The sequence below is a fragment of the Typha latifolia genome, chromosome 8 (genome assembly GCF_019914945.1).
Source record: "Typha latifolia isolate L0001 chromosome 8, TyphaL0001v2, whole genome shotgun sequence".
Lineage (NCBI taxonomy): Eukaryota > Viridiplantae > Streptophyta > Magnoliopsida > Poales > Typhaceae > Typha > Typha latifolia.
The window spans coordinates 11574667-12114946 of record NC_133093.1 but is presented as its reverse complement, the minus strand read 5'-3'; the positions used below and the strand labels follow the sequence as shown (position 1 = coordinate 12114946).

General features: G+C 38.0%; 102 protein-coding genes and 2 non-coding genes across 146 annotated transcripts; 49 read left to right on the top strand and 55 right to left on the bottom strand.

Moving 5' to 3' along the window:
- Positions 1–4693: 4693 nt before the first annotated feature.
- On the top strand, positions 4694–6232 carry LOC140794146 (GATA transcription factor 4-like). The gene is made up of 2 exons (XM_073146032.1): positions 4694–5378; positions 5470–6232. Exons 1-2 carry the CDS (start codon positions 5058–5060, stop codon positions 6073–6075), a joined length of 927 nt encoding a protein of 308 aa, XP_073002133.1. The 5' UTR covers positions 4694–5057; the 3' UTR covers positions 6076–6232.
- A 2307-nt stretch (positions 6233–8539) lies between these two features.
- LOC140793194 (uncharacterized) lies at positions 8540–30726 on the top strand. 2 transcript variants are annotated; one of them, XM_073144548.1, is made up of 51 exons: positions 8540–8797; positions 10138–10438; positions 10555–10780; positions 10893–11232; positions 11341–11454; positions 11533–11661; positions 11751–11933; positions 12018–12209; positions 13366–13503; positions 13634–13759; positions 13866–14110; positions 14516–14619; positions 15333–15427; positions 15515–15751; positions 16173–16385; positions 16574–16676; positions 16916–17010; positions 17111–17256; positions 17353–17461; positions 17543–17689; positions 18077–18124; positions 18204–18332; positions 18425–18664; positions 18783–18947; positions 19040–19125; positions 19206–19311; positions 19411–19506; positions 19638–19790; positions 20469–20648; positions 20740–20981; positions 21063–21198; positions 21284–21406; positions 22152–22196; positions 22289–22366; positions 22459–22575; positions 23038–23164; positions 23380–23483; positions 23562–23690; positions 23797–23883; positions 25443–25589; positions 25741–25881; positions 25988–26035; positions 26133–26279; positions 26352–26413; positions 27364–27517; positions 27614–27805; positions 27918–28022; positions 28187–28321; positions 28941–29189; positions 29858–29959; positions 30050–30726. In XM_073144548.1, the coding sequence occupies exons 1-51, from the start codon at positions 8699–8701 to the stop codon at positions 30197–30199; spliced, it is 7365 nt and encodes a 2454-aa protein (XP_073000649.1). In that variant the 5' UTR covers positions 8540–8698; the 3' UTR covers positions 30200–30726. The 2 variants fall into 2 exon arrangements, with proteins under 2 accessions (XP_073000649.1, XP_073000648.1); XM_073144547.1 differs by having other exon boundaries at positions 29852–29959.
- A 363-nt stretch (positions 30727–31089) lies between these two features.
- Positions 31090–44408, bottom strand: LOC140793195 (uncharacterized). The gene is made up of 15 exons (XM_073144549.1): positions 44121–44408; positions 43885–43968; positions 43587–43660; positions 42227–42260; positions 41861–41919; positions 39371–39485; positions 39249–39286; positions 38244–38341; positions 38007–38062; positions 37259–37559; positions 36937–37052; positions 34627–34683; positions 33298–33363; positions 32420–32494; positions 31090–31499 (listed from the first exon to the last, which is right to left on the bottom strand). Exons 1-15 carry the CDS (start codon positions 44343–44345, stop codon positions 31437–31439), a joined length of 1461 nt encoding a protein of 486 aa, XP_073000650.1. The 5' UTR covers positions 44346–44408; the 3' UTR covers positions 31090–31436.
- Positions 44409–44727: 319 nt separating this feature from the next.
- LOC140794387 (uncharacterized) lies at positions 44728–48625 on the top strand. Its single transcript, XM_073146398.1, has 5 exons — positions 44728–45676; positions 45764–46217; positions 46744–46809; positions 46912–47902; positions 47960–48625. The coding sequence occupies exons 1-5, from the start codon at positions 44728–44730 to the stop codon at positions 48623–48625; spliced, it is 3126 nt and encodes a 1041-aa protein (XP_073002499.1).
- A 3438-nt stretch (positions 48626–52063) lies between these two features.
- LOC140794461 (expansin-B3-like) lies at positions 52064–53401 on the top strand. The gene is made up of 3 exons (XM_073146497.1): positions 52064–52344; positions 52450–52753; positions 52881–53401. The coding sequence occupies exons 1-3, from the start codon at positions 52155–52157 to the stop codon at positions 53209–53211; spliced, it is 825 nt and encodes a 274-aa protein (XP_073002598.1). The 5' UTR covers positions 52064–52154; the 3' UTR covers positions 53212–53401.
- Positions 53402–56217: 2816 nt separating this feature from the next.
- Positions 56218–57335, top strand: LOC140794386 (expansin-B3-like). The gene is made up of 3 exons (XM_073146397.1): positions 56218–56380; positions 56462–56765; positions 56999–57335. Exons 1-3 carry the CDS (start codon positions 56218–56220, stop codon positions 57333–57335), a joined length of 804 nt encoding a protein of 267 aa, XP_073002498.1.
- A 1449-nt stretch (positions 57336–58784) lies between these two features.
- LOC140793233 (zinc finger protein ZAT1-like) lies at positions 58785–61875 on the top strand. Its single transcript, XM_073144600.1, has 2 exons — positions 58785–60027; positions 61720–61875. The coding sequence occupies exon 1, from the start codon at positions 59124–59126 to the stop codon at positions 60006–60008; it is 885 nt and encodes a 294-aa protein (XP_073000701.1). The 5' UTR covers positions 58785–59123; the 3' UTR covers positions 60009–60027; positions 61720–61875.
- A 1436-nt stretch (positions 61876–63311) lies between these two features.
- LOC140794384 (putative expansin-B2) lies at positions 63312–64811 on the bottom strand. The gene is made up of 4 exons (XM_073146396.1): positions 64649–64811; positions 64448–64560; positions 64179–64366; positions 63312–63627 (listed from the first exon to the last, which is right to left on the bottom strand). The coding sequence occupies exons 1-4, from the start codon at positions 64809–64811 to the stop codon at positions 63312–63314; spliced, it is 780 nt and encodes a 259-aa protein (XP_073002497.1).
- Positions 64812–66005: 1194 nt separating this feature from the next.
- LOC140793813 (acyl-acyl carrier protein thioesterase TE3, chloroplastic-like) lies at positions 66006–68917 on the bottom strand. 2 transcript variants are annotated; one of them, XM_073145525.1, is made up of 5 exons: positions 68496–68917; positions 67486–67586; positions 67093–67202; positions 66425–66520; positions 66006–66336 (listed from the first exon to the last, which is right to left on the bottom strand). In XM_073145525.1, the coding sequence occupies exons 1-5, from the start codon at positions 68717–68719 to the stop codon at positions 66220–66222; spliced, it is 648 nt and encodes a 215-aa protein (XP_073001626.1). In that variant the 5' UTR covers positions 68720–68917; the 3' UTR covers positions 66006–66219. The 2 variants fall into 2 exon arrangements, with proteins under 2 accessions (XP_073001626.1, XP_073001627.1); XM_073145526.1 differs by having other exon boundaries at positions 66425–66474; positions 68496–68842.
- A 59-nt stretch (positions 68918–68976) lies between these two features.
- LOC140793812 (uncharacterized) lies at positions 68977–74656 on the top strand. 2 transcript variants are annotated; one of them, XM_073145523.1, is made up of 2 exons: positions 68977–69678; positions 72767–74656. In XM_073145523.1, exons 1-2 carry the CDS (start codon positions 69100–69102, stop codon positions 74411–74413), a joined length of 2226 nt encoding a protein of 741 aa, XP_073001624.1. In that variant the 5' UTR covers positions 68977–69099; the 3' UTR covers positions 74414–74656. The 2 variants fall into 2 exon arrangements, 1 of the variants encoding a protein (XP_073001624.1); XR_012110016.1 differs by lacking the exon at positions 68977–69678 and adding an exon at positions 70954–71093 and having other exon boundaries at positions 72767–72878.
- A 466-nt stretch (positions 74657–75122) lies between these two features.
- Positions 75123–78307, top strand: LOC140793853 (peroxisome biogenesis protein 19-2-like). Its single transcript, XM_073145600.1, has 5 exons — positions 75123–75454; positions 75537–75582; positions 75651–75951; positions 77382–77698; positions 78117–78307. Exons 1-5 carry the CDS (start codon positions 75412–75414, stop codon positions 78160–78162), a joined length of 753 nt encoding a protein of 250 aa, XP_073001701.1. The 5' UTR covers positions 75123–75411; the 3' UTR covers positions 78163–78307.
- Positions 78308–78455: 148 nt separating this feature from the next.
- On the bottom strand, positions 78456–80099 carry LOC140793852 (probable pectinesterase 68). 2 transcript variants are annotated; one of them, XM_073145599.1, is made up of 4 exons: positions 79809–80099; positions 79521–79710; positions 78868–79313; positions 78456–78765 (listed from the first exon to the last, which is right to left on the bottom strand). In XM_073145599.1, exons 1-4 carry the CDS (start codon positions 80057–80059, stop codon positions 78609–78611), a joined length of 1044 nt encoding a protein of 347 aa, XP_073001700.1. In that variant the 5' UTR covers positions 80060–80099; the 3' UTR covers positions 78456–78608. The 2 variants fall into 2 exon arrangements, with proteins under 2 accessions (XP_073001700.1, XP_073001699.1); XM_073145598.1 differs by having other exon boundaries at positions 78868–79376; positions 79809–80078.
- A 1292-nt stretch (positions 80100–81391) lies between these two features.
- On the top strand, positions 81392–83831 carry LOC140793758 (uncharacterized). Its single transcript, XM_073145442.1, has 6 exons — positions 81392–81734; positions 81816–81875; positions 81965–82077; positions 82649–82717; positions 83442–83493; positions 83571–83831. Exons 1-6 carry the CDS (start codon positions 81417–81419, stop codon positions 83712–83714), a joined length of 756 nt encoding a protein of 251 aa, XP_073001543.1. The 5' UTR covers positions 81392–81416; the 3' UTR covers positions 83715–83831.
- A 429-nt stretch (positions 83832–84260) lies between these two features.
- Positions 84261–89029, bottom strand: LOC140793757 (putative glucuronosyltransferase PGSIP8). The gene is made up of 5 exons (XM_073145441.1): positions 88451–89029; positions 87214–87472; positions 85934–86135; positions 85578–85725; positions 84261–85075 (listed from the first exon to the last, which is right to left on the bottom strand). The coding sequence occupies exons 1-5, from the start codon at positions 88714–88716 to the stop codon at positions 84532–84534; spliced, it is 1419 nt and encodes a 472-aa protein (XP_073001542.1). The 5' UTR covers positions 88717–89029; the 3' UTR covers positions 84261–84531.
- Positions 89030–93826: 4797 nt separating this feature from the next.
- On the top strand, positions 93827–96271 carry LOC140794204 (QWRF motif-containing protein 7-like). Its single transcript, XM_073146122.1, has 5 exons — positions 93827–94333; positions 94759–94995; positions 95498–95587; positions 95699–95806; positions 95892–96271. Exons 1-5 carry the CDS (start codon positions 93839–93841, stop codon positions 95958–95960), a joined length of 999 nt encoding a protein of 332 aa, XP_073002223.1. The 5' UTR covers positions 93827–93838; the 3' UTR covers positions 95961–96271.
- Positions 96249–101539, bottom strand: LOC140794203 (small ribosomal subunit protein mS47). The gene is made up of 14 exons (XM_073146121.1): positions 101132–101539; positions 100971–101051; positions 100807–100875; positions 100654–100717; positions 100405–100484; positions 99367–99450; positions 98653–98737; positions 98238–98323; positions 98034–98155; positions 97743–97803; positions 96982–97080; positions 96813–96914; positions 96696–96737; positions 96249–96619 (listed from the first exon to the last, which is right to left on the bottom strand). Exons 1-14 carry the CDS (start codon positions 101252–101254, stop codon positions 96500–96502), a joined length of 1218 nt encoding a protein of 405 aa, XP_073002222.1. The 5' UTR covers positions 101255–101539; the 3' UTR covers positions 96249–96499.
- A 180-nt stretch (positions 101540–101719) lies between these two features.
- Positions 101720–106418, bottom strand: LOC140793261 (probable trehalose-phosphate phosphatase 2). Its single transcript, XM_073144634.1, has 12 exons — positions 106268–106418; positions 104581–104700; positions 104009–104503; positions 103778–103918; positions 103589–103660; positions 103338–103466; positions 103027–103083; positions 102838–102939; positions 102664–102741; positions 102419–102559; positions 102231–102323; positions 101720–102136 (listed from the first exon to the last, which is right to left on the bottom strand). Exons 3-12 carry the CDS (start codon positions 104312–104314, stop codon positions 102056–102058), a joined length of 1200 nt encoding a protein of 399 aa, XP_073000735.1. The 5' UTR covers positions 104315–104503; positions 104581–104700; positions 106268–106418; the 3' UTR covers positions 101720–102055.
- A 5621-nt stretch (positions 106419–112039) lies between these two features.
- Positions 112040–113186, bottom strand: LOC140794383 (protein INAPERTURATE POLLEN 1 homolog). The gene is made up of 2 exons (XM_073146395.1): positions 113171–113186; positions 112040–113070 (listed from the first exon to the last, which is right to left on the bottom strand). The coding sequence occupies exons 1-2, from the start codon at positions 113184–113186 to the stop codon at positions 112340–112342; spliced, it is 747 nt and encodes a 248-aa protein (XP_073002496.1). The 3' UTR covers positions 112040–112339.
- A 254-nt stretch (positions 113187–113440) lies between these two features.
- On the bottom strand, positions 113441–113511 carry TRNAG-GCC (transfer RNA glycine (anticodon GCC)). The gene has a single exon. It is a non-coding gene; the product is annotated as a tRNA-Gly (tRNA).
- A 52-nt stretch (positions 113512–113563) lies between these two features.
- LOC140793398 (probable xyloglucan galactosyltransferase GT19) lies at positions 113564–115364 on the bottom strand. The gene has a single exon (XM_073144858.1). The coding sequence runs from the start codon at positions 115153–115155 to the stop codon at positions 113785–113787; it is 1371 nt and encodes a 456-aa protein (XP_073000959.1). The 5' UTR covers positions 115156–115364; the 3' UTR covers positions 113564–113784.
- LOC140793399 (flavin-containing monooxygenase FMO GS-OX-like 4) lies at positions 115362–118487 on the bottom strand. The gene is made up of 7 exons (XM_073144859.1): positions 117711–118487; positions 117065–117135; positions 116789–116941; positions 116592–116674; positions 116105–116240; positions 115847–116020; positions 115362–115694 (listed from the first exon to the last, which is right to left on the bottom strand). Exons 1-7 carry the CDS (start codon positions 118273–118275, stop codon positions 115515–115517), a joined length of 1362 nt encoding a protein of 453 aa, XP_073000960.1. The 5' UTR covers positions 118276–118487; the 3' UTR covers positions 115362–115514.
- A 4678-nt stretch (positions 118488–123165) lies between these two features.
- On the top strand, positions 123166–128476 carry LOC140793400 (adenine phosphoribosyltransferase 1-like). Of its 5 annotated transcripts, none has more exons than XM_073144860.1 (7): positions 123166–123617; positions 123973–124279; positions 124640–124750; positions 126527–126619; positions 126757–126906; positions 127277–127335; positions 128239–128476. In XM_073144860.1, exons 1-7 carry the CDS (start codon positions 123405–123407, stop codon positions 128290–128292), a joined length of 987 nt encoding a protein of 328 aa, XP_073000961.1. In that variant the 5' UTR covers positions 123166–123404; the 3' UTR covers positions 128293–128476. The 5 variants fall into 5 exon arrangements, with proteins under 5 accessions (XP_073000961.1, XP_073000963.1, XP_073000962.1 ...); XM_073144862.1 differs by having other exon boundaries at positions 123171–123356; XM_073144861.1 differs by having other exon boundaries at positions 123171–123384.
- A 3541-nt stretch (positions 128477–132017) lies between these two features.
- On the bottom strand, positions 132018–132776 carry LOC140794382 (uncharacterized). Its single transcript, XM_073146394.1, has one exon. The coding sequence runs from the start codon at positions 132774–132776 to the stop codon at positions 132018–132020; it is 759 nt and encodes a 252-aa protein (XP_073002495.1).
- Positions 132777–135224: 2448 nt separating this feature from the next.
- On the top strand, positions 135225–137831 carry LOC140793775 (vesicle-associated protein 1-3-like). Of its 2 annotated transcripts, XM_073145462.1 has the most exons (7): positions 135225–135350; positions 135737–135807; positions 135893–135974; positions 136089–136204; positions 136330–136494; positions 136825–136902; positions 137210–137831. In XM_073145462.1, exons 1-7 carry the CDS (start codon positions 135299–135301, stop codon positions 137318–137320), a joined length of 675 nt encoding a protein of 224 aa, XP_073001563.1. In that variant the 5' UTR covers positions 135225–135298; the 3' UTR covers positions 137321–137831. The 2 variants fall into 2 exon arrangements, with proteins under 2 accessions (XP_073001563.1, XP_073001564.1); XM_073145463.1 differs by lacking the exon at positions 136330–136494.
- A 25-nt stretch (positions 137832–137856) lies between these two features.
- On the bottom strand, positions 137857–141250 carry LOC140793774 (protein NRT1/ PTR FAMILY 6.3-like). The gene is made up of 4 exons (XM_073145461.1): positions 141038–141250; positions 140723–140940; positions 140065–140642; positions 137857–138855 (listed from the first exon to the last, which is right to left on the bottom strand). Exons 1-4 carry the CDS (start codon positions 141156–141158, stop codon positions 138012–138014), a joined length of 1761 nt encoding a protein of 586 aa, XP_073001562.1. The 5' UTR covers positions 141159–141250; the 3' UTR covers positions 137857–138011.
- A 6060-nt stretch (positions 141251–147310) lies between these two features.
- On the top strand, positions 147311–148014 carry LOC140794010 (14 kDa proline-rich protein DC2.15-like). The gene has a single exon (XM_073145817.1). The coding sequence runs from the start codon at positions 147369–147371 to the stop codon at positions 147789–147791; it is 423 nt and encodes a 140-aa protein (XP_073001918.1). The 5' UTR covers positions 147311–147368; the 3' UTR covers positions 147792–148014.
- A 1864-nt stretch (positions 148015–149878) lies between these two features.
- Positions 149879–150609, top strand: LOC140793225 (14 kDa proline-rich protein DC2.15-like). The gene has a single exon (XM_073144592.1). The coding sequence runs from the start codon at positions 150026–150028 to the stop codon at positions 150431–150433; it is 408 nt and encodes a 135-aa protein (XP_073000693.1). The 5' UTR covers positions 149879–150025; the 3' UTR covers positions 150434–150609.
- A 472-nt stretch (positions 150610–151081) lies between these two features.
- LOC140793437 (14 kDa proline-rich protein DC2.15-like) lies at positions 151082–151910 on the top strand. Its single transcript, XM_073144912.1, has one exon. It carries the CDS (start codon positions 151271–151273, stop codon positions 151685–151687), a length of 417 nt encoding a protein of 138 aa, XP_073001013.1. The 5' UTR covers positions 151082–151270; the 3' UTR covers positions 151688–151910.
- Positions 151911–153052: 1142 nt separating this feature from the next.
- On the top strand, positions 153053–153743 carry LOC140794456 (14 kDa proline-rich protein DC2.15-like). Its single transcript, XM_073146490.1, has one exon. It carries the CDS (start codon positions 153127–153129, stop codon positions 153535–153537), a length of 411 nt encoding a protein of 136 aa, XP_073002591.1. The 5' UTR covers positions 153053–153126; the 3' UTR covers positions 153538–153743.
- A 2168-nt stretch (positions 153744–155911) lies between these two features.
- LOC140793434 (14 kDa proline-rich protein DC2.15-like) lies at positions 155912–156618 on the top strand. Its single transcript, XM_073144911.1, has one exon. It carries the CDS (start codon positions 155975–155977, stop codon positions 156416–156418), a length of 444 nt encoding a protein of 147 aa, XP_073001012.1. The 5' UTR covers positions 155912–155974; the 3' UTR covers positions 156419–156618.
- Positions 156619–159085: 2467 nt separating this feature from the next.
- On the top strand, positions 159086–159768 carry LOC140793932 (putative lipid-binding protein AIR1B). The gene has a single exon (XM_073145710.1). It carries the CDS (start codon positions 159143–159145, stop codon positions 159560–159562), a length of 420 nt encoding a protein of 139 aa, XP_073001811.1. The 5' UTR covers positions 159086–159142; the 3' UTR covers positions 159563–159768.
- An 896-nt stretch (positions 159769–160664) lies between these two features.
- Positions 160665–161063, bottom strand: LOC140794381 (36.4 kDa proline-rich protein-like). The gene has a single exon (XM_073146393.1). The coding sequence runs from the start codon at positions 161061–161063 to the stop codon at positions 160665–160667; it is 399 nt and encodes a 132-aa protein (XP_073002494.1).
- Positions 161064–162707: 1644 nt separating this feature from the next.
- LOC140793558 (NADH dehydrogenase [ubiquinone] 1 beta subcomplex subunit 8, mitochondrial) lies at positions 162708–170293 on the bottom strand. 2 transcript variants are annotated; one of them, XM_073145084.1, is made up of 4 exons: positions 170088–170293; positions 169889–169975; positions 169699–169794; positions 162708–163035 (listed from the first exon to the last, which is right to left on the bottom strand). In XM_073145084.1, the coding sequence occupies exons 1-4, from the start codon at positions 170223–170225 to the stop codon at positions 162979–162981; spliced, it is 378 nt and encodes a 125-aa protein (XP_073001185.1). In that variant the 5' UTR covers positions 170226–170293; the 3' UTR covers positions 162708–162978. The 2 variants fall into 2 exon arrangements, with proteins under 2 accessions (XP_073001185.1, XP_073001186.1); XM_073145085.1 differs by having other exon boundaries at positions 162708–163161; positions 170088–170289.
- A 1073-nt stretch (positions 170294–171366) lies between these two features.
- On the top strand, positions 171367–173927 carry LOC140794202 (scarecrow-like protein 6). The gene has a single exon (XM_073146120.1). It carries the CDS (start codon positions 171839–171841, stop codon positions 173615–173617), a length of 1779 nt encoding a protein of 592 aa, XP_073002221.1. The 5' UTR covers positions 171367–171838; the 3' UTR covers positions 173618–173927.
- Positions 173928–177719: 3792 nt separating this feature from the next.
- LOC140793223 (putative glycerol-3-phosphate transporter 1) lies at positions 177720–182024 on the bottom strand. 2 transcript variants are annotated; one of them, XM_073144590.1, is made up of 3 exons: positions 181869–182024; positions 180265–181290; positions 177720–178974 (listed from the first exon to the last, which is right to left on the bottom strand). In XM_073144590.1, exons 2-3 carry the CDS (start codon positions 181217–181219, stop codon positions 178400–178402), a joined length of 1530 nt encoding a protein of 509 aa, XP_073000691.1. In that variant the 5' UTR covers positions 181220–181290; positions 181869–182024; the 3' UTR covers positions 177720–178399. The 2 variants fall into 2 exon arrangements, with proteins under 2 accessions (XP_073000691.1, XP_073000690.1); XM_073144589.1 differs by lacking the exon at positions 181869–182024 and adding an exon at positions 181619–181807.
- Positions 182025–183263: 1239 nt separating this feature from the next.
- Positions 183264–185437, bottom strand: LOC140794117 (receptor-like protein EIX2). Its single transcript, XM_073145983.1, has one exon. It carries the CDS (start codon positions 185408–185410, stop codon positions 183416–183418), a length of 1995 nt encoding a protein of 664 aa, XP_073002084.1. The 5' UTR covers positions 185411–185437; the 3' UTR covers positions 183264–183415.
- Positions 185438–188207: 2770 nt separating this feature from the next.
- On the bottom strand, positions 188208–192576 carry LOC140793948 (uncharacterized). 2 transcript variants are annotated; one of them, XM_073145736.1, is made up of 10 exons: positions 192430–192576; positions 191173–192151; positions 190357–190441; positions 190146–190241; positions 189886–190038; positions 189677–189784; positions 189090–189209; positions 188854–188979; positions 188583–188666; positions 188208–188486 (listed from the first exon to the last, which is right to left on the bottom strand). In XM_073145736.1, the coding sequence occupies exons 2-10, from the start codon at positions 192135–192137 to the stop codon at positions 188361–188363; spliced, it is 1863 nt and encodes a 620-aa protein (XP_073001837.1). In that variant the 5' UTR covers positions 192138–192151; positions 192430–192576; the 3' UTR covers positions 188208–188360. The 2 variants fall into 2 exon arrangements, with proteins under 2 accessions (XP_073001837.1, XP_073001835.1); XM_073145734.1 differs by having other exon boundaries at positions 192426–192544.
- Positions 192577–193187: 611 nt separating this feature from the next.
- On the bottom strand, positions 193188–194584 carry LOC140794045 (actin-depolymerizing factor-like). Its single transcript, XM_073145856.1, has 3 exons — positions 194399–194584; positions 193838–194103; positions 193188–193510 (listed from the first exon to the last, which is right to left on the bottom strand). The coding sequence occupies exons 1-3, from the start codon at positions 194399–194401 to the stop codon at positions 193360–193362; spliced, it is 420 nt and encodes a 139-aa protein (XP_073001957.1). The 5' UTR covers positions 194402–194584; the 3' UTR covers positions 193188–193359.
- Positions 194585–195238: 654 nt separating this feature from the next.
- Positions 195239–197074, top strand: LOC140794043 (tubulin beta-2 chain-like). The gene is made up of 3 exons (XM_073145853.1): positions 195239–195730; positions 195843–196112; positions 196199–197074. The coding sequence occupies exons 1-3, from the start codon at positions 195337–195339 to the stop codon at positions 196876–196878; spliced, it is 1344 nt and encodes a 447-aa protein (XP_073001954.1). The 5' UTR covers positions 195239–195336; the 3' UTR covers positions 196879–197074.
- Positions 197075–198561: 1487 nt separating this feature from the next.
- Positions 198562–203543, top strand: LOC140793279 (copper-transporting ATPase HMA5-like). Its single transcript, XM_073144669.1, has 6 exons — positions 198562–198943; positions 199892–201283; positions 201446–201700; positions 201991–202113; positions 202339–202818; positions 202949–203543. Exons 1-6 carry the CDS (start codon positions 198626–198628, stop codon positions 203363–203365), a joined length of 2985 nt encoding a protein of 994 aa, XP_073000770.1. The 5' UTR covers positions 198562–198625; the 3' UTR covers positions 203366–203543.
- Positions 203544–204167: 624 nt separating this feature from the next.
- On the bottom strand, positions 204168–206977 carry LOC140793876 (proline dehydrogenase 1, mitochondrial-like). The gene is made up of 4 exons (XM_073145641.1): positions 206273–206977; positions 204919–205558; positions 204580–204820; positions 204168–204500 (listed from the first exon to the last, which is right to left on the bottom strand). Exons 1-4 carry the CDS (start codon positions 206792–206794, stop codon positions 204452–204454), a joined length of 1452 nt encoding a protein of 483 aa, XP_073001742.1. The 5' UTR covers positions 206795–206977; the 3' UTR covers positions 204168–204451.
- Positions 206978–208642: 1665 nt separating this feature from the next.
- LOC140793875 (AT-hook motif nuclear-localized protein 5-like) lies at positions 208643–211938 on the bottom strand. 2 transcript variants are annotated; one of them, XM_073145639.1, is made up of 6 exons: positions 211573–211938; positions 211031–211448; positions 210623–210690; positions 210156–210287; positions 209199–209360; positions 208643–209069 (listed from the first exon to the last, which is right to left on the bottom strand). In XM_073145639.1, exons 1-6 carry the CDS (start codon positions 211573–211575, stop codon positions 208842–208844), a joined length of 1011 nt encoding a protein of 336 aa, XP_073001740.1. In that variant the 5' UTR covers positions 211576–211938; the 3' UTR covers positions 208643–208841. The 2 variants fall into 2 exon arrangements, with proteins under 2 accessions (XP_073001740.1, XP_073001739.1); XM_073145638.1 differs by having other exon boundaries at positions 211031–211629.
- Positions 211939–212989: 1051 nt separating this feature from the next.
- On the bottom strand, positions 212990–214369 carry LOC140794380 (putative cis-zeatin O-glucosyltransferase). The gene has a single exon (XM_073146392.1). The coding sequence runs from the start codon at positions 214367–214369 to the stop codon at positions 212990–212992; it is 1380 nt and encodes a 459-aa protein (XP_073002493.1).
- A 942-nt stretch (positions 214370–215311) lies between these two features.
- On the bottom strand, positions 215312–216906 carry LOC140793939 (cis-zeatin O-glucosyltransferase 1-like). The gene has a single exon (XM_073145722.1). It carries the CDS (start codon positions 216874–216876, stop codon positions 215497–215499), a length of 1380 nt encoding a protein of 459 aa, XP_073001823.1. The 5' UTR covers positions 216877–216906; the 3' UTR covers positions 215312–215496.
- Positions 216907–218801: 1895 nt separating this feature from the next.
- Positions 218802–219371, top strand: LOC140794379 (zeatin O-glucosyltransferase-like). The gene has a single exon (XM_073146391.1). The coding sequence runs from the start codon at positions 218802–218804 to the stop codon at positions 219369–219371; it is 570 nt and encodes a 189-aa protein (XP_073002492.1).
- Positions 219372–221452: 2081 nt separating this feature from the next.
- Positions 221453–222950, bottom strand: LOC140793355 (cis-zeatin O-glucosyltransferase 1-like). The gene has a single exon (XM_073144787.1). It carries the CDS (start codon positions 222904–222906, stop codon positions 221527–221529), a length of 1380 nt encoding a protein of 459 aa, XP_073000888.1. The 5' UTR covers positions 222907–222950; the 3' UTR covers positions 221453–221526.
- A 2143-nt stretch (positions 222951–225093) lies between these two features.
- Positions 225094–229961, bottom strand: LOC140793492 (uncharacterized). 2 transcript variants are annotated; one of them, XM_073144993.1, is made up of 3 exons: positions 229874–229961; positions 226216–228191; positions 225094–225844 (listed from the first exon to the last, which is right to left on the bottom strand). In XM_073144993.1, the coding sequence occupies exons 2-3, from the start codon at positions 228178–228180 to the stop codon at positions 225518–225520; spliced, it is 2292 nt and encodes a 763-aa protein (XP_073001094.1). In that variant the 5' UTR covers positions 228181–228191; positions 229874–229961; the 3' UTR covers positions 225094–225517. The 2 variants fall into 2 exon arrangements, with proteins under 2 accessions (XP_073001094.1, XP_073001093.1); XM_073144992.1 differs by lacking the exon at positions 229874–229961 and adding an exon at positions 229598–229757.
- A 2142-nt stretch (positions 229962–232103) lies between these two features.
- Positions 232104–236075, bottom strand: LOC140793494 (voltage-dependent chloride channel 1, chloroplastic-like). The gene is made up of 4 exons (XM_073144997.1): positions 235234–236075; positions 234395–234562; positions 233820–234026; positions 232104–232723 (listed from the first exon to the last, which is right to left on the bottom strand). The coding sequence occupies exons 1-4, from the start codon at positions 235885–235887 to the stop codon at positions 232532–232534; spliced, it is 1221 nt and encodes a 406-aa protein (XP_073001098.1). The 5' UTR covers positions 235888–236075; the 3' UTR covers positions 232104–232531.
- Positions 236076–237530: 1455 nt separating this feature from the next.
- Positions 237531–244482, top strand: LOC140793493 (uncharacterized). 2 transcript variants are annotated; one of them, XM_073144996.1, is made up of 11 exons: positions 237531–237920; positions 238533–238619; positions 238892–239044; positions 239751–239839; positions 241606–241694; positions 242101–242204; positions 242340–242439; positions 242522–242597; positions 242690–242804; positions 242918–243449; positions 243758–244482. In XM_073144996.1, the coding sequence occupies exons 1-11, from the start codon at positions 237653–237655 to the stop codon at positions 244287–244289; spliced, it is 2145 nt and encodes a 714-aa protein (XP_073001097.1). In that variant the 5' UTR covers positions 237531–237652; the 3' UTR covers positions 244290–244482. The 2 variants fall into 2 exon arrangements, with proteins under 2 accessions (XP_073001097.1, XP_073001095.1); XM_073144994.1 differs by having other exon boundaries at positions 237545–237920; positions 238889–239044.
- Positions 244483–244803: 321 nt separating this feature from the next.
- Positions 244804–256182, top strand: LOC140793743 (acyl-CoA hydrolase 2). The gene is made up of 17 exons (XM_073145421.1): positions 244804–245036; positions 245151–245243; positions 245586–245653; positions 247332–247413; positions 248635–248681; positions 248771–248896; positions 249201–249278; positions 250645–250732; positions 251085–251197; positions 251989–252051; positions 252134–252189; positions 253161–253259; positions 253369–253425; positions 254360–254461; positions 255602–255650; positions 255737–255805; positions 255897–256182. Exons 1-17 carry the CDS (start codon positions 245021–245023, stop codon positions 255969–255971), a joined length of 1281 nt encoding a protein of 426 aa, XP_073001522.1. The 5' UTR covers positions 244804–245020; the 3' UTR covers positions 255972–256182.
- Positions 256183–256571: 389 nt separating this feature from the next.
- On the bottom strand, positions 256572–257401 carry LOC140794143 (SKP1-like protein 1A). Its single transcript, XM_073146027.1, has 2 exons — positions 257063–257401; positions 256572–256932 (listed from the first exon to the last, which is right to left on the bottom strand). The coding sequence occupies exons 1-2, from the start codon at positions 257393–257395 to the stop codon at positions 256759–256761; spliced, it is 507 nt and encodes a 168-aa protein (XP_073002128.1). The 5' UTR covers positions 257396–257401; the 3' UTR covers positions 256572–256758.
- A 651-nt stretch (positions 257402–258052) lies between these two features.
- On the bottom strand, positions 258053–260110 carry LOC140794083 (uncharacterized). The gene is made up of 2 exons (XM_073145932.1): positions 259692–260110; positions 258053–258289 (listed from the first exon to the last, which is right to left on the bottom strand). The coding sequence occupies exons 1-2, from the start codon at positions 260008–260010 to the stop codon at positions 258069–258071; spliced, it is 540 nt and encodes a 179-aa protein (XP_073002033.1). The 5' UTR covers positions 260011–260110; the 3' UTR covers positions 258053–258068.
- A 983-nt stretch (positions 260111–261093) lies between these two features.
- On the top strand, positions 261094–263996 carry LOC140793470 (rop guanine nucleotide exchange factor 3). Of its 2 annotated transcripts, XM_073144966.1 has the most exons (8): positions 261094–261321; positions 261456–261786; positions 261860–261976; positions 262088–262242; positions 262356–262430; positions 262574–262864; positions 263180–263515; positions 263643–263996. In XM_073144966.1, the coding sequence occupies exons 2-8, from the start codon at positions 261516–261518 to the stop codon at positions 263757–263759; spliced, it is 1362 nt and encodes a 453-aa protein (XP_073001067.1). In that variant the 5' UTR covers positions 261094–261321; positions 261456–261515; the 3' UTR covers positions 263760–263996. The 2 variants fall into 2 exon arrangements, with proteins under 2 accessions (XP_073001067.1, XP_073001068.1); XM_073144967.1 differs by lacking the exon at positions 261094–261321 and having other exon boundaries at positions 261434–261786.
- A 737-nt stretch (positions 263997–264733) lies between these two features.
- LOC140793469 (mediator of RNA polymerase II transcription subunit 12) lies at positions 264734–280632 on the bottom strand. Of its 6 annotated transcripts, none has more exons than XR_012109971.1 (15): positions 280408–280621; positions 279619–279786; positions 279299–279472; positions 277737–277796; positions 277309–277414; positions 276437–276508; positions 276023–276076; positions 275793–275900; positions 274344–274493; positions 273893–274246; positions 271469–273777; positions 268240–270840; positions 267485–267818; positions 265086–266048; positions 264734–264944 (listed from the first exon to the last, which is right to left on the bottom strand). XR_012109971.1 is itself a non-coding variant. In XM_073144963.1 (15 exons), the coding sequence occupies exons 4-15, from the start codon at positions 279424–279426 to the stop codon at positions 265614–265616; spliced, it is 6711 nt and encodes a 2236-aa protein (XP_073001064.1). In that variant the 5' UTR covers positions 279427–279472; positions 279619–279786; positions 280408–280518; positions 280580–280632; the 3' UTR covers positions 265005–265613. The 6 variants fall into 6 exon arrangements, 4 of the variants coding, with proteins under 4 accessions (XP_073001064.1, XP_073001063.1, XP_073001066.1 ...); XR_012109972.1 differs by having other exon boundaries at positions 265421–266048; XM_073144963.1 differs by lacking the exon at positions 264734–264944 and having other exon boundaries at positions 265005–266048; positions 280408–280518; positions 280580–280632.
- A 2407-nt stretch (positions 280633–283039) lies between these two features.
- LOC140793523 (uncharacterized) lies at positions 283040–288660 on the bottom strand. The gene is made up of 7 exons (XM_073145038.1): positions 287923–288660; positions 287133–287358; positions 286707–286765; positions 284775–286509; positions 284559–284689; positions 284217–284469; positions 283040–284109 (listed from the first exon to the last, which is right to left on the bottom strand). Exons 2-7 carry the CDS (start codon positions 287272–287274, stop codon positions 283544–283546), a joined length of 2886 nt encoding a protein of 961 aa, XP_073001139.1. The 5' UTR covers positions 287275–287358; positions 287923–288660; the 3' UTR covers positions 283040–283543.
- A 4176-nt stretch (positions 288661–292836) lies between these two features.
- On the bottom strand, positions 292837–298694 carry LOC140793524 (protein PAIR1). 2 transcript variants are annotated; one of them, XM_073145040.1, is made up of 12 exons: positions 298650–298694; positions 297631–297791; positions 297387–297543; positions 296111–296258; positions 295758–295892; positions 295490–295542; positions 295201–295395; positions 294557–294619; positions 294410–294468; positions 293821–293965; positions 293369–293450; positions 292837–293122 (listed from the first exon to the last, which is right to left on the bottom strand). In XM_073145040.1, the coding sequence occupies exons 2-12, from the start codon at positions 297687–297689 to the stop codon at positions 293013–293015; spliced, it is 1206 nt and encodes a 401-aa protein (XP_073001141.1). In that variant the 5' UTR covers positions 297690–297791; positions 298650–298694; the 3' UTR covers positions 292837–293012. The 2 variants fall into 2 exon arrangements, with proteins under 2 accessions (XP_073001141.1, XP_073001142.1); XM_073145041.1 differs by lacking the exon at positions 298650–298694 and having other exon boundaries at positions 292837–293119; positions 297631–298588.
- An 87-nt stretch (positions 298695–298781) lies between these two features.
- LOC140794378 (uncharacterized) lies at positions 298782–299474 on the top strand. The gene has a single exon (XM_073146390.1). The coding sequence runs from the start codon at positions 298782–298784 to the stop codon at positions 299472–299474; it is 693 nt and encodes a 230-aa protein (XP_073002491.1).
- A 1520-nt stretch (positions 299475–300994) lies between these two features.
- On the bottom strand, positions 300995–306614 carry LOC140794424 (SKP1-like protein 21). 2 transcript variants are annotated; one of them, XM_073146449.1, is made up of 10 exons: positions 306197–306614; positions 304500–304832; positions 303954–304178; positions 303439–303630; positions 303235–303345; positions 303004–303079; positions 302386–302486; positions 302126–302292; positions 301495–301628; positions 300995–301402 (listed from the first exon to the last, which is right to left on the bottom strand). In XM_073146449.1, the coding sequence occupies exons 2-10, from the start codon at positions 304533–304535 to the stop codon at positions 301386–301388; spliced, it is 1059 nt and encodes a 352-aa protein (XP_073002550.1). In that variant the 5' UTR covers positions 304536–304832; positions 306197–306614; the 3' UTR covers positions 300995–301385. The 2 variants fall into 2 exon arrangements, with proteins under 2 accessions (XP_073002550.1, XP_073002549.1); XM_073146448.1 differs by having other exon boundaries at positions 300995–301350.
- Positions 306615–310049: 3435 nt separating this feature from the next.
- On the top strand, positions 310050–311592 carry LOC140794198 (probable aquaporin PIP1-2). Its single transcript, XM_073146112.1, has 4 exons — positions 310050–310549; positions 310645–310940; positions 311089–311229; positions 311320–311592. The coding sequence occupies exons 1-4, from the start codon at positions 310219–310221 to the stop codon at positions 311413–311415; spliced, it is 864 nt and encodes a 287-aa protein (XP_073002213.1). The 5' UTR covers positions 310050–310218; the 3' UTR covers positions 311416–311592.
- Positions 311593–312509: 917 nt separating this feature from the next.
- Positions 312510–315929, top strand: LOC140794197 (short-chain dehydrogenase TIC 32, chloroplastic-like). Its single transcript, XM_073146111.1, has 8 exons — positions 312510–312840; positions 313144–313375; positions 313490–313569; positions 313864–314017; positions 314184–314262; positions 314692–314776; positions 315196–315242; positions 315617–315929. Exons 1-8 carry the CDS (start codon positions 312735–312737, stop codon positions 315776–315778), a joined length of 945 nt encoding a protein of 314 aa, XP_073002212.1. The 5' UTR covers positions 312510–312734; the 3' UTR covers positions 315779–315929.
- Positions 315930–316579: 650 nt separating this feature from the next.
- LOC140793908 (uncharacterized protein At1g08160-like) lies at positions 316580–317668 on the top strand. The gene is made up of 2 exons (XM_073145679.1): positions 316580–317001; positions 317116–317668. Exons 1-2 carry the CDS (start codon positions 316703–316705, stop codon positions 317432–317434), a joined length of 618 nt encoding a protein of 205 aa, XP_073001780.1. The 5' UTR covers positions 316580–316702; the 3' UTR covers positions 317435–317668.
- Positions 317669–319026: 1358 nt separating this feature from the next.
- On the top strand, positions 319027–327668 carry LOC140793786 (uncharacterized). Its single transcript, XM_073145481.1, has 8 exons — positions 319027–319330; positions 320001–320198; positions 320356–320478; positions 321416–321453; positions 321531–321699; positions 322627–325848; positions 326731–326861; positions 327113–327668. The coding sequence occupies exons 1-8, from the start codon at positions 319250–319252 to the stop codon at positions 327318–327320; spliced, it is 4170 nt and encodes a 1389-aa protein (XP_073001582.1). The 5' UTR covers positions 319027–319249; the 3' UTR covers positions 327321–327668.
- A 5473-nt stretch (positions 327669–333141) lies between these two features.
- On the top strand, positions 333142–337713 carry LOC140794110 (uncharacterized). 3 transcript variants are annotated; one of them, XM_073145975.1, is made up of 7 exons: positions 333142–334218; positions 335204–335322; positions 335671–336300; positions 336380–336689; positions 336885–337050; positions 337158–337269; positions 337355–337713. In XM_073145975.1, the coding sequence occupies exons 1-7, from the start codon at positions 333355–333357 to the stop codon at positions 337470–337472; spliced, it is 2319 nt and encodes a 772-aa protein (XP_073002076.1). In that variant the 5' UTR covers positions 333142–333354; the 3' UTR covers positions 337473–337713. The 3 variants fall into 3 exon arrangements, 2 of the variants coding, with proteins under 2 accessions (XP_073002076.1, XP_073002077.1); XR_012110063.1 differs by having other exon boundaries at positions 333181–334218; positions 336880–337050; positions 337167–337269; XM_073145976.1 differs by having other exon boundaries at positions 333181–334218; positions 337167–337269.
- A 179-nt stretch (positions 337714–337892) lies between these two features.
- On the bottom strand, positions 337893–343513 carry LOC140793797 (carotene epsilon-monooxygenase, chloroplastic). Its single transcript, XM_073145496.1, has 10 exons — positions 342852–343513; positions 341939–342235; positions 341171–341368; positions 340534–340635; positions 339872–340012; positions 339533–339640; positions 339089–339171; positions 338665–338827; positions 338291–338341; positions 337893–338199 (listed from the first exon to the last, which is right to left on the bottom strand). The coding sequence occupies exons 1-10, from the start codon at positions 343374–343376 to the stop codon at positions 338182–338184; spliced, it is 1686 nt and encodes a 561-aa protein (XP_073001597.1). The 5' UTR covers positions 343377–343513; the 3' UTR covers positions 337893–338181.
- Positions 343514–343842: 329 nt separating this feature from the next.
- On the bottom strand, positions 343843–347281 carry LOC140793798 (uncharacterized). Its single transcript, XM_073145497.1, has 5 exons — positions 346935–347281; positions 346134–346327; positions 345610–345694; positions 344282–344347; positions 343843–344197 (listed from the first exon to the last, which is right to left on the bottom strand). The coding sequence occupies exons 1-5, from the start codon at positions 347016–347018 to the stop codon at positions 344105–344107; spliced, it is 522 nt and encodes a 173-aa protein (XP_073001598.1). The 5' UTR covers positions 347019–347281; the 3' UTR covers positions 343843–344104.
- Positions 347282–349061: 1780 nt separating this feature from the next.
- Positions 349062–374075, bottom strand: LOC140793585 (uncharacterized). Of its 5 annotated transcripts, XM_073145142.1 has the most exons (26): positions 373601–374075; positions 372934–373101; positions 372362–372436; positions 372214–372241; positions 368246–368324; positions 366999–367063; positions 366755–366844; positions 366109–366198; positions 365870–365956; positions 365632–365715; positions 364027–364146; positions 363117–363145; positions 360855–360987; positions 358557–359117; positions 357250–357800; positions 357094–357157; positions 356893–356995; positions 356618–356799; positions 355413–355532; positions 355161–355231; positions 353774–353836; positions 351563–351635; positions 351260–351415; positions 350581–350658; positions 349501–349551; positions 349062–349405 (listed from the first exon to the last, which is right to left on the bottom strand). In XM_073145142.1, exons 2-26 carry the CDS (start codon positions 372939–372941, stop codon positions 349295–349297), a joined length of 3072 nt encoding a protein of 1023 aa, XP_073001243.1. In that variant the 5' UTR covers positions 372942–373101; positions 373601–374075; the 3' UTR covers positions 349062–349294. The 5 variants fall into 5 exon arrangements, with proteins under 5 accessions (XP_073001243.1, XP_073001240.1, XP_073001242.1 ...); XM_073145139.1 differs by lacking the exon at positions 372214–372241 and having other exon boundaries at positions 372350–372436; XM_073145141.1 differs by lacking the exon at positions 372214–372241 and having other exon boundaries at positions 351296–351415; positions 372350–372436.
- A 429-nt stretch (positions 374076–374504) lies between these two features.
- On the bottom strand, positions 374505–383689 carry LOC140794247 (uncharacterized). The gene is made up of 14 exons (XM_073146189.1): positions 383128–383689; positions 382157–382243; positions 381579–381682; positions 381389–381439; positions 379136–379307; positions 378721–379035; positions 377919–378122; positions 377330–377830; positions 377014–377223; positions 376452–376640; positions 376051–376223; positions 375549–375701; positions 375388–375469; positions 374505–375303 (listed from the first exon to the last, which is right to left on the bottom strand). The coding sequence occupies exons 1-14, from the start codon at positions 383527–383529 to the stop codon at positions 374905–374907; spliced, it is 3042 nt and encodes a 1013-aa protein (XP_073002290.1). The 5' UTR covers positions 383530–383689; the 3' UTR covers positions 374505–374904.
- A 1099-nt stretch (positions 383690–384788) lies between these two features.
- On the bottom strand, positions 384789–385647 carry LOC140793404 (pistil-specific extensin-like protein). The gene is made up of 2 exons (XM_073144870.1): positions 385419–385647; positions 384789–385288 (listed from the first exon to the last, which is right to left on the bottom strand). Exons 1-2 carry the CDS (start codon positions 385594–385596, stop codon positions 384966–384968), a joined length of 501 nt encoding a protein of 166 aa, XP_073000971.1. The 5' UTR covers positions 385597–385647; the 3' UTR covers positions 384789–384965.
- A 481-nt stretch (positions 385648–386128) lies between these two features.
- On the bottom strand, positions 386129–391748 carry LOC140793403 (phosphoglucan phosphatase DSP4, amyloplastic). 3 transcript variants are annotated; one of them, XR_012109954.1, is made up of 16 exons: positions 391630–391739; positions 391446–391533; positions 391299–391340; positions 390833–390935; positions 390593–390669; positions 390435–390511; positions 390160–390240; positions 389509–389641; positions 388979–389038; positions 388615–388671; positions 388341–388436; positions 387350–387409; positions 387060–387239; positions 386820–386927; positions 386612–386742; positions 386129–386527 (listed from the first exon to the last, which is right to left on the bottom strand). XR_012109954.1 is itself a non-coding variant. In XM_073144868.1 (15 exons), the coding sequence occupies exons 1-14, from the start codon at positions 391653–391655 to the stop codon at positions 386617–386619; spliced, it is 1134 nt and encodes a 377-aa protein (XP_073000969.1). In that variant the 5' UTR covers positions 391656–391748; the 3' UTR covers positions 386129–386527; positions 386612–386616. The 3 variants fall into 3 exon arrangements, 2 of the variants coding, with proteins under 2 accessions (XP_073000969.1, XP_073000970.1); XM_073144868.1 differs by lacking the exon at positions 387060–387239 and having other exon boundaries at positions 391630–391748; XM_073144869.1 differs by lacking the exon at positions 387060–387239 and having other exon boundaries at positions 390833–390958; positions 391630–391701.
- Positions 391749–393287: 1539 nt separating this feature from the next.
- LOC140793433 (probable glucuronosyltransferase Os03g0107900) lies at positions 393288–395592 on the top strand. The gene is made up of 3 exons (XM_073144910.1): positions 393288–394226; positions 394314–394558; positions 394667–395592. Exons 1-3 carry the CDS (start codon positions 393561–393563, stop codon positions 395148–395150), a joined length of 1395 nt encoding a protein of 464 aa, XP_073001011.1. The 5' UTR covers positions 393288–393560; the 3' UTR covers positions 395151–395592.
- Positions 395593–399183: 3591 nt separating this feature from the next.
- LOC140793289 (cytochrome c-type biogenesis protein CcmE homolog, mitochondrial) lies at positions 399184–400448 on the bottom strand. Its single transcript, XM_073144680.1, has one exon. It carries the CDS (start codon positions 400328–400330, stop codon positions 399599–399601), a length of 732 nt encoding a protein of 243 aa, XP_073000781.1. The 5' UTR covers positions 400331–400448; the 3' UTR covers positions 399184–399598.
- A 124-nt stretch (positions 400449–400572) lies between these two features.
- On the top strand, positions 400573–405559 carry LOC140793193 (uncharacterized). Its single transcript, XM_073144546.1, has 14 exons — positions 400573–401018; positions 401468–401546; positions 401651–401740; positions 401811–401855; positions 401928–401963; positions 402316–402351; positions 402442–402541; positions 402638–402702; positions 402953–403063; positions 403164–403297; positions 403401–403440; positions 404094–404156; positions 404235–404416; positions 404799–405559. The coding sequence occupies exons 1-14, from the start codon at positions 400639–400641 to the stop codon at positions 405286–405288; spliced, it is 1851 nt and encodes a 616-aa protein (XP_073000647.1). The 5' UTR covers positions 400573–400638; the 3' UTR covers positions 405289–405559.
- Positions 405560–406526: 967 nt separating this feature from the next.
- On the top strand, positions 406527–411103 carry LOC140794295 (vacuolar protein sorting-associated protein 24 homolog 1-like). 2 transcript variants are annotated; one of them, XM_073146273.1, is made up of 7 exons: positions 406599–406807; positions 406917–406993; positions 408331–408475; positions 408594–408696; positions 409773–409894; positions 410486–410677; positions 410781–411103. In XM_073146273.1, the coding sequence occupies exons 3-7, from the start codon at positions 408371–408373 to the stop codon at positions 410859–410861; spliced, it is 603 nt and encodes a 200-aa protein (XP_073002374.1). In that variant the 5' UTR covers positions 406599–406807; positions 406917–406993; positions 408331–408370; the 3' UTR covers positions 410862–411103. The 2 variants fall into 2 exon arrangements, with proteins under 2 accessions (XP_073002373.1, XP_073002374.1); XM_073146272.1 differs by lacking the exon at positions 408331–408475 and having other exon boundaries at positions 406527–406807.
- Positions 411104–412757: 1654 nt separating this feature from the next.
- LOC140793571 (serine carboxypeptidase-like) lies at positions 412758–417484 on the top strand. 2 transcript variants are annotated; one of them, XM_073145108.1, is made up of 10 exons: positions 412758–413123; positions 413276–413444; positions 414635–414754; positions 415571–415714; positions 415794–415944; positions 416325–416413; positions 416497–416755; positions 416865–416998; positions 417136–417270; positions 417341–417484. In XM_073145108.1, the coding sequence occupies exons 1-9, from the start codon at positions 412813–412815 to the stop codon at positions 417262–417264; spliced, it is 1506 nt and encodes a 501-aa protein (XP_073001209.1). In that variant the 5' UTR covers positions 412758–412812; the 3' UTR covers positions 417265–417270; positions 417341–417484. The 2 variants fall into 2 exon arrangements, with proteins under 2 accessions (XP_073001209.1, XP_073001208.1); XM_073145107.1 differs by having other exon boundaries at positions 417136–417484.
- LOC140793572 (uncharacterized) lies at positions 417473–418409 on the bottom strand. Its single transcript, XM_073145109.1, has 2 exons — positions 418118–418409; positions 417473–418023 (listed from the first exon to the last, which is right to left on the bottom strand). The coding sequence occupies exons 1-2, from the start codon at positions 418310–418312 to the stop codon at positions 417721–417723; spliced, it is 498 nt and encodes a 165-aa protein (XP_073001210.1). The 5' UTR covers positions 418313–418409; the 3' UTR covers positions 417473–417720.
- A 342-nt stretch (positions 418410–418751) lies between these two features.
- On the bottom strand, positions 418752–420781 carry LOC140794377 (very-long-chain aldehyde decarbonylase GL1-10-like). The gene is made up of 5 exons (XM_073146388.1): positions 420452–420781; positions 420017–420339; positions 419058–419205; positions 418923–418955; positions 418752–418829 (listed from the first exon to the last, which is right to left on the bottom strand). Exons 1-5 carry the CDS (start codon positions 420779–420781, stop codon positions 418752–418754), a joined length of 912 nt encoding a protein of 303 aa, XP_073002489.1.
- A 2737-nt stretch (positions 420782–423518) lies between these two features.
- LOC140794376 (very-long-chain aldehyde decarbonylase GL1-10-like) lies at positions 423519–425980 on the bottom strand. The gene is made up of 3 exons (XM_073146387.1): positions 425771–425980; positions 423798–423917; positions 423519–423593 (listed from the first exon to the last, which is right to left on the bottom strand). The coding sequence occupies exons 1-3, from the start codon at positions 425978–425980 to the stop codon at positions 423519–423521; spliced, it is 405 nt and encodes a 134-aa protein (XP_073002488.1).
- Positions 425981–429965: 3985 nt separating this feature from the next.
- Positions 429966–433679, bottom strand: LOC140793275 (uncharacterized). 2 transcript variants are annotated; one of them, XM_073144658.1, is made up of 8 exons: positions 433373–433679; positions 432854–432927; positions 432121–432162; positions 431928–431969; positions 431420–431503; positions 431051–431138; positions 430433–430530; positions 429966–430339 (listed from the first exon to the last, which is right to left on the bottom strand). In XM_073144658.1, the coding sequence occupies exons 1-8, from the start codon at positions 433551–433553 to the stop codon at positions 430319–430321; spliced, it is 630 nt and encodes a 209-aa protein (XP_073000759.1). In that variant the 5' UTR covers positions 433554–433679; the 3' UTR covers positions 429966–430318. The 2 variants fall into 2 exon arrangements, with proteins under 2 accessions (XP_073000759.1, XP_073000758.1); XM_073144657.1 differs by having other exon boundaries at positions 429966–430335; positions 433373–433645.
- A 209-nt stretch (positions 433680–433888) lies between these two features.
- LOC140793622 (putative magnesium transporter MRS2-G) lies at positions 433889–438036 on the top strand. The gene is made up of 5 exons (XM_073145205.1): positions 433889–434408; positions 434993–435432; positions 435533–435814; positions 436849–437167; positions 437731–438036. The coding sequence occupies exons 1-4, from the start codon at positions 434057–434059 to the stop codon at positions 437125–437127; spliced, it is 1353 nt and encodes a 450-aa protein (XP_073001306.1). The 5' UTR covers positions 433889–434056; the 3' UTR covers positions 437128–437167; positions 437731–438036.
- A 346-nt stretch (positions 438037–438382) lies between these two features.
- On the bottom strand, positions 438383–440535 carry LOC140793623 (uncharacterized). The gene is made up of 6 exons (XM_073145206.1): positions 440163–440535; positions 439976–440073; positions 439688–439759; positions 439038–439162; positions 438818–438890; positions 438383–438730 (listed from the first exon to the last, which is right to left on the bottom strand). Exons 1-6 carry the CDS (start codon positions 440422–440424, stop codon positions 438626–438628), a joined length of 735 nt encoding a protein of 244 aa, XP_073001307.1. The 5' UTR covers positions 440425–440535; the 3' UTR covers positions 438383–438625.
- Positions 440536–442377: 1842 nt separating this feature from the next.
- Positions 442378–444436, top strand: LOC140793254 (protein CHAPERONE-LIKE PROTEIN OF POR1, chloroplastic-like). The gene is made up of 3 exons (XM_073144628.1): positions 442378–442809; positions 443650–444010; positions 444189–444436. Exons 1-3 carry the CDS (start codon positions 442477–442479, stop codon positions 444362–444364), a joined length of 870 nt encoding a protein of 289 aa, XP_073000729.1. The 5' UTR covers positions 442378–442476; the 3' UTR covers positions 444365–444436.
- Positions 444437–445422: 986 nt separating this feature from the next.
- LOC140794422 (probable protein phosphatase 2C 28) lies at positions 445423–448906 on the bottom strand. Of its 4 annotated transcripts, XM_073146440.1 has the most exons (6): positions 448569–448755; positions 448317–448470; positions 447651–448033; positions 446768–447135; positions 446166–446402; positions 445423–446035 (listed from the first exon to the last, which is right to left on the bottom strand). In XM_073146440.1, exons 3-6 carry the CDS (start codon positions 447961–447963, stop codon positions 445781–445783), a joined length of 1173 nt encoding a protein of 390 aa, XP_073002541.1. In that variant the 5' UTR covers positions 447964–448033; positions 448317–448470; positions 448569–448755; the 3' UTR covers positions 445423–445780. The 4 variants fall into 4 exon arrangements, with proteins under 4 accessions (XP_073002541.1, XP_073002540.1, XP_073002543.1 ...); XM_073146439.1 differs by lacking the exon at positions 448317–448470 and having other exon boundaries at positions 448569–448906; XM_073146442.1 differs by lacking the exon at positions 448569–448755 and having other exon boundaries at positions 448327–448466.
- Positions 448907–454201: 5295 nt separating this feature from the next.
- Positions 454202–456017, bottom strand: LOC140793167 (NEP1-interacting protein-like 1). Its single transcript, XM_073144504.1, has 5 exons — positions 455619–456017; positions 455091–455281; positions 454834–454917; positions 454593–454757; positions 454202–454510 (listed from the first exon to the last, which is right to left on the bottom strand). Exons 1-5 carry the CDS (start codon positions 455770–455772, stop codon positions 454388–454390), a joined length of 717 nt encoding a protein of 238 aa, XP_073000605.1. The 5' UTR covers positions 455773–456017; the 3' UTR covers positions 454202–454387.
- Positions 456018–460479: 4462 nt separating this feature from the next.
- On the bottom strand, positions 460480–463066 carry LOC140794175 (calcium-dependent protein kinase 29-like). Its single transcript, XM_073146083.1, has 8 exons — positions 462086–463066; positions 461859–462002; positions 461597–461749; positions 461406–461521; positions 461147–461314; positions 460938–461065; positions 460738–460837; positions 460480–460660 (listed from the first exon to the last, which is right to left on the bottom strand). Exons 1-8 carry the CDS (start codon positions 462765–462767, stop codon positions 460601–460603), a joined length of 1551 nt encoding a protein of 516 aa, XP_073002184.1. The 5' UTR covers positions 462768–463066; the 3' UTR covers positions 460480–460600.
- Positions 463067–463676: 610 nt separating this feature from the next.
- Positions 463677–467357, top strand: LOC140794405 (uncharacterized). Its single transcript, XM_073146418.1, has 4 exons — positions 463677–464322; positions 464411–464641; positions 466268–466459; positions 466836–467357. The coding sequence occupies exons 1-4, from the start codon at positions 463819–463821 to the stop codon at positions 466863–466865; spliced, it is 957 nt and encodes a 318-aa protein (XP_073002519.1). The 5' UTR covers positions 463677–463818; the 3' UTR covers positions 466866–467357.
- Positions 467358–467458: 101 nt separating this feature from the next.
- On the top strand, positions 467459–470298 carry LOC140794406 (uncharacterized). 3 transcript variants are annotated; one of them, XM_073146421.1, is made up of 5 exons: positions 467459–467601; positions 468195–468444; positions 468558–468832; positions 469140–469273; positions 469987–470298. In XM_073146421.1, the coding sequence occupies exons 3-5, from the start codon at positions 468596–468598 to the stop codon at positions 470144–470146; spliced, it is 531 nt and encodes a 176-aa protein (XP_073002522.1). In that variant the 5' UTR covers positions 467459–467601; positions 468195–468444; positions 468558–468595; the 3' UTR covers positions 470147–470298. The 3 variants fall into 3 exon arrangements, with proteins under 3 accessions (XP_073002522.1, XP_073002520.1, XP_073002521.1); XM_073146419.1 differs by having other exon boundaries at positions 468542–468832; XM_073146420.1 differs by lacking the exons at positions 467459–467601; positions 468195–468444 and having other exon boundaries at positions 468457–468832.
- A 1617-nt stretch (positions 470299–471915) lies between these two features.
- LOC140794407 (uncharacterized protein At4g08330, chloroplastic) lies at positions 471916–472890 on the bottom strand. Its single transcript, XM_073146422.1, has 2 exons — positions 472733–472890; positions 471916–472651 (listed from the first exon to the last, which is right to left on the bottom strand). The coding sequence occupies exons 1-2, from the start codon at positions 472747–472749 to the stop codon at positions 472291–472293; spliced, it is 378 nt and encodes a 125-aa protein (XP_073002523.1). The 5' UTR covers positions 472750–472890; the 3' UTR covers positions 471916–472290.
- Positions 472891–473700: 810 nt separating this feature from the next.
- Positions 473701–477108, bottom strand: LOC140793210 (uncharacterized). Its single transcript, XM_073144569.1, has 5 exons — positions 476685–477108; positions 475767–476018; positions 475548–475691; positions 474733–475467; positions 473701–474124 (listed from the first exon to the last, which is right to left on the bottom strand). The coding sequence occupies exons 1-5, from the start codon at positions 476802–476804 to the stop codon at positions 473897–473899; spliced, it is 1479 nt and encodes a 492-aa protein (XP_073000670.1). The 5' UTR covers positions 476805–477108; the 3' UTR covers positions 473701–473896.
- Positions 477109–477812: 704 nt separating this feature from the next.
- Positions 477813–480948, top strand: LOC140793863 (uncharacterized RNA-binding protein C25G10.01). The gene is made up of 7 exons (XM_073145610.1): positions 477813–477934; positions 478012–478031; positions 479107–479262; positions 479374–479473; positions 479537–479686; positions 480255–480324; positions 480468–480948. Exons 1-7 carry the CDS (start codon positions 477932–477934, stop codon positions 480635–480637), a joined length of 669 nt encoding a protein of 222 aa, XP_073001711.1. The 5' UTR covers positions 477813–477931; the 3' UTR covers positions 480638–480948.
- Positions 480949–482073: 1125 nt separating this feature from the next.
- Positions 482074–486479, top strand: LOC140794467 (ankyrin repeat domain-containing protein, chloroplastic). Of its 2 annotated transcripts, none has more exons than XM_073146505.1 (8): positions 482074–482906; positions 483920–483996; positions 484409–484507; positions 484676–484774; positions 485216–485314; positions 485401–485499; positions 485921–486092; positions 486183–486479. In XM_073146505.1, exons 1-7 carry the CDS (start codon positions 482120–482122, stop codon positions 486026–486028), a joined length of 1368 nt encoding a protein of 455 aa, XP_073002606.1. In that variant the 5' UTR covers positions 482074–482119; the 3' UTR covers positions 486029–486092; positions 486183–486479. The 2 variants fall into 2 exon arrangements, with proteins under 2 accessions (XP_073002606.1, XP_073002607.1); XM_073146506.1 differs by having other exon boundaries at positions 486168–486479.
- An 8476-nt stretch (positions 486480–494955) lies between these two features.
- Positions 494956–497975, top strand: LOC140793336 (F-box/LRR-repeat protein 10-like). The gene is made up of 4 exons (XM_073144752.1): positions 494956–495217; positions 495310–495515; positions 495614–495707; positions 496375–497975. The coding sequence occupies exons 1-4, from the start codon at positions 494990–494992 to the stop codon at positions 497791–497793; spliced, it is 1947 nt and encodes a 648-aa protein (XP_073000853.1). The 5' UTR covers positions 494956–494989; the 3' UTR covers positions 497794–497975.
- Positions 497976–498956: 981 nt separating this feature from the next.
- Positions 498957–500052, top strand: LOC140793942 (glutathione S-transferase F11-like). The gene is made up of 3 exons (XM_073145724.1): positions 498957–499232; positions 499320–499368; positions 499447–500052. Exons 1-3 carry the CDS (start codon positions 498987–498989, stop codon positions 499914–499916), a joined length of 765 nt encoding a protein of 254 aa, XP_073001825.1. The 5' UTR covers positions 498957–498986; the 3' UTR covers positions 499917–500052.
- A 29-nt stretch (positions 500053–500081) lies between these two features.
- Positions 500082–502203, top strand: LOC140793943 (glutathione S-transferase F11-like). Of its 3 annotated transcripts, none has more exons than XM_073145727.1 (6): positions 500082–500221; positions 500347–500460; positions 500530–500641; positions 501112–501289; positions 501379–501427; positions 501515–502203. In XM_073145727.1, exons 4-6 carry the CDS (start codon positions 501140–501142, stop codon positions 501982–501984), a joined length of 669 nt encoding a protein of 222 aa, XP_073001828.1. In that variant the 5' UTR covers positions 500082–500221; positions 500347–500460; positions 500530–500641; positions 501112–501139; the 3' UTR covers positions 501985–502203. The 3 variants fall into 3 exon arrangements, with proteins under 3 accessions (XP_073001828.1, XP_073001826.1, XP_073001827.1); XM_073145725.1 differs by having other exon boundaries at positions 500530–500646; XM_073145726.1 differs by lacking the exon at positions 500082–500221 and having other exon boundaries at positions 500319–500460; positions 500530–500646.
- A 2245-nt stretch (positions 502204–504448) lies between these two features.
- Positions 504449–506094, top strand: LOC140794030 (glutathione S-transferase F10-like). Its single transcript, XM_073145838.1, has 3 exons — positions 504449–504657; positions 504777–504825; positions 505370–506094. Exons 1-3 carry the CDS (start codon positions 504505–504507, stop codon positions 505834–505836), a joined length of 669 nt encoding a protein of 222 aa, XP_073001939.1. The 5' UTR covers positions 504449–504504; the 3' UTR covers positions 505837–506094.
- Positions 506095–506227: 133 nt separating this feature from the next.
- LOC140794109 (protein IQ-DOMAIN 3-like) lies at positions 506228–507221 on the bottom strand. Its single transcript, XM_073145974.1, has 2 exons — positions 506814–507221; positions 506228–506654 (listed from the first exon to the last, which is right to left on the bottom strand). Exons 1-2 carry the CDS (start codon positions 507075–507077, stop codon positions 506406–506408), a joined length of 513 nt encoding a protein of 170 aa, XP_073002075.1. The 5' UTR covers positions 507078–507221; the 3' UTR covers positions 506228–506405.
- Positions 507222–510244: 3023 nt separating this feature from the next.
- LOC140794186 (cytochrome P450 78A9-like) lies at positions 510245–512090 on the top strand. Its single transcript, XM_073146100.1, has 2 exons — positions 510245–511271; positions 511363–512090. Exons 1-2 carry the CDS (start codon positions 510297–510299, stop codon positions 511987–511989), a joined length of 1602 nt encoding a protein of 533 aa, XP_073002201.1. The 5' UTR covers positions 510245–510296; the 3' UTR covers positions 511990–512090.
- Positions 512091–512195: 105 nt separating this feature from the next.
- Positions 512196–516617, top strand: LOC140794187 (thiol-disulfide oxidoreductase LTO1). Its single transcript, XM_073146101.1, has 7 exons — positions 512196–512354; positions 512438–512681; positions 512990–513246; positions 513330–513442; positions 514042–514189; positions 515544–515681; positions 516233–516617. Exons 1-7 carry the CDS (start codon positions 512283–512285, stop codon positions 516308–516310), a joined length of 1050 nt encoding a protein of 349 aa, XP_073002202.1. The 5' UTR covers positions 512196–512282; the 3' UTR covers positions 516311–516617.
- A 470-nt stretch (positions 516618–517087) lies between these two features.
- On the bottom strand, positions 517088–517243 carry LOC140794546 (U4 spliceosomal RNA). Its single transcript, XR_012110159.1, has one exon. It is a non-coding gene; the product is annotated as a U4 spliceosomal RNA (small nuclear RNA).
- A 957-nt stretch (positions 517244–518200) lies between these two features.
- Positions 518201–521140, bottom strand: LOC140794427 (dolichol-phosphate mannosyltransferase subunit 1). Its single transcript, XM_073146452.1, has 8 exons — positions 520874–521140; positions 520143–520242; positions 519999–520032; positions 519792–519868; positions 519671–519696; positions 519130–519294; positions 518943–519057; positions 518201–518794 (listed from the first exon to the last, which is right to left on the bottom strand). Exons 1-8 carry the CDS (start codon positions 521005–521007, stop codon positions 518690–518692), a joined length of 756 nt encoding a protein of 251 aa, XP_073002553.1. The 5' UTR covers positions 521008–521140; the 3' UTR covers positions 518201–518689.
- A 415-nt stretch (positions 521141–521555) lies between these two features.
- On the bottom strand, positions 521556–523414 carry LOC140794428 (UPF0548 protein At2g17695). The gene is made up of 3 exons (XM_073146453.1): positions 523018–523414; positions 522720–522930; positions 521556–521848 (listed from the first exon to the last, which is right to left on the bottom strand). Exons 1-3 carry the CDS (start codon positions 523269–523271, stop codon positions 521654–521656), a joined length of 660 nt encoding a protein of 219 aa, XP_073002554.1. The 5' UTR covers positions 523272–523414; the 3' UTR covers positions 521556–521653.
- Positions 523415–523922: 508 nt separating this feature from the next.
- LOC140794375 (GDSL esterase/lipase At4g16230-like) lies at positions 523923–525311 on the bottom strand. The gene is made up of 5 exons (XM_073146386.1): positions 525080–525311; positions 524875–524993; positions 524570–524806; positions 524216–524465; positions 523923–524122 (listed from the first exon to the last, which is right to left on the bottom strand). The coding sequence occupies exons 1-5, from the start codon at positions 525309–525311 to the stop codon at positions 523923–523925; spliced, it is 1038 nt and encodes a 345-aa protein (XP_073002487.1).
- Positions 525312–525953: 642 nt separating this feature from the next.
- LOC140794040 (uncharacterized) lies at positions 525954–526957 on the bottom strand. The gene is made up of 2 exons (XM_073145849.1): positions 526713–526957; positions 525954–526573 (listed from the first exon to the last, which is right to left on the bottom strand). Exons 1-2 carry the CDS (start codon positions 526911–526913, stop codon positions 526214–526216), a joined length of 561 nt encoding a protein of 186 aa, XP_073001950.1. The 5' UTR covers positions 526914–526957; the 3' UTR covers positions 525954–526213.
- Positions 526958–527679: 722 nt separating this feature from the next.
- Positions 527680–535066, top strand: LOC140794309 (protein S-acyltransferase 10). The gene is made up of 11 exons (XM_073146294.1): positions 527680–527925; positions 528030–528144; positions 529485–529559; positions 529655–529726; positions 529852–529986; positions 530822–530855; positions 532339–532448; positions 532863–532949; positions 533151–533234; positions 534462–534527; positions 534614–535066. The coding sequence occupies exons 1-11, from the start codon at positions 527844–527846 to the stop codon at positions 534783–534785; spliced, it is 1032 nt and encodes a 343-aa protein (XP_073002395.1). The 5' UTR covers positions 527680–527843; the 3' UTR covers positions 534786–535066.
- A 3528-nt stretch (positions 535067–538594) lies between these two features.
- LOC140793834 (uncharacterized) lies at positions 538595–540071 on the top strand. The gene has a single exon (XM_073145572.1). The coding sequence runs from the start codon at positions 538869–538871 to the stop codon at positions 539880–539882; it is 1014 nt and encodes a 337-aa protein (XP_073001673.1). The 5' UTR covers positions 538595–538868; the 3' UTR covers positions 539883–540071.
- Positions 540072–540280: the final 209 nt, after the last annotated feature.

Sequence of the window (540280 nt, the reverse complement as noted above, 5' to 3'; positions counted from 1 at the left end):
TTATTTTTTATGTGATATAAATTTGAATTAATAATTTGGCAAATGTATAAAATACTTTTTTATAAATAGAATGGTAGAGAGAGGGAAATAATAATTAATTAAAATGATATTTTTTAAGATATAAAAATATTAGATGAACGATTGAAGGAGAGATATGTATGTATTATTATACTAGTATGGATCCGAAGACTTATATTCGAATAATTATATTCTTATTTCACGAACTATGTGTGCCCAATTCTTACCTTAGATGGAAATTCTTGAAGACATTTAGTTTACTACGCATCTATTGCGGAGCTCTCCCACTCGACGCAAGGGAAGTCAACCCTCGCACAGGAGGCATTGGGCGGTAAATTATTCGAAATAAAAAAGGCCAGCCAACCCGGGTCTCCCTTTATTTTCTTTATTAAATTTTCATCCTCGATATAAGCTCTGGTTGGAGTTGACTTTGACATGGGAACCTCTCTTCGTTTGTGGGTTGCCAATGCATGGCTTCGAACGTCGTGAGACGCACGTATTGCAAAGACGAGTAGTTTTGGGAAGACTTTGTTTTGGTTGGTTCATCAGCAAAACCAGTGGAAAAGAGATGCCAAGAAAAGCTTTTGGTTTAAGAAATAATAATAATAAGATACTCTACGAAATATTTTATTTGATTTGGGATGCATGACATCATGCGATGCATGCATGTGCAGCCTCACTCTTTCACGTGCCATCCATGTATAAAATCATTGTTAGCTGGAAAACACGGACACCTTAATTAATTACTTGCATAAGCTGGATTTGTTGTTTTTCCGACCTTTAGGAGAGTGACTTCCGGTCACTTTCGGTCTGCACCTGATTGTTTGTTTAGTTTCTATAAGTGGCTTCTTAAACACGGAATCTTTTGTGTTCTTTTTAATTATGATGACCCTGATACGGGTGACGTGTATATACACCTAATTTTAGGCTTCACCTCTTTAACTAAATACAGTAGAGCCTATCACTATCAACGTTAATCCCACAATATGGTTTGATTCACACTTCACTACTCCCGACCCTTTTATTTTATGGCAATTGCACTGCAAGTTCACGTTAAATGTAAAATATAAATTAATGTTCTTTAAACATTTAAGTTTATAGAGCAATAAGTAAATCAACAGATCTGTGGATAACTTTCAAATACTGATTTAGTGGGTGCCAAACTGCAAAAAGAAAGCACTACTTGTGAAACAAACAGCCCCACTTACTACTGAGCATGTCTATATCATTCCGAAGCAATCACCAGTCATACGTCATATATATATATATAATCACAATAAGGTGCACCAATGGCATACTATATAAGATCATAGGGATTGATGGAGCTAGAGGAGAGCAATTATCTCAAAATAAAGGGATCATATTTATACGGTGTGAAAATACCTATTCTAAAATAAATAATTTCAATGTTATAATACAATACACTAGGATTTGTAACAATACGAATAAAGAGAAGGGCTTCTCGACTAAAATCATTTCATTCGAGAAAAGTGCTAAACTGAAAAAGATATATATATATATATATATACTTTCGAGCTGAATGCATTGATAGCTTAGGATAAGCATATCCTTCAAATGAAGTGCGGTCCAAAGGCACGTCTTTTTTGCGGCAGAGGGAGCTAAGTCGTGCCTCCACCTATGCCTTCGGTCTTTTTAACAAAGGAAGGCAAAAACGAGGACCAGCTCCCAACCCCGCACCTGACACACCTGACTCCACCCACGTGCTTTCTGTTCCGCATAGCTTATTTTCTGCGGGAGGGTGCGGGCCCCGCTCCCGAGGCCTCACGTCGGCAGACCGGGGAATTCGGCGCTCTGCTCACCGACACCTGGCAGTCCTGGGATAGCGGCCTGACAGGAACTTCCACGTGCTTCGCTGTTACGTGTCGGTCTCGAAGGAGCCCACGAAGTTTCCCGACCGACGGCCTCGCCGTTATGGTCACCCGCGGAGGACCGTACTCTCTACTAGCAGCCCATCACCAGAGGAGGGGGACCCACGCGATCAGAATTAAGGTTATCATTAGGGAGACAGCGTAGCCTTTTTGCGGCTTAATAAATTCGTTAGCGTAATAGTATGATAGAGGCCGAATCACGTGCAGGGAAACCGCGAGCACGAGCTCGCATGTGCCGCGGGGATCCCGGCCTCCACGCCTCGGGATCCCCATCGCACTCACGTGATTCGATGCCTTTCGCCACCATCTCCCCTGCCCCTGCAAACCCCTCCTCATCCTGTCCTCTTTCCATACGGCAGCTCCGGACTCCGGTGCTGCTTCCCTTGCGCCTCTTTGCGGGACCCACATCGTCGTATATATATATATATATATATATATTCGTATTCCTGCTCTAAATTGCATTATTTTTCTAATGTAATTATGAAATTAATCAGTAGCTAGTAAAAATTTATTTACTAATTGAACACATGGAAGTTCGACTTCTCGAAATAAACAGTGCTATTTATCCACAGACCGCAGCTGGAGGACACGGAAAGGTGGGTGGTCCAGGACCGTACAGAGGTGTGATGTGGACGGGTACAGCTGGCGACGGATGGACGAAGAGCGGCAAGAACGGCCACGTCGGCCGGTGGAATACACGACCGTACTGTCACGTGAGCACGTGGGAATACTGCTTAGCTAGTGTTCTGTACGATGGGCTCACGTACGAGTGACATGGAGTGGACGTAGTGGGGATTAAGTTTGGTATACAAAAAAGATAAACTATATTTAATTCATTTATTTTTACTCTAAGTTTTGATTAAGATAAAAAGAAGAAGTTATCCATCTCTTTTATCCCAAAAGAAAATCGATCAATTTCCCATCACTACTCTAGTATATTTTAAATATATTAGAATACGTTTATAGTGAAATTGTTTTGATCAAAATATTCATAGTATTTATATTTAAATTATAGTGAATTAAGTTAAATTACTTTTGGTTATAAATTCTAAAAATAATCTCAATATTACAACTTTTTATTCATTTATCTTTATCCTAAGTTTTGATTGGGATAAAAAAAATTATCCGACTCTTTTATCCCAACAAAAATTGATCAATTTGCCATCACTATTTTAAATATATGATAATATAATATTAGCAGTGAAATTATTTTGATAAAAATGTCCATAGTATTTATAATTAAATTATAGTGAATTAAGTTAAATTACTTTTTGGTTAGATATTATTAAAATAATATTATTATTATAAATAATAGTGGTAAAATAAAACTACAAATTCCATTTAAATTGGACCTATTTCTTAGGTATAATGTTTTACTCTCTACTATCGTAGTCAAACAGTAACCGTATTTTTGTTGCTTTTTATATAATTAAACACTTAATACAAAAATCAGAATAAAATTTTATTTACCTCGAGATAATTCCTTATTTTTATCCTAATCCTAGTATTTTATTTTATCTTGCAAGTAAACGCATCCAAGATGGTACCAACAATTTTCACCGTTTTATCTTTTAGTAGAAAAGCTTTATGTACCAGAGACGATGCATATTGATGTGTATTAAGTCTTAACGTGGAACCTTTTCTTCTTTTTACATTTAAATACCTAACCAGAAATTAAAATAACTCCTCATTTTTTGAGAATTTTATTTATTTATTTTATCTGACAACCTAATATTTCATCGTTTTATCTTTTACTATAAATGACAGTACCAACAAATATTATTGACGCGTACTGTCTCAACTCTCAAGTGGCACTAAACAACGGTAAACAAAGCTAATAACGCCACTGGTAACCCTTCCCATGTTATAGTAGAATATAATACATCTAAATAGTGTTTATGGTACATTATAACGTACCCTTAGCATCGCCTCTTCTCTTGTTATTCTTGTAATAAACAGTTAGTTGGGTGTTGAAAGAGAGGCGGGGACACTTTGGGGAAAGGTGAAAGGAAAAGTAAACGCGGAAGGGAGAGAAAGAGAGGGAACGGGGGGTACGGAGGTGGTCCCCACATAGCCGACACTACACGTGTCTTCACCTCGGCATCCTTTACCTGCGGTAACAACCACCACTTGCCTCCGCTGCGGGTTCCACCACACAGCAAGCAGCACAAGTTGGCGCCTTCCAGTCTGAGAAGAGCGGGGCCCAGGACGTCGGTGGGACCATACTCGCTTTATTACGTCAGTGCATGAACTTGTTAGATGTTTCGCAAGAAGCACCTAATCACTGCTTGATCCTTCTGCAGCTATGCCGGCGAAGTAAGCGCAGAAGTACCCCCATTTTTTTCCTTCTTCGTCTTTCTTTCCTTCCTTTTATTTTCTTTTATAAGTAATGGTTGTTGTACAGTAAATAATATAATCTCAAATGATCATGCTCACGACTATGACCTCTCATGCATTATCACGGTGGAAATCCTAGCCCAAAATTGATAAATAATTCACCATGATTGTTTTCGAGAAAATAATCATCATGAAGCTAGAGTCCCTTTGATTACTTTACTGCTCTCCGATGCATTGGCAAAAGTGAACAAACCGAGGTAGAGACGACCACAGTAAGCTATATAAACTTATCTCTCGAAGTTTACTCTGTCAAAGAATCCACCCCGAGGCAAGCAACATTTGTTGAAGCCTTTTTTTTTTCTTTGAAAAAAAAAAAGCGGCGTGTAAGAGTCCAACTCACAGCATCACATGGCAAAAGGGAGAAATTTAAGAGAGGAGAGAGAGAGAGGGGGGGGCGTGAAAATAACACGAATTTAAAGCACTTGGAGCAGTAGGAGGTTGGGGGGTGAGGAATGGAGGACATATGGGTGTTGGTATGGGTGCAGTGCATTGGTCGCGTTAGTGCTGTATTCGTGCTGGGTTAGCGAGCTGCAGCTTCGTTAATTTATCCGCATTCTAATTTATCAGTGTTTATTATTGGAGTCGTAATTAATTGGCCTTGTATTATTTTGTTCCGAGCTAGCTATAACAAAGTGAGCGATTAAAACCCCCCATAGCCCCCACTTGTTTCTCCTCATCCTCTCACTCCCTCCTCCACTCCCACTAGAAAAAGCAAACCAAGTCTAAGGCTTGGAGAAGAGCTAGCTTAGCATCATGGCACGAGAGTGGGAAATGGGAATGGGGTTTGAGTATGGCATGGGAATGGGGATGGGAACATCCTTATCTGATGCTTGTAACCCTACTACTACATCCATGGCTATGACCAGCAACATGTATGGGCAACCATCTACTCATGATGCGTTTCGCATGGACGACCTCCTCGATTTCTCCAACAACGACCTCTTTGTGTCTTCTTCCGCTGCAACTGTAACAGACGATCATCTATTTCCACTGCCCGAGCCGTCTATGGATGCGGTCTCATCCTCTAATCTTCAATCCTTTCACCACTCCTTCGCCGACGACATCTACATTCCAGTAAGTAAATTACTTGCAATTTTTCGTTGTAATGAATATATTTTGAGATCAAGTTTTGGTTTACAAGTAGAACTTAATTTGTACCTTGTAGAGCGAGGAAGCGGCGGAGCTGGAATGGCTATCGAAATTCGTCGACGACTCCTACTCCGACATCCCTGCCACCAACCTCCTCGCTCCCCCGACCGACATCAACCACCTCCACGCCGATAACTCCTCGGTCCCGATCCGGGTTCCGCGAGGCGGTCGGCGTACATCCTTGTCATCATCGCCCTCCTCCACCACCACCTCTTCCACCTCCTCCTCCTCGGATTTCTCCTCGTCAAAGATGACGAAGTCGAACTCCAAAGGGAATAAAGGCAAGCATAGCAATGGTGGGAATAGTAATGGGAGCGAGGAGGGAGGGGTGCGACGGTGCACGCATTGCGCGTCGGAGAAGACGCCACAGTGGAGGACGGGGCCTCTGGGCCCGAAGACGCTTTGCAATGCTTGCGGGGTGCGGTACAAGTCGGGGCGCCTGATGCCGGAGTACAGGCCCGCGTCCAGCCCAACCTTCGTGCTGACTCAGCACTCCAACTCCCACCGCAAGGTTATGGAGCTCCGCCGCCAGAAGGAGGTCCTCCTCCTCCGCCACCAAAACGACACCTCCGCTGCCGGCCCCGCACCGGAGCTGCTCTTCCATGACTACGGCGTCTGCTGATCGAGTGTGATTTCCTCTCCTTTTCTTTCTTTTTCTTTTTAATTTTACTTTTATGTTCTTCTAGATCTCGGAAATTTGTGTTGGTATAAATTTGAGATTCTTGGAGTGGTGTAAGGCAAATGCTGTTTGCAAATTAAACAGCCTTGATTTAGCAAAATGCTTGCTTATTTTGTTTTTTATTTTTTATTTTTGCAATAACCACCTATATTTGATGTTAATTGCATACAAATAACTCTTTTTCTATATTTACGAATTCAATCCTCCTTAATTTCAATTTATTCGCATATATATATATATATATATATATATATATATATAGTTTTCCAACAAATTTCCTACAGAAGTCGATTAAGTGTTTGTATGCGAAAAAAAATAAAGGAAAAAAAAAATAATGAACTTAATTTTTGCCGTGGTGTTTTGGGTTATTACTTTCTTCGGATTCTATGTGGGTTGGTGAATGATAATAAAGTGGAAGGAGATTGGATAGCGCGATGGGTCATGGATGGGTTTGTTGGGGGAGATGATTGGAGTGGGGTGGCACGTGAGTTGCTGCTGTAAGCCTGTAAGGGCCTGCAACTTTTGGCAGAAAAGAGGGAGAAAAATTATTCCCATCACGTGATAGGACGCGGTGGGGATGGTATGCTGAAAATAATGGAATCCAGAAGGTGATTGAAGGAAGGAGTAAATCGTATGTTACTTCGAATGCGGATCGATAATTTTCTTACGACACACTTTAATTGCCTGATAAGGGGTCTTATTCGTGCATAATATGCCTTATTCGATTTAGCTAGAGGATTTCTTGAGATAGGGACTAAACAAACCCCTGTACCTAACTGAAGGTTTCTACATCAGTAGCCTAACAAAAGTGGATATCCTCTTTGGATCATTAATTACTGTGCCTTTGTAAATGGCATCAAAGTGTAGAATATCTTATGCAAATTGAGGCAATCGCCTAGGCTCCACCAAAATAATTGATAATTGCTTTAGTCTTGGTGCCCCAAACAAAATATCCTCATAGGTAAATATTAGGGCCCCAAAACAAATGTTGAAATAGTTTAGTAACTGCTGGCTTACTTTCGAGGTTTTGACCTAAGAAACATAGCATACCTCTAGAAGACTAGCATAAGGATACTATAAATATAAATATTACATTATTGGATTTTTATGCGCATATAACCTTTAAAAATATCTCTTTTATCTCATTTATGTATATCTTCCTACTAAAATTATTTTACATATATAGAGCAGTTAAGAGTATTTTTATTTTTATTAAATTATTAAGACTTAATTTAAAAAGTAACCGAGAGGATATCTTTGTAAATAATATTTGTGAAGCATATGCATACAGATATTAATTTAGAGAAGTATATAAGTAAATAAGAGACTTTCTAAGAGTATAAACATATAAAAAATTATATTATTAGTAAAAATAACATGAGTACACTAATAAGATAGAATTAACGAAAAGTAATATATTCTTTCAAAATTCTAAAAAAAAAACACTAAATATACAAATATATTATATATGATTCATACCATTTATTCAGTAGTTTCTAAATTGTACAAGGGCCCTTTCAACATATTTGCCTAGAGCCTCATATTTTATTGACTATTTATTTTAAATGATAACCATACATTGACAGACACCATCTTTCCATGCAGTGCATTTTTATCCGTATTAATTGCTATCACTTCCTCTGGTATTATATTTCTACTCTATACATTTTACTCGCACATACAAGAACACAGTAAAAGATCCACATCACTCATTAAGCATAAAGGCTCCCATGAAGGAATGTTCCACAAGGAACTTTGATAAAGCCTCCAATCTATTTTACTCAATGTCTTAAACTTTAATCTGGAAAATTATTCGTTTAGCTGGAAATGTAACAAAAGTTGAATGCTAGTGGTATTACATATGCCAGAGGTCAAGTACTTGGTTGTATTTTAGCCCAGAACTCTATTAGGAGGCCGGCCCAAAAGATAGTTCCAAATGAGGCCCATTAAGTAGCCCAAAGCCGTTACGATAGAACTCGGGACTGGGGGCTGGAAAGCTCCTGATAAATAATTGGAAATCCTAAGTGGGGCCGACGTCGTACTACCAATGGATGTTGATTCCATATATTGTTGTCTGGCCTAATCCTTCGAATAATCGAATCGTACCGCTGCCTTTAAATTAGTTATAATATCGTCTAATCTTATTTATTAGAGATTAGTCGCAAAACTATAATGCCACACAGAGAGCAATATTTGATACGACTTTTTTTTTTGAAATGACGATTGTGCACCTAACAGGAGGCGCTCGGCTCGACAGCGGAGGGGAATAATGGTAAGGGTATATACGTCATTTTAAAGCCATTCAGCGTGGTTGCGATTCCCATCAGTTTTTTTCACTAGGTATTTGTAGATATTATATAGCCGTATATATATATATATATATAAGTTCCCACAGCATTAATTAAATAAGAGTCTCATCGAAGTCTTACTGCTCCAAAACAAGGACTCGAAGAAGAACTACCAGGTCTCGTTTCTCAAACCCTAGTCATCCGATTTCCACCTTAATCCCACGGTCATCTCCACTCCTCCATCCAAATTTTCGCAAGAAACCCTAATCTCCGCCCCGATGATTCCGTTCCCATCCATTGTCTCCGCCCAGATTCGCCTCCTGATCCAGAGCTTGGACGATTCCAACTTCGATACGATCTACCGCGAGCTTTGCCAGGTAATGGACTTTCTCCGTCATCTTTTATGATTTCCTTGCTTCTTTCGTTGTTATCTTTGCTGTTTCCGGTTTCTTGCCTTAAAGAACCCTAAAGGTAAATGAGTTCTCTTCTCGATTCCAGTGGGGGTATGTTTGGCATTATTTCTTGAATCTTTAGTTATTTCCATCCGGCTTCCTCCCATTCTCGCGTCCTCTTTTGTCTCCATGATTGCTGAAAATGGGAGACAAGGAATCCTATATGACCTGATTTATGGCCTTTTAGGGCTTCAGTTGGAACTCGTCTTCCGAGGAATATTTTGAGGTTTTGGTGTCAACACACATCTTTCTTTAGAAAAACATTTACCATCTTAGGATTCCCCGTGGAAGTGCCACTTCTGATTGCAGCTGTCAGTGCTTGTTTATTATCTTGTTGATCAGAACCATATGTTATAAGCTTTAATGACCTAAATGTACTTTTTAACATGCATTTGCTTGCCAATGTCAAATTTGGAGAGGGATAAGTGGCTTCAAGATATTGGCTGCACTATTTGAGCTGTTTTTAAAGAAAATTAGCCCTCTCGACACTTAGAGGTTGGTCTCTGGTGGAGCTGCAAGAGTGAGCATCTCAGCTCAGATAGCATTTTTTTAAATATGAAGCACAGAACTTGATTGTAAATCAGTATAAAGTTTCCTATGTTTCTTACTGATTGTTATCATGCTTTTCTCCTTTTATCATTCGCTTTGGCTGGTTTGACCTCTCTAGCATATGACATACTGGTTTCTCCTTTTGGTTGTTATGAGTTCCCTATTAAGTGCTTATTCTGTTATATATGCCTTTCGGATGTTACGAGTTCATTGTTTCTAAGATGTTTTGTTCGAGAATTGAGATGAATAACTAAGAATAGTCTTACACGATGCATTTTTTTCTATCCAATTGATCATGGGTCATTCACTATTTCACTTTTTCTTGTATTTGTGTTTTAATTATTTATTAGTTACATAAATATGTGCAATATGTTTATGTTCTATACAGTATTTTCTTGGTAATGGTTTGCTTTATTTATCATTTAGTCAATTATCACTCTAGAGATCTTGCTATAGATTTATTATTTTCTTCGTCTGCTCTATTTTAAAAAAAAACTTTCGAGTGCTGTTCTGCATGAGGTGCAAATCTGTAGTATCTTCACAAGTTCCTTTCTCCTGATTAAATGCTCATTACATGAAGCCAATGATAATATCGTGAATGCGCCAGACACGTCTGGTTCTCCTTGAATGTACTATACAATGCTGCTTACTAATTTCATTTGGTTTCAGTTGCCTTGAGTGTTTACTGATGCACAGTTTCTTTCTTTTTGTCCTAGTTGGTGGAATATGGAAATGATGGAAGCATCTTATTGCTCCAAACCTGCTTAGATCAACTGAAACTAAATAGTGGGGAGACTCAAAACTTTCCGCTGAAATGTTCTGTCATATCTGATATATTTAGATATTTGCTTGATAGACCAGATTTCAGTACAAGCTTTTGTGAAGCTGTAAGTACAACACGATTAAGTGAAAGATTTCTAGAGGACCTTTCAGGCACACTTAAACTCTCAGTATCAGAGAGAATTGGTCTTGGGCTTGCCTTATCAGATTCTGAGAATCCTGATTTGAAGATGAAAGGTAAGGCGTTCATTATTCACTTTCAGTTTTAAACATGGTACATTATTTCCCTCTTATTTTTCCCGTGATTGCTACATTTGCTTCACATGTTAGATGTCAATACTTTCTTTTTTCAGGGCAAAATTTCTGCATTGTTCAGATTGAGGAACTCTGTGCAAATCCTGCTTCTGTATCTAACGAGAAAATTCAGGAGATTGTTGCATTTCTTTACCGAAACGAGGGCCTTTCTAAGCATATGGATTCTTTTACGAATATTCTATCTCTATTGCAGTTGAAAGGGAGCCCCTTCTTTATTCCTGCTCCAAACCTGAGAAGTGACATTCATGCTGTCAACTCTCCAAGGTAATTCATATTCAGGATGATGCTTCTCATTCTCATGTACTATTGGGTACATGGATATAATTCAATTGGTGGAGTATACATTGGCTTGTATTTTTTTCTCTTATTTTTGTAGGCATTTGGATATATTCTATGAGACTGCATATAGTGATTTTGAGGCCATTTTGGCTGAAATAGAGAAGGAAATGAGCATGGCAGACATCATGACTGAATTGGGTTATGGATGTACAATTAACAGCTCTCGCTGTAAAGAGATGCTCTCTCTTTTTGATCCTCTTAATGATATAACAATTTCCAAGATACTTGGAGCAATTGCTCGCACTCATACTGGTCTTGAAGACGCACAGAATACGTATGCAACATTCTGCTCTGCTGTTGGTAGTAGCCCAGCCAGTGATTTATCTCCATTAAGCACATGGAACATTGATGTTCTTGTTGATTCAATCAACCAACTTGTGAGTTGATTTCCCCTTTTCCTTTGCCTCTTCTGTGTGAGCACTAAATGATTTACTGTACTAAACTGACAATTCTTTAACTTCAAACTGAATAATTTTTCTTTATAGGCTCCAAAAACAAATTGGAAATATGTAATGGAAAATCTAGATCATGAGGGCTTCAATGTTCCGGATGAAGTAGCGTTCTCTATTCTAATGTCCATATATAATCGTGCATGCGGGGTAATTATGAACTAATACTTGCTTCTTTGTAATGCCTAATTTTGACAATGTAATTAATATATGTCGTGACTTCTCTAGGATCCATTTCCGCTTCATGCTGTTTGTGGGTCTGTGTGGAGGAATGCAGAGGGCCAGTTATCTTTTCTGAGATATGCTGTGTCTGCACCACCTGATGTATTTACATTTGCACATTGTTCACGGAAGCTGGTATGTCTTTGTTCTTTTAATTTAGTCAAATTTTTTGGATTAATATTTGGTGTTCTTAAGTTATATATTTGGTGTACTTCTCTGCTTAGGCCTATGTTGATTTGTTGCATCTTACAAATAAGCAAGGCAACCAGGCTTGGTTTTGTCTTGATCTCCTGGAAATATTTTGTCAACTTGCTGAGCGTGGCCATGCCTGTTCAATTCGGACAATACTGCAGTACCCTCTTACTCAGTGTCCTGAGGTTTTACTGCTTGGGCTTGCCAGTATCAATGTATGATTTCCTTAAGTTTTCCTTATTTTTTTATTCATTATGCAGTACAACTAATGAAAATTATTATTTTTTATGTTTTCACAGACTGCATATAACCTCCTCCAATATGAAGTATCCTCTCTGATATTTCCTGCAATGCTAATGGATTCGGCAAAAAACAGCATCATCGGCAATCTATGGCATGTCAAACCCTACCTAGTTCTGCGAGGAATTCTTGATACTTATACTGATCCAAAATGTCTCCTGAGAATTCTTGATATATGTCAAGACCTAAAGGTAATGACTGGGTTTTAGTTTTTACCAGCTTTTTGTTTGTGAAATTCTCGAAGCTATTCATGGGATAACATATTATCATTCTCTTCAATTCTCTTCCTGATGTAATCATCTGTTATTAATCTATATTTGTAGCTAAGTTTTCTTGCAATATGGAAAGTCTGCTATTACTATTTCTCTATAATTTTTTCTTTGCGTTTTTGGTTTATTCTGTATTTTATTGCATTTCCACATTTAGTTACTTTAGTGTTTTCTTTGTGTTGGTTATTTGTCTCACATGTCTAGTTGGAAATTTTCTGCTTCAACAGTTCAACTTAATGAAAGTAAGTGTGGACTGAGGAGTAGTTCTTTGTGATAAGCTATGTCAACAATCCTTGGTGAGCATGTACGGATGGAGTTTGTCTATATTTTTTCTAGCTTATTGTTGGATGTTTGGTAGAGAGTATTACAGCAAGGGTAGATAAGCAACCTATCAATGTGGCATAGGTAGGAGCAGTCCCTTTCTGTTTATGGAATTATGATCCTGAATTCCTAATGTGCAAGTTTCCGCTTATCTGGATTGTGGGAGGGACAGATGTAAACAAATCTTACCCTCTTTCTGGAGATGTTTCCATGACTCAAAACTGCAGCTTGGGGATGCATGTAATGCCTTAGTGCTGTGTTGTGCTGTACCTCAGGCTCAGACTACATCTTGAGGATGATTTTTTGGTTGCCATAAGTATAGGCCTATCTATTATATGCAGAGATGGGTTTTGACGATCCGGCATGTCACTGTGCTGATGAATTTTATCATCAATGTATGTATCTGATTATATGACTCATGCCACGCAGTAGCAATACAATGTCTTATTCCGATTGGAGTAGAGTTCTGTTTGGTTGTGTAATGTATCTTATTCTCTTTATGAGATCATTTTTATTTTCCCTTTTGCTGTGTCCAATATATTGGTAATCTTATCAGAATTTTACTATATTATGTAAGCTTTACTTATAAAAAAAGGGTATTGCAGTTGCTCATATAGTACAGAGATCACTCGCAGAATTAATTGTAGATGTTGCTAAGTCACTTCATATCTGAATAAATCTCTAGTTCTCTACTTATTGGTTTGATATTTTCTGCTATCAAATGCTCCTTTCAACTTGTATCTTTTTTCTGCAATAGATCTTAACGGCCATACTGGATGCAACACCTCTCTCCTTTAGCATTAAATTGGCTGCCGTTGCCTCCCAAAAGGAGCTCATAGATCTTGAGAAGTGGTTGAGCGAAAATCTAGTTACATATAAGGATGTTTTTGTTGAGGTAATATGGATGCTCTTCCCCGCAGTCATGTTCAGAATCTACTATATTCCAACTTTCTCACTTTAGTTTATTTAGCCTTTCTGCATTTAATATGTCTATATCTTACAAATTGATTCATTTTGCCTTTTAGGAGTGCATTAAGTTCTTGAAGGAGGTTCTCATTGATGCAGCAAATGATGTTACAGAAAGCACTCCACAACAATCTCGAGCTGCTGTTATGAATATCTGCCAAGAAACATGTTCTGTATTTTTCAAGGTTTTCTATTGCGACACAATTGTACCAATTTTTTAAACGGCACATCTCAAAATGATATTCTTTTTAACTTATTGATGATATTAAGGTGCAAAAATCTACATTACAGGTTCTTCAGACCCATTCAGGGCAGCTTATCTCCGACCAACTTGTGGAAGAAATAAAGAGGCTGCAGATGGTTTCCAACCCAAAGAGTGAAAGTGCTGTAGTTACAGATATGATAACTCCCGAGGGAAGTTCAGATGACATAGAGGCAGAGGCGAATACTTACTTCCATCAAATGTTCTCTGGACAGTTGAGCATTGACGCCATGGTTCAAATGCTTGCACGCTTCAAAGAATCATCTGACAAGAGGTGGGTTGGTTTGCTTAAGCCCCATGTGTACCATTTGCCCTGGATATTTGTGTTGCCAAATAGAATTTCATGGTCTGAATATAATGCAATCCTTTTTTTTTCTTTGACATTGACTTAGTGTTGTGTGATTCACTATTCGAACTTTGAAGTGTAGCATCTATAATCAAGTCTGAAATTAGTAGGCATGGTGCTCTACTATGCTTGTGGTGAAATATGTACTTCATGACTTCTAGTATCTGACAGTTTTTCTTCGATTCCATTCAAAGAAGCATTAATGACTACTTCAGTATATGATCCTGCAATTTGTTTTGTATCTGATAGAAATCGGACTTGTGACCTGACAGTCACTTGTTTGTTGTGCAATCTACTGACCTATACGCTGTTTTGCATGCAATGGATTTCCAGAGAGCTGTCAATATTTAACTGCATGATTTCCAATCTGTTTGAAGAGTACAAGTTCTTTCCCAAGTATCCAGATAAGCAACTGAAGTTAGCTGCTGTACTCTTTGGTTAGTATCTATCATTTTGTGTTTCTCATATATAGTTCTAACTTCTAAGGGTATCATTTTGTCTAGGTTTTGAAATGTGAATCCTGCTGTTGTGTTTGCCTTTGCCTTTTGCGTTTGCTGATAAGAGATCGAATGCCATTTATAGAACTTTTTCTAATTTCTGAGGTCATGATTGTCTTTCCTGGGTTAATTTGAGTTTCTAATACTAAAATTACTGTATATATCTCGGTTAAGATTTGAGCTTCTGGAGATTGTAATATCAGGACAAGAGTTGTACTATACTTCCATGTCCTCTTCTGATGAGAGTAGCTGATACTGTATGAGCAGTGAAACTATCAATTTTCAATTTGTTCTTTGTCATCTGAGATGTCGACAGACTTGGGATATACTTCCATCTGGGGAGTTCCAGTCTGCATAAGTTCAGAAGTTTTTCATGACTTGCATTCCTATCTAAAAACGTAATTGGAGGAATTAAGTGTCCTCTGAATCTTCTTACATGCTTTTTTTTTTTCTCATCTAATTGGTAAAACATGCTTTGCACATAGCCATTCTTCTTTACATGCTAAGAATTTTTTCCCCTCCACTCAAGAAAGTATATAAAGAAAGTTGATTCACGAACCTTCTTCTGTTATAAGCTTTTCCCTTCAAAATCTGCATTGGTGGTGTTCATGTTTCTTTGATATAACTTTATTTGCGGGTTATAATTGGCGCAGGCTCCCTTATAAAGCACCAGCTTGTCACTCATCTTGCACTTGGTATTGCCTTACGTGGGGTTCTTGATGCCTTGCGTAAATCTGTTGACTCAAAGGTTAGTAAAAATATCTTTAAACAGTGAGTTTTCTCTAAATGTGGTCTGCTTAGCGTGTACCAATTTTATAACCTGGTTTGTGTGCAGATGTTTATGTTTGGTACGAAGGCCCTGGAGCAGTTTATGGACCGTTTAATTGAGTGGCCACAGTACTGCAATCATATATTGCAGATTTCACATCTGCGTGTGTCACACTCTGAGTTGGTTGCTATAATTGAGAGAGCACTTGCAAAGATTTCGTCCAGTCACACTGAGTCAAATGGTGGTGACTCTGTTGCAACTGAACAACAAGCTTCTGGACCAGCATCTGCAGATAGCATTGAGGTGTAGTTCGAACTTGATCTAATTCATATATGCAGGGACATGATGAATTGCTCATTTTATCCTTTTGTCTTCTTCTGAAGATCTTACCATGTATTTTAGAAATGTTGTAATAATTCAACATCCAGAGATTCCCAGACCTCCCTGCACGAACCTCGGTCCTATCAATTTGGTCCTCATGTTACAATTTCAGAGCATTTCTATTAATCATAGTGACATTTCTTTGAGATCTTTGACACTGAAGTTTTCTAACATGAGGACTGGAAGTTGAATTACTTTATTTTTGGTATTATAATGGAAATATATCATGCTAATTTCAATTGATGAGTTTTTTTAACTATTAAAAGTAACAAATTTGATTTTTAAAATTTTTCCTTGTTAATATTTGTTAATTTCATCCAATGTAATGGTCTGTTTTCTACAGGCCTCTGAGGCATCATGGCAGTTGATGGGTTCAACTTCCTCACAATTAGGAAGGCAGCTTTCTTCGTTTCAACTGCAGCAGAGGCATCAAGGGTTTCTTGGCGAGAGGCTTAAAGCATCTACAACATCTGTTAGTTATAGCAAGCCTCCTCTTTCTCAAATTGCGCAAACATCACTTGCCTTGACAACTGTTGATTCTTCTACTACTCAGAAGGTACTAGTAACTGTGTAGATGCTTTGTTGGAGAAGTAAAGATCTAATATGCCAAAACTATGAGTTTGAGAGGCCAGTGATTAGTGTTTACTTTTCAGTTTCTTGTTTTTCTTTTCAACGTCTCCTTTATAAACATCTCAATTAAGTGGCTATCTCTGGCCTTCTCTTTTAATGCTTATGCTTGCGTAGGTAACTCCGTTGCAGTCTTCACAAGCATCATCTCATCATTCTACTAATGTGGCAACTACTGTATCCTCTCCTGGCTTTTTACGTCCTCGAAGTTTAGCTCTAGGTAAAAGAAACTATTGACATGCTAATCTACTGTTATTTTACATAAGTTGTGCTATTTCGTATCTTGTAAATCTCAGAATGTAGTTTAGGGTAGAGCTACATGTAATCTGCAATTAGTCTTTTTGTTTGTTAAATATAGAATGCCAAATTGCCGAGTAACTTTTTTTTATGTCTTACACCTATTCATGCTAGAATTGGTGATGTGCCTAATGGATTGAAGTGTCTAACTTCTTCATTTAGGTATGCTACGGCAACATTCGCCCGCCATTGGTTTTGGGGCTGCATTAAACATTGAAACACTTGTAGCAGCCGCTGAACGAAGAGATACTGTTGAGGTTAATTTTGCGTTTTGCCACGGTTAATTTTTCTTTCTTTGTAACAATTGGACATATCTTAGACATGAGAATCAAAATCGGGTCAACTCTTTTGATCTAGGCCCCCTCATCAGAAGTTCAAGACAAAATTTTATTCATGATCAATAACATTTCAACTTCAAATATGGATGCAAAGGCAAAGGAGTTTGATGAAGTCTTGAAGGAAGATCACTATCCTTGGTTTGCACAATATATGGTCATGAAAAGGTAAGGACAGAAATAATGTTGCCTTCTCATTTAGTCTGTTTACAGTTAAGCGTCGTAACTCATAAGTGATATTTTCTTACTACAATTGTCTGGCAGGGCTAGTATTGAACCAAATTTTCATGACTTGTATCTGAAGTTCTTTGACAAAGTCAATTCAAAAGTGCTGGATAAGGAAATCCTAAAAGCCACTTATGAGAACTGCAAGGTTTGACTGGGACTAATTAATTGATGTTGTCTTTTTCTCTAGAAAGTTCTGTTATCTATTTTGCCACTTTTGGTTGTGTAGGTTTTGTTGGGATCAGAACTTATAAAATCAAGCTCAGAGGAGCGCTCCTTGCTTAAAAATCTTGGCAGCTGGCTTGGAAAGTTGACCATTGGTCGGAACAAATCACTACGAGCAAAAGAAATAGATCCGAAAGTCCTAATAATAGAGGTAGAGTATGCTACTCTTAGGAATTTTTGTTACGCTTTTGGTTTCTGCACTTTGGAGGTACTTAGGTTTATTTTTAATATTTTGATCAAAGAAGGAAAAAATATATAGGTGTTAGATAAAACGATTTGACTTCTTAGACTGTCTTGAAAGCTGAATTCTTGAAAAAATTGTTCAAACAATACACTATAATTTTCTTCTAATGTTAGCATTTCAGAACTCTGAAGTCTGCAGAAAATCTGTACTTCTAATTACTGTCTGCATGGTGATTTTGACAGTGCTCTTCACTTAGTCACAGCAATGTCAAAGATTATAATTGCTCACTGATTCTTGTATACTACTTATTCTTACTATTTGCTGGCTTTGTAACTTCTGAATTGTTGTGGTCAGGCATATGAAAGGGGGTTGATGATTGCAGTAATTCCATTCACTTCAAAGGTGCCACCATTTTGAAAATTTGAGCTTCATTAAATCAAATTTATGCTAGCTGTGATCTAATAACTTGCAAATATTGTAGATTTTGGAACCATGCCAGTCAAGTATAGCATATCAGCCTCCAAATCCCTGGACTATGGGGATCCTTAGTTTACTTGCTGAGATCTATAACCTACCAAACCTCAAAATGAACCTAAAATTTGATATTGAGGTACTTTATCTAGTTTACTGTGTGGAACGACTTTATGCTTAAGTTGTGATGCTGTAAGTTCCTTTAAGTGTTTTTGTTACTGCACTGTGCAGGTGTTATTCAAAAATCTTGGAGTGGACATGAAAGAAGTTAAACCTACTTCACTTCTTAAAGATAAAGTTCGTCAGGTGGAAGGGAATCCAGATTTTTCAAACAAGGATGTCACTTCATCTCAACCACCAGTCATTGCGGAAGTCTCATCGGGGATCATTCCTACAGTGAATCATGTAGAGCTTCAACCTGAGGTCAATAGCACGTCACGCACAATGAATCTTCCGAATATACTTAATCAGGTTTTTGGTCAACTGGCTTTCCTTGATGATGCAAATTAGATATATTTATATATAAGTTGTGAGTGTGTGTGGGTGAGATAATGTCTTTGCTCATTTTTAGTGCATTTGTGTTTTGTAGTATACAGGTCCTCTGCATCTTGCTTCAAATACCATGATGGAGGATGACAAAGTTGGGGCTTTAATAATGCCCGAACATGTTCCGGCTGCACAGGGAATGACTCAAGTTTCACCATCCCCATCCCCTGCCCCATCTCCATCCCCATCTCCGTTTTCTCTTAGTCAGGTTTGCCTCCTCACCATTTTGTCTTATATATTAGTTGTTACACACAAGTCTTTTCATATCTACTTGATTTATTCAATATTTGATACCTGCAGCTTCTGACAATAATTCCAACTGCTGATTCTTACATCAGTATTAATCCAAAGCTTAGTTCTTTGGGCTCACAATTGCAATACCACAGGTTTGATTTTATAACCTCTATTTTGACTTGGCTACCTTGGGTTGGTTTCTTGTTCTCTTCTAAGTGTTTAATCCATGCAGGATCATTCACTTGGCTATGGATAGGGCGGTGAGAGAGATCATATCTGCTGTTATTCAGAGAAGTGTTACTATAGCTAGCCGGACAACAAAGGAACTTATCTTAAAGGTACTTTTTGTCAGTCCTATTTACAATTATCACTTCAACAATGTTTCTATAGGCAAAGTTGTGCCACATTTGTTTTTCTGCTCACACATTTCTGTATAGGACTATGTTATGGAGTCGGACGATAATGTCATATCTCGTTCTGCGCGCTTAATGGTTGGCACTTTAGCTGGAAGTTTGGCCCATGTCACTTGCAAGGTCTTGTGAATTCATCTGCTTGTAGTTTTGATTCGCATGTGTGTGTCAAACTCGGAGCATTATCTCATTTATGCTTGTAGCTTAAATTATAGCTGACCTTGGAGCTCATCTGATAATTTATGGCTCTTCAGGAACCTCTTCGTGTGGCCCTGACGAATCACCTCCGAAGTCTACTTCAGGCCTTAAATAGTAACAATGAAAATAATGAGCAGATAATTCAGATTCTTACCAATGATCATCTTGATCTTGGCTGTGCAGTAATTGAAGATGTGGCATCACAAAAGGTAACTTTGCTTTAACAATTTTCTCTTGAATGTTGTTTTTGTAAAGTTATATGTTTGGAATCAAATTTTGCTTCACTGTGCGATGCATGCTTGTTATTGTCTTATTCTTTTGATTGGTGTGTGAAACCTTAAACACTAAAGCTGAAGAACCACACACTTTTGATTGATATTATATTTTTCTTGGGCATTATGATGCTATGATTAAGGTAGTAACATATATCAACTATCTATGCAACCTTGCTGAGTAATAGGGATTATCTTGCAGAATTTGAGGAAAAGAACCATCTTCTTCTAAGAAAAGATGAATATGGTTGCTTGTTATGAAGCTGATTGTAAAGCTTCACCATTGATTTATTTGGTCGTTCACCATTGATTTGTAAAGCTGATTGTAAAGCTTCACCAGGGATTATCTTCCAGAATTTGAGGAAAAGAACCATCTTCTTCTAAGAAAAGATGAATATGGTTGCTTGTTATGCAACTCTGATTTGAATCCTTTACAATAAACACTTGCAATGAGATGCAAATAGCAAGCTTTACTGTGTTTGTTGTCGCTCTATAACCTGGGTGAACTAGTTGAATTAATATCATAGGACTCGATTTCTAATGTTGCTTACAATTGGCAACTGACACAAGTTGGGAGTGTTAAAATTATGTAATATTATACTGGATTTTCTGCAGGCTGTGGAGATGATTGATGGAGAAATAGGTCCCTCATTTGCTGCCCTAAGGAAGCAAAGGGAAGGGACTGGCTCCTATTATGATGCTTTTACTTATTCTCAAGGTCCATTTTCACGTGTCCCAGAGGCACTTCGTCCTAAGCCCGGTCGCCTGTCCCTCGCCCAACAGCGTGTTTATGATGTAAAGTCACAAAGTGTTTATCCTTCCATTTTGTACTATGAAGCTTCTATGAATGTGACTTTTTCACGTGTTGATTCTTTCTTGTTTCCAGGACTTCATCAAGATTATATGGCACAACCAGTCCAGTCAGAATTCAAGTGCTGGGCCTACTGGACAACCTGGTATGAGTGGGAGTACAGGTAACTCTAGTGTTCCTCGAGCATACAGTTCAAGTTCAGTCCCATTGAACTCCAGTGGCTTCTCAACTTCTCAAGTAGCTCCATTCAGCTCAGTAGCTCAGCCATTGGATCTGATATCTGAAGAGTCAGATCGTGGTTCTTCACAACTTCCTAGGTTCAAATTCTTCTTATCTTTCACTTTGTATAAGCATGGAAATAGAACCCTGGATTCTAAATTTGATTATTTGGTTTGTAGTGGTCATCCCACTCAAGTTGGAACAAGTGACACTGCTATTCAACATGGTGGCGGAATAAATTCTGTTGTTTCCCCATTTCCTGTTAGCGTTACTTCAAGTGATCTCCCAACAGCCGATGCACCAGTCACAACCAAAGTCAGGAAACTTTGCCATTTCCTTCATTATAAGCTGGAAAGATAATATCGATAATCTGCTGACATTTGCATTAACCTGTTATCAGGAATTGGGCGCTATAGTACCTCCTTCACCTACAGCATCAGCTGACCGTTTGGGAACAGTTATACCTGAATCCCTGTTGACTACTGGTGATGCATTAGATAGGTATCAACAAGTTGCACTCAAGGTAACAAAGCCTGGTCCTTTTTCCACCCTGACGGTTCAATGTTACTTTTACACTTATGTGCTTCGCTTACCTCCTCAGTACCTAAAGTTCTTCAGTTGAATGACAAATTAGACTTCAAGGCAATAATATGTGTTTTATGGAAGAGAATATAATCTGAGAGCAAGACTGTAAGAGGAGAGATTTTTCATATTTAGACTGATTTTGCAAAATTACTATCTAGAATCAACTTATTATGATTGTTTTTGGATGTTAGATATGGTTATGGGTGTTGTTTTTTTAAGACCAGGAAGAACTTCAAAGTGCATCGTAAATTCTTTGAACTTTGCGGCATATGATTTGAGAAATGTCTTATGATATCTAGTAATCTTGTAATTTGTAAATGATCTGAATGACTAGACTGGAAGATGTTTATGTTCTTCTGCATCTCGAGCAGAATACACTTTTGGGCTGCTGGTCTGACTGGTGATGCTTAACCACTTTTCCTTTTTAAGTTTATACATGTGCTTTGATGTGGGAAGAGGTGTGGGTTTTGTGGGTGATTAATTCAATTGAAAGTTGTAAAGATGAAAGACCCGTAATCATGCTGAAGACATTTCTTGCCTTGGTCTTTCTTCTAGATTAAAATCTATATTTCTGTCACTTATTGTGTAAACTGCAATATGTTCTTCATCCTTTTTTTTTTCAAAAGTCTTACATGTGTTTGTCCAAAGTTAAGTTTCTAATTGAGCCTAATTATACATTTCAGCTTGAAGCCTTGATAGCTAAAGATGCTAGAGAAACAGAAATTCAGGTCAGATAATTCTTGTTCTCACCTATGGTTGTTCATGCCCATATTTGATTGACCTCATTACTTCATTTACTTACCTACCTCCTCCTTTGCAGGGAGTTGTTTCTGAGGTGCCTGATATCATACTGAGATGCATAAGCCGAGATGAGGCTGCACTAGCTGTGGCACAGAAGGTCAAGTACTTTTTACTATGCTTTTTGACTAGTCTAACTTTCTCTTCTTTTATTCATTTGCATTTTTCGGTGGAACTTTTCTTCTGTTCCAGGTTTTCAAAAGTTTGTATGAGAATTCATCAAATGGTGTCCATGTCACCTCCCATCTGGCAATTTTAGCTGCAATACGTGATGCTAGCAAACTTGTTGTTAAAGAATTAACTAGCTGGGTATGTACTTCAACTTGGCAAAACCATAATTCAAGTACATGCACTTTCTTCTTACATTTGAGAATTAGCTCCATGTCAGTCCTTTCCTTCTCCTTTGCACCACATGGTTTCATATCTGCAGTTACTAGTCTCAAAACTCTCAGTAATATTTTTTATAAGCATGTGAATTAATTGATTGTGAATTGGTTCTTGCTGCAATGTGAGTGCATTCTGTTTGTCATGCAGCCTCCAATATATAAACCCCAATTGCCATTTTGAGCTGATATTTTGCTAGATGCTCAATTGATCCAGCTAGTTTCTGACCATTAACACTAGGAAAGCTTAGTACATCTGATGGTGTCATGTTGGAGCTATCCTATAATTTCATCTTCAGTTTTTCACCTTTCATTTACCCTTCTAATGTTTCCTCTAACTTTGAAGAATAATTGATTGATCTATGAATCCCTACACATGTTTTTGCAGGTAATTTACTCAGATGAAGAGAAGAAGTTTAACAAAGAAATAACAATCGGCTTTATTCGTTCTGAGTTGCTAAACCTTGCAGAGTACAACGTCCATCTGGCAAAACTTATTGACGGGGGAAGGAATAGTATGTTGACCATTTCTTTCAGATTTGGAAAAACAGCTAATTTTGTAGCTAGAGTAATGCTTAGATCTTGAGTTTCCTGAACATCTCTTGCCATGAATCATGATTTTATTTTTCTTCGCTTTTGAGATTGGCCTCTGTGTTGGCGTCTTTGTTTGGTGTCTTTGTTTGGTGTCTGGTGTTGACAAAAGATTCTAACTGCTTGTCTTCTTTAACAGAAGCTGCGACAGAGTTTGCCATATCACTTGTCCAAACATTGATTGCTCAAGATGCTGGCGTAAGCATGTCAGAGCTGTACAATCTTATTGACGCCTTATCAAAGGTATGCATTTTTTTAGTTAAAGATGACAGTATAACTACTTTGTGTATTGTAGAAATTAGATATTTCTTAAACTTGCAGTTAGCAATGAGGCCGGGGTCTCCAGAATCATTGCAGCAGTTGATAGAAGTTGCCAGGAACAATGTTCACAATGCACCTAATCTCACTGCTAACAAGGATGAGAAGGCTAGACAGTTGAGGGATAAAAAGGTCATTACAAATTTTATGCTGTGTGCCATGTAACTCGTTCCAAGCTAAAGAAAGACATTTAGATTCCACTCGTGTGCCAAATAATTGGTTCAACTTATGTCAACAGGTTATATCTGGCCGTAATTTTACCAACAAAGAGGAAATTAGTGCTAATGAAGGTGCAGCTGCAGATCCTCCTGGTTTCCAAGATCAGGTTTACATTTTTAATGTTCATGCTTAATCCAAAAATATTACTTTTTTGAAATTTTTAATTTTTAATAATCATAAAAAAGAATTGCTTTTCATAAGAATTCTCATAATGAAAATTATGGTTGTGCCCCAACAGATAGATAAAAAAATTAGATACTTATTTTACTCCAAATGTCAATATATAGATGCTTATTTTGTATTGCTCTTGCCAGATTGGCCACTAGACATGTTCTGTTACTTTTGCACTTGATGGGACACTTGGTTATTTTGGTTCTAAATTTATACGTTCTTATATGATCGATATACACAAATTTTGTTGTCCTAGATGTGTTAGATGGGATACTATGCATATTAATATTAAAGATATATGTGGTAGGTTTCATATCTTTGGGTAGCCACTTTTTGAGTATTGTGATATGCCAAGGGATGTTAAGCTGGATAAGCAGTACCAAATTTAATTGCTGGACTGAATTGTTGGGAAACCTGCCATCTGGTTGAGGGCATTCAATGCTTGGAGATTATAAACTTGTAATGTAACTGTTGCTGTCTTTATGAAGAGGCTCTCTGAAATCTGAATATCACATGCATGTCGCATAAAGAAGCTGATAGCTGAGTCTGTTTGCATGTGTAAAAGCAGACAGGCTCAAAGATCCTTCAATGACCATGAACTCTCTCCCTCACTGGTTACTTGCCTTTTTGTTTCTCTCTTGCTGAGTTATCGTAAGAAAATTTAAAGGTTGCAATCTTAATAATCTTAAAGGTTCAATGTAAAGGTTCCAATCGTAAGAAAAGCAGACAGGCTCAAAGAACCTTTTAGTTTTTGTTTAGAAGTGAGAACATAATTTCTCATAGTAGAAAAATTACCTCTTAATAATCTTCATAAGGAGATTAAAGGTTGCAATCAGGTAAATGAGAATAAGTATTTTTGGATTCTCTATCAGATAAATCAAACAATAGTTCGCTTAATCAGTTGGTTGGGCATTGATAATAATTGGAGCAATCATGATGCAAGTACTTGTGAAACAATATGGTGTTGGCTAGGGCTCAATTGCAAGGTCTCCTCAAAAGAAGTTAAAGAATATATAGCTGGTTTTCACCTTGAATTCAGGCCTTTATAAATTGGCATGGTTTTCTAAGCCAAAGTAAAACAATGGAACAGTGATATTTTCTACCTTATGGATTAAAATGCCGAATCATGGTCTTATGTAGGCAGGTGCAACTCTCCAAAAGTTCATTTAGCAATGGAAATGTCTAGAAGACGACAGATGTAAAATTGGGGTGTCAATTCATTGCTGTAATTAGTGGAGAGTCAATTAATGATATAATTTCATATATCAAACATTTTCGACCAGATATCTCATAAAATCAATCTCTTTCTATTAAAGATTTCAATTTTTTTCCTTCCAAAAAAAACCTGAAGGTTCTGCCAGTGGTATTGAACTATATATCTCCTTTAAATAACTTTTTGACATCCAGCAGATTATTCTTTATTATGTGGCAGTTTCCATTAGTTTATCCTAATTATATTCTCAAACCTGAGGAAATTTTCAATTGATGTTGTAGGTTTCTGTTCTCTACTCTGAGTGGTGTCAGATTTGTGAGCATCCAGTTACAAATGATGCTGCATATGGTCATTACATATCGCAATTGCAACAGAGTGGTTTGCTTAAGGGTGATGATATCACTGACCGTTTCTTCCGTATTCTAACGGTGAGTAAAAAAAATTTCTTTGTAATTCAAACTTCCATTTTTTGTCATAATATTCTTGATGGTTTGCCAGACCCCATGGGAGGAGCCTCATGCATTTAGATGCCTTTTTATATTCTTGACGGTTCGGATGCTAATGTTTACAACTTTTCAGGAGCTTTCTGTTACACATTCTCTTGTCTCCGAGCAAGTTATGACTCCAAGTGCGATGTCACTTCATTCACCTCAACAAATCCAGCAGCTTTCATATATTCCAATTGATGCATATGCAAAGCTTGTTGTCCTGATTCTAAAGGTATCCTGAGAACATGGACAGTTATCTCAGTTTTCCATTTGTTGATACTACCTGCTTTTCATGTACAATAAATTTGTTCTCTGATCCTTCATCTTTTTATCTCTAGTATTCCTCTGTGGATCAAGGACCAAGTAAATCTGTTTTACTTCCCAAGGTTGGTTTCTCTCACACAAGATGCTGGCAGAATGTCTTTTTTCTTTTCTAAATGGACCTTGCAGGATTCATCTTATTTCCCTGTGTTTCATATCCAGATTTTGTCAGTGACAGTAAGAGCCATTCAAAAAGATGCCGAAGAGAAGAAGCTGTCTTTTAATCCGAGGCCATATTTCCGATTATTTATTAATTGGCTATTGGATCTTGCTTCACCTGACCCTCTCCTGGACGGTGCTAACTTTCATGTATGTGCTATTTTTAGACTGTCATTTTTCCTGTGTATTATTATTAATATTTACATTGATATGTTATTCCAGGTATTGACTTCTTTTGCGAATGCTTTCCATGCGTTACAACCCTTGAAAGTTCCTGCCTGGAGGTCTGATAGTTTCTCCTTTGTTTGTTTTCCTTGATGAGTGTCTGTCTCCAATTTCTTTATGCCTGATACGTCTGCTTGATATTGGTGAAAATTACGCAAATAAGACATGATGATACATGTTATGTAGTTTGAGTTCTAAATTTGATTATTGTTCACAAGGAAATTTTTGGTTATAAGATCCGACATTGTATTTGAATTACTAGCATCTCGGGTCTCATCTTATTTTGCACTTCTTAAGTGCAAAGGTTGTTGATCTTTTATGTATAGAGTTCAATCTCATAACTGATTTCTCGAGTCAATCTGACGTAAATAGTGCATGAGGACAAAAAGTGCTTTTTATCCTTCCCATACAATAGAAGCTTTCCCATCAACAACTGACCTGACTTCTGTTCCTTTGGGCTTTGTTGTGGCTTTTCTCAGAATTCTCTGTTGCTAGATACTGGTTGCCTGTGATCAGGAAAGATGATAGTTTAATATTGAATCCATCTGTCCTAAAACTCTCTGTATCAGTCTTAGTAGTCTTGTGCATGCAAAATGGAAGAATTCTTTTCAACCATAACAAAATTGCATGGTGGAAATATTTACAGTCCTCCAGAGAGCATGTTTCCCTGTTAAACAAGCAGTTTGCCATGATTCATCTTTTCTGTTTTAGGTCCTTTTTTATTTACTATTATGACAAGATTCTGGAGTCAGTATGTTTGAAATTATATATTCCTTTAGATATTCTGCTAATTGCATCTTAATATCTTCTCAGGAGACAAATTAAATAATTTTTAACGTGAGACAATTGAATGACTGTATAGTGTTATTGAGATTACTGAAAATAAAATTAAAATCATAAATTAAACTTTGAGATCTATTTTCCTTTTTACTGGAGCTGAACAACACCATGTTGTTTTTCTCTATTCCATTTCTTGTTCCATGCTTGTTTCTAATTAAAGTTCTTTTAGTTTTGCATGGCTTGAGTTGGTAAGCCATAGAAGCTTCATGCCGAAATTGTTGATGTGCAATTCTCCGAAGGGCTGGCCATTCTTTCAACGTTTACTTGTTGATTTGTTCAAATTCATGGAACCCTATTTGAGAAATGCTGAGCTTGGAGAGCCGGTATATCTTATTCGCTACCTAGAGGTTTAGTCATAATGTGGAGTTTTATCTCGTTTGCTTACATATCTATTTATATGGTTGCTAATTCTTTTTTAGGTACATTTTCTGTACAAAGGCACTTTGAGGGTGCTGCTTGTACTGTTGCATGACTTCCCTGAATTTCTCTGTGACTATCACTTCAGTTTTTGTGATGTGATTCCATCCAGTTGCATCCAAATGCGGAATGTCATTCTTAGTGCATTTCCGCGCAATATGAGACTCCCTGACCCTTCTACTCCCAACTTAAAGGTGGTTGCAACCGTCCATGAGAATTGGATTTCCTATTTACATTCTTTGTGATCCAAGAGGAAATAAGGAATGTCTTTATTTGAAGAATTAACTTCTTTTGCTTTTAAAACAGATTGATCTACTGCCTGAAATCACACAGTCTCCTCGAATTCTATCTGAAGTTGATGCTGCCCTTAAAGCAAAGCAGATCAAGGCTGAGATTGATGAGTATCTCAAGGTGAATAGTTCATTTCATTACCTTCATGCACCGGGATGGAAAATGTTTAATATAATTTTCTGAGAAGGAAAGAGGGCATCATCATCATTCAAAGTTTAGCTAGTCATACATGTGAACTTGTTTTCTGTTATATCTGTTCACTCCTTGTTCATCTGAATCTGCAGACTAGGCCTGAAGGATCTTCTTTTTTAGCTGATCTAAAACAGAGATTGCTGCTGCCACAAAATGAAGCAAACCTAGCTGGAACTCGTTATAATGTACCTCTGATTAATTCACTAGTTCTTTATGTGGGCATGCAGGTACGTTTTATTTTAAGAATCTTCATATTGCTCAGTCGAAAGTACTGAATTCTATTTTCCTTGGCAAAATATTCCTTTCTAGCTAGTTTACAAGCTTTTTGTTGTTCTGTAATATCTAATACTGCTTGTTTATCGCTTAATTGGTAGCGCAGCATACTATGATAGTGTTGGTTGTATTCCTCTCATAAAATATACTCGTGGATACCATCAGATAAAAGCAATTTCATCTTTTTCCTGTCCTAGACTTTTCTGAGGAATGCTCTCTTAACCTCGGGTGTTTACTGTAGCTGTAACCCTTCCCCTTGTGAGTTGCCTTTCTGGATTTTAGTGTAGGCTCCTCGCCTTGTTCTATTCCAAATTGGGTTTTATTTAAATGCCAGTAGTAGAATAAATGGAGAAAGGGTCTTATGATAAGTAAGCAATTGATGTTAATTACTGTTATCTATTAAATTTTAAGAGACGCCATTTAATTAATTGTTTGTTCAGCTTTTGTAATTGAAAACTTGCTCTCATTTTCTTATACTCATGATTTTCTTCGTAGTGACATTCTGTAGCCATTATTCTCTGTATCATGTGTGCCCTAGAAAGCATTTTAAGTTAACAGTAACAAGCATTGCAGGCTATACAACAACTGCAGAGCAAATCTGCTCCTCAACTTGCATCCACTCAACAGATGAGCCATATACCTCCTATGGACATTTTTCTGGTTGGCGCAGCTATGGATATCTTCCAGAGTCTTATCAAAAACTTGGATACCGAAGGACGCTATCTTTTTCTTAATGCAGTTGCTAACCAACTGCGGTATCCAAACAACCATACACATTACTTTTCCTTCGTTCTTCTCTACTTATTTGCAGAGACTAGCCAGGTGAGCTCTTGTATGTCATGATTTGTAGTTTCTCTCATCAACGCTTTGATTTTTGTCCTCTCTGCACTTCTGTTTTTAACATATTTAGTGTTCCTGTATGTTCTTCCTGATATTAGCTTGATATATTTCTTTTCTTATTAGTCTATGGGATTAAGATGCTGCAAATGTAGCTTTAGTTGTTGTCTATCCTGTCTCCTCATAAGGCTGTTATGTCTTATATTAAGTTAGATTTGCATGAATGGATTGCTAGTGGTTTGCCTATGAAGGTAAAGTGATATGTTAAACTGTTCCCATATTTGATAGCATGGTGGACTTTAGGAATGAATATATGCTAGTGGAGGCAATCCCCATTAGTCAGAGATGCTATCCGGTTCTATTTATAGTTTCAAACAGCCTTTTGTTTCTAGTAATTTTTACCTGAAAATGGTTGTGCCTCATGAATTCTAGTTGAGTCTTGTTGATTCTTTTTGTGCATGTGACACTAGAACATCTTCACCAGAAGGAGTAAAGTATGTTTGCACTAGGTCTATAGTATCATGATTCATTTTTTTTTCCTTTGGTAGTCTTTTCCACGAGTAGCCTTTGCTTCACCATTATGCTGTATTACTTGTTTCTTTTATCGTTGCTTGACTATTAGTGAATATTATATGTTATTATATTAGTCGCAGGAAATCATTCAGGAGCAGATAACAAGGGTACTGTTGGAGCGCTTAATAGTTAACCGTCCCCATCCTTGGGGTCTGCTTATTACTTTCATTGAACTGATCAAGGTATTATCTTAAGACATGGTTCTGTAGCAATTGTATATTTGCTGGCATCTCTTTCTTTAAGTTGATCCCAGTACTCTGGTGTCCTTGCAGAATCCACGGTACAACTTTTGGAATCGGCCTTTTACACGATGTGCACCAGAGATTGAGAAGTTATTTGAGTCAGTATCAAGATCCTGTGGTGGTCCTAAAGCAGTCGACGATGGAATTGTCTCGAGTGTTGTTTCTGATGGCAACCACTGATTCATCAGATATTTCTGTTTTTCTTTCTGTTTGATGTATGTAAGAAGCACCATTAGCATACGTAGTGTAGTGAGCATTCATGTTTGAATTGATTTTGTCTAATTTATCATCAATTAGGAGTGCAAGCTGATGCAGCACGCTATTTTTTTGGGTGAGGCGGTTCTTTGATGAACTACCTTAACTACAGCAGACAAGAACCAGAGGACTTGATCCTTACATGTGCTCAGTTGGCAGATCACATTCGTTACAGTGACTTTTTGCAACTTTCCCAAGTTTGAGACTTATCACTTATGCCATGTATAGTGGAGAGCAATTTGAAATTCAGTAGAGATAAAGCAAGGTAGAGGAACATTACAAAAGTGACTGTACAGCGTGATGTTAATCGAGTGGGGGAAGAAACTAGGTAGCTGTACCTTATTCAGGTCTTATTTCTGAAGGGCATTAGGATAACAGTATATGTGATCACGTGGGACATTTGCTTGTATATTACTGTGATAATAGTGAAATTTATGTACATGTTCTATGTAGTAGTTTATGTGATAGCGGAGTACGGAACTTAATCTTGATTTAGGATGTTTTATGATGCCTTGAATATAGCACCTTGACCAATAATCGGTAAACGGACTTATGTGTCATCGGAAATTTATGTACTTTCAGCTCTATGACTTGACAATGGCCTAAAGGCCCTGAACTTTGAACCATGGAAGCAGTCCCACCACGCCACCACAGCACAAATCGACCCCTCTTGGAGGAACCATACTATGTATTATGTCATTATTCTGAGTGCACTGAACCCCGTAACCTCCATGAAGTCCCATGTCAAATGAATATAGTCAGTTTAAGTAACATTCTAGAACCAACGTTAGCCGTCGTGGTGACAACTTAGTGCATTTATACAAAAACGCAGTTTTCAAAATAGGAATTTACATATTTCTTGCATATATTATATATAAGCATTTCATTATAAAAATAAATATACTTAATTTTGTAATTATTAACGTCTACGACCTCTTTCCCCTGGTAACATAGTATGGTTCTTAAATTAAATTAAGATCTGCTATTTGAAAAATATCAACAAAAATATGCCGACATCATCATACATCTAACACCATAACTCAAACCTCGGACGTTTTTCTTGGACGAGGCCACGAGCTGGATACAGGAATGGCCATTGACAAAAGCATGGACAGTATACAGTCGTACCTCCGGCAACTTGAGCAGCTCCTACTGTGTCCATTTAATCCTCTTTTGCTGGTTCGTCCCTTCTGGACGAGGCACCAGAAACACCCCGTTCGATGCACTGGTAGTCATAATGTAACCACCCGAAATTTTAAAATATAAATAGATAAATCTAAATAATGATGAATTTCGTTTTCTCTCATATTTTAGGATTGTGATTAAATTAAATTAATATTTTAAGTATTAGAATTTCTATTCTAATAGAATTATTATTATAATTTTTTTTACTATAAAAAGTGAGGTGAGAGTTAAAAGAAAAAGGTGGGGCAATACTGCAGCAGTGCTAATGATCAATCTTGAGAGAGGTTAGAGAGTGAAAAAAAAATCTCTAGATGATGGTGACTAAGTGCGATGAGGCTACAGATCAGAGTGCCCAATTAAAGGACAATATTATATTTTATTAGTTTTAGCAGATACCCATGTACACTTTTAGCAAAGATTGATTCGATTTATATTAATTTATTCAAATTAAATTAATATAAATAATTTATAAATTCGATTTCATATATATTGAATTTTAAAATTTAATAAAGAGACCAAAAAATTATTTATTTTTCAAAGCGGTTTATATATATTGTTATGACCCTTTTTTTTACTATATATATCATGTTAATATTGGTCATTAGACATTTTTAATAGAGTGGGTTACTTATTAGGCGTCTAGCTCACGAGGCCTTATTATTTTACAGGAATTTAAAAAGCTGCTTAGTGAGAACTCTAAAGGCTGAGTCGATCTGATTATTATTTAAACTTTCGTGTTTCTCCGAATTTATCCTAGAGATTCGAGATCATCATATTCCCAGATTCGAGGAGTGACACATAATATATATATAAGCTATTTAAACTAGCCCGTTCACATTTTATTGGATTGTATTTTTCTTTCTCTGCATAAATTAAGTATCCTTTGGGAATGAAGAAGGAAAATATATATCAACTATCACGATTTAGGAAAATTCAACAAATGTCAAAAGTTACTCATACCTGAAGAAGATACGTATGAAGCCAATCCAATGTCTGAGTGAATGTAGTTGCAGAAATATTAACCACAGTCAATCCCTGATTCAAAGACAAAACTTAAATGAGTAAAAGGAAAACATTTCTAGAGGCCCATGTGTTTCTTACTTTCTTATTCAGAAATGTACACTCATATTCAGTGTAAGCTTAAATGCAACAAGAAGAAGAAAGAAAGCGTCAACTTGTGGACTTTAGTTACTTCAGAATGACTGGCAAAATTAGACGAGTACGATATTTCCAACTTGCATTGCAGAAGATATGAAAGGAGGCCTTTAACTAGTTATGGATTACTCAAGACATAAAATGGGAGTTTATCTGTAATGAATGACAATTAATTGACCAAACAAAATATTTGTTGTGCTGCTTAATTAAAACAAACTTGTCTCAAGTAGGCCTTCAGCAAAATCAAATGGTGCATAAGCGTTATAAGAGGGATGAGTGCACATACAACATAGCAGCAGTGAGGATACAACCTAATTACATAGGCATCATAGAATCCTATGGTTGAACATTCTCAACAAACAATGGCACACGTTAATACGAATTGTTATACTGCATTCACCAGGTTAAAAAAGAAAAATGAACCTGAAGCCTATCAGTCTGTATATATCATAGGCCATTGAATTTGTATTCTATTAAATTGAGTTATATTCTACAAAATTTAGATGCTTAAGACTGATAATAAAAAACTACATCAAATGCTTGGAGAAGTTGAGCAAGATCAAAAGGAAAAATATTTAGGTTAAATATCATAAGACAAATGAAAGAAAATTACCAAGGCAGATAAACTGGAATTTGCTAAAAGTTATGAATATAATTTGATGCTTATCAAGAAAGAACTTTACCTGTGAGTCAAAAGAGCAGAGATAGTCCTGGATAACTTTAAGATTGCTTAAAAGCTTACCGTGATCCTGCAATAAAAAACAAATGAAATTCTCTAATAAATCTTGAACTTTGGATGCATTCAGTAAATTATGCAACCTAATATCAAGTAAAATTAGTTCCTATGGTAGAAGAGTTTAACTTATTAGTGTAGTAAGAGAATTAATTGACACAACAAAAAAGATACATTTTAGATATGATACTTCGGACAAAGCAATACTAGTACAGACTAAATGGCACATCCAAATGCAAATAAGTGGAAATTTGAGATGTAACAACATCATCGATCACTGCATGGCTTCCCGGTGCATGAGGGCGCTGTCTATATGAGGTCCAGAAAAGGAGGGTGTATGCAACCTTACCCTCATTTATGAGGATGTTTCCGGTATGTGAACCCATGACCTCTCAAATGCAAAGGGCAAGCATTTCCATTACCAAGTGATGCCCTTGACCACAAGATCACATAGTACACAAAAAAAAAGAAACAAATGGAATTCTATTATTGGGTCATTACTCTAAAAATAATCTGGTAGCAGGGCAGCAAATGCCAATTTTTCTGAAAAATTAAAGCAGATGTATAAGAGGGTAACAGGGAAATAAGTTAGAACTAATTGCATGCAGTACTATGTCCAGGACAAAAAGAAAAGCATAACTTAAAATACAGGTTGTGAGTTTTCTGGCAACTTCTCATGCATATAACGAGAATGATGAAGCATCATGATCTCATCGCTAATTGGATAAAACTACAAAAGCCTCCTAACTGACTGACATAATGAAATTCTTCCACATAAAAATGAACTTACAGATTCTTAAATCATTCTCCTGTGGAAATGAGATCCTTAGACCAAAAAAAAAAAACAATGAAATTATAGATACCCGGTATCATTCTCCAATAGACACCGTTCTTAAACTTGAGTGTAGAAAAGTTTAAAAGCATTTACTATTTGGCAACAGCGGCAACTGAAAAATGTTTCATAAAGTACCTGCAGTAGAAATTTGTCTCCAGAGGTTCTAGTGGCTATCCATTCCTCTAACAAGGCCTGCTAATAGGATAAAACTACAAAAGCCTCCTAATTGACTGACATAATGAGCTTCTTCCACATAAAAATGAACTTATAGACTCTTAAATCATTCTCCTGTGGAAATGAGATCCTTAGACTAAAAAAATATGAAGTTATAGATTCCCGGTATCATTCTTTAATGGACACTGTTCTTAAATTCGAGTGTAGAAAAGTTTTAAAAGAATTTATTATTTGGCAACAGCAGCAACTGAAAAATGTTTCGTTAAGTACCTGCAGTAGAAACTTGTCTCCAAAGGTTCTAGTGGCTATCCATTCCTCTAACAAGGCCTGCATATCCAAAAACAGGCACATGTAAAAGCTATAATGTAACTATATATAACTGGATAATAATAAGAACTCTATCGAGTATGAGAAGAAAAAAAAAATTGTAATTGAGAATGGAGATGCAATCGAGGAGGAGACTTTAGATTTGAAGGAACTGAGCAAGGATAAAGCTGGGCATGCTACATGTAAGATGGATAAAAGAATGTGTTGCACTATAATGCAGTTGATCTCCATTAGTTGGCAACTGATGGCAACTAGAAACCAGAATCTGAATCGATGAGCATAAAATTACAGAAAAGCAAGCAACAATATCAATTAAAAATTATTTGGCACAATAATGCCAGATGTTGCCTGGAGGAGCAATAACCAATGCATCGAATAACATAAATCCAAACATTTCTACAACATAAGAAACTCAAATATAGCAGAGCTCATATATATATTCTTAATGAGAATGTCGCAGCATCTTCTCATGCTTAATGAGAATGACGATTCAGCTACTATCAAGTCTTTGCAAGAACATTTGTCTCAGCATCTTCAAATTAATAGTTTGGGTCTCTTGTGTTATCCTCTTGGTCTTGAAATTGCTCACAGTGAGAGGAATACTTATCTCAACGAAAGTATGCTTCGAATTTGATTAGCCAAGCAGTTATATTTGATGATAAGATAATCGATACACCTTTTGAGCTTCATGTGAAGCTTCATCATACAGATGGTGTCATTGGCATATCTGACTAGATATATGCAGCTTGTTGGTCAGCTTGTTTATTTATGTATCACCGACCAAATAGTCAGCTTATAGCAGTTCCTCGATCAGTTCATTATGCAGCGCTACTTCGGAGATGTGTGTAGGGGATTATTATTCTCTTTTGATGTTTTCACATTCATCTCCTGTGTTTCATGCTTATTCTAATGCTGATTGGGTTGGTGATCCTATCACTAATCATTATACTACTTATTTGTATGTTTCTTTGACTTATATCTTGGCGGAGCATGAAGATACAAATTAAGATGACACCAACGAACCACTCAGCAGCAAATAAAGCAAACTGAAAAGATCAATTGAGTTTGATTTGCTAAATTTGGCTGGGCACTCATATCAAACCAAGAAGCCAGAACTGAAGAGAGTAGATAATGTTCTATTGGAAGCAAAGTAGAGATTGTACTATTGATTTCCAAGGATATCTGGCAAGCATGAGAAAGGTGATTTGTAGACAATAGAAAGTAGTCAGAGGACACTTGTAATAGAGGTTCTGAAGATGTTCATTGTGATGCAGAAAGACCCACAGATGACGCAATAGTGGTAATAATCAAGGTTTCAAAAATCGGTATCGGAATCGGCCGTCCGAAAAACGATACGTATCGGCCGTATCGGCCGCTTGTATCGGATTGGATTATTTTAATTAAATAAAATTCTAAATATTATTTAAAAATATTGAGAAATTTATAAAACTTTAGAAAAAATTATAAAAAAATAAGAAATAATAATTACTCAAATATAAAGCCTAAAAAGTAAAAATCTCTCTTCCTTCCTCTCTTCTTTCCTATCCCTCTAATTGTTAGTCTCTCTCTCTCTCTCTCTCTCTCTCTCTCTCTCTCTCCTGTGTGCAGCTGCTGACAGCAGCTACAACAGCTGCTGCAGCAGGACCGAAACTGGGAACTATGGCAATAACCCTCCTTGTGTCTCACATTAATTACCGGTTACACTGATTCTGTTTTGAATGCATTCCCTACTCAGTTCTATATTAGCCTTTAAGTAATATCCAAACTCAGCAAAAGGGCCATGATATCATTTTCCTACTCAGTTCTATCTTATGGTCTCTTGATCTCTTCTCTCCTATCTTGAGCTTTCCGTGTAAACTGAATCATTATCTGTTAATGATGTATTACATGGTCACTGTGGAACATACCAAAACCATTTTGAAATATCCATTGGCATCTTGTTTCTCAATTAATGCTACACTTAAGTAGTGAGCATTTATTTTGCTAGGTTTTTCAGTCATTCAAATAAATACAGTGATCATGGTTTCAGTCACTGTTTGTATGTCATACCTGATTATGACCATATAGAATCACAAGATAATGCTAATCTTATAATCATCCTATGAAAGAAGATCAAGGATGAACATGTGCATGTGAAATGGAAGAATTATAGTCCACGATGGTTATTGTTATCCAACAGTCAGAAAGTAGAATGATTGAGCAAATAATACCAGAGCAACATATGATTGATGACAAGTTAAAGACAAAACAAACCTTGTGATCAAACTCAGCCATCCTCAAAACAATAGGTACAATTATTGGTTCAGCAGCAGACCTTTTGTTCTTGACAAGATTAGTATTTTGTGAAACTGGATCTTTACGAATCTCCCCTGAAAACACAATTAAATTTACTTCAGAGAAATTGCAAAGAGAAATGCAGATATAGTGATACCCATTCTCTGAGATCTGCCAAAAAAATACAAAGGCTAGTTTACAAACATATAGTTCACTATACCCTGGACAGATTGATGTTTTAAGATAATAGCTAAAATTGTGGAATTAATATAAAGAAATTTGGAATGCACTTGGGCTCAACCTTTAGGCTCGGAAGAAGTATCTACAGGATGAATGGATTCTGGATAATCCTTGTCCTCAGCATGAGAAGGAGACATCCCTTCCTCGGCTATTTCCAGCTCAGCATAGCATCTCTTATTCTCAGCAAAATCCTCGTATGTGACACATATTTTCTCACTGACAGGATCATTTTCTAAGGGATGTTCTATTTGTTCTGCAACAGTACCAACAGAAGTCCCAGACGCTTCACTTTTTTTAGTTGTCTCAGTTATCTCCCTATTTTCCTCATCCATCAAATAGATACTTGGATCCAAATGTATACCCTGCCACAAGCATATCTTAAGTCTATGCTCAGGTATCAAATTAGAAAACATTAGCAGACAGGTTTAAAAAGAAAATCATCAGTTCTTCTGTAATGTCATGTCCTAATATTGGGACAAATTATCAGTAATATCTCATAAATATTTCAAGAAAAAAAAGGAAAACAAAATAATCTGCTAATGTGGCGGCAACTTTGTTAACTCTATGAAGAGTTGAGAACCAAAAGGGATTCCCAATGGCGAGATCGGCCAAACATCACATACTCCTATTATGTGCTTTTGTAATAATTAGCCCTTTCTAAAAGCCTCTGGATTTATTTCTCACTGAAGAATGAGTTCAGACAAAAATTGGAAGTAAAGGGGTCCACATAAATTGGAAACTAGACTGATTGCAGCAGTAGAATAATGCATAGCTTTAACTCCTGCATCCAGATAAGAAATTCACTATACCTCTATTATAATAGGCTTCCCATCTTTCATTGCCTTCTTTAAATCTCCAGCCAAGCCTACAACATTTACAGTAAGAGATTCAGTCTAGATGGTTACACCATGACTTACAAGAGATCTAGAACTGTCCCATAGGTTCTGCAGCTTATTTAAATCACATAATCAGCCATGTACATATAAGAATTTCAGCCAAGTGTGATAATAACATCAGAAAATAAGAACTACAGAGTACAGAGATACCTTTACGAACAATTCTGCATTCTCTGCAAAATTCTGTAATAAGCTCTTCAGAAGAATTAAAATCTCGAGCCCAAACAGGTGTTGATGTTAGTGGGGCACTGCATACGACATAGAATAGAGAGAAACTTTTAGTTTCTCAGTATATTACTGCAACATTTGTTGCCATAGTTTGTGTGTAGCAACATCCTAAACGAGCATCAGGACAAAACATGTCATGCATGGTGCACATCAAAACTTGATATGGTTGTCATATTCAAACCACCTCTTGCTTTTCAGTACACATGACACATCCGTAGGACGGGTGCCACATGCCCATTGCACTGGCTGACATGGGAATATTCAGTAATAACAAAAGAATAACAAACTCATCAGACAGGATATTGAATGTTGGATCATGGAAAAGGAAAATAAGCACCATCGGAAGTAAGATTCAGCCTTGTGATAACTGTAAGAATAGTCATATGACCAAATTAATAGAGGTGCTGGCATGAAGCCATTCTCTTCAATTCATCTGTACCCAAAGCTGCCTCTAACAACCCAAGTGCGCCGTGTCTTTTCATACTAGTTCTATCTTTAGGACTTTTGCCTTACTTCTACTTGCTGAAACTTTATGTTTGTATTTGATAACTCATAAATCTAACTAGTGCACTATGTGATTCCTTCTGGACATGTCAGAAATGGTGTAAGCAGTCAACACAACTTATACTCTACTTAGTTTCTTATCTCTTTTCTACTTTTTAAATAATTAAATTGCGATTCAGGCTCACATATCTTTAACTGTTTAAAGTAAATCTCCACCAACTAAAGTAAGCCATCATAGACATTAAGACTACAGTCTGATTTGTTCCCCAGTTAGTGTGTTTTCATACTCGATCCACTCATTCAACTTCCTACTGCACAAGTCCTAACTATGATAAGCATGCGCTACAAGAAAAGATAAACAATATGTCATATGTAAATATCATGGAGAAAGAAAGCATAAAATGAAATTATGGCCTCACTCACTCTGTTGATGTGCGAAGTAATTCGTACACCATATCTGTCTAGATGAAAAGAAACAATCTGTTGTCACCTCAATATTGTTATAGTAGTTAGAAACACAAACGCAAAGCAAAAGAAAATAAAACCTGCAAAACATTTGGTAAGTTAAGCCGTTGAGCAAGTTGTGTAGCAATTGTTGATTTTCCTGTGCAAGCAGTTCCACACACGAGAATAACCAATGGTATCCTTTGGTGATGAAATCTAATGATCAAGGACAAAAGAAGAATTCATATAACAAAATTTTTTGTGCAAATCTCACATGCACATATATAAAATTAACCTCAGAATATTTTAGAGAAGAGAAATGAGGCAAAAATAAGAAAAAAAAGAACCCACGGTGGATGAATAGATATTATATTAGCATTTGCACACAAAAAAAAAACAAGAAGTATATGAAACAATCGATGCCACAAAGTGATAAAACAATTATTTGAGGTTGGCTTTTCCATACTACTATACATCATTGAATAAGATCACTGAAGCACTAGTACATACAAATTGTATGTCCTCATGTGAGTAAATAATTCCAATGAACAACACAAATGACCTAATATCTACAAAACTATATATCAAGCCTAAATTATGAACAAATCTAAGAAATAAAAAAAATGAATCATATCCAGATAAAGATATGCATCATTCTATCACAGATGTCTAGTAACTAGTTGAGTGGATCGGGACGATGCCTTATGCAAGATGCATGGATGCAGGGGTGAAAAAGGATCAGATAGTGCTCAACTTGCATCTCGATCCATAATTTTGATCCGGATATAGATTCGAATACGGATATTGGACGGATAGCAAAATTTAAAAACATATTTTAACTAAATGGATACTGATAATTTTTTTTGATAGATGATTGAATCTTAAACGGATGCCTATTGAATTTTAAACGAATTATGATCTTTTACTTAAAGATAATTAACACAAAAATATTAAGAGTTTAAAAATTAAATAAATTGTTTGCGTCAAATACATATAAAATTAGTAAAATTAATCTCTACAAATAATATATAACACATCATAACTAACAATATCAATATTCACTATTTAAATCAGCAAATTAAAAATTATAAATTATTCGAAAAAAATGTGAGTAAATAGATATCCGATATCTATATTCGAATTCGAAAGTTATATTCGACTCGTATCCGAATTTTTTCAAAAATCCTATCTGAATTCACACCCATATTGAATAGAAATTTTTTATCTGAATCGAATCGGATAACAGGTCGGGTCAAAGTTAATCCGACCCGTTTTCACCCCTATATGGGTGACATATAACTCACGTGGACTTGGGCCATCGTGACTAGAAATGTGATTTCACATCGCCCACTAAGAAAACTGTTTAGCTAGAATTTGAAGGGAGGACCGGCATTCTTGTTTGGAACATGCTATTCATTATAAACAATGTTCAAACTTCAAACATCTTAGGCAAATATCTTGCATCAAATTGTCAATGGAAGGTACTACCTTGTCCTACCTTGTCAAGGGACATGTTTCTGTTAGCACCTTCCCAAGCACATCAGAATCAAAGTGAATTTAATAAAATGAAAATCATCATTGTTACTCTGTGTAACATTTTAAAGGTCAAGCTAAGAATCACAAAATGGAATTTTGTTGTCTCATAGTTGTTTTGTATTTATTATATTATAATTATACCAATTTCTATTATACCAACCTATTACTTGAAATGAAAGGATTCGAAACTGGGTATTTACCTTATCAACTATCAAATCAATGATACTGCCTTTATTTTCTTGTTCTAATCTACTGTCTTTTTTACTTGATAAAGCTCTAGTTTAACTTATAGAAGGAAAATAGAACAAAAGGGTATAATAATATTTAGCTCCTGTAGAATTACAATATATAACAAAATTAGTAGAATTTCAAGTAGACTAAAATATGCCATCTAGTGAATATGCCATGTAAGCCTCAGCAAAACTCCAGATATTCACCATATGCCATGTATATTAAACAGAATCAAGATAATCAATGTATCTCACAGATTGTTGTATTCTTAGATGATCCAGATATCCCCCAATACCTTACAAAAGGAAATATAGCTCAGCACCAAATTCCAGCATCCTGTTAGTCGCAATATGTTTTCCTTGTATTCTCTAGTTCCTTTAGTTTTATCTTGTCTCATGTCTTTTGATAGAATGGTGCAAAACCTCCATATCTTCTGCTAATCTTATAGAAAGTCATATAGTTTGAGATTAAAGCAGAAAAAAGATGAATGTTATAAAAGTATATGAATATCTTTGATGAGAATAGTGCAAGACGCTTATATGTTCAGCTAATCTTATGTGCCAGTCATATATTATCAATGCATCTCATATATTATGAGATTATGACAAACTGCAAAAGGCAAGATAGGAGGTTCATAATGGAAACGCTTTTATCCAATAAAACATAACCCATACATGAATGTTATAAAGTTATAAACATCGAGGCCTTCATGAGAAATTTCAAGTTTAAAAGTTCACAACTTCAAGGCTCAAGCAGAACTCAACCAATCCAACATACAGAAAATTGTAATAGGACAGAATTTACTAAACAAAGTATTTACTTACTTTGTCATCATCTTGTACTGATTTATGTACTCCTCGCCATAACCTCTTCGCTCCATCAGCTGCAAAGTCCATACAAAATTAAATATAAACCCAGAACTTGAAAAGTAAGGTTGTGCACGCGTGTGTGTGTGCACGTGTGTGGTGGTGCATAGGTCGGGGGGTGTAGTCTGGTGGAAGAAAAAAGCTGAAAATTCCTGAAAAGGAACAGAGTTAACTGCAGGAGAACAGAAAAATCTCCTAAAATCTGAAAGAGAAGGAGGGAAACTATTGAAAAGTACCTCAAGTGTGCTGGTAAAACTCAAGTTGATTCTTCTGTTAAAAGTTCAAAGCTTAAAAAAAAACACAAAGAAAGGTCGAGGAAAGTACCTTGAATAGATTAGCTTCCAAATCAGACTGTGAACTGTAATATAATCAAGCAACTACTATTATTAGCTTGTATAGAAAAACTACTTATGAATAACACTTGCAAGGAGGATATGCATATTTGCCTTCCAAGTACCACTAAACATTATCAACAATATAAAGTAAAATTGCAAGAACAATTATGGAAAACCTCTGGTATTATATATGTCACTTAGTCTTCCAATTATTTTGAACATATATAATTCAATGCTTAATCAAATCCTTATAAACTACCATACAATAACTAGATGAATAACTCTGCATTCTCTCTCACACATCATCGGTAATATTTTAATACTGATTCTCTTATCCGACACAAAATCACAACAAACAATGATTCAAGTTATGTTCAATAAGCACAGGCTGAATAAGTGCATGTTGTGTACTTTTATATCACCATTAAGAAGAAATCACTATTATGCTCAATTTCAAGTTTAGGCTAAATGATGATTTACATTGTCGGCATAGAATGTTTGTTTGAACTCCCCTCCCTCAAGCAAGAAGAGCCTTCACCATCTTAATTCCTCTTGCATAAAAGACTTGATTGTCTACCTCCTATCAGATGAGATGGTGCTATTGCACCTAGGTACAGCTGTGATCTGTCCCTGTGTAATATATTTCATGGTTTCATCTTTCAAATAGAGAATGGTAGCTCTAGTGTGTGTTCATAAAAGCTATAATTAGATAAACTGTATATGGATTCCTAAAGTACATATGTTATGAACCAATGCTTTGCTGCAGATTGTGTCAATTGAATTCATTCTATGTATGATGCACATCAATAGCACCAAAAGTTCATATTTTATAGACCACGAACACTGGGCTCATTATGTTGAACTACTCTTTTTTTTATACTGGTGTTAAAATAGCATTAAATTATTAGTTCATTTTTGGAGTTTATAAAAACATCCAATGCCACAATTAAAATTTGAAGGTTCATTTACAACTCATAAGAAAAGGTAAACACCTAGAATAGATATCAAAAATTAATCATGAAGAAACGATGATGCAAATATAAGAAAGATACTTATGTGTATGTGTGTATTATATTACAACATGCATGTAGTGTATAACTAGATTTAATCTGTTGCATAAGCATGGTCGAACAAGTCGAGATGGAAACATAAAAGATACACAACTATACCTGTCAGTATATAGCTAAAACAAAGGCGTAAAAAATTAATAACCTTTCCTGTATAAAGATATCATAGCAGCAAGTGAACAATTGTATACCAAAAATGGCTCAGTGGAAAGATCCTAAGAGTACATATTCAATTCAAAGCTCATAACGGTGAGAAGAAAAAGAATGCCAAGGAGAACTTACACATCAAGCAGGCTGTTGTCTATAAGCAGCTTTTTGAGTTCTAGAGCGATCTTGATAGCAACATGATTAGGAATCTGGAAATGGATAATCAAGCATAAATTATCGAGAACTCTGCAGAATTCTAAGCAAACATTTGTTAATCTATTTAGCCTACAATATTTATGTCTAGCAAGGACTATAAGAAATAGAAAAGATAGTATTGTATCATTAATTATGTCCCATATATTCCCGTGAAGAACAGCCATACATCCAACAAAGATGAAAGCGAAAAATTGGCTAGAAAGGATCGATCGACTACCTTCGTTACCGTCAACATCCTACTAAGAAGAAACCTGGACAGGACGTAGTAATGATCCGCATTGTCTCCAAGCCACACTTTCACCTGATCGCCAAAATTTAATAACGCGAAGCAAGAAAAAGAAACAACCAAATTAAACAGCATACCCACGTCAAGAATTCCAGAGAAAAAAGGCACCAGGAACCAGAGAAACCCACATCAAGGAATCAAGAAAGAGCGGGAATCTGGCAACTGACCTTGACGAAATCGTACTTGGAGGAAGCGTTTCGAGAGGAGAACCTCGAAGGGGGCATAGAGGGGGAATGCTCCTCCTTCTTCTTCTCTCCGGAGGAATCCCCCGTGAGAGGAGAAGCAGCGAGGGTTACGGAGATCGCCGCCTTCTCCTTCTCCGCCGCGAATCTACGAGACGCCATGGTGCTGTCCCGAGATCTCCGGACCTCTTCGTCTCCTCGATCCTGCATCGGAGAAGTCTCTCTCTCTCTCTCTCTCTCTCTCTCTCTCTCTCTCTCTCTCTCTCTCTCTCCCCCAATATCGGCGAGGAAGCTTGAGAGGTGTTAGTGTTACGCGTGCAATAGTCCAAAAGGCAATGCCGACTTCATAACTCGGCCAAATAATAAATACGTCGGCGATGCAGGTGCTACTATGAAGTCGGCATCTAGAGCATTCTTGAATGCTTATTATGGGCAATTTGGTTACAGTCGCATATAGTCAAGTTTTGTTGCCGTAATAAAGTTTGTATCTGTTTGCTACTGTTCAGGAAGTTTATAATCCAATACGACAACTCGATACAAATTCAAGCTTTAGTTTAATATAATTAGTTGGGTCACAAAGGTTTACGATCCAATGGGTCCAGCGACGACAGGAGGGGAGGATGTGCACCAGAGAAGGGCATCATCGTCGAAGGTGTCGGAGCCGGAGAGAGCAAAGCAGGCCGGAACGGGTAAAGGGGAACCGGTAGAGCACACCAGATCCTGGGCTTCTGTAGCGGCTGGGAGTAAGAGAGCACCAGTAAAGCCGGGAGCTATACCAGCGGAGATCCTAGTTAAACTTCGCAACCAGCTGAAGGATAGTGTGGTGATTGAACCTGAGGTCTTGGAGAAATGTCGGGAAAGATGGAAGCTATCACTCTTTGGTAGTTTCCTCGGGAAAGGAATACCGCTGGTTCGGATGAAAACACTGCTAGGCAAGCTATGGGTTGCGATAGAGGGCTTCTCAATCTCAGACATGGCGGAGGGGTACTATGTGTTCAGATTCGAGAAGGAAGAAGATTTGAACCATGTGCTGACCAATGGGCCGTGGACAATACAAGGTCAAGTTCTTAACCTAATACCCTGGCGCAACAACTTCCGGCCGTCGCCTGAGGCTTTCACTACAGCGCCGAGTTGGATACAGCTCCACAATTTACCGCAGGAATACTGGGAACTGGAAGCACTTATTCCCGTGGCTGCCTTCTTTGGCAGACCACTACGGGTGGACGAAACAACTTTAGACCACACCAGAAGCAGATTTGCCCGGGTTTGCATAGAGGCGGACCTCAGCAAACCATTAAAAACAGCGGTCTGGCTAGGGCCAAAAGAGGAGAGAGTGGACCATAGAGTTATGTATGAAAGCATCCCAAAATTCTGCTTCAAGTGTGGAACGATAGGGCATAAGGCGGAAGAGTGTGGTTTCAAGTCAAAAGACAGACCGGATGAGCCGCCGGCGACCAAAGATGGTCAAGGAGGTGGCGATCACCAAAGGACAAACCCTAACACGCCAGAGGAGGACAAGGAGGAAGACAACATGTACTATGGTCCATGGTGCACTATCCAAAGGAAGCCTAGGTGGCAGGCTACCTAGAGAGGAAAAGGAATCAGTGACTCCAATCGAAATATTGCAGGGGCGAGGAAAGACCAGGTACCAATAGCACCAAAGAAAGAATGGGCAAAAAATCAGAGAGAAAGGAAACAATATTCGCAGGCCAACACTGCTCAGGGCGAGGAGAAGATCGCAGGCCAATATGGCAAAGATCATCAGCAGGCCAGCACCAGCAGGAGGGCAGATGGCGGAGTTGTCATGGAAACGGATAGCCTACGTCGGTCGCATGCTTCCCATCCAGAACGGGAGCACGTAGGGAAGCTCAAGAAGGCTGTAGAGTTTAACTTAGGGAAGGATGCAGCGAAGTGGGAAACCTCGAACCAAAAGCCAATCAGGCCAGGAGGAGTGATGATTACAGATCGAGCTGAGGGTCCCGCACCCAAGAGGCGATCCAATGGTGAGAAGCAGAAGGAAGTACGGACGAAGGAACGTGATGGCGACACAGAAGGAGATCATTTAATGCTGGACGAGATAGGGTAGGAGGGCGCAAATCACAAATCGACAGATGTCAGAACCGTGCAAGGTAGAACTGTCGTTGTCCAAGGGATAACAGTGCTGCTCGGCTCTGGCGACCAGCGAACTCAACGGTTGGCCTACGTCAAAACAGTTAGAAGCCACGGAGAAGCGCGTCGGAACACTAGCGAATATCCGGCGCACTTTTTACAAGATGGGATAGTCACGGCAGGGTATACACCTGCCTCAATGCAACAGACAAACCCACCGGACAAACACGGGGAAACGGCGGCAAGAGTTAAGCGGTGCTTACTGTTGGCTGAGCAGACAAGGAAGGAGATGAGAGATAGTTACAGTTGGCCCTGGTGGCAGGCCAAGGAACTGATGCTCCTGGTGAGGAGGCCATGGAGTTGGAACATCCAAATGAAGATATCAATGGAGGAAGAAGGGACATACCCACCTCCAAGAGAGGACGGACTCACTGACAGCCCGTCTGCTCGCCATACCATAGGTCTCATTAATGTTAAAAACCTTAGTGTGGAATTGCAGAGGTGCCCGCAAGAAAGAGGCACTAGATCGATGTAGAGTAATGATCCGGGACTTCAAGCTGGACATGTTAGCCTTGCTAGAAACGCATACTAGCTAGCTTGAAGCGGAGCAGGTGTCAAAGAAGCTCGGAATAGGCTGGGAATGGTTTGCCATCCCGGCGCATGGCAGATCTGGAGGCATCATGGTCATCTGGAAGAAGGAGATCGGGTGGGTGGACGTGGCAGTTGTATCAAGATATGCCGTGCATCTCACCATCACCCTCATGTCGGGGAAAACCTGGATCTGGACAATGGTTTATGCAAGTACTCATATAGAATCTCAGCAAGAGCTATGGGAAGAACTGATGCACATGGCCACCATCAACACGCCGTGGGCGATTATAGGGGACTTCAACGCCTTCCTTTCCCCTCAGGAGAAGCGGTGCAGTGGAGAGGTAATTATGGGGCCTAAGTGCAAAGCCTTCGCGAAGTTTGTGGACGACACGGGGCTGTGCGACCTGGGATACGAAGGCATCCCTTACACATGGTGCAACAACCAAAAAGGTGATCGGCGCATGTGGATTCGTCTCGATAGGGCCCTGGGTAACACGGAGTGGGTGAGCGAGCACCCAGCAAGCAAAGTCCAGCATCTGGACCGGGGTGCCTCGAACCATGCGCCGATCCTCCTCAGGGTACCGTTAGCAACGGCAAAGGTGAGGAGACCTTTTCGGTTCGAACTCTACTTGATGAAATATGAGGAATGCCAAAGCATAGTGAAAGACACCTGGGCGCGGCACGCCGATGACAACCCAATGCATGCGCTCACTCACCACGTCAGTGAACTTCGAAGGAGCCTGAACAGATGGAGCCGTGAGGAGGTAGGGTGCGTGGAACGTCGTCTCAAAGACACAAACACCCAACTGGCAGACCTAGAAGAGCTGGATGCAAATGGCCAACTGTCGGAGGAGGGATTGAAGAGGTTGAGAAGCCTTTACAATTGCAAAGCTGCCCTCAACAGACAGCTAAACATCAAGTGGCTGCAAAGGTCCCGCCTCAGGTGGACGGAGGAAGGAGACCGAAACACAAAATTCTTCCACATATCGGCTACCATGAGAAGACAACGGAACATGATATCAGGTATCATGGGTGATGGAGAAAGATGGGTGGAGGAACCCGCCGAAGTGTGCCAAGCTTTCACCTCCTTCTACCAAAGCCTCTGGGGTGACGTGGAAGATTAGGGTGATGGGAGTAACGAGTGGCCCACGCTACTGAATATCTCGGCCGAAGAAGCGATCGCGCTTGAGAGGCCTGTTACGCCGGAGGAGATCAAAGAGGCGGTGTGGAGCCTCCCGCGGGGCAAGGCTCCTGGACTGGATGGGATGCTAGCGGAAGTATATACCAAGTACTGGGATACCATCGGTGGAAGCCTCTGCCAGGCAGTTGGCCACTTCTTCACCTGTGCGGCCATGTCGAGATCATGGGGGGAAACCTTCATAACCCTCATACCCAAGAAAGAGCACCCAACGAGGGTGGCGGACTATAGACCCATTGCGCTGTGCAACGTCATGTATAAGGTCATTGCAAAGGTCATAGTCAGCCGCTTAAAGACGATGCTGCCCAAGCTCATAGGACCGGAGCAGGCGGCCTTCGTGGCCGACAGAAGTATAGGCGACAACACGCTGGCGGCTCAGGAGGTGGCTCACTCCATGGCGGCAGATAAAGGAGAGAAGCCTATCATGATGGTCAAGATGGACATGGAAAAGGCGTATGACCGGGTTAGCTGGCGGGCGGTGATCGGATCGCTACAGCGGATGGGTTTCCCTCCGCAGTGGTGTAACTGGGTGCAGGCGTGCATTGCGTCCCCCCGTTATGCTCTGCTGATCAACGGGAGCCCAACAAACTAGATCACGCCACACAACGGCCTGCAGCAAGGCGATCCACTCTCACCCTATCTCTTCATCATCGTCACACAAGTTCTGACGAGGATCATAAACGAGAAGGTGGACCAAGGGCTGCTGCGAGGGTATAGGGTTGGAGATGTACAGTTGTCTCACCTGTTGTATGCAGATGATCTACTGCCAATGACGGAGGCATCTACTGATAATGCTCAGAGTATTCTAGAATGCCTTAACCGTTATGAGAAAATCACCAATCAGAAAGTAAATTATAGTAAGTCGGAACTGTATCTGCCAACTAGGATCGGGGTGGAAGAGGGTAATCAACTCAGCGTGAAGCTTGGGTTGAAGGTGACAGGCATGCCTTTCAAATATCTTGGGGTGCTTATCATCGGGTGCTGGTGGAACACATCGACAAGAGGCTTGCCGGGTGGAAAAGGAAGCTTCCGTCTCAAGCCGGCAAACTAACACTGATTAACGCAACCCTGCTAGCGATCCCGGCATATTGGCTGGGCAGCACTTGGCTGCCGAACGCGGTGCTGGAGGAGATGACCAAAAAAGCTCGGACATTCCTTTGGAAAAACAGTGAAGGCCATGGGTTACACCTGATGAACTGGGAACAGGTCACCCCCGCCAAGCAGCAGGGTGGCCTCGGAGTCCGACGTCTCAAAGATGCAAGAACAGCTCACCTAGGCAAGCTGGTCTTCAAGATGTTAAACAGGGAGCAGGCCCCATGGATCAGACTAATGTAGGCCAAGTACGGGCGACTGCACCCGTGGGAACCAAAGAAGATCAAAAATGCATCATGGGTGTGGCGTGCTCTAACCCAAACAGCCATGCAACTAAGGATGGGTTGTAGAGTGTTGATTGGGAATGGCAGGAGCACGAGAGCCGCCTACGATCCATGGATGCAGGAGGTCCCATGGAGCAGAAGCCGAGGGAGCTCGCGAGTGCCCTAATGGATGAAAACCTAAGGGTGGCGGACATCACCAACAACCAGCGCTGGACCACCGCAAGGCTGTGCAAGGAGGCGGGCTCGGATATGGCGTATGAGATATCAACCTTCCCCATGGGTACTGCCACCAGTGAGGACAGGTGGATTTGGTGGCCGCACCCAAGGGGAACTCCATCTGTTAAAGCTATCTACCACTCCCTACAACCGCAAAGTGGGCACCAATGGGAAGGGTGGAGGATTCTCTGGAGGCTACCGGTAGCTCCGAGGATCAGAACTTTTTGCTGGAAACTCTTGTGGGGTAGGCTCCTTACGCGAACTTATCTCCAGTATATTCATATTGGATCAGAGGAAGGGTGCGTAATGTGTGGGCAGTTTCGTGAGACGATCGACCACCTCATGTTTACGTGCAGATACGGCGGGAGGTGTGGGAGAATCCTGCGAACCAGAGAAGGGGTGGAGATCGCAAGGATAGATCATGAATGGCTCACGAGAGAGTGGAGTTCAAACAAGGAGGAAGACCGACAGATCAAAGGGATTATAGCCTGCACACTGTGGTCCCTTTGGAAAAGTAGGAATGAAGTTGTTTTGGGTGAGAAGAAGACGCCGGAGACAATAGTGGTGAGAAGAGCTGTAACTTTAGCGGAGGAGCACAGGCATAAGACTAAAGAAAAGAAACGAAAAGAAGTGGGTAGTAGGAAGAGATGGGAACCACCACAGCCGGGGTGGATCAAAGTCAACACCGACGGCGCGCTCAGGGCGGGCGCCTGCCAAGGAGGTGCAGCGGCCGTCTTCCGAGATGCAATCGGGGAGCTTGTCCAGGCGGTTTGGGAGCCTTGTCCGGGGAGCTCGGCCTTACAAACTGAGTTATGGGCCATCAGACTGGGTCTAAAGGTGGCCGGAAGAGAATGCAGGTTGGAGATCGAAACGGACTGCCTGGAGGCCATCAAATGCATGCAGAGGATATAGCACTGCCCCTGGCGCGTTAGGAACCGGTGGCAGGAGTGCGCCGACCTCGCGAATGAATGTAGGGAAGTAAGGATTACTCATGTAGGTAGAGAAGCAAACAAAGTTGCTGACTGGGCAGCTACTAAGGCAAGCGTGGCCTCTGGCTCTAGCGGTTTCGAGCGGCTAAGCCACGCACCCCCAGAATTTTGTAAAATCATCGCTGTCGACGCGGATTACGTGTCGACAGCTAATTAATACATAGCTGGGGACAGCTCCTTGATAGTTAAAAAAAAATTAGTTGGGTCATAAATAAATTGATATATAAATTAATCATATTTAAATTTATTACATTAATTTTATTATTTATAACTTAATAATTTAAATAATTTATTATCCGGATCGTGGTCATGTTAGACTAAAATTAACCCCTTCTTTTTTTATTTTTGGGCAGAATACCTAAATAACAGCTTAGATAAAGTTGTAGATAGACCCATGTGTGGGATGCCATTCAAAATGCAATCTCGGAGAACTATTCGTTTTAGAGTCATCAGATCTTACTAGAAAACGATATATTAATAAACAATCATATAAACAGAACTGCCATAACTGTTTCAAATTAAATTATAACTATATTGTTTTCTTTCTTTATTCCTTTGTAACGATTAACGAATACAATAAATAATGTCATCGTGACCTGGCACCTACCTCGATGATATGCTGCCAAGGCACGTGAATGATCATATCACCAGAATGTGCTTACCTTATCTAGTTAAGCAAGTGGCCTACTTACATCCCCCACATGTAACGTCTCCATGCATGCTACTGTTTTATTTCATCCCTGTCACTGTATCTCATTTGAGAATTGAGGTTAGTATTTCTTAGGAGGATAGAACTTTTATACCTCTTTAATTTTTTTTTACTTTATAATTAGTCTACAAATCCAATGTTTTGCTTCTATTTTCTATGACATATTCCAGGTTATGCTGCAATTTGAGTGGGAAAAGGTTAATAGGTAGGCGTGCATAAATCTTGGCAAGGATTGAGGGCATTAATATGAATGGAGTCTGCCCTAATTTAAGGGGCTTTACGACATCCAGCCACCATCAATGGCCCTATTAACGGGACTGGCCTCTGCCTCAAAAGTCGTGCTCTGGGCCCCGACCTAACTAGAAAAACTGCCAGATTTATTTAAAGATAATAATATAATTCTCATTGAAGATAGGGGATCAGATGGGTGTCCCAGGAGCATGTGATTGGTTCTATTCCGACGTAACCTAACGTGGTGGTTGCTTTACGATGGCAGCCCTTGCATGTGAAATAGTGGCCTCGAGTGGCCCCCACTCCTTGACCATTGGGGCGAGGGGTTCTGTGGGGTCCCACGGGGGGAAATATTTATGTATTGTTTTGGATAGGCGGTGGCTTAAATGCATAGCAGTTGTAGAGTGATGGACAGATAGCCATGTGACACCAAACATGGCATGTTCTTTATATTCTACATCTCTTGCGTTTGCCTCGATCTGGCTATAAATAGCCTCCTTTGGTATGCCAGTGGAAATCCAACAAGCTCGATCTTCTTCTTCTTCTTCTTCTTCTTCTTCTTCTTCTTCTTCTTCACTTAGTAGTGGAAGTGACCAAACAATGGCTATTTCTCTTCGTTTGCCTTCTTCCACTTTTGCCTTAGTTGCATTGCTAGCTTTGGTCTCACTTCTTAGCCCCTGCACTTGTTTCAGTCCTAAGAGCTTCAACTTCTCTGACGCCGCTTCAAACTGGGGGTCTGCAAGTGCTACGTGGTATGGAAGTCCCACTGGTGCAGGGCCAGATGATAATGGTACATATATCTATATTAAGTTATTTACTCTTCTTAATATCTCATATAATGAGTGACTAATTAATTAATTCGCTAATATATATGGCCGGTGTGTATTCTACGTAGGCGGTGGATGTGGGTATAAGAATGTGAACATGCCCCCCTTCTCATCCATGACATCTTGTGGAAACCCGGCTCTCTTCCGGTCCGGCGAGGGATGCGGAGCTTGCTATCAGGTGAAGTGCACGAGCCATCCGGCTTGCTCCGGCAAGCCGTCGACGATCGTCATCACCGACGCCTGCCTCGGCGGAGTCTGCCTCGACAAGACTTTCCACTTCGACATGAGCGGGACGTCGTTCGGGTCGATGGCTTTGCCCGGCAAAGCCGACCAGCTTCGCCACGCCGGAATACTCCCCATACAATTCACCCGGTGAGTGAGTGTTGTGTTAAAAAATATATATATATATTAAAAAGCGAAAAGGTTCCTTTATCATTTTGCGCCCCGCTATTTAGAGATATTAATAATAAATCCTTCCTGCTACTTTTGTCTTTTTCAGGGTGCCATGTAGATACCCGGGGTTGGACGTGGCGTTCCACGTGGAGGAGGGGTCGAACCCCGTGTACTTCGCGGTCCTGATCGAGTACGAAGACGGGGACGGAGACCTCTCAGCCGTTGATCTAATGGAGGCCGGATCAGGGCGGTGGACACCGCTGCGCGAATCTTGGGGCGCGATCTGGAGGTTGGACTCGCACCACGCACTCCGAGGCCCCTTCTCGATCCGCATCACCACCGCCAAGTCCGGCAAAACCCTCGTCGCAAACAACGTGATTCCGGCAAACTGGCGACCCAAAACGGTCTACAGATCCATCGTTAACTACAGCACCTAAGTTGTTGCTATTTCTATAATTATTCCTATTTATGTATGGGTCCTACAACTACTACTACTTGGTGACGACGTGGTGTACGAGTTATTATACGAATTAATATATGGAAAAAAAAGAAGAAGAAGACGAGAGTGGATAGAAGAGGAGGCGTCTATGTATGCCCTCCCCTCCACGTTCGTGGTCTTTATCTATAGATTCTGGACCAGCATATAAGCCTTTCAGTTGTTAGAGTAACTACCTCCATGCTAATGATTGTTGCATGTGCATAAGGTAAGGGGAAACATCAAACATAGCATAGCATGTGATGGTGGACCATGCCATCGTCAATAAAGATTAACACACCGAGACCGACTAAATTTGCCCCGGAACCTGTCGGTGATGCGACCGTAACCTCTTTTCTTTTCTTTTCTAAAAAAGAATCTTGTCTTTAGGACCATGCAAGTTTGTACTAAGTGGAGTTTGCATGCTGTCTAGAGGGAGTGACAAGACTTTTGACTCTTTTTTGTGCATGTGTTTTTATCGTAGCTGGCTCTGTTAGAGATAAGACTGTGGACGATGCTAAGAGTAAACATAGCATCGGGAGCGACTAAATTTGGCTTCGGAACCTAAGTTAGGATTAACTCCAATGATTGGATAATAGATTTGTTTTAACGGTAGAAAGTTGATCATGTCCGGCGTGCCGCATGCGCCGTTGGATCTGACTTCGGTTTTCGTGTGTAATACGCTGCCGACTCTGCCTAGCACGCGCGAAAGACCCGCCCCACGCCGGGATGTTGCTCTTTTGACAAATTGGGGGGTTTTAAAATTCTATGTACTTGCGGCCCAAACTTTTAAAGTATTGTAAACTTTATTAAAAAAAAACATAAATAAATTATTGTTTGTTAACATTAAAAAATTTGTATAGATAACTGAGATACTCTCCTTTCTTAAAGTTTAGAGTATAAATATTTAATAATAACTTTTGTCTTGCTTACTTCTTTAGTGTACTATGATATTGTGTTAATGTTGAATAGCTTTTGAATTATTTTAAACAATTTTTTATAAAGGCAAAATAGTATTTTTTTTTAAATCTAAATTTAGTTTAAATCCTAATTAATTATATTTAGCTATTCGAATGACATTTTAAAAGAGCACTACAATTATAATATTTTACCCTTATAGATTAGACTAATGTAAAACTGTTAATTTTTAGTCCAAACCTAATAAATAATATAAAAATTATCATAATACTCCCATAATATTAATTATCTTATTATTTGAGTAAATATAAACCTTTTACTTATAATTTAAGATGATTAAATATTTATTTTTATTCCATGATCATAGTAATAGAAATGAAAAATTTTAAGAGTAACTTTGACTTTAGGCAAAACTACATAGGAGGTGCATTCCGTAATTTACCCATAAAGATAGCAATTGGGACGGACTAGATTTGTTTCCGGAACCAAAGTTAGGATTAGCACTAATGATTAGATAATAGATTTGTTTTTAAGGGTAGACAGTTGATCATGTCGGGCGTGATCGACGTCTGGCATTCCGCATGCGCCGTTGGATCTGACATCGTTTTTCGTCAGTAATACGATGCCGACTCTACCTCGCACGCGAGACCCCACGCTCACGCTGGGATGTCGTTTTTTGTTTTTTTAAATACAAATTCTGAGGTTCTAAAATATGGAATTTTTACATAATTGTCACTGAAATTTTTTATAATATCATAAACTGATTTGTCTTAGAAATTATTATTATGATTAATCTTTAATAAAAACACTCGATCGAAATACTTTTAACAAATTGTTGTTAAAATTAATAAACATTTATAAGGAACTGAAATACCTTTCTTTGTATATAAAATGTTTATCAATAAAGTTTTTCTTGCATAATTTCTTATTGAGTTACCATTGGGTAACATTTTAACTCTTTTAAATAATTAATGTAAGAACAAAATAGTCTTTTCCTAAATCTATATATAGCTCTAACGGTGATTAATTAGATTTAATTAATAAAAAATTACTTTTGAAAGAGCGCGATGGTTCTGATAACAATTATGGCATTGTGAAGAATGTAATATTTATTATAATATTTTAAAAAGTTTTCAACGTCAATTGTATCAAAATCCCTAAAAATATTGTGCATAAATTCTAAGAACGCTGAAAGTGATTGTCTATTTAGGAAGGTGTAATCTTATATTATCAAGCCAATTAGTCTACGATCCCCAAATCAATCAAAAGAAAAAGGGAAAATAGAAGTCAGCCCTCCAATGGACCCCATCCTTCTATGTTCAGCTTATGGGCTACATTAATATGTCGAGCCTCTGGGCTTCGGCCCATTTAAAGCCCAATTCTTTTAGTGTACTCTAGAAAACAAGAAATGAAGCAGTGAAGCACGAAGGTCTTAGCTATGTTTATTAAATGTGACTATTACTAGTGAAAGAAAAAAAAAATATATATATATATAAGGGTGTGAGGATTTGATATACTAATACCATAATTTAAGTAATTAAATTCATCTTTTGGCATCAATATGGAGCTCACGTTCCTACATATATCCGGAGGATTGACTCCTTGAACAATTATATGAATATCTTATGCGTTCACAAATTATAAGAAGAAAAAGAGAGGCAAAAAATAAATAAAAAAATTTCATATTGACCCATCCAGCAATAAGATTATGTGAACCCAAAAGGATACTGCATACATTAATAAAAGCTTGTGGACATTAATTATCAGCACGTCTTCAATTTTTATTTGGAACAGCAAAAATATACTAATATATCAGCACGCTAAACGTGGAAAGAAGTAATTTTTGGGGAACCAATTCTATCTATATTTGGAGAGAGCCTCAGATGAATGCACGTCGGTTATACGTTACACAACTATAAATATCACTCCCTTCCTGCATCATTTGAAACCCATCAATCTCTCCACCATTCCCTCTCCTCAATCTCTTCTTCTTCTACTTTCTCTACTTCTTCTCTTGATTAGTAGTAGTTAGAGCCTTAGAGGAGAGGAAATGGCTGTTACTCTTAGTTGGTCATCTTCCACCTTTGGCTTTGTTGCTTTGGTAGCTTTGCTCGCTCTTGTGAACCCTTGCAGTTGTTCCAATTCCTCAGCCTGGGGCGCAGCGAGTGCAACTTGGTATGGAAAGCCCAACGGAGCAGGGCCTGCAGATAATGGTAAGTAATTACTCGCCTTAATTACGATTAGTTTTCTTGGGTTATGGAGTTAATCATAGGAGTGGAGATGTATGTATATAGGTGGTGCATGTGGGTTTAAGAATGTGAACATGCCTCCATTCTCATCTATGACATCATGTGGAAACCCGGCTCTCTTCAAGTCCGGCAAGGGGTGCGGTGCTTGCTATCAGGTGAAGTGCACAAACCACCCGGCATGCTCCGGTAGGCCGTCGACGATCGTCATCACCGACGCCTGCCTCGGCGGCGTCTGCCTCAAGTCGCAGTTTCACTTCGACATGAGCGGGACGGCGTTCGGGTCGATGGCGTTGCCCGGCAAAGACGAACAGCTTCGCCGTGCTGGAAAAATCCCAATACAATTCGCCAGGTGAGTTTTTATTTTTTGTGTGTTGGAAATTTATAAAAAGTATCCCATCTTTTTCTCCCGTTATTATTAGCACCTTATTATATGAATATTTATCATTTACGGGTGAAATAGCGAGTAACCCTAAATTCTGTATAAAAAAAAACAAACGTTACGGCATCGATTTTTACGAAGAGGCTTATTTTATCTCAAACTCACTAACTAAGTCTCTCTCTTTTGATTGGGCTATTTGGCAGAGTGCCATGTAGATACCCGGGCTTGGACGTGGGCTTCCACGTGCAGAAGGGCTCGAACCCATTCTACTTCGCCGTCCTGGTCGAGTTCCTGAACGGCGACGGAGACCTCTCATCCGTCGACCTCATGGAGGCCGGATCAGGACGGTGGACCCCATTGCGCCAATCCTGGGGCGCCATCTGGAGATTGGACTCGAAGCGTCCACTCCGAGGCCCCTTCTCCATCCGAGTCACCACGCTGACATCCCGCAAAACCCTCGTCGCGAACAACGTGATTCCGGCGAACTGGCAACCCAACACACTCTATCGATCTAAGGTTAACTTCAACATCTACTCCTAATTAATTGCTAAGTTGGGGTAGGAAAAGGATGTGTACTTGTAATGGTTGGAGTCTGTTGAGGTGAGATGTGAACCAGCTGAGTTTGTATTACTTTGGTGGGTTGAGATGTTTTACAGGTTGATGTTAAAGAATAATTACTAAGAAGTGGAAAGGAAGCATCCGAGTGATCGCCTAAATGTTTTTCCCTTCTTCTTTTTAAACGATCAGACTAGACTGGTTTCATTTAAATTCTGCGGTTAAATACATAAAGTCGTTAACATGTCATTATCATAAATAACAAAATAACTTAAATAATTATGTATGTATTCGAAGAGAACATTTAGAATAATTTTCCGATATAAGCTCGGACATGGACCTGATCGTCTTATCCATAGAGCCAGGATTTCGCAGCTCTATTCGAACTCGGTTCCGTTCGAGATCGATCATCGGCTAGTTTAAACCTCTACTTGCAACCATAACCAGTAGTGTCTTTTATCCTTTCCAACTCACAGAAATTTCAGCAGCAGTTTATCCACTTGACCCCTCCGATAAATTCAAAACACAAGAAAGAGACCACTGATTTTGACGTGGAAAAATTTCTATGTCGCATTAACATTCGTGCAAGGAAGGTGGAGATATGGATGCAAGAGTGCTCATTTACCCCGTCCACGTGCGACGCTGCACGTCGCGCACGTGGCTTCGACTTGGGAGTGCATGGATCGGAGACTAGTATACGTGGTTCATAAATCCAGCGGAAATGGAGCTGCCTCACGTGCCACTCGTGCGCGGTCTCTCTCCTCTAACTGGATAAATTTGACTCGGTCGACGCCTAATCCCAAACAGAACGCCATTTTATCCCACCCATAGATTTTTTTTATTTTATTCCCGCAATTTCACTCAATTTTTTATATCATAATTTGATACATATATATATATATATATATATATATAATAGTGTATAATTTTTTTTTATTAATGAAAAGTTATTGCCAATTCGTATTAATATATAGGAGAGAGTAATGCTAGAATTCTCTGTAACTAAACAAGGGGAAATAGTAATTAATACATGGGAAATATTATGAATATTAGTTAAGTGGACTCCAAGAATTATTCCTAAAGAAAAGGTTAAGAGAGAGCTACATGATGCTGCAGCCAATCACGGGCTGCCAAGTACATTGGTTGCAGGAAACTGCAGTTGCTCAGCTGCCATTGCCACAACAAACTTCCAGCAGTTCAACTTTACTTCCATAATAAAATATTTTCAAAAAAAGAATACTTCCATTATGAAATGGCAGAGAATGTATCGACTTATTAGAATCCCCAAAATGCCCTTTACCATCACCATTATTACCTAATTAACTTTAATATGCATCCTTTTGTCTCTAATCGAGTGTGAATTGGTGTGACAAATTGAGAGCAACACTAGTTGGAGATGAATGGGAAAGAGATGAAATGGGAGCCAATAACTCCATGGCATGTATTGGATGCATGACTTTAGGAATAAGCGTTTCCAAAGTAGAGAATTTAGATTCCACCCCCTTACCTCTTTAACTATAGGGAAAAGAATAACATACTATACCCAAATCCATTCTATTAATATATTTCTTCTTCTTTTCTCTCTCTCTCTATCTCTCTCTCTCTGACCCTGATCCTGACCCTCTCTTCTTCTTGTGGGCTTTGGTGGAACAATGCTTGTGACCTACTCCTTTTCTTCTCTCCCTTCTATTCCTTCCTCCCTTTCTTCAAAGGGTATTATGCAAAATAGCCCCTAAAGAAAAAGGAATTGTTCACGCCCCCATCTCTCTCTCCATGGAGAAGCACACTTGCAAGCTCTGCTTCCGCCGCTTCTCCAATGGCCGCGCCCTCGGCGGTCACATGCGCTCCCACGTGACAGCCCCCAAGCCGCAGCTCTCCCCCGCCTCCTCCGCCTCCACCTCGGCCGCGTTGGAGGAGCACGCTACGGTGGCGGAGGACGGGATCCCCGCTTACGTCCTCCGCGAGAACCCGAAGAAGAGCTTCAAGTTCGCTGATCGGATGGCCCTCCAGGACTGGGAGAGCGACGCCGAGTCGCCACGCGGCCGCCGGTCCGACCGGCGGCGCCGGCGGGGGGACCCATCTCCCGCGAGCTCGGTCTCCGACGCGAATCCCGAGGAGGACGTCGCCATCTCGCTCATGATGCTTTCCCGTGACTCCTGGAAGAGGCGCAACTCGGAAATCGAGCTCTGGAGCAAGCCTAACTCGGAAACAGAGGAAGACGAGGAGGAGGAGGAGGAGGAGGAGGGGAATAGAAAGCAAAGCAAATACCAGTGCGGCGTGTGCAAGAGGGTGTTTCGATCCCACCAAGCTCTCGGTGGGCACAGAGCAAGCCACAAGAAGTCCAAAGGTGGGTGCTTTCCATCCCAAATCCATGGCTCCGAGTTCTCTGAAATCAATGCCGATTTATGTCGTAAAACCCACGAATGCCCCTTTTGCTTCCGACTATTCGGCTCCGCTCAAGCTCTTGGTGGCCACAAGCGATCGCATCTCTCTTCTTCCTCCAATACTATAATAACCACGCCTCCACCTCCCTCCCCCGTTCCGACCAAGTACAGTGGCGACGGCTTCACTTCGATCGATCTCAACCTCCCCGCTCCATTGGAGGAGGAGTTCGAGCTCTCCGCCATCTCCGATGCCGAGTTCGTCGCAAGTCGATGAAGTTAGATGACGATCCAAGGTAAGAGGAGAAGTTTACAAAGAAAAAAAAAAGTCCAAATCTTTTTTCGACATTGGAATTGGTTTGAACTGTGACTTATTGATTCCTTCCGTGTCCATATCAATTCCTAATTTCCATTTGTTTTTCTTCAGTAATTGTGTTCTTGAGTTGCTTAACAGCTGAAAACTCCCAGTTTAATTTAGCTAGATTGTTGCTTTTAATTATAACATTTTCCAGTTTCCAGCTGTTCTTCCAACTGCCAATTCCATCTTATATAATTCCTCAACTATTCCTTTTATACGCACTTTCTTATTTATCAGTACTATATAGTAGTACCCTTTAAAAATAAAATAAAAAAGAAAAAGAAAACTACATAGTGGTATATTATAAATATTTTTATACTCGATCAAATATGTGTATGAAAAAGTTTAGAAAAAATTAGGCTGGGGTAGTTAAATTTAATGGGATTTGCTGCAAGACTCTCCTGTCGCCAGTACTCGTTCTTTTCTTGGCTCCGTTTCCCTTCACCCTTTTGTTTTGTTGTTAGCTTCCACTTCCCCCACTTCCCCCACGACTTCCTCCTTTTGGACCCTAAAGACTCGATTCTTCCAACCCCAGCTTCCACGTTTCGCCAGTGGACCGCTTTCTCTTTGCCATCTGGTGTTATGTCTCTCTGCCAGGCGTTAATGATGGTAATTAACAATTTAACACGGAATTAATGTGAGGTAGTAAGTAGTCTTGGCTGCTGCCTATTGTACGAAAAAAAAATTAATGGTGAGTAATAGACTAATTAGTCCTAATCCTCCTCTCCTAATTGGGCAGTTGTGAAGTGGGCCCAGATGGGATTAAGATTTAGGCCGGGTCAAAACGTAGCATCGAGAGCATCGACGATGTGGGTGGGATGGGTTTCCCGTGGGGCCATCACGTGGTCTTCGGGGTGGTACGTCTGATCTCGGTTGGACTGCTGAGATGGACGCTTGTGAGGTGGTCTCTTTCGGAGCCTTTTGCATGAAAACCCCTCCGAAGTCTCTTAATTTGCGTGCATAGCTTTTGTACGAAATATTATTCTTCAGTAACAATAAACTTCAAGGGGTACTCAGAAAAGAGTCAAATGTTTTAAGTAGTATATATACAAATTGTTAATCTTGTTTCCAAAGTTGCTTCCCGGAAAGATCCATGGAATTTTCGTGGGTTGCGTTTAGAACATGCTACTGTGACAATTGCGCATCCCACGACTCCACGAGAGAGTGAGTAGAAGCTGTTCCAATTTCCGTTTCTACCCTTCTCCCTGCCATGGGGTATACACACTACCCACCGCCCTCACGGGCTACTAATTGTAAGGGTAATTTTGTCACTATGTCAAAATACGCTAACATCGGATTGCCCTCATATCAATTAACACCTGTAAAGTTGTATGAACTCGATGTGATTGGGTCCCGAAGGAGGAAGAAAATGAGAGAAAAGAAGGGCATACACGTTTAGGACTTAAATTGACACTTGTCTTTGGGTTCTCTTTGATGATTATCAAACTGATGGATTTGGATTTCTTTTTTAGCATGTATATCCTTCTAAAATCTCTTATCTACTTATACATCCCTCCAAAGCTAATTTGCTTATATATTTCTCTTAAATCATAACTAATAAAATATTATTGGCTTAACTAAGAGATTAATTAAATTTACTAATGATTTCAAGTGGGCTGCATACTCACAGGTACTCAATTGGTTTTCTTTATCCACCTCCACTGCACGCGTAGTACAAAGTCAATCTCTACTGCTATGAATTGAAAGGCCCCAATCAAAGTTGGCGGTTGAGAAGATTATTGGACCATTTGGTGATCTCAACTTGTAATTTGTTTGAAAGATTTCAAGAGTGATAAGTTGAGCACTACCCTAAAAGGTTTAGTCCATCCTTATAAAAGAATTTATTTTTTTTAAGTATCACACTCTATATTTTATCTATTTTATAATTTATATTTTGTATTTAAAAATTTTATAACTAGGCTCATTTTTTTCTATAATTCTTATTTAACATCTTACATTAACTTAGATGGTACTAAAAAATAAATATTTTATTATAATATATAAAATAATTTATAAATATACAAATTATCTATATCTTTTCTCTTTCCCAAAGAGAAAAAAAAAGAAAAAGAAAAGGAGGGAATGATGAGTAAAGTCCCCGATGAGGTAGGTAGAGAAAATGATAGAGGGAAATAAAAAATGAGAGAAAATAATAAAAGTATTTAAATAATTTGGTTGACACTAGTTAGTTAAAATAATATTATCAGAATGTTAAACGAGGATTCTAGGAAAAAATATTAGGAGTTTATAAAATTCTCAAAGACACCGGGGTGCAAATTATAAAGTAAGTAAAATATAAGGTGTAATTTATAAAAATTCTTAAAAAATAGTTTTTGGAGTAGAAAAACTAACAGCTACATTAAATAACTTTAGGCGTTAGAATTGGTGAGCAACTGTCGGACTAACTGGTGGAAATTAATTACAGGCTTACAGCAAAGGGAGCTCCAGTGTTCAAAATCCTTCCAACAATAAATAGCCAAATGTCGTTCACTGTTACGAGGAGCAGGTTGGTACACGTAACACCTCTACTATATGGGAACGAATGGCCGCTGGAATAAATTTTCAGTGTCCTATTTGCATTACTGCTCACGATGACGATAATACTGTTCATATTTTGAAATAAGTTTTCTTTTTCAAACTTAATTAATTTTTCTCCCTACATAGATTCTCAATTTTAAAAAATTACGTGAATATATATATATATATATATATGTATATATTTTAATTCAGAAGGTTTTATGTGGATATAAAAAAAAATTGAAGATGCATAGATGAAAACGGTGCCCATATATCTTAAAGTTTATAGTTTTGCTATGGATATCTTTTAGATTACTCTTTTGATAACAATAAATAGAATCTTACTAATTTTAATAAATGAACAAAATAGATATCTATGACCGAACAGTTATGCAAATAATAATAAGGATATCCTTTTTTTATAATTTAAATTAATGCTTAAATTTTACCAGTTATCTAAGATTGAAGGTACTAAGAGTACATATGCAAAACCAAGTGATTTGCGGTTTATTCTATTATATATAATATTATTTTTTAATAAATATTTTTAAATTCGACTATGGTTTATGACGAAAAATATAATAATTTTAGTTTGGATATAAAGTAACACAAATAGAATTCTATAAGATTAAAATATAATTTCCCTTTTATTTATTCAAGAATGCAGGAATAATAGAAGGGAATAAGCACAATTATTAATGCGAATTAACTAGACCAATAGGTTTGTCCGGGCTGCCACCCTACTGGAATAACATCATTTGCAAGAAAAGTCCGGTGGGATGTGAGTGACGTTAGCCGTAGAGAGAAGGGTGGTTGCAGCTGCGGTCCGGAATTCAACTTCCAAACTGCACCCCAAGATTGCTGCATGGCGAACCAGGAATTGCTTCCTCCTTGCATGAGCTCCACCGCCGCGCGATCGCCGTCTCCTCCCTCGTACTCGATGAGGACGGCGAAGTAATTAGGGTTCGAGCCGGCGTCGACGCGGAAGGCCACGTCGAATCCTGGGTAGTTGCATGCAACCCTAGAGAAAATGGTTGGGATAAAGTTTAGAGATATATATTCTGACACTGTTAGTTATATATATATATATATATATATATATATATTTTTTTTTTTTTTTTTTCTACTGCAAGTAGAGGTGATGTAGTGTTAGAGGACTTCTTCTTGAGGAAATATTTGAATGACAAGGCTCTATTTGTGATTAGTAGAAACGTATGATGTGTACCTAATATCATCTAGGTTTTTTTTTTTTTTTTTGTTGCATTTATACTCCTCCATTTTTAATACACAGTGTTATTTTTTTTTAATACATATTGACATTTTAAACTATGGAAAGACTCTTAAAAAATGTCAAATAATTATGTTAATTTTACTTTTACTTTTATTTTATTTTTCTCTAATAATTGGGTTAATTTTATTTCGAAAGAGCTTAAAATTGATTCCACGTGTCATTTTTTAAATAGAAAATTTTAGCATTATTTCGGAGGCCAACGTCTCCTGAAAGGGTCTATGCGTCAATTGGGAAATTTCAGAGTTCTAATTGTAATTATCCCTTTTCTTCTACCTCCTTACCGCTTGTGTTGGACTGCGAGGTACCCTACGTTGCGAAGCTCATCAGCTTCGCCGGATTTCGCCATGGCTCCGAACGCCATCCCGCTCATGTCGAAGTGCACATTCTCGGCGACACATCCAGAGCACTCATCAGTGATCACGACGGTCACGGGCTTGCCAGAGCATGCTTCATTTTCCGTGCACTTCACCTGATCACCATGACCATACGTACAATATTATAACTCTTTAACTATTTATACGTGCATGTGATGCCATCATGCATGTACTACCTGATAGCATGCACCACATCCCTTGCCTGAATTGAAGAGAGAAGGACCTCCGGCTGAGACGAAGGAGGAGAAGGGAGGCTTCTCCACTGCATCTCCATACCCACATGCACCGCCTAACAAAGTTAACTAATTAATTTACGTATTAGAATATGTGTACAGTTTCATTTGTTATGTTAATCTGAAGACTAATAGGGATATTACCATCGCTTCCAGCTCCATTAGGGCTTCCATACCACGTGGCACCGGCTGGAAGCCAAGTCGAGGAAGAGGTGGATAGGTTTGAGTGATTGGTGTTTGATGAGGTGCAGAGATTAATGGAGGAGAGGATGGCTAAGAATGCCACTGTGGTTGAGAAGTAGTCCATGGTTTTGATACAGTTTTATTAATTGCAGGGATGAGCCAGGACTATTTAAACTGAAAGTTCTTAATAGTATCTCATTAAAAGTTTCATACTTTGATAAAAGATTGTATTTTAATTCCATGAAGTTTTTTTTTTCTTAAAATAATTTTGGAAAGAGAAATAAGTAATGGACAAATAATTTGCTATCCTATTAGAACACAAGAATGATATAGAAATATCCATTCCTTCTAAGTTTTATTTTTGCCCAAAGATAGTTTTAGCATTAACCTTTGCATAGGATGTGAAGCAATCACAACTCACAAGTTTAGTAGTTATTTAGTACCAACTTTTGTATATAATGTGAGCCCTATGCTGAGGTTTAGTTGCAGTTTTATGTTTATGATCACTTTCTAATGTTATGTGGTGTTACTTTCAAGCCTAGTTGGATATGGCAAGTCAGTTTCAAGTCATATCTTATATACCCAGTTAAAGAAGTATATGTACATAACTTGTGTTAGAGACTTTAGATTACCAAAAATTAATGGAGATATTTCTCTTCATGTGGTTTCTTTGTCACGTAAAAGTGGTAGAAGAGAACAAGAAAGCATCAAAAGGACGTGAGCTAACCACTCAAGTTCCTGTGCCTTTTTTTTGGTATAAATATTCACAAATAAGAGAATTTGGTGTCAGGATTTACTACAAATCTAGTCTGGTACCCACTTACAAATTACAAGGTATGTCTATCTGATCATTTACCCCTCAATTTCTTTTGAGTATTTTTTGTTCATCACAACTGAAAAGAAACCAAATTTTTATTTGCGTATTATATTCTCCTAAAGTATCTTATATATATAGTACTCCTTATGAAGTGCTTGGTAGACTTGAGGGTTATATATGATTCAGCTAGAGAAATATATTTACGATTTCAACTCGATGAAAAGAGAATATCCTTTTCCCTATGACAGTTGATTATTTTAGAGGCGATATACATCCATATATAAATCCTATGTATTTAACTTGAAAAACAGTGAAGACTCAACTCAATTCAATGAGGATTTTATTTGCATTTCTCATGTCTGTCATCCTTATGGTCTTAGATATACCTAGGTAACACCAGAAGATACCGAATAAATTCCTCAATTAGGAAGCAATGTGACGAGCAAAACAGAGGAAGAGGAAAGAGAAACCAACACAGAGCAAAGTGTCCAATTGACATTATTTCCTTTCACAAGCTTCCTTTTTTTTTTTTTTAATAAAAAAGAAGGCAGAACTATGCCTGTTTCATTGAAACAAAACACCCAACCTCTTCCCTAAGAAGGCCAGAGGTAAGCATTCTAAACCAAAATCCGATACAAAGTATACTATGAACAAGTATACCAGCAACAAACACAAAAACTACAAGCTTCCTTAGCAGTCAACATAACAAATAATATCAAGGATCCTCAGACGAGAAATATTGCAATAATTTTGTTGAAAACTCTGAAGGTATGCGAGTAGGCCGGTAACTTTTGTTAAGGCAAACAACAGTGCCTGTTGCCTCCAAAATAAGCTGAAATACCAAGAAGAGGAAGATGTGACGGAGATTGATAAGATGAATTAGCAGAGGAGCAGAAGAGAATAAATAGGTCACCGCACACCTCTTTATCTGGCAGCCTATGGATAAAGTGTTCGATAAATATGCGTGCCCCTGAAATGCGAACGAGCCTCACTTTCACAACAAATTTATCACGACTCTAGCAATGCAAGAGAAATTTATGTAAGAAATTCTATAGTTAGTATGATTACCAAAATAAACCGACTTGGAGGTAGTAATGGTGTGCTCAAAGAATCATGCAAACAAATCTCATCTTACAATAAATAATTGCGCTCATATGCAGTAGAATTGCAAAACCAATTTAACAAGACATCCCATGGGCATGCTAAAATAGGTTATCCTAGGTGCAAGGCTCCTGCCAATGCAGTCTTGGGCACTAAAGTTTTCTGAAACAGTACCCTCAATATAAATGAGAATGTTTTCATGTCTTGAACCTATAACCATTGGAATATATCTCTTCCACCATGACACCATATACAAGGAGGGGAACCCTGCCTCACATACATCACGTCCTTAGGCAACAACAGCCTACTAGTCACTCTCCTTGGTCCCACTAGGGTATAACGATGCACCTCATAATGTTCTTTACCAATATGCTGGAAAACTGTGCTTTTTTGTTCCATGAGTGAGTAGAAAATTAAAGTACTATGAGATTCTTGTTACAAAATTTCCTAATTTGCAACCTCATATACATCTTAAAGTGGAACATACCCTTAAAGGTGCAGAGAATTTCAGGTGTAAGTCTGAAAGAGCTAGAGATTCGCCATTGCGCGCTACTGTGTCTGCGCTAATGCCAATGCTTTCAAGTAACTCGTGACGACCTGGACAGTATAAAAAATATTTAACCTTTCTAGTTGTTTACATATTCATTCTTAATACTAATAAGATCCTCTGTGAGAGCAATATGATGCACACATACAGCAATGTATGAGTGGCAACAAAAATAATCAAAACAGTAAAAAACTTTGCAACTGTTTTTACATCTACAAGTGGTATGCAGATATACGTTTATCAGAACAGACTAACATACTTCAGCCATGAAATGCAACAGGACCCATTCATTAAGTAATTGCATGCAGTAACACTGTTCATGAGAATACTCACCATGCTGGCAATAACTAGCATAAACTGAATTATTAACAACTCCATACTGGTCAAGTTCATAGTCTCGGACTTTAAGCTCCACTTCAAAAAACTTATCTGTTCTGAAAAGTAAAGGAGAAATGATAAGTACCTAACTTAATCCATCCAAGCTTTATACTGGTATTTTAACAAGTAAATGAAAGAAAAATAGAGTATATAACCATGATAGCTAAACTAATCTACCGTTCAACTGAATCATCCACCTAGATGAAGTAGCATAAAGATTAAAATTTCAACGATCTTCATAAGTGAGAGAGGGGCAGAAAGTAGTTGTAGAACTTTTGTAGTGAAAACAAAAAAAATCAAGTAAAATTCTGTGCAAAGGTTCCTCTTGAAAAACCTATGGACTTCTATAAGATAAACAAATTGTTATAGACTAGAAATAGTAAGTAATGACACATTTTTCAGTAGAAGGGAGACAGTGCAAATGGAGAGCAATAATGTGACAGAAGTACCAAACTACCACAAAACCAAGTAATAAATCTCATGATAGATCTTCAATTCTATTTATATATCGTTCTATTCAATCTTCAGGAAGTCATTCAAGTATTCAACCACGGATATGGAGATCAATAACAAAGCAAGAAAAGAGTATTTAGTCTCTATCTTAAAGCATGGGGGAACAATTATCGTAACTACAAGCAACACAACTTTTACTCGGACAGAGCTAATAGTTCCGATAAAAAAAAACGAAAAGTTCGAGATTTTTATAACCTCGACGAGATTCCATCAGATTAGATACTAAAAATCAAACGTTCAATGAATGCAAGATCCGAAAAGCTCACCAAAATAAGAAACTAGATCTACAGCAAGCAAGAGGACCCTCGAGTAACACCCAAAGAAAGAACCCCAAAGAGGATGAGAGAAGCGAGGGAAAGGGCAAAGCAAAGGAAAAGTAAAGGCTTGGCCGAGAACCTTGAGCGATCTAAGAAAGTTTTAAAAAAAAAGTAGGAAAATGCAAAGGAGATAACCTCAAATCCGCATTGGTAGCGGGATCTTGTGTTCTTCCTGCGGCTACGGCCTCAAGACGCCACGGTCGGCGGGGACACGAAAGGATGCCTCCGCCGCAACCTTGAACTACGCGGCGACGTGGGATCTGGAAGGCCGCCGCGGCAAGATGGGAGGTCCTCCCGCTGTCGACGATCAACCGGGAGGAGACGATGGCGGCGTTAGGAACGAGGCAACGGAGTGGCATTGTGGAAATCGTCGGAGAGTAGGAGATTAGCCGCCGATTTCGTCACTGGCGTCCTTCCAGCAAGGAACGGTTCGGATTCTCGCATCAAATGTTTGTATTCACGACAGGCAGGCGAATCACGCACCTGATTGGATGACGTGGCAATAGTTGGATGTGTAATATTATGCTACCAAAGGCCCAATAAAAGCCCAAAAACACGAAATAAGATCAATGAATTTACGAGATGCAAAGTCTGAACTTTTGAAGCCCATATGATTAGGTGTAAAAAATAATAACGTAAAAGAAAGGGTGTACGATATAATTTTCCCGTAGAGAAAACAAAACGTTAACGCGAGGAATCCCAGAGGTGTCTCCTTCGGTCCTTCCTCTCCTCCTCCGCCATGAACTACTCCGCCCTCACCGACCCACAGCAGCAATGCCAACAATACCAACAATACCAACAACAAGAACAGCAACCGCCGGACTTCGAGTCCCAGCCTTACGACACCACCCAACCCCAAACCCAAACGCAAACCCGAGCCTACGAAGCCTACTACTACCACCACTACGACCCTTCCTCCTACCATCCCCAATACTACCCCCAAAGCTACCCCCATGCCTGCCCCTCCTCCTCCTACCAACCTCCTCCTCCAGGCGCCGAACCCACCCCGACCCCCTCCGCCTCAGCCGCCGCCCCACCAGGTTCCGGACAGATCTACGTGGAGGGACACGTGGCATCACAGGATCAGCCCGCGGCTGCGTACGACGTGCCGCTGGGGTTGAACCCGGCAGCAGCGGCGGCGGTGGCGGCGCTGTCGCAGCTGACGCAGTTCGCCGGGACGATGGAAGCGGCGGAGCGCGCAATGGCGGGGATCCCGGAGCGGCAGTGGCACGAGAAGGGTGGGAGGATGACGCCTCCCCCGCCGTACCATCTCTATCATCCACAGCATCATCAGATGCATGCACCGATACGCCCGGGGGTATGTGATGCTTCCTTCTTTCCGATATTTTGCCCTAGTTAGGTCAGTTGGAATTTTAAATGAGCCGGACTTGATTCCTTATTAGGTTAGGGTTTGCTTTTGGCTCTGTTCCTTGTGGAATCTTTACCGCTGCTACGTAGATATATTTTTCTTGCTAAGTTGGTCTTTTGTGCTTTGGATCGTTTTTGACCCTCCTGGCATGATCAAATTCCACGAGAATACTTTTTTTTTACGGCGTATATTTTCTTAAGACTGAGAGATTAATCCATGTTCTAAGTCTGTTCCTGTGAATTTCCATTATTTGGCTATTAATTGCTATATTTAGGTCTACGTCTGTCCGATAATGTGCAATAATCATGAATCGAGAAGTTCTCGGCCTGACATATGGCACGGCAATTGAAGGCATTTTGCTTGATGGATCAGGCATGCTATTTTGAAGATTTTGATACTCACGTCCACTGAGGTGCTACTAGTGCTTGATGCACATTGAGTTCATTTGAAGATTAGCAGATGATTGAATATTTTTTAATCTGGTTTGATGACAATGTCTTCATAGTTAGGCTACTTTTTGCTTAATAATGGATCTATTCTTGCAAAAGGGCCCAATCTCGCAGACATGGTTGTGTCTGTATAAGAAGCATCTATCTACACATGCTTCTACTAGGTAGTGGATTTTTTTATACTAATTGCCATATGACAAATTTTCTTGGCTGTTGTGCTAAGGCCTTTCTGAATTCATCCATCTTCTCCTTGGCCTTGCACAACATGGTAATCTGGAGTATTTGATGCCCTAGAATGCTATGCAAGCTTATCAGATTTATATGGAAATTATTCCTCGTACTCATTGTCAAGTAATAATTTCCGGTATCCATCTTGATCTTTGGCATCATTCTCTCATAGATATTGCAACTGCCTCCAAATGATTTGCAATATCTTGAACTTGCTGGGCTGTACTTTCCCGGTTATGCATTATGCAACTCATCTTGTAATCTGCCAGACAACAATGTGTTAACTTCGCATTGTATAGCAAACTAGGCATCTAAACACCCTAAGCTTCAACATGGGTATAATCTTTTCAGCTGTAAGTCAAATTTCTAATGCCTTTTTCAGAATATGGTATACCTGTGGTTGTTGTTCCTCTTTAGCCATTAAATCAAATGGTAAGTATCATCATGATCTGCTAGCCTGCTACTCCGTTTCAGTTAGTGTGTTCTCTAATTTCCTTTCCCTTCCTTTTCCATTTTCCTTTTAGCTTATCTAACAGCTGATTGTTTTGAGGAAGGTTGCTTCTTATATCCGGAGCTAGGTATGCTGCAGCAAGTGCTCTGAGTCTTGGATATTGTCGAAGAGGATGTTCACCAGTTTATTCAATTATGTGACCAGGAGTACACATAGATGCTTGGTGATGCAAATCGGTTGGTTCTCCTTTTCTTTATTTTAATTCTTGGGTTATATCAAAGACGATGTTCACCAGTTAATTCAACCTAACTGGTAACATTGGTATATCGATGTGCCTGGTGAGGTGAAGCCTGGGTATGTCGCCATGTTCAGGGTTCAAGATTTAACCTCAGGATAGCAAACTTGATTTGGTCAGAAAGGTTGCATCAGTGGAGAGACATGCGGATGATTGTTGTATCTGCAAACTTTTAATAGGATCTCAACTTCATTGATGGAGCCTCATCAAATCTAGTTGAGTCCTTTGGGGAAGTCTGAGCTCTTGGACATTGCTCATGGAAATATTTTAGTGATTCTGACGGAGAACCACATGATCTCTTTTATTCTTATGTACTGACTTTGAATGGTCTGAAGTTTCAACAATCTTTTTCTTGGTTACTTGTATGGGACATCTTTTGTGTATTCTGGATGGAAATCTATTAGTCGTTCATGTAGAAAGTGACATGCACATCTTCTAATTTTTTAAAAGTTTGGTATAGGTAGTTAAATTAGTGGACAATTTTTAAGAGTTAAATGTAAGTGTATACAGTATAGATGAACCATACAAACAAAGACCCACATGAATGACTACATTGAGTATGCTGCAGTTAATTTTGTCCCTGTGCTGTGTTTGAAGCCGATTGTCTCTTACATGTTATGAGTGGTTTCTTTTAGTCTCCTAGTGTGCCCTCTTTTATCTATTTTTAAGACTTAGAATGGCATACCAGAGCATCTTCTTAGAAACTAAGGGTTTTGTGAAGTGTGATACTTGTGTATAAAACTGTACACTTATATGAAATTAAAACTCCAAGTTACATATACCAGTTGAGTTAAGGAATGGACCAAAAATGGCAATCTTTTCATCAGGATCAATTGAGAATATGAAGTTTTACTGCTTGTTGATAGAATGTAAGATTTACACTTTTCTAAGTCTTTGACTAGTCTTTGGCAATGGCTTTTACTTCTGGTAATTTACTTTGGCCCTTTTTCCATCATTTTTAGCATATTTTAGTTGCTAGTCTTTTACCCATGCTTGTTGTTCACTGGAGTTATATTGAATTTGGCGTTTTAGCATTTGAGATGGGAGTTACTGAAGTAGATATCTGGAGATGATGTGCGAAACATTCGCACGTAAGTTAATTTACAAGCTATATATTTGTATGATGTATGGCCATCAAAGCATGGTATGTATGCATATGCACTTGTAAGCCTTGAAATATTAGAAATAGCTGGTATAAAGTATAAACATCATCTAATGGGTTAGAGCCATTTTTTTTTTTCTTTTCTTGGAATTTTATGAAGGGTTTGATTGAAGAATGAGAAATAATAGCACTTCTAGTTGGCAATAATTATTAATAAGTTGGATATTTTGAATTTCTGTAATGCACATAGAATTGATAGGATGGTGGAAATAGAGAAGCTCTTATCTTCTAATTGTTTTTTAATATCTTGCACTTTATCAACGGTATTTCATGTTTTATCTTAAATAACCTCTACGAGTGAAACTTCTCTAATTCAATAGAAAATCTTTCATAAAAAATAGCTCTCTGTTATCTGTTATTAAAAAACAAGTGGAATATGCATTTTTTATTGTTTAATTTGTTGATATGCAATTAGTTCTTTTTCAATTTGAGAAGTGTTAGACTTTCTACAGATTGGTGGTAGAAACATATTCCAGGGTGGCAGCAGAAGGGGTGGTCGGCCTTTTCGAGGGCGTGGGGGTGGTAGGGGAAATTTTGGACATCAACCTCAAAGGCAAAATGTTGGAGGTCCTCCCATAGTTCGTGGTAGAGCGCGAGGACGAGGGAAAAGTGGCAGGGGTGGTGGTAGGCAGTTTCTTCATTCTACCCATGGCAAAGCTGCATCCAATACCACTCCAGCATCAGTTGCAGAGGAATCATTACTGGCAGAGGCTGAGCAGGAACCAGGACAAACATCATCACAAGTGCCGGCAGCAGTTAATGTGTCAGCTCCGGTGCTACGACACTGTCCTCTCCTACCAATTGCATGGTGTGATATTTGTAGGGTTGACTGTAACAGTCTGGAAATTCTGGAACAGCACAAGAATGGAAAGCGACATAAGAGAACTGTGCAGAGAATGCAAGAGATACAAGCTCAGCAGAAACTGGTGGCTGAGTTACAAACTAAGGTTGAAACTGAATTAATCCCTTCAAATACTGGAGGAAACAAGCTTTCTGAATTGGATGAAACCAAAAAGATGTATGCTGCATTAGATGAGATGCCACCTGTTGTTCTGTCTAATCAAGATAGTGAAGAGAACAAATCCTTTGCTTCTTCAGGAAGCATGACACCTGCGATCTTCTCTTTTCAGATTAGTGATACAACCAAAGGATCTGCTGCATTAGAAAGAACGAAAGATCTATCATTTGTGGCAGAGAAGAGCACGAAAAGTGAGATGCAAAACCAGACTGCTGGTGGACAATCTGAACCTGTGGAGTTGGAAGCAGGAACCAAGGCACCAATTTCTCATGCACCAAAAGTGGAGGCAGCTTTGTCAGAGCACCAAGCAATGAGATCAAGGATGGATGTTTGTAGTAGGCATGATATGAGCCATGATCAAAAGCGGAAAATGATGAGGTATGGTCGTGGTGGAAAGAGGATGAGGAGTTTTGAACCTTGCCGAGGCAGACATCCTCTGAGGCCTAGGGAGCAACCAAGGGTGTGCACCCTGTGCAACGTAATGTGTGACACATTAGCTGTATTCGAGTGCCATCTATCTGGTAAAAAGCATATCTCACGGATCAAGCGGTTTCAAAGTCAAGGTAGTATTTATGGGCCAATCACGGTCTACATTCCTCCAAACCAACCCACTGCTTATCCACTGAACGCTCCAGAGCCCTTATTTTATGGCCTGAAAAGTCATGAGATGCTCCAGCGAGAGGCTTATGTGCCTGGTGGTGTACAACTGGAGCATCATGTGCTTCAACAGGGTGATCAAACTGTCAATGCTGAGGAATCTGCAGGTGTAGCTCTTGAGTCTCAGACTGAGCAAGGTCCAGAACATTTGAAAGATCTTCCCACTGCTGGTAGTGAGGAAGTTGTAACCACAGACACCGCAGGACAAGATGATCCAAGACCTGAAGAGGAGCATGTTCAATCAACAAAGGCATCAGCTCCAGAGATTTCTTCAACGGATGGTGATGCTGATTTTACCTCTGCTGAAGATACACTTCCTCCTCCAGAGTATGGAACACTACATAGTGACAATTTTGTTTTGCCAGGTCTTGAGGTCAAAGTAGAGAACACCAGTAATATCGAAGAAGCTAGCAGTGGAGGATAAGACTTTCCTGTGAGACAGGGTTGAGCCAAATTATCCATTTTGGTTTCTTTCTTGCACTTTTTTTAGATATTTATGGAGAATTTTTGGTTTGGATTAGTTAAATGTTATTAAGTTCTAAATGTATGTTTGGTGAAAGAAACTCTTCTTGATGATGTAACTAACCAGCCACCGAATCGGGTATGCAGTGCGTGGCGTTCTTCATTAATCACTTTAATTTCTCATTATCACGAATTACATTATCAATTACTGCTCTCAGTTCTGGAGACTTTTATTCTGAGAGTTGGAAGTGCTGCACGATCTTGAATTATGCTTTCAGATTCTCCCACTCTTGAGGATTAGGGAGCTGGAAACTACAGGCCTTGTTTCTCATATTCGTAACAACTCTATATTGTTTATGTAGAATAGCATTCATATGGTTTGATATACACAAAGATACGATAAAACAACAGGACGGTTGGTATTTTAAATATCTTATGATGCCAATCACTTGCTACCACATCAGTGTAAAAAGAATCCTCCAAGGCACAACTCCATCTGAGAATAATTCTAGAATAAGGCCTCTCCTAAGGCTTAATCGCGAAAGATGAGTATTTTTCTATTGCAAGGCTGTCGTCCGTCGACTTGGGATTCGATAATTAGCTCTTATTCGGATTTCCACAAATATTTATCCGAGCACTACATTTGCCGTAAAGAGACAAAAATCTGATATATTGCCCACCCGCATAAAGTTATCCAACTCCTAACATGTTTATTTATCTCTTGTCAGAGAAAACCCCCACGACCAACTCCACCACTAGAATATCGAAACCCAATCACCACGCGGACCAAACCGCGGCACGAAAGGGCGGTTGAAGCAGGGGAAGACAACTCTCCGCTATCACGGCTAGTCGGTGATACCGATATAATTTCCGATATCTAACGGATAGGCCGTGGAGACGCCCTCCTATTCGTGGTTTATCCGGATAAGTCCTCCTCCTTATTCCGCCCCTGAGAGATCCATGGCCGATCCCTCTTCCCACGATCTCGACCAACTCCTCGACAGTACTCATCTATTTCTTTGTCTCCCTCTTTCGCTCTATCTATTCTCCCTTCTTATGCTTTTCTTTATTACTATTCTCTATAGGCGCTTTGGAGGACTTCACCAAGCTCGATCTCGTTTCGAACCCAAGGTCTTCTTCTGTTTGTTATCCCCAAATATCTTTTGCTTAATTTGATCGATCCCTTATGGATTTGATAGGAGCGGCGATGCGGGAGATCGGAAGGAAGGGAAGGGGATATCGCGGCAGTCTTCGTCGGTGCAGGGATTGGGGATGGGGTTGCCCGACTTGAGGGCGAAGAAGAAGGGGAAGCAGACGGCTCCCCCGAAGGGTAACTACGCCTCTGAGGCCCTGGAAAAGCTCACGCAGCAGACCCATGAGGCGGTGCGAGGGTTGGAGTCGGTGACGGCCACGGTGCCGCCTCGGGGAGAAGGCAGTTTAGATAGCGAAGTCATGGTCGAGGAGTTCGTCAAGCAATTTGAGGAGCTCGCAGGTTCTCAGGTTAATTCTATTCTCGCGTAATCTGGCGTACGCCATTGGATTTAATATGGTTGGCGTTTGGGGCTTCGTTTGAATTAGGAAAGCAAGTAATTTTTGGAGCGCTGTTACGGTATTGAATCGGGTTCTTTCATTTGTGTTTATTTAGGAATCTGTTTGTATCTAGTCAAATTAGATGCATATCTTGATTTAGATGAAACTGAGAACATCAATCTTAGGTTGTTGGATCCTACCATAATAAGGTTTGCAATTTTTAGCTTCACGCACAGAGGTAAATTTCAGAATTTAGCAATGATAATGATTAGAGAAAGACGAGTTATAAAATACAAACGGTTCCCTTCTGATTAATTAGATAATCATTTATAGTCAACGAGTGTGTTTATGCTGTTGTACCTAGGGGATTTATTGGAATTGAGATCGAATTACATGGGGTAGTTTGTTCCAGCAAATTCTTGGCCTCTCAACAGCAATAGGCAGGTCATCCGAGGACATGGAGGATGCCCTTGATTGTGTGACTTACATTTTAGATGTTGATGTGGTTGGGAAAAGTGAAGTATCCAAATTCATATAGAAGAAAGTTATGGGAACTTTGTAGAAGGAAGATAAAGGGGTTAATACAAACATGTATTGCGATATGATATTTACAAACATTATCCTGCTTACTAAGTTATGAAATGGAGTAATATTGTAGAGAATTTCCTGCCTCTTGTCTTCCCTGATATGAGGTTGTGTGACAACAACATTGTAATGTTGATTTTCTGTTAGAACTATAATGAAAAGGCAAGTTTCAATAGTAGCTAAAATCCACAGTACCATTGATCATCACTTACACCTCGCATATTTATGATGGTACGTCGGTTATTTAGAACATCTATATCATATATAAAATGCAGTCAGTTTTTGAGGTTTGGTGGTGCCAGTGCATGATATGGTTCGACGAATGTGAACGACTGTTTACAGTTTAGTGACGCAAGTAGCAATTGGTCTAGCACTTAAGGTCCTACATCTAAACTGATATGCATGATTCGCCTTTGACCAATTTGGAATGATAGAGTAAGAAAAGAAGCTTTCATATGCTTTGTAAAGGCATTTAACTGTTAAAGTTGGCTGTTAATTTGACAAGGCATTTTGTATGACCAGGGTTGTATGTTTTATGATCCATTAGAACAATGTTATGTAACATAAACATATATTACTATATTTGCTAGAATCCTAACCATTTCTACGGTAATGGTCTTCTATTTGGAATGTCTATTGCTCACAAAAAGCACATAAAATTTAAAATTTAAAATTTATACTTGATTTCTGATATTTTTTTTTTTCACAAAGTCAATCCCATATCACATTCTATGATATTGCAGTTTTTTATTTTATTTCTGTTGGTTTGTTTATCCCTTTTACTTACATATCTTTTTCTTTTTCATATTTTGTAGGACATGGAATCTATTGTAGAAACCATGATGCAACAACTTTTATCTAAGGAGATTCTGTATGAACCTATGAAGGAAATTGGGGAAAGATATCCAAAGTGGTTGGAGAAGCACAAAAATGGATTAAGTCAAGAAGAATACGATCGCTACTATCACCAATATCAACTCATACTAAAGCTGAATGAAGTTTATGATAAAGAACCTGATAATTTCCCTAAAGTTGTTGAGCTCATGCAAAAGATGCAGGAATGTGGCCAACCTCCCAATGACATCGTCCAAGAGCTTGCTCCTGACCTTGATCTAAGCAATCTGGGCCAATTGTGAGTACCATGTTCTCTTCTTTGTGATTACAGAAAGTTCTGAGTTATTAAAACTTCTCTATTATTATCTGCTCTTTATGATCTGTGTGAATCTCTGTTTTCTTCTAAACTTGTGATATACATCAAGTTAAGACTCATTCTTCTTCTAAAATTGTGATATCCGTATGAGAACATATGACAACTAACCACTAGAGTCACAGCAGAGTATAGCAAAGTATAATTTGTGACTTACTGTAACTGAAAAAGTGAAAGTTACATTGTTATGGTTTTCAGAGAATCAGCGTCTTTGCTCAGTTACTGTAGTTTGCTCATTTTATTGCAGCAAATATATCTCTAAGAACCTTAGAAGTTACATGATATATCTTTGCTAAATTTTCTACACACACACTGAATCTGCGATCTCTTTTGGTTTCTGCAGATCACCTGAGATGCTCGAGTCTGCACCGAATTGTTGTATTATGTGAGATGGCACATTGATTATTACAACTGGCAAACATGTCTCTCCCTTGACTTTAATAAGTTTTGTACTTTCATGTTCGCTGCGTTCCAATTTTTTGTATGAAAAACAGTGCTTTCTAATTGATTAGCTTAATACTTTGTTGAAGATAATTGCTAGTCTTTATCAAGATTTTTTTTTTCTTTTTTAGCTTAATGCTTTGTTCCTTTCTTCGTTCTGTGGTTTGTAATGGCTCAGTTGAGTCACATTTGCTACTGGTACATATAGGATGGATGAAAGCTCAAGCAGAGAACTCAAAGCTAAAGAAGGAATTGAGGTGGGCTGTTCATTAATAAAAGGAATGCATGCTTAATTATATATTACTGGATGGCTTGAAAAGTACAACTATAAGAATCAAATGAATGTGTATACTATTGTCTAGAAATTTGTTTGGGTTCTTCACAGTAGACGGGGTCAGGCATCTGTGGGATTTAGCCAATGCCTTCCGTTGACAAAGCTCTTGACCAGGAAAGGGCGAGCAGTCTCGAAGTCAAGCTCCCGAGCCCATGAAACGCCATGAACTGCAGCTGCACCAGGGCCTGAGCACTTGTACAATCCAAAGAAGGCAGTCCTGCAAGTATAAACGTATAAGAATTATTCCAAGCTTTCCATTATGGAGTTATGAATCCCTCTCTCTCTGCATCGGAAGAACCCAAATGGGAAGGTGAATTACTTGTCCTTGTTGCTGGTGTGGTCCCAGTCGTCCCACCCTCCGGGAGCGATGACGTCATCGAAGTAAGTATACGCGAAGACGATCCTCGAGTACTGCCCCATTGCTCGGCCGACGTACAGCTTCCCGGTGCCGGTCACCGTGCAGTTTACGAAGGCGAATCCGGTCCTCTCGCAGGGAGAGTTCCTGTTCTGCGCTGCCACGGACCCGAACCGGGTCGCGATCGAATGGAGCTGGCAATTCTTGTACATGGACCTTCCATTTCCGAAGATGAAGTCTATGGATCCCTCAATGTAGCAATCCTTGAAGTAGTGGCGGCCGGCGTCGTCGTAGAGCGTGTCCTGCGCGCCGTAGAACCCGCAGCCGGAGAAGTACGCCTTGTCGCCCGAGATGCGAAGCGCCGCCGCTTGCCATCCTTCCATGCCGGGCAGTGGTGCCGGAGCTGTGTTCTGTTCATCGTTCACACAAAGTGTTTGACAAGTAGTACTCCTATAAGTTATTATTCTCTGCAACTTTAAGCTTATCAAAATTCAAAAAGAGGTCGGATGGATGTAGGGCGACAAAGATTACAATCCTAGCTTAAGCCCATTTGGTCTCTCTGCTGTCTTGCACTTTGAGCACTAGTAGAAGAGCCAGCCAATGAAACTACTACATACCTTGAAGCTAATATTTCTAGCAGTGAAATAATTAGCTAAAACAGTTACAGAGGCCGTGTTGTAAGTCCTCAGCTGCTGTCCATCCGGCCCCCGGTCGCCGGCCCGGTCGTGCCACTCGATCCACGTCACGTCTCGACCTTCGCCTTTGAACATCAAGTACGGCTTCGTCGCCGGCACCACCACCTTCTCTCTATCTCACCACCAAACAGTTAGACAAAAAGTTAATTATTAGATAATAATCGTAGTGCTACATCTAAAATGACATGATCAGCTAAGATATATTATTACATATAAGACCCGGCTTTGATCTTTACGATAATTCTCTGCGTGTTGTTCTCCGGGACGGAGTCGACAGCCTCCTGCACGGACAAGTAATCGCCGGCCCCGCTCGCGTCGACGACAATCGTGCGTTGGCCGATCGGCTTGATCCATCTGTGGTGATGCCATTTGGTGGTTGGGTTCATCTCGCAAGGGCTTGAAGTTGGTGAGAGAAGTAGAAAGACGAAGAGGGAGATCACTATGTTTACAGTACTTCCCATGTCTACTAATCCCTACTGTTTGGCGTTGAAATGAAGAGTTGAAGACTGAGATGTAGGTGAACCAATTATATAGTACAGGAGTTAGTCTTCACGTGCAGGAGGAAACCATACAATCCAATGCCTTTTTGTATTCATTAGGGATGTTGGTCGGGCCAACGGTCACAGTTTTTATTCTTTTCTCCAGCGTGGCAAATCTGAGCTGGCACTGGCAGTTAAGTGATGGGAGAAAGTAGCAGAAAAGCCCTCTGAGCACTGACCAAATGGTCAGAGTTTCTATTTTTTTTTTCCCACGCCAGGAATGGTAACTTCATTTCAGCATTTAACAATTCTATCCTCCTTAGTATAAGTGGATAACCAACTTGGGCATAGAGAGGTTAAAGGTTAGATCCTTTTTATCCAACTTGGGTTTCGTTAAAAAAAAGAAGAAAAGGGTTAAGCTTAACTTTTGTTGCATGTGGGCCTGAGAGGATAGAAAGTAAGAGAACACATCGAAGAAGTATTTACTTGGGAGAAGGGGAGATATGCAACGGTCATATGATGGTCCTTCTTGATAGAGAGATAGATAGATATATAGGATGGATGTGAGTATGGCGTTTAGTGTTTTGTATGGTACTTGGGAGGAGTGTAGCAGAGGTAGTAGTAGGTGTCGTATTTTGGAGGGTAGTTTAAAAGTAAATTTAGAACGTTGGAAGGTGTCGGAAGGGAATGGCAGCAGTGAGGGGGGAGAGAGAGAGAGAGAGAGTGAAATCTTAGTTGGGGCCACGTGATGATGGCACATAGATTGTATGTATGTATGTATGCATGTATGAGGAACATATAGGATTACGAGGTTTGCATTTGGTAACGGTCAACTATAACGAGGGCTTAACCATAGCCTAAGTAGATGAGAACCACTAGATTTTAGCACATATGAAAAGAGGAAGTAGAAAGTAAACATTTTCTTTGCTTATTTTTTTAAAAATAAAAATAAAAATGTGTATCAAAAGAACGGTAAGTTTTACTTTCATTATTACATGTATAGATTCTATTGTTAATGTCTTATAACACATTCTAGCGTTAGTTTTCTTTAAGATTTTAAAGTCAAAGAAGGGATATTTTAGTTTTTTATTTAATTTTAAAAAGTAACGAAAATTCTCTATTCTATTGGTTGATACTTATGAGGAATTAAATGCAAAATATAGGGGGTTAACTAATAAATATCTACATGTTTTGCGGCGCAAAACGTAATAAAGACGTAATGTAGGGTGTGAAATGAAAAATCCTTTAATTCTCTCGGCCCAACATATCTTTGGGCTTGGCCCACTCTGGATATTATTTATCCATCTCCTCGGCTCCCGCGGAGGAGAGGAAGATAGAAATGGAGCAGCTCCTGCGTACCATCTCAACTCCTTCACCTCCTCTCCATCTCCCACTCTTGACCTTATCGCATTCGAGGCCTAATCCTTCTCAATCTGACAAATCTAGGGTTTCTAGGGTAAGGTTTCGTGCACTCTCCTCGTCCCCCTCCTCTCCGAGAATGGCGGCGACGACGGAAACCGACTTCTTCCCAAACGCGCGGCGTCGCAAGATCGACCCGCTCTGGTCCGGCGCCGGATTTAGCCTCGGCGTCGACCTCGGCGCCGCGAGAACCGGCCTCGCCCTCGGCAAGGGTTTCGCTCCTCCTCGCCCCTTCAACGTAACGACTCCACCAGCTCATCTCCATGATTCTCTCTTCCTATTTTTTGTTCCAATCCTCTGAAGTTTTGGGCTGGATTAGGTTTTGGAGCTGCGAGGGCAGAAGCTTGAGTTGCGCCTTCTTGAAATTGCCCAAGAAGAGGTCTTCGCTGGTCAATATTGATTTTGATATCTTCCCTCGCGTTGCGTTTGTCAAAATTTTGATGAATCGATATATTATCTTTCCTTTAGGAAGCTGATGAATTAATTGTTGGCCTTCCTAAATCGCTTGATGGGAAGGAAACACCGCAATCGAACAAGGTTCGTAGCATTGCGGGGAGGCTTGCAGTTCGAGCTGCGGAGAGGTGAATGATCGAATTGCAGATTGTTTAAATACATATTAGGATCTGATGTCCTTTAAAAAACAATTCTAGCTGGGGTCCGGCACATGTTCCTTGGCTAAAATTATGATCCGCCTTTTGATGTTGGTCATAAAAATTGGTGATTTTATTCCTAGAAACTATAGCTGTTTTAATTTCAAGAACTTTTTATACAATGTGTAGGAATGTAGTTATTACTTTTTTATAATTTTTATCAATGTAAGTCCTCAAATAAATGGTGTTCCAGCCCGTTTGTAGTTAGCAATCTGTTAAGTTATCCTTGGATGGATCCTGTTGATTTGCCTTGCCTGAGGATTCAAATCATCTGATGCAAATTATTAGAATTTCCACGAGTGTAGTTTGACATTACAATGCATTAAGTATTAAGTAGATGTGCTAAATTAGTAGTCCATATACAATGCATATTGCCTATTTAGTAATTACTACTTATATTGGATCTTTGTGTATGTTATGTTTTATGCCCACTTGCTTACTGAACTACAGAATTCAGATTATTTATTTATTTAAATTGATTGCGACTGCTTGAACAGTGCAGAGGCTTAAGAGTATATCTTCAGGATGAACATGGAACTTCAATAGATGCCCTTAATTATATGATCGATATGTAAGTTCTTCTTTTAGGCTTCTCAAGTATGTTTGTATTATCTTTTGTTATACCTGTGGATCAGCCCTGTGCTTTATTATAGTTAGGGTTAATATCTCAGACTCTCAGACCTGCTTGAGTTACACCTGTTTAATGTCAGCCTGAGACTGCTGTTGTTGGTATATTACTTATTTGAATTTTTTGACTGATGCAATTAACATAAAAGTACTGAGACATAACAATTGAAATACTCGGCAGCATCAGAAAACAAACTGAATTTATACCTAATATAATTGATAAACAGAAAGAAAAGTAGGAAAGTTAAGTGTCTTGTACAAAAATAATTGTGCAAATTGGGCAAAAAGTTAAGGCTCCACTGTGGCCAACTCAAAGAAGGATCTGGCAAGAACCCTGGCTTAGATCATGCTTTATGAAGATTCTTTTATTTATCCTTTTTTACAATCCCCATTCTCCACCAGACAACAGCTAGCAAGTTTTCCAACAAAAAAAAAAATCCTATTTTATGATTCTATCATCTGTGGGGATTTATAGGTTCACAGTTTTAAAAGATCTATGATACTGGTCTTTTTCCTTCATTGGCTCAAGTGTTGCTACCAGATTATGTTGGAGTACTCTTATGTTCTCTCATTGGGTAACTGTGGGAAACAAATAGTCCTTTGCATTAGAATGAAGTGTTGTTACAAGGTTGGTTCCAAATGGAAATCTAACAATCATGCTCTTCCAGGGGCCTCAAAAGATCTGTCCGCAAAGTGAAATCTGATGCCTATTCTGCTATGGTATGACTTCTGGCAATTTATATGCAGTGCAGCTTTCCTCTCTACAGCTTCAATTTGTTCACTAATGCTGCTTGCAGATAGTATTGGAGAGATACTTCTCAATGTCTGGTCATGGAGCTGAACTTGTTCTTCCGAAGCAGTTGGAATTGCAGGAAAAACTAAGAATGCTCTCACAAGAACATGCTGAATATTTTGAAGATACTTTTCCTGCTGATCCATGACTATTTTTACCTTCATCAATACTTTCGATTATAATAGATGAAAACTTGTGTACATACAGCTGACTTTTTCAACAGTGAAATAATTAGTGATGGGAAATGAATTAAGACTGATCGACATATCATATAATGCCTGCAACTGTACCCTTATAGGATTTTGTAGGCGGAGTTCTAAGTTTTCTTTTTACCCCTTGTTGTTGGTTTAAGAAGCTGCTGTTCTCTTCTTCGGATACTGATTTTATTTGATGTCGTAGTATGCTTGGCATCAGTAATTCGTTAAGCTGGCAACACGATATACTGAACTCTACAAGCAAACAGAGAACGACCTATTTCAAGTAAAAGTAAATACTGCTTGCAAATCAGTGAAATTTATATCCCATATCTCGTGTTCCTGGTTAGGAACATGAAATGACCTATTGTTCCTGAGCTCAAGGGCAAGTCTTGTTCTAGCTGACACTTAACAGATTCAAGGGTTCGCAGCCTTCAGCCTTTGTCTATTATTCTTTGGAGACAGAAATTGAGAAGTACTCACCAGGACGAGCCAATCCAGAGAAAGAAATTAAATGAATTATAATAAACATCAAGTTTTCCTAACCAAACGAAGCCAAACACATACTCCAATTCCACGTTCCCCCTCCCGATAGAGATATCATGACCCCATTCCAGGCCATCATGTCCACCTGTTTTATATCCTATTATGATACAATCATTATAACTCATAATGCTACAGCGGACTGCTACAAGTGAACAGCCAAAATCGTCAAAATGGAATTAGCCAATATAATCACTTCTGCTGGTGATTAGCTTGTGTATCACTGACTCAATACAGCTTGCTGAATTCCGGTGTCTGTGTAGGTTCTCCCAGTCTAGGAAAGAAGACCTCCCTTTCAATCAGGATATGCAAGGAGCCTATTACCTTCATCAAAGATGCCCAAACAAATGGAGCGCAGAACACTGCATAAGCAGACACTGCCAAGGCCCTCACAACACCATTAGAGTACCAAGGAAACGCCATCACAAAGAGTGCACCGAAAATCCCAAGCCAAGGTGTGAGGACTGAAAATGGCGGGAGAAGGAAGACATTGATCACGATCGAAGAAAGAGCTGATGAACCAAGCAAGTAGAGAGACCAGCCTAGAATTGGATGCACTGTGCGGGGAATGAGGAAGAAGGGAACAGTGTAGGCAGCTAGCATGGACCACAAGGCTGCCACCTTGAGCATGGAGTGTACGAAGGCAGTGCTCTTCTCTGGACGCCTGTTATAACACATCTTTGACAAACTTGGTCGTGCTAGCCTGGTGACCGCCATTACTCCGATATAAAGAATTGACTGGATTAGGATCACCGGCAGCTCCGATCCATACCTGTTCACAATACCATTTGTCAGCATGGATTTTAGGGATAAAAAATGAGGCAAAGATCTCAACTTTCAACTTCAAATTATGTGAAACGCCATTCATCTACAGGAATACAATGCTTGTTTCTCAGAAGACTAGAAGCTTATAACTACACTATCACTATTCTAAAGAAACAAGTTCTAATCCAATTTTAACTGTCAAATTGACAGCTTTTACATGTTTAAGGCCCACTAATCTGTTTCCATAATGTCTAGCTTAATTTATGCAACTCTATAAAAATCAAGGACTTGGTCAACTTTCCCTCCTGGATCCAACTTGTCAAATAGAAAAAAGAATAGAAAAATCATCACAAGTTCTTTGGCCCTTAGAAAGGATTTTTTTGCTGAGGTATAATTGAATGCGACCAAATCTGCCAAGTGGTTACCGCCATCTAATTATAGCTATTGCGCAATAAGCTAGGTAGTCAACAATAAATGATATTGGTCTGGTATATCCTTGTTTCACTCACCCAATACTATTCCGGCGCTGCTCATGCCAAGAAACGCCCAATGGTAATACTGGCCAAGACCACCAATACCAGGGTTTGAACCAAGGTGCACTAGGGAATGTGATTACACTGTTTGGTCCACAGGGAATGCTCCAGCGAAGCTTCAGATCTGTGCAGAGTAAAAAACATGCTTATTAAATCAAACCAATAACAGAAGTTATATTTTAGTTTCTAATATGTAATGAACACAACTCAAATAATTGTAGACTTCTACATGTCAACATAAGCATGATTAATCAAAATATCCTATAAAATCAACAAAAGCATAAGGGGAAAACTGTATAAGAGAAAACAATGAACAGGTTTCATGTACTCACAGAAGTAGGAAGCATCCATCTGATATCCAAGTGGAAGGCGATATGTGCCATCAATCTTGGTACCATTGGCAGGTGGATGAAACATTGGTTGATCAAGCAAATCGGGGAAGTAGCTAGTCAAAAAGCCCTGATCTGCACCATCAGGGTTCCGACGCCCAATCTCTAGCTCATGAAGCATGTTCTTGAAAACATCCATTGAAGGCTGTGAATGTAAAGATACACACTCATTAACTCACAGTGGATAATGGATATGAACTAAAGTCATGCTATCTGAATCAAAGAAAGGCACAAGCTTACAGCAAATTTTTTAGCAGGAGGTCATTTTCCTTTCTAGTGTTGTTATTCTTTTATTTTGTCGTAAAGGACTGTGTTTCACATTCAAATCCATTCCATGATATGCAAAATCCTGCCCTAGTCAGGACTATTCGGATTGAGTTGGAACTCCTACTATAGCCAATGGCTAGCAGCTTAATATCTTCAAACGAGAAAATTTATATTAATTAGATTTAGACATGCATGTGTTCGCTCTAAGGAAGACATTAACTAATACCCTGCTCTAGCTTACTTGCATGATAATCTGCAATACAAATCGTAATTTAAAGCGGACTTCAAGACATACTTGTGTAGAACAAATGTCCAACATAAATGACCATATGACTTGAGGAATTTGACCAATCAATAGAAAATTAAAATGCTTAATCCTATAAATACAAAATGTCATTGGAGGTCACCTAAAACCCATGTAATTTAACTTCTATCGCCTCTCCATGTAACAGTCACAGGAGCCTCTAGCGTCCACCGACATCAAAGCTCCTTATTTCTACTTGCTGAAGGTCGAAATGGTGCAATGTACTTTAAACAAAAGGTAATTATCTACATTATTAGGATTATGTTCATCGTCACTCTATTGTCCTCATCGTTCTCTGTTCGGAAATATATATATGGTCTTCCAAGTATGATATTAAAAGCACAGCATGTTAAAACGTTGGAATATATGGTCTTCCGAGTATGACATATAATGGACAGCATGTTTAAAATGAATCTAAACTCTCACTTGCATATGGGAATGGATAATAGTTGGCGTCAGAAACCATCGTAGAAAGGAAAAAATGACAGAAAAAACAAATTGGATACAACAATTATTGGTCTCCAATCACAACTAACAAGGACCAAAATTTTCTTGTACTTGAAAACATTGATGCCTTACTTTCAGCCCCAGAAAACACTAGAAAGGAAAAGGAAATTGTGAATGATATGAAGGCATGAAGGAGATAGTGTACCTGAAGGACAAAGAGGCCAGTGTGGAAGATGCAGGGGTTGATGAAGACGGCACAGAACTGACCACACTGGAAGAGTTCATCAGTCTTTTGAAGGAAAAGGTTGTCGGAGTCGAGCATAATTACACGGTCATATTCCACCAAGCTCCATGCATAGAGCTTGTTCAATGTCAGCTTGAACCTTGTGTTAAAATTATCCTGATTCTCATATGGGTTCTTCAAATTCTCCACTGTAACAACCTTCACGCCATCCTCCTCTTTCCTGTTCGTAGTCATCAACCATAGGCATAAGTTTCAGTATTACACTGATCATGTCAGTTCACAATTACCATCAGCAAATTAAATTAATACGCCGAAGATGATAAACATTTGCGTTCATCTTGTTACTAAGCCGAGCATACTTCATATTAGATTCTACCAAGAGCAACTGACTTGGGCCATAAACTTAAATTTCTGAGGAACCCGATAGAGTTCCAGAATGGGGCCCAACCATTTAAGAAATATTCTCACTAATAAGAACCGATGCCAGTCAACTAAAATGTTTGTTAGAGTGGCCGTGCGGTGCATACGGACATAGAGATTTCAAAAGCCAATTTTGATGGTCAAAGACAGCAATGCTTCCACCAAGAACCACGGTGGTGTTTTGGTTATTTCACAAATAACTGGAGGCGTGGCGAATATAGACCCCACAGCAAGGCTAAGAGCTGTCAAACCGCGTCTTTCTAAATGTCCCAAGACTTGAGAAGTAGTCAAAAGCTTTGTACTTTCGAAGTGGACAACCATCATCATCTATTAGAATTCGCGAGCGATTCCATTACTCATATTAGAAAAATAAATAATTGAATGACTCGATTGCCCTCCTAAGTCTCAACGCACTCCGGCAAAGGACGGTCACACGACGAAGGTTATTTCTGGTACAAAAAACTAAGAAAGAGAAAAATATCCATGGCCAGTATCCGCTGACCTCTGGTTCTCTTCATCTTCCCCAAAAATTGCCTTTCCCAAATATGGAAAAGGAAGCTACTTTCAAATTAAATAAGAATAAAACAACAAATTGATACCGAACAGTAAAGAAGAACGTCAAATTCTCGTAGAAACCCTAATTTCGACATTAAACTTTCACGCTTAACCATTAAGTAAATCACGAAAAATAAAAATAAAAATTCTGAATCAGGAGACGGGGACGTGTGAACGAATATCGAACAAGAAAAAAATGGAGGGCGTGAGAATAGAAGCGTACAGAGTCTGGATCCACCGGATCGGGACGTCGACGGAGGCTATAACGACGCGATCGGCATCAACGCCGAGTTTCCTGAGAGATCGCATCATAACCCTCGTGGCCACGTAAAACTCGTAATCCCTCGGCGTCCCCATGTACATCATCGCCGCGTAGGCGTGCCGATTCCTCGGCAACCCTTCCTCCTCCCCAGTCGCCGTCGCCGCAACCACCACCGCCGCAAGCATCCACAAGAGCCCCAGATGCCATCTTGTCCTCCAAAAACCCATCTTCCGCAAACCTAAAACAATCTAGAAGAGAAGGAAAGGGGGCAAGGGCGAGGGAAACCCTAGCGCGTATCCCGAGGCTATGCGAGATCGGATCTCCAACTCCTGGGCCGGCGATTCACTCCCATTGCCCAAATCCGAGTCGGAGAGAGCCGGAGAAGAGAAGGGGGAAGTGCGCGCGTCGTTGTTGTTCCTTTAACACGAGATGGAGAGGGGGGGGTGGGGTGACAAAGGAAGAAGAGGAGATCGAGGAAGTGGCTAAAGAGTAATGTAATATAAACGAAAAGATAGGGGGGTTTTTATAATTATCAAACTCTGTCGAAACGGGATTATTATGATATCATTTTCACTCCCGGATTTTCTATTTGCGGATAAGCGGGTCTCGGATTTCTTTTTCTTTTCTTTTTTTAATGGGTCGGGTTGGTGATATATGTAGATAAGATCAGTTAAACCTCGCTCGGCTTATTTGTTGGACCGGAAGACGATGGACATGTTTGACTCGTTCCGAGACTCTCCAATCTAAGTTAGTTATTTTGATGGTTTAAAACTTTAAATTAGTTAAGAAAACTTATATTATTATTATTTTCTAATTTTTCTGCTTGACGTCTAATATGAACTACCTTATAAACTTATAATTCATAGTGTAAGACAGTAGAGATTGAACTGTTTGAAATAAAATTAGATCGTACCGAGTCCATCCAAAAAAATTATTACAGATTTTTTTAATAAAATTTAAACTTTTTTTTAAAAAAAAGTCATCCTCTAAGGTTTAGATTTGCCGTACTAATAGTTACTCATCTTTTTAATGTTTGCCGTACTAATTAAAAGACTCATTTAAATCAAGAAACAAATAAGTCTTCGGCCTGCCTCAAATTGTGGATTAAGTCGTTGTTTAGGTGGCTGTTGCCACGTGGCGGGTCAATTATTGAGAGCATATCGCATTTCCTACGACAGCATCTGAGCCGCGCGGGAAGTCCAAGATGCGGTGTTCATCTCTCCTTCCTTCCGAAGATTTTTATTTCAACCCCTTCTCTTTCTATTATTTTTTAATTTAAACCCCGAAGAGAATGGATCAGAGTTCAGAAGAGTATAAAACCAACCTACTCGAAGATTTTAATTTTTTTTAGGGGCTCCTTTTTCTCGTGGACTCTTTATTGCATAGAAGCGTTCAAACTAATATACGATCCAGTCCAAATCTAGTATAAATACTAAATAATGCAGGGTTTAGTTGGATAAAAGGTCACCACCTAATAAGGGTGCAGGGAGTTTTGAATTGGTCGATTAGGGTTGAATTTTGATACTTGATGGAATCCCACTCACTTTGTGAATTTAGTCCAACGCATGATGCCATTCCAGCATTAAAAGCTAATATTTTGTTTAAAGTCTTTCCATTCCTTTGTCTTTAGGTTTTTGTACGCATTGAGGATGTTTAGAAGTTTTTTTCCCCCTTCTATATGCTTGTTGGATTTGAGTGCAATAACTCTTTTTGGCTTGGTGTTGATTGATAACTATTTCTTCCCAACTTGTGATCTTAATTTTAAATCCTATCAATTTTACAGGTGTCCGTTTCACTTGATTGTATACAATATATGATTTAGGACTTTCGGCGAAATGGCTAGAACTTTCGGTGTGGGTTGTTCTTTTTCTTTAAAGTAGTAGGAATTCTAAAAATTCTTATGTTAACTTGCAGAATAAATATAATATAAGCATAACTATTTTAATTTTAAATATTAGAAGAAATTAGCTACTACGAGTAATAGTTATTCTAATAGTTATTCTAATGTTTAGTTCTATAAAAAATAATAATAATGTTTGATGTGATATAAAGTTGATATTAAAGTCGGTAATATTTTAAACTAAATGACAAAAATACCCTTGAGCTGATAGGAAACAATATTTCAAAAAAATTCATATATTATATAAGCATGCATAGTTATAACCTCGCATTGCGCAGGTATGCGAGGTTATAACCCCGCACTATACAGGTATGGGGTATGATTACCTTTGGATATGAGAGAGAGATAACAACTGTAGTTGATATGATTACTAATTATGTGTTGTCATCTCAAAAGGTAAAATAGTAATCTTGAGTTATTAATAAATAATTTTTAGAAAGTTGTATGGAATAAAATGAGAGATAATATTAAATTAGCATACTAAAATAAGATAATATATTATTTAATTACTACACAAGGAGAATAAGAAAATTTATTTTAGAATAAACATATTCTTATTCCATAAGTGAACGGGGGCTTACTAGTGTCTAGCTTCTTATTTCTAATTTTTCTAAACAAAAATACTTTTCACATAACAGCATATTATGTTCTATATAATATTATTATTGCCGTCAAAATCATTAGCTATTTTCAAAATATTATTGCCGTCAAAATCATCGTGGAACTAATTAACTCTAATTAATTATGGTTAAAACTTAAATCTAAAATTATATTATGAAAACATCCTTTTGTCCCTAAATTGATTAAACTGATTCGAAACTATCTAATATTATATGTTATCATGCAACAATAAAATAAAGTCTTAGCTTGTATTAAAAAAAATAAGAAGAAGTGATAGATATTTTATAGGGATAATTACACTGCATTGTTGCTCATTTTCTCACGTACCTAATTTCTTTTTAATTATATAAAACCTTCGTAAATACTTCTTATGTTAGATTTTAAAAATCATTTATGTCCTCTGTGAACTATTTTATAAATAATTATAGTAGAATTAAAAGTAAAATAGTCATTTCTACAGTTTAACAGGTCAATATCTATTAAGAAAAAAGAGTGGATGTGTAAATATATAATAATGTAACAATTCTTATCATACTCATCCATATATATTTTTGTTAACTTTAACAATCATATGATAAATAAAATAAAATAAAAATATATATATATATAGTTCGGCAAAATCTAATAATAGAATATTAGGAATTCCATACAACTTGCTCTATAAATTTAATGTTTAATATAAATATAATAAAGTCTACGGAGGGCCGGAGAAACACATATCGCCTCGGTGACTAGCTATGCCGATGTGGACAATTTAATAAAATATAAAAGGAACTGCCAACCGACCAACGATTTTTCTATCATTAAACAGTATATTAGTTGGGATATTTTGTTTACATAACAACAGCTAATATCAAGATTACTTCATTATGAATTTAATTTTAATCCGAGTCAGCATCCACTCTGGATCTCAGGCGCGTGTCACACACGCTGGAATGCAATCAATCTTGGCCAAGTCAACAAGAAGAAGTCAAAGATTTTGAAAAATTTACCTGACCAATCAACGCTAAGTAGATTGACTCTGATCCTAAGTAATTATTGTGGAGAAAAGTATTTAGTAATTTTACAGTTTGGTTTAAGAGCTTAACTCGATTGATAGCTCAATGGTACAGTTGACTTGGAGGAGCAGCTCGACAGCGAATGACTTAGAGCAGATATTAGCTATGTCGGAGCAATTATTTGACGACGCACATAGTTTAAAATTTAGACTAAGTGACTCCATATCTAAGTAGAGTTTGCACTAATATCTATCCTTTTGGCTATTGAATTAAAAAAAAAAAAATTATTCCAATCTACAAACCCTATTCTCGGAAAAGGATGGGATTGGGGGGGGGGGAGGTATGTGGATGGATGCCAGCCTAAGATTATGATATCGTGACACGGCATTAGGATTATCCCATGTATTGTTTATGGTGGCCATGTCATGGACCATGCCACCACTTGGATTTCCTCACATGATTTCTGAGTATATTTATTTTTAAATAGTAACCATTCAATAATGGTTGGATTTCCTCGTATTACTCCAAAATAGCCCAACTATATAACTATGGGAAGTCTCCACTCATGACCAAGATGACATCAACTAATTAATCACTATCAACCAAGGTGGCAGAGTATTCCAAGTTACAGGAGCTTGGGCTATATTGATCGATTTATAGATTAAGCAACACTATTCTAAATTTACAACTAAATATTAAATTATTTTTATTCTAATTAATAAATAGAGTTTGTACTAGTTTGAATCTTATCCCACGTATAAGCTTAATTACAGAACACTTTATTTTAAATTTATATAAATCAAAAGTAATTCACATTGCTAGGAGTATTTTGAGTCAATTACTATTTTTTATTTGTACTTTACAATTAAACACTCAATTTTTCTAATCTAGATTAAATGTATAATTTTAAGAGTATGAAATAAAAATAGCTACTCTACTCTAGACTATAACACATAATATTTGAAGGTCATGTAGATATAATAGTTATCTTTATTGGGCCTGGGATAGGCCATAGAAAATTGAAGCCGGGCCTCTTGGGCCACTCCTATTGCATTAACTCTTTATTTATTTATTTATTTATTTATATATATATATAGGTTATCTTATACATTGCAAAGTTTTATAAAGATATCTTATAACTTCTGTTCCCAGTATGTTATTTTTTATTGTGATATATAGAGATATCCCTTGGATTAGAAGAAAAAGGTCTGTCTATAAGAAGAGACTACTTTTATTGTAAGGTATTTTGGATGGCAACACTAGGCCTTCCAAGTTCCAAATATCCCACGACTAAACCAGTGGGAATTAAGAGAGGGGCAGAGGAGCTTTCTCAATGTTGACGTCTCTCCTCGTCTAAAGAAACAGTAACGTGCTTCCTGCTAATTGACCCATTTTAAGTTCGTGGATCACAACACTAAATTCTCTCTCTTTCTCTTTTTAATTTTCACTTTCGCTCACCTAACAATAGACGTGCTCCCAAGTTTCAATCTCTACATTCTTAACTCTACTCCATTTCATCCTATTTTGTTCAAAAGAAAAGAAAAGAAAAGAAAAATGATCAGGAATTGAATGTAAGACGATAAAAGAGAGAGTTGTTCTGCTTGAAAATGATCAGGAAATGAGAGTAATATATGTAGTTTTATATATAAATATCATTGCCAGATATAAAGTGATATACAGTAGTAACTTATATCGATTTCGATTGCGACGAAGTTGTAAAAATGAATTGATTTTCCTTTTTTACCCCTTGGCACCAGGGTCAAATCCGTCCTTTTTCTCAATGATAAAAACACCACCTCTTGAGCTCGGAGTATTACTCGGAAACGCAAAATGGAAGCCGGCGGCCCCCGTCCCCGATCCCCGAAGCCCCTCCACCGGACCTACAGCGGCGCCGCTCGCTTCTTCCACGTGCCCTCTTCTCCTCCTCGTCCTCTCTCCTCCAACCTCTCCCGCTCCCTTTCCGTAATCCGATCCAAGCCCAACTCTGCTCTCATCCGTCTCCCGGCCCCGAAGGAGAACCACAACGCCACGTCACCCCGTCTGCTCCCCTTCCCCGGAGAAGGAGAGCCACAACGCCAACGGACGCCTCGGCCCTGTGCCTCCGCGTGGGCGCTCTCCCCCGGGCGAGCGCCGCCGGCGAAGGGGAGGAGAGGAGGCGGAGGAGGAGGAGCGGTCTTGGGGTTGTTCAGTGGTAGGAGGAAGGAGGCGACGGGGAAGGAGGAGGCGGCGCACCGGCTAAGGATGGCGACGGCGAGGTTGATGCAGTGGCGGTTCGTTAACGCGCGTGCTGAGGCGGCGAGGGAGAGGGCGAAGTCGGCGGCGGAGGTGAGAAAACGTCGACGTGCTCTAATTACTGACAATGTTTCACGAAAATGAAATTTTAGCCGAAACGACAGCAGAGCATATGCATTTGCGACGTGGCAACCGTTGAATGGCTGCCGACTGCCGAATAATATGACAAAAAATTGATGTTATTATGATGAGGGGGTTTAGTACAAGTTTTATTATGTCAACGAGAGAGTCAACGTGGCCAAAGAACTCATCTCAGCTTTCCTCTCTTACATCTAACTGTACATGTTGTAATTACGTATACTGTAGCAACTGCCACAACAAAATTTTGCACCTTTTTAAAAATATTTCAAAGTGAGTAATTAATGATCCAAAACTTAAGAGGGTAGTATAGATGTAATCTAATTTCTAGTATAATTATATATATATATATATATATATATATTTTTTTTTTTTTTCAGAAGAAGCTCTTCTATGCATGGCTGAGAGTCTCAGAGCAGAGGAGTATTGTAGCAGCGAAACGGGTCGTGGTCCAAAGAAGGAAGCGGAAGCTAAAGTTGGTGCGGGTTTTAAACCCGCAGATCCGACTCCTAATTAAATGGGAGCCATTAGCTAAACAACACATCGAGGCTGTGTCCTTATTGGGTCGGGTTTTGGGTGCAGCTTCCACCTCCGTTCCGCTAGTCGAGGGCGCCCAGGTAATAATTAAATTCTCTCCTGGAGGCTTTTCGCATGCATACACCCTTTTAAAATCTCTTACATATATATCCTTCAAAACATTTGGGCATTTAAAGGTATCTATATCTTTTTATCTACTAAATTATCAAACCTTTTTTTCTATTAAATGTTCTCGTCCATTTGAATACTTGCTTAGAAGGATGGAAACATGAAAAGTTATTTGACGGCTAGAAAAGGAAACCTTATCGCATGAAGATAATTTCAAAAAGGCAAATATAATACCCACTTCGATCTATAAGATCAGCAAAGGTAAGACGTCCCTTTTTCTATTCCGACTGGCCAACAAATGGATAAAGGTATACTAAAGGAGTCTATGAATATACTTTTAATCGATTTTTGTCTTAGTGGGACTGACAACGAACGATAACTTTGGCATAGAAGAGTTTGCTACTATTGATGAAAAGTATTGATCTCCTAATCGTTTTTTATTGTGTGTTTATTTACTTCGTATTTTTTTTCCAGGCCAACATGGTGTCGTTGTATAGATACACTCGCATATCAATGGAGATTATGAAGAACATTGAAGCTAATGCGAAGATCTTTTATTCAAAGGTTTGTTCTCCTATTTAACTTAATTTGAATTCAGAAGAAAGCTACCAAGGGGCTCGTATTATTATTATTATTATTATTATTATTATTATCTATATTTAACTTTCTACGCAGGCAGGCAATATCAGCGCAGTACTTTGTGAATTAGCCGAGACGATACGATTAGAAATAGAAGGTCTTGAGGAATTAATTAAGCTGTCTAAGATCATCACGTCATTAGAGGTGGGTGTTAGTTTCTTTTTAGATTTAATTAATAAGTTTTCGTTGCTTATCATTTGAGATTAACCTTTTTGTTTTTCTCGTACAGATGCATGAGTTAAGCCTTAGAGCATGCCTAATCCAAGAAGTGAAAGAGAAGGATGATAACATCGATTAATGATATCATTAGTCTGTGATTAGCAGTAATTGTGCCAATAGCAATCAGAACAGAGCATGCAGTTCCTGGGATTAGCTTCTAACCTCTTACTGTAAACAACTATGGTATATACGATGAGAAGAAGTACAAAGAACTCGAAGCCAGGGAATATTTATGATAATTTTACTACCATCTTGTGTGTGTGACAGTTTATACCGTTGTGTTCATAACTTCTGCTTGAGATTTCTTTTCCTGATTATATTATGCCAAAGAGACGTGTAGCATATCTTTAGCATCACAATATACATGGTTCAAGAACTAGTATTCAACAATCTTCTCATTGGCTATGCATTACTTCAATTTGAACAATAAATGTGGACAATGATGTCCCAAGGATAAGAGTGATATGGATATTGGTAACGCGAAAAGCTTTCAAATTTGTCATAAATGTAGCTGTACTTCCCACACTGGTGTAGTGATTTATGGCAAAACAGAGCCTCTTGTACTTGTTCCCATATCTTGCACAGCAAAAAGGAAGAATGAGATGTTATGATCGACAATTAGATAAATGCTTCTCGCATATGTGTGGGCAGCTTTAGTTCAGGCTCGAATTCACCGAGAGGTGAGAAGTAATGATCAACCATGTCTTCTGATACATGACCAAGACTGGGAGGATCCCACTGCATAAAGATCAGATAATGGTTAAGTCTCCCCACAAGTACAAAATGAAGGATCTGACGAATAAATCTAGGTTACCTTTGGAGCCAAGTCTTTGTCAACCAACCGTGCTCGAACACCCTGCAGAACCACGAGAAAAGTTGGGAAATCCTTGTAATCAACTTCACGTGTTTACAAATAAGAGTGCCTTCATACCTCGCAAAAGTCATGAGAAACATTCTTTGAGATACCGTGCAGAGACATTCGATATTCTCGAACAAGACATTCATCCAAAGTCTGGAATCGACCTTCGCGTATCTATGGAACCACCCAGACATATAAGAACACAACTGCAGAAAGCAGTAAGAGGTTTTGCTGAACTTACTGATCTTAGCGACACCTTCAAACTCAATGGAGAGGCTTCCTTAATTTTCTTGAGTGCAGAAGTACACCAATCTTGATTTGTTCTAGCTGCCTCACTTTCCTGATTGTTGAATATAGAAAGTAGACCATAAAGGAGATAGACGTGTTACCCAAAATAGAAAAGCCAACATACACAGGAACTTTCCTGCAGTCCATTGCATCTTAATATACAAGACCCAGAGCTACACGTTCACTTAAGAAGGAATTGTCTAATGATTTACCTGGTTGCCAAGAACTAATAAATTTAGGCAATGGCATCTCAATTTCTTATTTAAGAAAGAATTTCAATAGCTACAAGGAAGAAGTATTTATTATGCTTTCCTTGCATCCTAAATAGAGAGTGGGTCCTTGCAGGTTGAGATAGTCTTTGCAGATGAAGGAAATAAATTAGTTTAGTGAATCTATTGTCTGTCGGAGAATTGCTAAGATTATATTGTCAACTAAGAAGAATAATGTACAGAATGTTTGACAGGAGTCCTGATTCAGATGGTACTAATGTCTCGAGAAGATTAGGAAGAAATAGGAGAGATTGCGTGCCAGTAGCAAATACTAATATACCTTTGAGAAAATGAAAAATACAATAAGATTGATTGTAATTGAAACCATAAAAATTGCCAGGAACAAGTAAAAATTTGTCATATTTCGTTTTTTGCCCAATGTAATAGTCCTTGAACCATAAGCTACAAGCAAAATGTTCTTAACGAATATAAGGACACCACTCACCAGAGCATCCACAATCTCCTCAACTGTTTCGTGGCCAAAACACTTATCAATCACCTCCAACCTGAATGCATTGCACAAACATAAAATAGCACATTCCATAGATTCTGCTCGAGATCAGAAATTAATTTCGATATACCAGATACTCGAAAGATATTCTAATTAGTAAAAGCCATATTCCAAAACACTGGGGAAAAAATTTGATGGAAGAGTCTCGGCATGTTGAACATGATAACAGCTTTAATCAACACATAATTTCCACAAAAAACTGCTAGGGATTAAAAAGAACCTCACCTATTAATGATGCTCTTTTTATCTGGGTAGACAAGATCACCATACTCTGCAAGAGTAGAGTCTATAACTGAAGGATCATCAGTTACCAACTTAGCAAGTCGTTCATCAATCAAACCAAGATGCTGTTGAAAAGTAACTCATTACAGAGGGGTTTTAATGAGAATTCATACAGGAGTGAAATGGAGGGAAGAGAAGAATACTAACAGCAGTCATTGAATAGTGTGTAGCAAGACCAACAGCAAGCATGTCTATGCCATTGAGCCTTTCACCTGTAAGAGCCAAGTATTCCCCTGCAAAAAGAGCATAAATGCTTACCAAAGAAAAAAAGAAAAAGAAACACATCACACAAATCAATGAGAAGCCTATCGTGTGTGGAACTGATAGCCAAGCATAAAAACCAAGCTGGAATATTAAAGCCGCAGTGTAAATTGAAATACCAGAAAGGAAGTTAACTCTTGCATAAGCTATTTAATAAGAATATCAAGTTTTGACAATCTATAGACACCAATAAAATGATTACATTTTACTACATTTCAATGCATTCTTCATGTTAAAGATTGTAAAATTTAAGTAGGAACCACCCAATCATCTGGATGGGCGATCTCACTCTAGACCTTACCTACATGACCTGTTAGATGTGATAGATAGAAGGACGCCCCAGCATCAGGATGGAAGCCAATCTGAACTTCTGGTGTAGCAAAGATCTGAAATTGTTAAAATAAGCAGAAGAGCTTTAGGACAAAAGAAAAACACTGCTCAACAAGTTAGTTTTCTCAAAGAGTGTGTACAGACTGTCACAAGCACACTTCAGCACTATAGCGCCCAGCAAACTAAGAGCAGCATGAAACCAATATAACTAAATCAGATTATTGTACAGGTCTTAAGGACTTGTCTGGTATGAAGATAAGTTCCGAACTTGATTGGTTGGTCTCATTTCGTACTTTTGATTTTTTTAGAGTGAACTCGGTTAGGTATAAAAAAGATACAAATATGTTTGTTTACAGAACCGGATTAAGAGTTTATGAACCAATTTAGGGATTCTTCCTGAACTCAAACTGGGCCCTAAAAGAATAAATCTTTTAAGAGAAAAAAGGATGGACTTTTGTATTCAGTAAAATCAGAGCATAGATAGAAGCAAATACATTGTAGAACAAACCAACTTTTTGAATGTGAGGCACGCAAGACTTAGGCTAAACATGATAGAGAGATGACGTCATTTCTGAATTCAATTTAGGAAGAAAGAAAACATGCTTCAAGGGACTAAAAAATTAGCTGGACTTAGTACAAACAGAAATATTGACAGGATTTTCTATAGCAGGTATCTGAATCATACAGTCTTATCAGTTGCAATACGAAATGTTCCAGGAATTGAAACTCCTCCTCCACCCCCCATTGTTATACCGTCCAAAATAGCCACCTATATCAAACAAAAAAAGGTTTTTATTAGAGGCAAGATTTAACAACAGTAATCATTATTACAATGTCTGACATGTATCTTATGATGATATGTACTTCAGTTCCAATTTGAAATAGGGTGAATCTACATAGACAAGTCTAATGGTTATGGGCAAATAAGTTCCTCGGTGAAAGATATATGATTGTAAGACAATTATGAAAATGTTGATCAAGGAATCTCATCACTCAGATAGAAGCAAAACCACAGGCTGGATTAAGAAGCCTAGCACTAGCTTGAATTCTTTGTATGTACTGGACTATAAAGATACCCCAGGAATGCTAAGGTTCAAAGTAGACAAGATATGATGTGACCAAAATTTGATCCCACAGAAAAACATTTTAAGGTTTATGACCCTTTTTATGATATATTGTGAACTAAGAAAATTGCTATGATGATGCCTGGTGCATTTGACATAACCTTAAACTGAAGCCGAGTGTTCTATGATCTTATGCGGAGTTTATGGCTCCTTCTATAGAATCATTTGACATATAAATTTGGTGTTTCAGGTTTATTGATCTAATACAATGTGTATCAGATCTTAGGTTACCCGGAATTCTATCTTTTAGGTATATATGCAGGTTCATGTTCCTCTTATAATCGGATATTACCCCCAAATTAGTTTCCAGGCTACAATATGGGGTTTATAACCTTTTTAGGAATGGCATGAACCAAGATTTTGTTTACCAGTTGTGTTCGATTTGACAGAATGTACATCAGATTTGACATGGCCTGAAATTTTTTTCCCAGGTTAACCAAAGAATAGACAAACGATAGTGTTCACCAGAAAAGGAAGAGAGTAGAAAAAGATCCAGTGGAAATAATAGAATAGCGCTAGTAACCTAAAAGTTCTCATAAGAATAATGATTTTCAACCTTATAAAATAACTGAAATTCCCAAATATGAAATAAAACTTACATGTGGCTTCAAATATGTGCCTAAAACATAAATAAACATATATAAGTTCTTGAAGAAATCCTTGCACTCTTCCAACTTCCCTGCATGTGACAAGTAACAACTAATGAACTAGTTGAGCAAAGGGACATTTTAAATGGTAAATTTAAGTAACATTAAGTCTTTCATTCACATCCAAAATCCTTTCGTTGCATAGGGAAATTTTAGTAGCTAGGAAATAGATATTTGGACAAACACAGCAGAACATCTTACCATCATTGATAAATTTGTACAGCGAGACAATATCTCCACCAGCACAAAATGCTCTGCCACTGCCCTTCATTTAATCAAAACCGCATTTTTAAGTTTTCTTCTTCCAGCTAAACAAACAAAGAAGACAATCAGCCAATAGAACTAAGATCCTACCTTCATCATAACAAAACCAATATCAGGATTGTCTTCCCACGATTCATACAGCTTCTTCAACCGAACTCCCTACAAAAGGTCGCACAGACATATCATCGAACATCTTCAATGCATTATCCCAGATGTGGATTGAACTGACAACAGATCACAAAACCGGAAAGTACCATGTTGGTAGTGAGAGAATTCAAGAAAGACGGTCGATTCAGGATCGCCGCACGCGCGCTCGCTTTGCCTTCCACGAGCACCTGAGATCGATGATACATAAGAATAACAGGACTGTAAGGATACGAAGGGGATAGGAAAAGGGATGGGTTTGGAGAAGGACTTCGTTTTGGAGTTGGTCATCAATGGCGGAGCCGGGATGAGTCGAGAGCGCCCTGCGATTCGGAAGAAGGCGGAGGGCGGATAAAGACCGCCGGGCTAAAGCTACGGCCTTTGAGCTCCTCATTGTCTCTCCTGTCGACGGGAAAAATAGGCGAATCGGGTGGGCTTAAGGACAGGAAAGAAGACAGCAAGTTATACCGGCTGCTTCTGTATAGGGTTTTAGACGAATAAGCAATCCGAATAAAAGAGTAAAGAGAAGCTCGGAAGCGGATAAAGATGGGTTTATCCTTGCTCAACAAATGAAATATGGACCAGCTAAGCTAGCACAAATTTTGGTATTGAAAATAGAACCTATTAATGGAATTAGGGAAAGAGATAGAGTTTTCTTCTTTCTTCTTGAGAAAGAAGTTATACGAGTGAAAATTTAATAGTATTTCAATTAAGCCAATGCCATAAAAAAGTTCTACTATCTTATTTCGTAGGATAAGAATTAAATTGTTTCAATTGGGCCAAAAGCAAAGTTTGGGCCCCATTGCCCAAGCTTGGTGGAACCTGTGATATAAAACAACTTCTTCTTTTTTCGTACAAATAAGTGAAATAAAACATATTTTTTTTCCTAGAAAGGTGATAGAGAATTAAAGAATAATTACGTGTATCTTTACAATGAACAAATGGATAAAACGAAACATTTTTGCGGCGCCAACAATGAATTGGTAAAGAAGAAAAGCCCGTATATATTAAAGAAGAAGAAAAAAAATTTTAAAGGGCGAATACAAGGGGCTTTTAATGCTAGAACGATTGAATAACAAATTGGAAATATCTTTGCCTCGGTAGTGGTAGCCAGCCATGCTCCTCACACCACAGGATAGGAGGCTTATTTGTTAGCAATTGATCTCCTAATCTACGTTTATAGCCGAAGAACTCTTTATATGGAAGTTAAATTGTTTCTGCCATTATGTGATGTGGTTTCCTTCCATCTCACCAGTGACTTGAGGAATTCCATTACCTGCAGAGGAATGCAAAGCACATCTCTGTCACACCGATAACTAAAAGAAATGCAAAAGCACTCGCAGAAAGATCTAATCTTTCTTTATTTTTACCTCAGTGGGGTCTCTTAAAGAGTAGAAAGCATCAGTTTCTTTTGGCACAGATGATACTAGAATTCCAAAGCCGCGGTTTCCCTCTCTCAGGATCTGATGTCCACCAAAAAACACTCAAATAAGTCACACAAAAGATAAAGTAGTTATCTTGAAGCCTAAATCATTGTGTCCTCGTCACGATCCAGTACCTTAAATGCATCTTCATCGGTTCGGTCATCTCCAACATAAATTGGAAGCACATCATTGCAATCATTTAGCCCAAGAGATTCAAGCAAAAACTCAACAGCTTTCCCCTTGTTCCAGTCTATAACAGGACGGACCTCCAAAACCTATCGCGAGAACTAGCATGATTATTTAGGATGTCACAGGGAAACAAATAATGTGCTATAAATAGATATATAGATATATCAAGGCCAGTGGATTTTGTTCTCACCTTCCGTCCATGAGTTAATCGTAAGCGGGGATAGGCCTTTAATACATCAATAACGCATTGACCAATGTGATCCCAATTCTGATCAAAAGGAAAAAGTTAACACAGGTTAGACACCATTACTTTCTCCTTTAACTAAATGATAAAGAGTCACAGGATTCATGGAGTGGGCTATACCTTCATATCTACATTACGGTAATGTACAGAGACACAGAACTTATTGTTCTCAACAGTAGCACCATCAATACCTTTAGTAATCTCAACGAGGGATCTAAAAACCTGGAATAAAATAATGTATACCGATGAGTTTGATTCGCTTAACTAGGAGGGAGAGAGAGAGAGTAGCAGAAAAATGTGACTACATACCTCGTCAATCATTGGTATAAATTCACTAGCAGGCTGGAAGAGATTCACCTCCTTACCCTATGACAGAGCAATGTAAAGTAAGACGTGGACATAACATCTAACTGATAAGAAATTTATAATACAGTGGCACCCACCATTGTCAACAAATATATTGATGACAATGATAGGGCATCAAAGATATTGAATGTAATAAAACTTCGAAAGTCAACTGTGTCTAAGACCTCATCTCTAACTCTGCAAGCCATGGCACAAAAATTAACTTGCAGACCTTAGTAAAGTGAAGAATGTGAGCAAAGATAGTGCCTCTTTACCTGCTTGTCCATATAGCTAATGCAGTTTGGATGGTGTCCGGCAGGCTCATATTTTCTGACTGGGCTCATTATGTCCATCCCATGACTACCAGCATAATAGAGTTCTGTCAGTTTAACGAAATCAAAAACCTGAAAAGATGAAAATGAGAATAGTGTTAGAAATCATAGAACTTTCAAAAGAGATCAAGTACAAAAACAGCTCACTTAGATAAACAAAAGCAAGTAACACACAGGGAGATTAGGTACAACACCTTATCACGAGATCTTCCACTAATAATAGCAGTAGGAAGGCATCTTGCTACATTTTTAACAGCAGTACGCATCTGGAAAAGAAATTCATAGTAGACCGAATTAAATCCCACAATAATACAGTGCTGATGTCAAAAGTACAAGTACGTGGACTCTATTATTGAATTATCAAGATTACGAAGTTCACTTACCTCATTGGACATGATAGCATTGTCAGGGTTGTCCACAATAGGTGAAAGAGTTCCATCATAATCCAGAAACAGTGCTATCTTCTTGCCTTCAGCATAGGCAGCTATTTGTTCAAATGAATTTAAGGCTGATGGATACTTCATCTGTAAACAGAGGTGCAGACTAATGAACAACTTCTTAAAAATCTACTTAAATTTATAGTTTTAACAGAAAAAATAGAGATGTGATTTTACCAGCCAAGTACGATATGATGCGTCTACTTCATCTGATGCAACGTCAAAGCCAATATCTTTGTATAGCTTTTTACGTGGAGGCGAAGATGCTATCATGGCATCAAGCCAAGAATTAGCACGTACCTCATCAAGCTTACCAGGTATACCTTTTCTTCTGGGAATGTTTAAGTACAGCCCAGAAGAAGGATATCCTGTGACAGGGGTTGTTGAATAAGGCATCACATTAGAAGGCAATCCAAATCTTGACTTGTTTACAGGCACAGGATCAGTGATAACGGGAGAACTATGATTTGCCTTCAAATCCATCAGGGTCTCCAAATTAATGTAGGAGTTCTGGTCGGTGTGGTAACTAACAGCCAGCTCAAAAATAGTTGAATAAAACTCGTGTATCTTCTCTGCTTAACCAACCCTCTTGTCAATGAAAAACCACCTCTTTAATGTATTCTTGTCACTGCAGTTGTGCATGCAGTCCATCAAGCGGATATTTCCTGAAATCTGGTCATAATGTAATTGTTGGATTAAAGGAGGAATACAAGTGCATCACTGAGGAGCTACGGAATAAGTTTACCTACCTTCTCATCTCCAGAAATATAAAGCATCTATATCAGAGATTAGACATTTCAGAGCTGAACAACAGCAGAAATCCACTTCAATGAGGTTGCTCACTGCAGGAAGCAATTTGATCTCTTTGCCTACAAGAATCGATCAAACAATTATATAAAAATGCTATGCGAAATCCCCATGGCACATTAAAACTGAAAAAAAAAAAACCCATAAATTAAAGAAAAGCATGTGCACAGATAACATTACATGTTTTTTGACATTCTAGAGGAATATGTGACTCAATATGCTCTACTAGGAGACCAGGAGTCTAAGAGCATGAACACAAGAAGGGGAAAAAATTAGCAGGGTAATATTCTCATGAATACCCTTTCTTTTATCAACTAGGCAATATTTTTGAAAAAAAAAAAGCAGGCTAATATTGTGGTTTTTAATAGACACAAGATTCGAAACAGAAAGGAAGTTCTGATTTTAAAACATTAAAATGGTCTTCAAGTTAGCAAATATGACCTCCAAACATATCCTAGCCATACATAAAACATCAGATATCCATCCTTAAATATCTAAATCTATATTAAGAGCCAGTAACTAAGGATAAGCACGATTATAGCACGTCCTACGGATTACCTCAAAGGACGTACGCATTGATATATAAAGGTGGCTATAATGTATGACATCTTCCGGAAGAGACAGAAGGCATAATATTATGTCTTTAGGCTGTTCAATTGCTATATAATAAAAATGACACCACTCCAAAATAGCAATTAAACTACAATGCACTGTCATCGAAAAGAAAAATATAAAAGACAGCTCAATCTCGAAATCTGGTGCAAGTAACGTTAAGAACTGGATAGAGAATTAGAGATTGCTATTTAGACATTTAAAAATAAAATAAAATAACACATTTAACGTTAGACGGTCTTCATCAAATGAAAAAATCGACATGAGAGCAAGAAAGAAGAAGAAACAGAGCAAGAACTACCAGGAAATCAATTTCCCGGTACATGCCTAGTATTGGGGAAGTAACCAAAAGATTCAATGGCATTGTTTCAAGATGGGAGATTGACACGAATACGAGGGTACTAGCACTTTAGTCCAATCTCAGCCAAAGAGCAAAAGCAGCATTGCTACCGATAGCATGGCTCAAAATTTGCTTGCTGATGGGGTAAAAATACAACCTTCGCCATTTAGAGGTAAAGAGAAGATATCTAGCACAAGGCCACAAGCACATGCAGTACCACAACTAATTGAGTTAGGTATCACAACAACCAAAACAAATCTTTTTTCATTAAAATCAAGAACACGGTAGGTGCGCTACGAAGAAATCTAAACAGGGCAACGAAAACCACTAATCAATAGAAAGCGATGGGGATCCCCCCGCCAGTACTCTCTAACATGGGGAAGGTTACATTAGCTGTGGGTGTTACATCAGGGAACACAGATTGGTACCAAATTTGGCGTCGGTTGGGTTTCTTTTTTTTTTTATAGTTGAAGCTCTTAAGGTACAAATCTCGGGTACGAGACAAACCGGAAAACAATGGGCACCCACGGACGTCGACTGACAAACGCCGACACATAGCTCGAGGGAAGCAAACCCAAGAAGAGGAAAAAAGAAAGAGGAGATCCCACCCCTCCACTCTCATACAATAAGAAAGTTTTAGATTCGAGCTGAGAATTCGAAGATCCAACACGTCGTACCTGGTAAAATCTTGAAACGAATCCAACCGGATTTCTACAATGCCGAGACGAGGAGAGCTCGGAGAGAAGGACGAGGGAAAGAAAGCGAGCTCGAAAATATCGAAATAAATAAGAGCGCACGAAAGCGAAGCGAAGCGAAGAGAAGAAGGGAAGAGAGGAGAGGAGGTTTGAGGGCGCTATTTAATAGAATAGACTGGTAAGGCCGCAAATAGACGTGCTCCTCACGTAACCAACGATAGAAAAAAGAAAAAATTAAAATAAAAATAAAAAAATACTTTTGGAGGGGTTGTGGTGGGGGTGGGGGGGCACCGAATTTACCATTTTGTCCTCACCTAGAAGCCCCAAAATAAACACCGAATCACTCGTTTCTCGGGCCACCTCCATTTTTCACATAGAAGGGGACCAGAAAATACGACTCACCTACGCGGCGCGATGTGGACCGCATAAAAGGATCCTAAAACGTTGTGTATAACAAGCAATGCGGACGGCCGCGATGGCTCCGGCTCTGACTCCGTGCGTCGCAAGTCGCGAGTCTCAACGATGTTGCTGTCTCATCCCCAATATCAGACGCGTGGCGAAGCGCTGGATCCAGCTACTGCCACGTAAGTCCGAGCTGCCCTTCGTACTGGCTGGCGGTGGAAGGAGACGAGTCCGACTAACTTCTAAGGATGGCTATGTCACCCTATCAATCCACATATATCCACCTTTAAATAAGTAAAAATAAAAATAAAAATAAATTTAGAGCTAGTTTAACTCCAGCAGAGTGCTACATCTTTTTCTCACGTGCGAGAAGAAGAAGGAAAAATAAATAAATAAATAAATAAAAGAATTTGGAAAGATGGTCATAGTCAAAAGGTGGAAAAAGTGGTGTGCTTTGACCAAAAACAGTTGGTTTTGGTTTACTTCCCGTGAGCTGGAGAGGAGGAGAATAAACATAAGTGGAAGTGGAAGTGGAAGTCAAAGTATTATTAATTAAGTAGTTAAGACAATATTGTTGGGTGGAGGAGATTTGTCAAGTTGCATGACATTGGATTTTAAAATTAACTTTAAGAAATTAATTGGGGTTGGAAAGTTGTGGTCAAAGGGACTTTTTATTTTCACACAATCACACGGCAAAGTGAAGAAGACTAGAGAAAGTCACAAACGTGGGGGTTGTATGCTTGCTTGTATTTAATTATAATTAATTAATAGTATTAGAGAAGAGAAAGGAGGAGTTGCTTTAGGGTTGGTGGGTACTCAAATGGAACAATAATATTCTTTTTCTTTTGCATGTATATGTGATGAAACACACTTGACATTTTAGTAAGTTAATTGTAAATATATATATATATATATATTCCTTTAAAAAAATAATATTTATGTTTTTTTGTTATTAAGATAATAATTTAAAAGTATTACAGAATATCCTTGTCAGAACTATGGATTTGAGGGTGTATTGGTAGAAGAAAATATTAGTATTATATGAAGGATCTTATTAAGGAGAGAAGTTAATTTGGAAAGGTAGGTAAGACCTAAAAAGGTTTCTCATGATTAATATGTTCTTATGAGAGGGACCCCAGAAGTAATTTCTTCATCAATGTTGTAAAACTTATATATATATATATATTGAGAGAGAGAGAGAGAGAGAGATTTTAATTGAAAAAGTTTGGATGTTTGCTTTGCTTACCTAAGTTTGAGGGACACCTCTCCTACTCTGACTAAGCCTTAGATCACCAATGACGAGGACAAACAAAATATTTATATTCACAATCTAATTTAGATTTCAAATTCAAAATATGCATAGTTAAACTTAAACAAATTGAATCATAGCACTAAGATCCCATGTACTAAAACTAGCTAATAGCAATGGCTTAATTACTTCTCTTAAAAAGTTTGAAAGGGTCTATTTGAAAGGAAACCTATAAAATGCATATGATTAATAAGTTCCACATGGCAGGGTTCTAATTGCATATATATATATATATATATATATATATATGCATTAAGTTAATATCCACTTTCAAAAAATTAAAAGTATTATTAATGGACTCCATTCTACACTTTATTAAACGCAGTCAGATAAAGATAGTAAAAATCGTATATATATATATATATATATATTTTAATCCTCGCAATTGGCATCGTGAGAGGGAGGAGTTAGGTCTCCACGTCGGATCCACGTGCCGTCGAATAAAGTTTCGCCGCAAGGGTCCCGCGGACTTCGCCGCCAGTTACCTACACGTGTCGTCCGGCTTCAGGCCCGGCGTTTCCGCGCGCCTCCAACTAACTAATAACTAACGACACTCGTGGGCCCCGCCGACGTGGCAGTGACCGGGCCAAACCCACTAGGTTGAGTCGGTGCTGACGTGGTCCAACAGGATCTATTGGAATTTGGAAGTCCAAATCCGCGCCTGAAAAGTCGGCGCTTCGAGAGATGTTTGACTTTTCAACGTATGGAACGGAAGCTTCCTCCCGATGCAAAATTTCTAGTCACATTAATTAATCAAATATACTTGCGGTGAATAATTTAATTACTTCATATTATTTATTATTATTATTATTATTTATCACTTGATCTATGTATTCTATTTTTATATCTTACAAACATTCTGACGTTAATTTTTTTTAAACTAAATTAAATTAATTATATATATGCAATGGCTAAAGTATTATTGTTTTAATTAATCTGTCTCACTCACCGAGTTATTTTAAAGTATTTATTTACGAAAATAATGGTTAATTGCTAGGTTAAATATAAACTTGGGTGTTTTTGAAGCGTTAGTGATAATAAAATTCTCTAGGTTTCATCTTTTTCAACTATAATACCTTTCCACAGTGTTTACCTGGCACAATTAATTACAACCACAAAAATAATCCTAATTAATAACCAATGAAGCAAACAAATAGAAAACTAGTGTTCAATTCATCCAAGAAATTGGGACAAAAATACCACATAGTCAAACTTTATTTTATTATAACGACTCATTGACATTTGACTATAAATAATGTTTTCGTACGTGGTGAGTTCATAATGGAGTGTAATAAATCAAGTTAATATCTAATATAAATGGTAGTTTAATTGCAATATCACATTGATTTGGACAAATTACCTAACTTTGTTAGCATGTAACGTCTATAATTACGTTATTAGCATCTTTGACGTGATTAACAACTCTTCATAGTCATTGCCAACGCATGAAGGATTCAGAGAGCACATGGAATAGTAGGAATTATATTATTAATTTTGAGTTAGGTCATGGATTTTGTCTCCTATATATTTTTTTTATCATTATAAAATAATATATTTATAGATACTATATTTAAAGATTGGAAAAAAAAAATTAACTATTATATTTAGATATGCAACATCGCTGAGTAATAAATATAACATTGTAGACAGATCCTAACACACTGTTTGCATCCATAAATTATGATGGAAATTTTCGTTCAAGTTCAAGAAATAAATTAATTCCTACCTCCTTTCATTCGATGAGATTAGATAAATTTTATTTCCAAAGAAGAACGGAATTCATTTCCAAATGAAATCTTTTTATGATTACATGCATGCAGGTTTTATAGTGGTCTACATTAATTGTCTTAGTTGAAGTATGGAGGGGATTAAGGCTAATTGTTAAATTGAGGGAGATAAGAGCTAAGATTCTTCTTAGCCAGTGAATATTAACAAGCTGCACTTGTTATCACATGAAAATAGTACCCATTGCTTTGTTTTGTTCTCTTAATTAATGAACACACCCCTCATTAGTTAATAAGCTAATCTGAATGTGGATAAGTATCAAGCTTGGTGATATCTTCTCAATGGATATTAAGGTAGTCAGTCATTATTCATACAAGGCAATGGATGAATGAATAATCTTACACATAGTTGGCATAACGTGGCCAGGAGATCTAGAGAACTTATCCACCCAAATGTGGATAAGTACCAAGTTTGGTGGTTTAATTGTTTTTATTAAGGCAGGATTAGAAGAGCTAGCTGGCTTGGTTCTCTTAATTCCTATTAATTAGTTGTCCATCCTACTAAGAGGTAATATAATAGTAAAAAGAAGATGAAAAAAAAAAATGTCAACTATTCAATGCATGTAATGGTCCTTAACTAAGAGGTACATTCCAAAAATGGAAATGAAGTGGAGTGTGTTTTTTAAAATAAAATAAAATAAAATAAAAGATAAAGTAAATTAAAAACTATAGAAATGTGACAGTGGCTTAATAATTGAAGTTAGTGTGACCATGCATGTAGTTTATTATTTTATTTGATGTCATATAATTAATCTAGTTTAGCATCCAACTTGCATAGAAAATTAAATAATGAACACCAGATTGATCCACAATTATAAGATTTTTCTTTGAATGTACTTGATTTAATCCAAAATGATATTAGAAGATCGAACACTATATTCTAATAAAGAAATCTATGATATCTATCATCAAGAATTAAGAAGAAACTTCAAGTGTCATTTTTCTTCTCTAAATTTTATTAGCACACGATGCATACCTATGCATTTATATATTATTAAAGTTGCCATCAGATACTACATCACATTATTGATTGATTCATTCAGGTAGCAGTCTAAATCAAATTACAACTATATACAAGTCATCATGAGATTACTAGGTTGAAATAAGTTTGCTGGCCAATATACAATCCTAAGACCTCGCTCATTTTAGGAGTAATTTTTTTAAAAATAATAATTTAGAATTTTTTTTTATTTTAGGATAATAATTAAATATTACGATTGTTTTTATATTAGAATATAAGCACTATTTATGAAAATTCTACACCAACACAATAATTAATTTACCCTTAATATATATCACAGTAAATAATTTTATATCAAATTAAAAGATATTTATTATAATTTCATAAGAGACAAAATATTTTTCTATCTTTTTATTTATTTTATATTACACCAAAAGTAATTATTATACTTTTATTATAAAATATAAATAAATATAAAAATAATTATTCTTAGAATAAATTAGTATTTCTATTTATTATTCCTAAACCGAGTCTGAAAATAAAAGATTATATGGGCAATATTTCTTCCATTACATCTATTTTGTCTAAATCCTACTTCACTTATTAAATCAAATAACTGATTGCGGAGTTGATCGATCATTCAGACCTTTTAATTCATAGATGTAGATCTTAACATGATCCACTAGAAATAAAGAGAAAGAGTTTTTTTTTTCTCAACCCATATTTTTTATTTTATTGTTTGTCATTTTAAGTATTATTTAAAATATATATATTTTTATAAAAATTCCTTATCTTATTTGTTAATAATAAACAGAAAAAGAAAAATTATTTTTAAAGTGAAAGTGAAAGCAGACAAAGTGAATGAGGCCTTTAAAGCCTTTCTCTCTTCTAATATTAATGGATCCAAGTGGGTTAATTCGGGGCCCTTGTGTTTGGTGATACCAAGACCACCACCTTTGTCCTTGTGATCTTGAGAAAGGACTAATAAATTCAATTAGATTTTGGACACAAATAGATGGGAGAAAGGCTCCCTTAACCAAACCTAATGGGCCCAACCAATTGTTTGAATCTGGAAAGTGGAGGACAAAGTTAAGAGTACTCTCTAATTCCAACACTACATGGGCTATACTCCATAACATATAACATAATAAAGTAATAGTTTGATCATTGATGATAATTAATTACAGTGATTAAAACTGTGAGAACCAAGGTAAAATGTATAGGCCTTTAATAAAAAAAATTTAAAATAGATAAATGAATCTTTATGAAGCTATGAAGAATTGAAAACAAAGGGTCCAATGAAGTAGATTAAAAGTTAAGGTTATGTATTTCCGATAAGATTCAATTGGAGTTGCAAGCAGAGGAGCAGAGGATTTACACTAATTCATTGCACATGAGACTATTATTGTTTCAAATATTATTTGAATCTTTGGTTTTCTAAAGGATGATAACAATTCAAAAGATAATCCCAATAACCTTTGCAAATTCCCTTCCTTTGATGCATAAAAATTGGATCTTTGACCCAAGATGCAAACCTTGATCGGCAGAGAAATAATTAAATCACCGCGATCCAAGAGCCGCAAGAATCAGGATTAGGACTATCGCGGCGGCGTCTGGCAATGCTCGAACTCCATTGCCATGGCCGGATCGCTGATCTTAAGGACGAATTTTGCTAGTTTCTCGAGGTAGAGGGCCGCCTGGTAGACGCCCAACGCCGCAATTATCTCATCCAACACGCTCCGCCGTAGCCGGTTGGCGTCCAAGAAGACGGCGGCGAGAGCCTCCACCCGGGCTCTGATAGCCCCATCGGCGTCCGCCTCCTTCATCTGCTTTCCCCTCGACGATGCCCACTCGACGGCGGCGGCCTCGGCGAATCCGGTCTGCGCGTCGCCGAGGCGGGCGACGAGGGAAGGGACGATGAGGCGGAGGCCGCGCTCGATCTGGTCGAGCTTGGAGAGGAGATCCCGGGATGGTTTGGGGAAGCGGCGGGTTTCTTGGAGGAGCGAGCGGAGGAGGATGGTGAAGAGGGAGGGGTGGAAGTCGCCGAGGAAGAGGAAGGGGAGCTCGAGGGAGGTGCGGAGGTGGGTGGGGGAGAGGAGCTGTGAAGGGTCGTGGGAGGCGGCGAGGTCGAGGGCGGAGAAGTAGGAGGAGAAGTGGGAGTGGAGGGAGGCGACGGAGGAGGAGAGAGAGGTCGAGGTGGAAGAGGAGGAAGCCGGGATGGAGTGGCGGAGATCGGGGAGGTGGGTGGAGCGGAGGGACTCGACCCATGTGGCGTAGAAGTCTTTGAAGGGTCGGGTGGTGGAGGAGTTCTTCTTGCGACCAAGAAGGCCTGAGAGAGAGAGAGAGAGAGAGAGAGAGAGAGAGAGAGAGAGAGAGTTAGCATTTTTACGATGGTGTTCTTGGACTAAAGAAGAGAGAGAGGAGCTTGCCTGTGGATTTCGGCATCTTGAACGGAAGGTGTTCGACTCTGGTTCCCAATGGACTTCGCGGGAAGGGAGACGAATAGGGAAAGATGGAGAGGAGGGACTGTGGGTTTTTGTATAATTTTTCTTGGAGGGAAACGATTCTCGTGGAGTTGGGCCGGACCTGATAGTAACTAAGAGGAGCTATGTGAGCAAAACAATACGGGTACCTAGGTCCAAGCAAGGCCTGACAAACTCCAAAATCTTAACAGTTAAATGATATATAAACAAAATAAATGCACCAGCCGGGAATCGAACCCGGGTCTGTACCGTGGCAGGGTACTATTCTACCACTAGACCACTGGTGCTATGAGTGGTAATCAATATTAAAATTAACCTATTTCAACCAGATAACCAAAACACAAAATACGAAAATGCAATAAATTAAATAAAAACGGACTTCCCTACTTTTCAGTTCACAACTCCAAATTCCAATCCCTCCCCCAATTAAACTTTGGACTTTGGAGAGATCCCATCCAATGTAATTGCTAAGCTAAACAAATTAATACAAACAACAACAATAAATACACAGTATCTTCCTTTCACAATCAACCAATCCGCACCGTCCATTCCCAACCCCGCTACCCCTCATCACCGCCGTCGTCGTCATCATCCTCGTAGTAGATCCGATCCGGACCGCCGTCCTCGATCGCCCTCACCCTCCTCTTGATCCTTCTCAGCACCCCATCAATGGCGAGATCGAACGCGTCCTTCGTCTTCCTCATGTCTTCGGAGCTCCCATGCCTCCGATACATCACCCTCGGCGCCATCTCCAGCACCCTCGCCCGCATACTCCTCACCCTCTTCTCCGGCAAGGCGGCGAGCACGTCGGCGATCTTGACCCCGCCGAACACCACTTCCTCCTTCGGTATCAGCACCGAGAACTCCTCGAACCTCGACTTCGGCAGATGCCACCCGTATTGGGTCTTCGCCGAGACGTCCTCGAAGAAGACGGGGATGCACCCGGCGACTATGGCGTCGAAGGTGGACCGCCGCGTCGGGGTGTCGCCGGGGGGCTGGAGGCAGAACCGCGCGCGGAGCATTGGCCGCATGTAGCGGATCGGGTCGTGGGAACAGGATCCGCCAGAGCAATCGACGAGGGCGCAGAGGTCGGTGCGGTTGGCGCACTCGGCGAGGATGGAGGCGCGGATGTTGGGGCGAGAGGGCGGCGTGATTGCGGCGGCGGCGGTGGCGCCGCCTCCGGCGAAGAGCATTAGGTTCGGGCGAGGGGATTTGGCGGCTCGAGAAAGCCAGGCGGTGAGGCGAGTGAGAGAGGAGGGATGGAAGGAAGTGGGATGGGGCACAGCGTGCTCCTGCCACGGCCAGTGCCGGGATTCGATGGTCAGAATGGTAAAATTGACGAAGTCGGGGAGTCGGAGGAAGGAGGTGCCCCAGGAGACGGGGTCGGCGTTGGGATCTTGAGAGTAGTCCCACGCGACGCCGGCGAGGACGAGGAAGAAGTCGTGGCCGAGGCGGCGAGAGAGGAGACGGGGGAAACGGCTACGGAGGAACTCGGCGAGGGGCTGGCCATGGAGGGCGGAGGAGTTGAAGAGGGGAGCGGAGTAGAGGAATGGGAGGGCGTCGAGGGAGGCGTAGTAAGGGAGAAAGACGGCGTCGGAGAGGTTGGGGTCGGGGGAGAGGCAGGGGTAGTCGAGGAGGAGGCGGCGATGGAAGAAGGGCTCGAAGAGGCGAGGGTCGGTGCGGTACCAGGATTGGGCGCTGGAGTGGGTTCGCGGGCCGAGGCCGTGGTTGGGGAGATAGGAGCAGAAGTCGCTGGTGTCGGAGAGGGGGAAGGCGGCGCAGTGGCGAAGGACGTCGGCGTTGAAGCGGGAGGGAAGGTCGAGGATGTGGATCCGACGGCCAGAACAGTCCTGACCCGGTTCTATAGATTGGTCGGATCGGGTCCGATGGGGATGAAGAAGAAAGAGGAGGAGAAAGATGAGTTTCGCCATGGAGAAAGTGGAGTGGGGGAAAGTAGGATTCGGTGGTTTTTTCAAGAGGTAACGGAGAAAGTGGGAATGTGTCTGGAAGTGGGAAGGGAGCGGGAGTGCGTGGGTTGCGGTGGAATGGGTGGACGAGTAGGAAGTGGAACGAGGCGAGAGAGCGGCGTCACATGAATGAATACATGATACAGAGGCTAAAAATCTCGCATTAGTCGTGGTTTAATTTTTTTTTCTTTTCTTTTTTTGAAAATAGAAAGTCATGGTCTATTGCCACAAGAATAAGAGAATAATAATAATAATCTTCTCAGGCATATCCGCTCAAGATTCCAGCAATCGAATTATTGAAGAGCTAAAAAGAAAAGGATTATTTATAAAAACTTGCGAAAATCTTCCTTTGCTTGGGCAATTAAATGATCGTCGTCCCATTCATCACGATAGTCTTCTGGGTGGGCTCTTCTACGCTTCGATGTAGCTGTATACATCTCCTTTCTCCATTCTTCCACGGGTAGATGCCCGCATTGGTCTGCAATCCAGTTGTTGTACTCAAACTGCAAAATTAAGCAAATATGTTTGAAATTTCTTTTTGAGAGAGAGAGAGAGAATGCTTGAAATGGTTTAATCTCACTATAAGGAAGTCTATTAATTTCTTCCCATCTGCAATGAAACTTTTTAAACTTCAGTTTCAGTATAAGAAAAGCACCTGGAAGATTGACAAGTTGTGAGTGTATCTTTTAGGTTGTCCATCATTTTCCAATTTTGAATAGAAGGCTTCCGCATCTTCCATCATTTCTTCTTTTGTTGGAAGGTCGATTCTCCCTGATAAAACTCCTGCTACCCACTTGCTTTGAAGTTCAAACAAAGGGAAAGGAATCACCTATACCAATGATCATAATGATGTTACAAACTATTGTCCTGAGTAGGTTCAGTAGGAAGGAAAACAAAATGGTCTAGAGATAACCTTCCATGGTAACCCAATGAAGGAGAGACCCGGAGCCAATTCTGGTGGGAAGACGTGCTTATAGAGTGGCCCAACCCGGTTGTCATCTACAGTCACGATGCCGTCAGTCTCAAGGAAAGGGAAGTGATACTTGTAACTGATGGAGAAGAACATGGAAATGAAACGTATTAGAAAAGTTACAAACTATTTTTGTATTCTCAAAGTATGATACTTGATGTCTACTTGGGACAATATAAACTACTGTGTTGATACTTGGCAGCTCCGGTAATTAACAACGGCATTGCAAGCCTGAACAATATTCATGAATCACATGTCTAAGCATCACAAATCAATTGAGATGAAATGCAATCTACCCTTTACATGGAATACTATCCGGTAATTCAATGTAATCTAGCAAAAAGGAGGCGTGGATACCAGCAATTCGATATGCAGGGTTTAACTTTTAAATTTTAGCAATTAGATATGCAAGAACAAGTAATGTGCATACCCTGTACAGTGCATAATTACATTGACATAGACTGAACTGCCATCTTGGAATACGACTCGGCCATCTCGGTGAGTGCTCTCAATCTGTGATGCAAAGTACAGAGTATCAATGTTTCGTAACCTGAGTAAGGATTGAGATTACCCACTCAATGGACCTAATCTATTAGTTTCTCACTCACCAGGAGAAAGGACTTTTACCATGGAATGTAGCCACATATTATCATAGCCAGGCTCCTTAATGGGAGTTCCATGCGGTGGTTCCCTACTTGCAATATGAACTTCTTTTGCAATTGTAGCAATGTCTCTTGAAATGTCAACTGCACTAGCTGAGTTCCCAATTATAACTACAACCTGTCCATGACAAGAATGGTTTTAGACAGCTCTAACACCATTTGTTGACACTTTCTAGGAAATTACTGTAACACAAATAATTCTGCAAGCAACTAATAAGAGGAACAACTACTGAATGCTTACTTGATCAACAAATGGCTCAGGGGAACGGTAATTATGGCTATGCATTTCTTTACCCGGCCATGCATCCATGCCTGAAAAGATCATGTGTTAGAACATGTGTTAGAACCCGTAGCACGGCCAGAGAAAACCAAACTCTCGATGAATACACGCACTTCTTGTTCAAGTTTACCGATACAAGCGACTCCAGAAAATGGTTAAAATGGGAACTTTTCACTGCTTAGATGTAATGAGGAAATAGCTTGTTTTCTTCACCTTGTAACTCCTTATTACGTGAAGCAAATCACGTTTCACAATCAGAAAGTTTGATCATGCAAATAGAAAAGGTCATACTCACGGAACTAGGATTTATGTCAACCGATAAATTAGAAGGGCAAATAAGACCTCCGAATGAAGTTATAAGATCATTTTAGCAATCTAGCTTATTCAAAGGTAGATTTGAAACATCTTATGAATGTTTTATTTATTTGAAAGCAACATAAAAGAATCGTGCTAGGTTTTTCATTCTCCGAAGAATTTACAGCCACATCATAAATTACTTAAAGTTTGATTCATAAATGAGAAGAATTCAAAGAGATCAACAAACAAATATGAGAAATATATAATTCCTACAAGCAAATAAACATGAGGAAATTTCTGAGTAAATTACCGGGAATCGCCGCGAGCCTCGGCTCCGTATAGTGCCCATTGCAAACAAGCACCCCATCGTATACCTCGTTCTCATCACCTCCGCCTCCATTCACCTTCCTCGATCTCACCTTCCATTTCCCCTCCTCCCTCGCCACCGTCACCACCTCCGTCCGAAACCGGACCAGCCGGTCGAGATCAAACTCCCGCGCGAATCCTTCGAGGTACCGGAGAACCTCGGAATGACCCGGAAACCGGCGCGAGTCCCCGCCGCCGCGGCGGGCGTCAAAGGGATAGTCAAGGAAGCCCATAGACTCGCGAGGGAGGTTGGTGCGGAGAGAGGAGTAGAGGCTGGAGTGGATAACGGATCGAGTCGGGTCGAGGCTAAGCGGGTCGGACTCGACGGATGGGGTGTAGATCCAGGTGCCCCCGACGGAGGCGGCGCGCTCGAAGACGACGACGCCGTGGCCCTCGCGGCGGAGCTCGCGCGCAGCGGCGAGTCCCGCGGCGCCGGCCCCGACGACCGCGAGGTGGAGGCGGCGGAGGGGACGAGGTGGAGTGGGAAGTCGAGGGGAGAGAGGAGGCATTTTTGGGAAATTCGCACTCTAGAGAGAGAGAGAGAGAGAGAGAGAGAGAGAGAGAGAGAGAGGCGTCTGAGTCTCTCGTTAACTCTTGCCATAGTAGAACTGATCGCCTGCAGCCACGGACGGAGATACTTACTGCAGATCGTATTACGTGGCTTCCTCTCATCGAGATAAAGTTTTTTTTTTATGGAGATTATAAATTGCAACGTAGCTTCTTTTTATTTTTTTTTAAAACAACGTAGCTTTTATAGAGCCCAAGTGGACAAGGACAATTTCTAAGAAGGATCTTATAATGAGGAAATAGCTTGTTTTCTTCACCTTGTAACTCCTTATTGCGTGAAGCACATCAAGTTTCACAATTATAACGTTTGGTCATGCAAATAGGAAAGGTCATACTCACGGAACTAGGATTTATGTCAACCAATAAATTAAAAGGACAAATAAGACTTCCAAATGAAGTTATAAGATCCTTATTTTTAAACAATCGTAGCTGAAGAGACTCGTAGGGCCGGAGCGGGCAGCTTTAGTGGCCGGGTGTAGCATAAGCGATAACACTATTGTTGCTCAGAAAATAGTGCACTCGATGCTGATTGACAAACAACGACACATTATCATAATGTTGAAGCTCAACATAGAGAAGTCGTATGACCCGTTAGTTGAGAGGCAGAGCTGATGGAGGACAAGCAGTCGCAATTCTCTAGACTGCTCATGGATGGCGATTTTGACCTAGCCTTCAAGGTTGCGTTAATCCCTTTGGGTGTTGTCAAGATTTGGTGACCATACCCAAAGGGTGAACCTCAAGCTAGCTCCATATACAAGTTCATTCAAGTTGAGGGGCTGAAAGTTTGGAATGGATGGAAGGAACTATGGCGTCTATGGGTGGCACCCAAGGTTAAAACATTTTACTGGAAAGTAGCTTGGCAGTGAATTCCACAAGGAACTACCTATGCAAGCTTGGGCTAGGGATGGACCACTTGCTCTTCACCTGTTAGTATAGTGTCAAGGTTTAGGGTCATGTGGAGGAAGCTATGATCGGCCAAAGGATCTACTCGAAATGGTTGTGAATGAAGCAGTCTAGAGAGGGGGAGCTAGGACGCGCACATAAAAACTGTCATCGCATCAACCCAATAGCTCATTTGGAACAATGTAATAAGATGGTTTTGGGGGGGTGACCAAACAGGCCAAGGTGGTGGCTGATCGGGCAATTAGAATGACTAAGGAATATGGTCAATTGGACCACAAGAAGGCTAGGCAGAAAAGTAGAGTCCAGGTCAGTTGGCAGTGCTCGGCGTCTGGACGGTGCAAGTTGAATACGGATGGAGCACTTTCAGTGTCAACAAGCCATGTGCCGGAGACTGAGACCGGTATGCTTTGGCTCGGACTTTGTATAGCCAAGCCTCGTGGGTGTTCAAAACTGGACGTTAATCTTGACTCGTTGGAGTTGGTGCAACTTAGGAGGTGGAGCGGCTGGCCTTGGTGCATCCGGACGGTTATAGTAGACCGTGTAGCTCTGAAGGAGGAGCTTAAAAATATGAATGCTTTCCATATTCACACGAAAGCTAATCAGGTTGCCGATTGGGCGGCACACCAGGGTCTTTGAATTTTAGTGTAGGACCCGCCGAGGAGCTACCCACCAGCTCTCCTCAAACTTTAATATTAAACCACAAATATAAAAATAAAAATAAAATAAAATAACTTAGGTGGCCTTGCTTATGCTAAATAAATATGAATTAAATTTGTACCTCAGCAAGACTCAAAATGCTCTCCTGGGAAGCAATCTTACTCTTGTTCGCTGCCCGGTCTATCTGATTCTCTTTTCTAAATACATAGAAAGAGTCTAACGAGTTTAACCCAACCGAAAGCCCTATGCTTATTTATTTATTTTATGCTCTCTTTTTTTTTTTTCTTTCCAAATTTTCAAACATGAGTTATTACGAGTGCATCAGCAGGTGGGGATACCCTGCAAGAAAGCAAGTAGGAAGATGTTCATAGGATAATAATAGTATGTTGATCATAACATATGAAGTTGAAACATAATCACCCACTGACCCAAGGATAGGATTGTTTTTGCTGCACCAAAGCATCGAGTTAATTAAAATTAATAAAAACTTGATAAGTTTAGTAATTAAATTAGGCTTGTGAATAAATTCTTTTAAGGATAACTTTATAAATACCTCTTAAATATAAATTAAGTATATTTATAATTTTACTTATATTTTATTATTTGGTTGTAAAACGTAATAATTATCTTAAATAAATTTATACAAAAATTTATATTTAAATACTAACTATAAATTAGTATATTAATTATACTAAAAATTTTGTTTATAAAATGCGCATAACTTTTTCACACTCTGTGATAAAATTTTATAGATAAGTGATTTACTTTATATAAAGTTTGACTAAAAAAAAATATATATATATATATTAATATATATAAATGAGTATTTAAGGATGAATCGTATTTAAAGAGAGTCATAATTAATAAACAAGAACTAAACACGTCTGTAAAAATTAATGGCGTTTGATTAGTCAACTGTCAGGTTCTGGTTAAATAGCGGGTCCCATTTCTCGGTTGCTGTCATGTGGTTATTCTCGTATATGGGCCCTTAACCTTTGCAACGTGGTACGGGCCATTTATTGTTAAAAGGCCCACTAAAAGGGCTTTTTCTTTTGCATATATACCCTTTAAAAATTCTTATTTATGCATGCATACATACCCCCTCAAAACTTTTTACTGACTATTAAATTTTTATTATCAAAAGTTAAAAATATCATTTTTTTTCTTATTTGTGTATATTTATCTCAGTCGGTAAATTTTATAAATTACTAAAATTTTAATTTATTGTTGTCAAAAATGTTCCATAAAAATCATAGGTTTTAAAATAAAAAAAAAGAATAATAAAAAGAATGACTTTCTACTCTTTTAGCTATTTTTTTAATTAATCTTGCAGCCCAATGATTATTGAAAGAATATAGTTTTGTATGTCAAAAAATGACTACAAAATATAGAGATAAATTTACAGTGTAGCCAAGGATAGAAACTTAAACTTGGGATATATTTAGATGAATATTTCAAATTTCAGCTTCTAATTCTAAGTTCTAACCCAACATTTTGTAACATATAGATTAATCGATTTTAAATTTTTAACTTAATTTTTCTCTTAAAAAAAATTTCCACAACTTTTCAAACGATTCTTCTTCTGTCCTTTATTTTTAATTCAGAATGCTCTACGTACGACTGGGACATTAATCGTACGTAGTACTTAAGGAAAATAAGTAGCTTAACGAGACAAAACCTGCACATAAAAATCGAAGGGCGTAATGGTCTAATGGAGATGGTCCCTCTCCCAGGTACTACCTCAGCAGTTACCCACTCCTGCTTTAGAAAACTTAAAAGCTATAACATGCACTTGTTTGGTTTGTTGCTAAGCTTCAAACTCTATTAGTAAGTCTTAATTTGTTTTAAGAGTAAATTTAGTTAGATATGTTTATAAACTTAATTAATTATTAATTATTCTACCGCTACTCCTCACTCCTAAAACTCAAATTTAAAAGGATATTTGGTATATATCAAAGTTTTTTTTTTTGCACATATATATAATTCTTTATTTACTTGTATGCCTCTCTCAAATTGGTACTTATGTTTATATTTTATTTTATTATTCTAGTTTTTAAGTATTTCTCTTAGTTATATATATATATATTTATTTTTATTTTAATAAATTATTTATATACTCAATTTGAGAAGTAACGGAAAAAAGCATCTATATAAATCACATATATTTTAAGAGGCGATATACGAAAATATTAACTTTGAGGTACATACAAGTAAATAAGAGATGTTTTAATAGTATACACGTATAAAAAAAGCTCTCTATTAAATATTTAGAATTTTCTTTATATAATTGTCACTGAAATATTATAATTATCATCACATTATTTAAAATATCAGAATTGTCGTAAAAATATCGAGTCTTTAATAATTCTCATTGTAATTAACTTTTAATAAAATATTCATAACAAATTAATATTAAAGTTAATAAACAAGTAGAAATGGCTAAATATTCTTACTTTTTTCAAATTTAGAGTGCAAAGTGTTTATTAATAATTTTTAATAAACACATGATTAGTCTTAATTTTTTAAGACTAATCAAGTGGTGTTATCCAGCTCTGAACCTGATTAGTTGCTTTGATTTCTTAGTCTTAATTTTTTTTAAAAATAAACTTAGTTAGATATAAAAAAATAAAAAAAATATTTAGTTAATGAATCAAGTTAGGGATCTCCTTGTGGCCTATCCTTGTGTTTAGAGCTGACTCCGCCGTTGTCAGAGTGGCTATCATACTGTGCGAGTTAAGATTTGAATCTAAGGAAGAAGTTTCAAAGTTCCTCATAATGCAACTGGGCCACCAAATTGGTGGTGGCATAGATCTTTATCAGTCCTTGTTTGTTCACCGAGGGATAAGATGTCAATTAGGTGACTAGCGAGCTCTCTGATTTGGATCTTTCTGGGATATGATCGAGCATGGGATGTCCAAAATGCCACCAAGTTTAAGGATAACCTCTTCTTGCATGCACTGGTTGTGAGAGAATCTTGCAACGAAGGAGGGATAAGATGTCAATTAGGTGACTAGCGAGCTCTCTGATTTGGATCTTTCTGGGATATGATCGAGCATGGGATGTCCAAAATGCCACCAAGTTGAAGGATAACCTCTTCTTGCATGCACTGGTTGTGAGAGAATCTTGCAACGAAGGAGGAGGAGGAGGAGGAGGAGGAGGAGACATGAACAATATTGCCATTAGAGTTATACTGGTGACTGGGTCCCCTCAAACCTCATCCTAAACAGTCTTAATTACTTTTGTATCTTCTATCCCCTCTCTTGTTCTTTGGCAGCTCGCTGTGAGCTGGATAACACCATATTCTTCTTTGCTCTCTCTCTCCCCCATCTTCCTCTCTACGTATCAGAAGTGGAACATGATCGATGTTTGAGTAGTTGGCACTCATCTGCTGCCATTGCCAAGTGGTGCTCACTGTCGTTTGACCTCCTTGTCTCCGGGCGTCTTTGTCCTCTTTCCATTACAAGTGCGTGATAGATTTGTAAGATAGTGAGGTAAAAGTAAGCATGCATGCATGTTGGCGTTATCCAAACTTCAATTTGCTGCTAAAGTTTGCAGTCTAAGCTCCTCGGTATCAATTCCCCCCCTCTTTTGTGTGTGTGTGTGTGTGTGTGTGTGTGTGTGTGTGTGTGTGTGGACAAAGGGAGGAGGAGGAGGAGGAGGTTTGCAAAGATTGAGGATATCAGAGTCCTCCGTTAATAGCGTAAAGGGCTACTCTGCAACCCCTGTTAGATTCCTTGCTCATGTGCATGTTCTCCAAATATGAATGTTCTTGCTTTAACTTTTCTTTTTGGTCCCTTTTAAAAGGTATCCATTAAGTTGACTTGAGGAGATTTATCGAAAAAATACCTTATATTTTGCTTTATTATTATTATTATTATTCACACCACTACCGCATAAAATATCCTATTTTTATTTAGCAAATAATATGTAAAAATATATTGTTAATATATATATATATATATAGGGTTGGGAGTTGGCAGAGATAAGTCCTCTTAAATTAATGGTGTCGAATCCCTCTCCATGCTCTCGAGGCGATTCTGTTGTCTCGCTTTGTAACTTGTCTTTCTTTTCTCGTGCAGGGAGCCTCGTCGCCTCTCCGCTACTCAAATTTCCCTCCATCCATATTTACATATAACCATCTTCTCTTTTTCACCACCACTCCTCTCTCTCTCTCTCTCTCTCTCTCTCTCTCTCTCTCATACACACACTATTTCTTCTTCCCACCTCGACAGAGAGACAGAGAGAGAGAGAGAGAGAGAGAGAGAGAGAGAGTGTGTGTGTGTGCAATGGAGGCCTGTGAGGAGAAGAGACAGGAGCCGGCGGTGGATCCTCGCATTGAAGGGATAGCTTCTTCTATTCGCGTCGTTCCTGACTTCCCCAAGCCAGGTCTTTCTTTTTTCTTTATTTTTTATTTTTTGTTTTTCGTCGAACACGTCTGTGGTTTTATCTTGTACTCGTTCTTTGCTCGCTTCTTCGTCGTGAAGATTCGTGAAAATATTGGGCTAATGACGGAAACCCATATGGGGAATCTTCTACCTCTCATTCTTCGATCGGTTCTCACTCTTCGAATTAATTCTTGGAGGGACGGTGCTAAAAACGGAAAACCGTGGGTTATTCCTCGCGAAAATTTCACTTTATTGCCGTCTTTTTGCTACATGGAATAATTGCCTCTTGCGCGTGCTATTTTGAGCTTCTTGGTTGCTAAAATTTGACCACCCATTTGGTCCAACTGATTCATGGTTGCAGGGATCATGTTTCAAGACATCACCACCTTGCTTCTCGACCCAAAAGCATTCAAGAACACGGTCGATTTGTTCGTCGAACGGTATAGTGGGAAGGAGATCTCTGTAGTTGCTGGTAAAATTCTTGATTTTTTTTCCTCTTTCTTCTTCTTCTTCTTCTTCTTGCCATTGTTATTCCTCGAACCGTCAATTTATCATGCCATCAATGCTTATTTCCCATCGTTGTCGTTAAATTGTCTTGTGGTGGGTCCTTTTTCCTTTTGCATTATGATTTCTTCTTTCATTCACTGTTGGAGAATAGTTGATAGATCAAGGAAGGTAATTTTTTCCTCATCTCATAATTTCCATCGGAGAACTTTATGTTCCTTTTTTGGATCCTTGACAACCTTTTCGCAGTGGTAGGGGCGGTTGGTTTGACTGTGTTACCTTCTCAGTGACCTTGTTATTTTAGGACCCATTTGTGAGTTGTGATCTACCCGTTTGTATCTTCCATTGTTTCCCTTTTTATTCTATTCATTGTCTGGAGGTGGTGGACTTGATGCTGACATTGCTCCCTGGTCCCCCCGCTGATGTCAATTCATGAGTTTCTCGTTACTATTTGATGGGTCGGGTCCTCTTATTCTATTTTTTTGTTGTTTGAATTTCATTGGTAATTTTTTTTTTCTTTGATCACGAGCCCGTAAGCTATAATCTGGACAAAGGGTTCACCCTTCTTGTCTTCTTGATATATTGGTTAGTTAATTAAGTCAACCATTCCAAAAAATGGGTCACATCAAGCTCATAATATAGCACTCCGATAAAAAATCTATTAAATATCAACTCCATTGAGCTACAACAATAGCTTGGTAGGTAATATTTTGATTCCAGGTTGTATAATATTTATACGGATATTATGGTTATCTGACAAAAGAGTTGATTTAGCCTTTTGGGTAAGAGACAAAGATGTGAACTTCAAAACATTAGCTTATAATATGCAAAGTTAAGAAGATAAGAAAGGAAGATGTAGAATCCAGTCATGACTAAGAAATGGCATCTCATAAAGTCTATAAAGCTAGTTTTACTGGTTTTGGTTTTCCATATCAGCTCAAGCTTCTTCAGACTTTCTAATTTTGACTATGAAAAACAGTTATATTCGATTCCTAAAAAAGACACTAGGGCTTGTATTTGTTAGCTTGTCATTAATCAGAAAAGTAGATCTCACTCACTGATTCTTTCAGTGGGATCCACTCTTTTTGGACTGAGTCGATAGCTTTAGTCTTTGGTGGCTTTTCATGCTAAAATGCTTAATATGTTACCTCAGTGCAGTCATTGCTATTGCTTTTGACACCTTTGTTATTGTTGTGATTTATCACCACTGTCTCTAATGAGTCTTTTATTCTGTTTGTTGATTTATTAAATGTAGGATTGCTTCTGATGCATAAAGACTCTGGCATGGACTTGCCAACTAATTTTCTGTCCATGCATTTCCTTACATCTCACGAGCTCAGTTCCTGAAGGCTCACATATATGTTGTTTACTTTTACAACTCAAGAAAATTTACTATTTTTAACCAAGTTATAAGATATGCAGAAAAAAACTTCTTTGTGTTTCTGTCACCCATCTTTATGCACAAGAAGCTAGCTTCATAATAATTAATGGGACATTGAACTTAAGGATAGGGAAAGAGAGTTACTTAATAAAGAGTTTAAAACTTGCATGTAAGAGTACTTGATATGAATTGTTTGCCTGCATACATTATCTTTTTAATCCTACATTATATGAGTTTTTTTATGAGAATATTCTTCTTTGCTACTTATATGGTTCTCTAGAGCTATTATCTCTTGATTTTTCTTTTCTGTGCACACGTGAAGTTCTTTTAGATAATGTGGCATGGTATCTCTTCATTTAATAGGAATTGAGGCGCGAGGCTTCATTTTTGGTCCTCCCATTGCACTAGCAATTGGTGCGAAGTTTGTTCCATTGAGGAAGCCACGAAAGTTGCCAGGTCTGTGGTGATTTCTTTATCAACCGATTGACATCATAGATTTAGGAAAAAGCTTCTATTTGATTATTCTTTCTTTGTCAAGTTTTTCCCACCATTTTCTAGAAGTTGGGCTGATGCAAATTATGATCGATGTGTAGGTGAAGTTATTTCTGAAGAGTATGTTCTAGAATATGGAACTGATTGTCTCGAAATGCATGTTGGTGCTGTTCAACCTGGTGAACGTTCTCTGGTAGTTGATGATTTAATTGCAACTGGAGGAACTCTTTGTGCTGCCATAAACTTACTTGGTGTGTTCTTTTGGTACATAAAGTTATAGCAGAAAGTTATTGCTTCAATGAATTTTCTATTTGTGTAACACTTGCTGCTACAAGCCAGATGAACTACATATCATGAAGTAGAAAACATATTGAGAATAGAAAGAGATCTAGCTTCCTAAGCAACTGCCTGGTTTAAGAAGTAATAAGATTCATTCTTACTTTGCAACTTGTAGAAACATATACACATTGTATGTATAGGAAGGATCAGATTGTCGTTGGTTCCTTTTGAGGCTCTTCTAGTAGTGGTAATGTATATATATCCTGGTGGTATGGAACATTGGGGTTGCAAATTTTGTTTCTTATTAGACCTTACTAATCTGTATACTTATTCTGGTTGCAGAGCGTGCTGGGGCTGAAGTGGTTGAGTGTGCATGTGTGATTGAACTTCCTGAACTAAAGGTTAATTCCAACATGTTATTTCTAGTTTTGGGCACAACATGAATTTTTCTAAGAATAATTTCATGCTTACTTTCATTTATTCTTTTATGGTACTTATTCCCTTTTGCATATAGTTTATGCTATTTTGGTAATTTAAACAATTTGTTTACTTGGAGCCTCGGTTTTTGTGTTCAATCTTTCTTAGTTCCGAATTCATCATTGATGTAATTATTCTTCTGTGACTGTTTCTTTCCGCATATATGTTTTCCTTTTTCTAAAGTTAAGTTCATGCATAAATTCTTCCAGATGTTTTTGATCTAAACAATATTACCTTGTCTCTTCTCTTCCCCAATCAAGAGACCTTTTTTTGATCTACTTTCCAAATAAGAGAACAAGCTTTTTTTTATGTTAGTGACCTCAATGTTAGATTTTCTCATTAAAGTTCCAGTCAACCATTTAACTTTCTTTTACTGAAACAATATTTTGCATGTACACTTTTCCTATATTAGTTTCACTCTTTTGTTCCTTAGTAGTCTTTATGTTCTTTCAGACTCCCATGTATGAGAAAGGACTAATGTTCATGAAAAAAAAACACTCTCGTTTATTGTGCTTTGAGGAAATTGCTCTGATCTGACATCTTCTAAACTGTCACATTATTGTTACTCAGATTGTTTAATCATTTGCATTCCTCTCACTGATCATAGTTGTAGCTATGATGAGTAGCTATACAACCCATATCACTAATCAGAATTAGAGTGAATTAACAAAGACACGTTTCTATAGTTAGGTATATTCTGCTTTGAGGAAATTGTGATGCCTTATTTATCTTTATTTTTTTTCTTTTCTCTTTTTGATAGTATTACTCTTGTAATAACCGGATATTCAAAGTGTCAGTTTATTTATCTGTCTGTCAATAAATTGCAGGGTCGTCAAAGGTTGAATGATAAGCCGTTATACATTCTCGTGGAGACGCACTGATGCCATGCGAGTCTTTTTTTTAGAGAAATTCATTCAAGTCGTGAAGCTGGTATCTATCGTTTGGTAGCAGTAAATTTTGATTACTTTCCCATCCTGGGGCTTTTTTTTGGTGCCTATTTTTATGTTCAACACTGGATTTCTCCAAGCGAGCTATTTTCTTAATATTTAGAAAAATTATTGACTACTCCATAGTTGATGACTTTATTCTGTCCATCATTGGCTGTTCCTTTACTGCTCTGTGTTCCAATGGTGAGAGATAGATGCTAAATTTTGCCTTATATTATCAAGTCATGCATTAGAACTTCTACAAGTGGAATCACTGGTTACAAAATTCACTTCTCCTCCCCAACCATCTTAGGACTTGAATACTTTCTTCATCACTTAAAACTTTCTTTTTCTTGGTTTGGATGCTTGGTTGCAACATTGTTGACTTCAAGGCACCGCACAGGTGTCCCTATTTGCAATTATTCTTTTCCTTTTTGATTGAGCTCTTCGGATAAGCATTCTTCTGTTGATTGCCCCTGCTGAAAACAAAAGGAAACGATTTACATGCAACAATATCAAATGGGATTGCTGGCAAATCACCACCATTATTGTGTGTTTCTGATCTAAGGGGTTTTTATCATATCGTCTGTCAATCTTCTAACATGCCCAAATGAGGATTGATAATTCTTTGATATCTCACATTGGATGTACTCTAGAAATTATCATTCTCAGGCTGACAAGTTTTAATTCTTTGCCTTAGTGACAGACACCTACCTACCGTCGCTCGGTTATTGCTTCATCATTGGATCAGGTAGTCAAACCAACTGTTAAATATCATCAATTCCCCAATTTATACAGTTGATTTGTTTTCATCTTTCTTATCCTTATCCATGCTGCATCAAGTTGGTGGAACAAAATTTTGCAGTGCTTGTTTAAGAAAACATATGCATATCATTATCCTAAATATTCTTACATCTTATCTCTCATTCCTTTTCATCCTTGTTCCTTTTTGTACTTTAGCTATATTGTTCTGTAGAGTGAAGCAACGAGCCCATGTGAGACTACAGAGGGTCATAACACCTTGGTTCTATGACATGTCCTCTCACATTTCCTGAACCAAGTTAGCCATGAATTGAGCATTGCCAGAGTCTTGCATTGATTCAGGAAAGACTAGGTCAGTGGGGCATCTGTGTCATCCCCCCCTAAGCATTCCACATGACCTAGATTTTTGGGGTACATTTACATAGCAGCTATCATAAAAAGTTAATTGATATAATAGCTGCTTCTGTCTTAAAAGGACTGCAGGATAGAAGTACCTTACCAAGAGAAGGCAATTGCATTGACTTGGCAGATTGTTTCATATAGTTGGCAGTGAGCTCATAAGCCACTAGAGTTTTTGCATCTGTGAGAGACCTATAGGACCACTAACTAAATGATGCAGGATACCTGATTAGGTGCACGGTAACGTTATCTGTTTATGTGCTGCAACACCTGATGAAGTGGATACCAGGATAAGTGTGGAGGTCCTATAGGCTATCCAGACGAACTTTGAAGTTGTGGAAAGATTACAAACAAGGATATCTTGAATTTGAAGTTGAATCAGAGATCTATGAATGATGATTGCATCAAAGCTTGGGAGGCCCTCAGACAATTTATTTGTTCATAAACGGGTGAGATGCAAAGCTCACCCAACACTTAAATTGTAATTTATAAAGTTGGTCTCCCACACTCAAGTAGATACAAAGGGGAGAGATGGGAGTAGGCTTTCAGCTTTTCTTGATTGCATGCTACCAATGGATAGAACACAATCACATTCAGGAATAAATGGTAGCACTGTTGGGTCTGGCTTAGCATGAACAAGTCATTCAATTGGTAACATTGAATGCGTCAGTGCTAGCTATAAAGAAAGAGAAAGGCTTATATCATGTTTTTAAGTATAACTCTATCATTCAATCAGGGGGATGTATATTATTGATTCCTGGGAGTAACTGTTGGTATAACTTCTTGGTTGTTTGCCCAACTCCCTTCCAGCATTGAATTAAAAGCCATTCATGAACTGGTATATGTCCTCTTGCAGATTGAGAACTGAACATACTGTTTGGTTAATGAGGTGGGTTATCCTGGCAGGTAATTGGGTCTTCAAATTCTTATTCATCGTTAACTTTTAAGAGTTATTTCTGATGGTTTAATATCTATCAGAGGGATCAAATAGCAACTTTACGGAATAAGTCCTTGTGGTTTTACTTTGTCATAATAAACCATAAAAGGTATTATTATATTCAAACCCACATGGACTATTTAGTGTGATTTCCCCTTCTTCCAAGTTTGGACACTAGGCCAAGTTGGTAGTAGATATTAAGGGGTACTTATGGATGATGGCATGGCAAGTGATCACATCAATATCTCTTGGAATTTACTACATGGGACTTAAAACTGACAATGCTGCAGTCCAGGCTAAATTTACCTCTCTCCCTTCGGTTGACCTGGATGGAAGGGCTATCTTTTAAGTCCATCCCTATTAATTCATTTTGGCTTATGGTTTGTATGCATCCAAGAATGAGGTCCCAACTATACCAAACAGAGAGGTAGATAGGATCATTTACAGGAACAAGATTGCTCAACAAGGGGGACCATCTCTCTACCTAATTGTATTGTTGTCACAAATAACGTATCCAAATCTCTTCTTATTTGATCAGGAATGATACTGGAGTTCATGATAATATGACTGGTATAAAAGAACTACCTAGGAATCAATCAGTGTGTGTCCTTGACCTTAAAAGAAGCACAACTAATTAATTTATAAATCCCCCTCTATCTCTCTCTCTCTCTCTCTTTTATGGTTCTATGCATTACCCTTACAGCTAAGGCTGGTTGAGTCCATCCAAAGCACACAACTTTATAGCATACCTAACCATTTTGCAGCTATTTATTGGGATTAAGACAAGGACATGATTGGTCACAGTTCCTATATTATGACAAACAAAGAAGTCCCTATTATTTTTCATAGGACAGTTAAGAACATGGATGGATGCATCTTCTTCATGATGAAATGAAAATTTTCCTTACAACCTTTTGGGATTGTAAAGCAAATCAAATATAGGTTTTAGTAGAGAACCAAACATTGTGTTTGTACAAGTTTGGTCCTGGAAAAGGTAGGTAAAAAAGCCTAAATAGCACTGCTCTTGTAATGCTTGCCACAGTGCTCATTGTCTAGGAATTAAGTTTTGAATTTTGAGTGGGGTAACTTTATCATCAGAAAAATTAAATAATGAAAAGTAACATCTAGAATAAGGTTATGGTACCATTATTGGATTTTCATAGTAGTGAGATAAAAAAAATTTAATGGGTAGATGATGGACACTAGATGGTGCTAATCTACAAATTTGTCATATATATATATATATATAGAGAGAGAGAGAGAGAGAGAGAGAGAGAGAGAGAGAGAGAAAACAAAAACTAGTTAAGGCTACAAAGTCTGACAATTCCAACCACATAAACATGCACTACAAAGTTTGGAAAAATATCATAAGAAAAGATTACTATACCCACAAAAGAAAGGAAACATCTTTTAAACTTTTACACTTAAATTTTTTTTTTTTCTTTTACCAACTCAAACCCACTCAACTCACTGCACAAAGCACACTGCACACCACCACCCAAGTTAGCGCAAACCGGAAAAGGTGAAGAAAAAGAACAAAAATAGAAATAATTAATTAAGCGTTAATATAATTCCTATTTATCTAAACCTTGTAGATAATTAGGAAGCAAGGGAGTACCGCTCGTGGATCGGACGCGACGAGCTCACCTTTCCCGAGGCGGACCGAGTCGCCCTCCGACTCGGGGTCCGACTCGGACCTGACTCGCCCCGCGATGACCCGGCAGACCATCATCGCCCGCCGGCCGGCTCCTCCGCCGGCGCTATCGTGCGCGCAGCCGCTCCTCGCGAATGTCCTGACCCCCTCCGCAGCCGCCTGCGGCGGCGACACCGGATCGCCGCAGTGGAACCGCATCATCTCGTTCCCGTCGGCGGCGCAGCGCGGATCACCGGATGGGGCGGAGCGGGCCCGGACCGCGATGCGGTACTCCTCGAACCGGGCGACGGTCCGGGCCGGGGTGTGGACGCGGAAGAGCACCTCGATCTCGCCGGGGAAGGGGCGAGTCGAGGACCAGCTCGAGGTGAATATGATCTCGACCACCCGCCTCGAAGAGTGGCCCTCAGGGAGCTCCGTTAGGGTTAGGAACGACGGGATTGCCGGCGGCGAGATCGGCGACGGCGGGAAGGGCAAGGGTTTCGGGATCCTCTTGGACCGAGCTCGGTGGTGGGATTTGGATGAAGGGTACTTCGGGAAGAGAAGGGCGACGTCTTTGAGGGCGAGGGAGGGATCGGAGCAAGATGAGAGGGGTAAAAGGGCGGGCTTCTTGGAAGAAGTCGGCGAGTGGGCGACGTCTTCGACGGCGTTCGACTTGCAGCCGAGGGAGCGGACCCAACTCTTCGCCATTTGTCGGCGACGTATTCCAACCTTACCGCCGACAAGGACGATGAAAGGAGGACGGTCTTATTTGTAATAGCGCTTCGATAGGGGGGGAATTTGTAACATTTGTTGCTTGCTTTGGGCGGGGTGCAAGTGCAAGCGACTGTTCCTATATAAAATAATTTTAAGTAAAGGGTGTTATATGTAAAAAGCCCTTCAGGCACATGGGCCTGGAGATTGGGCCCATCGAGTAGAATATGAATGATTTCATTCTCTTTTTCCTCTAAAGATCCTACTTTTTAAGTAACCTTGATTCCTGGATGTGAATACTGACACTGGTAGTCTTGATAACGATGGTTGGATGGGTAATTTGGAGCTTTAATAACTAATATAACTATACTAATCCATGTCATTATAAGATTCCATTAAGCCAAAAAGCATGCAAGCAGTTGATAACAAAAAGAAGAGGCTCGTGAAGATGGCTTGTGGAATATAGTAATGCCATGAGAGATTCCTTTGAAGCCATTCCTCTTGTTATATAAATCTTGCATTGCATTGCATGTGAGCTGTAGGTAAGGATTTAGATGTTGGAACCGCAGAGGTTAGAGAGAAGAAAGAAGTTGGAATATAAGTAAACAAAACCAAAAGTATTAGGAGTATATAGTATTTGCCATCATCCTGTAGCTGGAGACTGGAGAGGATGTAATTAGCTACTCTGCCTCCTTTATGTGGGTAGTTTGTCAACAAGTTAGCTAGTCGATGCTACAACCACTTGATGGATACTTGTCTGCCACTTTTGCTTGTTAAGGAAGAATGCAATTGGATTCATATTCACTTAGACCCATAAAAGAGACAGAGGCAAGAGGGAAAAGAGACATCTTTTAGATTTTTTTCTTGGAGTTGAGAATTGAACAGAGAGTGGAACATTCAAACTGGGGAGGCACAGAAGTCGAAGTTCTAAGAAGAAGGGATTGTTATTGGGATTATTAAGTATTTAATTTTCAGAGTAGAGAGAGAGAGAGAGAGAGAGTTTGAAAGGCAAAAAGAAGTAGTGGAGAGGTGGGAAGAGATAGGAGTGAAAGGATTAAAGTGGCCCACTATTGGTGTTTTGATCACGCCTGAGTAGAATCCGGCAAAGCGTGCAGCTTTGCTTTGTAGGGTAACAAAATTGTTGCTAGTTTTACATCCACAGATCCTTCAGATTATAGCTGGATTGCAAATTTACCACACACACACACACATACACCAACTATTTTCTTTTTTATAGAGAAAACCACTTTGGAACAGATTTCATTCATCTATTTAGTACAACCTGAAACACAAATTAATGACTCCTCGACACAATTGTTTATAATAGTAAAATAATTTGATAATGAAAATATAATATCAAGCTATAGGGCATAAGTAAAATATAATAAAAATCACAATCTAGCTACACGAATGCAAAAAAAAACCTAATGTTAGCTTAAGTCACGGTCTAACAATTATAAGTACATTGCCCTATGAAACGAAAAAGATTAGAGAAGAATGAATCAACGAAAATGGCAAAATAGATGTTGGTAGAGAGGAAGATGAGTTTGTGAGACCACCAAAAAACGTGAAGCGTAAGTTGACGAATAACATCATCCATGGTGAACCTGATAACATATACAAACCATACCTCGCTCCAACTTAATAACCACCACGATCGATATACGTGGCCGATGGCACTCTGAAACACATGCTCTCCTAACTAATATTAGAGTCTCCAACATTGGTGGCCCACATCGCCCTCGAACACTCACATCACCCCCGAACTATAAACTTCTTATTTTTGCCTTTCCACTGTTGACTTTTTATATTTCTAAGAATTTATTAAAAACACCCTATATTTTATTTTTATTATTATTCACACATTATTACATATATATATATATATATATATATTGTTCCTATGTTTAATTTTAATGCCTAAAAAATACAAATACTATAATATCCTTGATCGAGTTTTCAAGTTAATGATAAAAGTAAAGAAAGCGAACCAATTTTAAAGTCAGACTAGAGGTATGTTGAGTGTTTTAAATTTTTATTTTTGAAAGTAATATTTTATATATATATATATTATTAGCTGCCGTTGGATAAATGCAAAGTGTAGGAGTTGAAATTCTATCCATAGATATTTGAATTTTAAATCTCGAAATTTTATAGCCAAATTACCGGGATTTAATTCGTTTTCCAGTCTGGCCCTTCTACGAAGGGAGAATCTGTGGGCAAGACGTGGGAACCATTTCCCATATCGTGGGCAATGCGGTCATTTCGTAAATTAAGAGAATAATTTGGTGAACTGATAAAACTAACTTGGTACGTATTATGCGTTCTTTTTCTCCTCGCAGGCTCCCGTCTACGGCGTCGGATCTCCCACCGACGGCTCGGATCCTCCCCACGGAGATATTCGATTCATTTCGTTACAAAGTCGAAGAGAAAGAAGGAAACGCTTCTCACGCTCGTCTCCTCCACCTCCTCTGTTTGGATATTAGAAGAGAGAGAGAGAGAGAGAGGGACTTGGGATCATGAGTAGTAATACGCTTCTCAAAGTCCAGCCATGGGAGCTCAAAATACCACGTAAACTCGTCTTCCCAAATCTCTCATCTGGGTCTTTGTTCTCTTTTCAGAATCTATCTATAGATGCTCTGTTTTGGGTTGTTTCTATTGTTTTAAATTGGTTTAGATTGCTGTGTTGCTTTTCTTTTTACTTGTTCATATGCTAAGAGATCAGAAGAGGAGGAATTGGTTACCCACTTTGGTTGTCTTTGAATTTGTTAAAGATCTTTCGACTTTTGGTTTGGACTTTGGAGGCACATGTGCAGCCCATATTCGATTTAGTCAAAGCATAAATATAGTGGAAAAAAAATACAAAGAATAAGATGAATTTAACCAGACCAACATAATTTTAGTACATGGTATCCTTTGTGATGATATATGACCATTTTTTTTTTGGTATCATGAAGTTAAACTTGGAAAGCAGAGCTCTTGTTGCATGCAACTGACAAATAAGACTGATCAAAATGTAGCCTTCAAGGTGATTACTTTCATTTTAAATTGTTTCTTTATCCATTAACTTTATGGCCAACCTTAGAGTTTCCATGCCTTTCTGTTCTAATTAGGTTAAAACAACTACGCCGAAGAAATATTTTGTGAGCCCAAAAAAAGGAATTGTTCTACCAGGGAGTACATGCAGTGTCACAGGTGAAACACAATATTCTTGAATTTGCGTTTGAATTTGATCTATTCTAAGTAGGCCATTATAATTTAGTCCATTTGATTCTTGATATTGGCTCTCGCACTTTTCACTGGTGTCAGTTACAATGCAAGCACAGAAGAGAATTCCCAGTGACTACAATTGCAAAGATAAATTCCTTATCCAGAGTGTTGTGGTAAACAATGATGTCTCAAAGGAAGATATTAATCCGGAGATGGTAACATTTTTTGGAACTCTACTCTTAATTTCAACCTTTTTGTTTTTTGTTCTTTTTCTTCTCTATAAGCACCTACATTTTCCTTTTTCAATACTGACATGCCTACTATTGATCGAATTTTTAAGTTCGATAAAGAATCAGGTAAGGTTGTTGAGGAGTTTAAGCTTCGAGTGGTTCATGTTACTGTTAATCCTCCCTCGCCGGTTCCAGAGGAGGAGGAAGAAGAAGATATCTCGAAGTCATCTGTCTTTTTAGAAGAGAAAGCACAGTATTCATCCTTGTTTGAGGATGTACGTAGTTATCCTTGTTTATGAATTTCATATGATCGATCTTACAATTGATTTAGCCTCAGGATAGTAAGTTTAATAAGTGCATCATGATCTGACCTCATATCTAATCTCAAGTGTTCATTTAGTGTCCAGCAGTCTTACAATAGTCAGTATCAGAAATCTAATGACACTTATAGAGCTAGTGTTATATATTCATCCAACTTCAGGCCTTCAGGGTTATAATGTTTGCAAGATATGATGTTTTGATTCACTAGATGCTAAATTGAAAGCAGTAACTTGAGGTATTTCCCTTATTTTATTATCTCTTAATTGTTATTTTTGGTTCTTTAGGCATTACCCATGATACTGAAGTTGGCTGAAGAAAACAATTGTGCTGTTGAGAAAAATCTAAAACTGCGGCGAGAGCTGGTGTGCTTCTTCTTCTTTTTTATTCTCTGAATTATGCTTGTGCTTTTGTACTTCTCTTCTGTCCGAGAAACTTATCTATTTTGATGCTGTTCTTCAATCTTTTGTTACTTTGATGCTCTCTTGTAATTATCCGGTGTAGATTTATAGACAATTTTGTGAATCTGCAAGCACTCAACATACGAATTCTTTTGCATTTCGCTATTCATCTGGAGATAGAACAAACTTAGATTTATACAAAAAGAAAAGAAAAGAAAGAAATTATGATACTGCCTTTTGACATTTCTTTTTTCTTGGATTGTCATTTCAGGACCTGCTGATAGAAGAACGAGCAAGACATCGGAAGGGCTTCTCCTTCATGCTTGTGGTGATCATAGCTATATTGAGCATCCTTTTTGGATGTTTCATAAAAACTAGTTGATAGGAAACTAAACAAATTAGACCCAGTTTTCCTCTTCTTCTTTTCTGACTGACATATTTCACTGGTGTCTGATTCCTTTAATTTTCTCTCCCGAATAGAGGGGATTGCTGATATAGTTAGTTGTTTTGTATTCATTATTTTGCCCTCATTGTACGAGGGTACATTCAACTGTACAGTATGGACCTTAAGGTGCTTGGAAGCCAAGCTTTTTTTTTTTTTTTTTTTTCCACTACTATGTTCCATCAAAGATGAGGATTCTTTGTGTTATGTTATTCAAACCAGTTTGCAGTACTAAACTCTACATTCTTTCTGTGTTATAGAGCAGAAATCATGCAATTTTTTTAAGGGAGATGAGAGCTAGACAAAACTAAACTAAAAAGATTATAATTACCCTCAAATAGGGCTCATCAAAATTCTAGAGAGAAACTTGAATTTGACCCATTACCATTTAAATACTTACCTATTTATCTAATTAAGATCAGATCACTCGAGGCTTTTTAGCACTAACAATTGTGACATAAATGCAGCTAGCTAGGTAGAGAAATTTTTCCTAAAATTATTTATACTTACCAACGATTACATTAAGGGTTACACCATCTTACTGAGCATGTCAAAAAACCAAACATGACATAGAAAGAGAGTTTCAAAAAAAAAAAAAAAAAAAAAAAAGAAGAAGATGATGATAATTCCGTCAAGCATGACAACAAGCCTCTTCAGAGAGCTCCACCCCCTCTGCAGCCATCCTCTTCTCCTTGTAGACATATCCTCTTGCAGCAACCAAGAAGACAAGCAAATTAACCATACTCAAGACTGCCAAGAGCCAGTAGAAGTCATAAAGCTTCCCGTTGTTCAAATTATCCGCCAGCCAAACTCCTTTTCCACTCTGCCCAGTCAACTTATGCACTATAGTAACCAATGCCGAGCTAAGGAAGAAGCCCAAAGATAGTGTACTGAGGAACAAGCCAGTGCTCATCGTCTTCATCCCTTTAGGGCACTCCCTTAGAAAGAAGTCCAATTGGCCAATGTAGGTGAACGCCTCGCCGGCGCCGACCAAGAAGAACTGCGGGACGAGCCAGAAGACGCTCAGGGTGATGCCCTGGCTGGCGGAGTGGAGGCGCTTTATCTCCGTGAGGGCGGCGGCGGCCATGGCGAGTATGGAGAGGAGGAGGCCGACGAAGATGCGCTGGAGCGGGGTGAGGCCGTGGGGGTTGGCGGTGAGGCGGCGGGAGATAGGGACGACGACGCGGTCGTAGAAGGGGACGGTGAGGAGGATGGAGCCGACGAAGAAGACGGTGAGGGAACCCGCCGGGATCTGGAAGGACGAACCTATGTGGCGGTCCATGGTGGTGGCTTGGGAGACCGAGAAGGTCGTCATCTGGGCGTACACCGTCCAGAAGAGGATCGTCGTCCCCCACGTCGGCAGCATGCGGACAACTTGCTTCACTTCTTCCACGTCTGTCAGGGTCGACAGTGTCCACTCGCTCGCCGGCCTCTCGCCGCCCGTGTTGTCTATGATTGCCGCGTGGTCCAAGAATCTTTTCAAACAAACACAAATATAAAATTATTTTTTAATACAAAAAAAAAAGCCTTAATTTTAAGTAACCATATACTGCTCAATATGTATGATAATACAAATTATTACTATATTGCCCGTCGGCCATATTGGACCATTTTAAGAGGATAAGGTCACATTTATATCACCAATGCAAGATATCGATCCGATTCCATGACGTATGCCAACAAATTAATCTATTCAATCATTGCGTACTTAGATAGCTTGCAACGCATGTGAATTAGTGAAATGATTGGCAGTCGGTTGAGTTAACAATTCCGAATACTAAGCGTGCAAATGCCCGAGATTCCTGCTGCCGCGAATCTCTTGGACGATACTCTGCTTTTGTCCTCACCGAACCTCAACACTTTGCACACTTGCACTAAAAAGATAAGATATATCTATCGATTTATTCAGAATATCTATTCAAACACCTCTCGCCACGTAACTGAAACCGACCAAGGTTATAGATGTCAGTAGATGCAGAGATACTAGGGAAAGGTATTACCTAGCCTGAGTTAACTTATAATATTGCATGGAGATGGAGGAAGAAGATGAGGATGAATCCAAGTGATTCCCAAAAAATTCCATCTTGGTCTCATCAACAACCATGTGGGATTTTGTTTCTATGCAAGTTTCGGTAAAGATATTTTGAACTGTGGATAAGTCTAATTAACTATGAGAAGGCTCTGTTTTCAACCACCTGATCTCTCTGTTACTATCAAATTGACGTAGTAATTCTAAGTATGAGACTCTCCTTAAATGCGAGATGGACCCATACGCAATAATTGGGAGGAAGATTACGATGGAGTGGCGAATAGCAACTACTGCTAGCAGCTAAGTTGGCATAATTGCTCGTTTATGTCGTACCTTTCCATCGAGGTGGGGTCATTAGAAGTAATTTATTCGTCTTATTAAGCAAACTGGTCTCCCCGCTATTAGATCCAACAACGTGCAATCCTCGCCACCAAACAACACCTACATCCTGTCTCAATAATTAAGGCTCCTTTGCTTCCTAACTCGTTCTTCTTTTTCCCAACATTTCACTACTTAATAAGCTGTAAAAGAATTCCTACAGCTTTGAATGGCTTCAAGTGGAAAGAACTATCTATCTCTTCGATCTTAAAGTAAACGAAATAAATTGATAGTAGAAAGTAAACTTTATTTATGCAGAGAGAGTGAAAGAAAATACCGGAATTGCTTAGTGTGCGGCAGTCTCTGCTTGCCTTTGCTCTTCTGTCCGGCCGCCGCGGCGGCGCTATCGGTGTCGTAGAGTAGAGATGGATCCGAAGGCAAATCTAGACCCCTCTTCCGCCACGCCGCCGCCACTACCGTGGCGATCTGGGTTAACGGGCTCCCGACCAACTTCTTGAAACGGTACCGAGTAGTTCCCGATAAGAAGATGGTCAGCCCTGCGAGTATGGCCACGGCGCAGATGCCGTACCCCCACCTCCTCCCCAAGTTATCCTGGATGTAGACCAACACGGTCACCGCGAGCAGCGAGCCGAGGCTGATGAAGAAGAAGAACCAGCTGAAGAATTTCATCATCTGCTTCTTCTCCCCCTGGTCGCCCTCGTCGAACTGGTCGGACCCGAACCCCGACACGCTCGATTTTAGCCCGCCGGTCCCGAGCGCCGTCAGGTACAACCCCAAGTACAGCACGCCGAGCTGCGCCCCGCTCGCCTTCACGCAGTTCCCCGACGACGGGTCGGCGCAGGGGGGCGGCCTCAGCCCGGAAGCCGCCGTAGATATTGTTAAGATAGTCACGCCCTGGCAAAGATATATAAATTCTTTGCTATTTTGCCCTCCTTCAACATACGCAAACTAAGTAGACCGAGAGAACTACTTACGGACGCTTGAACGGCGGCGAAGATAGCGATAGTGAGATAGCGGCCGAGGTAAGTGTCGGCGATGAAGCCGCCGAGGAGGCAGAGCATGAATGAGGTACCCATGAAGTTGGTGACGGTGTTGGCCGACACGGCATTGCCGAGGTGCATCGTACCGGTCAGGTACGTCACCAAGTTCACCGCGATGCCGAGCGTCGTTAGCCTCTCGCATAACTCCACCCCTTTTTAAAAACAATTTTTTTTTTTTGTGCAAATTAGTTCTCCTGCAGTTATAATAGAAAGTAAAGGGGAGGGGCGAAAATGTGAAGCGGAGGAAACCTAGGATCATGGCGGAGGAAGTCCAGCCGCCGGTCTGGGATCGGACGGCGGGACGGCCCTTGAAGTCCCATGCGTCGGAGAGGGTCTCGGCCTCAGGGGCAGTTTCGGGCAAAGGTGCCATTTTTTTTTTTAATATAAATATATTTTTTTCCTCGGAGTAACTGAAATAGATGGGATTTGAAGAGGGCTGTTGGGTGGTAGGCAAGAATGGGAGTTAATGCTGAGGATGGGGGGGGGGGGGGATTTTATAGGGGGAAAGGGTATATCCGTCATTTACCCCCAATTCGGTTCACGAATTTCTAATGGCCACGCATCCAAATGGATCCTCTCCATCCCCGTCGTTTGGAATTTCCTGTATACAAGTACTTGGCAGTCTCCTACTGACCCGTAAAGTCGTATAAAATATTTAAAATTTTAAATTAGCTGTTACCACGTGACTTGGAAGCCAATAATGGACTGCCAACTGTCAAGTACTATGGAAAACCAAAATAAAAATAAAAATAAATTTTTTTTCCAATAACTCAGATTCTTTGACAGATAACTTATTAGTATATCTACCTTAATATCAAGTGCTTCTGTCGCATTTTATCCTCCTCGTCGCTTTATATCTCTATACATTTATCACTTCATTAAACTTTAATCCTAGAGATAAGCTTTTAAAGATATTCTAAATAAAATTAGTGGCTATAATTATTTTTTCCTACTTTCCTTATTTTACGATATATATATATATTTTTTTTCCTCCAATTCTTTTGGTTGCATAAGATGTGGGTGTCACATTCGTGTTGTAAAATTTCTACATAGACTTGGATACCTTAGCACTACCCAACTATTTTGGTCACTAAAAACACATGAAAGGATCCTTCCTCTAAATTCTAATAGTGGCCAATCAAAAGAAAGACAAACCCTATTTTCTCTTTACTTCCCATACGAATAATAGTGCCGTTTGGTCTCTGTAGAAATTGGAATTCGATCTTTTACGCACGAGTTATTTTAATAATTTAAAGAATTAAAAAGCTAGGTGGGGAAAAGGGCTAACTAAGACTTATAGTTTGGTGGCATGTCAGTTGCTTATTCTAATGGCGTATGGCAATCGAATATTTAGTTATCTTTCCAAAGTCATTATCACTTAAGTCGGCAATTGACCTTACAAAGAATTATGCTCTAGATTTTGGTACACACACTTGGTTTTGCAACGGATGATCCTTGTGAACCATACATAAAACAAATAAATCATGGACCCACTAATTAGTCGGTCATTATAGATAGTTTTCGCTATGTGCCCTCGAAGATCAGTCTGAAAACACGACAATCTTAAGTATTGCTTTGGAAGTCTAGTTCAGTAATTTACAACATACCGCAATAGTGTCTCACTTTGAGTTTATGAAAGATTAGTTCTTAAATAATAATAATAATATTTTAAAAAATAAAAAAAGAGGATCGATATCTCATTATCATGATCAACTTCACATGATTAGTCTCAATTCATCTCAATGACCACCAAGTGGTCACCAGTCTCTCGCTCTCTCACGAGATGACTAGCAAAAAGTTTCATCAAAGACGTGTACCCCAGAATCAAAGATTTTCACACGTTTAGTGGGAGAAATCTGGAATAAAGAGGTGTTATCAAGGAATAGTAGCCTAAGAGATTCATTGCATCATCGAGTCAATTATTTGGCAGGTTTCGTGAAGGTCTGGTGATATTGATTCAAGTCCCCCAAAAAGAGAAGAATTATTAGGAAGGCTCCAAATTATAAAGCCAGGGATTAGAAATAACTTGCACATCATAGTAGAATTTTGGGCTAAGTGGTGGTGGTTATGTTTGGTTTGATTGAGAGGGAGGAGACGTTCTAGCAATAAGATCTTTCTAAGTAAATTCTGTATGTTAAGAGGGTATTTTTTAGGTTATACTTTGACATCAATATATAAGTTAAAATCTTAGGTGATTCATAAAAATATTTTTAACTCTTAGTTAGATTTTAGTAAAAGTAAATAATTATTATAATTAATGATGACGTATGATATATAAAAATGTGGAAAGTGTCAAACAAATACACCCTAGAGATGTCCATTATTATAGAGTTATTAATTTTCAAAAGCTAATGTAAACGATACCTGCTCACTTTTGATAAGCTGTATAAACTATCAAATGGCTCTCTTTAACTTTTTTTTTTTTTTTTTCCCTTTCTAATATTCCATCATACTCTGCTTGATTGATATTAATTATCTTCCAATTCCTTATTCCTGTCTGTGATTGCCCACCATAAATCCAGAAATGAGATTTCTTTCATATATTATATTCACAACAAGCTTAATGGCTCTCTCCCCCCCCTCAAGAATTTTTCCTGATAAACCAAATCTGCTTTCCTTTTCTTTAGGATTATGGGAATATATTGCAGTACAACTTTCACTAGTCATAAGTTATATCCATTTAAGATGCCTAATTAATAGTTCTTTTTTTGTCAGCTGAGCACATATATCCTGAGCAGGGCCAGGTCTGTCTTTAACCAATGAGCCTCCCAATGAGTGCCAACTAGAATTTTGCTGCAAGGACAAACAGAAGCATAGTGGAAAGAGATACCTACAAATACTGGAAGCCTATGGCCTTCATTTCATCAAGAAGGATTATGAAATATCGAAAGCTTGTCACAATGGAGGGCTCAAATGTAAAGCAACGAGTGGTTCAGAATTATTGTATTGCAACAAAACAATGACCCAATAAAGCCTGTGTGTGTGTGTGTGTGTGTGATTTGATTCTTTTTTATCATCTGGTAGTTTGAAAATGGTGGCAATGAGATTGAATTCGTGGCACAGGGTGACTAGAAGGAGAGGAAACTAAGAGCCACTAGTTTGGCGACAGGGAATCCAAAACTAAGGGGTCCAACCAATGAATATAAAGGAATAGATTTTGTGTGGCTGGGAGGAGTGAAATGACTAGGATCCAATGACAGCTCAGGATTGTCCTTCACGGGAGTTTGGTCTGCATTAGGTTTGGCACTACTATTGTTGTCCAAATGCTCACTGAGACTTTAATTTGCTACTACAAGTTAAGCCAACGATCACACTGCAATCCCTCTACTGTCTTTAAAGACTATTCAGCATCCATCTATTTGGAGGCTAACTTACTGTGATACATACACCAGCATGTGACTTTGTATCAGACTTTATGGTCCAGGCTATCTATGAACGCATTAGGTAGTACGTTTTGTTTACTATAGAAGAGAGAAGGTGAATACAGAGGGGCATAAGATTAAGACAGATACATTAGGAACTACTGAATACATGCGATTGATGTATTAATACGTCTGTACTGATGGACCTATGAGAATGAGAGAGAGAGAGAGAAAATATCCGAGAGAAAGAACCTGCAAAATAGTGCCAAGCCAGAGATCCAAGTGGAGTAAGAGAGAAACCTTGTCATTTAGCCACGAGATTCAAACTTGTATGCATGTGACAAGAAAAAACCAAGAGTAAATCCTTGTGGATCTTAAACGCGTTGTTGTTGGTTGTTTCAGCTTTCAAATATAAAGCGGTCAAACGACAAAAATATCACTTGACTCGTTTTGGACTACAACTTGTGAAAACAAATATTAAAATTATTTCCCCACCGTTTATTATTAGGGAGTAAAATGGGGGCAAAAATCCCTCATTTTCTCCACGTTAGGGTTGGTTCGCATTGCTCTTCAATCTCTGGCAACTTACTACGTACTACTATTATGTGGTCATTAATCCCATTAATTCTATTCACCTTCTTCTCCATCCAATCAAAAGAAAAGCTTTTAAAACAAGGAAGAAATCCAATTCAACGTTCTTACCCTCGGATGGGTCGACGGGCATCAATTATTCGGATACTTGGAGGACTCGAATCCGCAACTAGAACTCGACAAATATACGTCTCCATGAATAGAGTCCATTCCTTTTTTCCCATCACTAATCCAATCATCCAGCTCTCTCTCCTTCTTCTGTGCTTAGATTCTTTTCCTAACTACTGGATTCATAACTTGTCGATTTGGACTCCCATATATGTATATATATATATATATGACGTAGACAAATGCATAGGATGACAAGCCAACTGGACAAGAGAACAAATGACAAGTAGTAATATAAGTACACGTTTGCCTCCAATAATGCAATAAATTAATAAGATTTAGGATAAGAGAGCATGGATCCAGTCTGCGTTGAACTATGCAGTTTTGTTCAAATTCACTTGATCATGCTCGAAAGAGAATACAAACTCGAGGTCCCGAAACTTCTTCCATTATCTACATTGCATTATAGAAGAGAGAGAAGAGAGATATGAGACAACATTGTAATACGTGTACGATGACAAGGATAGCTTTGACTTCTTCTTTTTTTTTTTCATTCTTTCCTCTTGCGTGCTTACTGCTATTATCATTTTAGGGTTTTATAATAGAGACCTGTATATCGATCCATGCTGATTTATTCTCGTAATACAAGTTGAATGTCTAAAGAGTTCAACCCTAGCTAGACGTCACTGCATTGCATTATTGGAGGATTAACTCCAAAAGTACACGTAAACTTCGCCTTAATTTTCTCTCAAGTTGACTTACTTAGTTCACATTTTATGTATTAATAAATAATAGTAACAATAGTTGTGATAGCTCGAGGTGGGTAAACGTACATGGCTACCTACTTATCTGAATAAGAAACACTCCTGCAGAAGTGATTAACTAGATAATATAATTGCAATGATTAGTGTTAGGAGTTGAAAATCTTCTCTCTTTTTTGTTAACAAGTACAAATAGTAGACATCATTTCACATGACTGAAGCATGGCTAGATACCAAATGATATATGAATACCTGGAACTAATATTAGTCCATTAATGATGATCTTCAAATGATAATGACACGTCAACTAGGATATAAGTATTTGGCTGTTTTCTTTTTTAAAAAGGGGGGAAAATACTAGGTTATTTGACACTTCATGTCAGCAGATACTGCGATAATTTATAAAATAAAATCAATTTTTCGTCAACATCATAACTACAATATGCATGCCTAACTAGTGAGATGAGTGTTTAATGACCAAAGTATAGATGACATAAATTTGGTAGAAGTTATATGAGATGTGCTTGTTGACATATTAATACTCTTATCATATAAATTTATCATTCAGAATCTGCCTTTTTGCTTTTATTACCTTTAAAAAAAAAACCTATCGTTAGTCCACCAAATTCATGCTTTCTGAGTCTATTAACTAGTAGATAAATTTACCCAGCTCCTAGTATTTATGCTGTAGAGGGTTTATTAGATATTCTCTAATTTTTTTAATGTGATGACCTGGCCCAATGAAGTTAAGTATTATTAGCCCACATCAAAGAAGCCATGTAGTATAAAGTTAATTGGACCCTCGTTCGAAATAATACGCAAGTGAAGGGTTGGGCCGCATAAACTAGTATCGAGCTTAGAAACGTTTGGGCTCATCAAGCCCATCTACTAAAATTCCATACCAACTTTAATTGGGCTGGGTTGGACTTTAATCGAGCCGAACCCAATCACACCATGCGGGCCTTTATCTTGGATTTTAGAGTTTTGCATTTATACCCTTCTAAAATCTGTTATTTGGATGCATGTCCTCCTAAAACTGATACTTGCACGTATGCTATGTCATTAAACACAGTTTTTTTTTTTTTTTTTTCATCAACGTGACTGTGAAATTACATTAATTTATCTCTTAAATTGGTAAGATGCTAACTTTACAACAGTTGTTGGAAAGTAACTTTCAGGGTGTACGTGTGTTTAAAAAAAAACCTCATCATATTTCCTCTTGCCATGCAGTCTAAATGAAGAAAATATTACAGGCTCACTAATCTTATTATCAATACTAAATGAGCTGCTCCTTGGAAGGACATTTACTCTTATCCTTCAATTAAGCTCAAGTTATCAATTTTATTCTTGTTCCTTTTGCATGCTCTTGTAGATCTCTTTTGTAGGGGCACTTGTTATTATTATTTTCTGATAATATAATTCCTCTCTTTGTTATCAAGAGGAGAAAGAGAAGCATGGATAGACACAAGGTAGCTAGCAAAAGAAATTAATGAAGCAGAGTAGCAGATCCTCTCATCAGTAAACCCATGCCCATGAGGGGCCGACTACTTGGAGTGGTACAATTTGGAAGACATGCAATCCTCCAAACTATATATTGCTTTGCCAGCTATATCTGTCACTAGTCCAGCCCCACCCAAACCAATCACATGGCTCCATTTCGTCTTCATTCCCTCGTTTTGCCTATATATACTTCATTACTTCACAAACACCTATCATCACAAACACCTTCAATAAACGTACTCCATCCATCCTTAAGCCATGGCATCAAAAGCTTCAGTGCTTGCCCTCTTCCTTGCCATCAACCTCCTGTTTGCCATTGCCACTGCTGGCGATTGCCCTCCACCACCTGCGCCAAAGCCACCGAAGCCACCGAAGCCATCGAAGCCATCGACCACTCCTTGCCCACCACCCCCTGGGTCTTACGGCAAGTGCCCCAGGGATGCACTCAAGCTAGGTGTTTGTGCAAATGTCTTGGACTTGATCAAGGCTAAGGTTGGTGCACCACCCAAGCTGCCTTGCTGCTCTCTCCTCGAAGGCCTCGTCGATCTGGAGGCCGCCGTCTGCCTCTGCACCGCCATCAAGGCCAACATCCTCGGCATCAAGCTCAACCTCCCTATCGACCTCAGCCTCGTCCTCAACTACTGCGGCAAGGGCGTCCCTGCCGGTTTCCAGTGTCCTTAACTTTCAAATACCTATTTTTAGACGTTGTTTCTGGGCATCGTTAACTACTTGCTAGCGTTGTTTGTTGGTTTGAAAGTGCACCCAGTTTCTTTCCTTGTAATTTCTCATTTTATTTGTACTCTATTTTGCATATTTCTTTCGCCTTCTTGGGTCATCATCATCAGTTGATTTGAGAATAGTGTATTGATTGGATGTGGTGAATAAATTAATCTTTGTTGTATTATTTTTTTAACCTTGGCGATGCATTAAATATATATATATATAAAATTTTGTCAAATGAGTCTCAGTATGGGAGACATCAGACATGTGGTGATCGGTCGAATAATTTTACATATTACACCTTCGAATCTTCTGTGTACTTCCATCAAATCCTCACAGTACTAGTTGAGAATACTAGTCTTTGATACAGTGGATCGATCTATTTAAGATTTATAAAAAGAGTCACGTGTCAGACCAAACAAATAACGGATCAGAGTACGAAAAAGTGATCGATCCCATGTGGAATCTTTCCTGAAATTGATACTGTATAAAAAATAAATAGAAAAATAAGTGTAATTTACCCCCCCTCAACTTGGTACTTTTTTACACCCTACCAATTGTAAAAAAAAAAAAAAAATTATCTCTACTTCTAGAGTTTTTCACCAAACTAGTCTTCTTTTAAAACTTTTTTTTAATCAAAATAGACTATTCTCAAACTTATTTACTAAATGGATTCTAATTTATTGAAGTCTTAATAAAAATGCTGAACTGATCAGCATTTTTTCTATGAGCAAAAACGCTGAAATATCTAGTCTTAAAACGCGTTCAGCATTTTTATGTATATAAATTCTTTTAACTTAGTTTTTTTTAGTAATTTAGGAAAACAAATGTCCGGTGATAAAAACGTTGAATTGATCAGCATTTTTGTTAGGGCTACAATGAATTAAACCCTATTTGATAAATCAATTTAAGAGTAAGCTCTTTTGGTAAATAGTTTTTTAAAAACTGAGTTTATTTTGATCAAAAACTCATATATAATTTTTTTTAACAATGGCAGCCTGAGGTTGCCAATCAATCAAGACAGCCCCAATTACTTCTTGATATACTTTTACTTGAAGTCTGCCCACGCTATTGGAGGAATACGTGATCTAAAACTTATTAAAGAATGCATAATATGTCATTTAAAGAGCCAAAACGTGAACTTGGGAATTTAGGAAGATGGAAAGAGAAGTTTAACATTGGGAAAGAAGAGAGTGTGAATATATTTATGGAGTTAGATATCTGGGAAAAAGAAAAGAAGAAGAAGGATAAATGTTGAATGGTGGATAGAGAGCACGAGAAGTGTAAGACAGGAGGTTATCGAAGACGAGAAGGAAGAAGAAGAGCATTTTCGTCTCATAGTGTGAAATATTATTTTAGTATATAAATATTATTGATGTGGGGAGCATGAGATCAGCAATATCCTTCAATGATAGACTAACGGAATGTGTGATACGTGGCAAATCCACAGTTGAGGGTCACTTTATAACGAAAGAAAAAAGAGTTTAGAGATGTAACTAAATATTAGCCATAGACCATAGTTAACTAGGGGTCATAAGTATAATTAACTCAAATATAAAAGAATGTTTTCTTCTTTTTTTTTTCATTATGCATTATTATTGCAAGTAATTGGAAACAAAATAAGATCCATCTTGTGTGGGTCACCAATACAAACACATACTTTGTTTCTTTGTCTACTTTCTCTCTGGCAGGTATTATTTGATCCCCTTGTCACAACTTGTAGCTATTATGATGCTGAAGCCTTAATATTTTTCGAAATCCAAAATTTAGAAACCTCCCCCACCCCCACCCCCACATGAATTTGCCTACTTTTACTGTGTTAATTAAGGTTTAAACTTGTAATTATCTAATACTTATCCATTTTGCGTCAATTTTCTTCTTTTGATTCTCTTCCAGATCAGCAACTCTGCAAGTGTTCTATATGCTTATGAGCAATAATGGGGCAAGTGGCTCAAAAACAAATGATAAAAGGAAAAGAAAAAAACTCCAATTTGTTGAATAAACTCTTATAGCCAGCAATAGAGATCGCAGTCGGCCCAAACCCTTTCACATGCACTTGTCGTGATACTTGCTCACATCTGGCGAATATATTAACTTCGCCAATGCTTTTGGCTATAAATACTTCACACTATCGACAATGAAGATCATCACAAACACTTGAAATCACTAGAGTTTTATAGCATTCCTGTTAAGCCATGGCATCAAAGGCTTCAATGCTTGCCCTCTTCCTTGCCATCAACCTCCTGTTTGCCATTGCCACTGCTGGCAATTGTCCTCCACCACCTGCAACAAAGCCACCAAAGCCATCAACCACTCCATGCCCACCACCACCAGGCTCCTCTTATGGCAAGTGCCCTAGGGATGCACTCAAGCTAGGTGTTTGTGCAAATGTCTTGGGATTGATCAAGGCCAAGATCGGTGTACCACCCAAGTTGCCATGCTGCTCGCTCCTCGAAGGCCTCGTCGATCTCGAGGCCGCCGTCTGCCTCTGCACGGCGATCAAGGGCAATGTACTCGGGATCAAGCTCAACCTTCCGATTGATCTGAGCCTGATCCTTAACTACTGTGGCAAGGGTGTGCCCACCGGCTTCAAATGCTATTAAGGGTCTCAGGTTTCTAGGCATCGCATCATCGTCATCCATTGTTTACTTGCAGTGCTGGTTTGGAAGTTTGCAGTTTGTTTTGTTTTAATTAATTTCTCACCTCGTTGTACTCCGTTGCATTAATTTGTTGTTCTTGGCCATCGGTGTGTTGAATAAAAGATATTTTAATTTCCAGATATTCGGAGTTCATTATTAATTTTATCTAATACTTGTGCGTACACCAAACAGTGACTCCCTCGTTATTCCTTATCTAATTAATGTACTGTATTATAAGGTTTTTCTTTTTATGCATATTAGACCTTGGAATCTTCTCTGGGTACTATATGTTATTAGAAGAAAAAAAAACATCCTTCAAGATGTCTAGAATATGGTCCCAACTATGTCATAAGAACGAGGTACCGGTTTGTCAATCTAATACGATACGTAGCTTTTTTTACAATAAAATCAAAACATAGGTAGTTATTTGGAAAAAAGCCCCTGATATTTTATCTCCTCGCTGCAATCTTCTCCTTTGATCCTCCGGAGATTCTCTATATGCGTTTGATTGTACGTACTCTTCTATTTGTTTTTGTTTTTTGTTCTTCTCTTTGTTTTGCATGCATAATAATTGACTATACGTACTACCGTAGAAGAAAAATAACATAAAATAATCCAACAACTTTATTGAATTAAAAAGCTTAGCAACATTCCATCCACCGAACCTTCACGAGTTGCACAGCGACAATGCCCATAACATAAATTTAATCCCCTCTCCTTTGTCTATAAATCGCACTAACACCACCTTAAACCATCACAAATTAGCACTTGCAAACTGATATTAGTTGCAATAATTAAGCTATGGTATCAAAGCCCTCAGCTTCAGTTGCCCTCTTCCTCACCCTTAACCTCCTCTTCTTGGCACTTGCCGATGCCTGGAAGAGTTGCCCTCCACCTCCACCTCCGCCTCCAAAGCCATCGACGCCATGCCCACCACCTCCAGGCTCTTCTTCTTCTTCAGGTAAGTGCCCAGTGGATGTACTCAAGCTAGGTGTTTGTGCGAATGTCTTGGACTTGATCAAAGTTAAGATTGGTGTGCCACCCAAGTTGCCATGTTGCTCTCTTCTTAAAGGGCTCGTGGATCTCGAGGCAGCTGTTTGCCTTTGCACTGCTCTTAAGGCTAATATACTTGGGATTCACCTTAATCTCCCTATTGACCTTAGCCTGGTCCTTAACTACTGTGGAAAGGGTGTTCCTTCTGGTTTCCAGTGTCCTTAACTACACTGTGATTAAGTTATCTCCAGTAATTATTGCATGGATTTGGTTTGGGAATGCTGTTTCTTTTATCGTAATTTTCTCTTAAGTGTCGTTCTTTTGTACTTGTATTCAGTACTATTCAGCTCAAGTACTTGAATTATGTAAGTGTTGATCAGCTTTGTTGCAGTGAGTTAGATTTGGTTCTCTTAATTTGTTGAATAAAATCTATGTCTCTATATCTGCATTTGATCTCAGTTTCTCAAAATATTGGCCCTAAATTCTTCTATGTCTGCATATTAAATCCTATTTCCCTTTTTAAATCCATCGTTATTAAGCTTATGTAATTTCAATTTTAATAAAGGGGAAATTATGCTTTGCTTCCCATGTTTTGTCTCAGTTTTATGGGATCTTTATTTTTTAGTTATATAAATCAGAGGTAGAATTTAAAAATTCTCATTATAGATAAAATTGAAAAAGATTTACTAAGCTTTTCAACGTATGTAAAATAATACTGATTGATTTTCATACGATAAAAATAAAATAAATATATCAAATAGATGTATATTTTTATTATATTGTTATCATTTAAAATTCAATCGGTTTTTATTTACATGCGGTGAAAAATTTATTCAATTCTCTACAATTTTATTTATAATTCAGATATTCAAATTTGACTCTAGTTCAATCAAATATGAAAAAAATAACAATCTTAGCGCAACCAATATCATATGAAATTAATTGCTTAAACTAAAAATAAGCTTAGTATGATTTCTCTTTCAAGATCTCGATCATAAAATAGTCCATCTTACGTACTTGCGAATCTTTCCACAAATGGAAATAACTCAAGATCCGATCCAAAACAATCCAATTCGTCAGGAATATTACAACTCGATCTGCAGCAGCTTACCAAGTCGCCAAACACTATTAGGTGGTCGTTATGAATAATTTTGATTAATTAACTAATACTATTAGGTGGTCATTATTAGGTGTAACACTTGCTCACAGATTGCATGCACACCAAAGTAGTCTACTTATAATGCTAGCGGTAGTTGTTGAAAAGAATGTGACCTTCCTGCATATATTTAGCTCGAAAAATTTCCCACCTCCATATAGTCACAAAATATAATCCATTTTTGCTTGATCAACTGCTTTGCTTGTGCGAATTGTTCTCAATGTTTTGTCCTGCATGAATACAAATGCACTAATAAGGCCAAATAGATCACCACTAATGACAAATAAAACTAGCTAATTTCTTAGTTAACTAATAGCATCCATCCCATGCACCGAATCTTTGCCCACATGCCCAAGTTTTGTCTTTGCTCTTCCTATACAACTGGCTCGTACTAAGTTCACACTTACCCTTCTCTCCTCCTTGGCCTATAAAAGTAGTTTAACTCAGCACCAACTTAGACCATCACAAACACTTAGTTGAAGCACTAGATCTAGCTATATAGTTCGCCATGGCATCAAAGGCTTCAATGCTTGCCCTCTTCCTTGCCGTCAACCTCCTGTTTGCCATTGCCACTGCTGGCAATTGCCCTCCACCACCTGCACCAAAGCCACCGAAGCCATCAACCACTCCATGCCCACCACCACCAGGCTCTTCATATGGTAAGTGCCCTAGGGATGCACTCAAGCTAGGTGTTTGTGCAAATGTCTTGGGCTTGATCAAGGGCAAGATTGGCGCACCACCCAAGTTGCCATGCTGCTCGCTCCTCGAAGGCCTCGTCGATCTCGAGGCCGCCGTCTGCCTCTGCACGGCGATCAAGGGCAATGTGCTCGGAATCAAGCTCAACCTTCCGATTGACCTGAGCCTGATCCTTAACTACTGTGGCAAGAAGGTCCCCGCTGGGTTCAAGTGCCCTTATTAAATTTGAAGTGCTCAAGCTCCTCGTCACCTTAATTGCTGTTGGTTTTGGAAGTGCTGCACTTAAAATTTATTTTGCTGTTATGACTTGTCGTTTCTTAGTGTTCCTTTTATTGCAACTTTTGTGTTGAAGTATTGAGTTGTAAGCCACTTTGTGGCAAGTGAGAGATTCAATTCTTCGTTTCATTCAATAAAATCATCTTCTCATAAGCTATGTTTTGCTGAGGATTTATTACGTTCAAGAAAAGCCAAACGCGTAGTAATTTATACTGATAATGATCTTCCGAAACGAAGGAGACTAAACAGGAACAAGAGGGATTAGTATATGATGAAAACTAATTGATTGAGATTTAATGCGTACCGATCTCATTAGGCATACAGTAATCCATTAATTATACACATATAATCCAACGACCTCCTATATTTAGTTTCGAGTATGATTAGAACCCTTGAATTTGCACGATCCGACTGCTGGCACCGACGTGAAATATTCATCTCGATGCGCAAAAGTGTCCAAGGAGATAGATCAAATCTCAATCCATCGACCCAAGCATAAATAGTACTGGAGAGAAATTTTTCTTTATAGAATACCAAAAAGTCATTATGAGTTTTAATTAGATACACGTCGTCTTCATGTGGATTACTGCCTCCACTTTAAATCTGAACTCTTCACGATTTAAATACAAATATCCTCATAATATTAAGTTTCTGATCAATATTATATGAATAAATCAGTAGATCAAAATTTAGTTTTGTATTCTTTAAATAGACGAATATTATCTTCTTTTTTCACTCCTCTATCGATCACATCTAGGCAAACACCCGGACAGCCCACATTAAATCCTGCCCAACTTTAAGACATGGAATGTTACCCTACATATGCAGTTATCAATTACATCATCCACCGTCAAATAATACGTCAGTACACAGCGAAAAAGATATGATAATAACAACACTTTTTAAATATTAGCCCTTAAAATATCCTGTGTATGAAATCATCTAAATTCCTGATAATAATTTGGTCCTTGACATAATGGATGATATGTGAATTAAGAGTTGCATACCAAGAGAAACAAAGAAGCACTAAGCATTATATCGTTCTACATTTCACAGGAGATTCCCTTAAATGGTCTAAAGATACTGTTTTTTTTATTTTTAATTTCACAATAATTTGGTCTTCGGTGGAAATTAATCTCAATTATTGAGGGCCTCATAATAGCGATTTTACTGTTTTCTATAATTACAATATTCTTAATTTTACAGAAATTCGATTTTGTTTACCTCTGACTTAATTATTCTAACCGCGAATTTACCTTTTTATTTATTTATTGGTACTTTCTTGTTGTTTCCTTAAAAATAAGTCTTTCCTAGTACATTTATATAATTTAGCTTGATATGCTTATGTAATTAAACAGAACAAAATGTACTAATATAATATTTTTTTCCTCGATTTGCGTTAAAGGAACCTTTATATACTAATTAATTCGTTTGGTATCCCAAAATTTCATGGGAATATTCTAACTTGGATTAGTTTAGCTGCATGCAACTTTGATCACAACTTGCATATAGCCAAGTGGTATACACTTGGTACGTACATGCAAGTGTCTTACGAGGTGGCAAAACTAAGCAACAACTAATAATGCTAATCATTATAATATTTGAATTAGGGACACCAGAATCTTTTATATATGTATGTTACATCCTGGAAATGGACATTAGCGTCTTCATCAAATCAATAAAGCACCATATATGATATATGTTTGAAGTACCAACTATTTTGGATGTATCTCTTATAATTAATATAAGTTTCCTAAACTTATTCTGAGAGAGAAGTGGGAACTTTGGTGAATTTATTTCTTGCCGACTATGCATGTGTGGCTAAAAAAATCCTAAGAACTTAATCATTTGTTCAGTAATTTTACAATTTACTTTCCTAATTAATAGTTCACAAATCTACGTAATTTCATGCCATCAGAATTAAAGTGTGAATGGTGCACTTGTCCAAAATATTGTAACAGGAATGGTAATTGAGTCTGAGATATCTTCTTCATGAGATCATAGATCGATCAGTATCACTCCAAAATAGGGCCCAGTGCAAACTGTTTTGCATGTTCATTTGTCTTGCATGCATAATAATGGACCAGTACGTGACAAAGAGGAAAAATAAAAAACGAGTAAAGAGATATGGAAATAGATCCATAGACAATAAAAAAGACCACAAATTTGTTAACTAACCAGCTAATTAAATTCCACATCCACCGAAGGTTCACGGATCGCACAACCTATTGAAAGGCCCTAACTTTGTCCTCGTTCGTCATAACGAGTGGCCATTAGCAACCTCACACTCAACTTTGAGCCTATAAATACTTGACACCAACACCAGAAGATTCATCACAAACACCTTGTTAAAACCAAAGAGGTAGCTAAGAATATAAGTAGCCATGGCATCAAAGCCCTCATCAGCAGCTGCCATCTTCCTCACCCTTAACCTTCTCTTCTTTGCCCTAGCAAGTGGTTGTAGCTATTGCCCTACCCCAACGCCACCAACCCCCAAGCCACCAACCCCAAAGCCACCAACCCCAAAGCCACCAAGCCCTAAACCACCCACACCAACCCCAGGGAGTTATGGAAAGTGCCCACTGGATGCACTTAAGCTAGGTGTTTGTGCAAATGTCTTGGACTTGATCAAGGCTAAGATTGGAGCACCACCCAAGTTGCCATGCTGCTCTCTTCTCGAAGGGCTCGTTGATCTCGAGGCAGCTGTTTGCCTTTGCACTGCGATTAAGGCTAATATTCTCGGGATTAAGCTTAATCTCCCTATCGACCTTAGCCTGATCCTTAATTACTGTGGCAAGGGGGTGCCCTCTGGCTTCCAGTGCCCTTAATTGAAGTGGCTTTATTACTCTTACCTATGCTTAATTTGTTAGTTTGTCGTGTGGAATATTGGGATTCTTCTTCAATGGGACATGCTGCTTGATTTGGATTGTACGTTCTTGTACTTAATTGTGTGAGAAGCGGTGAAGTGAGTGGGTTTGTTTGTAAACGTTTAACCAAGCATCAATAAAAGTTGATTTGTTTAGTCGTATTGATGCATGATTTAGAAGTTATGGCATTGGCAAGCATTATATCATTAACTTGGCACGTTGATATGTTACTATGTGCAAAACATGGCTATTATTAGCAAGGAGGAAAAAAAAATTGCGACTTTTATATGTGCAAATTAAGCTTTCGCTAATACAAATATTCCACGTACTTAAAATGTTTACTAGCTAGAGTAAACCACTAGCCATCACTAGCACTGTAGTTAAGTCTCATCAATCTATAATAAAGACTAGGAGTTTAATCTTTTATGGACATTGGATTAATATTTGATAGATATTTCAATGAAGAAGCGTTGAGCTATATATATATATATATATATATATATATATATATATATATGTACTTAGCTGTGTGATCTTTATCTATTAAAGAGAGTTAACTCTTTTTGTCTAATCTATATATTAAAAAAATTATAATTTTTTTTTTTCAAATCTATGAATGGTCTCCTTATTTGGATATCTTAGAAATACAGATATCTAGTTATCTCATCAAGAATATCTATAATCATATGCTATTTTTTTAATACAAAAATACCTTTTCTCTTTCTGCCTTTATCCCAATTTTGCAAATAAACCCATGAAGGGTATTTTTCTATAAAAACAAAAGAAATATTCACACTAAATACCTAAGCAGTTGATTTTCTTTTATTTTATTTTATTTTTGTTGCAAAATTTGCAAATACACCCATAAATAAGAGAAGGTACTTCCACAATAAATCCGAAACATAGAGGTGGTTATCTGCAGAATAACCCAACTAAGAACCAATGGAGAGAGATACATATACACATATATTTATTCTGGCAGCTAATCAAGGATTAATTGGCAAGTATCTCGACTGCACCGTATTCGTGCAACGCGTTTGCAGACGATCAAAAGTGCCGACATAAATCCACTGATCCACGCATCCCAACTCACGTAACACCTCATGCATGCATGCAGCTCACCATCAAGCAACCCCATGCATGCCCATGAAAGCAAGAAGAAAAAGAAAAGAAAACTAAAACCTAAAACTAAAATGGATCGAGGAGATTGAATCCCTCTCTTTGTCAGGTAATGTTGTCCTTCCTAAACAAATATAAGGTACACTGAGATCTTCAACTTGATATAAATCCCCTAACAACAACGAGTACACTCGGTAGGGTCTCAATTATATAATAATAAAAAATATATATATTCCTGTCAACCAACTTTATCCTAGCTGGGTCATTTTAATCAAGTGGTAGTAGTACGTGATTTGGAATGTTGCCATGGGTTCCAGTTGGCCTTCTTATCACTTACGCTTGTACTTAAGGTTGCATCCTAGAGTGCAATTACGAGACTTACGAGGAGTTTGTCGTAAAGTTGCATGGCTGGAACTGGAACAGGCTGTCGATGGGACCAGTGTTAACAAATGTCAACATTCTCCGCGAGACTATTGACAAAGGTGCCAAAAGATTATCTGTAATTATTAAAAAACACCCTATATTTTCTTATTTTTATTATTTTGGGACTTGTGAAGTGTCCCCAGTTGGAGAAATGACGCGAAGTAGCCAAAATTTCTAGCCCAAATAAAGCTATATTAAAGCCTTACGAAAGGTCGTAATATTAAAATTTCGTAGACTCAATTGCTACAACTAGACTAACAAGTCATAAATCGTTAACAATATTCGGATTAAGCAAGTAATTTTCTTTTTATTAACATGTCCAAAGTGCCATTTCCAAAGGATTTGTCCATGTACGTAGCCCACCGTTTATTTGTAGCAGTAACAAGGCAGCTTATCCACCGCCCAAAGGCCCCAACGCTCCGAAAACATACTCTTATCCTCCTCCTGCCAGCTAAAACTTTGGCCATTCCCACTGCCAAAGTACTCCACACGGCTAATCCTTCTTCCTTTCCAACCATTCAATGCATAGATCGTACCACAACTTTTTTTTTTAAATCATTAGAAGTATGACCTCCTGCTTTGAGCTTTAGGGTTTCTTTATTTAATAAGAATTATTAATTTTTCTTTTCTAATTGAACGATTGAAATTAAATAATACTAAATAAAATTAACCGAAAGTATCTAAGAGTACCCAGTCATATTTTATTTCTCTCTCTTAGCTATCTATTTTTTTTATAAAAAATAAATTAATAGAATTTGTTACTCCTATTATTAAAAAATGGCTATAAGAATAATCAATAAGAAAATACTTAAATTATATTTTTTATCATATAATCTAGTTACATATGTAAAATATTTTATATACCTTTTAATTTATCAACAGATAAAAATTATTTTTAATAATTAATTAGTTAGTATCTTTAAACTGATTCAAGAACTGAATAAGAACCAAATATTTTTTTATATCTTTTTTATATCTAATTAATTTACTTTTTAAAAATTTAAAACTAAAATAAAGTTCGGAGCTTAGTCTGAAATACGTATTTCTCTATAAATACCCATCGAGATCGAGAGTCCGTTTATCATTCTACTAGCCATTATTTTTACCTCTCGTAAGAATAGCCATTAGCCATTGGCCATAGCCATGCAACCATATCCATCACCCATGGCATCCAGGGCCACGGCATCAGCTGTCCTTTTCCTCGTTCTCAATCTGCTGCTCATCTTCGCACTCGCCACTGCATGCGGATCCTGCGAGTGTGGGTCGTGCCCGAGGCCGAGGCCGAAGCCGACCATCCCGGAGGGGAAGTGCCCCATTGATGCACTGAAGCTTGGGGTGTGTGCGAACGTACTCAATGGCCTGATCAACGTGGAGCTCGGGAAGCCACCGAAGAAGCCATGCTGCACCCTCATCGAGAACCTCGCGGACCTCGAGGCTGCCGTCTGCCTCTGCACCGCTCTTAAAGCGAACATACTCGGCATCAATCTTAACCTCCCCATTGATCTCAGCTTGCTCATCAACTACTGCGGGAAGAAAGTTCCTACTGGCTTCCAATGCCCTTAGTTGCTTCTTTCAAGAATATTGCTAAGCTTAATACAGGTTTTATTCAATTTTTGTTGGTCTTCGTTTAAGTGTAGTAGCTATAAAGTAATGGTATAACTAAGCAGTTAGCTAGTATTTGAACGTGTTGTTAATTTGTTATGCCGGGGGTTTGATGTAACTGTTGCGATTGACTTCAACGTTTCAATTATAATTAAATTACTTATCAAGTCTTTTTGTTCTTCGACAAAGATTTCGCGATATAATATATATTTAGCTTTCAATTCATAAAGTTACGTAAGCTGTTCCACAAAGCGCAGCCCATGATAAATAAATTAATTGGGGATAAAAAAAAGAAAAAAAAGAGATTAGTACAAAAATACGTCAATGACCAACTTCGATGGCACTTCCATCTTATAAAATTAACTAACTTTTTTTAATATATATATAACTTTCTAATACTTTGTTAGTAATTTCCCATTTACTTATCGTTTCCTGTCAACTTATATATAATAAATGACTAGTTGCCACCAAAGTTTGCCGCCTTATAACAGTACAAAGAGATTTAATATATAGCACTTTTTTTGGTATATCAGTAAAATAGTAATTAGTAAATATATTGGGCATTGTGATCATATTAAGGCACTAGTCTTTTAGGGGATCATGATTTTATTTTTCTTTACTAAACTCTTGCTATAGGGTTTAGACTGTCGTAGTATCTTTGATCTTCATGCCTTTAGAAATTTACTGTCTGATTGGCGAAATTGCTAGCTAACTCGAGGTTTTCTGTGCTTGTGAATTTGCTAGGTTTAACTGTTTTTATATATTTTGTGCTCTTGGACTTACTATTTTATTTTAACTGTAGTATTGTTTATTATAGAATCTACGTTAAAAAATAAAAACAAAACAAAACAAAAAATAAAAACTAAAATAATTAAGTTAATTTTGAAGCACTCATTCAGTTGAAACATGATCCAAAACATCTCCCAAATCATTTTTTTAGAATTAAAAACCGTATTGGGCAAGAGTAATCTAACTATTATGCTAACAAATCAGCTCCTAACCCTAATCCTAGCATGAGGAAATTAATCAGCTATGTAGCCACTCTTAAACTACACAAACCTACCTAGTTGAGAGGGCATAGATAACCAGCAGGTGGATCCTTCCCACAACTGACCAATACCTGCAATGCCAAAGGTATGTATATATCCAAATTGAGCACCTTCAGCTTTATAGCACTACACATACATAATGCAGCCTCTAACTCTAACAATCCCTCAAGCACTGGGCAGCAAACATCCTCTACTGGCTTAGCCAAGCCCACATGCACCAATGCACCTAGCACATCAAGACACAATCCTAGTTTCAATATATCCAACGAGCACGTTGCCGGCGGCGGGATTAACGGCGGTACGACGATAGGCGGCGGAATTATTGGCGGCTTCTTCGCATGCCGCGGCCGGTGAGAATGCGACGCGGTAAGTTTTGGGTTTGAACAGGAGTCGCAAGCGATCGCCGGCGGCATCCCCGCCGATGAGAGCAGTATGAGTAGAACCAGGGTTGTTATTGTTTTGGTGGCCATGAATGTAATGTGAGGGGTTTAGCTAGACTCAAGGATTTATAGTGAATTATTAGGCTAACACGTGAACTATTTTCTAGTTCACTAAAACAAATGCATGCCGTTCTTTTGTACTAGTGTGACTCTTCGAGTCTTTGATCATGGGGAAGTGCCAGGAGAGTGCAGTGTCGGCTGAGATGCTTTCGATCAGAGAGCTCTCTTTGATTCCCAGACCCAAAAAAAAATAGAAAAAAATAATTTATTTACGTTTCTCCAAAATTTTTATATCTTGCATATAGTTAATTACTTATATTGAAAAAAAAAGCGCATAAATGTTTGATATTGTAGTTTACTTGTTAGAGGATCAATTCGATCAAAGGCTTTTTGTCTGGAACGAATAGGCCAAGTTCGAGAAAAAAGAAAATGTAGAATAAATGCAATTTTATCTGATCAAATGTATTATTTTTAACTTGAATTTCTTATTATAATCAATGATCGACGTCTCAGTCCCCAAAGGTAACGCGTGAACCTCTTTTGTTTGTTACCTCCAATCTCATATAGAGTTAGCGATTTCAATTGCTAAATAGGACTCATCCATCTTGTAATTAAGCAAGTAAACAAGTCTAAGGGTATCAGGAGTGGCAGTGACACACTGGGCTTGTGTAGTACTAAAATGATAGAAAACGATGAGAAAGAACCAGATTTGAACCTTGGAGTTTTCTAAAGAACCAAACTGTGATTACAAGCATTGACATGCATGAGTAGGAACAGGAAACAAATATCTCTTTAATTTCCACAATGCACTAGAGGTGGATTTCTCTCGCACTGGACCCTAATTCCACCCAAAATGACGTACACTACTGTAGAATTAACATGAACATTCTTGCCACACTAGTTGAGGAGCTAGCAAGCTAAGGTCGTGATAGACACTTGCCCAAGACGTTGGCCTTGATGGCAGTGCAAAGGCAGACAGCCGCCTCGGCATCATCGAGTAGACTGCAAACATCGGCTTCTTTAGGAGGCTTGCCAAAGTACTCTAATGTTATGTTTAGTATAAATCTAAGTCCTGGATAGTTAGCCATATTTATTGGTCGTATTTTAGATAGTTTGAATTGTGCTAAAAGAATATATGATGTTTAGTTGTGCTAAGAATGTAATTATTATTATGCTATGGGTTTAGAGGTGGTGAGAATGGTACAATGGAGGTTAGTGTAGATGTTGAAGAGGAAAGGCTGGCTGGCACATGCAAGTTGACGGGGTGAAGAGATGGGTCGTGTTTGGAGCTTTGCTATCATTTGTAGCTGGCAATGGCATGCATGCCCATCCAACTGTTTCAAGATTCTCATCGGCTGTCTTTATCATAATATTGAGTTTGATATTGATGGAAGAGGAAATTGAGGAGGAGATTGAAAGAAAGTTGAAAACAAGAAAAATATTCTTCAATTTGCGGTTCAGATTGATGTCTAATGGTAACATTTATCGGTTATATGAATTTTGAAGCTTAGTGCAGGGAGATAAATCTACAGCAGGCAAGAGTTTTGGGGGATGGAAATTCCACAAGATTTTCTACATCAGCGTTGCAGAAAACCACAGAGGGTCAGACACAGTCAATAATGCAAAACCTTGAACCTACTTGCAAAGTGAAAATTGTTATTCCGGGTGTGTACAGGAACGAGATGCATTATTGCAGCCGAATGTGGTTGGAAATTCCAATTCCTCACAACAAGGTGCAGTTTATATCATCATAATCACAAAGGAGAAACCAAAAGGGAACAACAACCATTATCCCTAATGAAGTTATTTCTGTCAATTCAAAGGGAGGGAGCTTTAAATAATACACTACCGAAACTGACTGACTGACTGACTGGTTAAAGGAACTTCTCTATGGTTCTCCACCAAGCTCCGCACGCAGATTGTCATAAGGATAAACTTTTGGTGCCTGCAAATACAAAAAGTAGCAACCGTAAATAAGTTCAGCAATCCATTACCACAGTTTTATGCAGTGCCCTGCATGAATCACTAATAGGGGGAGCAGTTGGTTGAATCTCTGGCAATTCCTGTTTTACTGTGAAAATAAATTGAACAAATTTAGGCATTTGTTCATAATTTCCATGAGCTTAAATTGTGAAAAATAGTGGAGCGTACAGTTCCTCTCTCTTTAAAGTTAGAAATTTAAAACCCAGGGATATCACACCAGTGTGAATATATGCTGTTAAATTCTGCTCAATCCTCCAAAGATTTTTATCAAATTTTCAGTTGATATACAAAACCCGAGAATCAAGAACCAAACCAAATGAATCTGCTCTCAGTGCATTGTTTAGCAAAACCTAGCAGATTCTCAATCTACTTTTATAGGCTATTCTGTTGGCACATCATATAACTATGTATAGAATGGCATGTAATGGTAGATAATTTACTGTTGTAATTACATGGCAATTTTTGTTGCATTTAATCAGGTCAAACAATTCATTCAGAAAAACCATTGCATTGACATGGTGCAGTGTCACAGTAAAAGTAACAAATAAAGAGGGCAAGAACAAAAGATACGAGTCTAATAATAAGTTAGCCAATAAAAATTGAAAGACGCAGAACAATGGTGCCCTACACAGCTCCTCACTAGATAGAACACAATCAGTAGATATTACTGAAAAACAAAGTACCTAAATGTTCATACAAGGGTCAATCAGAAGGCTCTTCCATTCAGATTAGAGAGGAAAGAATTTTGCAATGACTTGTTTGGCAACATGAAGCATAATCTGTTCCAAGAAATATAAGATTTCCCTGGTGGACATTAATAGTTTAGTTGACAATTACTACAACTTTTAATTTTCATCAATCCACTTACAAATATTTTAGGCTTCTCTATTGATGAAAAAGAAATGTTCAGACTACTTAAAATAAAGTTCTCCATTTCTGCACGATAATGGTTATAGCGCAATGGTTGGAAAATATTAAAAAATACTCGGCAACGTCTAAGCCAATATATGGACACATGGTAGGAGAGATTCATACATATAAAACAGATATTAAAGCTTGTCTAATTCAAATTCTAATTACTTAAACCTAAAACTGATCTCACATTCTATGCGATGTAATAGACAAGGTTCCCAGTTTCGGCCGATCCCGACCCACCTCTCCTTTTTTTCTCTCTTTCTCACGGATCTCTTACTCTCTTTCTCACCGGTGACTGAATAGTGAGTAGATCTCCGTTTCTCCGATGATCTCGACCTCCGGCGACGTTCTCCGACGACCTCGATCTCCGGCGACCTTGGGTAAGTTTTTTTTTTTCCATTATGCAGCAGCTGCACCTGCACCTGCAGCAGCAATGCTTGTTGATCCGACCACCCCCCACCTGCCTCTCTCCCTTTTCTCTCTCTCTCTCTCTCTTTTCTTTCTTTCTCTCTTTTCTTTCTTTCTCTCTTTTTCACGGATCTCTTACTCTATTTCTCACCGGTGACTGAATAGTGAGTAGATCTCCGTGTCTCTGGTGATTTCGACCTCCGGCGACGTTCTCTGACGACCTTAGGTAATTTTTTTTTTCAGTTTTTTTTTTTCCATTGTGCAGCAGTTGCACCTGCACCTGTAGCAGGTGCTGCTGCAGCAAGATGCAGCTTGCTGCAATAGCAATGCTTGCTGCTGCTGGGAGCTGCAGCAGCAGCAGAGCTCAGCAGCAGAGACTTCTCTACCAGTAGAGCAGCAGCAGCACCTGGTTATAATTTTAAATTATTTTATATTTTATTTTGATTTTTATTTATGTTTTTTAGTTGCAGAGCTAAAATATCAATGGCTCTAAAAGAGAAGTCATATGATACCGACATTGGGTGGCAACATTGCAGCACTATTGGGCAAGATAAAAGACGCGCTAAATGCAACTAGTGTGGAAAGGAAATGAGTAATGGTGTCAACCGTTTGAAAGAACATTTAGCTGGAAGACAAGGAAATGTAGCAGCTTGCACTCAAATGTCTTTGGAAGTTAGAAAGCAGATGTTGACTCATTTAATTGGCAAAAAGAAGGATAAACAATCTACACAACAAAAAGAGTCAATGATTCGTGAAGAATTAATGCATAATCCTGTACATATTAATGATGATAGCAATGAGCAAAGTGAGAAGGATAAGGAGAGACAGATGAGGAGGGCAATGAAAGAGAGCAGAAATATGCATAGAGAAGAGGAAGAGATGAGAAATATAATTAAATGATATTGCTACTAAATATCTTGACTCAGATGTAGATGAACTTTATACTTATATTAAGACATTTAAACGGTATTGGGATGAATTTGGTTGTACACTGATATGTGATGGGTGGAGTACACGAAACAGAAGAAATATAATTAATTTCTTAGTGTACTCTGGCATGGGGATAATATTTTTGAAGTCTGTGGATGCTACTGCTCATTTCAAAAATGTAGATTATATTTGTCAATTGATAGATGAGGTGATACAAAAAATCGGTGAAAAGAGAGTAGTCCAAGTGGTTATTGATAATGTGGCAAATTATAAAGTTGCTGGAAATTTACTGATGATTAAAAGACCTCATTTATATTGGACGCCATGTGCTGCACATTGTATTGATCTGATGTTAGAGGATATTGCAAAAGAGCCTGAAACTGATATGATCATATGTGAAGGTCAGAGGTTAACAAATTTTATATATAACCATGGTTGGATTCTTAATTTACTCAGGCAGATGACTGGTGGTAGGGAGATCATCAGACTCGGCGTCACTAGATTTGCCACTCATTTTTTAGTCTTGGATAACATCATGCGCTACAATGATGATATTATGCGGATGTTTACATCACAGGAGTGGTCTATGAAAATTAAGAATATGAAACCTAAAGATAAATCTTTAAGTGAAACTTTGAAAAATATAATTCTTGGAAATACATTTTGAGATAATATTACAATTGCCACCGCAATATTTGAGCATCTTGTCAAAGTATTAAGACTTGTAGACAGTGATGACAAGTCTGAGATGAATTTCTTATATGAGGAAATGGACATAGCTAAAGAATCAATAAAAAAAATGTGGGCCAAAGTTATAGGAAGTGGTGAAAGATGATTGATTCTAGATAAAACAAACAACTACATAGAGATATATACGCTGCTGGTAAGCATGCTTTTAAGTTTTAAGTTTTAAGTTTTAATTTACTTTTATTTATGAATATTTAAAAATTTAAATGCTTACAAATTTTAAATTTCTACAGGGTATTTTCTTAATCCAAGATTTTAATTCTTTAAAAATGTCAATAATGATAGTGAAGTCTTGTTGGGGGTTAGAAAGGTAATCAGCAAGCTTGAGCCCGATATTCATAAACAAATCCTGTGCGATAAAGAAGTCAGTTATGATTCAATTAAATAATTTTATTATTATTTGTTTCAAGTCTTAACTTTCAATATAATCAATAAGCTAATAATATATTTCTGATTTTAGATGGAGAGATATAGATTGAGAGCTGGGCAATTCAGTATTGCTAAAATTGCTGCAGCTATATCTCATAACACTCCAGCTGAATGGTGGTCTATTTATGGATGGGAGGAGACACCAAATTTGACGCTAATAGCAAATTTGATTTTAAGTCAAACTGTGTCTTCATCACAGTGTGAAAAAAATTAGACTACTTTATCCTTAATCCACACAAAAACACGCAACCAATTAAGAATGGAAAGATTGGAGAAATTAGTTTTTTGTCATTATAATATGAGATTGAGGGAGAGAAATTTAAGAAAAAAGGCAGAAAATGAACAACTGATTAATTTAAATCATGTTTTTGATGAAGAAGACCCCTTGACTCCATGGATCAGAGAAATAGAGGACAGGTTATTAGATGACAGAGATAACCCATGGTTAGATGAAATATTAGGAGAGACCACGACGAGAGCAGAGGCTGGTACGAGTCATTCAGCAGCGAGAGATAGCATACCTACTAGTACTAGTCATAGTCCTGATGATACATATGGTGGTGAGATCGTTCCATCTACATTTGTTGAGGAAAGTTAAGGAGGCATAAGGAGTGAAGACAGAGAAACTGAAGATATATATACATATCAACAACGTCGTCATGAGATGCATTTTGGTTCCTATGATTATGGTACATCGATTATTTATTGTTTAGAGCCATCACAAGATCCATAAGCTAGTTATTATCCTCAGTATCCTCAGTATTCTCAGACACAAGATCCAAATGCTGGTTATTATCCTCTTCAAACGCAAGTCATACAACAAGATCCATACAATATGACTAGTATGATGAAATCACTTTTTGGAGCATCAGGTCTCAGACATCAATATTTACAAACTTATAGTGATTATGATGATGAAGACTATAGAAATTTATGAGAACCAGCTCGGTATTCAACAAAGTTTTAAATTTTGAATAAGTTAATACATTTTTTTAAAGTTTTTAGACTTCATATGTGAGTAATTTTTGTTTTCTTATTTTTTGTCATTTTTTCTAAATTTTTCTGCATTTTTAAATAATATTTAGAATTTTATATAATTAAAAAATAGTCTGATCGGATACGAACGACCGATACGGCCGATACGTATCGTTTTTCTGGACGGCCGATACCGATACCGATCCCGATACTGGGAACCTTGGTAATAAAGACTGACTAAATTAATATAATGGACCGAGGGAAGCATACAACTTGCATTCCTATATTTCAAGAGAGTCAACAATGAAACAGGAATCAGCATCTCAAGAAATCTTGAGTTGCAATTTCCATGCCCAACAAATCTTCTTTAGATAGGATAAGCTTGCCATGCATCCCAACCATATATTTATAATCTCAACTTTCCATCATCTGAGAAAGATAAAATTCTAAATAAATCTCATGCCTTATGCACAAAGTAAATTCCTAGGACTCAATAATAGATGTGATCGTACGGCCTAACCCGCCCATGTTTGGCCCAGTTTGGACCTGGTTAAGCCTGAATTGCTAATGGGCGACACTGGCCGACCATTTGCTGGCTCGGCCCGACCAGAAAGCCCACCCATATGCCCCACTCAGATTACAGTAGTTTTTGTCTGACTCGACACATTAGAGATTTAGCCATTTAGGGTTTGTGGCCTCCTCTCGTCGCATGGTCATGACAACGCTGACGTGGCCTCTTTTCTAGCTTATACGAGTTGCATGGAGTGGAAGGCTGTTGTAAGAGGTGTCGTTATGGATTAGAGGAGGATAGGAGCTCTAGCAGAGTTGGGCTTCTTGGCGTCGAGGTCAAAAGGGGGCGAAGAAGTCATTCCTTCTAACGCCGCAGCGAAGGAAGACAGAGGAGAAGCGAGTGGCGAAGGAGGAGAAATACTGGAGGCATTTGGCAGTGGAGAGAAATGAGGATGAAGAGGAGAGTTTGGAATTTTCTTCCTTAGTGACGAAAGAAGGGTGGGAGGAGTCGGAGTCAGTGGAGAGGAGGAGGCCCATGAAGGAGGAGGAGGTGCTATCATTGGAGTTATAGGAGGAGGTGCGGTCATGGCCAGATTGAAGAGACTTGGGCGAGGGATAATTCCTTCCCCGGCATGATGACATTCCTATTTGCGGCTTGCGCTTGAGCTCAAAAAAACGAGGAGGAAAATAACAGGCTTCAATGGTGCAAAAGAAAGCGGTGAGGTCCCTGTTCGCCCATTAAGCCTAGCTCAGCTAGGCTCAGCCAACCTACTCTCTTATGGGCCAACGAGCGGTAATGGCTATTCTAGCCTACCCTAAACCATTCGGGGGGTGGGCTATCGAACGAGTGCCCAGCCTGTCCGATGATCAACTCTACTCAACAAAGGGAGTCTTATATTTTTATGATTAGTAAAGTCTATAAAAATAATAATGAAATATCTATCATAAAAGTAATAATAATAGAATACTCGAGTATTACTTTTCAACCACAAATTAGGTAAGTGATTGACATGGCACACAGAGTTCAAACAGAGAAAGATGACAACTAGACTTTTTTAGCTAGTTCAGGTACCATATGCCATATCTATGGGATGTAATAGAGACTGAATAGATTAACCCTAGGGGAAAACAAACGGAGCAGAGTTTAATGGCTCTAGGAAGCATAAAACTTGCATTCCTATCTTTCAACGAAGCATAAGTCAACAATGAGACAGGAATCAGCATCCCAACAGATCTTGAGTTGCAACTTCAGCGGCCTAGGTAAATCCCTTCAGTTCTAGCTTCTACTGATTGTCAACCCACCAAAGTCGCACCCTTGTGAACTAATCAAACTAATGAGCTATAAGATCGTGCAAAGAGGACTTTCATCTCTAAATAGAAGTACAGCTTAGGAAATTGGGGTAAGATTAGAAAGATAACATAACTTTCATCAAATTTGGGCAACACCTGTCCAACGCAAAAGACAGTGACGAAATAACTGGATGAATAAATGACTAGTGATCGATAAGAAAACATCTATTGCCTACAAACACGATCTTATGCCGACAATCAAGAAACCAAATTAGCCCAACAAAACGCCATTCATAAATCAAAGATTTTGACTAATGTAACTCAATTCGCCTGCATTAAGCACTGCCTAACCCCAAAATAAAGTGCGTCAAAGAAAAATAAAAGTAAATCAAGACAAAGGGAAGAACGCGACGGCACTCACAAAGGGAATCTTGGATGCCTTGTCATTCCAGACAGCGAGCAATCCGAGCGAGGCGAAGAAGCCCAATCCTCCACACAACCACGCCAACGCTTCGTACTGAAACCAATCGTCCAGCAATCACCCAGCAATCCTCTCAAGAATCAAGAATCAAGAATCAAGAAACCCTAACCCTACTGAGATCGATGGTTACCTTGCCGATATGGGGGGCTAAGCGGTCGATGCAGGGTTCAGGGAAGGGTGTTCCGTTATCCCAAACCAGCTCGTCGTGAGTCGGGACCTACAATTGACGGATTTATACAGAATCAAGGAATCAAACAAGATTGAAATAGATATAAAAATAAAAGGGAAGAAGGAAATGGCGGGTTATGGTTAGGGTTTGGGATGAGTACGGGCTTGTCGGGGACGATATGCTTGCCGACGGGGAGGCCCAAGCCGGAGCGGGTGAGGAGGGAGCCAGAAGCTGATCGGGCGACCACGCCGTTGCCTCCAAGGATCCGAGATCCGACGCTGCTCAGTCTCCCAGCCATCTCTCTCTATATTCCTATCTTTCTTCCTTTCCTCTCTCTGCAGCTTAGAAATATAGACGGGTTAGATCTGAACGGGTTCGAGTCGGGTCGGATGCGGATATCAGATCGGGTTGAGTTCTACTGTTCTAGTTTGTGAGGGTTTTCTTTTCGCACCCTATATTATTGCAGATTAGCGTCTATCTTTTGATTATTTTCAATTCAACTCCTATATTTTAATGAAATACGAAACAGCCCCTGGAACCACGTGCGACGCACAAATTAGTAGCTAATAATGATATATCGGATATCGCTCCCTGGATTTAGCTGTATGTTTGATCTCAAATTAAGAGATCCAAGTATCGATTTCTGCGTTCTTCATGTACAATGCTAATGTATGTATGTCCGAGTAATTTATTTATTCATGGGAAGATTAATCTACGATACTCACGGTAGACATTAATTTTTATCCCAATTAAAAATTAAGAATGGCCTTGTTTTTGTGCGAACTAAAATGTGCATATTTTTAACGCAAGAGATCAAAAAAAAAAAAAAAAAAAAAATATATATATATATATATATATATGATTTTGGGGTTATATACGTCAAGAATTACAGTAGCTAGGCTGTACGTAATGAGCTGTTCCTCTCGTTCTCGAGTCCCACAATCTGCTGTTCTGCGACGATACAACTCACGTATCTTTTGGCAGCTTTAAGATGCGTAAACGATCAAAAGAACGGTCAATGCCGCGCTCCTCCGATTGGGCCAGAAGATGGACCAAACTATTTAAAATCCAACTATTGCAGGGGCATTTTCGACAACAAAGTGTGTAAAAATTTACCCAATATGCCCAAAATTTACCACATTCAGGGGTATTTTAGTCCAGAAAGGAAGTCATGATGGTGAGATTTTAGTAGGGTGGAGTGACCAGCTTTTCTCTTTTACGACGTTTGATTTGATAATTTACTTTTGACGAGACCCGGGTTTCGAGCTGCAGCTACTGTTCAATAATAATAATTATCTATTTTTTTAATAATTATTTAGCTCACATTATGATTAATAATCTATCGGATAATTACATATCAATCAGCATCACAGGTGAGTTAAATATCACACTCAAATTTTGGCATAATGCATCATGGTAAAATTTATTTTTCCAAGTCTAGGGAGAAGAGAGAGAGAGAGAGAGAGAGAGAGAGAGAGAGAGAGAGAGAGAGAGAGAGCGAGAGCGAAAGGGATGGGGCACTTCATGACCTCTTTTATATCGCAAGCATCCATGGCAGCCATGAGAGAGAGGGAAGAAAGAGAAGAGTTCATGTGACTGTAGTGCCCCAGGCTCCATCGTAATCCTCTTCTTCTACAGCGAAAGGTTGGGAGAAATCAAACAAAAGAGCAGGAGAGGAAGGAGAGGTGAAGAGAGCTGTAGAGATGGGAGATAATAGAGGAGGGAAGGAGGCTATAAATGCAGAGAAAGAGGATAAGAAAGAAGAAAAACTTACGCCATAGTAGTCATCTTTATGCATAGCAGCAAGAAGGCTAAGACCCATCTAAGGTTTTTTTTTGAAGGAGTGGTAAAGAATCTTTTTTTTTGCGGGGACGATTTTATTGCATGAAGTGGTTGTATTAGGGGAGGAGGATGCTGTTCAGTACCCAGGTGAAGGGGCCATTGGAGAAGGTGAAGCGCCAGGAAGCTATCTTTTGGAGCGGTGGGTATCAGAGGCAAAAGAGTAGCATCAGAGAAGGGTTGGAGCCCAACTCGGTTTTGGATCACAGGAGGAGCCCGAGCCCGCCCACCTCTACCTCCACGCTGTCTTCCTCCCTCGGCGGCGCCGCCTCTTCCGACACCACCGGCGTGGCGGCCGTCTCCTGCAACAATCCCGTCCAAAAATGGCAACTTTCCGGTCCCAACGGCTACGAGATGGGTTTCGTGGAAGGCAGTGACAAATGCAAGCCAGGAGTAGACGTTTGGGAAACCATGCTCTCGGAGTCTTTGATCATGGAGAACAACAATGCGGGCTTCGGCTTCGGTTTGCTTGATCCTCCTGGCTTCGGGGTGGAAACCGTTGGAGGAATTGGATGTTCTTCCTCCCTGAGCCCTCCTCCCTTGCCTCCCAATTTCTGCAAAGTTTCAGACTTTGGCAACCAAATCAGCAACCATCTCACCGCACCGCCGCCGCCAGCGACGAACGCCTTACCTCTCTTTGCCCAAGAATTCGGGCAGCCTTATGCCGGTTACCAGCCAATTCCCTTCCCGGATGCCTCCGGCATCGTTCCGGAGCTTATCCTTCGCCGGAACCAGCAGCCCATGCCTCCGAAGCCAGAGGACAACGCGGCGGCGTTCGTTGACCACCTCTTCGACGCCGCCAAAATGGTCGAGGCGGGGAATTTCGTCAGTGCAACCGGGATATTGGCGCGGCTCAATCACCAGCTCCCCGTACCCATCGGGGCGCCCCTTCTCCGCTCCTCCTTCTACTTCAAGGAGGCTCTGCAACTCATCGTCTCCAACTCCACCCGTCCTCCGCCTGTCGCAACCCCATTGGATGTAGTCCTCAAGCTCGCCGCTTACAAGGCCTTCTCTGAGGTCTCCCCTGTTCTCCAATTCACCAACTTCACTTGTGTCCAGGCCTTGCTCGAGGAGCTCGGCAATGCCGACCGCATCCATATCATTGATTTCGACATTGGAGTCGGCGGGCAGTGGTCTTCCTTCATGCAGGAGATTGCCCAGCGGCGCTCCAGGGCGACGGGAGCAGCGCCGATGCTTAAAGTTACCGCCTATGTCACTCCCTCCTCCCATCATTCCCTCGAGCTTTACCTCGTCCGCGATAACCTCTGCCATTTCGCGAGTAACCTCAACATCCCATTTCAATTCAACATCCTAAGCCTTGACACCTTCGACCCCTCGGAGCTCCTTGCCATGGGAGGAGAATCCATTGCCGTGAACCTTCCAGTAGGCTCTACGTGTAGCCTGGTGTTCCCGGCTCTCCTTCCTCTCGTGAAACAGCTCTCACCAAGGATTATAGTCTCGGTAGACAATGGCTGCAATCGCTGTGAATTGCCCTTCTCGGCCCACTTCCTCCATGCCTTCCAATCCTGCACATTGCTTCTGGACTCCATTGATGCCGCAGGCACTAACTTAGATGTGGTCAACAAGATGGAAAAGTATCTACTTCAGCCGAGAATCGAGAATTCCCTGGTCGGGCGTCACACTGCCGGTGACGAAATGCTACCTTGGAGAGCACTCTTCATGTCGGCTGGGTTCACGCCGGTTCGCTTCAGCAATTTCGCAGAGACACAGGCTGAGTGCCTCCTGAAAAGGATGGATGTTAAGGGCTTCCATGTGGACAAGCGGGATGCTTCGCTCTTCCTGTACTGGCATCGCGGAGAGCTCGTCTCTGTGTCAGCTTGGAGGAGTTGAGGAAACTTCCATCTCTCAGGCATGTTGTTTGTATCTTAGTCTTGCAATATTTGATCAAAGGTGCCACTAAGTTACTTCTTTTCGGTTCAAATGAACTGTGAACTTTCTAGTTCTATAGTTGTTATCTCTGTTTAGATGTCCTAATTAGAATTGTCTCTGCTGCTTTCTTTACTCAATTGTCATGTGTTTCAGGAATTATGTATCTGTGTAGAGGATTCTCCTCTTCCCTGTTCCTTGTTCACTTTGGCAAGAATGTTTATGTTGTACTAATGTTCCATATATTATCAATCCTAGCTAAGATTATTCTGCATTGCAAGAATCTTTATTAGTCCTTCCTTACCTTATCATCACATATAGGTTTCTTTTCAAGAAACACAATGTCTTGTTTTTATGTTTATATGTGAAGCTATCATGAAAATTAAAATCCATCACTCTTTTCCTACCTAGATAGTATTATGTTTATGAAGTTGATAACTGTTGGTTATAATTTTCTTTAGCTGCTAATGTACAACAGTACATCTAAGTGACAAGTATCTGCATCTCTGTATGCTGGTAACTGGATATATGAGCATTCCTCTCTTGTTTCTATAATTTTACAAATTATAACAAGCTTGATCTTCTTGTACATATGAAAGCCCTTAGGTTTCACATCAGCCGATCTAGGATCCTCTCCTGACTCCTCACTATGTACAAATGAACCTAGTATTCTTTTGATTCTTTTGTTCTCTTTGTCCAGATATATAACTCTATATCTGCAAGGCTGTCATAATTATTTCCTCCTTCTTTATTGCTAAAGAAAACTCATCCTTGTAGACTTTTGTATTCTAAAAGAGTTTATTCTTTGTGGTGCTTCACATACACTTACTTTTCCTAAGGACAAACTTCTTTCCTTACTTCATATCTGATCTCTTGCTTGGTTTGGTGCATGTGTCAGGATTCTGCATGTTCATACTAATTTGCATAAAAATAAACACTCATCATATAAGCTGCGAAGTAGAAAGCTCCAGAAATTTCTTGTATGCTAGAGAATATAGACAAATTTAATCAAGTCTGAACAAGATTGTACAAGATAGGGAGTAAAGACTAAATCCATCAAACTCTTGTCCCTTTCAACAAAGGTAAAGTAGTTAGACCATCAAATCCATCCTTGTCAGGAAGAATGTAATAATCTCCCCCCCTCCCCTCCCCCCTACATGAATGAATTCTCCAAAACTTCTTCCTACCTAAGTTGGCATTCTCATAATTAAAAAGCTATGTGGGGCCTCTATTCTTTCTTCATCTAATCCTTGTGTCTTCTCTATCACTTGCTTGTCTGCCTGCTGCTCTCTTGTGCATTGAACTTGGTTGAGTTCCTTTGTGTGTTTGAATCCTCCATGGAATTACCAGCAAAATGGTCAATGGCATTTGCAGCAGTTGATCAGATGATCAAATTGCTGTCGCCTGTCGGTTGGTGAGGAGCCACCTACTCGTATGGGCCCCATGCATCACAGATCTCCATGACATAACGAATGGCCCTGATCTTGATGAACATTGTACTACCATTCAGGTTCCAAGTACTCACATCAGGCATGCTACTTTGCACAATGGCCTAATTTAATGCTGGTCTTTCTAGGCTAAATCACATGGCATGTGTATTATCTTTAGTTGTTAACTGTTAAATAAGATATGGAGAAATTTATCGAAAACACCCCCAAATCTTATTTTTATTATTATTTATATCTTACCTTATAGATATTTATCATACATTTTGCTTTTATTACCTCTAAAACACACTGAGTTCACTTTAATACAATAGCTAACAGAGAGTAAAGAATATCTGTTACTTTAGGAAAAAAATTACTTATGGATAAATTTTAAATTATTTCTTGTGGTTATACTTAAAATTAAATTATCTCGTTCAGTGTTCATTTATATCACTTTAATCCGTATGGTTTAGACTATTCTAAACTTAACAAAAAAAGTTTTACCCATATTTTTAAATTGAACGAAATTTTTTATTTCAATCTTATATTTAAAGAGACGGGCATTGTGATAGTTAGATAATAATTAAGATGGAAAGTGTATTTTGTTCTAAATTTGAAGAATAATAGAGGATGCGTAAATTTAATAGGAGAAGAATAATTTTGATGTTTTAATACTCATTATAGTGGAAAAAAAAAATCTCTATTAAATCTTCAAATATTTTTTGTACTTTCACTGTTAAAACATTAGTCTAAATAATATGAGGCAAATTGATTTAAATGGAAGTTTCACATTTTAAATTTATCCGATACTTGAAATACTCCACATGTGATCATAAAATTTGATTCCGATTTTATTTTTATCTTAATCTTAAAATTTTCATTCAAAGATATTAAGATTATTTTGCATTTACAGTTCATTTAACTCATCAACATGGAGGCGAGGAGCAAAATACTACATAAATCATAGGCTTTTTAGATAAATTTTCTTGAAGATCTTTCATCCATGGTATAAATATTGTTACGGGTATATCAAGAAAACAAGGACCAGTAATTCCTTTAATAAAAATAAACAATGACCAGTTCCCACTGGCCCCTGGCACAACAACATGATGCATCTATGGAGCCAAAGATAATTTCATCATCTAGTTAACAATTCCAACAGTAGAGAGGCATTCTGTCAAAAAATGCAAAGGTATGTGCTCACTCCGGTTGCCTTTATATATATATATATAGTGTTGGGAAAGAAAGAAACCCCTCATAAAAGGGCTCAAGGGACCACATTATACTTAGCTGGGACCTTGTTATTCTGTTGTTGTCTTCAAGCAATATACAAAAGTTAAAACCCTACTGGGGTAGTTCTCTCACAAGGGACCACTGTCTTTTCTTTGGAGATGAGCCAAGAAGCTAAGACCCTTCATGAAAATCTAAACCATTTGGAATGGCTGGCCTTGAGACTGCCTTTGTTTCCTTCACCAAGTGTGGAGGACCATCAAATTTTGGATCACAGCTAGCTACGAGGGACATTTACCAGGTGTTGAATTCTCTAGTATTTGATGTGTTATTATACTAGGTTGTTTAAACTTCATTCTTTCATACTCACTGCTTATATTTCCTCCATTTTGTCAGTCGAGTAAAAGATACTAGGTGGTTTATCCTTTATTCTTATACCTCTCGAGAAAGAAAGTTTTGTCCTTTCTCGTGGCAAAATAAGAACATCACCATCCTCGCAAAGTTTCCAGGCAGGATGGGCCAGAGAGAGAGAGAGAGAGAGAGAGAGGTACTCTTACATACAAACTTCAAGAGAGAATAAATTGCCATAGAAGAACAAAAGAGGTTGGCATGCTCAGAGCCAGCGAATTCTTGTCCCTTTCGCTCAGTGATTTGTTTCATTGATGCAATACAAAGATGTACCAAAGAAACACAGAAGAAGAGGATAACAAAATTACTATTATCAAAGTTACTAGTTACTACTATTTTGTCTGATGATATAAACACATCCATTATTATTCTTAGGGCAATGCCAATTTAGTTAAGATGAAGTACCCCTCCATCAAGATAATGGAAAGCATTGTCACCATCTATTCTAGCATATAAATCCACCCTGAAAATGTTGTCTTTAGTCGTCTGAGCCTTAGGAAAAGAGATTCTTGAATATGAGAAGGAGCCTGTGTGAAGGCCACAACTGGACCAACATTCTAAAGCCCCTCAAATAGAGAACAAAGGTCTTCAAAAATCCATAGCTCAAGTACTCTATAAGGTTTTCATATGTTAAAAGTGCCATAATTCCATAAAGGTGGTGGACCTCCACTTTGTAAGATCCACACCCCAAGGAGACTATTATTATATCCCTTGGAAAGTGTTAATAATGATACGCTATTAAGCTTTTCATTGTACAAAGGGGAGATTAATTACAAGCGAGATAAGTCGGATGAGGTTGGTTTCATGGAGAAGACTCCTAGAGTTGTGGGATTTGGTTTCAAGTTCAAGATTGATGCATTGGCCTCTTAAACCACCTCATTAAATCATACATATTAAGTTAAATTCCGTAGGCCTCTTAAACCACCTAATTAAATCATACATATTTAAGTTATATTCCGTAGTACTCTTACCTCAACCTTTATAGTTTCATTCCTTCACAATGAACTCAAAAATTATATTGCTCTCAGTGTCTTTCATGTTGAACTTGATAATAGTACATATCTTCTGAGTTATGGATACTGATGGGTATTTTACTAGAGGTTTCTATCAATCTACCCTTGAGTGATCCCTGTTGAATCATATACTCGGGGTATCTAATAGTTCAAGTACAGTTAATATAGTCGAACAAAGCACATTACTTCAGGAATCAACCGACAACCGCCCGTAAGGATCTCCCCTCATCCGGCTAGGAAACAAAAAGAGACCTTACAATGCCAAGCATCTTATTGAACGTCCAATGCCTGCTGATAAAGAAAAGCTATACGAGAGAATCTCCCTGCATTTATTTGTCTAAGCAGCCATCTTAGTTTGTCACAAGGCATCTGATTATTGAAAAGGAGGACGAAAAGAGATGCCGTCTTTCCTCCCACAAGCTTCAGAGAATAATAAGCATCCTGGCAGAAGAATTTAAATTTATAATGGCAGAACCCCCAAGAAGTATTTGCTTCATCTTCAGATCCAACATCTCAAATAGACATTGTCAGACACCCTTCTCATTGGCAACAAAAGGAGTTGACAGAAAAATGTAAAACTTACGTGAACATTGCAAGTTAATCAGATCTTAGGTAGGAGATATTGATTCAATTTTGCACCTCCGAATCAGAGGAAAAACGAGAGCAGCTCAACACTGCTCTTGTGGATCCATGGCGAAGGAATGTTGGAGAGCAGCTACTGGCAAAGGTCTCTTAGCCTTAATCTTTGTAGAGATCTCAGCCGTCACAAGTTTTGACAGGAGCAGCCCAGCCACGAGTGCTGCCACCATTAGCATAGTGAATACTGCATTCCAGCTTTTAACTGAGATGTAGCCTGTCAGCAAGGGACCAATTGCAGCTCCGATTGAACCAGTCCCATTTATGATTGCTGTCACAGTAGCCAATGCCCGAGAATTGCCAATCAGAGAGCTGTGTGTGCCTAGATCGGCTGAGACGGCTGTTGTTATCAAAGCATAGGGGCCATTCACAAACATACCAGTGATGAACATGAGAGCAATGTTCCAGTAGATTGAGATGCTCCCATAAATTCTGTAGAAGTAGAGAGCAGGTATTGCAGAATACATGAAGCTAGCAGCAGTAATAGCTCGAGCTTCAAGTCTGTCGGAGATGTAACCAGCAAGGATTCCACCAAGAACACCTCCTATATCAAACAATGTCGACAGATTTCCAGCCATCGCGTCTGACAAATAACTTCCACCGATAGCTGCAGGTGAAGAATGCAGCATGATGTAAGGTTTTGTGTAATTAGCAACATGTTTCAAAATATGATAAATATGTACAATATGCTTCTTGTATGTTGGTAATATGTTTCAAAACATGATAAGCTTTATGAAGGTTTTAAGAAGAAACTCAAGAGGAAGACAAGTTTTAATATTATGCTTCTAACCACCCAAACGTGGTTCTAATTAATGAGGATGAAGACTTTTTGGGTGTCAGGCATTAGAAAATTGGTTCTACTAGATTGAGAACGAAACTGATGAAGAATACTTTAATCCAAGGGGCATTTGAATGCACTTAAGAAGATTCATTTTTTCTAAAGATGCCGTGGATTATTTGAAGAATCATTTTTTACCTTTTGTGGCAGAAAGATATAAGAAGACTTTAACCTAACCCTAAAACATCTATTTCACTACTTTGTTGAGGCTTTTTGGAGATCATCTTTATGACTTCGGGAGGGTTTACGGTGGAACTTGCTAAACAGACATAATTTTCCATATTAAGGGTTATTGAGCTTAGGAACCAATCACGGAAAGAAATACATCACGAGCAAATATAATTTTACAGATATAATCATGAATATTGACGAACGACTATAAGTTAGATTTGTAATTGCTATATTGATTTTAATGATTGATTTGATCTTGATTAGAATCTATAGTTTTTCACCTTGGCTTTAAGGTTTTTACGTATAAAAGTTTATATATTTACGATCATATTCTATGCTTATTATATTATGTTATATTATTATTTTAGCATTTGGGAGACCGTTTCCTTGGGCATTTTATATTATACTTTATTTATTTATTTATTTATTTATTATTATTATTATTTTATATTACATTAAATCTATTGTTTGTCCAATTGTTAAATCAGCTTGTTTTCTCAAAAAATGGAAGCCAACATTAGAAGCTGTGCACTAAGATTGTCAGGGAAGCAAAATTAAAACATTTCTATGTGATTGCTGTTAGCCAACTAACTATTTTAAAATCTTAAGCTATTAGATAACAGTAGCTTTATATTTTATATTCTAACAATTATGAAAGGCTAAAGAAAGAAGAAAAAAAAAATCTAATACTCAGCATTGTCCTAGGAAATTCTAGCTATCTTTTCAGCATTCCTTTTGTTGGTGATTAAGGTAAGTGTGCACAAACTTATTAATCTTTCTCAGATCTAATTCACAACCAAGAGATGCTCTATAACTGAGAACTCTATTGCCTTGTAAATTTTAGCTAATTTCAGTACCAAGAACTGAACGTATGAAAACTGAACAAACCTGTGTGGCTGATGTAGAAGGGAAGCCAATAGAGGAATGTATAAGCCACCAATTTGGAGAAAAAGAGACAGAGAGCAAATGGCACAACACCTGGAATCTGCCAAGCTTCAATGAACCCAATTGCTTTTCCTTGACCATCCGTTCCTCCTGTTAAGAGAGGTTCAGCAATTTCATCTTTCTCTGTAGACTTCAAATTCTCTTCCTCCTCAATTCCTACCACCTCAGGGCTTACAGGCAAGAACAGAAACACTATCAATCCAAGAAAAGAAATGCTAACACCGGGAATGGCGAAGGACCAACCCCACCCATACTTAAGTAAAGCAGCAGCAATTAGTGAGCCAAATATACTGCCTATTGATGTATTTGCGTTCCAAATCCCCATAATTAGCCCCCTCCTGCTCTTCCCAAACCAGTTTCCGACGACAGCCACAACTGAAGGCCAGCCAGTTGACTGAAAGAGACCAGCTATCACCTGAACTAGTAAAAAGTAATAGAAATAATGCACATTTAGCCAGTAACCAGCTCCAAAGAGGGATGTGAAAACACCAGTCCCCAGCAATCCAACGCTTAGAAGGATCCTTACATCCAACCTATCACCTAAATGGCCAGCAAAATACATGCCAAATGCATACACTGACATGAAGGCCATATCAATCTCCCCAAGCATTGCAGTGCCATCTACGGTATCAAATGGCGCCCAACCGTCGGTTACGCCTGATGTTTGAGGATCAAGAACACTTTTCACAATACTTGATGCTTTTCTAGCGGCGTGATACATAGCATATGCTATGAATGTCAATACCAACACGATCGATTGGTATGTTCTGAAGGAGAAACGAGTGCCTCTGATGTGTTCCAAGTATCGAATGCCAAGGGGTTTGTTGTTTTTGGCCTCGCTCTTTTGTTCATCCGACAGACCCATGATTTTACTGCAGAAGTTCTTACTTGGTACCATTTTAGAACAGATGACAATTCACACACACACAAAAAACAATACTAGTTGTTCTGCTATACCAGGAGTATCATCTGGAATTAAAAGACAAAACGAGAAGCACATCAGCAAATAAGAACTAGCATTACTCTATTGGAATTCAGAAATTTTCACATGACTAAAATTATTATCAACAATCTGAAAGCTAATTAATATGCAATCTTCAAATATGGCAATTTGAGGATCAATTGTATCCGATGGCCTAAACCCACGTCGAAATTACTAGTAAAAACCTAATTTTAGTAGCAGTAAATATCCAATAGACGATCTCAAGCTAGAAAAGTTGCGATAAAAATGCATACTCCTACCAATGTGGCCCTAACCATCACATTCCAGTCTCGTGGATCAAAAAAGATCACTCACCTCCCAAATAGAAAAAAAAAAAACCTTTTAACTTTCCTTTTTTCCCCTCATTTTGCTTTCATAGATTGAAACTGAGCCCACCGAGGAGAAAAAGGAAGATAAAATTGAACTTTTTAGCAACAAGACAGAGACAAAAACCCAGAAGAGAGAGAGACTATAGAGATCAGTTATCCTGAAACCCTGGGAATAAAATAATCCGGCAGTCAGAATAAAAATACGAACTCCATTAACTTATGCTGCATACATATACCTGAAACAAGAATAATTCGAGAAGTTATTCTCAGTTCTCTATGCTGGTTCGCCGTAATCCTCCCCTGCTCTAAATAGCGGTTCCTGCCGCTATCCGAGACGTGGACGCACCGCGACGCCACGGGAATCTTTTAGAGATCACGAGACGACGCTCTCTCCTTCGGTCTACATCTTTGTCGCGATTCGTATCTTATCCCGAGAAATTCTAACTTATTCGAGATATTTTTATTTTTTATTTTTTATGATTTTATCTATCGTAATAGAAATAGTTGTGATCAGTTGTAACAAAATTTGGATAATTAATTACACGTTCATCCCTCCACTATTGCCTAGTTCTACGTAAACCCCTCAAACAGGATAAATATTTTTTCTGTTAGCTATTTATTATACTCTCCGTTCAAGTGATATATGAAGAAATAGTAGAATAGTCATTAGAAGTTTTTGTGAATTAATATGATAAATATAATTTAAGAGGAGAAAATTATAATTTAATATGCAATAGAAATTTTACAAATACCCACCACATTCTTATCGAAGTTTAGATTTTCGAAGTCCATGATTTAGGAGCACAAGTTTGTGAGACAAACTAACGTACAAATGCAAAAAAAAAAGCACGTGTTCAAATCTTTCAATTATTGTAAGGCTACTACTATTTCTGACAGAAATTATTGTAGGGCTACCACTATTAAATTCTAATATTATTCGTTGCCAAAGATGCTTTCTATACTTTTTTATCCGAAATAGATTGTTACTTAAATTTATTATAACTGACGCTCTTGTTTACTGTAGTCTTAACAAAAATATTAAAGTGATCAACATTTTTAAAAATGCTTATCAGCGTTTTTATTGTCAGTTTTTTTTTTTTTACTTAATTGCTAAAGAACTAAGTTAAAGATATTTATATACATAAAATGCTTATCTATTCAGTCTGAATTAATTGACATTTTTTAGTAGGAAAAAAATGCTGATTAATTTAGAATTTTTATAGTAAATTAGACTCTATTTACTAATAAATTTAAAAAATAATATATTTCTGTAAAATAAATTTGGATCTGAACTAGTTGTCAAAAAGTCTCTTTTTGTGAGGTTCACTTTTGAAGACTTGGTAGTAATGATGCCACTCTTTATGTGGTCACACAAGTAAACTTTTCTTCTCCCTGCGTAACCATATATATATATAAGATGCATCCTTATCAAGTATCAAATTGAAGGTTACTGTTACCAATGTGCAGAAGTGCCAAAGAGATGCCATCCAGATGCTAATTAATCAGAGGATTTAAAATAATATTGGGTCTGAGAGAGCTAGGAATTTTTTATGCATCACAACATTATTAGCCTGCAACTGGAAGTAGGTACATTGATATCTCATCAAACTATTCACGTTTAGCAGTGGAAAGATAGTACTTTTAATTACTAACCCTGCATGTGACTAGATAAAAGGAGGAATGGCTTGTCGTCGTTATTGTATGACTTCAACGAGAGATCTTGAGAAGTACACAAGCATAATGTTAGAAATTAGTTAACACTAATCCTAATAAAACATGGCCTCTAAAGCCAGTCATACATAGTATCAATTAAATGGAAGAATTCAATTCTCCATGTCTCCTGCAACAATAGCACACCAAATATGGCCGTAACTCCAACTACAAATCCTGCTGGTACTCCAGAGTAGAACCACAGCATTTCAGATCCATCTTCATCACTACTAGCAGCATAAGAACTCGTCGGTTTGTCGTCGAATTGGCACCCATCTGTTAAAGGTGGTCCACATAGACCTTCATTTCCGATGTAAATCGAAGGATAGTTTAGAGTTTGTAGCTGAAAACCTGTTGGAATTTCTCCTGTTAGTCTATTGTATGACAAATTCAAGTGACTCAATGAAGTCAAGTCAGACATGCTTGAAGGAATGTGGCCTGAAAGACTGTTTCTTGAAAGATCTAATGACAACAATCGATTTAAATCGCCTACCCTCTGAGGGATCTCTCCTGTTAATCCATTGTTCGAGAGGTTAAGCACAAGTAAACCCAAGAGTTTTGTCACCTCATCAGGGATTTCTCCAACCAGTTTGTTGCTCGAGATGTCGAGATTCGTGACGAAAGAGAGCGTATTGCTGTACGCGAATTGCCTTCCACTTATGCAGACCATGACATGTTCTTTGTATCCATTCCAAGTTTCTCTAAGATGATCACCAGAATTCTGTACTTCGATCATTGAAGTTAGGTTGCCAAGAGATCTCGGTATTGTTCCTGATAGATTATTGATCGAGATATCAAACACGCGAACCAAAGAAAGATGCGATAATTCATCAGGAATTCGGCCGTCAAAGTTGTTCGAACGCAGGCGAAGAATTATCAGATCACGTAGGCTCTCTCCGATCCATGCCGGTATGCCTCCAGACAAGTGGTTGTCTGAGAGGTCAAGAACATTCAAACGAGTGCAGTTCTGCAGTGATGTCGGGATTTCTCCGGTGAGGTTATTGGCATTCAAGTGCAGTGATACAAGGGAATTCAAAGAGCCAACTGATGCAGGGATTGTTCCAGATAGACTATTGTTTCCTAGATCCATAATTTGGAGTGCTTGTAATTTACTCCAGCAATCAGGTAGTGTTCCAGTCAGATGATTTCCAGCCAACCAGAGAACTAGTAGTTGTTTCAGATCACAAAAGGACTCCGGGATGCTACCGTTGAGGAGATTGTTAGAAAGCTGTAGACTTCTCAGCATGGGCATTTCGTGTCCTAAATCAGAGGGAAGAGTCCCTTCAAACGAGTTGTCATTCAGATGCAACATTTGGATGTCAGGGTGCAATTTAGGAATTGGGCCCTCAAGCTGATTAGAACACAGGTCCATGAAAGTGATGCTGATAGAATCCATTGAAACTGGTAGCATACCATTGATTTGATTGAAAGAAAGATTCAAGGAGACAATATCACTGGTTATGAGCCAAAACCAATCTGGAATTGCATCTGAGATGCTTGCATTGGAAATATCCAAATTGGAAATTCCAGTTTGTGTGTGAAGCCATGAAGGAAAAGGAGGACCCAATTGGCAGGATGACATGTAGATGTGATCGAGTTGGAAAGGAGGAACCCAATTTGAACTCACTTTCAAAGATAAGCTATTGAAGGACATGTATAATGCCTTCAATCTACTAAGCTTGGCAAAATGAGCTTCAGAAACAACTCCAGTGAAGAAATTTGAGGATACATTTAAGATGGTCAGTCTATGCAGCTGACCAAGAGATTCTGGGAGATCTCCAGATAACTCATTAGACTGCAGATAGAGTACTTCCAATGATGACAGCTTCTCTATGGACTTAGAGATGTTACCGGATAATGAATTGTGGGCAAGATTAAGTACTGTCAGTTTTGGAATTAGGTTAGGATAGCAAAGGGATAGCCCGTCGATTAATCCGGCCATCTCCCCGGTGATGTTGTTCGACGACAAGTCCAGGGACTGGAGGTTGCAGAGAGCTCCTCCTTTGGTTCTTGGTATATTGCCCTCTAATTGGTTCCCACTAACATCAAGAATTCTGAGGCTTGGCATATTAAACAACCAATTAGGCAGCCTTGAACTGATGTTGTTGCTAGAAAGATCAAGAACATCAAGAGAGGTGAGGTTAAGGTATGGAAGAGATTGAGGAATGGTATTTAGCCCACATGAGAATAACCTAAGAACTGATAGAAAAGGAAGCTTACTGATTTCAATGAGCCAATTGGTTGCTTCAGAAAGATCTACCATCCCCATATCAAGATACCTTAACAAGGAAAGATGATGAATCCAGCTAAGATCATCATCATATAGCCCAGGAATGGTTATGGAATCATCTGATCCAAGATCAAGGTACAGAAGACTGGAGAGGTTGCCTAGATGATGAGGGATTCTCCCACTGAAGTTTGCATTGGAGAGATTGAGATACTTCAAATTTGTAAACGCGCCGAAGAATCCCGGAATGTTTCTTCCCTTGAAATCATTCATGCTCATATCCAAATAACTGAGATGCTTCAACCCAAGTAAAGAAGGATCCATCTCACCACTCAATGACTTGGCATTTAGATCGAGTCTGGAAACAAAACCAGTGTGGTTTTGGCATTCGACACCTTGCCAATCACAGTAGTTATTGCCCTCCCAAGAAGAGAGCTGATTCATAGGATCTTCAAGTCTTTGCTTGAAGGTGAGAAGAGCCATCCTCTCAGACTCAACGTAGCCCAAGTTGGGCGATGAACTGCATCTTATTCCGATGCTGAGGAAGCTAACAACCAGAACAAACGATAGAAAGACGAACTCTCTCATTGAACTAGTCCACATTGCATGCAGCTAAACTGTACTATTATGAGTCTATAACAACGCAACAATATTTAAGGAGATGGACAACAGCAGTGAAGCAATCGATACCGGAATTTGGTCAACAAATTAACAAGATCTGGTAACGTGCATAGACTGTCTCTTTGATTCCTTAATGCGACTAAATATTCTTAAAAGCCCACTTGACCGGACTGAGAAAAGTAAAATTAAATCTACTCTCAACTTCTCAACCTTCCAGAAAACACATCCGGCGAAGATAGGTTACAGATAATTTACTTTTAGATGCTGTTCTACCATTTCATGAATGTTTGAACGCCACAATTAATGTGATTGAGTACAATGCTTATATAATGATAATAATAATAATAATAATAATAATAATAATAATAATAATAATAATAATAATTTAAATATATTCAAGTGGGTGGACTTGTTCCAGGGACCTCAAGTGTAAACATGACCGAGTATTCAGGTTAGAGTTCAACGCGTGGCGAATTGCTCCATTCCCCTCTGAATTGACCACGATTCTATTGGACATAGCAAAGGATGTTGGTAAAGAGAGACTTTTCATTATGTTAAAAAAAGAACAAAAATAAAAATAAAAAGAGACGTTTCATTGTGATTTGTGAGCACCAACTATAGAGTTTTTAAAATGTGAAGCAGATTCAACTCAAAGAGAGGATCACAGAAAGCTATATAGTCATGCGTATCATATCGATTATCTGAAAGAAAGACACCTAGAAGTCCTCTCTTCATAGTCTCCAACAGGAGCTGTCACACAAAATTAACCACAACTCCGTCTACATATCCTGCCAGGGGATTCCACAGTAAAACCATTACCTCAGACTCTGAAAAAAATACTTATACCTCGCCTGTTCGTTCTACGTGATCTTGCCCCTGCTATCCCGGCACTTTGTCAGGCTTGCGCTACAAGGGAGTGGAGCCCCCTTGACTACTATCAACATAAAGCTGTAGACTGACCAATTTATTACATCACTACGCATCACAAAGACTAGTAGACTACTAGAAATTCGCAATATTTTGTTAATTTTTTTGTATCAATTTGTTATAATTTTTAAATTATTTACTAAACTAGTACAATAGTTAGCATGTAAGCACTATGTAAGGTAGGTAAATCGCTATTTAAATCAAAATTTTGAGATAGCAATTTATATGGTAATATATCTTAGAAAATGTTCCTTCTTAACTATTGAAAGCGTTTTATTGTGTCCTGAAGGAATTAAGTAATAAAAATTATTGATTAGCAAATGACTTTATAAACCGTTTTTTATGTGAGAATATACTTTAAATAAAAAATCTACACAGTTGTTTATACGGCATAAAATATAGAAATCTAAATACATAATTTATAAAGTATAGTAGAACGGCAATAAGTTTTAGGACTAAATTCACCAGGGACTACACTATACATGCTCTGATAAACGCATTTCCACAATGAACCAACCTATTCAGAGCTGATATTTTAGGCAAACAAGAAAGATGAGAACTTTGGCCCAAAACAATAGTCAGAAGAGCCCACCTTATATTAAATAAATCAAACTGATCAATGTTCATCTGTAGCAATGTAAACTGAAAGCTACACGGGTAGAAGAAACTGGGTAGATTGTATCATTTCTGTCCTGCTAATATTTTGGAGAGATTATAACAGTAAAAGCGCCTGTTAATAATAATTACTGCAGTCCAAGCACTCACTCATGGTTTTCCAAATTTTCCAGGTAAAAATGTCTATTATTGCATGAGAAATGCTTCTGATAAAAGCTTTTAACAAAAGTTGTCGATGATTAGGTGAGCATCACCAAAGCTTTACAGCTACTATGAAGAATATAGGTTACCATCCAAAAACCCTGCGATAAAATCTCAAGTAATTCAAAAGGCAACTATTGTGCCATCTAAGACATCTTAAGAAATGTACAATTCTGCTGAATCATTAATCAGGCAACTTAACACAACTAGCATATTCTGGTATCCAATTCAGAATAACTGCATCACAGAGACCAATCAAGCACAAAGTAGCAAGTTACCAACCTAAGGAATAAAAGATCAATTATCCAAGAGCAGAAAACAGCTCTGATGAAATAATTCACTTCCAACGTCAATATGATAAGGTCACAGGGGACTTAGAGATAACAGAGGTACAAAGTAATTCATGTGAGAGAGCACAATATAACATTCACTTCAAAAGAGTTTTAACTATGGACTTCACGTTCAGCTTCTTGAGGTCAGTGTAAGACTGACCACAGCCAACAAACATAACTGGAGCTCCAGAAATATAAACCATGGAAAGCGCTGCTCCAACCTGCAGATTAATTTCATAGTGGTTCCAAGATAAGCTTAAAATAGAAATACATCATGCATCTGTCTTAGAAGAAGTTTTATAATTAACATCTCAAACCTTATCATCAATTGTGTCAAACTTGGTGAGCAGGATACCATCAATCAACCTGGCACTAGGAACTGTTGACAGGTCGGCTAATTTCTGCACGAGTTTATCATCATTGTTCAACCAGTCAGTAAAATTAACTACAAATTTTACTGAACCAATGTATTCTATGCAACAGCCTCAGTCCCTGCCCTCTTGTTTCTTGTCAACAGGCACTCCTTTTATGATAGACTGAGATCTTAGAGAGAACTTGCAAATGAGATGACCACAAGAAACTAATTACCTGATTAAATTTTGACAGTTGATCAACAGCATCATTTCCAACTAATGCCTCTCCAACGAACAAAACTAGATCTGGGTTATTGAGATTGATGAGCTTGGAGAGCGCTCTCATCAGTGGCTCATTATCCTGAAATTTTACACGTTTGGGAAATTCATAGTTAGAGAGATAAACGCAAGGAGGCAGAGATTTCATAGCTAATAAAACTGAAATTATAACACATCTCAATTGTTTATAACCTGCATACGGCCGGCTGTATCAACAAGAACAACGTCCGAATTATTCCGACTAGCTTCCTGAATAGCTTCCTTTGCTACAACTGCAGGATCTTTTTCGTATCCTTTTTCAAATATAGGTATCTGCAAAGCATTTTGCCCTGTCAGCTTTCAGGTGTGTAAGGTGGAAAAAATATCAATTGAAACTAACCGACAACTCCACAAGATTTGCTGTTTCGTTGTGTTAAATTATTCATGCAAGAGAGGAATGCTTATAACTTCTAAGTAGCAAGAGAGATTTCCGAAACAAAAGGTAGAAGGCAACCCGTATTAAAAAAGTAAACCCAAAACGAGTTTATCATGAATTTACACCATTTATCAAATGGTTGTGACCAGAGTTTCAGCATGTTCGCTATGAAGTAGATGAAGCTACTTTATGTACCTAAAACAGAAACATTTGAAAGTTTCCATGGGTGGGATATAACTTTTGCCTGAAGAATTGAAGATCACAGGGGAATGTGCCTCATGTATAAGAAGAATACTTTGAAAATAACGCCAATGTTTCAACCTCCAAATAACTGAGTAACATACCAACAGAAAAGAAGCATTACCTGAAGCCTGCGGGCATGAGTGCGAAGTTGCTCAACAGCACCTGATCTGAAAGTATCGCATGCTGCTAACATGACACTGACATCATGCTGCAGAAGCCAGTATGCAACCTGTGTATTGTTTAACAGAAACATGCCATCACAGTATCAGTCAAACTCCGTTTACTTCCCAAGTCCTTGTAAGACTATGAAATAGATATACATATACTGACCTTTGCAAGATTGGTAGATTTCCCAACTCCATTTACACCAACAAAAACAACAACATACGGTTTTCCTTGCTCCTTGGCAGCATGCACATCTCTCAAAATGTCAATGGATCGCTTTGGAGTTAGAATACGAAGAAGAGCCTCTTCCATTGCTGTCTGCAAATGTTACCCATACGTCAAATTAAAAAGGCTTGGAAAACATACATTGAAAATCTATGTCAGCAATAACAAAGATATTTAAAATAAAGAAGCATTTAACAAACCTGAACAGTTGAGGACACTCTTGTGAAGGATCCAAGCTTCTTTCCTTCAAGACTAGCAGCTACCGATTCACAAAGCTTTTCAGCAATCTCCTCTGCCTGAGTATCCATGATGAAGTGAACTTGTTAGCTAAATTAACAAGATCATTAAGAAAACAGCCCTCTGGAGTTAATGGACATGCTAGTTAAGCAGATTCTATGGCAAGACACGTACCACATTTTTAGTCATCAGCCTGTCTTTAAGAGCTTTCAAGGCTGGTTGCAGATCAGACTTCTCCAATACAGCATTACCTGAAATGCTGTTCAGAGAAAGAAAATAAAATAAAGATATAGATGTTAGCAGAAGAAAATTGCAATACTCCATAATTGACATTTTATACAAGACTGTATAATTGTTAGATTCGATAAATCTTTCTGCCCTTGAAACAGTGAAACAAAGTACATCAATTCTTTTAACTAATATCTAGTTAAAAACAAAAGCCCAAAAGGAAAACATTGCCCTCATTTAGATAACCAAAAAATCACTCAGCAAGAACTGCTTGTCCAATTAATAGAAGGCATCATAATGCTTTATTAAGATTTATTAGAAGACAAAAAATAAAAGCAGCAATCTGCAAGTAAAGAATGTTTTCCTCAATATCATAGATAGCTTCAAAATAAAAAAAAATATTATATATACTGGAAAAAATCACTTAGCTTACAAAAGCCATAACAATTTTATTGCGGCGAAAGATAACGAACACGTGTAATAAAATAATAATTACATGTTAACCATAAAACCAAATCTCATTCGTAGGTAAATTTTGAAGCTAATAAACTTTAAAAAAACAAAATACTTCATCCGAATTGGTAATTAAAGTTGCAGCATAATTTGTTCATACAACCAACTAAATAAATAACTAAAAACCTCATTAAGCATGACAAAGTTGCATATGATATATTAATCAAACAAAGCTATCAGGTTGCAATTTGATCATCCATTCAAACAATATAAATGACAGAAAGCAAGGAACAAAACAAACCAAATTACCTCTGAAACATTGAGGAAAACCACCCTTTTTTCTTGGTACTAGGTTTGGCGCTCTCCACCTCCTCATCTTCCTCACTCTCGCTCTCACTGCTCACAATCTCCTCCTTATCCATCATGCTCTCGCCATGATTTGCTGCCACAACATCCACAATCTCTTCCCCTCTCTCATCAGCTGGATCCGTGAAATCCAGTTTCGACTCGGAAGGTGAATCATCCCAAACCCTATTCTTCTTAACAATCTTCTTGGGCTCACCCTTCGGAGCCTTACTAACATTGTCAGCCTTTTTCCCACCTTTGGAGCGCATCTTTTGCAACTTATTTACATCGAAAGCCCCAGCTTCAGGGCCTCCGTTTTCTTTACCCTTAACAGCAACACTCTGGGTGCGAGAACGTTCCCTAATTCCGTTCTCCTGCCCGTTTGAGCTACCATTTGCAAGCCAACGCCCCTTTGCCGAGTCACCATCGGAGTCATCTTTACCAGAACCACCGCCGCTGCCACTCTTTTGCTTCCTATTGCCTTGAGTCTGTCCTGCACCGGCCCCCTGTTTCTTGCCCGATAAGGGCGGGGCCCGACCAGCCTGCTTGGACTTCTTCATCTCCTCGGCGCGGGCTTCAGCCTCCTTCTGCAGCTGGCGGAAGGTCTCATCGAAATCATCATAAGAAGTGCGCTTTGGATCGTAGATCTGGGAGAATCCGGAACGGACGGCGGCGAGGAGGTCGTCGACATAAAGAAGATGGAGGATGCGCTGGTAGACGGCGACGAAGACGAGCCCGAGATCGTTGTGGAAGGCCCACTTCAGGGTGTAGGAGTCATGGGTGAAGGAGGACTCGGCAGATCGCTCCTCGAGGAGGCAGGATCGGATTAGGGCATCAATCGGGGAACCCTTGAGGGCGTTGCCGAGCTCACGACACGACGACCACAGGATCAAGCCACCACGCGTAAAGATCAAGAGCTGCTCCAACATCTCTCCTACTTGTTCTGAGGAAAAGAATAACAAAATCTGAATCAACGATCGAACGGGCTTCGAGATGAAGAGATTTAAGAATCGGGCAGATACGAACATACGACATAGATCGAGAGAATTAAACCGATAAAAGGAAAACCGTTCAAGAATCGAGATAACGATCAGATCAGAGTCCCGAACAAAAAGAGTCCGGAAAATTCTTAAGAATTGGGGCAAGCGCGCAAGAATTTTTCAGGAGATCAAATAAACGCCCATCAATAAGACCAAAGAGAGGATCCAGAGAGTTACCTACCTCGCGATCGAATTTGGGAAACCCTAGAAAGAAGGAAGATGGATAAAAATTTAAAAAATAAAATAAAATAAAAAAGAGGGGCGCAGAGAGATGGAATGAGAAGAAGAACGAGTTCAACGCTACTTCTCCAGAAGTAGAGGTTTATATATAGTAGTTGGGAAGTGGATGGAGACCGTATACGCTGACCGAAAACGTTGAACGCAACGGATGGCCCAGGGTAGAAGTCTGCACGCGGTCACAGGAAGAAGCCGACTTTAATACGAAATAGTTAGGCTCTTTCCTACATATCTTGGCCCAAATATATCCATCCATATTTTGAGAATTCTTTAGATTTTGAGATTTAGCTTTATATTAGATATAGATCTCTTCATTATCTTAATGATAGAATTGGGATTAATCCCCAAATTCTCTCTCTCTCTCTCTCTCTCTTCAGGTTTAGAGAATTTTATCCAATTCCATATCGGGATATCTAAAATATAATTTTCGTACATATTATATTAATTATGCCACAAAATTGAGTAGTATTAAATAATAACGCCACAAAATTCTTATTTCCAATATTCTGAAGACTTCTTTGATTATACCGGTTGCTGCTTCAAGGCTTATGAGTATTAATAAGACTTGATTATTTGTCCAACTTGTAATATTAGACTGCTCTTAAAAGTCAAATCTGAATTGACATTAGCACTGCATGTCCATTCAACAGACAAGTAGTGTGTTTAATTTGAAGAGCTGCTTTACATGAATTGAATGCCATATGATGCAGCTAAGTTGCATTTATACTCCTTGGAAGAAGAAAATGAAATACACAGTGTAGCACGATAAGATTGTCTTAGAACAGAAGAATTAATTGACATATTTCATCAGATAAAAGTCCAGCGACAACTTGGAGAAAAGCTCCAAGATGGAGTCATGGTGGTGGTCAGTTCTTCAGAAAGCTCTCCCTTTGACGATATCAATGCTCATCTCACTTGGATCAGTTGCTTGAAGCTCCACTTGAATGCCATCAAGCTCCCTCCTGAATCTGTCCTTGGAGCTGGCGTAGAGCATTTTACTCCTTGTCTTTGATGTATCAGGAGACCTGCAAACAGAATGAAAGACATTTTGACTTCTCATGAATAGTTTTTTTTTTTCTTTTCACTAATGGTGTTTATTTTTCCATCAATGAAAGATTTATCTAGTTGTTCACTCAGCACCACGAGTTCTGGGCCACGGAAGCTTAGACACTACTAACATGGCAAGTATAAGCATCTTTTGTAAATCTTTCCTCCTAGACAAACCCCAACACTTCAACCTTTGAACTGGATTATGTATAAAATGACAACTTTTGATAATAATTTATATCTATTTGTACGTAAAACAGCATGAAAATAGCTTCGAAATCATAGATCGTGACTTCTTATTTTACCATGAGATGAAGAAAATCTTGCTCTTTTGGCAGTTCTCATTAGTGACAAAGTCGAAGTCAAACACAGCGTAGCGGCACTCGTTCGGAGGCAAGGACGCGGCGAAATCATCGTAGGTCTCCTCAGGCTGCCCAAGCTTCTCCACCATGACCTGCTGGATTTTCTCATCGATCTTGAAGACAATAAAACGGAAGTTCCTCTTTGCCTTGAGCTCCAAGAACCTAGCCTTACAATCATCATGCACAGCCATTCCCGACGCCGAGTTTGCCTTTGCACAATGGATCAATATTAAGACAAACGAATATTATCATCAACAAAACAAGTGGAAACCTTTATAAGCTTAAGTTGAATTAACTATACCATATATCATCATCATCATCATCATCATCATCATCCTATCTTATAAAATATCCATAATCTTATGTTGTTTGAACAAGATTTGGACAATGATGAAGATTTAACAAGGAAATGAAATGTAGATTAATTGCTATTGCTAACATTAATATGAGAGATCGAGAGATAGAGACTCAAACGCTTAACATTGAAACAGAATGGAAACTGACCATGGTTTTTGTCTCAGAAGAGGGATCGGCCGGACCCAGGAAATGGTGGGGGGGAAAAAGAAAAGAGAGAAGAGGAGGGAGAGGGTAGAAGAAGGAATAAAAATGTGCAGGAAGAGGTGCTCTGAAACGGTGGGGCGGGGAGAAGGAGAGAAACGTGGGAATGAGAGGATCTGATGGGGAGGCAAAGAAAGGTGGGGAGGTATTGGAGATCTCCGAAAGCACTTGTTTGATGCCACGTCTTCTATACTGGCTTTGACCCAGTCCTCATTATATTTAGTCCCAGAAAAAGAAAACATCTAACATGCTCACCACCACCCACCCATGCTGCCAACTTCGATCTCCAAACAGCTAATAATTTAGGTTGCAGTTAGTTACTAAATTAGGCTGTGAATAGGAAATAATTTGGGTATATATTATGATGTTTCTAAGGTTTTAACGTAGAACTCATATAACATCCACTTGGGCTTGGAGGCATGCGGCTTCTGCAAGCATATATGATTAATCTTAGGATGCAAGAAGAGCAATGGCCAATGGCCCATCCAAGCATCAGAAAAATGAAACATAATATATACTACATGTCTTGAAAATAATATCTATTTATTAGAGTTCGTTTGTTTGTCTAAGGTTTGAAGCACATATGCTATAATACCACATTAATGAATAAAATAAAGAGAAATAGCGAGGCCTTTTCCCCCTAAAATTTTCACCACGGATTTCAAAATTCCCAATTCCCACTAAAACCAAACGTCCGTTACGCATCTCCGTGAAGAAACTCCCGTTCCAAACGGCAAAAAGAACGCCGTCACCACCTCCTCTATAAATACCCCATTTCCCCCCTTTCGTCTCTTCACTCGCCACCAGCAAAACCCTAACTTCGATTAGCGGCCGCATCCATCTACACACCTACACTCGTCTTCCGCCGTCCGATCTGCGTAAAGATGCGTGAGATCCTCCACATCCAGGGCGGCCAATGTGGCAACCAGATCGGGGCCAAGTTTTGGGAGGTGGTGTGCGCGGAGCACGGCATCGACGCGACCGGCCGGTACCACGGCGACTCAGAGCTCCAACTCGAGCGCGTCAATGTATACTACAACGAGGCGAGCTGCGGCCGGTTCGTCCCCCGAGCTGTGCTCATGGATCTCGAGCCGGGAACGATGGATTCCGTCCGATCTGGGGCATACGGCCAGATCTTTCGGCCCGACAACTTTGTCTTCGGGCAATCTGGGGCCGGGAATAACTGGGCCAAGGGGCATTACACCGAGGGCGCCGAGTTGATCGACTCGGTTCTCGATGTCGTCAGGAAGGAGGCCGAGAACTGCGACTGCCTCCAAGGTGAGAATCTCCACTCTTTTCATCGGTGGTTTCAAAATATGTACTTGAATACGTGGTAGTTGTAATCTTTATAGCCATAAATCGATGCTATGTTTCTGCTTGATGCTTGCAGGATTCCAGGTCTGCCATTCTCTGGGAGGTGGAACTGGGTCTGGGATGGGGACCCTTCTCATCTCCAAGATCAGAGAAGAATACCCAGATCGCATGATGCTCACCTTCTCCGTCTTCCCGTCTCCAAAGGTCTCTGATACGGTTGTAGAGCCTTACAATGCCACCCTCTCGGTCCACCAGCTGGTGGAGAACGCTGATGAGTGCATGGTTCTCGACAATGAGGCCTTGTACGACATTTGCTTCCGGACTCTAAAGCTCACGACCCCTAGCTGTAAGAATCATTGATTTCTTAGTCAAATTGATGAGTTTTTATATAGCTTATATGATCGCCTTATACTTTACTTGTGTTAATCTTAGTTGGTGATCTTAATCACTTGATCTCTGCTACGATGAGTGGGGTCACTTGCTGCCTCCGCTTCCCCGGTCAGCTCAACTCCGACCTTCGGAAGCTCGCCGTCAACCTGATCCCCTTCCCCCGCCTCCACTTCTTCATGGTCGGGTTCGCCCCTCTCACCTCCCGCGGCTCCCAGCAGTACCGCGCCCTCACTGTCCCGGAGCTTACGCAGCAAATGTGGGACTCCAAGAACATGATGTGCGCCGCTGATCCTCGCCACGGCCGCTACCTCACTGCCTCTGCTATGTTCCGCGGCAAGATGAGCACGAAGGAGGTGGACGAGCAGATGATCAACGTGCAGAACAAGAACTCGTCCTACTTCGTCGAGTGGATACCAAACAACGTCAAATCCACTGTTTGCGACATCCCACCGACGGGGCTCAAGATGGCGTCGACGTTCATTGGAAACTCGACCTCGATCCAGGAGATGTTCCGCCGTGTTAGCGAGCAGTTCACCGCCATGTTCAGGAGGAAGGCCTTCTTGCATTGGTACACTGGTGAAGGTATGGATGAGATGGAGTTCACCGAGGCGGAGAGCAACATGAATGATCTGGTATCGGAGTATCAGCAGTACCAAGATGCTACGGCAGATGAAGAGGGTGAATATGAAGAAGATGAGGAAGCTGAGTACGAGGAATCCTAAAAACTTTTTACCTGGCATCTCTGTTTTGTCAATTGTTCTGTGCTCCTTTTGGTTCTTTCTGATGTTTCTCTTTAAAAAATGGGGTTCTTGATGTATCCTGGAGCAATATCCTATTGCTTTCTTTTCTTTCCCTGCAGTATCCTTATTTTACTTGAACATTACTATTCTGATGAAGTCTTTGCTGCTTTATGAACCATTTCCAGTCTTTGCTTTCTTTCCGGTATTGTGGGTAATCATTCATATGCTAGAAAGTTATCTAGTTGGAAGTAGAATCTGTTTTTGAATTCAAAGAATTCTGCAGGTTGATGAACATGTAGGGCGTTGGGCCCTAGCAGGCCGCTCTGCTCGGGTTCCCCAAGTGGCTATGTTGAGGGGCAGCGCGGGTTTGGTTTCCTCTCTCTCCTTTCTCAAGTGTGGCTAAAGTGAAGGGGGAGTTGTTAATCTAAATATGTTATCAGGATTAGATATTTAAGTGTAGATATGGTAAATAGAATATTGATTCACGTTAACTCTTTAATCACTTATTTCTCTACATCTTAGATATCCATGCACTTGAGATTACTAAGTTTTTTTTTTTTATCACTTCGCCGGATGTGATCACCAATGGGGCGCATGTTCTATATTTATAGGTCAGAAGGGGTTAATTTTTTTTTATTATCACAATTCTTTATCGTTAGGGTGTTGGAGGAGCTCTTCTCCTTCCTAGATTTCTTTCTCTTTTTCAATTGTTGTCATCCTCTTCTCGTTGTCTTTTTAAGGTATTTGGTGAAATCTATTCTTTGCTGCATTCAATGTTATCAATCTTCTTTTCGATCACTTGCTTTGCCTCTAAGTTGCTCTTATCACTGCTGGACCCTCTTTCCATTATCCACATCTATCTCCCTCGTTCTTTGCTATCATGTCATTGTTTCAGATGCGTCGCCACTATTGCCATTGCCTACAGTAGATCCAGTGGCTTGATTGGTCCTTGGCGAGATGGTTTGAGATTTTGTTTTTATCACCTTTGCAGTTCCGAGCGAGCATGCCACCAGTTGGCAGATCATAATAAAGTCGTATACTAATTTTACTCTTGTTAGTTCTGAAGGTGTGTTAGGATTTAATATTTTATTTTTCATTGCAGTGTTATTTTATTATTGTAATCTAAGTGCAGGATATGTGTCTTGGGATTTTTTTTTTATCCTGCTTCCCCTCTCAATTTGTATATCTGATCGTCTTTAATAAAATCTCTGTACAAAGTCTGCTATGCATGACGTGTGACTTTTCATCATCCTTTTTCTAATGAACGAAAAGATTATACTTTCGTGTACGCGAAGTTAACTGCCAGTGAGTCATGGCTAAATAATTAATTAGTGCCTTAACAAGGTTGTTAACGAGAAATATGAAAGATAACATTAAAAATTTGGATTCCAAGAACCTAGCAACAGCCCACTTTTATTTAAGATTTAGTAAAGAAGAATATAAAAAGGATTTAATTTTTCATCTATAAAAAAAAGGGATAAAGTATTTAGGCCCATAGCCCATTCCATGGCCTTTCGTTGAATGCTTCCAGTCCGATCCGGAAACTTCTAGCCCATCTGCCACGTCACAGCCCAATAACGAGCCTAGGATGACACGGTACCACGTTTGCGTAGCTTTAAAGTCCAGAGATGGCCACCGTTTCGGCCCACCTCGCTTTCCCTTCTAATTTATTCCGATTCGAAAATTTCGCTCCGCTTTCGATACAAAGCGAGAAGAGAAAGAGAAGGAGATGGCGAGCAAAGCTTTCCTCTTCTCGTGTTTTAATGGCGAGGGCACGTCCTCCTTGTCCTCCTCTACAAGTCGTCTCCTCTCCTCGAGGCCTCGGTACCCCTCGATGCCCAAGAAACCCAAGGCAGCGCCGCCGGAGGAGGAGAAGGGGGAGGAAGGGATCAAGAAGGCCGCGCTTTTCTCGGTGGTCGGGTTAACGTGCGCTGCGTGCGCCGGATCGGTGGAGAAGGCCGTGAAGCGGCTCCCCGGGATCCACGATGCCGCCGTCGACGTCCTCAATAACCGCGCGCAAGTCGTCTTCTATCCCGCCTTCGTCTCGGTGAGGATTGATTAGATGATATGAGCTTCTCGAGTAGTTTCTTTGTTAGTGAAGTTTTTCTTTCTCTTTTATTCATTTCAAAAATTGTCGCCTTTTTTTTTGTGTGGGGGCGTTGAGAACATTTATTTCCTGTTGTTTTCGATCCGATTACTTGATCCGTTTGTTGACTATCGTGATTCTGAGGGGATTTGAGCATGTGGTTTTTATTGGATGGGAAGGTCAAATCGTTTTTGATAATGCAAGATGTCGTTTTCTTTCTTTAATGGGTATAAAAGTGGAAGGAAGAAAATTTTCCACCATTAATAGCACCTGGGGTATTATTTCAGGCTAATATAGGCTACGTAATATATTTCTTTAGGACTATTTGAGCGGGTTGAAGCTTTAACTACTTTTTTTTTTCTTTTTGCATGAAAAGTCATCTTCTAAGGATAAAACGTAAAATAATGGCCTCCAGGTATCAAATTGTTATGTTCCAATGGTGACCATATAACTGGTAGGATACTAGGATGCTTTTGTTTATAGCATTCGTTATTGTTGTTTATCACCCCTACAGTTGGAAGCTGTAGTAGATAAAAGAAACTTTTCGAAATAGTCGTGTAGCCAATGTGAGATTACTGTAAAAGAGAGTATTTTTTACATATAAAAGTGGTTCTCATGAGTCATAAGTCCTATTTGTTTGCTATCTTATCGTACTCTTGAAAGTATATCTGCCACTTCATTAATTTTGTCTATTATACTCGTACCATAAGTTTATTTATAAATATCAGGTAACTCGCATCCTTCAATATTAAGATAAGTTGTTCGGATCATGGATATTTATCTATTTTACTATACAGTCCAACCTCCTGTCTGTTTTCCCTTTTAGCAGTTCTTTGCCATCTCATATTCTTCATGAAAGAAACGAAATGTTAGTAGTTTGTAAACTCACATTAGTGACGTTACTTTTAGGAGGAGCAAATTAGAGAAACTATTGAAGATGTTGGATTTGAAGCTGCATTGATCAAAGAGGACCTTAAAGAAAGATCCATTCTAGTATGTAGACTGCAGATAAAAGGAATGACATGTACTTCTTGCTCAAATACTGTGGAGTCTGCTCTGCTAGCTGTTGATGGTGTGCAGAAAGCTTCAGTAGCCTTGGCAACTCAAGAAGCAGAAATTCATTATGACCCTAAAATTACTAGTACCAACCAAATCTTAGACGCAGTTGATAAAACTGGTTTCGAAGCTATAATGATTGCAACAGGTGAAGATAGGAATAGGATTGAACTTAAAGTTGATGGCATCCTTGATGAGAACTCTGTGATGATGATTAAGAATTCTCTTCAAGGTCTTCCTGGAGTAGAAGATATAAACATTGACACTGTGCTTCACAAAATAACTATATCCTACAAACCAGATCAGACAGGTCTTAGGAAGTTTATTGAAGTCATTGAATCAATAGGGTCTGGAAGCCTCAAAGTGTCAATATATTCCGAAGAAGGGGCCAGAGAAATGCACAGGAATGAGGAGATTAATCAGTATTATTGGTCCTTTCTTTGGAGTTTGATTTTCACTATTCCTGTGTTCCTCACTGCCATGGTATTTATGTACATTCCAGGGACTAAGGATGGACTAGATAGGAAGGTTGTCAATATGCTGAGTGTTGGAGAGCTTATAAGATGGATTTTGTCCACTCCTGTCCAATTTGTAATTGGCCGCAGATTCTATACTGGTTCCTACAAAGCATTGCGACATGGGTCTGCAAATATGGATGTCTTGATTGCTCTGGGAACCAACACGGCATACTTCTATTCACTTTACTCGGTTCTCAGAGCAGCAACTTCACAAAATTTTAAGGGAACTGATTTTTTTGAGACGAGTTCAATGCTTATTTCATTTATCCTTTTGGGTAAGTATCTTGAGGTCTTGGCTAAAGGGAAAACTTCGGAGGCTATTGCGAAGCTTATGAACCTAGCACCTGAAACTGCACTGCTGTTAACATATGATAGTGAAGGAAATATGATAAATGAAAGAGAGATTGATAGTCAATTGATACAAAAGAACGATGTGATTAAAGTATTGCCTGGTGGGAAGGTTGCTTCAGATGGTTTTGTTATTTGGGGTCAAAGCTATGTCAACGAGAGCATGATTACTGGAGAATCACGACCAGTTGCAAAGAGAAAAGGTGATAGTGTGATAGGTGGAACAGTAAATGAAAATGGCGTTTTGCATGTGCGGGCAACTCATGTTGGATCAGAAAGTGCTCTATCACAGATTGTTCGTTTAGTTGAATCAGCACAAATGACAAAAGCTCCCATACAGAAGTTTTCTGATCGCATTTCTAAGTATTTCGTTCCTTTGGTAAGTAAATATACACATCCTTCTTCTTTCTTTTCTTTTGTATATTTCTCATGTTATTTACCGTCCTACTTTTCAAATAAAAAAATCTTTTCCGGGAAATTTCTCAGGACCAAGTTATGAGTATGTTAGCTGAAAATAATTTCTTATGTTTTGCTTCTGCAGGTTATCGTCCTTGCATTCGTCACTTGGTTTGCATGGTTTTTGGCTGGAAAATTAAATGGTTATCCGAAATCCTGGATACCACATTCCATGGATAGCTTTCAGCTTGCTCTTCAATTTGGAATATCTGTTATGGTGATAGCTTGTCCATGTGCCCTTGGCCTAGCAACTCCAACTGCTGTTATGGTTGGTACTGGAGTTGGTGCTTCTCAAGGTGTGCTGATTAAAGGAGGCCAAGCACTAGAAAGCGCCCACAAGGTTTGAGAAAGAACCTATTGTTCAGAAACTCTTTCTCAGCTACTTTTCATTTCACTATAGAATTAAAAGAAACTTAGTAAGATAGTAAAGTAAATGCACTCCCGTGGATGACTTGCCTGATTTTTTGAGGAAATAAGTCCAAAATGATGAAAATATAGTTAATCCATTCTAATATATCCTGAGGTAATAGTAGACTTAATATTGAAATCAACCAAGAATAACATCCATCTTGCCATGCCATTTCCTAATATTCTTTATCATCATCAGAAGTTGAATTTTACTATTTGCAGGTAAATTGTATTGTGTTTGACAAGACGGGAACTCTTACAACAGGAAAGCCAGTGGTTGTTAGCACAAGGCTTCTGAGAAATATGGTCCAATGTGATTTTTATGAAATTGTAGCAGCTGTCGAGGTAAAATTTCTTTATTAAAGTGCTCTGAAATGCAACAAACATAATATTGTATGGACTTCTTTTCTTTATTAACTTAAAACGTATAGTTTGATTAACTTGATGGCTAATGCCATCAAGCCCTTTCCTAAGCTGAGCAATTCCTGTAGTAACTTTCAAACGTGTAGTTTCTTTCATGCAGTCACTATTTATTGCCTATGGTGGCTAAAGGTTTTGCATCCTTGATAGGCAAACAGTGAGCATCCATTGGCAAAGGCGATTGTTCAGTATGCTGGAAAGTTTAGAGGAGAAGAAGAAAACCATGTGTGGCCAGAAGCACGAGACTTTGTTTCCATTACAGGCAAAGGTGTCAAAGCCATAGTTGGAAACAAAGAAATTATTGTGGGCAACAAGAGCATGATCTCTGATGCAGGTGTCTGTATCCCTGTTGAAGCCTCTGAAATCCTCATGGAAACAGAGGAAATGGCCCAAACAGGAATAATTGTTTCAATTGATCGGGAAGTTGTTGGAGTGATAGCAATATCTGATCCACTAAAGCCTGATGCATGCGATGTAATATCTTTTCTTGGGTCCATGAAGGTGAAGAGCGTTATGGTAACAGGGGATAACTGGGGTACGGCAAATGCAATTGCAAAAGAGGTTGGTATCGACAGTATAGTTGCAGAAGCGAAGCCTAAAGAGAAAGCCGAAAAAGTAAAAGAACTACAGGTATCTAGTCACGTTTCCGTAAATTAGCATTTGCCCGAAGGATATTATTCTCTATTTTACCATCCTTTTATGCAGTATCTTTTGTGTTCCTCATTTTCTACTGGTCTTCATCTATTGTTAATATGCACAGATGGCTGGCTTTACTGTGGCAATGGTTGGTGATGGTATCAATGACTCACCAGCACTGGTATCTGCTGATGTAGGGATGGCAATAGGTGCTGGCACTGATATTGCTATTGAAGCAGCTGACATTGTTCTTATGAAGAGTAACTTGGAGGATGTGATAACGGCCATTGACTTATCTAGAAAAACTTTATCACGGATCCGCATGAACTACGTATGGGCTCTTGGATACAACATCATGGGAATACCAATTGCTGCTGGAGCTCTTTTCCCATCCACGGGATTCCGTTTGCCACCGTGGGTTGCGGGTGCTGCAATGGCAGCCTCATCAGTCAGTGTTGTTTGTTGGTCTCTATTGTTGAAGAACTACAGGAGGCCCAAGGAATTGGACAGTCTTCAGATGAGGGGAATCATCATAAACTAAATGTTCGTGAAATATATACCAAAATTTGCATTGTTACAAATGAATTGCACAGGTTTGGAGTTTCTTCTCGTGCTTCATATACAACACGTTTTATCTGTAATTTGCATTGTGAGCAATCGTGTCTGTTTTGGAAAACTATTTCAGAATTTGTAATATATGTTTGAAGTGTTTCATTGGTGATAGCTTTCTTAATAGACTTTCGCTTTTTAACCATTTCAATTTTTATCTTATCTTGGGCTTCCTCTGATTTTTGACATATTTGAAGTGGTCGTTCAGGAAAAAGAAAAAAGAAATCTCCTATATATATAGAACTAAAATCACGTTCTGACTTTTTTTTGTCCTTCTTCTCCAACTTGTCAGGAATAAATGATATTTTGTCAAAAAGTAGAGTACTGACAATATTATTATGAACCAATAGAATCGAAGAAAAGTCCTTTTTTCCCTACAAAAAGGGTGACTAGTATGAACACGCCAACTTTTTGTCAACGTTTATAAACGGTCAGCACTACTCGGGAGACTAACTCAAATTGTTCAATGATTTCGCTTTCATCTGACTGCGTTCAAATAAATGAGAACCTCATGTAAACATGCATTTGAAAAAAAAAAAAATTTCAACGGACCGTATGATCCTTCTTCAGCTTTTCTGATATGGAATTTTCTTAGAACATAATGCAAAAAAAAAAAATATTAATATTTTATAATTTGTCATGTAGAGTACTGATGACTTTGAACTCATGAGATATATTGCAACTTTGCTTCTTATTGAAAGGCGAAAGGAGAACCAAGAGACGATAAAAAGAGCCATAAAGTTGAAAAATATGTGGATTTCTTTATAATCATTTATTTACATTTGTACAAGATCGGCAAACTGTAATGGTAACACAATATCTTAAAAAAACGACAGACTACTGCACTTGAGAACTACAATTTATTTTAGGATGTGCAGCACATATGCACTTGAACTGAAAGATAACGATTTCCCTTTCATTGCTGAAAGCTATCGATCATCAACATGATTTCCCTATTTCTTATGCTAATTAGCCCACACTTTACAAGAAAATTAAGCCACTATTTGTATCATTACAGTTAAATCCTTCCCAGAACTGCTGTCTTTAGCCTCCTCATCAGCTCCTTACTGCAAATATTTATCACCCTTGGCATCAGAAACTTAGTTGGCCACTAAAAAGTACAAAAATTGCTTAGAGTTCACATACCTTATGAGTTGCCTGTCAGTCGCAGAGGTAGAAAGGAAACCTCTATTCTCTTCTGCTCTTCTAAGGAGGTATGGAATCACCTGGTCTACTGGCCCAAATGGCAGGTACTTGTTCACCTGAAACCCAGCATTATTAAGTCCTAGAGAAAGCCCATCTGCCATTCCTTTCAGCTGAGCAAACTGCAGCTTCTGGTCATCTTTAGCGATACCCAATTCTTCAGCTTTCGCCGCAGCGATTTGTCCTGCAACGACACCAATGTAGTTCAAGCATCAAGAATCAACATATAGACGTCTCAGGACCAATAAACACTGAGTCTGAGTGCGAGTGCTACACATTTACCAGATTTAACATTGTGAGTAGCCAGCACCACTGCTCCAGATCCCTGTCTAACCTTCTCCAGTAGGAATGATGCACAATCATTATAACAACTATGAGTCTCTTGAATGCTCCTATGGATGGGAGAAGGCACGCCCAGAGAAGAAGCTAACTGTGTCTCCCTTGTCAAGTAAGCACCTCTCACTAGCTTAATTCCAATGGACATCCCTTCCATTTCTGCAGCTTGGACCATCTTCACCAGCCTCTCCTTTGCATCCCTCAAGTATGCCTGAAGTGTCCCATACACAAGAGGCTGTTCTCTATTGAATTGCAGGGCGGCCAAGTATGTGAAGTAGTCTATTGCAGGCTGCACAGACGCATACTCTGCATCAACAAGCAGCATCAGATTGGCTTCGGCACATTGTTTACAGAGCTGTGTCAGTCTCTGGTGAGCTAATCGGAGCTCATGCTCTTCTGCATCTGTTAAAGGCTCTGGCATAGAAGGGGTGAGGTAGAGAGGGCTTGATCTGGAGAGGATAGGAAAAGAGTTTGCCTTCCATGGAAGATCAAATGATGGGTCTTTTTCATTCCATCTCAACAGATCACTCATCTTTTCAAGCAATGAAATTGGGCAGAGTGCTGTAATCTTTATGCACACACTAGCCTGAGAAATTGTAACATTTAATCACTACCATAAACTGGCAATTTATCACCAAAGTTTAGAAGAAAAAAAAGAAGAAATTGCTGAGCTATTACCAAAGTTCTGAACAGGGAAAAAAGAAACCAATCTAGAGAGAAATCTGGACTATTTAAACTTGTTGGTTGCTTAATATGATCCGGAACAAATTAATTAAAATGCTTTAACCGTCCTATCTTATCTTGCATTCTTAAATTCCATTAAAGAAATCCACAGAGAAATTTAATTATGAAGTGGACAACGAAGTCCCTTCCAACAAGGATGAGAAGAAGACTTTTTCTAACCACGTCTATAATACTAACATCCAAAACACGCATCTCCAAACGGACCTACGGCCACGTGGCACTACACCAAGCGCCAAACCGGTATCTTACTACCAATTCTACGATACCACAAAACCCCACCGTCCAATTAGAACCTCCCAGATTCCCTTGTCCCACGAGATTCCAGTTTTTCTGGAAAAGAATAGGAATCTTTGAATGTAGAACCTTATATTCATGTCAATTTACGCTGTTTGCAAATCACTCCTGTCATTTTTATGGAACGAGCAAAGAGAAATAAATCCGATGGTTAAAGTTTTTAGAGTCCAAAACGTTAAGCAGGGTGTTAAAATGCAAATTTTGTAAAACATGGGATCCGCTACAAATCCCGGAGCACGTAAGTAGGACGCGTGTCACTCACCGAGGTCGGCGGGAGCTGGGAAGCCATCTGGACCGCCCGTTGGAATCCCGCGAGATTCCGGTCGCACGAAACGCCGTCGTCGGCGTCCTCCATCCCGTAGTCCAAGATCCCCCTCATTCCCCTCCCCCACAACTCCCGAACCGCCCGGCCGACCTCCTCCACCGTCTCCCCCGCGCAAAAGTGCTTGTAGACCGTCGCCCGGACCGCCCGGTTCACCAGCTCCCGGCCCACCCGCGATCCCATCACCGCCCTGGATCGCATCACCGCCGTCGCCGCGTCCACCAACGGGTCGAATCCCATCAAGTAGAGATTCCCCAAGGAGGACACCAGCGACCTGGTCCGGACCGAGGAGAAGAGCCGCTCCGTGTCCGGTGCGGACCCGGACCCGGATCCCGACGGGGAGTCCGAGAGCTCCTTATCGGGTACGGTTATGGGTGGGGAGGTGAGGGACGAGAGGTGTCGGGGGAGCGGGAGCGGTCGGGGTAGTTGTCGGTATCGGATTCGGGCGGCGGCGATGGCCATCGGAGATTTCTGGTATCCTTCTTCTTCTTCTTCTTCTTCTTCTTCTTCTTCTTCTTCTTCTTTGTTTAATTTCCTAACTGGACGTTGAGGAATTGGGACCGAGGGAGTTTAAATAGAGGAGAGGAAACGTTTCCTTTCCGTATGGATGAGAAGCTGACTCACGTGTGACAAAGCTTTGGGGAGAAGTGTCTTGACTTTGATTTGGTATATGTACCAAAGAATTTATAATTTAATAGGCTTTTTGACGCATATACCCTTTTACAATCCTTTATTTCATTATATACCCTCATGTAAATTATATATACCAAATAATCCTTACACCCTGGTTGGAAAGCCGAGACTATTTGAAATCATTAATTAATAAGATTCCAATTCATTTAGGGGGAATTAAGCGGATCTCAGTATTTATTTGTCACTTAAGTTCAACATTTAAAATCTGAAAATTAACTCTTATTCTGTTACATTTAGGGGTGAAAACGGTCGGATTAACTCCGACCCGATCCGCTATCCAATCCAACTCGGATCGGATTCGGATAAAAAAATTTTATCCGATTCAGATACCGAATCGGATATGAATAGAATTTTTGAAAAAAAAAATTCGAATACAGATTCGAATATGGGTCGGATATATTTTTCGGATTCGAATACGGATATCGAATATCCGTTTACTCGCATATTTTTTTAAATAATTTATAATTTTTAGTTTGCTTATTTAAATAATAAATATTAATATTGTTATTAATAATACGTTATATATTATTTATAGATTAATTTCTCTAATTTCATATATTTGACGTACAAAAAAATTATATGTTGTAAAACTCTTAATAATTTTGTATTAATTATATATAAATAAAATATTATAATTATTTTAAATTTAATCAATATTCGTTTAAGATCCGATCTTCTATCCAAAAATTATCCGTATCTGTTTATTTAAGATATGGTTTTAAATTTTACTATCCGTCCAATATCCGTATCCAGACTAAAAATATAGATCCCAATATGAGTTGAGCACTATCGGACTAGTTACATTAATATTATCTTTCTTTTCAAAATAAATAAATAAATAAAAATTGCCTCATTCCAAACAATAGAATTTGCTTTTAAATAATTCAATTGAATTTCATCTAGAGTTAATTCCAAACAAACCTTTAGCTTTTGCATTACCCCCTTAAAACTAAAATTCACTTCATTTAATAATAAAGAGCTGCAAGCCTACAAGCACTCACTTGTTTGCTTACTTTTATCTTAACTATGGACATTATTATCTTTTTTTATTATTAAATAATTTAAATTTAAATTTGTAATTGTCAAAACAAAAACACAAAAAGACTTTTGAGGGGGCAAAATCCATGGATTTGAGAAGTATATATATATATATATATATATATATATATATATATATATATATATCAATTGAGAGGATATGATCGAGAAATCGTGGCTTTACAATGGAACAAATTCTTGAAAGTTACCTTACTTTTGGTTGGATTCGGCAAAGTGATTGATTGTGCCATATAATTATAGCTCAATTGTGGGAATAAAGTTCTTCGCATCATTTATAAAGACATCATAATTCGAAATTTAGTAACTAATTGCGCACTAAGCTTGCTAATCTCCTTAAGTAATCTTCTCGCAATCGAATAAAGGAAACGACTGGGCAAATTTATTCAACAAAGAAAAGATCTTTGAAACATTCAAGCGACATCCAACAACCACGCATGAACGAGACTGTATATATGGATGACATTTATTACTAAGTGGAGGGTCAGTTCTGGCATGAAAGGGTCGGTCAGTCATGCAAATTGCAATCGAAGCCCTACTTTTGAACAGCATAAGTCCAGGTTGGAATGCAAAACAACAATAGAAGACCTACCAAGATGGGTTAGATTGTTGAGATTTGATACAAAACAAGTTAGTACAAAAAGGTTCAAGCTGCCTTTCTTGATTCACGTTAGTGATGCTATCTTCCTAATACTTTCCATCACTAGAAGTCTAGAACTGCAATTGATCTACAGACTATTGATGTCTATGGCTACAACTATCAGCGAGTCAGGTCGATATCAATATGGCTTGGTCTAATCTCCATTTGCCTCAAATCAGACCATTCCCTCATTGCCACAGAAGGTGAGGGGTTTTGATTGGAAAATGTAATGCCTGGTGTGGTCGTATTTTCACCCCCGGAAAATTCAGATTTGGATTCTGGTTCCTGGCTACTTTTGTCTTTGTTCTTTGTTTTTGTTCCACCATATAGAAAGCTTCCAACAATCACCTACCAAGGATAATATTTTTTAACTTACAACTTCAAAAGCCACAAGCACCTAATATATGTAGCTATAATTCTCAAATTAGATGGTAAAGAAAACAAAATAGCACAGCAAATAATGGTAATACACAATACCTGGACAGTCGTTGCAGCTATAAGTAATCCACCAACGCCACCACCAAATACACGACCATCATGATTGGAGAGGGAGATGCTTAAACCCCCTGTGCGACTATGCGAGCCACCATCTTCAGACAACAAATAAGAGCCAGACAGGCAAAGGATTTCAAAACGACCCTGTACAAGTAATATTCTTCTTGAGATCCAAACAAGTCAAATTAGAATCCATGAATATAAAATGCCATTTACCTGTATGAAAGGATCTAGAAAATATATTGATTTAATGACGGTAAGAATTTCAGGTTTCAAGAAAGTGAAAAACAATTCAAGAAATATAGCAACGCAAAATTTGCTTTAGGATTTAATCAAATAATAAAGTTGGAATGCCAACTAATAATTTTAATTTGCACGGTACATTAAGGAAAGACCAAGAAATTGTTTAGGCATTTCGACACCTATGTATTCAACATGTAGATTACGATTACATCATGGCTGACATCATATTATGCATTTAAATAGTCAAGATCCCATCCTTCCACATTGCCATGAGAAAATCCTATTACATTATTGTGAACCGTATTTAAAGGACAAGGTTCACAAAAATTAGGCTTCTTATATCTTTTGTTTAACTGAACATTGGCCATGCATCTACCGAATTACTAATATGAAAAGAGAAGGTTTCTTATTTATGCAAATGTAAGACCTCCAGGGACAAATGCAATTTATCCATTTACTCAATTAGGGACCTCCATTTGTTGGAAGCCTAGAATAGCATGTAATGTACAATAAATTGATTCTAACATTGAACATTTTTGGATTTATTTCATCTATTCCATGACCGGAACAAAGGGGTAGGAGGAATCAATGAAAGGACATCAATTCAAAAATTTAGGTGCGACAAAAAGGATGGTTATAGTAGAAAGCACTCAAAGCAGGATTCTTTGGTACGCAAAATAGCAGAACAAGTCGAACCTCATAAGTAGCAATGCCAGAAGGCATTGCAGGCTGGCGGAGAGTCACTGTGGAGACGGCACCATTTGCTGAGATAATACAGATAGCCCTGGGACCCTGTTGTGCAAATGACATTAACTTTGATGCGATATCCTGCATGGAAAATTAAGATAACCTAAGCTATCAATATGTTGTCAAAGAAGTAAAAGATGAGTGAAAAATCAAGAATGCAAGAACCATAAGTTAGTTTTTTCAACCATCTGAAAGTTCCTTTGTAGACAATACATAAACAAGTTATCACTAATTCCATATAATATTGGCGCTGGAATAGGAACTACTAAAAAATTAATCCACATGGCACTGAAGAACCATAGTTGAATTGAAATAACTATCTCACTCACATGATGTCGTTCTTCCGACTTCTAACTATCTATGGTGTAATGAAATTAACACTCCAACTCAAGAAAAATAAATGATGCAAGTCATACCTCTCCTTCTGCAATTCTGATGACATGTGGGGTAAACCCCGTTCCAGCTGAACCAGCGACCCATTCCCCTGTGTTCGAACACTAATTAAGGAAGGTACACAATTTCATTTGAATAATCGATGTTCAGGGTGATTCTTGTTCTAAAGAAGTGAATGGAAAGAAGTTTGAATTAATAAAATGCAAGAGATAAATTTGATGAAGAAGAGCCATGGAACAAAAGAAGTTATTGTCTTTTAAGGGTTTTTTTTTTCTGTTCTCTGAATGATAAGATCTTTTTCAAGCATCAGAAATTATCTGAGTCGAGTAGTCGCTGGTATCAAAAGAAAATTAATGCTTTCAAAATGTTCAAGTTTTAAATGAAGAAACTAGAAATCAAACATAAGGTTAAATTTGTAGTTAATAACTCACCGAACAATGCCAATTGCTGCTTCCTCCCCGTTCCGGGCGGCCGCCCTCTCCCCCGTTTCTGACCCGAAGCCGACCCGGAACCCGACGCCATCCCCGGCGGCGCCGAAGACGAGATCGGCGGCAACGCCAACGCCGCCGACCCATCCGGCGCATATTTCCGAGGCCTTCCCCTCTTCTTCTTCACCATCTCCCCAGGCCCCACCGCCGCGGGGGGCACGTCCCCCCTAATGCCATGGGCAGAGGCAAATGGCAGATTCGGAGCCTCGAAATGGAACTCCGACCCTACCGGCCCGGTTCCGGTGCCGCCGCCGGAGCAATGCACGGCCAAGCTCGTTCCAGGGTTGGGCATCGACCGGATGACCGGAGACGGGCCGCGCAAGCTGGGGGAGGAACCGGCTCCGCCGGGGGCGATCGCTCTCTGCACGAAGTACGAGGCGGGTGACGACATCGCGAAGCTTCGGGTGTAATTCCAAACCCTAAGCAGAGAAAATTAAAGAGGAGGACGAGAAGGTAAAATAGCGTTTTTCTAGGTCAAAATAAACCATCAAAGAGAGCTTCAGTCCAAGGTCGAATAAGACCGAAGGAAACAACACGCTTCTTTTACTCCGCTTGTCTGATCTCTTTAAATGCAAGGTCTAATCTTGAAGGTTCTTTTGTGAGGTAAAAATGGCAGGAATACGAACTGCGCTTGCAGGTCGAAAGAATGTGGTTAGAAGACAAAATGTTACGTCGAAAACCCTAGAAATCCTTCCTCCCTCCTCCCTCGAACTCCGTTCTCAAGAAATGGCTCAACGGTACGCCAAAAACCCTAGAAATCCCTCTCTCTCGAGCTCCGTTCTCAAGAAATGGCTCTGTTTAAGGTGCTGATATAGCCGCTAACCACTGCCAGAGAAGAGAGGAGAGCTATAAAGCCTTCTTCGACCAAAAAAAGAGACTCTTATTTTGTATATCACCACTTACATTTTAGTGTTATCTTAATTAAGTTTATTATCTGTTATAGAATTTATAGAAGCATTTAGCATTAATCCTAAATTATATTAAATGCTTTGTAAATAAAACACAGGAATATACAATGGGGTTAAGATCTTCCCTGTTAGCTTCCTAACAGCATTCACCAAAGTAGTGTAGCTAATCGCATATGTGGCCGATTCTGATGGGCCCACTTGTCAAGTACAAGGAACCGCGCCATCACGTGATCTCCATCACCGCAGAGTTGGAATACAGCTGGATTAAGTGGGTCCGGCCGAGATTTTTGGGAGCTTTTGGTTGAAGAACATAGAAATATTACAAGGTTAGCTTTATTCTCATTTTTTCAATTCTTATTTTTCGAAGGTGCAAAATGCTAATATACCAGACTCAGATTAGGAAAAAGAAACGAAAATTTCTTCACCATCGCTTTCATGATCGCTATAGTACAAGAAATGGGCATCAAGTATATAGTTTTCCCTAATCACTTATAATGCAATTCACACGTCATTCTAAATAATAATCGTAGTGTGATATGAGATATAAATGATTCCAAATCGACCTCGAAGCCAAGAGACAAAGATGTCGTGCTTCCGGACTCAACGTTGTCTTGTTTAATGGTGTTCGGAGTTATAGAGAAGAAATGCAAATGGCGAAGGTGCAGACTGTTAATTTCCTCCCGACTAGTTTTGCTACAATTCCTCATGCATGGTAGTAGTAGGCTAATAAATAATACAAATTGTGTAGCTTTAGATATTACTCTACGTGTGTGCGATAAGAGTTTGCAAAAGCAAACAACATATGAAAGATGTAATAATAGATTGATTTGCTTCTCGTGATCATTATGAATTAATATAAAGATAAGTAATAGAGAAAAAGAGGATAAATTGTCGTTACACCAAGGCATCATTTATCCGTCAGAATACTTACTTTGTCTTCGAGTCAGCCAGTAAGAGGATAAACATACTATCGCAATCATCCGTACAATTCTTATCACCTTGTAATATGATCAATAAATAAATCCAACTCAGCACGAGAAGACCCACCATCCATTACTTCTCCTCTCACAGCTTCACCTAAATCTCTAGCTCTTTCCTTAATCTCCTTCCCTTCATCATAAACCAAGACCTTATTAATGGCTTCCTCTATATCCTTTGCCGCAACTATTTCCTCTCTTCTATCCCACTCTCTGACCATAACACCAACCTTCAGATATTTGGTCACAAACAATGCATTCACAGGCTGGTCTGAATGCACTGGCCATGCAGCAATTGGCACTCCCATGCTAAGACTTTCCATGCAAGAATTCCACCCACAGTGACTCATGAATAAGCCGGTGGATTTGTGAGCTAAGATATCCAACTGTGGAGCCCAATCTCGAATAACTATTCCTCTCCCTTCCACTTCCTTATCGAAGCCAGCAGGCAACTTATAACCCGTCTCCTTTGCCTCCTCCGCGAATATATTGCCTCTATCCGCGCTTCTCAAAACCCAGATAAATCGCTGTCGGCTTTGAACTATTCCGATCGCCAACTGCTCGACCTGGTCCTCCGAGGGGGTCGTCGTGCTTCCGAAGGAGAGATAGAGAACGGACCCATCCGGTTGCTTGTCGAGCCAGTCCAAGCACTCGTGTCTATGACCACCTCCTCGTATCACGACTGGATTTATCGGGCCGATCGCGAATAACTTCTTGCCTATATAATCCAGCTCTTGGCGTCGCAATTCGAGGAATTCGCCTTCCAACTTCTTGCATGTGTTCATAATCATGCCGGACTCCCTTTCGTTATTGTCGTGGCTGTTGCGATCCGCGAAGTCCAAGAACTCCTCAGTGATGCAGCCATCTTCGGAGGGGAGAACCAAGTCATGGGCTCGTAAAAGCTTTGCAGTGGATTCGCTTATTTGTCGAAAAGTGAGTCCGTATAAGGTGGAGAGGCACTGGAAGTTGTACGACTCGGTATTTGGAAGTGACTCAGCTTCTTTGCCAGCGAACGAAGAAAGTGAGTCATGGATTATTACGAGTCGACTTGAAGCAGAGGATAGAGTTTGTAACAGAGAGGATAGAGGAGATCTGATGTTCATGAATGCTTCACAGGCAGGAAGGAGATGGGATGGGAATTTGATGGTGGAGTTGTGGTCTGGTGGTGGAGTGGGAAATGGAGGGATGGGGAGGGAGTGGAAGTGGATGGAGTGGAGAGAGGAAGGGTTCCAACCTTGGACGCGAGACTTGGCTTGGAGGACGTGGGTAGCACTAGCGGCGTAATGGACGGGGAAGCTACGGGAGGAGAGAAGGAGGGAGAAGTGGAGGAGTTGGTTGAGGTGGCCTTGGGCTGGGAATGGAACTACCAAGATAGACACCTTCTGTTTTTCCTCCATGCTGATCAATGTTTGGTCTCTCCTCTGTTTTAGGTGAAGGATATATATATATATATATATATAGAGAGAGAGAGAGAGAGAGAGAGAGAGAGAGAGAGAGAGAGAGAGAGAGAGAGAGAGAGAGAGAGAGAGAGTTGACTTGACTGGAGCAGGAGAAGCCAGTTTTGACTGGAACTACAGAGGCAACTAGGAAGCGGGTGGGCTACAGTCAAGGTTGCAGGAAATTTTCTGTAGCCAGGTAGTATGTTTATTGGGTTTTTAGATGAGTTCAAACTTATTAACTTGGAGGGTAGTTAAGCTCCATGAAGGGATGATGTAAGTGCTTAACTCATGTAGGTACTAGTTGAGACCTTCAATTCTACAAAAGAAATTATTTAGAATTTTCACTCAGTTTTGTTTCTCATTGGTGTTAGTTTATAGATTCTTCTTCCGATTTATACAGTAGTAGAAATCAGCAATATTTATGTGGACGTAACTTGCATTGGATATGAACCATTTAAAATTTTTTGTCTCTTGTATATGATTGTCACTGGATTCTTTTTCGTCGTGTTTTACTTTTCTATACTTATTCCTGATAAGAACTGGGCGATGTCTAATCCACTACCATTCTAACAAAACTTTAATTCCTTAGTACCAATGATATAATTATCCCTATCCGATAGAATATCTCTTTGTTATTATAAATGTGAAGACGAGGTAATGAAAAAGAAGATAAATAATCGAATCAATCAGTTTTTTTTAGCAACAGCCACCAGGCTATATTATTCATTTTAACTAAATAATATAGTCTGATAGACAATAAAAATGAAGATATAGGTTAGTGCAACAAGAAGAACATTATATCGAGTCTTAAGGGCACGTAAAAAATACAAATTGTGTAGCTTCAGATATTATTCTACGTGTGTGCAATAAGAGTTTGCAAAAGCAACAACATATGAAAGATGTAATAATAGATTGATTTTCTTCTCGTGATCATTATAAATTAAAGTAAAGATAAGGTAATAGAGAAAAAGAGGATAAATTGTCGTTACATCAAGGCATCATTTATCCGTTAGATTTCCTACTTTATCTTCGAGCCAGCCAGTGAGAGGACAAGCATACTAGCGCAATCATCCATACAATTCTTCTCACCTTGTAACATGATCAATAAATAAATCCAACTCAGCACGAGAAGACCCACCATCCATTACTTCTCCCCTCACAGCTTCACCTAAATCTTTAGCTCTTTGCTTAATCTCCTTCCCTTCCTCATAAACCAAGACCTTATTAATGGCTTCCTCTATATCCTTTGCCGCAACTATTTCCTCTCTTCTATCCCACTCTCTAACCATGACACCAACCTTCAGATACTTGGTCACAAGCAATGAATTCACAGGCTGGTCTGAATGCATTGGCCATGCAGCAATTGGCACTCCCATGCTAAGACTTTCCATGCAAGAATTCCACCCACAGTGACTCATGAATAAGCCAGTGGATTTGTGAGCTAAGATATCCAACTGTGGAGCCCAATCTCGAATAACTATTCCTCTCCCTTCCACTTCCTTATCGAAGCCAGCAGGCAACTTATAACCCGGCTCCTTCGCCTTTTCCGCGAATATATTGCCTCTATCCGCGCTTCTCAAGACCCAGATAAATCGCTGTCGGCTTTGAACTATTCCGATCGCCAACTGTTCGACCTGGCCGTCAGAGAGCGCTGTCGCGCTTCCGTAGGAGATATAGAGAACGGAAGCCTCTGGCTGCTTGTTGAGCCAATCCAAGCACTCATGTTTATGACCACCTTCTTGAGTGGCAACTGGATTTATCGGGCCGATCGTGAATATCTTCTTGCCTATATAATCTGGTTCATGGGGTAGCAATTCGAGGAATTCGCCTTCCAGATTCCTGCAGCTGTTTATAATGATACCGGACTCTGTTTTATTCTTGAAAGGTAATTGGCGATTCACAAAGTCCAAGACCTCCTCAGTGATGCAGCCATCTTGGGTAGGGAGAACCAAGTCATGGGCTCGTAGAAGATTCGCAGTGGACTCGCTTACTTGCGGAAAAGTGAGTCGGTACAAGGAGGCGATGCACTGGTAAGTGTACGACTCGGCATTTGGAAATGACTCAGCTTCTTTGCCAGCGAACGAAGAAAGTGGGTCATGGACTATTACGAGTCGAGTCGAAGTAGAGGATAGAGTTTGTAAAAGAGAGGAAAGAGGAGCTCTGATGTTCACGAATGCTTCATACGCGGGAAGGAGATGTGATGGGAATTTGATGGTGGAGTTGTGGTCTGGTGCTGGATTGGGAAATGGAGGGATAGGGAGGGAGTGGAAGTGGATGGAGTGGAGAGAAGAAGGATTCCAACCTTGGACGCGAGACTTGGCTTGGAGTACATGGGTGGGAGTAGCGGCGTAATGAACGGGAAGGCCACGGGAGGAGAGGAGGAGGGAGAAATGGAGGAGTTGGTTGAGGTGGCCTTGGGCTGGGAATGGAACTACTAAGATTGATACCTTCTGTCTTTCCTCCATGGTGATCAATTTTAGGTTTTGGTCTCTCTGTTTTAGGTGAAGGATATATAATATATATTTAGAGAGAGAGAGAGAGAGAGAGAGAGAGAGAGGGAGCAGAGCCAACTCGGGAGTGGATCGCCTGCAGTCCCGGTTGCAAAAAAATGCTGCTTTCGGGTATTTGCGGTCTTTTTATTGGGTTTTAGATGATTCGAAAACAAACTTAACTAAGTTACTAACTTGTGGCTAGCTAAGCTACATGAAGGGATGATGTATGTGCTTAACTCATGTAGCTTAGATTCCAGTCAAGTATGGTTTCTCCACATTCATTCACACCCAGACGTGCCGTGTAAAATAAGTCCTCCTCCCCAGTTTTTCTTGCCAATTATGAAGAATTAACAAAGAAACCAAATGTGATCGTGTGTCACATAGGTAACTAAACCAAAAGCGTGCAGTAAAAATGATCAAAAGATTACAATAATCTTAGAGGTTTTAAATTTTTAAAAAAAATTTATAATAACAAAGAGATATTCTATCGGATAGGGATAATTATATCATTGGTACTGAGGAATTAAAGTTTTGTTAGAATGGTAGTGGATTAGACATCGCCCAGTTCTTATCAGGAATAAGTATAGAAAAGTAAAACACGACGAAAAAGAATCCAGAGACAGCAAAATTTAAACGGTTCATATCCAATGCAAGTTACGTCCACATAAATGTTGCTGATTTCCACTACTGTATAAATCGGAAGGAGAATCTATAAATTAACACCAATGAAAAACAAAACTGAGTGAAAATTCTAAATAATTTCTTTTGTAGAATTGAAAGTTGAGCCAACTAATACCTACATGAGTTAAGCACTTACATCATCCCTTCATGGAGCTTAACTACCCTCCAAGTTAATAAGTTTGAACTCATCTAAAACCCAATAAACACACTACCTGGCTACAGAACATTTCCGGCAACCTTGACTGTAGCCCACCCGCTTCCTAGTTGCCTCTGTAGTTCCAGTCAAAACTGGCTTCTCCTGCTCCAGTCAAGTCAACTCTCTCTCTCTCTCTCCCTCTCTCTCTCTCTCTCTCTATATATATATCCTTCACCTAAAACAGAGGAGAGACCAAACATTGATCAGCATGGAGGAAAAACAGAAGGTGTCTATCTTGGTAGTTCCATTCCCAGCCCAAGGCCACCTCAACCAACTCCTCCACTTCTCCCTCCTCCTCTCCTCCCGTGGCTTCCCCGTCCACTACGCAGCTACTCCCACCCACGTCCTCCAAGCCAAGTCTCGCCTCCAAGGTTGGAACCCTTCCTCTCTCCACTCCATCCACTTCCACTCCTTCCCTATCCCTCCATTTCCCAATCCACCACCGGACCAAAACTCCACCATCAAATTCCCATCACATCTCTTTCCTGCCTTTAAAGCATTCATAAACATCAGAGCTCCTCTTTCCTCTCTGTTACAAACTCTATCCTCTGCTTCAACTCGACTCGTAATAGTCCATGACCCACTTTCTTCGTTCGCTGGCAAAGAAGCTGAGTCATTACCAAATGCTGAGTCGTACACTTTCCAATGCCTCGCCGCCTTCTACCGACTCACTTTTCCGCAAGTAAGCGAATCCTTTGCAGAGCTTTTACGAGCCCATGACTTGGTTCTCCCTGCACGAGATAGCGCCCGGACTGAGGAGGCCGTGGAATTCGTGAATCGCAGCTACTACGGCAATAAAAAAACTGAGTCCGGCACGATTATAAACACATGCATGAAGTTGGAAGGAGAATTCCTCGAATTGCTACTCCATGAGCCGGATTTTGTTGGCAAGAAGATATTCGCGATCGGCCCAGTAAATCCTATCGCGATTCCCGAAGGTGGTCATAGACACAAGTGCTTGTATTGGCTCGACAAGCAACCGGAAGGTTCCGTTCTCTATCTCTCCTTCGGAAGCACGACGATGCTCTCTGAGAACGAGGTCGAACAGTTGGCGATCGGACTAGTCCAAAGCCGACAACGATTTATCTGGGTCTTGAGAAGCGCGGATAGAGGCAATATATTCGCGGAGGAGGCAAAGGAGACGAGTTCTAAGTTGCCTCCTGGCTTCGAGAAGGAAGTGGAAGGGAGAGGAATAGTTATTCGAGATTGGGCCCCACAGTTGGATATCTTAGCTCACAAATCCACTGGCTTATTCATGAGTCACTGTGGGTGGAATTCTTGCTTGGAGAGTCTTAGCATGGGAGTGCCAATTGCCGCATGGCCAATGCATTCGGACCAGCCCGTGAATGCATTGCTTGTGACTAAGTATCTGAAGGTTGGTGTTATGGTTCGAGAGTGGGATAGAAGAGAAGAATTAGTTATGGCAAAGGACATAGTAGAGGCCATTAATAAGATCATGGTATATGACGAAGGGAAGGAGATTAAGCAACGGGTTAACGCTTTAGGTGAAGCTGTGAGAGCAGCAGTATCGGATGGTGGGGTTTCTAATACTGCATTGGAATCGTTTATTGCTCATATCACAAGATGTTAATTATGCCATTAGAGTTGCACACTATTTAAGTGATTAGGGCACCATGCTGTCTATACCTTCTTCGCGATAATATATAATAACTATGTTCTAAATAATGGCATGCTTAATTAACTTGAAAATTAAGGTTGACACTAGTCTAGCTTTTGTCTACCTCAATGATTAGATTCTATCAGCCCCGTGACATGCGAGAGGGCATAGATTCAAATTCTCCCATAGATTTAGGTTTGATATAGGTGGATTTTCCACCATAATATTATTTATACATGTATTGCTTGACTCCATTATGTATGACCTATTTTTGGGAAGGGTTTAAGGTGGAATCTATTTATCTTTTGAGTTAAATATATTTGGACTGTTGTTGAATTTGTATCGTTAGAAATTGATTGGTGAAAAAAACACACGCACACAAACAATGGACTGTTGTATAGGTGTGGATGATTACCGAACAAAGCACACTTTCAATTCTTAGTATCTATCTCAATCTATTTTACAAATCATATATTTGAAGAATTTTGTAACGACCATTGTTTATTTTCAATAATTTTTATTTAACACACTAGGCTAATTTGGACGGTGCTAAAAGAAATATCAGGTTATAATATACATAAATTATTCATATCTATTTTTTTTCTCTCTCATCTTTTCATTATTCTTACCATCTCATTATGCCCAACAAAGAGTTTGTGGAGAGGTTCTGCTCGCTCCGTCTTTTTCATCAAACTCTGAAAAAGAGGAAGAAGAAGATAGCAACGTCACGAGAATTTGGCTCGAGAAATAAAAAAAAAATGGTGGAGCGTAGAGAGGGAGAGAGAGGACGGTTGGGTATTTTAATAATCTAATTAATATTTATTAATCAAAATAATATTAAAATATTAAATAAAAAAAATTATAAGAAAAATATCAAATTACAAAATAGCCACAACGGGTGACAGGTCCCATTCTTTTGTTGAAAGTGCATCGGTGGTGACAATATTGCCAACTCAAAATATCAAATTATTATTATAAATGTGAAGTTAATGTAATAGAAAAGAATATAAATTGTGGAGCCGACCAATTTTCTTATTTCAAGCAACAGCAATTAGCTTTGCAATTAGCTAAGGTATTATTAATTTTAACCGTATGACTACAAATCTAATACACAAATAAAAGAAATGTACAAATAACTTTGAACGAGCCAATACTTGGCATAAAACAATAGCACAACTCCCAGAACATTATATTGAGCCTTAATGGCACATAAAAGATAGAGTAATGATTCTTCTCAAGCCACTCCAGCAGTCCATTTTCGCTTCGCACGAAAAGCCTTCTTTTTTCTGTATCTTTTTTTGTTCTTTTCTCTTAAAATCACATTGCAAACTTATTGACAATTATCTGATAAATTCTCAGCGGAAATTGGAGAGGAGTGCTGCGGCTAAGTGAGAGGAGAGAGAGAGAGAGAGAGAGAGAGAGAGAGAGAGAGAGGAAGAGAAGGTGAAAAAAAGAAGAGAAATTTTACTTAATCCTTCGTTTTGTATACTTAACCACTTAATTTATTAATAATGTGAAACGAAAGACACTGTAAACAAAGTATTTAAAACTTTTAATGCCAACCGCCAACTCCTTCTCCTTCGTTCTTAAATAATTTCAATATAGCATTTGGAGAAGATCACATTTATTTCCTTCGTTCATCACATGTCAGTGTTTGGTAGTTTGCATTTATTATTGAAGGTTTGGTTCGCGAGCAGATATAATATATCCAAAGAAAAAAAGATATATATATTTTTTATATTTGATTATGTATGGATTTTAATTTATTTATTAATTGATGTGTGATGAAAGAGGTTAATTTAGTCCATAAAAGTTGAGAAAGGGTAAAATACAGCCCACCAACCATTTTTTAACTAGCACTATTAATTCGGATAAAACTTAATGATTCTATATTAGTAATTAGTAGAAGATTGTTTAGTGATAGAAAACATAGAGAGAAGTAAAGCAATTCTATGAGCAAATTGCAATTAACCCAAAAGATTAATTCCAAGTTGCATATATTAATATAGACCAATCATATCAACTCGAAATTTGTTGGGCTCGACAAGACTCAATCATTGAGATTATGGCATTATTTTGCATAATAGTCTTGAAACATGCATACTAATACCAACCATCGATACAGTTATCACCTTGTAATATGATCAATAAATAAATCCAACTCAGCACGAGAAGACCCACCATCCATTACTTCTCCTCTCACAGCTTCACCTAAATCTCGAGCTCTTTGCTTAATCTCCTTCCCTTCATCATAAACCAAAACCTTATTAATGGCTTCCTCTATATCCTTTGCCGCAACTATTTCCTCTCTTCTATCCCACTCTCCGACCATGACACCAACCTTCAGATACTTGGTCACAAACAATGCATTCACAGGCTGGTCGGAATGCACTGGCCATGCAGCAATTGGCACTCCCATGCTAAGACTTTCCATGCAAGAATTCCACCCACAGTGACTCATGAATAAGCCGGTGGATTTGTGAGCTAAGATATCCAACTGTGGAGCCCAATCTCGAATAACTATTCCTCTCCCTTCCACTTCCTTATCGAAGCCAGCAGGCAACTTATAGCCCGTCTCCTTTCCCTCCTCCGCGAATATATTGCCTCTATCCGCGCTTCTCAAAACCCAGATAAATCGCTGTCGGCTTTGAACTATTCCGATCGCCAACTGCTCGACCTGGTCCTCCGAGGGGGTCGTCGTGCTTCCGAAGGAGAGATAGAGAACGGACCCATCCGGTTGCTTGTCGAGCCAGTCCAAGCACTCGTGTTTATGACCACCTCCTCGTATCACGACTGGATTTATCGGGCCGATCGCGAATAACTTCTTGCCTATATAATCCAGCTCTTGGCGTCGCAATTCGAGGAATTCGCCTTCCAACTTCTTGCATGTGTTCATAATCGTGCCGGACTCCCTTTCGTTATTGTCGTAGTAGTTGCGAATCACGAAGTCGGAGAACTCCTCAGTGATGCAGCCATCTTCGGAGGGGAGAACCAAGTCATGCGCTCGTAAAAGCTTTGCAGTGGATTCGCTTATTTGTCGAAAAGTGAGTCCGTATAAGGCGGAGAGGCACTGGAAGTTGTACGACTCGGTATTTGGAAGTGACTCAGCTTCTTTGCCCGCGAACGAAGAAAGTGAGTCATGGACTATTACGAGTCGAGTTGAAGCAGAGGATAGAGTTTGTAACAGAGAGGAAAGAGGGGCTCTGATGTGCAGGAAGGCTTCAAAGGCAGGCTGGAGATGGGATGGAAATTTGATGGTGGAGTTGTGGTCTGGTGGTGGAGTGGGAAATGGAGGGATGGGGAGGGTGTGGAAGTGGATGGCATGGAGAGAGGAAGGGTTCCAACCTTGGAGGCGAGACTTGGCTTGGAGGACGTGGGTGGGAGAGGTGGCGTAGTGGACCGGGAAGCCACGGGAGGAGAGGAGGAGGGAGAAGTGGAGGAGTTGGTTGAGGTGGCCTTGGGCTGGGAATGGAACTACTAAGATTGATACCTTCTGTTTTTCATCCATGGTGATCAATTTTAGGTTTAGGTCTCTCTGTTTTAGGTGTATGTAGGATATATATATATATATATATATATATATATATAAAATATATGGCTACAACTGTGTTCAGACTCTTGCCCCACAAATATTTGCAATTTAAAATGGAAAATTTGCATTTAACACGCTTACTTTTGACTTATTTTTATTTGGATGGATAGCATAAAAAATAATGTTCTGTCAAGTACAAATAAATTCTTTACATGATTAACATGCCTTCTCTTCTCTGTCGTCCTCTCCCTATTTGCAGCACAAATCCCACCATCTCATTACTCGTTTAAAATTTATAAAACTTCAAGCAAAGTTAATAGAATATGGAGGGATCAATCACACCCTCCACCCCACCTTATCCCACATTCATCAAATCCCACCCCCCTATACCACCTACAATTCTGATGCCAAGAAGAGGTTATCCCATCTTCATCATTGACAGCCCTTCCCAACCCACTCCTAACTACCCACCACCCCCACTACCCTCCCCAAAGATTCAAATAAGGCCTATAATTTCCTTGAAGAGCCCACAAAGCTTGCAAGTTTCATTAGGCATGCAGTTGATACCCATTTAGATATGCTCGCGTAGGTATTTTTCTTCTTTGTGCAAGCAACAAACAATATGTTAATAAATTAAAGCACCCATAGATACAAGATTGCGATGCATTGATTAGCCATTATGGATGGTACCATACAAGAGTAATAACTATTAAGCAGCACGTTCTAGATTAAGGCTGGTATGGACAAACCGTAGTGTTGGGAATAGCAAGAAGGCTCTTAAACATCCTCTGTTTTCTTAACCTCTCACGGCATCTTCTGGTGAAGAAAGAAGATCCTGGGCCTTGGGTTCACTGTCAAACGCCTAGAATAATGGAATCATATGATCCAAGAACAAGGTACAAAAATCCGAGATGATCACACAGAGCCACTCATGCACATCACATAGATTAGAGATTCCATAATTTGTAAAGATTTATTATCATCTTGTGATATGAGCCATAAACGATTCCAACGCTGCTCATGTCTCTGCCCACCTTCTCGAATGGAAACTGGATTTATCGAGCCAATTGGGAATAACTTCTTGACGATATAATCCGGTTCTGCAAGCAATTCGAAGGATTCGCCTTCCAGATTCCTTCATGATGCCGGACTCAGTTTTGTTCTTGTAAATTACTCAGTGATGCAGCCATCTTCGAGTTTATGGCGAGATTTTTGTCTCTCTGTTTTAGGTGAAGGATATATAAAGAGGACGTCTCCCGACTTGTCTAGCGAATTTGGTAGCAATAAAAATTATAAATTTTGGGTGTGCCTGAATGATTTATTTATTTATAAACACTTTGGCTTTTTAATTATTTAATATATTTCACTCTTGATGGAGTAAATGGAAAATAGCAAACGATTTTACCTTTATTTTTAATTTTTTGCTTCCTATGGAAGAAAATATTAATTAATTAATTAATTAATACTTTTTAATTAAATAGTTGTCAAAATGTCTAAAGTTAATTAATATCTTTTAGTAAAGATATTAATAAATAACTAATGGAGTAGATATTTAAGAGGTTTTATAAAATTAAAATGGTTAAGTAAATAAGAAAATCTATCTAAAAATTAGTAAAAGTGGGAAGGGGAGGGGAGTCAATTCAACACTTTTTCTAAAGTCACAAATATATCGATCATGATTGAAAGTTTGACATTTCTAAAGTCAATTTTTTTTTGACAGAATTTGAATAAGGACAAAATAAATAAAATAAATAAAATTTCAAATTGTCTTTTTCCTCCCAACAAAATAAACAATGTGAATGTTTGTTTTCTTCTCTTCAATTTTTTAGTTGTCTTCATAATTATTAAAAAAATTCTACGCTATTTGGAAACAACAAACATAAATATATTATATAATTCAACTAGTTTGGGGGTAAGCAGATCGGAGCAGGAGAATTCTTTTTTTTTTTAATTAATATATATATTATATAAATTATACACAAAAATCTATTTTTATTTGTAATGTTCCCTCATGTAGTAAATAATGTTCATTGTACCTTTTAGAATAGCTTCCTTTTCTTTATATATATATATATCAAATTATCGCTAATATGACATTATTATATTTTATAGCTAGTAAAAGTTAAAACAAAGAGGCATTGAAGGGGACCATGTAGTTGGATCTTGGAGGTGAAGGATCAACTCAATTTATTTATTTGAGGTAATGGCTTCTGTTTACAGATGCTACATATGATGATTTTTTCTTTCAGAGAACTCCTTTTGAACATCATCCATGTAATTTTCAAAGCCTTCTCTCTAAAAGCTACAAAACCTCAGGCCCCTGCTTCTTATCATAGCAAGATGCTTTTCTCTCTAATAATAAATACTATGCACATGACTGTGAACACAAGATTGTGATGAATAAAAGTTACAAAGAAACTGAATGCTTGTACTCCCAAGTCCATCTCATTCCAATGATGGTCGGCCGCAGGTTCTCCTTTCTCCTTTTGTTTTCCTGATCTAATAGCATATCTGGGTAACGTGAGTTCACAGCAACCATGCAAATATGCGATACCAAATGCCACCACAGAAGTGATTAGCTCATTGCTTACACTCTTCCAATTGGCGAAAAGGGTGGATCTAGGAAGAAAGATGGGGGGACTTGCTCTACTTTCTTCTTCATTTTCCTCTTTTCTTCAACCGCAACTGCTTCGATCAAGTGTCTCACTTCTTCCTCAAGAAGCAACTTCAAGGAACTTGAGTTCAACTTGTGTGCATTCTTCTCCTGACTGATGACTGAAGCTTCAGAAAAGTGTAGCACAGCAATACAGATTGAGAATGCTTGTAGTGCCGATAATTGTGCATGAAAATCAACAGAGTATTGTCCGTTCCCATCAGCCATTATGGACAAAGCAGGTACCTTTTCTTTGCTTCCCTGATAAGAAGTAGCAATTTATGGCAGCTTATATCAGATTATCTGAGGAAATAGATTAAGAATTATTGCATTTAAGCAGACCAAAAAAAAAGAAACGTAAATTTATCAACTGGATGCTCTTCAAATTAAAAAACCCAACAAAATATGGATTCAGTTGAGTAACAGTAAGGCTGAGCACTGGAAATAAGGAGGCTGATAGCTCAAATAAGGATCGGTTGAAGTGACACACATGAGATAATAAACTATATATCTGTAGAGTTTGCAACGAAAGTATCAGAGCCCTTCAGCCACTTAGTTGTAGTCATATAACAGGATAACTCCATGATAATAATGCACTATAATACAAGATAAACAAGTCTAGAAGAGCCTACCTGAACACAAAGCACAAAAGGTTTCTTGCTTTCCATTGTTAAGCAATCTGCCCTAGTATCATCACCACAATTATCAAACACAACAATTGGACAGGCCATGTCCCAGCCACCACAATCACAGCCACCACCTAATCTCCATCTATCTAGTAAGGAAGAAGGGCCACATTCTTCAGCATTTGGCAGCCCATGTGTCCCACTTGGAGTGACCGCTTTCACAATAACAGGATATGGATTATTTGTAATTTTCTCCCTTCCCTGATCAACAGAGGTAACATTTGATAAATTTGAGCAAGAATTGGCTCCTTCTGCTTTCATATCTTTAAACCTCTCCATTTTATTAAAAGGGACTTGAATTGTAATAGCTGCTGTTTCCAGGTGTGGATGTAAATCTGCTTGTGACCATGGGTAAGAAGTTGAGGCATCTGTGTTGCAACTATTATTAAGAGCATGTCTAATATTATGTTGCCGTTCCGTTGAATTCTTTCTCCCCAAAGGACCCTCCATGACCAAGCTTTCAGCAATACCACATGAGGGAGGTTGGATAGAATCAGGCAAGCATTTAGTTTTCCGCTCAACAGCAAAGCTCCGTTTGGCTTGAGCAATGTCATATAAGATGAATTCTGTTACAGCTGAATTATTCAAAGATCCATTTTCTCCAACTTCTGAGCACAGATAACAAGAGACTTGCATCTGGCCAACATTTGGGGGTGAATACCCTTGCTTTTCTTTGGTAGCTCTTCCACTCTTATTAATCTTCTTGTTACAACTATGGAATGTGTAGACCCAGTTAAATGCATTCTCTGTTTTCCATGTCTTGGCAGAAAGAATGTCTTCTGGATCTTTCACTGAGAACTCAAAACTTGAAACACCATCATTGGACTCCGATTTAAGAACAGCATGTAGATGAGCAGGTGAAGAAGCAGTTGTCAGGACTTGATCTCCAACCAACAGACCATCAGACAACAAAGATTTGTTAAGGATTCTGTTCTTCCTGACAAGTACAGGATCAACAGCATTAGCCTCTTCTGTTCCAACAATTGATGAGTTCCTCATCGATTTGGACTTTGTGATGGGTTCCAACATCTTCTTAAGTGGACTTGACTGAACTTTTGGGCCGGCCCTGTTAAGGATGCCTTGTGATTGACCAGGAAAGTCATAGATTCCTGCCTTGGCTGAAAATGACTTTGGTAGAGTGCTTGCCATGTCTCCTTCATTACAAATATATCCATTGGTACCAAGGGCAGGCCGCTGACAATGATTGTATCTTGAACCTTTGGGCGGTCCTATTTCTAACAATTTGGGAGGTGCATTTTTGCAAAGATCTTTGGTTTCCTCAACATCAAGGCAGATCTCCAAGAGATCGTCGACTCTTTCAGGTTTGGATAAGCTAAAATCTGAACATGAACTGTCAGGTTTCAAGTGCTTGTCAGGAAGATCACGGAATGAAAGGTCTAGAAACTCCATAGAACTTCTAGTGATCGGGTGTGTTGTTTCAAGGGATGAACACTTTGGCTCAGCATTTGAAGAGACAACAGGCTTTTGCTTCTTCTGGGAATGTGAGATTGCATTACTAGACTGGGGCAAGGAATCAACAATCTCAAAGGACAAAAAAGTGTCTTCATTGTTAGTGTATTCTACTTTCCTCCTCCTCTCTTCGAACTTTCTTATTCTCCTAACCTCACTGGAACTCTGATAAACAGAACCCCGTTTAAGGACAACATTCTCTTCCAGGTACGCTTCAGGGGTTCTAGAATGCATGCTTTTACAACGGAAATTTGCGATTTGATCAAGACATAATTCTCTGAAATCACTATCTGAATTTTTGAAATGGAATTTGCTAGATGGTTGTCCTTTCCTCTGTCTTTTTTCTGCTTTATCATTGCTGTGACAAGAGGGTTTTACGATTCCACAAGTTGGCTCTGCTTGAGAATGCTTCTCAAATTCCAAATATAGATCTTGGCCCATAAGACAATAAGCTGTTGATGGATAACAGAATCAAGTCAGGTTCCATTAATCTCAAGATCATTAATGCTAAGTTAAAGTCACCATAATTTAAGCTCATATGAGGAAAGGAACCAGATGTCCAATTAAAATTATCAGATGGGATCAGCTAATACAACTAGAAAAATTCCATAATATGAACTGAAAATCTAACATGCATTCTCTAAAGTCTATTTGGTTATCTGGAGAAGCAAGCTGAAAACTGCTTATGTAGAGTAGATCACTAGAAACTATGTTAAGCATATATAATTGACTCATCTATCACTATAGGAAGCAATTGTCTGGAATCTCTGGATCAATGCTACCATATGATCTAAATACTACCTCAAAATATTTCCAAGGATGAAACACCAACAAAGGTTCAGTCTATGTTTATCAAAGAGGAGCATCTCTCACCTCATATGTTAACAGGATAGGATGCCACAACCTCTAATAACATACCACCCATACCAGACTCTTTCATCTCGCTCATAACTTCACTCTCTTTTTCCTCACAAACAGACAACAAGCCCAACTAAAGTTTGCGACATCTGTTTCCTCCTGCATGACATCTTGCATAACATGTAGGCACTCTATTGCTCTTGCCCTCTTCCTCAAATTGTCAACTCCTCGAGATCTAATTTTCTAATTTTAGCATTTCTAATATTATTTTTAACCCTGATTCTGGCTTGTAACCACACAATTAGGCAAAATTTGCGTGGACTTCTACAAGTTAGACCCTTCACGGGGGAAAAAAACAATGGGATAGTACCAAGATTAGAAAAAACGGCAAGAAATCAGCACAGATAACAAATGACTAAGAAATAAATACAAATGTTTGCACATCAAGGAGAACCAAGCTCTCGCTAAATAAGAAGAAAACAACAAAATAAAGCCTCAAACTAGCAAGAAATCAACACAGATAACACATAGATACAAATCTTTGCACAAGGAGATCCATATTGTGGCTAAATAAGAAGAAAACAACAAGATATAGCCTCAAACTAGCAAGAGATCTTCCATTGCCATATCCTCCACCTTAATAAAGATAGAGAATAAAATGCGGGCAAATCAATCAATGCGAAAAACTATATATATCTCAATCAAATACTACGCTACTCACCAGATCTCACCCATCAGACCGAAATAAACTCCCCCAAAATCATAAAAAGAAACTCGCCCAATAGCCAAAACCATTAATAAAAAAAAATCGAATCTTTTCTTCCCCAAAACCACCATTTCCGCTCTCCCATCAACTGGGGCCGTAACAAAATCCCAGCTTTCCTCAAACCCATTTCTCAAAACCCCCTTTCGAATGCCTTGATCCATCCCACGAATCCCAGATAGATCAAACGAAGAATACCAACCAAAAAAAATCTTTAGAGAGCGAAATTTGAAGTACCTGAAACCACCACCCAAGAGGCAGATCCGCCGCAATCGAGATCGGAGCGAGAGAGGGAGAGAAGGAGAGAGGGAGAGAGAGAGAGAGAGAGAGAGAGACGTAATACTACCACTGGAGAGTTAGAGAAGCCTTTTTGTCGCTGCTAAGTACAGTAGCGAGCGAGGAAAAGCCATGGAGGTAGCTATACACAAGCATTGGGAGTCGCCAACCTCTCCCGCTTTTCTTAAAGCGAAAAAAGAAGGGAAGAAAATAGATTAGTAGAATAGTTTAAATTACCTTAAATTTATTTATGATCTCGCTCCTCTCAATCTCGAGCTATCTCCTCCTCCAGCTGCTAATTAAAGCAGCTAATAGTTAATTATTGGCCAGGTAGTAATTAATTTATTGTTTTCCAAAGTGGGGTTTGTCCTCGCCCAGTAACGAAATTACGAGGTTGCCCTATCTTTGCTTCAAAGGAATCGCAAGGATTTGGGAAGTGTGGATCTTAATGACTGATTTGCCCCCCATTAATTGGCATCATTTGGACAACAGACTCATGGACTGGTTTTCGTCGGATTCGGGTAGAAAATTTTACAGGAAGGTGGTCAAATTAATCAAACATAATTACAAATTTTTTTACCCCATTTGGGGTACGCTAAATAGATAGCTATAGAGAGGTTTAGCTTTTAACTCTTTGTCACTATATTTATTGTCTTCGTTTCACTGCCTTGCTTAGGAGGGCCCTTAGGCCTTAGCGCACTCATAATTTTGTTTGGGGTCTAATCCGGTCAAACGAACAGTCCAAAGTCGCCGCAGCAGTCAAACCTGGAAGGGGACCCGAGGGCGTTTTCGTCACTCGGTCAGTATCAGGATGAGGGGGCCTCCTGTCTCGGGTCGGTCGCACTCCGATACCGATACCGATACCGCCGACGACGTCGCTGTCACGTGTCGCGCACGTGGGACCCATCCCTTTAGAAAGTGTAGCCTTGGAGTCGGAGTTGGGAGTTTTTTTTTTTTTTTGGGTGGGTGACGTTTTAATAGGTAGGGACTCTTTTTTCTAATCTCACACCCTATATTTTCGTTATTTCTAAATAGGTTCTTTATTATTATTATTTTCATTAAATCATTTTAAAAAAGTGTCTGCGTTTCCTCTGAAAATATAGTGACAAATTAGGAGGGATTTGTGGTCTGAACTGAGAAAGATAAGGATCAGACTAAAAAGGGTGCAATGACATGAAGTATTTTGGAATAAGGACATAATATAAGGTGTGAAATGAGAAAATCCTTTAAAATAATTTCCCTCCTGTCGCCTACGACTCCTCCCGCCACCCGACAATCTCATTACACGTTACGTACACTCAAATCCATCTAACAGTAGAGCTCTTACATCACTTTACTCTCTCTCTCTCTCTCTCTCCAAATAACAAAAGTTTGCTAAATTGCCCACTCCTCTCTATCTAGATCTTCTCTTTCTTATATGGTCAAAAGAAACATATCGGAGGGGACCAATATGCCTTCTTTAAATTGGGACCCTTGCACTTTGATCTCTTTAGCCTAACTGATTAATAAAAGATCATGTTCTCTCTCCCTCTCTCTCTCTCTCTCAAAGTCTCAAAGGCATTGACACGCTAACTAACTTTGTAATGACTTCTGGGCTTCAAGATGCTATTCTCAGTGCTACTCTAACTTGCATTCATCTTATCTTCTCTGTTTCGGTGCTGACTAAAGTTATATAATTTTTTTTATAGCTTTGCTATGTTGTAATCAATGTGAGTTTTATCCCAACTACATGCAAAGGGGCAAGAAGGGTTTCATTTGAGCATGGATGTGGATAAAGAATTTAATCTTTCTGCATGGCAGGAGGGGCTTTAAGGACTCCAAAACCAATTTAAATACCTTGCTTTGGTGATAATGAGGAAATTAAAGGACTGGCTAAATTTTCAGCCACTGTAACTGCTAGGAAAGCTATCTATTTAAGTAGAAAAAAAGTTAATGGAAAGCATAGAATTAGATCTTTTAGTGAAATATTACAGGTGCATGATTTAGGCTCATTATAATATGTTTCTTAATTAGAAAAAAATAATAAAAAGCATAAAACCAGCTCTTTTATCAAAACTTTATATATACAAGGTTTAGGTTCATTATAGCCTGTTTCTTAAAAATGTTGGCCAACTTATCCATTCTATATATCGTATAAGATTATTCTAATTTCTCTAATTTATAATCTAAGGGTTCATGATAAAGAATAATAAAAAATATAGTACCTTATAGTGGCAAAGCTATATAAAGGCCTCTCCTACTCTGTCAATCCAGTTGGTTGGTGGTGGGGTCAGGGTAGTTCACAAGGTAGATAGGCCTCACCGTGCCGTCCGTGTTCCCCTAACTGACGAACTCGGGAGGTTAGACATCAAGCTTGGACAGTGAGGCAGAGTACCTTCAAGAAAAGCAAGTATTAGCAACTTAGGCAGCCTGATAGATTTGCTTTCTCTGAAGAGAAAAGTTGGGTATTTCATCCTCTAAATGCGAATATCAAACGGAGAGCATATACTATATACTAATTACATATCGATCAAAATCTTCTTCGTCGCATACTAGTTGATACATGACAAAGGAGCTGTTCATACAAATCTCCTTCACTTGCCAGCATTTAATATAAATTCTTTACATTCACGGCACGCCTGTGATGAATAGATGGCCTTGATCTCTAATATGATCTTTGTCTGCTTGGCAGATTTTGTTAGCTTGTCAATTTCATCTTCATAGAGCATCAGGTTGCACGTCTTTCTCGGACAGTTTCTGATTGATGGATACAAATCTACCAAAGTTGCTTGAGAAACTTTTCATGGTTGTCACAACTCACAATAGGGCCCAGAGATACGTTTTCATGTACCATTAAGTAAATATGTTGCTATGCTCTGAATGATTACTCGAGATTATCAAAGGTTGCTTGATCTTTCATCCCTGTTCACTTTTGGACCTAGGCCAGCCGTTAACGGAACGTCCATCAGCGTGGCCCTTCATCTTGGCTAGTAGTTGCATGTGGACCAAATTCTCTATTGCCATAACCTCTCGGATGCCATCAAGAAGCTGTCCACACAGTTCGTCGAGGGCAAGCATGGGGAATGGCTCCTCAATAAGAACACCGACCTGGATTTGTTGTAGTTAGCAGAATAATAATAGATAGATAGGAACAAGGAGTCATGACAGCATGACAGCATGACAGAATGCACATAAACAAGATTACTAACTTATGCACCAGAAGTTGTCTAGTTCTGTAAGTTGCAAGACAAATAGACAACATGCTGATTTAGAAAAGGACACGATGTTGATAAAGCTGGCAAAAATCCAAGCAAGAGCATGTAGGGGAACAAACTAGTTCTGGTGGCAAATAGTCTGGCAACTATTTTTTCAATAAACCCCACATCTGTTTCCCCCGTTATGCCTAGAATCAAACTATTCCCCTAAATTTTCATTTGCATCTCTTTGCCCATGGTCTAGACTAACATGAAAAACTAAACAGTCATTAGTAGCACCATCAAATTATCATAATACCCCTGTGATATTAATTACCCTATTGTTTGAGAAACAATAAATCTTCTACCCATCTTTTTAAGAGAATTGAGATATTTTATTCCATGATCATGCATTTGAAGGGAGGTAATTGGTGATAGAGATGATAACTAAGATTTAAGACTTGATCAACGGATAGAAGAGAGAAACTATATTTTAATAATTTTTGGTCCTTTTTGTTAAGTTTGGATAGCAAACAAAATAATTTTATATTACTGTAGATCATAAGGGGCACAGGGATTCAAATAAAAGTTTAGGGGAGTAGTTTGATTTTAACCTTTTATGCATCACCACAAGATCATTTGTAATTTGTCCTTATTGTTTTAATAGTGACATGATTCAGAAATCATACTAAACATTAAATAGCTAACTAGTCACTGCAGCTAACTCGATAAGCGTTCTAAAACTAACATTTATTCAATGACAATTCTAATTCTTCGCTCATTTTATATTCTAGATTAACAGTTATGAGAAGTCATGCAACACTAACCAAAACAATATCATAAAAATTTTGAATTATCCTAAATTATATGTTTCCTTCTTGCTAGTATGGTTGTTTTTTTCTTTAAATTTTGATGTTTTTCAACGGAAATGACCACAAAGTTTTCCAGGATAGGTCCAAATTAGAAGTTGCTAGTTAGACTTGTGAGAGTAAGAAAATAGAATTGCTTACTTCTTCAATGCAGAACAAAGAGGCTGCACTGATGAAGGTAGCAGGGACAACCATCCAATCGCAATCATCCCACAGTATCACAGGAAGTGTAAGATGCCATAGGACAAGAAACCTCGATGTTAGTCTAGTGTATGAAAGAGGAATCGGAATACCCATGAGCTGCTCACAAACACCAATTCCTTCATGGAAACAAGAGATCTTTGATTCCTGTGAAGCAAAAAGATACAGCTAATGAGTTAATTAATACTACCATTTGGGTCGGATAAAGCAACCATAGAAACCAGCCCCTGAGGGATGTTGATGTAAAAAGAATTTTGGTTTTCGCAAAGGTATAGTTTTACTTTTATACTGCAAAAATGTTCTTTTGCTTAACCACTGTGCATAATAGACAAATTCATATCGAAACAGCTGCAGTGACCAGATATAAGCAGGTAATTTGGAAACACTACATTAGTGTGTTCTGGTGATAACTAGTAAGACATAGTTCAACTTTTGTTCTGTGACAACAGATGATTTACCTTTATTTTCATTTCTAAGTTGGTCTAGCAAAGACATTCACAACTGAAAGAAATTACCAAGACATTCTGCTTCTGTTCTTCAAAGTGTAAAAGTTGAAGGCTTTGTGAAATGAACTGTATGATACAGCGAGGGCGGTGTTTTGATCTCAGGACTACAGCTAAATCATCCTCTTCAAGCAAACTCTGAAGATCAGCTCTTATGTCTGAGCCATCAATAACATGACACTGCAACATAAACCTTAGTTATTACCTTGACATAGCCTTTGAATCATAAGATCAAAAGAATCTATAATGAACAACAATTTCTAACATTGTCATGAATAGAACCTGTTGAATTTTTGTGGAATATTGCATCGTCATGCATGCTCACTAAATACAAGAATTTCAATTTTCTGAACTGTTGATTCAGGAAGATGATGGTTTATTACTCCTTAACCAGTCACACAGACTATATCAACATAACACCAAATCTACAAGTAAATATTCTTTTTTTTATTATTCAAACAGTATATGCATGTGCTAACTTATTCTTGGCACTCCAAAAACATATATGCACATGGTAATAGCTTCCAATGTTTGCAGCAGTAAATTTGTCAGGACCCACGATGATCTGCTAAGCATGCACAGCAGTAGTACTAGAGTTGAAAGGATCAGAGAATCATCAGTCTCTACTCTTAGATCAGCATTTAAGTAGTCTTAAATTTTTCCCTCCAAAAATTGGTGCACATGAATGGTTAGCAATATAATAATCCGGATTCCTATTTCCAGGAGACAAGACAAGCATTCTCAAATTTCCTTTCCAATCTTAAAGTTCCTCAACTTTAAAAGAGACAAGTAGGTTAGAGAGCACAAGTAATTATACTACAGAACTAAAAAGTTACACAAGGAACACACACCTTCAGTGCTACAGGAAATGCCATGATATAATTCAACAAAGCCTGCTTGACAACATGATCCACGGTGCCGCCATCCCTCCCCTTCGCTGCCATCACCAACCCCGCGAGCTCCCCAGTCCCCGCAACCACCCGCATCCACGCCTTCCTCCCCTCCTCGAACCTCGAATACGACGCCTCCGTCCTGAACACCAGCAACAGAGCCAGCGCTGGCGCCGTGAGCTGGTACGGCAGCGGTGACGCCCGCAGAAGAGGGAATCCCCCAGGAAGCCACTCGAGCGACACCGCCGTGTTATAAATTGCGAGCGCGGCGGCCACTGCGGTGAGCGCCGACACGGGTGGGACCAACGAGAGGATGACACGCGAGGTGAGGCTGGAGATGAGGTGGCGAAGGTGGCGGCGGGAGCTGCGGTGGTTGCGCCACTCGCCGGGGGTGTATAAGGGACGGCGGTCGCGGACCCGGCGTTCTTTGACAGCGTCGGCCCAATCATAGACAGAGCCGATTAGGGAGAAGAAGGATGGAGGATTGCTCGATTTGGCGCAATGAATTCGGAAAAAATGGGGTTTTTTTGGATGGAATCTAGGGTTTGGATAAAACTTGCAAGGAATTCTTGGGGAGAATTGGGAGGAGGTGGCGGGAGTAAGGGTTGTGGCCATTGGGGTCGGGATAAAGTGTTCAGGTTAGGGTTCGGAGAGGGGAGGAGGAAGGTGAAGAAGGAAGCGAGCGAATTGCTTCGCCATGGTTAAATGGGTTTTAGTGCTCTCGGGAGTTTTGGAAGCGCTGGCAGTGAAGCGAGTGGGAAATTCGTGGCGTAGGATGGTGCACAGAGCTTAAGGAGTGAGGTGGTTGGATCGGGAAAGAGGGGGGCCAGGGTCCAACGGTCAAGTTGGGGGCCGAATGGGGAAGCGGATCGTATGCAACCTCGAATTCACGAATTTTGTACGGCCATCAATTTCCTGATTTATATTTATTTTTGCAGTATCATCCATTTATTACATATTTTACACGTATAACTGGATATATGATTAGTTCTGCAAAGTAGATCATGATCTTGGTGGTTTCTCCCATTAGATCTGAAGACCCCAGTTGCTGGGAATCCACTGGGATTTGATAATTGCTTGTTTGCTGCGATGGCTTCATGATTCATGCAGTACTGTTGCGAGCTGGAAGGTTCCAATTTATTTTTACCCAAATAAATTATTTTTAAAATTTATTATTAAATATGATTTAATTTATTTATTATAGCCTTAATAAAAATACCGAACTAATCAATATTTTATTTCTAAGTAAAAAAAGCTAATCAACTTAGCATTTTTATTTAATTTTAAAACATTTAATTGAATAATATTTTATGTATATAAATTTCTTATTTCTTGGGGGTGAAAAAGTACCGCATTGTCTTTTCTGTGCGGTGATACATATCTCCATCGATTGTTCGTGGATTAGATATAATGGTTGAGTTAACAAAATGATTAATCAAAATTATTGATGATAAACATGGAAAGTGAATAATATAAACCAAGTTTTGTATCATCTAATCACGGTAAAGAAAATAGTTTTATTTACGATCTAGCTTTTGAATAGAAATTGTTATTTTATTATGACAAATAGAGTGGGTGACAAGAGATTAATAATCTTCAAAACAAGATTATATATCAATTTTAACATATCAAACACGTGCAAATTAGCCCATACTAAATCTAAATAATTAAAATTTTGGTAAAATTGCAGGTAACAACAATAAAGATTAACTTGAAAATTTGTTATCATAAATACACCAATTTCAAAGAGAAAAAAATAATTATACATACAATACATAACGATGAGCTTCATGAAATTATATAGGTAAATATCAACTTCATTGATGAATTTTGTTTAAGGATGGAATATCGCGGATCAAGAGTTATTCATCTGGAGGAATAAATCTAAACCCTAATGGATAGGATTAATCCTTCATAAAAAAAAAGGGTATATTTCATTCTCCCTATAATTTAGTTTAATTTCATAAAAAAGAGTATAATAATTATTATTTTATTATATTTTATCAAACTAGTATGCAGATTTTTATTAATAATAAAATTATAAAAAATTGGATACATTTTTTAATATATCTAAAATAATATTGATTAAATTTTAGATAATTTTTTAATATTTTTATTATATAAATTTTAATCGATATTATTTTAGATGTGTTGAAAAATTTATCTAATTATATAGAAATTTATTGCTAATAAGTATTTTTAAATTCAACCTATAATCTGATTAAATATAATAGAAAAATAAATATTCCACTTTATTCAAGATCATATGGGTTGGGTTGGGTAAGTTAGAAGTGAAGTGCAATATGCTAGTGTCGTTTCGTCGTCCTCCGAGAGAAACCCAAAGAAATCTTGGTCCGAGCTTTCGAATTGGGAGAAAAAGATGGCCTCAACGAGGAATCCTTCTTCTCCTACCTGTCTCCACCTACGATTCGGGCAGAGGTGCAGGGTTCCCACCTCCGTTTCCCGCAAGATTCGGTCCCGCCCTTCGAGTTGCCGAGCTCTTCCGGCCTTCGCCGTCAAATCGGAGGAGAGAGGCAGAAAAAAGGAGGAATTGTGGATTGGATCTAATGGATTGCCGGATTCTTTCGCCGGGTGGTATGAACCGGGCGATGGCGGCGGGGATTCTCTGAGGAATAACGGGTTTAGAGGTGAGTTCGAGGGCATCTTCGTGGTAATTGTTTCACTTTGTCGTTTTTTATTTATTTTATTTTTTTATTTTTGCCTAAATTAGATTGATGGTGTTGCGATAGGATCTTGATGGCGGGTTTAAAAATTAAATGGTGGAAAGAGAAGAGTTAACCTAGAATGCTAATTTGATGTAACGAGCGAACATGTCTTTTAGTAGTGATCAAGAAATAGTTTTCGATTTTAAAATAAATATTAACGAAATTTTTAGTAGGTGCTTAACCTTTTGGTTGTCTATTGTTATTATACCTTGTGTCACTGTTTGTTTAGTCTAGGGGCCAGGCTTTGTCATAACTAGAACGACGGTTCATAGTAGTTTAGTACTATATGATGTCTTATGTTTAGAGAAAGTTAGTTATCCTGTGAAATATTAAAAGCTTGTCGGTTTTGAACTTGTTTTTCTTTTTAAATTTATTGTCACAAACCTTCAATTAGGATCCTCGCATGTCCAATAATTTTAGATGACATCCACTTAAGAGAACTAAACACGGTTGTTTCCTGCCATGCAAAACAATCTTGAGCCGATTTCAGGTGTTTGGAGTACTAATGACACTTTCATAGTAGTTCAATTGCAGGAACTCTTGTAGCAGGAGTGGCGGGACTCCTTTTAGCTGGCGGAGTCGCATTTGCTGCATTATCTCTCAGCACCAGAAGTGCCTATGGTATGGAGTTTATTTACAACGATTTGCCATGACTTACATCTCAAATGATTTTCTTTGATATCATTAGTCAGAATTCATGAAAAGGTTTAGCTAGTTCTGTTTGACAAATTTTATGACATGTTGTTGCTTTTTTTAATTATAAAAAAAGTTTTTTTTGATATCATTATTCAGTATTTTTTCTTTCCAATCTGTTTCTGAGCCAGGAGTTATAGCAGCATTACACCTGTTTTGAGTCACTCCTAAGTATGCTTTGTGCCTCTTGATTTAAGCAGGACGTAAACAAGAACTCGAACCATTGAAAATTGAGCAAGAAGTCCTATTAAGTTCTTATGATAATCCTGAAGCTGATAGGGTTGAGAATCCTACTGAACTGCCTACAAATGGTACCAGCAAGACAAGTGACTGCTGTTCAGAGAATGAGACAGGTAAAAACAGGGAACTTGTCTCCTCTTAGAAGTATTGAAGATTCTAGTGGAGGCTCTAACCAATAAGTGATGATGACAATGCCATTCACAGAAATGACAAAATAACCAATTAAATTGGTGAGCCAACTTCCCCAGATGTTAATGATGTTACCTGATATCTCTAGTTCCACCTCACCTAAATTGTCTTAACATATTGTTTAGTTTTCATCTGATGGTCTTGATTCAAAACGTTCATACCATAATGTGTCCAGTACTTTTGCCCCAATTGTCATTTAAATATCATTTAAGTGATCATTATGTGGGAGATTTGGACACTCGAGAGACGGTTGAACTTGAGAGTTCCGAGCCAATTGACGGATCAGCCTCCAGTTGAAACATTGACAAACAACGTAATAATTAAACATTGGACAGAAATACATGATGCAGATTGCTATAATGGTCTTCCACTATATAGGAGAAAATTGAAAAGTTTACATCTAGAATAGCTAATAATTTGAGATTTTTGTCAGTATTGATGACCCTTACGGTTCAAATAATTCATCTCCAGTTGACGTGAATCAAGTGTAAGTGTACCAACTGTAGCACATCATTATATGAAAGTATAAGTGAAATCAAAGAGGACTTGATAAAAAGGCAGTTACTTGAGTCAATAGCACCTGATAGAAGTAATTCTCCATGCTTGTAACCCTGCTGCTTTGCTCTGCAGCTCTTCAGATACCTCCTGGAAAAGTTTTGGTTCCACCTGTAGTTGACCACGCTCAGGTTCAGGCATTGGCAGCATTGCAGGTCTTGAAGGTATGCTTGTGCACTTATGATGTGATGGCAGCTAGATGGTTTTATGTTTATTTAGTCATATTCTTCCTACTTCCTACTGGTTTCTTTATAGAAATCATGACCATCTTCGCCCCTTATTAACTTTTTAGATATTCTCATACATTGTAACTTCTAAGCAAAAGTTGTTGAAACACCAAAACCTCCAAATATACGTGTAAGCCGCGTGGGTAAATCCCCCTCACGAGATTATATTATTCTAGATTTGTATAACTCTACTCGCTTGGGGGTCTCTATGGTAAATCTCGTCAGCTAGCCGGCTCCTCCGGAATCCTAAAATCCTCCTCACGCGGTGTCAATCCTATTAATTCACGCAAGTAACGCCATACGTAAGATTAGCGAACTAATATAATTAATTATCTTGTTAGCGCATTTATGCTTGGCAAATACATGAGTCGGGGTCTCTTAGGGCGAGTCTTATGTTATCTCACAATTCACATGATACAAAATTGTCATTACGACGGATCAGGCTAATTAAATCAGGTGAAAAAGATAAACAGGGTTATAGGGTCTAAATGGCCCCAAATAGGCTAGGCTAGAGGCAATGGGTAGGCTCAAACCCAAAAAGCAAGAGAGCCTTGGTGGGCTGGGGGCCCAGCCACAGTCCACTAAGGTTGGAATAGTGGGTTGCAGACTGTAGCCCACCCAACATTGGGTTAGTGGGCTGCAGCCTGCAGCCCACCCAAAACTAGCTTAGTGGGCTGCAGACTGCAGTGGTCTGCAGCCCATTAAGGGAGAATGGGTGAGGGTTAAACCCCCACCCTTCCACCCCATCTCCTCCCGAGGGAAGGAGGTCGAGGCGGTGAGAGGGATCCACGGGGTTGCAGTGCTGCGGGCAGCGCAGCACAAGGCCGGCGGCGGCCACGAGACCGACGGGTAAGTGAAAGGGGAAAAGGGAAAGAAAAAGGGGAAGGAGGTGGACCTGACGACGACGACCGCGCTCTATGGCCGACGGCCATGGGGAGTCCATCCTCCCCCCATCACCAAGGGCCCAAAGCCCAGAGATGGCCTCTCTCCCTCCATCAGGGCTTCTCAGATCGGCGGCTAGACGTGAGGTCGTTGGCCGCCGTGGGCTCCGACGACGGCGAGGGAGGGGGGCTACACTATCAAAATTAATGGCAGGGGGGAGGCTTACCGGGGGCTTGGTCGGCAGGCTCGGCAGCTCTCGGTCCGGCTTCGGCGGCAACGGCACTTCGTCGACTCCGGCCTCGGCAATCCGCGAGAGAGGGAGAGAGGTGAGGTGGAGGAGAAGATGAGAGGTGGGGTGGGATGGCTGCGGTGAGGGGAAGAAGGAGATAGAGGAGGTGGGGAAGGTGGCGTGCACGACAAGGGAAAGGGAAGAAGAAGGAGAAGAGAGGATGCGGGCAGGGTGGCAGGGCTCACGCACGTGCTCGGCGCGTGCGTCAATCAGAGGGATTTTTTTTTATTATTATTTTGGGGTGTTACAGTTGTGGCTTGTAGTTAGCATGTTCTAAGTTTATATTGAAACAACACTGTTTAGATATAGTTGTTGAGTGTTGTGCGGTAGATTTAGAGTTATGGAAAAAGTTGCAATAGTCTTGAACGATTTTTTTGTACTGCAGTTTGTTGGAAGCTTTTTTGAACTTTAATTGATTTATGGAGTTGCTTCAATCTTACCTTTGTACTTGAAAAAGATTTAACTAATTGATGTACTATGGAGTAAGTTAAATTGAAGTTGATGTCATCATCTCATTAATTTTGTGTTCTAGGTTATTGAACCAGATGCTCAACCTTGTGATTTATGTACTCGTCGCGAGTATGCTCGCTGGTTGGTGAAGGCAAGTAGTGCTCTGTCAAGGTACATTCTTCTCCTAATATATGCTTAAACGTAATAGTCGTAATAGTCCATATTGTGTTTTAAATTCTTGAGCTACCATAATTTCTCAAAGATGAGATTATTTACCTCTTCAACTGGACTTCTTCCAGTACCCTGGAAGCTTTCAAAAGGGATCTTTAGGTACATACAAATGTGCATAATAAATGAGCTTGCCAAAAGAAATTAGAGAAGTAATGGGCAATTTCAATTAACAGCTAATAACCAGACATACTGATATGAGTGACAACAAGAAGAATGTGACATATGAACCTTGGAAGATTTGATATAGGGGCACAAGTTCTATCGATGCATGTGAACTTACGGAAATTGTATGCATTCCAGTAAGGATTGGGTCTCCTGAAGTTTAACCTTGTGGTTTTCTGCATAGGAACACAATTTCTAAAGTGTACCCGGCAATATATATAGAGAATGTGACTGAACTTGCATTTGATGATATCACTCCTGAAGACCCTGACTTTCCGTGCATTCAAGGTTTCAAATTGTAAATTTTTCTTAATTATCTTCTTGGACACCTTAGGCCATAGAAGATATTGCCATGAAATTGTTTCATTACTTCTCCTACATTTAACTGTACTTTGATATTTCTTATCAAATTCCATGCCTTAGGGTTGGCAGAAGCTGGACTCATTTCAAGTAAGCTTTCAGGATCTAAGACTAATAGCTCTATTAGTGGACAACGTGATTCTATTCTTTTTTCTCCGGAAAGGTGATAATGACTACCACTGGTTATATGTGTATTTGTGTTTTATATTTATTTAATTTTTTTCTGCCTAATCATGCTCATGCAGGCCTTTATCACGTCAAGATCTTGTGAGTTGGAAGATTACTTTAGAAAAAACACAACTACCAGAAGTCGACAAAAAAGTAAGAAAAAGATTGTAGATGTTGGACTTTGTTCCACCTTTCCAGTTGAGACATTTGCACTAAGTGCCAATATTATGATGTTTTTTTATTAGTCTCTGTACCAGTGTTCTGGTTATATAGACATTGATCAAATAAATCCAGACACTTGGCCTGCTTTAGTATCTGACTTGTCTGCTGGAGAACAGAGTATTACAGCTCTTGCATTTGGTAATGTTTTCACACGTTTTGATATATGATACTGAGAGTTTTCATACATTTTTGATATTTTTGATACTGACTTGGTATTGAAAGACCTGATCACTATTGTCTTGTACTTATAGGTTATACTAGACTTTTTTTGCCAGACAAGCTGGTAACAAAAGCTCTGGCTGCAATTGCTCTTTCAACTGGTGATGCTGCTGAGGTTGTCAGTGAGGAACTCGCACGTATTGAGGCAGAAACATTGGCAGAAGCTGCTGTGAATGCACATAGTGGCTTGGTAGCTCAAATTGGGAAAGATATTAATGCAAGCTTTGAGAAGGAGCTGGCCAAGGAAAGGGAAAAAATGGAGGCATTAAAAAAGTTGGCTGAAGTACTGAGGATAGAATTGGAAGAATTAAGAAAAGAAAGAGCAGAAGAAAACAATGCTCTCGTTAGGGGCCAAGCTGCTGTCGAATCTGAAAAGGAAGCCCTTTTAAAGTTAAGGCATGAGGTAGAGAAACAGTCACAGAGCCTCATGAGCAATAAGATTGAGATCTCCTTTGAGAAGGAGAAGATTTTGAAACTTCAGAAAGAAGCTGTGAACGAGAACCAGATCATTGTTCAGTTACAATATGAGCTTGAGGTTGAGAGGAAAGCCTTGTCCATGGCCAGGTAAAGATCTATCTGCTATAAAATTTATCCTGTTCACACTGTCAGAGTAGGTATATCGCTGCTTACTATTTCTTTGCTTGTAGACTTGTAGTATCTCCACTTACTCGTCACCGGCACAATAAATAATTGATTCCCTCCTTCTTTACCTTTATTATTGTCTACCCTAAATAGTGGGAGAGGTCCTTTTTTGTATGTAATTTCATTCATATGTTTGTTCCAATGAATTCAACCTTCTCTAAGCTTTTAAAGAGGAAGAAATTCCTATTCAAGCAAACCTCTATGATCACCTGTCAACTATCTTTTCACAGGGCTTGGGCGGAAGAGGAAGCTAAAAGAGTCAGGGTGCAAGCCAGAGCTCTCAAGGAAGTCAGAGATCATTGGGAGCTGCAAGGAATTAATGTCGTCGTGGATGGAGGCCTCCAACATGATGCTTCCACTGGTGTCACTTGGCTTACTGCCGGAAAAGAGTCTCCATTTGATGAGGCAATCAACATACCAGAGTCCTTGCTAGAGAATCTTAAGTCACTGGTTGCTCAGATAAAAGTTAGATCTTTTGCTGTTATCGAGAATGCTCAGATAAAAGTTAGATCTTCAGCTGTTATCGAGAAAATAATCCAAGATATACACTCTCTAATTTCAGTTTTAAAGAAATGGGCAGCTGAGATGACAGAGCACTCTTTGAAGATCTGGGTTTATACAATTTCAAAGACCAGAAGATCAATCGATGAGTTGCAGTCTAGTGTGTGTGCATTCGGCCCGACAGTTGGGGACAGGGCGAAGAGGGTTGCTGAAGATTGCAGGCAAGGAATGTTGAAGATCTCACGCAGATTCAAGGAATGACACTATATGTATATTCTTCTATACTATTGATGCGACTGCCAAGGATTTTGATCTTGTATTATTCAGAAACTTATTCTCGAGGTTTACCAAGAGTTGAAGCTAAACAATACTCGGATTGCAAATAAGTTATCTAGTACTGTATAATGAATGGAAGATCACATTTATAGTGACTAGTTAGTTGCTTAAGTCTCAACTTTTTCTTCTTTTTGGGTTGAGTCATAAAGGGATAGTGATGCTTCAGATGTTTGCTGGTATAGCTTATGCTTTTTAGTTCCTATTTTGTTTTTCGAGGTAATATAATTACCTAATTTGCCAAAAAAAAAAAAAAAAAACTCCCACCTCTCAATTGCGAAGATGTATTTCAATCACTTACATTCCAGAAAAGATTATATCTCACGTAAATACCTTGTTCTTCCACTATTTATAAACGGATATTTACATGAAATTAAAGCATCTTTTTTACTATTGGCATGCCCAAATCGCATACATAGCACGTGCCTTATGTTTCCATTCTGCTATTTCACGGCACGCAGTCTTTGGTCGTCAAATTTGACGCGGATTATCTAAACTCCTGGTTGTAGGAGCGTGGGTCTGGGGACGAGGCAAACTATAATTGGGTTTAGATCCCACTGTCGATCCGACCAACTCTACTAAAGTGTTCCCGTTTGTTTGGTAAAGCATTCAGAATTCCTTCTTCCCTCTTCCTTCTTCGCCCCTGCTCTCAGGTTTAGATGGATCAGGAAGAAGGTACTGGAACCCCGGCAACCCGAATCTTGATTATTCTCTCTTCTTTCCACCCGTCGTAATGTTCTTGACGAGAATTCTATCGTTTCTCTTTCGTTTTTCTCCTTTCGAACGCAGTGATCGAGTTTCTTGGACAAGTCCCTCTGTTCCAGCGCCTCCCCGGTTCTTCCCTCCGGAGGATCGCCGAGGTCGTTGAAGTGAAGCACTACGGTGAGATTCTCGGTTCATCAATCTCTTCCGTGGGAGTAAATAATAGAGATTGCTCGAGTTTCTGATAGAACTTTTAGGTTATTTGATTCGAAACTTGAATCCGTTACTTGTTTGGGCCGAAAGGTGTCTCTTTGGTCCAACTGTTTGGATAAAATTTCGTTGTTGGAAAATTATATAATGTTCACGATATCTATATTCCTGGTTGAGATAGTTAAATAAAAATTGGGTAATCGTGAGGCCGCATGGAAGGTGTTCCAAGTCTGACAATAATTAATGTATGATTTCATTTCTGTATTATTGTCCTCCTGATTGCCTTTTCAATTTTATGTTCTTCCGTTATAGAAAGAGGCGAGTATGTATCTCGTGAGGGTGAACCTGTTGATGGCCTTTATGTGATTTGGGAGGGCCAGGTAGTCTCTCTTTCCATTTCTTGCTCTCAATCTGTATGCCTATCTGTATGTCTATCTGTATGTCTATCTGCTTCTTAACATATAAAATGGAAGTTATTGGAGCTTGGATTCAAAGTTTTAAGGGAATTTTTTGAATGATTATGTTAGGGATAGTAAATTTACCTTCATTTTCCCCTTTATTTTAACTTCTAAAATACCCCTGCCTGAAGTACCGTTACAAAATTTAAACTTCTCTAAGAATAATTTTCAAGGGTATTTTAGTAAATTTGATTAGTACATGCTATGTTAGAAAGTATCTCAAGGGCAATTTTGTAATTTTTGTAGGGTTAAATAAGCCATAGTTTTGGGCTAATGGTAGTTAGTCGAATAATAGTAAATGTTATATGAAAATTATAGGGCAAAAAGAAAAGGTCAGATTACCAATAGCTCAAAGACGGAGTTAATCACAAAATCAGTAAAATGTAGGGTGTTATTGAAAATTTTCCACGTTTTAAACATTTTGTAAAGTTTTTTTTTTTTTTGTTTCTTTTACATGTCTAATGTGGTGTGTGAACATAGTAGTAAACTAGACATCCCTAAACGAGCTTGTGGGGAGGTAGATGGATCTTTAGGATTTCACTAGTGTAATGAGCTGTTATTAACTCAATTAATAAACTACTTATACTAAATAATTAGCTAGATGGATTATATAAATGTGTCTAGCTAGCATCCACAATTCCTGTTTTTAGGTTTTCATAGGGATCAATTTGTTCATACACTGAAGTTGCTAGATCACCGGAAATTTTGATTAGCAATTGGTTAACCTTCATGGTTTGACAGAGCAGATATAGGAAGAGATGAGGGAGAATGTATACGAATTACTGGTTCACTAAGGGCAGAAATGCCTTCCATTAGGAGAGAGAAGCTCTTTCCAGAAATATGTCGGTTGCTTCTTTTTTTTTTTTTATATCTGTTTGATTTGGGGATGGAACCTTTGTTCTTTTATCGGTATATCCAATAATGTCTATTCATAAAAAACCCAATCCAGTGACTTATGGTTGCAATCTAAGTCAAACATATGAAAAGCTACTGCTCCAGCTGTTGCTTCATTTATTTGTTAAGCCCAAATTCAACAAGCCTGACCGTCATGCATGTGATGTTTTCACTCTTGACTTTTGAAATGTCTGTCCAAATGTATTTTGCTACTTACCCTGGTCAGGTCAAGTTTTGGGCAGAACTTATCTTGGGAATTGTTCTATGGAGTTTCAAGTAGTTTATCCTCATGATCTGTTTCTTCCTTAAATCAGTATTTGTTCTCCTTGTATTTATCATAAGAAAAAATTGGTGTATGATTTATGATAGCATCCTATAAACAGTCCATTTAATATCCAAAGTGTCAAAGTTTTATAATTAAATTATAGCTATATTTCTTTTCCAAAATATCCATGATTCAGAGTATGTACTTAAGAATATGATTCTCTTTTATCTCTACAAACATTAATATTCTAATTTCTGAGCATTTAGAATTATGATTTGAGGTAGCTTTTGTTGATTTCTATTAACTTCTTAGAAGTGATGGTCTGCTATAAACTTCTGTGCTACTTTTAAGTTATGTAATATTCTGTTATTCCATTCTACTTGTTTGTCAGAATGGTGCTTTGTCATCATTTATCTTATTTACACTAATTATCATCTGCAGGCTGAAGTATCTGGCTCTACTAATTTGGAAGAAGGAAACCGTCCAGAGCTTCGTTTGAGACAGTATGACTATTTTGGTTATGGTACTGAACACATTCCAAATGCATCTCCATACAAAAGTTTATTAGTTAGTTTTATATGTTCTCTCATAACAGGCATCATTTTTTTCTTAGAGCTTCTTATGCGGAATACACTCCCTTATTCTTCACAAAGTAGTAAATTATTCTTTTTATGCATCAATATCTCTTTAAAGTTGAAATCCTTTTTATGTAGTTTCATTTGTATCTTATGTCATTATTGTAGCCAGTGATGTTTAGATATTTTATTTCTTAACTTTTAATTGACAAGTTGATGATCTTGTTGTTCCTTTATCCTATTTTGGAAACAATTTCTTTTTCCAAGCATGACTTAATTTATCAAGATTTGTTGTATTACACTTTTATTTGTATTATGGTGCTTTTGAATATGGTTCCCAAAATCAGCTAATCTCAATGCCGCCAGTTTAGTGCCTAGTTTCGATCTAAAATTAATTATTTTTGGTCGTATTGGCCGAATTAGCCGATTCGTCTCGACTGAAACTACTTTTTTTAAAAGATTCAAATCAAATCTCAAACATATCTGACCTAAGAGAAATTAGTAATTGATGTCCCTAACTGCATTATTTTTAAATTTTCAGTTTTTGCTCTCTATTTTTCACATACATTATTCTCCCACCCCTCACACATTTCACCGAGCTCATCCAGCTACTTTGCACTCTGGTGAACTCGGGTAACTTTTTTTTTTTTCATTTTTGTATTTTTCTCATTTCTCTTCTCTCCTATTCTCACTCACTTTTTAACTCTCATTTTCTTACTCCTACAGAATAACAATGAAGAGAGATCTCTTTATCTCACTTTTATGGTAGTAATTTACGAGTATAAAAATTTATCGAATTTAGTTTAGAATTCATCATAGTTTTGAGTTAGTTTTTTCTTTAGTTTTTAGGCTTCATAAATAGCTAATTTTTTTCTTATTTTTTTGTTTATTTTTCTAAAATTTTAAATAATATTTTAACTTTTACATAACTAAAAAATAGTATGATCTGGTATGGGTGGCCGATAAAGCCGATACGACAGATAAGTATCGTTTTTAATTTTATTCTAATGGCCAATCTCGATCCCGATCCTGAAATCGAGTTTCGACATCTTGTTTAAAGTAAAAGAGTTTTCTCTTTCGTAAAATCAAGCATGGTAAGTACAATATTCTTCTTCTGCTTTTTTATTATTCATCATATGCTACTAATACTGCTGGTGATGATTTCGTAGGTGCTGGTGGTTCTGTTGGTCAAGTAAATGTTGTTGCATTGTCCAAGGTATGTTAACTTCTTTTCCAATCAACTTAACAGCATAATAGAGCCTAATGATACTTGGTTGCAGCTTGCTTATAAATCTCACTATGCAGCTGACCTGCTTGGTACTGCCAGATGAATATAGACAATTACTGCAGCCAAAATCAATTTGGAATGCGGAAGGAACGCCTGACAATTTTTCATTTGTGGAGCGCATACTGCAATTAGAGCCATTAGAAGTGAGTATATATTTCTTATGATTTCATTGTGGTTTAAGTTCCTTGTCAAAGACATGTGAATATTGATTATAGAAGGACATCAGACCTTCCATAGGTTTTATACCTGACATTGTGACAATACCACTTCTCCCTTCATATTCATCATTTTTTACTTGTCTCTGATTGCGCACTTCATTGTTGTTCTAACAATAATCCAGCCAATGCTGGTACTTCTTGTTTTGGTTTATTGGCATCCCTGTGTTCTATATAAAACTTAATTTTTTGTTTATGTTCTCATTATATTTGTCATCTTTCTTTCTGTTAGGTGGATATTTTTCGTGGATATACTTTGCCAGATGCTCCAACTTTTAGGCAAGTTTTTGGTGGACAATTGATTGGACAGGTATGACTTAATCTTTCTCATTTGCTACTTTCTTTTCGTATGTATGGATGTACATCTGTCTGCATTTTCTGATTGTTCTTATTATGTGACATGACCTCATTGTCACTTTGCAATAATGATTCCCAGACAAAGTAAAGTAGCTCTCATACTTGCAATAACCAGCAATTGAAATGACTCGTATAGATCTGGATATAGTCTAAGAAATTAATGAGGTTTATGAGTTATGACAATGAAGTCCTGTCCCACATTGTGCTTGCCTATTTTTTTAATGCAGTTATTTGCTTCTTCTATTTTGACGATTGTAATCTGTTTCCGGTAGACAGGTAGGAATCTATATTCATCTAACATGTATCTAGTCTAGCAATTTAGGTGGTGAATCCTTTTAGAGTTGCAACCTTACCTGCAATCTGGCTTGCTTTTGGATTCATTTAAGAAAAGTGGAGCCTATCTGCTTTCTTCTGCTTTTCTTGGATTTATGCATATGATAGTTAGTAGAGTCACTATACGGGATATTATTATGTGCATATTTCTTTTATAAGTCCTGTTGGTGGAATGCTTTTCTCTGTTCATGGATCTCATTTTGTGCTTATAAGCACAATTTGAGCAATGGTGGTTCATCCTGTATAATTTATAGATCGACATTGGTAGAGATGGTAGAATGATGTAATATTGTTGAATGCTTTTCTCCATTCATGGATCTCATCTTGTGCTTATAACTTATAAGCACAATTTAATCAGTGGTGGTTCATCCTGTATAATTTATAGATCGACATTGGTAGAAATGATAGTATGATGTAATATTGTATCCAATAGCGCTGTGTACATAAAATTTAATTCGTTATCTATAAGGTGACTAAAGGTGTAAACTCTATGCTAGCACATGTTGCTGCTGCTTACACAAGAATTTGGAAAGAGAAGATTTATGCGACCTTACCTTCATTTTTAAAGAAGTTATTTTCAAGACTCAAAACTATGACCTCTTTGATGCAGCGGGCAAACCTCATTACCACACCAAGTGACACCTTCAGAGGTGGACACTATATTGTGTATATATTTCTCGGCAAAATTATCACTGACCAGTCCAGTATTGGCACTTCAAAAATATTTGCATTCAGACATCCTAGAGTTGATCAAACTGGTCATGTCTGTCTTGGCTGGTAGATAGGACCTAGAGGAACATTTGGGTGTGAAGAGGGTATGACTGCTATCAAGGTCTGAGTTACTAGGCTTCAAATGATCAATAATTTGGTCACGTGTAAGAGTTGTTGGAAAATTATCAGTAATCAATTATTTTGCAGATAAGAATATGATTGCTTAATGGATAACTTTTAAAACCCTTCTCAGTTTGTTTTTCTTGCTGATGCAGGCATTGGCAGCAGCATCTAAGACGGTGGATTGCCTTAAAGTTGCATATAGTTTGCATGTGCTTTTTCTTGTGGCCGGAGACAACAACTGTGAGTTGTTTTAATTTCATTGACTATTACTTTTTGTTGGTGGTCTCTGTTTAAACTAAGAGACTATGTTTTATATGTTCTGGTCCTTCTGGATTTACCTGAGAAATGAAACATCTATGCTGTTGTCACTTTGATTCTTAATTCATCTCTCTTAATATAAAAACATGAAGCAGGGGAGATTGTTTATGCTGAATTATGGAGCATTCTGTCAGATTCCATGTATTACTTGATCTGCTTGTATAGATATATGAATAAATTTTCTTTCGTGGCATTTTTATACTCTGTTTGAACTTCTTGTTTCAAATACTTTAGTATGAAGTATTATTATTTTTAAGGTTACCTTCTTTTGTAGTGCCAATTGTGTATCAAGTTCATCGTGCACGTGATGGCAATAGCTTTGCTACCAGGAGAGTAGATGCAAAACAGCAGGGCACTGTTATTTTCACTTTGCTTGCTTCCTTCCAGGTGATCATTCTTATGATTATGAATAATTTTCATGACCAATATCTTGGCCTATGTGAGTGTGTATAATTAAGTAATTAACATATTAATGCTTTTTCTTATTTGTACTCTGTTGTTTTCTATGCAATTGACAAGCAAGTAAATGAAAAAGAAACACAAAATAAAGTAGTATGGCAACCGTCACATGTTGAAATTCTTTTAATCCTTTGTATTGTAAGAACCATAATCAATCTATAATATATACTCCCTCGACCACTTCAAGACAGATTCTCGAAAGACAGCAAACCAAACATATTACCTTTATCTACTGTGTTAATCTTACTTTGTGACCGTCAAATTAGCTGAAAGATGATTCTTAAGAACAAAAGGCACATGGATATATATATATATATATATATATATATATATATATATATATATATTTAACCCAGTATTATCTTATTATTCTTGCATATATGTCCTGGCAACTTAGCTTTCTTGTTCTGTTGGGGCCCACATTTTTCCAATACTAGCTTCCTTTGTAATAAGGTCAAGCTGGTATGATACATATACCTATATGCTTGTGTTTATGATCAACAATATACATGCAACGTAACTTCTTTTTCTTGAATAGAAATATTACGTAATTGACATCTCCCTTGTAAACTGATATATGCTTCTTTTGTTTAATTATTGGAGTACATTCTTGCCGTCACCTGCAAAAGATACAAGCTCAATAGTGTTTGGAGGGAGATCAGAATATGATTATTTTTTTTCTGTACTCATTAGCTTACATTTATGTAATTGTACTGCAGAAAGAAGAGCTGGGGTTTGAACATGAAAATGCTTTGATGCCCCATGTTCCTGAGCCAGAGACAGTTAATATCCTTCTAACTTTTCATTTTTTTAGCGTTTAATTCAAATATTCCTATCTCACTAATCTCAAGTTTTATGCTGCAGCTTCCATCAATGGAAGAGTTGCGAGAGAGACAACTAACTGATCCTGGCCTTCCAATGTAATATTTTCTAAGATCGTTGAAACATGGTTATTTGGATTATAAGCCTGCTTATTTATCTAAACCTTTATTATGATACATTTGCTTCATAGATTTTCTTGATAATGTTATCGTCATTATTGGGGCACTCTAAAGATTTTATTCTCATGTTATGTCTAGTTTGAGTTTGTAACTGGAGTTATAGGCATAGGGAAGGACCAGCAATTCTGGTGAATGAATTTGCCATTAGTGGCTACTAATACTGAGTGCATCTACCAGTATTTGCACATTTAAGCTTTTGTGCTTGAAAAAAATAGCTATTAAGTCTTCCATTGAACTATCTATTAATCTTTTATCCTCTTGCAAGTGCATGGGCTTGAATCAAGCCACTTATTGGGTGTGATATTTCATTGCATGTCTAGACATGTGGTAAAGGTCTTATCTGTTCCTTGACTTCCTTCTTATATATCCCACCATCCACCATCTTCACCATTTTGGACATCACGCCCTTGTCAGATGCCACCTTGACCTCTACTACTCACTACTGCTCCTTTACCTTGACCTCTGCTGGCCACCCCGCCACTATCTTTTACTCCTGGAACTACTTGTTCTACATTAACTTCAAATTTGAACCCAAGCAAAAATTTCAGGCAATACACTATCTATACGGCAGTGTATTCTCACTAGAATAAAACAAGGGTCTGAGTAAAAGGGCCTAATCCTGTCTTTGTTGTTCTTTTTATGTGCAAAGCAATTGTCCTCATAAACTCATAATACTGACTTTCATTAGTTTGTATATCAAAGTTAATATATGACTGTATTCGAGACGTAAGAGTTCAAGTTGCATTACTAAAAGCTACATCCATGACTTCTTCTGAATTATTATTCTGAATCCTATTTCCTTGTAATTGATTTTCAATATCTCTGAAAACTTTTTACTCGCGCTTCAGATATGCAAATGATTGAAAATGTCTAATAACTTGGCTTTACAGGTATTACAGAAATTCGGTTGCTAGAAAAAAATTTGTTCCTTGGCCGATAGAAATAAGGTTTTGTGAAATTAATAACTTTACTCGACCATCTGAACCACGGTAATTCCATTATTTTAGTTATGTACACTCTTACTTTTGTTACTAAAACCTATTGTAGTGTTCCTTAGATTATAATTTATCTCTGCTAAGTGTCATTTTCCTGTTTCAGTTTAAATTATTGGTTTAGAGCTAGAGGAAAACTTTCGAATGATCCAGCTTTGCATAGGTAAGTTCTTTTGTATTCATGCAATCATCCCGTTGAATTGGTTGTGCAGTTTGTGGAATAGTTGGAGTGCTGAATTATTCTTGCAATTGCTTGTTGTCTTCTTCCAGTGTCAAGGGCTCATCAATGTGTAGTAGCACTATTCCTTCAGAATTATTTTTCACAGGAAAACTTAGCCTGAATTTCTGAACACAATTTTTGATCAGCTAGCTTATCAGTCAGTTCATGACTGCTGATGCCAAATAAAGTCAAACTGGATGGTCATGTTTGATAAGTTGTAGCACATGAAGCAAAGAAGCTATCTTCGCTACATAAAGTGCTACTATGTCTGGTAGGAGAACATGTGTTCTACTGGCTTGTCTGAGCAGGTCCATTCCTAAAAGAATGAATCCTTTTCTGGCAAAGCCATGATCTACTTTGTACGAAAAGCTCTATTGCTGAAAAAGATGTCTTAAGAAATGCAGTATATAAACTAAAATATGGGCACAAATTTTCATGGTCATTTATAATCACTGATAACAAGATCAAGATCAACTACCAAGTTGGTAGCCTAGTGGTAATATATGGGAGTTTGGATTCCCTGCTCTACTTTCAAATTTCCTTGCAGCAAATTTGCTAAGAGTATGATGCAGAAAATTGCAGGAGCACAATACATGCACAGGATGATAGCCTATTTGGGCCTTGTAATTAGGGAGGGATGACTCCATGTTGGCCTAACCCACTTAGTATATGGTTCTCAATCAACCAAAAACAATTTAAAAAATTAAAATCAACTTTAGAATGTCCTCATCCTTTTAAATTAGATAAAATTAAATATTTCTTACATATTAGTGCTAATTAAATGCCAATGATTACCAATTTGTCTCAGTTGTTCCTTTTCTTTGTCTTCTTTACCTTTTCAGATAGGGTGCATATAACTAATTTAAATGTCTTACAGATGTGTAGTAGCATATGCTTCAGATCTTGTATTTTCGGGTGTTAGCCTAAATCCTCACAGAACGAGGGGCTTAAAGACTGCATCTCTTAGTCTGGATCATTCGTAAGTCTCAAGAATCTTGGTCCTTGATTTTTGTTTCAAACTTTCCGCAACTTATGCTTTTGAATACCTTGCTCATACTTATTTTTTTAATGTATAATTAGTTGATTGTCCATAATTCGCTGGTTATATTCATTTTACAAGATCTTGCAGTAGACATTTGTAGGAGTGTCACAACTTATTTTTCTCAGTAGACTGCCTTCATGTAATTCTTTTCTTGATATCCTGAATTCATTCTGATATTAAAAGGTTAATTTTAGTTTAGTACCTAGCATCTTAGTGAACTGTCTTGGAACAGGAACAACATGCCATCAGATTATAAACTAAAATTTGTAATTGGGGCTCCATAATGTCAACTAATAGGCATACTTCAACTTGATTGAAGATAGCAGAAGTTGGTTTTTCATTTGTTAGGATGTTTAAGTCATTGCCAATCAGGAACCTAGTCTGAGACCAGGATAAGCGCTGGTTGCAAAATGTTGGTGCCTGTGAAATGGATCCACTGAAAACTGAAAAGACATAGCAAGTATTAGGACTTTATCAAAGAAAGCTGGAGAAAAAAGATTCCTCGATATGATTAATAGCTGAACCTTGTACATTTACCACTAATACAACAAGTATGCTAAGCACATTGAGAAAATCTATAATTTGGAACATTTCCCCTAAGCACAGTTCCGTCCTACTTTTTGAATGACCCTGCTCAGATTGGACTCCAACAGATAAAAACAGAAAAATGCAGGGTGTTTAAACTGGCAGGGTCTAGCTTCCTTTCTTCCCATTCTTGTTTGTGTAGTTTTAGCTGTGGAATCAGAGATCGCATAAGTTGATGCGTTAAGGAGATTCGTCTATTATGGTTTGGAGATGTATAGTAGAAACCATATCGTTGCACTACTCATGAAGTGTGATTATTACTAGAACCACAAGACAAAAAAGAAGTCCAAATAATCTGGATACAATCTTGGAAATGGTTTAACAGAAGGACCAACAGAGGGATCTGGGGTCTTATCTTCATAGATCTTAATGACATAAGACAGCCCAACTAACACAGTTTGCTGTTATTTTCTCTTCTTTTATGTCTTAAGTCTTAACTATAGACACAGTGCCTCGGAATATTAATTGATAACCATGTTCTTTGTTGTTTAGGATGTGGTTTCACAGGCCTGTGAAAGCTGATGACTGGTTGCTATATGTAGTACGTCCTGAATCCCTTTCCTTCTCATTCATTATTATCAGGAATTTATTCTCCAACTCACCTTTTGTCATATTGATCTAACACAGATAGAGAGTCCGTCTACCTATGGTGGTCGCGGATTTGTCACTGGTCGCATGTACAACAGGAAGGGGGAGGTAGAGTACCGAATTTCTTTCTTATCTCAAAGATTCATATATGCGAGAAAAAAAAGTCCAATAATGGTAACCTTCTATTTCTATGGTGCAGCTGGTCGTGTCATTGACCCAAGAGGCTCTAATTAGGAAGGCTAAGCCATCGCAAGTTCTGAAATCGAAGTTATAAGTGCCTGTCGACAAAATTCATTGCAGAATTCTTAGACCAATGCTCCCTTTATTTGAGGTTTATTATGTTTATAGCAACAAACAATCATGTAGTATCGATTTCATTTATGTAGCAGACGAATTTAAATTTGATGTATCCAAGCATGTCCCACTAGTATGGATTAGATAGAGCGAGTTATATTATATATCAATAAAGCAGTTCATTGGGTAGCGATGCTCGTGTTTTTGGAGTTAAAAGAGATATTACAACTCGTTGTTTGAATATTTACAAAGAAACGCCTCCTGTTAGCTCATAAGAAATATGCTTGCTGCATTCTATTGTTTCGGAATAAGTGTGAAATATAGCTGGTTATTCGCAAGATCCACTTAATGTTTTGAGGAGTTTTAAGTGAAAACTACTGGTAGATGGGAACGATCTCTTTTTTTAATCCTTAAAACTCACTCAAGTACTCAGCATGAGAAAGAAAAAGAAGTATACCTTCAGACCAATTAAGCCTCATATATATATGAAACATAAATTTAGAATTGAGGCAAAAGGACATCACAATCTGAACTATAAAATCGACCTTAATTAAGATTTACAAAAATTATAATTCTACAAACTCATACTCGGGAACATATAGACAATAGACAAAAGAATTCACTAGTAAAAAGGCAAGAAATTTGCAGTGTGTTCCTGCCACCCCTACTCACAAACTCTAAAAAGATGAAGCAACATTAAGAACCTTCATAAAGGAAATATTTATTACTATCAACATAAAAGGAGAAGGAAAGAAGAAGTACTCAAATTACTCAAACGCCCAAGGGAACTCTCTCTTGACCTCGTTCTCCTCCTCAGGTGTAAAGTCGTTCTTTATGTTGAAGGTAGTACGGATCTCTTCAACAGTCTTCCCTGAGATCAAGTGAGCCACCTTGTCAACACTCAGATCGAGCAATCCTTGAACCTCCAAATAGTTTGATGCCTGCGAGATCGAGTTCAATTTTTTTTTAATCCAAACAACATATTAGTACAATATCAAAAGAAGGATCTTTTTTCGCGGATAAGCACCGAAGTTTCAATCTTTACGCAAAAAGGAAAGCTCAAAAACTTACCATTAAGAAATCGTATAAGGTGTCTAAGCTGACGTCAATGAATTCCTTGTCCCACGCTTTGATCTCCGCCTCCTTGGCCAACTTCGTCTCTTTGTTGATCGGCTCCGGGGCGGCGGCGAACTCTGCGTGCTTTGTGCAGTACGATATGATCTTCACGAGGATGTCTCCGGCGACGCCTGTGATGGGGATTGCGCCCTCGCCGGCATACACGTCGATCGCCGTTTTAAGTGTCCCTGCCTCTGCCGCCGCCGCCTCGACGATCTCGAGTTCAGTGCCGTCGGAACACTTAAGTTTGTACATCTTTGCCTCGTTATTATCTCTTGTAGACGCCATGACGTTGGGATCTACTTACTACTCCTCAAGTTATGGAGTGCAGAGAAAGAGAGAGAGAGAGAGAGAGAGAGAGAGAGAGAAGAAAGAAAGGTGATAGACAAATACTTTTGAGTGCATGGGAGGCTATTTATAGAGTGAGAGAGGTGCTTCCTTCTCCTATGCAGAGTAGTAGTAGTTACGGATTAAGAAAGGGGATCCTAATCCGACTTCTTTCCTGGATGCAGGAAGCCGATTCAAATAACACTCAGAATACCAAAACTGAATCGAACTCGGAAATCTAAAACTAATATACTTTTTTAAAGGATAAGTCTCACTTTGTGGGTGATATCATCTTTCCGTGTGTATGTGTGACAAAAAATTAGGCATGCATGATAGTACTACGTGATTATGTAGAGCCTGCATAAAAAATTTGAATCATTAATACGCACGCCTTCCATAAGAGCATTAATTCACATTTCCTGAGCTTAAGAGGGATTAGAGCACCATATCCAGTATAACCATTAAGTGTAGTGATCCAATAACAGCAGGGCGTAAAGAATCATTTCCCACGAGACTGCCTTACATAATTGATAAATTCTTATCAAATTACTACTTTCCAATATCAAAATGGTAAAAATAGTACGCGGGGTAAACACAAACTTGGTACACACTGATGAATTAAAAAAAAAGGTAATTATGATTTCAGTTTCTTCTTGAAAACATGATGTATGCTTACATTATACTGTTCAAGTTTGCCTATCATTGCAATACATGCATTCATTCTCTGTAATATGGTGGGCATCAAAGTAATATTATTAGCAGCTTTTGTTCTGAAAACTGGTAACTTCTCAAGCATCACTTTATCCGCATCTGCAAGTGGTAGCCCATCATTTGATTCTGATCGAGCCTGAACGCCTGCCAATAGCACAAAAGGGTAAGCTAATGAAGTCAAAATCAAATAACTGAGTCCAATCTTACTACTTTCAAGGTTTGACTAGGAAGATATTAGTAAGAACACAAGTATGTTCCCTGAGAGATTAGTGCTCATAAGAATAACAACTAGTCCCAATCCAAGATACTCAAGTTCCAGGTCATTCAGAGATCATGGTAAGCAGATATTTGTAACAGTAAATATATGACTTACAACCAAGGGCAAGTGAAGAATTATTATGATTAACTAAAAGTTAGCATGGTCCACAAAATGTAATCTATAAGAACAACAAGTTTATAATACATGGCAATGGTGTAGTGTTGCTTATCTCATGGCAAGAAATCTCCACAGGGTAAATCTTAGAATAAAATCATACAAGTTAGCATGGTCCACAAATTGTAATCTATAAGAATAACAAGTTTATAATACATGACAATAATGTAGTGTTGCTTATCTCATGGCTAGAAATCTCCACAGGGTAAATCTTAGAATAGAAAGGCAATAATTCCATGAAATTTAATCTCCTTAATCTTATCAAACTTCACTTTAATAGATGCATGCTATACTATTAGAGGAAAACCCGGCCAAATCATTTAAAGATAGCTCATTCTTGAGCGAAAATACAGTGTAGTATGCCAATAACCATGAATGAGTGCTAAAGATCGTGTGTAAAATTGCAAATTGCATCAGGACGGATCATGTTAGCTCTTGGTCCAGGTCAAGTTGAGTAAAATTTCTTCGGATAGGTGGTCAAGCTCACTTCGTTCTGATCACTCGTGTTTAGTCTTTTCGGAACTTCAGATAACTCTTTTTATTTAGTAAGGCAAATCATGACGGGTCGAATCACTACAAGATAAATCTCTATAATCTGATCCAAATCTAACTCTAGTTCCATAAATCTGAAAGTGATGCCACCAGTGTGGTTTAGAATCCCATTACAAACGAATAGACCTGCTTAGTTATCACTTCCTTGAAACAAAAGGATTCACTTCACTAAAATCAACGGAATTCTGGCCATAGTTATTTCCAAATAGAAGTGTTACGATGTAGCTCATTCTAGAACTTTAATGATCGAAAGGATAAGGCCTTCACGAAGAACTTTAATCTCATCAGTATTGATCAATGTTATTCTTATACATTCAACTGGATTCATCAAAACCTTCATCAACACAAAACCTAAGTATCTAGCTGCAATTTCTCATCAGTCAACGACTTATTCCCCAAATTTATAAACTGGGATATCGAAGATTCCAATACTCACAAAAGATCACATTTTTTTGAAAAAAAAAAAAACAAAGAGAAATTAACAGAAAGAAACAAGATATTCTTGAAATTGAGGAGATGGAGAACCCTAGAGAGAGGCAATGGCTCCAATCTGAGGCATACCATTGCTTGGTTTACAATCCGCCCCGACTTGGAAGGAAGGACCCGAGAGAGAGGCAATGGCTCCAATCTGAGGAGGCAGGAGCTGCCTCTGAGATAGGAGATGAGTAGAAAAAGCCTCAAGGAGACGACCAGGGATCGTCCTGCGCGAATCAAGAATCATCCTCCCCATCTCGCTCACTTCCCGCTCGAGCTCCTCGATCTCCCTCTCCGCTTCTTCCTCATCGTCTTCATCCTTCTCCTCTCCCTCCGCTTCCACCGTCTTCCGCTTCCCTAGGGTTAGGGTTACGGTTACGGTTTCCCTTCGCGATTCGCTCGCCATCTCTCCTTCTCCCCCCCACCTTTACAAATGCAAAGGAGATGGGACTTCAAAATTTCAAGAATTCCCTCTCTTCCTCGAGCGAGCGAGCGAGCGAGCTCAGTGACGACAAATACTTCCGTCGCAGGATCCGGACAGAGCGGGTCGGGTCTTGCTTGGCTCCGACACAAGAATCTATTTATTAATAAGGTCTTTTCTGTCAAAATATAGTTTGTTGGTGTCCTTTGACATTTTAAGAAGACTACAGGGTTTCTCTGCAAATACTGATTTGCAGGGTTCGGACTGCAAAACATAATAAGGTAGGGTTTTATTTGCAACTTTTTTCCCCTTCTTATCTCTATATATCAAATAAAATTCAGTTGACATTTTGAATTTCACACATTCTTATTTTCTCATTTCCACTCAAAATTCTATTAACAAAAGTTTTTTTTAAAAAAAAAAATTGTTTGACCAAATAAGGCTCGGTCAACGTCGTGAAAATTTTATGTCTTAAATATTAATTCACCTATTATTTTAAAAGCTTAAATTTGTTTTAGAAAAAAACATTAATCTTTATATTTTATCTTTCAGCACAATTGATGGTCAGAGTTGTGAGTTTATTTTTTTAATTAATTTTAACTAGCCAAGCTAGGATTCCTATCTTCCAAAACGAAGGACTTTAACATTTAGTTGTCTTTTTTTCATGGGCACTACGTGCTTGACATCTCTGCCAACTCATCTCTGCAAATAAATAATAATTCAATAACGAAAGGAGAAGTAGATCATGGGAAGCACGAAGTACTCACAACTCCTAACCTCCTTCCTGGTTAAATATTGTCGGTGAAACCAAGTGCATTGACAAACATATTCATTTAATGCAATGGATTAGATACCTCCTCAATGTCAGAATAATACTAACAACTATATATTTTATTAACTCTCTATGGCTGTCTCCCTTGTAGAATTCTTCTTTTATATGTATATATGAATATATATATATATATATATATATATATATATATATAGTACTCTTTGCTTTTTTGTAATTACTCACTCAATAATCGAGAAGAAATTGGCATTTTTCTGCATCGTTTCAGACATACTTTTCCCATGCCGGCAAAAAGTTATCCAGCCGTAATCTTACTGCAAGATAAAGAAGTTGGTCCTCTTTAAGTTTGGTGATAGTAGCTACCATGTCCAAATAGTATTTTTCTTTTCCCTTAAGAGGGTGGTCAGAATTCTTCAGAGCTAGAGATGGGCATTTCATGGAGGAAAGGCTTCTGAGAAGGGATGGAGGGAAAAGTTTCAATTGGAGTTCGAAATGATAACAGACAGGTGAGGTTTGAATGTGATGCTTGTTTCTTTTCAGTAATATTTAACTGACATGAATCTGCAATTAAGGCTACATAGAAAAGAAAGGATTGGATCCATTTGTTTGCTGATTCAGAATTCTTATGGATCTTGTGCAGGTTGTTTAAGTGAGAACTCAAAGAAAAAAATAAGAAACAGAAGAGTAAGTACTACAGAAGATGGATAACTCCTCAGTATGTGATGAGAATTCAGAAACAGACATTGGTTGCTCCACACCAAGTATTGATTCCCTCGACTATAGCCGCACGATTTCCGATGTATCAACGTTCTCTGAGCGCAGCGACGGTCGCAGCAGTCCTTATGAACCTCCACCTCACACCGCAGCATGGCCAATTTCTAGGCTCACAGGCCGACGACCGCCGCCTGTTCTAACGAGGCTTAGCATGAAACAGCGAGTCAATGTGCTAGATCGAAAATCGACAGAAGATGGTATGTATAAAATCATATTGAAGCAAAGATCATCTTAAAATAGTTGCTTGTTCTGATAATTGTTGAATGCCAGAGATAGAACTCATCAAGGAGAAATTTTCGAAGCTTTTATTGGGTGAAGACATGTCTGGAAATGGAAAAGGAGTTTGTACTGCTGTGGCAATCTCAAATGCCATTACAAATCTCTATGGTATTGTCTTCAAAACTAAGGCATTTAAAATTCTAGTGCAATTTTTTCTTCAAGAAGAATTTCACTCACATATTAACCTCTCTTCTTTTATCCTCATTTTGTTCTTCATAGCAACTGTTTTTGGAAGTTGCCATAAGTTGGAGCCTCTGTCACCTGAGAAGAAGTCCATGTGGAGGAGAGAGATGGACTGCCTTCTTTCTGTGTGCGATTACATTGTTGAATTCTCCCCTTCTTCACAAATCTTGCCTGATGGAACCAATGTAGAGGTGAAGAACAAATAAATAAATAAACTAATAATTAATAGATGATACTAAGATCATTTATTTATCTTCCTTGTTAGCAGTTATATATACTTATAAGCCTCCATTTCAATTCTCAGGTGATGGCAACCAGACCAAGAACAGATATCTACATCAACCTCCCTGCACTTGAGAAGCTAGATGCTATGCTCATTGTAAGAATACCAATTTCCCCTTGCAAGTGTTATTATTCCTTTTATAAGTGAAACAAGATGTACCAAAATTGAATGAGAAAAGAGAGGAAAAAGGAACATTGAATCCACTAGTTTACCTCACTCAGAACCTGAAACTGATGCAGGAAATATTGGAGAGTTTCCAGAAGACAGAATTCTGGTATGTTGATGAAAGGAAGCAGTCATTCAATTGTAGTACCTCGAAATCGTTCCGTCGATTAAGTCAGCGGAACGAGGAGAAATGGTGGCTGCCTGTCCCATGTGTTCCTGATTCTGGCCTATCGGAGAAATCACGAAAAGAGCTACAGCAAAAGCGAGATTGCGCCAAGCAGATCCAGAAGGCAGCTGTGGCAATAAACACTGGCATCCTCTCTGAGATGGAGCTCCCAGAATCATACCTAGCAACACTTCCAAAGGTGAGTGATCCTATCAGTATAATTTTTTCGATAGCTTTATTCACAATATACATGAGTTTTATTCAACTAATAATCTCAAATATCTGAGGCAGTTCCATGCTAGATATCTACTGATATTAATAACATCAACATGTATGATGCTCTTAAACTGAATTCATAGAACACACTTGACTGATAGAATAAATAGAATCTACTGAAACTCTTAAACTGAATTCATAGGACACACTTTACTGATATAATAAGATCAACATGTATGATGCAAATTGATGTTTTTATACTTGTTCTTTGACTGAACATTGCTTTTGTACTGCACAGAGTGGACGAGCAAGCGTAGGAGATGCAATTTATCGGTATATGTCGGCTCCCGATCAGTTCTCACCGGATTATCTCCTCGATTGCCTTGATATATCTTCTGAGCATGAAGCACTTGAGATGGCTGACCGTGTGGAAGCAGCAATGTGCGTATGGCGCCGTAAAGCTAGCATGCAGCATTCAAAATCCTCATGGGATATGGTTAAGGATCTGGTGGCTGATAGTGATAAAAATGTGATGCTGGCTAGCAGGGCTGAGAGCATCCTACTGAGTTTGAAGCAAAGATTTCCTGGTCTCTCACAGACAACCTTGGATACAAGCAAAATCCAGTTCAATAAGGTAAAGTTAAGAATAGGATTCACAAATGCAAATTTCTCACAGCTAATTATAGAGTTGCAAGCCACTTCTTACCAATACAAGATTGTTAGTATATGTTTGAGATGATTTAGATCTTTTTTTCATGCAGGATATTGGACAGGCAATCCTAGAGAGCTACTCAAGGGTGTTGGAGAGTTTGGCATTCAACATTGTTGCATGGATTGATGATGTTATTTTTGCTGATAGGTCTGCTAGAAAAGGATAAATCCATCCCAAAAGTCTAGATTAGATTAGGTCCTGAGCTACTTTCCTTCTTTTTTTTTCCTTTTAATCCAGCTTCATTTCAGAAGTTGCTACAAGATGAACTAACAATAGAAATAAGATTTGTTTAAAGTACACTGTAATTAAATTGTATGAATGGTATCATCAGCTATCTGACCGACTGTAGCAAAAAATTTCTTCTTTTCTTTGGCTTTAAAGAATGCAATTGAGGTGCAAACAACTAGAGATGTGTACATGGCTCCTATGAAATGAACCACGTTTTAAGATGAACAAAATAACTTGGACTGTGCTGAAGCTTCGTTAGAACCAGTCTATTGACTCCCATTAACTTGTCAATTATCCACATTTTGAGATCTTAAGCTTGCACTAGTTAGGTAGATATGCACCAATAGTCCAGAAAATCAAGCTTGATTACTGCTAAAAAGACCACTATAAGAACATTGGTCACCACAAAATTTGATCTAATAATAAATCTCCAACCAAAAAAATATATTGCAGTTCATTTACCGACCAAAACAAGATTAATCTGACCAAACAAAAACATACTGTTAAGTTCATTGCAATCACAACAGTTGATTTATTATTCTCGCTTGATAAAATCTCAAATTGAGCTATTTTGTGCGAAGGGAGATAATGGCATGTCCTTCTTTTCGAACTTGAAGCCAAAAGTAAAAATTTAGATTCAAAGTTTGTCTTGTGTCAAAAGTGTTTGTGATGTATGAGTGCAACCTGCACGAGGAAATCATGCAATGGTTTCCAACCAAATTCAGGCCTGTCAAAATACATCCAATTTGATACCTCTTAAGTTAAAGCAAGCTTGATCTATGAAGAAGAATAAAAGACTAATGTGTTTTGGCTAACAACAACATTTTACTCGTCTGATGATGTGTTTTTGAAGAGAAATGGAAACTTAATGATGTCCTAAGTACCGTTGAGATTTAAACCTAGATACACACATTCAACATAAATCAGAGGAGTATCTCATTGGCTACTTGTCTCATACTGTTAGTATTAAGCTACAATACATTGGTTTATGGTTAAAGATGATATATATACAGCATGTTCTGTAAAAGAAAATTTCAAAATACAGGCAGGAGTAAGAAACAAACAAAGCTGCAACATGTATCTGCTTGCAACAGCTAAAAATTATTTCCATGCTTTCTTCCTCCTGTAAAAAAAATGCCAAAAATGTTTTTATGGTGAGGAAACAAGATATAACTAGAGGTCATGAAATTCAAAATGCTAGAGTAATCAAATATAGAAAATTCAGGAATAATCAGAGAGCCGAAGAATCTGAAATTACAGACACCTCACTTGTAGTTTGAGTGTACTTCATAGGCTACCTGTTTGACAGCAACAATTAGCATCAACCTAGAATACATTTAAGAATTACAATTTCCCTAATTCATGTTCCTCTAAAACATTGTTCTTGTTTTCTTGCTGATACAGCATGTCTCCATCAGAGGCATAGCAGTTATTTCTTTTCAACATTGCCTCGCAAAAAGATTAGAACCTAAAAAAGCTACAGAACATCCCTCGCACTTAACCCATCTCAATAGAGGAATGAATAAATGTTTCTTTTATATACAACAGCCTCAGCAAGGGCATGGCTACAAAATGGGGGTTGCTGAGTTGTCAGTTTACCTGGCCTAGCACAAGCCAGCTGGTCCTAGGTCATCGTGGCCAGCGCCTCCTGATACAAAACCCCCTTGATGAGTCCCACAAGGAGATTCATCTATGGATGCAAGAGATGTAAAATCCTGAGTCATCTATGCAGAAGGAACTGGCATAAGCCTGCCTGCTTCCGTTGCCAAAATTTTTAACTGTACAACAAGAGTCAGCTATCATCATCCAGAGCTCCAATATAAGTAAGGTCTGTTCTCCTCACCCTAATAGCCCCCTTGAGCCAGCTGCAAGCTCTAAAATTGGAATGATCTGCACTAACACCACCCATGTTGCTGCTACCACTAGAGGCAGAAGTAGAACTTGTACCATCTTCCAGCAAGGTCCATGGGTCAATTTCCATGTACAGTTCCTGGGAAGGTAATGTCTTGCTTCTGCCTGAAATGTTAATAGGAAGCCGGCTGTTAGGAACATTTTTATGCTGCAGAGCTGGGACAGATGTACTAGGCTGAAGCGATGAAAGTGCTGGCAATGATGGTATAGGAGGGTGGCACGGTATAGTAAAGGGAAGAGATGGTGGAAGAAATGGCATGGTGGCTTGAATACGCCGCCTAACTGATGCTGGCAAATCCATGCGATCCAAGTCAGACTGAAGAAAATTAGTGCATAATGTCAGTACCAAAAGAAACTGAAAGTGAAACATAAATTGATGCCAGAAAAGTGTAAGTTATCAAAATGCACTTCTAAGGTGAGAGGTCAATGATCAAAGAAAACAGCATACAAACATTATACGAGTATATACTATGAGGGCAAAGGGATGAGGATATGAAATACTTGGTTCATCAGTTACCAAGTATCTAAGCAGCAAAATAATCACTAGTACAATAGAAGACTAGAATATTGCTTATGCAGTTTAGGTGAAACTTAAATGAAAACTAAATTTAAAAATCATGTAAAAAAGAAACGTGTAGAATTCAAATTTTGCATAGTTTAAAAAGGATTATCATACCAAAAGTCGTGGGAGCGGCAGACTTTGGTCGACAAAGTATGTATCACTTGCATGTGCCAAACGAGCTGGCATGTCATTAACACACTAAATATAATCCTTAAACCTTTCTAGGGCCTTAAAAGTTAAAATAGGATTTTAGGGTTTATTATAAAGTCCCTCAACACTACATATTACTGTAGCATATGCAATTAGATTATAATCTCATCATTTTTTTCAAACTTTCGTGGATCTTCCAAGTTGAGGCAGATAACTTTGGAAAAATTAATAAAAAATCTTTGAATTTTAAAATTAAATTAAAATCTATATAAATCAAGCACCGTAATACAAAAAGATATCAAAAGAGATGAAAAAAATACCAAATTTGATTTGTTTAAACTTTGAAGATATGCTCAGTTCCTAATGACGTGCGTCAAGGGAGCATCAAGATACTCAACCCATATCGATGTCGAAATATCACTAGCGTGATATGTATCGACTCGTGGCAATCCATAAGAGTTAAATAGTAAACCCGCAAGAGAGCAGCAAAATTGCAACTAATTTATGTCTAAGCAAATTCCATTATTTGCTAAATTAGTAATTTGTACTTGTAGGCAGCTGCGGCCTCAGCCCAATACCTCTCAAAAGAGGTAGACTATAGAAGATCCAAAACCGAAGTGATCACCAACAAAAACAAAGTCAACATGACCAAAACACCAAGTAGTTCCTCTGGATGAACATAGGTAAGTTATTTGAGGTGGTGATGGACAGATTTATCTGCCAGATCCATAGTAAGTTAACAGCTAAAGGAAAAGCATTGCCCCAATGATTTATTCTAGTTTAATGCCGATAAGGATAGAATAAATAGTTTAATCATCAGATGCTTAAAAATACACAACAATTTCAAAAAGAGCAGCAAAGCTAAAAAATTAAACAAAATAAACAGATCTAACAAAAGATCAATTGTGCTAGGATGGTCTCATGCATCAATCAACAATTTCATATCAGGAACATCTCCAGATTTTCATTTTTTTTGTACTTGGTATATTCTCTATGTTCTTTTGCACCAGATCTTTAAAAAATTATAAACGTGAACTAACCTGCATGCTCTCTGCTGCCTCACGATCAAACGCAGGAAAATCTCGAGGAGATTTAACGGTCGACTTGGAGGCAGACTTGGTCTTCAGCCAACTTGGTTTGCAGTTGCTGAGCAATGCATGGAGGATGGACAAAAGCCTGTCAAAGAGGCTCTCACAAGGATGATCAAAAGATGAATCAATGGAAGCTTCTGGAATAGAGTCCGCCTCACGTTTTAATGAACCAGCATAGAGAGGAGGAAGAGATAGGTCTGCATCCTCATATACAACTCGTGTTCCAAGTAGACGAAGTACGGTACAAGCGAGCATTTGCCTCATGTTCCGTGCTGATGGTTCCCTGTAATGTGCAAAGCAAGAAATAATGATGACAATAAACTACAGAAAGGTGAGGTCAACATTCATGAAATATGACAACCAATAAGAAACCAAATCCTACCGAAAATACTTGGACTAAGTATTCACTGTTAAATACTATCTACCACCTTGCACTTCACAACATTGAAACTCATTTAGCAATCAGATGCAAGAACAGATGAAAATACCTAAAGACTAAAAGTCTAAAAGAATAGTTTATCTGGCTCATTGTTATAATTTAATAAACCTCATAGATAAAAATAAAACATTGATCTCATTTATAATTTGAGCCATCAGAGAAGGTTAGCTTCGTTGTTTTTATTTTTTTAACAACTGATGGACAAAAAGTAATTAAAGTGAAATATAAAAAAACTTGGAAAAATTACATATATATGGTGAATTACCTATCTGCAAAAATGACAGGAAGCAACCTAGTAAGAAATTGCAAGCGCAACCAAAGGGATGCTCTGAGTGCTGCTGGAGAAGGAGGGCTGGAATCAGTAACTCCTGTAGGTCGCCTGCTTAATATAGGACTTCCACCACGCATTCCTTTACGACCACTAGGTTTGTTAGAAGAAGCTTCCATTCCAGAAGAAACAATACCAGTTTGTTTTGTACCATTCCGACTTATTGCATTAATATGTTGTTCAATAGCCCCCATCTGCTTGATCAACTCAGTGGCAAATAGGTTACGCAAATCACTAGAGCTCTTATCAATACATGGCAATATTAGTTCTGTAAGAGCTTTCTCAGTTAAATGATGACTGGCTGAATTAAATCCTTCTGAATCCATATTTTGAGAGATAATTTTGCTAGACTTCTTAAGATCAAAGCCTTCATCCACAACTTCTCCTTCCTCAACAGAAGTGGCTTCCAACTTCCTCTTGTCACCTTTATTAGCTACAGCATCGCCTACAAAACTAGGCCAGCCCCATGGTCTCCAAAACTGGGCCTTCGTCGGAAGGCCTTTCCGCTGTGCAACATGTACAAGCTGCTGCCTGATGGATTTGCGCCCAAGAAGGACATCTTGTCCACCTAAAAACCATTTAATGTCGATCACCAACGACTCCTGAAGCAACTTTCCAAGAAGATGAAGAACTTCTGAGTAAAGAGGTGCACCATCAGGTCTAACAAGTATTCGTGACAAAATGATTTCAGTGAATCTTTTTTCACTCTCAGAAAGTGCAAAGTTTTCAGCATTAGGTGATAGAGATCGAATTGCTTCCACAAATGACATGTTAGGGTTTTCTATCTTTTCCATAAGAACTTGCTCATTCAGAAGGAGCCTCAACTCAACCCACTGCCAATGGAACTTTGCAGGTTGAAGGGTATCTAAAATTTGAAGAATTCGCTCCAAAAGCTTTGCTTCATTTTCAATACTTGCTCTTGGTTCACCAGATTCTGAAACCCATGACCCATCGTCCTGCATAACTGTAAACGCTGGCATTTTGCAATCAACCAAAGCATTTAGAAACAGTCTTGCACGAAGAGGTATGAATGCCATTTTTTTCAAACGTTTATCTGGACTATGCAGCTCAAGCATCGCAGCAAAGTCAGAATCACCTGTGTCAGTAGCTAGAAGATCATAGAAGGCATGTACATTTCGGAAAAATAAATCTCGAAAAGGTTGATGTTTAATGGCATCAGCTATAGCCACTGAAAGATGCTGATATAGCTGGATGTCTTCACGGCTTGCAATATTGCTGTTAAGAATATACGGTCTCCATATAACCATTGCAAAAATTGAGTAAGCAGAAGGGAAAATCAAACTTAGTGGAAGCATGCTCTGCATCCTTGAAAGAGCAAGGACATATGACTCACCAAGTATCTCTGCAACTAGTCCATCAAACACTGTCCTGCAATTACCAATTAGGATCCTAAACCAATGCACATACACTTCAATACAATTGTCCAGCTTGAAAGTGCCAACAGAACGTGGCAAACCATTAGAAATGGATCTGCCACTCTTGATGAATTGGGGAATATCCAAGCTCTCCTGTAACTTGAAGACTGCAATCATCCTTTCTAGACTGACGAGTCCATGAACAGTAGCCCCCACAACAAGAGCAGATACAGCCGCTGCAGCTTTTGAAACCCTTCCAGAAATTACTTTTGCAGAGTTGTTTATGAGCTCATTTGAATGATTTCCATATATATCATGAGTTTCAGGAGACATTTGAAATTGACTGCGATGCACCTTTGCAGGAGCAAAAGCCACTGATACAACTGAAGAGGCTTCAACAGCCAAAGCTACCTCAAATATACGACTAAAACGTTCCCCAAGAGCCTCTTTAAGTAAACAAAGAGAGAGAATGTGAATGCTCAAGATATGCCGCACACAGTTTAATGAATTGACTGCAGGAGGGCCACTTTGGTAGTTACCACAAGTTAATTCAGGGAATTTTGCTATAGCAGGACCAACACTACCAATAATTGCAGAAACAGCAGATGCCACTACAGAGGGATCTCCATCTGGAGTTGCAGCACCACTCTGCCTGATACAGTCCACTAGGCCCAAAACAATATCATGAGCTATTTGGTAACTATCTTCCCATTTTTCCAAGGAAGGGCTCTTAGCAGTAGTGGCCGTGAAAATTTTTCTTTCTTTCCCACAAAAGTACTGTAAAGCTTCTTCAACATGTCGCTGTACAATCTCCTTCATGCTTGGGCTAGTTCTTGACATTCTTCCACTGCTCAGTTTCTGACGGATGTGCTCATCAATGTCTCCTGCTGTGGAGATACCAGAAAGAAATACTGTATCACTGTCAACTGAGCGAGCAGAATCAATTTCAGCAAGAATCCTCTGATCACATGTAGCTCTAAAATTCTTTTCCCACCTTGCCACACTAGCCACATTTCCGTACTTCTTCAACAAACTTTGAGTATAAGAAAAAGCTGCTGAACCAGGAGACCTTGCATTTGACATAATCATACCAACATTTTTGTACATTGCAGCATTCAGAACTTCAGGCAAAAGGTCTGTTGCTACAAGCACATTCTCATACCTGAAACAGTGTAAATAATAGATATAGATTAAAGCAAATAAGCATCATTAAGATGTAGCCCATATTTTAGAGATGTGACATGCAATATACACAAATAATATTGTGTAAATATTTAACTATTTTCTTAGTATCACAAAAGAAATACACAGTCAACATGTTGCTTAAAACAAAACTCACTCTAGAGATCACAAGTAATGTGGTTTATGTCACTCAAGTGTTATGTTAAAAGTATCCAATCTCAGCATGAGTATTTGTTTCACTCAGCTGAAGAGAACTCGCTAACGAAAATATACAGTGTCAAACTATCCTTAAGTAAGACCCCAAACATATAAATGTCGCCACCTAATTATCATATAGATTCACACATAAATTTAATAGATGTTTAGAAAAAACAATGGATGACGTGTAGCTCCCATCCACACGCCATTCTCCTTTTTCTGCAGAAGGGTAAAAATCATCACCACCACCTCACAGGCACAAGAAATAAGTTCCTTTATTCTTTTTAAAAGAATCATAACAGGCAAGCAAAGAAAGAGGAGATCAAACCTCCACATAAAAGCAAATGTTTAATAAGTAAAGTACTTATTGGATATATTAAAGCAAACAAACATAATAAAATCCAACATACCGCTGAAGTGATGACAAAATAAATGCTTCGCCAACCTGGCAAATTTGGTTTTCCCTATTCTTTGGCAGCAAAATATTTCTTCCAACTTGAGGACTGCTGATTCCACCAAGTATCTTTAGTAACAACCACATGAGGAACCTTACTGCAGAGACCAAATCACAGCAGAGATCCAAAATATATAGAATGGACAAAAGTTCATCTTCACCTAGCCTCCATCTTATGGCATTCCTATCATCAGGTGGAACAGAAAACACACTTGCACTGGTAGCTTTGGAAAGTGCCTTCTCATTTCCTTCAACAAGCTGCCTTATTAATTTCAACAACCAAATTGAAATTGATCTTTTTTCAAGCAACCTGAGCCTCTTTAACGTTTTTCCAATATCAACCAGATTTATGGTTCTTGTCCGATCAAATTCTTTAGGAGTCTCACTTTCAGTAACAGACTTATGGTGGGGACAGCTCACTTTATTATCACATACATGACTAGTTGATGCCCCCTGACTACTTTCAATCCTAGCAGCTGCCAACTGTGCTAAACTTTGTGTTTTACGAACAACCTTTTGCCTCCCTCTTGAGGCTTGCTTAGTTGACTTCTGCGGTGGTTCAACCTTAAAGGATTCTTGGAACTTCGGCCCCTTCTTCACCCACCAAGTATCTTCATCATCTGACTGATTCGATGGAGTTCCTTGAACAGAAGAGCTTCGTTCATCTAACTTTTGCCTCTTTGCTCTCCTACACTCCTCACAGCCAGATTTAACTTCAGCAAAATCAACTTTTATATCTAATGAGCTTATTGGCCTCTTGAAGCTCCCCTTGGATTCATCATGTTGTGTCTCAATCGACATGGAGTAAGGATATGGAAGATGCAATAAAGAAGAAATCATAACCTTAATTTCAGCAACTTCCTTCAACCTGCCACGTTTAACATCTCTAACAGCAGCTTTATGATTATTTTTCTTCTGGATAGAAAAATTAGGATAACTGTTACTTTTCTTATTTGTATGATTGGGTTGACCCCTCAAAAGTTCATGAAGCACAAGCCGGCGCTCACTAGAATATACTGCAATAATCTCATGCAATAGCTGGGATTCAGCTATTCTAGCTTCCTCCAGAACATCAAGTAAACACGATCCTGGAAGCTGCTTCAGAATTCTGTGATGCCTTCTTTTCCTTTCCAGATCAAATGCAGTATCATTCCTGTCCATAAGTCCACTTACAATTAGCTGTCTTACATAGGCTTGAGGATAAAAGATGCCACTTCGAATAAGTTCCAAAATTAGAACCTCAACACGCTTGAAACCTCCAATATTACTTGTCTCATGCTGATCTAACCAACAGACAATAACGTCATGCATAGGACCAGGGCTTTGGAAGATATCTTTTTTATTCCTTTTCTCCTCCAAGTTCTTTATATTGTTCCTAAGAGAAGAAGCATTATCCACCATTGATGTACCTACTGAATTATCATTAAGAGAGGCACTTTTCCAACTGTTACTGATTACCATTGGATTGCTATGGTTAGAACCTAAAGAGCTGTGCATCTCTTCCATTTTTTTCTTCAATATCAGCGCTGCAGCATATAATCGAGAAAAATCTTTTTTGCCCGTAAGTTTAAAATTCTGAGGCAGGCTAGGACGGCAATCCCGAAAATCACAAGTCGCCCATTCACAAAGGAAAAATATAGAGCAAATTAGGGACAACTCAACAGTTCCAATCCATATTAAAGAAGACCGTAAACTAGGACTGACTTCTGCAATCCACCTTTCTTCAACAGCAGAATCAGATAAATCTTCAAACAGCGAGTTGTATGCTAATGTCACGTCACCGATTACTAGAGCTTTATCCAAAGCTTGCACAACTTTAGCTGCACCTCGACCATGGAGGCTAGGGTTTACAACTTTCGCAAGATTAGAAGCACGTCTTTGAATGGAGGTAACTGCATAACCACAGGACAAGTACCGAAAGTATGCATCCCCTGTCTCAAAGTGAACAGTTTCTACAGCCTCAGGTAGCTTCATTGAAGTATATGTATCAGGGGCCACATGAGATGGTAAAGGAAAACAGTCCAAGGAAACAAAGGTATCGGGCACAGCAAGTATCATGTAGCGTAACATCTCAGCCAGAGTATAAGAAACAGATGTTTTTCTTGCACTATCTATTAAGCTCAAACTGCTAGAAGAAACATCACTGAGGTGTCGAACAGTTATTTCCACAAACATTCTTGTGTATGTCTGTGAAAGGACAATGCTCTCTATTACACCTAGAACAATAGGCAAAAGCAGTTCTAATGACTCAGCTGAATCCTTCTCCTGAATTCATGGTAGAAACAAGCATTAATTCCTCACTAGGATCTAACAGAAATTAATTAAGTTACCAAAGTACCAAATAATGCTTCCTTTTTATCCAAGCAGGAAAATCTATTACCTGAAGTTGATTTAGGACCCATTCAATGACAAGAGATGGAAGAAGCAACCCCTCTGCAAAATGCCATCGTAAAAGACGCAACATATACCACCATTTGAAGTGAAAGGAAGGCTCCTCAGTATCTGCAATAGCCGGAGAAGATTCAGTTCTGTGCTTCGAATGTGCAGGTCCAGTGACAAGACTTGGTGATGATTGATCTCTACTGGATGAAGGTGCAATATAACCATCTTTCAAGAAAGACTCATCTAAAAGCTGCTGTAAGTACTCAATAACATCCTTAGTCCACTGTTCTGTACGAGCAAATTGTGCTTTATCTGGAGCACCAGATGAAACACTAATGGAAGCTGGCCGAACCTGCAACAGTTGACTCCAGTGGTATAGCATATGAATTTGCAGCAAACTGATATAAGATTGACTACTACTTTATAGGCACATTAAAGCAATTGCATACCTGATTAAGATAAGTAACTTTTATAAACCATGTGGCTCTTAACAGTGGAACATTGTAACGAGTGAGAACATCAAAAAGTGATTTTCTTCTGTAACCATGAGGAACTTGTTCAGACAATGAGCGTAAGCCCTTATGTTGCTGTGACAAAGCCTGCCAAGTAAATAATGATTGTAGCAATGTTCAGAGTAAGCTTGTAACAAAATTTGTGGTAAAAAGCAAAACAAGAAGAAAAAAAACAAAATAACAGCACATAGTAAAGATATTGGTAATTCAGCCATTGATGCCAACTAAAATTAGGAGGAAAAAAAAAGGTTTTGAAGTACACACTTTTAAAAGAAAATTTGATACAAAAAGCGAGCATTTTCAACACATGGTAGAATATCATATGGTATGATGGACAATGAAAGCCAATGATACACCTTGCTTTCTTATTGCATTAGTTGTTTATTTTCAAAAAAATAAACTTTCTGTAGGTCACGTTCAAACGCAGAAGGAGGTGTGTTCGAACACATGTATCAATTCGCAAAAATAAAGAACACAAAATGTGCATTCAAACAAAGTCGGGTGTGTTCGAACGCCCGCATGCGAACACCTGCATCAGTTCGCATCCACAAAGAACATATTTTGTGCGTTCGAATGCGGTCGACCCCATTCGAACATGATCGGCAAGAGTCTATTAGTATTAGAGTTAATAATTGTTATTTTGGCTTGTTGGTTAGCCTCTTAAAAGGTGTGAATAGCAGCCAAAATTATTATGATGAATAAATATTGATTTTTATCTTCCTCTATCCTCTCTCTAGTCTCTCTACCATAATCTTCCTCCTCCCTCTTCACCAACCAGCCACCTCTACCGTTGGCAAAGTCTCATTTATATTCTAATCTCCTTCGTCTATCGAGTCCTCCCTCCTCCTTGGGATCTCGACCACTTCTCCCCCTTCATCCTTATCCCTTAAACTACATCAACCATCCACCCTCATCTTCATTACCATCCATAACCCTATCATCCTCTCCACTCGTCACCACCACCATCACCCCCACTCTAGCGTATTTTCGTCATAGTTGCAGTTCAAATTTGCGAAGGGCATAAATACAAAAAACGTAGATCAGAAAGTTACGGATCGACTACCCTTGGTTTCGTAATTTTCTGACTACGGGAGAATATTTGGTGAATATTTTTCCTCAATTGCGTGAATTGCTTCCTGCAATCAATCTAACTATGGAAGAGGACGTTCCGTAACTTATCAGCCAAAGAGTGGAAAAATTCGCGATTTCAGACTACAAGTTTAGAAGTCACATGATCAAACTGATAAAGGGAAGGACAATTAGGCTTCATTCAGAATATAAAAAAATAGTAATACATGATGTTGATTGGTATAATCCAAAAGGTGAAGGAGAAAGATATTCACAAGAGCACTAAATTAATGTAAGTAGAGCATTTGTAATCATAACCTCAATCCATTTTCTACGAAAATCTTCACTGCATGGCCTTTGCTCAGGAAATACACCAGGTTTTATCAACAACTGACCAGAAAGCGGCACTCCATACACCTGACCAGCCTGTTGCATTATCCAGCTCATGATGAGTTTACAACATTATTGAAATGATGCATAACACAACAGAAATTATTTACATTAAAGCAAAATGCATACGAATAAAGAACGAACAAGAAATCAATTACCTTCCTCTTCTGCGCCCGTGATTCATTAATAGCCCTGAAGCGTTTTCTTATGGCCTTAACAGCATAATGTAACGAAATATTAGTTGAAACCCAATGTTTGATATAACAGTTATGTCAAAGATGGGCCACTTAATTAATCAAGCTAAGAAAATTTCATTGGAAAGAGTACTATAGTGAGCAAAATTCTGTCTCTGAGTAGTAGACATATTTGGATTTTATTATATAACTCCAACTAATCATATACAAGACAGAAAGGAAAGTTATTGATCCTTCTTTAACTGAACAAAAACTATGGTAGAAGAAAGAAATTCAGATGAGGAACACAATATAATGAAAAAAATAGTTGCAGAAGAAACACATTATCCTGTTAGAATAATAAGAACAGGCAAAAAATATTAATTGCAAGATAATTACCTCCTTGCATTTTAAGGTAACTTCTGATTTTATGAAATATCCAAACTGGCTTAACACAATCTCTCTGGCTTCCTGTCAGAAACAAAACAAAAACAAAGAACTGTTAGGTAGAAATGATGATGCAAATAATTCCATGAGCTAAAGAAATTGAAGAAAACAAAGTCGGTAAGTATTGACAATAATACATAATGGTCAAATTAGATACCCATTTCACTAGGTTGAAAGGGATGATTTACAGGTATAAAGTCAAAATCAACGTGTGAACACAAATGTTAGCAGCGCTGTATATCACACAAAGCAGGAGTCCTTAAAAAAAGAATGTAAAATTAAAAAAATCTTCACCACAATTCAAGATATAATCATCAGAAATAACTGTATCACAACAGTACAAGAAAGAAAAGATAAAATCATTTAAAACATGTAGAAGAAGATTAAATATTCTCTTCGGTTAGTGTCGCCAATTGAACTAATTAATTTGGCATTCATCAATTCTTGTCTCCAAACTTCCATGAACATATGAAAAATATGAAGTGAAAATGTTGTTTATCTAACCGTATTTAATGCAAATCATACGGAATCAATGTGCAGTTATTAAGGTGAGCAAACCCATAAAGGACCAAAAAGAAGTTAGCTGTCTAATACTGTGACTGACAGAGTGACAGCTACTTCAGGTTAACAAGGCAGTTTTGGAGAATACATCAGATCTCAGAGTTATATGTTTATGTAGAGATGAAAAGGAGAACTAGAGTATAAGGAGTTCGGGAAAAAATGATCTTTTGGAGCATTTTAGAAAATTTTCAATGACAGGTAGATAAGAGAATAAAAATACAATGCTTGGCACAAAAAAGATAAAGAGGTAATAGGAAACACACCTCAATTCCTTCTACAGTCTCTTTATATCCCGATTGTAGATACTCTCTTGTCAGAGTCTCCTCAGGACAGGTTGGTGTTTGAGGATAGAAGTCAGGCGGGCCAAGCCTGCAGAAGGAAGAAAGAGAATTTTAACACAGCAGCATATTTATGGTGTCCATAAATTAACTCTTTGTGAAAATAACTCTTAGATTCATATGGAGCAGCAAACACAAGTAGCAGAAGTATGGTGGATCAAAAATTTTGCAGATAATGCAGCATATAGAGGCGAGAACGTGAAAAACTGTAATGTTTCTACGAGTACAGAAAAGAAGAGACTTTTTAATTACTAAAAAAATGGAAAAAGAAAATCATTAATGATATTCACAATTTGCATTCTCGAAGATATGCAATTTAATGTAGCTCTTTCTATACACAATTTACCATTTACCTGCCATTAAGAGGTTCTTTGTCGCACTTTAGCTTGTAAGGAGCTACCTGTGATTGTCGCCTGAAAATATGATAGTATGAGCAATGGAAAAAAGAAAAGAGTAAACAAACAAAATTTGGAGTAACTCAAAGCATATTCAGTCAAGTAAACAAAAAATATTGCTTCAATTCAAAAACTAACTAATATAAGATGGAACGCCATCATTGTCAAAAGAAACGACACCAAACCATTTGCACTCCTTCCAAGTATGTTCAAGAATTGTCTAGACCCGAAGACAATTTAGGAACCATACACAAAGACACCATTAAAGAAATAAATCAGATGAGCGAATTTCACAGAGCAGGAAGCTAGGACAAAGGTGCATATATGTCACAATGTGACCAAACTACATAGGATAACTTTCTAGGGCAACAAAAAATTACTGCAAATTTATTTACTCCATTTCATTTTATCTCCAGATGTGTTTAACATGTGAGCAAATAAGAGATGGTATATAAGCAGCATTAGGATCTTAGAATCAAAATATTAAACATTCCAAGGGTTTGCCGACATGTTCACTGCAACTACATGGGCAAGTTGGCCTGTCTTCAAGAATAATTTGTGTAACATTTTGCTCTGTTTGTTAATATTCTTTTCCTGCCCTGCAGGGGATTTATAAGATTGCTACCCACCATTCATCAGGAAAGGGTCCCATAATACTGGGATTCATCTCAAGTGACACTCTTGATGAATCCATAACCAATGGCATAGTCCTTGGCAACACATGAGAATATAATATAAAAACATAGAATAGTAGCAAAGCCCACAAGGTCATAAAAAATATTCCCTGCCTTCTCAATTTTCCAGTGAAGAGTTCCAAGAAAACAACAAATTATAACAGGCTATTCCCAGTCTTGCAAGTAAATTGAAAGTGAACTTGTGGAGTTCTGAAGCAGTCTCTTCAGCAATAAGAACAGAACTAAAAAAACCATCTACAATTAAGTGTAAGTAACCTTAAATTAGGACAGTAACCTATGCCACTCAGAAGATTTTGCTAGCTGAACTATTATATACAAACTTATACTGGGCATACATAGGATTCCCATTATTTGTCAAGATTATCATTATATTATTTAAGTTCCCCACAATTGGCACATGAATTATCATAATTAAAATTCCATAAGATTTAGAAAAAAAATACAGTTCATTCGGTGCAAAGCATGCAAGCACAGTACAACATAAAAAGTATTAAAAAATGGACACCATAAATTGATTAGCTTACCAAAAGAAAAGGTTAAGCATACAATTGATCTTGCAAGTAAGTACTGATATAACTGTCGTATGAATAAACAGCTTCACAAATGAACGTTAGAACAGTATGCTGAACAACGTATACCGGAGATAAAATACTTTATCTCAGAAATCAGCATTAGTGGCATGTTAGTTACAAAGTTGAAATAACTTATTCTAGCCTAAAAATTGTAGACATTAGAAGTAAGATTGACAATGCAGGTAACTGTGTGGCTAATCAAAAGAAGTCAAAGATGAAACAAATTAAGGAATTTAAACTTAAAAGCAATCACCTTGGATTTAGAGGAAAATTTGATGTTGCAAATGATGATTCTGTTCTAACATTTTCCCTCGTAGATGCCCCGCTAACTGCACTATTACTAACTCCAGCAGCACAGCTGGTAGCAGAATATCTTTGCATTTCTCCCAACAATTACTAGCATGCTGCTACCAACATCCGTACTGACCTAAGCAAAGAATGTCATGCAAGTTTATGAATCACCTGATAAGGACTTGAAGGTACAAACAATTGATTATATTGAGCTCAGTTCCACATAATTACAGAAACAGCTAAAAAGTACACATCATTCAGACTCCTCAGCTAGCTATCTACCTTATCGCAGCAAGAGTGATCCCAATGTGGCACGTTGGAGTGGTTTCCAGAAGTAGCAAAGCTCATGAACTTACTTGAACTGTTTGGAAGTCATGCTCTGCCTTTAACATTGTTTGCACCTTAGCAACCAACAATTGCTGCACGCTGGATCTTTGTTCCAAACAGTCCCTTCAAACCCAACGATTAACCAGCTCAGCAAGCGACTAAAACCACATCGGACATGCAAATGATGCTCAAGAACTATAACTGCTGCCGCTACCAAAATTATCTTTTTGACACGGAAAATATGTGAAAAGTACGAACTTTTTGCATTACAACAACAGATCGGTAACAAACAATCAAGAAGTAACACACGTCAGTCATTTCATCGTAAAAACATCATCTTTTCAAGAAAGAAAGGATTTTAGTGGTGAAATTTGATAAATAGATCATAACAGCAAGCTATCAAACTAAGATCACGAGAGAAAAAAAACGACATAAGTGAACTGATCATCTCATAGCACAGTTCCAAGAAGATGAGAACAAAAAAAGGAAGGCAACTCCTTCCAAGAAAAGCAAGAATCAGAGACCGAGGAAAAAAGAAAACCCTACTCATGCATCAAGAATCAACTTTCGCTCCAATTCCACCAAATCAAACATCCAAGAACCAAGATTTCACGAACCCAGATCCCAAATCTTCCCCTAGAGAACCCCCAGCATCAGCTTCCGACAGAGGGTTTAAGCCCTTATACTCCACTAAAAAAAACCCAAAAAAGGCCAAAAAAAAGCCGGACGGGGAGGAGAAAGAACCTCGCAAGATTCGGCAACAGCTAGTAGGGTTCCAATCCGTCCTCACCCGAGGCCAAGCTCGAGCAATCCCAAACCAAAGCTAGGGTTTCGCAAGTCCCAGGATCCCGAACCCTAGAAAAGGGGAAATAATAAAAAACAACAGGAGAGAGAGAGAGAGAGCCAAAGATGGCACCTTTAGAGAGAGAGAGAGAGACGAAGGCAAAGCGTTTGACTCTTTTAAGCTTTGCTGCTGATGATGACGATCGAGATATATAGTTTTATATAAATATTTATTGAGTGGGTTGATGTGTGCGGGTGCGAGCATATGAGTTGTTGGAGTTCCTTACCACATAGATAAAAAGGATTTATACATAGAGAGAAGCAAAAAAAAAATTAAAAAAAAACAAAGAAAAGTAGTGATCTCCATTATAATTTTCCCTAAAGGTCTTGTAAATGGATTTAAAGGATGTGGTTGTTGTTATCTTTAGGTTTGATGGTAATTAGGTGTAATAATAGTTTGATAGGGTTGTTGCTTTGGGTACGACCAACTATTGCACAAGTTGAATTATCTCCAAAACAAAACATAAAATTATGAGGGCATTATTAGCTGCCTGTGAATATAGGTGATCTCCATGGTCATGAGTAAAGTTAATGAAGGATGATAATCTGTTAATTTTGTCTGTCTCTCACGACACACTGATTTGTCGGTCTCTCACGACACACTGATATCTGACATGACAATAAATATATATTTAATATGAGATCTATATTACTGTCGTTAATACATCAATTGTCGTTACTTCTGCATCGGTTCAGAAAATAAATAGCGATGCTCAGTTAAACTTATTCGACAAAATATTATTACTATTAGTTAGATTATATTAACTGTTTTAACGGTTATCTTGCATGAATATGAGTCATTAACTATGCTCCAAGATGCCTAATAAATCTACGAAATTTTAATTAATTTATAAATATTATTAATAATGGTAAAAATAGATTAGATACGGATCAAATAGTGGTAAAATTATACTTGTACATATTTTAGTATAAAATACAAAAGTAAACTTAATTACGGTATATTAGATATGAATTGATTTCTGATACATATACAAAAAATTATGATATCATTGAAATATATATAAAGGGTAGATTATATATTCCCATAAAAATACAAAAATAATTTTGTATATTATCATATTTATAATATATTAAATCCATGAGAATATGCATATATTTATTTTAGATACTATTGTTCAACTTATATCCATATCCACATAAACTATTCAATATGGATTAAAATAAAAAAAAGTAAAAAATTAATACATATCTAATAAATAACTCGGCATCCAAGATAATCCTTGGATATTCCTAATTAATACTAACGGCATCAAAAGGTGACATATTGTAAGACAATGCTGCTCATGGGAGCTTAATACGTCCACATAATCCAATGGTGTCAGAAGCACACATCAGGATAGAAAGCATAGGAGCTGGGTTGATTAATGAAGCCAAAAGTTCCACTGAAATGGACACACAGCTTTTGTCAAGGGCCCTTTCTAATATGCTAGATGATATTTCCATAGAATAATATAATTATTTAGTATATCATGTTATTGTGGCACTTAATATGACAGTATCTAATTCAACTGACATTTTTAATGGAGAAAAAAGTGGTAGTTCTACTTAGTTTTTTTTTAATATGTGTTATTTTTAAGTTTAAAAGTTCATATAATTATTTTTTTCTTAGTTTAAAAAATGTATGTGGGTAATAAAAATAATAATAGTTTAAAGAGTCTAAGTAAAATTATTCTCGAAAAAATGATTCGCTTATTAGTATAGCTTTATTTATATTGTTATCGCATATATGCCACGATCTTATATTCCAAACCATGCAAGGCTGTAGACATACTCAAAGCGAGAAGCTAGAAGAAAAGATCCACTATTTTCTTTCAACAAAGCTTTCAAAAATGATCATGATTCCTTATTTGTCAATTAAAAGATAAAACCTCTATGATTTTAATTCAAAGCCTTGGGCCTTTGTTTGGCCGGTTGGGCTTACAACCGCATTAATTATTACTTGATCTTAGTCTACGCAATATCGCAATCCTCTTCATTGATTTCAGCACCGGAGAATTTGGTTCATTGTTACCATTCTTTGATGCCAACTGTGAAAACCAGTTGTTCGATTAGTAACTTGTAACGTTTTATATATATATATATATATATAGAGAGAGAGAGAGAGAGAGAGAGAGAGAGAGAGAGAGAGAGAGAGAGAGAGAGAGAAGGCCAATAAATGATTCCTGGAAGCAAGTTTTTTTTTTTGGGTGGCTTTAGATGAAAAATTAAATGATAACAATTCAAAGAAAGAAGTTAACTTGTTTAGACGATATTGAGCAAGTTCAAGATATTCTTTCATTGTTATCATCTTTGGATATTTTTCTTTTATTACATTGGGAAATTTTATACAATAGGGAATGTTCTAATGTATCAGGCACATTTTTTTTTTGGAGAATACTGGACAGGAGTTATGGTAGAAACACAAATAATAAATGGTAATAATTTATGGAAAGGAGCAACTGTAGGACATTCTTATTTTAGAGTGCAGATCATCCTGATCAGTGAATGAAAAGAAAAGAAAAGAGCCAGTATATAGCTAGTCAAGCTCTTTCACATTATTAAAGAGAGAGAAAACCAAAAGAATAAGAAAACAGATACACTGGGATCAGTTAAAAACTGCTATACTAGTTATCCTGAGCATCACAACTGATACAATCAGAAGAAAAAGAAAAAGAAAAAGAGAAAGAATGCCCAGGACCTTAAAAGATCCTACCAATTCCACACATCCTCTATGGAAGCATACCCTACAGACACTCTTCTGTTTTGCAAATTTTTGGCATGATCAAGAAGATAAAAGATAACCAACCTAAATTAAAATGAACTGCAGCTTTTCAGTATTTGGGCATCATACCGGTAACCGATACATCCCAAGAAGATAAGCAATAGAATAGCAATCTTAAACGATGCTACCAAATCCACACCCATACTTCACTGTGTAGGGAGAGCCTATGCCGTTCCATCCTTTTGTGTTTGTCCTGATGATTAATTTACAATTAAAAGGGAACTTTTAGTTACCAATTAGCTTTGAATGTGTCGTTCATGGTAGCCACAAATCGAACACGGTTTCTTCTATTAAATCATCAAGGGTGCTATCCCATATTTCAATAATAATGCTTTCATTTTCAGGTTGAAGATCCATCCAGGTCCCACCGTCCAAATCTTTTCTCATTATCTGTTCTAATGTGCTTGGAAACTGATTTTGGAGATGCCATTCAACACCTCTCATTACTTCCATGACGAAATTTCCTCCTACTGGAAGTGGACGGACATTGCGTTTAGCATAAGATGCCCAAGGGTTGAATATGAAATATCTCTCCTGGATCTCTGCGAGAACTTCACAAATGCAATCAAAGAGAAGATTTGAATCATCTGATTCACAATACGACTTTCCTACTTCATTGCATAGGGCAGGATACCATCTATCCAGATTCTCATCTGTGAGTAAGCCTGAGTCCTCCAACACAGATTTTACAAATTCAAACCTGGCATTCTTGTCCTTTAAAAGACTTCTTAGATTTGTCGCAGCATTTTGGAAGCTTAGAGGCACTGAAGAATTGTCATGTCCTTTGTAGTGAGTTTGGCAATTTTGTATGGGCAACTCAGCTGCAAATGACAAAAAAAATAAAGGTTTTTCAAATGAACATATCTAACTAATATTGCAAGAAAAAAATTTAAGTAATTACTGCAATTAGCATAAATTGCATCGGTACCATGCTTGGTAGTTTTGCAATCAGAGCTGATGATATCCTCATTGAAATATTGTTCAAGAACAGATACTGGACTTGGTTCCTCTGGATTTTCATAGGTGCTTTCAGGTGATCTAGGAAAGATCAATGCTGATGAAGTAATTGGTTCAATAACAGTTGCTGGACTTTGCTCCTCTAGGCTTTCAAGAATGATCTCAGAAGAGCTTGGAAAGATTGGTACCAACCTGTTCATCGGTTCCAGTTCCTCCAACATATCCTGTGACACAGAGCAAGGTTACAGTTTTTAGCAATAAAAATCATGATAAACGGAGTTATAATAGCAATTTCATGGCAGATATAAGTTACCAGGCCTGGACATTCTCTTATCCCTTCACCTAAAACACAGAATTCACTCCCAACAGATACAGAGCATGCATCCAAATGGCTACAGCTTTCAGTGCACATGATACCTCCCATATCTATAATTTCTGTAGCTCCTGCAAAAATTTCATGAATTCCTTTAACAACAACGAGAGGAAAAATTTACCAAATATATTCTTATGGAACATATGGTGAAATCACCTTCAAGGTTCATTCCTTCTTCATAGTAAACCCCATCCTTAACTTCAGCATCAATAATTTCGGGCTTCAACTCAACTACTTGTTCATCGACACCAATGCTAAAGTCACATTTAGTACTCTCCATGTCTTGCCTCGATGGACTTAAAATTCTGGTAGCACCTTCATCTTCAGCCTTCTCTAAAGAAGACGAAATTGACTCATCAGGTGAGAACTCGAGCTCCTCTTTTCCAGGACTAGTTTTAGGTGATAATATGTTGTATTCTGGCAGTGAAAGTAATCTTGCCAAAGATTTTGAGATATGTTCAGTTGGAAAATCATCACTTCGGTTTCCAGTATTTAGAATCTCAATGAGATGCCTCTTTGCCTCCTTGTAAAAGAAAGATCCAGTCCCAGAGGAAGAGATATCATTCTTGATGTCATGTTTGCAATCATTTGGCTTCTTGTTGTTGTCAAAGATATCCTCAAAAAGAAAATTGTTGTGAAAGCCAGGTGGCTCAGAATCATCTTCACTATCTGAGGAAGTTCTACTTGCCAGACTTGTTACCGAACTCTCTGTGGAAAGCTGTTTATATGCAGTAGCTGAATCTTTGAACCCATTTGGAACTCTATGGGCAGGACCTTTCGTGGAGATCAAATGTTGCTCCTTTCTAGGCTCACCAATGACATGTCTCAACCTTCTTTTGATTTCTTTCAGAGAAAAATGGGAAGCAACTCTCTCACTATCTTCCTGAACTTGCAACCTATTATGTGATTTTGATAAGGAACTTAGATTAGTTCTGAATACAGGATTTTGCATTCGTGCAGAACTTGGCTTTAGAACAACTATTCTGCTAATAGACTTAGAACTATCACTTTTTCCTGATGGCCGTCTTTCCTTTGGTTTGTCTCTGTTCCAGAAAAAGTTATATCTACGCTGTTTAGTGAATATATTCCTACTGGAGAACTCCTGACATTTTTCTGAACTACCAACACCATCCACCAATTTATTTCCTTCCATAAATCTACCTGATTCTGACTTGGAGATTCCCTGAATGTTGTGAATATTTTGAATATTCTTTAATATATGTGAGTTTGGATTTTGCAGAAGCTTCAGAAATAACTCCTTGTTTGAGCTCAGTATCTCCAATGCATTCATGAATTCTTTGGATTGAGCTGCCTTGCTGCCATTCAGATGTTCCTCATCATCAAACTCGTGGCCTTTATATGCTTCAGCTACATCAACCATTGCTTTTTGAAAATTAGAGTTCTCCTGACCATGATTGGAATCGGAATGGTTCATATCATTTAGCTTCATATGTATCAGGAATTTCAAAGAAGGACACAATTCCATCTTATTCTTACAATCGACATGCTGGCATTCATTGTGGAATCTGTAGATTTCTACCAAAAATGCTGCCAAGACAAAGTCCAGGTCAGCTTCTTCAGTTGGACTCGTGTTCTTATAACCATCATCATCGAAGCTTCCAGGAGTTGTCAGGTCATTGACATAAAATTCTGAGATTGTCTTTGATTTCTTTTTGGTTTGTTTGGAACCTCTCTCTCGATGGACGTCACGTCCCAAATCAGATAATAATTTTTCAACTTCATTACCCGGAATCTTCTTCGATTCACTTCGAATCTTCTTTGATTCACTTGGAATCTTCAGTGGTTGAGCACTAGCCATCTCTTCCTCGATAAGTGTTTTGACACTCGGCATACCCAAATTAATCCTTCGTACTTTGCTTTCGTTGGCTTTCTGAAAAATTAAGGAAACAATATCAATTATTTTAGAAAGAATTGCTTTCAAAAGTTCCGCAATGCGGAGAATTTAAAGAGCACATAACACAGTTTTTTCATGACAATGAAAGCATTCACCAAGACTGCATTTATAGACTGGAAATTAACTAAATACAGTAGTCTTGACAGAATAATAAGCACATCGACAGAACTTACCTCATCTTTATCATTTATTTCCACAAAATTGCTGAGTCTGACTCTGGAACATCCAGTGGCTGCAGAAGATGCAGGGGGCCAACATTAGAAAAATGAGTCTAAAGCAAGTACAAACAATTAGATAAAAATTGCAGTATTCGAAGGAATAAACTCTGCAAAAAGACCAATATGTTACATACTGTCTTGCCCTCCTAAGTGTCGCCACTTTAATTATACTTGAAAACTTCATTCAAGCAAGGTAGACCAGCTTAGTTAAATTTGAAGAGAGATATTTACATGAGGATCTACGGATCTAAGTTCAACATTATTGGAATTTATTTAATATTGTAAAATAGCATGGAGTATTCAGTAATTTCATGAAGCTCAAGTAACTAGGGAACAAACACCTCAAAAATACCCAATTGTTTTGGTGTTGAGAATACTCACCAGCATATTTAGCACTTCCATGCTCCTGACTTAAGAGTAACCTTGGGCTCCGACGGAAATCTAGCAAGCGAAGCAGACTCCACATACAGCCTACATTGGCCTTCTTCGGTCGTGCAGACCATCTGTATACTCTTTTGCCCATAATTGATGAACGACTGTCTAGCTATTGCTTTTTCTGATAGATGGTCACTTCAGAAAGCGGAGAACCAGAAAGGAAGCTTTAAATCTGAATGAAACCATGCAAATAAATCAGCCAAAAGAGAGGGAGAAAAGGCAGTTGCATAAATAAATAAAAAAGAACATCGAATTGCATGATATGCACTCCAAAATCATCAAAATCATAATTCTGATAGAACTTCTGGCAACTTGTGAGATTTTGTAGATATAAAAAAGATGCTATAAGTACAAAAGACATGCATGCAGATGCTAGCATACTGATGCCCCAAAGTCACCAAATTAATAGTTCAAACCAGAATATATGTATCAATTCTCCAGTGAAGGGATAGAAGCTTGGATTTCCAAATTGCAGTTTTTCTTAGTGAGATCATTAAGCAGAAGCCCAATTCAGCAACTATTGTGTTCTTGCCATACAAACTTCTATTTGCAATTTCATGAAATTTTTTCACAGAAAAACAAAATCTCATTGGGATTTCTCAAGTGCTCAGGTTTTGCACGAACACTAATAATTACACAGAAAGAAGATAGAAAAACACGGCAAGTACACATAATAGGGACTATAAAAGATTCTAGCTATAAAAGAGAAGTCAAAGGAGACATCCAATTGGAGTACCTGAAATGCAAGATCTCTAAACTTCCAATTTCATGACCTCTTCCTTCCAATCTCGAGTGATGGAACCAAGCCTGCGCTATTCCTTTTCTCTAGAGAGGAAACGATAGCTGACCCAACTCCAAACACCTTTTCCACAATCCGCAAAACCTTTCGGCAGCCGAAACCAAAATTTTCAAAGTAAAAAAGTTGATCGAAAGAGACAAAACCACCTCTACCAACAGCCTTCCAGGTCCAGCATATGGATTCCAAGGGCAACCACAGATGAGATGATATAAAAGGAAGGCTTTTTACATCCAAAAGCCTTTAATCTGAATAAATTATACACATGCAAGTTTTCTTTGCCTTCTGCACCTTCTCAGAATCCAAAAAGAGAACAAAAAGCAACATGCATCAACTTTCCAAAAGTTTACACGCACCGAGTCGTAAACTCCTCCATTTGGCTCGATCAGACAAGCTCATAAACAATCTGAACCGATCGATATCTAAATGTCGGATATCAAATTCTGACCTCCATCGGTCGAGAAACGAAGAACGATCAACTACCCATTTCTCAGAATTATCTGAAACGGCAAGAAGATCAAGGCTTTGTTGCTTTCCTTGAACTTTTCTTTCTCTATTCTAATGGCGAAGGAGGTGTCCTCTGTGAAGTTGCCGATTCCTCCTACCCGGGTTAAGTAAAAAAGTTTGGTACTACGACCATCATCTCTATCTCTCTCTATTTCTCTCCTGTTGTTTTTAGGTGGGCTCTGATATATATATATATATATATATATATTCGATTAATTAACATTTGTCGACATACAAAATAAACAAAATATCTATTATTTAACTTAATTTTCCTCTGCTGTTGATCCGTCCTCATCCTAGTAACCATGCATATTTTAAAGAATGGGCCATTTTCAATATATTGACGATGGAAGGTGCATTCAAGGAAAACCGAGACAATGTTTTTTTTTTAATCATTTAATAACCTAACAGAGTGAACAAAATATCAATATCTCTTAATACAAAAGCATTTAGATTTTACTAAATTTTTAGTCAATATATAAAGCTATTTAGTCTGAGCTTTAAGTCTTGCCCTGCCAGCCATTGCTCTTAAGCTAATTCGAACTATTTCTCTAAGTAACAGCGACGCCAAAGTGCTCCTCAAAGCCAGCATACTACTGAGTCATTAAACTAAGTGAAGCTAAGTCACAAATAAAAATATTCTCCTAACTTTCTTAAATTGGGTGGTACCGAGATAATGTTAATATAAATAGTTAAACATATCCACCCACGATTGTTGCATTAGCCTAATTGAAAGACTAGTCAATAAAATTTGGACATTTATGCATAACATGGGTCACAAATCTCTCTCCTTTCTGGATACCATTTGCATCTACTGGTGTTGGCTTCCATTGTGAACAAAGATCGCATTCGTTACTGAGTACGTTATTCCATATTTGCTTCCAGTCGATGGGAATGATCTGCTATCCAAACTAACACACCGTAGTAGCTACTTGTCGGTCCATGGAGAAGTAAAGCCAATGCAAATCCTTTTCTTTGAGGTGGTTAGTGTTTCACTGTGAAGAAGCATCAACCAGTCCTCCAAATTGTGCAGTTGTTGATGGAGATGGGTTTCTTGATGACATCTTATCCTCCAAGGTTTGCTTGCTATGCTACAAGGCGACAATGTGGATGGTAGACATTGGTGAACGATGCCTAGCTTTGGCATCTGACATATTAGTTTGGTTGCATTTTTGTTGAGGGAATTAAGTTGCATATAGACAGTGAGATGATGTCGAGTGGTGTTGATTGCTTACCCTCCGCATCACTGTTTGGTTAGGCTTTCCCAACCACAGCACTGGCGAGAGTTGGACATGATGATCACCAACTAATCCTATTAAAGCAATCTTCTCGGCTAATAACTAAGTTTTTTGCTATAATGTTTGATATTTGTTGTGATGCAATACGGAAGGGAAGCAAGTTTCAATTGTCAAAAGAGTCAATCACTTGCAATTAAATACTTACAGATCTAAAATAATAAAAAGAAGAAGAAGTAATCAGACTTACCTTGCTTTCTCTTAACCAGTGTTATTTAACAGAAGTGTTGAATAAGTTAATACCATATTCTGTCACGAAGAAGGCTAAGTGGGGCATAGAAAATATCAATGGAGTTATATATAGCTATTTCCCTTCAGGCTTGACTTGTTGTGGCATTATAGAGAAGAAATTCTGCACCAATTAATAAATAAATTAGTAACCCACAGTTTTTACCCTGGCTAAAAAATCATATGGATTGTTTCTCCTAGTTCTCAGAATTTGGATGCTCACGGTCTAAATAGATGTGCTAGAAATGGTCACGCACAAAAGTTTTCCATAGTGCTCGACATTATCCAAGGCAAGGAAATGTACAAAGAGAGTTGGCACAAGCTATTTACGAGTATATATAATCAAGGAATGATAAAAAAAAAAGGTCTTTCAATAGAAGTAACCAAATATCGTAGCAATGTCAAACATAGCGAACCTTCGCGATTAATAGATGTCACCATATATGAGATCTCAACTCGTAGCACGCTGTTTCCCCAAAAATAATAGTCGCTTTTCACGTATCAATTTGTATACGACTTGAAAAAAAATTAATAGAAGAATGTAGTGCATGAGCCAAAGTCACTTCGAGTGAGAGGTAAAATAAAAAAGAGAGAGAGATTCGGAAGAAGGAATAAAAGTGGCAGAAATATTTAGAAAAAAAGGTAACAAGGCAATAAAACGGAAAATGTATTAAATGGCCTTCCATCGGTTGTAGTAGGGGACCAGGAAGGCAAGAACCACTTTAATGATCATTATAGTTTTCTCTACCCAAGCTTGAAGAGAATACTCGAAGAAGTACAACTTTGTTCCTTCGTTTTAAGCCAACAAATCAATAACGACGCAATCACGTGGGGTGCATGTGACGTCCGTGGTTGTTCCGATTCACAACCATTACAAGAGATTCAACAATTGAACCGGAAAAAGGAAGAAAAAAGAAGGCAAAGAATAGGAAGGAGTTTAGCTGGGGGGGGGGAGGGGGGATGTTATATCCACAAGGCGAGATCATTATCACACTACCAACCATTGGAAGAAGGTACATTCATTCATTCATTCATTCAGGGAATTCCACCTTATTTGGATTCCAGTCAAGATAACTGATCCAGAAATGGAGGGCTGATTGTGTTGTGGGCTCCAAACAATGGAAGTTGGTTAGATATAGGGCGACATAGCAACTGTAGAGCCATCAAATATTTGTCAAATGTATCTCATGGGGCACATCTTGCAGGAAAGTGTAAAGGTACAGTAGTCCATAGTACCACTAAGTTTCATGGAACTACAACAAGACCGACTGGATCTAAGCTTTTGTTTCATTGCTAGATGGTGCTTGGTTCCCTGTAGATAATCATATAACGACACTAAATCAATAAAAGAATTCCTTAGTCAACTTTGGCAAGGAATTGAGCCATTGAAAAATACAGCTAACTATGAAGAAGTGGAAGACGTACAATTACTTTATATCTTTGTCAGATGCAAGAAATAATGGTATCACTGCTATAGGCATTGGGGAACTAGAAAAATTTTAGAGTCCGTGATTAAGCATTGGGAGATGGAACAAATGGATGTAGATACTTTTAATAGATGCGATCAATGATAGGTTCGCAAGCAAAGTATCAAAGTTGCCCTTGGATGTGTCGGCGGAGGCCACTAGTCCTCGACTGCTAGATACGTGTGCAAAAAAAAAAAAAAAAAAAAAAAAAATTCCCCAATCCGGCCACACAATAAAGCATACAGAGAATAAGAAAGGGCCTCAAATCAAAAGATCAAATGTATGATTGCCTCCGATTATAATATGTTATGTGATATTAGCTGATGAGCAAAGATAATGATAACCCTAAATTTCTTTTTGAGAGGAATCCGAGCTTGAAGGCAACTGACGATACATAAGACAAAGCTGTTTCCATTTAGAAGCATAGTGGACGATGTGTGATTAAGCCACGTGCCCCAGTTGTTAAAATGTTATTGTTGCGAGCCTATACTAATCCAAGGCATCTCACGTCACTTCACGATCAAGTCAATTAAGCTTAATCGACCACAAACGACTCAAATGAAGGACAAGATCAAAGGGTTGGTGTGGTGGTGACTGGTGAGAGGGCTAATATCCTACGTCAACTTCACCTTGTCTGTTTGGTGAAAGAAGTTCTCTTTTGGACCACTTGTGGGGAATATAATGTGGTCGGTTTGGAGCTTTAACTTTTGACAAAACTTTTTCCATTAGATGCTCTGCCGTATGCGCACAACCCCCCTTCCTTCCCTCCCCAACCCCTGCTGAATGCCAGCGGTAAAGGAGGGCCTTGGCCAACCCAAATCACATGAGAGAAAGGGAAGACTACGGCACTCTATTATTAAAAGAGACGTGATAAGATCGTGCAATAGATAGCAACAGAGCACTTTATTAGGTCAAGAAAAAGCAAAGCAGTCATCTGATGGCTATAAAACTGCTCGAAGAATGCAGAGTAGAAGAGTTCTATGATTTGCATACCCTTGTAGATAGAGTAGACGTGGAATGAGTACTGGTTTAATCTTGGGTTGCTGCTTGATCGACAACGTCGATCATTGATGAGATCATTTGGAGAGAAGAATGCTGTACAGGGACTCGTTCAATTGAAGAGTTCGCGGAAACTTCTGATGGAATCTCAATGGGCCTAACTGGGCCTCAAGTGGTTTCTTATAGGAAGGTAGAAATTGGACCTTTGGTATAATGGGGAAGTCAATATATAAAACATATGGAAATATTAAAGGAGAAAAGATAATCTAGAAGTCGATCTCACCTCTCTAAGAAGTAACCTCTCCAAGAAGTAAGAAAACAGAGCTGTTGATTTTTGGTGCATCAGAGAGCTAAAGGACTGAAATGAAAAGGAGCAATATCCTTCTTTGCAAAAAAGAAATAGCATTTTACAAATCTAAGTTTGTCATCTTCAATAGGAGTTCTCAATCCTAAAGTGATGGTAAGGAGCCCAATCATTAAAACAAATGGAAGAAAAGTTTCCATTCTGTCAGTACTATCTAGTGGTCAGCATACCTTACACAAAAATTACCGAATTCATCTTTCTTCTCCTTCTCTTCCTTGCTTGTCTTAGAATTCGTAAAGTATCTTCCGTAGCCTCCTTCATCCAGCAGCTTTCCTTTTCTGCTGCAATACAGAAAGAGTGAATTGAATATGCACAAGTTTAGCTGATGGAATCATGGACCGAAAAAAAAGGAAGAAAAAAAAATCGATCTCCCGAACGACTGGCAGATCTCTTTAACAGTCAATTATGCACGTTCTTTTACGAAAAATGTAAATATATCTGAAACTGGTAACTTTCTCTTTAATAATGTCATTAGATTTCGTTGTATACAAGTGTTGTCCGTCTTACACCACATTTGTCAAGTTTACCTTTTTTCTTTTTCACAATTAGGCAGGAAGCACCTCCATCACTCTCATCATCTGAATCAATGATTACTCTGAAATCTTGGTCCTGAATCACGATTAATAAGAATAGTCCTGACGTTAGATAAGCTCAAATAAACCAGTAAGACTTGTCCAGAATTACTCGATAATAAACTTTATGGATTCCATGCAACATGCGGTGCTACAATCTGCTACCATATGCAATTCGGGGATGCAACTTTCAGCACTGGAGAATTATACTGAATTAAATTCTGGGACTAGGAATTGGCATGTCGATATCAAAATTTTCAAGACATGGAAGAATTAAAGAATTAATAGCAGGTGTCACATACTATAGACTATAGAGTGAGGCAATAATTTTTTTTTCTTTTATTTGCACGAGACAGAATATGTAACGCTTTACTTTAGCTTAGGATCAGCAAGTCAGCACAAGTAACCTTTTTCGAGATAGATATGTCTTCCCGCTTGAGTGCCATTATATGGTTAGGACCAGTCAATTTTGGTTGGAGTGCTTTTGCCTTTCCTTCTTCCACCTTTGGAACTGGAACACTTCTACTGTATCCAGTCAAATGCGCAGCCAGACTGGCAAAGATAATCAACAAATAAATATACCAGAAAGAAGAAAAATATAAACATGAAAAATGCAAGTGAGCCAAAACACTATTAAATAGATCAGTAACATTAGCAGAGTACCTTAATATTGTAGCAATGAATGCACTAAATTCACATTCCACCAAACCAACACCTAGATGCCATACTAAATTTGCCAATTGTATAAACCGGCTAATTCCACCCACTTCATGATTGGAAACTTTTATTTGCAGGGAACTTATAATAAATTTCTATAGAAACTCAAAAGATAATACCTTGCTTCTTTGAAGGACCTTGCAAGCCATAAATTTCAGATATACATCATAAACTACAATATCTATATCACAGATTGTTCCAATCCAAATTCCAATTTCAAGAATAAGCTTTGATAAGACCAACAGCTAATGAAAGATATAGAGGAAGTCAGAAGGGTACACTTTTGTTACTGGTATCTGACTGTTCGACAAATGATTCGTGTCAGTACAGGTTCTACTCTGCAGAACCAAAGCAAACATTAAGAGATTTAGAGATATAACTAATAGTTATTGAGTGAATCTTCTAGATCTTATGAGAATCATGTACCCCGGGTAGCTGGATTGGAACTGTACTTTTGTTGCTGAAAGATTTGATGCTATTCAATATTGCCTGCACAGTATCAGGAAAAGATCAGACAGTCGGCAGAATACAATATCTGGGTTACCATTTTGGTTTTGTCAGTCCTTGAAAGACCAGAATTTGCTATGATTTTTTGTAGATAGGAGGTAAAAAGATGTGCTAAGCACTGAAAGGATGAAAATGTTGGTAAAGTCAAATGCATACTGCATTTGAAAGTCATCTGAAAGAAGAATACCAGTGACAAACTGACAACAGTTGAGAACTGATATTAAAATTTGGCCTAATCCAGAGATGTATCATAAATATCTGAGTAGCCAGGACAGAGAAACATGCCTATTTTTCACATTTAGATGCATGATAAATAGAGAGGAAGAGTGCAATTAACATGCATGAAAATTGTAAGAAATGATTTCAAGGGAAGCCCTGAACAGGGAAAATAGGAAGACACCACCATAAAAAAATGCACGTTTCAGCCTCTATATAACCAACATTAGAAAAATACAGATAAAAATGTTGCACAGATTATCTTTTGGATACTTCTTAGAAAAATGTACTTAGTTGAAATGTATCAAAGAAGTGTGAGGATGGATTTAGAAATTTAAAGTGACTACCTCCATTTCTTTTGTAATGACCCTAAAATTTTCGTGCTGTAGTTTCAAAAAGCATGTTTCAATCTGATGTGGTAAAGCTGAAAGTGCCAAGGATATCTCATCCAGTTTGTCAGAATTAGAGATCTTGATCAACTGATCAGGTATACTTTTCAGACTTCCATCAAGAAAAGATTTGATATCATCTTCTGCCTTGATCTGTTATCAAAGTCAATGGTTCAACGAATCAGATTTATGTGACAGATGGCAGTTAAGGATAGGAAACAGATGATGCCCGAATTCTGATTCCTACCATTTTCTGCATTGAATTGTCTAAGACAAGAACTTTTTGTCGTATCCCTTCAGCTGACCATGAATGACATCGAATGCAACGATATATCAAATTGACAGTTTAGAATTTGAACTACTATACTAAATTATTGACCTTGGATTGTAGCAAGAATACATCTGGATTAGCGGCAGCAGCAAAACAACACATTTGGTTAATGTAATAAGCAATTGAAGTATATATATTGATGTTTCATTTGGTTTCCTTCAGAACCTTCCACATTAGCACTTACTTTCTAGTGATACTTCTTTCACAGCTCTGTTTACTTGCATGACATCATTTTGAACAGAGTCCAGGACCATGCCTATCCTGTTTATAGAACTTTCTATTAATCGAAATTTGTGCTCAAGTTCTTCATTAACCTGACCTGTTCAGAAAAAAAGAGATGAGATATTTCAGTAATTCTTCCTGATGCACCTATGATTATGTCATAACAATAACCCTTCTGATAGATTTAAAAAGTTTGGGTTACTTTCAAGATAAGTAGAAAACCATATTATCACATGTGAACATGGCAATTGTTACATGTGTGTCACCCTGCGAATTGAATAGATTTCAACTATCAGAAGTAATTGCTTGACGTACATCTACTATCTGGAACAGATGTTGGATTCCATCGATGCAACGTGTTGTTTGATGCTCTTGACAGCTGCATCTGAGATTCTTCTCGCGAGGACGATCCGGAGGCCAATGAAGAGATCCTCTTTGATGAATTATCATGTAAGCCAAATCTCTGTTCAAATAAATAAATATATATAGTATGTAAGAAAAACAATGAAAGAACTTTTGACACAAATAGAGGGTATGTGCTACAACTTGAAGCAAATAAGCCTATTATTTAGCTACATAGTTTATTCCAAAGGTCATATCATCTTAGGAATTGTGCCTAAATGATGTACCTGCATTCATATGCTTATGTACCTACATGCATGTAACTGTGTAAGCATTCACAAATATGTGTGCACATCTATGCACTTCCCTTATTCCATTACAATAGATCATATCATCTTAATGAATGACAAAAAAGAGAATTGTTTCAATGGGAATTGAACCAGTCTCATCAAGCGACCAGTGTTAGATGTGCTATTATTGTGAGATCATTCAGTTCAGCTATGACAGTTTTCATCTTTTTATTTATACTCTGACAACAATTGTCTCTTTATATATCTTAAGCTCTATTTATTGCAAGACCTCTGAAGCTTAAGAATATCAGATTTCTCTTTTCAGCATAGTTGGTCAAAAGTAGTTAGCCTAATGCGTGTGAGATAATCCTAACAAATACAAACTGACACATATAGATACCCTATGAGGCACCTTTCATGTTCTCAATAGTGATAAGCTGCTCCCATTGATGTAATTTAGTTTATTTTTCAGCGACATCAGACTCTGTTCATGCCAAAAATAATTATCTCAAAATTATGTTGTTATAGCTCAAGAGAGAAATAAGAGCAAAACTAACAGGTAAACTTGTTTTTGATCCACAGTAACTGTTTGAAGAACAGTAGTTTTTTGGAAAAAAAACAAGGAGCTAATGAATAAAAGGAAAATTTATCATTCCATCAGAAAAATTTTGATATCAAAAAGAGGAGTACTGAACTGATGGAGACAAATTTCACCCATCATCTTCCTTGATTATCCCCAAAAGAAACAGAAAAAGGGTAAACAAAATTGACGTCAATGTTTGAACAGAAGCTCTATAACTGAAGCAGGCAATTTAAGCAAAAGGATTGACAAATTCAGTTGATCTAGCGCACTCTACTGCTCTCATTTCAATCTCGACGAATGCTTAAGGATCCAGTATTTCCCAATCTCCACCAATAGCTCAGGAAGATCGGAAGAGATAAACGAAAAGCTCTTTTACCTGATCGTTCATTATGTTCTCCTCGAGCGAGGTCTGAGACAACTGTGACAGCGAAACCCCCTGGGAGAACGACTGCTGAGACTGAGATCGGAGCTGAGACGCCTGGCTCTTTCCCAAACCCGATGCATCCGTTCCGGAGCTCATTCCCCCGCTTCTCCTAAACAATTAACTACATGAATCAAACAAAAAGAACAGAATATTTCAAGATCGCTTTGACCTGGAGAAGAACGAGAAGGATTCGAACCTCGGAGGAAGGACGGAGATGGAGCTCAGATCGCAGGCCTTGTTAATCTTTAGCTTCATCTGATCCGCGGATGGAGATCAGGGTCTCAAGAGAAACCCTAAAGGTAGATCCTATCTCGAGCTTGTAGGAACTCAAAGGGTTGAAGAGATCGATGAGGAACCCTAGATTAGATCGGCCGAGAAGAGAATAGAAGAATGGATAGGATATTTCAGTTCCGGAAGGCGGGGTTTAGTGACGCCATATATATAGGCGCGGAGTTTGAAAATTTTCTGGCTCTAATTACGATCGTACCCTTTGGATTACGAGGGATCACAAGTCACAACTAGATTGAAGGTTTCATCAACGCATCTGAGCCGTCTTTAATTAAATATACGAAGTTATGATAATGCTCTCACTGTCTGATTGACCATTTATTAATTTTCTTTGGATAGTCAAAAGAAAAAATCGATTAAATTGTAAAAATAGTTACCAATAAACAAAGAGAAAATTAAATTATTATCTGATTATTAGGAAAAGTATAAAAAAAACGAATAATTTTTTTAATCATTTAACTGCTAATTAACTTTTATGACTATCTAGCAAAAACAAAGTTTTTTAAGAAACATTAGTGAGAAATTAGTGGTGTGAGAGGTGTACATAGAAATATCTAACTTTAGATAAGTATACATATATAAATAAAGAATTGTAGAGGGGTATACTTATAAAATAACCCTTAAAAGTTATAATTAAAACTCCAAGATAAGATTGGGCTCTTCTAAGCATGCTCTTCTTAAGGTGGTCTGCAGTATTATATCTGGACTTATTTTTTTTTTTTTATAGTTTCTTCCCTATTTTCTCTTAATCGTATTGTATCAAATTTGTAATCAATTTTCTAATTTTCTTGAGCGAAAAAGAAAACACACCTATCTACAGTTTGCTCACTAAAAAATTTAAAAGAAAAAACTCAAATTATATCCCAAAAATTTCCTTTCCAAAATTTAATTCGGATTTCGAAGCAAGCTTGAGAAGTGTAAATATACCTCTCGTTTCTCTTCCACTTACTCGCTATCCACCCAAACCCTTCCCCAAACCACTCGTAAGTCGTATCACAGTCTCCCTACCTCTCTTTTTTATTCCCACCTCGGATATCTCGTTACCTTATTCCACCAACCATGGATAACAAAAGAAGTACGTCTCCCCGCCGATTCCCCTCCTTCTGGCATCTCCTCTCCCTCGCCACCACCCTCCTCCTCGTCGCCGCCTCAACCATCCCCTTCACCTCCATCTCGTTCGTCTTCCTCTCGTTCCCCTACCTCTACCTCCTCTCCTCCCTCGCCTTCCCCAACAACTCCCCCAACCCTTCCCCTTCTCCTTCCCCTCCAATATTCCCCAACAACCGCCTCCTCGGCGCCTACGTCCTCTTCTCCGGCGTCCTCGGCCTCCTCCTCCCCATCGCCTACCTCCTCGACCGCTTCCTCGCCGGAGACGCCGCGTCTGTCGCCGCCGCTGCGCCGCATCTCTTCCTCCTCGCCGCGCAGGTCTTCCTCGAGGGATTCGCCTTCTCGAGGGGGTTCGCGGTCCCCGTCTTCGCCTTCGTGCCGATCCTTTACAACTCGAGGCGGATGTTCGCGCTTGCGGATTGGGTCCGATACGAGATCGGGAAGGGAGATGACAGCGGAGGGAGGAAACTCGCGGGGCGAGTTCTGGCGGTGGGGAATTTGGTACTGTGGGCGTATAATTTATTCGGATTTCTTATTCCGGTTTATCTACCAAGGGCTTTGAAGAGATATTACTGTGGATTTAGTGCGGGAAATGAGAATAAGGACACGGATAAGAATAATTCCGACGATAAGAAGGCCTCCTAACGGGCTTTTCAATGATCGTAACGATGCATATTATGAGTTCAATATTAACTGCATGTTAATATGTTACTAAGCTGTGGTTATAGCTAATGATCTATCTCCTTTTGAACTCTACTTGCATATTGTAATGTTTACGTAGTGTTCTTTATTCAGAAATGTGACTCCATTGAGTTATGAGTACAGTAACAGTGTGATGTTAACTACGACAATGGGGAAAATAATTAATCAAGATATCAGTGAACCTAATTTGATATAAAAGAAAACTAGAATAAAAGAAAATTGAGTGAAAGAAGCGTGATCAATGACTCTAGGAGGCCATCAAATTTTTTTACCCCTAGAAAAGATGGCCGGCCACACTTCTCAATCAATCGAAAATCTCATACAAGCAGGAGAGATTAAAAAGAAAGACGAGAGAAGAAATGAGAGTTTTTTTAGAGCAACAAAACGGACCCCAACTGCATCTAAAATTGGAGTACATATTATATATAGGATTTATGCAAGTAAATCATCTGATTCTCCTGATCCGCGGCGCCGTTGCTGGTGAATGAATCGAGTCTATTTATTTTTTAATTGATTCGTGTTTATATCTTATGTAAGCCCTTAAGTTAAGTATAATTATATTATATAAGTCCTTAAGATAAATCTAGTAAAGTTATGTAAGTCATTAAGATAAGTTATGTAAGTTACGAAGACAAATTTAATTATGTCATATAAACTTTCAAGACAAGTTTTAGTTCGAGTTATACAAGTCTTTAAGGTTAATTCGAGTATGACTAATTGTATCAGACATCTATATATAAATGTGCTATGCTTCTGGATTTAATCACAAGTATTCAAGCATTAAAAAATTATTTTAATCTTGAGTTTATCTTAAAAGTAAGTGTAAAATAATCTAAGATTATAAGTCAATTAATCATAACCATTTATTTTTTTAAGAGTAAATCTAAATTAGAATCCTAATTCCACCTTCAAACTATAGCCATCACAATCTCCACGAGCCACCCTACCTTACAGCCCTCTACCACCATCCTTAGCCGGCCACCACCCTTCAACAACCGCCACAAATATCGAATAATTACCAATATATCTAATCTCACATTTCTCTACTGTTTTAATTTTATCTTTTCACTCCTAACTCAGAATCATGTAAAACCAAAGTTATTAAATTAATGACTTCCGAAGCTTCTTCCTATAAAAATATCATAATTTTCTTACATCTAGATCATTTCAAATTTGATTTATAACAATTATTCTCCTCGTTCCTTTCCTCCTCAGGACTCATGAGAAACTACAAATTTCAATATGATAAGGACAGACTATAATAATGACAATTATATACAATTTCACTTACTAGTATTTGACCTATTAACGATCAATAACGAGGAATATCAACCTTAAAGTTTGCGTTTGAAACAGCTTACCAGATAGATGCAGAGTGAAAAGAACAAGCTAACTTTTGATAAATCATTTAATGTGAGCACCAATATGGTGCTTATTTATTTCTGGAGACGAGAAAAGAATAATTTTGTGGAATACTCTAACTTCTTGCCATTGAATTCCGTCTAGTATCCAGAAAAATGGATCACACAATAAGTGAATAAAGTTAAAACAACACATATCCCCGAAATGGAATACAAAGCCAGCCCTTCTAAATGGTTGCAGGCAAAGGCATATCCAGCTCGGAGAACTCTCATGAAAATTGCCATGTCCAAGCTATGTTGCATGCTCCCTAGTCTGAGATGGCCTTCTGGCAAACAATAAACAGTCAAACTTTCCAACTGCATTCAATGGCTCTTTCTACAAACAACAAGGAGCCATGTATGGGCCACCGAGTCCACTCTATGACATTCAGTTTGCGTCAATCATCTTCGTTCCAACCCTGTATAACGTGTAAGTTCCTTTCATGTTATATGTTCACGAAGGTGAGTGATCTGGAAAACACAACCTAATATGATCACAGAAGACATGGAAACAGAACTTCTGAACATGTTCAATATAAAGATATACAAGAAAGTAACTATACCTGTGTATCTCCGAAGGGACCCATTCCCATTCATCAAGCTTGATACAACGCTTCTCTCTTGTCCTAAAGATAAAATTTCTTGCATTCTTTCAGGCCAGTCAGAGTTCAACCTCCGAGCAAAATCCTCCACCTCTCTGCATTAAAGAAAAGAGACAAAAATGAAGCTGGGTAGTATGTACTAGAAAGGTAAGTAACATGCAAATTAAGTTATAAAAGTTCTATAAATAGTTTTGCACTTCTGTGATCCTGAAGGGCTACAGAAAGAAAGGCTGCAGATAAAGAAAAAAGAAAGAAAGAGAGAATTGCTCTGAACATCTTTCGATGCAACAGAACCTCTTTCAACATCTGTCAAGCTGTAAATCTTGTAGCTTCACTTTGCTCTCTAAACTATCTTTTAAACTAGTCATTTGGCTATAATTAAACAAGAATCAGCTAGAAAGAATCCTTCTCCGAGCACAACAATTTCCTAAGAGTCATCCAATTAATAATTAATCCATGCGTGAGGTTCTCGGAATGTTTCTGTGTGAAAGATTGGTACGGATTAACATAGCAAAAGAGAATGACAGAATTTTTAGGGAAGCAAACAAAAGAATGGTGAAAATTCTGCATTAACATGTTAAGCACTCCTCACCTATCGAGTTCTTCCTGTACTTGAGGATCCAACTCATCATCAATATCAGCATCTTTAGTTGAAGCAAAAGGGTCTTCAACACTGTCTCGTACATGTAAACTTTGACCTGGTGTAGAAGATAGATTACCACCAGCATCACCGCATGCAACAGAAAGAGTGGCTCCCTCCTAAACCAATACAAACCAGGAATAAGAGAGGAGATGCAATCGTCACAAACATGCAAAATCAGAAAAGCATATATGATATATCATATTGCTAACCTTCTTTAGTTCGTCAGAGTCCGCTTTAGAAGAATCTTTTAGGTGATCCTTTCTTCTTCTATTCTTCTTCTTGCTCTTAGCAGGTTTAGCACCTTTGGAATCTGCCATATGGTAAAAACGATCACAGGAAAGAAAACTTCAATTACTATTCTTTGAAAATTTAAAAAACCACACCAATCTCTGATTAATTGACTTTCAGTAACTAAAAACTTTGGACTTCCATATTTTTAACCATTCCTTAGAACAGTATTTCAGAAGAAGTATAATATCACAGATGTGATGTTCACAGAACTTTAAGTCATGAAGACACAAAGTTGATATACATATTTTATTCGTTGAAGCATGAAATATATATATATATATATATATATATATATATATATATATATATATTTATAATATTCATTATTACAGTAATCAGATGAGAGCAATACATGTAGGTCATAATTAACTACAGATAAACTTAACATACAAAAGAAAGCTTATATCAGCTGGATCTGAATGAGCAAACAAATTAACATTCTGAATCACTAGTATCTATCAAAATTTCTATGAAACAAAGTACGACAGCTAGGACTAGCATTTACTTCCAAGGCTGGATAGGCTATAAACGTATACCTCCATCTCCATTTATAAAAGATAGAATTTCATCAACTGAACGCTCATCCTTCCGCTCTTCCTCAATTTCAATATCCTGAAACAGGTTATTATTTCTTAGGATCAATGTATAGCTAGGCCCCAAAAAAGAACAGAAAAAAGGAACTGGATCCAACAGCTAGGGAGTTTGCTCTGTAGAGAAGGTAGTGATGAAACTGTACCAATTACAAAGTAGAATGAATTGAAACTAACCTTTAGTTTTTGTCGCTCTTTCAGTTCTTTTCGCTTTTTAGCATATAATCGATTCAATAGCCGGATACGTGGATCATCATTTGCATTCTTCAAAGGTTCCAATTTCTCTTCCTATATACATATGATACCATACCAGAATGAGCAATAACACAAAGTGACAAAGTGGTAACTGGTAAGATCTAAAACCAAACAATGCAAAAGTACCTCAGTTAGGTCATCTGGCAAATGAAATGTCTCACGAATTTCTTCAGGTGTTTTTCCTTCTATCATGCGAGCAAGTGCCCGACTAGTAAGATCAACTAAAGGCTTGAGCTGAAGACTATCAGCTGCAGAAGTCAACTCACATAGTTGTTTGGTATCTATCCTGATAAATTTCTCATCAAAGGATTTCCTCTCCTACAAATTGAAACAAAGTTCTAATATATTAGACCGTGTCAAAATATGCAGCCTCCATACTTCTTTTTCTTTTCCTATAATAAAACAGGACCATGAGCAGTAAGATTCACATTGTTAATCATGCGGAATAAGTCACAATTTTAGATAACTTGGATGGTTTTTTAAATTTTAAAATATCAATGGGCATCAGGAGTTCTTATTTAATGAAATATTAGTTCTCGGAGCTTAGCATCCATGTTTATGTTAACAAGCAATAAAACATTAAAAAAATACATGAAAAAATAAGAGAATTTAAAGTAGAGAAGTTGTGAACTGTAGCAGACCTTGTTGGAGCGGCCCGGAACTTGATGAAACCGACAATAATCAAGAATCAAGCTAAGGATTGCTGGGTTGACTCTTTGTGGAAGCGAAATGGCATAATTTTTTGAAGATCCCATGCCAGTATGAAGTATCTCTCGACATATCATAGGACAGAACATGGCAACCTCTTCCTCAACTTGCTGGATTGAACCATCGGCGCATTGAAGCCAGATATAAGACTTCATAGCCTGTCAGAACATAAAGAAATGCTATTTTCATGCTTCTTATATAATTCAAATACTGCACTAACAGAGGAAATATTTGAAACACCAGGAGTAACATTTAAGCACTTTCAAAAGTCAAACTGACACCATTTCGAAGACAGTAGTGGATTGAAATGCATAAAGGTGAAACGATGCAATATGATATACAAAATGAGCTAAGATATTTCCCTTGTAAACGAAGCCCATGGACATCATGTATTCAAGCTAAGGATTAAAATGATAACAGTAATCAGTCTTGTTTATAAGACAAAAGAAGTTCCAAGAAAAAAATGTAAGACACGCTACCTCTGGTTTAATTATTGCCATCTCGCCTTCTGACATTTGCTAGGAGGTTCTAAGTATCCAAATTCCAAAGTAAATAGAAATGAAATGGTACCCAAAAAAGATATACACTGATTTTCCTCCAAGTACAAAATTTCCAGATAAGAACAACAAACAAAAATCTGTCATAGGATCAAGAAGTCTGATTATGTAGCAGAGTTTGACTCTCTACAAAAAGTGACAGCAAATGAAAAATATCTTAATTCCATATACATGCTGTCCCTTTGTATTCTCGAATAGGCAGACAATCTCTTTAAGCATCATCAAAGCATTTGGGTACTCACATCACTTGCTAACCTACAGAAAGAAAAGATATATAAGCAATGTGAACAAACAATTACTGCACATACATAGTAACAATGAAAGACATTTAGAGGATAACATGCTAAGGAAGGGGCAAATGAAAAACAGCATCCACAAAGAAATAATAGCATCAAACCAAATACCCTGTCCAAAGGTTTCCCCTCTTATTTTTTTTCTGATTTTCTCAGTTATTTTTTATAATGTGTCCTCCGTTAACTCCTTTGTTGACAACTAACAACTTAAAACTCCAAAAATCATATATTTACAAATTAGCATGAAGAGAACAGAATTTTGTTAGAGCCTACTCATTCTCTGTAAGAAAGAACAGTAAAATGCTTTTGCTACTTCAAAGCTCACAAATCTGCATTTTAGAGCAAACCCAATGTCGCAAATTTCAGAAACAATCGGATGCACACACTTGGACTGAAAGATGATTTTATCCAATTCAAGTATAATTACCTAAGTGATATCCACATTAAGTACAACGATGTACCCGTTTAACGGGCGCCTATTTTCTACTTTGCAGTTGAAAGGCAACACAAACAACCTGAAAGCTCAGAAACATAAGATTGAAATCTGCAGAACTATAACTAATATCCACATTCAGGTTTCATGACACATATAAAATGAGTAAAAAGGAAATGATCTGAGTGTTAGGGATATATACCAGCAAGTCAAGAAAAAAAGAACTGTTAACCAAAGGACATCTACAACATTCAGTATAAACATCCAATGCTCTAGCCAAATTTCAGGATAACCAGTAAACTATTCGACAGTGTGATGAAACAAAATAAAGAACAAAACATGCTCTTTTTATTACCAGGAAATGGGTCAAATTACGGATGACAAGAACATTGCATAACAAGTAACATGCTTATAAGAGCAAAGACCACAGTCGGCAAACATCCCATAACAAGACACGAAGTCAACTTTGATTGAGAGACCAAGGCCTGACGGAAACCAATGCATCCCATGACTCATCCATGGCCCCAGTTGATATAGTACTCAACGAGAAGAAGGCTAAATCCAGTAATACCCGAAAGGAGAGCAAGTACCAAGAAAATTGCGCACACGTCTACATAAAGAAACATGGGATAAAAGAGGACAACGCTAACATCAAAAGCCCATCACCAAAAGCCATGAAAAGATCCCATCTTTCGCCAAAAATTCGACACGAACCCGAATCCTCAATCCCTCAAAAGGACTCGAATTAAAATCCGGCCCCACCTAAAACAACACCCACACCCCGCAAGCAGCTTCATAAAGCGGATCAGGAGCCCCAAAGCTGCTCGCGGAAAGCCTCATTCCCATCAGAACCCGAAACAGAAACAAAGAAACGGGGCGAGAATCCACACTACCTCTCCGCCGAACGCCTCGAATGCGCCAACTTTCGGTTCCCGCGAGCGAGCGCGGAGCAGAGTAGAGCAGATGGATAGATGCGCGGATAAGCGAGAGAGAGAGAGAGAGAGAGAGAGAGAGAGAGAGAGAGAGGGAGAGAGAGAGAGAGAGAGAGAGAGAGAGAGAGAGAGAGAGAGAGAGAGAGAGAGAGAGAGAGAGAGAGAGAGAGAGAGAGAGAGAGGGAGAAATAGATTGGGGAAGAGAACAATTAGAAGGGGGGAGGTAGGTGAGATTTCTAGGGTTTTGGTTTCTTTAGGGTTTCCTTTTTCCCTCTCTTGGTTGATTTGGGAGCCGGAGGCGAGGGAGAGAGGCGAAGGTCCGGGAAGAGGACGAAAGAGGAGAGTTCTATCTTGCCGCTTGCGCGCATGCCGCTGGCCCGCTATCCTGAACCCCCCGGCTAACCCCTTTTAGGGAACTGGTCGGGTTCATGGTTCGGTCTGAACCATATGTGGCTATCGGCTGGATCGGGGTAAATCTTTCTGTGCTTGGTTTATCCATTTCACCCTTGGTCGAACACGTGGCATATCTCCATTGGTGAAACGTTAAAAAAAATCTATTTTTATTTTTCCAATTTTCTAATTACCATGCAAGTCTTCTTGTTTATTATACTATTATCCATACGGAACCCTAGGATTTATTCTATTTGTATAGATGGAAAAATGGGAGAAAAAAAAACGGGAGGAAGAAAAACGGAATAAATTAGTTTGCACGTTACGTCAACAGATTAAGATTTTACGAATAAAACCAAAATTCAGTTTGGTGATTCCTAAAAACATTAAATTGGTAGGGTTTTTTTTTTTGTTTTTCTCATTAAGAAGGTCGTGAGTTTGACTCTAAAAAATTATTTTATATTTTAATGACTTGGCTTGATTACGGTTAACTTGAAAAAGCAAATCGACAGTGCGCAGATCTCGGCGACATTTAATTCAGAGCAATTGTTCGGCGACGCGTATGACTTGAAGCCTATATTAGACAGCTAAAAATTTGGTAAAACTTAAATGACTTTATATCTAAAAAAGATTGACCTTTTTCTAGCACATATCTAACTTTTAAATTTATAAATAATCTATAAAAATAAAAACAGCTAAAGAATCCCTCCAAGCTATTATCCCCCTTGCCTATTCGTGACGTAAAAATTCCTCCACGATAAAGCTGTAAAGGTTCGGTCTGATACTCCTCATGATATGCTTACGTGATATTGGGGTCCATTCCCTTTTCTCTTCTTTCCAGTGGAAATATACGACAAAGTAAAGTTTGATGATGCGCATTTTTCTTCTTTTTAGCTTTACTATGACTTGGATTTTCTAAGAAGGTTATTAGCTTCTCGATACAATAATTAAATGAATGATGAATTCATCCAAAGTTTTTGTCATATTAATGTACCTAAATTATTAATGGACTATTTTACCTTGGTCTTTAGAGTTAATTGTTTAAGATTAGGTCTCATACTCTGGATGGGGACTCACTTCAAAGCTACAAGGACGAGAGACTAGTCATCTCTGGCACTTATCAGCTATTAACATCCCTAGATTGCTTACTACTTGCCAAAATATTGCACCCATCTTCTTGCTGTTGAAGCTATTGCAAGCCCAGATAAGCCCAGAACTCCATCTCAGTCTTCATTGGAAAACTCAAGTTCTTGGCCCAATCCTGGCTTCTCTGTCTGGATTTAATCCGAAACCAAATTTATTCTTAGACTAAGGATATGTTTGGATGACAAAAAGCAGTGAAAGTAAACGATAATTTTTTAAAAAGTCCACTGCTTTATGATGTTTGGATTAATAAAATAAACTAGAAAGTTAGTTCTTCACTTCTCTAAAATCACTAAAAGAAAGAAAGAGTTACACTTTCCTCCTTTATATATTATATATTATATATTATCATTAATTATAATAATCTTTTATTTTCACCAAACATTAATAAATAATTTTATTATATTCTTAATGATATAAATATAATTTTTCCATATATTTTGGATCAAAAATATTTATCTTATATGTTTTCGTACACTTTTGTTCAAATTATAACAGTTAGGTCTTTCATTCAAAATTAACAATATTTATGCCTTTTAATTTAAAAAATATTTAAAACAAAAATCACTTTAGTTCTCTAAACATTTACTTTATACTACTAAGTCACCCTAGAATCTCTCTCTCTCAAGACATATTTATTTAACACAAGTCAGGTCATTTTAAATAATTTTATTAATGACGTTTATATATACATCTTCGAAGTGATAGAAAATAAAGTTGAAACGGGAAAATATTTTTTATGTTTAACAATTTTTTTCATCTTCTAACTGGTGAGGTATTTTTGGGTTAATTACAGCTGCATTCCACGCATTATGACTTAATATTATACTATACTTATTAAAATAAAAGTGTACACAATCTATTTTCTATGTGATTTAAAACTAATAGCATTTTTCTATAACGTTGGAGACTATTATTTTGAGTAGTTTAGAAAAAAAAAGTATGATTTTATTTTTCAAACTCGTCCTTTTTTTTCTCTCTTTTGAAGAACATTATACTTGGTCATACATCCAAGTGCTAAAAAAAATTAGGAAAATTTGCAAAAAAAACCCTTCCATTATGGGATTTGTTGGTTCAAACTCTACTTTATCTTTCTAAAAAAGTTTGTCTTTAATAAAAAATATCATTTAATATTTCAAGTAAACTTTAACTCATCTCAACCTAAAATACAATTATTCTGTTTTATTCACCTATATGACAATATATATACTTTTTCTTCAATTCTTTTTTTATTTCTAGATATGAGATCAATACAACTAGAAGAACTAAACAAATAAAAAAGTTATTATTTTTGCTAGCTACTGTTTACATATTAACTTCTTCTCCCTTATTAATTGCCATAATGGATGAATAAAACAAAAATATTCATAGTCTCTTAAGCTAAGGTGAGTTAAAATTAATTCGAGTAGTAAATAAATATTTTTGATAAAAGACAGGGGTTTTTTAGAAAATAAATGATAAAATAGGGTTGAAACCATAGAAACTTCATAATGCAGGGTCTTTTCTGCAAATTTATCAACAACAACAATAATAATAATAATAAAGGGTAAATACCAACAAGTGACTGTAAAGTGCCAATACCTCTTCAATGTTCCACTGGGTGGCTGCACTTTTGGCTTTTGCCCATTAACCCACTTGAAGCTCAGAACTCAGAAGCAATATAAGGATAAAAGTCTTCTGCTCTCATGTCACTTCATGTTACTTTTTCAAATATGCCCTTCGTTTATAACGCAAACTAAAGGTTGGGAACTTGGAATCAAGGACTTTGGAGCTCCTGGTTTCATAAAAAGGAGAGCTAGATTCCATGACGATCTCATTTATGATCAGGAATCAACTTTTTCCTTCTTCTTTTTTTCTCTTTGAAAAATGATTAGAATGGTCTAAAAAATCTGTGCTTATCCCTCTCCACTCTCTCTCCATCTTCTCCAACTGATTCATGATTAGCCTTGTTGAATCTTGGAGGAAGATCACAAAGGCTATTTCTGCATGGGAGTGCAATGTACTTTTATTTAGACTGTTTGAAGAAGATATTACTCTAGAAATGAACAATTAGATAGATAACCTATGCTAATAACTGATTAGGAAAAGCAAGTGGAATCATTAAAGGGGATGAGTCAGGAAGCAAGCCTAGGAGAAAATGCTAAAGAGTGGCCAACACTACCAACCTGTCAGTGTCCCCACTAGAACAAGCCTCTGTTCTCTTTTCAGAAGAGATCATATGCGTCCCTGAATGCAGGAAATTAATCCAATCTTCTTTATGGATTGATTTGGACTAAAAGGCAAAGCCCACCTCCTCTTTCCATCTGCATCTCTATAAAACCTCACAAGTCCTCGATCTCTGTTCAAGTCTCAGCCTTCTCCTTCTTTTTTTTCTTCCTTTCTTTCTACAGGCTACAGCAGCTTAGAACTTGGGAGGATAGTAGAAGATTTAGGGAAAGAGATAGAGAAAGATGGAAGGGAGGGAGGAGGATGTGAAGGTTGGAGCTAACAAGTACTCAGAGAGGCAAGCGATAGGGACGGCAGCCCAGAGCCAGGACAAGGACTACAAGGAGTCCCCACCTGCTCCTCTGTTTGAGCCAGGGGAGCTCAAGTCCTGGTCTTTCTACAGGGCCGGCATTGCCGAGTTCATGGCCACATTCCTCTTCCTCTACATCACCATCCTCACTGTCATGGGTGTCTCCAACTCCAAATCCAAGTGCTCCACTGTGGGCATCCAGGGGATTGCCTGGTCCTTTGGTGGCATGATCTTTGCCCTGGTCTACTGCACTGCTGGGATCTCTGGTTTGTTCATTTATAGACACATAAAGGAAACGTTTTTGAGGTGCAAAAGTACTTAAATTTTTTGTTTGTTTTTTTTTCCATCTCTTGGGGGACAGGTGGGCATATAAACCCAGCAGTGACATTTGGGTTGTTCTTGGCAAGGAAGCTTTCCCTGACCAGGGCACTGTTCTACATGGTGATGCAGTGCTTGGGTGCCATTTGTGGTGCTGGTGTGGTGAAAGGATTCAAGAAGGGGCTCTATGAGGGAAATGGAGGTGGAGCCAATGTAGTAGCTTCAGGCTACACCAAGGGTGATGGCCTGGGTGCTGAGATCATTGGCACCTTTGTCTTGGTTTACACTGTCTTCTCTGCCACTGATGCCAAGAGGAATGCCAGAGACTCCCATGTTCCTGTACGTATGATTTACTTCTTTATTTGCCTCTCTAAATATTTATAAGATCATGAAAGGTCTGAGCTTGTTTGCATCTTCTTGCATATAGCTGCAAGAATAAAACAAACTTTTGAGGGTAATGTGATTTTTTATTGGTTTTATTGCACAGCTCCTTGCACCATTGCCTATTGGTTTTGCTGTCTTCCTGGTCCACTTGGCAACCATCCCCATCACAGGAACTGGCATCAACCCAGCTCGGAGTCTGGGAGCTGCCATCATCTACAACAAAGGTCATGCTTGGGATGACCATGTAAGTCTTCATTCTAACCATCAGCAGCTATTGATTACTTTTCCTAAAACAACTCTCAAATCATTGCTAATGTATGCTTAATTTCCCCAGTGGATTTTCTGGGTGGGACCCTTCATTGGAGCTGCACTGGCTGCCATCTACCACCAGGTGGTCATCAGAGCAATCCCATTCAAGAGCAGGCCCTGAATTGAGTTGTCTTATGGAGTTATGACATTGATCTGTTCATCAGAACAGGAGGCTTCTTTCAATTCCTTTTTGTTATTCCCAATGCTATCTACTTCTTTTTTCTTTTTTCTTTTTTTGCATCCCAGGATTGTAATTGCTTATTGTGTGCTGTCAATTGATGAATTCTGCTCCAATCAATGAGGATACCTTGTCCATCTTGCAAGAACTACTAGGAAAAGATCCAAGCAACCCAACTCTATTGACAGCACATGCAAATGTTGGCTTTTTTTTTTTTTTTTTTTTAATCTCCTCTCTATTTGGTTTTAGATTTCACAATCATTCACCACCATGTAATGATCCAGTGGTAAAAGTGAGTGAGTAAAGTTTGATACATTAAACGTCGTAATTATGAAGTGGATCTTTTTATAACCTCTAAGCACAAGAACGCAATTCATGAAAAATAATAATAATAATAACAGAGAAATCTATTAAAAACTCACTTAAAATACTCCTCATTTGATTTAAAATCTACTTATCCATTTAACTTTATCTTGATCTAAAAAAGTTTTATTCAAATGTATTACACTCATTTTGCACCTATAATTTTATTAACTAATTTATGTAGTAACTAACTGTAATGATAGAGTATTTTATTTTTAAGCAATGATTCTATACTAACTAATTAGTTATTAAAAATAAATTTTATCTGTTAATAAATTAAAAGGTATATATAAGATATTTTACATATGTGACTAGATTTATTGATAAAAAATTAGAATTTAAATATTATTTTATCATTTATTTTTGTAACTGTTTTCTTAATAATAGGAATGTCAAATTCTACAAATTTATTTTTATTTTATCTCTTATTAGAAAAAATAAATAGTTAAGAGAGATATATATAAAAGAAAAACTAATTTACCCTTACAATTTAGAAAAGTAATTAGTGCTTCCGGTTTATATGACTAGTTCTTTCGATTAATTTTATTTAGTATCATTTAATCTCAATCATTTAATTAGGAGAGAGAAATTAATAATTTTTATTGAATCATGTGCTTCTGATAAATTATTTTTAAATAAATATAAAAAAATTAATTGCGGGCCCTGTTGCACAGTATCGGTGGGGTGCCACGTCAAGTTCGATGGTTGTTTCCTGTTCGATGGTAGTCAGGACACAATCTCCCGTCATCTGGGCCGCTCATTCCTCCTCGATGTCCGCTTTCGTTCCCTCATCCAAAACATGCCGTTCTCAATCTTTCGAATTTAAAGCTAGAAAAGGAGAGCCATTCGTTAACCAGAACTTCGAATATCGAGAGATCGAGAGATCGAAAGCGAGATAGATGTGGCCTTTCAATAGGAAAGGGGTATCTGGGTTCTCGTCTTCTTCGACGGCCGAAGAGGTCACGGAAGGAGTAGATGGGAGTGGTCTCACCGCCGTTGTCACAGGTGCTTCTCCATCTCCCTTCGTTATGATCCTTTCTTAATCGAATGGCCTTTCTCGGTTGTAATTACTCATCTCACTTGCTAGCTTCGAGGAAAAAAATCAATCTTAGAAATATGTGGTTTGATACATTTGAGCAGTGTGATTATTATCTCTTGCATGTAATTGAGGCAAGAATATTTTTTTCTAGTTTGTTTGCCTGTGATTCGATCTTAGAAATTTAAACTAGGATGGAAATGTAGCCAATTACGACTATTTTGTCTCTCTCTTCTTAGCACTTATATGGGCCATTATATGCCATAATTTAGGTGCATCAAGTGGAATTGGCAGCGAAACTGCGCGCGTTCTTGCATTGCGAGGTGTTCATGTTGTTATGGGAGTCCGGAATATGTCTAGTGGCAAAAGTGTAAGGGAAGAAATTGTTAATAAAATCCCTTCCGCTAAAGTTGATGTCATGGAATTGGACCTCAGCTCAATGGCATCAGTAAGGAAATTTGCCTCGGAATTTGGCTCTTCGAATCTTCCTCTAAACATCCTTATGTAAGTTATTTTTAATTGAATCAAGCTGCTATCAGTGTTGTTCAAGTTAATTAGTTGTAAATATCTGGTCATCATCATGCTTTTTAATTTACTTCGTGCTTTGTTTGCTTATAGCAATAATGCAGGTGTCATGGCAATTCCCTTCTCGCTCTCAAAGGATGGTCTCGAGCTGCAGTTTGCAACTAACCACATAGGTATTTTTTGTTGTTATGATAGTCTTACAGATAGCGTGGCTAATTTGTTGAGTGTTTTCAAGCTTAGGAAATTCCAACTCACTAGCATACTTCATAGTCATAGGACTGGGAATTTTCGGATACTGAGGTGCTTATTTAGCTGGCAATCTATAGGATTGTTAATTAGTTGATATCTCTGATAAGAAAATTATGGACTTGACTGAAGTTTGCTTCTCGCCCGCTGGTCATTTTATATCATGTATCTGATGCTAATTCTATGCCACTGCTACGTAAAGCAAAAGTTAATGATCGCAGGCCATTTTCTTCTAACGCATCTTTTGATGGATAAAATGAAGAGTACTTCTCGTAATACTAAAACTGAAGGACGGATTGTCAATGTTGCTTCCGAGGCACACAGGATAACTTATCGTGAAGGAATTCGCTTTGATAAGATAAATGACCAGTCAAGGTAATCTCTCTTAAAGTTTTAACTCTGCATAAATCTGGGAGTGTGCCTTTCATCTCTCTTTCAGTGATGTGATCTTTGATGTATTGATTTCTTCCATGGTTTGATATACGTTAGTGGATTACTCTTAACTTAATAAAGGAAGGCCATTCTTTAAAACCTTTTACAGGTACCAAAGTTATCTTGCTTATGGGCAATCAAAGCTCGCTAACATTCTGCATGCTAACGAGCTCTCTAGACGTTTCAAGGTATGCTATTTCTTCTATATCTGCTAATTGCTGACACTAGTTATGAAACAAAAGCAGCAGTTTCTGGATGGGCTTGTTTATTTTATATTTTCTTCTTTTCTTAAAGTTAGTTTTCACACCAACTGCATCTGTGGATTATGTTGCCAAAGTTGGCTACCCATTTCCTAAAGTATGAGAAGGTTGACTTATGGCTGTTTATTAATTTATTGATCTTTATTTGTCCCTTCAACTAATTGATTCCTTATAGAAGTGTAGTTGTCCTTTGTGAAGACCAAATCATCATATCTCTCCATCTAAATTGTTTTACTGTTGCTAACTTGAATAAGATAGACACTCCACACATCATTCACTTTGATCATTGAACATTAGTAGATGTAATTACCATTTACTAGTCCATTATTAACTATCTATTCTTTTGTGGGTGAGCAGGAAGAAAATGTGAATATTACTGCTAATTCAGTTCATCCTGGAATTGTTGCCACTAATCTTTTCCGGTACCAAAGTATCATGAATGGTAATTCATGGGCATTTATATTTCTTCCTGTTATTTTTCTGAATTTTCTAATTCTCAATTTTTTTTTTAGTTTGTGTCCTCATTGTAACCACACACTTGCTTGCACATAAACTAGTCCGAAGACTGACACAATTAAGATCCACTATGTTATATGAACAACAAACTGTAGTAGGTTACACTAAGTTTATGTTAATGGTTCGTATAATCATCTCTGTACAGAAGTTCTAGAGGCCCCAGAAGTTCAGAACAGAGCTTGGAGAAGCAGAGAAGAAACAATATATGTCAAATAATAAGACTACTTTATAATTGATATGGAAGCTTCAGTAATTTAGGATTTTCATGTTATGTTTTTGTTGTATTTGATTTGCCTTGTTTTTCAATGCAAATAATTTATGATTACTTATTTTTCTGCACTGCAGCCCTCACAAGTGCACTAGCAAAGTTTGTGATGAAAGATGTTCATCAGGTAATTCTATTTTTTCTTTTGCTTAATATACTGGACTGCTACTTAAATAAATCAAATAGCTAAGATGGTGATCCTAAAAATTGTTGTATGACCAAGTCATCTTTTCTGACACTATACGCTAAACTAGTAGATATACTTTTGGTAGATGCTAGGCAATGAAGTCTATTAAACTCTTTTCCATTTAGATTCTGCTAAGAAAAACAAATTATGAAGGTAAAGCCAGGATTAGTATAGTCTGTACTTTTGAAGTGTGATGAAAAAGCCAGGATTAGTTGATTATGTTCTAAAAAAAGGAAAAAAGAAAACCAGAGTGAGCAACCAGATGTTGTAATAGCTAGAGTATGCTGATGAAATTACCTATTCTTTTTCTACAGGGGGCTGCCACAACATGTTATCTGGCTTTGCATCCTCAAGTTAAGGGGGTATCTGGAAAATACTTCAGCGACAGTAATCTAGCCACACCAAGTTCAAAAACTTCAGACAAAGAGTTAGCCAAGAAATTATGGGATTTTAGCCTGAACACAATCTCAGCTTGATCTAGTCACTATTTTTTCTTTTCTTCACTCTGTAATGCTCAATGTCAAGCTTGATTTACATAACACAGATTATGATTTTGAAGAATTGTGTATATCGGCACTTCTGAAAATGAACAAAAACTGGTGAATAAATTGCATTCAGATTTCACAATTGGCAAGCTTGTGTGAAGCCAAAATGTATTTCAGTTTGATTCAAGAACAGGTATATTGTAATCCCTTCTTATAGGGTATTTTGTGATGAGAAATTTTTGACACACCACACGACAACGGTACCGGCTTCGGTCGCCATCCAAATGGAATTGCGGCATAGCTTGGATGGAAGGCAAGATGTAAAAGAGAAAGAAACAAACAAACACTAGGAACAAAGTTTGGAGAAGGAATCACTTGCAACATAATCCTCTACGAGACAACTCACGAAATTTAAATTTCTGCCTCATCACAACCCATTCAGCACCAATTACTCAGCAAGTGGCAGTGGAATCAACTCAAAATTTGTTCTTCAGAGGACCCAAATTTATCTGATTGAGATCCTAAAAGATATCCCTAATAAGCCAAGTAAAGTACTAAAGATGATAAATTTATTTATAACAAGTCTATCTCCAGTAAAGATGATCAATTTGTTTATTAATTTCATGCAACATTATCTTTCCTATCTAGATCCTAGTTCTTAGAGTGTGCAAGAAGGATTCCAAAGCCAAAGGCATTCAAAAGCCAAAAAAATAAAAATAAAAAACAAAAACAAAAAGCAAAGAAGCACACAATACTTTAAAAAGCACACAGAGAAGAAGCGAGCTCTCATTTATCATACATACAGCCTGTAGCCACTTCTTTAACACCTAAAAAGGTTCCACTTAGCATTTTAACTCCCTTGTATAAATCCATTCTTCATATCCTTCGTCTTTCTTGCGCCAGTCATCGATCGCCATGGCAGGCCCCCGAAGCGGCGGTGAACGTAATCGGCACGCTCCCCGCCGGCACCCGGTCTTGCGTTGCGTTGTAGTCAGCTTGCTCACTCTCATCATTCTCACCGGCCTCATCATCCTCATCTTCTGGCTCATCGTCCGGCCAATGCCGATCGACTACACCGTCGACGGCGCGAGCATCCGCGGCTTCAACCTCTCGTCCACCAACTCTCTCAATGCCACGTTTGACCTCACCCTCCGCGCCGACAACCGTAATCGTCGGGTCTCGCTGTACTACGACTGGATCGACGTCGGCGTATGGTATAATGAACTCACCATTTGTAATTTACTCTTATTTTAATAAATATAAGACAAATATTATATATTTAATTTGGTCGACAACATAAATAAAACTCATGGCATCTAATACCGTAGGTACGACGACGAAATGGTGGCGCTTAGCGAGCTGTCGCCGTTCTACCAGCCGAGGCGGAACGTGACGCGGCTCGAGACAAAGCCGGCGGCCGTGGCGGTCTCGTTGCCGGCGTCGGCGGCGAAGGGTCTGAAGCATGACAGGTCAGCAGGGGAGGTGGAGATAGAGGTGCGGGTGAGAGCCAGGGTGAGGTTTAAGGTGGGATTAGTGAAGACTCGGCACTACGACCTGAATGCCTACTGCTCGCCGGTGATCTTACGGTTCTCCTCCTCCACGTCGTTCGATAGGGTATACTGCGACGTGGATTTCGATGCGGATTGATTTGGTCGTACTCATCGCCGAGTTTGCTTGCTGTCGTGATGAATTTTACTTCGGGTGCTGCAGACTTCTACTTTATTTGGTTTGAGGGATTCTTGCTATTGTTGATACGTGATTATTATTATGGGGCGAGTGTTTGTTATATTGCTTTCTTAACTTCGTGTATTATTAGGTAATGATTTCTTTGTAAATTTCTTTGTTCTAAATTATTGAGTGCATGCTTCTTCTTCTTCTTTCTATATGGTGTCGTGCTAATGTAACCTGGGGTTATGTGACTATAAAATGGAAAACAGGGGGCTTTAATAAACCAATACCCATAAGTTTGATCCCTTAATTTTCAATGCTTATAGCACAAGGGACTCAGAACATTCATAGAATAAATTAAATCTATAATCTCTGTCATAATTTTGATATACCAAGTAATCAGATTAGAAACTCATAATCTTATAAAATGAAAATTAATTAAAAAAAAACTCATATCTACCCAAATGACAGCTTCTTTTTTATGATTCGAGAAAATTAAGGTAGTAGTAGAAATTAGAAAGTCCAAGGTCAATTAGGCATTGGATGGGTATAAAGATTTCACTAATCCAATTAACAATTTATATGAAAAAAATTTTAAATTCTTTAAAAAAGTTACCTAAGTGTATAGAATAAATTTCTATCCAAGTTGCTAATTTTGGAAATGATTAATATAGAATTATCTCTCTAAATTTTGGCAAATTGTTTAGATGATTTTAAATTTCTATATAAGTTGTTTATTGATTTTCAAGTACACATAATCTTATACTTAAAAATTAAAATATGTTACACATATAAAATAAATATTTAGTAGGGCTAGTTTGGTCAAAAACTCTCTGAAAACCTTCCTACATTTTACCTTAAAGTTGTCGTTGTTATAATGTCAAAGCTTCAATATTCTTAGATTTCGACGGCCAACCAAAGCCTTATCTAACTACCTACAAGTTGCCATTTTATAATATCACAGCTTCAAGAGTAATAAATCCCACCACTAAAATAAAGGAGTGGGGGAATTATTAAAGAAACTATTTTTTGTCCATCTACTAACTATTCTGTGACAACTTATGGCAAATTTAACCTTTTAAAAGTGAGTTTTTTCTTTTCATTTCACACCCTAAATTAGTGTTTATTATATCAACCCTAACGATGTATAAATATCTAATGTAGGGTGTGGAATGAAAACGAATCCCTCGTCGTTCGTTCCTCTCTAATGTCTGTTTAATTACACATTTACACTTAACTACAAACGGCAACTAACGTCTCTTCGTACACTCCGATCATGCACCGTTACGAAGCCTCACTTATAACTTAATTAAGCGCTAATTATTCGACAGCTGTTCCATTTAAACTCCAAACACATCTTCAATAAAGTCCTTAAAACAAGGTTTAACGTGGGGATTAGATTAAACTAAACTACTGTGCTCAGAATTTAACGGTCCATCCAAAGCTTGCCAACTGTGCTAAAAATGAGACCACCTTTTATTTATTCTTTACTCAAACCTTTTCCTCTATTGACAAAGAAAAAGCCAAACCACCTTATAAATCTCGCAAAAATATTACTAAAATAACTCTCCAGAAGTAGTCCTCTTCCTCCCTCTCTCTCCCTCTCGCAACTCCTTGGAAGTAAAGAGAGAAAGAGGAAGGGATCTCTTCCACTTCCGAGATCCCTCTCGATCACTTCGTGTCTCGTTGTCTTGTTCTCGAGTTTGGTTGCAATGGCGGCTAATTGATTGGGCTTTAGAGGTTGGAGGAGGGATTGGAGAGGTTAGATTAGAGAGAGAGGAGAGGGGAGAAGAGATGTTCAAGTTGCATAGGCACAGGTCTGATAAAGTAGCGGAGAGGGTTGACTTCAAATTCTCGGATTTTCGAGCGATTCAGGTGATTTTACGCTTTTTGTTTGGTTTTTTAAATAATGGTGGTAATTTGTGTTTCTTTGGAGAAATTGTTCCAATTTCAACTTTGGTTTCGGTAGAATTTACTGAGTCACATTTTGGTTGGAATTTGGACTCTGGATTTTGATTGATTTCAGAAAGGGCACCTTTTTTCTTCTTCTAATTTTAGCTGTACTTACCTAGGGATCGGAGAATATGGATTAATGGAGATAGCATCAACTTTTTTGTTCTTGGATTACATCTCTTCTTTGAAATAGCGTTTAACTTTCTATCTGTGTGTTCTAATTGTATCTGTCATCTCTAGCTTTGGGCTGACTGCTGGTTTCCTTTTGTTAGGTTTATCTCCTTTCAAATGGATGTAGGATTTATTTATTCAATCTGTAACAAGATTAGTTTATTATGGTTGCACAAGTCACTGAATCACTTGCTCATTCATGTCTTTAAGAAAAATATAAGTTTAACTGACTCTCCTTTTGATGAAAGTTGCAGATTTTTAGTGTCTTCATCCACTTCATTGCCTTGTTTTAACTTCTTATATTCTTAAAAGAAACTCATTAACTTTGCTTGGTGAAATAATCTATAATTTTCTTAGATATCTCACCAGTTATTTGGAGCATTTAATAGTCATCTTTTTAACTTCTCCACATGTTCTACAGGTTCCTAAAGGATGGGATAACCTTTTTATATCTATCGTCTCAGTGGAGACTGGAAAAGCAATCGCTAAGTCCAATAAAGCAATCAATCGCAATGGAAGTTGTTTATGGACTGACTCTATGTCAGAATCTATACGGATCTATCAAGATGATGCATCAAAGGAACTTGAAGAATGCCAATTTAAGATTGTTGTTTCCATGGTCTGACACATATCTAGGCATTATCCTTTGGCAATAACATTTGCTTGATCCATTTTGTTTTGTATATTTTTGTAATCATCTATCAATTAATCATATGTCCAATTCTCGTTTGCTGTAAGTTAATGGAGCTAGTTCTCAGATCACTCTCTTTTTACAGGGATCAGCTAGATCTGGTATTCTTGGAGAGAGCATCTTAAATTTAACAGAATATATGGGTTCACGAGATTCTACTGCTGTTTCTTTGCTGTTAAAAAAGTGCAATTATGGGACAGTTTTGCAGGTCAGTGAAATTAAATGTTATACTCTTGCTTTATTTTTTATGTCCTTGCTTGAATTACATTATTTGTATGAGGAATATCCTGACCTTTTGTAATCCAAAAGCGGTAGTAACCCGTCAATCCCAAAAATCTTCTAAGCTCGTGAACATTATGTGGTGTCGTCCACTCCAATATGCATGCAATCTTGCTTGGTTCAGCTTCGACTCCCTCAGCTGAAATAATGTGCCCAAGATACTTCACTTCAGTGTGACCAAACAAACATTTCTTCTTGTTCACAAAGAGTGTATGTTCTTGCAAAGTGACAAAGATGAACTGCAAATGTTGTACATGCTCTTTCTAGGTCCTGCTGTAGATATGAATGTCATCAAAAAATACAAGCTAATCTACCAAATGAAACTGATTTTTTGTATCATGATCAATATGGAGTAGTAGCATGCATAATTTGTTTTGTGGAACTATATTTTGCTAATTGTTTTGATATCATGCTAAATGATGTTGAACCTTAATTTTAATAACTTACAATAAAGTGATAAACCAAACAATGAAGGTTTTGCACTTAGGTCCTGATCGGTCACCTTATGCTGAATTTGGAGTTGATAGGCTGGACCTTAGTTCTCATCATATTTGATTCTGCACCTCTCTTCACTCACATCTTTGAGTATTGCAGCTCTATTAGCTGAATAAATGTGCAAGTTGGTGGCAGAGAAATTTGCACTCTCGCTTCTTTGTGAATTATTGCATATTTAATAACTTTTACTTTTAAATTTTATTGATTCAATCTCCCATGGAATGCATGTTCATTTTGGCATCCTACTATTTGAATTCTTTAATTGCCATACCATAAATTTATCAACAGTAACCACACATTCTAGTTTGATATTTTAAACATGTTTCATTTTTTTTATGTTGCAAATAACTTCATATAATTCTTATGTACAGCTCAAGATTCAATGTCTCTCCTCAAAGTCTAAATTCAGGTAGGTTACTCTGTAAAGATGTATTCTTCATTTCCATAGTCTAGCACTAGTTTTTGACTTTATTTTATACAAACCAGGGATGGAAAATCTCGGAAGGAAACAACTACCCATCATGAAGAGCTAAGTACTAACAATGATGACATAGACAGCAAGTCAGATGGATCTGATACCATGCTCAACAGGAGTGTTGGATCATCATCTAGTAATCGTCTTGGTGCTACATATCCAGATGAACATGGAAATAGGGTTAGAAGCTCTGACTCATAATGAACTTGATGATTGTTTGATTTCTTTTTTTCTTTTCTTTCAAGGAGAAATTATCGTTTAGGTCCTTGTATGGACTTTATTCATTTGTGGGTGTATATCACTGTGCATTTTATGATGTTAACTATTCAATATATAGTAGCATGTTATGTAGGACATCCAACTTCCTTTCTTGATCTGTCTGCAAATTGTTCCAAGCTCATTGGATGGGTAAGTGAGACATCCCATTCTTGTTTCTAGTATATGTTTTGATAATGGTAGGGAATCCATCTAATTTCATTAGTATAATGGAGGCATAACATGAAATGTCCACAAAATTGCTGTTGATGATATTTAGTTTTGTTATAATTATGATTATTGCGTCTTTGACGGATATTGACCTAGTATTTGACTATTTTCCATCAAAATCTCAATATGCCTGTTCCCTATTTGTCATTGTACTTCATAACTTATTCAGGTACTCAGTACTCCTGTTCCTGGAAGCCTATTGTGGCCATCCATTGATCTTCAGCTTCTTTCATAGTCAATGATACTTTAAACTGTTTACTTTTTGTACTCATTATTGATGCTTGAATCAGTTAGAGAATCTTTCATCCCAAGAAAAAGACTGATTTTTGTTCTTTATTGTTTATATTAAGTTTCACAAGAACATTTGTGGTTGTCTAATAAATTATGTTTAGTTCACTTGATTTTAGTATAAATTGAACATATACACGCTTAAGAAGTGATAAATGATATATTCTTTGAACTTTATAGGTAGTGTTATGCCGATTAAAATCTTTTGTAGGAGCATACAAATGTATATTCTCTCCTGGCTTGTCCCTTTGACCATAGAGTCATTCTTTGTATCGGTTCAAAATGATATCAGGTATTTTGAAAGGATGGTGAAGTATTGCTTATTTTTCTCAGGACACATATTTCTCAGCATCAGGTTCACATCGGAGTTCTGATTCAGGAGATAGTTCCTTGGACAAAACAATGTTTTCTCCCAGAAACAACTTTAGTGGGGGAGCGAACATGGGAAGACAAGATTCTGCTGACTCGAATGTTAGCACAACATACATTGCAGGTCATGGTAATGATCTCTCTAGGTCGAATAATGCATCTTTCAGTTCTAGGGCCTCCGGCTCTTCCACTCCACAGGAAAATACTGTGCAAGCATTTCCAAGTGGTCTCGCTCACTTATCCTCGAGGCCCTCTGATTCAGCTAAAGATCTTCTCGAAGCTGCTGAAGAAACGATTGAGGAACTCCGCGATGAGGCCAAAATGTGGGAGAGACATTCTCGCAAAGTGAAAATTGATCTTGAAATATTGAAGAAGGAATGTTCTGACAAATCCAAGCATCAGGCTGACCTGGAAATGGAACTATCAGCTGCACATTCTGCACGCGATTTGTTGAAGCAAGAAATTGAACAGTTAAAATCATCACTAGATGAAATAACAAAAAATCAAACCAACACAGGAACTCCCAGAATTGAAGACATGATTGATGTGCAAAAGGAATTGGAAGATGAAATAAAATTTCAGAAAGAATCAAATGCTGACTTAACTCTACAACTAAAGAAATCTCAAGAATCGAATATAGAGCTTGTTTCCATTCTTCAGGAATTGGAAGATATTATAGACAAACAGAAATTTGAGATATCTAGGCTTTCACAAGATTCTGGTGTTACTGAGCATGACGAGGGTCTGAGGAATCAAATATTGCTGGGCAATGAGACAGAATGGGCAAGAAAATTATCATCAAAAGAGCAAGAAATTGTAATGTTGGAAGAGAAACTTTCTCATGTGCTTAATACTCAACCTTCAAGTGGTACACTATTCAACAACATCCATTCTGATCTGGAAAAGGAAAATGAGATCCTAAGGGCTAAAATACAGGAGCTAGAGAGGGACTGTTCTGAACTTACGGATGAAAATCTAGAACTCATATATGAGATGAAAAAATTTAATAACGTAGCAAAGGAGGGCGAGCATTCTTCTAATTTTGGTAGCTCGGAGTCTGGACTTGACATCCTTAAATCACGTATACATCAACTGGAGGGGGAGCTTAGAAGGAAGGAAACATTGGATGAAGGAAATACAGATGAAGCATCAGCATCCAAGATAAAGAATCTTGAAATGAAATGTGCCGACCTTGAGCTTAAGCTGCAAAGATTTAGGGATGAAGCTTGTGATCTTCAGAAAATGCTCCAGAAAAGCCAAGAGGAACTTGAAGAAAGAAACAAGGAACTATCTGAGCTAAGACAGGAACATGAAAGTTTCCAAGACATATCAATGACAAAAGAATCTGAAAACCTGAAAAGAGAACTGACTTCCAGAAGCAGTGGAATTAGTGAGGAATTGGATGGAAGCACATCTGAGATAGATGAGCTTAAAGCCAGCCTTTCAGTCAAAGAAGAGGAGATTTATCTTCTGAGGCATTCCAAAACAGAACTAGAACAACTTATTTCTGATTTTCAAAAGGAGAAAGGTCAGTTAGAGGAAAATTTATCAGTTGCACTTAAAGAAAGCAGTATTACCTCCAAATGCTTGGATGATGTGCGGCATGATCTTGCTGTACTTACTAGCAGCATTGATTCACATGTATCTGCTAATAAGATGCTTGAAAGGAACTCAATGGAACTTGAAAGCTGCAAAACTGAGCTAGAGTTGCATATATCTGAGCTCGAACATGAGAATGTACAGTTATCTGAACGTATATCTGGACTAGAAGCTCAGTTAAGGTATCTGACAGATGATAAGGAGTCCAATAGGTTGGAACTAGAAGATTCTAAATCTCTTATTCAGGATCTTAAGGTTACAGTTGAAAGACAGCAGGCAGAAATGGAATCACAAAAGCTGGAACTAAAACAGAAACTTCAAGAAGCCCAAAATCGCTTATTAGAAGCACAAGAGGAATCAGAGTTCCTAAGACGATCTAATTCAAAATTACAAGCTACAGCGGAAAGTCTTATTGAAGAGTGCAATTCTCTTCAGACAATAGCTGCTGATTTAAGGATGCAGAAATTGGAGTTGCATGAGCGAGTTACACATGTAGAGCTGGATTTGGAGGAATCACAAAAGAAGAGCTTTGATTTCTGTAAGGAGGTTGAACTTTTAGAGATAAAGCTTTCTTCACTGCAAAAAGACATTTCTTCTAAGGAGAAATCATTGTTGTTGGAAGTGGAGAATATATTTCAGGAGCACAAGGAACATGAAGAGAGAATAACCCGAGCACACCTCTTGTTGAATAAGATGGAAACAGAGAAGATGATTGAAGTTGAGAATCTTGAGAGAGAGATTGCAAAACTTACTTCACAGGTCTTCTCAACTCATGATGAGCAAGAAAAAATCTCTTTGGATACCACACATGAGGTCTCTAGTCTGCGTTCAGATAAGGCTAAACTTGAATCTAGTCTTCATGATGCCAATGCACAAGTGAAGCTGTACGAAACTGAGCTACAAACACTTCGTCAGGAATCTAAAACCAAGATTCAGGGCTTAGTTGATTTGCTCAATGCTTCCAGACAAAGTGAGGAAATGTTGATGACTGATATTGAGCATATGCAAAGGTTAAATGAGGCGGTTAAATCTAGTGAAGAGAAATTCAGAAAAACGTCAAATGAATTAGAACTGAAGCTTAAAGCTTCTGATTATGAGAAGCAGCAAATAGTGGAAGAACTTTCTGGACTAAAGGTTCAACTACAAAAAATAGCTCATCTTCAGGATGAAACTTTGATACTTAAAAGCTCTCTTGATGAGGCAAAGTTTGCAAAAGGAAAATTAGAAGAGAAATTGGAGTCAGTATCTGAAGAATGTGAAGCTCTGAAGACAGAAAGGGCTGTATTGATGGACAAAATCTCAAATATGCAGAAGACTTTAGAGAATGGTGAAGATGACAGACGTAGTAAAATTGCGCTAGAAGCAAAACTTCTAAGGATGAAGAGTGATCTATCTGCCAATGAAGCATCTTATGCTCATGAAACAGAATTAAAGAACGAAATTAGTAGAATGAAGAGAACAAATAGTGAGTATCAAAGGAAGATACAATCTCTGGAGCAGGAGAAAGATGAGCTTATGAAGAAAGCTCAGCTTATGGAGAAGGAACTAATGCTAAAGAAAGAAGAGGACCGGGATGATAAATTCGAGGTAAGCCATTTAATGCCCCTAACTTATATCAGTAAATGCTGAATTCTGCTATTTCCAGTTGATAAGTTGAGAGCATGAGTTTAGGATATATCTTTACGTATCTCGTTTTCTTTTCAGTTGAAATTAAACTCATATTACATATTAGCAACAGCGTGGCTAGACCACATGGTTAAGGAAAAGGTAAAACTAGGTCTTAAACTTGTAATCAGATTTCTAGAATCCCACCAAGGGAGTTTTCCATTCTTTAAGTTGCAAAACTTCACAGAAATAAGAGTATGCAAATTAAAATAGTCATTATCTGTAGTGATCCAACACTTTTCCAGGCTAAGGTAATTGAAGGAAAAAAGATATAAGTTGATCTCATGAAGGTATCTGCAAATAAGACCAGTTCATTTTCTTGATCTTCATATGATCATATCTCTAACAATGTGATTTTGTCCCATGACTGCAGTAGAACATCCTGCATTAATCTGACAATCTTGTCAAGGTTAAATTTTTTTTTTGTCATTAGCAGAATACATGTTTGATATGCCCCATTACTCTAAAACTAAATAAATAAACAACAACAACAAGTTTGATACACATTATGGTGTGTTATCAGTTATACTATGGAAACACAGAAAATATCCAGAAGAACAAGAATGATAAGGCATATACATTTGGTATCGATGAGTTTGAATTTGACAATTTTATGATGGTATTATAATTTGTATTATTGGTCATCTCATTTCGCAGCTGCAGAATGCATGTAACCTCCTCATTCATTCCTTATTGTTAGCTTGCAACTGAAGATACATTTTTTTAATTGAAAAGTTAATTTAATTTGTCTGTTTCAAAGATTCAAGTTTGGACTTATCTATTATTGGTTACTTACATTCCTAGGGTGACAAGAAGATGAATAATAACATTGACATCAACACCGAAGCTGATCTTCACTCAAGGATCCACTTACTTGAGACTAAACTTGCTCAATCTTTGGAGGCAAACAACATGTATGAACTGCAACTCAAAAGGTAAACCAATCCATAATCTGTTGAGTATATAAACTTTACTGATCCAGATTTTAAATTTTTGTAGCACAGAAATACAGGATTTTGAGATTCATTTCTGTGAATGTTTCATTTATATATTAAAATTTATTTGCTTGGACAGTTATACTTTATATTCACCTGAGATTTCATGGTAAAAACAGATAGACAACTAAGCTGTGAAGCAGCCAAGTCTTGGTCCCTTTTCTTTAATCAGTTTGCGCCTTTTTCTGCAGCTCTCCCTCCGAAAATATGAAAAAAGATGCAAGTGAGAACGACATGAAAATAGCAGGTGCTGGAAAATTGTCGTCACTAGAGGCAGAACTAAAAGATATGAAGGAGCGCTTCCTCAATATGAGTCTCCAATATGCTGAAGTGGAGGCTCAACGTGAAGAGCTGGTAATGAAGCTCAAGTCCACGAAAAAGGAAAAAAGATGGTTCTAATGAGACTGGAAGACCGTAACATAATCTCTCACCTCGACCTGGGTACCTTCTCCGCATATCTTTTCTTCACTGTCAATATATATTTATCATCATTCTTACCATAGGCATAATATTAACACTACTTGTTTAGGAATAATTAGCATTAGAGTTAGAGTTATAAAGATGAGCAGGCATCAGATGCCTACCAAATACTCCTGTTGAGCAATTAGGAAATTTAAAGTGTACCCACGTAAAGTAGCAGTGCCCTTCCATATTTATCCCTTTTCAGTTTTTAAGAAAAGACCTAGCAGAGCTTCCTATGAGTTCACAAATATTTTACATAAAGCATCAAACTTTGAAGTTCTCAAACTTCCACTGAAATGGTGAAATAACCAGGGCTGACTTCCAGAGTACAATTCATACAAATTAAATGATTATATGATGGCAGATAACATGCATACAACCACCTTGATAGGTGGTATGTCCAGATGAAGTTCTCTTTCAATTTTATTTGCAATTAATTTGTACAACCAACTGGTCTGTTCATAGAAGTTACAATCATCAGCCCATCGCTAACAGCTGAAACCGGCATCCGAGCTCCTTTCAATAGCCCTCTTCATCTGTTCAACACCTTGATTTTACTCGTTATGATCAACATATTTGTTTAAGTGCATCAGAATTTTTTTTTTTTTTTTGCCTCAAAATCTTGTTGAAGGGATAGATAATTTATTCATATCCTTCTTGGTGACCTAGACAAGCTCATATTTTAAGGGTGGTAATAGATGTCGGTAAACCCTGTAACAAAATCTTCTTGAAGTGATAGATAATTTATTCATATCCTTCTTGGTGACCTAGACAAGCTCATATTTTAAGGGTGGTAATAGATGTTGGTAAACCCTGCTACAAAATCCAATGGGTTGTGTTTTTGGGTCTAAATGAGAAGAATAATAATCATTCATCATGAGGTTTTCATTTGAGCTAGCGCAATATTATGGATAACAACCTAATCCTCGACCCATCTATACAACCTATAGGCCATGAGTAAGCCTTTAACTTAAAATGCAAAGGTTAGAAGCGCAATAAGCAGAACCAAAGTGAGGCTAACCGACTAATTAATGTACTTTTTTTAATCTCCTATAAAGTGGCGTTAGCCGCCGTAATATTAATTAATTACTAATCATGATTACATTCAGTAATATTAATTAATTACTAATCATGATTACATTCACTTTCCATTTCCTTAATGTTATGAAAAGATCTACTTTGACCTTGGATACACCACCTTATTAGAAAGGAGAGCTATCCAGCTGCTTAGCCCTCAAGTATCTCTATACTTTTCCCCCCCTCTCCACTCTTTGGATCCCTAAAGCCAAACATAGGAGACAACAAAGCCAAGGTCAACAAAATTTGGCAAAAAGTTATATATTAAAGAGTTCAAGTACCTTTCTCTATAATTCTTTTAGCCAAGCTTCTAAATTTCATATGCAATCCTCTAATCTTAGGTTGCCACTTCCTAAGGGAAGAATTTTTTTTGGGGGATTACTTTCCAACAACTTTAACCAGGATATAGTCATATAGATATCAAGCACTCAAGTTTTGGGAGAGACACCACCTAATGCAATTATGCAATTGATAAGATAAGGTAAGCTGTGGCTCTAAAGTGACTTCACCATCAATCCATCATGGGTAGAGAAGTCCACTTACCCACAAATCCATCATATCATATATACTATTTTGGATCCTAGGGAATTGGAATATTGCTAAAATAATTGAAGATGATAGGTGGTATGGGGGACAAGATGCATGGGTGAAAGATATAGCAACACTAGAGTTTAGTAGGTTTCCTGTTGTCCTCCATGCATGATTGCATCTCAATGCAGAATCTAACTACTAGAGCATTGGGAGCTCATGAACTACTTACCAGTAATTGGCTGCCATCCTGGTTGGCATCTACTGTCCAAGTATATAACCAGACAAAAAACCTCATCCACTTCATTTTGTGATGAGAAATGAATACTATCCATTTTTCTCATAAAATTTTTCTTAAATAATTAGCCGACTCAAAAACTCAAAATAATAGATAACAAACTAACATAAAACCTTATCAAGCTTGCACTATAAAATGAGATTTGAACTCTAAACCTATCAAAAAAATTATACTTCGATTTATATTAACTTAGAAACTTAAGTTGTTAGATAAGAGAGAGAGAGAGTGAACTTAGTGAACTTAGTGATATGAGGAGACAAATCCATGTGATGGGTTTTTCTGAAGAGTAATGAACAATAACAAGGCAACAAAGTCCATCTTGTCCATCATATAAGGCCCTATCTATAGGATTTAAGCTAGGTATAAATTGACCAAAGTTATCCATTAAAGTGTCATTCAAAGGTTACAAATCTCACCCATCCACTATTAAATTCCCTGCAAAGATCCAAATGAGGCGAGGTTAACATGCACATATAGTTAGGTGATCATCTGTAAAATTATATATTGGCTGTGATATATCAACCAACACTAGCCTATATCCCACTCATTTAGGGTAGCTCCAAGAGTTCGAGATAGATCATCTGCAACTATTTATTTGGCATCTAGGTGATGTATCTTTGCTAATGGTATATATATATATATATATATGATACTCTAGCTATCCTTATCTTAAGACTTTGACTAAATTCTGCTTTGATTTTTATCCTCCAATAGAGGCACTTATTATATAAATGCATCTAATATAATTTGCAAGCTGAGAAAACTACGGATATCTACTATGTGCAGTACCAATCATTAACTACTAGGAGATAGTTATCTGTATAGGATTAATGACCATAAAATCTGTTCACCTAATTATAGAGATATCCTAAATTTGGGTAAGTATTGTGTATTTGAGTAATTAACAAATGCCATTTTCACCTAAACATGCTTACTTAGTATACATAATTACACCTCGACTTCTAAACTATTAGCTATTTTCACATAAACCGCCGCTCAATTATGTAAAACTTATCGATATAATTGATTCGGTTTCTCATTCGCGGCCCTATACTTTACTATGACCAACAAAAACTATGATCACAAAAGGTAAATTAAAGCTAAAGCAAGAGAGGAAAAGAAAAAGGAAAAAAGAACTAAGAGTTAAGAAGAAAAGGAGAGGTTATTATAAAGATAGATATCCTAATAAAAGGGACTGATGGGGGGTGTGACGACCCCATCAAGGCCCAAGATTCGAGTAGCTACAAGGAAGCAAAAGGATCATGCGCGATACTATTTTTGGTCGTTACGGCGAAGACGATTGCTAAATTGCAAAGGGGGAGGATGGGTGGGTTGCAAGGGGACATGGTGCATGCGACGGGAAGCAAATACTTGCCTATCTTTTATATTATGCCATGGACATTTAGACAACCACATGCTAACTAAAAAGACCCAAATCCCCGGGCCCATATAACAGGGGTCCCTGGAATCCTGGTGATGCCTCTTGACTCTTGTTTATATTCTTAATGTGGGAAAGGGATTTCTGGGTTTAGTCTAGGTGCAATGTTGAATACGTGTGCTGCTGTGCCGGGACACTTGTCGTGCCGTGATTGTGCTTAAATTAGGATACAGTGTGTTTTCGGTTCAGTAAATATGTGCGACCGATGAGCTAGTGCGGATCAGATGTGTGTGCGGATGGACTTTGGCAGAGTCGATTCGCACTTAGTTCGCGGTTTTAGAGATCGGTCTATCCCCACACAAGTTGTTGGTAATTCTTGGCATTTTTGACAAATTAAAACTTAGCATAATGTTAGTTGATGATTTTTTAAGAAATAATTCACTTAGGATCTTTTGAATTATTGCTCATTTTTACGTACACCATTAAATTTTTATTTTTTTTAACACACATGCCTCGCTAAACTATCTATTTTTCTCATAAATTTTTGTGACAAATTATCCTTTTTTCTTTAAAGAATTTTTTTTTAAACGAAATGGTTTCAATTATGACTTACAATATAATAAACAGTATATAAATATATATTTTTTTTGCCACAATAGGCGATACCAGAGCGTGATTTGTTGGATCTAAGGCGACCAAATATTTGGTCATTACCGAGAATCCAATCAAGTAGGCCTAGCAGAATTCAAGGATCGAGATCGGCACCGATGAGCTCAAAATCTCGATCCAAGATTACTCGACTAACGAAGAAGTCGGCAACGAGATCACTTCCACATATTCTCAAAATTCTATGTGCTCGTCCAATAATACTACAGCTAAGAATTAATTTTGCACTGCTTCCAATAATATATTACATTATATATGCTTATTTGTTCCCATTGATAAGTTTCAAGTCAATAGGACAAGGCTTGCTTCCATATGTGCAGTGGAGTTGTTCCCCATAGTAGGAGCATCAACATCCTGGCAATTTATATATAATTAAATATGTTTATCTAATTTTGAGTTTTTTTCCTTCTTATTATTACTTTTAAGTCTACTCTTAATTTTCTTTTACATATATAATTTATTTCAAAACTTAAATACAAAATTATGTGCATTAGAAATCGCTGATTCAATCAGCAAATTCTAAATATAAGTCGCTGACTCACTCATATATGAAAATATACCTAATCTTGTGTTTAAGTTTAGAAGGACTAATTTGACTCCTCTGATTCCTCCGTTGATAATTCTTACTCTCAGTATTAATATATGCCTTAAGTATCATTTAAGGGTGTTACAAGTCCAGAAATAATTGTCCATATTTACATAGTTTTTTTTAATAACATTTTGATCTATTCAACTATTTAATATATTCTATCCTCGCGACGTGCTCACTTACTTTTAACTATTCTCCTTTTCTATTTATCTAAATAAGAAAATTAATCACATGATCCTCACATGATAATGTTCAATGAATGGACAACTTGTAAAAAAATATTTTACAAAAAAAATAACTATGTGAAAATGATTAATAATAAATCACGAGCCTAGATATAATTATACTTAGATAATTTAATGCACCAAAATTTGTGGCCTTCAATTGTAATCAATTTCCTTCTATCAGCCTCATTAAGGTGATGCTAAGTATTAATTGGGAATGAATTCTCCGGTGAGAGGCCCACATCAGTTAAAAAAAGCTAAGCTAATCCCTGTGGATAAAGATATATACATGCAGTATAAGCTAAGAAAAATAAAAATGCAATCTAATCTTAGTGTTGTTGTTGTTGGGTTCTGTCAAACCTCTCTTTAAGAAGGTAAACAGTTCTAAAGGTCATATCATTTTAGGTTTACCAATTAATTACCACTCTAACTATTTTTTGTACGTTAATTTGTAGAATTTTATTAGTAGTAGAGGTAAAATTAAAAAAAAAACAGATACTATATGTTATGAGAATTTTTAAATAATAACCTATATTTAAGCTATTTGTAAATCTCTAATTTAACTTACACTAACTAAATTTATTAAAATATAATTTTGATTTTGTAACAGAAAATTAGGCAACGGTATTTAAAAAGAAGAAGAAAAAAAGCTGAAATATTAAGAGGAAAAAGAAAAGAAAAAGGGATATTATGATTAACGTGAACCCAATAAATGATGCTCGAGTAGTTGGGCCCATTTGCTATACACCGTTTCTTTTTTCTTTTATTTTTATTTTTTAATTTTTATTATACACCGTTTCTTTTCACTCCACCTAACTCCACTCCACTCCCTAAAAATCCTCCCCTTTTCCCCCCAAAAAATAAAATGAAATTAAAATTCTCGAAAAAGTTTTTTCTACAAACAGACAAATCCACGCGTCGTATCTTCCTTGTTCCCCACAAATTACGACGTGGATATATACTAATATATTATTTCATTTATTTTTATTTCTCTCTCTAATCGCCGCTTCTTCCTCCTCTCCTCCTTCCCCAACGTTATTGGGATCGGCGGTGTGCTTCCCTCCTCTCTCTCTCTCTCTCTCTCTCTCTCTCTATATATATATATATATAGACATATGTCGAGGCCGCAAGAACGAAGAAACCATTCGAATCGTCCCCTATTGGGGAAAGGGACTTAGGGTTAGGGTTTCCTTCTTGATGTTTAAGACCTAATGGCGGAGTTCGTGGATCGAGAGTTCAGGCGGGGGCTGGAGGAGCTCGTCCGCGGCTGCATGAGCGTGGCCTCTTGCGGCACCGACGATGACCGGCGGCGTCGCCGGTCGGACTTGGAGGGGGACGACCTAGCCGAGTCGTCGGCGGCGGCGAGACGGCACTCGCGGATCCTGAGCCGGTGGGTGGCGCGGCAAGCGGAGGAGATGATCACCACCATGGAGCGACGCAACCGCGAGTCCGAGCTCCTCGCGCTCGCCGGGTTGCACACCGTATCGATGCTCGACGCCTCCTTCCTCCGGGAATCACGAGGGGGTTCGCGGTCGCCCGTGGAGCGCCACGTGGCGGAGCGGGCCTCCTCCGTCCTCCAGCGGTGGCGCGAGATCGAGAACGAATCGTCTAGGGATCGGAGGAGGCCTGCTCTAGACGAAGAGGAGCGGCGAGGCGGCCCTAATGTCGAAGCTAGCGAGAGCGATGACGCCGAGAGGGAGAGGGTGAGGCAAATCGTTCGTGGAATGGCGGAGTCGGCATTGGCGTCTCAGGAGTCGCCGAGGAGCGAGAGCCATAGGGCGGAGTGGCTCGGAGAGACGGAGAGGGAGAGAGTGAGGTTAGTGAGGGAGCGGGTGCAGATGGCTAGCCGGAGGGACGCACCAGGAGGCGGAAGAGGGGAGACGGAGGATGGGGGCGCCGGCGATGGCCGTGAGGATGGGCAGCTGGAGAATACGAGGAGAGAATTGCCGAGGCTGCGAGGAAGGCAGGCACGTCTTGATCTTATAATGAGAATGGCGAGGGAGAGACAGAGGGAGCTCCAGGGATTGTCAGAGCACCGGGCAGTTTCGCATTTTGCTCATCGGAACCGGATTCAGGTCCGTGGACAGTTGTGTGTATCCTTTTTATCTGTTAATTTCTCTTCTTGTATCATGTGAAATTTAGATTGGAATTTTTAGCTCCCATATGTTTTTGGATCTTTGTTTTAGAAATTTCTGTCTTGAGTAGAGTAAAGTAGACAGGTGATATTATCAGAAGTAAATAAAGCTTTTGAATCTAGCTACTTTGCTTTGCCGTATCTTGTTTCCAATTTTTCTCAATTATCATTGTATACTTCAATTTCATTTCAATCGGATGCTCCTTGTCCATGTTATTAGCAGTTTATAAAGGCCAATGATCCATTTGTTTGAACAAATGCTTGTATGAATTGCGGATAGACTAGAAATTACAATCTGCAGCAAACAGTTTGTTCCTGTATTTGTAGATCAACCTAGTAATTGTTACAATGGTTTGGAATGGATTATATATTAATCGCAGACATGGATATAGTATAAAATAGTGGCCTGTTCTACAACATATATATAACACATGATAGGCAATAGCACTATGAGGGTTGGTTCCTACTCTATTTGATGTCTCTGTTATATGAGCTATAGTCACAGAAGCTACAGTTAGATCTATGCTTGTATCTGTTCATTTTGTAGAGATTTATGCTCATTTCTGCACCTTGAGGTTCCATTTAAAATTTGTAGCTAGTATTTCATCACTATGACCGCTCTCCACTATTTTCCAGGAAGAATGTATTTTTAATTATACAACAACCAAAGCCGGAGTATTTGTATCAGTAGGTAGTATGAATGAAGAAATAATTGTTACACTGATATTAGAAAACAAGGGTTGAATTAGTAAGCGACCCTATTGTTTTATATAGTCAAATTAAATTCCCTCTTAAACGTAGAAAACATACATCAGTCGAAGGTACCCAACAGTCAAATTTAATTGTAAACCAACTTCACAATTAGCAGTAAAGAATATATTCTCTTATTATTTCAGCCAGTGGACCTAATGATAATCATTTTCCAGTCCTTCCTCCGAGGTAGGTTTTTGCATGGTGAAAGGCCAACGGAAGATGAGAGACCACCATCATTAGCAGCTAGAGAATTAGGTCTGTTAAGACAGAGGCATTCTGTCTCCTGCCTCAGGTATGAGTTCTTTACTCTGCACTCCTTGTTGGACTTATCTGGTATATCAGCAGATTTGACCTCGCCTAAAATTCAATACTTTGATTTATTGTGTCATTAGAAGTTTGCATTGGAAACTCAGAATCTCACTATTTGGTGCTGATTTTTTTTTTTTGATGGACTAACTTGAAAAGGAATCACTATTTCGGACATTTGCTTCTTTTGTTTTGATTGATTACCCATGTAATTTTAAGGCAATTGCCGATCCTTCTCTCAGACTAAATTTTTTCATGTAACTGTGTCATTTTTGCAGTTGCTATTTGCGTGGAGATAAATTGGTACCTTAACAAAATTTTGTTTTTGAACTAGGGAAGGACTTCGCTATAGACTTGAAAACATTGTCCATGGTCAAGCAAGTACTCATTTGGAGTCTTCAGGCACTTACAGTCTCAGTGGCTCCAGAAGTGATCAGTCTCAACTGACTATTCCACAGGAGATATCAAACAATGATTACAGTCAGTCTCAAGCAAACACTCAGAATACTGAGGTACTTCAACCAAACGAGACACATGAAACTGTGGATACTGATAGCAGCATGCCTAATATTGATGTTGTGCATGATGATTTGGTTGCTCAAGAACAAAATTGGCAAGAAGTTGATACTAGGAATCTGGAGAGCAACTGGCAACAGTCCCATGAAAGTTTCAGTGGATCACACATTGGGACTGAGGATGAATCTGATATAAATTTGGAGGAAAATATGGGTCATCAATGGTCACGTGAGACACTTGAAGATGAAGATGGAGAAAATAGTGATCAGTTAGAAGCCAATGAGCAATGGAATGAAGATGATTCTCAAGAGACTGTGGTGAACTGGCAAGAAAGAAATCCAAATCCTCCAGCAAGCGAGCACTCCATTCCTAGCAGAAGAATTAACAGGTTCAATCCGCCTGATGACGACAATGTATATGGCTTGGAGATCAGGGAGCTTTTGAGCAGGTAGTTGTCCTACTGAAAGTATCAGCATATATGTGAGTTATTGTGCTGTCATATGTATTAATCCTTCTATTTCATGCAGGCGGAGCGTGTCCAATCTTCTGAGCAGTGGATTTCGTGAAAGCTTGGACCAGCTGATACAGTCTTATGTTGAAAGACAAGGAGGTCCTTCTCTTGCTTGGGATCTTGAGAGAACAATGCCAGTGCCTGCTTCACCAGAGGAAGATCATAGAGAGCATATAGATGATGATCCAAGTCAGGCACAGGAGGATCCTGTTTCCAGGCCACCGCTTGTGCTATTGCCGCCTCCAGTTCCTCCACCACAACCAACATGGCAGTCAGAATTGCAGCATACTAACTGGAGTAGGCAGAGCATGCGTCGGACAGAAATAGTGCGTTATCTCTCCCCTAATTCTTTTTAAGCATTTGATTCTTTTGTCAATCGTCACGAGATGCAGGAATTTTGAATCTTCTGTAACCTTTATCATTAGAGTCCACACTGATCAAGCCTAGGGCAACTATTCCTTTGATATTTTAGTTCCTGGCCAGTCATTAATGAATAATAACATGAAGCTGATTTAGTGCAGGATTGGGATATCATCAATGATTTAAGGGCGGATATGGCTAGACTTCAGCAGGGAATGAGCAATATGCAACAAATGTTAGAAGCATGCATGGATATGCAACTAGAGTTGCAGCGCTCAGTTAGACAGGAAGTTTCAGCTGCTCTGAATCGATCTGCTAGAGGACAAGGTGGGGAGTTTAGCATTTTCCGTAGAATATGTTATGTTTTCCTCCCTGTTTTCATGACATTGAATGCTACAAAATTGATCTTATCGCTCAAATAAATGACTTGGAAGTTCTCACAGGAGTGGGCGAAGAAACATCAGAGATTGGATCCCAGTGGAGTCATGTGATGAAAGGGACCTGTTGCATCTGCTGTGATACTTATATCGATGCCCTTCTTTACAGGTCTGTGCAAATTGCTACCTCTGTAAGGCTTTTTACAAACTGATGCTTTTGAATGCGTGTATTGATCAACAATTCCTTTCCTCAGATGTGGGCACATGTGCACATGTTCAAAATGTGCCAATGAGTTGGTTCGAGGAGGTGGCAAGTGCCCATTGTGTCGTGCACCCATTGTCGAGGTAATCCGAGCATACTCCATATTGTAACAAATTAGACACAAAGGGAAAAAGAATTTTCTTTTCTTTTCTTTTCTTTAGGGGCTTTGGGGCCTTGATCGATCGATTTTTGCCAGTGGCAAATGTACGTTAGTTCTGTTGATGTTATTATATTCTCCATTATTTGTCTGCCCCTCGCTCTCTGATTTACAAAACCTCTTCTTTTGAGTGAACTTGTACAAGGCACCGCCCAAATTAACTTTATCTAATGGAAGCTCCCCTTTTTTTCCCATTCCTGTTCTGTTGTCTGTTTATTTTTAGTTTTCATCAGATTAGCTGTTACTTGTACAAAGAGAAAGGAATAGGTAATAGGACAAGAAAAGTTTTTTTTTTATTTCCATCATCTCTCGTTCTCCCTTCCTCTTTACTTTTGGAAAGAAAAAATTCATCGAATTTCATAAAGTAGACAAATAAAACAAGTAAAGGATCAACAAATTTATACCTTTTTTTTTTCGTCAATAGTTCAAACGACTAATGTTGCACGAGTGATTTCTGAAGAAAAAACAAAATGCTTTTTGACATCATATTAAATGGATCGTGAGAGAAAAATTTATTGCTGCCGTGGATGCCGCAAATCGCTCCTTGCGCTTCACAGAGATGTCACAACGTCCAGTGAGGTTCATGACTGTGGCCTCTTCTAGTCCAATCCTCTCAGACAATGGGCCAACTGTGTTCTATTTTCGTCGAATTGTTGACTAATTCACCTATCCTTGTTCACCTGAGACGAGAAAAATGGGCATAGCTCAACAATTTTAAATCCCAACTAGAAACGTAGGAATGGACTATTACTGGATGAAACAAATATTTACCTCATGATGCTGATGCCAAATTCTTCGCGGACTAATTTTCATATACAAGCCCTGCAACAAAGAGCTCATTTTAAATCCCAATTTTAAGAAGTATATATCAGACCTGATCTTGACTAGACAAGCACATTGGATTCATTAAAGATAGAGAGCATCCACCACAAGTTCAAATTTTATAGACCTTGGTCTCCACATATATGGGGTTTGGTCAAATAAAAAAATAAATGAGAAGAATAATGATGGCCATAATAACCTATCATCATTTTAAACATCTGATAACTATTAGGACAAGTAAAAGGAGTCATTTGGGTAATAAAGGTCCATGTATTAAATATGAAGGGAAATAGAAAAAAAATGATGTGAATTGCCCCCCTTACATTGGTTGTATGAATAGTAGCTCCGGTGGTCATGTTGATTTTTTGATCAGGAACCAGCTCAAAGTCCATACGTTGCAGAAATACAGCAAGTGCTACAATTGCTTCCAGCAGCGCAAACTGATCTCCAACACATTTACGAGGTCCTCCACTGAAGGGGATAAACCTAACAATAATATCTAACAGGTCAGAAAAACGTTATTACGGAACCTAAGTACATGATCAATGTCTTTAAGAACAAGGTTGCATTTTGCCAAAGGTACAATTCTGGCATTAGAGAAAGATGGCTGCAAGATACAATGAAGTAATAAGTGTATATCAATGAAAAGGATAAAGATAAGAATAATGATCTGTTCTACATAGTTGGCAGTGAGTTAGGACAACTGATGTAAGGATAAACACTGAAAGAAATTGAACAACTGCAAACCTGAAATCTGTGTTAGTCTCGTTCGGAACTGGTCCTTCTAAGTCAAATCTTTCAGGAATAAATTCTTCTGCTCTATCCCAGACCTTGAATAAAGCAACAAAGTTGTGAGTACCGAAGAGAAGGCTTACTCTTTACTGCAAATGTGTCAAATTATGTATATATTTGGACTAATCAGAAAGCTTCAGTAAACTTTTCGGTTGTCAAATTGACTGATTTATCTTTTGAGGTAGAAAACTAGTTTCTAACTAAATAGAGTAAAACAATTTGCATCTGCATATAGACTTCATAAGTGCCATATTATGTGCAATACTCATTAATGTGCCATTAGGTAGTCCATACGTGAAAACTACGAGGTTCCTCAAAAGGAAGATAATTTGCTGATTTCTTGACCTTATTCCCATGACCTGACTAATATTTTATGCAATACTGGAATCAAATAAGTACCTGAGGCGACCGGTGTATATTGTACACAGAAATCATTATATCCTGACCAGCATTGACTTTATAGTCTCCAGGAAGCACATCAGCAACCTGAGCTCGCCTTATTAACACCTATAAAGTATAAACCAATAAGATGGTATAAGTTTCCCTCTCAGAGGGAGTTGGATTAGTTGAAGGACGAAGTGCTTCCCAAAGCCGGGGAAAGTCTTATATTGACTGCGCTTAGCTGAAATGGACGTTACCCTCTACAATGCTTCTCCCTTTGGGGGGGATTTGCATTACTAAATGAAGCCCTTCCTAATATGAGTTCAAACGCAGAAGACAGAAGAAGATGAACCATACCGGAGGATGTGGGTAAAGACGCATTGATTCATTAATGCAGCGCATCAAGTACTTCAGCTCTTTCACATCTTCATATGAAGGAAGTCTACCTTGCAAAACATTGTCAACCTCCTCTTGAGCCCGCATTAGAGTTGCTGGATTCTTCAATAGTGTGATACTTAGATGTCAACATAAATGAAGCAATTATCTAAGTAATGCATTATAAGTTTTTCTCAAATGGAATTTTAGTTAACACCAAATATACATTGTATTTACACGACAATATATGTGACCTGCATAGTTATCCTATTGTAAGTTTACAACAATATCAAAAAAATTCATAATGGATATATATAGCAGTAAATTTACCATGATGGCAAAGGACCAAAAGCACAACATATTATCTCTAATAGAATGATGAAAGATCTAAAGCTATGCTAAGATGGATGACATATCCATCATAAAAGAAGTACATAACCTCATGATTAAAAAGATGGAATTATAAAAAATATGTTATCATCATACTAAGTGGTACCTTCAGTTTGTGTCACATAATTACTGTCAGCAATTAAATAGTGACAAGTATTCACACATTATTAACTAAGTTATGCAGATTTTCTTTTGCTGCTATCAGAAGTAAAATTGGAAATATCATCTAAATGCTGACTTCACTGAAGTAGTACCTTACTTAAAAGATAAGCAGTCCATGTCAACACTGATCCAGTTGTTTCATGACCAGCAACTAACATAGACAAAAGGTCATCTCTCAATTGTATACTAGTAACCTGGAACACATGGAAAAATATTACGTTAAAACACAAAGCAAGCAAAATAATAAACTAAGAATCAAGCACAGCTTGAGGAGTTAAGTTCTCGTAATAACATACAATAAGACAGAGCATTTTAAAGGTAGTGTATTATGCTATTCTCTCAAATTCTTCCTAGTGACTCAAAACATGAAATGAAACCAAGTAACTCTTTATTTATTTCTACTAGTAATCTTAGGTCTTCTATCTGCATTAATCAACTGAAGTGTTCTACTATGAACTATACAATAATCGTACGAGTTCTTGGAACTATTGGCAAGAAAACAAAACAACTGCAGAAGACCACAATCTCCATTTGGTAGAGCTCCGAAATAAGTCCTAGACATCTTAATTTGTAAATATGAACTTTTTAGGACCAAAGATCTACAAATTTCTTAGTAAAGAATTTCTGAAACAATGATCTACAAATTCCTTTCACATAACTATCTGAAAAACAAAATGCTTCTATTGAAGTATATTGGGAACATAACTCTTAAGGTAATTATTGAAAGACCTCTTCACGGCTAGCAAGTAGAAATCGAAGGACACTAGGGTCTGTCTCATTCACATACTCCTCTCCATCAATCTGTTCATCTTCAGCATCTACAATCTCTTTGCACTTCATTATAAGCTCTTCAACAGTCTTCCTGATTAAACTAACAGCTCTCTCTGCCTTTATCTGCCTTGGAACTATCTTGCAGAGAAAATTAATCTGCTAAATGAACAATAAAAATCACATTGAGGGAGGCACAATAAGCAGTAACTTTAAAACCAAAATGGAAAAAGATTGACACTGGGTTGATAAATGTAAAATCATAATTTAACAAGATTGAGTTACCCGAGATATTACAAAGAAATTTGTCACTTCGCAATACATAAATTAATGCTATGAGTTTCTATGGTAAGTAGAGTTACATCAGTTACCCTATTTATTAGTATAAGATTTACATTACTCACACTTAAAACACAGGAGATATATTTAGTAGATATAAGGAAGTTTTTCACAGTTCATAAGCCTGCCACTTGGCTAAATCAATTTTCATGAAACTTAACTTTCTTAAACATGAATCATTAGATGTTCAGACTACAAATTCAAATCAAATGAACAAAATGTTGCCAAGAAGCATTCCTCCTTTCTAATTAGTGGCGAACACAGGTTGCAGGGTATACTTCTTGGGCCAAGATACGGAAAAACTTATCACAAACAAATACACAAAAGGAATGCCACTCAACGAAACACAAAGCCCTAGAGCATATAAGTGGAGAATATATAAGAACTTGCCTTCCAGTATGGCAAGATATCTGTGGAGCGAGCCTCTGCTTCTTTCAGTGCAGTGTAAACTGCATCAATAACCGGGCTATCCGAAGTAAGTGAGTCAAAGTTGTAGTTGAACAAAGACAAGCCAATCACATCTAAAGTCAACTGAGAAAATTTCTGCTCCATATTCACTACGTCACCATTTGCAGCATATGGCTGAAGCTTTTCCACAAATCTTAGAGCACATTTGCAGAACACTTTATCAACCATCATGGACAAAAATCTTTTATGGAGAGATGGGACGACAGCTCTGCGTCTGACCTGCAATACATAATCTGGTTGGCAATAAGCTGAAGACTATAGTAAAGAGAAAATCAACTTCCAGATGGTTACGCTTTAAAACTAATTATAGCTTATACTCGAACATCGTGATGTCAAAGATTCATCAACTCCGCATTGGCAGATCTTGGACTACATGAGCTAGTAAAATGACCATAAGCAGGAAGATAAAGAGAATTATCAAAATTTGGTTACTACTACAGTTATCAAAAGGATTTCCTTCTCTCGGTGTTCTCTTCCATTCTTATTCTCAAAAAAATTAGAAGTCGAGATCCCACTTTTTTTTTTCCACTCTTCAAATCTTTTCCATGACAAGAAAGAGCAAGAACGTAGGGCATTATGTATGATCTGAAATTAACAAAACCTCATGTGAGCTCTAATTAAATCACATCCTAATCACTTTCTTGAATGCACCAAACCTGTCAAGAAACAATGCCGGTGTAATCTTATTTATAACATATAAAGCAGTTTTCCACAAGGATGTTAAACATATCAAGATGACCAACAACCATGCTTTCACTAGACAATCCTCAAATTCCCACATCTTCGGATACAAGAAGTTACGAAAAGAGTCATTACAAAGGAGAAAGAATCATACCGTCCAAAGCGACCCCTCAGCGATAGCAAATCCCGACCCGAACAAGAACTCGGAGACCTCTGACACAAGCCCCTTGGCGTACCTCCCGTAGTTCCTGAGCACGTGCCTGGCGACGGCGGGGTCGCTGACGACGACGAAGTCACGCGGTCCGGCGGCGAGGCGGTAGATGGGGCCGTACTCGAGCATCCACTTGAAGAGAGGGAGGAAGAGGGCGCCGCCAAGGAGGTCGGAGACGTCGTCGAGCTTGGCGTTGGCGGTCGGAATGCCGGAGTCGTCCTTGTAGCGAGGGGATAGGGAACGGGATAAGGAGGTGAGCCAATCCGGGCTAACCCAGGAACCCCCGGACGAAGCGTTCTTCTTCTTCTTCTTCATAGGAGGAGGAGAGGAGGAAGAGGAGGAGGTAATGGGAGGGAGGGTTAGCGTTCTTCTTCTTATTCTTGGAAGGCGGCGGAGATGAGGAGGAGGGTGACGAGAATGGGGTGAGCAGGGAGGGAGACGAGGTGAGAGGAGAGAGGCGGAAGCCATGCCGCTGCTGCTGCGCTCCCTCCTTGGGAAGGAAAGGGGTGACGTGCCTCCTTTTGGGAGTCGACCAAGAGGATGAGGTCCGGTCCTTTTCCTACTCTCCCAGTGAGGATTGCTCGCACGTTTGAAAGTAAGAAGGCTGACCCATATTAACCCGGAAATTAGAAAAGCGTAAGATTTTGTAAGTAAGAAAGCTGACCCATATTATCTATTCTACTAAGCCAATAGAATCTTTTCTTGTAAATAAAAAATAAAAAATTAATTCTATGCATATTGATAACAAACTTAAGAGCTAGGATGAGCTCACATGCAGTATCTTGACACCCACTTTATTTAAATAGATGTTAAAACATATGGTCTTAAATCTTTAATGAGAAAAAAAAAGACCAGAAAAAGAAAATATAAGACTTTTTGTTTACATTAATTTCTCATTTAACATTATTTATAAATGTTGTATTTCGAAACACAATAAAAAAAATCAAACAACCACTTAGATCATTAAGGATCAAAACTATATTAACACTTCCTAGTATAATGTTACACCCAGCAAGCGGGATCGCAGTATCACACGCCACGATGGGCAAAGAAAAAGTTTAAAAAAGACTACAAGGAAAGTTCATGCTTCATTGCGTCATCATGGCACCCAATCTATCCTCCTCATGCAATGGAATTTTAGGAACTCTTTTTCTCATATGTATATAAGTTAAACATATGCATATGATATCACATAATCACCGATTCCTTGTCTTAATAAATTTGCCTCTTGAAGCCTTCTTCTCCATCCTCTCTCTTTTCTTCCGGCTCTTCTCATCCTCCACACCATCCTGGAAACATATAAAACACTATTTTTAACATCCTGTCCAGTAACTGCACGAAGGGCAAAAAAAGAAAAACAATGGCTATGATACCTCTGAAGAACCAAATAGTGTTCCTCTTAAGAGACCGGAAATCTTGTATGCCCCAAATGCTGGTATCTGCAGAGGAGACAGGGCATTCAATATAAATGTATCCATTCTGAGTACATGCTGATGCATGCTATACTTTATCTTCTTAATATCGGCTGCATCTTCTATCCACAAAATATGCGACTAATTACAGCTACAGAGAAAGCCATGCTCTTTTATGTGTGAAACCCGTCATCTAAGCAAGGAAATAGGTAATTCCGCAAAGATACCTCTGAAACTACAAGAACTTAGCTTTCATTCTCCAACATCTAGATAGTTTTAGGTGTGAAAATGAATTAACAGGAAAGTCATCACGAAAGGGACGACTTGAAAATGATACTTTTTTAGGCTTTGCTCCAATCAATTGGCAATTTGGAAATACAAGTGCAAAATCTAGAATAAGGAAGAAGTTGAAGAGATTACACGATTGAAGCATGGTTAAGGAGCTCATGGGAATAAAGGAAAGGAACCGGAGCTTATTGAGAGAATTCTTTCCAGGAACAAGTTTCTGAATTCTGAATCATGCGGAAACAACAGGATTCTAATGGTGATCATGCAGAGAACAATATTCTGAATAGAACATAAGTGAATGAGAAAGATGCCAAAAGGAGAAACCAATTACAATGAATGGAAAACTGAATAACTCATGACCAATTGAGGCAAGAAAATATGCTATGCTCCTCTAATTGCCATTGTCATTCTATACAAGAGTGACATTAAAGGGCAACAAACTAGCCACCTGGTCAGAGAGCAGAAGGAAGATGTTTGTTAAAGGCCAAACAGGACCTACTGAGTCTTAAACTACTTGCTAATTTTGGTAACATGTTCAAGGGTATACCTGCCTTCTAACAGGATAGGTGTTTACACTCCAGCATTTTAGGAATTGAAAAGCCGGACCAGCGACTAGTCAATAAATCCAACTTATGTCAGTACAGTGCTTAAGCTATTTGACCCACCTGTTTCACTTGGTTCCCTAATCGAGTCAACCCTCCAACAATACCTACTAATAGTCTCCTGGATATAGATTATCTCTGGCAATTTTAAATACCCACCTCAACCAGGAAGTAAGCTCTTTGGTGATTGAGGTAAGAAGGGAACAAATATTTTATTTTTCCCAATTCATATATACCACTCTAAGAGGGTCTGCAAAAGATCCATATAATAGAAATGCCCGAGTTATTCCAGTCATATCCACCTAAGTCGCAAATACATAGATGATGGACAGACTAAAATTCTAAAATTCTATTACCAGTTCAGAAAATCAGAAATAATAAATTGGTTTAATATATTACCACTAAATAAGTCCACCAAAACTTTCCAGAAAAGATGGACATCAGCTGGACAAAGCTTGTTATGTAGATCACATCATGCAAATAACTGCAGCAAATGTCAGTTAAATCAGTGGGGCCTTAGCAAGAAAATATAAAGGAGAAATAACAGTTAAGGATAATATTGAATATAGAAGATATATTATAATACTTAAACTTTCCTGCTGAACATTTCTGAGTATTCCTATTTAGTGCTAGAATTTACAATGGACCTTACAGATCTTTTGATATAAATGGAAGAAAAAAATAACTGTTGACGCTGAAAATTTTGCAATAAGAGAAACAAGAAAGGATAAGCAAGGTAAATTATTGAGAAATCATTTTCTATGGAGATCTGAGTTGTTCAAATTTAGCATGATATTTTCATTTGGAGATTTGAATAAACTATTTTATTTAAAATATATAAATATACCCTTATGTAGAGAGTGTAAAAGAATTTCTAGAAAAATATAGCATGATGTATATTCAGAAATAAATCAAAAGCATACCCGCAAACTCCACCAGTGCTCATGTCATACCCACCATCTAGGAGCTCTCCATCATCAGAGTATGATGGTTTTGCCATACTGGCAAGTTGTTTATATGGGAATCCGTAAGCAGCAGATGTCACGAGAAGACCAATCCAATGCTTCCATGTGAAGGTTGAATGAAATATGAGCATCCTAACAAGAACATAAATGACCTGCATTCAAAATAGTTATACAAGTGAACTAGAAACCAAAATAAAAAATAAAAAAATCAATCATGTCTTTCATTATATACCAAGTTCTTTGTTATCAAGTACCACAGGAATAAGGAGTTCTCGCATCATGTTATCAGAAGCCATTTGCTACCCCAGAATGTCTTCATAGAGTACCTTACATCCAAGGTCTTCTAATCTTATCCCATCAATTCCACTTAGCGAAAACTTGTTCTACAGCATATAAGGATGGCTTAATCTTCCTCAGAACAATCCTTTAGGATATACCTATAGTCCCCTATCATCTAATGAGATGAAGAAAATCTAAATGCATGCAAACAAAAATTCAAGTGTTCGATGTTTCACCTAATCATCAAGTGATCAATTAAACCATACAGCTTGCAAGAATCATCCCCATGATCTAGTTACTCTCCGATTTACCCAATTTGGGACCAACTAATCCTAGAAACCTATCGCAATTAAAGGTCGGGGAAGATGGTATCTCCGATTTACCCAATCCAGAAGTAGAAAAATCAAGCAATAACACAACAAAATTCGAACAGAATGATGAGATCTAAATCCGCTGTTAGCGAATAGGAGAGGAGCGTACGTTACACGCGATGATGATGCGGAGGAGCATAGCCATGTGCTTCTTGTTCTCCTCTTTCCTCTTCTTCGCTCCCTGGTTCGCCATCTCTTCCTTCCTAATCTTCTTCCGCCTTCCTCTCTCTCTCTCTTCCTCCCTCCCGATCTCGATCTCGATCTCGATCTCAAGCGGATGGCGGCGATTTCCTGTTATCAAACAAGAGGGCTGGGGTATGAACGACGAACAATCCTGGCTGTTGGATGGAGTGGATACGTTTCGGGATTCGCGCTCAGGGCCGACGTGGAGAATAGGTTATATTTCATCGGGAACTCTAGCGTCCAGATCTTTGTTTCTGTCCAAATTCGAAACGGAGCGTCTCAATTTCGAGCAGTGCATTTTATTGGTCGGAACTTGATCTAACCAATAGAAGACGATCATACTTAAAAAATTATATTCTTTCGACTTTTGAATTACCCTAATGTTTTAGATACTCTCTATGTTGATGTTATCTAACGTTTTCACAGCTAAGCGATGAGACAGTATTTTACTAAAGTAAATATCCAATATGTCGAATAATTTGTAAAAATGGTTCAACTTTATAATTAGTATTAGCAGATATGTATTAAAATATGCATGACTTGCAAATACTGGCTGCTTTGTTACATATATAATGTGATTCAGTAAGTAGATCTTGTTTGCAACTATAAGCTAAAAGACTTTTTTGTTTGCTAATATGATTTAGTGATTATAGAATGAAATTAATTTACAAGTATGGGGCAAATTAGGTTGGTGTGGCGACCGACTTAGGGGCCGAAATCTAAGCAATATCTGCTCAGTTTCCCACGTGCAAGGTCATATATCAATCAGCCCAGAAATCAAGGCAAACCTTTTGAAATCCCCATACAGCATCCGATGTTACTCCTCTCCGCATGGGCCGGGCCCCACCTTGCAGCATCTGACGGCTGCCAAACCGCTCAGATTTGTTCACAGAATCTCCCACAAAGTGTTAAACTCCCCGCTGAGCCCACGCAGCATCCAATGATCTCCTGTCGGGTATTTCAACAAACACAAAAAAGGCTTCGTGAGAAAGCTACTCCCTCTACTCTTCTCTTCTCGCGCACGCCTCCGCGGTTCCAAATCCTTTTTTCCCCACCCGTATAAGTACTTACCATATCTAGTCATCCATATAGCTTACCTCTCCTCTCCATGGCTGCTTCCCCGGAATTCTCTCGGCCGCTGCTGGATTTTGGTGAGGAGCCCATCTTGACCATTTTTCCAGTGACGGAAGATGAGGGTGCAGAAGTAGTAGGAGTAGGAGGAGGAGAGTGCCGGACGCCGACGGGAGAGGAGAGCAGGATAGCGGCGAAGGAAGCGTTGACGTGCCCACCGGCGCCGAGGAAGAGGAGACCGGCGCTTTCGTGCAAGAGAAGAATATTGGAGATGGAGCTCTTGAGCGTTCGGTACGAAGAGATCGAGCGCTGGTTCCGGCCAAGAGTTGCGAAGAGGCGGAGAACGAATGCTGCCGCCATTTGAGTTGTTGCCGTCTCTAGCATTCTTATGTATGTACGGATCTAGATAGGGATCACCTGCTACTTGATAAATGAACCACGATGTTTGTTTTTGTTTCTCTTTTCTGTGAGGATATACGCGCTGGTAATGATCTCAAATCCTTTTAGCTATCTCTACTTGCTTTGATATTTTCGGAAAAAGAAAGAAGAATAAAAACTGTACCTGGTTTGAGGATGCTCCCAATCCTCCATACAAAGAATTTTAGAAAGAAATGCTTATGGTCACATAAGATGATTTCTCTTTTGCTTAACATTAGAGTCTCACAGTTTCTTTTCTTTTCTTTTTTCGAGAAAAAAAGGGGAAGAAGCAAGTATTTATATATAAGAAGAATAGAACAGTCTACAGCTCCCCATAAGTAATAAGCCTGACGATTTCAGAGTAAATCCTAGATACTTTTTTTTTAACTAGCAGAGGCTCCGGTAATTTGTAATGGCAAAAATGCAAAATACACGGAAAAGAAATAAGTTTTAAGTCTTAGATGATGTTATCATTTTGACAACTTCTTGCGAATAAGCTGAAAATCTAATACCTGACAATTTTAGATCATTTGAAGCATAAAGATATTTCCAGTAGCTTATGGTAGACATTTACTTTGATTTATTCTTGCACGACCAGATTTGAAGTTTTTTGTATGAATGACTCAACTGAATCTTCCATAGATGATATAATACAGTGTTGATACAACGTCAAAGTTCAAGCAAATATACAGCCAATGCGAATGGATATATCTATATTACAACAACAACAACAAAAAGAAGAGGAAAAGAATTAAAAATTAAAACTCTACATGCCGTTAAAAATTGCACACCTACCCTCTAAGATCCTGTTTCAATTCTCTCCAGAACTTCCAGCCTTGTCTTCCTTTTCCACCCCTTCATAGTGGCAACAAGGTTAATTAACCCAACGATCTGACTCTTACTATATACCTGCAGATAGAAAACATTGTAGAACTGTCAAACATTATGGAATCTAACAGGATTTATGATTTAAACTCTAAACTGTCATATAGATCATTTCTTACAGGATGAGAGCGTGCCCAGTGAACATATTCAGTCTCAGGGAGATAGTAGGCCTGTTTTGAGAACAAACAATGGTTAATAAAGAGTGGCTCAATTTAAATGAAACACAAATTTATAAGTGTGGACAACAGATTCAAGGCCCCAGTTTGATATGTCACATGACCAGCCTTGTTAGGCAAAAATGATCTAACTCTAGAGAGCAATCATCAAATTAGATTGATAACCGCTGCCCACATTCTTATAAACTTAAATGATAATTTAAGTTTATTCGCAACATGACACATGTTTAAGTTCCTTAAAACTAACCAAGAAATGGTAATTTTATAAACTTAAATGACATCATAGAAGTTAGAACATAGCGCATTCTTCACCATCACCCTGTAAGAATGTTTAATCAAATGCAAGATGCATCTTAAAAATAATCTGAGAGTAACATATGATTATTACTAGGACTCTCTTCTACTATTTCCAAATAAACTTGAAGCAAGTATCTTTTTCCAATTTGTATAACCGAAACCTTATTATCAAATTTTTCACACCAGATGTGAAAAAACCATCTAAAATGCAACCATCATGCAAAGAATTATTTAAAAATCAAGAAAAAATACTTCATAATAAAATCATCTTCATTATGGAAGTCATGGAATTTGTATTGAAATTGCTTTGAGCTCTATTTGACTTGAAAAGTTATTATGTCAAATATATGACTGAGTATATGAAGAAAAATCTTCAAAGATTAGGTCATCAAGATTTTTGGTAGGAGCAAAATAATCCCTGTCAAAAAAAAAAAAAAAAAAAAAAAACAACCAGTAGACGTAATTTGAGTAACCACTAAACCATCATCATACAGGTTTTCTTTAAAAGATCTTCAAAGATTCAGCTGAAATGGTACTGTTTATTCTACACAAGGGATTGGCTCTAGGGACCATCTTGAGAACAAACCAAGAATTAAGCTTAAATAGTTTCAGTCATACCCAATTCTACGATCTCCAAATAAAATTACAATTATAATTTATTCCTGCAGTTCAGAAGAGACCTATACGAGGCACATTCCTTCTAAAAGGAAGAACATTAAATCTTACCTTGATAAATGTTTCTACAATCTGCAGCTTTGGCTTCACATTCATGGAGATGATGTGTTGGAGTCCATTAATTAATACCTGGCAGAAATAACAACAAGCTAGTCACTTTTCTTTCTTTCTTTCTTTTGTTTCTTTATTAATAGGGTTAATTACACCTAAACCGTTGAACTAACCTGATTTTTACAAGTACTCTCTGAACAATTTTTCATTACAATGTCCCTCCTAAACCTTAAATATACTTCTATCTCACCCTTCTGTTAGTCTACCATCAATTAAGTTGGGCAACTTAGCTTATGTGGCAAACCCAAAATTTTTCATGGTCAGAACGTGGAGGAGATGTCTGCCAAAGGCTATTCAGATCTTAAAATCAAAGCGTGGAAGGAAGAGCATTACCAAGGAAAATGAAGGTTTGAATAATTGCAAGAGAATTTGGAAGGATTGAAAAAAGGAAGATCTTGGGGAAGGTGGTTAAAACAAAACTACTAAGTTGGTTGACGTAACTATTTAATTTCACTAATTTTAATTTATTTTAGTTTAAAATTTGATGACGTGTATATTTGTAAGGGTATTGTAGCCATTTATCATTTCAATTAGATCTAACATTTAAGGGGATCATTGTAATGAAAAAAAGTTTGAGGGTACATATAGTTCAGGTGGTGTAAGTGTAATTAACCCTTACTAATATCACTGGTATCTCGTTATAATTTGGTAAAACCTGAAGGTCAAGCGACATCAAAACTCGCCCTTCATCAGTGCATTTCTTCACTCGAGATAAACCTTCAACTAGAGTTTCTGCAACATTTTCGAGTCCGTATTCTAAAAGGAGATCCTGAACCTGGCAAAAATAAACAAGATCTAGATATCACATGACAAGGAAAACCGCAACTTAGAAAAGATGTCATATTACATGAAAAAGAACTATTATACAACAGAGAAAATATTTCGTTTAAATGGTCACTTTAAGTTATAAAGGCAAAATTACCTCTTTAGAAATTCCACCGCTGGACAACCTTGTTTTATAATGCTTGAATTCTCCCAATAACAAGTCAACATATCTATTAAAATAAGGAAAGAGTTAATCAAATAACCAGCTGAACCCTGAACAATTGCAATAATTAATATTACTCAAATGAGAAACAATATAGTAAAATATGTGCAATGGAATACTTACTAACACGTTTAACTGCATATAAATCAGTTCAAATTGCTAGATTAAATATATCCTTAGTCTTCTGTAGTTTCCCAAACCACTAGTACTAATATGCCCCCCAGCCCACCCCAGCCCAAATTCTCAGCTACTAAAATTAGAAAAAAAAATGAAGGTACGGAAATATAATAATGCTTTTGACTGGGGGTCACCAAATGCTAATTGATATTCCAATGTGATACACCACTACAACAGATAATCATAACTGCAAATCGACTCTGTTCTGTTGTCTTGTTCTCTTAGAGATATCAAGAAGCAAACAATGATAGTTGGAAATTATTATTCAGATAAAGCTGAAAAGCTGATAAACATAAAATTTCATCAGGATCAGCAGTTGATGACCACCAAACTTCGAAGCTGTGGGGGATGGCAAAGAAACCCAAAATGCAACAGAAGGCACTATTCTTGCAATCATTGCCGCCAAACCTTTTCTTTCTCCTCAAGTAACTAAAGCAGGCAAAGCAATTGAAAAGACATGTACTAGAGGAGGTTGGCAAATCTACACTAAGCAAAAGGCAAACAGCTTAAACAAAATAACTTGCTATCCTTATAAAGAATTTGGTCATGTTAAAGACATGATATACATCAGCAGTCCATTACATTACAACTTAAGCTCTTGGGTTAACCTTTTAGCAAAATGGTGTTAGAAGCGTTATGAGTTCAAAAATGAGCAATCAATTTTTATTCTCTATTCCAGTTACCTATTTTGGTGCAATGAAGATCGGCTTAGAGGTGTAATCGAGCCGAGTTTGACCTAGCCTAGCTCTGATCAAGGTTGAATTAAAATTAATTTCGAGCCTATATTTGTGATTAAGCTTGAATTGAAATCATTTCAATTCAAGTCAATTTCGAGCTCGACCCAAATCGAGCAGATCAATCAGCAATTTCAAGCCTTAATCAATTAAAGCCAAATTTTGAGCATGATCAAGCTTGAATTAAGTTAAGCTGATTTAGGCTTGAATCAAGCTTAAAATAAGGCATAATTCAAAAATATAAACTAATAGAATCAAAATATAGAACTAGAATCTATAAGATCAATCCACTTAAGTAATCTTATAATATAATAAAATTATAGTATAATATAAAAAATATTACTCATATTATATATATATATATATATATATATATATATTATAATTATTTTCGAGCCTATTTTGAAGATCAAGCTCGGCTTAACTCATTTTCGAGCTGAGCTCGAGCCGGCTTGATTATTTTGATAGCCCTAGATCGGCCACATGTCTTTTAATCTATCATCTTTCCACGGGGCAAATTAAAAGTATGATGTACAATGTTGGGCCATCACCTAACAGCTTAGCTTTGGGGTCAACTGGTCTCTAACAAGTCTGATACATATATCTCCTAAGGACCTCTACAAAATATCTAGACAACCTGAAAACCCATCATCTGAAAGAATAAATTCAGCAACAAGGCAGCTTTCTTAAAACTCCCATGCAGCCATAGCATCGCATGTAGAAGTTAGGTTAATATCTCTACAATAAAAGGCACTTAAAAACCTTACAATTTATTTAATCATGAAAACTTTTGTAAAGACATAAATGGATTTGAAGTGTTTACCTTTGCAAATTTCACCAACATTTTAATGTGTTCAGCAATTAAATTCTTTCTTTTAAACAATATTGCGTCAAACATAATATGTCAGAATAATCTTTAATACTTTTGACTGCCAATTTATTTCTACATTTTTCAATAGAACTATAATTCTCCAGATGGAGGATGAGTTCCATAATAACTCCCAAATGAATGCGCTGCCAAAGCAAATGTGAAGTGCCAATTAGCCTTAACAATGAGGGATCAATATGTTGGAAGTAACTCAGAGCAACATTTCATTATTCAATAAAAATGGAAGACAAACCAGACAACAAATATCACATAAGAAATAAATCAAAGTGCAAAATTAAGATAATTACTTCAAAACTAGCATATCCATATCAATTATTGAAAAAGATAAAATAATAAATAACAGACCCATTGTGTTCTAATCCAAGCTCTTTAACCTCCCATTTAGCATTGGCAATCTTATCTGCATACCTGAATGTGGTAAAGATATTAGAAATGTAAAAGGTAATTTATAGATAAGCAGATCTGTAGTGAAAATTGTTGCATTTGAGGCAAAATTGTCTCGATACAATTATGTAAGGGAATGCACTTTAACTTCAAATTAAAAAAAGTCCTGCAGAAACCATCATGTTGCAGAATAAGATATGCAACATCCAATTTGACTTGAATTCTCCAGTTAGGGGCACCAAAACTAGGGAGCTTAGCATTATGATGAAGAGTGTTTTGGCCAACTTCACATCACAATCCCCCGAATAACACAACTTGTACAATATATAATATATTTAGCATAATCTAAACTTACCAATAATATACATTGTTTATAGTTAACATTTTTAAATTAGATATTCCATTAATTGGTTATCCAATATAGAATTAAATATCTAGTAGGTATATTTTTTCCTCATATGTAAGTCAATTTTTGAGAGGGTGTCACTCGGTTTGACAGTTTAGTTTGTCCTTTGCAGCTAAGAGCCTTGAGTTTAAGCCTTGCAAACAACCTCAGCAGAAACGAGCATAAGATTGCGTATATCATCCCTCTCCAGACCACATGTAGGAGAGAGCCTCATGCACTGGGGCATCGTTTTCTTTATTAGATCTGTCATTTATTACTGAACTTCAAAATAGAATCAGTGATACTGGACAACCAAACACTAGAATCAGCCTATGCAACAATAGATACATGAATCAAGTAGTCAACAGATGCAGGCTACACTTGATCTATCATATTACACGGCCTGTCTAAGAAGAGTTAGTATTTAAAGACTTCTGATCCCATAAGTTGATAAAATGTTTCACCTGAGAAAGTTTGCCACATGAACACTGTATTGTGGTCTCTATTCCTATGAATATAGGAAATGCAAGTGACCAGAAGCATTATTTAAGACCTCCAGAAGATGACTACAGTTCTAACTAATTCAAGATTTCTTTCTGTACTTCAGAACTCTTGGTGTATATCTCCTGTTTGCACTTTGCATAGAGAGGGAGAGAGGAGTTTATTTGGGAATAATATAACTCAGAAAGACAACTAATAATAGAAGCAATAAAGAATGCAAGTTTGCCTATACATAATTACATATAGTAGGAAAGTAAATACAAACCACTAAAAGAACATGCATAGGAAATAGTTACTTAAGGCACCTCTTTTGCCGAATACAAAGCAAATTATTACTAACATGAAGAATTAGAGACATGCGAAAACTTACTAACAACAGGGATTAGAAGATGAGAGACAATTTTTAAATCAAAAGGATATCAATTTATATCAGATATGTTAAAGTGATTATCAGTACAGTACCCATTTATATGCAGAAGCATACGAGCACTTGTCCTGTGAATGTGCTCAGTCAAATCTGGAACAGAATCCACCTAGCAAAGGTGAAAGGAGTACATCAGATTTAACAATACAACCAATCTAGTTGTCCTTTCCTAACTTCAGACAATATCAAAGGACAGAAACATCAGACATGCAAAAGAATAAGATCACAGATAATAACTAATGAGATGCCTAGGCTTGATCACATAAAAATCAATTGTTAGAGAAAATTACTAGATTTCTGAAAAAATCTTCAATTATGGCAGCACTGTTCAACATTGACTGTAGATGACCTCTGGATCTTGTCAATACTCGAGCAACTAATGATACTGTTTCAGTAGCTGCACATCTCTCCTGCAACAAGGGGAGAAGTGTTTAACACAGGCAGGAGCTCCTTCACAATGTAGACAATGCATCTTAGCTAGCCGAGGTGTAATAAACCAAAAGGAGATACATGGCAATAGATCAACTATATATCCTGCTACCTAAACAGTTTGTTAGTCATGGATTAGACATAACACCTACAAAATAAATAAAAGAATTTGTTATAATCACACAAGATTCCCAGAAGTCTAAATTATGCGACATACTTTTCATCTCAGAATGCTTTGCTGTTAGAGAAGTAATATCCTCAGCTATATAATCCCAACAGTAAAACATGAGTACATTTTTTTGTTCTATTCCTAGCTCTTTTTCATTCCTAGCTATCCATATAGTAGTCAAAAATGAATATTTTCTGTAGAAATGCAGAATAAATAACATTTTTACCTAAATCTGTGAGAATAAAAGTAAATGGAAGCAATAAAATTCATGTTTTCTTAATTAGATTCTGGTTATTACTACTCATAAACAAGGGCAATGATTGTGACAAGCTGACAATTTGTGATCAGCCTTCAAAATGATAAACTTCAGAAATATTATATTTTGAGAGTTGTATTTCATTTATGCTGATAGAGGACTAAATTGAAAACTAAGGCATTTTTGGTGGTATAGAGAAAAATTCCAATTGAATTTAAAATCACAGTATTGAACTTTTTCAGGAGGGCAACATGTCACTGCAAATGAAGATCCATGTTGCTTGATTAGCGCTACAATACTTTTAAAATAAGCTCATATGTTGCTTCATGTGGTCAATATAGAAGTTACAGTTAAAGTAGCTGACATTAGCCAGTAGATTTCAGTTCTGCGAGTAAGCATGGAAGTAATAAAAAGATCACAGCAATACATTGTTCACAAATTTTAAATCAGAATAATATATCTGACTATATTTCCTTAACTAGAGGTACCTTAATTTACAGAACCTTTTCAAATTAAAAAGGATACCTTCTACACATTCTCTGGTGTTAATTTGCATAACATGTTTCCATAAATTCATAAAATAAGACAAAAAAGTTTAATATCAATTTGTACTTGTATGCATAATTATAGTGGAAAGATACCTTCAAACTAAACGAAGTATTAGGTACATGGGTGAACATTGTGCTGGGAGGTGTAGTAGGCATTACGTCCAACTGCCCGAATGCTGTATTCAATGACAAAGGTGATGAAAGTGACATATGCTGAGGTCTGATCCACTGATCGGAATCTTGCATTATTTTTGATAAAGCTGTTTTCAGCCTAGCTGGATATGACAAGAAAAAATCGCCACTAGTCATCAGAAGTTGACTAGAGATGACAAGAAAGATAAGCAACTAAAATATTAGGAAATCCTCACAGGATAGAACATCTGGTAAGGACTTCCCACTTTGATTTCTATCCTGCAGTCCGAAAGTCTCAAATATATGATGATAAAAGATGCCGAACAGCTGGGCAATACCCTGCATTTATTAACTGAATAAGAACAAGAGGAAGAAATTCAAAAAAATTTACTGCCAATTGTCATAGCAGAAAACTGTAAAGAATTCATAAATCTTACCTTGAAAAGCTCAACATTAACAATTTCCAATTTCTGCATAAGCCTAGCATATTTATCCATCAACCTGATTCATGAAATCTGAATAGCATCAGCACTAAGAAAATGGATATGTATCTTATGTGTAATGTTTCTGCCATGGTTAAATAGGCTATCTACCTTAATAGACAAAGTGAAGAACCCGTTTGGGATGAAATCTCCTCATCATTCCAGTTTGCAGAGTTGGTACTTGCAATTTTTGGTTTTGATATTCGACTAGGCAACTGACTATCTTCATCAATAAAATCAGCAAGAAGGTCTTCATTTTCATCTTCAAAAACAGAACTACTCCCACTTCCATGATTACTAGAATGGCCCTTCACAGATGTCCTGTCATTTGGTAAAAGATCCACAGCATTACCCTCAGCAGATCTGAAACCAGTGGAACCATTGACTGATAGGTGAGCCTTTGGTGATTCTTTAGAACCATATTCTAGCTTTGAAGAGAATGGGTTTTCAGTCTTAAGCCAACATTCAAATCCATTCTTGTGCCTTCCAGCACCAGAAGATTCATAATTTCTCCTATAACCATGTATAGAAGGGGAAGTATTACCAAGAGATGGAACAATTAAAGGAGCACCATCACCAACAAGGCCGGCCAAACTAATCACTTGTGGTGTATCTGATGGCATTTTAACCCAAGCTTCCTTCTCCAGGACCATCTTAAGAGCCTGATACAGAGTAAGGATCACATGATATGTAGATTATATTTACCAAAGTAATAAGATGGAAAACCTCCTAAACCCACAGAAGAATAAGTAGAAACTTTTCAAAGAAGATATCCTAATTATTGAAGTTATAAAATCATCCACTACAGTTGGGATGTCATGCCCCAAACTGCTGCTTGATTTGTCATATAAGAATAAGATGAAATATACTCTGTCTTACAAAATCTTTTACAAATATTTGTTCTTATTAAACCTTCTTATATGAAGACTATTTCTAATATAACATTCTAATATGAAGCTAAAGATTACTAGACATGCTCTGCGTTTGCAGCCAGATAAAATGTTGTAAAAGTTAAATGAATAATGACTAAAATCCATTCATTACAAAAATTAACAAGAACGAACTGTATAACTTTAATAACTGAAATCATAAATTATCATTTACAAATGTACAAGCAAGGCCTGGTCTTTAACTAGAGTTATTGGAGACATTCATCAAGTATTGGAATCTATAGGTTAATGGTGTTGCTGTTGATTCTATTTCCTAATAATCCAATGTGGTCAAGCTTAGATACTAACTCGAGTATAACTGCAACAACTTATGTCATAGAAATTCAAAAGGAGAATTAGTAACCTAACATGCAAATGATAGATAGAGAATAGAAGCTGAATGACTCAATTCCAAAAAACGTAATAATAGTTTCATGAGATACAAAATTTAAGAATGAATTAAGAAATATTCAGGATAGCTAAACATACGTGTACATTTTGACGGTGAAATGTCAGGATATAGTTCTCACAGACAATCTTCAATTTCTGCCGGAATTCAATAGCTTCAACTCCAGAAAATGCTTCACCAGCCAAAATAAATATATTGATATCTTCGTAATTCCTCAAAAACTGGTAAGTGCTAGTTGAGCAAACAGCAGAACAGGACAGCAAAACAGATACACGACTTGTAGTGAGTTGCCAAAGATTTCTTCGCCCTCTTTCAAGAGTGCGTGCAACAAATGCTGTGGCATCTTTTCGCAGCTGATAAAAGGGGGAACTGCTTGATGTAACAGCATTACTGTCCATTGCTTCAGTAGATGATGAAGTACGATTAACAGATTCTATCCCCAGTTTTTCATTTGGACTGACACCAGATGGACTATTTGACACATCAAATTTGTCAAGCTTGTTTACAGATCCAGACATGAATCCATTTTGTACACTTGAATCAATTAAAGCTCTTCTCCCTGGATCAGCTAGAGTTCGTTCTGAGCTATGAGATTTATTATTTTGCTTCAGCTCAAGGTTTGAAATCTGAGATTTTAAATCCTAAGACAAGCAGGCAATTACTATTATCACAAGCACTAATAATAAAATGAGAAAGTTTAGCATGCTTTCAGTACTAGACTGATTCAACGTATACATAGCATAGTAGCATTCCAAGAAATGAGAGACAAAAAAGCAGATAAATTTATCACAGATCAATTACAAATGTTTTATTATGAGATAAGAAAAAATATATTTCACACTGTACCATTTTGATGAAATTATGGCTTAAACTCTATGTTCCACTATTTACAAATTGAACAACTTTTTCCCCACAAAACTAGATATAGTATGCAGCCAGATCTTAGCTATAGTTTTGGGTTAAGCCAACTATTTCTATAGTTTGCAGAATGCTCTCAGACGACTAAAAGATAAAGATATTGGGCCAGGACTGAGAGCAGCAGGCTCTTGATCTGGATGGAGAATGCACGAGATGATTGGTAGATCATAAAGTAACCGGTCTCTGGGAAGGTTAATAAAAATATTTTTGCTAATCCTGTCAACCAAATAATGTCTTTCCATTAGATCCTTTTGACTTGGATCTTAAGCAGGGTGGCTTTTTAGCAAATACTGGAAAGTATAACGTCTGAATTATAAATAGTGGCCAAGTAGGGTATAAATTGTAAAATCATTAAAAGAAAGTGCGTGGGAAAAAACCAACAAGATGCAATTCATGTTTCATGCTAAAAAAGTGGCAACCTTTCAACACAAAATATTACAAATTTATCCATATCAGAGATGATTAGACATTTCATTAGCTCAGAGGTAAACCCCCTTTATATCTGTTATTCTGAAAAATGTTAATTTTATTGAGATAATACTTCAACCATTTTTATTCCAAATATGTGTGGATTAGAGATCATGTGGAACAGTGAACTGGTTTAGTCCCTAGCATGGAGGCAGTATAGGAGCAGATGGGGAAAAAATCACTCCTTTACCGGCATTATTAAATGTTTTTGTAACTCACGTGCCCACTTTAACCCTCTTAACCACTCACGATCATGAAACTCGCTCCTTTACCTGTTCTATTATGTAGCGTTGCACCTACTTCATGGTTCACCACCAGCTGTGGGGCATCCTCTAATGGTTTTCAATTCTTGGGTCCTCCTTTCCTAATAGTGCTTTGCAAGGCTGCAGTTTCTTTTTAATAGGGTGGAGTATCTGTCTTGACATGCTGCAATCCTATAGTTGACCCACTCTAGTTATTCTTTAACCCCTTTAATCCCATCTTTTGTGAATCCGTATGTTGTGGCAGCATATAGAAGAGTTCCTCTTTGAGGAAATAGATGGTATACCAGTCAATGAAATCAAGAGAGAACTTTATGTTACAGACACACAATTAGAATGTGGCATCCAAACAGTGTTTTTCCTGAGAGTGGAACCATCCAAGCAATTCATCGTTAAGCCTACTCTAAACTAAGCCTCTAAGAGTGCACTTGGAAGCTTGTAAATAGAAGACTTCAAATGAACTGAATACGGAAATAAGAATGAGAATCCATAGTCCAAATGAGATCTGAGACAACCATAAGCAAAATAAAAGCAGCCAAGATAACACCATATTAAGGTAGCAGGAAACTGATAGGATTCATTACAAAGAATATTCGTTGTGGTACAAAATGAAAGTTCTCCATGATAATTCATTCGATCAGAGACAGTTCAACTAAGCTTCCAAAGATAAAGAAAACTTAAATATACTAACGCCATTAAGTAATATCTGTAAAATGAAACAAATTTACTTGCCTTTTCTTCCGGATGGAAGCTCATAATAGAATAAAATGAGCACATCAACCTAAATAAGGTCTCCAAGGTTTTCAACAAACACTGCCTAAATTTGGATTCAGGTATTTGAACACAGAGATCACTGTATGTCAGTCTGCAGCAGAAAAAGGTTAGTAAACGAAATGTAAAAGGGAACTTCAATTGTTATTGAAGGCCAGTAGATTCAGCCTTCGGCAATTTTCCTCCTATTGCAATTCAGTAAGCTAATTACTTCAGAAAGCATAGAAACAATAGGATAGAAATGCATCCAAACTTCGGGAACTAAGTTACACTAGACATCCAAATATCAGTATAACTATAAAAATGCATTTATGGCCAATAGGCTAAAAAAAGATGTAGTAATGTACTTATTAAATAATCGTGTCTAGTGAGAATCCATCAAATACAACTCCCTCTCCCTCCCTCTCTTTATATATGACTATAAAGGATAAAAAATGAATAGACATAGAAACTTCAAATCAGAGAGAAAACTTTCAGACATAAATACTTCCTTTTAGCCTTACCCAAAAAATATATATATATAACTACAGTACATAGATCAACATAAACAAGAACACCGAATAGTCTTCACTCTTCAAGAATGTTTTCTTCTTCTAGTTCAGAGATTCCTCTTTTTGTCTATTATGCCATTTATAAAATATAAAGGGTTCCTGGCTCATGTTATTTTGGGCCCTACACCATTGGTTTTCCCAGTCTCATACTCTCATTAGCCACAGAAACTTATTCAGCTTTGAGGCCTCTTCAGGCATTGTTACTGACTTTCGTAAGAGGTAAAGATACAAATGTACTTCTATGTGCCTATCTTCATTCAAAACACATATATGTGTGTATGCTACTTTTACTCACTCTGGAATAAAAAGTTGCCCTACATTCCTATGCTATAAAGCATGAACATGGAGACAGTAACAGGACACAACAATAGGCAAATTTGTTGATTCATTCATCTAAATATATTTGAGAGATCTCATGCAATATGTCCTGTTTATAAAATGAGCTGTTCTTTACAACCATTTGAAAGGATCTGGATCAAGGTGCCCTTTATTTCCAAGGACCATTAATAAAAATGAGGAACCCTCTGATATGCATACAAGAGACCTACTTCTCCAATACCGATATCTCAAATGGTACACCCTACAATCTGATACTGAAAAGGTTTACTGATTAGAAGACTCTCACAATTCATAGGTACACTGCTTGCTGCATGACGATTGCTAGTTATCCCATGAGGTGATTACTGCAAGGCCATAGGTGATAACTTAACATATCCATCAAAATCTAGTAATGGTTATTTTAATTATAAATTAGCGGCAAGCACCCCATCTGCCTATATCTACTATTTGTAAACAAGTAATCTTTAATACTCATAGAGCATTACCAGAATACAATTATGTAATAGTAGAATATCAACTATATAGTGGAATATCCAGGTTAATGAGTCATACCCATTCATCATAATGCATTAATGTTCAAAGTAACCAAAAGTACATCTTAAAACAATTGTACATATGAACTTAACAACTCCAAATTAAGAGGTGTTCAACTAGACAGTAATTGATGTTACTTGATAGATCGATGGAACACTATGAATGTCTTGAAGGTTGATATTTATGACTGGTAACATATAATTTCAAAGATCACACATAATCAACTTGGGTAATCCACTAAGCTTCTTCCCATGAGGTAGGTTGTTCCTATCACATAATGCACATATATGCAACAAGATGCACAGACATGAACATATTGAAACAGAACAATCATCCAATAAAAATGATTTGAATCACATTATGCTATTCAGCAAATTGAAGAATCAAATGTAATAGAAAACAACCTCCAAATATATGCCATAGCATGTCACTCATTTAATTCAAACGTAGATTCTAAACGGTTAATCTATGTATGACACCATCATGATAACCACAGATATGGAAAGATAAAAAATTCAGTTGACTGAAATTGGGATGAATTTATAATGAACATAAACCTAGATTCTGGACAGCAGTAATAATTAGTTCCACCAAATAGATTTTGAAACTAGTCGGGCCTATTAGAAATTCAGCACTACAATAAAAAGATTTCTGTTTAATGACATCTAAAACAGAAAATTGGTCAGTGGAGAGGAAAATGAGACCATTATTCAGTAGTTATGTGGATCAGGAGTTATAATGGGCAGTAGAAATGTAATAGAGTAACATAAGGAACAAATAAAAAGCGTATAAAATGTACCTGCTTCTCTGTGCGCTATTTCCAATTTCCTGCCATTGCAATTAGTCATTTAAAACCTGTTCTAGGAAGATAGTAATAAAAATATAGCACCCCAATTGTAAGCAAAAGATTACTTTCAACCACAAATTCTAGTATCAATAATAAAGAAAAGAGTACCAATACTAGCAAATCCCATAGCAAGAATCAAACAATTTAGGTCTATTTCAAGAACACAAATAATGAAGAAAAGTACAGCTAGTTAAAAATTTATAATTCATTAGTGGGAGGTTAGAGGATCACAACAAATATGATTCCATATGGAGGATGCTGAGGAAGATTCTGCCATTTCTGATTATCAATTTACTCTAAACAAGCTAGAGCTCAGTGATACAAATAGCATATTATTTTCCAATGATAAAGTTCAAAGTTGAGCATTTCTCTTGATCTAAAACCAGTAGGTCTATTGCCTTTATCATCGATATTAAAAATCTAACTAGCAAATTAAAAAACTGTAAAGTTACTCATACATCTCGTTAAGCTAATCTTGCTACTTGGCTGGCAAAATAGGGAAGAAGCCTTGGTTTTGGCCCTTTTGGGTATAGGATGAAAAATTTCCTTCTGAACTTGTTTAATTTTTGTCTCCGATTTTGATGGAGACTTTTGTACCCAGTTAACCACTTATTATCATTTCATTTCTTGGGAAAAAAAAAGAATCAGTAGGTCTTGATATGTGTCTGATTCACTCAAAAAGTAGACCTTAGATACCAAATAAAGGTAAATGATAATTGGATGCATAGAAAGCGTAGAGAACAAGAATTTTCATGCACACAATAATGGATGCGGTCATTGCAATGTATTTTGTGTACAAATAAAGGAATAAGCAACGACTAAAAACTGAGGTTAACATAACAGGAAATGATAAGCCTGATACCTCTTCCACCAGATCTCTTAGTACAATATGTGTCTGAGAGAGTACTTCTTGCAGAAAGAAACTCTGTATCTTTTCAGCCATACCACCAATGTCTCCCATAAGTGCATATGCATCAACTGCCTATTAGTATTGAATTTTGATAGTTGATGAACAAATAAATGAAGGTTAGCACATACAAAATGAGTTGCATCTAAGGAACTGGAAACTCTTAAGTCAAATTAAGAACAGTTAATTGACTGTTGACATGATTTAAAAACCAACAGGAGATGAAACCACAACATGGAAACATGTGGTATTTTCGAAGATATAACACCTCAATAATTCAGATTTATCATAGCATAAAGTAGCTCAGAATAACAGCATTATGAAGGATAAGTATAACAAGAAAATTGCACTCTCAAATAATAGTGTTTTTTTGTACTAATAAGAGCATCTCAGTAAATGACTTGGTTCATAGCTCATAAACGAGTGATCTGGCCCTACCACTAGCACTTTATCATTTCCAAATGCTGTTAATCGGAAGAAAGTAAGTCTTACATGTAAAATGATATGAATGCCCCCTCTCTGCCTATGCTGGTCTGGAGCAGAATCAGCATGAGAATGCCAAATGGGGGTATCAAACCATGTCAACTTCTACCAACCTGTACTGATCGGCGACCGCTTTCAGCACATATTACATGAGCAAGCAGGGATCAATTTGGGACATGGGTGTTTCATATGCCAACTAATGCCGATCAGCTTAAACATACTATCTTTTTAATGATCCACTCCTCATTTAACAGAATTTGTACATATACATGAATTAGTACTTTCAAATGATGGTCAAGAGTTATTATCTATATCTTCTAAATGGTGAAACTAGGACTTCCAGATTGCATCTTCCTCCAGGATTTATGTGAAAGCTTGTATGCGACTATGCGAGAACTCTAAATTGTACATCCTTGTTTTAGGTGAATTATAAATTTATAATATAGGGAAAAAGTCTTGAGTAAGCCTATTACATTAGGATTAATGTAACCCTAATTTCTGGATGGCATAACATATAGACCTGCAACGGACAACAATCTTGAGTGAATCACTTTGCGAGAAGATAGGCATCACTCCTAGGTAACCCTCAATGTGTCGTTTGATCAGACCTATCCATACTCCATAGTATCCATATATCAAAATATATGTGATAACAGTTCCTAGATATCATGATTTGATAGTTTTGCTGAATCCATCGAGATATCAGAATGATGTTGATTCTTTCACCAAGAGATGTTCTGTCAATGTATGATATTTGATGACATACCTTGAGATTTCCCCTTCATTTAGAATTTCCTTAGGAGGTAATGTTGAGATCATTTCTAATAATAATTCAGTTATTTCTTGAATAGTTATAAATGCCATAACATCTGTGTACATCCTACTTAGAAATAATACATGCATGTTTTATTTACGCTGCAGTTGATACCTGTCACTATTACTATGTTTCAGTGTGACTATGATATCCTTGTTGCATGCCATGATAATACAAATTATAAAAAGAAAGCTCAAAACTTCAGAAATAGTATACATCAAAAGAAAATAAGAATGTCATTGCCAACAGATGGGAATACTGACAGTTATGTAGCTTTCTTCATTGAAAGTTTGACATATTCCTAGCAAATGTGAATCTAACTTCTGAATTGTCCTTGCTAGCCAAGCCTGTAAATAACAAGATCAAAAACACAAACTACCACAATATTAGTAATATAAAATTACGACAATCTAGATTATGATAGCAGAAGAAAGGTATTAAGAAACACTTCCAAAATCATAAAGTAAGACAAGAGTCGGTTGTAAAAGCGGTAGAAATAACCTCTACACCATGACCCATTTCCTGCACAGCAGAGAGCTCTGCATAATTGTCCAAAACTTGCAAGTACTCGGGCAATAACTGAAATGCCTGCTTACAGGTAGTGAAGCAAGACAGTGGAAAACATTAATGAAATTATGTCGAGTAAAATAAAGTTTTCCTACAATCTAAATGTGTAGTCTCCATCTTGAACAAGAGTAAAAGTGAATAATGTGCATAAAGAATATGATTACAACACTTACATGGAAGTAGTCTCCATCTTGAACAAGAGTTTCAAGTTCCCTCTGCATGTCTAGTGCATGGCGAAGTTCTGTGAGAATTGGAAGCATGTCCTGCATTGAGTTATAAAGTTAGAAACCATGTGACAACATGATTCACAAAATATAGACAATAGAAAAGATTGTCACTGAAACTCATTGAATGTCAAGCACTGTGCTTATTTGATTGAGGCAGTGCGAAAGATAACAAATTTAGTACATTAAATAAGTAAAAGATAAGACATGCTATGAAACCATGTTACAAATACTGCAAAAAAGAAAATATATAATATACAAGCACTCAAGCTTCTGAATTGCAAGCTTAATGAAGACGATTGGAATTTGAAAAGGCTGATTTGATAAGTTGGACAAGCAGTTATTTCCAGTTATAGTAATAAGTAGTACAAATTTTCAATGCATGGTTATCAGACTAAATAATTCCACAGCATCAAGAAGGCACTTGATACGAAGTTGTTGTAAATTACAATTTGTCAGGAGGACTAATGCCGTTAATTCTGTTCAGTCAGTAAACAAAGCAAAATGATATGGACCTTATTTAGAAACTCTGATGCAAAGTATAGGAAGAAATTGTATAAGAAAATAAGATATAATCTGATATAACATGATTTACCAGTAAAGCTTGTTTCCTCTTTGATTTTGTATTGACAACAAGATCTCTTGAAACTTCATGCTTTGACAAGGCTATATGTCTTCGCCCATTCTGTAAATTTAATCATGGCATATTCATAATGATTATTGCTACAAATACCAATGGTATGTATTTTGATGCCTACTTAAACTAAAGTATTAACTGTATAATTATATATGTTCTTAATTATTACTTTTTTATTAAAAAAAGTTCCTGAGGAATATACCATACAGATGACATTTGCAACCTTCAAGTCTTGTTCTAGCTCCATCACTAACTGCATCCCCTTCACTAACAGAAGCAAAGCATCAAACTTCTGGGGTTTGACCAAAATCTTCATATAGAAAGCCATCATACATGAAGCGAATACTGTACTAACAATCAAAATGAACCAGGAGTGTCCTAAGTCGTAACAATCAAAAAGGTCCAGCATAGAACTCCAAGGAACAGTTTACTTCTTTTACAAGAAAATGAATGACAGATTGCAGAGATATAGATTTTTCAATTATGGCTTAGTTCATAGAACTATAGAAGAAACAAAATCTAGTAGCCTAGTACCCAAATAGTAGTAAAAACTGCAAGACCAAAACTCTTGGAGACCAGTATCATGATAGAGAATAAAACTGCATTATAGGATACCACAACGTAGCAATTTAAATGTGAAGCTCAAGGAAAAGGCAAAAGACAAGAAATAGGTAGATATTAAAATTAGACCCTCCTATGCAAATACAGGAACAAAAAAATGGAAGAAGAATACATGGATAAAAATAAGGAGCACTTTCTCCAGAGCTTCCTAATATGGATGCAGTTTGACGGTCTAATGGTATCGAGTGGGGAAAAAGAAAACCAAAAGCATGTAGCAAAAGAAACTTTCTAACAAATAGGGATCATTAATGCATTAAAGTACCTGTCACATAACTACTGAGATAATGCCAAAGCAAAAGAACATTTTCAGCAGTAAAAAACAACATTACTAAATTCATCATAACATGAAAATGCTGATAGAGAAACTTAATCATGTTTGCGTACACAACATGTAGCATGAGTTAAAGCCAACTACCTATGCTATTAACAACAAAAATCATCTAATGTCATAAACTGTCTTTCTTACAGAAGTTTCTTAAGTTCTAAACAACTGAATTCAACATCTGGTTTTTGTTTTTGTTTCTAGTTCAATACTAAGAAACAATGTTAAAATAGCCAGGCACAATATAAGAAGACACTCTCTTAATACAGTACAATATTACTACGGTCACTCCATGAACATTAAAAAAATACAAATAATGTTAAATGTTGAAAAAGAGAGGTAAAATTCCCTCTCAGATATATTCTCACAAAGATGGACTTTATACACAAAAATCTAAAGAATATGAAAAAGATGATCAATCTTATGAAATTAATGTGAATTTCTGAAATTAGAGTTTAAAAAGCATTAATTCTTTCTTTGCTCCCAATTCTGGATAAGAAACATACCCATTTCTTCATGGTGCTCCATAACATGGCGTGATAGGCGTTCAGCAATCTGATCAAGTTGTGCTAATCTAAGAGTAGACTGGAAGTATCACGAGAGAAATCTTGCATAAGCAGTTCGTTAATAGTCAAAAGGTAAAGTAGCCTATATAGAAGTTTCTTAGTAGCCAAAGCACATTAAGGAGAACAACTGGATTAAGTGAAAAACTGAAAGGCAAATTTTTTGCACGAAACAAATATCAGAAACATGTTCGAGTAATATGAGAAATGCAAATAATGAAATTACAACATAGAAGAAGCTTCTTTCTAGCAAAACACAATAATGGACATAATAAAATCACTAGGAAATGAAGAAATGACATTTTCTGCCAGAGAAGACTCAAACTGTAAGAACTGAAAAAAAGAAGATAAAAGAGAGCACACATGCAACCCCCTTCCCTTTCCCTCTCCCTCTCTGTCACACGACGGGAAGAGTGGCCGTGAGATTTATGGCCACGCTGAATCAAATCTAGATTCAGATTAAAATTTAAAATCTAACATATAAATATAAACTCTAATCCTATTATTTCACCCCCTACATTGATATCTCTCTCTCTCTCCCACTAAACCCGTCAGAGCTTGCACAGTGAGATCAGATTGCCAGAGCGATCATGGACTATCACGCGACTCGCCGGTCAATCCTCACCCACCCCTCAAAGTTAATTAAAGTTTAATAGGTTAAAAGAAAATTACATAATTTTGGGTCACGGCTTCGTCGCAAATCGAGCCGGTCGGCGGCTTGGAGTCACTCCAGCCCGCATTCGGAGCTTCGCTTCAATGGCCTCGTGTTGTAAGTACCCTCTCTTTGAGTTTGAGTCCTTGTGGCTCAGGTGATTGTAGAGGCAAGCTCCATAGCCGTCGACAATGGAGTGGTGATCATCAGTGTCGCTTGCTCGCCACGGATGCCTCGTAGGGTCAACATGGTCACGAGGGTGGCAGGGAGCATGCAGTGTGGTTGCGCCGACGGCGATTATCGTCGATGGTCTCTCCCCCTCCTTCAATCCCTCTTCTTTTCTCTCTTCTTGACATCCTTGAGGGAAAGAGCAGTTATTGCGGATTCGGGTCTGGATTTTGAATCCATCAAACCCGACCCAATTAATTAGGTTGTGGGCTACAAGCCGACCGTAGGCCCAGTCCCTATATATTAGTGGGTTTGGATCTCAAACCCAAACCATTAATTGGTTACTGTGTAGGCTGCGGGCTAGCCACAGCCTAGTCCAACCATTTGGGCTTAATCTAGCCCATTTGAATAATTTAATTAGTTTTAAATTTAAAAATTATAATAGTGATTAAATTAAAATTATATTATTTTTTTATTATTCAAAGGTGATGATTTTTAGCACGTGAATTAGGAATTTTAGTCATTTCACTTGGACTAAAATGAGTTGGTTCACTCACATTTTATCTGTTTCATATTTCATATTTATTTACATGATCACGTATTTTTCTATGTGCAAATTAAATATTATATTTCTATGTGCAATTTAACTATTATATTCTTGTGCATAAAATATATCACTCAATGCATTGCTATATTTCGTGCAAAATAGCAATTTTAATAAGCAAGAATATTAGTGAAAAAATATAATTGACATTTGATATAACTTAAATAATAGTCCCGGCATAGATCGCTTATGACTTTTGATGGTGATTCAAGTCTATCTGAAAGTCCAAGGGAGAGTCCTATTTTATATCAATGTATTGACTTTCGACGGTGACTCTGGCGGAGTTAAGGAACAGCCTCAAGTTAATTCAAAAGACTTCCTAAGGTGACTTTAGTCTCTCTCAATGATTAGTGGAAGAGACGGTGTGCGTTTATCATATAGTGATACCTCCTGATAATCCTAACCGGATTAGCTATGAGGAAAAGACTCCAGCGTCATCTCGATATGACTTCTAGTTAATATAAATCAATAGAGTATTAACCCATTTGAGACATATGACGTTATTAACATTGAAAGAAATTTAGCATATTGACATGAAGCATATTATAAGTTATGATTTACGCTATGATTGCTTGCATTGTTATTACTATTGTTAAAAATATTCTTAGTGAAATTGTCATTTGATGTCGTTGAACTTGATTTACTTAAAAGTTACGAATTTTAAAATTACTTGGCTTTTGAGTGGATTGTTGACTTATGAAATTTCATTTTAATATTTCAGGTACCGGTCAACGTGATGACTGAGCGAGATGCACCGAGATCCCACTTCCACTAAAGATCTACCATTTTTATGTTTCTTTTCTATTATCTTTATGTTTTAAACTAAAAATTAATTTAGTTTGATTAGAAACATATTAGTGGTAACATTGGTCATTTTTAATTATTGTCGGATTATATTTATTAAAGTTAGATGTTCATATTAATTCTTGAGTTGTAGACTTTATAATTAATTTAGGCTCTGTGTATTTTAAGTGTATTGAGATAAACAACTGTCATGATTCCGATTTTGGGACATAACATAACCTACAAATATTAAGAAAATAGGGTTAACTACATCTACACCCCCTAAACAATATTAGATTTTCATGGAGACCCACTGATTTTTTTTTCTCATTAAATATCCCCTCTAAACTTTGGATCTAAGTAAAATGACAAACAGTGATGGTATACATTTAATGACTATTATACTGTTATACCAATTGTAAATATACCATGCCATTAATTTCTAAACTAAGATAAATTTCAAATTACACAATTACCCTCAACTACTCTACTTTCAGTTAAGAGCAAATAATATTAAAAAATAGTTAATTATACTTTACCCTCTTGTGGTTTGGCTCAATTTCACAAAGTCCAAATGCACTTTCAACTTAAGCACTTAACCCCAATATATTCTTGACTAAAATGCAATTGTTATTTTTTTCATCGTATTGGACTACACTAGTGGTTGAATTTAAAGATTCTCATTAAAAACAAAGTTGTAAAGAATTAGATAAGCTTTCTAATGAATCTAAAATAATATTGATAAATTTTAGATAAGAAAGATATGACAAAAACATACATATATTTATTATATCTTTATCATTTAAATTCTAATCAATATTATTGTAAATGTATTAAAAAGCATACACAATCTTTTACAACTCTGTTTCTAATGAGGATCATCAAATTCGACTACTAATATAGTCAACTAAGATGAAAAATATAACTGTTACATTTTACTCACGGCCATAAAGAGATTAAGTATTTAATTTGAAAATACATGGAGGCTTGTAAAATTGAGCAAAACCACAAGTGGATAAAATGCAATTTCTCCAACAAAAAAAACTTTTCATTCCTTTCTTTCCCACCAAACTCTCCTCCTCCATATTCCTCAGCTCAAGCCACCTAAAAAAAATCAAATTATCCAAGCTTTTCCACCACCCACTGCACCCATCTTTGAGGAAGAAGTTAGCATCTAGCCATGGGAAGTACTAAATTCCTTACATCCAAAACTCAACTCCCATCCCCCAATTCCCACCACCCACTACACCCAATCCATCTCTCCCTCTCCCTCTCTCTAAAGAAGCTTTGAGGCCTAGCTTCCTTCAAGTCTTGGTTGATGGTATTTTATGTAGATAGCTCAATTTCCAATAAGGTGCACAGCAAGAGGCTTTTCTTTCTTTTTTCATTTAAATTTTCTGTCTAATGATATTTTAGTCCTTATTATTGGGCTGAAATAAAATAAATATAAGTTTACCTACAAATGAGGGCTGAAATAAAATAGATATATGCTGACATAAGTGACACGTAAGCAAAATCTGTTAATATGCCTGATGGCAAATTAAATTCTTATTAAATTATGTAATTAAATTAAATTCATATTTTAAAGGGAATATTGTAATAAAAGAAAGTTCAAGGGGTCTTCATGAAAACTGGGTATAATTCAGGGGGTGTAAATGTAACTAACCCAAGAAAATATTAACTGAATTAACAAAACCATCTTACCTGTCCCTGCTGATAGCACACATAAATTCTGTAAATAAATTCACAAGAATCAACTAAGAAACATAATACCTACCACTTAATTAAGATTAAATCACTAAACTAGTAATATTGCAGAGTGATGAATAAGAAAAATTACCATCTCACTGACCTGCTTATCAAAATAGATTGCATCATTTTCTTCAAATGGAATATTTTCCAAAATGTACCTAACTGGGTCAAAATCCTGCAAGCAGATGATATGACAATTTTATAAACATATCAAAAGGCTCGAAAAAGTCAATCACAGTAACATTATCAAAGACAACATTATTGAAAAGTTTAATGCACTGGTTAAGGGATAATGTGCAGCAGGAAATCCATAACTGGCAGAAAAAATTGCATAGTGCTTGAAGAGTATGGGGGAGAAAACTGTCACTATGCATCTTTTCATACTTTCTTGACAAATATTTTCTGATGTTATCAAGCTACCTAATGGCGAGTTTAATAGGATTGGCCTGACTCTACACACTCGAAAACATATTTAAGCAATATGAAAAATGTCTAGTAGTTAGAATGACCTGATCAAACTAGTGCTGAGACCTATTTATGTTGCATGGAAAAAAAAATCTAGATTGTTAGAAGGGCAATGAATCAAACCACACAAAATTAACTATTGGTGTTCTCTACAAACCAACAGCGAAGATAGATTATATAAATGAAATTCTCAAGAAAAAGCAGAACCTCTTCATAGAAATCTTCTTCGAGCTCCTCTAATGTTTGACCTTGAATTCCGCTTCCGTAGATTGAAACTAATTCTTCAGAACTTGAGGGAAGGCTAATCCTTTGATGTGGAGGTATCCCCGCCAGAGCACGAGCAACAACAGCAGCAGCTGCTGCCCGAGCAGGAACCTGTAGAAATGGAATGAACTCAATCAAGAACATGTCAACTTAATACGCAGATGCAGATGCAGCTGCCTCAACTAAAAGCAAGAAGGCTTTGTCATGAATGGCCCCACTGTTGGCAAGACCCTTCAGAAGTCGGTGCAAAAATTTGCATATGAACAATATGTTTTGAAGGTCAAGAATTCAAAGCAAATTCTTTGTACCGGTTAATTATTTTGTGTAGTTTCTTAAAATTCTAAAGCATTCTTGGAAGAACAGTTGATAAAATGTCCTCCATGCTACCCTTATCAAAAGATCCATTGAAATCTCTGGATAAATTTAATTTTTATACTATAATCCGTTTGGCATTCAAAAGAACGATGCGATCTTCTATCCAAAACATATATAGTACAACTTCAAGACTTCCAAGAACCGGGAACCTCTCTCGCAGACCCACATTACGTGGAACCCCGTCGATCTCATCAGAACAGAGCAAGAAACAATCAAACGAGTAAAAGAGCCGGACCTCCGGTCGTTCCGACTGCGAGGGAAGGAGACCCAACGATCTTGCAGAACGAACAGAGCTAAGAAGCTTCTCCCCGACCCTCGACAGATCCATCCCGCCCCCTTGGATCAAGAGCAAGGGGAGGAAGAGCAAAGGCCCCGGGGTCTCGAACTCCTGGAACGAGGGCAATCCCGGTGGATCTGGCCGCATCTCAGCTCGCGAGATCACGGATTCCCCCACCGACGACGCCGCCGCCGCCTATGCCATCCAATTCCATCACAAAATAGCGGACGCGCGAGGATTCTGAAGGCTCGCGGTTGGATCCAACGAGCACGATCACTTCTCTCTCAATCTCTTGGCGCTAGGGTTTTGGCGCGGTCGCGTCGAGCAGGAGGAAGGAAGGTAGGAGGAGGACGATTTGGGAATTGGGGGGGGGTTGGAGTTTTTAGAATAGCAGAGGAGAAGGAAAACAGGTGATGGAAAATATTGTATCGATGGGATTACATGGGTAAGTAAATTACTTAAACTGGAGTAATGATTTCTAATCGGATGGACGGTGGTGATATCTATTAAAGTCGTTTTTGAAAGTAACCTCCTCTCCGCTTGTTGGCGAATGAAAGTGAACTAGTGAAGGGGTAATTAATTTTGGTTATTTCTCTTCCTTCTTTTTTTATTTCATCAAGATAACTTCATTTTTGACTTTGGGATGCTGCCACCTTGTATAAAAGTGGAGAGTTTGTAAGTTAAATTTATTTAACTAATGTGATTATAAAGTGGAATTATTTTGCAAACCATTCGAGGAGACTAAAATTGAGATAAACATATAAGTGTGACTGTCGTCTAACTCTCAAGTTAGAAGGAAAATACTACGTAAAGAAAAGAAATACCGGTGCAAATCCTTACATTTGCAAGAAAAAGAATACAGTTAAAGATGATAACCCTACTTATAAGGGCATTTATACTGAAAAACTTTCCTTTACCTTCTCAATTTACAGGGCCCGGCTCAAATGTTACAACTACCCATGAGCTACAAGAGTTCATTTTGGCATATAGTAAGAAGAAATATCAATCAGTGGAAAAAAGTTCTATTCCTAACCTTCCAGTCAGCAACAATAGGGGAAATCAATAAAAGAATATAAATCTATGCTGCTTGCTCTTCAGATAGTCAACTCCTTTGGAGAAGAAATCAAGGGAATGAAAAGAGTATATTCACACCATGGATGTCATCTTCCGGTAATTCTTGTGAAGCGAACAACCCCCAAAGTTCATGAATCCTTTTGACCTTCGAGAAAAGATAATCAGAAAGTAAATCACTGATACTGATACTATCGTGATTTCTCTTTTTGTCCCAGTGCTTTCTGTTTGTACCCAAATTTATGCCTTTCTAACAGCTTCTCCTTGGTCTTCCTCTTTTTGTCCATCTTTTGCCTATACCTTTCTTCTCTCTCCCTCTCAAAGATCCCTTGCCAATGCACTTCACCAGTTAAAGGCCACAACCATGGGCCACCAGAATGCATGCCATCATCTGCATCCTCCGCCAGATCCTCATCCATGCTCTTCAGTAAAGTGAAGTTAAAGTATTTCACCCACATTTCTCTATGCACGACAGGATGCTGCTCACTGAGCTCTCCAGAGATCGGATCAAGGTAGACCATCTTCCTGGCACTGTGATAAGCCCAAACGTTGACAAGGACTTCCAATATTCGACAGTAGCAGTGTTTTTTCTGGGGTCACAATTAAAAAAAATAAGGTGGCTCTAATATTACATTATCAGAAATGAAAATGACATTGTAGAGAAAATTAGCAACCTCTAGCTTTGATGATCCCAGCAAGCATGCAGCAGGACTGCTGTAATTGTGGCTCAAGCTATCAAGTGAATCGACAAACATCCTGAAACATGGGAGAATAAGTGTAAAGCCAAAAAATTGGCAATACCATAGAATTTTTAATTCTATACCATAGAATTTACCTTGAGAACATCACGAACTCTAGAAATGATGGAGTTGGCATTACCCAGCTATGAAGAATAGACCAATAATCACCATTACCAGGCATTGGTGGCAGGACTGCCATGTGATCAGGCAGCTCATACATCAATCTGAATGCATCCTCAAATAAGGCACTACAGAAGATTGTTAAACAGTCAAACATAAACAGCAGTTGATATGGATATGGCTAGATAAATATTTGCGAGCGAAGTATGGGTATAACAGCAGATATTTCTTTACAGAAATTGTTTAGACTTAAGAGAACCTACAGAAGATTGCATAAATGTGCAAAACAACAAATTTCCCCAACTATTAGGGGCAATCACATCATTAAATGGAGTAAAATGCTGTAAAAGAACGATGCATAAGGGGCAGGAAAAACAAAAATTTTCTTTTGATGCACAAGTGTTGCTTTTAACTTTGCTGATCAGAAACAGAGATCAGAGAGTGTAATGATTTTCATAAGTTTTGTAGCAACTGCACCTGCAACGACCAGCATTTTGATGATCACACATTGACCAGAAGTCAAGATTTATATTTCCTCCAACGTCCTTCTGATCCATAACCATGGGCACCCAATAGTAGACAACATCTCCTTTATTTTCTGCCAGAATAGACTCCTCTAAGGCTTCTTCAGCTCTTTTAGACAAAGAAACCTAATTGAGGGAAAATATTGTCAGTAGATCTCCAATCACCATGTTGTTTTTTTGTAAAATACCCATTTAAGCAAATAAAATAAATGTAAAAGAGAATAAGTATCTTTACAAAGCCTAGAAGAAAAAATACTACTAAATGCATACAAGGTGAGCTTTCATTCACAGGCTGCAAACTGGGTCAATTAATTGAAGTGAAAAACCAATGGTGAATCTCAGAATATGTTTTACCTTCCTTCCAGCAGCATGCCATGACTGAAACCCAATCCATGGTAACTTGTGTATGCTATCCACCCTGTTAGCTACTGCAAACATGGACCCAAACTCGCAAAAAAGGTCCTTGTAATATGTCTCATTTAAGATATGAAGCCGGCTAACTGCATCTATGTCGTCGGTCCTCGATCTTCTGGCTCTCTTGGACTGAAGTAGGTATGTGAGAATGATTAAATAGCACATAATATGGGTACACAATAGGATGCATAGATAAACATTAAATGAAGTCTTTATTGTAGGAATGGCAAAAGATCTGCATAGCAGTATCTGGGATGAAACTATACCACTTCAGTTATTACGCAAACATGATTAAGGGAAAGAAATGCATGAGTATTACATCACATGATGGATTAGAAAAATGTATCATAAGAAAGAAAAAGAAAAGCAGATGATTCTGAAATCAGGTGATACTTCCAGAATGGCCTGTAAGTAAATAGTAAGTTGACTAAGACACTGCAAAATATGACTATATCAAAAGAAAAAGGATGCAGTGAAAGCTAACCAAATCACAGAAACATACAAGAGTGATTCCACGGTACATAGAACCGTGGTGAAGAAATGGCCAGGCCCCCTCTCCACTGTAGATTTCATAGATGCACACTTGCTGTCCAGTCCTCTCTAATTCACCTTCATCACGTTCATTTCCTTCAAATTTCAGCTTTTCCGCTTTACGAGCATTCCGATATACATCCTCCCATGATCCTGAAGTTTTCTCCATCCTTTCCTCAAGCTACAATTGATCCAGAAAATTAGAATCATCAACTGCAATAAAAATCCTCGCAAGCAACGAAGATTCAAGAAAATGGTAGCCACACTAAAACAAGCAAACAACTTACCTCCTGCATTTCTCGCCTTTCAATGTCCTCAGAAATTTCCATTTCACTTAGGTCATCCCAATCCAACTGTGTAGGGTAGTCATATACGGAAGTGTCATTTCCAACATCTGATTTCTCCTTGTGGGTAATTTCAGCAAATTGCGCCTCAAGCAGATCCACAATTCTGGAGTGATTATTATGGTATTCGTCAGTTTGCTTATCACCATATTCCTCTCTGGTTTTCTTATCAAACAAATCCCATAACCAGCTATTTTGTTTGATTTGAGAAACAGAAGCTGGCAGCTTCACATCTGATGCAAATTGAATTACATTTTCAAGAAGCTTTGCATGAGAAGCAATACAATCATATGCTAGCATGTTCTCTGATAATATTTTAGCCTGGGAAGCAACAACACGAGCTAGGTCAGACAACTTCTTTTCTTCTATTACAAGTGAGAGAGCTCTAGCTAATGTGTTTGAGTCACTAGGATGAAAAAGGAAGCCATGAACCCTGTCTCTCACCTGCAACCCGGAACTTGTATTAGAAAGGAAATGACTTAAGCAGTGAATAGTATCAACAAACAAGAAGAAGCTGAAAAAGAAAGCTTACATATCTCATTATTACAGTCAGATTTGGAGCGATAATGGGAATTTCAAAGGACATGGCCCGCAATAATAAGGGAGGAAAAGTAGGTTCCTCTTGGAAGGAACCATAAAGAACAATATTGGCCATCAATAACAAGCTGTTTACATCATGCTCCATAGAGTAGTGCCTTACAAGACCATTAGGAAATCCCATATGTGTAGCAAGTTCCTAAGCAACAGCACAGAAGTATGAATTCAGTCATTGGCTACTAGAATAGCATATGACAGGAATTGCAACGCCATTTGCACGAATACTTAATTGTTACACTTTCATTACTAAGTAAAATCTACTATGACTAAAAAACATCTCAAGAGAAAAAGAAAAAATAATCTTAATAAATACTAATTAGTAATTACACCATTTTACTATGTGAGGATAAAGAAGAAGAACCATGGTTATCACAATCAACACTACAGATTACAGTTCATAAATGCCTACTGAAGAGCTACTCAGTTGCAGCTACAACGAAGAGAAAAAAAGAAAAGGTGTCACTAGACAGAGGAGGAACTGCAGTTCATATCATGAGAACATAAAATTGACTATTTGAAGAATTACCATAAGAGTTTGGCCAGGCAAGCACAAGGTAATAATGATGAGGAATATTAAAGCAGACAGAATGACCATACAATAGCTAACCATATTGCTGGATTCATCAATGGTACTGGAATACAGCTGTATTACAACAATCCAGATAGCTCAACATTCAAAAACAAACGCTAATAAGGGTTATTACCTGAAAAGAGAAGTATCATCAAATAATAATTACCTGAAAAGCGGAGCCATAAGCATCTGTAGAATTCCCACATAGAAAGACAAACTGTACTCGTAAATCCTTTCCTCTTGCAAATTTCAGAATTTGTGGCACTAAGGCATGCAAGGCTGCCGCAAAATCCCATGGTAATTCATCGTAGAAGAAATAGCTACCAATTACTAGAATAATAAGGTCTTCTTCGCTAAATCTGTAATTTTTCCGAAGATGATCTTGTTGATGAGACGAAATATAGCTTTTACTTGCCCAGATGTCTGCTGGAGATCCCGGAATAACCATAAAATTTCCAGTATCAATTGAGGAATACAGCAACTGAGAATGAAATGATCAGTCAGTCAAAGAATCTATATTCACTTCTTTTATTTAGTCAAATCTTGCAGCAACAGAAAATGGAAGAGAACAGGATTCATACAGGAAGAGAAAAATCTGGAAACACAATAACATCAGCTCTACTAAAAGCACTTCTCCATTGACTAATAAGGTCTTGCAAGCCCTGGTCAGTGTAATGGTTAAGACGCTTCCCAAGAATATCTTCATGAATAAGCCAGACCAGTGGAACAGATGTGAAAGGCTCCTGCATAAGACTGAATATAGTCTAAAATTGCTGAGTTACAGTATACGCATTGAATGGTGAAAACAACACAAACATAAATACACATCTTTGAAGCCGAAATAAAAACCAAAACACATTGTCAAGGAAATACAATACAAGTGGCATAATTCAATTTGTAGTTGCATTTCCTTAGTTGGACATGTGAGTTATCTATTCTACAGTTGCAAATAAACTTTAGTCACAGGCATCCTCAGGCACCTTTAACAGATAGGAAACCAAGCATCTAAAAACATGATACAGAAGGCAAAATCTCCACAGCGGAATTCTAAAAGTATTATTTCAACATAAGAGAATTAGAAGGACCTGAAGTAAAATTCCAGAGCATATTTTAACGGCCGGAATTACAATAGGTAACAGTTAATCTGATGTTTACAATGAAGATCTTTGAATACTTTAAATTTTTGAGAAATAGGGAAATATCTACAATAGTATTCCATGTTCCACAAAATGAAAACAACAACATACATATGGATAGAGAGGTTTCTTCGTTGACTCAAAGAGGTTGCATTCCAAGTATAGACTTTAGAGTTAAGATATTTTGGCCTCGTTTAAACTATGACCGCAGTAAAAAAAATAAAGACTGTAGTCCAACCTTGCCTTTTCCATGGAAGATACTGTGGGAAAGTGCACCTAAAAGGTTTTTTGTGTCTGTGTAGTGTGTACAAGGGTGTAGTCGAACCAAGCTCTAATTAAACTTGAATTGAAAAAAATTTCAAGCCTAGATTTGTGATCAAACTTGAATTAAAATTATTTCAATTCAAACCAATTTTGAGCTCAAGTCTAAACGAACTGATCAGTAAACAATTTTAAGCCTTAATCAATTCAAGCCTAATTTCAAGCATGATCAAGCTTGATATAGACTTGAATCAAGCCTAAAATAGGACAATTTAACTATAAAAATATAAATTAATAGAAAGATCCATATATTTAGAAAAGATATGACCTATTTTGAAGATCAAGCTTGACTCGGCTCTTTTCGAACTGAGCTTAATTAAGCCTTATCAAGCCAAGCTCAAGCTGGCTCAATTATTTTGACAGCCCTAAGTGTGTATCGTGTAGCATTAAATTCTAGTGATTTATAAATTGAAGAAATAAATAAATAAAGACGAATAAGTGATGGAGTCTAGTGTTTCACATTCTGCTTCATTGTGCCCCTGTCAAAGGGCTTTAGCTTTGATCTTGGTCATCTTCCAGAAGTTGTGGATTAACTAGGAAGGAGGAGCAGAAATTTACATACATGATTGAAGGCTAAGGTGAAAAACAGGAGGATTGGCAGTTGGCAGTGTATATTTTGTTTGATTTGAAGAAAGTGAATCTGAAGAATCTTTCACGATCGCGCATGGGATGCATAGGTTGAAAAGAAACTTCTATGAAAGTTTTGAATATTTGATCACTAGAAGGTAAACTGAGAACTATAAAACTTCTTTAATTTGCAGAAAACATGTTTGTGGCAAGTATTTAAAAGCTCCAAGTGACCACTGGTTTTCAGTGAAGGTTCTTTTGTAATTAGGTTGCCTTTCCACTAGATGCTATTAATATAACTCTACTGTCACTTATCAAATAGACCATTGGTATTCAACTAACCTTATTTGAAGTTTAAACCTACCAGAAATTGTGACGTGGGCATCTAGGAAGGCTAAAATTGGACCTCCTGTTTTTATGAACGAGGTATTACATACAAATAATCCAACCTTTTGGCAAGAATATTCTATCAAGAATCTTCACAAATATCAAGGGTGTGGAGGTATTTCAAAAAGTTATTCACGTGCAATTATATTTATGTGAGATAATGTACATATTTTTATGATCTGCTTTATGTCAACATCATTGATCAAGCTCATATTTGGAATTAATCTCCATTAAAATTATGTTTGATGCTAGTTGTTCTCAATCTCTTTAGAAGCCATTGAGCTTCAAAGTTTAAGACAATAATAATAACAATACTAAAAATGTCAAATTCATTGACTAGAATTTATAAAGCATGTGATCCTTGGTTTGACAAACTTTTGACAGTTCAAGACAACTAGATGGGTTAAAAGAACAATTGTGTACCTTGAAATAATTCCTTTTCCTTCAAGAGAACTCAGAATTACACCTTCATAACTAGTGACACAAAAAAATAAGGGAAAATTATTATGAAGGAGGCAGTTTCCAATGCATACAGGAATAGTAACTCTTCAATAAAATATGACCATTAAAATATTTATTTACATAAGTCACCCCCTAAATGTACAAAACTCACTTTGACCAGTCAATAGAACAAGAATTCTCCGAGCTTATAAAGTATAGTTCATGACCAGCATCTACCCACAAGTAACTAGCCCCTCCATCCTCTACTGTGTAAACCTGCTTAATAATCAATTTACAAATCATACAAACAGTAAGGTGTTCAAACAAAAAATGATTAAACAGCATGTTAAATGGAAACATGATAAATTATAATCAATTATTTTACACAACCAAGGCCCAGAAAATTCCTACTTTAGAAATCTTCCAAGGAAACAAGTCTAGAGGTGTATAAATCATTAACTTTTAGAATATGTCTACTCTACTAATGGATCAATTTCAGGTATCTAGAAGAATAGAAATAAGACCTCAATCGTAAGCAGATAAACAAATTCTGACATGTTAATACTGAAATCAAATTTATGCATAAATTTCCTATTGCAAGATATGTTCTAGAACATTGAAAGATATATGCCACTGAATTCTATTACAAGGACCAGGGAACATACAGAGTAAACTGACAGAAGGTTCTCATGCATGATATTCTACCACACCAATGAGACAGTTCTCTGAAGAACATATAGAGTAACTCACCGTAAACTGATATCCCAGCTCAGTAAGACTTTTTGCCAGAGTTAAAAGCATCAAAGATTGTGGATCTATACCCATAGTTCCTATAATCTGTAATAATAAGAGCATCACGCCAAGTCAAAGTTCAGAAATCATACTATAGTACAAAAGGAGAAAAGGAGAAAAGGAGAATTAAGACATCTTGAGGTTAAAATCATAGACGAATGAAACCCAAACTCTAAAAGGAAATAGTGATGGGAATTTCAGCATAAAAGCATTACTTTCGTGCCTGTAAAATGAGTCCTCAAAAAGGAAATATTTATGGACCAACTGTAAACCAATTAGTCACTATTTGAGACGGCATCTAGCAATCAAACTTGACAATGAGTCATTAGAATGATCTTAAAGTCAATCTAAGAATTTGATGAACAAGATAAATGCGAAGATCATTCTTCAGTGCTATCTGGAAAGAGAAAAGGTCCAATTAAATGTTGTAATACTTGATTCATGCCTTCCCAGAGTATAACTTCCTAATGTAAAACAGAGTTAGCATGAACTTACCCACTAGAGCTTCTTATATGATGGGGGCATGTCTAATGGGTTTACACGATGTAGATTAGAAACAATTTTGCTAAACAATGTCCAAGAACTAAATTATCTCCCTTTTATGGTCATTAAAAGATGCCTTCAGAAGGATTTCAGCGGAAGTACTTGGCAACAAAGAGAATTTAATAAAAGGAACAGGAATCAAAACGAACGAAGAAGTAAAGTATTTTTTGTAGCCATCACAATTAGCTCAATTAATAATTTATTTGCAACAAGATTCCACCAAAGCAAAAACTAATGAACTCCTTCCAGCCAAACCTAACAGTGAGCAAAGGGATACAGAACCGAACTCAAACATCAAATCTCGAAGCCAAAAGCTAATTTTCGAGATCAAGAATATATTGAATCTCGAAGCTAAAGAAAAAGTAAAAAGATCAAGCATCACTCACGAGCGCCAACCTCGGCGGTCGGATTCCGAGGCTCCCCCGCTCGGATCTCTCCCGCTCGAGCCCTTCCCACTGCTCGAACCGCCCCAAAACCGAGGGCGGAACAAACCGCAGCACGCTCCCCGACGGCCGGCGGGCTCCACGCGACACCTCATCATGACCGGACAAATCGCCGCCGGCAATAGACATGGATCGCTGCTGCCAGATTCCGAGGACAAACACTGCGGCGACAGCGAGGCCGAGGCCCCCGTAGATGCAGTGCGATCGCCGGCATTGTATGGCCTTCCTGCCCTCCCTCCTCTGCCTTCCTCCGGCGCGATCCGCAATCCGGGGGGCGCCGCCGGCGTCGGTCGGGAGCCTGAGGACATCGGGGTGGGTTCCCCTCCTCGAGACTCCCGGAAACATCGCCTTCTTGATTCAACAGCCAAGCTCGAGGAGGCGCAGGAGACGAGAGAGAGAGAAAGAGAGAGAGAGAAGAGATCAGCGATTACAATTGGAGATTAATGCATCAGACACAGAGAGTGGAGAAGTGTGATAGCGCCAGAGAAGTAGAATAGTAGAGAGAGAGAGAGTGGCGAGTAGCGAGTATTAAGCTCTAATAAGAGTTTCTTGATTTGGATTAACAACCGTCTTTATTCTTTGGGGCGTCTTTATTGGTGGAAGGTTATTTTATCTAATTTATTATATTCTCGTATTATTGTATTAGCGTTGTTAATTGTTATCATTTTTTACTTAACGTGACTCCTGACTCCTGAGATCTGGCTCTTTCTATTGTAACGTATAAAAAAATACGACATATTTATCTATATACGCGTTTGGGTGTATTCATTGGACAGTCCTGATTTAGCCAAGCGTCGTCATAGATGATGGAAGGCGATGAGAAATGGTTTCTTTTGCACTTTATTTTTCTCTACTTTTAAATTAAAAATACATTTGGGGTTTTTTCTGAGAAATCGAATGGCAACAAATGAAAGGTGATTTAGGTAGCTTTTTGGTATTTAATTAAATACGGGAGTTGAATTGAAAATAATAAAAAGGGTGTAATCCGGAATAAACGCATATAGTATTATATTTTTAATAAGTAAACAGAGGAATGTTGCGATGAGCCATGATTAGTATTAGCTGCAGCTCCGGAAGGAAATAGACGTCAAGAGTTATTTTAATGGACCAGAGATTAGATTAATTGTTCCATTCAGTCTTTGGGCTTCTTCCTTATCAACTAAGTTTGATGGACCTGCTAAAGCTTTCTTATTGTTAAATTAACCAACTATGCCAGAAAAATAGCTGCTATAACTCACTAGTCCTTGGGCTTCTTTTTGAAATATAAGGAGGTTTGTAATTTAATTATATTTAATTTTATAATTTATAAATAATATATTTTAATATGTGGACTTGATTATAATAAAATATATCAACTATATAAATTATATATACTAAGTCACCAAATTAAATTATAAAAGCCCTCAAAACTTATCAAACTAAACTTATATTTTCTTTACAGAGTTTTAAGTGGTGTTGGAAAGATATATGGCCAAAGATCTTTTTAAGTGTGTGTTCCCTTCTTGCTTAATTCCTTTAAACCACTTGAATCAATCATTGATGAGAATATTTATCTATACACACACCATGTTGAAACCTCTAATAAGTACTCTTACTCTTAATTACTGGAAGATTGACAATATATTAAAACTGAAGTAAAAAAAAGGAAAAAAAAAAAACACATAATACCTCTTATAGACAACACAAGTACTCCCTCCCTCCATCAACAACAACAAGAGAAATTAAAAAAAAAAATAAAAAATAAAAAATATATATATAGTACAAGAACACGTCATCCAGTTCTACTGGGGCCCATTGTCGGGCAAATCACACTGAGGGGTAGTAAAGTAAAAAGGGCCCACGGTGTACTTGATCACGCCGGGGTACACCTGGGTGGGGCGGTGGAGCGAGACGCCGGACTTGCCGCCCCCGAAGTCGGTCATGAGATTGCAAGTGGCGCTGCCGGAGGAGACGAGCCGCACGGTGCAGTGCTCGGGGTCGATCTCGATGCCGTCTACGTTCTTCGTCACCGACAAGTCGAACTCGCCCTCGGCGTCCGCGAGGTCGCTCGTGTGGTACACAACCCGAGCGCGCGCGTCCATGCACGTGACGGCCACCTTGCTTCCTGTTCACAAAATAATGTTAATTTTGCAAAGTGACACAACTTGTTTTTTAATTGTTGAATAAATCGATAATACTAGTTTAAACTATGTAAATATATATTAAAACAGGTATATTATATATATTAAACGTACCTTGGATAGGGACGGCGCCGTGTGCCCACTGGTTCCAGTCCTTGGAGCAATCCTGACACATCACCTTCCCTCCGACCTGGAAGACCTCCGTGTTGTAGCTCGACCATCCTTCCACGCCGAGGCAACTCATGATGAGTACTGCGGCGGATAGCAGAGCCAGGATCGAGCACCTCTCCATCTCTCTCTCTCTCTCTCAAGCAATGAGTTCGTCTTCTACGGGTGCGGTAGATGTTTGAGTTTTATAGGGAGGTAAGAGGGAGGACGTGAAGACGACTTCTATGGACGTGTATTCCATTAATTTTATTTTTCTCTTGAGCCGTAGCCAGGATATATATAAATATCAAATATTCCCAAGCAACGACCAGCAAATATTAACTACAACTCATTTTCTCTTCTTTAATCTGAGCAAAAATGCGTATGGCACTTTATTTTAATTTAATTAGGATTTGGAGGGTTGCTTGTATCAGTTAAATCATCTGTTCACGTCGGATTATTTTAGACATTTGAATTCATAATCATCTCTTATTAGGACCTTTTGACCTTAACTAGGCAAAGGGTCCGATAACAAACCCCCAATGACCCTGATTTTGTCAAAAGTTATTGGGATTTTGCCCTTTTAGGATGGTTTGCCATTTGGCTTTAAGGGGAGGGTGTTAGTAGTCTTTTGTCCAACCTTCCAACAGATGCTTAGATATGCCTAGTCTGCAAAATTTTGAGAGAACCAATATCTACAACATTTGTAGATATCCTGTCTTCCAATATTTATATACCAGAACAATTTTTTCTCAAAAAAGTATAAATATCAGAACAAGATTAAAGTCTACGTTTTTCTCCTGTACTTAAATATCAGCTATGGCTGTAGATGTGTTTATGAGATAAATTATAAAATATAAAGGCGACGTTCCCCTTGTTTTCTGCCAGAAAGAAATGCCGCAAGGCTCTTCTTATTTGGACTACTAAAAGGATTGCAGTATCTATATACAATGTTCCACAGGATCCTCGGCAAGAGTCTGCTTCTGAAAAATGGCTGATCATTCCATCTTCCTCTGATGTTGAATAAATGCGATCGCCAGCCATATTCGTCCACTAACGTCCATTTCTGACCATACCTTTAAAGATAAAACGCTTAATCATTTACCGAACAAATTATCTAGTAACCACCTACAGCATCAAAGTAGAAGTGTAGAACTAACCTTTGTTACCCACTGTGTTGTTCTAAGAATTCTCTAATCATCTGTCTCTCCTCCTTTGTAAGATCAACATCTTCACCAGTTAATCTGTTCCGCAGTTCTCTTGTCTCAGCACTTGTATCACTACTGAAAACCTGCAAGAAGAATGAAAATTTTAACAACACCCTACCATTCTACTAAAACTAACCTACTTCAGGGCGGAGTAACATACTTGGATATAGTTGTTTACATGGCCATCGCTGTTTGGGCTTGTCACTAGTTCATCCTTGTTCAATGTCCATTTACCATCAACTATATACTTGTACTCATACCACCCTTCCTGTGAAATGCGATTGAACAATATAGCATGAAATTTACTAAAGATAAGATAGACTGTACTCTGTCCATCACTAGGAATCAAAATCTTCATGCTTGCACTTCGGGCTTCAGAACATGAAGAGTTATAAAGTACCTATTATTCGATTTGCTCCAATAACCATTGACATGCAGATAACGGAAATCAGCCTTTAAATAGGATTCAGAAAGTCAAACGAGCAAATAACTAATTAAGCATATCTAGACTAATATGGGCAGAAATTAAAGCTTTGCTTTGTCATTTAGGTGGCCAAATCACTCAACTTTTGTTAATATCCTGCAGGTATACCATCATAAAAGATTAGGAAGGATACAACATGAACGGTTAAAAAGTATAAAAGCCTTCAGAAGTTAAGATGTTCATCAACACAAGATCAGAGTACTCACAGGCAAGTTCCTCTCGAGAGTCCAGACTCCTTGCTTCTTATCATATGTCAAAGGTATACTCTGCACATATTAAAAACTTACATAGGTATATACAATCTTAAGTGCAGATATTAAAAACATACTCAAGTATATACACATCTTAAGTGCAACTGAAGTTTATGTTTTGCGGAAAAATGAACCTCAATATCAGCTAGTATCTTCATTCTTCCAACTTATCAAAATTACAACTAAGTACACAAGAAAAAGAATAATTACAATTGATGATCATAATTTTGAACAAATAGCTAGCAAAGTGTTCCTTCAGGGTTTTCCATCAGAATCAAATGTCAAGGAAAACATAGTATTTGTTGCTTCACCTATTATATGTCCCTTGTGTGAATATCAATTAGTCCCTTGAAATGCAACCTGACTGTCCATCTCTCTTTCTTCTCTAGCAGTGAACAAATTTATTCCACGTCCCCTCACCCCAAACAGAAGCAAAGAAGAAGATACAACTAGTGCTCCTTCCTGCTGAATTCCCCATCACACCTCCTTTATGATCCTTGCTACTAATTATAGGCAACAAGGTAACTATCATTGCAATTCAAAGATTCAAACTTCGAGACTAACTGATCCTCAATATTTCCATTCATTAGAGTCATTATAAGCAAAAAGAAAGCAAGTATATGTTGCCATCATCTGAAAACTGGAAAGTGGTTGTCATAAATAACCATTCACATACAATTCTGTCACGAAAAAGACCTGCGAAGTATGAACACAGGTACTAATTTGGGGAGTCCAAGTGAGAGAGCTTTCCTTCATATACTGTGAAAGGGCTGTAATTTTGATACTCTTCTGTCTCCAGCTAATGGCTCTTATTAGTTTTGATAATACCCTATGTTTTAAATTTCTAATGAAACAAAGCTATGGCCTTTCTTCAAACAAGAAATAAAAAAGAAAGAAAATGAAGGTAGAGAGTCTGAATAATTCCTGAACATTCTAAAGAAGTTACCTGCCACCATCCAATGTCAAGCCCAGACACTTCTACCGAGGAACAATTATCATCTTTCCACCTTAAAGTGATAGGATCCTTGGATGGACCTGTGAGCTAAACAACAAAACAGGGCAATGAAGATTGACAACAGAGTCCATCTTATGGCTTCCCATGATAACTTGTCATATAAAGAGATTCGTTGAACATACCCAAACTACAGAGGTAGGCTGACAGAAATTCAGGGAAGCAATATTTAACTCAGAAAGTAACTTTAGAAGATAAAGGAACTTACAATATCAGCAGTTGCACTCTTAATGGCTTCCAGTTTAGGAAAACAAGCCCGCTTACTCTATATAGAGCACCAAAATCTTAAGTCAAAACACAGAAAGGTTTCTCTCCACAATCATAAAGGACGTAATATATTATTTATGAATTTGTCTGAATCAGTTCGATACAAAAGATAAGCTAAACTAAGTTCTGGTATGGAATTAGAATATAGTGACCGTAAGTATACTTCAAATTCAAGGTCAAGTATTTTCCAAATTCAGGAGGATTGAAATCATATAGGATATAGAAAGCAATGTAGGGAAGATATTTACATTTTAACTTGAATCTACTGGTCTACAATATTTCCTCAAAGAAAATATGAAGGGTACCTGTAGTAATTGATTTGCTTCACCAAGTTTATAGCCTTGAACCCAAAACATATATGCAAGCTGGAATTTGCGAAACATATTAACAAAGTAGAGATGGAACAAATCTTCGATGTCATAGTCAACATCAACAGGATAACAACAATAATCCTTACATAATACCAGAAAAAGTTTCAGATAGTAAGACGTGTGATAAAGCGGGCCGTTCCCACTTAAAATATATACACAGTATGAGAAAGGTCATAGCCATTGTTTAATCATTGTATGGTAGAAGTTGACCAGAATAGCACTCTACACATGACATTGTCATACCGAAAAAAAAAATAGTCTTGAGTTTCGCAAACTCCAGATTTGTTCTCGCTCATTTTCACAATTTACAAGGAGCTGAACAGTACCTCAGAAAATGCTAACAAAGCAAAAGAAATCTATCTACTTATCCTGTAAACTCGGCATATCTATCATATTCGGAGATCAAAAGATATACACAGCAGCATTAACAAATAATAATGTTTTGCATCATCTATAAACCATACCGCAACAGCAGGAGCTCTTCCAAGTCCAGCAGTGCAATGTATGTAAGTAACCCCACCATTGCGATTTATAACCTTGTGCAATTTGCTAACCACTGCAGGAAGCCTCATCCTCAAATCAAATACATCAAAATCCCTGATATGTCTTCGATTAGAACATCAGACTGCATACTAAAGGCTTAATTTAAAAAATTGTTCATGCACACTAAAGCTTTAAGATGCACAAACAAATTGAAAAAGGATGTAAGTAAATGGTAGAGTAACTCGATTACAATAATTAATTACACACGTCAGACTCTCTAGAAATGTGCATGCATTTCCAAACTACATAACTCAACTCTAGTTTATAAGAATAGTGATATTTTTTTTTTATGTCTGAGCATATAATACTGCCCATCAAAACTCTTAGGGTAACACCGTAACACTCAGGTCAACTTAAGAAGCAGCTACTTAAGAATATGAACTGGGGTTTCTTGTCCTAACGCATACTATAGCAGGAAATCAGGCCAATTGTCCCACTAAAAGATAATGATCTAGATATTTATTAAATATAATTTTCAACATAAAAGAACATATTTTATCATAATTTGATGATATTATCCCGCGCATCATAGATGTACTTATCAGTCAATATAAATAGGTCCCTTTGCTTACCTGATTTCTGCACGATAGTGATCAATGTCATCACATTTCAGGGCATGCTCTTGAATGGCACCAATGTCAACTCCAAAGTATCTGAAGATTCTAGTGAAGGATGCAGCACATAAGTAGATATTTTGTTACTGTGAGAGACATTGATGTACTTGAAGCAGGAAGAGAGCTACGGATACAGACACATAAAGTGTTCTCTAGTGGTTCTTAAGTATTTTACCAGAAAAATGTTAAAAGGAAATTCAAGCAAAGTTTCTTCTCATTATCAACCAGGATACTCAAGGTCTGGGTTTTGTTGCAAGCAGAAAATTGTTTTCACTCCTATCTTCCGGAGTTTGTCGACATCTAACGGGGTCTGTAATCAGAAGATGTCAAATCAAATAGTTAAAAAAGGAGGAATAAAGATAATTAATTTTTTGGGAGACAAGAAGAAAACCTGCAAACAGGAGCCCACAATCAAGTCTGGCCGTATAAAATTGTAGTTCATTCCAAGTTCATGTCTATATGTCAAGACTGGACCATATTTTTGCAAAAGATATAATTTACAATTAGTTCACAGGAAAAAGAGGACTGGAAATATTCTTCCAGCTATGACCGCTTAAATCGAGTCCGACATTGTTAATTATAACCATAGCTTTATATAGTCAGCAGAGAACACGAAATATATATAACTTACCTGCACCCATAGCTTGTGTCATATCAGTGCTATATGTTTCGGATTTTGCATCATCTTCCTGAGAACTACTCTTCTCAGTATTGGAAACAGAGCCAGGGTATGCCTAGAAAAATCAATCCATGTCATCTAGCAGTAAAAGACGGTAGTCAATTAACATATATTTTATACCTTAGTTAAACATGCAAACATATCTTATCACAATTTTAGTAATTCAATGGCCTATAATGTCATATCAATATCATATGTGAAACAGACTAAAGGCAGCAAAGCTAAGATACATAATCTAGCAATAAGAAAGAAAACAAGAGTCTCTTGATCGAAATAAGAAAGAAAACAAGAAAATCTTGAAAAGATTTTAGTGGGAAAACATAAATTCTCTACCATCTCTACAAAACACGATCATAGAACGCATATCCAATAAACTTATTCTCCAAGAAGCGAGCATTTCCCAAAACAGGTAACTTACATTCGTGACCACATTCGCCCGACGACCTCCACGAACCATCCCCTGCGGAAACAACGAGAGGGAAAAAAAAATCAAATTCAGATTATCCAATATCCTCCAAACAAAAGAGCCAAGAAAACGACGACACGATCTGGATCGAGAAATCACCAAATTCAACGCCGGAGGCCTCCTCGAACGATTCTTGGATGCATCCAAAGGCATGAGAGAGGATCTCGAACCCAGAACCAAGAGTTCTCTGTTCAAAATCGGATCAAGATGAAAAAAAAATGGCCAAAGAAACTGAAAAGAGAATCCAAAAATAATAAGAAGGGAGAGAAAGATTTCTACTCACTTGGAGAGATTCTGAAGGCAGTTCATAGCTCCAGAGAATATCTCAAATGGAGAGGATATAGTAAATGGAGATACTTTTCGGTACTTTTTTTTTGTATAAATAGAGGTTCTTGAATCCGCTAGTGTACCATAAAAACTATGCGCCTCTCGTTTATTTGGGATCGCGAGAATCCCGTGGATCCAACGGATCCTGTTGTGCCACGTAGCTAGCACGTGTTTCCCGTGGAGGAAAAGCGTTTGGATATTTAGTGCGTTCTCGTCTAGGGAGGCGGAGAACGAGAACGATATATTATTTGGAAAGCTCCTAAAAAATATCTCGCGCTGGCGAGAACCAAATGTCACGTGGCACGCACGCTTCGCTTCCTCTCCTGGGCCGACCCCTGCGCATTCTTCGGGTCAGGTCGGGTCGGGCCCAACTCCATTAAGCCCGACCCGTTGATAATAATTAAAAATTATAGCTCAATAAACATTAACATACCCAAGGTTATAAATATTTTAGACATAAAATTTAACATTAGAGTTGTCATTAAGCACAGCCCAATGAAATTAAACTTCTTAATCCGAGTAACTATAGGGATAACCATGCTCAAGTTACTCGTGAGTTGTTATTAGTATAAGTAATTTAGAGTTTGTATAGTTATTTTTATTGTTGTTCTGGGATTTTTGTATACATTTCAAATCACATCTTATTGCATCTAAGCCTCCATTATGATCTTTTTATTAAATTTCTTAACTTAACTATACAATTTAGTTATTTCCCAAATAATTGAATGACTGATTTGCCCTTATTAATTTTGCTAACTATAGCACACAAGTACACAAGCCCAGCCAAGAGGAGGATAAAGGGTATTTATGTTTTCTTAACACCAAACAGTCCATTACTTAGCATCCGGTGACTATAAAATCTATGCAAATAAGATAGTTTTTTAAGATGCATAGGTCCACAATTAACTATTAATAGTAGGAAATAAGTCATTAATATTGGTGGAAGATTCAATGAAAGAGAATGGCAGACATTCTTACCTTAACCATCACGTAATAACTAATAACTATATCCCTCTTAACTGTAGAGGCCTCTAAGCCTACATGAAATGAGGCCATTTATTGAAGATTTCAAAGCAAAATTTTATGAATGAAGTGCTCATGCTCTTTTGTAGCTAACTCAGTAGGGAGACATGTAACCTATATTATCTCAACATGAATTAATTATATTCTTATTTGCCCTTTCTCTCTACTAATAAATCCAATTGAAAATTATTGTCTCAATATTCGAAGCTTTTTATTCCTTGCGGAGTGTGATGTTCAAACAAGACGTTTGTTCTAACTACCAATTACTGTACTGGTTAAAGGCAACTCCCACAAGTCACGCATTAAATTGTTTTATGTTTTAATTTTTACAATTATCGTTTTAAAAAGAAAATAGTTTTAATGCAAAACTTACTTTTGAGTCCAAGTATCGAATAATAGGATGTAAAATATAAGAGATAAAATGGTTAATTAAACAGTTATACGATTAATTATTAATCTTGACTACAAACAGATGGATGAGAAAATGTCTATAAAGCTCTCTCTCTCTCTCTCTCTCTTGTGGGAAGACTCTAGAAAGAAATCCCACTTTATCCTTAATATATATTAAATAAACCTACAACATTATTTTTTTTATCTCTAATAATTGCATCATTACAACAACCCTCAGTAATTATGTGAATAAATACTAATCCACTTCCACCCCCACTTTTTTCTTTCTTCCTCCTCCCCCTTAAAAGCTCCGACAACAAAGAGAAAGAAGAGTAAGAATAAGGGAAAACAACGACATCCCACTTCCCGTTCGAATTCCCTTCATCTCCACTCCACTTTCATCTACTCCTTTCGAAAACCCCACCTCAACCTCCTCTTTATTCCTAATTTATTCCAGTTCTTTTAAGCTCAAATATGCCTGAATCCAGACCACCTCACCACCCAAGAGCCTTCTCCTCCTCCACTTCCCACATGAAGCTTTTACCAAGAAGAACTCACTTCCACCACCACCATCACCACCACCACCGTTATTACCACTACCTGGAAAAGCTCAAAAAGTACTACAAATGGCTGATATGGTTCTTCCTCTCCATCTACCTCTTCTTCTCCAGCACCACTTCCTCCTCCCACTTCCTCTTCCCCCATCCACTTCCTCTCAAGACCTCCATCCAGCTCAAAGCCACCTCGCGAGCCTTATCCGAGACCACCTCTCCCTCTTCCCCGCTTCGGATCTATGTCTACGATTTACCCTCCCGATTTAATCGGGACTGGCTCTCAGATCCGCGGTGCGGGACCCACCTCTTCGCCGCCGAGGTGGCGATCCACGAGGCCCTCCTCGCGAGCCGGGGAGGAGGGATCGACACCGACGACCCCGACGACGCCGACTTCTTCCTCGTCCCCGCCTACGTCTCGTGCAACTTCTCCACCCCGAATGGCTTCCCCTCGCTCCGCCACGCGCGCCCCCTGCTCGCCTCCGCCGTTTCCCTCGTATCCTCGCGTTTCCCCTTTTGGAACCGGTCGCGCGGTCGCGACCACATCTTCGTCGCCTCCCACGACTTCGGCGCCTGCTTCCACCCCATGGTACGCACCAATCTGCTACGACGGGAGTATTTTAGCATAGCTTTTGAGGTGAGAAATAACGGGCGGTCGTTTCTATAATCTGTTTAGGAGGACGTGGCGATCGCCGACGGGATACCGGAGTTCATAAGGGAGTCGGTGCTGATACAGACGTTCGGAGTGAACCGCCCGCACGTGTGCCAGGAGGCGGATCACGTGCTCGTCCCGCCGTACGTGGCGCCGGAGGTCGCGCGCGAGTTCCCGGAGCCGGAGAAGGCGAAGCGCGACATCTGGGCCTTCTTCCGGGGGAAGATGGAGGTCCACCCCAAGAACATCAGCGGCCGCTTCTACAGCAAGTAAAGTTTCCTTATCCTCCTCCGCGGAGCACCATAATTGTAGATTATTATAATGGCTTATTTGGTCGCACGACAGCTTTAATTTTATATTATTTAATTATTGTGCAGGAAGGTGAGGACCGAAATATTAGAGCGCTACGGCGATAACCCGAAATTTTATTTGAAGCGGAAGCGCTTCGCCGGTTACCGGTCAGAGATCGCGCGTTCGGTGTTCTGCTTGTGCCCCTTGGGGTGGGCCCCGTGGAGCCCGCGACTGGTCGAGTCGGTGGTGCTCGGGTGCGTGCCAGTCATAATAGCGGACGACATCCGGTTACCGTTCCCCGAGACGCTCCGCTGGCCCGAGATATCGCTGACCGTGGCGGAGCGTGACGTAGCGCGGCTCGAGGAGGTGCTCGACCACGTGTCGGAGACCAACCTCTCCGCGATACAGCGGAACCTGTGGGACCCGGCAAAGAGGCGGGCGCTGCTGTTCAACCGTCGGATCGAGGAGGGTGACGCCACGTGGCACGTGGCGAGGGAACTCCAGGGGAAGCTCGACCGCTCGTGGAGGCGGCGCCGGAGGTACGAGCTGGGAACCGACACGTGGAGGTAGCGGAGCTGCGGTTATTCTCGGAGGCTCTGTGTCACGGAAGAGGGCGGAGGTTTCTTCGTAACGGGTGACGGGGGCGGGCCCCACTGTAGCTGTCGGTTCGATGCTTCGTGAGCTGGAGATGGCGACTAGAGACCGACAGGTGTGGGTCCCACACGTCGTATAGGAAATTGATTAATTTTTTTGTAAATTGGTATATAAAAAGTAAAATGTTTTTATAATATTTTAAATCTCGGGGGGGAGGAGGTTGGAGATTTCATGTGATCCGTGTTTGGCGTAGAGATGAAGCAGAGTGGTTAAATTTTGAACGTAATGTTTTCGATTTGGCACGACATGCTCACTAGTATTTTTAAAGGGGAATCTATCAGCCGCTCTATACTTGTAATTTGTTATTATTTTATTATCAAAACATAGGATAATAAATGAGCGAATGGTCTTCGTCTTACCTTTCCTTTTTATTTTTTATTGGATGATGAACAGATGGTTCTCTATTCTCTGGGATACTTTTTCTCGGAGGAGATTTAGTTTCATATTGGACCCAGCTATGTTTGACGAGTTTTTTTCTTTCGGGACCAAACTAGGTCTCTTCACAAAAATTTATTTATCTAAATTATTTATAAAAGGGATTTATTTATTTATTTTAAACATGTTCTACGTATACCGAAAGGAAAATCTGATTTCTCTAGCGTTTCGTATAAGATGCAAAACATTGAATACTTCAACATTTTATCTCAGATATAAAACGAAAAGTATGTGTTTTAGTATGTAATTTGAGAAGGAAAGTATTAAACAAACATAATTTATATTTATCCTATACAAATCTAAATTTAATATTATTACAGTTTATTCTATTATAACATGATAATCTCTCTAATTATATCTAGTTATTAATTAATTAATAAATACAAATAAAAAAATAGTTCTCTCTATAACTAACAATACAATATTAACAAATTTAGCGTTTTACATCAAGAATAAAACGCTGGACTTTTCTATGCTTTATAATTTATGTAAAATACGGTAAAACATTTTTCATTTGGTAATATAACCTGTCCAAAGTGACACTTTCTGGTATTAAATTTAATGAGTTAGCTAGCTAGTTGGGTAAATAACTGTGGGGAGGCCCACTTTGGTCAAAAACTCATGTTTAACTCGGAGAAGATGACTTTTATTCCAAAAGAAACAAAGCAGCCCTAGAAGGCTAGAATCCATCAACTAATAAATTCATGCTGATAAATGTTTGCCTGCTTACGAGCTTATTAGCAACAGTAAATGCTTAATATAATTCGAACATTAAGACTTCACAAGAGTTAAAAACAGCATAAGGTCCGTCACCAATCACCATCTGACTGCTGAGCGACGCACTGAGCACAGTAATATGGAAAGTTTTTTTCAATATATATATATATATATATAGCCTTCTCAATATATTACTTGGATAACCATCTCAAAAAATAATTATTGCGCTGCAATAGAAAATTTACCAAATATTAACTGCAACACAACACTTACCAAGGAATCAACATCTCTATCATGAAGCTGATAGGACCAATCATCGAGCTAATATACTCGGTTAACTTAAAACTTGGAAAAAAAGCACGAGGACAGAATAAAAACTATACGAGTAGAATCATTTAATTCTGCACTGAACAACATAATGTGTTTTCTCTCGACACTTCCAAAAGAAAAGTAGTATGAATCATTAGAAAACATTGCAACAGAATCTACGTAAATAAAGAACTGATGAAAGAAGAATAGTAAAACTGTATCTATGTTTTTACCAAGGTCCTGATGCTGGATTATTCTTCAAATTTGGACTGTTGAAATCTCTACCAGATGTCTAAGTAACACACACACAAAAAAAAACTTTTCATCTGGAAATAGCGCATAAAACAACGAGACCGTAACACATATAGATTACAGATAGCACATGGCAAATATCTAAGTCAGGCTTGATCAGGTGAAGACAAGCTCATGGAATTTAGCTTCCTTCGTAGAATCTTCAGACACAGATAGCTAGAGGTCTACCAGAAATCCAAAAGTCTGACTCTTATGGATCACATGCATAGGCTAACACAATTCCTCCCAGAAACAAAGTTTTGGGATTTTATTAGCTTAAGAGGATGATTTCATAACTCAACCGACAAAATTCCTTTTTAATATTCGTACCTGCAAGGCTGTAACTGCTCTACATAGCTGTGACAATTTCAGAATATAATGTGAAACTCCAATCACTAATCATATTCAGAGGAAGAAATACAAATGACAGTGAGAAGCATTAGAGAGCTGTTTGGTTTCATGTATTTAAAAAAACTGTTTTTACACATAAAATGTAAATATAAATATCAGTTTTTAATTTATGGATTCCATATATCCCTTTCAAGGGCTCCGATGGACTCACATGCATAATATTGGATGTCAGAACATATTAATTCAATCTTTAATAAGAAAAAAAAAGACTGATATAAGACTTCTGTTTATATTAATTTTCCATTTAATTCTCTAGATGTTGCATCTTGAAACACATGTTACCAAATGGCCCCTAGATGCCTCTCGTGTGCATACTTATTTTGTGGTCAGAGAGGATGATTGAAGGGTAGGAACATTCGACTTGAGAGGAAAATTCTACTTCATGAAGTAATTTTATCAACTGCTGACATTGCTTTTGGTGGTAACCAAAAGCTACCAGGGTTTAAAGCCTATTTTAACTGCCAAGTTTTCAAATGGTCAAGTCATAATTATCATACTGCACCAAAACTCTGATGAGGATTCTTAAAAACTAATATCTGAAAAGAGACATTAGAAGAGAAGATTGGCTTCATTTGCATGATAGTTTAACAGGACATGGATGGAGAAGTATAAGTCTCATAATAGTTAGAAGTACTATTTTAGCCTACCTCTGCCAGGGTAAACCATGATGAAGCAATATGGCTGTAGGACAAACCTAGAGGAGGGATTTGTGGATAAAAAGATGAAAAAGATTAGGAAAAGAAACCAATTAGGTGATTTGATCTGGACACAAGTTAGCATCCAATTTGATATTTAACTGAACTATTAGGTTTAAAGATAATATAATTTGGGCTGTTAGACCTGGAGATTCGACTTTGGTAATCCAAAAGTGACAATAAACTCAACTTTCAAAGAAACAAGTGAATTTTCTGCTGCAAAGCTGTATATTTAGTGGAATTTTCTGTTGTCAGATTTGTAGATTTAGTTTTCAGGTTTAGAATCACTTAGAAGTTATTGGAATTATTTGGGGTGATTTAGGTTTTAATATTTTAATCAAAGGTAATCAATTTTCAGTAAAGAGTTCTTCTGTTCTTAGAAAAGATAGATATTTCTCTGAAGTCCCTGCAGAAAAAAGTTGAGGATTTCTTAACCAACTTAAATGTGACCCAATATCGTAGATATCACGAAAAAGGAGGGTAAATCCCTCAATTTATCGGATAATACTAACTTAACCAGCATACTCAGCATAACTGAAAGCTGAATGGCTCAACTAAACCATCAAACTTATTGATCTCCACCACATCCAACAAACTTGATCCACCTACTCAAATATATGTAAATCTTCTTCTTAAATTCAATCATTTTCTCAAGTCACGAGTGTTTCCGTTTTCAATACTCAAACGACAAGTTGTTTTCAAGCGAACTTTGACATACCTCCTAACTTCTAACATCTTTGCATAAGAATATGGTCAGTCAAAATAAGATTTTGTCAGTCAAAACGAGATTTTCCGGAACAAGCCAATGACATTTAGACAAGCATATCAAAACTAGTCAAGATTTATAGACTAAACAGTAAGAAATTCCATGATGTAAAAGGTTGACATGTAAGAACGGAGAAAAGGGAAACACCGCATTACTGCCATACGTTCATACTCTCATCAACTACCAAAGAAAAGTGATACAGTAATAGGGCTAAAAGAATGCAAAGCGAAGAAATCTTTTCTAGCAAGAGTACATCCAATTCATGAAAGTAAATGCACATAACAGGAATAATAATAGCATTAACTGTGAAGGCAATAACAATCAGTAGCATACAATCATATAGAAATTAACTTAATGGATCAGAACTTCTATCCGTAATACATAGTCACATCTCTCGAGCATGATGAAGCATCACATTACATAATGACCAATTATAGATTCTGATCTGTTTATCAAATAAATTCAAGAATCTGAGAAAAGATGAATACAATCATCTGATTTAAAATACTGCAAAGTATAACGTTATGTATCTCATTTTACCAAATTTATTCATCTATCTGTAAGGACGCAAAATGTTGTCATCCGTCACTATTATTTCCCACCCAAAATTTCTGATGTTCTAAAATACAACACCATGGATTGCCCACAATTGGTTTCAAAACTATAACTTTCGCCTCAATTTAATAGAAACGAAACTCATATAAATAATCAAAGTACCAAAATCTTGAAATAAACCTGAATTAGGTCTGGGCGTTAGTATGAGACTCCTCCATCTTCTTCTTGTTCCTCTCAAGCGCCTCCGCCACTTCCTTGGGCATATACTTCTCGTCGTGCTTCGCAAGCACCTCCGTCGCCTTAAAGAAGCACTCCCCGCTCCTCGCCTTTTCCGAGGCCTTCGAGCCCACTCCCTTCCTAATCTCCTCGTCGAACGGTCTAACGAAACCTTCGACGACGACGGAGTGGCCCTCGCGGAAGAGATCGGGGAGGGACCCCTCGTACTTGACAAGCATGTCGGTGATGAGATCAGTGACGACGAACTCCATCTCGGGGGAGGAAGAGGAAGGGTGGGAGACGGAGCCCTCGAGGACGAGGCCGCCGAGGCGGAACCGGTTCCTAGAAGGGTTGGAGTTGAAGCGGGCGAGGGCGTCAGTGGGGGTGATGTAGAAGACGAGCTGATCCTGGAAGTTGGAAAGGACGATCACGATGAAGCCGGCAACGCAGCTAAAGGTTAGGGCGTAGGTCCAGAGCCGCCGGTTCTGGAGCTGGCGAGCTCGAGCGCCGATGTCGACGGAGCGGTGGCGGCGGGTAGAGGAGGTAGCGAATTCGCGGCGGAGGAGGTGGAGAGGGGAAGAATAAGCCATTGGGGGAGGAGGGTGGAGATGGAGATGGAGATGGAGATGGGAAGTGGAGCGGAGGAACAAGGGGGAGAGGGCGGAGCGGAGGCGGGAGGAGAGGAGGAGGCGAGAAGCCATTGGAGGAGGAGAAGAGATCTAGTTGGCTAGTAGCGGGGGAGGAAAAGAAGGAACGAGAAGAGGAAGGAGAGAGATTAGCTTGTCCGGCACGGCACTGGAGAAGAGTCCATTAGTCAGTCTAACGAGGGTTGAGTGGAAAGTTGAGAAGGCCCGCTATATCTTTAGATGGGCTTAAATATTGAGGCTCGAAAGATTGAAAAGATAGAAGGCCCGAAAAATTCACCGCTAAATGAAGCGCCAAACTCTACGGTTTTATCCTTGTTCTTGAGGACTTGAGTCTTGAGAGTTGAGAGCATCCGTCCTTTCTCATGGCGTCGAACCCTTCTTCCGGTTCAAGAAGAGTGCCACGCCACCAAGCAGCGCAGGAAGTAGAAGCGGAAACTGAGGACGAGGATGAGGACGACGAGGACTACAATCCCCAAACCGACTCCGAGGAGCCCCACCGCGACCCCGCAAGCGAGGAGAGAGCGGCGGCGGTGGACGACAATGTGTTGGAACTGGAAGCGGCGCCGACCGTGGTGATCATCGAGGATGGAGATGGAGGGGGAGCTGTATCGGAAGGGGAAGAGGGAGAGGAAGAAGACAGACAAGAGGCGAACGGAGGGGGGGTTGGGATGGATAAGTCTTCCTTGCCCAATTGCCCCGTCTGCTTGGAGATGTGGAAATCCGAGGGGCCTCACCGTGTCTGGTAAGAAGGATTGAAGCTTTTGTGCTCATTCTCGTTGCATTATTGCTCTTGCGTTCGAAGGTACACTAGGGAGTAGAGAATCCTTACTATTTTAGTTATGCACTTGAAAATTATTGTTCTTGATTCCGTTTTCCATGTGGTTCGTGTGGAATTTTGTTGCATCGTTATCCTTCGTGTGGAGAAACCCTTGGGAGTACTTATTCTTAAGCACAAGGGTAGTAGTTTTGTAGGTCAACAATTTGCACGGAGTTGGATCCTGTTTTCTTTTGAAGGATAGGTTTCTTCAAGCATATAATTTGCGTCATAGTTACTTTGAAGAAAAAGTGTGATGCTATTATATGCTCAATGCTGTTGAATTATATTGCACTATAAACATTCTTATTCATGATCGTAAAAAAATTTAGGCATCTGTTTCTATTCTTCTAATTAAAATTTTCTTATTAATATAGCTGTATTCCTTGTGGGCATGTGTATGGTAGATCTTGCCTAGAGAGATGGCTACGCCAATGTAGCAAGAAAATAGGAAAGGTATGCGCTAATACATTCAATTGCTAGATATTGTATTATAAATCCACTGATACTTAAATTTCTTTTGCCTGCTTAGCTCATTTTTCCCTTCCCGTGTGTTGCAGTGTCCCCAGTGCAGTAGGAAATTCAGGAAAAAAGAGATCATTAATCTGTATGCTCCGCTAATAGTTGTGCCAAATGATGATTTAGAAAAGGTTAGTTTTTGTTCCTTATGTTGATAAACATGCTGGGCATTTTAATTGCTTAATTACACGGTTTATGCAGGAGCTGCTTTCTTTACGAGAAAAAAATGAATCCCTTAGTCTGGAGGTAAGCTAATTTTGCATGTCCATATGAGAGCTCCTTATAAATGCTCGAGTTATAATGTTTTTTCTCATGCAGAGAGAGCAATTACTGGAAGAGATACGCAAGCATAAGGTACACTTTAGGTGTCTTTTCAATGTCAGAAAGTGTCCATAGGAACCATTTTTTTTTATCTCTACATAATTCATGGCTCCATGCTGTTGAGTTTTACTTATTTTTCCATCATATGTACATGTGGTGAGAGATTGTCCTATGTGATAATGTATAACGTGTGTGGATACTGATTAACTGTTGCTCATGCCATGAAGTCATCCTCGAAGTTCATTTCTCTTATGACTTGCAAACCCACCTTTGATGTCATATTGTTCCACGGCCCACTTTTGCTAGTTGTGTATTTGGGAGAATCATTTTACTTGAGACATGTGAACTCCATCTGTTGATTGATTTATTTTTGTACGGCTTGCAGAAACATTCACTAGCTAGCGAAAGCTCCGAGAGACGGGTATCAGATGGCTACATACTTCTTTCCTTCATGTGATTGTGATTTTTTGACCTGTAACTGCAGAAGTTTGTCAAAATTCTGGTTATGCAGAAAATGGCATGCATGGAGCTTCCATCGACAGGAGCAATTTGCAAAAGCTTTTTTGAATATTCTGATCAGAGGCTGCAATCCTTTGACAGAGCCTCCTCTGGTAATCCTTTTGTAGGATATTTCAGCTTCTTTATCACTCATCCTAGCTATGATTTGTTAAGCAAATTTGACAACAATGATCCCTATATGCTTGCAGAAAACATGTTTCTGACAGGTGACAGTAGTTGTGCTAGTTATCCTTGTCGGAGATTTGTCTTACAGGTCTATCATCTTCTATAATTGTTTTTTTTAATATTTGGTGTGTTTAATGGTTCAAATCATGATATAAGCTTTTAGATCATTGTTTGCAGGCTTAGACATAAAATGAGATCTTTATCTTCACTGTCAGATTCATTTCTGCATTTGTGCAGTTGATTATCAATAGCTTTCCTTTTCTTGCTGGGTTCAGTAGAAGATAACTGCTGCCCATGCATATGCACTTTTTATTGTTGTTCTCTTTTTTAATTGATAGAATGAGATGGTGATAGATGGAGCCCGTACCCTGGGAATTGATGCATCTAGCCATATACTAATCGTCTCTGGGAAGGCACCTGGAGTAGGAGGGGAGCATGTCCTTAGTAAGGTACAACTTCCTGATAGATGCTTTCATAAATGTCATGAAACCACTATCTAAAATTTTGTGAGTGCCCATTTCCACTTTGTATTTCCATCCTTTTGTGCAGATTAGCTTGTTAGCTCCACAGGAAATAGAGAAAATTCAATTGCCTCGGGATACTAAAGCTATTAGGGATCTCTGCATCCTTCAAAGTGGACTTGCACTACTTGCTTCACTGGGCAGTAAATTATTACTTTTTAGGTGCATAGTAATTTTATTGGACATGATGCTTTTAGTTGGATTTTGAAATTTTAATCTGTTTCTGGATTTACTATGTAACATAATGTTTCACGATGTGTTTCAGCAAGACAAACAACAACGTTGTCCTCCAATACGACTTACCGGTGATTCTTTAACTTATCTTATAATGTTTTAAGGTGTTGGTGAATGATGTCTGTTCTGATATTTACTTCAAAAAGAGCATATTGTATTTATGTGATTATCTATAAAAAATTTCCTTTTATGTAGATTAACTGTAAAATTTTCTTCTTACATAATTAACTAGCACTAGAATTTAGGTGATAGACAAAAAAATATCTATGATGTTTTAATTACTTTCTCTAATCTGCTACATGCAGAATTTGTAAGTTGCTTTTAAGATACTTTATTAGTTATTTTACATTGGGACCTTTAACACCATCTTATTTCTGCTAAAAAGGGAAAAAAGGATTCTTCTTAGTTTATCAACCCGTCGTTTTGCAGCTGATATGTTTTTTATGTGAATAAGTGGCCTTGATCTAAGGAACTTAAGTCAACTTCCTTTTGATTGTTTTGATATTTACAGATGATTGATGAATTCAACATTTTCTAACCCCTTTTATTTGAATAATATCTAAGAACTTTACTTAATTTTGGGAGGACTCTACTGCTTATTTTTGAAAGCCAGTGATGTTCTAAGTTCTAACTAATGATCATACTGAAAATGTAAAGTTCTTGATGATATTATGTGAAGCTTGTTTGACAAATAAATGGATCAATCTTGTATCTTTCTTTGTAGGCTCCTGCCTGGTCATGTTCAGGAGATAACAGCAGTCCATATCATCTTTATGCTGGAATGCAGGTTTGCTTCTCGCTAGGTTTCCTCCTATTTTTTTTCCAACAAAAATTCCAGGTGATTAATTCTCTTCTTTTAATACAGAATGGCATGCTTTTGGTATTTGATGTTCGCCAAACTGCAGGACCTGTGCAATCTATGAAGGGGTTGTCTACGCACCCTATTCACACTATTCACTCTGTCCTGCTTGAGGATGGAACCAGGAAAGCCCTTACAGCTTCTTCTGTAGGCCCTTGCATGTGGGAAATTGATGGTAGTGGAGATAGGTTAGTTATAGCTTGCAATCATTTGCTTTCATCACATCCATCTTTTTTCTTGACGTGGAAAACTGAAATTAAGCACTTCAGCAGAGAGAGATTTAGTGTATCTTGCTTTTCTTTCTACTCCCTTTATCTCGATCTTTCTTTTTGGAAGAATGATTTGTTTTTCAAATGCATCCTTTTTATATTATTGTTTCTTTCTGCACAATGTATATCCTGATGCGGCCTTTTAGATTTTTAGCAGTAGTGCAGTCTGACATTATTGGAGCATTTCCTATTTTATACCGCTAAACTGTTGTCTCGGAAGTCATCAGACTTTCGAGTTGTAGTAAACATGCAATCGCAGGATTATACAAACACTTGACATGGTTCCTGTGTTTCATTTCAGGCCATCTTTGATAACTCCCATGGATGATCTAGACATATGCATTTCTCTTGCTTATGGCACTCCAACCGCTGATATTATAGCTTCATTTCGTCCTAAAGTTGACTTATCAAATGATACCTTGTCATCTCAGACTTGGGGATCACCTTCACCTCCAATTTCTAATTCAGGAAAGTTAGGTTCTCATGTCCTCTTTAAGAGGGCAAATGGCACATCGTTTTGCAAAGACCAAGTTTGCTCTGGCTATGTAAGTAAACTTCGAATGTCAAAGTCCGCGATAATATGCTCTGAAACCGGCCCCCCGCTGTTTGCATATGGGGATGAGTCGTTCTATGGAGTGCGCATTTGGCACCTGCCCTCCTTTCAGAAGTATACAGATCTCAAGCCACATCGGCACCCAATTCTTGATTTGAGGTATGCGGCAAGCTCTACAGGACCCGGACTTCTGGGCTGTTTAAGTGAGGAGAAGCTGCAGTTGTTCACTAGTTTTTAAGACTCTTCAACACCACACTTTAGCTCTTAAATTTGAATGTTGTAGAATAGTCCATAGATACCAACATGCTCTATTACTTGTATATATCGTACTTAAAAGCGGCTCTGCTGCCACCCAATCTTCGAAATTATGTCATAATTCGAGTTTTTTGTAAGTTTCACTAGGAACTTTTGAAGGAAGTCATAGTGACGAGGGGTTGACTTGTTGGTCGAGCGAGATGAGCTTTGTTTGTGTTCTTCTCAAAATTAAATTTAGGAGAAATTATATTTTATCCTTTTGTGGTTAGGTCTAAATTTAATTTATTTCCTATAGTTTTATTTGTGTTACTTTTTCCTCCTATAATTATATTTAAATTAAAACTACTATTTTTTATTATTATAGTTAATCAATTTATAAATTAAATTTGAAGATACTCAGCAAAAAATCGTAGATAATTGCATAAATTTTCTAATGTATTTAAAATAATATTCAGTGAATTTTAGATGACAATAATATAATAAAAGTATACCTATGTTTAATATTTTTATTATTTAAAATTTGATTGGTATTAATTTAGATATATTAAAAAGCTTATATAATTATTTAAAATTTTATTTCTAATAAATATCTTAAATTCGATTACTGTTTCATTTGAATATAATTGTAAGGAGGTAAAGTACACAAATAAAATTACAAGATATCAATGACTTTAAAATTATCCTAGACGGGGTAAAATATAATTTTGCCTTAAATTTATCAAACTCAAAGACAAGTCAAGCTAAAAAAATGAATAAAATTTTTAGATTTTATTCCGCTCGAAAATAATTTAAGCTAGATTCTGTATTGGTTCAATGAGCTAAGTCAAGTTCGTTCTCAATTGGCTAGACAACAATAAATTATGGAACTAAAAATTTAACAATTAACTTAGTAACTAAATTTCAACCGTTAGGTTTGACTATATAGGTCAAGATTATACACAAATATATATTGAATCAAGATCTGGCTTGGATATTGAACCAAGAACAAATGTAAATCAATTTATGTAGTAAATTGATATAAAAGCAATTTACTAAAATCTAAAAGCAACAAATCGTAAGATTTATAATAACTAAACTTTTTACTATATTCTCGCATATCTATGCTACGCATGGTTTAAGACAATTACGTATTGGAATTGTATCAGATATAATTTATAATTAATTAGATGTTTATTAAGTCTTTGGATCCGCTTTAATCGGATTCGGATATGATGATCTAGTGGACTCCGGATCCATACGCCATAGGATTTTCTCTTTCCCCTATCTCGCCAAAACGACTATTGCGTCGTGACCAGGCGACGGGGTCGAACTCGGAAGGGAATAAGAGTAGAGGAAGAATAAATAAGGAAGAGTAAAGAGAAGAGCAATCACTTATCGCGGCGGTGAGGAGATGGAGGCGGTGAAGAATTTGTTGAAGCCGAAGCCGAATCCGCAGCAGCAGCTGAGGGATTGGCAGCGCCGCCTCCGGCAAGAGTGCCGCAACATCGAGCGTCAGATCCGAGGTATCGCTCTTGGATTCCCAATTTGTTGATTTCCAATTGGTGTGTTTGATGGATATTATCGAGTCCGAGGGAAAAAAAAATTCACGCCTTTCTGATCGCGATCTCGCAGACGTGCAGAGGGAAGAGAAGAACGTTCAGAAGGCGATCAAGGAGGCCGCGAAGCGGAATGACATGGGATCCGCTAAGGTTCTAAGTTCGATTTGGTTTTTTTTCTTATTAAATTGTATCCGTTAGCGTGTTAGAATACCTTTTCGTAATTATTATTGCACGATTGTTGTTTATATAGGCTGATTTAGACAGTAAAATCACCATGACAAGTGATTGGTTTAGGAGTACTTAGAGGAATTTTAGGGCGAGGAATCATTAATTGAAATATTGGAATCTATTTCTTTCGTCACATTTTTGTTTCATGCTAATGAAATGACTGATTCAAGGAAAACAAGAATAGACGACTTCACGATTTGGCCAAGTTGTTCTTTTACAACTTTAGGTCTATATCCTGATATTTATATTGGACATGCATCCTATCATTCTCAATTTGTGCATCATTCATCTTGTTTACCTGTGCAATCTTTATTTTGCAACATTTAAAGACTGATTAGAGTTATTTTCCTCTAAGAAACAACAACAGAGCTTTCACTGTCAACTATCCAAAGTCAGTTGTTTGGATTTTTCATTCTATTGAATCTGAGCAAGGTCGTCCACTGATCTTAAACCTATCATATCTTAATTTCACCCAAGCAGTGTTACTTAGGCATGTGAACTAGATATGAGGTATCATGACGAAACCTACAAGGCAACTATGAGAAAATCAGTGTAAACACCTATATTAGGTCGCACGAGCTTATATCATTGGTACAACTGATAACATAGATTGTTTCCATGGTTTATATTCTGATTTTGTTGTTAGATATCATGTTCTCCTTTTCCTCTATAAAAGCTTTTAAATAATTACCTAAAGTAAAATCATAGTACATTGAGGTAAGAACTCGATGTTCTCAAGTGTTTAGAAGCTATCATGGTTTTGAAAGGTGTTTTTTGGCGGTCCCCTTGGTTGGGCGGTGCACCGATCGCGTCGCAAACTGGTAATACAGCCCTCACAAGGAGGGAAGGCAGTCTTGCCTCTTTCGGCCAGTTGCCATATCGTTAGGTGGGCTTACAACCCACTAAGGCCTTGTAGGTCCACATGCGCCTCCTTCTTATCCTCTTATTCTTTTCTTCTTCTACTTCTCTTCTTTTTGTTCTCCCTTTTTTTCTCCCTCTCTGTATTAGAAACTGACCATTTTTCTTTTATCAAAATATTGTATTCTCTGACATGTACTAGTGACTGGGTGCATATCAAGCATAAACATGCACCTACTTCCTCTCATTAGCTATCATGCTCTCTCTTTATATATATATAGTTAATTTGTGATATTTTATCGTTATGACTGTAAATTACTATTAAAAATTTATATATGCTATTAGCATAAATTATATATCACATATAATTACTTTTTAATTTTTATATATTAAAATGCTAGACCGTCTTGGCGTTCGCCTTAGTGCCCACCTTTCTCTTTGATGCTATGTGGTGGGGTGACTGCCCATAATTCATGGCCACCTTTCAAAACATTGGGAGTTAAATGTGCAAAGTGTCAAGGTCACACAACGCCAGATCTTAAATTTGTATGTCGTATTTTCTCTGTGTTATTATGCTGCTACATTCTAATTAATCTTACTGGATGAAAATTATTGAAGTTTTATATAATCTATTATATACTTCTAATTCCCTTTTATAATGTAGGTTCTTGCTAAAGAAATTGTGAGATCAAGGAGAGCTGTGAACCGACTTTATGAAAACAAAGCTCAACTAAATTCTATTTCAATGCACCTTGGTGAACTTGTTGGTATGGCACTTTTTCATGTCACTAGTGAATGATTTATGAATGTCACTTCGCATAGATTGTAATAAGGGTTAAATATATTTTACGTTCTTGTACTTATGTCCAAAAACACTTATCTCTTTATACTTTAAAGAATCCTAAACTAGTCTCTTTACTTACGACTAAAATGATGATGTTAGATTTTCTATCTAAATAAATGAGGCGCCGCCAAATGACTAAAATACCCTATCAATTTGTTAAACAAAACTGACGGTGTTTTGATCTAGATTTTTTGTTTGGGCAACTTCATCTTTTTCCCTAACTAGGGTTTTGAGATTGGGAAGAGGCCATGGGTGAGAAAGAAAGCAAGAGAAGAGCATTTGGTATCAAAGATTAAAAAGAGCTTATATAAGAGGGGAGGGGCATTTTTGTCCATAAAAAATCAGAAAAAGAGAGAAATGAGCCTACCATTCTGAAATTATTTGGGTGCGCCGCATTAATTTAGACAAAATTTAATGATAATATTTTAGCCATAAGTATATAGACTCATTTAAAATTTTTTAAAGTATAGAGGTGTAAAGTGATTTTTGGCATAAGTACAGGGAGAAATATATTTAACCCTTGTAAGAATCTTGAGAATAGACAGAGTCTGATTTCATTTAACCCTGTTTTCATAGAACCTATGTGCTTTTGTTTGAAGAATCAAACTATTCTCTGAATCTAGTAAGATTAAATACTTAATTAGAGTTTATTATTTACTATTTGCTAGTCTAAACTATACTCATCTTTGATTGTGTGATATTATTTTTATATCAGGAATTCAGTACAAAACTTTAGTTAGGATTTGAATTGAAAAGTTCTTGCCATATGAGTACAAGTTTATCATAATTTACACCAATAGCCCATAATTGCAACAAATTTGGTCCTGAACCTAGTTAGTAGAATTTCGAGCACTCAGTTGTGCATCTGTTCCAAACTTCCAATTGAAATAGCAAATTTTAGTTTTCTGCTTCTGCTCTCGTCACACTGCTAGTTCTTATACTTGCCTTGCTAACCATGCATTTTTGCTTATAATATCCTGGTATATCTCACTATTTCAGCAACTGCGAGGACTGTGGGCCATTTGTCCAAGAGCGCTGAGGTTATGAAGCTTGTCAATAATCTTATGAAAGCTCCTGAAGTGGCTGTTACAATGCAAGAATTTAGCAAAGAAATGACAAAGGTATATCATTTGCTCGTACATAAGCCATACCATATCCTAAAACAGATTTATTGGGAAAACATTGCCAAAATTATTAGGATAATGGTACTTCCCTTAGTACATTTGGATTAGTATGCATTCTTATGTCTTTATCTCACTAAATCTCCCAAGCATCTTAACCAGGATTTACGCCATCTCTTTGACAAAATAGCTTTACTCCCTGCAAAAAATGATGTAGGAGAAATTTGATGGAATTATTCTTTCGGGACTTATCATTGTTGCAGTGGCTCCAATGTGTTGAGTTCGCCGGACTTGCTTGCCTTTTGGGCTTATTTGGTTTTTATTGTACTTGAAATCTTAGTGAGTTTAACAGTAAACATAAAATTTCTTTAGCAGTAGTCTGGCAGTGATTATTATAAGTTGACTCTACATCCACGAACAGTAATGAATATTATGTTTTACTTATCAGCTCTAGGAGCCTTGTTTTGTACCTTCTCTTGAGCAATCTCTTCACATGTAAAAAGCATAGGCCATTATCTGAAACCATATACGCAGAGGCACTTCTATTGCAACTTAAGACATTCCCACCTAATTTTTATCTTATATTATTAGGCAGGGGTAATGGAAGAAATGGTGAATGATGCTGTTGATTCAGCATTGGACTCGGAGGATATAGAGGAGGAAACTGAAGAGGAAGTCGAAAAAGTTCTTTCTGCAATAGCAGGCGAAACAGTATCACAGCTTCCAGATGCTGTTCGGAAGGAGAAAGTAAAACAGCCTTCAACAGTCGAGGCTGTTGAGGATGTATGATTCTATTTTCTAAACGCTTAAAACTTTTTTTTTTTCGTTCTCATTTATTAATTATGTTCAGAATTACTGATACTAAATGTCCTTTATACTTTCACAGCGAGAAGCCATTGCCGAGGGTGTGGATGATGAGGAAGAACTAGATGCGATAAGAGAACGGCTGGCAAAAGTGAGGTCATAGAAGAGCTATATGCTGCTGCCTCTCTTATTGTTGCCATAAAATTTGCTTGTGCAATGTATGCATTGGCCATTAAGAAAACTTCACTACCTGTACCAATATAATCCACCATGATTTTGTGGTTATGTAATCATATTTTTTATGCTTTTGGTACCCATCTTGTATAGAGTCCATGTTTTTACTTAAAAGAAGTTTCTACTGAATAATAAAGTACTGTTGCATAAAGTACAAAGTTAAAGCAATCACCCAAGCAATGGGTTATTCAGTGCAACTGCAACTGAATAGTTCTGAATATTTCATGGTTCACACCCTGTATTTTCAATATTTATAAAATAAGCCCTCCATTTCATTTATTGCTCAAAATGCTTTGATCTTAGTCTGCTGACAATTATTTCATCAAGTGTATTTATTACACTCTACTATACTAACTTTCAACCATATCTCGTAATAGTCTAAATCGATATAAAATCTATTATTGAAGTTAAACAAAATGAACATATCTAAATTAAAAGCCACCTAAAGTATAAATACAAGTAGATGTTAGTCCGTGTAAAAATAATAATATACATGATTTCAGGACTTCACCGAAACTTGTGAGACCTACCATTCCAACAATCTTTTCGTTCTCTCTACCTCGGCAGCTACCAGTCTTCCTCTTTTACAATTTAGACCCCAGACTCCTAACAATTCACGCAACGATAGGCCCATGTAAGTCTTCTACAGCACAAAATATCACATTGCGAGTCCGGTGGACTTTTTCAAGTTTTATTTAAGCTTCTTTTTCTTTTTTTGACAGCCGAAAAGAATTTTTGATAATGGCTGTCAGTTTCATGAAACTGACACCAAACAGCGATTCTTATTTGCCCTTAACTTCTCTCTTAAGCTAAGAAGAGTGAAGTTAAGGTAATAAAGAATAAAATAAATTTAGATCAATGCCAGTGTCTAAATGGTGGTGAATGATTTAAGATCCCCCTCGAAAGCACTGGAACACAAGGATTTCGATGATACTTTGCATTGATGTTGAGATCTCCCCTCTGGATCTAAATCACTATTATTGTAGTCATTTAAGAGATTTTACAACTTATTTAATGCTCTTTTCTGTATGTGCTAGAAAGTGGCTGGAGCTTTAACTTATTGCCTATTTTTATATAGGCTTGGCATATTAATCCCCTTGACTGTAGGAAATTTCTAAACATCGTTATGTTAGTTAGTCATTGGAATCACACTATCAATTTTAGGTTCCAGACTGTTTGCTCTTATTTTAAATGAAAGAATTAGAACAAAGTGAAGATAAAATACTTCTTTAGGAGATCAATATATATATATATATATATATATATACACCAAGGAAAATGTGCATATGAAAAAAACTAATAATTCAGTGGATTTTAAAGTAATTATTCCTAATTTTATTCAAAGAACAACGAACAAGAAGAACATTTAATGTGAATTTTCTACCCGTGGTAAAAGTTATAATAATAAGGATAGGGTTAATTTTTGTATATTTATATATTTATATGTGACATAGATTTTTTTTTCCCCTTAATTAAATTTAAGTATTTTTTTCATATGTTGTACTTTTGTCTTTAACTACCACATTGTTCTCCTACTGCCACGTCACCATTCTTGCTCCTCTAAAAATCTCCCTTGCACGCATACATTTCTTCATACTTCCACTCTTTTCTCTCTAGATCGGGATCGGATTTTGAAAGGCTGCCTCGCGGTCCACCAACTCATCGTACCGTCAAATGTTCTGTTGACCAATAATATGTCTCCACGGTTTTAAACTCCTCCATCGAGCTTGGAGAGGATCCATTCTCCAAGTTAAAATGGGTGCCTTTTTCTTTTTTTGTCCCCACCACGTCCGCCCCCTCTCTATAATATCCCCTCTTTCTCTGCCTTCTTCTCTCCGCTTCTCTTTCTTCTCTTTTTCTCCTCCTTCTCCAAGGCAACGATGGGACGCCTCTCGCTTCTTCTACCTCTCCTCCTCTTCTCCTCTATCGCGTCGTCTTCCCTCACTCCCGATGACCTCCGCCTCCCTTCCTATGCGAGTTTCCCATATACCAACGCCCAGAAGCTTATCCGAGCCCTTAATCTTTTCCCCAAGGACGCTTCTCCCGAACCTATCTCCGCAACCCCCGATATTTCCGAGAATAGGATCGTGGAGAGGAGCTTTGCTTTCCCATCCATCGCAAATGGAACTTCCGTTGAGGACCTCGGCCACCACGCCGGTTACTACAGCCTGCCGCATACCCATGATGCTAGGTTAGGTTTTCGCCAATTTTCTCTGTTGGATCTTCCAAATTGACGATTTTGATTTCTGGGTTTTGTCTGAAATTTGGAAATTTTACGTTCTCGTAATGATTGGGGTCTTAAAAATTGGATTTTGATGAGAAGTGGATGTTGATTTTTTGTAGGATGTTCTACTTCTTCTTTGAATCGCGCCATAGCAAGAAGGATCCGGTTGTCATTTGGTTGACGGGAGGGCCAGGGTGCAGCAGTGAGTTGGCTCTTTTCTATGAGAATGGGCCTTTCAGTATAGAGGATAACATGTCCCTTGCGTGGAATAATTTTGGTTGGGACCAGGTACAAGACTTCCCTTTTATTATTGTTACTGAAATGGACATTGCTATATTGATATAAATCCATGCATATAATCACGATTGATGTTACTCTACCTATTTATTAGAAATGCAAAAGATTTCTTTTCCCCGAGTCAGAATTTTTGGCATTCTATTTGTTTTTCTTCTTATTCTTGTGGTTTCTTTTTTGTTTTTGCTAGGATCATTCTTATTCTTGTGGTTCCTAAATTTTTTTTGATGTCAGATATTTCTTTTGAATTTTTTTGGTGTCAGATGTTTGTCAGGTTTTTGCAGTTTGTGTTTTGCTAGTCTTTATAAGGTAAGGTGGACCAGGGTAGCTACCTTCCGGTTTCACAAACAAAAAGGGGACCAGACTAGGGACTTAAGGAACGGTGTTATGAAATAGTAGTAGCTGTCGGATTGCAAATAGCTTTTCCAGGAGTGAAGCCGAAATAGTGTTTGTTGGTGCTTCTAGAGACATTACAGTTGGTTAGGTTGCCCAGCGATTTAACTTGAACAATGATCAAAGGCTTTGGTCATGTCTTTTCATTATCAGTATTTGAGCTTTTTGCGTTTTTTTTTTTTTTTTTTTTTTTTTTTTGCGGGGGGGAGGGGGACCATTCTTTGATGTTATTCTTCAGATTGGTTTTTTTTTCCCATGAAAATTGAAGATTGCATCAGGCTGAGCTACGCAATGGGTTTCCTAGGTTTGTGTTTATGTATTATAATAGGCATTATTCGTGCTAGTCCTGAGCCCTGACTTGACATGAGGTGTGGTGACAGAAATATTGTGCACATGAAGTGAAACTGAATAAGTTGATTACAGAAGAAGCTTTGAGGTTTTCCATAAATTTTGACTCATAAGTCATGACTTATTCCTCATTACACCATGCATTAATTAACAAGCAATTGTCTCGTATTACATATATCAGTTCTATCTGAAGTACTATTTCTCTGGGAATTGTCTTAGTTGTTCTGCCACCATCTTCTTTCTCTGATTGAATATTTTCTTTCTCTATGGATCAGATGTAATGTGTTCAAGCATGTGGGCTAACATAACAGTTTTATTCTTTCTTTTTCCTTAAATGTTTATAGATACGTAGATGTAATCTTTGGAAAGATGCTTTTTTACGGCTCAGCTATTTTCTTGTTACTGGCACTTGTTACAAAATCCTGCCTATATAAATTCTGCAGGCATCAAACCTGATTTATGTTGATCAGCCAACTGGAACTGGTTTTAGTTATAGTTCAGATAGGCGTGATATCCGTCACAATGAGAAGGGTGTCAGCGATGACCTGTATGATTTCCTGCAGGTATACTGTTTATAAGGCTTATTATTCCCTTTTGTCCAATAATATGGTAGTTCCAGTGCATTACGCCGTAATTATCGTTGTATCTATAAAATGCAAGTCTTATTCACAGTTATTTTTGGTCAAGAAATAGTTAATTGCTTGTGAAATGTTGAACTAACCATCTTTTTTGATTTGCATGATTTATCTTTGGAAAATGTTCAATAATACTGTTCTTGCTTGTCATTTGACATCTGAAGCCAAAATTTATACTAATTTTATGTGTTTTAGGCTCAATCCTTCTAATGTGATTTTGATTATGTAGTCCACAAAATTTGTGGTTGTAAATTTCTGTTGATAAAGCTGATGACGTAACATTTTTGACTGTTTAACTTCTTACAGAAGATCGAGAAGTGTTAAACTAAAACAGTTGGAAAATTTCAAGCATATGTTTTTTGTGATGCTATCCACCTGGATCTCTCTTGTAATCTTTTCAATCACCAATTATAAGAATTCTATGCATTTCTGTTGTTAACTGAGGCACTGGCTTTTCATTGTCATTTTTCTTTCCTTTCCGGTACTATAAATGGAAGCTACTCTGAGCATACTGCATAATCTTTGCTGGAAAATGACTGTACAATTAATTTATAATATGCAGATTTGCTTTAGAAAGTGAGGCTGTAATTTAAATGTTTGATGCATATTCTTTTGATCAAACAGTGGTTCCTCAGTGTCAAATTCTCCCCTATATCTATATTAGAACAACTATTTTCCGAAAGTTGATAGAAACACAGCAAATTTTATTCTCTTTAATCCTCGTACTCTGTTTGGTGTTTGCAGGCCTTCTTTTCTGCACACCCAGAATACGTGAACAATGATTTTTACATAACTGGAGAATCATATGCTGGGCACTACATTCCTGCTTTTGCAAGTCGGGTGCACCAAGGAAACAAAGCCAACGAAGGCATACACATAAATCTTAAGGTGATTTTAATATTCTTAACTTATAAACCATAATCTGTATTCCTTTTGAGTTGATTGTAAACATTTTTTGGTTATGCAGGGCTTTGCCATTGGCAATGGACTTACTGATCCAGCAATACAATACAAAGCGTATACTGATTATGCACTGGATATGAAAATAATTAGTGAATCTGACTACAAAAGAATTAACAAGTATTATCCAGCCTGCGAACTCGCCATTAAACTTTGTGGTAATTGACATTGCAATTCTTGTTTCCTGTTGTTTTACATGTCCTAGATTCCTTTTTTAAGTTCTCTAGGAAATGTCAGGTTGATTGTAATGTTGACAGTAGTGCTTTATTGTTTGCTTAGCATTTTCAACCTCCTGCCCCTTGTTGATGAACTGCACCAGGCTTCATTTGTGTCTTGTCTGTTGAATTCCTTTCCTGTTAGCATTTAAAAAACCCCTCAAAATCTCCAGTCCTTTCCTCTTTCAATAGAAGCTAAGAGAAAGGATAAAATATTTGCATTGTGCGGGCAAGCCACCATAACTTGTATACATTATGTTTCAAGGTTTCCAATATTCTTGATGCGCCTCAGTAAGTATATTAATATTACTTCTACATTGCAGGCACCTCAGGAACTGTATCTTGCTTGGCTTCATTATTAGTTTGCAATACAATTTTCAATTCAATCATGAAGATAGCTGGAACGACAAATGTATGAGGGAGTACAGATGGACTCTTTTCCATTTTTCACACATTTGCTTTGAAATTCTCACTTTTGCTATGCTCTTTCTGCAGTATTATGATATTAGGAAGCAATGCGTGGGGAGCCTCTGTTATGATTTCTCAAACATGGAGAAGTTCCTCAACTTACAATCCGTTCGACAGACCCTTGGAGTTGGAGATATCGACTTTGTTTCATGCAGCCCTACCGTGTATCAGGCCATGCTTACAGATTGGATGAGGAATCTTGAAGTCGGTATCCCTGCTCTTCTTGAGGATGGCATCCATCTTCTGGTCTATGCTGGGGAATACGATCTCATATGCAACTGGCTTGGTAAGCCATATGCTAATTCAACTTTTAGTTGATTAGTCAGGATGTACCAAAAATTCACTATTTTCATTTGCCTCTCTCTCTCTCTCTTCCACTTGATTTGCATGGACAGGAAATTCACGATGGGTACACTCCATGGAATGGTCTGACCAGCAAGAATTCGTCTCCTCGGATGAAATGCCATTTTTGGTGGATGGAGAAAAGGCTGGAGTTTTGAAAAGCCATGGACCTCTCAGTTTCTTGAAGGTCCCAATTATTCTCCCTACTCTCATCAGCATGAATTCATAAATTATGAAACATTTTTTTAATCCTATCAAGTTGATTAACTTGATATCAAACCCCTTTAAGCTGGAAGTTGAACTGAAAGTGTTGATCTCCATCAGGTTGACAACGCGGGTCACATGGTTCCGATGGATCAACCGAAGGCCGCATTGGAGATGTTGAAGAGGTGGACTCAGGGAAAGCTTGCCAAAAAAAATTCTGAACCAGAAGGGCTTGATCGTGAAATCTGAGTGCAAGTTAAGTTTGATATATCCTCATGTTGTTTATACGGATTAAGAGCAGCTGCATTTTTATCTTTTTATGCAGGTTTATAAGTCCTGTTGCCTTAAAAAGGATCCTTCTACTGAAGCGTTACCCATGTAATTTTCGGACATCTAAGCATGTTCCACTGCTGTCATATGCAGGACTAATTAAAGTATATAATGATTTAAGACCTACTTTTGCTTCTAACTAGTCTTGTCTCCCATCAAAATCAAATTTAAATAACAAGGATACATGGTGCGAATCATCAGGAAGATTCACTTGCAATTCCATTTCATAAAATTATATATACTAGTAAGTCAACTTTTAGGAGTAAATCATGTGGGTGTTCGTTCTTCTATGGAATCCTCTGCAGCATTTCGTCGAGCAAGTGGAAGGCACCATAGCGATGCCCAAAAATGGCTGTTTTTCGTGTCTCGTTTCTTCTACCTCCGCCCACTTGAAGCACTGACCCCATAGATACCCCTCAGCGTCTCGATCACGGGTCTAAATCCCGTACGCAGGGGCTGCACCGCCACCACCCGGAGGTGCTCGGCGTTGCCCTTCGCGGACGCTTTCAGCGTCATCTTGCACATCTCCCCTTCCAATACCTCGGCAGCCTTCTCCGCGGCGAATCGATGGGCCCCAAAGAATCCCAACAGCTCATCGGCGGAGCAGCCCATGAGCACGCGCGCCATCCTATCGAAGCACGCTACCACGATCACCTTGTCCGCCGTGGCGATCGACAGCTACAGAATTAGAATACGATCACGAATAAGAATAAGCACAAGAAAAAGGAGAAAGAGAAGCGAGAGGGTTTGGGGTTTGGGGTTTGTTTGGTACGAGGAGGCGGTAGAGACGCTTGGAGGAAGGGGAGGAGGTCTTATGGATGCAAACGGGGCAGGGGACATCGCCCTCTGGGAGGGTTCGCTCGCAAAGAGAGCAAGCGCGGTAAGAGAAGTCGAAGGTATCCGCTGATAGAATAGTGCAGAAGGGAGGACTCCATGGATTGTTCGCGGTCAAGCTGGCCGTTGCCATTTTGGCCGTCGGATTCGCAATGAACAGTGATTAAAGAGGCGCCTGCCGCAAGGTTTTATTTTGGAGGTCCTCTTTCTTCGTACAAAAGCCCCTATGAATGTTAGGTATTGCATTTTGGTCCTTTTTAAGGCATTCCATAGGGGGTCGGGTCGGGTCGGAGTGCAAACCTAAGGGGCGGCCAGGATTTTTAAACGTGATTAACTGCGAGATTCGCGGATCCGATACGGACGTTGGTGTCAAGACCTAGGAATTGGAATAGATACTATTCGGATTCGGGTGGGTCCGGTCTCTATCCTGGAGATATAGAAGGTACCTTCATGTAGTTAAATTTACTCGTTTATATATGATACACAGTATAGCAACATATATAGCAACACGTTCAGACTCGCAAATAAATGAAGAAACTATTGGAATGCAGCAGCTGAAAGAAATCTGAAGCCTAGTCGGACTTGTCGTCGTCGAAATCCGTAGCATTAAATTCTCCATTTTGGCCAGTACTTCTCCATTGCTCCAATAACTGTTACAATTATTTTCTTATCATATCTCAATGTATTCAGAATAAAGAGCATGCAAGTGATCAATCTACAAGAACAAAAGGATCCAGAGCTACCTTTGTTTGGCGTGCCTTGTGATATCTGTAGCCCTGCAGAGAAGATTTATAGAGATAAAAAAAGAAACATTTAATGTCAGCATATATACATATGTTATTCTTTCAAATAATTGTGAATAATATAAACTTATATACCTTGTTAGTTCCATATATGTAATCACAGTATGTGAAGATAGTAGCAAAGTTGCTACGGGTCTGGCCTCCAATGTAATGATGGTAGTCATGGTATTCTGGTCCTCCATAGAAGGGGATATACTTCAAGGGATTCAGAGGGAAATCATAACTGTAGGATAACAAATATATCATTCTTTGCTTTGATATATAGTTCTGTAAAGAGATCCTTACATAATTACTATTCAAAACTTTTCAACTATCATAATTGTCATTGTATTGTTTCAAGTATTATAATTATTGCCAATATTATTAAAATTTTAAAAGAAATTTATTCCGTCAGTTAAATATATCTATTCGTGATTGGAACTAAACTTAGATTTAAATTAAAAACTATTTTGCTCTTATATAAATTACTTAAAATAATTTAAAAGCTACTGAGTGGTACTGATATCACTGTGCAAGATATAAAATTAAAAATTATTTTGCTCTTATATAAATTACTTAAAATAATTTAAAAGCTACTAAGTGGTACTGATATCACTGTGCAAGATATAAAATTAAAGCTCGTACGTCATTTCTGAAAGCTATCAGTACCGACGCCTACTTTTTTTTTTAATTGGTTAATTTTACAATTGACCAGCATTCAGTGCGACCTCACTGGTCCAGCCTAGTCGGATAGTATTGTCTTGATGCACGTAATCAGAGTCAACGCATCTCAGAAACCCAATCTTTCGATGATGATGAGCAGATCAAAGCCAGTTATGGAGGACGTAGGTGCTATATATATATATATATATATATATATATAGCACGTAACTGACTGATCGTCTCTGAATATTTACAAAGAAAACCATATATTTAAAAAGATCTTTTACGTAAGATCTATGACGACCTGACTGTGTGAAGATCGAAGATGATTAATTAGCTCTTTGTCCAGTTCAGCTTAGAAATAATATATATATATATATAGATGTACCCACCCACAATGATTATCGATGGCCTCGACCTGGCGGATAATGGTCCAGATGAAGAAGGTGATGATGTGGCCGGGGGCGAGAACCGGGCCGACGATGGTCGGAATGCCGTGCAAGAGGATCTCCAACCAGTGTGCATGAGCCACCGCGAACCCGAACGGCGCCGTTAACTCGTGGTGGACGTGGTGGATGTTCTCGTACGCCCACTTCCCATGCATGAACCTATGGAGCCAATAGCTCACGTAGTCCTCAGCTAAGACGTACACAACCAGCTGCGCCACCATCTCACCCGTCGACGGCAGTGGCAATCCGGTTCTTATCCCCGTAAGCTGCATGCATGCCATCAAAAATTTAGATCTAAATGGATATAAAGTAGCTGATTCTTTCTTTCCATTAAAAGTTGTGTTTTGGTAAGAGCTTTCAATATATATATAATTTAACCTTCATGATGGGATAGGAGACGAGTAGCAGCGGGCTGAGGGCGAGGACGAAGGTGGTGACGACGCGCTTGTAGCATTGGAAGATGGAAGCAGGAGGATGGCGAACCTTGGGCTGGATTTTGTAGCTGGCAATGGAGGAGGGATGGAAGAGCTCGAGGAAGGTCAGGGGAAGAGGAGCCAAAGTGTAAGCGATCAAGAGGCAGAACAAATTGTGGAAGAATAGGATGTAATCCGGCATTCGAGCGGAGTAGTGGAACCACACCGCCTCGGAAGTCGTGAGGCTCCTCCCGAGAGCCGCCTCCGCTTCCGCCATGCTCGCGTATGGCAGCATCATGTTCGTAAACTTTTCCTTATTTCCTTTTCTAGAAAAGACCCTGGGTTTGTTCGGAATTTACTTGTCTTTCGATCGTATGCGGTGAGAATGAGAGAGGAAAGATTGAGGTATTATAGAATTTATAGGGGTTGGAGAGGATAAGACTACAAGACCAGAGAGTGTTTACTGTTCATTGATTACGACGATCAACCGATGGCATTACTATGGGCGACGACGGTTGGATTGTAAATTAAAGCGGGAAGGAAAGATTTTTGTCGTCTAAGTGGTAGCGTTTAGGTTCGGATCCAAACATTGACATCTTGGATTCGGATCCGATCTACATTGGAGAGCCATTGATTTTGCTACCCGTGAAGAAGCCGCCCATGGTTGAAGTGTGGCTCAAATTCAGTCTTGCCGTGAGCGTTCGAACATATTTTTCCAAAAAAAATTGTGCCTTGCAGGCGTTCAAACGACCCATAGGTGTTCGAACGACCTCTCACGCTCCACGTAAGAGTTCTACCGGCGTTTGAATTGGCCCTGCGGATGTTCAAAAGCCTGGCAAAATTTTTAATTAAAATATTTAAGTTTTTGGGTTTGGTATGGGTATTTTATATGAGTAAGATATTTAAAGAGGAGAGTCACTGTAGTTTAGAGTGATTAGAGTTAAAAACTCTTTGTATTTAGTGATTTGTATAGTAGATTAAAGATTACTCAGTCTATGAATATAGGCACTTCGTCGAATCATATAAATTCTGTCTTTCTCTTTTCTCTTTATAGTTTGCATTTATTTAGAGTTTTTATTTGCAATTAATTTGGGTAATAAAAAATCTCTACAACTAGCAATTTGAAGGATTTCACTTTCGCTACCTTTCCCCAATTAGCGTTTAGCACAACAGCCCAAACTTAAACCAGAAGTCTCGAACCCCCAAACCCCACTTCGTTAATGCGTATCAGGCTATCACTTCACAGTGGATTCACGTCAGTCCCAGCAGCATCGCGTTCGTAATTAAACCTTTCTCGAAATTTACTCGTCTTCGATCGTATGCGGTGAGAATGGAGATAAAAGAATTTATAGTGGTGGCTAGGTTCGGATCCAAAGCTGACATCTTGGATCCGGGTCGGATCTAGCTAGGATTGAGAGAGCCATTAGTTTTGCCACCTGTGAGGCCGGCCACCATGCACGGCTAGTTGACTCCAAATCTGACCAGAAATCTCGAACCCTCTTCGTTAATGCCTCTCACTTCAGAGTTGATTCACGTCAGTCTCACCCTCACCAGCTATGGTCTGCATGCAACACTTGGAAAGAAGCAATGAACCCGGCGTTATCAAAGTATATGCACATGCAATGACCAAACGTTTTATTTCGTGCAGCCTGCACAGACGTTGACTCGCTACTAACCAATTAAATTCTTTGGTTAGAAGGAGCAAATCTAGTCAACTTTCCAATTGACTCAACAACTTAGATAGATTCATAAACATATATAGAAGCATAAATGATTCCTAATCTCATAAAGGCGGTTGGTTCAAGATGTTTATTTTGATAAAGAAGACTTCAACCCTTACGACCCAGTCCTTAAAAACCAGCTGGTGGTCTATCTCGAAAACAACATGACTAAGTCAACCCTAAAAGCACAGAAGTATCACAGCTTGTAAACTAAGCAAAAGTATCAATTTTAAACTCTTGTTCCTTTCACACAAATTAAATGGAACTTGAGAGCCATTAAAAGCTTTCAACTCTCGTGGAAGAGAAGAAGAATACTTTTAACTCAAATTCTCTCTCTATCTTTCTCCAACTCGTGGACCTCTTTCGTCTGTAGTTAATTTGCTATGGAGTTTTATTAGTAACTAGGATTATACCAGTGCAAGACAGTTCTTGTATTTTGAGAGACCGACGTCCACTGTTCCAGAAATAATTGGTGGAGGACGAATTAGTCTTAAGGAGATAGTGTCCAACACTAGACTCGACTATTCAGAATTTTATATTATGTAATCTGTAAGTTTATTTAATTCATTTTAATCGAATTATTTGTGACTTTTTGTAATCAGATTGTAACATCCAACATCATTAATATATATATCTTATGTTTGACAAACAGTTACCTCAGACCTTAGAATTGTAATATACTCCATGTGTCATGTGTGTCAGAAATGGTTTGAAATCGAAAAAGATCTAATGAAGCAAGTGATTCGATCGACAGAGGTTAGAACTATGTTTCAGCTCTTGGCTACCATTCCCTTGCTTATGGACAAGTTTGTGGTTATTTTATTTTTTTTTTCCTTACAAAAGGCTGCAACCTTGTTTCATTGAGATATAGAATAGTTAATCTCCATCATAGATTAACCCTGCATTCAGATCACAATACAAGATATCACCAGCATAGTATATCAACCCCCCTCCAAACCACCATCAAAAGCAAACAGAACAAAGAACAGCACCATACAAACAAGAAGAGAGTCGAACGCATCCACCTATCACAAGCATACAATTACAAACTAAAACTGCCTCGACAAAGAGGGCTTACAAGTCCAACAAATTAATAAAAGAAAGTTTTAAAGCAACACAGAGGAATCAAGATAAAACTATATTTCATTTCACATGGCAACATCACATTCCCAAAGCGCCGAGCCTAGCAGTCATCCAAAATCACTGGGTTCTCCACGCCTTCGTCGTGCACTTGCTGCTTCGCTTTTTGCTGCTCTTTCACATTGAAGAAGAAAATTATTGGAATGCAGTAGCTGAAACCAAATTTGAGGCCTAGTCGGACTTCTCGTCGTCGAAATCCGTAGCATTAAATTCTCCATTTTGGCCAGTACTTCTCCATTGCTCCAACTGTTACAATTATTTTCTTATCATATCTCAATGTATTCAGAATAAAGAGCATGCGAGTGATCAATCTACAAGAACAAAAGGATCCAGAGCTACCTTTACTTGGCGTGCCTTGTGATATATAGATATGACAAAGAAACTTTTAATGTCAGCATACATACATATGTTATTCTTTCAAATAATTGTGAATAATATAAACTTATTTACCTTGTTAGTTCCATATAAGTAATCACAGTATGTGAAGATAGAAGCATAGTTGCTTTGGCTCTGGCCTCCAATGTAATGATGGTAGTCATGGTATTCTGGTCCTCCATAGAAGGGGATATACTTCAAGGGATTCAGAGGGAAATCATAACTGTAGGATAACAAATATATCATTCTTTGCTTTGATACATTGTTCTTTGAAGAGATTTTTTATATAATTATTATTCAAACAACTACCATAATTGTCATTGTATTCTTTAAAATATTACAATTGTCACCAAAATTATTGAGCTCTTTTAAAAATATCATTATGTCGGCTAAATCTATCTTAAATTATTATTAAAACTAACTTTAGAGTAAGAAAATACTATTTTTTCTCATATAAAACTGCTTAAAATAGTTTGAAATCTATCTAATGTTACTAATATCATTGTATAAGAAATAAAATATTAGTTTATGCAAGGCAAAAATTATTGGTAAAATCAATCAGAAATATTAGTTATATACATATATTAGTTAATTTTAACAATCGTCAATCAGTCATAAATATTCTTCAAAAACCAACTATAATGCCAAGTCTACAAGAGTCAAAATTTTCAATAATACTTATAATATTTTAGTGCTTCACACACTCGCACAAATATATTTACCTCTAAATGGACAACTCTCTTATCATACATATATATATATATATATGATTGATGCTAGAAAAAGAGTTGAAAAAGAAATTAAATTATCCCATGCATGCTAGGGAGTGGGGGAGTTGGCAACTATTAATGATTTTGAGTACTCCAAGCCTTAAATTCTAGACAGCTAGCTATTGTCATTTAACACTAGGAAGCATTTAATTACATGAATGAATCTGCAATCGGACAGTATCCAAATGGAGTGCCTTAATATAGAAAGATAAAGGAATAAAGATTGTTCGAAAGCTACTATTCCTGATACCTGAAAGAAAAGAAGGATCTCGATTCTTGAACCAATGGTATTTTATAATTTAATTATTATTTATTATAATAATAAATTTTAATGTGATGTGTTATTATAAAAAAAAATATTTACTTAGTTTTATATGCTAAATTAAAAAAAATTAAACACAATTAAATTACAAAGACTTCTAATACCAACCTATGTATTTCGATTGTAAACTAATAATAGCTTCTATGTTCGCATTTAGTGTCTAGTCGGTTCGAGCGCACCGTCGGATGCGCACTAATGTATCGAGTGCATTTGATGATTTTTTATGTGTGCTTGAAATTGAAGACTGATGAGCAGGATCAAAATAAGTCTATGGATGAATCAACTTATACAAAATTTTAATCCTTACCGTGAGAGATGAGCAGATTAGACTCAGAAATACTAACATCTAGATAGTTCCCAAGTTTTACTATTTTAGTGTTTATCTGATTGAATCAAACTAAGCTGGCATGGGCGACCATAGCTTATGGTCAAGTTGGTGGTCCTTTCTGAGGTCAGGAAGTGATGTGTTGGATATATCTATAGGTCGAACCTGATCGTCTAGGAATATTTACAAATAAAACCCTTTTTCTTTTACATCCTATCATTCTAATTTCTAAACTATATATACTGTCATGATCAAATCAGACAAAGTACTCTAAATTAATTGCTTTAGCGGGACTTAAATGAGATAAATTAAAAGTTCGATTTGTAAACAGCACAGCCATAATCTCTAATTAAGGATTTGAGTGGAGGAAATATTTTGCAACAAACCTGATTACTATTTAGTAGGTAAAAAGTGGAATGCAATATATTGAGTGATTTTATTTCTCTACAATCAATTATTATTATTATTATTTGTATTAAAACTAATATGTATAAATATATAATCATAGTAGTAGTGTACCCACCCTTTATGAATATCGACGGTCTCGAACCGGCGGAGTATGATCCAGATGCAGAAGGTGATGGTGTGGCCGGGGGCGATGGCCGGGCCGACGATGGTCGGAATGTCAAACAAGAGGATCTCTGCCTAGTGTCCATAGGCCATTGAGGAAGGCCACGGGGAGAGGAGCCAAAGTGTAAGCGATCAAAAGGCAGAGGAAACTGTGGAAGAATAGGATGTAATCCGGCATTCGCGCGGAGTAGTGGAACCAGACCGGCTCGAAAGTCCTGAGGCTCCTCCCGAGAGCCGCCTCCGCTTCCGCCGTGCTCGCGTATGGCAGCATCGTTGAAACATCCACTTCCAAATTCGCATGTTTCTCACGTGGAGAATTTTCACGTGATTCTCACGTCACCGTCAGTGAAATAATCTCATGAATTATCTGAATAAGTCAAGAAGTACCATAATAATATAACAAATAATCCATAATTATAATATCACAGGTCTCAACAAGCCTCTAGAAATACAAATCCAACACAAATTTTTAAACATAAATATCCTCGTAGGGGCTAAGTCCAACTAAAAATAGTAGAATAAACAAATACTAAAATAGATGAATGAATCTGCTACTCCTCGATATCCGCATCCTCCATAATCAGCTCTGAAATATTTCCACCAAAATGGCAGTGAGCACGAGGCCCACCAAGTAAAATCCACTAATAATTTAAGAATATTATATGATAAATAATAATGCAAACTCAACATGTCAGAGAAAGTGTACATTATGGTCTTTAATAACTTACATCATTTTAGCTCTTTTTACATAGAAATCCACACAGAAGTCGAGTCATAATGACATATCTCACAAAGCACCATAAAATCAAGGGGAACTAGTTATCTAGCGGTAATATCGCTCATACATGCCCGGCGACGCTGCATATGACCGGTTGTCTGTGGCCATCAGACTAAGGACCCTAGTCGTAGACCCATCATCACTGCTCTAGTAATCATCGCTCAGAGCGGAATCATCACATGCGGTGGTTAAGAGCACACAGCTCGATAGACGCCCTGACCCCGCGTCCTCGGTAATCACCTGAATGCTCCACCAGCTACCGACCTCAGGTGTAGACCACTAATATAAAATATATACTACACTCTACCCTTAATCCTAGGTTGAGCGAGTAAAATGGGCAGTGCCTAGTTGAGATTTGACTAATAATGATACGTGCACGTGGTGCCATGATCTCTATTATTCATTTAACATAATCATCAAATAATCAGTATTATAACAAGTATAGAGTCTATCGTATATGTGCGTTAAGTGATAAATAATGCAAGTAAGAATTGACACGTAATTAAATGCAAGAATAAAATATCATGTAATTTTTACAAGTAATAAACGACATTAGATTAAAACAAATAAGAAATGACATAAGTATGCATTTTCGTAGACTATTATAGAATTCTTCTCGCCTGGGATATTTCTGGAATCCGTCTTACTCCCTTAATCAGTCGGCTCTTCTTGAATTTCAAGATCCTTCCGGCACAATAACAAATCTAATAATTTATAAATAAAATAAACATAAGATTAATGGACTTAGAAACTAACTATCTTGTTGTATAAATGTAAGTTTGATTTTCTAGGTCCGAGATATTATTTGTCTTAATTAAAAATAATAAAGGTCATTTAGAGTCGTTCACATTGTAAGTGTGAAGATAATTAAAAAGACTAATAAATTTAAATACCTATTTTGATTTTGTATAATTCCTAATTTTATTAATAACATGGTTGAGAAAATTATAATAATTACAATTTATGTAGCTAACATAATTTAAGAAAAATAACAGACTCATAATAAATTAGTCTAGGGTTAAAATGTTAAAGGTTGGGTTGAGCTCAAGGCCTAGCAAATTAGGTGAGAGAGAGAGAGTGGGCTACAGATCTACCTGCAGCCCACTGGACTAGAGATAGTGGACTGGGCTCAAGGGCCCAGTCCAACAGAATGAGGAGGTGGGCTGCACCGCAGCCCAACAAGTTCTAATGTGCTCTAGACTGGCCCAGTCCAGCAAGGTGAGATGGTGGACTGGGCTCCAAAGCCCATCCAAACAGAATGAGGAGGTGGGCTATGGGCCTACCGTAGCCCACCAGAAACTAAGGGAGTGGACTAGGCTCCAGAGCCCAGTCCACCGAGACCTTAGAGAGGGTCTGAGGACTTGGGTTGCAGCGCAGCCCACGCCACAGCCCAGAAGAGTGGTGCAGGTTGGCCCAACCCCCACCTTCTCCTCGTCTCCTCGCTAGAGAAGAAGAACCAGAGGAGAAAGGGTGTTGCTGCCGGTGATCCCCGTCACCGGCAGCCCCCAGCTCCGGCAACTCCTCCCCAAGTCGACTAGGTCGACTTAGGTGCAGGAGTGCCCAGAACCTCCGACCAGTGTGGCTGGAGGGGAAGAGTTGAGGAACTCCATGGCCGTCGGCCATGGAGCTTCCGACTCACTGCTAGGTGGGCTCGAAGCCCTCATCACGGGTACCTACCTCTTCCAAGTGAAGAGGTGGGTTAATTGAGGCTGACGAGTGAGGCCACCACCGCCGGTGGTGGCCGCTTGCGCCAAGGAAACCCAGTGGTGGGAGGCGACATGGCATCGCCTCCCTCGCGCCCCGTGGGTATCCAATTTGGGTACACACAGCAAGGGGTTGAAGCGGGGAAACTTCCCGGACCGATGGGTGGTTGACCTGAGGCCGCCGATCGGCAAATTTCTCGGTGAAGGGCAGACATAAATAAATTCCTAATTACACATGATTAATAAGCTATTTTCAAATTAAACTAAAGAGGGGATGGAGGCTAACCCGAGGATCGAGGTGAGGGGTTTTGGTTGGCTGTCGACGCTCCGGTGACTCGTTGCCCGCGACGAAAACTTCGACGACTCGGGAGAGAAAAGAGAGGAAGGTAGAATGAGAGAGAGAGATGAATTTTGAAGAGTGAAACCAACCTAGAAGGTGAGAGGGGAGGGGGTTTAAATAGGGTGAGGCCGAGAGGGCAGCGGAGTGGAGTTAGCTCCACTCCGGCGCACTCCTCTCCCACCTCTTGTAACCAACTGCGCTGCGGTTAGAGTGCACGCGCATGGCGCGTGTGCTAATTATTTTTTTTTAATTTAAAATAAACGGGTGTTACAATCGTGTTCGTAAACTTTTCCTTAATATTTTCTAGAAAAGCCCTTGGGTTCGTTCGGAATTTACTTGTCTTTCGATCGAATGCGGTGAGAATGAGATGAGGTATTATAGTATTTACAGGGGTGGGAGAGGATAAGACTACAAGACTAGTGAGTGTTAACTGTTCATTGATTCGGGCGATCGACCAATGGCGTTACTGTGGGCGACGACGGTTGGATTGCAAATTAAAGCGGGAAGGAAAGATTTTTGTCGTCTAAGTGGTAGCGTTTAGGTTCGGATCCAAACATGACATCTGGATTCGTATCCTATCCATTGATTTTGCTACCTGTGAAGAAGCCATGGCTTGTTGGCAACGAGTCCAAAGTCTGGAACCCCAAACCCCACTTCGTTAATGCGTACCAGGCTATCACTTCACAGTGGATTCAGGTCAGTCCCAGCAGTTATGGGCTTGCATGATCCTACCTTTAATATGTAACAACACTCGGAAAGAAGTAATGAACCAGTTATGGGCTGCATGATACCATCCTTCAATACTAAGGGCTAATTTTAATTCCCATATATGAAGGGTTATATATATATATATACTTTAATTTTTTTTTAAAATTTATAATCTTAATCTAATAGTTATAATAGTGTTTTCTCACCCGATAATAATTTCTCGGTACCAATTTTAAAACCACATCATATAAAAAAAAGACATATTAATTAGAAAATAGTCATTCTTCTAAACTATGCCACATGCAATAGCCATTAACACTTTATTCATGCAGCGAACACAGAACATGACTCGCTACTAACCAATTAAATGGTTTGGTTTGATGGATTGTGATATAATTACTCTATCCGGTTTTAATTAATTTATCTTTTTAAGAGAAAATGAGATCGATAAATTGCAACATTGGATATGCATGGCCTGGATTTAGCTGAGAGGCGTTAAGGTTGGATTAATGAAGGGCCACTTATCTTTCCAGGAACACGTGGCCGGACCAATCCTACTCAGCATTCGAATCAATCAACGGTGACTGCAGAGATCTACCAAGTCCGGTCCAGTATAAATAAGTTGAAGAAATTTGTGCAATGGTAGAACGAACAGAAAATATTAGTACTCTTTGTCTCTCTCTAGATATTTACATTATATATACTGCACCACGTAGTGGTAGGCCAATAAGAAAAATGACCATAACTCATTTAATAGATTAACGGTGCATTGAACACTATTTTCTAAAAAAATCTTTCTAAGTTTACACTTAAATATTATCCATATGGCAATACAAATACCCATTCTGCGATGTCATCTTCTGATTCAACACAAGATACAACTCACGGAAGTCCGCAAACAAGTGGAGAAGAAAAGCACGAGTTTTTATTTTCATTGTTCATTTTTCTTCCATAAATTAGCATGTTTCCTTGTCTAATTCACATGACGCAGTAGCTCCGTACTGTGATATCTGATCATTTTTCCTGTCCAGAATATCACACGGGGTGTGGATCTGCTTTTATCTTCTACTGATGACTTCTTCAATCTGACTTCTTACCTGACTGCACCAAATTGGAAAAAACTCATTAGTTGTCATCATCTCAGAAAAAAGAATATAGATTTATATGAACATTGAATAAGGAAAAGGAGCAAACCAGCATGTCGTGGTCTCCCATTATTTCTTCTATCACATCGCCAAGAATTTTATCTGCACTATTAGGAACAAGTGCTGCAAAGACGGCCGATTCCAATCCTGAAATTGAGAAAAAGATGTTTGGAGTTGGCCTTCATGAGGGTTATGTCGTTGCGGATGCATTATCAGATAAATTAACAATATCTGAATAACTTTCGTTGACTATCAACGTAGAAAGCTGTCATATCTGCCAAAGTAGAAGCATGATTCCTAATCTCATAAAGGCGGTATCGACCTATGCTTTATCTTCGAGATATACATTCTGAGAAAAGCAATCACGATAAAATTCTTATACTTTCTAGGAATTACAATGGCAGAAAGAAAGGGTCAAAATATTGATCGACTTTTCCTGTGTATCTATTAACAGAGATCAAGATTTATCAAGAAACACCTCTCAATGCCTTAATGAGTGTGAAAAATGAAGAGTTGAAATATCCATGGCTCGATCATTAAGTGAAACAGGAGTACTGCAGAGAACTTTCAGTTAATACTGACAGTCGTTTGGAAGCTACGAAGAAATAACAGTAATTATATTGCTGTAGATCTCTTTAGCTGGTTAAGATCAGATATACATATTTACCTGCTTCTTGGAAGGCATCAATGAACATCATCATCTCTTCACCTGTTAAGCCAGATAGGAAGAATATTCGTGGCAATGATTTTGCAACCTGAAATTAAGAAAGTATGTTTATCACTGAGAATTTCTGAAGGAGAGTTACAATCCCAAGAAATGTAATCCATGAACTGAATGGCCAAGAGAATGTTAACCTATGACAGAGCATGTATTATTTAAACTACACATCTGAGATCAATCTAGTATAGATTTCTTCCAGATTGTTAGTATTAGTTTTCAATGACAACTTTGGATTTACCCCACTAAATACAGTCAAGAAGTCCACAATAAGTTTCAAACAAGAAAGTTGTCCTTGAAAAATATGAGAATGTTAACCTTGACTTCTTTTGGATCAGGCTGTTCATTGTGCATTGCATCCCAGACTGTTTGCTCAATCATATCTTCTGTACATTGAATCACCTGTAATGGGAGAAATTTTTTTTTTTAAAACAAAATTGTTCTCTATCCTACAAGCAATAAAGAAATAATACATGCAAGTAGCGTATATGAATATGAAAAGTTTACAAATACATGCACTGCATCAGGAAACATTGAATGTGTACAAAAGTATTATCTGTACACATAAACCATAAAAAGAAGGGAAAGCAATACCACTACCAAAAGATAGGTACCTAAACCCTAAAACCTTAAACCCTAAACTCACATACTAGAGAAAATAAATAAGTACATAAACCCTAAACCCACATACTAGAGCAAAGTAATAATTTGACAAGGTAAGCCACCAATTGCAGTAGATTACAAGTTGATGCATCAGTAAAGTTCACTGCATGAGTTAAAGATAGCAAACTAACAAGGAGTCCCAATAATATTGCCAGAACATTACCTTTAAGAAGTCACCATCTAGCTCTTTTAAAAGCTCTCGAACCTGGAAGAGGAAGCAATTAAATCAAGGGTGAAATAATCAAAGTGAAAATTTTTGCACCTTCACAACTTAATAACATTGTACTATCAATATCTGAAAAATAACAACGAGGGAACATCGGAGAAGGGGTAAGGAGGGAGAGAGAGAGAGATACCTTGTTAGTTTCATCCGCTTCAAATCCTATAAGCAATAGAGCCTAACATATGATAAAAGTTTCCATCATGTCAAAACATAAATACCTGATAAATTGCAATGCCTTGATTAAATATTTTAAAGAGATCTACTGTAATTATCAAGAAATACTAAATTTAACGGAGAAACGAAACAAGCACCTATATGGTAGGGAAAAATAACATGGCAGTTGGTAGTAGACGCTCAAATGTCCACACTAAGTCAGAGTGAAGTGGCAAACATATAGACATATTCAATTGGATGAGTTTTCTAGTTTTGTAGTAGTAACTGAAGTGAGCTAATACATAAGATGGGATACGACCTACTAAGATTTGGTCTTTGGAAATTCACTAGTTTTTCCTCCAAAATTTGAACCTCCATCTAATTAAGAATGCAAGGATTCAAATCACGAGTGTTCTCACTGCCTAGTATTATTTTCCTGTGATAAGTACATGTTCACAATAGACAAAGAGTTGAAGAAATTAAGGTTCGGAAGGACCACTAGACTAGATCTAAGAATATCTAAGAAGTACGTTAGAAAGCTAGCCCTGCTTAGTGTCTTGACTAATCGTCTTAAAAATACTATTCCAAATGTTAATTTTGTAGGCAAACTGTCAACTTTCGACAGAGGTTTCAGTGAATATTGAAATAGAACTAAAATTATTTGCCATAACTAGTCACCAGTATAAATACATATCTATATAAAGTCAACTTACAGGAGGACCATATATAGGATCTTCAGCATTCAAGGGAACGAATTTAGATTCTTCAAATAATTCACTAGGGACCCCTGCATGTCATATATTACCAAATTTCTATTCAACAATTCAATAATATATAAGAAATTGCAGGATATACAAAGAACGAATAATTGCATATAAACTACATTTCAAAAAAAAATCCATAACAGTTATACATTTAGCACGAACAAGAAGACAAAAATACAAGTGAAACGGAATAATTGAAAATGAGAAAGCAGTGTCATTAGGTACGTATCAATGTTTATGTGGATACACCAAATGTACAATAAAAATAGCACTCTCCTCTACGTATAAATACAGCGATCTGGTTAAGACAATCTATCGAGCATCTTATTTTCACTTAAGGAAATTGGCATTTTGTATAAGACTCACTAAGATTATAGGTCTACCTACCATCTCCACTTCCACTATAAGGGTAGTAATTCGATGGAATGCAACAAACAGGAGCAAAAGGGTTTAAATAAATCTAATCACCTTCTGAGGACGCCCGAATTGGATACTGACAGAATTTGCTGCTCCTCTTCAAGGAAGCGATAGAACTGCGTGGCTCCAAAGGAGAAGGGAAATTTGGAGGAATGGAGAAGTGATGGTTGTAATTGGAGTGGCGAGTCCGAGAGATGAGGAGGAAGAAATTATGGGAAGTGGATGCAGCCATTGATTATTCCTTTTTCCTCTCCCTCTCCCTCTCCCTCTCCCTCTCCCTCTTGTTTCTCCTTCTAACTCGCTCCCCGAAAATGGAGACACGGCGCTGTGGCTAAGGTTCTGAAATATCCGAAGAAATAGGGAAATTTGCACATAGCGTCCTATTCTTTCTATAAAATGAGAAACAAGCAGTTAGGCTCTAGTAGATGGGTTTGTAAAATGTGAAACTACGGGGGTTTCAATGACTAAATCACTTCAATATAGGGTGTTAGATGTAAATTTCACATTAGCCAGCTCACAGGATTCCAGGAGAGGAATAATATATATTATGCATGATACAGTATAGATGGTCGAGATTTATTGACATCCAACCTTTCTAAAAGTGTCGCGAATCTCAAAATCTCCCGTATCTCGACCTCTATAATGGGGAAATAAGGAGAAGAGAGGTGGAAGAGAGAATAGAAGCGATCAAAGCCTTTTCCTAGGGTTTCTTGATTCCCATGGTGGAGAAGAACGATGGGGAGGCGATCCGGGAAGAAGCCGCTCTCCTTCTCCAAGAAGTTGCGATCGTTCAAGAGGATGGAGCTGCAGCCGATGGTAACAGCGACGTCACCGATCCCTAGCGCGAAGGTCGTCAACAACCATGGGAATCTGGCTGCGGAAGCGACGGCGTCCGTATCCGCTGGCGGCGGCGCAAAGGGGGTCAAGAAGAAGCCCGGCGGGGCGCGGCTCTGGATGAGGTTTGATCGCAGGGGGCAGTCGGAGATCTTGGAGTGCGACAAGAGCGTAATTATTAAGCGTGCGGCGATCCCCGCGCGCGACCTTCGGATTCTTGGGCCCATCTTCTCCCACTCCTCCAATATCCTCGGTGAGTTCCTTGCATGATCCAATTGTTTTTGCTGATCTTAAATCGATGTTTAATGTTCTTAGTTGTCTTATTGACTAATTGGAATATAGTAGTTCTTTCTCGAATTGCCATATGATGAGCGTTATCAAGTAGGGAGCTATTAACCAATTTTTCTCCTGTAAGTGCCATATGATAAACTGTATTTTATCTCTTACCATGTTCCCCTCATGTGTTGTATCAGTTGTTTAATCTAATATTTCTCTTGTTGTGGTTAGACGGACTTGTACTGAATATTTGTGTTTCATGCTGTCGCAGATGGCAGGATGAATACTTGTTATTTATGTTATCTATGGTACTGGATATGCTTTTCTTGTGTAATCTATTAACCAATATTGTAGGATTTTGATAGCTTATATGTGTCATGTTGTTGGATTAATATGTGGAGTTTGATGATGGAAAAGAAACTTGCTTGAGTTTTTGATGCAAGACATTATGAAGTTAATATTGTATCCAAGACGTACTGATATTTGGTGCTTAGAATTATAATTATAATTGGCTGCTATTGATAGTTTATTGATCTTTATTTCTTTGGCTTGTTTCCTCAGCAAGGGAGAAAGCTATGGTTGTTAATCTTGAATTTATTAGGGCCATAGTTACTGCTGAAGAAGTACTTCTGCTAGATCCTCTGTGTAAGGAAGTTATTCCTTTTGTCGACCAATTAAGGCAGCAGCTCCCTTTGAAGAGTCCTGTTAGGAATAATGAGCCAGGGCATATGGAAAAACAAGGCAACATTCATTCAATTGATGGAGATCTGTCTCACTTAAATGAGACAGACGGAGTTGAGCGTGAACTTCCCTTTGAGTTTCAGGTATTAGAGATTGCACTGGAAGTTGTTTGTTCATCCTTGGACTCTAGAGTCACTGATCTCGAGAGAGAGGCATATCCTGTGTTGGATGAACTAGCTAAGAATGTTAGCACTAAGAATCTAGAGCGTGTGAGGAGTTTGAAAAGCAATCTTACTCGTTTGCTTGCACGTGTTCAAAAGGTATTACTTGAATTTTGTCTTTAGCTTCATTTCTCTTTCTCTTTCTACACTTGCTTATTTTTCTTTAGTTGTCTAATACAATAGTATTCCGTGCTCCCAGGCTAGGGATGAAATTGAACATCTTTTGGATGATAATGAAGATATGGCACATTTGTACTTAACAAGAAAGCAAATTCAGAACCAGCAATTTGAAGTTCTAATGGCTTCTGGGGCTTCAAATAGTATAATTGCTTCAGGAGCAAATCTTGCAAGACTTGGCTCTAATATTCAAGGTAGTGCCAGCATTGCTACTACTTTACATTCGGATGATGTGGAGGACCTTGAGATGTTGCTTGAGGCTTACTTCATGCAGCTGGATGGAACACGCAACAGACTCTTGTCGGTTAGTACTAATTTTCTCCTTTTAGAGGGAGCTCAAATATTCTTATTATGCTAGTGACAGACCAAGTTTATCGTAGCTATCTGCCTGTTTGCTATAGTGATACTTATTGCTAAATTTTTGCCACCCCCCTTGAAATTATGCTATTACAGGCTGAATTCTTGTCCTTTAATTTGATTAATGTCATTAGAGTCCTTTGATTGAAGCAATTGAGATTTGAGATGCATGTGTAATTTAAGAAGCTCCAGATAATGCTATGTTTGCAGTTTGCTTCAGAATTAAGCAGCATAAGACAAATGTCCTCAACAAGTTGTATTTCTTCTAGGAGAAATTTATCAACTTGTTTTAGTGGTCATCAGGTACTTACTTGTGCCCAAAATGAAGGCCCTTTTATACAAATAGTATTAGTTTTCTAGTAATGTAATGTAATTAGAATTATAGATGTTCTCAGTTAGAAAAAGAATCTCAAACATATTTAGGGAATGTTCTTATCTTTCCATTTCGGGATGCATTCTCTTGCTATTAGATGGCTTCTTTGAATACATGTATGCTGGGGTTGAATCCAAAAGAGTCACAGCAGTTCCAACAGGAGCATTTTCACTATTTTATCTCGCTCAGAATGTCATCCTACTTCTTTAATTGTGTTTACAATCTCTCATGAATTGACCTTTTGCACTTGTATTCATGTATCCTTGTTACCGGACAAGTTTTTTGTATTAATAAGTCTGCTATTTGTGAATCATCTCAATTCTCAAGTGCATTTGTTTGCTTCTTATTGATCTGCTTGCTGTAGTGAGTTGCATGATAGCTATCAAATGATGGAAGCCTGAATGCAAACTCAGATCATGTGACATGGCTTCTTTTGTAGTTTTATGTTCAGATGGCTTCTTTTTATTGAAGAAAAAGAAAGTGCTTAAGAGGCTTCTTCATAGTTTGTTGATTAGGAATGTGGGATTTTCATGTTGACTCTATTCAATGACTTCCATGCTGCTTAACTAACTGATAATAAACTTTTGCCCCTTCGATGAGATTAACAGGTCCGTGAATATATTGATGACACTGAAGACTATGTTAACATCCAACTTGACAATCAGCGTAATGAACTTATTCAACTCCAGCTGATATTAACCATGGCATCGTTCGCCATAGCTATTGACACATTCATAGTAGGAGCTTTCGCTATGAACATCCAATGCAGCTGGTACAACGTTAACGGCATCTTTTGGCCTTTTGTCGGAGGTACCTCATCTGGCTGTTTCTTTGTTTTCCTTATCATTATGGGCTATGCCAGGTGGAAGAAGCTGCTTGATCCCTAAATTAATGTCATCTCAGAGGAATGGGGTCAGCATGATTGAGGTGCGCCTTCTGCTATATCCTTCTATATTCCTAAGCGAACTTGAACTAGAAGTTCAGCAGTTATTTCTCTAACAAAGGCATAGGACATATTGGTGTAAACAATCTGTATATTTTGATTAATGAATCTGTATGCTTTGCAATATCTCATGCTTCTAAGAAATTATTCTTGTCAGGTTCAGCTTTAGGTTCTGACTTTCTTTTCCTATTCTTTATAATAGGCCACTCAGATATCTGAACCATGTTATTTACCTTTTCTATTATTATGGATATGCTTTGATCTTACTATATTTCTTACTTGAAAAGGGGGAAAAGTCTTATCATTCTTGGGGCTTTGTCAATTTCAAACTTAACAGTAATTTAGCTCGTTACAGTTATAGTTGGGACAGTATTTGAGAGGTTTAGTAGCCCTACAAAGCTCACTAATATATCGACAAATTGAGTTTACACTTGTAGTGCCACTGTATTTTTTTTTTCAAAATATGGATTTCTAATAATTGGATTTGGACTAAGCATGGATTAGGGCTAATTGCAGTCTTTCCTGTCTTTGCTTTTCGTGCTTTCAGGTGCTCTCTTGCTTGATGATGAAATATGTAGAAGCAGAACGCCAGGTGTTGATGTACAGGCGCAAACCTTATAGATCATATTTGACAATATAATTGGTAGTAAATTTGGATGAACGTTGCTACCATTCCTGTCAAATATAATACATTTGCATAATTTATAAATTGCTCTTCTCATTACTCACATGTCAAATAGGGAATATCAAGTGTACATTGGATTTGAATGTCTCCACACAAAAAGTGTACATTGGATTTGGGAGGAAAAAAAAAACTCAATACAGAAGATCAACATCCAAAAATTTTTGTCCACTAACATCTTTATTGTGATATCTTGGATTGATATTTTAGTGGTCTCGACTCGATTTGCTATTGCTAAGTTCGGAGATTGACTCTCCTCAGCGACTGTTTTATGGTTTAATTAGAACACCATAATTTACCAGTCTCTCTAACATAGAATTCCACCAGCAAGCAGGTTGTGTTTATTCATATAGATATTCTGTGTTTCAGTAAGGTGGTGCGTTTTTCTCAGGGTTCCAACTTCAAACTGCGACAAATATTTAAACTATTCCTAAAAAAAAAACAAAAATAATAACTGGCAAAAGAAAAATACAACAGTGATATCCTACCAACATCATCAGAAACGGCAGCAGCCCGATGACAGAAGTACAAATTAATTTTACAATATAGAAAATAATCTTGTGTAGATATATTTGCATCTGGAACAACTGGACAAATTATATCTTAAGACCAGTATAGCAGCTGACTAAACGTACAGAGCGAGCAATGTTAATTGTTAAAGATAAATTGTGCAAAGATCCATCTCCTTCAAGAAATCAACCTTAACTTTCAGTTTATTGCGAAAGTATTGCCATGAGATTAAGAGCGATTATGGGGTAAATTAGAAGCTGAGACCAAGCTGAAGGCCAAATGCTGCATGGATTAGAAAAAGGGTCATGATGCTACTACCAAGGAGTCCATGTGCAGTCCTCAGGCCTGGATTTTCCTGAAAACATAGTAGAGAAGTTTGATGTATACATGATTTACACTAGAACCAAATTTACGACGGTGTGATAGTGCTCCGGTATTATACCTTGAACAATGCTGGCAAAATAGATTGAACAGTCAAGAGGGCAAGACCAATAAAGCCCGAGACTGCATGAGGGCTGCAAACAAATATCACAAGGCATGAGTGTTTAAATTTATTAGTATGTGGCGTTTAAAGATCGATACATTTTTGTTTTGCAACTACTCAATTATTCACATTTGAGGACATTATAAGATTCTTTAGCCTTATGTGTAAAGAGGTGTACCTCTCAAATATTGGTTTGTCAGATGTGAGCAGAGCAGTTATTCCACCGGTAGCCCCAAGAGCGAAGAAGAAAAACATCCCGGCGAGGAGCTTAGGATGAAGATCTTTGGCCTTAGCCTTCTCCTCCTTCAGTAGAGTATTAGAATGCATTGTAAACAGAAATCTTGCTCAAAAAGAGGGAAAGAAAAGACATCAAATATGCGGTGAGATACCCTGTTGTATTTCGCTAGGTCAGTGCAGTGGAACAGTTATTTACTTCTTACAATCTCTGCCTCGCAGTTCAATTTTTGCTCTATGAGACAAAGCAATCCTAAGGCATACTTTTTATTTTTTTAGTAGAATGGATAGATATTCTGTATTCATGCATGCTCAAATGGAATTTACATATGTATGCGTATTTATGTATAGGTATTTATTCTCATAAGGCCACAATACTTAGAAACTGTACTGCCTAAAAAGGCTAAAATGACTTGAACCACAATAAATTTGTAACTTTCTTGGCACACTTTATGAAACATTAGGAGATTAAACTTGAAGTAACAACTTGACATAAGATTTAATGCATGTAAGTTAGAAAGAATGTCTTGAGAAATATGTATATCCATAGAAGATAGATCCCTACTACCGTAAGAGTATACAAATATTACTTACTGCATCATCTGACAATCTTATTCGAAATCCTAGATATGTTCCATAACCACCCATTGCAAAGAGTACAACAGCCTACAAAAAAAATGAGAGGAAAAAGATATATCAATGATCAAATAAATCGATCAATATGAATTTGAACATATAGGTAAAAGCATGGACAAGAAGAGGGATTTTACCGGCTACTTGCATTTCAAAACGCAGAATAAGAACAAATTAAACTGAATATTGTAGTAAAAAAAAGACGATTTTTTTTATTAAAAAAATTCCATAGGGCAAATTGAGCATTACCATGTTTCCCGGATGACCCCAATGCACGAGCCACTCGGGGAGATTTAAAGTCTTCACGATCTCAACGAAAGGCCCAAAAATTGACCTCGTGACCTCGGCTAAACGAGAAAAAGGACGGAAATTTTACAATGCCGAACGATCTAATCGCATAGCAAAACAGCAGCGAAGCACGATAAACCCAACTCACCTCCGGGCAGGGCAGCTACAAAGAGCAGCGGGAAAGGAGCAACCGAGTACAAGAACGTCTCCCCATGCTTCTCACTTCCCTCTTCCTTAGCTTTCTCTACTCTAATGGGTTCTCTGGCTTGTGAGTTTGCGACAATGGCGTCCTCTTTGTGCGTGCATCTTGTGGAGAGAAGAGAAGAAGGTGATCTTCGGCACTTGGAGGGGATTAGAGGAGAGAGGGAAGCGTGTGGTCTTAGAGCGTAGCTGGCCGTGAGCATTGCCATCTCCCTCTCCCTCTCTCTCTCTCTCTCTCTCTCTCTCTCTCTCTCTCTCTCTCTCAAAAGACTGTAAGCAGTGCTGCGAAGAGGTGCGCGTGGAAAGAGGGAAGCCAAGTGAGAGTAAAAGGATATTGAAAGTCCATCCAATGGACATAGCCCATATTACACCTAGACCCCGATATAATTATGTTCTTATTTTATTTTATTTTTATTGCACGCTAATTTTTTTATAAAAAAATATTACTTTCTGTCACGTGTCTAAACCTTACTTTTGAATAAATTTTTTGTAGATTAAGATAAAAATAAATAGATTTTAAAATCAAATGATGAAATATCTTATATTTTTTTAAATTTTGAAAGTACTAAAATATTCTTTATTCTATTAATATTTGTTAGAGTAAAATTAATCTAAAATGCTTCTGAGACGTTAAATATAAAATACAAAGGTCTCATAATAAATATTTTTATATGATAGGACGTAAATAATAATATTAAAAAGTGAGGTGTGTTTTTAATAAAAATCGCAAACATAATTGTTATTGTGTTTACCCGACAAGATTCCCGCCGCAGTAGATTGCAAATATATCGAAATAAGAAAAGGAGTCTACTGATAAGACTAATAATAAAGGTTGCTGTAATGCTCACCTGCTTACCTAAATAATTTTTAAACAGTCATCCATCTGACTACAAACCTCTTGCAGGCTAAAACTTAATACAGATGGCTCCTTCTCCTTTTACCTCTGCGGATTAGTCAAATGGGAGGTTTTTCTATACAGGGATGAAAGTGGTGATGACATAATTAAGCTTTCAAGGGAGAGATAATGACGGTTCACATAGTCTTAGGATTAGGCTTCAAAGTCCTAGTTAATATGCTCAAGTCGAGAGATGAGCCTCTGTGGAAGATCGAAAATCTTGTGGATGACTGCAGAATTATGTGTTCCGATGTTTTGATAGCATTGATATTAAGCACATTTTTCAGCTAACCTGGCTCAAAGTTCAAACCTACATCTCTCTGGAGTTCTATTCTCTGTTGCTTTTGGATTCCACTGATGCTCATAGCACAACAGGAATATAACAACCTTGTGGTCTTTAATAAAAACCAGACTAGAAACCCATTTTGGCTTAGAACTCACCAAAGTGATGCATTGCTTTAAGCAATAAGAAACAGTCTTTTACGCCATTGGCCTTTGATTCTTCTCGTTGCTACTCTAGGCGAGAACGAAGAAGTCACTTTCCAAAACTGAGTCTTAGTTCGTTGGCTTCCGTTAAGTGCAGTCTTTTACGCCATACTCTTTGACAAGTAGAGAACTTGGACAGCTACAAGTAACATATAATAACCATCTGGGATCCAAGAATCAAGCTTATGCCAACCAAATTTAACCTATCTATTGTAATTAGGAAGGAGGTAAGGAACTATTAATGCACTAAATTTTAGGTTACGTGCTTGTGTGATTAAAGTATTTTTGAGGAGATTTGAACATAACACCCTACATTCTAACAATTTTACGGTTGTATCATTATATCTACACTATTTGCAAAATAGCACCTTACCTTTTCCTAAATATCAGAACACGTTCCGCCATTAGGATTTTTTTTTTATTTTCCATCCACCCATTAATAGTGCATTAATAGTGCGAGTCTTTAAAGAGATTTAGTAGGATAGGTAGCAGAATTGAATCATAGTTTGTGTAGTTTCATTGAACTTGGATTCGATCCATTAAGAGTTGATCATGTTTAAAAATTTTATATAAAAACACTCAATATTGTTATTTTTACTAAGTTTTATTTATATATAATAAAAATAAAAAAATTGCGTGTAATATAATTAAAATATAAGATGTTATTTGCAATTTTCCCATGGTTCCTTAATCCGGGTCCCAACTTAAGCATTATATAATATTTTAATTTCTCTGTAATTCAAAATCAAGCTTGATAGTCGAATTATTATTTTTTTAGGTTTTATTCCAAACCTTTCGCGTCAGTCAGCCGCATAAAAATCTCTTCGGGCGAGCGAGAGAGAGAGAGAGAGAGAGAGGAGAGAGAGAGAGAGGAGAACGAATGGCCACAGCGCTCTCGCTTAACGGCTCCATCCTCCACAAGAAGCCAGCCTTGGCCAAGGGGAAGCCCGTCGCCGCACGGCACGTCCCCCACGGCGCGGCGCACGTGTGGAGGAGGAGGCGGTGGTTGGCGCCGGGGATCGCCGTGCCGCGGCGTTCGCCTCCGCCGGCCGCCGGGTCGAGGGCCGATGACTCTTCGGCGCCGTTCGGTATGTCGATGGAGGGCGCCATGAAGCTGCTCGGTGTCTCGGAAGGCGCGTCCTTTGATGACATCCTCCGAGCCAAGAACGCCATCATCGCCTCTTGCAAGGATGACCAAGAGGCCGTGGCCCAGGTGGGATTCCCTTGATCTCCTCTTTTCATTTCAAATATTGGGATTTTTTTTTTTGTTTGTTTCCCCGTTGTTGAGCTCTCTTGTTTGGTGTTATTAGGGTTAGAAAAAGATGAAATTGCTGTTCTTGATTTCTTCAATTCTTTCTACGCCCTTTCAAAATCTGAATTGGTAGTTTCTTGCTTGGGAGCGAAGAAATTGGTGTCAAGTTAGTGACGGATGGAGCAATAATTGGAAGATGTATTCTTTTTGAGGGTGTCTTGGGTGATGTCTCACTCAATTGAGATTCTGATGGAATCCTGCAAATTTCTTATAAATAATTAGAGGGAAGGTATCCTAATTTGAAAGTTCCGGGAATTGTACAATTGGCTACTATTATTTAATTAGGGAAAAGACCCGGGCATAACCTCAGGGTTACTCTAATTATATTTGTTAGAACCAATGTACTGGATTTACCTTGAGTTTATTAAGAATCAATTATATATGCTATCTATCTACTGAGGTCGCATTGAGATGATTTGATCATGAGTTACCTTTTCGTGCTTTCACCATGAAAGCATTGAGATCTTAATACCATAAAACAGTTGAGACCTAGAGATTTTTGAAATACGTTGATGATTGTATTAATCCAAATGACAAGATGATTCCTTTTATTTTACAACGAAACATTTGCTTGGGCTTAGGTTGGACTTAATGAAAACATTTACTTTAGCTTATCATTTGGAGTTCGAGAAAAGTGTAACATGTTTGAAACTTGAAAGTACTTGTTCTTTGTATCTATATATTGACAAATTACTTCTCCCCGCATTCATATCTGATACCGTGTTATATATTCTGTTTCAGGTTGAGGCAGCATACGATATGTTGCTTATGCAGAGTTTGTCACAACGCAGGGCTGGCAAAGTTGTTGACAGTAGCATCCGTTATGCTGATGTTAAATCTGTGACAAGTGCAGGAACAGGATCTATGGTACAATGGATGCAGGCAACTGTAAGGAATATTCCTGTTTCAGTTGAGTCGCCATCTTCTAGCACTTTGGGCATCCAGGCAGGCGTTTATGGAGCATTGATGGTTTCTACATTTGTTACTGGAACCTCCACATCCTTACCAGGCACATATTCAGGTGCTGATGTTCCTGGAATAATATTGGCAACAGGATTTGGAGCTTCATTGTACTTTTTGACAAAGAAGAACATTAGCCTAGGTAATATAGCTTTACTAATTTAGTGTTCTGCTCGGTTTAGGCTAGTAGTTCCAAAGTCAGAATTACTATAAGTTAACTCATATGTTTGGAAACAGATCGGCGATATGATGATACAAGTGTATGAAATTTGATGCTAAATTGCTTGTGCATCTTAGGTGACAAATTTTGTGTGTTGCAGGGAAAGCTGCCGTAATCACTGTCGGGAGTCTTGCTGTGGGTGCTGCTGTTGGATCAGTAGTAGAGAATTGGTTGCAGGTGGACATCGTGCCCTTTTTCGGTGTTCATTCTCCTGCTGTTATTGTAAGTGTATTTGTTCTGTTTTCACAAATGTTGGGGTCACTGTATCTGAGATAGGCCTGAAATATACTGATTGTATTTGGTCCGTAATTAATTGAAATGAAATCTCTTACATATTGTTCAGCATAATTTGCCCTTCCATGACATCTGTGTCCCAAACTGGTCTATTGTGTTTTTACATCTCAATTTTTATCCGTAACCAATTAGCTTGTGAGATCTCCAAACTGGCTTATTGTGAATCACAAGAGTTTCTTTTCTTTTACTTCAAGGTGGATGCCTTAAACACAATTAACTATTCAAAAATGTGAAGACTTGATCTTGGGTGACTTGAAATGAAGTGCAACTCATCAAGTTGTATCTTGAAGGGTGTGAATCCTGGCGTGGATCTTTAAGATGTCATTAAGTTGAGTGCTTTTGTAATATAAAGTTTTCAAATGAAACAAAGGGAAACAGGACAATTTGCACCCTTCTTTAATGGATTCCTGTACCATTCTGCAAAATTTTGATGATGCCCATCAGCCCATAGTAGGGATCCCCTCTGGGAAATGGAGGGGCACAGGTCATACCAGTTGTGTGCTTTGAGATTTGCGCCGAAGGAGCAACTAATTATAACTTTTTTTCAAAAAAATAAAAATTACAACTTTCCTACACTCCCTTACTAATTTTATTTTATAGATTGTGAACTATTGTGAGCTCAGAAGCTAGTCATAACTCATAAAGTAGACAAAGAGCTATCCTTTTTTCTAATATATATATATATATATAGTAGATTGCACAAGTAACCCTCCTAATAGATATATTCAACCACAATGTTACAGTCGTCAGCCTCACACTTCTATCTATTTTTTCCAATCTCTTGCTTCCTGTCGAGGTTGCATCAGCAGTTATCTCAACTCTTACGCTGCTTTCTGGACATCTTGGAGAATGGAGATATATCTATCTTAAGATAAGGTTGGCACGGGAGATCTTATAAAAAAGAAAAGAAAAAGAAAAAGAAAAACCCCATAACTTGGAGCAACCTGCATGAAAAAACGTTCAAGCCTTTTGATATCATATTCCTATTCGATTCAAAATTGGCTTTCTGCAACAAGCATTCAGTTGGTAATCAAGAAACATAGTAAGAAACCAAGCAAAAAAGTTGATAAGAATATTCTTGTGAACCTTGTTCTGAACAATTTACAACCACTAGAACACAGTGGGCGAAGAGGATAGAATTATTAAAAGGAGAAGTTTAAAAAAAAAATGCTACAAAATAATCTAGCTTCATCTTGATCTTCCTATTACACTAATAAGTGGGATCTGCCCCAGGTTTATAAGCATGAGACACAGTGCATCACTAACTTGGATTTGGACAGGCATGGCTGCTTGCACCATCTCCTGTTATTCAACGTCGGCGTCAAAGTTTGCAGCTGTGCTTTTAATCAGGTAGAACACATGAGACTAGATGAGCTGGCTTGTTTAAGGATTACTTAGTTATGTAGGAGTTGTGCATGGTGCAAGAGATTTTGCGGGTAGAGTAATGCCGCCCCCTCGTAGAGAAAGAGAGGGACCTTTGTTCCAGCTAGCTTTGCTTATGAGATTTGAATCAAGGAACACAACTACAACAGTGATATCGTCATGGAAATGCCTTCGTACACCACGATCGATCTTCTTGAGATCAGAGTACCTCATTTCTCTTTTCTTGGCTGCTTCCTGCAGTGCAGCTTTTACAAGACACCGAGCACTTCCCTGCAGATAGTAAATGAGAACAAGATTGACTTTAAACTTGCCCAAGAAAGAACCAAACTACGTATTTCTAGTGCCATGACACCTGGGATCTAGAACACATATACAGCAAAAATTGAGATGGGAAACATACACTGCGGGAATGATTTTTGACGATGTCAACTGCTTCCTGATTGGTGAGGTGTTCCCATAGCCCATCAGAGGCGAATATAAGAAACTGATCATGTGGCTGTAATGGATGTACAGAAATTGAAGGTTCAGAACTGAGTATTGGCTTCTTGAAAGGTTGTCGAAGGCGAAACTTGGCATACAAAGGCTCCCTGTTATATTCTGGATTCTTTAGGTATATATCTCCAATTGACCTTGAAACCTGCGAGACATACTTCCTGAGATCTACTGTACCAAGGCAGCAATCAACAGTAATGCAGCAAGATAAACACACCTACAGAATACATATGATATCCCCTCCGAGGGGGACTGAATCTCTGTAAATTTATAAATTTCCATTGTGTCTTGTTCTACATCAACTTGTCCAATCAGAATAAATCTGAAGGACATTGATTTCACTCTAGACATCCTAAACACAAATCAAACATACTTCAACTATTCTTAGTGCCACCAAAACAAAAGAAGAATAATCTCTCTCAAATTCATATTGTAGTTTAGGAAAAGAGTAAAGCTTCCTTCACCTAAGTGGCAAGCTAAGTCAAATTTCCACCAATTATAGAAAGTTACCTGGATGATGCCTTTGATGCGCCAAACATTATGCTTTAAAACCACGATTTGTGAATCATCAGGATGTAGTGATTGCAGCTCTTGTCTAACAGACTCGATGCCTGCATTATGCTCTGTTGATAGCTGAACTGCCAGAACTTCTCCTGTCACCTTCACCAGCCTCCCTAAAACAACACGGGAGTCACCAAGGTTTGCAATATAGAGGGTCCCATTACAAATTACACCAACTAGGCAGCAAGAGCCAACAGCTGCAATCTGAGGTTTAACAAGCCATTGTTTGGTAACCAGAGAGAAGAACCCCTCTTCAGTAGCTTGGAATGCTTTTCTAATAACATCTGTTGACATGGATTGCTGCTCAGATGCCAATCCTGCAGAGAGTTTGCTTTATCATGAGATCACATACTGACTGGAGGTGAAGAATTGCATCAACATACACTGAAAAGTGACAATATTGACACTGGATAGTACTGTTTAACTATTTAAGATTTCATAGGTGCTGCATAATGTGAAATTGGCATCATTAAAGTATGTTTCAAGAATTAGTAATGCATATTTACTAATCCTAGTAATGTAGAAATACAAAAACAAGTGAAAACAGATACATAATCTCAACTTACATAGGGTCAGCCAGAGAAAGGATTTGTTAATGATGATTAACATCAGATTAAAGAGCATATGTCCTTATGAGAAACTAGACATAAATTGAGTAGTTGTACCATTAGCATGATTTTCTACTTGACAAACATATGCATATTTTTTTCAATTTTCTCAAGAACAACTAGCATTGATACAAACTACAGACATTTCAGCATGAATAGACTAAGCCAAGCAAAAAAAAAAACACAAGTATATCAGCATTTGATATTGAACTACAGAACCTTACTCTTCAGATGGTGGAAGAGATGATCATTGATATATCGAGACGTCTCTGGACCTCCATGTCCATCATAGATCCCCACGAAAGTCCCATATGGCCCAGACTCGCGCAAACTTAGCAATCCAGATTCGATCTGGCTCTGGTCCTCAAGCAAGTTGTTAGCCTGAACTATGGCCATGGAGAACTCGCCATGCATGTGTTGGCCGGCATCCTTGTACCAGAGAAGCCCTTCTTGTCGGCCTGCGGCATCGGAGCCCACCCGGGCATACCGACCCAGCGCCCAGCAGGAATTCAATGCCTTCATTAGAGCAGCAAGCATCCCTCATCTCACTTGCAGCACTGCATCCGACTTCTAGCAGACATCTAATCCTAGTTCTCTTCTTCCTTCCCTGTATGTGGAAACCAAGCATAAGTACATGGCACCCAAGGAAAGCAACTGAAATTAGGAAAAAGAAAACAAGAAAGATGCCCTATATTATCAAATCATATCTCCTTCTTACAACCCTTTCCTTTTGTACATAAATGAAGAAGGAAAACAAGAAAACTAGCCCACGCTATGGATCATAAGAGCCAAGGTCAATATTCACTTCCTTTTCATTGCCTACTATGTTATCCCAAAGAGCAAGGAGAAGAAGAAAACGAAAAAGAAAAAGAAAACCAAAAAACTTACACCTTTACCCACCCCAAACCAGATGGAATTACGACCCAGCATCAAAAGAAGAACCTAGTGATTGAAAAAAAGGACTAAAGAAACCACTTCCCAGCTTCACTCTACCCTCAAATATGAATCCAGCAATCAAACCAGGTAAGACCCACTTCCTTTCTCCTACAATATTGACATTAAACACGCTATTTAGCTAAATAAATTTCCTTTCCTGCATCAAAAAACCAATAGTAAAGCAACAAAAAAAGAAAAAGGCACACCTTTCTAGTCGTGTTCAAGTTTCTGCAATCTAAAAGGCAGGCCTTGGATCTGAATACCCACTAATCAAACAATAGAGAGAAAGGTTACTTTTGGTCTCTTTCTTCTTCTTCTGGGTTTCGATCACACTAGCGATGGCCACAAAGGAGAGTTCTCTAACAATTGCTATGTAGACAAAACGCAAAGCACAATACTCGAAATGGGCTCTACCAATCTTAACCCAAAGGATGGAGTAGAGAAAGGTGATTCGGAAAAGATATAAATGGATAGAGTAGGGGACAAGTTTAAGATGGTTGTGAGAATATAAATCATCTCTCTTTCCCTTCCTAAGACCACTCATAATGTTCTTCTTAGTTGACTAAATTAGTGACTAATTCCACAACATGGTCCATAAATTAACAGGATTAGTTTCCTCCTAGCCTAATCACCTCCACCTCAGCACCACAAATTAAAACATTCCATTGTTTTAATCAAATTATGGTTGCCTTAATTTTTTTTCTCGTTAAACATCTTAATCTGATTGAATGCAAAATGAAAAAGAAAATTTAGGAATTGACCCAGTCTAATTGAGGTCTAATCCCCAATTTTACTTTTCTCAAAACAAGATTAGGAATTGGCCCCAATTCTACACCCAATTATTCCATATTAAGCATGTCAGGTAATAAAAGAAAATGGACCAGGGGTGACCCAGTCTTGATGGACCCAGCAATTGAAGGCTTTTTTGGCACCATTTCCAATTCTTTTATTATTTGGTAATAGGAGTTGGATCTAAAGTTCTTTTAATATATTGGGTTTTTAAAATTTCCATAAAGTGCATTCTTAAACTTTCATTTCGGGAATTCTTTTTAGTGAAAGTTCCTAAATTGATGACATCTTAAGGTGTAAATGACCGATTACAACTTAATATAGAAGGAACTGGGGGAAGTAAGGCTATAATGTTGGAGGCCTGATAATAAGCTCTACACTTATCATAATGAGGTAGAGTATCAAATACAAGTACTCCAGGAGCTATAAAAGCAAGCCTATTGCTAAGCCAACTACAAAAGCACAATAAATTAGAACAACAAGAGTTGTGTAATACCAACCTCTAGAAATGTAGGCTTCACAAGGAACGAAGTTAGATGCTACATCTAAACCACTAGAAAACTCATCACACCGACCTGCGAAATTAAGCAATAGAACCAAACTTAGATTAAGTAAAAAAGTAATAAGATGAATCTATCAAGGAGAAAGATAGTGGGGGCGGATTTGGCATTAACATCCACATAAATACGCATAGGTAAACACATACGTGTACACATATATGTACAGAATCCTTGTGATCGAATGGAATTAGTGGCAAGGTGAGAAGTCACAGCTTAGGGACTAAGTACATGCAACGAATACAGTGGAGTCGATGCCAAGGAAGGAAAGGAGATGGCGAATTAAGAGGAGTAAGATCACGAATGGATAGCCAGCGCTGAGGAGGGAATGAGGATGATAGTGTTACTCGGCACTGGAGGAGAGGCGAGAATGGCAAGAGAGGAGACCATAAAGAGGCATGATAGCAAGGTAGGAGGATCCTAGACCGAGGAGAGGATGACGATGAGGGAGAGAAGCTCGTGAAGAGTGCGATAGTAAGGTGTGTGATGGACGGCGACGAGGTGGATAACAAGAGAGAGAGAGAGAGAGAGAGAGAGCAGTAAAAAAAACTCTGATGTGAAAAAATTCTCGACAAAAAGAAAAAATATTGTAAGGATTCGAGCAATTAGATTCTAATCTACAGGGGCACTTGACTCTGATCTATGTGCAACTATTTCATGGACTCAATTTTAATGCTAAAAAATTAAACATCCCTTCTAATTTACATCAATCGGTTAAACAATAATTTTTTTAATGAAAATTAAAAGTTTCATAATTTCGGTAAAAGAAGTTATCTTCACCCATCTATCAATGAAAGAAGAACTAACAATTACACATAAATCAATACTTAAAAAAAATTCACAAATAAAGATTGAATAAGACATTTTATTTAAAGGATAGGAGACTCACTACTTTCAAATTAAAAGTTACTACTTCATCCCTAAGCATTCAACTCTCTCTTCCCAATGAAGAAACTTAATGCAACTTGCATTAACTAATCACCTTTAAGATATATAAAGAGTCTTTACTATCATTAAGAATCATTAAAAACTCTCCTTTCTTGGTCCTTTAGTAAGTTAACAAGCTAAGAACTGCACCTTTTTTTTGCTTCATCCCAACTCTCTTAACCCAACCTAATTACATGATGAGTCCATTAATGACAGATTAAAATCAAAATTTCATATTACTGTATCAAAATCAAGTAGCAGAGTAGATTACGAAAAATAAACTCCTACTACCTTAGCATCTAGCGCTAAGAATGTGTCAAATATTTAGTGATTAATCTTATAATGCTAAGAACTCACATAAAAGTCAAGTTCGACAACTATAAAAATAAAAAATAAAAGCGAAATAATTTATATGAACTCTTAGTTTGAATTGGGCTCTAAGATTTATATAAAACGCCTGAGAGTCAAACTTTTGGCGCCGACTATGATTTAAAACGTGGGATTGAAGTAAAATAATTGCAAAATAACTAATAATTCACGAGAATATATATAAATATATATATAGAAGACAAAGAGTTTGCATGCAAATAATTTAGCAGCAGCCACCCTAACAATGGAGCAAGTTCATGGTACTTTCCCCTGTTTTTGACGCTTGCAAGGAGCCAGATTTATTGACCATATCTTGCCATCACAAGCAGCCAAAGAAATGAATCAAGCCTTGAATCCAACCCCAAGTAACATCATCTTGCTGGATAGGATTTAATTTATGCAACTTGGGAGTGCAGGATGCTAACTATTTTATGCAACCCTTGGCACTGAAATCATATCAATATCAAACCTCTTGGAAAGATATGAGCCTATGAGGCCCAATAAATTTAATTTAATTTTTTGTCATAGTCTTTGGAATCACATTAGATAATGTTTTCATATAGCTATAAATTTTTTTATTTCAAATCGGCAAAGATTACAAAGATTTAAAATAAAGAAAGAAAAAAAAAAGCCTAACATAGCTTGAATGAGATTCTTCATGTTTTATTTTCTTTTATATTATAGTTGGGAAGAATATGTTGATAATGTGCATGATTTATCTTGGAGTACTTAGCAAGAAATTATTTTGGAGACTAAAAAGCATAACCAATGCAGATCAGATCAATCAAAGGGATAAGATTCAATCATCAAATAGCCCAAAATATAAAGCAATTATTAATACCTCTTTTTAGTGAGATTGCTTGCCATATTTTATTTTTTTAATCTTAGGATGACCCACATTAGAAAATGTATACATTAGAGCTTAGGTGCTAATTTTAAAAAAAAATGCACAAAATTGTTCTTTATTAAAGAGATAAATGAAGGAAATATAAAATGGCACCATAATAATAATAAAATATAGATGCAAGTAGGTTAGGGCCACACCAACACTAGCAAGTCCAGCCTGCCCCAAGCCGATCCTAGATAAATATTTAGTTTTCTAGGTTAGGCATTATTTGGGACTTGTACCCAAACTCTGGTATCTTTGGACATGAGTTCGAGTTTTTTACTATTTTAAGTCTGCTCTTATTTTATAATATATATATATATATATATATATATATATATATATATATATTAGAATTTAAATATGTGACTATGTGCGTTTAAAATTGCTGACTTATTTAGTGATTTATATAAAAAATTTATATTTTTTTAAAAACTTTGTAAGTTTTATATAAGTCATTTCCAATTTTAAAACTTTTAAAATATAAGTCGCTTCTCGAATAAATAAATCGACAACTTGTATTAAGGTTCTTCCTGGCAAATTTTTAGAGGATTTAATATTCATATATATATATATATATTGTTAATTTAATCAGCAACTTATATTTAAAAATTACTGACATAGTCAATAATTTTCAAATATAATTAATTTCGTATTTAAGTTTTAAAATGTGGTAGACACGTAAAAATAAAATTTGAGGGGGTTAAATTAGTAAAAAAAAAACACTCGCCAAGTTTGCCAAAATTAGATCAAAATGTTTTTTTTTAATTTTAGGTTCATAATGGTGTGATGTGATTGTTATTCGTCAACATGTAGATGGATTGGGCTTTGGCTTAGCCAAGCCCAATTAATATTTCAGTTCAAAAAATATTTTAATCCGATGATGCGTGCCAACATATTGATCATATATTCTCGATCACATCTAAATAAGAATAATAATAATAAAATATTTTTTAGATTGGCATACTGACATCTTATATGAAAAGATATATAAATAAGGTTAGCTTTCCTACTATCATTATTTTTGTATAAATTAATATTTTTATTATTATCCTATCAGGTGTTCAATACATCGGGAATAGGTAAAGAAAACGTATATTTGGAGAGCTGGATAAGTGTCTGAATACTCCACTACTAATCTATTTGGATAAAGAGGATGGATAAGATGGATTTTGACTATTCTAAGAAGGGGAAATAAGCCACATCGCAGTACTACAACCACTCATGCATGCATATCGTGTTCTAAATAAGCCACTTCGAATAAGTTTAGGTGCCATAATTTTCGTATCCCATATACCCATCCATCACCTATGATTGGGACTATAAATAAGAGAAAAAGGATGTAGAATTTATTGGTGGTCAATAACAGAGGTCATAGGTTTGATTTCTCTTGTAAAATTTGGGATTAATATTTAGTAAATTTTTTATCAAGAGTACTGCTATATATACAGTTGTCCAGCATATATATATATATATATATATATATATCAAATATATGTATTTAGCTTATAAGAAAGGTATATATAAAAGGTGAAGGTCAACTTTCTACACCATTAGAATAGAATAGGTAGCAAATTGAAGGCAAATGTTTCTTGGCTAAGCTTTTCCAGTTACTGGGCCATTAGAATAGATGTATGGCAAGATAGAGCTCTCTCTCAATACTACCAGTTACATAAAACATCCAAGAGAAGATACTTCCGAATCCCAATACTATAATTTTTTTGCACTCCAAATGATTAAATATCAACTTCTAGATGCTGCCGCATAACTACCAAGAAAAGAACAGCTGATAAAGAGAGGTGCAAGGAGTGAGTGAAGAAGAGATCAACTAAAAACAAACGTTTAGATTACACCTGTGGATTAGGAACTTCTATCAATGTTAAATCTTAGATAAACTATAGTTTTCAGATTCCAATGCCATCACATTAGCTCTATGTTCATTAAGCAAACGATTACAAATGTATAGTAACAGATCCAGCACCACATCAGTAATAAAAAGCTATCAAGTCCCTTGTCATTAATTTCCACAAGTGATTACATCAATGGTGGCCAATGAGATAGATATATATCGTCTGTCCTGACACTTCTAAGCAATAACTACGGATTCCACATATTATACCATCTCAATGATGAAATCCAAGTTAAGATCATCCACTGCAGCATATCTTTTATCACATTCAGATTTATAAAATAATACATGATTAAAAAAAGAAAATTGCGAGTGATCTGCACAGTTACTATCTAAAGGAAGGAAGAAGAGATGAATCAATCTACTCATGCAACTAAGTTTAGAGTGGACTAATTTCGGAACTGAAAAAAACTGATCAGTTCATATAGGAGAATAATGGATGTACAGTGGGATGTGGAGCTCCACATTCTACAAAGATCTAGCCCCACAAAGGGCTCAGGAACTGTGTATAGATGAATAAGAAGTATCCAGATATCTAACAGCATCTTATACATTAGAGACTCTTAACGATTTACAGACAAGTAGTATCTACATATCTCGCCTACACAGGGGGCAAGAACTGTGCCTGATGAGCCAACCATCAATGCATGGCAAATGGAACGTGTGCCGACAATTGGGTAAGATCCTAACGGTTTCTCCAATCTGGAAGTCCTGGAAAGAAATAAACCAATAGTCAGCATATACTATCTTTCGATCAATCTAATTCGCGCAAGGCTGTAGAAAGACTACTAACCTGCAGGCAGACTGAACACATACTCTCCACTGCCATATCAACTTTATTTGCCTTTGTAATTTTAACCTTTGGGAGTTTGTCAATGGAATCCTTTGCCATTCCTCCCATGCTGCCAGTGTCGAAAAAATCAGGAGGCTCCATGAAGGGTGAGCTGATAGCACTCATCTGTACAAACGACGATATTAAACCATTACCAACATTATAAAAGCGCTTATTTTTTAAGCTGAGATAGAGTAAATACCTGACTCTGTACAGCACTCTGAACTGCTGGGCCAACTTTCTCCCTTACTAGTCTTCCGCTCAACAGACTAGCAATGATATCCATCTATGAAAATGAAATTTAAAAGTAAATCAAGCAGCCATGAGAAAAGGAACGAGATAGTCTTAATCAATCTATTACTTATCGGATACCCGCGCTCAGATGTGCAAAGCAAATGTAACATGGTGGATTCTAGAGGTGAAATTTAGCTCATTTTGCTATGGAATTAGAGAACTTACCATGTACAGTATGCTCCATACCATACTCACTACAACTGATTCATTTGAATTCCACAAATCATGAGATGATTCGACCACTTCTATTGAGAAAACTGCGCCAGATATAGCTCCGATTCCGGCCCCTCGGAACAGCCCACTCTCAGTTGCCAAGCCAATCAAGGCGCCGGTCACAGCTCCTACTACTGAACCCACTGCAGCAAAGTTAAGAAACACGGAAATTTAGTGCTATAACGAAGGAAAGAAAGTAGCCATCTTTCTTAGATCAAGCAAGGGAAAAACGAATCTTGACCGACAGGTTTGTAGTTGACATCAAAAGATGAAATCTCCCATTAGGACATATCATCTAACATAAAATACGCAACAATAGCAGGATAGAAAGGACAAAAAAAACATCAAATTCAACAAAATTTAAACTAATTCAAAGAGACCCAATTCGACATTTGAAAAGCACATCATCGAGGGAAAACCCCTCACATCGCAGTAACTAAAAGAGAGTAAAAAGTAAACCGGAACAGAAAAGGGGCAAACCTATAGCAAAGATGCAGGTGAGGATAGCACAAAGAACCCTCCCAACCATCTCACAAGCCACGGAGCCAAAGCTGCCATTTTGCCTCCCATCCCAGTCAACGGAGTGATAAGAAGTGGCAGGGGACGGGACGGGAGAAGAAGAGGAGAGATCCATTTGATAGTATTAAGAAATCGTAGAGGAATTGAGGTATATAAGTAGGAAAGACTTAGGGAGAGGAGTTTGTAATATAGAAAACTTCGTCGTTAAGAGAGGAACCAGAGGGGAAAGCGAAGGGGGAGAAGAGAAGAGAAGGTAACAGAGGAAGAAGGGAAAGGCCAGCCCAAGCAATAAATGAGAAGCTAGAAAATCTGTGGGACTTTTCTTCAAGAAGATCGCCTGCATCCCGGGATGTAGGCATCTTTGTGCACCTACCTTCCCGTGCTATTTGCCTGGTACCACTGTATGGGTTTTGTTTGCATTACACCCCTATAAATTTGGTAATTACACTGGTATCCTTCAAAGGACTTATTTTTCCCTGAGACTTTTAATAGCTATCATCTTGTTGCAACAAGGAGGTTATAAGACTGAATTTAATTTTAAATAATTAATATAAAAAATTTATTTAGTGATTTATTAATTTGGCTCAAATAGGTTAGTGATATAATTGACTTTGAGAAGCAGCTCGGTTGCCGACTTAGAACGATCTCGCTGGCGTTTAATTTGGAATGAAAAATTCACTCTATATCTAAATAAAATTAGCTTTTTTGTCTAGCTCACATATAGTCTTTAATTCTTAAATGATCCCCCAAAAAAATGTGTTTAAAGAAATAATAATAATATTTAATAAGTATTGAATTATTGTCTATTTTTATATTAGACTCTTTTACCTTTTACTTAGAAGAAAGATCGACAGAAATGTTAAGAACAAAGAAATATATAAAGATATGCAATAATTTGAGGGGTCTAAATATAAATAACCTAAAAGAAAGATAATTTTGAGAAAATATACACCCAGAAAAACAAATAACAAAGCTCTTGGGGGGGCAAAAACGCAAAAGGCCCTGGAGTCGGATCTATGAAATCAGGGTTGTAGAAGATCTCCGGCAGACTTGTTCTGCTCCTGCTGCTGTGGCCGTTGTTTGTTGAAACGTGAATTAAAGAAGATTCCGTTGGACCAAGACAAAGCAAACGTTCTTGCACGAAATCAAGACGTGTTAACAGCCCTCAGGATTTGAATTTTCCCTGTGCCTGCGTTTGCTCATTTATTATACTCTAATGGTCATCCGTTTTAGTCGTTAAAATAAAATAAAATAAAAAATTCCTATGAACAATAGGAGTGAAACTTTTCATATACTTATAATCTTAATACATTCTATTATCTATCTATCTATCTATCTATCTATCTATCTATCTATAGTGATAATTCTGGGACGAAGAACTAACCCTGAGCTTAAAATAATCTTCGTAATTTTCAAACAAGATCTAGATCTCATTATTCTCAAACAAAACAAATAACCTTAAGTTTCACACCTTCTCTTTGGAGCCCACAAGAGCCAGTAGAACTTTTCTGCTCATTATTAGGATGAAGTTAATAAATATGCATGAAGTGGCAGAAACTTCTGGAAAAAAATTTGCAGAATGAGTTAAAACAGTGTGTCAGAAAAAAATATATATTTAATATAGTTTAGCTAAAACAGTACTACATTGATATTTAAAATATCTATATATGTAGGTTACTGTAGCTCAGCGGTCGAATTCTACCTCATAAATTTGATTATTTTGTTTGAATCTATTGTGGTCCGGCTTTTTTTAATGTAGGCTATGAGAAGAGTAATCTCTTAGTAATGCCGGTCAAAAAAAAAAAAAAATTTTATATAAGTTAGATTAATTACAGTGAAAATTAAATGGCATAAATAAGAGCGTTGATGTCATTAATTACTAAGTGGTACATGCTAAGCAAGTGGATTGGCTTTTAAAATAGGTAGGAATTTGATAGTGAATAAGTTAGAGAGACAAAGGGGAGAGTGTGAAGTTTCACCTAGACATTGGGTTGTGAGAGCTGCGTAATAATTTTGGATGTATTAATAAGAGTCTAAATCAACCATAATTAGCACACAAAAGTTAAGATTAAGCAAGTGATAGTGTTCTCTACTGTACATGACTTGAAGCAGTTAAACTAACCATCAACTAAAATTAAAGAAAAAAGTGTTTTCTTTTGTTAAAAAGTACCAAAAATAAGATGCCTAAAGCTGAGAAAATTATAGTTTACCTGTTGCAATTGTTAAATATTTTATTATCCAAATTTAACGATATAAATATTGGAATCAAGGTGATTTATTAGTACTAATACATTTCCAAATGACCAAATTAATTCAATGTTTTAAGGAGCCGAACTACTTAAGTTTAAAATACATAGAAACAAGTTAAAATTAAACTAAATTATAAAGAGGTAAATTATAGTTTACTCTAAAGCTGGATTATAGGTGGTACTATGCAAATAGAAAGAAAAAACTAAACCATGGTGTGTTTCTTTAATAATGTAGGTTAAATGGCATTGTAATGAAAGGTTAGGTGCTTCCATCAGAGTTATCTTAAGGGTAATAATTTACTTAATCTTTTGCCATCATCAACCATCTCCATAAGAAAATAGAGCAGTTTAAATTTTTTAATAATTCTCGTCATGATCATCCAATTTCAGCAATTTAAGCTGTTTCATTTTAGACATATGGGCTGTGATACTCTGAAATAAATTTATAAATCAATATATATAAATATTGATATCATCTTGAGTGTCACAAAACATGATGATGCATGGTGATGTGGTCATGTTTATCTCTAAATTAAATAAACTTGTTTTTTATATTGTTTATGGTGGTAAATTAATTAGGGATAGACACGAGAATCTGATGGAAAAAAAATCGACAGCAGACAGAGAACTACCAAGCACTGTTCTGCGTTTATTTCGAATCAAACTAAAGAGATGTAATTTATTGAGATTAAAAAAAGAAGTTAAATGCTTATTAGTGACTAATCCTTCATCTGTAATTTTGCTAGTTATTACCAGACTTAATATATGCAAGACTAGAGAGTTCTAACGATTTATATACAGGAAGAAAAAAAAAGAAGGAGAATTTGGTTGTTGGAAAAGAAAGAACGATGACAGACTAAGATTATATCTAACACTTCTCGTAATTAATTATTCATGGATTAAAGTTGAAAAAGTATTAGATGAAGAAGGCGAAGTTGGATCCGTCTAATGTTTATCCAATAATGTTAGAAATCTCAAATTTAATTCAAGATGGAGTAAAGAATATTGCAAGGATTAGTATCCAAGGTTACTGATTAAACTGTTTAAGCAACACCTTTTGTTATCCACATAGATTCCTTAAACTAATAAAAATATTTATATGAATATATTAACTAAAAAAAAAAAGTTGATGAACCCAATCTTGCCTTTTCTTCTTAAAAAAAAACACTCCTGTCTTTTATATATAAAAATATCCTTTAATACCTCAGGTTATTTCAACTTATATTCAATGTGATAGTTTTAAAATCCAGGGTCATATAATTTTTGTGATTAGAGTGTCCCTTAAAGATCATCTCCAACCGTGGCTCCATATTTGGAGCCCAGTCCGGTGCACTCCAACGCACCGGGCTCTATATATATTTAAAATAATAATATAATATATATTATTATATTGGTTATTTTAAATTACTTAATATGTCATCTTAGCATTATTATTTTTTAATAAAAAATATATGGTTAGAAAACTCTCATCGAGATCTTTAAAATAAAACTAATATTTAATAGTTTCATAAGTAATTTTAAATTACTAGTTTTTTAATTAAACGCATCGAAATTACATTATACGAAATAAACATCGAAATAAGCATTACATGTCATTAACTAAAAATATCAAAATTACGTTACATAAAATAAGTAGAAATTAACAAAATATAATAAAAATAATAGATGTTTAATATTTTGATAAGTAATCTCCGTAGCCACCGGTTCCGGTTTCATTTTTAATGTATTTCATATTTGATGTATTTCATATCTAATATATTTTAATATTTAATATTTACATTGAAAATAATTTTGAGTAATTATATTTTAGGACACATAATTTATTAGACTCGTTTTTATAAAATTTTAAAATTTAAAATTTAAATTAAGTTAAAAATAATTTAATATTAGACTTATTTTAAAGGTCTTGATGAGACTTTTTCAATAGTATTATTTTTATTAAAAACTGATTAGTAAAACTAATTATATACTCAGTTTAACTAACTAAATTATTTAATAAAAGATACAAATGAAATTAAAATTATTGAATGTAATAATTATTGGGTAATTTTAGTATTTCAAAAGATTGAAATTACAAATGGAGCCGGACTTCATTTTCACGGTGGGGCTCCAAATTTGGAGCCCCACTATTGCTAGCTCCAAATTTGGAGCTAGTTTTAGAGCCCTTGGAGCTCAATCGGACTTCAAATTTAGATTTTGGAGCCCAATTGGAATTGCTCTAAAGAATTTATCAAATTTTTAAAAAAAATCGTTACCTAATTTGATAATTGATAACAATATAGTGCTAGGATGATAATAGTTGCGTGTTAATTGGACATCCTTTTTATAAAAGATGGTGATGTTTGAGAAAAAGTCGATGAGATAAAGTTAGAACTATGAAAAAGTCCTTAACGAAGGAGTCTTTTTGAAAATTTCAATTGCCATGGAGTGATCTCTAGTGGTTTCCAAGTCCAATCTTGTCACGAGTTTTCTCTCACAGGATGGAAGTTTCGGGCCATGGAGTCTCCGTCACTGGTCTTTTTTAATATTATTTTTATTATATCTTTCGGTAATTATACAATATGACACTCATCTTGCTTCTCATTTGCGATTTGCTCCTGGATTTTTTTTATTAGTACAATAAGTTAGAAAGAAAACTTATTTGCATCAAGATTAACATTGTACAAGTATCATCTTTAATTTCTTCCCGTTGAGTTATGCAAAGCTTCCTTTCCTCATCATGGCCTCAAATTCTTCGTAATTGATTCTTCCATCCTGTCGAAGTTCAAGTAACAGTTGTTTGAGAGTGATTTAATCCATATAAACATAGTGATTAAGAGTCGAGTATGAACCTTATCTGTATCAACATCGTCAATTACTTCATTAATGGTTGCTTCATCTCCCATTCCCCTTTCTCCCATGGCTTCTTTCAGTTCATCTCTTGTGATGTACCTGAAAGAGATGGATTTGAGTATATTAATGATCATCTCTTGTGATCTTCTTTTTTCTTTTTTTTTACCTTTTCCTTTCTGGATGCAAGAATGATGCTTACCCACTTCCATCCTTATCAAAGTGCTGAAAGGCCTTAATCAAGGTCTCCTTTTTCTCGAGTTTATGTCGATGCATCATGGCGGTGGTGAATTCAAGGTAGTCGATACTCCCGTTTTTATCTACATCAGCCTGTGAAATTTAGTGCAATATGTCAAAGATATCATCAAATAAATATCACCAAGAACATCAACAATCTTCCAGCAATCTTACTCCTTCCATAAGCGCCTTGACTTCCTCTTCGGTAACTCGTGATCCGAGCCTAGATAAACCGGTCTTCAACTCGTCGAAGGTGATTGTTCCATTCTTATCAGTATCCATGTTTCTGAACATCTGCTTCAGGCCCTTGATGTCTTCCTCAGAAAGACTCTCCGCAATGACCTTTGGACATTAATAACAACGGCGTGCTAGCTTTGAGTAATATCAAAGACAAGGAACAAGAAACATGGTACAGGGTTTATAAGAAAATGACCTGCAGGGCGAGTTTCTTTAGCTTGTTCATTGCGCTGAATTGCTTCATTCTCACAAGTACGGCACTGTCGATGGGTTTGTCAGACGCCTCGCCATCTTTTCTCAGCCATGGATGTTCTGTTGAGTGATTACGAGCTGTTAATTGTCATGGTATTAGTTTCTTTCAGTTTCTGATAGAGGTAATCTACTAACCAAGAGCTTGGGCTGCAGTGATTCGTTCCTTGGGATTCTGGGTCAACATTTTCCTAATGAGGTCCTTTGCTCCTTCGGAAATTGAAGGCCAAGGTTCACTCTTGAAGTCAATGTCGCCTTGTAAAATAGCATCAAATATACCTTTGTCTGTCTCTGCAATAGACACTCAGATTCTTAATGTCAGTCGAATGGGTTTTAAAGAGTGGAAATCTAATTAATTTGTCGGGAATATGAGATGGTAAGAAGTATTAGCCGTTGATACCTGCCCAAAACGGCGGCACGCCGCATAGAAGAATATACAAGATAACACCGGCACTCCACACGTCGATCTCCGTCCCGTAGTTTTTCTTTAGCACTTCTGGAGCCACATAATAAGCACTTCCAACAAGTTCGTGATAAACTTTTCCTGTGTTCATGGAACATGAACATAAGTAAACCATCCGCAATTCATATGTCAGTGTGACATGCAAGATCGATGAAAGGACTCACCTTCCTCGATGAATACTGAGAGCCCAAAGTCGGTAGCTTTGATGTCGGCGTTGTCATCCTTGCTCGCCAACAAGAAGTTCTCGGGCTTGAGATCTCTGTGTATGACCCCCATGAAGTGGCAGACATGTACGACGGTCACAATATCCCTGCATATCGCGGCGGCCTCGCGCTCCGAGTAGCTCCCCTTGGCTACGATCCTATCGAAGAGCTCCCCGCCGGAGCAAAGCTCCATGACAAGGTGCACATTTTGGCGGTCTTCGTATGCGCCCTTGAATTCAACGATGTTGGGTTGCCCTGTTAGGTGCTGGAGGATCATCACCTCTCGCCTCATGTCCTCGATGTCGGTCCGGCTCACGAGCTTCTTCTTCGACACCGACTTGCACGCGTACTTTAGGCCGGTGGCCCTCTCGGTGCAGAGGTAAGTAATGCCGAATTGGCCCCTGCCGAGCTCCTTCTCGAGAGTGAAGAGTGTGGTTATGTCAACCATTGGTTTCTCTAAGATTGGGCCGATTTGGGTCGACGTGGACGACTTTGTTAGGGAGGTGGAGGACGCGGTCGGCTTCGGCAATGTCCAGTCTTCCTTTGGGAGGGAAGGTGGAGGTGGAGGTGGAGATGGCTCTTTAGGCTTGCTAGAAACAGAGGAGATTGGAATTTCATATGTACTACTGAAGCAGACGCCCATTGAGGATGTGGGTAGAGTCTTTCTTCTTCTTCTTCTTCTTCTTCTTCTTCTTCTTCTTCTTCTTCTTCTTCTTCTCCTTCTTCTCCTTCTTCTTCTTCTTCTTCCTCCTCCTCCTCCTTTTAAACGGTTGGCAAGTAGAGAAAGTATCTGCTTCCTTTCTTTTTCCTCGTCAAAAACTAGTCCTTTCCTTCAAGCTTCGGTTGTTATCCAACCAACTTGGTAATGGCTTGGAGGCAATAAAGAGTTTCGCATCTATTTAAAATTTTCATAATCCAAATGGAAATGACCCATTATTATTCCTGCCATATTATTAATCTTTGCTTGGAGGCTGGTTAACCTTTTCTCTCTCTACAGTTATACCCTTTTAAAAATCTATTATTTGGACGTATAGTTGTCAAAATTCAAAACTTATTTTTCGCATGGATACTTTCAAAACTAATTAATCATTAAAATTAAAAAAAAATTGAAACTACGATATATTTTTCCTTTTTAATCATTTACCTATATCAGATAGATATTTATCATTCAATTGCTGATTTTATGTTAAGAAAATTTGAACACCTCAAAAATATTCTATCATTTGTTTTTCTTAAAGAATAGTTATTATATAAATGAGTTAAGTTAACTATAGGAACAATAAAATTACCAATTTCTAAAGTTAAGATAAAAATAAAATAAAATTCATTTTAAAAAATAAAATAAAATGTGAGGTATTTTAGAATTTTCTTTTTTTTTTTCAAAAGTAATAGTTATATTTTTTATTTTGTCAAATAAAAGATGTAATCTAAAAAGATATGGGCCCAAAGTATTCTGGGCCGATCCTGTGTTGGATTTTGGGCAAGTATTTCGAATGACTACTCCAACAGAGGCCCAACCTAATAAATAAATTTGGTATTTTTAAAACTAATATGGAAAAATCCATTCTTCTTCCTCTTGGTTCGGTTATAGAAGAATTGAAGCCCGCGATTCCGTTCTTGCTCTTCCCACCTCTTTTCTCCTCTCTTCCAAAGTCAAAACCCTAATCCTCTCTTCTACTCCTCTTCTATAAACCATGGCGGGCGCCGGGGGGCGCGGGGGCAGAGATCCGGATAAACCGGAGAACGACGAGGAGGTCGACCACTACGAGGCCCTTTGCCTCCCCTCCGGCGAGGAGGGCGCCAAGCTAACTCTAGACCAGATCGATAAAGCCTACAAGACGCAATCCCGTCTCCGCCACCCGGACAAGCGTCCCGACGACCCCAACGCCACCGCCGACTTCCAGCGTCTGCGCGCCTCCTACGACGTCCTTCGCGACGAATCGGCTCGCCGCGCCTTCGATGCCGTTCTCCGAGCCCGCCGCGACCGCGTTGTACGTGACTCGGCGCGTGACTCCAAGCGCCGCAAGCTCGCCTCCGACCTCGAGGAGCGCGAGCGGGCCGCGGCGGCGGCGGACGGGGCCGTCGACCTGGCTGAGCTGGCGCGGAGGCAGGAGAAGAAGGTCGCCGAGGAGTTGAAGCGCGATATTGCAGAGTTCCAGGCGAGGAACGCTAGGAAAGGCACCGCGCCTTCCTCTTCGGTAAGATCTAGGGTTAGGTTTCTTAGTTTCAGATCTATGCTTACTGTAAGGTAGCATAGTTCACTTAGGCTGCATATAATTTGTTCAGACATTTGGGAAAGAGAAGAGGGAGGTGTCGTCCGAGGAGAATGGTAAGGCGGCCTTGGAGAAGGAAAAGATGTTGAAGGTATCCTGGGAGAGAAGCTTGGGGGATTATAGTGCCGCAAAGCTGAGAGAGATATTTGAGAGGTTTGGAGATGTCGAAGATGTTGTGATCAGGTCAAAGAAGTCGAGAAGTAAGGGTTCAGCCATTGTCGTCATGGGCTCGAAAGATGTGGCTGTAAGTATTATTTCCTTCATTGTTTTTTACTTTGCAAATGTTTGTTATAATGGCTTAATGTATTCTTTTTTCTGTTGTTTAGTTCAAGAAAATATTGCAAACATGAAAGAAAATGACCCTGTAATCTGAAATAGGAAACAACTGAATTAAGCATGAGACTTTTCATTTTGAAGGAACAACGTGAGGATTAAGTGAGGTCTTCGGCCTTACTTTTATTGTGAAAGCCAACAGAACATATGGGATGCATAAAAGACATGATTAGAATTGCAGGTACCTGATGTCAAATAAAAAAGAATAGAGGTAAAAGATGCCACAACAATGTCGTATCAGACTAGTTGTAGGTTACTCAACAATTTGCCATCTCGCTAAGGCACAGACATGGATATAGGATACGAATGTGATATGATACAAATATAGGACACGACAAATCTTGAAGAGATAAGACACGGCACATTTAAGACACAACAAAATAAATAAATAAAGAATTATACATATACATATTTGATATGTTTAAAGAAATATTTTGTCTAAACTTATAATATAAATACACAGACATGTATAAATTATTCATGTGAGAAAAATAAAATGTATATACAATATCACAAAGTCAAAAATAATAATGCTAATGTAATTCAATATTATGAGATTAAATAACTAACTACCATTCTTTAACTGCATGGATGGCATAGGCAAATCTGTGATTTTATAGTTATTTGTATTAATATTAATTTTTTCGGATGCACTAGCTCTTGTGATTGTTGCATTATATTTCTACAGCATATACAGAAAATTCCTGCAATAGATAATTTTTATTATAAATTTTTATAGCATACGATAAATTTTATGTTCAAAAAGTGTTTCAAAAGTGTTTAAAAGTATTCAAAGAATGTCAAAATTTATTATTAGTTCTTAAATATCAAATACTTCATAAAAATGTGATACGTGTCCAAGGAGTGTCCGACGAGTGTCGGACATGGACATGGTATGCTATTTGAAGTGTCCATGCTTCCTAGCTAGGTAGTGAAAGATAGAAGCAATAATGCATCTAGAAGCATATTGTCTAACATATTAGATAGTATCACAGAACATTAATCCTGCAAACAGCAAAATATATAGAATTCCACCACAGTGGCCACCTTGGAGAGACCAAGTTATGGTATTTATGCTTCTGTCATGCTTCATATTTAGCTATCTAGGCATGGCAACCTAATTAATTCCAATAGACTGCGTAAATAGTGCTCTTTTTATAAGAAAATGCTAGCAAAAGATAGTCAAGGACTATGATTCAGGTGGAGTATCCAAAAGGTTAATAAATATCCAAATCATTATCAAGAAGGAGGTCCTCAACTCTTAACGGTTAGAGACATTCTTTTTGTAGTAACGCACTGGACATTCTTTTCATAATATTGGGTTCAGTACTTGTTTTCAATACTCATCAAGATACTTGAAACATGGCTAGAACAGCAAGCCATATCTGATTTTTCATGCAGCTCTGATTAATTTTTTACATATTGTGTGTTGTAGATTGCCTTTTACATCATGATTTCCTTGCTTCCGTGCAACTCTCCAAGGATGCACTTCCTTTTAAGTTTTACTTCATGTTAATGTATTTTAATTTTATTTCAGGCAGCAGCAATTCACAGCATGAGTGGGAGCCTTTCAAATCCATTACTTGTTCTTCCTCTTCTAGCTAGTTCATCAGGTGCATCAGATAGTGCCTTTGGACAGAGTGCTGAAACAAATGAACCAAAGATCAGCAATATTGTAGGAGCTGTCTTTAATGATTATGAAGCTTCAATAATGAAGAAACTTCAGGAGGTAAAACACTAGTTGTTGTTTGTTGTAATTTGGGCCTTTCTGTGTTATATCACTATGCTATTTTTTTTTCTTTGGCAATGAGTATCAACCTCCTCTGCTTTTTTTTGTAGCATATTAAAATTGCGTGCTACTATTGTACTCTCTATTTGTCTTATGCATTGACTTCTTTATTTGTTAAGATCACGTGTCACTAATAGGATAATATGAAGTTAGAAGGCGTGTAGACACCTGGAGAGAAATGATAGTATAAGGTCACTATTGAAAAATAAATTTGAACTTCATAAACTTTACTATGAATTTGTGCTTTAGTCTGCTCCCTTCTCCACTTATGTTTCTATGATCACAAATTTATGAACAACATTGTTGTCTTTTGCAGGCTAACAAAAATAAGAGAAGCACACAATAGTACTACAAGCTCTTTTTGGAGGAAGAATATTATATCAATTTTTTGATTTGTATAACAGTAGTGCTTCTGCATTGCTGTGATTGCGGTTTTTCTCCTCAATAGATACAAATCATCCTTTTGGCTGCTGGAATCATTTCAGTAACTCCATATGAGCACACGGATTACAGTCTTAAGAAAAATCACTCCTTTTGAAAATCAGACTGGTGAAATGGTGGTTGCTCTTACTATGTGTTACCTAACCTCATCCACAACTGAGGAGTTATATGCTCTTCCGAAGCTATGCTGATCATGAAATTGAATTCTGTTATATAGCATCTTCCTTGTCTATTGATCCAACTGCTGGTATGTAGCATGATATTTTTTATTAATCTTGTCGTTTGACAGATTAGTTTGTGGATATACAGAATAATTCATGACCTGATACGAGGTGTGAAAGAGCAACACTATGTCGCCCTTCTCCTTGTTAGTAAAGCTGGATTTCTAGCTTCTTCATGGCTTCTTGTCTCCTGTTGAAAGTCTTTTGCTTCAAGCATTATGTATTTATGTCTTTGGGGAAGAATTGGTAGATGTCTGTTCTGAGATCTGAATGAAACGTTCGACTTTGCTTATGCCCGCAATGGCTAAAAAGTTGTACCAGATACACCTGAGAAAAAATGATGCCTGTTTCCTGGGCTCGTCAGGGTGTCACTTGTTAGTGCGAGAAGGGATGAATAGTCCTGATTGCATCAAACAAGAAGTAAGTTTTTATTGATTTTCTCTGGACTTAAATATTTCTTTATTCAATCTAAATTTATAAGTATATTTTAAGGTTTGCTGGTGAATCGCTGCGCTGGATGTCATTACTTCCACACAGGTGAAAGTTTTAAGCCCAGCGAATTGTGAAGTAGAACGGAAGTTTGTGTATTTTCCTTTTCCTTTTTCCTCCTTCCTCCTCTTGTCTTGTGGGTGGAGAAAAAGAGATGCATTGCTTTTCAACTAAATAAAAAGAAGTTGCCAAAGTCCTGGTATTTCTTGCAGATTGTGTTTTTCAAGGACTTAACTGAATCCATTTGTCAAACTCAATTGATAATACTCACTCTTATTATCAAGACTTAACTTTTCGGATCTATTTGCAGAAAATCCACCTCCTCTTTAGCTCACAAAGAATATATTTTAGTGTACTCTTTTTCCAACTTCCGAGATTTCTGAGAAGTATATGTGAAAAGAAAGAAAAATGCAACACTCGGATGGGTCTATATGCATCTATTAACAAATTACTTGATGACTGAAACCATATACTTGTCAGAAGCAATTGCAATCACTTGCTAATGTCTTGCAATATCATGACAGATCACTTCAAAAGATGAGGTCCAACGGCCGGTCGTCGCTGCTTGCAATCCAACCTCAGATTCCACACTAGTTCCTTCACACCAACCATGAGGACTACTTCAGATACTCCCATGATTAACCCAGACCCTTGAATAATGGTGGGCCCAAAATTATGACGGTGCGCTTAGATAAGAAGCACTTGTGATGTTATACTTTTGGAAGATAAGAACAAGGTGCTCCTGCTGCCTTGAATATTAAATCAAAGAGAAGGGTAGGAGTGGCGTGAAAGAACAAACCAAGCAGTCTCTCTTAGATCGTTTGGTTTGAATAGCAGCTTCTCCTTGTTTATTTATTTATTTATTTCATAGGTTTTCTTTTATAAAGGAACAAAGGGAAAAGAAGATATACCAAGGGAACTAGTGATGGCAGAGAAGAAGGCAACAGGAACCGCAAAGAAGAAGACTTTGAGCCCACCACTGCCACCATCAATATTATCACCACCACCATCGCCACCACGATCATCTTCGAAGATGGCTGTTGTTAAGAGTGTAACGAGGGACGAGATCGATCGATACTGGAGGAGGAAGAAGATGGTAGAGGAGGAGCATCTTCTCGCCGCCGAGAAGGCGGCCGCAAGAATCAGAGCTAAGGCTCTCAACGTAAGAACACCCGTCTCTCTGATTCTTAAAACTAACTGTTGGAACATAATTGCGTAGCCAAGACTTGTCGTGCTTCTCTTCTTATAGTTTTACTTCTTTCCCTTTTCATGGTATTATTATATATGGTGTTATACAATATAACAGATCCAACTTTGATCAGTTACTCATTGAAAATTATGACTTGTAATAGTAGTATCTGTTAGTTGCTATTCTCCTATTGATTCTCTCTTATGCAAATATATAATTGTATCATAATATGAAGAGCTACGTAATTCTACAAATGTGTAATTTTCTTGAGGTACATCAGGAGGAAGATTACAGGCGATTCGAGGAATTGATAAGAGAAATCATAGATGGGAATGAGAGTGAGAAGGAAGAAGATGGAGATGTCTGTGACAACAACAACAACAACAAGGCTGTGCGGATAGGAATCAAAGACTGGTAGGTTACCAATTATTTTCTCCATTTCCATTAGATAGCTATAACTAATGCTTTATTCTTCTTTCTTTTTCTTTTAAGCATCATAAGCTAATCACAAGTACTATGTTGCTGAGATTTAAATATAATCCACTTGGAATTTAGAAGACTTATGTTGCTTTCAAGAGAAGCCGGCACTGGGACCCTGAACAGTAACAAGATTACAAGAGCCCTGAGTGCTTAGTTAAGTCCTTAAGAAAGTAGCCGACCATTTGAATTAATGGTATGCAAATCTGTGAGCTTCCTAGTATTTATCAGTAACTTCTGACCTCTAATCATATCATGGCTCTTTTATCTTCTGTTGACCAATTTGAGTCGTATTATTTTATTACAAAGTTAACAAGTTGAAGTTATATTAATGCAGAATAATCTATAACATGACAAGCAACAATTTAATTAAATCCGGCCATAGTATATCTTGATCTGGTGTATTCGAGAGGATTGGCGAGTTGTTTGAGCAATGTATTCAAGAGGAGTATACCCTTATTCTTACCTACTATTAACCTACGGGATTGTAATTTTTCCAAAAGAGAAACAATAATGATTTGCTAGGGAAAAATTATTAATCACACACAGTTAGGTGTTTAAAAATTTAAACCATATTAGATAATACTTATTGGCTAACTATGTTAGACTACTTTTTCTTTTTCTTTTTCTTTCTTTCTTGTTGGATGCAGGTGGACTAAGAGCAAGTACGCATATTTAAATCAACCAGCCATTAAATCCATGGGCGATAATGTTCTCAAGCCTACATGCACATACATACCGCAGAAGCCTTACCTTCTATTCACCAGCTCAGTACCAATTACGCACTGCAAAGCATATGGGGTTTTCTAAGTGTCAATGTGTGGGCCAAAGAGCTGTGTGCAAATTATGGATTTTAGTGGTCTTTTTTTTCTTTTCTCTTTTGTAAATAAAACTACATTACAGCATATGTAGCAGACTGAAATTTGATTGAATGAAACTTTGACTTGGTGAATCATCAATAATGTGCATTTTTAAGGAACCGTCGTCCCTAGCTTCGGTTCTAACACCTCCTCCTCCTCCCCTTCTGTAGCCCGAGAGGATGGCTTTCCTCCATTTCGTGTTCCTTCCCTTTCTTCTCCTTCTATGTTTTCTTTCCTTTCCTGCCCCTTCCTATTGTTGCCCAGCCTTTGTCTCTCCCCATCCTCCACCCTGAGTTGCTAGTAGTCGACCAACAGGGTGGTGGTGTCAAGGTGGAGTCTCGTCTCGGCTCGATTGACCTTCATTTCTAGTGGCTCGGGTCTATCCTCACTACCACGTCATTCTATGGTCATCGCTTTTACCACACCTACCTCGCTGTTCAGCCTCACCGCCTTGCCATCTCTCACCTTCCCTCTGCTCCCAGGAGGGTTGCCATTAGAAGGCGGCCTTTTAATGGCCATCAAACTGCTTTCATCTGGTCCATTGTTCTTGGTTTTGGTTTCTTTTTATTTTTACGTAGCCATAAAAGCTACATTGCTTCAAAATTTGTGTTGATCGTGATGAAACTACAGTTAGCTGGCCAATGATTTATGTAACTTAGGGTGTTGTCTCAGTAAATTTTGTTCTTCAAATTGTGCCACTAGTGAAGCTTTTCAAAATATCTCCCCAATTTTGTGCATCAAAACTTTAACATCTTGGAATTAATAAATTTAGCAGTCAACGAAGTTTTCTTTAAAAAAAAAAAAAAAAAACTTCTGACTGGTGAGATGTCTTGAACGTACTCGCGGCAATAAAATTGTCCATTTCATCCATTATCAAGTGTAAGATTAGCATATTTTTATCATGTTTCAGGAACATAATAATTAGAAGGTTATAACAGATACCAAGTGCACATCCCTAGTTATTATCAAAAATAACAAAACAAGTACTTCTTTAGGCAACATGAAAGATTAATAATGTAACTGCGAGCAGGAAAGTTGAAGCCATTTATTATGGATTCTAACTGACAAAGATTTATTGGCTAATGAAGGACAGACTCAATGACATGCAATAGATGGAAGAATATCACAAGTGTTTAGCATGATCTTCCATACATTATTCACACTGGAAGATGTGAGAACAACTAGCACTTGATGAAACTGAATTAATGTACCTATTGGAAGCCAATGCTGAAGAATATCACCTTACACCCTTGACTAATGAGCAGAGTAGCCAAGTACAATGAAAGTTTTTAAGGACCAACAGAGCTTCATGAGGAATGGATGCAATCATGCATATATAATATTCTCTGATCATATTTATACTTTTCCTCCCCCTTGGCAAGTTTTCTTAGATAGTCCAAGATCAACAACCAAGGCCTCTAATACCACCATTGCATATATATATAATAAGAAGAAGAGCTGCCATAGATTTTGAAATGAAACATACCAAATAAATTATAAACCAAAGAAGTTCAGAATGAAGAATAAGTCAATAGAACACTATCAATGAAGGTAGTGATTTTCTCAGTGGAAAACTATATTGGAAATGTCTAATACTAATATCACAAGATAGTATTGCAAGTTCATCAGATTCTGTGTGGGGCTCATTTCACAATAAGTTACAATCATCAATAGTAATGTGTCAAACTCTTACCAGAAACAGAGATTGAGACCTACCAGTTAACCAAGCAAGCAAATATACCAGTGTCGATTACTTAATTCCCAATCCAATCGTTTGCACTACAAAACCCTCCAAAACAAACGAGACCAACCTCAATTCATCATAAACTGAAGATAAGAAAAGCACCAATTTGTCTCATGAGCCAATAAAAGATTTAAAACATAAAGTAGAATCCATCTTCATTTTACCTCAAACCAATACTAAAATCAGAGCCAGAGACCAATCAAATGATCAAGCAAATCACTGCATCATTGCTCTTATTCAGCTACTATACATAAAAAAATCCAATCTTTTACACTACCAACATCATAAGTATGGACAGCAAAGAGAACCCACTTCGATTCACAAGAAACGCACCAGTTTTGCCTCAACTCTCAAGAGGCAATAACATCGAGTGCCTTCTTCTTGAACCGATACCTAGGTCGCCTGGGAATGACCTGGCTAGGCCCAAACCCGAGCTGCCCGTGCCCCTCCATAATCGGCGGGCCGTCGTCGTACACGTAGCCGATGAGGCGCCCGCACGCGTCGCAGAGTATGCGGGTGCGCTTGCGCTGGATCCCCCAGTAGTCGACGGTCTCGAAGAAAGGTCGAATCTTGTCCTCCTTGGTGAATCGAAACTTGGATTCGTCGATCCACGAGAAGGAGAGGGTTCCCTTGTTGCCTGCCTCAAAGTACGTGTCCGGGGGATAGAGGTGGGCCGCGTTTAGATTCAGGTCGGCTCCACAAGCCTTGCACCTATTGGAGAAGGATTCGTGACATTAGTGTGGAAAAGAAGGGGGAGAGTATAATAAAAGGCGCGAGCTTTCAGTTGCTTACCTGTAGATGGAAGCCATGGCGAGAGATGAGAAGAGGAAGGAGAAAGGGATTTCTCGGTCTTTTTAGGAGGATTTGCGTTTCGTTCTTGATCGCCGCAAGCCGTAGAATTGACTGCGAAGGGAGAAGAGAAGACGCGTATCGTAGTCAAATGTTGGGCCAGATAAATTGCAAATAACTACCGATATTATCTAGATATTTAGGAAACCCACCTCAATTGTCAACTAGTAACTATTCGACTCCTCAATTCTCAGTTATACTTGTAAATTGGCTCGTTCTTTTTATTAATTTTTTTTTATAGCAAACATGTTATAGCTCTCGTTTAAATGAAACTTAGAAACAGTTTAGAAATTCCAACAAAACAAGCCACCAACCAACAAAGTAACATGAATTCTACTATTAGCTAAACAGCTAACTAAACATCTCCTGAGCCACACACACATAGATTCCACACTTGGTGTTAAAAACGGCAGAACATTGTAAGGAAATAACACAGCTAGGTAAATAGAAACTGCCTCCACTGCTTCCATCTTTAATAGAAATCGACTGGATTCTCTTCCACATCTCCTCCATGCATAGCAGATTTTAATACTTCTTTCAACCCAAATAGACTAATATAAGACACTCAACCAAATCATTCACTATTAAATAAGTAAAATGCAATTGACTCGTCCTATTACAAAGCATTTGAAAAAAGAAAACTATTTACTTTTCAAAATATTTTTTACGAGCTAATAAAAGATGACTATTTGAAAATAAGTTCAAAGAACGAGGAGTCCATTCCCACTTTCGAATGAAGGTAAGGTAGTTTTCTGCATTAAGATTAAAATACAGGTGATTATTTCCAAAAGAACGAAAAGAAAGAAAGAAAAAAAAAAACTAAGAAAAATGGAAATCATCTTCCAACATCCAGATGAATATAGAACCAGGCACAGCCTCTCAATATCTCATGTATTGCAATTAAATTGGACTGGGCGTTAACCTGAGGTATATTGTTATAAAGCCTTATGCACGAAACTCTTTACAAACATTCTACAAAGTTTTTTGTCTATAAAATGCATGAGGATGCCAAAGTTTTTTACATCAACTATAATGTTCGTTCCAAATCATAGCAAGGAAGATTACTACTTATATGTACAACTCTAATTTTGTAAATGATGAATATCCTCAGTTGATGGTACAATCCCCTGGACTGTCAGATGCATCTTCGCCGTCGTCGTCATTAGATAAACCATCTCTATTGGTGAATTGCAACATAATATCTACCAAGTCTGGATCAACTGACAGATCCTCACCATCTTGCTCTGAACGTGCTCGTTGTACCAGCATCTGCTCTATCAAGTCTTCTGGCAAACTGAAACGGTAGAAGTTGTTTCTTCTCTTATGAGGCTTCAACTGCAAAGATTGGATGTGCAATATGATCAATACCAACATCAAAGGCATCAGAGAAATTCTCTTCATCAGGTCAAAACCATTGATATTATGATTTCAAATGGATATGATAAGTTGTAATGACAGTATACAAAATAACCCTTGTTGACAGCTCCATCAATCATCTTTATATCCGTAGTATTATATTAAAAAGAAAGAGCCTTTGCTCATAAAAAAGAAAATGAATGATACATATCAATTAACTGAATTAACTACAAGTATCTTTTGTACACATTGAGCAGAAGAAAAATCAGAAACTCTCTCTGCCATTATAAACCCTCTAGTTCTATCTCTATTACAATATTAGTTGTAAGGTCTTCCTAGCAGAGGTTTTAATTCTATAGTATTGAAATAGATTAAACTTGATTGCTTTTCCCATTAGTAATCTGCTCTAATTGTGGCCAATTAAGATGCAGATACCTAAATGCTTTTGGCATCCTAAAAGTTCAATTAACTACCTCTTAGATACCATAAACAATAAATTTACTGCTTTAATTTGATCCTACTTATAATCCTTCAAGAATTTGAGCATGATAAAGCAATTGAACCCTAAGATAGCAAAAAGACACTACCTCGTCGAGTTTTACTGGGGGTGCTGGCTCTGTGGCAGTGGGAGTCCAAATCTTCACATCATTCTCAAGTCCACTGCTTGCAATCATGGTAGCATAAGGGTGAGATTCAATACAATTCACGACATATCTGTCGCCATCTATAGCACGCATGAGCTTTCCATCTCTCTTTCGCCAAATAAACAATCGGCCACAGTCCGATCCATGGGTCACATATTCACAGTTGGGGCCAAAGAAACTCACACCCTTTACTGTCTCACAATTACGGTGTCCTTTGTATACCTGAGGTCCAGGTGAATTTGCAATTTCCATAGATGAACTTGGAACAGATTTGGACCCGTCTCCAGAAATTTTGGCAGCATTTCGAGATCCACGGACTGGATTGGATCCTAGACCTTGATCCTTAGAGAATAGATAAATAAACTCGTCACTGTAGGATGTCAACAACTCACTCTGGTCTGAGAATGCTAAACCTGTTATTCCGACATTATCGTCACCAATAAGATGCGGTGGGCAGAAGCAGTTAACTGGACGACCACAGTCAGTTGATCCATCCAATTTATAGTTGCGGATATCATAAACTCGAGCATATGCATCTGTTCCTGCAACTGCCAAAAAATTGGGTATCCTTGGATCTAATGCAATAGCATTTAGATGAATGGTGTGATGGTACTCTGATCTCTTTGGGAAAGATTTGCATACGAACAGCTTTGTTGCACCACTAGTTCTCAAGTCAAACTGCATAGCAGGAAGTTTATTCAATTTACTAACACTAAATTGAGAAAGCAAAACTCAAGAGACAGGAGTAAACATATCACATGCTGGACAAGACCATCTTCACCGCAGCTGTAAAATATATGAGGGCTTCCAGGCTCAATAGCTAACTTATGAGCCTGTCCGTCATGCTGACCTAGCAATTTAGTCTCTACTCCTCCACCTTCGAGTAAATTGGCATGTCTCACCTGGCGACATGAATGAAAAAGATGTCAGCATAATCCATCAGAATGCATTTTGGAAGATAGTCAGGCTGCTTGTACCTCTCCATCAGCAGCACAAGTAACAAGAGTCCGGTCATCTGTGTATGGCATAAATCGCGCATTGAAGACATTATTTGAGTGGCCTGAGTGAAAGGACATTTTAACAATGCCAGCATCCCAATTCCACAAAATGACCATCCTGTCATCAGACCCTGATACGAGTATATCGCCATCATAATTGAAGCTTACCGTATTCACACAGCCCCTATGCTTGTTTAGCTTTCTTTGGACTCGAAGCCGCAGAACAAGGTCCTGTAGAGTTAAAGTACATTATAATCACTCAGAACCAAGAAGTTCCAGTAGGCATGGGAAGTAACTCACTAAATCAGTAAAATCTAACAGTTCCAGCCAATATCTTTGTTGTTAGATAATATATAAGAAAAAATTGCTGATTGAAAACAAGAATGTCCCAGAACTTGTTTATACCAAACTAAGGGATCAGTATATAACTGATGGACAAAGAAAACAACCCAATATCTCATTATTCTTTAAGGAGCACTAATTCCGATGGAACAAATTTAGGTGGAAGAATAACTTATCAATATCATAACCGTGAATTGATGATTGTAGTAACAGTATCGCACCATCTTGCAACCAATTTCTCCATACTTCCCTATTAAGGAATTCGTACAACTTTCATTCTTCCACACATCACAATCGTCTATTGACACTGTCAATATTTGAGAAAATGAGGCATAGGATTATGACATTCAAAAGATTTATCTTTTTAGTGTAGGACCTTCTGTTCTTTGAATAGTTGTGCCGCTTACAAAGTCCAAACACCATGGAACATCTAAAAATTTATCGAATCAAAGTTTACGAATATTGGAAGAACAAAAGAGTAATAGCTCAGTAGAAATAAATCCCTCGAAATTATTCGCTGTGTATATAGGAAAGAGGGGGGAAAAAGGAACAGACCTCGGAAGCCCCAATGCGATGAGCGAAGGACCTCGGGGGAAGACCCCCGACCTCGCGCTGCCACAGCTTGATGATACCATGCGCGAAGCTCCCGTCCCCCCTCTTGTAGGCCCTCTTCATCCCCTCCTCTTCCACTTCTCCTCCCTGCTCACCGTTCGATGGAATGCCTCAGAGAGAGAATGAGAGGTAGAAGACTAGGATGTCCGGAGACTACGCTTTCGTAAAAAATCGAATCCCTGCCTTCCAAACTCGTGTTGAGCGCTGGTTGTTTCATAACTCTACGTGTTTGATCAAAAAAGGGAAAAAAAAAACTCTACGTGGAGGAAATCCACAGGGCCGCGCAGAGAGCTAGAACGCGATACATGGAGAGCTAAGAGTCTAATCTTCTCCCCCCCCCCCCCATATCTCTATAATTTCCTCCTTTTTGATGTTCTACTGGTCACAAATGAGTTAAGTATTTCCAGCTGAAAACAACTTGTTTAACTTTAAAAAAAATAATCTTAATATATGAAATTGTATTTGTATATGAATGGTTCATATATTTATGAATACGGGACAATTAATAGTATCCAAATCAATATTCTTATTTCCATACATTTTAAACAACCATAGTCTAATTTTCTTTACTTTTATATACATTTAATCTAAATTTATACTATAAATTTTCATAATTGCACACTTTCTTATGGATTTTAAAAAGAATACCGATTACTTCTAATATTCCGTCCATACTCTGACTGTATTTAGAAGATATAATAATCAACTTCATTATCTCTTTATTATACGTGTCTATTTCCGAATTTATATACAAAAATAAATACAAATATAGTCGATTAATTACGGAATTCTATTAAATTCAACATTAAAAGGGTATGTATATTTACATAAGAGATTCATAACGATTTCATCTTCTGTTTATTGTGTTTTAAAAATAAACTCGCAAAAATTAATATTAGAATAATGCTATGTATATAATTATTTTATAAATAATTTTAATATGGTATCAAAGATGATACGCATCATTCACTAAGAAATATAAGAAAGAAACCTTCCTGGATGCCGTTCTTTTAAGCGATGGATAAGATGATCCCAACCGTTGATTTTGTCAAATCTAACAACCATTGAAAATGATGGGGTGCCCTACATGTACTCGAATCCAGTCTCTCACTCGATATAACCGCAACGCCGAGGTTGGGCTGCAGGCTTTTTCGTCTTCCTCGTTCTAGGGCTCCAAGCTTCGATCTCGAATGGTTCGTCTCCTCTTCTCTCCTCTTCCCCTCTACCCTCCATGATCTCACTGACGCTTCCTTTCTTCTTCCTCTTGCAGGCGGATTCTCCACGCAGGAGGTAAAACCCTAGATCTTCTCTTAACCTAAATCGTGATTTGTTATATATATATATATATATTAGTTCGAGGGTCAGATTTGATAGAGTTTTGCTGCTTTTCGCCTTATTTATTTCGTATAAGGAGTAAGGATCTGCTCAGTTTTGTCCCAGATGGCCTGTCACCCCCAATCCATCAATCTTGGATGGAAACAAAGATTTCGTTGTTCTTAGCTTTTCGGTTAGGCTTATCATCACTGCTTTAGGTGCGGATTTCGTGTTGATTTGGGTTATATCAGGAGGAAAGGAAACGAAGAAGAAGATGGGAAGGGTTCCTGCTTACTATTATATATTGTCTCCAGTTTCACATTCCAAGTTGTTTCTTTTGGTAGAGAGAAAATTTTGTGAATCTGGATTTGTTTGGGAATGTCCGTTTTCATCTTATATCCTAGTGATTTTTTTGTTGTTCACGATTGGTTGCATGAACTTTGCGTGCTCTTCTTTCCTGATTTGCTAGTTAAGTTTGTCAGATTTTTTATAAATATCTTCTTAGTCTTCTCATTTTAGCTAGTCAAGGCCACATTTCTCTTCAGGCATGGTAGCCTTAGGATAGTAGGCTTGATTCGTGCTAAGTGACTTGACCGGCTGTGGACATTGTAGAGAGAGGCTTCAATTGCCACATTCAAATCCAGCTTATCTATGCTTCTTTTAAGTTTTTAATCTACAATTTTGATTCAAAAGGAGCTTGCTTTTCTTTTGCACAGATGTTTTCTTTTGCAGCTACAGAAAATTAATGTCATTTTAGTTAGGTTAAGAATGATATATATATATTTTTTTAAGTTGAACTTATCTATCTGTAGTGATAGTGGGTAGCTGCAAGCCGCGATTTTTGGTTATGGCTTAAGTTCCTATGCTTGAACTTTGTTTTTTTATTGGCCGAGTGTTTTTCCTTTTTTATGCCTTATCCATTGGTGCCTCTTTAAGCCTCTTACTAGGTGCATTCACTACAGATTATATGTACATCTATGAAGCTTCCATAATTATCTTTGTCTGGCCTTTATTGTTTTTGTGATGTCTCGTTTTCTTGCAAATATTACAGGTATTCACAATCCCCTGTTCATGGTAGGGATCGTTCTAGGTCTAGATCCCGCTCGAGGTCGCCAGCCAGAATCAGGTCTAGGGTCAGACCACAATCAAGGTCTCCATCACCCATTCCGAGATCACGGTCTCGATCACGATCCAGAAGTCGTGGCAGGTTTGACTCCTATCCTGGCGTTGGTAAATTTAATTGTTATACTATTTTCATAGATTATAATTATTGTTGCATTTTGGATTTCAAGGTGACAAATTTTACTTGCGGTTTCAGGCATGGTGCGGTGAATCCTGGTGATACTCTATATGTGACAGGACTGTCAGGCAGAGTTACAGAAAGGGATCTGAAGGATCACTTTTCAAAGGAGGGAAAGGTAAGGTTTTGCTGGATTTCTGCGTTGATCTTTAGATGGCATTTAATTTCCTCCTTTCTATAGGTGACTGGATGCTACCTGGTTGTGGAACCTCGTACGCGTATCTCTCGGGGTTTTGCATTTGTGACGATGGAGACAGTTGAAGATGCGGATCGATGCATTAAATATCTGAACCAGTCAGTTCTGGAGGGTCGTTACATAACTGTCGAAAAGGTATGACTCCGAGCAAAGTAGCCTAGATTTTGGTGGTGCAAGTGCTTTTATTTGCTCCATCGTCCTTTTGACTTGAGGGTTTTTATTATATTCAGAAGAAATTTCGTCAGCTATTTGGCAGCAATCAAGATTATGGGATCTTCCATCTCAACTTTAGTCAAACAGCTTGATGAATGGCCAGCCTAACAGTTTTCCTTGCATCACATCAATTTATCATAGCATATCCCGCCCAACTAAACAATCTCAGCATTCACCTTCAACTCTCTCAAGAACTAATCAACGGACAATACCAACTCTTAAACTGGAAATTATGGTACTTAAGTCCTGCATTCATCTAACGATGCTACTACTAGTCATGCCTATGTTGGTACTTGTTTCAAGACTTTCCTTTCTATATGGTTTATACCCTTTAAGAGTAGTTTTTTAGCGTTTCTTGTTTTTTAATTGTTTTAACTTTTCAATTGTTACTAATTGTTGTACAATTCTTTCACCCTTGTTGCTGTCCCTCATTTGAGGTTAATTTCCGGTATAATATATCAAGAATGAAGGTGCTATCTTTCATTTTCAGTCGAGGAGGAAACGACCAAGAACACCTACACCTGGAAACTACCTTGGATTGAAAAACAGCCGAGATACCAGTGAGTTTTATGCGATTTTGTTTGTTCCCTACTATTGGCTATCATGTTAAGAGTCTTTGTTTTATTATATTTGTGTTTCCTCCATTTCTTGGCTGCTGATCAGTTTGTTTACTATACGTTGCTCACTTAGTTGCTTTTTATAGGAGATCGCCATGACCGTGGCAGGAACCGTGGAGGCTATGGTCGTGATGATTATGGAGGTGGCTACCGTCGGTCCCCAAGGCGCTCACCTTACCGAGGAGGCCGTGATTACTCCCCATATGGAAGCCCAGATAGGGGCTATGGTCGCCGTGCAGATGTGTATGCCAGATAGTTTTGGACATACAGTATTCACTCCTTAATGTGAGATGGGCATCATCACTCTGAAGACTTGCAGATGGTTTGTGTTGTCTATTATGACTTGTTATTAGATATGGATGTTATCACCACTTGTTCTAGTTAAAAGTTGCTTTATGTAGTCGTAGGGTTGTTATTCTGATAGTTTACCAGAAACTGGTTTGAGAAGTTGGAATTCTTAATATTGATTACTACTTGTGCTTGAGGACTTCTATGCTGCAGATTAGCATGTCTTGTATTTTTATTGCATTGAAGTACATCAGTATTTAATATCTTTTACCATGATAACCTATTGTTTGGCTCATTGTGCATTTTATTCAAGGCACTGTATGAGGATATCCTCTTCTTTTTTTGTACTGCTGACCTGATTATTCTGGTAAGATCAGCAGTAGCATGCTTGGTAGATTTTTCTTCAGACTTATATGAGATGTGAGTGTTTTCTGCAGCAAAGCAAAATTGTTGATCGCTGAAGAGCCCAGACACTATGTATCCTCCAGTTGAGCATATCATGGCTCACATTCTTTGTCTTACCATCGAGCTATTGCATAGAATACACCTGGATTTTGTTAGAAGACTAGATCTAGTCTAGATGAGTCTAATCCTTTTCTGCAAAATGTAGCTCTTCTTCTCTCTTTTGTTTCTTTGTATTTGCTGGCCTAATCGGAAGGCATTTTGCAACTTAATTGTATACTTAACATATAAAATTAAGTGTATATATATATATTTTATAATCAATACATATTTTATTATAATAAAGTGCATATAATTTTATATACGATGCACATTAGAGTTTATTATAATTAAATTATAAAATCTCTTTTATTTATTATTTAGTGGATTATTTTAATCTTTTGTATAAATTGTACTTATTTTATTATAAAAAAACATGTATTTAATATAAAAAATAAAAACATTCCATTTTAAGAATTTATACATAATTATTAAAATTCAAAGTCTTTTTTCTGTAAATAACTCTAGATCCCCGCTCTATATCTGTTGAGCTATTTTTATAATGAAAAAAAATATATTTATCTTTTTTTTTCTATTTAATCCTAAAACTATACTTACTTAGACAATAAGGTACTTTAATCAACCCAACTATATAAATTGTGCGCAATTTAGAGCCTAATCCTACTATTATTAAAATTTAAAAGCTTTTTGCATAAATTCTCTAAAATATCCTTTCGTCATCTTGGCAATGCGTGAAATATAGATTTTCTAGTCATTATTCCTCTCTCTCTCTCTCTCTCTCTCTCTCTCTCTCTCTCTCTCTCTCTCTCTCTCTCTATATATATATATATATATATTCTAGCAAATTAGGTTGTTTAAGAGGGTCGATCTGCCAAATTGTGATATGTAGGGTGTTTTCTGTAATTTCCGATAATGTTGTGTACAAATCTTCCTATCCTGGCAGGCGGGTAAGCTAACGGCAGAATACAAGTAACGCAGGCGGACAAGGATGCCTCCAACTTTCTCACTGCTCTCTCTCACTACTCCCATCCCGATCCCTTTCTCCCCTCCTCGTTCCAACTCCTCTTTCCCTCTCTCCCGCCCGTTCTTTAGACCTCCCCTTTCCTCCTCCTCCTCCTCCCCCCTTTCCACTTCCTCTACCTTCTTCCCCTACTCAATTCCTTATCCCCACCAAAACCCTAATCAGGAACAAGAAGCCGTGGACAAAGACGGGGACGACGACGAAGACGACGATGACGAGGAGGTCGTCATCGGAGATTGCCTCGTCTTTGAAGAAGGCGCCTTCGAGGACGGCGACCCCTTCCTCCGCTCCAACCATTCCCGAGGATCAGAGAGGCCCGCGAGGCGGAAGGCGGCCAATGCCGTGGCGGAACCCGAGAGTTTGGTCCCGGAGAAGTGGAAGGAGGCGGTGGAGGAGATCAACCTGTCCAAGAAGGATAAGCGCAAGATCGCGTACGAGCTGAGGTTTGGGAGCAAGCTGGAGAGGAGGAAGCCGCCGACGCTGCCGGATATGGAGGAGTACAAGGCGTATAAGGAGATGAAGCTGGCGCAGCTGAATCCCGTGGTGCTCGATGAACCTAAGGAGCTCACGCCTGAGAAGGAATTGGCGGTGGCGGCACCGCCTGTGTCGGGGATGGAGCGGTTGTCCGGAGGAAGAGTGGCTCCCAAGAACCCTAGGTCAGGATCGGACGGTGGGAGTTTGGAAGATATTACAGAGTTCCTTAATAGTGGAGATTATGTGCCGGGGGAGATGGATGATGACAAGAAGCCAAGAAGTAAGTTGTTACTTCAGTTCTTTCATGCAATTTCTTTTTCTTTCTTTTATTTGAATGCTCTTGATTTTTATTTCCTTTTCATGTTTACTGTTGTTAATCTTGAGGAAGCTCTACATGATAAAGCATGCGATTTTGAAAAATCTTTTTGTTTAGGTTAAGAATGTCAGAACCCTTCTGATTGGACCTTGTAGAATTGTTAACTATCTTGATCGTGTTATTGTCTTCTTTCCTCCTGAAGTTTCTTATCACATCAGGGAAGATATGCTTGGAACGGTGAGGAGGAAGCGGATGCTAGTTGTTTTCTTGATAGGCTGGTACTTGAGGATCTGATCATTAAGATTTAAGAATTGAGAGGATGTAACAGTAGAGGCTCTGGCTAGGTTTGATTTTGTCCCTCGACCTAACCTGGCCAATTTACAGATGGGTCAAACTCATCTGAAATATAAATTTGATAAGAAAGTAGTTATATTGGTCGAATAGTAATAGGAGATAAATTGCAGAACTTTCTTCTTCTTTACCTTGTTCTTGTGGTTTGAATTGTCTTAATGGTGAACAAGGTGCTGGTAATAATTTTTTTTTTTTTTTTGAGGCTTCATGTTTAATTTAGATGTTGTCATTTTAAGCTACAAGAATAGAAAACTATTGGTTTCTCAGTATGAGCTTAAATTAGTCCTGATACAAACTGTTTGTTTGTAACTTCCACTATATGTTGTTTTTGTTGCTGTATTATAGTGTCAAACTGTCAACAGAATCTAGTATTCCATATATTTTAGCCCAATTTAACTGACTATGGATAGTCCATGCTTTATATAGTCATCCGTCGTTGTTAACTTTTCTCTATTCTTTTTTAAGGCCTGCTCCTTTAGCTCCAACTCTGCAAGTGTTCTCAGGAGTCAAGATTAAAATTTACTTTATTTCCAGATAAAGTTTTTGTGATGGCTTTTGTAATAGAAAAATTGACTATTAAGGTGGCACTGCATGCTTATTTATTCTGACTTTTGTGAAATTAATAGGTCGCCGTAAGCTTTTCACAGATGAGGAAAAGGTCCTCCTAAACAAACGCATACCTGATCTGGGAGTTGCAACTTCTGTAAGTGTTTTCTTCTCGGACATTTAGAAGTGTTTTTGATTCCATCCATTGTGTATTTTGATCTTATTTGTTGAAAAATAGCCTTGATAATTCATCTTTGTGTTGGACTGAAGCAAATTAAAGATCTCTTAGTATGAAAATGCACAATCTGACTCTATATTGTCAAAGTTAGGATGTTTAATGGATCTCAGTTTGTTGGGACTGTTGACATCCATCAGATTAGTGAATAAAGAGAATCATCAGAGATACTTGGAGAAGCAACCATTCTTCTTACTGTAATTTGACTCTGCAAGTCCTTCTGGCTTTGTAGATGATGTTTACGGAGATGAAGCTCATATGTTCTATGGCACTAGTTTTTTATTTCTAGAATTCCTCTCAAAATGCTTGAATTTATACTTCTTTGTTCTTACAGAACAAATGGCTGCCTCTACACACTATAGCTGCATCAGGAGAGTTTTATGTTCTGGACAGACTTTTGAAGCATAATGTTGATATCAATGCTGTTGATAAGGTGTGCTATATTATTTCTTTATTCATCTACCTTTTCTTTTTTAGTTTCCATCTGGATATAGAAAAGTCTTCTATATCAGTGGTTTGGAATCCTATCATTTCTTTTCTGTTTTTCTCATTGGACTATTAATTTCAAATAAGTTCATTTACTGATTTTAATTTCCTCCAGGATGGTCTGTCAGCTATTCATAAAGCAATACTTTGTAAGAAGCAGGCCATTGTGAATTATCTATTGAGAAACTCAGCAAATCCATTTGTACGTGATAAGGTAAGTAAAGAACTTTTAGTGCTTTTCATATATAAGCTCTTTTGTGCAGTATGCGCACCTGTATCATACTGTTAGAAATTCCACCTTTATTTTTATTAATTGACTGTCCATTTCCTATTAGTCCTTTATTTGCATCTAAATTGTTCTTTTAGAGGAGACTTTTTGTGGTTTTCATGTGCAACTCTTTTAAAGTTTCACATATTGTAACTTGAGTTGCTTTATTCTTTATTTTACATATTTCTTGCTATAATCTGCAGTTGTACTTAACTCATATGTGGTATGTATCGTTTAGATTTTCATTGTTCTCTAATATCAGAATTCATTTATGAACCCAAGATTTTTTATTTCCAGCTTCATTAATGGGAGGCAAGTTAAACTATCTTGATCTTGAGTTCTCTTAACTTGTTTTGATAAGCTAATGATAGTACTTGCTTGCTACAGGATGGGGCTACCTTGATGCATTATGCAGTCCAAACTGCATCCATTGAGACCATAAAGATTCTTTTGCTATATAATGTTGACATCAATCTTTCAGATGATGTACGCCAATGAATTTGATACTGAAGTTCTACTCTTTAATTTACTCTATTTTCCCGACTAATATCTGGATAAAACTCCTTTTCCAGGATGGCTGGACACCATTGCATCTCGCGGTGCAAACACAAAGAACAGATATTGTGAAACTATTACTAATAAAAGGTGCCAATCGGACAATAAGAAACCATGTAAGTCGCTAATATGGAACCCATTTTTCGTTGCCACACATTGGTCACCAATGACTCGAGCTAATCTGTTAGATTTCTTGCTAAGCATAATCGTATGAACTTTAATCAATATATATTTTAATGGTAGAATCATAATTATGTGGCAGAAGATACTTCAGACTACATACACACTTTCTGATTTTCTTCTAAATGTTGATCTTTACATGTTCTATAAAGGGCTATAAACTTACTATTGGTGTAATATTATATTGTCACCACTAAATTGGGTTCTCTCCTCGTTCTGTTTTTCTTGTTGCTTATCCTATTCATCCTACTCGCTGTTTTGGTGCTATGCCATATTTGAATATGAATTCATTTCACAAAAATCTATACTTTTAAGTAAATTGTCCCCACTTACTAACAATAAGACACATGCTTGTAGGATGGTTTAACCCCACTTGAAATGTGTCTTCACTTTGGTCGGCATTTGAGAACCTATGAATTTATCAAGTTACTGAAGGGGTTTCCATCGTCAAAACCACCTGTCTGAGATTGTCTATACTCAAGTTTGTCTATACCAGGTGTATGATACTGGTTGGTGCGTTCCTGCACAGGTGAAACTTCTCTTCTGATTCTTTTATTTCTGTTGTAGTAGTTGAATTCTTTATCTGACATAATCACAGAGGTAGGTTATTCTGTGGCAGGTAATGGGCACCTAGTCACCAGCACACTTCGGTTTCATGAACAGTTGACTTCTTTTCTCGGCAAGAGGTATGCCAACGAAACTTCCTATAGTGCATTTGGGATAACCATGGTATAGATGCTTATGTTTCAAAGGTAATTGTACGATGAGATGTCATCAATCAACTAAGTTTATGGTTGGTACAAGTAGATTTACTGACCATCCATTGCTAATTAACAGACCTTTCCTTTTTGGAGAAAGGATGTACAATAGACTATTTAATTGGCCTTTTAATCCATTCATATATTTAGCTGCCTCATATTTTGTATATTGACACCCGGAATTTAAATCTGCCCTCTTTATTCATTGAATTGAAGTGTACAAAGGGAAAGCATTCTTCATATGTATATTTTCGTGAAACAGACACCGAGAGACTGAAATAAATAAGGATACCCCACTCCCCAGTAGTACTGGATCCTCAGTGTGCAAGCCCAAGGTTTTGAAACAAATTATATTCAACTACATATGTATATCTTTATCCAAATTGTGGTTGTTATTAGAAGTTAACGGCGATTAGGTTTTCTTGTACTTCTTCCTACTTTTCTATTTTCTCGGGCAACCTCTAAAGAGAAGGGTACCATCGCACAATTGGTTTGTGACAGCGGAAGCACACACCCCCTGTGATTATGTAGGCTGGCTAGTTAATGGAGAACTTGGGATCATGCAAGGAAAATGCATGCACTGCTTGGAATCTAGTATCATTTTCCCGTGACGTATAGGTGCCGTTTCCATATAAAAAGCGTGGCACCCTGCAGACTTTAGAGGTCAACTTGGAGGGTACATATTGTTATTGTTTAAGCCGGTAGGTCCTACGCGTCCTATCGATCAACTAAAGCACACGAGCAAGCTATAGACTTTTGGTGCATCTTTTATGATTAGACCTATTTGGTTATCTGCATTTAAGCCTTCTGGGTCTTTCTAATCTACCAACTACTTACTGTGGAAGTGTTTGACGAGGTGTAAGAGGTGTTGGGAGTCCAAAGGATAAGAATCATATTTTTGTGGGTGATGTTTTTTCCTCTATGAATCTTAACGCCTTAACTATTGATATTATGTAATAGTATAACGGATTAATTAATAATACAAGTGGAACAAGGAGTTTGTACCATGAGCCACTCCAGCCTTTCTTTACTTAAATTGATTAAATTGATCCCATTGTACTCGAGAAACTAGTGAAACTATGCGGGCCACTAATATAGTTTGGTCATTGGGTTCTATTAGTTTATAATAGAGGCTATGTGTTTAATTTCTCGTAAACTAGTTTATAATAGAGATTATGTGTTCAATTTTCCGTAAAAGTTAGGATTGTTCTTTGATGAATTTTAATTAAAATATTATATGTATATTATTTGGGCTTATTGTAATTTGTTTCAACTATGTGTATGGCGAGCCCTTTTGCTTGATAAGAAAAAACTAATCGAACTTTGGGCTTATGCCACATGTTCATCGTTTGAAGTTCCCTGCATACTGAATCCTGTTGTTTGTACTATGTTTCCAATACTGAGTTAAGAAGCAGGAATTTAAAAACAGTTATGATCGAGAAAAAAAAAAGCTAAGAGTTTCCAAAAAAAAAAAAATTGTGAACGAATTACGAATTTTCTTTTGAATATAATTAACATAAAATATTAAGAGTTAAAAAGAACATATTAAATATATATAAATTTAGTAAAATCAATCTTTACAAATAGTATGAAATACGCTAATAATAGCAATATCAATATTTACTATTTAAATAAATAAGTTATAAATTATTTAGAAAAAGTGGGTAAATGATATTCGTATCGATATCTAAAAATTATATTCAACCCGTATTCATATCTGTATCTAAATTTTTTATCCGTATTTAAATTCTTATTTGAGTTTTATAAGAATTCATATTCGGGTTAGTTAGAAATTGAAATTTTTTATCAGAATCAAATTCGAACCGGGTAAGAGTTAGTGAAATCCGTTTTCACCCCTAAGTCAGTATCCAATATTGCAGTATGCAATAATGAGCTAAGAAGCAGGAATTAAAAAGCAGTAATTATCGAAAAAGAAAAATAAAGTTAAAAGTAGCAGCACTTGCCTTCTTCCATATCCACTATGGTCTATGGATTTTTTTTTTGGGTTTTTCGCACGCTTAAAAATAAAATCTACTCATCAAATAGACCCCACCAGTCCCATCCAGTCCCCAATTGAAGAAACAAATATAGTCCGGATCGGCTCCGACACCTGTCCTATCATACCACCTTAAAACACCCACGACAGGCCTCCACGTTTCAAGATCTGCACCGTAGCCGCCCCGTCCAATATCCGATCCCAGCCGTCCATGTCCGGGACCGGAGCAGTTATAACGAGAAAGGTTCGCATAACAGTTCGAGCCAGGCCGAGCCAGCGAGGGATGATACAAATGCGGTCTGGCTCTGAATAGAAATAGAATAGAGACGACGCCCACCTCCCCCACCCCCTCCCTTCCCCCGTTTCGATGGTTTCTTCCCCTCTTCTATTCCTCCTCTTAGATGATTGAATTCGATCAGAAGAATTGCATCTTGGTTGGTCTCTTCTCTTGATTTGGTGAGATGGGCCAGTGCGTTTCGAGGAGGAGGACAGGTAGGGAGAAAACGGGATGCCTCGCGGTGGCCAAGGAACAGCGGTCGAGATTCTATATTATGAGGAGGTGCATGGTGATGCTTCTCTGTTGGTATAAGTATGGAAAGCACTGAGCTTTGTAAGATTTTGTCTTTAGGCGAAGAATCCAGAGACTCATCTACTCTTAATTCTTCTTCCATTTTATAAGACTTAGAATCTTGTTTTCGTCTTAGGCCTATTTGTAGATATGTCTATGGGATGGAAGTTTGTTAATTAGATTCTCCTAATACAGTGATTAATATGGCATCTAATAAAAGAGGTCATTTATTATATTGCCTTCAACCGTGAGCTCTTTTTTTCCTAGTTAATCTGTAACTAATTGTGCTGTGCTAGCTTGCTTATATCTTGCTGTGAAAGATGATTTTGAACCATGGAAAACTTGATTTTCTCGCCATTTTTCCATTCCTTCATTTTTATAGTGGTTGAATCTGTTATACATTGGAGAAATCATGACCTCAAATTGATAAAGGTTATTATTGAATTTATTTCCTCTTTGAGATAGTTTAATTTAGAGAGTTGATGACTCCAATGGCTATTTGCTGAGATAAGAAGTTAACCTATTGCTGAGATTGTTTGTCTATATATAACACTGCAGTTTCTATTGTTTGTATTATTTCCTTTTTTTCAGTCTGTGGGGTTAGAAGACAGTGTCTTTTTGCTATTTGGGACAGACGTGTTCTACTTTATACCTGAAGTCATTTGCAGCTTTGAACTTGTGTTATTTTTTCTGCAGACAGTTCCTCACTTGTGGATAACTTTTGTGGTTTAAAATCTACAAATTCTTTATCCATTTTACAGTCATTCATATCGTAAGACTTCAATTTCAGACCAAATCATGAGACTTTGCATGTAATTTGAATGTCCAATAGGCAAATCTTTTGAACTGGACGGGCTGTTCAATGCAAATAATTCTCGATTCTAACAATGCAATGCTTAGTGTGGTCTTGCTTTATTAAGTTATAATAGGTCCAAAAACACGTGTTTGGTGTGTAGTACAGTCTTTCATTGACGTGCAGAGTATTGAAATTTGGTGCTTGCATTGTAATTCTCCATGTAGTGCAACCGGATGATATACTCTGTGATTCAAAATTTGAACTCACTTATCATTATATGACTGGTGCAGTGCTTGTGTTTCTAGCTCCATCTATTACCTTGAAAAGTCTAGTTATCTCTTCAAATGCAAGGAAATGTAATCTATGTTTAGACTTGAAATTTAGTTCTAATCATCCATGAGTTGGTATAAGGCAAACCCTTTATAGGTGGTTGGGCACTTGAAATAATTAGACTGAGATAGAAATGAGTTGATTTATACTAGTGGATGAATAGTTTCTTGATTTATACTAGTGAACTGCCCCCTGAAAGGCCTAACAGATTAAACTTTCAATTATTTTGACTTTTGAATGTCTATGTGATAAATGTTTGGCATAACCGCAGAAGTTCTTGGCTGCATCGATTCAGGTTGGTGGAGATATTACGTTTCCCTTCTCAGTAGCTTGAATTAAGATAATACTCAGATAAAGATGGTCAGCACTTTTAGCCTGCATGTTTCCGACAGAAAGGGTCCACCGTAAGAGAGTTGTTACAACGGTACTGTGAATTAGGAAAGAAGATCTTAGTAGCATCTGTAAGATTTCCTATAGCAAAAACTCAACTTAAATCTTGGTACTATTGTTTTATACTTTCAAATATGAGTTGGGAATTGGATGTAATAATTAAAAGGTTAAAACTGTGTATGTGTTGAAAATTAAAACTGCGCATATGTTTAAAACTGAAAGCTTGTCTTAGGCAACATAAGTACATATGTTTTTTTTTAAATTTAAACCTTGTAAGTTCTGTATATTCCTTTATCATCTATATCTTGCTTTTAGGCTGACCAGCAGGAAGAGTCACTTAGCCATCTATTTCTTCGAAGCTAGTCTGTCTAGTGGAGCTTGCTTCCATTTCAATTATTTCGTGTATTTGAGATATTTGATTCTTCAGAAACATAATGCAATAAACATTACCAACACTCAAATCTCTTTTCTTGTGGATTGCTTCTCAAAAGAGTTCCTGATCTTTTCTTGAGTTGATCACAATCTCTCTCTGTTTTTAATCACATTCATGCTTTCAAAGATGAATTTCGACTATTTAAGCTGTATTTCTGCTTATCAACTGTCTAATCTTCCTTTGGAGACTAGTAGGTATAATTATCTGGAAATAGTCAACAGTGATTTTCTTGAAGATTAGTCATTGATAACCTGGTAGTAGCCAAGTTTGTCTTTCTCAGAGTACTGTGCATATGGCTCAAATACATTGGACTCTTTATCTTCAATCTCTGTACTCAAAAGGACCCAATTAAAGTCATATCACCCTAGTAAATAGAAGTACCTTATTTTGTGCTCTCTTTCTGAGTGTTATGGTATTTATGTGGTATGTGCATTTAATACCGGGTTGAAAGGAGAAGCAAAAGATAGAGACAGCGAATGGAAGGAAGAGATGGAGTAAATGGAGGCATGGGATAAGAGAGAAGGCAGTGAATGAGGGAATCTTTGCCTGACAATATAAAGGTGAGAGCATCTACTTATATAAATGCTCCTTACTGCCTATGCTCCAGTGTTTGACATTTACCTGCTCTCATTTATATACATAGTTACTCCTCAACTACCTTCGTGGCCTCTTCTATAGTGTAAGTCTTAGATTATTGAAGAAAATAGCCTACTAACTTGTGTTTCCTTCAAAAAATTTTTTTTTTGTTTTATACTATAAAGCTTTTAAGAGAAGAACACAGTTTGATAAGCTGACATGCTTGTTTGTTAGAGATGTTTACATGAAATAAAAGTAGCAAGTTTTTTTGCCAAGCATATATCATGATAAGTTTGCTGAAATAAAGAAACAAATGCAATAGGAACAGGTGCGCAACAAATATTTTGTAACATATCTGTTAGGGAAAGCAGCTGATGTTCTCAGAGCTCCTGTTGCAAAGGAAAAGTTACTGCGTGGTATAAGTAAATTGTAGTCTTATTGTCTCACAGTTTGTTCTACTGAACCACATAAATCTACAAGCATTTCTTCTGAATCTTAGTTTTCACTTCATTGTTGTAGATGTATGTAAATATTTCTACATGAAAGTATTGACAATTAAAGATTACTTAAGTAAAGAAAACTGCATGCATGTTGCAGGTATATATGCTCCATGTGACGGAGCGAAAAAAGAAAAGAGAAAAGGAAGAGATATTATGTGTGTGTGTGTGTATATATATATATAGATATATATTATGAGTTTAAGGCTAGAAAATATACCTCTTAAGCTTGGAAGTCGAAACATAGAGTAAGAGCTGATAGCTAGTGAGCGTGAAAGAGCACTAAGATATTGGCACGGCTCAATCAGATCACTCTTTGGTCATTAAAAAAAATTTGACCGTAAATATTAGTAACATCTGAGTGAACCGGGCCAACATCATAGTAACTATTTCATTCTTAGGGCATTTTGAAACATAGAGAAGAAGACATGAGACTGAGAGAGAGATGGTCGAGAGAGAGTGAGAGAGAGAGAGAGAGAGAGAAAAGAATGAGACGATGGTTAAAGGTAGAGAATGTCTTGCTTGGATTTAAGGAGCTCGGTGTGTGGGGGGTGGCATTTAAAACGCTCGGCTACCGAACGAGAAAGACAGGCTCCAGCATTAATAGAAACACCCCCCCAATACAATATTCTCTGCTTCTCTCTTTCTCTCTTCTCTCATATATTTAGTGTGTTATAAATAAGATCCCATTTTTCTTGTGGCGAAGTCCAAGAAATCCACCCATATTTATGTTAAAGCATTCAAATATCTCGTGAGGTTTAGCTACTCGTGCTTCAGCTATTACTACTCATTTGTACAAGTTTCTATGTCTACTTGTACGTGGAGAGGCATAGAAATTAAGAGAAATTTGCACCCATTTTGTAGGGAGATGAGTGATCTGGGATGCTCTCTCTCTCTCTCTCTCTCTCAATGCATGTTTTAAGATATTAATGACTTGAAAAAGGGTTTAGGTGCAATTTTTAACACTTGAAATTTTACTTAACTAGCATTAAAATTAATATAGAATAGTATGCTCTATTATCAGTTAGCTAGTATTAGGATATGTTATTATTACTATTGTAGAAACCGAGAAATTTGGAAAGAAAAAAGGAGCTAGCATTTTGATTCCCCGAGCTAGAGGCAGGGGAGGGGTATTGAATGAGCTTAATAAATGGCGTTAATAAAATAAAAATGAAAGCAAAAGAGACAATGGCGTCAATCCAAAAGGACCGGGAACATGAAGGAATGGGCGACAGGGAGGAAGTTAATGAGGGGAATCTTTGTCTGACCACGATATTATAGCCCCCATCTACGTTCATAAATGTTGCACTCCTTCCACAAGTTCAATGCCAACTCTCTACTCTCTCTCTCTCTCTCTCTCTCTCTCTCTCTTTCTGACACCTACTCTGTTCCTCTCCTCCGTTCTTTCTATTTTTTTTTCTTTTTCCATAGAATTATCTGTTAATCATAGGCTCAGTGTTAACCTTAGAACAAGTGGAACTCATGGCCTCCGTGATGAGCTAGTGGAATTCAACTAGTGGGATACAATGAGTGTGGCCATTATGAAAGGCTGGCGGTAGTTGGGAGTGATGACTTGGGTAATGTTAGTCTACTTTCTACTGCATTCCAAGACAAGGAGCTTCCTAGCAACCATCTTTAGCCACATTCCCCTGTTTCTTCTAATGTTAAATTCTTCCGTCTTCCTCCGGCCTTTTGTCTCGTTACCACCTTGCTATGTTCGTATGGTTTTGTGAACAATGCAATTTGTTTTTCTAGACGAAGGCTCCTAGCCATATAATGTCGTTAAATCTAAGATTAATATAATAATTACACCTTGATATATATATATATATATATATATATATTAAAAAAAAGGGAGGAAGAAGGATGAGAAAAAGAAGAAGGAAGAAGAACAAATAAAAAAACAGATATCTCATTAAAGAGGGGGAAAATCCCTCGCCTCCACTTCATCGACAGTGAGGTTCTATCGATAGGGGAAGAAGAAAAGAAAATAAACCCTAGCAGAGAGATAGAGCTAGCTTGAACAATGCAATAGGAAGCATTAAACTACCTACATGAGACGAGTTTTGAGAAGAGATATGTAATGATGCACACACGATTTCGAAAGTTGGTGTTTCTAAGACTTACAACTCATAATACCATTTGCAGTGTAAGAATGCCTTCTAATTAAACTTCTTATCTTAGATTATGGATAGAATAATCCGATAACCTCCGCAACCAAATTTATGCAGAAAAGGGTTACTACAACAATTAATATATTGGAACAGTCTCACTATCGCCATAACAATCTTCCTCCTTTTTCTAGGAGGGTATGGTTATATACCAATTGCTAAGAAAAGAAACAATAACATCAAGAATAAAGCTATATGAATCCTCTGCTCTATCCTTTCTCATGGACAATGAGCTTCCATTGCTATAGAAACCAAATAGGACTAGGATTGACATATATTAGCTAATTAATACTTTGATTCTAGGAATTAAAATACAGAAAATTATAACTAATATCCTACATTTTAACTATATTATAAATAATAGCCTCTCATTTAATATATTTATTAATAGAACTCTCTATTTGCTAAAAAGTACAATTTAAGCTTCCAGGGTAACAAAATCACATCGACTGTTGTTTAATTTTAAATATCAAATTAGAGGAACTAGATTTGAATAACTTAGAAAATAAAATATATTATTTTAAATGAATGAAATTTTATCTTATTCAAATTTCTCAAGTTCTTGTTAAATTAAAGTTAGCTTTGCTCGGTGCTTTTTACAAGTAAATATTATAATATAGACAAAATATAGGACGTCTTTTTTGTAATTTTTCTTATGAAAATTAAATAGAGAGAAGTTTATAATTTACACCCTTTCTTTTGCTCTTATTATCATTAACATCCTATCTTGTATAGTCCTCTTCTTTACGAGTCCTGGTCTAAATCAGATAAGGAATACTCACCCAATCCAAATCAAAAACGAAGTTTCTCGGAAGCAGTCCTCTCTCTCTCTCTCTCTCTCTCTCTCTATATATATATAAATAAATATAAACTCTCTTTTAAGTTTTTTAATCGCTCCGTCGTACGACGCAATGCCGCAATCCGAAACCGAAACCCCAAGCAGTCGCAATACCACCGGCGGAGAACCAGATCCCGCCGATCCCTCGCCGGCGATGGACCACATCCTCCCCTCCAGTATTCTATCCACGGTCCTATCCAACCTCGATATCCGCTCCCTTGTCGCCGCGGCCTCCACCTCCCGCTCCCTCCATTCCTCCGCTGCCCACACCCTCTCCTTCCTACCTTCCTTCCACTTCGTCGTATGGAACTCTTATTCGCCTTCTTATCTTCTCCAATTCCGATTATATCGATCTTTTCTTGGACTAATTTGGGGTAATTTATCCGGTTTCAGGAGATCGCTCCCACCTTAGATATGCTGAGGCCGCTGCTGCTGCCGAATCCTCGGCTTCGTAGTCTCCGGCTCGACTGCAGCCGCCTCGATGACTCGTCGATCGAATACCTCGCGAAGGCGTCGCTTCACGAGCTATGTCTTCTCAATTGTGAGAATTTGAGCGGAAGGCTTCTCGCCGAGCTCGGCGACAAATGCCGGGACCTCAGGTGATTCGAGAAGAATGCCCTAATTTTTATTTCCTGTCGTTAAATATTTTTAATCTTCTTTAGGAATAACTTCTTGGTTGTTGTTGCCTTGGTAACAGGATTCTGTCTGTGAATTCTCTTGCGGAGCGGAGAGGTCTTTCGAAAGGCTGTTCTGATCTGAAACAGTTGCTTAACGGCTGTTTGCAATTGGAGGTATGCCGAAATAAATTTGGAATTGCTTGATGGCTGATTCTGTATCGTTGTAGATTTTGACTTATGAGCTTATTCACCAAATTTCTCTAGGACTCAGTTTCTAGTTATTAACAACATTAATGCAAGATTAGTAATTGAATACTGCCTGGCTGAGTGCTTGAGAATAATTCAGTTGCAGATTTTACTTTGAATCCTCTATCTTAGTAGTTGTGCTCTACGACATCTAATATATTTGAATTATGAAGTGAGCAAAGATTAGATGTAACGAAGAGAAGTAATCAAAACCTCAATTATATTGTTAGGTGACAAATCATTTCGTAACCATTGAGCTCTATTTTGTGAAACTTTGTCATGCTGATGGCTGACTGGTGTGCCATTGCCCATGGCAAGTATAAATCTATGTGTTTACAGTGTAGAACAAACTCAAGATCATGTTGGATATGAAATAATACATGAAGAAGCTGATAATTTGATTTTTACAGAAATGTTAGAGATTTACATGGATATGTAATCAATGATATCTCATCCAGTACAACCATTTTTTGTTGAGATATGATATGTTTACAGATTGGGTAGCTTGCTTATAAGTGCCTTCAATTGCATGACAAACTATTTTTTATGTTAAATCTGCTCCACTTGAACTGATAAATTCTTTACTTCCTCTCAGTCTCTCAGGTTGGCGTTTGATGTCTCAACATTTAATGATCCCAAGTTTGATCATGTCTGGGCCGCTTCTTTGGAGAGGCTCTCTTCTCTTGAGATTGGTTATATTCCAGTGACTATGCTGCTTAAGCTTTTCAGTTTAAGTGTGCAATTGCAACAGCCCTTACATCATGCTCTGACTTTTCCTAACCTTCAAAAGTTATGCCTCTCAGTGGACTGCATCACTGATAATATGGTCAGGTCTATATCAACAGCCCTTCCGTCCTTGACACATCTAGATCTTCAAGATGCACCTATTATGGAACCTAGACCATCTTCTGATCTTAGCAGTGATGGCCTCCGGAGTATCAATCCCTATGGTAAACTGAGGCACATTTCGCTTGTAAGAAGCCAGGAGTTCCTATTCACCAGCTTTCGACAAGTGAATGATTTTGGTGTTATGTTAATGCTTGAGACTTGCTCAAAACTTGAGAGCATCTGCCTTGAAGGTTTCTCCTGTGTTACAGATCTTGGTTTCAAGGAAATTATACGTTCATGCTCAGGCCTCCGTAAGCTAAGTTTTTCACATGGAAGCCAAGTGACCGATTTTGTTTTCAGTGACATCTCTGCAACTTCCCTTTCCTTGACACTTGTTAGTTTGAGGCGGTGTAAATTCCTAAGCAATGTTGGAATTGAGAGGTTGTCATCTAATAGAGAACTCAATGTTCTCGACCTTCGAGATTGCCTAAACCTGGGTGATGAAGCTCTAAAAGCAGTAAGCTGTCTTCCAAAGTTACAGATCTTATTATTAGATAGAACCGGCATCACTGGTTTAGGATTGTCATACCTGGGCTATGGAAAATGCCCATTAGTTTCATTGTCTCTAAGAGGGTGCAGAAGGCTAACTGACAAATGCATCGCGTCACTATTTGGTGGTTCCATTAGATTGAGCTTGCAGGTCTTGGATTTATCAAGACTTCCATGTCTCTCCGACATTGGTATAGAGGCACTAGCTAGGAGTAGGGTTCCCATTGTTGAGCTTCGAATGCGAGAGTGTCAACATATTGGGGACAACTCACTCATGGCTTTAGCATCTATGCAACTAGATGATGGAACTCATGGCAGTAGTTTGCAAGTGCTGGATCTTTATGAATGTTGCGGTATTACAGCATTAGCAATCCGATGGTTTAAGAAGCCTTACTTCCCAAGATTAAGATTGCTTGGAATAACAGGGAGCTTGACCACCTTTTTGCCAGATGCTTTGTCGAGGAACCGCCCTTTCCTCCGCACTGTATGCCATGGTGAAGAACTGGGAACAGGATACTGGGATACAAATTCCAATTGGAATAGGTATGAAGAGGACCACCTGGATGAAATTGAGCAATGGCTTTTGGAAGAGGACTTGGCGGATGCTGATGAAGACATGGAAGAGTTATTAGAATGATAAAATAACCACATTTTTATATTTAATGGCGAATATATTGTTTTGCTTTCGAGTTTTAGACTTGAAACTTCCTTGTTGGCTGTTGATCGACAACCATTGCGACAACTTCTCTTGTAATCTTCTTTGAGATTTGTATACATTGGTTATTTTAATTGTTTAAATAAATCTAATCTAGAGCGTTCTATCCTGTGCATGAAATGCTTGATTGGAACTTGCCGGTGATGGTGATACTCTTTTCTTTAGAAGACCTCCTTACAGTATTTAATATCCTAGTGTTTCTAAACTTTGTGATTGGTGGCTTGGTGCATCAGCTATTGTCTTTCGTAATGAGAAGTTTGGAATTAAGAGTATATAGAGGGTAACATAATTCTTCTTCTTTTTCGCTATCTGGGTCAAACTTATCATTAACTCCTCGACTCCTTGACTTAGTTGGTGGAAGAGAACTTATCCATTTCGACCACCTGTGCGTTCCCTGGATTCCCGACTCCAACCTTATCATTAATTTCATCTTTAGAAAACCAAAGGGAAGAGAATAGTAGAAGAATTACACTAATCAAAAAATTATAACCAAAATCAGTCCTAATTGTAGAGATGATTGTTGAGCCCTACTCGCTCAAGCTTAGCTTAAATCCGCCCGATTTCAACTGCTCTAAACCTCTCAACTGCTCTAAACCTTGGCAGAGCCTAGAACGACCCAAAACTCCAACCCACATTAAATATTTAATAGATTGGATATTGGAGGCTTATTACACCCAGCCCAGCCCCTGTAAGATAGTAATATATATATACACACTGCTTGTTATGCTAAGGATCGTTACATCTAGCCCATGCATGATAGCGTTGGTTGTTATTGACAGTTTTGTATCATAAATATGGGTAGATAAATATGATACCTATTAAGAGATACTATCATAGGAATAAAGAATTAATATTCTCAAAATAATGTATTAATTAGACGGGTGACAAATTAATAAGTAATGCACTTTGTTATCAAAAATAATTAATCTTTTGAGCTTGTGTGTTATTGATGTTCCTCGAGTTTTGGATTTGTCCAAACTATTTCCTCATTTATCTCTTAATTCTAAATTTCTGATAAAATGATTGATATCTCTCTACGAAATTTTATAAAAAAAACAAATCGATAAGTGATATGTGACAGGTGAGGCGTCTTATTCCACGTGTTATTCCCATTAATGTGGATAACCTCCGCCCTCACTCTCTATCCTACTCTTCTTATCAGGAAACCACCGGGAGCAATTCCACGAGAGAGAGAGAGAGAGAGAGAGAGATGGCGAGTGTTACACTGTACGGGACCTCCAATTTCGACGGCGGTCTCCCGCGTCCTCGCCTGCCTCTACGAGAAGGAAGTCGACTTCCAGCTAGTCCGCGTCGACATGTCCAAAGGCCAGCACAAGTCCCCCGACTTCCTGAAACTCCAGGTCACTCCCTCTCCCCCCCTCCTCTCTCTCTCTCTCTCTCTCCCGTGCCTCAAAGCCACTGCTAACCTCTTCCGCTTCCGCTGCCAGCCCTTCGGCCAAGTCCCCGCCTTCCAAGACGAGCTCACCACCATCTTCGGTCAGTACCCATTTGCTAAATCTCTACCCTTTCTCTAGTCTCTCAATCAAAATCGTTTCTTGGTATCTTAATCTCCAGAATCGAGAGCAATTTGCCGATATCTCTGCGATAAGTACTCGGATAAAGGCAATACTACCCTATTGGGTGGAAAGGAAGGCGGATTTGTCGCTCGGGCTGCGGTGGAGCAGTGGGTCGAGGCGGAGGCGCAGAGCTTTAACCCCCCGAGCTCGGTGTTGGTGTTCCAACTGGCGTTCGCGGTGTGGATGGGGTTGAAGCAGGACGCGGCGGCGATCGAGCAGAATGAGGGGAAGCTCGCGAAGGTGCTCGATGTGTACGAGCGGCGGCTCGGAGAGAGCCGGTTCTTGGCGGGGGATGAGTTCTCACTCGCCGACCTATCGCATTTGCCCAATGCGCATATCATTGTTAACAAGACAGATAAGGGGCATCTGTTGACGGAGAGGAAGAATGTGGGAAGGTGGTGGGAGGAGATATCATCGCGGCCTTCGTGGAAGAAGGTCATTGAGTTGCAGAGTGCGCCACCCGCTTGATGCTTGTGTTTTTGCGAAAGTTAAGGATTTGAGTTGGGTTTTGGAGATGAACCCAAATTTACTTTGCTTCTGTAATGTTGGATAGGAACTGTATCTCTTGTTTGACATGTTTAATTACCACTTCTCCTTGCTATAATCTTGATTTGTTGTTTGTTGGTTTCCTTCCATACAAAATTGTTAATTTGTTGATTGCAAGACCCAAAGTGGTTGTAGGGTGGAATCAGATGCTTTAAAATCACCAGACTGGAGGATCTGAAATTGTTGCATTTCAATTCCATTGTGTACTGATGGTCTTCTTAATTATGGTGAGTCTGTTCTTTTATTATTTTGCCGTGAAATCAGGTTGCCTCTTCCTAAGTGTGATGACCCTAAATAGTAAACTTAGACTTGTTTTATCTTTTACTTTAACTTTGCTTTTATGACCATACAGGAATTAAATTAATCTGGACTAAACATGAGGCACAAGCTGAACTTTTAGACCAAGATGAAGAAATGCACCATTTGTTGGGAACTTTTTGACGAGAAGATTCACTACATCGTCCAGGTAATCTATGTTTCAACTCTTTGTCGTTGATTATATATTGCGTTTCTGATGTTTGTCTTTTGCTTGCAGCATTCATTGTATTGCTGATGGTGCTCTAGCAGTGTGCTGATGGACGCCATACAGACTCTTTTCCTCGTGGAGCTAGGCCAGTTAGATGTAATAGTTTTGAGTTGGTCTTTAGGTAAGGTAAGTATACTGCATTACCCAAACAAAAAAATCATTATTTTATGATTTACATTGTGAATTGGTGCCTTGACTACTGCACTGCATGTTCTTCCCGCTTTACAAGACGTGAATATTCTATTACCATAGTGGATTTAATTACATATAATAGCAATTACCAGGAAGAATATAACCTGATGGTCCTGATCAAAGATTGAACTTATTTGTCAGCGGAAGTGATAGATCTTCTTAAAAGCTAACTTCAGTCGATGTAAATATTCTTTGCTTCACCTTATCATTATGCTTTCCACTGCGTTCCTTGGTTTATGAGAGAGGAATACATTCAGAAATATGGAAGATTACAGCTCTTCCTTTGGCTTTGCTCTTTCTCTTTTTCCTTTTCCTTTTACCCTACTAACCAAGCAAGCATATAATTCCTGAAAGCAGCACCCTTATATTTCCCTGGTGGTCTAATCGGTTATTGTGCAGCCGGCAAGAGGTTGATCAAAAGATAACGATGGTAGGCTTGAAGGTGTTTGGACAGCCGGCATCCACAGATGTTGCCAGGGTTCTGACTTGCCTTTTTGAGAAGAACCTTGACTTCCAACTAGTTCGCACAGACACATTCAAAGGAGAACACAAGGTCCCTGAGTTCCTCAGGTTACAGGCAAGTCATTCAAACATTGCTGCTATTCCTGTTTCTTTTTACTAGCTTTGTTCACACAGCCATCTGTTAATTATTCCATTTAATTGCAGGATCCCAGTGGTCAGGTGACATTTAAGGATGGCAAGCAGACTTATGTGGGTAAGGAACTGTAGCAATGTATACAGTTGTTTCTTGAATTAAGTAAAAAAATAATTGGAAGGCTTAAGTAGTTTATTTCTTCTACAGATTCAAGGGAAATATGTCGCCTTATCTGTTCTAAGTATGGGGATATGGGTAACAAGGAACTCTTTGGAACTGGAGCTCTTGAGAGGGCATCAATTGAACAGTGGCTGCAAGCAGAAGCTATGAACTTTGATCCTCTCAGCTCTGAACTGGTCTTTCATCTGGCTTTCGCGAAACCATTGGGAATAATGCCTGACCAAGCTAAGATAGAGAGAAATGCAAAGAAGCTATCTGTGGTCCTCGATGTCTACGAAAGGAGGCTCGCAGAGAATGATTACCTGGCAGGTGATGAGTTTACGCTTGCAGATCTCTCCCACCTTCCTAATTCACATTACCTGATCACCAAAACTGAGAGAGGACATGAGCTTTTTGCTTCAAGGAAGAATGTGCAGAGGTGGTGGAGAGCTATCTCAACTCGATCCTCATGGAAGCAGGTTGTCGAAATGCAAAACGAGTATCATTCACTCGAGTAATCAATTATACGGAGCTTGTTCTGATGCCTTTGGTTGCTGGACCAATATCGTTCACTTCATTTCATCTTGTGTGTCTTTGTTGTGCTTGTTTTATAGTCATGAAGGTCCTCTTTGATCAATGTCAAAGGGACCAAGGAGTTGTGTCTACCAAATAATGAGAAACATCTACATATACGTAATTTGGAAAACTTATATGCAAAATTAAGTTATCATCTACAATTTCTCGGTCTTTATTACATTGTTGTGTTTGCCATTTCGATATGATAAATGATGTAAACTAGGTCAAATCGGATCGTATTATGAGGACATTGGGCTCGATGAATTGAGTATATTTATATTTTAATTGATTTATATTTATATAAGTTCTTAAGACAAATCTAGTTAAGTCATATAAGTCACTAAGGCATGTTTAATTAAGTAGTATAAACTTTTAAGGCTAAGTTCGAGCAAGACTCATTGTATCCAACCTCTATATATAGAGGGGCTGTGCTTCTTTGTTTTATAATTTAAGTATCCAAGCATTAAGAATTAATTGAATTTAGTTATTTCCTTTTAATCACATTTACTATTTTTATCATAGTTGTTATATCGTCTTTATCTTCATAGGAATAAATCGTAATCATAGAATCTTTACAAGCACATAAATCCTAGCATCACCTTCCTCCATCAACCACCCTATTATATGACTGTTCACCACCACCCTTAGTTATCTGTCACCTTCTGACGACAGCTGCAACAATGGATATTTATCGTTCTACTCTATTTCGACATTCTTCCACTATATAGTTATATCTTTTCATCCAGACCTTCGATTTAGGTGAAATAAAAGTTATTAAAATCCTAACTCACGAGGCTACCACCACTTAAATATTTATAATTTTTTTAATATCCAGGTCCAAATCTGATACATAACATTAGTGATGGAGTAATCAAATAAGATCTCACAAGAACCTAAATCCCCAATGTCTATTTTGACTGTTCTGCAGTTGCTCAAAGATGACCTCAAGTTAAACAAGATATCAGCTAAACAACTAGCACAGATGCAGCTTTCAGATATTGAGAAATATTTGGTGACCTGAATCGTAAATCCTTGCAAAAGTTGCAAGAGAGGGTTTTCTTTGGCAACAAAAGGAAATGGCAGAGGAAATGCCATGGTTCTATGTGGCTGGGAGAAATATCAAAATTATTGTTACCTCTTAACCAGTAAATTCCATGACCAACATAATTCTTCCACCAAATAATCTTTTAGCTTATATAGCAACCCCTCTATTGTGTGATTTACTTATAGTTAAAAGATGACATTAATTTCTAAATGTTTATGGTAAAATGATAGATGTTCACATAGCCAAAACTATTATAAACAGAGTAATCTTTTCAAAATAGCAAAAGTGCTCTTAGATGATCTTAAGAGAAGTGGAAACTTATTAGTAGTGTTTCAATTAAACCGACACCATTAGAATCTAAACTCAGAAACACTCATACACCTTAAAACATACTTAATCAGCTCAGAACTATCCAAATGCCCTCTGTCAACAATAATTCTTGCTCTGTAAATGTTATTTTCTTTCCTCTCATCGATCCTATATTGATTTGAAGCGTACCGTAAACAAAAGATGAATCTTCTCAGACGAATCTAGTTAGTACCATTCCACTGTGCTGTTTACGACCAAAAAACAATGAGGACGAGGATTACAGACAATACGTGCTTTTCCTTTTTCAGAAATGAAAGCAATTCTTAGCATGCAAGTTGGTATAAAATTCTTCATAAAAAGGTTAAAGTATATAAGTTTAGTTAATTACCCACTGCAGTTAAAAAGAAAAAAAAGAAAGGGCCTGATGAATAGAAGCAGAATAGTAAATGCTAGAAATATTTTGTTAAAAGAGCAGCAGCTAATTAATGTTTTTTTTTGAGAGAGAGAGAGAGAGCTACAAAGAAAATCCTCTATTTTAACTATATTATAAGTAAAGTCTCCTATTTACCCAAGTATAAACTTCTAACAAAATAGAACCACATCAAGCCTCCAAAATCTATACCAAACATTGCGTGCAAACATCAAATCTCTCATACGATCAATAAATCCAAAAATATCGTTATTTAATCTCAATATTATTTTACGAGAGTGAAATATAATAGAAAGAGATGATTTTCTTTATAATATATAATTAAAATGTAGGGTGCATCTTATAATTATCTCATTTTTGTTTTCTACTTATTATTAACCTTCCAGTCTTAACGAAGAAGCTCCGAGATTAAAGAGACTAATCACATGCACATTGTCTCCATTCATCCCATTTGTTCTGCTGCACAACTAAGATACAAATTCCTAGAGTAGGATATTTTGCTTTCTCTTTATCCTTTCCCTTTTCCTTTATCTCTTTCCCTTTATCTTTCAGTATTCCTACTCAGAAGCAAGGCATTTGCTGCATGTATAAAATCCCACCCATCCTTCCAGTTTCCATGCACTTGAACTAGTTAACCATCAACCTCTCCTTCGTAGTCTCTCTGCAATATTAATCCCAATGTCTCCAGGCGTGAAGATCTTCGGTTCTCCCACCTCTGCAGAGGTTGCAAGGGTGCTCATGTGCTTGTTTGAGAAGGATGTGGAGTTCCAGCTCATTCGTGTGGACAACTACAAGGGCACAAAGAGAATGCCAGACTACCTCAAGCTACAAGTATATCTATATATATACACATCTCACTGATTTCTATATACAAGCACACTCATAGATATTTTATATATATATTAGCTTTGCAGTTCTAATCATATATATCTAAATCTACTTTGTTGCAGCCTCTTGGCCAAGCACTCACCTTTGAAGATGGAAACACGACCCTCGTCGGTATGAATTAATATAGTTAAATTAGATATGTTACATATCAAGTTAATTACATAATTAATTGATTAATAGTTTCGTTTATTAGGTAACAGACCAATAATTTATATGATAGAAAATGAGAAAGTTGTAGACTAGAGTAAAAAAGAAATGGATTGACGCAAACCTTAGAGGTTAATGGTTAATTCAGTACAAAAGCTCAAGTCTGATCGAGGTAAGAATTCAGTTCATTATGTTTTAATTTCCTTTATTATCTTTGGGCATCAATAAGAATTTAATAGCATAAATTGACGTTAGTTTTTAAATTTTGATAAATTTGGTTTGAAATGAATTCCATCCAAATCTGATCTCATCAAATGCACTAAAACCAATTGAAATACCATTGATTCTCAACAATAAAAGTTGAATAAATTATTTCAGATGTATTTTTTTAATTTCTAAATCAATCCAAAAACTTAATAAGCTATTAATTAGTTGAGCCTATATATATATAATATTAGACTAATTAAACTCTTACATGTGATAACGTACAATCTTAAATCAACTACAGAGTCGAGAGCGATATGCCGTTACATAGCCAACGCGTACCCAGAACAAGGCAACAGAGATCTGATCGGCCGCGGCATGCTCGAGAGGGCGTCGATCGAGCAATGGCTGGAGACGGAAGCGCACAGCTTCGACCCACCGAGCTCGGCGTTAGTGTTTAACCTCGCGTTCTCGCCGCTAATGGGGATGGAGCCGGATGAGGAGGTGGTGAAGGACAGCAAGAGTAAGCTGAACAAGGTGCTCGACATCTACGAGCAGAGGCTGAAGGAGGCGCGCTTCTTGGCCGGCGACAACTTCACCCTCGCCGACCTCTCCCACTTGCCCACCGCGCAGCGCCTGGTGTCGAACGCCGGCTGCCGCTCGATGTTCACGTCGAGGGGGAGGGTGAACGAGTGGTGGCAGGAGATATCGAGGCGGGACGCGTGGAGGAAGGTCGTCGCCATGCAGCAGGAGCCACCTCCGATGATCTAATTAAGGATCTATGGAGGTTTAAACAAAAAATAACAAGCGTTTTGGTGTTTAATTGCTTTATTGCCTCTTCGAGTGTTTCCATGCAATATATATGCATGGAGTGTCTCTCAACTCTCCTGGAAGTTTGAGCCTTTTGTTTTATTTCGTCATATAGATAGCATAGTGCATTAGTGCTTTTGCCTATGCTAGCTACTACTGTGAGTCAGGGTCGTCGTGTCACCAGAGATCATCTGGTATAATAAATTATCCCTTTTCATATATACGCTTTTGAGAAATGATCATCTTCATTAATATCAACAAAAGGTAAGATATACTGAGATTGGTCACGAAATAAAAAGTTTGAATATTATTCTGGCACTGCTAATTGTTGTGAGGGAAACAAGAAAATAAATAGATAAGAGAGAGCTTGAGATTCCTTATTGATATATATATAAAAGTATCAAGTGCAATAGGTCCAACATACACAAGGTAAAAACAGAAGAACAATTAGTAGCTAGGCAGCGTCAAACAGCCCATGAACAGAACAAACTAAGAACAACAAGAAACAACAAAAAGAGTATGGCATTAAACTAAGCTCTGCTTACTTCCACTGGATTCTTAGCAGCATAAGTTTCAAGAAAGGTGCCAGTTTCCTTGTTCTGCAGAAGGTGGGCGTCCTTTGATTTAGTGAGCATTTGACGAGCTCGCACGCGGACCTGCAACCGCACTAGAGATTGCATGCAGTGGATTGCGACCTCCGCTTGCTTCCGCACGTACGCTCCTCTCGCCACCGCTTGGAGCCTCACCAAGCTCTTCAATGCCTTGTATGCCCTCCTCGCCTGTGCAACAAATTGGAGAAATTTGCATATAACGCCCTAGTTTTAAGGTATTTAATATCTGCCTTTTAACATCTCTATATATTTTTTATTATTCATAAATCACGCATTATGTTTTACAAACTACGTGTAATATATACAATCTCTGTCAAGAAAATATACCAGATGACCCCTGAAGTAAGCTTGGATGGTAACAGCAGCCACGTCCTCCCTAGAGAACCCCTCCTTGCAAAGCGTGTTATACTCATCATTCGAACCACCACCGCCACCTTCCTTAAGATCGACCACCTCCGGGGCTTCCGCCATCCTCGGGTTGTAAACTTTAACCTCACCCCGGCCGCCGCCTTCTTCCACAGAGATCGACCTGCACGAAGAGTAAGTAAACGACCTTCCCACGATGCGAAACCAACGCCGCGGTTTCGCCATTTTCGCCTGCCCCTGTGAAGCTTGCCGTCGACGAGGCGTCCTAATACTGCAGCAATCGGCACGGCGAGCTCTTGGCGTCTTAGTTTGCAGGTCTATTACTTTGGGAGATCCGCTCGGTCGATGCTTGTTTCCAATGCAGCATATGCAAGCAGCTCCAGTCTTGTTGGGCTCGCCTTGATGATGATGATGATGATGATTATGATTATGATTATGAGGGGGTTGATCGCTTTGGTGTGGCGTGGAAATGCAACAAACGTGATGGGCTCTGCCCATGTCTATTATTTCTTCTGCGGTACGTAGTATTGGAGTAGTTGGTGGCAGTGCATGTTGCGTTTTAATGAGTAAAAGTTAGTGAGGAGAAGCTACGATGTGCTCAGCATTAAGAGACAGGTTGGATCATCTACTGCAAACTAATCTTAGACTCTTAGTTTTGTCGGTCGGCTGTTGGAGAACGTGGTGGGATAAATCTTTTTAGCATCCCTAGTTGTAGGAATCTCATTCAACAAACAAAAGTCTGTCAATCTTTAAGGGCTGCCACGTAGATAGGATCAACCGAATTCGTGCGTTCGGGATTGCAGACCTTCGTCTCACGTAAAGAATTACATTATTTTTAACAAGGATTTTAATTAGGTTGACCCAAGAAGTCCAATTGGTTACAGCTTACATTGCTTTGCTAGCTGTGGTTTGCCGAGCATTAATCATGCACGCATGCTCTTCGGAAACCCAAAAACAAAACAAAACACTGGAAATTATCGTTAAGTTAAAAATAAGAAGAATTTGGGCGCTGGCAGTTGCTGTCCATCTTATTAAGCCACGTGGGGGCAGCCAATTGGCTCCAAGTCGTACCGAGAGCAATCTTGTTGGGCCGAACCCCAGCCCGTTAAGCGAGCCTACGGGCCGGGCCCCACGAGATCTTTGGACGCTGCAACTTCTCAAGTCAAGCATGATATAAATACTTTCCACTTGCTTGTTAACGAGATTATAATTCGTAATATAGGTATAGATTAACAGTGGATTGTATCTAGCCTAGTTGGTATGCCATTGGTTAAAGTTTATTCTCAGCATACTTGTCAAGATCTCGAAGTGACAACAAGGTTGTCTAAATGAAGAAGACTTCATCAAGTCTTGAGTGTGCTACTCGCCCTTTGTATTTGTTATGTTTATAGTATAAAACAAACCAATATAACAACCATCCTATGCCAAAACCACAGGAACTTAATTCCTAAACTGCTTGTTTAAATTAATTACTAGCCACTTGATCTGCTGGTGTGAACTACCAGATATGGGCACATGCAAGTCAGTCAAAGCTTTCAGAGTTATTATTTGTGATCTAAACTTATATTTAGTTGAACGCATGATCTGGGATTGCTATTAGCTGATTGAAATTTTCTTGTTACATTTCTTTAATTACTTTGCAAAACGTGGAAGCAACTCTCCTGAGTGTTTTCATCTCATTTCGGTACTTCAAAATCATCTCATATAGTTAAGGAGGCTTATATTGTATGAGTAATTATTTATTAAATTCTAATTATAATAGTATCGTTGTTAAGTTGCACTCTTGCCGTACTATGAATCATCTTAAGATTAAAAATAAAGTGACGCATCTGAAGAGTACCTAATGTGAATAAATACTGCAATAATATTTTGTTTCCTTGTTCTTGGAACTTGTCAAGCATGCATGTTATTTAAAATTACCACTTGAAGGCTGATAATGTTTAGGTTAGGTGGAGACGTAGAAAAGTTGCAAACTTGAAAGAAATCATAGGAGTTTAAATATATATATGCATATATTCTTTGCCATATTTATTGTCCCTCTTGAAGAGCAAGATGAAGATATGTCAAACTAAGCCAATCTTAAGCTTAGTTTTATACGAAGACATCATTTAATTGCATATATTGAATTATATTATTGGGGTGGTTAATTCACAGTGGCCACTAACTGACAAATTCATCAATTAGCAAGTCATAACGGATAAAAATAATCACAATTAGTTATACATTTTGTTGACTGACCACATGAGAGTACTCAGACTATATATATATCCCTCAACATTAAGGAATCTACGTAGTTAATGGTTTTTTTGTTCATGTATACACTTTAAAAATATCTTATTTGTAAGTGTCCTTGGGAAAGTTTGTGAAGTAGAGTGAAATTAAAATAGAAATTTAAATTTATAAGGCAAGATGTTAGTAGCTTTATTTAAGATAGTAATTTGTTCATCCAAGATATAGTGCCTTCACAATTAAGTTTTTAAATATTATATTTCTAAGGAACTTGGGGACCAATCAATAACCCAATGATCAAGGAGAAATATTAAAATTAATGTTTTTGTATGAAGAAGGATAATAAAGAATATGATTATTTTTCTTATCTTTTAGATATTATCTTCATCTTTCTTTAAAGAGTTTTAGAGATGAAATTAACATTTTTCCATAATATGAGACATCTCATTTTTGGACTAAATATACTCGTTTTCTCAATCAAGAATAACTGTTTTTAGAAAGAAGTTTCAACGAATTTCAAGCATTAGATTAAATTTGCCCTCAAAATTTTTTTGTTTGAATAGATTCAAATTTCATTCGAACAAATTTTTAATAATTTTTCTATAATACTATTTTTTTTTAATAAAAATAGTTTTATTTATACATATTTTATTTTATATTATTTGAGAAAATATCCTATATAGATACCCTTTTAAGATTGATGCATGTCTCTAGAAATATTTTATTTTTATATAGATATCGTTTAAAACCTTGTTTTTTGTATGAATAACATTCAAATGTAACAAATTATATAGATTTTATCGAGTTAAATATAAAAAGACATTAATATGAAACTTATAATTATTATAAACTAAGTGAAGGGTATGCACACAAATATGAAACCTTTTCGGGGTATACATGCAAGTAGTTAATGTGTTACCCCACATACGTACCAATTGGACTACAAGGACTAAGTTTGATTCCTAAAGAAGAAATTAGATTCCAAAGACCCCAAGGTTTTCGTCCTGGAATTTATTATGCGACGTAAGAATTTCTAGGTAGTTGCCTAGTTGGTACCATAAACTTAACTAGGATAGTTCATAACGATCGAAATCTTTAATTTAATCCCGTATTCATGTACGAATATCCCTATATATATTGATATCTAGCCATAGAATTTTCTCAAGCTTCGTCCTCCTCCCATTACCATAACAAGAAACTTAGTCGTAGCTAGCCATGGAGATGTCATCAGGAGAGAGTTGGTGGATCCTGCTACTGACTCTTATACCCACTTCTTCACCTCCTTCCATTGCTACTACTCTCTTTTCCATTGCCATCTTATCTCTTCTTGCATGGCTTGTCGCTTCCCTTCTCTACTGGGCTCACCCAGGAGGCCATGCATGGGGAAAGATATCTTCTTTAAACCTTTCCACCATTCCTGGGCCAAGAGGGTTTCCTCTTATAGGTAGCATCGGCCTCATGTCCGGCCTCGCTCACCGCCACCTCGCCGCCGCAGCTGATCGCCTCGAGGCGCGGCGGCTCATGTCGTTGTCCCTCGGCGAGACCCGGGCCGTTGTCGCCTCCCACCCCGACGTCGCCAAGGAGATCCTCAACAGCCCGGCCTTCGCCGGCCGGCCGCACAACTACTCGGCCTACGGCCTCATGTTCCACCGCGCCATCGGCTTCGCGCCGTACGGCGTGTACTGGCGTAGCCTCCGCCGCATCGCCGCTTCGCATCTTTTCTCCCCCAAGCAAGTCGAGGCTTCGGCGGGGCACCGCACTCGCGTCGCCGTAGAGATGCTTGCCGCTGTCGCGGCGAGCGGCGGCGAACCGTTTCGAGCTCGTCGCGTTATTAAGCGAGCTTCGCTCGATTATATTATGCGGACGGTGTTCGGGAAGGAATTCGGTCTTTGCGCGGCGGCCACCGACGGCGAAGCCGAAGAGCTCCTCGCCATGGTAGAAGAAGGCTACGAATTGCTGGGGGAGAACAACTGGTCGGATCACTTCCCTCTTCTTGCATCCATAGATCTGCAAGGTATCCAAGCTAGATGCGCCAAACTCATGCCCAAAGTGAACCGTTTCGTAAACTCAATCATCCATCAACACAAGTCAAATACCGATCCAAAAGATCCGAAAGATTTTGTGGATATATTACTTTCTCTACAGCATAGCGAGGGTCTTTCCGACTCTGACATCGCCGCCGTTCTATGGGTACGTATAAATTGTGGAACTAATGAAATAATAAATAAAGAGTTAGATATATCGTAATTAATAACTTTGTTTGTTGCCGAAATGTGTATAGGAGATGATATTTAGAGGAACCGACGCCATGGCGGTACTGACGGAATGGACGCTTGCTCGTCTAGTCCTGCACCCTGACATCCAAGCCAAGGTTCATAACGAACTCGACCGAGTAATTGGGAGATCAAATCCAGTGAAGGAGTGCGATGTACTAAAGCTAGATTTCCTACAAGCAGTACTTAAGGAGACCCTCAGGATGCATCCCCCGGGCCCACTCCTCGCATGGCGGCGCGAGGCGGTTTCCGATACTTACGTCGACGGCCGGTTCGTCCCTGCGAAAACTACGGCGATAGTGAATGCGTGGGCGATCGGCCGCGACGCCGACGTGTGGGAGAATCCGTCAAGATTCTGGCCGGAGAGGTTCCTCGCCGGTAATGGCGTGGATTTGTCGGTGCTCGGGGGCGGCACGTGGCTCGCGCCTTTCGGGTCCGGGACGAGGAGCTGCCCGGGGAAAGGGATGGCGACGGCGGCGGTCGGATTCTGGCTGGCTTCTCTCCTTCATGAGTACGAGTGGCTGCCGACGCCGGCGGCGGAGGGGAAAGGCGTGGATCTCTCAGAGGTCCTCCGACTGTCGTGTGAGATGGCGGCTCCTCTGGAGGCTAGAGTGCGGCCGAGGAGACACGTGTGATCCATCAAGAATGTTGCTATGCTGTCTCTGCTGCTGCTGTTCAAGTAGTCTTGAAAGCTCCGCTTTGTTACCAAATAAATAAATATATTTTAATGTTAAAATATAACGTAGCCTTTTCCTAATCCAGACACGCGCGAGTTAGACTCGAATTTCTATTCGGGCTCCACAATATATAATCGGGAACAAATTTTTAGGATCCGAGACCGATAAATCGGGTCGGATTTAAATCCACCTCTAATTTCTGGTTTCTTCCAGCTGTGAGATTGAGCCGTGAGCTCGCAGCTTGCTCTTTCATGGCGACCATCTCCGCGGCCCTCGCCGTCTCCCGCCTTCGAATTCCCTTCTCTTACCCGCTTCCCTTCAAGGTCGTTACTTGATGCTATTAGTACTATTCTCTTGCTCTCCGATCTATTACTTGCTCTCATTTCTTTCTCTGTGATTGTTTTAGAGAGAGGCGAGAGTAGCATTCAAGTGCCGAGCGGGGCCTTCCCCCGAGGTGGAATCGGGGGCGACGGAGAGATCTTCTCTCTTGGGCATTTCGACAAGCTATTTGTCGGCGGGACTCGCGTCCTTGGGTTTCTTTGAGACCACTTACCTTACCTACCTCAAGCTCACGAATTCCGAGGCATTTTGCCCCGTCGGTGGTGGGAGCTGCGGCGATGTGCTCAATAGTGATTACTCCTCCGTCTTTGGTACCCCCCCTTCTTATTCTTATTCTTATCTGCACCTTCTTGATTCGTTCTTTGCTTGTTCGATTACGTCAGGTTTTGGCTACGCAAAAAGAGGAAGGATCATGAGTATTGTCGTGATAATCTAGTGAAATTTGTGTTGGGAATAATTAAAGCGTAAGAGTTGCTAGATATTAATAATTGATGAGAGATGAATTCATGGCCGCCTTATTATCTAAGTTTCGCATAAGCATGGCATTACCTAAGAAACAAGAAGACAAACTTTAGCTTTGGATATTTAATGCTTTATTATCTCTTGTCGCATTTGCCAGGCATTCCTCTTCCATTACCCGGGATGGTTGCATATGGTCTAGTTGCATTACTTGCTCTACAACAGAGTGGCAAGAGTTTGCTTCCTGGACTTGATAAAACTGATGTCCGCTTGACTTTGCTTGCAACCACTACCTCGATGGCAACTGCGAGTGCATATTTTGTTTACCTTCTGAGCACGGAGTTTGCTGGAACATCTTGTTCATATTGTTTGTTATCAGCCTTTCTGTCTTTCAGCTTATTTTTTCTTACTGTAAAGGTATGTCTGCATTCCTTGACGGGGAAAATTCCCTTTCGAACCACCATATGGTAGCTCATTAAGTTCTTGTGTCATACTCATAGGACTTTGGCTTGGAAGAGATCCGGAAGGTGGTTGGCCTACAGCTAGCTGTTGCTGGAATTATTATTATTGCTTTAACTAACTCTTATACAACGGCTGCCCCTCAGTCATCTGGGTGAGATTTCTAGTCAGAATGTTTGTGGATAGATTGCTGATGTGGTTATCTTGATTATGGGGTAGTTTTAAACTTTTAATTCTTCTGACAGTTCGGTGGCATTCTTATAACTGTATGTGTTTCTTGTGACATTATTTGAGAAATCAGTAAATCAAATTTATGTCGTGCGTTACATTTTTGCTGCAAGGTTTGTTTTTACACTAATGCCATACAAATGCTGAAGGTAACTGATATGTGATTCATTTAGGGGATTTAACCAGACAACATGATGGGTCAAGGATTTATTAGTTCTATACTCTCTTTACCGTGTCAATGTACTGTTGTTTGGTGCATCTCATGTGATTGGATCCATATATTCTGGGGCCCTTCTCAAAATGTTTAAGCAATTTGTGTTTCTTGTTTGCTTTGCATTAAATGTAACAGTCCCTACTCATTTTTCATTTCTCTTATATGCAAAATGATCTTGCTTCTTCTTTTGTACCATGGTTGCTCAGGAATTAAAGATTATTTAGTTTTTAACTTTTTACGTTTGCATGCTTTTTCTCTATTTTATAGGAAAGAGTAATTAATTTGTTTTTCTCCAATCTTTATTTATGCAGCTTAAGTGATATTACCTTGGAACCATATGAAGCAGAGATAACAAAAGAATCGAGCCCATTTGCTATATCTCTTGCAAAACATCTTCAGTCCATAGGTGCTAAGATGTATGGCGCATTTTGGTGTTCTCATTGTAATGAACAGAAGGAGGTACGTGATCCTATATCTGCTTTTGTGATAGAAGGTGAACAACTAAAAGCATGTTTTCTTATGATGAACATGCCCAAGCACTTAGTTTGACCTAAGAGCATGAACAACTGCTATATGTGCCCTAAACATGCCCATAGCTACTAGTTTGACTTACTAATTACAAAATTTCGAGGCTGGAGGTTTCTGCTGCTATGACTACTGACAAGCTTAATGATGAATATGATACAAAGCTTGAATAGCTGATAAAAAAATCTACTTGAATAACTGATAAAAAAAAATCTAACATTCTATAGTAGTTTATTGTTAGTTCAGCAACCAAGAAGATTGGATTTCCTTCGGAGCAGAAAAGTTCATGATATTTCACTCCAAGATCTTACTATTGCCTTCTGCGTGGAAGGAGACATTAGCAGTTACTGTCCTCATGAGGAGGAAGGAGACACTTGCAGTTACTGGTCTTTGTCCTCATGAGGAACACAGATATATTCTCAGAATGATCAAAATAATTGTGTTTTATGAGGTAGGATGATCTTGCAAGTCCAAGTATGCAGGGAGGTAATGCAGCATAGATGAAGAAACCATTTATATGACAAAGATATGGAGGTTCTACTGGAATTCAAGATTGGACTTAACAAATTTTGGCAATACACTAGTTATAATTAGTAGACTAAATTAATTTAAGGAATATTAGCAGAAACTATTTTCAATAAGATGGGGGGTCTTATGCTGAAGAATTAGAATCACTCAATGTGCTAAGATATCTAACTAGAAACAATAGGAGTAATCTTAAAAGTTCAATGATCTGTCATGTCTACCATCTTGCTGTATCCACTGTTTCTTGATTCAAAGAAATCAGCGTTGTCTTTTAAGTCTTAAGTAACAAGAAACAAACAGATTTCTTTTAAATAACATCAGAAGACTATTTTAATCACTCATGGTAACTAACAACTGCATTCAATAATTTAATATTCCTTCTATAGTAGTATGAAAAGGAGTATCTTTTGTTGTAGCCAGAAGTCTTTCTGTGAGACAGCACAAGTTGTCCATCATAGTTGGAGGATGGGGATACCCATTTGGTCATACGGATACAACTCCTGCAAATATGCGCATTCTTGTGATCATATTTAATGTGTGAACCACACAGCAAGGTGTTGTAAAGCAACGAATGATGACCTATAAATTGTCATCTAAACAGATTTTACCCTTGTTCCTTGGAAAGGGTGTTAATTGGCATTCCCAGCTTCATGTTAATGTGACAAACAAGGGGCTAAGTTTATGGCCAAATTGCTTCCTAACAAAGTGAACCTGAATCTTGAGGGCATTTGACAACTGTAGTAATCTATAACTTTTTGTGCAGATGTTTGGAGGTGAAGCTGCAAAAATACTGAATTATGTTGAATGTTTTCCCAACGGAGCTGGGAAAGGGAGAACAATGGCCCTGGAATGTGCAATTGCTAAGCTTGAAGGCTTCCCAACATGGGTCATAAATGATAAGGTGAATATATAACTTTCTCAGCAGCACTTGCTGGAGTGGATTTGTGTTCTAAGTTGTTAGTTGTCTGCCGGATGTCCCAAAGCTCTTTTAATTTGCCTGAATAAGAGAAATCCATTATTGCTGATCTGCCTACCTACCCAGATACATTTGAAAGGATGGCTTTTGACAATAATTTGATTTATCTATCTAGTTGGTGGGTAGTGTTGTTTATTGCTTTACCTAATTCTTGCAATTTATTATCTTCAAGGCTTCCTTTGTTAGTGATGGATGTATTTTAAATTAAGGATGAGAACACTGTCTCCGTGGGGTTGGCCCCTTGTTGAGCGGCCCGCAGTTTTATATCCTTGAACTTTCTGTGAGGTTACTATAGAGGAGGAGAAAACTAAAAAGTGAGAAAAGATGAAAGATTTTGATATAGTCTATGGCCGTGTTACTGGACATAGACCTGTCCATGAAGTGAGCCTGCAATTCGTCAAAGTCAATTTACTCATCTTTGTGTGCTCTAGTTATATTAAAGTTGGTTCACCCCTCCTGTATCTTTATTCTTTCAGGTTTTAAGTGGTGAGCAGGAACTCTCAGCTCTAGCAGAAGCGTCTGGCTTTGTTCCCGAGAGTTCTCAGCCTTCTTAAGCCGCCGGATGTAGATAAGTCCGGAGGCAAACAGAAAGCTCTGTTGTTCGAGAAGAGGCTTTCCACCTTGTAGGTGCAACCAAATGATGCTCACATATTCTGAAATCGAAATGCCCAAGCTTATTGATAAGTTGTCTAACTATTGATTTCTATGTATATGCTTGTGATGATGAAATTGGTAAGTGAAGGCAATTTCATGGCAAGATAGTGGTTCCTTAATCGACCGAGTCCAGTTGAGGATTTGTACACCAACTTTTTCTGATTACTTATTTGTGTATATCCAATTATAGGAGTTTTTTGGTCTCTATATCTGACAATATCATCTTTTTTTTTTTTCTCTATGGCTTTCAACTATTTTAATTGGAGTATTGTAGGGCTTTTACCCTGGATTATAGGGAGCCCTTCCAGAAATTCTCAATAACTAAGTTCGGAAAATTCTCAACCTGAGTCCAGTTGAGGATTTGTACACCAACTCTTCTTGATTAGTTTTTTGTGTATATTCCGTCAGTTATAGGATTTTTTGGTCTCCACATCTGACAATATCATCCTTAATTTCTCCATATTAAGTTCAATCTTCTCCTTTTGTCTTTCAAATATACGTTCCATGGCTTTGAGATCATCCATAGTTATTTCCTCAAGAACTATACAAGTGAGAGGAAAAGAAGAAACAGTCCATCCATCCAACCAGTCCCAACGAAGATCACTACCATACTGAGACTAGTATATTGAACCTAAGGTTTGGAAAAGAACAAAATATTTTGTTTTGGAGTATTGTAGGGCTTTACCCTGGATTAGAGGGAGCCCTTCCAGAAATTCTCAGTGGCGCCGGGCTGAACCCAGGCCAAAGAGGGGGTTTGGAAATAGTTTTCAACCAGCAATTGACGCGCCTCGGTGTAACCTCACTAGCTGCGTCATTGCCCCAAGCGCAAAGATGCTTAACTCCAAGCTAGACCCCTCTATTTTATAGCAGCGCCCGCGCTTCTGTCTTTTCCGACTAGCCGATGTGGGACTATTTGTCCATTCTTCAATTCTCATACCTAAGCTATGTATACCCAGGGGCAAAGTGGACACGCAAGTCAAGCTTTTTTTCTTTTCCTTTTTGCATTTTATACCCCCCTTAAATTATTTATTTATGTATATGCTCCTCTAAGTTGATATATATACATATGGGTACCATTAAAAAATATATATTTTACATGAATATCCATGAAAGATGATTAACAAATCGAATTTTAATCTGTTTACTAGTAAAAGGATAAAAATATTCCTTTTTGATATATTGCTCTCTTTGTTATTTCATCTATTAAATGTCTCCAAATTTTAATATATAATTATCGGAAAGCAATTGAAAGGGTACAAAAATAATAGGTTTTAAAGGATATTCAGGCAAATACAGAATTTAAAGAAATATATGAATAAATAAGAAGCTTTGGGGGTTGTACATGGGGAAAAACCTTTATTTGTTTTTTTCTTTTTTTTTAATTAGTAAAAACCCAAACTTTCCTTAGGCCGTGCAAGGTGGAACGAATCTTTATGTCAAAAAATTAAATATTTTGATATCACGTTAATTACATCACTTTGAAAAAAGTAAAGTGACAGAAATTATTCTGCTCGGGGAACTGCAAACTGGAAATTGGAATTTTAAGATTATGGATCCAAAGAGGTTGTCTATGAAATTTTTCCCACGGGCGCTTTAGATCAGCAAATATTACAGCGAACGAATCAAACAGGAAACCCACACTAGCAGAGACATCGAGATATGGTGCTCAAGACGAAATTAGTTTGAATTGATAATAATGCTAAGAGATGGAATTGGCAAAATTGAATGCACAAAATCCATGGCAAGAAGTGATTATCAATTTAGAGTAACGATGTCCAGAAAGAAAAATCTAATGGAATTTCCAAAGTTTTCTCAAAAAAATAATGATGTCCAGAAAGAAATGACTGCGTCTACATACTTTAATGTACAGCAACGACATAACAACAACATCCAAGCTTTTAGACCAAGTATTTGGGGGTCAATTATTGCATCCTTTTCGCATGTCAGGTACCTAAAAAATGACCACCACGTACTATACTGCACACACTAAAACAAGACAGCCTCAAACAAATCAATGATGAATGACAAAATTGGTTAACATAACTTAGCACAAGTAATTTACAGATGGACATCCCCCAAGAACAATAGTTATAAGAAGCAGAATATCTGAAATTTGTCTGTAAAAGATCATCAACTGCGGATCTGAAAAGAAGAAGAAAGGATGTCTTGCACCAAATGTCGCACTAAAGTTCTCTCATTCTCAAAAGAGATATTTCAGCTGATGACAATTCCATGTTTAGGAGCTTGCACATATTTGTTATCTCGGCATTTCTTCTCCCCTATGTGGTGAACAGCAGATATACAAGACCTTTCAGATATTCAACTATTTCAGACCCACCAAGTTTCGAACTTCCAAAGACCCTATCGACAAAAGTTATAGGAACCTACATGAGAATACCATTGTTTCATCAGTCAAGATCTTGGTACATAACCCAGAGCTAAGAATTATTAAAGTTTTGAATATACAAAAATTTGGAAACAAAAAATAAGTCAATAACCTATTACAACCAGGAGATGAGGCAATTGTCCTACCTCTTCAATGTGATACCCTTTTCTGCTAGCTCTAACAATCATCTCCATCTGAAAGACATAGCCTTTACTAACACATGAGGTAATCACATCTTCAAGAACAGATCGTTCATACAACCTATGTAATGAAATAGCACAAATTAAATAATTAACTAAAACGGGTTCATGATATTCAAATTAATAAAAGTACCTAAATGATCCAGTCAAGTCAGATACTCCAGGCCATAAAAGTGTCTGCGCAAGTACATTTGCTCCCCTACTTGTCAGTTTGCGCATGAGATTCCATCCATGTACACCTCCATTCTTAACATACCGGGTCCCAGTTACTATATTTGCACCAGTTTCCATTTGCTTCCTGGTTAGATGAGATATTGATCAAAATTATTGCAGTGTTATCTGAGGTAGCTTCCTTCAATTGATTGAAACTGTCATATTTTTGGACTTTCATTTGAGACATCTCATTAGTTTAATATTATAAAAGAAAATATAGAATAATAATTTTAAAATTCAATAGGATAGGAAGTTGCTGACAAAGTGACACCAGTGAAAAAGAAAACATCTTGCATAGAAGCCTATATAAAGATCAATCAGACCGAAGAAGCAAGCTCTTTTATTATTAAAAAATGAGATTGCACAACCTATTCTAAATCTCTGCATCTCAGTAGGACAAGCTAGCAAAATTTTGTTACGGTTCAGGAAATCACTTCCGAGGTGCTTGCAGAAACCCTTACCTGATGAAGCTTGGTAAGTACTTTGGCTGTAAAAGAAGCATGTAACATAATTAGGCCAAACGAACAAGTAGGAAAAAAATGAACTTTCTAATTTATTGAAAGAAATAAAGAAGAAACTTACATGGTGAGATAGATCTGCATCCATGATGATAACAAAGTCCCCTGAAGCATGCTTTAGTCCATGATAGTAAGCAGTTCCTGAAAGTTACAAAATATTATTCTAACAGATAATTTCAATTTGATAGAGAGACTCCAGCTTCTTATGCCGACCAAGCTCTTCATACCCATTTATATTTTCAGGCAGAGAAAAGAAGATTTAGGCACTTACCTAGCCCAAGCTTCCTGGGTCTTGCTCTTAGCAGCTGTTATCATTTTACCATCAAGAAGCAAAATGTGTGAGTTAGGGGCAAAATAACCACACAATTCAGACTTTCTCATCTTAAGAGATTTAAGAAGAAACTTAGATACTTACTATGCGATCTTCTCCGTATACTTGCTGTAACTGCTTTATGATATCTTGAGTTCCATCAGGACTTCCATCGTCCACAATAATGACTTCAAAATTAAAATCCCTGGCAAAGGAGCAGGAGAAAATTTGAGTAAAGTCAATAATGTCCATCATGTTATTATAAATCCATCCAAATGTGGAAAACAGGACTAAATTTTCCAAAGCAGTTCACCATATCTTGCTACAGAAGCGCTGTATAATAATCGTGTAAAAAAGTATACTTGCAGATCTAGGAATTTAAAAGAGAGATCAATATGATGATAACTTGGCATAAGGAAAAAAAAAAGCTATAATCCAGTCAGTCTAACACCATGGACCAATTTCAGATTTAGTACATAATATACAACACGGATTTATTTTCATTTTTTTTTGTTGACATGAGTCACCATTCCAATGCCCAAACTGTGAGCACCTATCATGCATCCAATGATGCTTGAAAGCAACAATTTGCTAACCTAGGTCATCTCTTACCCGTCGCAATTCTAAATTGCGATCGCAACTGAAGAGAATTAGATTTTTTTAATTAAAAAATCAGAAAAACGTCAAAACAACGCAAAGGCGTGGTCCGGTTCATCCAAAATACCCGGCGATCAAATCAAACAACTGGAGAACAATGCCATGCCGGCTTTCGCCATGACTGCTACTGATCCAAGAAACGAAGCAAGAACGAAGCGGAGGAGAGGGGCAATGCGTACCGGAGATGTTTGAAGACGAGGTAGACGATGAGGGCGATGTTGAGGCGCTCGTTGTAGGTTGGGATAAGGATACTGTACTTGTTCTCCTTCTCCTTCCCCCTCCTATGCTGCTCCTCTCCCTCCTCGGTCCCCATGCCCACTTCTCCTTACCAAACAAAAGGAAAGAACCCTGCCACTGAAGAGAGAAAGATCGCGATTTGCGATATGTAGAGGAAAAAAGAGATAAATCTGGGGAGAGAGAGCGTCGAAGGGCGAGGGGGGAAAGGAGGAAATAGATCGGAGGATGGTTATATATTTAGACGGGGCACTGGGCAGCGAAATCGCATTTTCACCCCTGACGAATTTTTATTTACAATATGACCCCCAGCCGAACTAATCGAAGCCGAGGACGATTTTAGAAATCTAAAACATATATAGTATATAATGGGTATTTTTTTTTCATATGATACATATTTGAATAATAAGCTATCCTCTTCCTAAGAAGAGCAGTTGAGTTTCCTGCCACAATACAAATCTCAAAGTAATCCACATTCCTCATCTGCATGCATTCTATGGCAGGAAAAGAGTTTCTGATACAATTCCACAAAATCCAAGGTAGCAAGTAGAGAGACACTAGAATACTAGATCACACCAATGCCAGTCGACACAAAATTTGACAATAATGCACTCATCAGACCACTCGTTTGAATCATTGATAACTATATATATTTGATTATATTGCGAGTTTCTAACAGCAATTAAGTTGATAACATAACACAGAAAATTGAGCAAGGACATTCTTCAGGACTTGGAATGTTGGGCATTGACATGCTTCAGGACTGCTAGCGTAGACTGTCGAGCAAAATACTTCTGCCTAAATTGTACATAGGGATAACATATAACTGAGAGGACGTGTGCAGGCTTCGATAAGGAAAATATCTCATACCAAACCTGGTCATTTTCATCCCATTGGATTGAGAACCTCTCTTCCCCGGCCTGCTTACAGCATGACATAAGAATCAACGTTATATGTTATAACTTATAGCTGAATGGAAAAATTAATGAGTACAAGAAGTTAAATGCAGTCGAGATCAAAATGGGCGATGCCAGTGTAGTATAAGATACCCAAGGAATATTACTACCAATATCTAGCAAGATATCAGATCGCTGAGGAATTATTAGAAATACATATAAGATACCCGGGGAAAATTAGTAATTAGTAAATCACATCTACTCAGGAGGAAATTATTTTGCCCATATCAGTATTCAATACCAATAGCAATCGATCAGCATATGCCACAACGGAACAAAATTACTAGACAATTATCTCACTAGTGTTGCATACATCAGTGAGCAAGCAGACCTGTGCATAGTTTGTTTAGTACTAAACTTGGTCAAATGTGGCTGCCTAATGCAATACCTCTGCTCAATGCCATCATGTATATCCTTTCTTTCATGTGCAATAACCCATGGCTTGCTAATATCAATGAACCCTGAGTAAGAATAATAGAATATAACAAGAAAAATTAATTTTTTCCTCAATGGGTTGATTGCAGCTTATGGTTCTTAGGTTCTCTTGGCTTTCTTAGCTAATTGTACGATCTACTCAGGCGGACATCTCTATGGGCTTTTGAGGAGCACATCTTGATTAATTGAGACATGAGGCTCTGCCAGTGTGGTAATTGTTGTGTCGTGTTTTAGTGAAATTTCACTGGTATGGTACCATAGTCTATGTCCAAATCCCCTGTTAAATATATAGCGATTGGTTTCTTAAACCTTAGTCGCTTCAATTAGACAATTCGTCAAACAGTTTGCGAGCACCAAATAAAACCACAAAATAATCTTAGAGAGAGAGAGAGAGAACAACCAAGAGATGGCCTTGGAGAGTCCCACTGCCGAAGCTAAATGCAGCCATGGCGGGCGTCGACCCACTCGGCCTGCTGACCTCGTCGGTAACGTAAGCAATCTGGAGAGGCATCATCACCCATGGAACCAGCTCTTTAACGCAGGCGCAGAACATGGTCCCGGTCTTCACCGGGGTCTCCGGATTCACGAATGCCCAATCCAATCCAAAATGCCTGTAAACTTCCATCAGGAAAATCGAAGAATGGAAGGATGGAAATTTAAAGAAAAATAAAAAAAGAGTAAAGATGAGGAAGAATTACTTCCAGGAGAGGAGGGCGGACTTTGCGAGATGGAAGGTTTCGGAACCCGAGCCGAGAAGGATGCGAGATTGATTAATGGAGAAGCCATTCTTCGCGAGCTCTTCCTCTTTCTCTTTCTTCTCTTTGGTGGAGGAGGAGGAGGAAGCACCGTGGAAGTTGGAATCGTAGTTGAAGCCTCCTGCACTGGCGACGCAGGCCTTCTGCTGCTCCCGCGAGGGACGATACCAGCTCAGGAAAAGGCCTCCCCACACCATCTCTCTCTCTCTCTCTCTCTCTCTCTCTCTCTCTCTCTCTCTCTCAAGAATTCTTTTGGATAATTGGATGGTTTAGAGAAACGATAGGGGGCGATTTGGAAAAATATTTCTGAAAGATAGGGGTTTCATTCGCATATCCTTTTAAAGAAGAATAGACTTTTAAAAAGAAAATATTTAAAAAAAACCCAGTGGTTTGCCTTCATTATTATCCACGTCCTATCGTATAGATATTTAAAACTTATTATTTACTTTTAATACTTTAAAAATATCTCAAGTTAACTTCAACATAGTACCTTTAAAAATAAAAAGTAAAAATACCTAAGATAAGTAAATTGGCTCATCTAGTCATCTATACTCACATCGAAATCTTAAAGTATTAAAAGTAAAAATACAATTCGTGTGAATAGTTATAATGACAAAATGTACTATATTTTTAATAAATTTCTACATTTCTATGTCAAAAGACAACAGCAAACGAAATATGCAAAGTTTATACCTTCATATGGTGATCGAAACTTTATTCCATACATTAATTTCAAGTGGGCAAAAACAAAGTACAAACTAAACTAAGCCCGGACTGATATACATCCCCAGGTGCTACTAGCTACTTCGACATTTATCTTTCTCACAACTACTATATATTTGAACTAATTAAGTGTTCACCAACGCTAGAATATTGATTGGATTAGCAACTCTTGGAGGACCAAACAAAGTCAACTTTGCCACCATCCTGTAAACAGCTTCAGTGGGGTGAAAGGAGTCCCAGTTGTAGTACTCCTGGCGATTACGGCAGTACGTAGAATTCAACGTGCATGGAGGTGGGCAGCATGGAGCTTTCATCTCTCTGAATCCTATTCACATCAAGTTAAAAAGTGTTAGAATATAAAACATAACAACCTCTAACAGCATAAACGTTTAAAATATAGAGATCTTATGGTGATTACCATATTGAAGAGGGTTTGCAAAGACTGGAACCAACATCTCGTATACATCTCCAAATGTGTACTTGAATCCAGGAAGGTTTGAGCTGAGACTTTGCAGGAGAGACTTAGTAGCATTTTTGAAGTGTAGAGATAGATTGTTCAAATCCTCCAGACAATTGTTTCCAGGAACCAACTTTCTGATCTCCGGTATGCATCCAAGAAATCCGGTGCCGAAAACTACAAACCTCCTTGCTCCAAGAGAATAAAGCATCTGCATGCCAACATACAAATGTACGTATACATATGTTAGTATGCCATGTATGCACACGAGAGAGAAGATAGATAGATAGATAGCTAGAGAGAGATAAGAGAGACCGTCAGTTGATCCTGAAACTTGTTAGTTATTGATTCAATCATTTGGTTCTCTAGAGTTTTATTCGTAGGATCAAGACTTTGGAACAGAGTAAAGAGATCATTGCTTCCAGTGCTGAAACTGAAGAGAGACTTCGATATAGTTCGATCAGTTGTTCGATTCCCCACTCTCGTTCGGTGGTCTGCGGCAACGAGCTTAAAATTCTTGATCTGCTCATCTATGTCGATCACATCGATCCACTAGCAATATATCATCACCATTATAAGAATATCATACAAACCTCAATATTAATTATAAAAATACTAACCAAAGTTTCCGAAATTCCAGACCCAGCAGAAGCAAAGTTCACTCCTCTTAACCATTTCAATCCCCCATTTGTGTTAGAAAGGAAAGCTGGTGGGCTACGTGGAAGCCCCACGAACCTGGCTGTTGTAAATGGGATCAAATGAGAAGAAATTATTTCTAAGTAATTAGCAAGCGTGATTACTGTTAGATTAATATTCTCTACATACCAATATAATCTACACTAACGAAGCCATTGGTAAACCTCCCCGTTGCAGTTCTACCAGGGAAATCGATGCCATAATAAGGGAAATTGGCCTTTGGAGCTTTGTCTGACAAGTAGTTGTTATTACCAACATCAGCAGTAGAGTCTCCAAAGATGTAAAGAGAAGGAATGATAGCTTCTACACTTAGAGGATTAATGACATATGATAAGAGAAATAAGAAAAGAAGAGAAGCCATCTTCGGAGCTAGTTAGTTTGCATGAGAAGAAGAATGGTTCATGCACGTATTTATACTCATGCTGTACTTGGAACGAGAGGTAGATCTATCATCTACCTCAAATTCTGTGATGATGTCCATTTAATTGTGGGAGAAGCTAACAGCGTTGACGAACTTATCTGCCATGGAAATACTCGCCTTCAATTCGTAACTGAATTAAGGTTCGTATGGATACACTGCCATTTACTGTATATATAATATATATAATTCAAGAATACTGCCACTTATATGAATTATTCTATGCTAGAGAATTTTGTATGCATATTAGAAGAGACAATAGTTGGTGTATTCTATAAGTCAATGTATGGAAAAAGCTGTGCGGCGGAAAAATAAATTTTCTTGTTATAGTTTTAGAAGAAAGATATGATTCAGATGATATCTATGTATATTCTTGGGTTCTCTGATTACTAGAAAATCTGTTATTAAATTTTGGCAGTTCGCTGGCATTATAATTACGTTGAAAAATTTACTAAAAACGCCCTAGATTTTCGTTGATAATTTTACTAGAAATTGATTACCCATGAGGAACCAATATTTGAAGGTCAAATGATAAAATACAGGTACGATAAGGTGTAAATATTAATAAAGAAAAAATGTAGGGTGTTTCTACAAATTTTGCAGTATTCTTATTAGGCCAACTTTTATTGGTTACTGGGCCTCAGTGCGAGACCAGGCCCAACCAAGCATCTGGTCGAGCCAGGCGGCCTGGGCTTGGACGTCAGGCTCGGTCTGGTCTGAGCCCAACCAACTTATGGGCTTGGATAAGAGCGAATCAAAATAGCGTAGTGCGTAGGTGGCTAATAGCAAACTGAAACAAATGAATCAAACACACTTCAATAACTAGCTAGTAATATTGAAACTAATTAAGCACCGGTCTTCTCAGTTTCCTTCTCGTCCCCGCCATTCTTGGTATAACCAGGCAACTTCTCCATGATCTTTCCCAGTATTCCCTTCTTCTCCTTCCCATCCTGGCCATGGCCGTCCGTGGCGTGATCCTTGGCATGATCAGAGCACTCGATGGCCGGAGCAGCGGCCTCTTCGTTGGGTTTCTTGTCATGGCCCGGAAGTTTCTCCTTGATCTTTTCAAAAAGGCCCTTCTTTTCCAGCTCCCCTGCGTCGACGACGTCGTCCACTCTCTCCACTTCGACGAAGGTATCCTCGCCGTCGGTAACCACAGCCGCTTCAGGTGCATTCTTCTTTTCACCTTCTTCCTCGTTGCTCGCCTGCATAGTAGAAGAGCTAGAATGTAAGCAGCGTTTATACCCTTCTAGAATCACTTATTACGTACAAATAATTTTATAAACTGGAATGAAATCAGAACGTTAATTAGTAGGAGTAGCTGGCTGAAGCGGGTACTGTTACCGAGCTAGAGCTGTGAGACTGATGTAGCGTTTCCAACAAGCTCGGGTTCTCATCTTCCTTCTTCTCGACCTCCTCTACGTGAAGCTTCTCCATTCCGGTGACCAGACCCTTCTCCTCCTTCTTCCTCATGAGATCCAATAAACCCCGGTCTTTCGCCTCCGGCTCTTCCTCATGTCCACTTTGATACTTCTGCTCCTCCATGGCGCTACCAAAGAAGTCAATATAAATAAATAGCTTTCGAAGTGGGATGCAGAAACTTAAAGCTTCTAGTTGAGATTATATAGAGTTTTTGTTTGTGGGGTCCAAGTGCAACGTGGGTGTATGGAAAATAAATGGTGTAATGTATAAGGTAAGATAATCACGCCACGTAGGATGGATACCTGGCATGATATTACTACAGAACAAAGACAACGTTACGTAACCCAATTGACAGTTAGACGTGGCAATATATGGAGTCAAATCTTTTTGAAGATTGAAAAGGATCGTGTGAAAACATCATGACTCATGAGCACCTAACGCAGCGAGCTACTTATTCCACGCAACTTGTTACCTTTGAACACATGGCGTCTAATGCCATGTCGAATGTTCGGAAGGATATGACTCGAAGTCTCGAACTTAACAGTATAAGTATCCACGTGGCTGCTATTGTATGGTTCGTACAACCACGTAATCTCCAGTGACAGCTTAATAAGGCACAGTTTATTAACGATATAGGCTAAAATGTCGGCCCAAGCCCGTACTCGGCCCGGTCCCTAATTATCTGCGGAACGGTTAGATCCAACGGCTTCAACGAAATCTTGTCCAAGATCGTATCATATCTTCGCTGGCTCAGGAATCAGGAACCCTCCCTGTGGCGATCCGCTATCTTCCGTAGAACAGCAAACTCGTGGCCAATGGCCGATTGCTTTAAATACGTGGGCCCGACCTTAACCTCACCATCCAGTCTCATCGCAATTAAAGTACAGTTATCACCGGGTCTGCCGCGCTTCTTCTCCCTCTTCGATTCAACGCGCTCGCCCGAGTCACCCTCCGTAGGGTTACCACCGGTGTGCCGTACGCCCAACTACTCCTTTCTCCAGCTCTTCCTCCTCCTCCTCCGCGCTGGGGACTCTCTTTGATGCCTCGCTGCCGATGGAGACCGCCGGTATCTGCACTCGCCTCCGCGAATCCCGAGACAAGATGTCGGATCGCCTCCGTTGCCTCTCCGAACGCGGTACGAATCCGCCTCTATCTCTCTGCTCCTCCTCTTCTTGTCTCCTGGTTTCTTGGATTTTTTGAACCCTAACTTGCTTTGCTTCGCACCGACCATGGATTCAGCGAAGGGATCGTCCTGGGGTTTGAAGGCGCTTTTGGTCTTCTTACACGTGCTGTTCGTGGGGACGGTGTTCCTCTTGGATCCCACTTTGGCGCGGAAGACTAAGGAGGAGCCGTGGTACTACTCTAATCCGGTCGATTCTTTCGTTGTCTCTTTTCTTGATTCAATATTACTGTGATTGGGGTTTGTTTGTTAGAAGAGGATATCTATCTAAGTGAGCAGGAATTCGTTGTCTCATATCAGAGAGATATTATTGTTAATTTCCTTCTTGGTGTATAGTGCATTGCATTTGAAAGCTTCTGGGGAAAAGATTAGTGAAGTCATAGATAGGAAATAGTGGGATATTCTGGCGTGTTCATCTTGTGTCTCTAGAAATTCGTTTAATTTTGCTAAAGTCTAGTATTGGTGCCTCGGTGGGACAAATTATGTTTAGTTATATCACTGTTATTGTTGTTTGTAATCATAAATGGGCTGTCTTTATATTTTGGAGAAATGCAAACTATCTAAGCGATGAGTTGCCTAGGTTGTTTTTTTCTTTTTTTTTTCCTAAAGTACCTGATGCATTCCATGGAACCAATCTCATTGTTCTCCATACATTTTCCTCTAAATGTTAAATTTTGACCAATTGATAAACAAAATTATTTCCAAGGAGATAAGATACTGATATTAGGTTATAAAACGTTAACGTCAGCTGTAAAGAAGTCTACAATGTTTTCACTACGTCTACAACAATTAATTGATTAAATAATTTCAAGTTAGTTAACCACTAGGTTGGTCGATGCCTCAAGATCTTGTATCTCTTGAAGTTCAGAAACATTTGTTTTTTGGTTTTTGAAATACTTTGGCTGTGATTTCATGGGAAAATTTCATAAGAATCCATTCTCTTCAAGCTCTTGCTATATACTCCAATATCCTTTTATGCACCACAAAACTTCCGAACATGGAATTTAAATTTCCTCATATTTCAGCTATTATATCTTAATGATTTCCTGGCTAGTTGACCTACATTATAAAGGATTTCTGTCTTTTGTGTAAACTGTAATGAATTACTCTCTCAATTGCTGATTTCTGTCCACCCTTTTATGATATGACAATAATCAGCAGTGGTTACATCTTCTCACTTCTAATTGAAGGAAGTTCCATACTTATGCTTAAAGAGCATCATACAACTATTACAAAAGGCCATCAGAGATTTTGGCATATGCAATTTGTGAGTTTGTTCTTAAGTGGCTTACTTTATTATGAAGTAGCAACCATGTGCAATTTGTGAGTTTGTTCTTAAGTGGCTCACTTTCTTATGAAGTGGCAACATACTCCTTGTTGATTTGATGTCTACCTGAGTTGTAGCTCGTCTATATTCTGCAAGATGTCAAGGTTGATCTATGATTTGGCTCTTTTTTGCTTTTGATTGTCAAGCTTATGTGCAACCTAATTTTGGATCCTCTTCTCAATTTCAGGTACATTGCAATATACTTGGTGCTTCTTTTGTCTACACTTGTTCAATATTTTGTTACTTCTGGTTCATCCCCAGGGTAATTCATGTGAATTTTGGAGTATATATGAATTATGTCTGTAGACTGAAGTGAAGAATCTCTTTTATGTGCACAATTCCTCTTTGTTCTGTTAGGTATGTCATTGACGCAATGCGAGTTGGAAATGAAATGCATGCTACCTATGTTAATGCATCAAGACTTTCAAAGTAATGTCATGGTTTGCTCTTATATGTTTGGACTTAGTCTCTGTATATTACTTTGCATTGAATCAGATAGAGAAATTAATTAGTATTTGCACCTTACTTCTGTGGTTTTTGATGATTAAGAAAAGACAATCTACTTCAAAAAATGGAAGCTTGCCTTCTTCTATGAATTGCAATCAATTGGGGAGACAAAATTCAAGAACAACTTCTTCCCTGTGGTTACAGATAGTGATGGATCTCTATCCCCCTGGATCATCCAGCAGGTATTCTTTTTGTCATAGCAAACCATAGAAAACACTATTTCTTATTAGTATATTTGCAACTTATTAATCTGTCTTCAGTGGGCTATCATCACTATACGATAGTCTTAATGCAAGCCATGTCAAAGGAAGACAGATGGTCATTTTCCTCAAGAACATTGTGAACAACACTGATATATTTATTTTTCAGAAGTAATGGAGATTTTTCTTTTGAAACTTCTTTAAGAGAGAATGATAGCTAGGGAATGAATCAAATAAGAAGCTGATGACTTGATGGACCATGATTACTAGTCAACTAGGATCGGCCATGTAAGAGCAGTAGCAGCTTGGTTACAATAGGTCAAATTGGGTCAGGGTACAATATTCGGCTAAACTTTACTTGGAAAGTATTCTTTTGTCTTTTAGATACTATTGTAAGAGGAGTCTTAGTTGGCTACAGTATATCTACTTGTGGGGTTTGGATTTACATAGATATAAACGTCAACGTTCCACTTTTATATTAAATCTGAACTGCTATTTTCAGATCAAAGTGTTGAAAATGGCTAGGTTTTACAACATTTGAGAGCCTAATATTCCAATATGTCTTGCAGTTTACTGAATTTGAAATCCTGGAATCATGGTTAATATTGCCATCCTAGCAAAATCGTATAGCACTGAAACAACATTGCCTTAGCAGCAGGTCATTGCAATAGTGGTGCTTTTAGGTCTTTAACATTTGTAACTTTATTTAGCTAGATGCTGATATCACTTAGAATTATAGCTATGCTATATCTTTTTCTTGTTATTTTAGAAGTTAGTAACTGTTTGTGTGACTATTGTTTTTCTTCTTTTCTGATAGGGACTGGACTTGCTCGTATTGTAATGTCATTCAGGTATTAAGTTAACCAAACTTAGTTGCTATATGTATGCTTGATTCTTGAGTTCCCAAAAAGCATCTGTTTTTTCATACTATTTCTCATGCAAAGTTAGAAACTTTATATCTGCGTGTTTTAGTGGCCAACCGACCATACATCTGTTGCAATTTGTGATGTTATGTGTCTTGCTGAGATATTTGATGTTATAGATGCATTTCTAACCACTGTCTTGCTCCAGGGTCATCAATATATTATTTATGGTTCCAAGCCTTTATCACATGCAGTTTATATTGGCCATATAGGGATGTGTTTGGCTCTTTCACTTCACTGTATAATGCATATCATCACTTATCTAAGGTGTACAAAATGATTTAGCTATAACTTCTGATAGCATGCCTTGGATGTCTAATACAACTAAACATATATGAGTTTTATGATATTTGATTACAACATGAATTCTCTATTTCCCAGTTTGGTTTGTTGCCCCTTTTGTATGAAGCTGGTTGGTCTACAAGCTGATGTCTTCAGTTCCCATTTTGCGTCATGTTTTGCAGAATGACAATTCCATATAATTCTATCTGTTAGAAGTTGATGCAAAAGCCAGAATTCTTGATTATTTTTAGGCATCAACCACTAGTGAATCCCCAGTGGCCATGTCTACCTTGGCGGCATCTGGTTTATGATTTTTCTCATCTCCATAACTGTAATTGCGTCAGTGAGAGGACTCAACTTTTGTTTCATTCCATGGTGTTTTGTAACATTTTATGTAACTCGCACCTTCCCTTAATGACAGCTAAGATTTATGGTTTCACTAAAACAAGATTTATGATGTATCACACCATTGGTATTAGAAATCAGTCCAATGAGAATTTATTTAAACATATCCCGATATGTTTCAAGGCAATGATTTACTTGCTGGCAACATGCGCTGTATTGCCCAGCAGGACATTGAGCTGAATGGAGGAAAAGTGGGGCAGAGGATTTGATCATTGATAGGAAAGAAGAGGAGCGGATATGAAGATTACCCCACTGGAATCTGATCCTAACCCTTTTAAGTTTAAGAGTTTTGGGTATGGTTTAGGTCGGGGTTGGCACAAACTACCCCAAAAGAGTTAGAATGGTTTGGTCGGGTTTAGGTTGAGTATTCAGATCAGATCTACCCTGATCTTCTTTCCCTTTTCTCTTTACTATAGTTTTGAATGTTATGGCACAACACAACAATCTTTTCTGCACCCCAAGGTTGTGTTGTCTCCTTATTGGCATGAGATGTACTGCTTTGCACACACATTGCTAGGCGGTATAAATCCTTGGTTTCTGCATGCCAATGCTGGCATTCCTCAAATCACAGTATTTTGCAAATGCTAGAGTTGTTTTGAAAAGTGGCATAAAATAAATATCGTATTTTTACTTTTGCTGCTAGAATTATGATCTTCACATGCTTAAATAGTACAATTTGTTGTACTATTTTTTATACTGAAATATATATGCAAACCTTTCACAGCCTCCACGCTCCAAGCATTGTCATGATTGTGATAAATGTGTCCTCCAATTTGATCATCATTGTGTTTGGCTTGGGACATGCGTTGGACAAAAGAATCATTGCAGATTCTGGTAAGTTGTTTTACTATTCAAAATCTTAGTATGCCAGACTTAATTAGTACAATTTGTTGTATGGCGCATGTGCATGCACTGTAGCCTGTAGGTTAAAGGTCACAAGAGCTGCACTTATGGTGCCATTTATTTATATGAATCTATATCCAAAATATGTTTTAATAACAATTCAAATCCTTAGACCCTTATTCATGTTTAGTATTATTAAATAACATTCAATGTATTTCATTTCTTCTCTAAATTTAGTTCCTTACTTTGTACGTTCACTATGTAACTCATCAATTTGTTCCTTAATGCATTAGTTGCTTTACATTTATTTTCTATTTTATTGTGTCTCATTTGATTTCTAAGTCTACCAATTGATGCTCCACATTTTTTTTCCCGTTCTAAACTTCCAAACATGACATTTTGTAGGTGGTACATATTTGAAGAAACAATTCTATGCATGTGGACTGTTGTGCTCTACGTTGCATTCTTGCGGTTGGACATCTTCAAGGCTTGGTATGCAATCCCCTCTTGCTAATTACCACAATGTCCATTCAACAAGTTGACTATTAAGACCACCTGTTAGTCATCAACTCTCTCTATGATGTTGTTTTGCAACTGGAATATAACTTAGTAGTTTGAAATAGTTATACTTTTTAAGCTTCTTTTCTTAAGTAGAGTATTTTCATCGAAACAATTTTGGATGTGTGATACCAGGTGGAAGGATTTCATTGCAGTAGTCCTGCTGGCAATATTAATCTTTATCCTCATATTCCTGCTCCTGTTGCTGTTTTTCCATAGGTAAGATATATCCCTGGTGGTTTATTACTTTCTATAGACAGTATATTGCTAATGAAAATAAAGTGCCATTTATAAAAATATGCATGTTATTTCAGTGAGCAATCAAAGCCCTAAAGTTACATCATGTACTTTCCACTTATAAAAACATTGAAGGAAGCTTTACATGTAGATTTTTATTATCAGTCATCACCTCGATATAATAAAGGCTTCTTATTAGGGATGCTTGCACAAACATATTGTAAGGTCCTGTTTACTTGCAGGACTTCAATAAATGCTTCTTTTGGAATGTGTTCCCAGATTGTGAAACTCATTGATCTGCATTTGGTTATTAGGCGACCAAGGGCAAATTTTATCAAATTCAGTTATGTGGTTTCTATTACTTCAATGCTCTCTAATGGAGGACATCATTGGGAAGAAAGGAAACACCACTTAGTTTTCTTTCTGTGTGATGATTACCATTAAATTGACAGTTCTTGGAAGATTTAATCACTTCCCAAAGAGTTCAGGCTTTACAGACATGATTTTGTACTTGTTACATGACTTCCTGTAATTTTTCTTTTTTTTAATATTACTTGTTAAAAGAGTACAGTTGAAATTGATGATAGAAATTGTTAATATTGATTCGAAGAAAATTGTTGATCTCATAAATCAAGAAACTTCTTCCACTTTTTCTAGAGACAAGAGTCTAATTAATTGAGATATGGATTAGTATATTAAAGACATTGAAGCTAGAAATTATCATGACTTTTAAGGCATCCAGCTTGTCTTGTTTCTTCGCCCCTCTGATGTTTTGGTAGGTTTTGTCAGTATTGATTCTTTTATCTCCTTTTTTATCTATTTTAAAGAGATGAGGTATATCTGCTTACTTTGCTTAATTCAGAATTGGTTGGGATGGAAGACAGAGGGTAGAAGGTCAGGAGAAAGCAGGCGAGAGGGAGCCAGTAACCGAGATAGATTTAGGGAAGGATAAGAGGGGAAACCTGCTTGTGTGGTCAGATTGATACAGTAGAGGAGATCTAGTGGCTGCGCTTCCCTATCTTTTCTATGCTTATATTTGGCCCTTAGTTTGACACCGGTAATAGCTAAAAGTAAACAGGGTTTTTGATGTAGTGAGTAGCTTTTGTGAACTTTCTATGTTGCTTGCCATTTCATTTTGACCTTCAGTTCTTGAAGATTTTACAAGTTCTCTGCTAAAGATCTCCCGTCTGGTTAAATGCTTTATTGCAGTTATCTTATCTTGACAAACCAAACTACTTATGAACTAGCCAGAAGGAGGCGCATTTTTTACTTGAGGTACGAGTTACAAAAGCATTTTGCGTTACTCTGATCATCACTTCCACTAACAAAACCACAATGCCATGTAACTCAAATATCTGCAGGGGAATTCCTAGCAAGGTTTATCCATTCAATCAAGGCATTTGTCGAAACATTTATACCTTTTGCTGTGCCAGAGACAAGTACGTCCTAGAAGCAGTCCCCACTGCAGAGGAACTGCAAGCCCGAGCCAGGCCTTACACATGCAACGATATTATTTCCTGCAGATGTTGTTGATTCCAGACTGCTTGACATTTTTTTTCTTGTTGGAATCTCTGCTGCAATTTCTTGTAGCTCTTTGTTGTAATTCATATAATATTGGTAACCTCCAGAAGGATCTCTTCCATCTCCTTCATCCCAATTTCAGGATGATGTATCATTTTTTTACCTGGCATAGGTCTGTATTTATTCCTTTTTCTTTACCTTTTTGGACAGAAATGCCGTCCCCTAGCTTGATGTCAAAGTTGTTACAAAGTGATAAAATTTTGTGAGCTAAGAGCCAGTCTTCTTTTCTTCTCGGTGGTGACTCCTCTTCTTTTCTTTTTGATGTTTGGACGTGAGCTGCCTTCAGTAAGCATTCCTTGCAGTTGGGGGAAATTTTTTTTTCCTCCACATTTGACATATTCAAGCACCAATACAATATACACAACACTTGTACTTTTTTTCCCCTCCACAGTTGGCCACTAGCACGTCATTTCATATACTTATTTCGTACGAAGATGTAATCAAATATACTTTTGTTTTCCTTGATTGGAGAGACTTAAGAGACTCATCTGATACAAAGTTGTGAAGTGTTGTATAAATTTTTTACACATTTAAGATAATATCAATCAAATTTTAATAATAAATATTATATATATATATATATATATGTGTGTGTATTTATTATATCTTTGTTACGTAACATTTTATTAGTATTATTTTGTCTCTAATAAAGATTTTTTTAAATTCAAAGTCTAGTGTAATCAAATATATAAAAAGAATAATGATTACACTTTAACTAAACCGCAATTAACTCTTTCTTTTGTTATTATGGCGTTTAAGTTTTCTTTTGGGGCGTTGTCTTGACGAACTCTCCTTCACTCTCTTCTCTACCACCTTCAAGCCAACTAATAATAGAAGTTGGATCTCGTCGATTCAACTGGATTTTGGATTGGATCAATTACGTATGATATGATTGATTTATGACAGAGGTTATTTATTCCTAGAATTTCCACTAGAGTATTGTATAGGTACGATCGCTGCTTCATAACGTAAACCAAGTGGAAACTAAATCGATTTCATTTTCATGATATCCACAACCAATAAAACTGACATGTCGTAATATGCTACGCTCCTAGGAAACATTTGGAACCTAAAACGCGTAGAGATATATATTTGAAGATGATCTTTCACGAAGTTCCAGATCTCCATGTATGTCTGAGCGCAGACCAACTCTGTCATGAGTTGTAGATTGGAATCCAACAAGTGATCTTCAGCTTTAACCTTTCTGTCAGGCCAGAATCTCCCAGCAAATAGAGAGAAATATTAAAAAGGTAAAAACTCCACCAAATTCTCATCCCATCCTACTAGTGGAGGCATCATTTGGGGGTGTAGAATGTTGCTTAAACTAAACCAAATTAATATAACCTTCTTTTTTTTTCTAATAGTAATTACCTACGTAATATCTCATACATTAAATAAATGATGGGCAATTATAATATTCTTTTGATGACCACTAAGTAGCTGCATTTAAAGCGATAGATTGGAGCACATGAACCACGAATCTGTTGTGATTTCATCTGGACCTATATCTCCTTCTAAGAGGGTTCATACAAATTTTTATATTGACTACTAAGTAAATAAGAATGATTGGAATACTAATTAACTAAAAGTAATATCTTTTTAAAGGGTAAAAATATTAATTAGATTTTATTGACAAATATAAAATATTAGATGGAAGATGAGAAGAAAAAAATGATATGTACTAATAAACTAGTGTTGAGTAAAATTATTATTTTATTAGATTGAGCCATGAATTCATAAAGTCATTTAATGAATATAGGGAGTGAATTGTAATTTTTAAATTGAGTTAAATATATAAATTATGACATGGGATTAATGAGGTCCAATCTAATGCCAACGCGGTTTGCATGCGAGGAACAACTAATTAGGGGGATATCTTGTAAATTAAATAAAATTAGGTAGCCAGTTGGGAAGGTATTGAAGGTTATCTGTCGTTGTAACATGACAATGGTGCAATTTTGTAGTCAGTATTGAGTCATTCTTTTGATGGGATCTTTTTGTCTCTTTTTCAATGAAAGTTGAGCAAATTAATAGTGACTTTGGAACATCCAATGTGATGTCATTAGATGCAAGTTTATGACTCATAAGTCATAGCCTACTGCTGGCATTGTGATTTATTTATTTACTAATCTATTACACGCCCTATATATTAAATGGTTATTTCAGTTTAAATCTAGTCTTGTCATCTTGTCAATATTTTTAATTCAACCCATTATTATTATTATTATTATTATTCTTTTAATTAAATCATAGAATGGCCCTGCTTGATTTTTTTTATTTAAAAAAAAATCCGTAGGTAAGATAATTCATTAATGACCTAAGACTACAATAAAAACTTGATACATAAATATTATGAGAGATAGTGACAGCTCTTTGATATAAACCTCATACTTAATCTACAATAGATATTATCATAATTCAATCTAGAAGATCAAGTGTGGGGGAACAACACAAAATAAAATGAAGAACGACTCGAGGGGTTCTCATGAACAAAGGGCCTCGACTTCAGCATTATTAACCTAATAATTGCAGATTGTGTCAGTCTAGCAGCCCAAGTCATGACTCTAAGAATCCACAAAGATAGGAGGATCGAAGACTGCCTATTAGAAACATAAATTGAAAGAAAAATGCCAATAACATTCTAATACCGCTACGGAGAAAAATAAAGTTATCCAACCAAGAACCTCTAAAATAATATCTATATCCAAACAAACGCAAACGCATGCGAGCGCAGTGTATTACTATGAACGGCTCCCTGACCTTCACCCACTCAGAGGGCCTCATCTACCTGGCATGGCAGTGAGGCCTATTAGGTAAAGAGCACTAAGAGCGAGGGATAATTTGCAGCGACAGAGCATCTACACCACCAGCAAATTGAGCAGAGAATCGACAAATGGGGTGGCGACCAAGTTCTGAACTAGCAAGGGAGGGGAGGAGAAAAAGAGTGGCAGCGACGGTGAAGAGCAATAGTAAGGAACGGCAACGGCGAAGAGATTTTGGGTAGATTTGAGCCTGACTAGAAGAGCGACAAGGGTTAGATTTGGTGAAAGGGAGAGAAAGAAGAGAGGAAAAAAAAAAGAAAATAGCGAAGGAAGGGTTTTTCCCCTCCTCTTGCCCATTGGAGGCGCCGGGGAGGGGGAGGAACCTCTTTAAAGGGAGAGAGAGAAGACACTACACTAAACCTAAGCAGAGCTACCACTAGCGCATGAAAAAAAAAATTTCCTTCAAATCCAATGATTAAGAATAAGAGTAGTGTATGGTGTTTTTGGTATTTTATTAAAGATACATGGCTTGCAATAAATGTGCCAACAAATGATTAACATGACTTCACGAATCTGGCTATATTGTCTCAATAAAAAGAAAAAGAAAAAGAGAGAGAGAGAAAAAAAAAGGAAAGCACGAATAAAGTGTGTCGGCCAAATTAATAATGCTACAATTTGTGTAACTAGAATGCAGTCCGTGAATGGGATAAGAAGATGATAGGGTTAAAATACATTTTACTTATATGAAAGTGAACCAGACGCCTCTTAACTTTTAACTTCTCTGTCCAAATTCACCATGTCTGTCCTTTTATCTTACAAATTAGTACTACTTTGAAATGAAATTATTATATATTACTAAATCATTATAAAGGGATAAAATGTTTGAACCAATACGGTATATTAGAAGACAATAACACGAGAAGAGTGATATAGGTTTTAGTATGTAAGACTAATTAAGCCATTTTATGCAATTATAACCCTAGCGAGAAGATATTGACAAAAATTTAATTCATAGCAAGGAGTAACTTTAACTTACTGATATATATTCGTATCAAGTGGTGGGTCCCAATTCCACCCCTCCCCTCATTCCCCATTCCGTCCATTACGGGCACCAAGAAACAAACCCACCCCTTTCCTTCCTCCCTTCGCGGATCCAGTCGTCGTCTTCCTTCCTCCTTCCCTCCTTCCCCCACACGTGCGCCAGCCCTTCCCTTATAAAATCCTCCACCTTTTTTCTCGCGGAGTAGGAGAATTATAGACCTCGTAGACCAACATGGTTGTCGGATTCGGACGCTCCATCTCCTTCCCCAACCCGAAAACCACCCCCCTCAACCGCACCCGCTTCGCCGCCGCCAAGTCCGCCAGCCTCCCCTGCCGCTTCCACCCCCTCGTCGTTAATCTCGAGGACGCCATCGTCGCCCTCCGATCCTGGGCCGCCGCCCAGCCCCCGACCGCCACGTGGGTTTCCGATGGCCTGGCCCACCTCGCCCAGCTCCTCGCGTTCCTAGCGGATCTCCTCCACCACCCCCAGGCCCAGGACCCGCTCCGCCGCCTCCGCGGCAGGTCGCGGTGGGCGGATCGCCTCCTCGACGACTTCCTCCTCCTCGCCGACCACTACGCCTCCTTCCGCACGGCCCTCCTCGGCCTCAAGGGCCTCGGGTACGAGACCCACGCGGCGGTCCGCCGCGGCGACCCGGTCCGGGTAGCCTCCGCCGTCCGATCCCAGCGCCGATCCGATCGCGACCTCGCCCGCCTCGCCTCCGGCGCTCGTGACCTCGCCCGTTCACGCGCCATCGTCCTCCCTCCCGACGCTAGCGAGGCCGCCCTCTCCGCCGCCGTCAGGGACGCGGTCTCCGCCGTCGCCTCCGCCTCCGCGGCCGTCTTCTCCGGCCTGGCGGCGATCTCCGCCGCTTCGACCGACGGTGCGGGCGAGCCGCAGTGCTCGCCGTGGGTCGCGTGCCCGATCCCCTCACCGGCGAGGTTCTCGACGCCGATGAGGTTCCCGACCCCTGCGAGGGCCGCTCCGAAGGGGAGCTCGACGGCGAGGGTTTGGTGGGTTGTCGATTTGCTGAGATGGAGGTGGAGGTCTAAGAAGAGATCAGGGAAGAAGGAAGAGGTGGAGGCGGACAAAGACGAGGAGGAGGAGAAGGAGAGGAGCTTGGCATTGGAGAGGTTGGAGAAATTGGAGGAGTGCATCGTTGCAGTGGAAATTAGCTGTGAGAAAGTTTACAGAGGTTTGATTAATACCAGAGTCTCTCTTCTTAACATCCTTACTCCTACCTTATAGCAATAATGCCTACAAAAAGAGAGAGAGAGAGAGAGGGGAAATAATCCATGCAAAAACTATGAATTTTTATATTAGTAAATCTGTAGTTTGTATAGAAGAAAAGGAGAGTTGAGACATCTTCTTGTTGATAAATTTTGTGAATACCATTCTGTGTTTAATGGTATGAAGCCATGAATTTTTATCTTGCAACTGTGTATGATCTGGTAAGTTTGATCATTAGAGTTCAAGTGCACATGTCGGAATTCTGGGTCTATGTTAGAAAAATATATCCTTTTCCTCCTATTCACTTCAGTTTCAGGTTATGAGGTTCTCTAATTAAATCACGGCATTATAACCTTCTCAATTCTTTCCGATGGTATTTATTTCCTCTTAATTCCTCTCTAGCTTCAGGAGACACA

Bases quoted from the DNA above. Each gene is read 5' to 3' on its own strand.
- LOC140794146 (XM_073146032.1), top strand. From the start codon at position 5,058: ATGGCACGAGAGTGGGAAATGGGAATGGGGTTTGAGTATGGCATGGGA. The intron at 5,379-5,469 runs GTAAGTAAATTA...TGTACCTTGTAG, and splicing joins CCGACGACATCTACATTCCA to AGCGAGGAAGCGGCGGAGCT.
- LOC140793194 (XM_073144547.1), top strand. From the start codon at position 8,699: ATGATTCCGTTCCCATCCATTGTCTCCGCCCAGATTCGCCTCCTGATC. The intron at 22,197-22,288 runs GTCAGATAATTC...CCTCCTTTGCAG, and splicing joins CTAGAGAAACAGAAATTCAG to GGAGTTGTTTCTGAGGTGCC. The intron at 26,036-26,132 runs GTTGGTTTCTCT...TTTCATATCCAG, and splicing joins AATCTGTTTTACTTCCCAAG to ATTTTGTCAGTGACAGTAAG.
- LOC140793195 (XM_073144549.1), bottom strand. From the start codon at position 44,345: ATGCAGGATCGAGGAGACGAAGAGGTCCGGAGATCTCGGGACAGCACC. The intron at 42,261-43,586 runs GTAAGTTCTCCT...ATTATATTACAG, and splicing joins GACAACAGCCTGCTTGATGT to TTCACAGTCTGATTTGGAAG. The intron at 41,920-42,226 runs GTACTTTCCTCG...TGGACTTTGCAG, and splicing joins TGGAAGCTAATCTATTCAAG to CTGATGGAGCGAAGAGGTTA.
- LOC140794387 (XM_073146398.1), top strand. From the start codon at position 44,728: ATGGGTCCAGCGACGACAGGAGGGGAGGATGTGCACCAGAGAAGGGCA. The intron at 45,677-45,763 runs GTCCATGGTGCA...GAAATATTGCAG, and splicing joins GGAAGACAACATGTACTATG to GGGCGAGGAAAGACCAGGTA. The intron at 46,810-46,911 runs GTTAGCCTTGCT...GGCGCATGGCAG, and splicing joins CGGGACTTCAAGCTGGACAT to ATCTGGAGGCATCATGGTCA.
- LOC140794461 (XM_073146497.1), top strand. From the start codon at position 52,155: ATGGCTATTTCTCTTCGTTTGCCTTCTTCCACTTTTGCCTTAGTTGCA. The intron at 52,345-52,449 runs GTACATATATCT...TATTCTACGTAG, and splicing joins TGCAGGGCCAGATGATAATG to GCGGTGGATGTGGGTATAAG. The intron at 52,754-52,880 runs GTGAGTGAGTGT...TGTCTTTTTCAG, and splicing joins CTCCCCATACAATTCACCCG to GGTGCCATGTAGATACCCGG.
- LOC140794386 (XM_073146397.1), top strand. From the start codon at position 56,218: ATGGCTGTTACTCTTAGTTGGTCATCTTCCACCTTTGGCTTTGTTGCT. The intron at 56,381-56,461 runs GTAAGTAATTAC...GTATGTATATAG, and splicing joins AGCAGGGCCTGCAGATAATG to GTGGTGCATGTGGGTTTAAG. The intron at 56,766-56,998 runs GTGAGTTTTTAT...GCTATTTGGCAG, and splicing joins ATCCCAATACAATTCGCCAG to AGTGCCATGTAGATACCCGG.
- LOC140793233 (XM_073144600.1), top strand. From the start codon at position 59,124: ATGGAGAAGCACACTTGCAAGCTCTGCTTCCGCCGCTTCTCCAATGGC.
- LOC140794384 (XM_073146396.1), bottom strand. From the start codon at position 64,811: ATGGACTACTTCTCAACCACAGTGGCATTCTTAGCCATCCTCTCCTCC. The intron at 64,561-64,648 runs GTAATATCCCTA...TAACTTTGTTAG, and splicing joins TAATGGAGCTGGAAGCGATG to GCGGTGCATGTGGGTATGGA. The intron at 64,367-64,447 runs GTAGTACATGCA...CATGGTGATCAG, and splicing joins GATGTGGTGCATGCTATCAG to GTGAAGTGCACGGAAAATGA.
- LOC140793813 (XM_073145525.1), bottom strand. From the start codon at position 68,719: ATGCCACTCCGTTGCCTCGTTCCTAACGCCGCCATCGTCTCCTCCCGG. The intron at 67,587-68,495 runs GTTATCTCCTTT...TTTACTTTTCAG, and splicing joins GCTACCAATGCGGATTTGAG to AACAGATAAGTTTTTTGAAG. The intron at 66,337-66,424 runs GTGTGCGGTGAC...TTGGTATTTCAG, and splicing joins ATAGGCTGCCAGATAAAGAG to CTTATTTTGGAGGCAACAGG.
- LOC140793812 (XM_073145523.1), top strand. From the start codon at position 69,100: ATGAACTACTCCGCCCTCACCGACCCACAGCAGCAATGCCAACAATAC. The intron at 69,679-72,766 runs GTATGTGATGCT...GACTTTCTACAG, and splicing joins ATGCACCGATACGCCCGGGG to ATTGGTGGTAGAAACATATT.
- LOC140793853 (XM_073145600.1), top strand. From the start codon at position 75,412: ATGGCCGATCCCTCTTCCCACGATCTCGACCAACTCCTCGACA. The intron at 75,455-75,536 runs GTACTCATCTAT...TATTCTCTATAG, and splicing joins TCTCGACCAACTCCTCGACA to GCGCTTTGGAGGACTTCACC. The intron at 75,583-75,650 runs GTCTTCTTCTGT...TGGATTTGATAG, and splicing joins GATCTCGTTTCGAACCCAAG to GAGCGGCGATGCGGGAGATC.
- LOC140793852 (XM_073145598.1), bottom strand. From the start codon at position 80,059: ATGGGAAGTACTGTAAACATAGTGATCTCCCTCTTCGTCTTTCTACTT. The intron at 79,711-79,808 runs GTAATAATATAT...GTGGTGAGATAG, and splicing joins ATCAAAGCCGGGTCTTATAT to AGAGAAGGTGGTGGTGCCGG. The intron at 79,377-79,520 runs GTATGTAGTAGT...ATAAGCTTAAAG, and splicing joins CTAGAAATATTAGCTTCAAG to TTGCAGAGAATAATAACTTA.
- LOC140793758 (XM_073145442.1), top strand. From the start codon at position 81,417: ATGGAGCAGCTCCTGCGTACCATCTCAACTCCTTCACCTCCTCTCCAT. The intron at 81,735-81,815 runs GTAACGACTCCA...GGGCTGGATTAG, and splicing joins CTCCTCCTCGCCCCTTCAAC to GTTTTGGAGCTGCGAGGGCA. The intron at 82,718-83,441 runs GTAAGTTCTTCT...ATGCTCTTCCAG, and splicing joins CTTAATTATATGATCGATAT to GGGCCTCAAAAGATCTGTCC.
- LOC140793757 (XM_073145441.1), bottom strand. From the start codon at position 88,716: ATGGGTTTTTGGAGGACAAGATGGCATCTGGGGCTCTTGTGGATGCTT. The intron at 87,473-88,450 runs GTACGCTTCTAT...GACTACGAACAG, and splicing joins ATCCGGTGGATCCAGACTCT to GAAAGAGGAGGATGGCGTGA. The intron at 85,076-85,577 runs GTGAGTGAAACA...TATTGTGAACAG, and splicing joins CAGCGCCGGAATAGTATTGG to GTATGGATCGGAGCTGCCGG.
- LOC140794204 (XM_073146122.1), top strand. From the start codon at position 93,839: ATGGAAGCCGGCGGCCCCCGTCCCCGATCCCCGAAGCCCCTCCACCGG. The intron at 94,334-94,758 runs GTGAGAAAACGT...TTTTTTTTTCAG, and splicing joins GGGCGAAGTCGGCGGCGGAG to AAGAAGCTCTTCTATGCATG. The intron at 95,588-95,698 runs GTTTGTTCTCCT...CTTTCTACGCAG, and splicing joins CGAAGATCTTTTATTCAAAG to GCAGGCAATATCAGCGCAGT.
- LOC140794203 (XM_073146121.1), bottom strand. From the start codon at position 101,254: ATGAGGAGCTCAAAGGCCGTAGCTTTAGCCCGGCGGTCTTTATCCGCC. The intron at 100,485-100,653 runs GTAAGATGTTCT...TGTCACATGCAG, and splicing joins GTACAAATTTATCAATGATG to GGAAGTTGGAAGAGTGCAAG. The intron at 96,915-96,981 runs GTAAGTTCAGCA...GTGGTTCCATAG, and splicing joins TGAAGGTGTCGCTAAGATCA to ATACGCGAAGGTCGATTCCA.
- LOC140793261 (XM_073144634.1), bottom strand. From the start codon at position 104,314: ATGGATTTGAAGGCAAATCATAGTTCTCCCGTTATCACTGATCCTGTG. The intron at 103,661-103,777 runs GTAAGTGAACTT...TTTCTTTTCCAG, and splicing joins ATGCTATCATGTCCAATGAG to ATGCGTACTGCTGTTAAAAA. The intron at 103,084-103,337 runs GTAAAGAGGCAC...GCTCTGTCATAG, and splicing joins TTAGCTATATGGACAAGCAG to GGTAAGGAGGTGAATCTCTT.
- LOC140793398 (XM_073144858.1), bottom strand. From the start codon at position 115,155: ATGGCGAAACTCATCTTTCTCCTCCTCTTTCTTCTTCATCCCCATCGG.
- LOC140793399 (XM_073144859.1), bottom strand. From the start codon at position 118,275: ATGCCTCCTCTCTCCCCTCGACTTCCCACTCCACCTCGTCCCCTCCGC. The intron at 116,675-116,788 runs GTAAAAGTCCTT...TTTGCATCACAG, and splicing joins ATATGTGGCTACATTCCATG to ATTGAGAGCACTCACCGAGA. The intron at 116,241-116,591 runs GTATGCACATTA...CTTCTCCATCAG, and splicing joins GTAATTATGCACTGTACAGG to TTACAAGTATCACTTCCCTT.
- LOC140793400 (XM_073144860.1), top strand. From the start codon at position 123,405: ATGTTGGCGTTATCCAAACTTCAATTTGCTGCTAAAGTTTGCAGTCTA. The intron at 124,751-126,526 runs GTAAAATTCTTG...TTCATTTAATAG, and splicing joins GGAGATCTCTGTAGTTGCTG to GAATTGAGGCGCGAGGCTTC. The intron at 126,907-127,276 runs GTGTGTTCTTTT...TTCTGGTTGCAG, and splicing joins TGCTGCCATAAACTTACTTG to AGCGTGCTGGGGCTGAAGTG.
- LOC140794382 (XM_073146394.1), bottom strand. From the start codon at position 132,776: ATGGCGAAGAGTTGGGTCCGCTCCCTCGGCTGCAAGTCGAACGCCGTC.
- LOC140793775 (XM_073145462.1), top strand. From the start codon at position 135,299: ATGAGTAGTAATACGCTTCTCAAAGTCCAGCCATGGGAGCTCAAAATA. The intron at 135,975-136,088 runs GTGAAACACAAT...CACTGGTGTCAG, and splicing joins GAGTACATGCAGTGTCACAG to TTACAATGCAAGCACAGAAG. The intron at 136,205-136,329 runs GTAACATTTTTT...CGAATTTTTAAG, and splicing joins AAGATATTAATCCGGAGATG to TTCGATAAAGAATCAGGTAA.
- LOC140793774 (XM_073145461.1), bottom strand. From the start codon at position 141,158: ATGGCACCTTTGCCCGAAACTGCCCCTGAGGCCGAGACCCTCTCCGAC. The intron at 140,941-141,037 runs GTTTCCTCCGCT...GTTTTTAAAAAG, and splicing joins TTCCTCCGCCATGATCCTAG to GGGTGGAGTTATGCGAGAGG. The intron at 140,643-140,722 runs GTAAGTAGTTCT...TATCTTTGCCAG, and splicing joins TCGCCGCCGTTCAAGCGTCC to GGCGTGACTATCTTAACAAT.
- LOC140794010 (XM_073145817.1), top strand. From the start codon at position 147,369: ATGGCATCAAAAGCTTCAGTGCTTGCCCTCTTCCTTGCCATCAACCTC.
- LOC140793225 (XM_073144592.1), top strand. From the start codon at position 150,026: ATGGCATCAAAGGCTTCAATGCTTGCCCTCTTCCTTGCCATCAACCTC.
- LOC140793437 (XM_073144912.1), top strand. From the start codon at position 151,271: ATGGTATCAAAGCCCTCAGCTTCAGTTGCCCTCTTCCTCACCCTTAAC.
- LOC140794456 (XM_073146490.1), top strand. From the start codon at position 153,127: ATGGCATCAAAGGCTTCAATGCTTGCCCTCTTCCTTGCCGTCAACCTC.
- LOC140793434 (XM_073144911.1), top strand. From the start codon at position 155,975: ATGGCATCAAAGCCCTCATCAGCAGCTGCCATCTTCCTCACCCTTAAC.
- LOC140793932 (XM_073145710.1), top strand. From the start codon at position 159,143: ATGCAACCATATCCATCACCCATGGCATCCAGGGCCACGGCATCAGCT.
- LOC140794381 (XM_073146393.1), bottom strand. From the start codon at position 161,063: ATGCCGCCGGCGATCGCTTGCGACTCCTGTTCAAACCCAAAACTTACC.
- LOC140793558 (XM_073145084.1), bottom strand. From the start codon at position 170,225: ATGGCTGGGAGACTGAGCAGCGTCGGATCTCGGATCCTTGGAGGCAAC. The intron at 169,976-170,087 runs GTACTCATCCCA...CGTCAATTGTAG, and splicing joins ATATCGTCCCCGACAAGCCC to GTCCCGACTCACGACGAGCT. The intron at 169,795-169,888 runs GTAACCATCGAT...GATTGGTTTCAG, and splicing joins TAGCCCCCCATATCGGCAAG to TACGAAGCGTTGGCGTGGTT.
- LOC140794202 (XM_073146120.1), top strand. From the start codon at position 171,839: ATGCTGTTCAGTACCCAGGTGAAGGGGCCATTGGAGAAGGTGAAGCGC.
- LOC140793223 (XM_073144590.1), bottom strand. From the start codon at position 181,219: ATGGTACCAAGTAAGAACTTCTGCAGTAAAATCATGGGTCTGTCGGAT. The intron at 178,975-180,264 runs GTTTGTTCAGTT...CTTCACCTGCAG, and splicing joins CTTCTACATCAGCCACACAG to CTATCGGTGGAAGTTATTTG.
- LOC140794117 (XM_073145983.1), bottom strand. From the start codon at position 185,410: ATGCCAAGCCTCAGAATTCTTGATGTTAGTGGGAACCAATTAGAGGGC.
- LOC140793948 (XM_073145736.1), bottom strand. From the start codon at position 192,137: ATGTTGGAGCAGCTCTTGATCTTTACGCGTGGTGGCTTGATCCTGTGG. The intron at 189,785-189,885 runs GTCAGTATATGT...AACAATACACAG, and splicing joins AATCTACCAATCTTGCAAAG to GTTGCATACTGGCTTCTGCA. The intron at 189,210-189,676 runs GTAATGCTTCTT...AATGCTTTGCAG, and splicing joins CTCATGCCCGCAGGCTTCAG to ATACCTATATTTGAAAAAGG.
- LOC140794045 (XM_073145856.1), bottom strand. The intron at 193,511-193,837 runs GTAAAATAAGAA...TTCTGTTTGCAG, and splicing joins AAGATTTTCTTCATCTCATG to GTCTCCTGATACATCAAAGA.
- LOC140794043 (XM_073145853.1), top strand. From the start codon at position 195,337: ATGCGTGAGATCCTCCACATCCAGGGCGGCCAATGTGGCAACCAGATC. The intron at 195,731-195,842 runs GTGAGAATCTCC...TGATGCTTGCAG, and splicing joins GAACTGCGACTGCCTCCAAG to GATTCCAGGTCTGCCATTCT. The intron at 196,113-196,198 runs GTAAGAATCATT...TGTTAATCTTAG, and splicing joins AAAGCTCACGACCCCTAGCT to TTGGTGATCTTAATCACTTG.
- LOC140793279 (XM_073144669.1), top strand. From the start codon at position 198,626: ATGGCGAGCAAAGCTTTCCTCTTCTCGTGTTTTAATGGCGAGGGCACG. The intron at 201,701-201,990 runs GTTTGAGAAAGA...TACTATTTGCAG, and splicing joins CACTAGAAAGCGCCCACAAG to GTAAATTGTATTGTGTTTGA. The intron at 202,114-202,338 runs GTAAAATTTCTT...CATCCTTGATAG, and splicing joins AAATTGTAGCAGCTGTCGAG to GCAAACAGTGAGCATCCATT.
- LOC140793876 (XM_073145641.1), bottom strand. From the start codon at position 206,794: ATGGCCATCGCCGCCGCCCGAATCCGATACCGACAACTACCCCGACCG. The intron at 205,559-206,272 runs GTGAGTGACACG...ACAATTTCTCAG, and splicing joins CCCAGCTCCCGCCGACCTCG to GCTAGTGTGTGCATAAAGAT. The intron at 204,501-204,579 runs GTATGTGAACTC...AAATATTTGCAG, and splicing joins ACTGACAGGCAACTCATAAG to TAAGGAGCTGATGAGGAGGC.
- LOC140793875 (XM_073145638.1), bottom strand. From the start codon at position 211,478: ATGTCGTCACCCGCCTCGTACTTCGTGCAGAGAGCGATCGCCCCCGGC. The intron at 210,691-211,030 runs GTGAGTTATTAA...GTTCGAACACAG, and splicing joins GCAGCAATTGGCATTGTTCG to GGGAATGGGTCGCTGGTTCA. The intron at 210,288-210,622 runs GTATGACTTGCA...TTTTCCATGCAG, and splicing joins TCAGAATTGCAGAAGGAGAG to GATATCGCATCAAAGTTAAT.
- LOC140794380 (XM_073146392.1), bottom strand. From the start codon at position 214,369: ATGGAGGAAAAACAGAAGGTGTCTATCTTGGTAGTTCCATTCCCAGCC.
- LOC140793939 (XM_073145722.1), bottom strand. From the start codon at position 216,876: ATGGAGGAAAGACAGAAGGTATCAATCTTAGTAGTTCCATTCCCAGCC.
- LOC140794379 (XM_073146391.1), top strand. From the start codon at position 218,802: ATGCTCTCTGAGAACGAGGTCGAACAGTTGGCGATCGGACTAGTCCAA.
- LOC140793355 (XM_073144787.1), bottom strand. From the start codon at position 222,906: ATGGATGAAAAACAGAAGGTATCAATCTTAGTAGTTCCATTCCCAGCC.
- LOC140793492 (XM_073144993.1), bottom strand. From the start codon at position 228,180: ATGGGCCAAGATCTATATTTGGAATTTGAGAAGCATTCTCAAGCAGAG. The intron at 225,845-226,215 runs GTAGGCTCTTCT...ACTTCTTATCAG, and splicing joins CTTTTGTGCTTTGTGTTCAG to GGAAGCAAAGAAAAGGTACC.
- LOC140793494 (XM_073144997.1), bottom strand. From the start codon at position 235,887: ATGGCCACAACCCTTACTCCCGCCACCTCCTCCCAATTCTCCCCAAGA. The intron at 234,027-234,394 runs GTAATTTCTTTC...TTTGCTTCACAG, and splicing joins AACAGAAGCAGAATGTCTTG to GAATCAAAGATCTCTTGTTT. The intron at 232,724-233,819 runs GTAAGCAATTCT...CAACAAATCCAG, and splicing joins CTTTGTTCTGCATTGAAGAA to GTCGGTGTTCTTATTGAGGA.
- LOC140793493 (XM_073144994.1), top strand. From the start codon at position 237,653: ATGGCCTCAACGAGGAATCCTTCTTCTCCTACCTGTCTCCACCTACGA. The intron at 241,695-242,100 runs GTACATTCTTCT...TTTTCTGCATAG, and splicing joins GCAAGTAGTGCTCTGTCAAG to GAACACAATTTCTAAAGTGT. The intron at 242,440-242,521 runs GTGATAATGACT...ATGCTCATGCAG, and splicing joins ATTCTTTTTTCTCCGGAAAG to GCCTTTATCACGTCAAGATC.
- LOC140793743 (XM_073145421.1), top strand. The intron at 245,654-247,331 runs GTAGTCTCTCTT...TATCATCTGCAG, and splicing joins ATGTGATTTGGGAGGGCCAG to GCTGAAGTATCTGGCTCTAC. The intron at 248,897-249,200 runs GTGAGTATATAT...TCTTTCTGTTAG, and splicing joins TGCAATTAGAGCCATTAGAA to GTGGATATTTTTCGTGGATA.
- LOC140794143 (XM_073146027.1), bottom strand. From the start codon at position 257,395: ATGGCGTCTACAAGAGATAATAACGAGGCAAAGATGTACAAACTTAAG. The intron at 256,933-257,062 runs GTAAGTTTTTGA...TCGATCTCGCAG, and splicing joins CCTTATACGATTTCTTAATG to GCATCAAACTATTTGGAGGT.
- LOC140794083 (XM_073145932.1), bottom strand. From the start codon at position 260,010: ATGGCGAGCGAATCGCGAAGGGAAACCGTAACCGTAACCCTAACCCTA. The intron at 258,290-259,691 runs GTATGCCTCAGA...TGCTATTGGCAG, and splicing joins GGATTGTAAACCAAGCAATG to GCGTTCAGGCTCGATCAGAA.
- LOC140793470 (XM_073144966.1), top strand. From the start codon at position 261,516: ATGGATAACTCCTCAGTATGTGATGAGAATTCAGAAACAGACATTGGT. The intron at 261,977-262,087 runs GTATTGTCTTCA...TGTTCTTCATAG, and splicing joins TGCCATTACAAATCTCTATG to CAACTGTTTTTGGAAGTTGC. The intron at 262,243-262,355 runs GTGAAGAACAAA...TTCAATTCTCAG, and splicing joins CTGATGGAACCAATGTAGAG to GTGATGGCAACCAGACCAAG.
- LOC140793469 (XM_073144963.1), bottom strand. From the start codon at position 279,426: ATGCAAAGATATTCTGCTACCAGCTGTGCTGCTGGAGTTAGTAATAGT. The intron at 273,778-273,892 runs GTAATAGATTTT...CCATGAATTCAG, and splicing joins GGGTCCTAAATCAACTTCAG to GAGAAGGATTCAGCTGAGTC. The intron at 266,049-267,484 runs GTTAGTTCACGT...AATTTTCTTCAG, and splicing joins AGGCAGCAGAGAGCATGCAG to TCTGACTTGGATCGCATGGA.
- LOC140793523 (XM_073145038.1), bottom strand. From the start codon at position 287,274: ATGGGCAAAAGAGTATACAGATGGTCTGCACGACCGAAGAAGGCCAAT. The intron at 286,766-287,132 runs GTGAGTATTCTC...CATCTTCTGCAG, and splicing joins TGGAAGTGCTAAATATGCTG to CCACTGGATGTTCCAGAGTC. The intron at 286,510-286,706 runs GTAAGTTCTGTC...TTAATTTTTCAG, and splicing joins AAATAAATGATAAAGATGAG to AAAGCCAACGAAAGCAAAGT.
- LOC140793524 (XM_073145040.1), bottom strand. From the start codon at position 297,689: ATGAAGCTAAAGATTAACAAGGCCTGCGATCTGAGCTCCATCTCCGTC. The intron at 293,451-293,820 runs GTTACTTGTGCT...ATCGTGATTCAG, and splicing joins ACATATCTATCTCGAAAAAG to GACCAAGATTTCAGAGTAAT. The intron at 293,123-293,368 runs GTAAACTTGACA...TCTGTATTGCAG, and splicing joins AATTGTGAAAAAGAAAAAAG to CAGAAAAGGAAAGCTGCTGG.
- LOC140794378 (XM_073146390.1), top strand. From the start codon at position 298,782: ATGGATAACAAAAGAAGTACGTCTCCCCGCCGATTCCCCTCCTTCTGG.
- LOC140794424 (XM_073146449.1), bottom strand. From the start codon at position 304,535: ATGTCAGAAGGCGAGATGGCAATAATTAAACCAGAG. The intron at 302,487-303,003 runs GTATACGTTTAT...ACCATATGGCAG, and splicing joins TTTTATAAATGGAGATGGAG to ATTCCAAAGGTGCTAAACCT. The intron at 301,629-302,125 runs GTGAGGAGTGCT...TCTTTAATGCAG, and splicing joins GTACAGGAAGAACTCGATAG to AGAGGTGGAGGATTTTGCTC.
- LOC140794198 (XM_073146112.1), top strand. From the start codon at position 310,219: ATGGAAGGGAGGGAGGAGGATGTGAAGGTTGGAGCTAACAAGTACTCA. The intron at 310,550-310,644 runs GTTTGTTCATTT...CTTGGGGGACAG, and splicing joins CTGCACTGCTGGGATCTCTG to GTGGGCATATAAACCCAGCA. The intron at 311,230-311,319 runs GTAAGTCTTCAT...TAATTTCCCCAG, and splicing joins GTCATGCTTGGGATGACCAT to TGGATTTTCTGGGTGGGACC.
- LOC140794197 (XM_073146111.1), top strand. From the start codon at position 312,735: ATGTGGCCTTTCAATAGGAAAGGGGTATCTGGGTTCTCGTCTTCTTCG. The intron at 312,841-313,143 runs GTGCTTCTCCAT...GCCATAATTTAG, and splicing joins TCTCACCGCCGTTGTCACAG to GTGCATCAAGTGGAATTGGC. The intron at 314,777-315,195 runs GTAATTCATGGG...TCTGCACTGCAG, and splicing joins GTACCAAAGTATCATGAATG to CCCTCACAAGTGCACTAGCA.
- LOC140793908 (XM_073145679.1), top strand. From the start codon at position 316,703: ATGGCAGGCCCCCGAAGCGGCGGTGAACGTAATCGGCACGCTCCCCGC. The intron at 317,002-317,115 runs GTATAATGAACT...CTAATACCGTAG, and splicing joins TGGATCGACGTCGGCGTATG to GTACGACGACGAAATGGTGG.
- LOC140793786 (XM_073145481.1), top strand. From the start codon at position 319,250: ATGTTCAAGTTGCATAGGCACAGGTCTGATAAAGTAGCGGAGAGGGTT. The intron at 319,331-320,000 runs GTGATTTTACGC...CATGTTCTACAG, and splicing joins CGGATTTTCGAGCGATTCAG to GTTCCTAAAGGATGGGATAA. The intron at 321,700-322,626 runs GTTAGAAGCTCT...TATTTTTCTCAG, and splicing joins CAGATGAACATGGAAATAGG to GACACATATTTCTCAGCATC.
- LOC140794110 (XM_073145975.1), top strand. From the start codon at position 333,355: ATGGCGGAGTTCGTGGATCGAGAGTTCAGGCGGGGGCTGGAGGAGCTC. The intron at 335,323-335,670 runs GTATGAGTTCTT...TTTTTGAACTAG, and splicing joins CATTCTGTCTCCTGCCTCAG to GGAAGGACTTCGCTATAGAC. The intron at 336,690-336,884 runs GTGCGTTATCTC...GATTTAGTGCAG, and splicing joins GCATGCGTCGGACAGAAATA to GATTGGGATATCATCAATGA.
- LOC140793797 (XM_073145496.1), bottom strand. From the start codon at position 343,376: ATGGCTTCCGCCTCTCTCCTCTCACCTCGTCTCCCTCCCTGCTCACCC. The intron at 340,013-340,533 runs GTACTACTTCAG...ACACTATTGAAG, and splicing joins CTGCTTATCTTTTAAGTAAG to AATCCAGCAACTCTAATGCG. The intron at 339,172-339,532 runs GTACTTATTTGA...GCTTTATTCAAG, and splicing joins ATATACACCGGTCGCCTCAG to GTCTGGGATAGAGCAGAAGA.
- LOC140793798 (XM_073145497.1), bottom strand. From the start codon at position 347,018: ATGGCGAACCAGGGAGCGAAGAAGAGGAAAGAGGAGAACAAGAAGCAC. The intron at 346,328-346,934 runs GTACGCTCCTCT...TTTTGAATGCAG, and splicing joins GCATCATCATCGCGTGTAAC to GTCATTTATGTTCTTGTTAG. The intron at 344,348-345,609 runs GTAATATATTAA...TCTCCTCTGCAG, and splicing joins TTTGGTGGACTTATTTAGTG to ATACCAGCATTTGGGGCATA.
- LOC140793585 (XM_073145139.1), bottom strand. From the start codon at position 373,789: ATGCGGCCAGATCCACCGGGATTGCCCTCGTTCCAGGAGTTCGAGACC. The intron at 373,102-373,600 runs GTCCGGCTCTTT...CCATTTCTACAG, and splicing joins CGCAGTCGGAACGACCGGAG to GTTCCTGCTCGGGCAGCAGC. The intron at 355,533-356,617 runs GTATCTTTCCAC...CCCTTGTTGCAG, and splicing joins ATACTTCGTTTAGTTTGAAG to GAGAGATGTGCAGCTACTGA.
- LOC140794247 (XM_073146189.1), bottom strand. From the start codon at position 383,529: ATGTTTCCGGGAGTCTCGAGGAGGGGAACCCACCCCGATGTCCTCAGG. The intron at 379,036-379,135 runs GTATGAATCCTG...TTTCATTCTCAG, and splicing joins TTCCAGATTTTTCTCTTCCT to TTGCTGTATTCCTCAATTGA. The intron at 377,224-377,329 runs GTAAGTTGTTTG...GATCAATTGTAG, and splicing joins AAAGGCGAGAAATGCAGGAG to CTTGAGGAAAGGATGGAGAA.
- LOC140793404 (XM_073144870.1), bottom strand. From the start codon at position 385,596: ATGGAGAGGTGCTCGATCCTGGCTCTGCTATCCGCCGCAGTACTCATC. The intron at 385,289-385,418 runs GTACGTTTAATA...TTTTGTGAACAG, and splicing joins CGGCGCCGTCCCTATCCAAG to GAAGCAAGGTGGCCGTCACG.
- LOC140793403 (XM_073144868.1), bottom strand. From the start codon at position 391,655: ATGAACTGCCTTCAGAATCTCTCCAA. The intron at 390,512-390,592 runs GTTTTCTTCTTG...TTCTGATTACAG, and splicing joins TTGTGGGCTCCTGTTTGCAG to ACCCCGTTAGATGTCGACAA. The intron at 386,743-386,819 runs GTATGTTACTCC...TTCTTCTTGCAG, and splicing joins ATGTAAACAACTATATCCAA to GTTTTCAGTAGTGATACAAG.
- LOC140793433 (XM_073144910.1), top strand. From the start codon at position 393,561: ATGCCTGAATCCAGACCACCTCACCACCCAAGAGCCTTCTCCTCCTCC. The intron at 394,227-394,313 runs GTACGCACCAAT...TAATCTGTTTAG, and splicing joins GCGCCTGCTTCCACCCCATG to GAGGACGTGGCGATCGCCGA. The intron at 394,559-394,666 runs GTAAAGTTTCCT...ATTATTGTGCAG, and splicing joins AGCGGCCGCTTCTACAGCAA to GAAGGTGAGGACCGAAATAT.
- LOC140793289 (XM_073144680.1), bottom strand. From the start codon at position 400,330: ATGGCTTCTCGCCTCCTCCTCTCCTCCCGCCTCCGCTCCGCCCTCTCC.
- LOC140793193 (XM_073144546.1), top strand. From the start codon at position 400,639: ATGGCGTCGAACCCTTCTTCCGGTTCAAGAAGAGTGCCACGCCACCAA. The intron at 401,741-401,810 runs GTTAGTTTTTGT...CGGTTTATGCAG, and splicing joins CAAATGATGATTTAGAAAAG to GAGCTGCTTTCTTTACGAGA. The intron at 401,964-402,315 runs GTACACTTTAGG...TACGGCTTGCAG, and splicing joins AAGAGATACGCAAGCATAAG to AAACATTCACTAGCTAGCGA.
- LOC140794295 (XM_073146272.1), top strand. From the start codon at position 406,696: ATGGAGGCGGTGAAGAATTTGTTGAAGCCGAAGCCGAATCCGCAGCAG. The intron at 408,697-409,772 runs GTATGGCACTTT...TCACTATTTCAG, and splicing joins GCACCTTGGTGAACTTGTTG to CAACTGCGAGGACTGTGGGC. The intron at 410,678-410,780 runs GTATGATTCTAT...ATACTTTCACAG, and splicing joins CAGTCGAGGCTGTTGAGGAT to CGAGAAGCCATTGCCGAGGG.
- LOC140793571 (XM_073145108.1), top strand. From the start codon at position 412,813: ATGGGACGCCTCTCGCTTCTTCTACCTCTCCTCCTCTTCTCCTCTATC. The intron at 415,715-415,793 runs GTGATTTTAATA...TTGGTTATGCAG, and splicing joins GCATACACATAAATCTTAAG to GGCTTTGCCATTGGCAATGG. The intron at 416,414-416,496 runs GTATGAGGGAGT...CTCTTTCTGCAG, and splicing joins AGATAGCTGGAACGACAAAT to TATTATGATATTAGGAAGCA.
- LOC140793572 (XM_073145109.1), bottom strand. From the start codon at position 418,312: ATGGCAACGGCCAGCTTGACCGCGAACAATCCATGGAGTCCTCCCTTC. The intron at 418,024-418,117 runs GTACCAAACAAA...CTAATTCTGTAG, and splicing joins AGCGTCTCTACCGCCTCCTC to CTGTCGATCGCCACGGCGGA.
- LOC140794377 (XM_073146388.1), bottom strand. From the start codon at position 420,781: ATGCTGCCATACGCGAGCATGGCGGAAGCGGAGGCGGCTCTCGGGAGG. The intron at 420,340-420,451 runs GTTAAATTATAT...GCATGCATGCAG, and splicing joins TCTCCTATCCCATCATGAAG to CTTACGGGGATAAGAACCGG. The intron at 418,956-419,057 runs GTATATAAGTTT...TCTTCTCTGCAG, and splicing joins ACATATATGGAACTAACAAG to GGCTACAGATATCACAAGGC.
- LOC140794376 (XM_073146387.1), bottom strand. From the start codon at position 425,980: ATGCTGCCATACGCGAGCACGGCGGAAGCGGAGGCGGCTCTCGGGAGG. The intron at 423,918-425,770 runs GTTTGACATTCC...AATCCCTTGAAG, and splicing joins CACTAGGCAGAGATCCTCTT to TATATCCCCTTCTATGGAGG. The intron at 423,594-423,797 runs GTAAATAAGTTT...TAATTGTAACAG, and splicing joins ACTTATATGGAACTAACAAG to TTGGAGCAATGGAGAAGTAC.
- LOC140793275 (XM_073144657.1), bottom strand. From the start codon at position 433,553: ATGGCTGCATCCACTTCCCATAATTTCTTCCTCCTCATCTCTCGGACT. The intron at 431,970-432,120 runs GTATCTCTCTCT...TTCCTCTTCCAG, and splicing joins AAGCGGATGAAACTAACAAG to GTTCGAGAGCTTTTAAAAGA. The intron at 430,531-431,050 runs GTAAATATGTAT...TCTCAATTTCAG, and splicing joins TGATGCCTTCCAAGAAGCAG to GATTGGAATCGGCCGTCTTT.
- LOC140793622 (XM_073145205.1), top strand. From the start codon at position 434,057: ATGGGGAGGCGATCCGGGAAGAAGCCGCTCTCCTTCTCCAAGAAGTTG. The intron at 434,409-434,992 runs GTGAGTTCCTTG...TTGTTTCCTCAG, and splicing joins CCACTCCTCCAATATCCTCG to CAAGGGAGAAAGCTATGGTT. The intron at 435,815-436,848 runs GTTAGTACTAAT...TGAGATTAACAG, and splicing joins CACGCAACAGACTCTTGTCG to GTCCGTGAATATATTGATGA.
- LOC140793623 (XM_073145206.1), bottom strand. From the start codon at position 440,424: ATGGCAATGCTCACGGCCAGCTACGCTCTAAGACCACACGCTTCCCTC. The intron at 439,163-439,687 runs GTAAGTAATATT...ACTCTACTGAAG, and splicing joins TAAGATTGTCAGATGATGCA to GAGGAGAAGGCTAAGGCCAA. The intron at 438,891-439,037 runs GTACACCTCTTT...ATTTGTTTGCAG, and splicing joins GACAAACCAATATTTGAGAG to CCCTCATGCAGTCTCGGGCT.
- LOC140793254 (XM_073144628.1), top strand. From the start codon at position 442,477: ATGGCCACAGCGCTCTCGCTTAACGGCTCCATCCTCCACAAGAAGCCA. The intron at 442,810-443,649 runs GTGGGATTCCCT...ATTCTGTTTCAG, and splicing joins ACCAAGAGGCCGTGGCCCAG to GTTGAGGCAGCATACGATAT. The intron at 444,011-444,188 runs GTAATATAGCTT...TGTGTGTTGCAG, and splicing joins AAAGAAGAACATTAGCCTAG to GGAAAGCTGCCGTAATCACT.
- LOC140794422 (XM_073146439.1), bottom strand. From the start codon at position 447,963: ATGCTTGCTGCTCTAATGAAGGCATTGAATTCCTGCTGGGCGCTGGGT. The intron at 446,403-446,767 runs GTAACTTTCTAT...TATGTCTCGCAG, and splicing joins GCATCAAAGGCATCATCCAG to GTTTCAAGGTCAATTGGAGA. The intron at 446,036-446,165 runs GTATGTTTCCCA...TACTATCTGCAG, and splicing joins TCAAAAATCATTCCCGCAGT to GGAAGTGCTCGGTGTCTTGT.
- LOC140793167 (XM_073144504.1), bottom strand. From the start codon at position 455,772: ATGGATCTCTCCTCTTCTTCTCCCGTCCCGTCCCCTGCCACTTCTTAT. The intron at 455,282-455,618 runs GTTTGCCCCTTT...ACTTTGCTGCAG, and splicing joins CACCTGCATCTTTGCTATAG to TGGGTTCAGTAGTAGGAGCT. The intron at 454,511-454,592 runs GTTAGTAGTCTT...ATTTCTTTCCAG, and splicing joins TGTGTTCAGTCTGCCTGCAG to GACTTCCAGATTGGAGAAAC.
- LOC140794175 (XM_073146083.1), bottom strand. From the start codon at position 462,767: ATGGGCGTCTGCTTCAGTAGTACATATGAAATTCCAATCTCCTCTGTT. The intron at 461,315-461,405 runs GTCATTTTCTTA...TAATGTCCAAAG, and splicing joins TAAAGAAACTCGCCCTGCAG to GTCATTGCGGAGAGTCTTTC. The intron at 461,066-461,146 runs GTAAGATTGCTG...TAAATTTCACAG, and splicing joins TCAAGGCGCTTATGGAAGGA to GCTGATGTAGATAAAAACGG.
- LOC140794405 (XM_073146418.1), top strand. From the start codon at position 463,819: ATGGCGGGCGCCGGGGGGCGCGGGGGCAGAGATCCGGATAAACCGGAG. The intron at 464,323-464,410 runs GTAAGATCTAGG...TAATTTGTTCAG, and splicing joins GCACCGCGCCTTCCTCTTCG to ACATTTGGGAAAGAGAAGAG. The intron at 466,460-466,835 runs GTAAAACACTAG...TGTCTTTTGCAG, and splicing joins TAATGAAGAAACTTCAGGAG to GCTAACAAAAATAAGAGAAG.
- LOC140794406 (XM_073146421.1), top strand. From the start codon at position 468,596: ATGGCAGAGAAGAAGGCAACAGGAACCGCAAAGAAGAAGACTTTGAGC. The intron at 468,833-469,139 runs GTAAGAACACCC...GAGGTACATCAG, and splicing joins TCAGAGCTAAGGCTCTCAAC to GAGGAAGATTACAGGCGATT. The intron at 469,274-469,986 runs GTAGGTTACCAA...TGTTGGATGCAG, and splicing joins CGGATAGGAATCAAAGACTG to GTGGACTAAGAGCAAGTACG.
- LOC140793210 (XM_073144569.1), bottom strand. From the start codon at position 476,804: ATGAAGAGGGCCTACAAGAGGGGGGACGGGAGCTTCGCGCATGGTATC. The intron at 475,468-475,547 runs GTGATATGTTTA...CCTGCTATGCAG, and splicing joins AAGATGGTCTTGTCCAGCAT to TTTGACTTGAGAACTAGTGG. The intron at 474,125-474,732 runs GTAGTGTCTTTT...CAATCTTTGCAG, and splicing joins CCCCAGTAAAACTCGACGAG to TTGAAGCCTCATAAGAGAAG.
- LOC140793863 (XM_073145610.1), top strand. The intron at 479,474-479,536 runs GTAAGGTTTTGC...TCCTTTCTATAG, and splicing joins ACTTTTCAAAGGAGGGAAAG to GTGACTGGATGCTACCTGGT. The intron at 479,687-480,254 runs GTATGACTCCGA...TTTCATTTTCAG, and splicing joins GTTACATAACTGTCGAAAAG to TCGAGGAGGAAACGACCAAG.
- LOC140794467 (XM_073146505.1), top strand. From the start codon at position 482,120: ATGCCTCCAACTTTCTCACTGCTCTCTCTCACTACTCCCATCCCGATC. The intron at 483,997-484,408 runs GTAAGTGTTTTC...TTGTTCTTACAG, and splicing joins ATCTGGGAGTTGCAACTTCT to AACAAATGGCTGCCTCTACA. The intron at 484,508-484,675 runs GTGTGCTATATT...AATTTCCTCCAG, and splicing joins ATATCAATGCTGTTGATAAG to GATGGTCTGTCAGCTATTCA.
- LOC140793336 (XM_073144752.1), top strand. From the start codon at position 494,990: ATGCCGCAATCCGAAACCGAAACCCCAAGCAGTCGCAATACCACCGGC. The intron at 495,218-495,309 runs GTATGGAACTCT...ATCCGGTTTCAG, and splicing joins TACCTTCCTTCCACTTCGTC to GAGATCGCTCCCACCTTAGA. The intron at 495,516-495,613 runs GTGATTCGAGAA...CCTTGGTAACAG, and splicing joins GACAAATGCCGGGACCTCAG to GATTCTGTCTGTGAATTCTC.
- LOC140793942 (XM_073145724.1), top strand. From the start codon at position 498,987: ATGTGGATAACCTCCGCCCTCACTCTCTATCCTACTCTTCTTATCAGG. The intron at 499,233-499,319 runs GTCACTCCCTCT...TTCCGCTGCCAG, and splicing joins CCGACTTCCTGAAACTCCAG to CCCTTCGGCCAAGTCCCCGC. The intron at 499,369-499,446 runs GTCAGTACCCAT...CTTAATCTCCAG, and splicing joins CGAGCTCACCACCATCTTCG to AATCGAGAGCAATTTGCCGA.
- LOC140793943 (XM_073145727.1), top strand. From the start codon at position 501,140: ATGGTAGGCTTGAAGGTGTTTGGACAGCCGGCATCCACAGATGTTGCC. The intron at 501,290-501,378 runs GCAAGTCATTCA...ATTTAATTGCAG, and splicing joins CTGAGTTCCTCAGGTTACAG to GATCCCAGTGGTCAGGTGAC. The intron at 501,428-501,514 runs GTAAGGAACTGT...TTTCTTCTACAG, and splicing joins TGGCAAGCAGACTTATGTGG to ATTCAAGGGAAATATGTCGC.
- LOC140794030 (XM_073145838.1), top strand. From the start codon at position 504,505: ATGTCTCCAGGCGTGAAGATCTTCGGTTCTCCCACCTCTGCAGAGGTT. The intron at 504,658-504,776 runs GTATATCTATAT...ACTTTGTTGCAG, and splicing joins CAGACTACCTCAAGCTACAA to CCTCTTGGCCAAGCACTCAC. The intron at 504,826-505,369 runs GTATGAATTAAT...AATCAACTACAG, and splicing joins TGGAAACACGACCCTCGTCG to AGTCGAGAGCGATATGCCGT.
- LOC140794109 (XM_073145974.1), bottom strand. From the start codon at position 507,077: ATGGCGAAACCGCGGCGTTGGTTTCGCATCGTGGGAAGGTCGTTTACT. The intron at 506,655-506,813 runs GTATATTTTCTT...TTTGTTGCACAG, and splicing joins CTTACTTCAGGGGTCATCTG to GCGAGGAGGGCATACAAGGC.
- LOC140794186 (XM_073146100.1), top strand. From the start codon at position 510,297: ATGGAGATGTCATCAGGAGAGAGTTGGTGGATCCTGCTACTGACTCTT. The intron at 511,272-511,362 runs GTACGTATAAAT...AAATGTGTATAG, and splicing joins ACATCGCCGCCGTTCTATGG to GAGATGATATTTAGAGGAAC.
- LOC140794187 (XM_073146101.1), top strand. From the start codon at position 512,283: ATGGCGACCATCTCCGCGGCCCTCGCCGTCTCCCGCCTTCGAATTCCC. The intron at 512,355-512,437 runs GTCGTTACTTGA...TGATTGTTTTAG, and splicing joins CTTACCCGCTTCCCTTCAAG to AGAGAGGCGAGAGTAGCATT. The intron at 513,247-513,329 runs GTATGTCTGCAT...TCATACTCATAG, and splicing joins TATTTTTTCTTACTGTAAAG to GACTTTGGCTTGGAAGAGAT.
- LOC140794427 (XM_073146452.1), bottom strand. From the start codon at position 521,007: ATGGGGACCGAGGAGGGAGAGGAGCAGCATAGGAGGGGGAAGGAGAAG. The intron at 519,058-519,129 runs GTACTTTTATTA...TTCATTACATAG, and splicing joins GACTTGACTGGATCATTTAG to GTTGTATGAACGATCTGTTC. The intron at 518,795-518,942 runs GTAGGACAATTG...ATTCTCATGTAG, and splicing joins AAGGGTATCACATTGAAGAG to GTTCCTATAACTTTTGTCGA.
- LOC140794428 (XM_073146453.1), bottom strand. From the start codon at position 523,271: ATGGTGTGGGGAGGCCTTTTCCTGAGCTGGTATCGTCCCTCGCGGGAG. The intron at 522,931-523,017 runs GTAATTCTTCCT...GGAAGTTTACAG, and splicing joins TCCGCCCTCCTCTCCTGGAA to GCATTTTGGATTGGATTGGG. The intron at 521,849-522,719 runs GTTGTTCTCTCT...TGCTGTAAGCAG, and splicing joins CTCTCCAAGGCCATCTCTTG to GCCGGGGAAGAGAGGTTCTC.
- LOC140794375 (XM_073146386.1), bottom strand. From the start codon at position 525,311: ATGGCTTCTCTTCTTTTCTTATTTCTCTTATCATATGTCATTAATCCT. The intron at 524,994-525,079 runs GTATGTAGAGAA...CATTTACAACAG, and splicing joins CGTTAGTGTAGATTATATTG to CCAGGTTCGTGGGGCTTCCA. The intron at 524,466-524,569 runs GTCTCTCTTATC...GTTGGCATGCAG, and splicing joins AGTTTCAGGATCAACTGACG to ATGCTTTATTCTCTTGGAGC.
- LOC140794040 (XM_073145849.1), bottom strand. From the start codon at position 526,913: ATGGAGGAGCAGAAGTATCAAAGTGGACATGAGGAAGAGCCGGAGGCG. The intron at 526,574-526,712 runs GTAACAGTACCC...TCTACTATGCAG, and splicing joins AGTCTCACAGCTCTAGCTCG to GCGAGCAACGAGGAAGAAGG.
- LOC140794309 (XM_073146294.1), top strand. From the start codon at position 527,844: ATGGAGACCGCCGGTATCTGCACTCGCCTCCGCGAATCCCGAGACAAG. The intron at 528,145-529,484 runs GTACTACTCTAA...TCTCAATTTCAG, and splicing joins AAGACTAAGGAGGAGCCGTG to GTACATTGCAATATACTTGG. The intron at 533,235-534,461 runs GTAAGATATATC...GCTTTATTGCAG, and splicing joins CTGTTGCTGTTTTTCCATAG to TTATCTTATCTTGACAAACC.
- LOC140793834 (XM_073145572.1), top strand. From the start codon at position 538,869: ATGGTTGTCGGATTCGGACGCTCCATCTCCTTCCCCAACCCGAAAACC.